The sequence below is a fragment of the Tachyglossus aculeatus genome, chromosome 9, assembly GCF_015852505.1.
Source record: "Tachyglossus aculeatus isolate mTacAcu1 chromosome 9, mTacAcu1.pri, whole genome shotgun sequence".
Lineage (NCBI taxonomy): Eukaryota > Metazoa > Chordata > Mammalia > Monotremata > Tachyglossidae > Tachyglossus > Tachyglossus aculeatus.
The window spans coordinates 58561303-59138018 of record NC_052074.1 but is presented as its reverse complement, the minus strand read 5'-3'; the positions used below and the strand labels follow the sequence as shown (position 1 = coordinate 59138018).

General features: G+C 45.5%; 6 protein-coding genes and 3 long non-coding RNA genes across 16 annotated transcripts; 3 read left to right on the top strand and 6 right to left on the bottom strand.

Moving 5' to 3' along the window:
- Nucleotides 1-9219: 9219 nt before the first annotated feature.
- RBM45 (RNA binding motif protein 45) lies at nt 9220-35147 on the bottom strand. 3 transcript variants are annotated; one of them, XM_038751279.1, is made up of 10 exons: nt 34839-35147; nt 26316-26438; nt 24898-25024; nt 19400-19522; nt 18749-18928; nt 16255-16384; nt 15698-15791; nt 15223-15383; nt 13143-13343; nt 9220-9535 (listed from the first exon to the last, which is right to left on the bottom strand). In XM_038751279.1, exons 1-9 carry the CDS (start codon nt 35145-35147, stop codon nt 13151-13153), a joined length of 1440 nt encoding a protein of 479 aa, XP_038607207.1. In that variant the 3' UTR covers nt 9220-9535; nt 13143-13150. The 3 variants fall into 3 exon arrangements, with proteins under 3 accessions (XP_038607207.1, XP_038607209.1, XP_038607208.1); XM_038751281.1 differs by having other exon boundaries at nt 18749-18925; XM_038751280.1 differs by lacking the exon at nt 9220-9535 and adding an exon at nt 10252-13054.
- Nucleotides 35148-73774: 38627 nt separating this feature from the next.
- Nucleotides 73775-187752, top strand: PDE11A (phosphodiesterase 11A). Its single transcript, XM_038751899.1, is given in 19 exon segments — nt 73775-73796; nt 75182-75271; nt 78650-78710; nt 86303-86439; nt 92670-92745; nt 95041-95108; nt 100083-100170; nt 104857-104912; nt 134126-134272; nt 134374-134481; nt 147680-147789; nt 151916-151918; nt 152591-152678; nt 155247-155347; nt 162869-162946; nt 164204-164288; nt 168233-168307; nt 169271-169354; nt 187588-187752. Coding segments are annotated over 18 exon segments (1617 nt in total). The 5' UTR covers nt 73775-73796; nt 75182-75184.
- Nucleotides 187753-196371: 8619 nt separating this feature from the next.
- Nucleotides 196372-198601, top strand: LOC119932286 (tetratricopeptide repeat protein 30B-like). The gene has a single exon (XM_038751383.1). It carries the CDS (start codon nt 196405-196407, stop codon nt 198493-198495), a length of 2091 nt encoding a protein of 696 aa, XP_038607311.1. The 5' UTR covers nt 196372-196404; the 3' UTR covers nt 198496-198601.
- Nucleotides 198602-202633: 4032 nt separating this feature from the next.
- LOC119932013 lies at nt 202634-206345 on the bottom strand. The gene is made up of 3 exons (XR_005452277.1): nt 206313-206345; nt 204882-205032; nt 202634-202811 (listed from the first exon to the last, which is right to left on the bottom strand). It is a non-coding gene; the product is annotated as an uncharacterized LOC119932013 (long non-coding RNA).
- Nucleotides 206346-244499: 38154 nt separating this feature from the next.
- On the bottom strand, nt 244500-357108 carry AGPS (alkylglycerone phosphate synthase). The gene is made up of 20 exons (XM_038750898.1): nt 356948-357108; nt 332121-332210; nt 328785-328875; nt 326354-326474; nt 326199-326273; nt 324776-324847; nt 323556-323635; nt 319142-319222; nt 313270-313395; nt 309833-309941; nt 305460-305587; nt 296905-296956; nt 289540-289616; nt 285964-286076; nt 282468-282537; nt 276790-276851; nt 274174-274263; nt 265813-265912; nt 262635-262692; nt 244500-248668 (listed from the first exon to the last, which is right to left on the bottom strand). Exons 1-20 carry the CDS (start codon nt 357106-357108, stop codon nt 248547-248549), a joined length of 1878 nt encoding a protein of 625 aa, XP_038606826.1. The 3' UTR covers nt 244500-248546.
- Nucleotides 357109-374064: 16956 nt separating this feature from the next.
- Nucleotides 374065-400824, bottom strand: LOC119932372. Its single transcript, XR_005452307.1, has 3 exons — nt 400787-400824; nt 396791-396875; nt 374065-374571 (listed from the first exon to the last, which is right to left on the bottom strand). It is a non-coding gene; the product is annotated as an uncharacterized LOC119932372 (long non-coding RNA).
- A 44-nt stretch (nt 400825-400868) lies between these two features.
- LOC119932371 lies at nt 400869-410366 on the bottom strand. Its single transcript, XR_005452306.1, has 3 exons — nt 410002-410366; nt 409409-409557; nt 400869-400907 (listed from the first exon to the last, which is right to left on the bottom strand). It is a non-coding gene; the product is annotated as an uncharacterized LOC119932371 (long non-coding RNA).
- Nucleotides 410367-422468: 12102 nt separating this feature from the next.
- On the top strand, nt 422469-472126 carry NFE2L2 (nuclear factor, erythroid 2 like 2). 2 transcript variants are annotated; one of them, XM_038751621.1, is made up of 5 exons: nt 422469-422569; nt 466797-467066; nt 467212-467301; nt 469292-469477; nt 469965-472126. In XM_038751621.1, the coding sequence occupies exons 1-5, from the start codon at nt 422534-422536 to the stop codon at nt 471105-471107; spliced, it is 1725 nt and encodes a 574-aa protein (XP_038607549.1). In that variant the 5' UTR covers nt 422469-422533; the 3' UTR covers nt 471108-472126. The 2 variants fall into 2 exon arrangements, with proteins under 2 accessions (XP_038607549.1, XP_038607550.1); XM_038751622.1 differs by lacking the exon at nt 422469-422569 and adding an exon at nt 463250-463424.
- A 4520-nt stretch (nt 472127-476646) lies between these two features.
- On the bottom strand, nt 476647-491858 carry HNRNPA3 (heterogeneous nuclear ribonucleoprotein A3). 5 transcript variants are annotated; one of them, XR_005452311.1, is made up of 12 exons: nt 491743-491858; nt 486394-486516; nt 486161-486307; nt 485862-486072; nt 485544-485633; nt 485324-485419; nt 485133-485219; nt 484165-484314; nt 482910-483035; nt 482755-482824; nt 479827-479903; nt 476647-478412 (listed from the first exon to the last, which is right to left on the bottom strand). XR_005452311.1 is itself a non-coding variant. In XM_038751625.1 (11 exons), the coding sequence occupies exons 1-10, from the start codon at nt 491812-491814 to the stop codon at nt 482772-482774; spliced, it is 1155 nt and encodes a 384-aa protein (XP_038607553.1). In that variant the 5' UTR covers nt 491815-491858; the 3' UTR covers nt 476647-479903; nt 482755-482771. The 5 variants fall into 5 exon arrangements, 3 of the variants coding, with proteins under 3 accessions (XP_038607553.1, XP_038607552.1, XP_038607554.1); XR_005452312.1 differs by having other exon boundaries at nt 476647-477312; XM_038751625.1 differs by having other exon boundaries at nt 476647-479903.
- Nucleotides 491859-576716: the final 84858 nt, after the last annotated feature.

Sequence of the window (576716 nt, the reverse complement as noted above, 5' to 3'; positions counted from 1 at the left end):
GGGAGTCAGAAGGTCATGGGTTCCAATCCAGCTCCGCCACTTGTCTGCTGTGGGACTTTGGGCAAGTCACTTCATTTCTCTGGGCCTCAGTTACCTCAATCTGTAAACTGGGGATTGAGACTGAGCCCCATGTGGGAAAGGGATTGTGTCCAATCCAATTTGCTTGTGTCCACCCATGCTTAGTACAATGTCTGACACATACTAAGCACTTAACAAATAGCATTATTATTATTATTATTATTGGCATTTTTCTACATCTCTGGTTGTAGAACCCTTCTGTTTTTTTCATTATTTCCCTTCAGTCACCTTCATGAAAAGATTCCCTCAATCCCATTTGTACCTAGGACTACATTATTTTCTGAAATACTCATCTTTAGAACCCACGACCTCTGACTCCCAAGCCTATGCTCTTTTCACTGAGCCACAGGGCTCCTCAATCCTCATGTACAATATGCAAATGAAAAAAAATAAAGCCAGGGAGTGAGAGGTCTATGCCAGTGCATGTTAACATGGAGAAGACAGTCTGAAAATGAATTCTGTAAGTTCCCAATCAAAAATATTCCCTGTAAACAACAACCTATCTAAAGCAAGGATTTTTTGAACTTCACCAACAGTATGCTTTCCCTTCCAGAATGTATTGCATAAAAATAAAAAAAAAGTTCTGTTCACATCTTCCTACCTCCACGTCGAACAGAAATGTGTTATCTTCGGATTTAAGGCACTTAATCAGCTCACCCTATCCTACCTTACCTCACCGATTTCCTCTAGCACACTTTGCTCCTCCAGCGCCAACCTACTCACTGAACCTCGATCTCATCTACCTCACCACTGACCCTTCTCCCACATCCTTCCTCTTACCTGGAACACCCTCATGCTCCATATATGACAGACTAACACACTGAGCCCTTGTCCCACATAGGGCTCAGCCTAAATCCCCATTTTACAGATGAGGTAACTGAGGCACAGAGAACTTCAGTTAAATGACTCGCCTAAGGTCGCTCAGCAGATAAGCGGCAGAACCAGGACTAGAACCCAGGACCTTCTTCCAGGCTTATGCTCTATCCATCAGACCACGCTGCTTCACCACCACCAATACTGCCAACTTGTACTTCCCAAGTGCTTAGTACAGTGCTCTGCACACAGTAAGCGCTCAATAAATATGAATGAATGAATACTACTACTACTAGACAACAACAACATGCTTGGAAATCACAGAACACAGAAGTGACATGTTCTCTGCCCATTAGAAGTTTAAACTAACGAGGGAAGCAGATATTAAAATATTTAATCCATCGATTCATGGTATTTGAACCCTTACTGTGTGCAGAGAACTGTACCAAGCTCTTGGGAGAGTACAATACGAGTTGGTAGATACGTTTCCTCCCCACAACGAGATTACAGCCTAGTGGGGGAAGACAGACATTCATATGAATAGATTACAGTTATGTGCTTATGTCTTTCGGGGAGGAGGGAAGGGTGAATACCTGCTTAGCTATTTAACTACTCCATTTAGAATTAGAGTAGTAAAAATAAATAACTGATTGCACATTTGAATAAAGAGTGCTGGGGATGCACAGAAATAAATCCAAGTGCCACTTACAGTTGGCTGATGGACTTCTGTGGCTTAGGGTCCCGGAACATCGCTTAAGTAAGGGTGGTTGAGGGAACAGCGTGAGGTGGAGGAAGGACAAAGCTAGGAGGTTGGCGTGAGAGGAATGAAAAAAGCAAGACGGGAAATAGCGGGTGATGACAGCGGACAGGTAAACTGGGGACAGATTGGTGGAGCTTACGATTGTGGAACTACAGAGAAGTAAGCAGCCTTCCCCAAACCCTTCTCACTCGGTCTGAAACAGACATATGTTCGTTCCAAAAAGTGAATCATGCCGGTGAGCAAATGTCGCCCTGTCACCTGCTTCTCACATCTGGGGCTTCTAGAAGGTGAATACGCCAACCTGACAAAGCATTGGCAGAAGTGGTGAGAGGAGATCACTTAGTGTTACCGCAACAGGTCAGGAAGCCGAGGACTGTCAATAGCTTCAGGCTGAGCTGTCTCAAATGCTGACTGCATGGGTCTCCAATTAACACACAAGGGGGGTTGACCTTCAAAAAAAAAATTGATTTGAGACGGAAGATCCTTAGAAATAACGCTGAGCCTCGTCATATGCAAATGATAAAATTGGGTAGTTATTTTTAACCGTAGAAGCTTGGAAAAAAAATCGCAGTATTTTAAAAAGTCTGTATGGTTCTGTGGGCCCTCTATCCCCTCTGTGAAACTGTGTTTTTGCGGAGCTGTGTGTATTTTTGTGAAATACAATCTCCTCTGGGGCTAGCCCAATCTAGCTCATTGAGGTTCTTCTCCCCTACCCTAAGTGCCATTGACAATAGCCAGACTGCAATACTGACACTAACACGGCCTTAATTTCATTATTATCCACAACACAGATAGCATGAAGTCATATATCAGACCTTGGCATTAATCACTTCATTTTTTCCTCTTCTCGACTGAAACGACAGAGATACATTAACATTTCCAATAAAACATTTTATTGAAACAACTCATTAAAAATTGTGAACCCAAAAATCAGTTTTTTATTTACTATTTTTTGGTACTTTACTGGAAACAAAGGACCCTTGCAAAAGATGTAACTCGATAAGCTGGGCCCTCTCAGATGGCAAATCTCTCAAATTACACACCCAATGACCATTGGTACAAGCTGCACAATTGTCAGAAAGACAACTGAGAATTTGACACCGATATAAAGGATGAACCTGCACAAAGACGGGTAAACTGTGCAACTGATCTTTCATTTGCACCTACACCGGAATCTTTTTAAATTTCTCAAATCAATTTAGCTGCAATGAAGCATTTTTCTTTCAATTGCTTTCTCCAACGTCTATGATTCTGCTTTGGATGTCACACAGTACAAAGTCTGAGCCAGTAAAAACTTAAATACCTTGCTTTGAATCAGGAAGTGTTATATTACTGCGGTTTTTGTTTCCCAAGGGAACAAAGACACCAAGAATTCAGGGCAGCCTCTGAGAGCCCATTTTACTCTACATGCTGATATTTCAGAGGGATACCTATATTCAGTTGAACCTTGTCATATCATGGAACACCCACAGTGCCTCCCTGGGTGGGTTGAATTTAGAGTCCAAGAATTGGCAGGGTATTGGATTGGTGGTAAGAGAAAAAGTAATAAAATTTAGAATCAAGCTTCTTCCCCCAGCAGATCTCATAAGTGCAATGCTGAATGACTCTTCATTTTTCTGGTGGTGAGTACTGTGGTTACATACTTTACCTACCTGACTCAACGTCCAATCAATCAACTAAGAAGAGGGCTTTAAATGTCCCTCTCAGCAACGTCTGACACTGGGGAATCACTCCCTCTTACTGGTAACACAATCTAATCTTGGTTTCACCCACGCAGTTCTCTCCTGGATTTCTGGCTGCTCTTTTCTCAGTTTCTTTCAATGGTTCCTCTTCTGCCTCTCACCCTTTAACTGTGAGTGTCCATCTGAGTTCCATCCTGGGTCTCCCCTACTCTTCACACTTTAGGCTCACTCCCTCGGGGAGCTCATCCGCTCCCAGAGCTTGAGCTACGGTCTCCATGTGGACGATTCCCAAATCTATCTAGCAAGCCCCGATTTCTCCCCGGATCTACAACCTCGCATTTCTTCTTGCCCACGGGGCACCTCCACGTAGCTTCCCCCAGGCACCTCACTGTCAAAAACTGAATTCATTTCCCTCTGCTTTAGCTAACTTTCCAATCAAGAAGTGTGGTCTAGTGGATACAGCATGGGAATCGGAAAGATCTGGGATCTAATCCCAGCTCCGGCTCTTGTCTGATGTGTGACCTTGGGCAAGTTGCTTAGCTTCTCTGTGCCTTAGTTACCTGATCTGTAAAATGGGGATTAAGACTTGAGCCCCACATGGGACAGGGACGGTGTCCAACCTAATTAGCTTGTATCTACCCCAGTGCTTAATACAGTACAGTGCCTGCGTCATAGAAAGCGATCAATGAACACCATTTAAAAACAAACAAAGGTTAACTCTACCATCATTCTCCCTGCTTTCGAGGAAGACTTAACATGATTCTTGATTCCTCACTCTCTTCCAAATCTTTTACAGATTTTACAGATAACTGAGGCCCAGAGAAGTGAAGTGACTTACCCAAGGCCACCCAGCAGAAAAGTGGTGGAGCTGGGATTAGAACTCAATCAATCATATTTATTGAGCTTTTACTGTGTGCAGAGCACTGTACTAAGCGCTTGGGAAGTACAAGTTGGCAACATATAGAGACAGTCCCTGCCCAACAGCGGGCTCACAGTCTAGAAGGGGGAGACAGAGAACAAAACCAAACATACTAACAAAATAAAATAAATAGAATAGATATGTACAAGTAAAATAAAGAGTAATAAATATGTACAAACATATATACATATATACAGGTGCTGTGGGGAAGGGAAGGAGGTAAGACGGGGGGGATGGAGAGGGGGACGAGGGGGAGAGGAAGGAAGGGGCTAAACTCAGGTCTTTCCAACTCCCAGGCCTGTCCTCTATCCACTAGGCCACACCACTTCTACTGTCTTCTAATACTATTACTACTACTAATAATAATAATTTACTCTTTGAGCACACCTTTCTCCAACTTGTAAATGAATTTTTGTCTGTCCCCCCGCTAAATTGAAATATGCTTGTGGGCAGAGATCAAGCCTCCTAGTGTAACCTTCCAAGCACTTAGTACATTACTCTACACACATTAGGTGTTCAATAAATACTACTGATTGGTTCCCTTTTATCCTAGTATCTCCAAGAGGTTCTTCCTACAGCTCATTGGCCCTAGAAGCAGAATAGTGACAAGACCAAGTTGAAAGGGGATTTGAGTTGGCATGAAGACAGGAGAGTGAGGGTATGTGTGTATGTGAGAATGATTGTAGGTGTGGATGACCCACTATTTCAATTACCTGTGTTAATATTAACATGGCTAATTGAATGCATTTTATTCAGGAATTAAACTGCACCTGAATGCTAAAGATTTTACTCACATTTTAGCTTGAACCCTATCTTCAGTTTTCCAGATAATAATAATAATGGCATTTATTAAGTGTTTACTACGTGCAAAGCACTGTTCTAAGCGCTGGGGAGGTTATAAGGTGATCAGGTTGTCCCACGGGGGGGCTCACAGTCTTAATCCCCATTTTACAGATGAGGTAACAGGCGCAGAGAAGTTAAGTGACTTGCCCAAAGTCACACAGCTGAGGCAGGATTTGAACCCATGACTTGAATCCAAAGCCCATGCTCTTCCCGCTGAGCCACACAGATCTGTATGTTCTTGAAATAGTGTTGAAGTGTTCTAACCCACATTACAGTTAAGATAGTTTATTGCTGACCTTCCTTACCCCATTCATGTCGACTTGCATCTTTTTGCCTCCTCACCTGTTTCAAACTTGGATCACGCGGCTGAAGTTTCTGTCTCCGTGGGAATAAGTGAAAAGGACTCACCTGTTCCATTCTCCCCACCCCAGTTAGTTTTCACTGAGTCACTCCCTTTCAGTCAGTCTTGAAAAGCATGAACAATTCCTTGCAATAAGAATAAATTCTGCTAATACAAAATAAATATAAAAAGAAATGAAATGTTAAAGGGTTCAATTTTAAGAGAAACAAAAATAAAGATGATTCCCAACTTTGAAAAAATTCACACGCATGACCAAGTCTGGGTGTTAACAAAACGGCCTTCCATGACCTCAGTCACGATTCCTTTCCATCAGGACTGCCAATCCTCAGCAATTATATTCCTTGAAATTAAAGGAAAAAATGAAATGTATAAAAGCATTGGGAACGGTAAGACTAAGTCTAATGCTGTCACGATGGAAAAATTCATTGGCAGGCATCTTGCACTTACTATATCCAACCGACTGCACTGCCGCCAACTGCAATACCTAAAGTTGGATTCCTTTTTTTGGCGTGGTAATTTTTTAGCCCCATCTACTGGGAAATTCTGGATCTCAGCTTCCATCAGATGTACTTCAAAATATGGGGTCTCAGTCAAAAAAGGTGAAGCAAATTCCAGTCAAATCGAAGGAACAAAAACTGGCAGAGTCTTTCTTTGATTTCTAGTTTCCATAAAAGCCGTGGTTTGATTTTGTGCTCAGGGTGGGTGAAGAATAATGTCCTTAGATTCTAGACTGTGAGCCCGTTGTTGGGTAGGGACCGTCTCTATATGTTGCCAACTTGTACCTCCCAAGTGCTTAGTACAGTGCTCTGCACACAGTAAGCGCTCAATAAATACGATCGAATGAATGAATTTGTTAGTTTTTTTTTTTTTAAGCCACTGGTAAAAGCAGGAGAAGAAGCACGCTACTAAAAGCAACAGCTTCAGTCAGAGCAGACGTACGTATACTTTTTAAAGTCTCTATTCATTAACAGGTACTCACTATTGATGTAGGCCTGGGATAATAATGAGAATCTTGTAGATTGCTACATGGTTTTTTTGATGTATATACAGGTATACCCCACAACACAAGCCTACATTCCTTGAGAAGTGTCTACTGTTAGGTGCCAGGCACTGTACTAAGTACTGGATACAAGTTAATTAGATTGGACACAGTCCCTGTCCCACATGGGGCTCAGTCTTAATCCCCATTTTACAGCTTGTCATATTTCTAAATTCATTCATTTTCTTGAAAATTAATGCAAGACTTTTTAATTCCCTACATTTCAGCTGTCGTGGAAAAACTGCAACTTTCTTCCACCTGTTTTGGTATCTTGCACTGATATACTGAGGACCTCTCCCCAGCTTTTGTTTTTTTGTTTTTTATGGTATTTGTTAAGCATTTACTACATGCCAAGCACTGTACTAAGTGCTGGGACAGACCCCAGCCTAAACAAGTTGGACCCAGTCCCACATGGGGCTCACAGTCTTATTTCCCATTTTACAGATTGACAACCTCAGAGAAGTTAAGTGGCTTGCCCAAGGCCACACGGCAAGTGGCAGAGCCAGATTTAGAACCCAGATCCTCTGACTCCCAAGCCTGCGTTACCAGTTAAACAACTCCTTTGGTTACCTGCTCAGGGGTATCTTCAACAACTTGAAAACCTGACAAATTGTGGTAAGAGCTTCCACTGCTGGTTATTTAATCTCAGCTCAGGGAGGGAGGAGATAGGAAGGGGATTTACTTTTCTGTACAGATGTGGAAAGCATCAAACAACACAGGTTAAATCACCAAGCTGGTTGCAATATGGGGTTGGATATAACCTGGAATATGAAATGTTTTATTTGTTAAGGGGGTTTAAGATGTGAACCAAGTGCCCAATATACCCACCCTTTCTTATTTTAAAGAAAAACAGCCACTGCACATGCATCACACACATATACAAAAGGCACTTGTGTCCCTAGTAATACTTGGAATTTGCCTAACAATTTTATTTTTCCCAAGCACTCTCACGTCGGTTATCTCATCTTGCTTGCCTCATAACTCTGAGAGGTAAGGGGAGGCCCAGAGAGGAAGACTAATTTGCTTGAAGTCATGGACAGGCCAGTAACAGAGCTTGAGCTAGAACTCAGGTCTCCTGATTCCCAGATCCATGGACTCTTTCCAACAGACCATAATGCCTCCCATAAATTTAAATATTTTGGGCCGTGGTTAATAGTTCGGAAGACAACTGCCCTGGGTGGTGGTATTTTCACAGTGCCAGATGCTTTGGCACCCTAAAAAGTTATTATTATTATTACAAAGTTATTATGATTTCTAAAACTTGGTTTCAGAAACAAAAGCTACTTATTTTTCTAAAGAACATATCCCTTTGACTTTAAAAAGGTCAAAAATGGACTTCTTTCCCACCAGTGCTTAATCAAAAACTTCATTTTCCACCTCTGCTTGAACTCAGTTTATTTTTATGCTGGAATTATCATCATCATCAATCGTATTTATTGAGCGCTTACTGTGTGCAGAGCACTGTACTAAGCACTTGGGAAGTACAAATTGGTAACATATACAGTCCCTACCCAACAGTGGGCTCACAGTCTAAAAATGGGGAGACAAAACCAAACATGGAAATTAAGGCTTATCAATGAAGGACCATTCTTTAAAGTAATTACTTAGCCTGGAAAGATGATGGCTTAGGCTCATGACTGGAGTCTTCAAAATCACAGTGGGCAAGGCAAACGAACGAGGAGTTTCTCACCAAATCCCTCAGCACCAGGAGGGTCACCCATTAAAGCTTGAAACTGGTAGATAAAAGACAAGCGGTGATAATGATGACGGTGGTATTTGTTAAGCGCTCACTATGTGCCAAGTACTGTACTAACCTCTGGGGTAGATAAGAGATAATCAGGTCCCACAAGGAGCTCACGACCTAAGTAGGAGGGAGAAGAGGTACTGAGTCCGCATTCTGCAGGTGAGGGAACTGAAGCACAGAGAAGTGAAATGACTTGCGCAAGGTCACTTAGCAGGTGTGACAGAGCCAGGATTAGAACCCAGGTCCTCTGAATCCCAGGACTGTGCTCTTTCCACCAGGCCACCCTGCTTCTCATACAACCAGCTTTATTTTAAAAACTGTATTTCACTACATTTGCTCTGAAGGCAGCACGATAGAAGTTTTATTTAAAAGGGATGGATTTGGCATTAAGACCTTAAAAAAAAGCTATTGGTGGATAAATCTAATGATCTGTCAGTCCAACACCTGTTTTAGGAGTGGCAACAGGATGCCAGAAAGAACTGAATTCCCTCTACACTGTAAGCTCGTTACGGTCAGGGAACGTGTCTGCTGATTTTGTTGAACTCTCCCATGTGCTCAGTACAGTGCTCTGCACATAGTAAGTGCTCAACAAATATGCCCCTGACTGACTGCTTAACTGATTGGGAGCTGCCCTCGACACCAAACGTAAAGAAATAGGGATGGATCATTTTACTTTTCTCTCTCCATCCCTATCTTTCCCTCTAGTAACCCATCACGGATCTCTCATTGACAAATTCAGCCCCATTTGCACCTACTGTTCTTATCAACTTCACCCCTTTTCGTGGTCACAAATCCTAATACTCACCACCTGCTCTGCGAGAAAGCTTTATTGCGCTGTCTGGATCTTTTAAATGCAATACAAGCATATTTCCCTTGACATATTTTTAGTTCCCGTCTTCAGTCCACGGGGAGTAAAACGTTTGACTTGGAGATTATTTTGTGGGTACCAACTCAATCTCAAGCAATTATTCAGTCGAACCTTCAGTTCTGCCTTCTTTATTTTTTCCCCGGTCATTACATTTTCCACATTAATAAGGCATGACTTAGTTAACCAAAGAAACGTTTTATTTCAGCTGTACATGACATCGTGTTTATGTAACAACTATTGAATTAGCTTTACCAGTAATGTTTGAAGTTGAAATACATGTCTGTTTCCTCCTTCCCCAAGAGACGTAATTGTGCACAAACAAGCTAGCAAATTACGCAAAAAAAAAGCTGTCAACTGTCCACAGGGGGTGAGTCCAGTCACATTTTCAGTCAGTCGTCTGAAGGTCATGTCATTATTTAGTCTCTGTTCTGCAGAAAGAACACAACACAAGCATGAAAATCATCACCTGAAAGGCAAACAAATTCATTTAGAAGTACTCCTATCAACTCCTAAATTCAGCCAAGGATCTGATTTATCCGCTGACAAGAAAACTACCTGCACCCTAAGGCAAAAAGACCTTATATGTTGCCAACTTGTACTTCCCAAGCGCTTAGTACAGTGCTCTGCACACAGTAAGCGCTCAATAAATATGATTGATTGATTGATTGATTAAGCAGCATCCTACACTGTCAAGCTGAACTTCACAGGGCTGTGGATCACCACAGACTCATCAGAAAGCTAGTTCCTTGAAGGCAGGGATCATGTCTCCAATTCTCTTATATTGTATTCTTCTAGGTGCTTAGTATAGTGCCCTGCACCTGGCAAGAGATCAATTATAATCATCCTTATTATTGTTGTCTTTGTTAAGTGCTTACTGTTGTGTCAAGCACTGTTCTAAGCACTGAGGTAGATACAAGTTAATCAGGTTGGGGACACTAAGGGCAGGTAATGCTTCTGATGTTATACTGCACTCCCCAAGCAGTTAGTACAGCCTTTGCACACAGTAAGCGTTCAATAAATATGATTATTATTAATAATAATCAACAGGAGGGAGAACAGGTATTTAATCCCCATTTTACAGCTGAGGGAATGGAGGCACAGAAAAGTTAAGTGATTTGCCCAAGGTCATGCAGCAAGCAATTGGCAGAGCTGAGATTTGAACCCAGGTCCTCTGACTCTCAGGCCTGTGTTCCAATACCATGGATCAATTGATTGTTTGACAACCCAGTTCAAATGATTCATAATAAAGATAGTGGGTTCAAAAAAATGTCAATTTACTCAATGGATGGACCCACAAACTCCGAGTGCCTAGTAAAAGACATTAATGATGCTTCATTAAATACAACCAAAGAACTAATTAGCTGTTTCACATCTCCAGAAGATACATGATCTTGAAGTTGCCCGTTTTCTTTCCTCCAAATGAGCTGTTCTGAAACAATCCACTTTCCTGTACTAGACAGAGGATGGAGCCTTTGTATAAAAGAGCAAGCTTACAAATTGGCCAAACTGCTTTCAACGTGTTAGCTGAAATCACTGAAAAATAAACAAGAATGTTTGTTTCTGGGCAATGCATAATTCGATGCTAATCTCCAGAAGGTAAAACTGCAGTCCTTCCCTTTATTTAAAAAAAAAATCTCCTAGAGATGTGAACAGTTTTCCATACATTTATATTTCAGTTTAATCACAAATTAAGGTGTTATTCCTGCAAGCAAGGGTTGGTGAAAACTGCTTATTTCTCCCGAAGACAGAAGAACTTCTAAATAAGGGTAGTTAGTACAGATTTAGGACATTTCTCATCAAAACCGCCGCATCTTCAATCAGCCTCAAAAATTTCACTGCCCTTGCCCTGGATACATATATTTCAATTACAGAAAAAACAACTGGTTTATATTTTTAGGACCACCCATCCAGAAGAATATAAAAATCCTCAACTGCCGGAAAAAGAATGTGCATCTTACTCCTTTATCCCAGGAAATTATCTTCTGCCACAGAAGAGCTCTGTTTGAGTTTAAAACACTGGATGCGGATTTTTTTTTCACCCAATATACCTTGGATATCAATTCCATAATCAAGTTTGATGAAAAGATAGCATATATTCGGAAAAACTGTTCAATCCATTAATAGCATTTATTGAGCTCTTAGTCTGGGCAGAGCACTGTTCTAAGCACTTGGGAGATACAATACACAAGATTTGGCAGACACAAACCCTATCTTCAAAAGGCTTACATGAATCCTCAATATAACAAAAATGATTTAAAGTGAGAGAGGACAAAGGCAGTATTATAATCCAACACATCCCACTCTCCTTGAATGTTGGGACTATATGCTTGCAAAACCCCGCATTAAGAAAAATTCACAGTCTAGTACTCATAAATGTCAATGTCACTTGCCTGTGCACCCCATTTCTTCTATCGCATATGCTATTATCCAGACAGGTTTGGTTTATCAAAAAAGCGCTGCCTAATTTCCTAACAGCACTCTAGCCCAAAGCCCTAGTGAAAAGCCACATTATGACAAAATTGAGTGTACCTGAATAGGTAATCGTCTTTGATTTTCACGAGCCCTGTTATAACAATTTTTTTCGGGCAGGGGGCGGAGGGGGGATTTTTATAAATTAAAAATTTTTATAAATTGTCTCACCTGTATTAGGACAGGAAAAGAAGAATTACAATTGGAAAGTGGGCTACGGCCTTATGTGGGCTGAAATCCTGTAACCTGGCCAAATCCAATCTAAACCATGGCCAGGTCTAACGTCGTTTACCATCAGCTCAGGACCCGGAGCTGCACTGTGAGTTGCTGGAACTTTAGACCCAGCCGGTATGTGGGAACTTTCATCCGCTGGACTGTCAGGACCATTCCCTCACTCCCTCTTCTCCGCCCTGGTCGGGAGCCCCGAAATAGGGAGGCAAGGGAAAAGGCAAGGGGAAACGGGGGGTGACCAGTGGGCCGGGACGTTCAGCAGCCCAGCCGGAGATCACGGTAAGGGCCGGGCTGGAGTGGAAGCTTCAGAAACAACCTTCCTTCCCATTTACGAAGAATTACTAAACCGACTGGGATGTTTAGTGCCTTAAACTGCTGGGTATTTTTGTTTAAAAAAAAAAAAAATCTATCAGGAGATTTCTCAATGCATTTCACATCCAGTTGGATTTCTTAACATGCGCCTAGTACTCTGCGAAGCACCGGGTGACTAAGCTGCCATTTAACAGATGCACACCAACGCATCGCCCTGAGATACGATAATTATTTGACCCTCGATGCCAGGACCTTTCGCTAGTCTGAGGATGGAAATCCTGAAAACACGCCCTGAAAACATTTATGAGATACCAACAGCTTCAGCAGTCTTATTCAAAGGACCCACCTGCCCATCCCAGACCGTTGACTTTTGTACACCCCCGGTGAGGCGAGCCCCCGGACCGACAACAGGGAAGCTCACACTGCGATACTCACTGTGTCAGACGCCGCGCCCCAACGTACAACCGTTTCTTCCGACACCGCGTGGCGCTGTATCCAGACAGGCTCGCGTTGTCGAAAGAAGGTTCCCTAATTCTGCTGCCTCGTTCTAGCCAAATCGCAGGGAGGAAACATGCGCTCTGGCAGAACTAAGTGTACTTTGGACAGTTAGGGGGCTTCCACTTTGTAAGTTTAAACAAAAACAAAAAAAAAGTTCAAGTCTTAACGGCTAGATTTTTTTTTTTATTTTAAAAAAAACACAAAACACAAAGAGAACATTTGCTCAACTCATTTTCCAAATGGAATGTCCATAAATTACAAAGTGCAAAAAAAAAAAAAATTAAATCAAACCAGTAAACTTCTTTGAAAAAGACAATAAAAAGAGTTTTTAGGAACTGCATAATAAAGTTTATCCATCTGGACTGTGGCTCTGTAGGCCAAATTCCAGCCTGAAGTCTTTTTATTTATTTTTTTTTAAACTGCGAACTCCTAAATTCCTAAAAACAAAGATCATAATTAAAATGCTGGTTGTGTAACTACCATATTTAGGTTTTATTCACGGAACACCACATACGAAGTACTTACCCACAGGTTCAGTAAGTTCTTTGCCGTTTGTTAGATTCTTCTCTTGGTGACTCTGCCAGCATAACTTTTAGCCTGACACCATTCAGGATCTTTCCATGTAAAGCAGCTATGGCATCATTAGCACTTGATCTCTCTGCATACTTAACATACCCCACATTTTTTCCAGACACAAGGTAGACTTCAATAAGATTGCCAAAACGACTGAAATGAAGTGAGAAACCATGTGAAGAATGTAAATATAACTTTGCAGGGCTGTTCTTTAATTACCCCAATTAGCTAGCGTGCGGGAGACGTTCTCTCTTTCACGTCCTGGATACCCAGGCTCCATATTCATCATGAAAATGAAAAGCTCTCAATCAGAAATATTTCCTGAGTGCCTACTACACGCAGCGGACTGTACTAAGCATTTGGGAGAGTTACAACAGAATTCGTGGATATGATCCGTGCATGCCCACAGGGAGTTTTACAAGCCAGAGGGGGAAACAGACACTAAAATAAATTACATATAGGAGGATGTGACAGAGAGTCCCACCCGGGGCAGGGACTTTGTCCGACCTAATGAACATGTACCTACCCAGCGCTTAGTTCAGTGTTTGACACACAGGAAGCGCCTAACAAAAAACCATTAAAAAAATGCATTTGGGAGGGGGACATAAGCCCCCAAGTGGCTATGTGGCACTGAAGTGAAGGAAATAGCCTGGGGAGAGTAGATGGTGATCATCTGATTTGCCCGTGGGGTTAGGGGGAGATGGAGTGGACTCTCAAAATGCTATGAAGGGAGAAGTGGTAGGATTTGGCTACAGACTGAATAGAACAGTTGAAAGAGAGACAGAGAAATGAAGGATAATGCCAAGGCTAATGGCTAGAGAGATGGGAAGGATAGTGGTGTTGTCGACTCTGACAGGAAAGTTAGGTAGAGGGGAAGAACTGGAAGAGAAGATGATGAGTTCAGTTTGGGATATACTGAACTTGAAGTGGGGAGAGGCAGCAATGTCCTGGAGGCAGACGGAAATGTGTGACTGCAGAGAAGGAGAGGCATCGGGCCTAGCGAGGCAGATTTGGGAGTCATCCACACAGAGGTGGTAGTTGAAACCCTGGAATTGGATGAGCTCCTAAAGAAGCGAGAGTAGACTGAGAATAGAAAGGAAGTAAAATGTGGGACATGGACTGTGTCCAACCTGATTAGCTCATATCTACTCCAGCGTTTAGTTCGGTGCCTGGCACATTGTAAGCACTTAAATACCGTAACAAAAAAAAAATTGGGAGGTAGAAGAGCTGGCAAAAGAGACAGAAAATTGGGCAAAGAGGTAAGAAGCAAACCAGGAGAGGCCTAGGTCAGAAAAACCAAGGTCGGTTAGTGCTTCCAGGAGGGTGTGGTCCAATTAATGAATGAATCAATCAATCATATTTATTGAGCACTTACTCTGCGCAGAACCCTGCAATAAGCATTTGGGAGAGTACAATATAACAAGAGTTGGTGGGCACGTTCCCTGCCCTCAGTGAGCTTACAGTCCAGATGAGGTCAGAGACATTAATATAAATAAATTACGGATACATACATAAGCGCTGAGGGGCTGAGGGAGGGGTGAAGAAAGGGTGTCAGGCAGTTGAGAGGTTGAGAAGACAGAGTAGAGTACTCTTGATAGTTGAAGCTAAAATACCAATAATTCAGACATCAAGGCCATAAAATACTTCTTGAGGATTACTAAGCGTATACTAATGGCTCAAAATGAAGTTTTTGACTTCAGAGGAGAAGTTGTAGATAAACACTTGCTGATAGCTTGATCCTCACTCAAAAAATGAATTTACATGATCACACCCAGCTCCTTCGGAGTCCTGAGAGTCACTTGAAATTAAAGAAAAGACCGACTGAAAGGTGAACAGGGAGAAGTCAGAATAAAGGAGCAGGGAAGTGTCAGAATGGTACGGCTGACGATTCCAGGACTTTGAAATTCAAGAACAAATCTAGATTTGAGGTGGAAAGCGAGAATTTTTCAAGATTGTGAACTTGCTTAAATTTCACTACAAAATCCAACTGCTATACTCTCTAAATCATAATCCCGAATGACCAGAAACTTACCAGAATATATCTTCCAATACATCTAAAGGTAAGGGATGAGGATTAAACACAACGAAGAGTCTTTCCTTCACAGTAGTGTCGGGGAGAGCTTTCTTTTTGCACGACGGAAGCACAACATCTGTCTGGATCGGTAACTGAGTGCTAGAAGACCCTCCGTAAGGCTGTGGAGATCAAATATGTACTGAGGAAATGATCATGACAAAGTGAAAAGTTCTCAGTCGCATTCATGGTGGGCTTACTGTGTGCCAAGTACCGTACTTGGTGTTAGGGAGAGTGCAATATAACATTTAGGGGAGAAGGGGCATCGCGATTTATGTGATTAACACCAGATCGCACTGTGTGATGGGTAGGTTTTTCTGGGCTACAACCCTCCCTTACTCTTTTTTCAGGAGTAATACACTTAATTATAAATCACGACCACGCTTTTGATGGGGATGACTGGGAGGACGGAAGAGGGCGGATTAGAGATACTTACTGAAGGCATCATAAACTGCTGTTGTCCAGGATTGTTCCACACCACTGATGCCAGCTGTGCTGCGACCATCTGAGTTGCCATTTTTCTAAGGAGTCTGCAAAAATACGACAGTGGCGTTAGACCATCTTCGAGTAGCCACACCTCCATTTCCCCAGTAACGTGGGGGCTGTGGTCTTACCAAACCACCCCACAGGAAAACTTGTTTTGCAATACTCAGCGTGTCCCCCTCTCCACTTACATACACAAACACGCACACGTTCAGCCACCATTTCTTCCGACATCACACTGTACACTATTCAAACAGTCCTGCATTGTTGGAAGAACTGTCCCTAATTTCCTAATAGCAGTCTAGCCAAAATGTACACTGAAAATATGTATTAAGGCACACATATTAAGAATTACGGCTAACGGTATTGAAGACGGCTAGACAACAGAATACTTCGGTTTTCTTTTCCTCATTCCTGCCGGTGAAATGATCGCTGCTGAGAAACGCACTGAGTACCGATTACCTTCTTTCAAAGTTCTTCTGCCCTGCAACTATGTGCTCTAGTACTTACTCTGATCCGTTTGTCCCATCTTCCAAGAAGGAGACCCCTATTCGATTTCCGGGAGGGTACTGAAACCCATGTAATTTGTATTTAGCATATATAGCTGACGCTACGTTAAAATACTGAACCACACCGTGACCTAAATAGGATGGAGACAGAGAGACGCTTAAGTTAAAAAAATTGAATGACATTTAAAAGAAAAAGTCAGAGAAGGTTAAGTGCTCGCTACTTCTGGTCCCATTAAAATTCAGTTATCCTGCTCTGCCAAAAATTACTCCAATTACTGGATGGGAGATAGGGAGAAAAGGAGGGGAAGAGGTGGGCTCCTTAGCCCCAAGCAAAGAAACTAGACCGCACTACCTCAAGTTCTCGTCCAACTTTGGGATTCCGTGAAGAACTAAGATAAAATGAATCATAGTGCTCATACTCACACTAAGTGCTGAGGCAGACAAAGAAGGAAGGAAAAAGACAGACTTTCTTACGTACCACTGATGAATTATGTATGTGGAACATACATGAATTCCACTTCAAACCTCTCTTCCCCCTTTTGAAAAATTTCCAGTGAAGAAATCTGAGCTAATGATATGACAAGCACCTAGACCAGTGGTAATGGCCACTGGGTGAAGAAGAAGGGGTGGATTAAGAAAATCCCTGTTCTAATAAGGGTGCTGTGACATCACGACGCGATGAGTAATTGCTGGGACTCTTTGTTTCCCAGAGATTTGATAATTAGTCTTCTCGAGAGCCTGGATGCCACTTTTCAATGTATGAGTTACACTGGGATAACTCAAGCGTGGAGTGTATGAGCCCATCAGCAAATGGCCTCCGCACGGCCAAAGCTTTGGAAACTTCTGCCCCTCACTGATAGACGCTGATATGCTTTGAGAACCCACGACTGGGACTTTGGGTGCCTGTGATGTCCTTCTTTTCTTTGCTTGTGATGTCCTCCTTTTCTTTGGCAGCTGGAAGCTGGGGTTGGTTGATAACTATGTGCTGGGTTTTTGGCAGCTGCACTTGGGAGAAGTTGGCCTTGCTATTTAAGCTTTTTAATACCTTGGGTCCCAATGACTTTTTTCCCCAGGTGTGGCATCGCTACCTTCTCTTTCACTGATATCACCCACCGTTTCAAAGGTTTAGAAAAACTGTTTTGACCCTCTTTCTGGAAAGCAGGGTGGCCTAGTGGAAAGAGTGTGGGCTTGGGAGTCACAAGACCTGACGCTTGTCTGCTGTGCGACCTTGGGCAAGTCACTTCACTTCTCTGGGCCTCAGTTCCCTCATCTGCAAAATGGGGATTCAATCAATCATTTATTGAGCACTTACTGTGTGCAGAGCACTGTACTAAGCATTTGAGAAAATACAATATAACACAGTTGGTAGACACGTTCCCTGCCCACAGTGAGTTTACCTGTTCTGCCTCCTCCTTAGGCTGGGAGCCTCACGTGGGATCTGATTATCTTGCATATACCCCAGTGCTTAGGACAGTGCTTGGAGCATAATGAATGCGGAACAAATAATCCGGAAGCCAAATGAACTTATTTATCAGGAAGACAAAGGGATGTAACATTGAAGGTCAGCTTGCACAACGGATGCAAGTCACATGCTACACTTATCTGACTACACTTGCGATAACCTAGCCTTGCATTTTTCACCTGGAAGGGAACAAAGATATTTATCCACCCACAACATTTCCACCAGCCCTTCTCCTACATCTGTGAATTCTATCACCCCACGTCCTCTTCGGCAGGGAGTAGTGGTGGTATTCCTGCGGAGAGCAATTTCAACTCTGATAATTCGGCCGTCACCAGTTCATTTCATTTCTGGACCGACCCCCAACATGTTAATGTGCACAGCAGGGATCACCACATTGCAATGTAAGGGTTTTTCACTTGGATTTAGAAAAGCAGCAGGGCCTAGTGAATCGAGCCCCAGCCTGGGAGTCAGAAGGTCATGGGTTCTACTCTGGGCTCCGCCACTTGACTGCTGTGTGACCTCGGGCAAGTCACTTCACTTCTCTGTGCTTCAGTTACCTCATCTGTAAAATGGGGATTGAGACTGTGAGCTCCAGGTGGGACAGGGACTGCTTCCAACCCGATTTGCTCAGAGCCACCCCAGCACTTAGTACAGTGCCTGAAACACAGTAAGCATGTAACAAGTACCACACTTATTAAACCTGCTCTAACTCAACATGTGGATTCCAGCCCCGCTGGCTCAAGAGAAGAAAAATAGGTAAGTTTAATATACAAATTAGCCTGCAGAGTACGGCAAAGAAGTGAAGGATCAAAGTAGAAAAGGAACTTAGGCTTTGCCTCTCACCGTGTTCATTCTCTCTTTTTCCTCCCACTTCCTCCACTACTAAAATTTAGAGAACTGAAATGGGACTCAACCCCAAGTATTACGTTATACAAAGCCCATTATGTGAAATGACGACAAGAGAAACTGGGAAAGTCATTTGAGCAGTAGAGAGTGAAATGTCATTAGCAAAATTAAAAGTCTGATTTTTTACCGTAGTTGGAGTAGGGGTCTCGTTGGATTTCACAATACTCCAGGCCCGGGATTATATCAAAAAGGCCGAAGAGCTGCTCTTGGGTGAAAGGAACTCGCGATACTACTGACAAGCGTTTGGAGACAGACTCTTGGCCTCTGGTCTCGTTTTTTTCAAAGTTGCAAAATTCCGTCTGTTCTTCTCCAAAAAAAAGACAAAAAGAGAAAATTATATTTGTGACAAACCTTAAACAGTGTTAAAATTGAAGGAAAAACCTGACAGTACAAAAACTGACATTACAAATACTGACAATACTTCCCAGTGGACAGAAATCGGAATTTGGGATCCAGATGAGAGATGAGGCTGCCACTGACCTGGGATCTCGCCCCGTGTATGTCAGCACCACTGGTTGGGCATTATTGTAAAGCAAGGACTGACAACTTTTTCTAAAAAAAAAAATATTTTAATAAAGGCACCTATGTTTAATAAAATAATTGGGTGTTCCCAAACATAATATTTTAAGTATTTCAACCCTAACTTTCTAAATACCTTGGTTTTCTGAATATCATCTCATTCCCCATTCACTGAGTTTTGCAGATGGCCCAGAAAAGCATGTTAAAAAAATTACAAAGATCATTCATTCTGTAATTATGAAACGTAGGCCCCACTTACCGAAGGGAAACATACTGACTCTCTGCTCGTGTCCCAATGTCTCCTGCCTCATACTGCTGTAGTAGTCCTGATCGGAGGCTTCAGTTGCCTTATTTTTGGGCTCCGCCAGGATCGCCCTATAACCTGAAAAAGAGAAGCTGTGAACTTGAAGTATCCTTTGCAACTTTCATCTGCCAATGAACAGAATTTCTTATGCCGAAGTTGGATTTGAAGCGTACGTGACAGCTTTCAAAATAAGCCAGAAAAGCCCTCTGGCCACCTGTCACTAGCCCATCCCCTCTCTTCCCCCAACATCAGAAGGCAAAGGTCACAATTGGTAATCTGGGCGAGTGCGATTCCCTATGCTCTCTAGGAAGCAAAGTGGCCTAGTGGAAAGAGCCCAGGCCTGGGAATCAGAGGATCCGGGTTCCAATTCTGACTCTGTGAGGTGATACTGCGCGACCTTGGGCAAGTCACTTCACTTCTCAACTAGTAAAATGGGAATTAAATCCTACTCCCCCCTACTTAGACTGGGGGACAGGGACTGTGTCCAACCTGATTGATATGTATCTACTCCAGTGCTTAGAACGGTGTGTGACACATAGTAAGCGCTTAATAAATACTATGAAAAAAAGTAGGGGAAGCAGGAGGAAGGGCTACTCCCGGGTGGACAGATATCGTAGTCTAGGGTCCGGGAGTCCTGCTCTGGGCATGGAGCATCACTGGTTGGGCATTATTGTACAGCAGAGACTGATAACTCTTTAGTGCAGAGGGGTCAAACAAAATGAAACCACTGAGCAGCTGGTGAACAAAATACTGATCATACAATTTATGGGCTATGCACACCCCAAAATGATGATGCCTTTGTGACTTCAGAGCCACGCCTGTTACTGCCTGTGGAGAAGAGAAGTTGTTGGGGTTGGGGGGAGGCAGGGAGATGAGGCAGGGAAAGAGGAGAGAAGAGATAAAAGGACAGGGAGGAAAAAGAGAAAAGAGAAGAGATGAAGGAAAGGACATAGAAGGGGCAGGGGAATCAATCAATCAATCAATCGTATTTATTGAGCGCTTACTATGTGCAGAGCACTGTACTAAGCGCTTGGGAAGTACAAATTGGCATCACATAGAGACAGTCCCTACCCAACAGTGGGCTCACAGTCTAAAAGGGGGAGACAGAGAACAGAACCAAACATACCAACAAAATAAAATAAGTAGGATAGAAATGTACAAGTAAAATAAATAAATGAATAAATAAACAGAGTAATAAATATGTACAACCATATATACATATATACAGGTGCTGTGGGGAAGGGAAGGAGGTAAGACTTGGATGGAGAGGGGGACGAGGGGGAGAGGAAAGAAGGGGCTCAGTCTGGGAAGGCCTCCTGGAGGAGGTGAGCTCTCAGCAGGGCCTTGAAGGGAGGAAGAGAGCTAGCTTGGCAGATGGGCAGAGGGAGGGCATTCCAGGCCCGGGGGATGACGTGGGCCGGGGGTCGATGGCGGGACAGGCGAGAGCGAGGTACAGTGAGGAGATTAGTGGTGGAGGAGCGGAGGGTGCGGGCTGGGCAGTAGAAGGAGAGAAGGGAGGTGAGGTAGGAGGGGGCGAGGTGATGGACAGCCTTGAAGCCCAGGGTGAGGAGTTTCTGCCTGATGCGCAGATTGATCGGTAGCCATTGGAGGTTTTTGAGGAGGGGAGTGATATGTCCAGAGCGTTTCTGGACAAAGATAATCCGGGCAGCAGCATGAAGTATGGATTGAAGTGGAGAGAGACACGAGGATGGGAGATCAGAGAGAAGGCTGGTGCAGTAGTCCAGACGGGATAGGATGAGAGCTTGAATTAGCAGGGTAGCGGTTTGGATGGAGAGGAAAGGGCGGATCTTGGCAATGTTGCGGAGCTGAGACCGGCAGGTTTTGGTGACGGCTTGGATGTGAGGGGTGAATGAGAGAGCGGAGTCGAGGATGACACCAAGGTTGCGGGCTTGTGAGACGGGAAGGATGGTAGTGCCGTCAACAGAGATGGGAAAGTCAGGGAGAGGACAAGGTTTGGGAGGGAAGACAAGGAGCTCAGTCTTCGACATGTTGAGCTTTAGGTGGCGGGCGGACATCCAGATGGAGATGTCCTGAAGGCAGGAGGAGATGCGAGCCTGGAGGGAGGGGGAGAGAGCAGGGGCAGAGATGTAGATCTGGGTGTCATCAGCGTAGAGGTGATAGTTGAAGCCGTGGGAGCGAATGAGGTCACCAAGGGAGTGAGTGTAGATTGAGAACAGAAGGGGACCAAGCACTGAACCTTGGGGAACCCCCACAGTAAGAGGATGGGAGGGGGAGGAGGAGCCTGCAAAAGAGACTGAGAAAGAACGACCGGAGAGATAAGAGGAGAACCAGGAGAGGACGGAGTCTGTGAAGCCAAGGTCAGATAACGTGTGGAGGAGAAGGGGGTGGGCCACAGTGTCAAAGGCGGCTGAGAGGTCGAGGAGGATTAGGACAGAGTATGAGCCGTTGGATTTGGCAAGCAGGAGGTCATTGGTGACCTTTGAGAGGGCAGTTTCCGTGGAATGAAGGGGACGGAAGCCAGACTGGAGGGGGTTGAGGAGAGAGTTGTTGTTGAGGAATTCTAGGCAGCGCGTGTAGACAACTCGTTCAAGGAGTTTGGAAAGGAATGGTAGGAGGGATATGGGACGATAACTAGAAGGTGAGGTGGGGTCAAGAGAGGGTTTTTTTAGGATGGGAGAGACATGGGCATGTTTGAAGGCAGAGGGGAAGGAACCAGTGGAGAGTGAGCGGTTGAAGATGGAAGTTAAGGAGGGGAGAAGGGATGGAGCGAGAGACTTCATAAGATGAGAGGGAATGGGGTCAGAAGCACAGGTGGCCGGAGTAGCACTTGAGAGGAGGGAGGAGAGTTCCTCTGAGGATACCGCTGGGAAGGATGGGAGAGTAGCAGAGAATGTTGAGAGCCGGGGGGTTGGAGAAAGGGGGGAAGAGACTTTGGGGAGGTCGGACCTGATGGATTTAATTTTGTTAATGAAGTAGGAGGCCAGATCGTTGGGGGTGAGGGAAGGAGGAGGGGGAGGAACCGGGGGCCTGAGAAGGGAGTTGAATGTACGGAAGAGCTGGCGGGGGTGATGGGCATGGGTGTCAATAAGGGAGGAGAAATAGTTTTGTCTGGCAGAAGAGAGGGCTGAGTTAAGGCAGGAAAGGATAAACTTGAAGTGAACGAGGTTGGCATGGTGTTTAGAAGAGAAAAGGAAGAACAGGGGAAAGGAGGGGAGGCCAGGCAAGGTGAGGGGAGAAGACAGGGGGCTGGCACTTGTAGAGGTCAGTTTCTTCCTCCCTCATCATCATCATCATCATCAATCGTATTTATTGAGCGCTTACTATGTGCAGAGCACTGTACTAAGCGCTTGGGAAGTACAAATTGGCAACATATAGAGACAGTCCCTACCCAACAGTGGGCTCATAGTCTAAAAGGGGGAGACAGAGAACAAAACCAAACATACTAACAAAATAAAATAAATAGAATAGCTATGTACAAGTAAAATAAATAAATAAATAGGGTAATAAATATGTATAAACATATATACATATACACAGGTGCTGTGGGGAAGGGAAGGAGGTAAGATGGGGGGGATGGAGAGGGGGACGAGGGGGAGAGGAAGGAAGGGGCTCAGTGTGGGAAGGCCTCCTGGAGGAGGTGAGCTCTCAGCAGGGCCTTGAAGGGAGGAAGAGAGCTAGCTTGGCGGATGGGCAGAGGGAGGGCATTCCAGGCCGGGGGATGACGTGGGCTGGGGATCGACGGTGGGACAGGCGAGAACGAGGCCTAACGGTGAGGAGATTAGCAGCAGAGGAGCGGAGGGTGCGGGGTGGGCTGTAGAAGAAGAGAAGGCAGGTGAAGTAGAAGGGGGCGAGGTGATGGACAGCCTTGAAGCCGAGGGTGAGGAGTTTCTGCCTAATGCGCAGATTGATTGGTAGCCACTGGAGCTTTTTGAGGAGATTTTTGAGGAGATTTTCCCTCATCTGTCAGGGATGTGAGAGGGCAGTGCCCGTGTAGCCAGGCACACGCAGCAGTGGCCCGGCACCAAGGACCGGCCACACCAGTGCTGCCACTCACTTGGAGGAGGTCTCCGGTGGGGGCGAACCTGCTGTCCCCTCAGCCAGCAATGATTTGGGCTGTGCTGTTCCGGCTCCCGAGGGCCCCAGAGGCGGAGACCCGAGCTGTGTGGTTTCTGTGGGGGTCATGGCGAGCAGCTGCCTGGGACTGAATCGCCCTACCCCGGGCAGCAGAAGCGCTGGAGCGCGATGTGGGCAGGGTCCATGTCTACCAGCTCTGCCGTCCTGTTCTCTGCTAAGCTCTGCACAAATTAAGTGCTCCATAAATGCCACCGACGGATTGATCGACTGACCGACGGAGCCGTAGGGGTCCCATGCCGCCTCCTGCGACTTGTAGCCAGGGACGGCTGCGATCCCCGGGACAGTGGGGGGTGTCTGGCCAGGGGCCCCCGCCAGTCCAAGTCCCGGCTTGAGAACCACATTTAGCAATCGGAAGAGGCAGAGGTGGCTCGGAAGCCACAGGTTGCCGACCCCTGCTATAAAGAAACCTCAAACAGGGCTTCCGGTTTTCATCCGGAACTAGTCCCTACTTCTAGTTGTTTGGAAATGCTCAGGTTTCTTTCCTCAACATTTTTAAGAATGGTAAAGCGTTCAGTCCCTCAATCCAACTACTGAAATGTCCTCATTTGCACTGAATTAATTATAGTGCTAGGGTATCTAGGCTGGTCTATGTCGAGCAAATCACACTAACATTTGCATCTCACTGTCAGTGTATCATCTTCAAATAAGAACATTCATGTGTGTTTGGATATCTAAAGCGCGCGCGCACACACACACACACACACACACACACCTTTAGCCAAAGATATTTAAAAGGGTACAACCAATAACAATAATAATTGTTGTACTTGTTAAGTGATTACTGTGTGTCAAACACTGTACTAAGCGTACGGAGTAGATACAAGATGATCAAGGTACCAAAATCTAAGGAGGGAGAACAGTCATTGAATCCTTGCAGAGGCACAGAAGTTTATCGATCCACATCTTAAACCGGGCAACGATTAAAGAAAGGACCCCATTTTCTGTTTATATTTTACTACGCAGGAGAAATGAGGCGGGCACATTGGAAAACAGGTCCATTACCCCGGATTCTTTTTTTCTGAACCACACCTTTCGATACTGTGTGGAGAGGGTACTCTTCCATTATCCAAATTAATGTTGGATACTCACTGAAATTTCTGACTTTAAAATACCGTCTCAAAAAAAATGCCTGTCAAATCATCTCTCAAAATACTTCCTCTGAAGGCGACATGCATTTGGTTAAATTCAAACTGGCCGGCAGGGTTCCTAAATTTCTAGCTGATAACGTTTACTCTGTAAGGGTATGGTTAACTAGGAGTACTAAAATCAGCCACTACTAGTCCTTGACGGGTATTAAAAGACAAGTTATAAAAAAGGATAATCAACTGCATTCTTACTTCGATCACAGTTTTCTATCGCCAAGGCAGCCTGGGATGGCTTTAAATATCTCACGTAGCCTAAACCTTTACTTTCTCCTGTGTTTTTATTCTTGATAATGCTGCAATATTCAATGTCTCCATATACCTGTTAAGATGAAAAAAAATCAAAACGATCAAGGCGACCAGGCTGACATGTTCCGCATACGTCTTAAAGGAATGACTCAAAAAATGCTGCTTTGACTAACGGTTGCTAGGGCAGGTGGTGAAATTGGGACTGACAGTGGTTATATCTTGGCAGTGAAATGAAACATCCTCAGGCTCTAAAAAAAAAGATACCTAGCCTAGAGAAACTGTTAACAGTTTGGGAGTGTTCTTTTGAAGAGGGAGATTGTACGATATCCACCCATTTGCACGCAGGGATACCTAATCCTGGCTGTGAGACCGCTTTGTTTGTAGTCCTGGGAGTTCTGACCCCGTAGTCTGCCCTCTGCTACCTCCTCGTTGCTACCAAACATTCCCTTTCTTGGGATGGGAGCCAAGAAAAGCAAGCTTCCACTAAGCACCTAGTGGAGATCTCCGCATAAAGGGCTGGTTGACAGATCCCTCTTTCAACCCCAATGGTATCGGTTAGCTATTTCTGGAACGGTTGGAACTGGGGTAACAATGAAAGAGAATGCCGCTCTTCGATTTCCTGGAGGAAAAGTGGCCTGGCCAAAAAATACTGGGTTACTACTAGGTTTGGGGCATTTACGAGGGCTACAAAAGAAGAGACACAACAAGAATGCCGTTTAGGATTTACACAAAGCACCGCACACTCCCAAGTTTCCTAGAGTCCATTCCCGATTATCCGGGGGAGGGGGAAGTGAATCCAATCTGTAGATTACCAATGTCACTTCCTTGTTTCTAGTTTTTCTCCCCTTTTGGATACTTTGCCGCTTCTTAGTACCTGGGCGTGTGAGGAGAGGAAAGGAAAGCACAAGGTGAAATTCAAGAAACTTAGGGGTGAACTCCCGGAAACTAAAACCACAGGCCGAAGCGAGATTTTGGAAATGTAGGAACTACGGATTTGAATGATGAACGTTACATTTTCAGAACTCTCTCATATTATTACCCACCTCCACTATCCCCAGTTAGAGAGCATGCAACCTGTTTGACCCTTTGAGCTTTCAAGCCCAACTATGTTTTCCAATTTTACTTCTCTTCATAATAACGAAAAACCATTCGTTTTATCCTGGGTTTTACATCTAAAGACAAGATTAAGTAGTAAGATCCAACAGGGGCAGAATACCTCATTTTGTCCTCCCTACCTTGTTCTCCCCTTCAACCCTCCTACGAAGGCTTAAAACCTGAGTTTCATCCAGTCGAACACCTGTGGATTTAAATGAAACACACTATTCCACTTGAATTATACCGCACGCGACGAGACCAGCGAATACCTTAAACTTGTCTCTCAGATCTTCTTCGGTGTAGGCCTTCGGGATCATTACAAAGATTCTGGTGAGTTCTTCGTCTTCAACATCTCGGTGGCTCCCGGATGACCGTGACTGGGCAATGAATACCTAAGGAACAAAATGGGCACCGGTGAGACATTCAGCCCCTCTTTCGTCAGCGCCGAAATACAGTCGTCCCGTGATGATCTGTCCTCGGATTAACCAGGAGGGCTCTTGTTAACTTGGGAGTGTTCTCAACGCTGACTGGCGATATAGCCAGATACCCTGCGGTTCTCCATCGCATCTTTCAGGGACGGTGTTTTCCTATTTGTCCTCCGCAGAGTTTGTGCCTAATTCTACCTGCAGGGAAGTAACTTTTCGGCAAGCGGGATGCTGCTGATGCGCAATAACTGTAAACTGTTTGAACTCTGAGAAACAGAGAAGCAGTGTGGCCTAAGTGTAAAGAGCCTGGGCTCTAATTCCGGCTCCGCCACAGGTTTGCAGTGTGATCCTGGGCAAGTCACTTCACTTCTCTGTGCCTCAGCTACCTCACCTGCAAATTGGGGCTTAAGACCGTGAGCCCCACGTGGGACATGGGCTGTGCCCAACCATTACTAGCTTGGCAGCCTGGCAAAGGGACTGGCACAGAATAAGCCCTTAACAAATGCCATAAAAATAAAATCTGAGTCAGATTATATAAAAAGGAACTCCTATGAATCTGATAGCTGACTGGAAGCGGCTAAAACTTCCTTGCCTTCTAGATCCAGCAGGAGTGAAGGAGCAAAAGCCGTTTTTAGCATCAGCTCATGCCTCTGTGCAAAAGAACAGCTACACACATCGATTAAGAAAATTCAGGAGCTTCTACATTAGAAGATGGCTACTCGTGACTCATTGACAATGCTCTCCTCACTGTGTTACCAGCCTAAGATGTTGCGGTAAATGAAAGGGTTGGAACATTTTGGAGGAGGAAAGGGAAGGAATGCACGGTGACTGGATTTAGAAAGGTAACTACCCCTGCCTAAAAGGCACTATCAGGGGTAAAGAATGCTGAAAGGAAGAGTACCAACCATTAATAACACTGCTGCATATGCTCGGCATTCAACAGATACTATACCCAACTACAAGGAGAGTCATTTAGGAATCAGCTTATCTGCTCCGGTATTTAGGCTAGAGTTGCAAAACAGTTTCGCCTAGACACTTTGAGAGGCACATATCAAAAGGAAAGAGAATTCAAGCACAACAGGGAGGCTTTTGTGGTTGGTAAGAAGGCTTATAAAAGGGCCTATATTCCTTAATCGTATTGATAATGGGCAAACACAATAGCAGGAAAGAAGAGGACAACCAAAAACCTGAAATTTAAACTGATGGGGAGGGGCAAAGAACAGGACTGCCACCGACAGGGAGGGGCAAAGAACAGGACTGACAGGGAAGACAGAGTGAAAGTGGCAGGACACAAACCCTTATCACTATAATCGATTCCCTGAGTAGATTTTTAGTCCTCAAGTATTGACAATAATAACGATTATTACTATTAATCACAGTATTTATCAAGGCTTTACTATGTACTAAGTCCTGGGCTAGCTACGAGACCGTAAAAATAGAATCGGCAAAAAAATCACCGAAAGGACACAAGCGTTGAGGAGGGGTATAAATGACAGAGAGAAGTTGGGGTGGTAACAACTGGGAGTGTTTGGGGATTTACTGGGGAAGGGTTGTTGGAGAAGGTGGGCTTTTAGGGGAGCTTTGAAGGTGGGTAGGACTGGGATCTAGAGGGACTGAGGGTCCCAGTCTGGGGAAATAGCACGAGCAGAGTGGGAGAGTTGAGGGGGGAGCGGGAGAGGCAGGGAGAGAGGGTTGGGATGTGGGATTGAAGCCAAGCTGCCGACCTGGAAGGAGTTGAGCAGCCCCTGGAGGTATTTCCCAAGCGGAGAGGCGTCCTGAGCAACACTTTGGGAAGATGACCCACCACTCGTATTTACTGAGAGCTTACCGTGTGCAGAGCACTAAGCGCTTGAGAGAGTACGCCGTAACAGAGTCAGCAGGCATATTCCTTGCCCACGGGGAGCTTACAGCCTAGAAGATCGGGGCGGCAGCAGTATGGACTGAATGGGGGACAGACTGGAGGCAGGGAGGACAGAGAGGAGACTGTTACAGTAATCTAACCTAGATAATGACAAGCGCTCCACCAGGATCACGGCTGTTTGCATCTAAGAAGAAGGGGCAGATCCGGGAACTTTTCGGGAATAAGAATCGGCAGGATTTGGCATCTGATTAGAGGGGAGAGCAGCCAACTCCGCGCCCGCTCTCCCTCCTCGGAATGTATCCCATCTTTCTGGTACTCGACGGGCGCTCGGCGCAGCAAGCGCCGACTACACCATCGTTAGAGGAGTCAAAGGCTACATCGAGTTTGCGGGTTTTGACGCCGAGGGTGAGGACGAGGCCTCCGACGAGGATGGGAAATCGGGGAGGAGGGAAGGGGAGAGGTTCAGTTTCGGATGTGAACCTAAGCGGAAACCCGGGGCCTTTATTTTTGGGTTAGACTGGCCTTTCTGACCACCTCTAGCACCATGCTGACCCCAGAAGGCAGCCTCAAAATCCAACACCACTTGCAGATTTACTCGAACCAATATATCTTCAACCACTGGCCCCTATCCCCTCAAAACACTTCACCGCTTACCCAACTTTGGCATCTCTTCCGCACATTTCCTTATGCTCTACCACTTTCCCAACGTGTAATTGATATTATATCATTGATATTATTAATGATATTAAGCATAATATAATACATGTATTATATATTATGATATATTATGTATTATGATATTAAGTATTGATATTACCTTCTAGACTGTGAGCCCACTGTTGGGTAGGGACAGTCTCTATATGTTGCCAACTTGTACTTCCCAAGCGCTTAGTACAGTGCTCTGCACACAGTAAGCGCTCAATAAATACGATTGAATGAATGAATTAATGCCTGCCTCTCCCCCTGGGCTAAAGCTCCTTGTGGGAGGAGATCACGTCTACCAACCCTGTCGCAGTGAATCAGTCATATTTATTGAGCGCTTACTGTGGGCAGAGGACTGTACTAAGCGCTTGGGAGAGTACAATATAAAGGATACATTCCCTGCCCACAGACAGGTTACATTCTAGTGCTTACAATTCTGTGGCACTGGGCTATCCCAAGCGTTTAGTACACGGAAAGCGCTCAATAAATAGCATCGATGACAACTGAGGATCTCGGTCCTCAAGCTCCGGGCCCAGACCGAAGCTGACCAGTCCATAGGGATGACATGCCCCCCTGCAGTTAACTAAGGGGCCGTAATCATGATCACGATCATGATCGCTCATGATCACGTTCATGATCACGATCACTCATGATCACGGTCACGATCACTCATGATCACGGTCACGATCACTCATGATCACGGTCACTCATGATCACGATCACGATCACTCATGATCACGATCACGATCACTCATGATCACGATCACTCACGATCAATCAATCAGTGGTACGTGCAGAGCGCTTACTGGGTGCAGAACACTGTACTAAACACCTGGGAGAGTACAACGCCACAGAGTTGGTAGAGCTGTTCCCTGCCTACAACAAGCTTACAGCCTAGAGGAGGAGAGAGACATTCATATAGATGAATAATAACGGCATTTATTAAGCGCTTACTACGTGCCAAGCACTGTTCTAAGAATGAAGTACAATAAATAATATACAGATGTGCACATAATTGCTGTGGGGCTGGGTGTGGGGCAAATACCAAATGCCCAAAGGTAGTAGCAACGGTATTTATTAAGCGCTTACTGGGTGCAGAGCAATGTATGAAGCGCTCGGGGAGTACAATACCACAGAATTAGTAGAGGCATTCCTTGTCTGCAAGGAGCTTACAGTCTAGAAGGGGAGACGGCATTGATAGAAATAATCTATTTGTAACTTATAAATACGTACCCAAGTGCTGTGGGGCTGAGGGTGGGGCGAATACCCAATGCCCCAAAGTAGCAGTGACAGTAGTAAGCACTTATTTGTGCAGAGCCCTGTCCTAAGCACTGGGAGAGACTATACAGGTGGAAATTAGACCAAGAGCCTGCCCCTCAGGTGGTTCACAATCAAAGCTCCCTGTAGGCCGTAAGCTGGCTGTGGGCAGGGGACGTGTCTTCTAACTCCACTGCACTGGACTCTCCCTGGGGAGGCAGGGAGGACCCGGGTTCTAATTCCGGCTCTGCCACGTTTGTGCTGTGGGACCCTGAGCAAGTCACTTCACTTCTCTGTATATATATATATATATACGCACACACACATATATTCACATACATATATATATATTCACATATATATATATTCACCTGTATATATGTTTGTACTTTTTTATTACTCTATTTATTTTACCTGTACATATCTATTCTACTTATTTTATTTTGTTAGTATGTTTGGTTTTGTTCTCTGTCTCCCCCTTTTAGACAGCGAGCCCACTGTTGTTGGGTAGGGACTGTCTCTATATGTTGCCAACTTGTACTTCCCAAGCGCTTAGTGCAGTGCTCTGCACACAGTGAGCGCTCAGTAAATACGATTGATTGATTGATTCTCTGGGCCTCAGCTACCTCCTCCGTAAAACGGGCATTAAGGCTGTGAGCCCCATAGGGGCAGGCAGTGTGTCTAACCCGACTGGCTTGCATCTATGCCAGAGCTTAGAACGGGGCCTGAAACACATAATAAGCGCTTAACCAAAAGCATCGTTATTAAGTGCTTAGTCCAGTGCTCTGCACCCAGGAAGCGCTCCATAAATACCACTGATTGACCGGCTAAAGGAGGGGCAAAGGTCACAATCGTCGTGTTTGCCGGGCACGTACGGGGACCGCGTCTACCAACTCTGCTGGATTGTACTCTCCCAGGCGCTTAGTCCAGGGCTCTGCACACAGGAAGCGCTCAGTACATCAGTCAGTCGATCATCCATCGTATTTATTAAGCGTCTATTTATTAAGCGTCTACCGTGGGCAGAGCCCTGGACTAAGCGCCTGGGAGAGTACATGATAAGAAACAGACACGTTCCTTGCCCACAGCGAGATTACAGACTAGAGAAGACCTGCACATAGTAAGTGCTCAATAAATACGATTGATTGATTGATTGATATATGTTTGTACATATTTATTACTCTATTTATTTTACTTGTACATATCTATTCTATTTATTTTATTTTGTTAGTATGTTCGGTTTTGTTCTCTGTCTCCCCCTTTTAGACTGTGAGCCCACTGTTGGGTAGGGACTGTCTCTATATGTTGCCAACTTGTACTTCCCAAGCGCTTAGTACAGTGCTCTGCACACAGTCAGCGCTCAATAAATACGATTGATTGATTAATATAAATAAATAGCAGATCTGTGTGCCGTGGGGCTGGGCGGGGGGGGGAAGAGCGAAGGGAGCAAGTCAGGGAGGGAGAAGAAGGGAGTGGGAGGTGAGGAAAAGTGGGGCTTAGTCTGGGAAGGCTTCTTGGATGAGACGTGCCTTCAGTAAGGCTTCAGGAGGGAGTGGGAGTGAGGGAAAGCGAGGCTTAGTCTGGAAAGGCTTCCTGGAGGAGGTGTGCCTTACTACGACTTCAGCAGGGAGTGGGAGGTGAGAAAAAGCGGGGAAAAAGTCTGGGAAGGCACCTTGGAGGAGATGGGCCTTCAGGAAGGCTTCAGAAGGGAGGGGGAGGTGAGGAAATGCAGGGTTCAATCTGGGAAGGCTGCCTGGAGGAGGTGTGCCCTCGGGAAGGTTTCAGAAGGGAGGGGGAGGTGAGGGAAAGCGGGGCTCAGAATGGGCAGGCTTCCTGGAGGAGGTGTGCCTTAGTAAGGTTTCAGAAGGGAGGGGGATGTGAAGGAAGACGCAGGGCTCAGTCTGGGAAGGCCTCTTGGGGCAAGTGTCTTTTAGGAAGGCTTCAGAGAGCAGGGGGAGGTGAAGGAAAGCGGGACTTAATCCGGGAAGGTTCCCTGGAGGAGATGTGCCTTTAGGAAGGCTTCAGAAGGGAGCGGGAGGTGAAGGATGGGCAGGGCTCTGTGTGGACAGGCTTCCTGGAGGAGGAGGGCCTTCAGGAAGGTTTCAGAAGGGAGGGGGAGGTGAAGGAAAACGGGGCTCAGTCTCGGAAGGCTTCCTGGAGGAGCAGCACCTTTAAGAAGGCTTCAGAAGGGGAAGGGAGGTGAGGGCAAGCGGGGCTCAGAATGGGCAAGCTTCCTGGAGGAGGTGTACCTTCAGAAGGCTTCAGAAAGGAGAGGGAGGTGAAGGAAGGGCAGGGCCCAGTGTGGGAAGGCCTCTTGGGGGAGGTGTCTTTCAGGAGGATTCAGAAGGGAGGAGGAGGTGAAGGAGAGCGGGGCTTAATCTGGGAAGGCTTCCTGGAGGGTGCCTTTAGGAAGGCTTCAGAAAGGAGGAGGAGGTGAAGGGCAGGGCTCAGTGTGGGCAGGCTTCACGGAGGTGGTGTGTCTTTGATAAGGCTTCAGAAGGGAGGGGGAGGTGAGGGAAAGCGGGGCTCAGTGTGGGCAGGCTTCCTGGAGGAGGAGCACCTTCAGAAGGGGGGCAAAGGTGAGGGAAAGCGGGGCTCAGTGTGGGCAGGCTTCCTGGAGGAGGAGCACCTTCAGAAGGGGGGCAAAGGTGAGGGAGAGCGGGGCTGAGTGTGAGCAGACTTCCTGGAGGAGGTGTGCCTTTAGTGAGGCTTCAGAAGGGAAGGGGAGGTGAAGGAAAGCGGGGCTCAATCTAGGCAGGCTTCATGGAGGAGGAGCACCTTTAGGAAGGCTTCAGAAGAGAGTGGGAGGTGAGGGTAAGCGGGGCTCAGTCTGGGAAGGCTTCCTGGGGGAAGAGCATCTTTAGGAAGGCTTCAGAAGGGAGGGGGAGGTGAGGGGAAAGCAGGGCTTAATCTGGGCAGGCTTCCTGGGGGAGGCATGCCTTTAGGAAGGCTTCAGGAGGGAGGGAGAGGTGAGGGGAAAGCGGGGCTTAATCTGGGCAGGCTTCCTGGAGGAGGTGTGCCTTTAGGGAGGGCTTCAGAAGGGAGGGGGAGAGAAAGTGGCGGTCAGTGCGGACAGGCTCCCTAGAGGAGGTGTGCCTTTAGAGAGACTTCAGAAGGGAGGGGGATGGAAGGTGGGGCTCAATCTGGGCAGGCTTCCTGGAGGAGGTGTGCCTTTAGGGGGGCTTCGGAAGGGAGGGGGCGGTGAAGGAAAGCGGGGGCTTAATCTGGGAGGGCTTCCCGGAGGTTCTGTGCATTTAGAAAGACTTCAGAAGGGAGGGCAGGCTTCCTAGAGGAGGTGTGCCTTTAGGGGGGCTTCGGAAGGGAGGGGGAGGTGAAGGAAAGCAGGAGTCAGTGCGGACAGGCTTCCCGGAGGAGGTGTGCCTTTAGTGGGGCTTCGGGAGGGAGGAGGAGGGGGAGGGAAGGCGGGGCTCCTCCATCTGGGCGGGCTTCCCGGAGGAGGTGTGCCTTTAGGGGGGCTTCGGGAGGGAGGGGGAGGGAAGGAGGGGCTCAATCTGGGCAGGCTTCCTGGAAGAGATGTGCTTTAGGGGGGCTTCGGGAGGGAGGAGGAGGGAAGGCGGGGCTCCATCTGGGTGGGCTTCCTGGAGGAGGTGTGCTTTCACGGGGGCTTCAGAAGGGAGGGGGAGGGAAGGCGGGGCTCCATCTGGGCGGGCTTCCCGGAGGAGGTGCGCCTTTCGGGGGGCTCCGGGAGGGAGGGAGGGGAAGGGGAGGGGAGGCGGGGCTCCTCCACCTGGGCAGCCTCCCCGGAGGAGGGGGGCCTCTCGGGGGGGCGGGGGGGGAGGGTTCGGGGGAGGGCAGGGCGGGGCTCAATCTGGGCAAGCTTCCTGGAGGTGTGCCTTTAGGGGGGCTTCAGGAGGGAGGAGGAGGTGAAGGAAAGTGGGAGTCAGTGTGGACAGGCTTCCTGGAGGAGGTGTGCCTCTAGGGGGGGCTTCGGGAGGGAGGAGGAGGGAAGGCGGGGCTCCATCTGGGCAGGCTTCCCGGAGGAGGTGTGCTGTTAGGGGGGCTTCAGAAGGGAGGGGGAGGGGAGGGAAAGCGGGGGTCAGTGCGGACAGGCTTCCCGGAGGAGGTGTGCCTTTAGGGGGGCTCCGGGAGGGAGGGGGAGGGAAGGCGGGGCTCAATCTGGGCGGGCTTCCTGGAGGAGGTGTGCCTTTAGGAGGAGGTGAAGGAAAGCGGGGGTCAGTGCGGACAGGCTTCCTGGAGGAGGTGTGCTGTTAGGGGGGCTTCGGAAGGGAGGGGCTCCATCTGGGCAGGCTTCCTGGAGGAGGTGCGCCTTTCGGGGGTGTTCGGGAGGGAGGGGGAGGGAAGGCGGATCTCCATCTGGGCGGGCTACCCGGAGGAGGTGCGCCTTTCGGGGGGCTCCGGGAGGGGGGGGGAGGGGAGGGGAGGCGGGGCTCCTCCACCCGGGCGGGCTCCCCGGAGGAGGGGGGCCTCTCGGGGGGAGGGGGGAGGGCGGGGCTCGGGGTCCTCGGGGGGGGGGGGGGTGCTCTGCACATAGTAAGCGCTCAATAAATACGATTGATTGATCGATTGACCTTGATGGGCTTGGCGTCGTTGGGCCCGAGGCACTGTCCGTGCATCTCCTCCATGGCGCGGCAGGCCTGCGAGCTGCGCGCGAACTTGACGAAGGCGATGCCCTTGGACTCCTTGGTGTGCTTGTCGCGCACCACCCAGATGTCCTGGATGTCCCCGAAGGCCGAGAAGCGGTCCCGCAGCACCGACTCGGGCGTGCTCTTGCTGATCACCAGGAACACGCGGCTGTTGGGCGGCTCGTCCAGGTTGTCCACCCCGGGGCGGAAGCCGCCGCCGGCCGCCCCCAGCGCCGCCGCCGCCGCCTCCTCCATGACGACCGCCGTTGCCCGGCCCTCCTTCCTCACCCGCGGGCGCCTCGCGCGCGTCACTTCCGGACGGCGCCTCCGTGACGTCACTTCCGGGACGCCCGCCGCAGCGCCCCCTGCCGCCCCGGAGGACGGCGCGCGCCCTCCTGCGCTCATTCGACCGTAGTGATTGAGCGCTGACTGTGTGCGGAGCACTGTGCTGAGCGCTTGGGAAGGACAAGTTGGCAACATAGAGAGGCGGCCCCGACCCGATTCATTCATTCAGTCGTATTTGTTGAGCGCTGACTGTGTGCAGAGCACTTCATTCATTCATTCAATCGTATTGATTGAGCGCTGACTGTGTGCGGAGCACTGTGCTGAGCGCTTCGGAAGGACAAGTTGGCAACATAGAGAGGCGGCCCCTACCCAATTCATTCATTCAGTCGTATTTGTTGAGCGCTGACTGTGTGCAGAGCACTTCATTCATTCATTCAATCGTATTTATTGAGCGCTGACTGTGTGCGGAGCACTGTGCTGAGCGCTTGGGAAGTGCAAGTTGGCAACATAGAGAGTCCCTACTCAGTTCATTCATTCATTCGTATTTATTGAGCGCTGACTGTGTAGAGAGCACTTCATTCATTCATTCAATCGTATTTATTGAGCGCTTACTGTGTGCGGAGCACTGTGCTGAGCGCTTGGGAAGGACAAGTTGGCAACATATAGAGACGGTCCCTACCCAATTCATTCATTCAGTCGTATTTATTGAGCGCTGACTGTGTACTGAGCACTTCATTCATTCATTCAATCGTATTTAGTGAGCGCTGACTGTGTGCGGAGCACTGTGCTAAGCGCTTGGGAAGGACAAGTTGGCAACATAGAGAGGCGGCCCCTACCCGATTCATTCATTCAGTCGTATTTGTTGAGCGCTGACTGTGTGCAGAGCACTTCATTCATTCATTCAATCGTATTGATTGAGCGCTGACTGTGTGCGGAGCACTGTGCTGAGCGCTTCGGAAGGACAAGTTGGCAACATAGAGAGGCGGCCCCTACCCAATTCATTCATTCAGTCGTATTTGTTGAGCGCTGACTGTGTGCAGAGCACTTCATTCATTCATTCAATCGTATTTATTGAGCGCTGACTGTGTGCGGAGCACTGTGCTGAGCGCTTGGGAAGTGCAAGTTGGCAACATAGAGAGTCCCTACTCAGTTCATTCATTCAGTCGTATTTATTGAGCGCTGACTGTGTGCAAAGCACTTCATTCATTCATTCAATCGTATTGATTGAGCGCTGACTGTGTGCGGAGCACTGTGCTAAGCGCTTGGGAAGGACAAGTGGGGAACATATAGAGACGGCCCCTACCCAATTCATTCATTCAGTCGTATTTATTGAGCGCTGACTGTGTGCAGAGCACTTCATTCATTCAATCGTATTTATTGAGCGCTGACTGTGTGCGGAGCACTGGACTAAGCACTTGGGAAGGACAAGTTGGGAACATCTAGAGACAGCCCCTACCCAATTCATTCATTCAGTCGTATTTGTTGAGCGCTGACTGTGTACTGAGCACTTCATTCATTCATTCAATCGTATTTATTGAGCACTGACTGTGTGCGGAGCACTGTGCTGAGCGCTTGGGAAGGACAAGTTGGGAACCTAGAGAGACGGCCCCTACCCAATTCATTCATTCAGTCGTATTTGTTGAGCGCTGAGCAGAGCACTTCATTCATTCATCCAATCGTATTTATTGAGCGCTGACTGTGTGCAAAGCACTGGACTAAGCGCTTCGGAAGTACAAGTTGGCAACATAGAGAGTCCCTACTCAGTTCATTCATTCAGTCGTCTTTATTGAGCGCTGACTGTGTACTGAGCACTTCATTCATTCATTCAATCGTATTTATTGAGCGCTGACTGTGTGCGGAGCACTATACTAAGCGCTTGGGAAGTGCACGTTGTCAACATAGAGTCCCTGCTCAGTTCATTCATTCAGTCGTATTTATTGAGCGCTGTGTGTGGAGCACTGTACTAAGCGCTTGGGAAGGACAAGTTGGGAACATCTAGAGACAGCCCCTACCCAATTCATTCATTCAGTCGTATTTGTTGAGCGCTGACTGTGTACTGAGCACTTCATTCATTCATTCAATCATATTTATTGAGCGCTGACTGTGTGCGGAGCACTGGACTAAGCACTTGGGAAGGACAAGTTGGCAACATAGAGAGACAGTGCCTACCCGATTCATTCATTCAGTCGTATTTATTGAGCGCTGACTGTGTGCAGAGCACTTCATTCATTCATTCAATCGTATTTATTGAGCACTGGACTAAGCGCTTGGGAAGGACAAGTTGGCAACATATAGAGACGGTCCCTACCCGATTCATTCATTCAGTCGTATTTATTGAGCGCTGACTGTGTACTGAGCACTTCATTCATTCATTCAATCGTATTTATTGAGCGCTGACTGTGTGCGGAGCACTGTGCTGAGCGCTTGGGAAGGACAAGTTGGCAACATAGAGAGACGGTCCCTACCCAATTCATTCATTCAGTCGTATTTATTGAGCGCTGACTGTGTGCAAAGCACTTCATTCATTCATTCAATCGTGTTTATTGAGCGCTGACTGTGTGCGGAGCACTGTGCTAAGCGCTTGGGAAGGACAAGTTGGCAACATAGAGAGACAGTGCCTACCCAATTCATTCATTCAGTCGTATTTATTGAGCGCTGACTGTGTACTGAGCACTTCATTCATTCATTCAATCGTATTTATTGAGCGCTGACTGTGTGCGGAGCACTGTGCTAAGGGCTTGGGAAGGACAAGTTAGCAACATAGAGAGATGGCCCCTACCCAATTCATTCATTCAGTCGTATTTATTGAGCGCTGACTGTGTAGAGAGCACTTCATTCATTCATTCAATCGTATTTATTGAGCGCTTACTGTGTGCGGAGCACTGTGCTGAGCGCTTGGGAAGGACAAGTTGGCAACATATAGAGACGGTCCCTACCCAATTCATTCATTCAGTCGTATTTATTGAGCGCTGACTGTGTACTGAGCACTTCATTCATTCATTCAATCGTATTTAGTGAGCGCTGACTGTGTGCGGAGCACTGTGCTAAGCGCTTGGGAAGGACAAGTTGGCAACATAGAGAGACGGTCCCTACCCAATTCATTCATTCAGTCGTATTTATTGAGCGCTGACTGTGTACTGAGCACTTCATTCATTCATTCAATCGTATTTATTGAGCGCTGACTGTGTGCGGAGCACTGTGCTAAGGGCTTGGGAAGGACAAGTTAGCAACATATGGAGACGGCCCCTACCCAATTCATTCATTCAGTCGTATTTATTGAGCGCTGACTGTGTGCAGAGCACTTCATTCATTCATTCAATCGTATTTATTGAGCGCCGACTGTGTGCGGAGCCCTGTGCTGAGCGCTTGGGAAGGACAAGTTGGCCACATAGAGAGGCGGCCCCGACCCGATTCATTCATTCAGTCGTATTTGTTGAGCGCTGACTGTGTGCAGAGCACTTCATTCATTCATTCATTCATTCATTCATTCAATCGTATTTATTGAGCCCTGACTGTGTGCGGAGCACTGTGCTAAGCGCCTGGGAAGTGCACGTTGGCAACATAGAGAGTCCCTACTCAGTTCATTCAATCAGTCGTATTTATTGAGCCCTGACCGTGTGCGGAGCACTGTGCTAAGCGCTTCGGAAGGACAAGTTGGCAACATAGAGAGACAGCGCCTACCCAATTCATTCATTCAGTCGTATTTATTGAGCGCTGACTGTGTGCAGAGCACTTCATTCATTCATTCAATCGTATTGATTGAGCGCTGACTGTGTGCGGAGCACTGTGCTGAGCGCTTGGGAAGGACAAGTTGGCAACATATAGAGACGGTCCCTACCCAATTCATTCATTCAGTCGTATTTATTGAGCGCTGACTGTGTACTGAGCACTTCATTCATTCATTCAATCGTATTTATTGAGCGCTGACTGTGTGCGCTAAGGGCTTGGGAAGGACAAGTTAGCAACATAGAGAGACAGCCCCTACCCAATTCATTCATTCAGTCGTATTTATTGAGCGCTGACTGTGTGCAGAGCACTTCATTCATTCATTCAATCGTATTTATTGAGCACTGACTGTGTGCAGAGCACTTCATTCATTCATTCAATCGTATTTATTGAGCGCCGACTGTGTGCGGAGCCCTGTGCTGAGCGCTTGGGAAGGACAAGTTGGCCACATAGAGAGGCGGCCCCGACCCGATTCATTCATTCAGTCGTATTTGTTGAGCGCTGACTGTGTGCAGAGCACTTCATTCATTCATTCATTCCTTCATTCATTCAATCGTATTTAATTGAGCCCTGACTGTGTGCGGAGCACTGTGCTAAGCGCCTGGGAAGTGCACGTTGGCAACATAGAGAGTCCCTACTCAGTTCATTCAATCAGTCGTATTTATTGAGCCCTGACCGTGTGCGGAGCACTGTGCTAAGCGCTTCGGAAGGACAAGTTGGCAACATAGAGAGACAGTGCCTACCCAATTCATTCATTCAGTCGTATTTATTGAGCGCTGACTGTGTGCAGAGCACTTCATTCATTCATTCAATCGTATTTAGTGACCGCTGACTGTGTGCAGAGCACTTCATTCATTCATTCATTCCTTCATTCATTCAATCGTATTTAATTGAGCCCTGACTGTGTGCGGAGCACTGTGCTAAGCGCCTGGGAAGTGCACGTTGGCAACATAGAGAGTCCCTACTCAGTTCATTCAATCAGTCGTATTTATTGAGCCCTGACCGTGTGCGGAGCACTGTGCTAAGCGCTTCGGAAGGACAAGTTGGCAACATAGAGAGACAGTGCCTACCCAATTCATTCATTCAGTCGTATTTATTGAGCGCTGACTGTGTGCAGAGCACTTCATTCATTCATTCAATCGTATTTAGTGACCGCTGACTGTGTGCGGAGCACTGTGCTAAGCGCTTGGGAAGGACAAGTTGGCAACATAGAGAGGCGGCCCCTACCCGATTCATTCATTCAGTTGTATTTGTTGAGCGCTGACTGTGTACTGAGCACTTCATTCATTCAATCGTATTTATTGAGCGCTGACTGTGTGCGGAGCACTGTGCTAAGCGCTTGGGAAGGACAAGTGGGGAACATATAGAGACGGCCCCTACCCGATTCATTCATTCAGTTGTATTTGTTGAGCGCTGACTGTGTACTGAGCACTTCATTCATTCAATCGTATTTATTGAGCGCTGACTGTGTGCGGAGCACTGTGCTAAGCGCTTGGGAAGGACAAGTGGGGAACATATAGAGACGGCCCCTACCCAATTCATTCATTCAGTCGTATTTATTGAGCGCTGACTGTGTGCAGAGCACTTCATTCATTCAATCGTATTTATTGAGCGCTGACTGTGTGCGGAGCACTGGACTAAGCACTTGGGAAGGACAAGTTGGGAACATCTAGAGACAGCCCCTACCCAATTCATTCATTCAGTCGTATTTGTTGAGCGCTGACTGTGTACTGAACACTTCATTCATTCATTCAATCGTATTTATTGAGCACTGACTGTGTGCGGAGCACTGTGCTGAGCGCTTGGGAAGGACAAGTTGGGAACCTAGAGAGACGGCCCCTACCCAATTCATTCATTCAGTCGTATTTGTTGAGCGCTGAGCAGAGCACTTCATTCATTCATCCAATCGTATTTATTGAGCGCTGACTGTGTGCAAAGCACTGGACTAAGCGCTTCGGAAGTACAAGTTGGCAACATAGAGAGTCCCTACTCAGTTCATTCATTCAGTCGTCTTTATTGAGCGCTGACTGTGTACTGAGCACTTCATTCATTCATTCAATCGTATTTATTGAGCGCTGACTGTGTGCGGAGCACTATACTAAGCGCTTGGGAAGTGCACGTTGTCAACATAGAGTCCCTGCTCAGTTCATTCATTCAGTCGTATTTATTGAGCGCTGTGTGTGGAGCACTGGACTAAGCGCTTGGGAAGGACAAGTTGGGAACATATAGAGACGGCACCTACCCAATTCATTCATTCAGTCGTATTTATTGAGTGCTGACTGTGTACTGAGCACTTCATTCATTCAATCGTATTTATTGAGCGCTGACTGTGTGCGGAGCACTGGACTAAGCACTTGGGAAGGACAAGTTGGCAACATAGAGAGACAGTGCCTACCCGATTCATTCATTCAGTCGTATTTATTGAGCGCTGACTGTGTGCAGAGCACTTCATTCATTCCTTCAATCGTATTTATTGAGCACTGGACTAAGCGCTTGGGAAGGACAAGTTGGGAACATAGAGAGGCGGCCCCTACCCGATTCATTCATTCAGTCGTATTTGCTGAGCGCTGACTGTGTGCTGAGCACTTCATTCATTCATTCAATCGTATTTATTGAGCGCTGACTTTGTGCGGAGCACTATACTGAGCACTTGGGAAGGCCAAGTTGGGAACATAGAGAGACGGCCCCTACCCAATTCATTCATTCAGTCGTATTTGCTGAGCGCTGACTGTGTGCTGAGCACTTCATTCATTCATTCAATCGTATTTAGTGAGCGTTGACTGTGCGGAGCACTGTACTAAGCGCTTGGGAAGGCCAAGTTGGGAACATATAGAGACGGCCCCAACCCAATTCATTCATTCAGTCGTATTTGTTGAGCACTGACTGTGTGCTGAGCACTTCATTCATTCATTCATTCAATCGTATTTATTGAGCGCTGACTGTGTGCGGAGCACTGTACTAAGCGCTTGGGAAGGACAAGTTGGGAACATATGGAGCGGCCCCTACCCAATTCATTCATTCAGTCGTATTTGTTGAGCGCTGACTGTGTGCAGAGCACTTCATTCATTCATTCAATCGTATTTAGTGAGCGTTGACTGTGCGGAGCACTGTACTAAGCGCTTGGGAAGGACAAGTTGGCAACATAGAGAGGCGGCCCCTACCCGATTCATTCATTCAGTCGTATTTGTTGAGCGCTGACTGTGTGCAGAGCACTTCATTCATTCATTCAATCATATTTATTGAGCGCTGACTGTGTGCGGAGCACTGTGCTAAGCGCTTGAGAAGGACAAGTTGGCCACATAGAGAGATAGCGCCTACCCAATTCATTCATTCAGCCGTATTTATTGAGCGCTGACTGTGTACAGAGCACTTCATTCATTCAATCGTATTTATTGAGCGCTGACTGTGTGCGGAGCACTGTGCTAAGTGCTTGGGAAGGACAAGTTGGCAACATATAGAGACGGCCCCTCCCCAATTCATTCATTCATTCGTATTTGTTGAGCGCTGACTGTGTGCAGAGCACTTCATTCATTCATTCAATCGTATTTAGTGAGCGCTGACTGTGTGCGGAGCGCTGTGCTAAGCGCTTGGGAAGTGCAAGTTGGCAACATAGAGAGTCCCTACTCAGTTCATTCATTCAGTCGTATTTATTGAGCGCTGACTGTGTGCGGAGCACTTCATTCATTCATTCAATCGTATTGATTGAGAGCTGACTGTGTGCGGAGCGCTGTGCTAACCGCTTGGGAAGGACAAGTTGGCCACATAGAGAGATAGCGCCTACCCAATTCATTCATTCAGCCGTATTTATTGAGCGCTGACTGTGTGCAGGGCACTTCAATCATTCATTCAATCGTATTTATTGAGCACTGACTGTGTGCGGAGCACTGTGCTAAGTGCTTGGGAAGGATAAGTTGGCAACATAGAGAGACGGCCCCTACCCAATTCATTCATTCATTCGTATTTGTTGAGTGCTGACTGTGTACTGAGCACTTCATTCAATCGTATTTATTGAGCACTTACTGTGTGCGGAGCACTGTACTAAGTGCTAGGGAAGTACAAGTTCGGAACATAGAGAGACGGCCTCTACCCAATTCATTCATTCAGTCGTATTTATTGAGCGCTGACTGTGTATTGAGCACTTCATTCATTCATTCATACATTCAATCATATTTATTGAGCGCTGACTGTGTGCGGAGCACTGGACTAGGCGCTTGTGAAGGACAAGTTGGCAACATAGAGAGACGGTCCCTACCCAACATTCATTCACTCAATCGTATCTATTGAGCGTTTACCGTGTGCAGAGCACTGTACTAAGCGCTTGGGAAGTACACGTTTGCAACAGAGAGACGGCCCCTACCCGACATTCATTCATTCAATCGTATTTATTGAGCGCTGACTGTGTGCGGAGCACTTCATTCATTCAATCGTATTTATTGAGCGTTTACCATGTACAGAGCACTGTACTGAACGCTTGGGAAGTATATGTTCGCAACATAGAGAGACGGCCCCTACCCGACATTCATTCATTCAATCGTACTTATTGAGCGCTGACTGTGTGCGGAACACTGTACTAAGCACTTGGGAAGCACAAGTTGGCAACATATAGAGGCAGTCCCTTCCCAATTCATTCATTCAATCGTATTTACTGAGCGTGTACTGTGTGCGGAGTACTATACTAAGCGCTTGGGAAGGACATGTTGGCAACATAGAGAGACGGTCCCTACCCAATTCACTCATTCAATCGTATTTATTGAGCGCTGACTGTGTGCGGAGCACTATACTAAGCGCTTGGGAAGGACAAGTTGGCAACAAAAAGAGAGACGGCCCCTACCCAATTCATTCATTCATTCATTCAATCGTATTTATTGAGCGTTTACTGTGTGCGGAGCACTGTACTAAGCGCTTGGGAAGGACAAGTTGGCAACATAGAGAGTCCCTACTTAGTTCATTCATTCATTCATTCGTATTTATTGAGCGCTTACTGTGTGCAGGGCACTGGACTAAGCGCTTGGGAAGTACAGTTTGGCAACATCTAGAGACGGTCCCTACCCAACAGCGGGCTCACAGTCTAGAAGGGGAAGACAGACGACAAAACAAAACGTATTAAAAAAATAAAATAAATAGAATAGTAAATATGTACAAGTAAAATAGAGTAATAAATACGTACCACATTCATTCAATCGTATTGATTGAGCGCTGACTGTGTGCGGAGCACTATACTAAGCGCTTGGGAAGTGCAAATTGGCAACATAGACAGTCCCTACTCAGTTCATTCATTGTCATATTTATTGAGCGTTTACCGTGTGCGGAGCGCTATACTAAGCGCTTGGGAAGGACAAGTTGGCAACATATAGAAACGGCCCCTACCCAGTTCATTCATTCAATCGTATTTATTGAGCGCTGACTGTGTGCGGAGCACTTCATTCATTCATTCATTCAATCGTATTGATTGAGCGCTGACTGTGTGCACAGCACTATACTAAGCGCTTGGGAAGTGCAAGTTGGCAACATAGAGAGTCCCTACTCGGTTCATTCATTCAGTCATATTTATTGAGCGCTGACTGTGTGCGGAGCGCTATACTAAGCGCTTGGGAAGTACAAGTTGGCAACATATGGAGACGGCCCCTACCCAGTTCATTCATTCAATTGTATTTATTGAGCGCTGACTGTGTGCAGAGCACTTCATTCATTCATTCATTCATTCATTCAATCATATTTATTGAGCGCTGACTGTGTGCGGAGCACTGTACTAGGCGCTTGGGAAGTACAAGTTGGCAACATAGAGAGACGGCCCCTACCCAATTCATTCATTCAATCGTATTTATTCAGTGCTGACTGTGTGCGGAGCACTGTACTAAGCGCTTGGGAAGTACAAGTTGGGAGCATATAGAGACAGCCCCTACCCAATCCATTCATTCAATCGTATTTATTGAGCGCTGACCGTGTGCGGAGAACTATACTAAGTGCTTGGGAAGGACAAGTTGGGAACATATAGAGACAGCCCCTACCCAATCCATTCATTCAATCATATTTATTGAGCGCTGACTGTGTGCGGAGCACTGTACTAAGCGCTTGGGAAGGACATGTTGGCAACATATAGAGACGGCCCCTACCCAGTTCATTCATTCAATCGTATCTATTGAGCGCTGACTATGTGAGAGCACTTCATTCATTCAATCATATTTATTGAGCGTCAGCTGTGTGACTTTGGGCAAGTCACTTCACTTCTCTGGGCCTCGGTTTCCTCATCTGTAAAATGAGGATGAAGACTGTGAGCCCCACCTGGGACAACCTGATCACCTTGTATCCTCCCCAGCGCTTAGAACAGTGCTTTGAACATAGTAAGCGCTTAACCAATGCCATCATTATTATTATAATTACAGGTGGCCTCTGCCCGGAGCAGAGAGAAGTCAGAGGAGCCCACCACAGCGCCTCAGGGGAGCCCAAGGACCCCCGCCTCTGGGCATTAATAAACCTGTACATTTGATTTCCCTTTTGTTACTTTCATCATCAATCGTATTTATTGAGCGCTGACTATGTGCAGAGCACTGTACTAAGCGCTTGGGAAGTACAAATTGGCAACATATAGAGGCGGTCCCTACCCAACAGTGGGCTCACAGTCTCGCCATGCTTACTCAAAGTTGATCCCTTGCTGTTGCCTTTTGGCCTCTCTCAGCCTCCTGTTAGAGAAGCAGCGTGGCTCAGTGGAAAGAGCCCGGGCTTTGGAGTCAGAGGTCATGGGTTCAAATCCCGACTCTTCCACTTATCAGCTGTGTGACTTTGGGCAAGCCACTTCACTTCTCTGGGCCTCAATTCCCTCATCTGGAAAATGGGGATTAAGATTGTGAGCCCCCCCGTGGGACAACCTGATCACCTTGTAACCTCCCCAGCGTTTAGAACAGCGCTTTGCACATAGTAAGCGCTTAATAAATGCCATCATTATAAGCGCTCAGTACAGCGCTCTGCACACAGTAAGCGCTCAATAAATACGATTGATTGTTAGATTGGGGTCCCTTGGGAGACGCCATCCCTTTCTTAATCATCACGCATACTCCCCAGCGCTCAGTACAGTCCTTCACTCATTGTGAGTTCTCCATAAATGTTCTCGATCGGAGGGATTTCACGTGTCGAGGTAAATAAAGTCGATCACGTGTATCGAGTGCTTATTGTGGGCAGGGCACTATACTAAGCGTTTGGGATTGACTGACTAATTGAGAGTACAACGCAACAATATAGCAGACACATTCCCTGGCCACAATGAGTTTACAGGCAGACATTAATAGGAAGCAGCGTGACTCAGTGGAAAGAGCCCGGGCTTCGGAGTCAGAGGTCATGGGTTCAAATCCCGGCTCCGCCACTTGTCAGCTGTGTGACTTTGGGTGAGTCACTTCACTTCTCTGGGCCTCAGTTCCCTCATCTGTAAAATGGGGATGAAGACTTGTGAGCCCCACGTGGGACAACCTGATCACCTTGTAAATTCCCCAGCGCTTAGAACAGGGCTCTGCACATAGTAAGCACCTAATAAATGCTATTATTATTGTTATTATTATTATAAATAAATCCACTTTGGATCTATACATGAGTGCTGTGGGGCTCGGGGGGGTGGTGAGTAAAAGGAGCAAGTCAGGGCGACGCAGAAGGGAGAGGGTGAAGAGGAAAGGAGGGCTTAGTCAATCAATCCTATTTATTGAGCGCTAACTGTGTGCAGAGCACTGGACTAAGCGCTTGGGAAGTACAAGTTGGCAACATATAGAGACAGTCCCTACCCAACAGTGGGCTCACAGTCTAAAAGATGACATAACATATATCCTCTAGACTATGAGCTCGTTGTGGGCAGGGATGGTCTCTCTTTATTGCTGCATTGTACTTTCCCAAGAGCTTACTACAGTGCTCTGCACACAGTAAGCGCTCAATAGTATGATTGAATAATAATGATGGCATTTATTTTGTTAATATGTTTGGTTTTGTTCTCTGTCCCTCCCTTCTAGACTGTTGCCAATTTGTACTTCCCAAGCGCTTAGTACAGTGCTCTGCACATAGTAAGCGCTCAATAAATACGATTGATAATGATGATGACGACTGTCTCTATATGTTGCCAACTTGTACTTCCCAAGCACTTAGTACAGTGCTCTGCACACAGTAAGCGCTCAATAAATACGATTGATTAAGTGCTTACTATGTGCAAAGTACTGTTGTAAGTGCTGGGGGGGTTACATGGTGATCAGGTTGTCCCAAGGGGGGCTCACAATCTTAATCCCCATTTTACAGATGAGGTAACTGAGGCCCAGAGAAGTTGTGACTTGCCCAAAGTTACACACAGCTGACAATTGGCAGAGTCAAGATTTGAACCCATGACCTCTGACTCCGTGGCTCTTTCTACTGAGCCACGCTGCTTCTCATGAATATATATATATAATATATATGTATATGTGCATATATATAGCATATATATGAACATTATAACACAACCCCATATAATATATATATGAGCATTATAACACAATCCCATATAATATATATATGAGCATTATAACACAACCCTGTTGGGTAAGGACCGTCTCTATATGTTGCCAACTTGTACTTCCCAAGCGTTTAGTCCAGTGCTCTGCACACAGTAAGCGCTCAATAAATACGATTGAATGAATGAATGAATGAACTGTATTCAGAATTATGTTAACTCTGAGTTTATGGAGCTCATCAGTGTGGTTTTTAAAAATTCAAATTCAGGTTACATGAAAATAGATTCCTCAGTGGTGGAATTCTCCATTAGGTGTAGTCTAAACTAGTTGATTACTTTAAAATGTATGGCGTGAGCAATGCCAAACTGCCCACTTTGGCGCATGCAAAATTTCGCAAGTATTTTTAACTTTCCAGGCATTGTGTGGGGATAAGATACTCTAATGGAATATTTGGAGGACTCAAAGAAATCCTGCCCCTGAATTTAAATGATTTTTGGTGGTATTAAAAATAGAGCTGAAAGAGTTGATCGTACCGCGCCTTTGAAAAAGGAAACATCCCCATTAAATGATGTCGCAACTGAGATATGTCACAAGACGAATTTCTCAGATGTGAAATATTACAGGTTAAGTCATGTTTCCTGCCGACAGTCTAAGAAAACGTGAGGCCTTGAGTCGATTTCTAGAAAAATCTAGATTCCGGAAGTTCTGAGACTTCATCATCATCATCATCAATTGTATTTATTGAGCGCTTACTATGTGCAGAGCACTGTACTAAGCGCTTGGGAAGTACAAATTGGCAACATATAGAGACAGTCCCTACCCAACAGTGGGCTCACAGTCTAAAAGGGGGAGACAGAGAACAAAACCAAACATACTAACAAAATAAAATAAATAGAATAGATATGTACAAGTAAAATAAATAAATAGAGTAATAAATATGTACAAACATATATACATATATACAGGTGCTGTGGGGAAGGGAAGGAGGTAAGATGGGGGGGATGGAGAGGGGGACGAGGACTTGTTCATCTGCGGAGCAGATGTCTTCCCCTTTTAGACTGTGAGCCCACTGTTGGGTAGGGACCGTCTCCATATGTTGTCAACTTGGACTTCCCAAGCGCTTAGTCCAGTGCTCTGCACACAGTAAGCGCTCAATAAATACGATTGATTGATCGATTGATTGATTAATAGGAGGCTGTGAGTGAACAAGTGCTTCAGGTGGCAGATGCGGGGGAGGTGTAACCTTTTCAAAGACGTTCGTGGTTGGGAAGAAACAGGAGGTTCCCCGGGATCCTTCCAAGGGACACAGTGATTAGCAGGAAACCCACCAAAGCCAAGGATTTTCACGGCCCCAAAAGTAATCCAGGGCTTGGCAAGAGAACCTCCTTTCCGCAACGTGCTTTGGATTAGAAAAGGGGTTTCACTCCTTATTGCTCCTCTTTTGGATCCATTTTCTAGGGATTTATTTCAAAGTTCATAAGGTGAGACTCAAACAGCTACCTTTGTTCTTGGTCTCTATATGTTGCCAACTGGTACTTCCCAAGCGCTTAGTACAGTGCTCTGCACACGGTAAGCGCTCAATAAATACGATTGATTGATTGATTGACTAGATGACATCCAAAGAAGACATTTTCAAAAGAGTCTGCCCTGATGAGGCACTCACAATTGATCAAGAACTACCAAAATATCAGGAGTTAGCATCCATTTAGTTCTTCTGCTTAATCCTTATTATCAGTGATAATCCTTATCATTATCCTTATCAGACTCCTTATCACTAAATTAACAGCCATCTAAATTACTCTGTCTCCACCTTCCATTATCAGATATTACTTTGCTGTTTGAAGCTGTGTCATTAAAATTACATTTGTAAGCACTCTGAAATCTCCACGTTAAAACAGAACTCACAGCATCAGTGCAAACTTCCTGCTTTAGTCTACATATTGTAAGACTTCACTTTTTAAGAAAAGAATCGAGACTACTTTTTCTTGGAGCTCCAAAAATCATAATTTTGTAACTGCTACATGATGAGTTTCAATGATCAATTGCTAGTTAGTCGTAAAGATTCTTCTGCTTCTGAGAAAGTGGGAGGCAGCCAGGTAAAAACTTTAGTCTTTAAGCAATTAGAGTGATCAGTGCTGTATTGCATTTTAATGAAACACATTTTTAGAGGTTTGCTTTGAAATTTTGTCCGAGACACTGGGTAAAACAGGTCTTGGGGGTAATAATAATAATAATGATACCATTTATTAAGCACTTACTATGTGCAAAGATAAGGGTGTGGGTTTTCTACTTTATGACTTTCCCCTAGCATTCACAGAATCAAACCAAAGGGTTACCAAATAGTGTAGTTATTTAAATCACAAGAATGGTAAACTACTTAATTGGCTGCAAATGAGAAAAGCCTTACATAGCCACTTTGATGGGCTAGCATAATTCAGAGTCTCTGCTGTTTATCTTCAGGCAGGCCCGTTTGTATATACATTTTGGGTTTTATTAACAGAGGGGGATTTGAATATCATTTGAATATAATAGGGGGATTTGAATATAATGCATTTGAACATAATAAATAAATTGCCCTGAAGAGATTCTGAGTGCGGCAAGCACCGAGGTGACAGATGTTCCTTTTCAGACCATTCTTCGCACCGTCAAATAAAGCCCTTTAAATATGAATAGGGAGTGTGATATGATTTTTCATAAGTGGTGCTAATGACGTTACAGATGTCTGATCAGCTGTGAACTTGGAAAGGAAGGGGGCTGTGAGGGGTGGAAAAAATATGAGGGCAGAAGCGTTGATTTCTGCAATGGGCCGCCGAAGTCGCATTTGAAAGACTCTTTTGGGTTAGAATCCGGTAGTTTAATAAAGACGGGAGGGATTATTGAGCCTTGCAAATAGTTTTTAAAAAAGTTGCCGGTGCACAGATGTTTTCACCTCCTCTGGCACCTTCCTCTTGCCGAAATCCAGGGTGCACGAACACAGTGTGTGCTCCAATCTCCCGTTCCCACCAGGGAATGTGTATTCCCTGGGAATGCGGAGGGAAATAGTCCGATGGGCCCTTCCGGGTAAGCAGAGAGCCATCTGCTACAGGGGATGGTTAATAGTACTAGCGCTCAATAAATACGATTAAATGAATGAATGAAAGGGCCCCCCACCTAAGGCCTTCTTGGGAACTTTGGGGACCCCTCGCCTTCCTCTCCAGGCCTGCCGATCGGCAGAGAGCGGTGGCAGGTGAGACTCGAAGGAGAGAGTCGTTGCCACTGCTGCTGCCTCCACAGTCCTTGGTGGAACAAACTCAGGGCAGTCCCAGGCCACACATCCAATCAATCAATCAATCAATCAATCAATCATCAATCATTGAGCGCCAAAAGAAGGGGCTGACTGACTCCCAGGGCCTCAGGAGGGCCTAGTCTGGGAAGGCCTCCGGGAGGAGGTGTGCTTTCGGCTTCGAAAGTAGGGATCGTCTGTCATCATCATCATCATCATCAATCGTATTTATTGAGCGCTTACTGTGTGCAGAGCACTGTACTAAGCGCTTGGGAAGTACAAGTTGGCAACATATAGGATGTGAAGAGGGAAATTCTCATACCAGCTGGGCCCACGGGTAGAAACACCATGGACCCTAAATCTTGCTAAGGCGCAGATCCCGTCTCCTGTCAAGTGCATCCTTTGCGGTCAGATCAGCAGTCACACTCAGACTCGGCGTAGCATGGAGGGAACTATGTGTGATAATAAATAATAAGAATAAGAATAAAACCGCTGTTCTGCGCCCTCCCCCACTTTGATTTTATCACCGCTGCTCCCCAGTTCAAAAAGAGGCCTGGGAATGGGGTCGGGGGTTGAGGGAGTCTCAGAGAGGCAGATGCACTGCCATTAGAAAATGCGATCTTAGTTTTCCGCCTCATGCAAAGTTGCATTGTCATTAAAAATATTTGAGGTCATTTGAAAAATTACAGATGAATGGTAGGAAAGACAAAGTAACTCCATGGGAAAAGAGGCTATCTATTTAAAGGCTCCAATCAAATTAATTCATTTCTTGCCCCCCAGTTTCTTTAAAGCTGTAAATTTTTTTTAAAAAAAAAGACAAATGAGCTTATTTTCAATGAAGAATGTTCTTGGCCACAAATCTGTCCACATCGAGATAAAGTATGAAAGCCATCAGCTTGTGGACGGTAGATGTTTTCACAAATCACTTTGTATTCACTCAAAATAACTCCACTATATGATTTAAAACGGGCGCGTTCTATTTTAGCTACTTGATTTAAAATTTAATTCTATTCTCTACCCACGACTTCACGGTGTATTTCGGAAAATCATTTCCTAAATACATGTCAAAAGAAATGATAGAGTTTGAAATAAGTATTAAAATGTGAGGATTTAACAATTTTGGGAACTCAAAGGCATTCAGCTCCAGTGTCTCATTAGGCTTTGTAGTTTGAGCTGGTTTTCCCAATGCTGTACAGCTTCACTGCACAGGGAACATTGTTTGGCCTCTGCCATTCTGAATCCTCAGATAAGCCATCCTTAGTCTTCATCGTTCAATTTTTGAGATGGTGTTTTTTTAAAAACTATTTGGATCAAGCAGTTGGAAAACAAAATCATTTCTAACATCTCTAACATTTCTAACAACTAACATCCCAAACCAAGTGAACCTGAAACTCTGTGTTTCTGAATTTCATTCAGATAATCAACTAGATTGGGTAGAGAACAGAATCCTGCTGTGAAGTCTGTTGACTTTTTATTAATTAAAAGGAATCAAGCAATCAGTGGCTTTTATTGAGCACCTTCTGTGTGCAGAGCACTGTACTAAGCACTTGGAAGAGAACGGATACAACAGGGTTGGTAGAAATGTTCCCTGCCTACATGGAGCTAATGATCTAGAGGGATAATAATAATAATAATGGTATTTGTTAAGCACTGACTCACTACATGTCAGGCACTCTACTAAGTGCTAGGTTACCTAAAAGATAATCAGCCTCACATAGGGGCTTAATCCCCATTTTACAGATGAGATAACTGACATACAGAGATGTTAAATGACTTGCCCAAGGTCACCCAGCAGACATAGGATTAGTACCCAGGTCCTGTGATTCCCAGCCCCATGCTCCTTCCACCAGGCCACACTGATTCTCTAACATTTTCTCTTGCCATGCCTCACCCTGTTCTTTTCAACCAGAAAATTATTTGGGGTTTCAAGTATCATTTTTCTACAGTTCAGTCTAACTCAACCACCATCAGTCCATTTTAACCATCATTTTAAATGAACCCACCTCAGGGCCTATGGCTTATAAACTTATTTTCAATGACCAAAAGGTCAATGATACTCCCTGGTCAGTTGCTTCCAATTCGTATATTCTTTTGCCTAGCCCAATAGTGGCCTAACCGTCTTCCATTCTGTGTTTTACACCCTTAAACCCTAAAACCTTACACCTTTTAGACTGTGAGCCCACTGTTGGGTAGGGACTGTCTCTATATGTTGCCAATTTGTACTTCCCAAGCGCTTAGTACAGTGCTCTGCACACAGTAAGCGCTCAATAAATACGACTGATTGATTGATTAATTAATAACAGTAGTAGTTGTCCTCCATAGTTGTGAAATGTATCTACCAGGTTGGTTATTTTGTACTCTCCCAAGAACTTGGTACAGTGCTCTGCACAATAAGTGCTCAGTAAATTAGCACTGACTGATTGATTGGTATTTGTTAAGCACTTACTATGGGTGAAGTACTGTACTAAACACAGGGATAGATACAACATAAGCAGGTCAGATATAGTCCCTGCCCCACGCAGGGCTCACAGTCCAAGGGGGAGGGAGAACAGGTATCTTTTTACAGATGAGGGAACTGAGGCATGGAGAATAATAATTAATAATTGTACATATTTATTACTCTATTTATTTATTTTACTTGCACATATCTATTCTATTTATTTTATTTTGTTAGTATGTTTGGTTTTGTTCTCTGCCTCCCCCTTTTAGACTGTGAGCCCACTGTTGGGTAGGGACCGTCTCTATATGTTGCCAACTTGTACTTCCCAAGCGCTTAGTCCAGTGCTCTGCACACAGTAAGCGCTCAATAAATACGATTGATTGATTGATTGATCAATCACTGTGGTATTTGTTAAGCACTAACTGTGTACCAAGCACTGTCCTAAGCTCAGGGGTAGATTTAAGGTAATCAGGTTGTCCCACCTGGGGGTTCACAGTCTTAATCCCATTTTACAGATGAGGGAACTGAGGCACAGAGAAGTGAAGTGACTAGCCCAAGGTCACCCAACTGACAAGTGGCAGAGCCGGGATTAGAGCCCGCGGCTGCTGATTCCCAAGCCCAGGCTCTTGCCACTGGGCCGTGAAGTGACTTGTCCAAGGTCACACAGCAGGCAAGCAGTGGAGCCGGGGTTAGAACGGAGACCCCTGACCCCCAAGCCTGGACTCTTTTTCAGCCAGATCACACTGTTTGTCCTGTAGATTCATAGGTTCATAGCCAGGCTAACCAACCAACCTATGCCGACACAGTTCAGGGAGAAGGGATGTTCAATTTCCTTTCCCAGGGACTGTCCATGTCAGCATTTCCCTGGCTGAACTGTCAGTCTTCAGGTGTTGCAAAATGAAGCCAGGCCTGGCAATTTCGGGCTCCTTTGAAAATTTAAAAAAGCGAGCCATCTTCCTCCCCCTCTTCATCCCCTCCGCCTTACCTCCTTCCCTTCCCCACAGCACCTGTATACATGTATATATGTTTGTACGTATTTATTACTCTATTTATTTTACTTGTACATATTTATTCTACTTATTTTATTTTGTTAATATGTTTTGTTCTCTGTCTCCCCCTTCTAGACTGTGAGCCCACTGTTGGGTAGGGACCGTCTATAGATGTTGCCAACTTGTACTTCCCAAGCGCTTAGTACAGTGCTCAGCACACAGTAAGCGCTCAATAAATACGATTGAATGAATGGAAAGGCGCTGGGCGATTAAGACCAGCCTCAAGAGCTTCTGTTTGATTTGGTCACGGGAGCCCGGTTGAGGACTGGGGTTGTGACCTGCACCTTCCATCTCTGGAAGTGGGAGAACGCGGTTGTGAGCAGAAGGGCCCATTGCCCCCCACATATCTTTTGTAAATTAAGTGGCAACTTACACCCGAGGAGCTCCCTCGTCTCTGTTAGAAAATGGCTTTTGAAAGTGAATGTAAGGTTCCAAATGGGAAAACGAACTTCATACCGAAGATTTCCAGCAGGGATAATGGTGATTGTATGGCATTTCAGATGCTATAAGGTATTGATCCGAGAATGAGAACATTTGTCCTTAAGGTACCCAAGTGCTAAAAATCATTTAATGACTCTGTTAGGCCTGGATGGGAAATTAGACGGAAACAGCCAACTGGGGAAACTTTCAGTAGTCACAGCTCCAGTGGTTAACATTCAGTCAGTGGCTCATTTGAGAATCAGAATATGTCTTAGTTCATCAACAAAAGACAACACTTAACCCAGCATTCAGCTGAGCGGGAGGGGATGCTCCAAACCTGAGCACATTCCGTTACCAAAAAATAAACGGAACAGACATAATAATAATAATAATAATGGCATTTTTTAAGCACTTACTATGTGCAAAGCACTGTTCTAAGTGCTGGGGGGAATACAAGGTGATCAGGTTGTCCCGCATGAGGCTCACAGTTATCATCCCCATTTTACAGATGAGGTAACTGAGGCTCCGAGAAGTTAAGTGACTTGCCCAAGGTCACACAGCAGACACGTGTTGGAGTCAGGATTCGAACCCGTGACCTCTGACTCCAAAGCCCGTGCTCCTTCCACTGAACCACACTGCTTCTCTAGACATGAGCTCGCGCAGTTGGAGCTTGGCAAAAAAGTTCTCTAAGCATTTTGCTTTTGAAAGCGTTTTTTTTTCCACAATATACCATCTGCCTTGTGAGTCTTGGGTTTGAAAACGAGAGCCTCCAACCACTCAGGTGTAAAAATAAAACAAACATCAGTTAATGTCATCATTTGGCTGAAAATAGGCCAGCCATTCACATCCAGGTGGGTGGTAAATATTGTACGCGATGACCTCAGAGAAGCAGAAAGTGGGAATTAGGAACGTGCTTTTTTAAAAAATTCATTTATGATATGAAAATGACTGGATGCTACAAAAGTCATGGAAGTCAGAGGATGGGGAAAAGGAGTAGAAAAGAAGCAGCAGCCTGGCCTGGGGTTAGATTGGGCGCCTGGGAGTCAGGAGGACCTGGGTTCTAATCCCATATCTCCCACTTGTCAGCTGTGTGACCTTGGGCATGTCACTTAATGTCTCTCTGTCTCAGTTACCTCATCTGTAAAATGGGGATTAAGATTGTGAGCCCCATGTGGGAAATGGATCACGTTACCCTGTCCAACCTCATTACCTCAGCACTTAAAACAGTGCCTTGCCCATAATAAGCACTTAACAAATACCATTATAAAGCACTCGAAATCTATTTATAGCAATAATCCTAAAAATCCACTTTCTGTAATCACTGCAGCCTAAATGGATGGGAAAAGCCCTAGTAAATCAAAGAAATTTGCTATTGCGATGTCTTGAGTAACCAGTCAGTTTGGTCCCTCTAACGCTCTGGGGTACATTTCAGGCCGTGGTTTTAGACTCTCCGCTCCTGTTAACATTAATGAGAGTTGGGCAGCTAAATTCCCATAAACACAGTGCCGAATCTCCTCCCTTAAAACTCAGCAAATTAAAGTTAAAATGAAAGCCGTTAATGGGCACTGTGGGCTGGGAGTGTTGATGTTCCTAAGGATTTTTGCTCTTCTCTTTCCAACATATAAAATGAAGCCTTTCCCGGTGACCAAATCCCTTCGTGCCACTTTGCCATTAGCAAAATGTCATGTCAGGTCAGTGTTCCTGCTGTTCCAGTTTCTTTGAATGGCCCGGGGGATCGGGGGCATCAGGGGCTGAGGAAGTTGGGTGATTCTCCCATTCATTCGGTCTTCCAGGGGGTGGATTTACCTGAAGAAAATGGTTGCACCTTCACTTGGGCCTGGCTGAAGGGGAAGGAAAGGACCCCCCTCCTCGCCCCACAGCCCTTGTGTACATATGTACATATTCATTATTCTATTAATTTTATTAATGATGTGTGTATATACGTATATATACTTCTATTTGTCTATATTGATGCTATTGATGCCTACTTGTTTTGTTTTATTTTGTTGTCTGTCTCCCCTCTTCCAGACTGTGAGCCCGTTGTTCGGTAGGGATTGTCTCTGTTGCTGAATCGTACTTTTCAAGCACTTAGTACAGTGCTTTGCACACAGTAAGTGCTCAATAAATACTATTGAATGAATTAATGAAAGCAGAGGAACAACCGTTCTCCCATCCATCCATCCATCCATCCATCCATCCATCCATCCATCCATCCATCCTTCCTTCCTTCCATTTTTCCATCTATCCACACCATGGAGGGAATCTTGCTCCCTTTATCCTGATAGGGGGAGTACCAATCTCGACATTCCTTGGACCTGGACAACAGAAAATTAGTCTTTCTCAGTTTGGGGAAGTAGTGCAGATCAACAAACTGAGAAACCAGCGAAAAATAGAGCCCAATCTAAATATATTTCAGGTGATTGGTGAGTGAGGAAGGGAAGAAGGGGTAGGGATAGGAATAAATGCAATGCAAACAATAAATCTCCAAGCCTCATTTCAAACCATAATTTCAACCACCTCCCTACTAAAACCCCTAATCAAATGTTCACACGAGCTGTTGATGGAAAGAACAGATCCTCCCTCATTCCTGGCCCTTTCTTACCGCAGGTTGGGGACAAGGTCATGTAGCAATTTCTCCTTTTTGTAGGACAGTACAGGGAAATTCTGTGCTGGGGGTGAGTTATTGTGACAGCAGTAAGGGAAACCTCAGTGACCCAAGACAAGTCTGAACAAGTGGGTATTCTGAGTGACTGAATCTTTCATCACTTACCTTCTCTGTGCCTCAGTTCCCTCATCTGCGAAATGCAGATTCAATACCTGATCTTCCTCCTACTTAGACTGTGGGACCTGATTATCGTCTCTCCATCCCAGAGCTTAGTTCAGTACTTGGCACATAGCTAGCGCCTAACTATTATTATTATTGTTGCTGTTATTATTCATTACTGGACATCACTGTCATCATCATCATCAGTGCTTACTACGTGCAGAGCACTGTACTACGTGCTTGGGATAGTACAATACAACAGAGTTGGCAGAGACGTTCCCTTCCCACAACTAGCTTTCAGTCTAGAAGGGACATCCAGCTTCACAAGCAGGGATACAGACCATCCAAAACCCAACTTGGCTTGCAGTAACTCAGTAAATAAATGATATATTGTCTGCAAAACTTTGTACTAGGATTTGGTAGAGTACAATTGAAGAATATATAGCCCCTGCCCCCAAGGAGATTACAATCTAATGGGAGAGATAGGCAAACACTGATAGTGACAGAATGAGAATGAAAGAGAAACACAGATAACTTGGACAAATAAATCAATACACATAAATTCAAAGGATGACTAGTGGGATGATCTGATGGGCGGTGCAGGGGGGATTAATTAGGGAATGCTTCCTAAAGGAGGTGTTTCTTTTAGGAGATATTGGAGATGGTGAAAGTGAAGAGGAATGTGGTTTGGTGGATTTGAACAGGGGATAGCCTACCATATTCTTTCATTAGTTCAGGCTTCAAGTTTCATCGTTCGGAAATTGAATAAGCAGTGCCTATGAAAAATCCACACCTGAACATAGTAATAATAATAATGATGATGGCATTTGTTAAGCACTTACTATGTGCGAAACACTGTTCTAAGCGCTTGGGGGGATACAAGGTGATCAGGTTGTCCCATGTGGGGCTCACAGTCTTAATCCCCATTCTACAGATGAGGTAACTGAGGCTTAGAGAAGTTAAGTGATTTGCCCAAGGTCACAGAGCAGACATGTGGCAGAGCAGGGATTAGAACCCATGACCTCTGGGGTCATAATAAAATATCAATCAATTGATGGGTATTTATTGAGCACCTACTGTGCGCAGAACACTGAACTAAGTGTTTATATCACCCTCAGTGATGTCATTTTCACAGCCAAAAGAATATATATGCATGAGTGTTATATACTCATAATATGGATAACTCATAAGTGTAACTCAGTTCAGTTGGTGGTATTTATCGAGCTTCACACTAAAGTCTCCTGTATTGTGGGGATTCTGTTTTTGATGAACCTCCTGTAAAGGAAAATGAGCATTATAGCATACAGTTTGATTGATGCCACACGCATGTGACAAATGTTTCTGATGTCACCTGGTGTCGAAAGAATTAATTGTCCTTTATTCACTCACATTAGTCTTTCTAACCGTGAAAAACATAAGTTATGGAAGAATTGAGTTTATATATGAACCATAAACGTAAAGAGATGCTTGTATAAATTATAAGAAAGTGCCTATTGGAAATCGAGAGGGTTTTATAAGGTATTTGTTAAGCAGTTATAACGTGGCAGGCACTGTACCGCGCGCTAAGGTAGATACAAGTTAATCAGGTTGGATTTCTGTAAACACTTACTTCGGGAAACAGGTTACCTCATCTGTAAAATGGGGATTAAGACTGTGAGCCCCCGTGGGACACGGACTGTGTTCAACCTGATTAGTTTGTATCTCCCCCAGTCTTAGTGCAATACCTGGCACTTTGTAAGCACTTAACAAATATCATAACCTTCCCTACCACAAAACAAACACTTTCCCATCCTTTTTTGATTATGCAGTACCTTTCAGCAGCACAATCGTCTTTGGGGAGATTAAGAAGCTGTCTTTTTAAAAAATTTTCCTTTCAAGAGCACTTTACTCTTCAATAGCTTTTTTCCATAAAATAACAACAACAAAAAAACCCCACCCATTGCACGCAGTGTAGTGTAGTTTCCTCTGCTAGTGAGAAAAAACATTTCTTGTGCAGGGATTTATGAAGAGGCATCGCATGAAATGTCATTAAAGATGAGAAGGATGAAAAGAGTGAGAGGAAGAAGTTTTGAGGGGTGGAAAGTAGACTCCACAGTGGAAAGCATGGAAAGTAATTTCTCCACAGTGGTCCGCGTGACACTAATGGTCTGTCTCTCCTTGAAAGGACCGTCGATTCAACGACGAAACCGACAAGCTGACCGGTTACAAGACCAAGTCGCTGCTGTGCATGCCATAAGAAACAGCGATGGAGAGATCACTGGGGTCGCCCAGGCCACCAACAAAACTCCTGAGGGCACTCGGTTCACGGAGGATGATGAAAAAGTAAGATTGGGGGCCTCTTACACATAAGAATTTGGGGGCCGATAGCGTCGGAAACTATCGTGGTCCAAAACGATCATGGGCCAAAAGGGCTGGGAAATACGGAGGGATGAATCTATTCCTTAGAGCACATATTTCAGAGTGGGGAACAAAACAATGACTGTCTTTGATGGACTCTCCAGATGATTTTAAAATCATCGTTTTGGTCATTCCCTGTTGAAGGCTTAGCAGGCCTCATGCAACTATACTCCTGCTTCCTCGGCCAAGGCAGCAAATTTAAGGGAGAATCCCAGCTCCACTACCCGTTGCCAGAGAGACACAGAGGTCACTCTGCTTTGGATCTAGCCTTTCCTCTGGAATTTTCATAACGGGTCTGAAAAGTTCGCCTGCAGGTTTTTCAATCAAAGCCTTGGGGAAATGAATTGGGATGGGCTCACTGTTCCCGACTGCTGATAAAGAAGACTCCGTTATTAAAGTTCCCACAGGACAGTGGGCTCGGGTTGTCATAATTTAGGTCCGTCCTCCAGTCCAGGTCTCCACTGCTAGCTGTTGTCCTTTAGCTTGCTTAGAAATGGAGCGCTAGTCAGGGAACGGAACTTAATAGGTTCAAGCCTTCTCCTGCGCTTTGAAAAGAGTTTGGAGCTACTTGTCATAGATCTCAAGTAGCTCAAATTACATTTTTTTTTAAGTTTAAGAGATGCCATACTGACTGGACGAAATTCTGTGCCTATTCATCTAATCTTCTTTATGAGGGAATTGATATTCCCCAGGGCTAATGAGTAATGACAGTGCTCTGCACATAGTAAGCGCTTAACAAATGCCATCATTATTATTATTATTATTATTAATGACAAAGACTTGATGGCAGGAAAAGCTGATGCTCAAAGGTCAATCTAAAATATATAGGGGTCAAGTACAACGAAAGGCTTTTCCATGGAAGCCGCAAATACCTTATAGATTATGCAATAAAAGGGGTTAGGGAGAAATCCTGTGAGAACGGCAGAACTGGGAGAATGGCTGCAAGAAGCAGTGTGGTCTTGTGGCTAGCTCACGGGCCTGTGGGTCAGAAGGAGCTGGGTTCTAATTCTGGCTCTGCCACTTGTCTGCTGTGTGACCTTGGGCAAGTCACTTTACTTCTCTGTGCCTCAGTTACCTCATCCGTAAAATGGGGATTAAGACTGTGAGCCCTACGCGGGACATGGACTGGCACATAATAAGTACTTAACAAATACCACAAAAAGCAAGCTTCTAAGTCTTCTGCCTCAAGTGCCTCGTTATTCACTGTTTCGATACTATCCTTTTAATTACTTTTATCAATCAATCATATTTATTGAGCGCTTACTGTGTGCACGGCACTGTACTAAGCACTTGGGAGAGTACAATATAAACAGAAGCATTCCCTGCCCACGATGAGCTTACAGCCTAGAGGACACGGTCTGTTCTTTGACTACAGGCCTCAACACTTTTTCCTAACAGGTGTCTCCTCATCCATGTTGCCAGGCTTTAGGGGACCCAGAGAAAGTGTGAATGGCTTAGTGGAAACCATTACACTATGGCAAAACCAACACAAGTGGATGTCTCCCTGGGATCCACAGGTTTGTCCTCACCCCCTTGGAGACCTGGGGGTGAGGGGGGAAATGGGTGTCTCCTAAAGCCCCAAGAGAGCATCTTCAGTCAAAGCCAGGACTCTGGACCGCACTCGTTAACAGGTGGGAGAGGGGCTCCCCAGTGAGGCCATTCTTCTCGTGGTGATCTTAGAGCTTGGGATGCAGGGGGTCTTGGAAGTTGGAGTGCCGGTGGTCATCACTGTGTTTGCTGCCTCCCTCAAGGGGGTCTCCCTCCCCGCTGCCAAGGGACCTTATGCTTGGACACGACCACTGCACCGCACCAAAACGCTAAAGGCTGTGAGCAAAACCACTCTCTCATTTGGTGGCACCAGAAACCTCATTCTAACTCCAATTTTCAAACACTCCCGAAAGTTTCACTAGGAAGAGGATATATATGCTGTAATGCCGTAATGTTCCTTTGGCAATCTCGAAATTTACAGCTTTATACCTCTCCTCCCTCTCCATCTCTCCATTCCCTCTCCCCCCGCTTCTAAAACTCAAATCGATGTGGTTTAAAACGTGTAATGGAGCACGGAACTCTACAATGAATCAATTTTCTGCTTCATGGGAATTTATTTTAATCAAAATAGCCGGTGAATGTCCTTGTCAAAGCACTAAATCACTCTCCTCAGAAGCCCAGCATTGTGGGGCTACGAAACACCTTGAATTGGGAAAAACTCCAAGTTCAAACAGGTAGGATTCCAAAGATCAAGTCAACTTCAGATCAATCAATCAATCAATCGTATTTATTGAGCGCTTACTGTGTGCAGAGCACTGTACTAAGCGCTTGGGAAGTACAAGTTGGCAACATATAGAGACAGTCCCTACCCAACAGTGGGCTCACAGTCTAGAAGGGGGAGACAGAGAACAAAACCAAACATACTAACAAAATAAATTAAATAGAATAGATATGTACAGGTAAAATAAATAAATAAATAAATAGAGTACTAAATATGTACAAACACATATACATATATACAGGTGCTGTGGGGAAGGGAAGGAGGTAAGATGGGGGGATGGAGAGGGGGACAAGGGGGAGAGGAAGGAAGGGGGTCAGTCTGGGAAGGCCTCCTGGAGGAGGTGAGCTCTCAGTAGGGCCTTGAAGGGAGGAAGAGAGCTAGCTTCAAAGCAGGAAGGGATTTGCAAATACCAAAAATGGGTACTAATTTTTCATGTCAACTCCATGCTCCCAACCGCGCCGTTTAATCCCCGTCACCAGGCCAAGAGGCAACAAACTTTTCTTCATTGACACCTGGTTTACCTCAGGCCAATTAGGGAAGCCAGCTAAGACATTTTTTTTTTGGTTGGCCTCAGTTTCCTCATCTTTAAAATGGAGGCAGTGATTCAGACTGTGAGCTCGGTGTGGGCAGGGTATAAGCCTGTTCGTTGTTGTATGTACTCTCCCAAGAGCTTATTACAGTGCTTTGCACACAGTAAGCACTCCATAAATACGACTGAATGAATGAAGTGCTTAGGTAGCAATAGAGCAAGCAGGCTTCCCGCACTTAGTCTTTCAGAGATGCCAAAATGGGTTCATCCTCAATTCTTGACAAGGCAGGGTATTTTTGATGATCACAAGTTATTTTTGCGGGTACAGCAGTTTTGCGAAATAAATGACTCGTTACCAAAACAAGCTCCCGTTTAAGCAGTAGCGACAGGTTTACGAATCCCAGGGGTTTCTTTGGAGTTTGGCATTTAATACTAATAATAATGATGATGATGGTATTTGTTAAGCACTTACTATTTGCCAAGCACTGTTCCAACTGCTGCGGTAGATACAAGGTAATCAGGTTGTCCTATGTGGGGCTCACAGACTTAATCCCCATTTTACAGATGAGGTCACCGAGGCACAGAGAAGTTAAGTGACTTACCCAAGGCCACACAGCTGGCAAGTGGCAGAGTTGGGATTGGAACTCACCACCTCTGACTCCCAAGCCCATGCTCTTTCCACTAAGCCACACTTCTTCTCTGCACACAGTAAGTGCTCAATAAATATGATTGATTGATTGATTCTCTGTGATTTGATCAGTCCACATGGGCAGGCAAGATTGTGTCATTGTCATTTTTGCTCAAGTAACCTGAGTGTGCTGCACAAGAGAGCCTTTATTTTTTTAGCTAAATTACAAGCCATGTTTATTCATATCTACAATTAAAACCTCCTCCCACACCTCTCTATTCACCCACCCACAGCCTCCTGAGGTAATTTAATTGGCAGTAAATGTAAAAGAAACCAGGACAGCATTATGCCTAGAAATATCAAAAACCCTTCACAGTGTAATTGCTGATGCAGGGCTTCATTAGTTTTTTCAGTAATGCTTCAGATTGTCTCAATCTGAATAGTTTGATTTTCACTGATGAGAGCACCTAAAACCGCATCTAGGGTTTGGGTAGTTTAAAAGGTTATCAGTTCAGTCAGTCATATTTATTGAGCACTGACAGTGTGCAGAGCACTGTACTAAGGGCCACCCAACCGATCATCAATCAATCAATCAATCATATTTATTGAGCGCTTGCTGTGTGCAGAGCACTGTACTAAGCGCTTAGGAAGTACAAGTTGGCAACATATAGAGACAGTCCCTACCCAACAGGGGGCTCACAGTCTAAAAGGGGGAGACAGAGAACAAAACCAAACATACTAACAAAAAAAATTAAATAGAATAGATATGTACAAGCAAAATAAATAAATAAATAAATAGAGTAATAAATATGTACAAACATATATACATATATACAGATCATTCCTCCAGGGGCTGTCGGACGTAAGTGAGGGAAACACCGTAAGGGGCAAATTCAAGAACATCAGCCGAGATTCCAAATCAAAGCTTTTGCATCCCAACTGGAACCTTTACGGGGCTTTCTAAGGTTTTTTCTTCCATTTCGAAATTCAAATCTTCCATCTAGTCATGTCTTTGTTATGCAGTTTGAGCAACTGCATTGGCTGTAATTGGCTCAACGATTTCATTTCTCTGTCACGACGCGTTAAATTCCGCACTTTAAAATTCCTTCCAGAGCCCTTAATATTTCATCTTTTCCATGATGATCTTTCCCAGGCTCTTATGAGGTAAGAAGGTGACGAATATCTATGTCTCCATTCAGTAGGTTAAGAAAGTCAGGAGTTCAGAGAAGGCCATAAAAACTGGGGAAGACTCTCCTTGTACTGTGGCTGGGAGATCGGTACCTGCTTGACTGTGGTGACTTGGATCATTCAATCTGTCAGTGGTATTTACTGAGCACTTACAGTGTGCAGAACACTGTACTACGCACTTGGGAGAGTACAGTAAGATGTACATATTTATTACTCTATTTATTTATTTTACTTGTACATATCTATTCTATTAATTTTATTTTGTTAGTATGTTTGGTTTTGTTCTCTGTCTCCCCCTTTTAGAGTGTGAGCCCACTGTTGGGTAGGGACTGTCTCTATATGTTGCCAACTTGTACTTCCCAAGCGCTTAGTACAGTGCTCTGCACACAGTAAGCGCTCAATAAATACGATTGATTGATCGATTGATTGAGTAGGTGGACATATTCCCAGTCCATAGGAGCTGGGGTCAAGCCTGTATAGGGTTCAGAAGTGAGGTGAATATCCCTCTTTGTCCAGTCCTCACACCAGCCTCTTCCTTTGGGACTTAGGAAAAAAAAAGAAGTTATGGGGTGGAGAAAAGGGAGAGAATCGTTTCTTGGAACTATGGGATGTTGCCACATAATAATGGTATTTGTTAAGTGCTTATTATGTGCAAAGCACTTTTCTAAGCGCTGGGGAGGTTACAAGGTGATGAGGTTGTCCCACAGGGGGCTCACAGTCTTCATCCCCATTTTCCAGATGAGGTAACTGAGGCCCAGAGAAGTGAAGTGACTTGCCCAAAGTCACACAGCTGACAGTTGGCAGAGCCGGGATTTGAACCCATGACCTCTAACTCCAAAGCCCGGGCTCTTTCCACTGAGCCACACTGCTTCTCCCCAAATACAGGTTGTCCCACGGGGGGCTCACAGTTTTCATCCCCATTTTACAGATGAGGGAACTGAGGCTCAGAGAAGTGAAGTGACTTTCCCAAGGTCACACAGCAGACACGTGGCCGAGCCGGGATTCAAACCCATGACCTCCGACTCCAAAGCCCGGGCTCTTTCCACTGAGCCACGCTGCCACATGTAAGTACTTGGACAAGACTGCAAGGAGACGGAGGAGGTGGAGACTGCAAAGTGAGGCCACTGGCTGTGCCGGCTTGAGGAAGACTCACTGGTGTCTGAATGAGCGTGGGGAAAGCTAATATCGGTGTTTGAAGCCATGTACTTCACTAGTATCACACCCAACCCTCAGGATTGAGTGCTTAGCATTGTGTGAAGCACTTTAGTAGAGTTAATACACACAATCCCCGTCCACAAGGAGCTTGACGTATGACTGCCACTGGATTTAGGCTTTTTCAATCCCCAGTTCATCACCCTGCCCTCTTAATGCCCGGCGGGAGGCCTCAGGGAGGACAGGATGGCAGCGGAGGGGCACAGGACTGCCCAGATCTGGAGGGTAACCATTAGGGGAGGCAGCCTGACGTAGTGGAAGAGCACCAGTCTGGAAGCTGGAGGACCCAGGTTGGAGCGTGAGTTCTGCCACTGGACTGCTGTGTGACCTTGGGCAAGTCACTTAACCTCTCTATACCTGTTTCCTCTTCTGCAAGATGGAGATAATCTTACCTGCCTTTCTACCTCCTCTCACAGGGTTGTTGGGAGGGCAAAAATGAGATAGGTAACGTGAGAACGTTGTGGAAATAAGAGTGCTGTAAAAAAACCAATGTACTATTATTACTAAATGGAGGAACCCAAGTGGGTGGAAGGATGCAGTCTCACAGAAAACACATCCGTTTATGTTCTCCCCCTTCTAGACTGTGATCCCATTGTTGGGTAGGGACCGTCTCTATATGTTGCCGACTTGTACTTCCCAAGCGCTTAATACAGTGCTCTGCACTCGGTAAGCGCTCAATAAATACGATTGAATGAATGAACGAATGAGTGAACACTGAATATAGACTAAAATTCTAGCATCACATTCTCCCCTTGTTAAATGGACGATTTATAAGAGTGAGGGTACCGAAAGTTTGTTCAACCTGCCTTTTAGGCTGGCCTGAAAGTGAGAAGCAGGGGGGCCTAGTAGACAGAGCATGCGCCTGGGAGGAAGAAGGACCTGGGTTCTAATCCTGGCTCTGACACTTGCCCGCTCTGTGACCTTGAGCAAGTCACTTCACTTCTCCGTGCCTCAGTTCCCTCATCGTGACGGTCACTTTGAATATGAAAGACGGAAGAGCAATTAAATTGATGTGTATATACAATTACTCTTCCAGGGAAGCTGAATTATATAAACACCAAGAATACATTTTATATATTTGGATACCTTCCACCAGTCTAGTAAACAAGAATGGAATTAAAAGGCAAGATATCACAATTATGCACACGAGTCACTGCACAAGTTCCAAATGCTTGCAAGACGTGACTATAAAATAATTTAGAATTAGTAAAGCTTATTTCTCCCTTAATTCCCAAGAACACAGTTTCTTAAGTTTCAGGGTATCGTCTTTATCTTCAGACAAGGAGATAAATAGCATGGTCTAGCGGAAAGAGTGCAGGAATGGGAGCCAGAAGACCTGGGTTCTAATTTGGATCTGCCGCTTGCCTGCTTTGTGACCTTGGGCAAGGCACTTAACTTCTCTGTGCTTCAGTATTCTCATTTGTTAAGTGGGGATTTAATACCTCCCCCTTGAACTGTGAGTCCCACGTAGGAGAGGAATAACGTCTGATCGGATTGTAGTGCATCTACCCCAGTGCTTTGCACATAGTAAGTGCTTAACAAATACCACTATTGTTATTATTATTATTATTGTTATTAGTTCAGGGTTTTGTAAGGAAGGAATGGATCTTTCCACCTCAACACTGATGATGTTCATGATGAAGGCAGGAGGTTAGCCTTTGTGCCACAGAGTGGCATGTTCACAATAAGAAAGATCCTTAAAAATTTGTAAAGCCATGAGCTAGATTTCCACCCCATGCACCTCCTTGTTAGAAGTATTTTTAGAAAGAATTTGGCCTCTATGTCTCATTCCGCCCCAATTACTTCATCATTTTGATGGTGCTCGAGGCTCCTGCAGGAAATGAAGATGGTTTGGGTTTAAGATTTCCTGGACTGGATTCCCGGGCTTTGTGCTGATCCAGAGCCTAAAAGCCATAACCGGAGGTTGATCCTTCCCTCCTCAGACTCTTGGTCAATAGGGTGGGTGCCAAAGGAGGATGTGAGGTGGGCCATGCCCGATTTGGCACCTCATCCATCCCTGACTGATTTCCGACCCCTCCCCTCGCTACTTTGTTGCCTTCCCTGACCCCAGTGAGACCGATCACCATCCAGATCCCTTCACCACCTCCTCAGACCTGGTTGAGCAGATGGCAGGGTAGACAGACGAAAGAGCTCTCTTGCACAGATGGCAGAATTTATTGGGAACGAAGGAAGGGAATGGCTGTGTCAGAGTTCACCTAGCCATGAAGGCGGGACTAGAGGTGGGCAAGGTCAGGCAGAAGGGGGGGAACATCACTGGACCCTGTGGCACAGACTTTCTGGCCACCCGTGGCCGGTGTGCCACTCGCTACCGTGGAGTCGGCAGCGTGATGGCTGAGGGTTGCCCTGAGTTGCTAGTGGGCCCTGCTGCAGGGAGGTGGGAGAGGGGCTGCTGTGGCATCATCATCAATCATATTTATTGAGCGCTTAGTATGTGCAGAGCACTGTACTAAGCGCTTGGGAAGTACAAATTCCCAAGACAGACCAGGAGCCTTGAGGATGAAGGCAGTGTCGGGGGGGAGAGGGGCTGAGAACGCACAGTGAGGAGAGGCGGCAGTTGGCGGTTATTCCACCCGCTATAAGGAGCCAGTAGAGGTGGCAGTTACTGGTCATTCCATGTGGCAGCAGGGAAGAGGAACTGAATACGTGCAGTGAGGAAAAGGACAGTTGCCAGTTTCCTCTTTTTCGCGTGGCCAAGGGGATGAGGGGCTGAGGACACGCAGGGAAGGGAGATGGCAGTTACCGGTTATGCCACGGGGCCAAGGGGGTGAGGGGCCCAGAACACGCAGGGAGGGGAGGTGGCAGTTACTGGTTACTCTCTGCAGGGTCTGAGAAGGGGTCAAGATCACACAGCGAGGGGAAGGTGGCAGTTACCCGTAACTTCCTGAGGCTGTAGGAGAGGAGTGTGGGCATTCCCTCACTTCCTGGGGCCTGATATGGATTGATTGCTGATGGGCCTGATGGAGGGAGGCTTCGTGGGATTGCACAGAGAGCCAATTTTTAGGAGATGAAACGATTTGAGTCAGAAAGTGAAGAAATATAAAGACCAACAAGAAGGAACCAGCCCTGATGCTGATATGACAGTAAAACTTCCAATAATTGAGATAGTTGTTAAGCACCTACTGTGTGCCGAGCATAAGGTAGATACCAGATCATCGGATTAGTCATAGTCTCTGTCTGACGTGGGGCTCATAGATCAAGGGGGAGAAACAGAACAGGTATTTAAACCGCATTTTACACATGAGGAGACTGAGGTAGAGATAAGTTAAGTGATTTGCCCAAGGTCAACACAGAGGAGGCAAATCCTGGGCTGGAGTTGGAACCGAGGTCTCCTGAGCCCTAAGTCAATTTTCTTTCCAATAGGACACAGCTCCCTTACTGTGCCTTTATAAGCAGCGATCTGGTTATTTGGCAAATGCCTCAAAGCCAGGCGGCCATGAGGCCAAGATAGCTGACTGACTCAACTTTCCCAAGTGTTTTCAGCATTGCTTTTGAAGGCAGGTGGGGCAGGGGAAGCAAGCAGGGTCAGGATGTGAGGTGGGCCATGCCCGATTTGACGATTTGATTTCCTCTTGCCTGAGAGAGAGCCAGGCTGGAGCCACTGCCAGGGCTGCGGGGACCACCTGGGAGCGAACTTTGAACTCCAAACAGCCCAGTCCTCCCTCTCTTCCCCCTTTCCAGACCCAGCTGGACAACGAAGTTTTCACCCTGCCCATTTCAAAACAGAAACCCGATTCCTTGTTGTCTTCAGGGATGCTAAGCCGTTCAAGGTTACGAAACCTAAAATTCCCTTGGGGCAGAGCCCCCTCCCTCTCCACCCCCCCAACTGCCAATCTGATTCTCAACAGGCAGATTGGCAGATAAGTCCATCAGTTAAGGTCCTGTCTGGGAAATCGTTCAGAGGAAGCAACCTGTAAGCACCCCATAAAGTGATGCTTTCAACAGGTGGAATACTTCTTGCCTGCAGCTGAGGTTGAACCCCAGACCACTGTAGGGCCACTAAATCCTGGTCAAACTACATGGCCTGTCTAGCCATGGACTTGTGCCTCCAGGCGGGCTTGCCCAGATGGCCAAGAGAGCCGAGTTTGAACCAGCCTGCCCGTGAGAAAGAATATTCAGGCCACGTTGTAGTAGGTCAGCTGAAAACGAGACATCTGACCAGCCAAAACTACCCCGCTGCAGCTGCCAAGACATTTCAATGAGCCCTAGGGAAAGTCGCCACCTCGAGAAAACCTGGGACGGGGACTTGGAGCCAAATTTTGGAAGTTGACAGGAAAACTGGGTGTTGGTTCCGGGCATATTCCCAGTTTCCCATTGAAGGCCCTGTGCCTGGGGCTCAGATCCCAAGACAGTTTGGTGGGGACAGAGCAACCCCTCCGATTTTCTTCATTCATGAGGCATCAGGAGAGAGAGACATCTGGGGAAACAACGTGTCTGTGGCCCAGAGCCTCTCACCCTAGGCCAGGCCACGGTCCTGGCCCTGGATAAAACAGGTTCCCGGAACCACAGGCCAGGATGTCCAGAGAGGGAAGGTGCTGGGTGGGAGGGGGAGTTCCCCCAACCAAAGATTCCACCCCCTTCCAGTTGTCTTGCCCTGCCCAAGACCCCAATGCCTACGCAGACTTCCCTGAGCACAGGACTTCATCGGCTGGGTTCCCACTCCTCCCAAATCATTGCTCTGCTCTCCCAGGGCTGCAAGCGGCTTGGAGCCTCCCAAGAGCATCCAGAGAGGGACAAAAGAAGCCAGCCAAGGCCATACCTGGGACCGTACATCTGCCCTGGCAGTGAGGGACTCAGTATGCACAAATCCTGGTGGTCCTGGAGCTTCTCTCCCGGCCCAGTGAGGGCCAGCAGGGGCAGTCAGATGACCCCCTAAGTCAGTGTAATGGACTTTAGATTCTTACACAGTACTTCCCTAACGATGAGGATGGATGTCCGGGTGTCCTACGGCTCCTCCCAGATTACCGTTCTGTTGCCCTCTCTGACTCCAGCAAGGCCGATGACAAGGCCCCCAGCCGGGAGGGGGATGCAGATCCGGCAGGGCAGACGGCGGGACAGACGGAAGACACAACTCTCCTTGCAGACAGCAGAATTTATTGGGAAGGAAGGACGTGGCCGTGACCATGTTTGTGCTGGCTTCAGGGAACAGGGCCCCTCCATGAGTCCGGGAATAAGGGCTGGGGTAAGGGCAGGCAGAAGAAGGGGAAGTGTCACCTGACCCTATGGCGCAGGCTTCTCGTCCGCTGTAGCCGCAGCTGGGTTCTGTGTACTGCCTGCTTCTGCAGAGTCTGGGGTGTGATATCTGGAAATGGCTGCGGGGTTTGTCCTTGTGGGCCCTGCTAGAGGGAGCTGGGAGATTTGACTGGGGGCAGTGCGTCCACAGGGCCGGTGCAACTCCCCCCTGCAGCGATAGCTTGAGTTTGTCAAGAGTCTTCGGCATGGGGAGGCCTCGGGGAGGGGCCCAGTGCCAGGCTCCCCGCGGGCACAGCTCTTCCTCCAGACAGAGCCGGCCAGGCTCCCCAGGCCCTGCCACCGAAGGGACAGGCTTGAGGCTTCCCGGCCAGGCTGGGGCAGAAGTTTCCAGTCGAGGAACAGGAGCTGCTCTGTGCCAGAAAGTGTGGGCTGGCAAGGGGAGGGGCCGCCGCTGGCCATAGAGGCCTGGGGTGGGGGCTTGCTCCCCGAGACCACAGGAGTGAAGAGTCAATGCCCCTTCCTCTAGGGGAAAGAATGAGCTTGGGAGGGAGTTGGGGTCCCGTGGCTTCTTCAGTCCATCCCCTCCCACAAACAACTCTGTCCTCTCTCCCGCCCCAAGCTCCTGCCCCTGCAAAGGGAAAGAAACACGATCCTGGGGCACAATCTAGTGGCTGGAACCAGGACAGAAAGGACCCAGGGTGCCTTCCTATACCCAGGAAAGGGAGACCTTCAGGACCTATGGACTAGTGTCTAGGGGATGGCAGGAAAGGACTCCCCAGGAGGGACTACATTTGGCAATTCTAGCTCTCCCAAGCAAAAAATAAAAATAAATGATCTGTGGCCAGGGGGCACGGCTCAGAGAGCAGTGTCCCACATAGGGTGTCCGTAAAGTGGAAAAGTGGCAGAACAGTCAGATCTACTCTCAGCAGTACCCTGGCTAATGAAGGGGGAACCTGCTCTTGCTTTGGACTTCTGAGGCTCCGTGAGGTCACCAGGCGGGGATGGAAGGGGATGGAAACTGGGGCTCTGCTCCTTCCCAGCCGCTCAGGCTGGAGTGGCCACTGAGAGATTGAGGCCCTGGTATCTGTGGGCGGCTAATTTGGAGAGCCTGTTTAGAGTCTCCGAAGGGGCTCCACTGCCTGCACCAGCCCAGAGAGGTCCAGAACAGCAACCGGACTAATCTGGAGCAAGCCAATGGCCAGTAGAATTGCTTAGGGCCAACCATTGACCCAGGAGTCATTAGCCAAGGCATTAATCAATGTTTGCTCCACAGATTGAGCTCAGTTAAAGTGTTCAGGAGCTGTTGAGGTTCCAATATCCAATTAATGCCCTCTCATTGGGGGACACCCCCTCATCCATTACAACTAGACTCTCTCACCCTTACTGGAACCAGTCCTTCCTCTCATCACCCCAGAAGTCTCTCTCCCACATGGGAACTGCCTGCTACTCACCCACCCATCCATTTCCCCATGAGGAGTCAGAATTCTCTCCTTCCAGAACCAGTTTTCCCATTGCAGGAGTCACTCTGCTCCACTGGAACTACCCTTCCTGACCATGGGAACAAGACTCAGTCTGGAGAGTCTTTGCACCGAGGCCTGGAATCAGGGCCTCACCCGGCCTAGCATCTCCTCATCGGCTGAATGTGCCGGTAGTTCGGAGACCCTGCCTCCGCCTCTCCCTCGAGGCGAAGGGACTCACACTCTGGAGCTGAGGAATGGGTATCATCAGGACCGGAAGGGGCATCTCTCTCTCTCTCTGACTGGCCTCCAAGTCCTCTAAACTGTAAGCTCATGTAGGCAGGGAATGTGACTGTTATATCATTATGTGGTACTCTCCCAAGCGATTAGTATAGTACCTTGCACACAGAAAGTACTTAATAAATACGATTGATTGATTGAGTCACGTCTCCATCGAAACTGGCAAGCTGGGCATCGTGCCCAGTGACACTAAGGAGCTATTGGAGCTCAATCTCCCAAGATCAACCATCCAGTAATGGTGGGGTCTGCCCAAGTGGGTCCTGGGGACCCACAGGCTCTTTGTGCCCCAGGCAGGAGGGCAGGATGCCGGAGAACGGATGTCCGTTCCGGGACATCCCAGGGAAAGCTCCATCCACGGAAACCAGCCCCACGGGGTCCCAACTCTGCAAGAACTCCATTTAGAGGTTCTCAGATCCTACCGGTGCTACTCCAAGTCAGTTCCCGTAGCCAAGGACTCCTGCAAGCTGAAGACTCTGAAGAAAGGCAAGGGGTCACTGGAGGCACACAAAACTGCAAAATGTTGTCAGCTAAGACGTGGGGAAATCCCCTTCTTGGTGCACAGTGGCAGGGATGACAGCAACATCCCACTGCCACTGGCCCTTCCTCTCTCCCTCGGACTCCCAGCCCCCTCTACATCCCCCACTCATCTGGTCCCTGCCATGACAGCCTCCCAACCTCTGGGCCACCTGCAATTCAGACCACGGAAGCAGCGGCAAGCGGTCACATAGTTCTCCCAAAGGGACGCTTCTTATCTGCAGCAAAGGTTGAACCCCAGACCACACTGGATCACTGTGGAATCCTGGTCAAACCACATGCCCCCTTCCCCCCAGTCGAGGTTTCAAGACTGAGGCTGGAACTGACCTTCTAACAGAAATACATGCCTTTTTTTCTACGGTAGTCTCGTACCATTTATGTAACCGTGATGGGTGCAGGGCTCGTCCAGATTGCCGAGAGAGGTGGACCAACCTGCCCGTGAGAAAGAACATTCAGGCCGCAGTGCAGCCGATCGGCTGAGAAATCAGGCGAGAAATCTGAAGAGCCAAACTGTCCTGCTGCAGCTGCCAAGAGACTTCAATAGGCTCTGGAGAAAGTCACCACTCCGAGGAATCCTGGGGCTGGGAAAGATTTCTCTCTAGACTGCGATCTTCTTCTGCGCTAGGAACATGTCTATCAACTTTGTTGTATTGGACTCTCCTGCACACTTTGTACAGTTCTCTGCACCCAGGAAGCCTTTAATAAATACTATTAATTGATTGATTGATTGGTTTGGATGCTGACCCAGTGACTTATCTCCGGCTCCCCAGCAAGGTAATCCTTGCACCGGGGGCTCAGACTCTGAGCACGTCTGGTGGGGACAGGGCAGCCCCTCAAGTTTTCTTTGTTCGCAAGCCCCCAAGAGAGAGGGATCCAGGGAAGAGGTTCTCTGCGGCCCAGAGTCTCGTGTCCCAGGCAAGGCCACGGTCACGGCGCTACACAAAACAGTCTCCTGGAACTGGGCAGAAAGTTTTCACTCCTCCCTGACCGTCTGGTGGTGTTGCCCAGCCCAAGACCTAAAGGCCTGCAGAGACTTCCCTCAGCAGGGTGATCCTGGCCCCAAGGCAGGGGAGCATGGGACCCAGTCAACTGAGTTCCCATACCTCCAATTCATCACTCTGCCCTGTCAGGGATGCACAGGTGTCCAGAGAGGGAAAAACCCTCGCCCCTTCCTCACCCTGTAACAGTCCATTGTAGCCACTCCCAGCAGAACGGATAAATTTACCAAGTCAACTGACAACATCTTGCCTGGTACACGAGAAGCAGCGTGGCCTAGTGGATAGAGCACAGGCCTGGACTCAGAAGGATCTAGGTTCCTCTTGTCTGCTGTGTGACCCTGAACAAGTCACTTAACTTCTCTCTGCCTCAATTACCTCATCTGGAAATTGGGGATTAAGACTGTGAGCTCCACGTAGGACACGGACTGTGTCCGAAACCTGATTAGTTTGTATCTACCCCCAGTGCTTAGTACACTGTCTGGTGCATAGTAAGCACTTAACAAATACCATTAAAAACTTAGTTTATCTTGGGCTATGCCAAGTGCTTTAATCAGCGAGGTAACAATTTAGATAATAATAATAACGATGATGGCATTTATTAAGTGCTTACTAAGTGCAAAGCATTCTTCTAAGCACTGGGGAGGTTACAAGGTGATCAGGTTGTCCCACGGGGGGCTCACAGTCTTAATCCCCATTTTTACAGATGAGGGAACTGAGGCCCAGAGAAGTTAAGTGACTTGCTCAAGGTCACACAGCTGACAATTGGCGGAGATGGGATTTGAACCCAAGACCTCTGACTCCAAAGCCCGGGTTCTTTCCACTGAGCCACGCTGCTTCTCTAGATGGAAAGGAAGGTGTGGATTCTAGATATATCATGAAGGTAGGATTGGGAGGATTTGGTGACTGTCTGAATATGCAGGTTGAAGAAGAGGGATAAGTCAAGGACAATACCAAGTTTAAGGGCCTGTGAGACTGGCGGCATGGTTTTACAACAGGCCACTAGAGCTGGGATTAGAACTCAGGTCTCTTGACTCCCGGATCCTTGGGTTTCCACTAGGTTGGGTTGCCTCAGTGTCATGTAGAGAAAATCCTAACAAAAGCAGAGGCACAGGAGTCCAGCCACTAATCAGAATGATGATTCCACACTTCATTTCACATTAGGTTATGGAGATGTATGTCCCATTCTGTGGGATCGCCATAACTAATGCTCAACTTTCTGCTGCCTCGAGGAAAGAATATGACAGAAGCAGGGTGAGTAGAAAGAAGCACTAATGACAAATCCTCTGACCAATTTTGGCTTAAAAAAATAGCAGATCAATCAATCAATCAATCGTATTTATTGAGCGCTTACTATGTGCAGAGCACTGTACTAAGCGCTTGGGAAGTACAAGTTGGCAACATATAGAGACGGTCCCTACCCAACAGTGAGCTCACAGTCTAGATTTCAAATGGGCCAAGAGTCTTTTCTGTCACAGTATTTCATGTTGATTCCTTCAAGTTCATGTTCTTCACGTAATGTGCTTAAATTGATGGGAATTAATGTATAGGCTTTTGATTTTTTCTTTCCTCTCTGAAAGAAAACTAAGATGAGTCAATCAGTGGTATTTATTGAGCATTTACTGTGTGCAGAGCACTGTACTAAGTGCTTGAAATGAGTTACGCTTTAAACCAATGGAATTCTGTAGCTCTGCTGAGGAATTAGAGGCCTTCATAAACATTAATTGAAAGGATCGTTCTATTTATTAGAAATTCTTATATGGGTGACATGGCTAAATTCTTAAGGATTATTTAGGTGACATCAGAATTGTTATGTATTTATATATCGTGTAATACATATGCATTTATAAAACATAAACTTATGGGTTTTTTCAGATTTATGTTGTCAATAAATGCCATTGATTATCTGCATTTTATAGAATTACAGATACCAGGAAGCCCAACAACTTGTTGTTGGAAGTGTAGGGAGTCAGAGACTAAGGAATGGAAGGGCCCCTTTCCTGACAACCTCCAAAATCGGAAGAAAACGGTGATAAGAATCGAGTTGACTGTCAAGCAGTCCCCTCCCCCTGCCATTTCTGTTTGCTGTACAGGCTGTCGGGAAGAAGGACCATAACAAACGCTACTGAAGTAACAAGCTCTGCTGCTTTCAGGAACTCGAGGCTGAATTGATCCTAACTAGGTTAAATGAAAAAATACAAACAACCCTGACCCGATTTCTCATCTAACAGTTTCATGAGCAAGACAAATATTCATTCTACTTATTGACAATCTATAGGTTAATATTGCTATCTTTCAGTGGTCGCAGTGGTCATTTATTGCTTCCCAGACTACAGTCGTGCATTACATTCAATCGTATTTATTGAGAGTTTACTGTGTGCAAAGCACTGTACTAAGTGGTTGGAAGACTACAATATAACAATAGACACAGTCACTGCAGTCAACAGCTTTCAGACTAGATTAACAAGGACATCAATTCCATTACCATTCAATCCATCAGTGGTATTTACTGAGCACTTACTGTGTGCAGAGCACTGTAGTAAGCACTTGAGAGAGTATAAGAAGGTTCTAATCCCAGCTCTGCTTTTTGCTTGCTTGGTTGGAAGACTACAATATAACAACAGACACATTCACTGCAGTCAACAGTCTGGGAAGTTCAAAAAGAACTTCCTCTATTTAAGAATGTGAATTACCCTCTGCTTGTGTTAGTTTATGGACTGTTCAGGGGCATTTGGGGTGCTTTAATTTGGGGGATGACCCCAACATTGAGATCTCGACAACTGGGGGACATTTGGGACCCAACCACTCAGCTTCTTGTTGATCATCATCATCATCATCAATCGTATTTATTGAGCGCTTACTGTGTGCAGAGCACTGTACTAAGCGCTTGGGAAGTACAAATTGGCAACATATAGAGACAGTCCCTACCCAACAGTGGGCTCACAGTCTAAAAGGGGGAGACAGAGAACAAAACCAAACATACTAACAAAATAAATAGAATAGATATGTACAAGTAAAATAGAGTAACAAATATGTACAAACATCTATACATATACACAGGTGCTGTGGGGAAGGGAAGGAGGTAAGATGGGGGGGATGGAGAGGGGGACCAGGGGGAGAGGAAGGAAGGGGCTCAGTCTGGGAAGGCCTCCTGGAGGAGGTGACGACAGCCCTCTGAAAGCGCGAGAAGGGAGAAGTTTGCGTTGTGGAGCAAATAAACCACATATATGGTTAGATATGGTTGTGCATATAGCTATGATTCTATTTATTCTGACGGTTTTGACACCAGTCTATATGTTTTGTTTTGTTGTCTGTCTCCCCCTTCTAGACTGTGAACCCGTTGTTGGGTAGGGGCCGTCTCTATATGTTGCCGACTTGTACTTCCCAAGCGCTTAGTACTGTGCTCTGCACACAGTAAGCACTCAATAAATACAATTGAATGAAATAAACCAACCTATTCACCCTGCCTCATTCTCATCTCCCGTCTATCCCATTGACGACCTCTCGCTCAAACCCTCTTCTCTGCCTGGAGCTCTCTACTCTCACCACTGGCAAACCTCAGCTCTCCTTACCTTAGAAGCCCTTCTGAAGTCACAAATCCTCCAGGAGGCCCTCCCTGATTAATCTCTCCTATCCAATCCCTCTATCCCTTTCCCCCCACCAGCTGTCTCTTCTGCACTTCCACATCACTGAAGAATTTAGGTACTCACACCTTCCCATTGTACATATGTGCATATCTTTGTACTTTATTGCTTCTTTGTACCTGTAATTCATTTTAATTTCTGTCTCCCCCCCTCTAGAATGTAATCTCCTTGAGGGCAGGCTTCCTCTTAGAGTGTTCTGTGCTCAGACAGCACTCGATAGATACTGTTGATTGATTGATAAACTGTTCTCCTCAGGAGCTGAAGCAGTCTGCAGAGGCATTGCATAATCAACCCTGTCCTCACCCCCACGAAGGTTATCATAGCATGGGTTTTGGCAGTGTTCATGCCATCCATTTTCCTTAAGAGTAGAACTTACTCTGTTCTCAAACTGCATCTTCCTCGTTTGGGGTCATTATCTCCTTAGTAAAGGTGTTTTAATGCTTAGAACAATCCCAGTCCCTGAGCCATTAGCTCAAGCGCCATCAATCCCTTTAGCCCAGACGGCATGTAATGCAGTGGTTTTTGAAGCGTGGCCTCGGCTAGCTGAATGCCGGCCTAGAAAATGTCTGGTGACTTTCAGAAATGCAGCCTCCTTCGGCTGGGGAAAGTTTGCTCGATAGAAAGTCTAGCCCATCCGCCAATTGGGCATCTGAACCAGGGCTTGAAGGTGCCCCGTTATCCAAATCACTTGCCCTGGGGTGCATAAAAAGGAGACAAGTGGTGAGAGAGTGGAAACTGTGAGCCAGGAGTTGATAGAATAGAGGAAAAAAAGCTCTCTGCTTCCCCTCTCCCTTCCAAGCTGGCTGCCCTCATTCTTTTTCCCTTCTTCCTTCTCTTCCTTCATCCCTTCTCACCTTTGCTTTTTCCAAATCCTTTGCCTGTTATCCTAGATTTGTTTTCATTGGAAATGGCTACCGGGCAGTTCAAAACTCAACTACCGTTCTACAGATTTTGATTTCACTTCAGTTGTCTTCGTTTTTATCGACAGGTGGTGAAGTTTGCGAAATCATTTGAACTGATGTCTCCAAAGTACAGTGCAGATGCTGAGAACAGATAGGAATAATATCCTGCATTTATCCCCAGCCATCAGCTTCTCCTAGCATCACCCCAGAGTGCTCAGTGTTGTAATCAATGATGTCGACATTGGGAATGGCCTTCTACATTTTCATTCATTCATTCAATTGCATTTATTGAGCGCTTACTGTGTGCAGAGCACTGTACTAAGCGCTTGGGAAGTACAAGTTGGCAACATATAGAGGCGGTCCCTACCCAACAGCGGGCTCACAGTCTAGAAGACTACATTTGTCCCCAGCACCTCTGTACCTATCTGTAATTTATTTCGTTATCATAATGTCTGTGTTCCCCTCTAGACTGTAAGCTCATTGTGGGCAGGGAATGTGTCTGTTATATCGTACTCTCCCAAGTGCTTAGTACAATGCTCTGCGCACAGTGCTCATTAAATACAATTGATTAATTGGTGACTTCTGAATATTTTTGAATAGTGCCAATTCCACTGCGCAGTACTTGGGCACTAGTAGAGTGGCAGTGGCTGATTTTTTAGTTCAGTTCGCAACTTAACACTTCAAGTTGGCCAGTGAAATACAGATAAATTACTGTCATCATCTGGCACTGAAACATGAACACAATTTTAGTGTGAATATTTCCTCGCCAATTTAAATTTGCCCTTCAGTTTTCTTTCTTCTTGCCTGAAATCTAGGACCTTGTTACCTTTTGGCAGCTCAGATAAGGGAGGGGGTTTTAACGTCCCAAGAATGACATTTTTGGATTATCCGCATATTTTAATGGCCTCCCTCCCCACCACCCTGGAGAATGAAAGCCTGGCCCAGGCCGTTCACTGAAATCCCAAAATCCCAAATAAGGGAAAAGAAACCCTGTGAATGGAGTCACTGGTTAGTAAAGAGGGGATCTCACATGTGCATATCCATAATGTATTTACTGATCAATATCGAGGTCTGTCTCCCCCTCTGACTGTAAGCTCCTTGTGGGCAGGGAACGTGTCTACCGACTCTATTGTACTGTACTCTAAAAAGTGCTCAGTATAGTGCACTGCACACAGAAAGCACTCAATAAATACCATGGCTCGATTGATGGCTCTCACTAGCCCTGAGTGCTATTCGTATGGAAGAATAAGGGAGTCTAAGGAATCGAGAACTGCAGACTCTGGCCATGCTGGACCCCAGTTAGCACCACAGTTCCTTGACCCGATTTTTTGATTTCCCTTCAGGCCATTTCCAAGCACCTGACTGTGAGAGCAGGCATTTGCAATCTTAAATTGTCTGCTCCCACTGAGCTCTGCGAATGAGGGAGAACAGATACGTGGTCGGGCTTAGCCACCTTTGATTCCATTAGTGTTTATACTTTGGGTACCTTTGGTTCCATTAGTGTTCATACTTTCGCTAAGGCCCCGTGCACTGCCTCTATCATTGTCACAGTTGGTCCGCTCCCTTGTCACACTTCCATCTTAATCTAATTAGAGTTTGGAGTTGTAAATAAACGGGATGTAATACAAGAAGTGCTCAGAAAGGCCAATTTCCTGGGTAATAGAGTGCTGTTGGGGAACAGGGTATCGGAAATGCTAGAGGTCCCGGGTGTCTCTCCAATATTCCATCGCTCCGTGTCACAAGCCATTTAGGGCTAGTCTCCACCAGTGAGCCCACATTTCTGAGTCAGACTTGGGTGTTCCAGCCAGGAGTCAGTTTTTCCAACAGCGAGAGAGTGCTGAATTTCAGGTCCCCAGCCCCTCTCTGGGAACAAACGTAAGGGTTGAATAAGAGGGATGTCGATTTGAGTATATTCAGAGGCCGGACCATCGGGGAGATGGACTCCAGTGGGTTGGGGGTAACAGGGACCTCACCCTTCGACAATTTCTGCCGGGTCCTCCTTCCCCATCCCTGCTGGCAACTGGGCTGGGGGAATGGAGGCTGCCATTTTATAGCCAGCAATTAATTCCTTCAGGGAGAAAGGAGAAATTACACTGATTAGTGACCTCATTTTAGCTTCGCAGTGTGCCCATTTTACATATGAGGGACAGCGAGGCCTAAAGAGGAGCAGAGTGGCCTAGTGGAAACAGCACAGGCTGATCCCAGCTCCGCCACTTGCTTGCTGTAAGACCTTGGCCAACTCACTTGACTTCTCTGCGTCTCAGTTTCTGCATTTGTGAAAGGGGGCTGAGCTATCTGTTCTCCTGCCTACATAGTCTGCGAGATCCATGTGGGTCAGGAACCATGTCTGTTCCAGTTATTCTGTATCTACCTCAGTGCTTACTACAGTGGTTGGCATGTCGTAAGTGCTCAATAAATACCATAAAATACAGAGGAAACTGAGGTCCAGGAAGGTGATATACCCAGTGACAGAGCAGGGACCTAACTCCTCCAACTGTTTCTTGCCATTGGACCACACTGCCCTGCATATTCATGTCACGGGAGGGTTCCCAGCTAGCATTCTCCAGCTCAAGAAGGTGAGAACCAGCATGAGGTGGGATTTTTTTTTGTTTTATGGGTTGTTGGTTTTTTTTGGTGTGTGTGTGTGTTGGGGGGCGGTGTGGTATTTGTTTAGCACTTACACGTTCCAGGCATTGTACTAAGTGCAAGAGTAGATACAAGCTAATCAGGTCGGAAACATATCCCACATGGGGCTTACAGTCTTAATCCCCATCGTATAGATGAGATGACTGAGGCGCAGAGAAGTGAAAGGACTTTTCCAAGGTCACACAACAGACAAGTGGTGGAACCGGGATTAGAACCGAGGCTCTTCTGAGTCCCAGGCTTGCGCTGTCTTCATTAGGCCACAATGCTCCTCTGGTCTGGTTGGTGCCCATGTTGGGGAGAGCACAGACTGTTGTCAAGCAGGCTCTTCTGGCACCTCCCTCACTGGTAGGACCACTAGCCAGCAACACTCTGTGAGTGTGGGGTAGCAGGGAGGGAAGATACGGAAATGGGATCTGCACTAGAGCTAGGAAAGTCAGAATCTAGAATAATAATAATATCATATTTGTTAAGCGCTTACTGTGTTCCAAGCACTGGGGTAGATACACGATAATTGGTTTGGAAACAGTCCCTGTCCCACACAGGGCTCACAGTCTTAATCCCCATTTTAGCGATGAGGGAACTGAGGCACAGAGAAGTTAAGTGACTAGCCCAAGGTCACCCAGCAGACAAGTGGCAGAGCCGGGATTAGAACCCATGATCTAGAAGAAAGTGCTCACTCCAGGGTGAACATCCCAGCTCAGCACTGGCCCTCAGAACATGCGACCGAGAACTAAACGTGTCCTTCTGTCTACTCTTCCGGCCCTGACATCCTGGACAGAGCTACCGAACACTTTCACCTGCGGATTTTGTCCGGAGTAGGAGGGTGAACAGACCTGCATCTACTTTATTATTTTAACTAAAGGGGACTCGGAACTGAATTGTGAAATGGGAAGGACATTTTGCTACCAGAGACTAGTTACTGGAAATGAGGGGCGGCCTTTGTTTGAGTGTTTCAAACCTCGTTTCTGATGAGAATCCTGACTCGTAAGCCAGCCATAAAGCAAGGGGCGGCCAAGCTCATTATTCTCATTTTACAGATCAGTGAGCTGAAGCTGGGGGAGGCGGTGGCTTCGTCAGCATCCCCGCAAGCTGGTGTCAGAATGACAGAGATATCTGAGAGAGGAATATGTCACCCAGGACTGCTGACTTGGGTTGCTACTCCAACCTGAATGACCTGGTCCTCTTCTTTGCTGGTGGCCTGTTCAGATTTCAGAGTCACGGTGTAAAACAAACAAACAAAAATAATAACTTTGTTCTACTAATACCAATCTTACCAACTCTACTGTATTGTACTTTCCCAAACCCTTGGTGCAGTACTCTGCACAAAATAAGCATTCAGTAAATATTATACTAAGATTATACTAAGGGCATCAATTCTGCTCAGTGTCTTTTTCCCCCAACCAAACAAAAATAATAACTTTGTTCTACTAATACCAATCTTACCAACTCTACTGTATTGCACTCTCCCAAACCCTTAGTGCAGTACTCTGCACAAAATAAGCATTCAGTAAATATTATACCAAGATTATACCAAGGGCATCAATTCTGCTCAGTGTCTTTTTTCCCCCAACCAACCAAACAAAAATAATAACTTTGTTCTACTAACTAATACCAATCTTGCCAACTCTACTGTATTGTACTCTCCCAAGCCCTTAGTGCAGTACTCTGCATAAAATAAGCATTCAGTAAATATTATACTAAGATTATACTAAGGGCATCAATTCTGCTCAGTGTCTTTTTCCCCCCAACCAACCAAACAAAAATAATAACTTTGTTCTACTAATACCAATCTTACCAACTCTACTGTATTGTACTCTCCCAAGCACTTAGTGCAGTACTCTGCACAAAATAAGCATTCAGTAAATATTATACTAAGATTATACTAAGGGCATCAATTCTGCTCAGTGTCTTTTTCCCCCAACCAACCAAACAAAAATAATAACTTTGTTCTACTAATACTAATCTTGCCAAGTCTACTGTATTGTACTCTCCCAAGCCCTTAGTGCAGTACTCTGCACAAAATAAGCATTCAGTAAATATTATACTAAGATTATACTCAGGGCATCAATTCTGCTCAGTGTCTTTTTCCCCCCAACCAAACAAACAAAAGTAATAACTTTGTTCTACTAATACCAATCTTACCAACTCTACTGTATTGTACTCTCCCAAGCCCTTACAAAATAAGCATTCAGTAAATATTACACTAAGATTATACTCAGGGCATTAATTCTGCTCAGTGTCTTTTTTCCCCCAACCTTTGCTTTGAATCCCAGTAGAAATGAGCTGGATGGCCTTAATGAAATCTTAGTTTCTACCTTTGGATTTAAAGATTCTTCTTCCTGGCAGATTTACCAATTCATTCATTCATTAATTCAATCGTATTTATTGAGCATTTACCATGTGCAAAGCACTGTACTAAGTACATAGAAGAGTACAGTGTACCAATAAACAGACACGTTCCTTGCCCCCACACAAGTTTACAGTCCAGAGCACTGTACTAAACCTTTGGGAGAATACACTATAAGGGAGTTTGTTGACACCTTCCTTGTCCACAATGAGCTTAAAGTCTAGAGGACAAGCTTACAGTCTAGAGCACTGTACTAAACGCTTGGGAGAGTACAATGTAAAAGAACTGGTAGACACATTCCCTGCCCACAACAAATTTACAGTCTTCTCATGAACCTAGTCTTTAGTTTTCGAATAAGCAGACTGGCCTTCCACGTGCTTCAGATGAACTAGCTTCTGTGAGGGATGGTTATGCCCTCTTCCATGAAGCAGCGTGGCTCAGTGGAAAGAGCCCGGGCTTTGGAGTCAGAGGGCGTGGGTTCAAATCCCGGCTCCGCCGCTTGTCAGCTGTGTGACCTTGGGCAAGTCACTTAACTTCTCTGGGCCTCAGTTCCCTCATCTGGAAAATGGGGATGAAGACTGTGAGCCCCACGTGGGACAACCTGATTATCTTGTATCTACCCCAGCGCTTAGAACAGTGCTTGTCACATAGTAAGCACTTAACAAATACCAACATTATTATTATTATTCCCCCCGCAACCCCTGCCTCATGGTTTAGCTAAGGACCTCCCAGCTCTTCAACTCTTGAAGCCACACATCTAGACCCACCTTGAGGAGGGCTGCATTATCATCAATCGTATTTATTGAGCACTTACTATGTGCAGAGCACTGTACTAAGCGCTTGGGAAGTACAAATTGGCAACATATAGAGACAGTCCCTACCCAACAGTGGGCTCACAGTCTAAAAGGGGGATAATGTCTTGATGCTCTGCCCTGACTCTGATTTCCACACCAGCTGACCCAGCCCCTCCTGAGTATCTGAACTCGGAAGACAACTGCAATTCCACATATGGAAGAACTAAACAAGGGAATGAGAAACTGACTCTCAATCCATTTGAAGTGAAATATGCTTAGTCTTCTAGACTGTGAGCCCACTGTTGGGTAGGGACTGTCTCTATATGTTGCCAACTTGTACTTCCCAACCGCTTAGTACAGTGCTCTGCACACAGTAAGCGCTCAATAAATACGATTGATTGATTGATTGATTGATTGATTGGAAAAAAATACAATAAGTTGAGACATGGTATATTCTTACCCAATAAAAGCTGATGGTCTTTTGGCCCAGGAATTATTTTGGTAGACACATATGGCACTAATTTTTCCCAGGGCACTTATCTCCACCCAGGGATTTCAGTTTCCAGGGCTGGCTTTGCCACTGTTTGCTTTGCGACCTTGAGCAAGTCACTGACTTCTTTGGGCCTCAGTTACCTCATCTGTAAAATGGGGATTAAATCCTACTCCCTCCGACTTGGACTGTGAGCCCCAGATGGGACAGGGACTGTGTCCAAACTGGTTAATTTGTATCTTCCCCAGTGCTTAGAACAATGCTTGGGACGTCTCCCCCTCTTAGACTGTGAGCCCACTGTTGGGTAGGGACTGTCTCTATAAGTTGCCAACTTGTACTTCCCAAGTGCTTAGTACAGTGCTCTGCACACAGTAAGCGCTCAATAAATATGATTGATTGATTGATTGATAGTAAGCATTTAACAAATGCCATCATTACTATATGCAGAGAACTCAGTATGGAGAAGGCTGGCTCTACCAGGGTAATACGGGTTGGCCTAAAAAGTTTGGATATTTGAATGTGGGGATATGCAGAACTTGGGTTTGGGAGCTTTTACGATACAGGGGATTGACAGAGATTGTACCCAGCATTTAGAACAGTGCCCAGCACTTAGAACAGTGCTCTGAACACAGTAAGCACTTAACAAATGTCGTTATTATTATTATTATTTCAGTAGCACCAACCGAGGTGGCGATTTTGACAGCGATCAGCTAATTTGCTCAATGTAAGCAGCCAAACAGGATCATTCAGACCAAAAAATAATTACTTCGAGGCTTGAATTCTCTGGTCTAGCTGTCAACTGTTAATACTGTCCAATTTTTTTTTATGGTATTTGTAAAGCACTTATGTGTCAAGCACTGTGCTACGCACTGGGGTAGATACGAGTTAGTTCCTGTTCTTCATGGGGTTCACAGTCTATGTAGGAGAGAGCAAGATTTGATCTGCATTTTACAGATGAGGTAACTGAGGTGCAGAGAAATTAAGTGACTTGCCCAAGGTCACACGAATGACACGTGGTGGAGCTGGGATTAGAACCCAGGTCTTCTGACTCCCAGCCCATGCTCTTTCTACTAGGCCATGAAGTTTCTCAGTATCTACTTCATCATATTAGGCATTTTCCATGAGATATATGTGCTATATGTCCTGCCAGATAAGTTTGCATTTGTTGTGTGTCAAACGATAGAGTCGAACAAGACATTTTTAAAACGAGCCTGCATTTTATAACCAGCGAGCGGGAGAATGTCACACTAACATTAAAAATAAGATCTTCAGAGGTTGCCCATTTCACTAATCATCAGGCTATTGTTGTGTGACTAATGCCACTTAGCGTTCCCTTAATGTTCATAGATAATTGTTCGGTTAATGTGAATGTGCCCATGCAGATTGTGATGTTCTCTGGTATGTTTTCGAACAAGACTGATTGTGTGCTTTTTTTTTTTTTGGCCCTTGCTGTGTCTTTATGATAGTTTCAAAGACAGCATGGAAAAATCCCCTTATTCAGACTGGCTAACCAATAATAGCATTGTTGAACTTGTGGCATCCACAGGCCTTCCAGTGAACATCAGTGATGAGTTCCAAGATCCTCGCTTTGACTCTGAAGTAAGAGGTGTTTTGAGTGTTGCGGTTTCACAATCTACTGTCACCAGTTTGATCATTTGTCAAAAGAAAAAACAAACCTAGGGAGTACCTCCAGCAGAAAGAAACAGCAAACAAAAAAGACACCTTTTTGCTCAATGTGACTTTGCTGCTTTTTCCAATTTCTTTCAAGTCCTTGAGTCAGTCAATCAGTGGTATTTAGTGAGCACCTGTTCTGTGCAGAAACACTGTACTAAGTACTTGGGAAAGTACAATAAAGGGAGGCCAAGATCATCATCATCATCATCATCAATCGTATTTATTGAGCGCTTACTGTGTGCAGAGCACTGTACTAAGCGCTTGGGAAGTACAAGTTGGCAACATTTAGAGACAGTCCCTACCCAACAGTGGGCTCACAGTCTAAAAGGTAGTCACAAGGTTTCTGCCGCATAGGGACGGGGCATGGGCCTGGGAGTCACAAGGTTTGCTGCCATTTGTCTGCTGCATAGGGTTGGGGCACAGGCCAGGTAGTCATCATCATCAATCGCATTTATTGAGCGCTTACTGTGTGCAGAGCACTGTACTAAGCGCTTGGGAAGTACAAGTTGGCAACATTTAGAGACAGTCCCTACCCAACAGTGGGCTCACAGTCTAAAAGGTAGTCACAAGGTTTCTGCGGCATAGGGACGGGGCATGGGCCTGGGAGTCACAAGGTTTGCTGCCATTTGTCTGCTGCATAGGGTTGGGGCACAGGCCAGGTAGTCATCATCATCATCATCAATCGTATTTATTGAGCGCTTACTGTGTGCAGAGCACTGTACTAAGCGCTTGGGAAGTACAAGTTGGCAACATTTAGAGACAGTTCCTACCCAACAGTGGGCTCACAGTCTAAAAGGTAGTCACAAGGTTTCTGCGGCATAGGGACGGGGCATGGGCCTGGGAGTCACAAGGTTTGCTGCCATTTGTCTGCTGCATAGGGTTGGGGCACAGGCCAGGTAGTCATCATCATCAATCGTATTTATTGAGCGCTTTCTGTGTGCAGAGCACTGTACTAGGCGCTTGGGAAGTACAAGTTGGCAACATATAGAGACAGTCCCTACCCAACAGTGGGCTCACAGTCTAAAAGGTAGTCACAAGGTTTCTGCGGCATAGGGACGGGGCATGGGCCTGGGAGTCACAAGGTTTGCTGCCATTTGTCTGCTGCATAGGGTTGGGGCACAGGCCAGGTAGTCATCATCATCAATCGTATTTATTGAGCGCTTACTGTGTGCAGAGCACTGTACTAAGCGCTTGGGAAGTACAAGTTGGCAACATATAGAGAGAGTCCCTACCCAACAGTGGGCTCACAGTCTAGAAATGTAGTCACAAGGTTTCTGCTGCATAGGGACGGGGCATGGGCCTGGGAGTCACAAGGTTTGCTGCCATTTGTCTGCTGCATAGGGTTGGGGCACAGGCCAGGTAGTCATCATCATCAATCGTATTTATTGAGCGCTTACTGCGTGCAGAGCACTGTACTAAGCGCTTGGGAAGTACAAGTTATCAACATTTAGAGACAGTCCCTACCCAACAGTGGGCTCACAGTCTAAAAGGTAGTCACAAGGTTTCTGCGGCATAGGGACGGGGCATGGGCCTGGGAGTCACAAGGTTTGCTGCCATTTGTCTGCTGCATAGGGTTTGGGCACAGGCCAGGTAGTCATCATCATCAATCGTATTTATTGAGCGCTTACTGTGTGCAGAGCACTGTACTAAGCGCTGGGGATGTACAAGTTGGCAACATATAGAGACAGTCCCTACCCAACAGTGGGCTCACAGTCTAAAAGGTAGTCACAAGGTGTCTGCTGCATAGGGACGGGGCATGGGCCTGGGAGTCACAAGGTTTGCTGCCATTTGTCTGCTGCATAGGGTTGGGGCACAGGCCAGGTAGTCATCATCATCAATCGTATTTACTGAGCGCTTACTGCGTGCAGAGCACTGTACTAAGCGCTTGGGAAGTACAAGTTGGCAACATTTAGAGACAGTCCCTACCCAACAGTGGGCTCACAGTCTAAAAGGTAGTCTCAAGGTTTCTGCTGCATAGGGACGGGGCATGGGCCTGGGAGTCACAAGGTTTGCTGCCATTTGTCTGCTGCATAGGGTTGGGGCACGGGCCAGGTAGTCATCATCATCAATCGTATTTATTGAGCGCTTACTGTGTGCAGAGCACTGTACTAAGCGCTTGGGAAGTACAAGTTGGCAACATATAGAGACAGTCCCTACCCAACAGTGGGCTCACAGTCTAAAAGGTAGTCACAAGGTTTCTGCTGCATAGGGACGGGGCATGGGCCTGGGAGTCACAAGGTTTGCTGCCATTTGTCTGCTGCATGGGGTTAGGGCACGGGCCTGGTAGTCATCATCATCAATCGTATTTATTGAGTGCTTTCTGTGTGCAGAGCACTGTACTAAGCGCTTGGGAAGTACAAGTTGGCAACATATAGAGACAGTCCCTACCCAACAGTGGGCTCACAGTCTAAAAGGTAGTCTCAAGGTTTCTGCTGCATAGGGACGGGGCATGGGCCTGGGTGTCACAAGGTTTGCTGCCATTTGTCTGCTGCATAGGGTTGGGGCACGGGCCAGGTAGTCATCATCTTCAATCGTATTTATTGAGCGCTTACTGTGTGCAGAGCACTGTACTAACCGCTTGGGAAGTACAAGTTGGCAACATTTAGAGACAGTCCCTACCCAACAGTGGGCTCACAGTCTAAAAGGTAGTCTCAAGGTTTCTGCTGCATAGGGACGGGGCATGTGCCTGGGTGTCACAAGGTTTGCTGCCATTTGTCTGCTGCATAGGGTTGGGGCACGGGCCAGGTAGTCATCATCATCAATCGTATTTATTGAGCGCTTACTGCGTGCAGAGCACTGTACTAAGCGCTTGGGAAGTACAAGGTGGCAACATCTAGAGACAGTCCCTACCCAACAGTGGGCTCACAGTCTAAAAGGTAGTCACAAGGTTTCTGCGGCATAGGGACGGGGCATGGGCCTGGGAGTCGCAAGGTTTGCTGCCATTTGTCTGCTGCATGGGGTTAGGGCACGGGCCTGGGAGTCATCATCAACAATCGTATTAATTGAGCGCTTACTGTGTGCACAGCACTGTACTAAGCGCTGGGGATGTACAAGTTGGCAACATATAGAGACAGTCCCTACCCAACAGTGGGCTCACAGTCTAAAAGGTAGTCTCAAGGTTTCTGCTGCATAGGGACGGGGCATGTGCCTGGGTGTCACAAGGTTTGCTGCCATTTGTCTGCTGCATAGGGTTGGGGCACGGGCCAGGTAGTCATCATCATCAATCGTATTTATTGAGCGCTTACTGCGTGCAGAGCACTGTACTAAGCGCTTGGGAAGTACAAGGTGGCAACATCTAGAGACAGTCCCTACCCAACAGTGGGCTCACAGTCTAAAAGGTAGTCACAAGGTTTCTGCGGCATAGGGACGGGGCATGGGCCTGGGAGTCGCAAGGTTTGCTGCCATTTGTCTGCTGCATGGGGTTAGGGCACGGGCCTGGGAGTCATCATCAACAATCGTATTAATTGAGCGCTTACTGTGTGCACAGCACTGTACTAAGCGCTGGGGATGTACAAGTTGGCAACATATAGAGACAGTCCCTACCCAACAGTGGGCTCACAGTCTAAAATGTAGTCACAAGGTTTCTGCTGCATAGGGATGGGGCATGGGCCTGGGAGTCACAAGGTTTGCTGCCATTTGTCTGCTGCATAGGGTTGGGGCACAGGCCAGGTAGTCATCATCATCAATCGTATTTATTGAGCGCTTACTGCGTGCAGAGCACTGTACTAAGCGCTTGGGAAGTACAAGTTGGCAGCATTTAGAGACAGTCCCTACCCAACAGTGGGCTCACAGTCTAAAATGTAGTCACAAGGTTTCTGCTGCATAGGGACGGGGCATGGGCCTGGGTGTCACAAGGTTTGCTGCCATTTGTCTGCTGCATAGGGTTGGGGCACAGGCCAGGTAGTCATCATCATCAATCGTATTTATTGAGCGCTTACTGTGTGCAGAGCACTGTACTAAGCGCTGGGGATGTACAAGCTGGCAACATATAGAGACAGTCCCTACCCAACAGTGGGCTCACTGTCTAAAAGGTAGTCACAAGGTTTCTGCTGCATAGGGACGGGTCATGGGCCTGGGAGTCACAAGGTTTGCTGCCATTTGTCTGCTGCATAGGGTTGGGGCACAGGCCAGGTAGTCATCATCATCAATCGTATTTATTGAGCGCTTACTGTGTGCAGAGCACTGTACTAAGCGCTTGAGAAGTACAAGTTGGCAACATTTAGAGACAGTCCCTACCCAACAGTGGGCTCACAGTCTAAAAGGTAGTCACAAGGTTTCTGCGGCATAGGGACGGGGCATGGGCCTGGGAGTCACAAGGTTTGCTGCCATTTGTCTGCTGCATGGGGTTAGGGCACGGGCCTGGGAGTCATCATCAACAATCGTATTTATTGAGCGCTTACTGTGTGCAGAGCACTGTACTAAGCGCTGGGGATGTACAAGCTGGCAACATATAGAGACAGTCCCTACCCAACAGTGGGCTCACTGTCTAAAAGGTAGTCACAAGGTTTCTGCTGCATAGGGATGGGGCATGGGCCTGGGAGTCACAAGGTTTGCTGCCATTTGTCTGCTGCTTGGTGTTGGGGCACGGGCCTGGGAGTCATCATCATCAATCGTATTTATTGAGCGCTTACTGCGTGCAGAGTACTGTACCAAGCGCTTGGGAAGTCATGTGACTTTGGGCAAGTCACTTCACTTCTCTGGGCCTCAGTTAGCTCAGCTGTAAAATGGGAATCAAGACTGTGAGCCCCACGTGGGACAAGCTGGTTACCTTGTATCTTCCCCAGCGCTTAGAACAGTGCTTGGCACATAGTAAGCGCTTAGCGATTACGATCATTATCAATAAATTGACTGATTGATTGATCCTCCACTCCCCTAACTGTCCGGCTGGCTTCAGGCCTTCCTATTTCCCTCCTCCATTTCCTCACCACTCCTTTCCCTCTCTTCTTGCATCCCTCCTCCCTCAGTTTAACCCTCCTTTCTCAGTTTAACCTCAGCTCTGATGGCTGCCCACAAGGAGACAACCTCTACTTTCTCCCTCCCTTTCTCTTTAATAATAATAATAGTCATAATTCTGGCATTCGTTAAGCATTTACTATGTACCAGGCAATATATCAAGTCCTGGGGTAGATACAAGATAACTGGGTTGGAAACAGTCCCTGTCCTAAATGGGGCTCACTGTCTCAATCCCCATTTTACAGACGAGGAAACTGAGGCCAGAGAAGTGAAGTGACTCGCCCAAGGCCACACAGCAGACAAGTGGTAGAGCAGGGATTAGGAGCTAGGTCCTCTGACCTCCAAGCCTGTGTTCTTTCCACTCTGCCCATGTTGCTATTTCATGCCTAGACTGTTTCATTTCTAGACTGTGAGCCCGTTGTTGGGTAGGGACCGTCTCTATATGTTGCCGACTTGTACTTCCCAAGCACTTAGTACAGTGCTCTGCACACAGTAAGTGCTCAATAAATATGATTGAATGAATGAATATAGGTGAGTGTGACCATTTTAGATCAGAGTGAAAAGTTTCCAATTGCTGAACCTGCATTGAGATTGTAAAACCATGTGGCTTTGACCCAAGTCTGTTACAAGGTTGCTTGTCTGCCTGTCTCAGAAGCCAAACTACTGTACTGTGCGGGAGCCCTGCTTTGGACATGTTATTCACTCTTTCTTGGTGAAGGTCTTAAAGCCTGGTCCCATTTGGCGTGAAAATTCTGGATTTTGTGAAGAAAACTGTTACGACAGAAGGACAGGGGATGGCATTTAATGAAGCAGGGCCTTCTCTGGTGGCTTTAAAGGAAGGGATTAAAATTAATGTCTAGGAAAGGATGATCAAATCAGTCACATTAAAGAAAAGCCTCTTAATTATGGCATTTATAGACACTTAAAGATGTGCAAGATCTTGGGGTAGATTCGAAGGTATGAGATTGGATCCCGTTCCCATCTTCTCTGCAGCTCACGGTTTATCTTGTCCCCACTTTACGTATGAGGAAACTGTGGCCCATAGAGGTAAAGTGACTTGCCCAAGGCCACGCTATAAGACTGGGATTCAACCCCAGGTCTCCTGATTCCCCCTAGCTGTTCTTTTTAGTGGAAGGTCCTAGAACTCTGTCACTACATATTTCAGAAGGGACTAATGTTCGTTTTTGTTTTCGATTTCCCAGGCCGACCAGTTTTCCGGCTTCCACATCCGATCCGTCCTTTGTGTCCCTATACGGAACAGCAGCCATCAAATAATTGGTAAGTTCCTCAGGGTTAGTGAGCACTGCCCTATTATGAAGGCACACCTTTCACGTCCCTTTTTATATATTCGGTGCCCTCTTTCCTGCATTTTAGTCAGGGTAATGGTATTCAGAGGACTGGACTGCTCCAGTGTCCAGTATTGCATGTTAAAATAATTAGCAATAACAATAATAGTACTGATGGTATTTGTTAAGCACTTACTATGTGCTCTAAGGGCTGGGGTAGATACAAGTCTATCAGATTGGACACAGTCCTTGTCCCACATGGAGCTCACAGCCTAAGTTGGAGGGAGAACAGGTATCTTATCCCCATTTTACAGATACGGTGACTGAGGTAGGGTGAAGTTAAGTGACCTGCCCAGGGACACAACAAGCAATTGGCAGAACAACGATTAGAACCCAGGATTAGAATCCGACTCCCGCGCCCGGGCTCTTTTCCCTAAGCTACGCTGCTTCCTTTTGAATCAAGAAGATCTGAATTTTCCAAATTTTCTTCCTGAGCAACTGTTTTCCTCTAACGGTTTCCCATAAGTCTCCCTCTGGAAACTCAAAGACAACAGTGCTTGTCTGAGGAATTCACTCTTCTGCCAACTGTCTCTGAGATCCCAACGTGCACATTCTTTTTTCATCCGCTTCCTAAATGGAAGACAGTGTTCATTGATTCTACACACAATTTACCCTGAACTCCAAGGAGAACCCTGGTCCATGGCTCATGGAGAATGAGTGCAGATTTAGCACTGAATGCTCATAACCCGAAGCTTTAGAAGTAACACTGTGGAGACACACTGGAAGAAAATGATGGCTAAAAAGCTGAGATAAGCAGCCTGGGCTAGCAGAAAGATCATGGTCCTGGGAGTCAGAGGACCTGGGTTTTAATTCTGGCCCTGACACTTGCCTGCTGCCTGAATTTGGGCAATCACTTAGCTTCTCTGGGCCCCGGTTTCCTCATCTGTAAAATGAGGAATCGGTACCTGTTCCCCCTTAGACAGTGAACCCCATATGGGACAGGAACTGATTCCAACCCGATAATCTTGTATCTACCCCAATCGCTCAATCAGTGTATTTATTGTGTGTTTATTATCTGCACAGCACTGTACTAAGCACCTGGGAGAGTTCAATACAACAGAATTAACAGACATGCTTCCTGATCATAACAAGCTTATAGTCTAGAGAGGGGGCTTGGTACAGTGCTTGGCACACAGTAAGTGCATTACAAAAACCATCATCACCCACATAATAATAATGGTACTTGCGAAGTGCTTACTATGTGTCGTGGCCTTGAATCCTGAGCCTGATTCTGCTGTTCTCCACCTGTGTTCCCAGCTTCTTTGAGACCACACTTTCATTTTATGTGAGAGGTGAAAGAATGGGTTGGGAAACCGTCCGGATGTCTACGAGTTGATATTTATCTGCAAAATCTGGAGAGAAGAGTAGTCCACTGAATTCTTCTAGACTGTGAGCCCACTGTTGGGTAGGGACCATCTCTCTATGTTGCCAACTTGTACTTCCCAAGCGCTTAGTACAGAGCTCTGCACACAGTAAGTGCAGAGTATTCATACGATTGTATGAATAAATGAATGAATTTAATTCTCACATATGTCTAAACCTGGTGGTAAATTAGGTACAAAGGGTAGCATCCTTTTTGATTCCTCCCTTGGTATCTACCCTGGCTTCATCCCTTTCCGAATAAACAAGTGTTTGGGGGACTTGGAAGAGTTATTGTATTTCCTGAAGCTTCAAAGGGGACTTGGCACACAGAGCCGATGCTTAGATGGAAGATCAGCACACCACTACAAGCTGGCTCTGGCTATTTAATTGTGGCAGAAGTTTACCTAATGTTTCTATAATAATAATGATGGCATTTATTAAGCGCTTACTGTGTGCAAAGCACTGTTCTAAGTGCTGGGGAGGTTACAAGGTGATCAGGTTGTCCCACATGGGGTTCACAGTCTTCATCCCTATTTTACAGATGAGGTAACCGAGGCACAGAGAAGTGACTTGCCCAAAGTCACACAGCTGACATTTGGCGGAGCCGGCATTTGAACCCATGATCTCTGACTCCAAAGCCCACGCTCTTTTCCGCTGAGCCACGCTGCTTTTTCCTCTTCCTCCTTTCTGTATCTGAGTTTAGTGCCTGTTTTTTCCACTAGATTGTCAGCGATTGGAGGCCATGACCACTAATTCATTCATACTCTCCCAAGCACAAAATCCCATTCTCCACTGCCCATCAGAGCTCTATCAATACGATTGATTGATTGATTATGTGACTTAGTGCTATGAACTCTCTCAACAGGCGTTGCTCAACTCTTAAATAGGCTCGATGGGAAAACATTCGACAATGCTGATCAGTGACTCTTTGAGGTAGGAAAATAATTTTGTGATCTTTCATCCAAGTTCAACGTGATAATAATAATGACAGTTGTGGCATTTGTCAAGCACTTACTACGTGCCAGGCACTGAACTAAGCTCTGGGGGGGATACAAGCAAACCAGGTTGGAGACAAATCCCTGTCCCACGTGGGGCTCACAGTCTCAATACCCGTTTTACAGATGAGGTAACTGAGGCACAGAGAAGTGAGGCGACATGCCCGAGGTCACATGGCCAGACAAATGGCAGAACTGGGATTAGAATTCACGACCTTCTGACTCTCAGGACCACACTCTATCCACTACACTATTCATTCATTTATTCAATCGTATTTATTGAGCATTTACTGTGTGCAGAGCACTGTACTAAGCGCCTGGGAAGTACAAGTGCTCTGGGAGCCCCTTGCCACCATGTTTACTGTAGCTCTTATGCAAAAGGGCAAAGACTTTGGTAGCATGACTACCATGACTGTTTTTTTTTAGTTTTTTCTCATGTGGTCTTGATATAGATTAAGTTTACTGGCTCCATTCGGAAGAGGAGGTAGGGGGTGGCGGGGAGGTGAGGGAGGCTGATCCGAGCTAACATATCTACATCATGGCAATGATGGGTTTTAAAATAATAATAATAATAATAATGGCATTTATTAAGCGCTTACTATGTGCAGAGCACTGTTCTAAGTGCTGGGGAATTTACAAGGTGAACAGGTTGTCCCACGTGGGGCTTAGTCTTAATCCCCATTTTACAGATGAGATAACTGAGGCACAGAGAAGTTAAGTGACTGGCCCAAAGTCACCCAGCTGACAAGTGATGGAGCAGAATTTGAACCCAGGACCTCTGACTCCTAAGCCCGTGCTTTTTCCACTGAGCCACACTGCTTCTCTCAGGTTCTATTAATTCGCTTAAGAGCACTGTATTGCAATCCTAGTAGCTGAATCACCTCAGGGAAATACAGAAGAATACCTTAACGGTATATGCCAGAATGACTAACACCAGACTGTGATCTGACCTTCCCAGGGAGACGTCAATGCTCATTCCCTTCCCAGCTCTCAACCTAGGAAGTATTAAAGAATGGATCCGACATGTGGAGCTGATACGGGGTCTGGCTCAACAGTTTTCTCCTGGGTTCAGAAGTCTTTAGGAAGAATGGTTGTTCATCACACTTCGGTTAGCAGATTGGTGGCATTTAGGAGCCTCACTTTATGGATTTATAGGGCTGGAAGGAAGATCTGTAAGCTCCTTGAGGACAGACATTGTGCCTACCAACTCTATTCTATTCTTCCAAATGCTTAATACAGTGCTCTTCACACAGTAAATGCTCAATAAATACCACTGATTATTGGATTTTTTTAAAATGGCGTTTGTTAAGTGCTTACTCTGTGTCAAGCACTGTTCTAAGTGCTGGAGTAGACATAAGTGAATCAGGCCAGATACAGTCTCTCCAACATGGGGTCACAGTCAAGTAGGAGGGAAAACAGGTATTGAATCCCCATTTTGCAGTTGAGGAAAGTGAGGCACAGAGAAGCTGAGTGACTTGTTTAAGGATAGCCGGGATCAGAACCCGATTCCCAGTCCCGTGCTCGATCCACTAGGTCATACTGCTGTTTGATCTACTGTACTTCATCTCTAGTCAGGGATATTGTTTTCCAGAAAGATGGCTCTCAATTCTTTTTCTCTTAGTGTCTTTCCCAAATCCCTCGTACAAGTTCTTTTATTCAATTTTGTTTTGTAAGATCAAACTGGGAGTCCAAAGGTGGGGAAACTGGAAGAGTGGTTACCCAGGGAAAGGTAGATTTCTTTAGGTTTGTAGACCAGTTCCCTTCCTTCTGTAAAACTTCTTGCCCACGTTCAACATAATAATCTCTCTTTCCCTGCATATAGATCCCATTCAAAACAAGCACCCCCGCAGAACCCTAGGTCAGAATAAACCATCATTCCCCCAAATCATTACAATAATAATGATAATAATAATTGCAGCTGTTGTTCATTCATTCATTCAATCGTATTTATTGAGCGCTTACTGTGTGCAGAGCACTGTACTATTGGGAAGTACAAGTTGGCAACATATAGAGACGGTCCCCACACAACAGCGGGTTGTTGTCAAGTGCTTATTGTGCACCAAGCATCGTACTAAGCACTGGGATAGATACAACATAATCAGGTCCAATATGGGACTCACAGCCTAAGGAGGAGGGAGAGCAGGTGTTGAATCCTCATTCTGCAAATAAGGGAACTGAAGCACAGAGAAGTTAAGTGACTTGCCCAAGGTCACACAGCAGGCAAGTGTCAGAGCCGAGATTAGAACCCAGGTCCTCTGACTCCCGGGCCCTCACTCTAGCCGGTTAGATCATGGTGCTTCCCCTAATCGTTGATACTAACACCCTGTGTTGGGATGGTTGCTTTTGCCAAGGATCCTAAACTCCCCTTCAATCAATCAATCAGTGGTATGTATTCAGTCCTTACTATGTATTAAGCGCTTGGGAGAGTACAGTACAACAGAATTAGCAGTCACCTTTCCAGCCCACAAGCTTACAGTCCTCTTCCCTGTTAATGTTAGTAAGTTACTCACTCCCTTTTAGCCGTTTGCACCCATTTATATTGTTGTATTGTACTCTCCCAAGTGTACAATACTCTGCACACAGTAAGTACTCAACAAATACCATGGACTGATTGACACTGCATTCGGATTTTCCTCCGCTTATGTATCTAACGGTAAACAGCTGTACGTACAATCGTTTCTATCAATCAATCAATCAATCAATCAATCATATTTATTGAGCGCTTACTATGTGCAGAGCACTGTACTAAGCGCTTGGTAAGTACAAATTGGCATCACATAGAGACAGTCCCTACCCAACAGTGGGCTCACAGTCTAAAAGGGGGAGACAGAGAACAGAACCAAACATACCAACAAAATAAAATAAGTAGGATAGAAATGTACAGGTAAAATAAATAAATAAATAAATAAATAGAGTAATAAATATGTACAACCATATATACATATATACAGGTGCTGTGGGGAAGGGAAGGAGGTAAGACGGGGGGATGGAGAGGGGGACGAGGGGGAAAGGAAAGAAGGGGCTCAGTCTGGGAAGGCCTCCTGGAGGAGGTGAGCTCTCAGCAGGGCCTTGAAGGGAGGAAGAGAGCTAGCTTGGCGGATGGGCAGAGGGAGGGCATTCCAGGCCCGGGGGATGACGTGGGCCGGGGGTCGATGGCGGGACAGGCGAGAGTGAGGTACGGTGAGGAGATTAGTGGTGGAGGAGCGGAGGGTGCGGGCTGGGCTGGAGAAGGAGAGAAGGGAGGTGAGGTAGGAGGGGGCGAGGGGATGGAGAGCCTTGAAGCCCAGGGTGAGGAGTTTCTGCCTGATGCGCAGATTGATCGGTAGCCATTGGAGGTTTTTGAGGAGGGGAGTAATATGTCCAGAGCGTTTCTGGACAAAGATAATCCGGGCAGCAGCATGAAGTATGGATTGAAGTGGAGAGAGACACGAGGATGGGAGATCAGAGAGAAGGCTGGTGCAGTAGTCCAGACGGGATAGGATGAGAGCTTGAATTAGCAGGGTAGCGGTTTGGATGGAGAGGAAAGGGAGGATCTTGGCAATGTTGCGGAGCTGAGACCGGCAGGTTTTGGTGACGGCTTGGATGTGAGGGGTGAATGAGAGAGCGGAGTCGAGGATGACACCAAGGTTGCGGGCTTGTGAGACGGGAAGGATGGTAGTGCCATCAACAGAGATGGGAAAGTCAGGGAGAGGACAAGGTTTGGGAGGGAAGACAAGGAGCTCAGTCTTCGACATGTTGAGCTTTAGGTGGCGGGCGGACATCCAGATGGAGATGTCCTGAAGGCAGGAGGAGATGCGAGCCTGGAGGGAGGGGGGAGAGAGCAGGGGCAGAGATGTAGATCTGGGTGTCATCAGCGTAGAGGTGATAGTTGAAGCCGTGGGAGCGAATGAGGTCACCAAGGGAGTGAGTGTATATTGAGAACAGAAGGGGACCAAGCACTGAACCTTGGGGAACCCCCACAGTAAGAGGATGGGAGGGGGAGGAGGAGCCTGCAAAAGAGACTGAGAAAGAACGACCGGAGAGATAAGAGGAGAACCAGGAGAGGACGGAGTCTGTGAAGCCAAGGTCAGATAACGTGTGGAGGAGAAGGGGGTGGTCCACAGTGTCAAAGGCAGCTGAGAGGTCGAGGAGAATTAGGACAGAGTATGAGCCGTTGGATTTGGCAAGCAGGAGGTCATTGGTGACCTTTGAGAGCGCAGTTTCCGTGGAATGAAGGGGACGGAAGCCAGACTGGAGGGGGTCGAGGAGAGAGTTGTTGTTGAGGAATTCTAGGCAGCGCGTGTAGACAACTCGTTCAAGGAGTTTGGAAAGGAATGGTAGGAGGGATATGGGACGATAACTAGAAGGTGAGGTGGGGTCAAGAGAGGGTTTTTTTAGGATGGGAGAGACATGGGCATGTTTGAAGGCAGAGGGGAAGGAACCAGTGGAGAGTGAGCAGTTGAAGATGGAAGTTAAGGAGGGGAGAAGGGATGGAGCGAGAGATTTCATAAGATGAGAGGGAATGGGGTCAGAAGCACAGGTGGCCGGAGTAGCACTTGAGAGGAGGGAGGAGAGTTCCTCTGAGGATACCGCTGGGAAGGATGGGAGAGTAGCAGAGAGTGTTGAGAGCCGGGGGGTTGGAGAAAGGGGGGAAGAGAATTTGGGGAGGTCGGACCTGATGGATTTAATTTTGTTAATGAAGTAGGAGGCCAGATCGTTGGGGGTGAGGGAAGGAGGAGGGGGAGGAACCGGGGGCCTGAGAAGGGAGTTGAATGTACGGAAGAGCTGGCGGGGGTGATGGGCATGGGTGTCAATAAGGGAGGAGAAATAGTTTTGTCTGGCAGAAGAGAGGGCTGAGTTAAGGCAGGAAAGGATAAACTTGAAGTGAACGAGGTTGGCATGGTGTTTCTAATGTGTGGTTTCTTTTCTGCAGGCCTTTGTCATTTTTTGTGGCCTGGGCATCAACAACACAATAATGTATGATCAAGTGAAGAAATCCTGGGCAAAGCAATCGGTGGCTCTTTTTTTTTTTTAATCGTATTTATTGAGCGCTTACTATGTGCAGAGCACTGTACTAAGCGCTTGGGAAGTACAAATTGGCAACATCTAGAGACAGTCCCTACCCAACAGTGGGCTCACAGTCTAAAAGGGGGAGACAGAGAACAAAACCAAACATACTAACAAAATAAAATAAATAGAATAGCTATGTACAAGTAAATAAATAAATAGAGTAATAAATATGTACAAACATATATACATATATGTATATACACGTATCTTGATGTAAGTACGAGGTCTAAACCTAAACAAACCGCTGTCCAGCGTAAAACTCCCCAGGTGGTGAATGCTATAAAACTGGTGGCTTTTTTTGGTACAGCCTAATACCGAACCCAGCTTGTACTTGACTGAAAGGTTGGTCACTATTTTCTCCAAGATTTGTCAGTCGGTCAGTAGTATTCACTGAGTGCTTACTATGTGCAGAGCACTGTACTAAGCATTTGGGAGAGTACAATACAACAATAAACAGACACATTCCCTACCCGCAATGAGCTTACATCCCAGGGGAACCATTCTGGAGTGTTCTTCTTTGCGGGCTTCTGGGTGGATAGAAAATACAGCTAAGGGACGAGGCAGAGGAGTGGAGCGAAGCTCTGTGAATCTTAGGCAGGCCAGCTTTAAACCTCTGCAGTCCATCTTGAGCTTCTCAGGTCCTCAGAATTTCTTCTGAACTCTGGACTAAGCAGCGTGACTTAGTTGATAGAGCCGTGGCCCGGGGGTCAGAAGGACCCGGGTTCTAATCTCTGCTCCACTACATGACTTCTGTGTGACCTTGGTCATTTCACTTCTCTGGGCCTCAGTTACCTCATCTGAAAATGGGGATTAAGACTATGAGCCCCACTGGGACATGGACTGTGTCCAACCTGATTAGCTTGTGTCTGTATCAGTGCTCAGCACAGTGCCTGGCACGTAAGTAAATGCTTAGCAAATGCCATGAAAAAAATAAAATAGACATTGTGACCTAGCAGAATTAGCACTTAACTGGGAGCCAAAAGACCCACCTTTTAGTCTCAGCTCTCCCAGTGGTCTTCTGTATGTCCGTTGGACAAGTCTTTTAATTGCTTGGTGCCTCAGTTTTCTCATCTATAAAATGGGGGTAAGGCACTTGCTCTCCCTACCCCTTAGATTGCACCTTGTAGGGCAGGGACGGTGTATCTATCCCAGTTTCTAGCATGATTCTTTGGCATGTTAAAAGCGCTCTACAAATGCTACAATGATTAAAAAAAACATTAAGAGTGGGCAAGGAATGTCAAATGCCCTCAGGGCCCTTCTCAGATAGCGCTTAGTACAGTGCTCTTCACACAGTAAGCACTCAATAAATACGTTTGATTGACTGATTGATTGATTGATATCATTATAGCCATGTGGGCAAGTAGAAAATCTGAGGCTGGTATAATGCATCAGATACATATTCACAGCTGTGATTTCTTGTCACATGCCATCCTTGCATTGCTCACCACAGCCTTCCCTCCCCGAATGGCTGCTCCCAGCGCAGTTGATTGTCACTCTAGCACTGAATTCTGTAAGCTTACACAATCTGGCAGTTGGAGGGGCTGATACATAGTGTGGATGTGTCCCAGAGGGAAGAAGACAGAGATGAGGAGAGGAAAACCTGGAGTCTTCTGTACCCGATGAAGGCCAGCAAATTTCCAGCACAACCGAGATGTCAACTGAATATGCAGTAACAGTGTGGTAGGCTGCTATTCATTCATTCAGTTTTAGACTGTGAGCCCACTGTTGGGTAGGGACTGTCTCTATATGTTGCCAACTTGTACTTCCCAAGCACTTAGTACAGTGCTCTGCACACAGTAAGCGCTCAATAAATACAATTGATGATTTATTGAGCGCTTACTGTGTGCAGAGCACACAGTAGAGAAGGAGCATAGCCTAGTGGATAGAGCTTGGGCCTAGGAGTCGGAAGGATCTGGGTTCTAATCCCCGCTCCACCACATGTCTGCTGTGCGACTTTGGCAAGTGACTTCACTTCTCTGAGCCTCAGTTACCTCACCTGTAAAATGGGGACTAAGACCGTGAGCCCCACGTGGACTTTGTTCAACCCGATTAACTCCGGCACTTAGTACAGTGCCTGGTACGTAGTAAGCGCTTAACAGATACCGTTCAAAGAAAAAATAGGCCACAGGGCCCTGGTTGTTCATCATCAACATCATCCTCATCGATGGTATCTATTGAGCACTCACCGCGTACTAAGAGCTTGGGACAGTACAATGCAACAGAATGGTAGATGAGTTTCCCTGCCCACAGTGAGCTTACAGTCTAGAGGAGCTTACCATCCCCGGCAGCTATCGGCCAATCTCAGACCCAGGTTTTTTATGCAAAACCGACCTCAAAGCCATCCCACTCGTGCAGACCCAATTTTGAATAAACCGTGCAGGATCCAACTGAAATAGTGTGACACCGACACCTCAATTCACAATGCTAAATCCTCCTTCAAGCGTCAGATCCTCCGCATCTCCTGGGCAATCTATTACACTCTTTCCGTGATACCTAAAAGCCAGCAGTCACCTTCGATTTCCAAGTCTGAGTCCCCCGTGCGTCTTCCAACACTTTAGTGATGGATGACTTTTGCAGGGCGTCACGGCAGCAAAAAAAGGGATTCCAAAATACCTCTTCAAGCCTTAAATCCCATCTAAACAGAAAGTAATTCCTTTAGCACTTGACAGCGGAAGCTGATTAGCGCAGTATCTAGACATCCGTCTGATAACATGGTCCTGAAGCCTGTCGGGGTCTTGTTCTGGAATTCCGGAGAATGGTGCTCGATGCATTTAGAGGTTCCTTCTGGCAGGTTGTTCCTAATCAATTGTCCATTCATTCTCAGCGGTTCATCACTCTTCTCGGCTAAAGACCTGCTGTTCGCGGCAAAAGTGTACTTTATTTCTTAATGGCGGAGTCCTTTGCGTTTGTCAATAGCAATTCTTTTGTCATTTACTTCAGATCAGCTCAACTTAAATCCGCTGTCGGTTTGCTTTCCAAGTGCTAGACGGAGCGGCCAGGACCATAAACAGCTCAATAAATATTAGCGTGGCCCGTCTGTTATCGAGACGGCAAGTCTGGGCCTCTCAGCGAGTTTTGTGTTTCTCCTTCCTGGTGAGCAGTGAGCGCCTCTCTTCCAGCTACTGGTGAGAAGCCTGTTCTCGTATTAAGAATGAACGCCGGAAAAACCCCTGATAAATCGGGACTGGAAACCAGAGGGGCCCATGACTGCCTTCAGTTAGTCGGGAGCATATTCCTGGAAAATGTAAGCTTGTTTTGGGAAGGGAATATGTCTACCAACTCAGACTGTACTGTCCCAAGTGCTTAGTTTAGTGCTCTGCACACAGTAAGTGCTCAATAAATATGATTGATTGATTGATTGGTCTCAAGGAAGAGCTGTCCCTGGAGGATCAGGGCAGAAACTTGGCCCTGGTGACTGGTGTTGAGCACCGGTAAGAAGAGTGACCTGAAAAGAAGTGGCCTAGTGGATAGAGCAGGGGCCTGGGAGATAGAGGACCTGGGTTCTAATTCCACCTCCACCACCTGCCTGCTGTGTGACTGTGGGCAAGTTGCTTAACTTCTCCGTACCTCAGTTCCTTCAACTGTAAAATGAGGATTAAGACTGAGAGTCCCAAATGGGAGATGCAGTGTGTCCAACCTGATTAGCTTTATCTACCCCAGCACTCACCGTGCAACATAGTAAGCGCTTAACAAATACCATTTAAAAATGTGATGGTGGGACATTCTTCTTGTGAAAATAGGCTGGATTCTTCAACATACATTTTAAAAAAATATTTCCCACAGTCAACATTTATAACTTTTAAGGCGGCATCAACTGTAATCTGTTCTGCATTACAGTGTCTTTGGGGCAGAGAACGGGCCTACCAACTCTATCGAATTGTACTCTCCTAAGTGCTTAGCACAATGCTCTGCACACAGTAAGCGCTCAATAAGTACCATCAATTGATTACGGGGATTAAGCCCACTGTTGGGTAGGGACTGTCTCTATATGTTGCCAATTTGTACTTCCCAAGTGCTTAGTACAGTGCTCTGCACATAGTAAGCGCTCAATAAATACAATTGATGATGATGATGATTACAATCCTGGCTCCACCAGCTGTCTGCCGTGTGACCTTGGACCAGTAATTTAACTTCTCTGTGTCTCAGTTATCTGTAAAATGGGGATTAAGACGGTGAGCCTCATGTGGGACATGGACTGATTAGCTTGTACATAGCACAGTGCTCAGTACAGTGCAAGGCACATTGTTGCTGCTTAACAAATACCATTAAAAGTTAATAAATAAAGCTTCATTTATGGAAGTGATAGCTGTCTGGGACAAATGTTCCAGGGCTTTTTTTTTTTTTCCAGAAAGGATATAAACATAGTTTAACGGAAAGGTTAACATGAAATCTGGACATCATTTGACACTTAATCCTTGTAACTGTAAGACTGTCAAAAGGCACTAATGTGATGCTGCATTATTTTCCGTGTGTCAAGTGACTGGCTATTGCTTATTACGGTATTATGTTACTTTTTAAGCTTTTTTTGAAATTGTAACTCATGAAGAAAGAGCCACACCACAGTTTGCTTTCGAAAATCGGAACCCTCTGTGGAAGTGAGACATTTCTATTTACCAGAGGTGTTTTTCTCGTTGTGATTCAGGTGCCGTCTTACCACGTCGCATGTTCCAAGGCAGAAGTGGACAAATTTAAGGTGAGGTGTTTTATGGCGGCCCAGGATTGTACATCTGGGGCCTCATCGTCACCCTTCTGACGCATCGGCCCTCCCCAGCCCCAAGGGCCTTGCCTCGATCTGGCCTGCTGGAGGTGAGGTGCAGAGATGGGAAAGATGAAATGTGTTTTTTTTTTTTTTAATGGCATTTATTAGGCGCTTACTATGTGCAAAGCACTGTTCTAAGCGCTGGGGAGGTTACAAGGTGATCAGGTTGTCCCACAGGGGAATCACAGTCTTAATCCCCATTTTCCAGATGAGGGAACTGAGACCCAGAGAAGTGAAGTGACTTGCCCAAAGTCACACAGCTGACAAGTGGTGGAGCAGGGATTTGAACCTATGACCTCTGACTCCAAAGCCCGGGCTCTTTCCACTGAGCCACGGGGGAAAGGGAGGAGTTCAGAGCCAAGCTCAGTAGGGATGGCTGAAGATGGAGCAGCTTGGCCTGTCTGCTCCTGCCTCCCCCCGGGAGAGCGTGTTTGGCACCGAGATAGTGACACATCCGGAGAACTGTTTTCTTTATTTTTATGTTGTGAAAATATTCACATTAACAAACTTTAGAAACTATGGGACTAGTCCTTCCTTCCCTCTGCTTCAAGATACAGCTGCTTTTCCCCCAATCTCATGTCCACTATCGTGCTTTCCTCTGAAAACCCCTTCTTTTCAGCACCCTCCCACGACAAATTAATTTCCATCCAACCCTTTGCCGCAGAGTCCCGTCTTTTTTTCCAATCAATCAATCAATCAATCAATCGTATTTATTGAGCGCTTACTGTGTGCAAAGCACTGGACTAAGTTGTGGCTTGTATATTGGGCTCCCCAGTGTCAGATCATTTAGTTCCTTCACCCGACTTTCCTGGAAAAGTTCCGGAAAGCACTTCCCTATGCTTCTTCCTCCCAACCATTATTCTTCTCCCTCTCTCTACCCTGTTTAGGGCAGGGCTCAGCATTCATTCATTCATTCAGTCGTATTTATTGAGCGCTTACTGTGTGCAGAGCACTGTACTAAGTGCTAAAGAAGCAGGGAGAATCAGTGTGCCCAAGTAACGGAAAGAGCCTGGAGGTGAGAAGACCTGGGTTCTAATCTCAGTTTCCCCACTTACATGCTGTGTGACCTTGGGCAAGTTAATGTAACTTCCCAGAGCCTCAGTTTTGTCATCTGCAAAATGGGGGTTGAATACCTGTTCTCTCTCCCACTTAGACTGTGAATCCCATATGCATGCCACGTGGGAGAGGGATTGCGTCCAACCTGGGCATATCCATCCCGGGCCTTAGTACAGTGCTTGGCACATAGTATGCAGTGCCACTCGCAATCTCTCGTTTCTACCACTCGTGTTTCTACCCAGGCACGGAGTGGAGGGAGTGAGGAAGGGGGCGGAGGGGGGTGGGGGGCAGCACACTGTGAAGTGGCCACAGAGAAGCTTTTCCTGCAAAACCCATTAATGGCCCCAGTGACGGGCACATGTACTGATGCTATGCCAGGACCTAGCAGGCCTCTGGCTCGATGGCCACTTTGCCCTTTGCCGCCCACATTAGCCAGCCATTTTTCAATATTCCCGTGAGAGTATCACATAACCTCATGGAATGCTCAAGTGGTCCCAGGCAGAAACCCTCATTCCCGATCCCACAGCCCCTGTTGGGAGCAGTGGGACTAGAACCTAGAGCTCTTTCCTGCTAGACCAGAAGCTCGTTATGGGCAGGGAATGCGTCCGTTTATTGATACTCCCGAGCGCTTAGTACAGTGCTCTGCACACAGTCAGCGCTCAGTAGATACGATTGAACGAGTGGCTGAACCAACACCAGAGCTCACAGACCGACTGAGCTGGACCAGGGCGTTTCCGACGGCTCATCGCGAGAGACCTGCCAGCTGAATTCCTTCCAGGGAATAAAGACGTGTCTGCAAAGGATTTCCCGTGCTTTTTTTTAAAGGCGTTTTAAAAAACGTGGTTTTTTTAAATGGTATTTGTTAAGTGCTTACTATGTGCCAGGTAGATATAAGGTTGGACATAGTCCACGTCCCACATGGGACTCACATTCTTAATCCCCATTTTACAGATGAGGCAGCTGAGCCTTGTCTCTATATGTTGCCAACTTGTACTTCCCAAGCGCTTAGTACAGTGCTCTGCACACAGTAAGTGCTCAATAAATACGATTGAGTGATTGATTGATTGATTAAGATAGCCTAACAGACGAGTGGCAGAGCCGGGATTAGAATCCAGTTCCTTCAGACGCCCAGGCCCATGCTCTACCCACTAGGTCATGCTGCTTTGTTAAGCGCTTACTATGTGCCAGGCACCGTACTAAGCGCTGGGGTAGATACAAGTTACTCGGGTTAGACATAGTTCATGTCCCAGGTGGGGCTCGCAATCTTAATCCACATTTTATAGATAAAGTAACCGAGCCACAAAGAAGAGAAGATTCTTGCCTAGGGTCACGTGGCAGACAAGTGAAGTAGTGAGCCCACTGTTGGGTAGGGACCGTCTCTATGTGTTGCCAGCTTGTACTTCCCAGGCGCTTAGTGCAGTGTTCTGCACACAGTAAGTGCTCAATAAATACAATTGAATGAGTGAATGAATGAATGAATGAATGAAGCAGGCCCTCAGTAACCACTGATGATGATGAAGGAGCTGGATTATTCCTTCCTGGTAAATACTAGATCTCCTGGCCTCCCACTTACCATTAAGTCCAATTATTCCCGAGAACGCAGAAAGCCAACAACTGGCGTTGCCGCTTGTCAGAGAGTGTGTCTCGGAGTCACGTGCGTATTTATTTATTTATTTTATTTGTACAAATTTATTCTATTTACTTTATTTTGTTAATATGTCTTGTTTTGTTGTCTGTCTCCCCCTTCTAGACTGTGAGCCCGCCGTTGGGTAGGGACCGTCTCTCTATGTTGCAATCTTGTACTTCCCAAGCGCTTAGTACAGTGCTCTGCACACAGTAAGCGCTCAATAAATACGGTTGAATGAATGAATGAAAAGTGGCAGAGCAGGGATTAGAACCCCAGTTCTTTCTGACTTCCAGCCACTTTTCTGTAGCTTTCAGCTACATTGTTTCAGTATGATACGTTGAAAATATGAAGCACTTAAATTTGGACCAAGGGTTATGTCATCTTCAAAATCAGACTAATAGCCTATTCTTTATTCTGAAATACATTAGCTAGCATTCTACTGTATTAACATTGAGACATAGGAGATAATTATCTAATGGCTTTTCTCTATGTAGAAAGTAAATAAAGCATTCCATAATCAGTAATTGAAGTCTGAAATAGCTGCTATGGAGAGGTCTAAGTATATCAAAAAGGATATTATGCATGAGCAATCAAAACTTATGCTTGGTGTTTGTAGTGAAGGTCCTGAATTTTGATGTGCTTTTGATATCTATAGCAAAACCATTTCTTCAGTGCCAGCAAATACATTTGTGATGAACAACAGGTAAGCCCAATTAATCGGTCAATCAATTATATTTGTTGATCCTTTTCTGTGCACAGAGCACGTTTGAAAGAGTACAATATAACAATATAATGCAGTTGGCAGACACAGTCCCTTCCAAATACAAGCTTGCAGTCAAGAAGCTTTTACAGCCTAAAGCCTTTATAGCGATGGTAATCCAAAGTTAGATGTCAGGCAAACTCTAGTTTTGTGCCCAAAAAGACTGTAAACTGGATCCATTTTTAATTGCTCTGGTGTATTATTCATGAGTTGGGGAAATGCCTAGGAGATTCACTCAGCTCCATAATGATGGATCACCTGCTTGGGTTTAATTCAAGTGGGCAAATATAATATCTATTCTATTTATTTTATTTTGTTAGTATGTTTGGTTTTGTTCTCTGTCTCCCCCTTTTAGACTGTGAGCCCACTGTTGGGTAGGGACTGTCTCTATATGTTGGCGATTTGTACTTCCCAAGCGCTTAGTACAGTGCTCTGCACATAGTAAGCGCTCAATAAATACGATTGATGATGATGATGGTATCTATTCTATTTATTTTATTTTGTTAATATGTTTGGTTTTGTTCTCTATCTCCCCCTCCTAGACTGTGAGCCCAACTGTTGGGTAGGGACCGTCTCTATATGTTGCCAACTTGGACTTCCCAAGCACTTAGTACAGTGCTCTGCACACAGTAAGCGCTCAATAAATACGATTGATTGATTGATTGATTGATTCCCACCCTTTAGGCACTTGGTATTCACGCCACCCTCAGCCCCACAGTATTACAAACATAGCTGTAGCATAGTTATAGTCATTTCTTTCTCCCTCTCTAGAGTCTCACCTCATGGCAAGGGATACGGCTACCATCTCTGCTATATTCTCTCACGTACGGTGCTCTGCACACAGTAAGGGTTTGATAAATTCCACCGATTGACTGACCTTTTGGGGAAACTCTTCCTACTCAACAGGCAACAAGGATCATGAAAAGTCTTGGGTATTAATTCAGAAACTGCTACATGCAGCTGACTGTACTCTAGAGGCACGTACACGGAAAGACACGCAAATGCTTGTGGATTGCTGTGCACGCCTTACGCACAACCGGAGGTTTTCGTCCCAACGCGGAACTTAAAGCGTCCACCAAATTCTGCTGCTGAAACCATCCAGCAGCACGACGACAGACGAAAAGATAGAACGCAGAATCAATCTGTGGGATTTATTGAGTGTTTCCTGAGCGCAAAGGCACAGTCCTGGGGGAGAGCACAGTGCAGTATAGTTGGTAGACCCGATCCTGCCCCAGTAGACATAAAGATAGGAAGCAGAATCAATTAGTGGTATTTATTGAGCATTTCCTGAATGCGAAGCCCAAGCCCTTGGGAAGAGTACGGTGCAATCCTGCCCCCAGAAGCTGGCCGTCTTGTGGGGACAGCCAACCTGGCCTTTGGTAGGCTGCGAGACAGACTAGGGTGTGGTGGCACTGCCACTTTAAGAAGCATTCCAAGGTGAAGGGCTATAAGACTATGTTTTGGGGACCCAAGACTGTGGAAGACACCTCCAGCTGCTCGAGCAATTGCATTAGCATCACCTACAAATGCCAAGTTTAACATCAAGAGAAACTTCATGAGAAGCAGCGTGACGTATTGGCTAGAGCACAGGCCTGAGAGTCAGAAGGTCCGGCTCTGCCACATGCCTGGTGGGTGACCTTGGGCCAGTCACTTCCGTTCTCTGGGCCTCAGTTACCTCGTCTGTAAAATGGGGATTGAGAATGTGAGCCCTACGTGGGACAGGGAATGTGTCCATCCCGATTTGCTTGTATCCACCCCAGCGTTTAGTACTGTGCTGGCGTAACAATACCACAATTATTATTTTTCTTATTATCAAGTGACAGGACAGGATTACCAACAACAAGGTCCTGAGAAGCAGCATGGCCTAGTGGAAAAAGCACGGGCCTAGGAGTCCGAGGACCTGGATTCTAATCCTGGCTCTGCCAATTGCTTGCTGTGTGATCTTGGGCAAGTCACAAGCGAAGGCTTTGTGAAGATCGGGGTGCTGGGAGATGAGCTTGAAAAAAAGAGACGGGGCTGGGAAAGGACAAGCATGGAAAGACCTTTCCTCACATCCAGACAGTGGTGGGTGGGAGGAGTGTTTGCCCCACTTCGATCTTTTTAGCCAAACTTGCACTCTTGGATAGGACCTCACCATCAGTAGCTTCTTCTTCTAAATGAAGAACTGCTCTGTGTTTGTGCGCGCGCGTGCATGTATCCTTTTCTATCCTGTATCAGCGATGAAGTTCAGAGACCATACTGACAATTAAATCTGTTTCAAGATGACTAATTCCAGGGAGTTAATTTTCTGAAGATGCCAGCTGTGATAACTTCAAGTATGTATAGCACACCAATTACACGCTGCTGTAGTTTTATGCCCATTCTTACCTGCTACCTGGCAAGGAGAATGAACCAAGTTAGAACTGTTTATTTCTAGTGTAGCTACTCAAGGGAGAACCAATTTGGGACTCGTTCTGGTTATTCTTTTGATGGGAGAGGAAGTTGTGTTTACAGCACTATATCTGTCCCCAGAATGAAATCTCAAAAACTCTAAGGGGGTTGGTTGTGGTTTCGAGTCAGAAAGACCTGGGTTCTAATCCCACTCTGCCACTTGTTTGCTGAGTGACCTTAGGCAAGTCACTTAACTTCTCTGTGCCTCAGTTCCCTCATCTGTAAAATGGGGATTAGGATTATGAGCCCTCTGTGGGACGGAGACCATGTCCAACCCGATTATTTTGTATCTACCCCAGCGCTTAGAACAGTGCCTGGCACTTAGTAAGGGCTTAACAAATACCATAATTATTATTATTATTATTGGATGGCCTGTTAGTCTGAGGATTCAGTGCAAATACCATGGCCTTATATAGAAAGACGGTGGTAAATCGATGGCATCAGGGAAGGACTTAATAAGGATACACCTCCTCCAAGAGGCCTTCCCAGATTCAGCCCTCTTTATCTCGACCCCCTTTCCCTTCTGCATCCCTTATGCATTTGGATCTTTACCCTTTCAGGGTTTGACATTCCCCAACCCTCAGCCCCACATCATTTATGTATATATGTATGTGTATATATGTATATATTAGTTATATTTATTCATTTATACTATATTAATTTTTTTTTACTCTCTGTCTTCCCACTCTAGGCTACAAGTTCATTGTGGGCAGGGCACAAGCAACTTTGTTGTATCATGCTCTCCCAAATGCTTAGTGCAGTGCTCCACACACAGATAAGTGCTCCATAAATGCTACTGATTGATTGATTGACTGACACAGATCTCTTGGGTCACAGGAATAGGCAAGAAAAGCCATGGAAAATGAATCCCGCAGACTTGTACCCATTTCCTGCAAAGTCTTTATATCAGGCATCCAGTAAAAGGACGACTTGAAGGGGAGGGATAAGGAGTCTGGTGGTTTAGAAAACTAGAGTGTGTGTGTGTGTGTGTGTGTGTGTGTGTGTGTGTGTGTGTGTGTGTGTGTGTGTGTGTGTACACCATAGGTGTGGGAGAGGCCTTGAGCTTCTCAGCCAATCAGAGCAGGACTAACAACATACCTATAATAATAATAATAATAATAATAATGATGATGGCATTTATTAAGCGCTTACTATGTGCAAAGCACTGTTCTAAGCGCTGGGGAGGTTACAAGGTGATCAGGTTGTCCCACGCGGGGCTTACATTCATCCTCATTTTCCAGATGAGGTAACTGAGGCACAGAGAAGTTAAGTGACTTGCTCAAAGTCACACAGCTGACAACTGGCAGAGCCGGGATTCGAACCCATGACCTCTGACCCCAAAGCCTGGGCTCTTTCCACTGAGCTACGGGGGCCGGGCCAACCTACTAACCCCATCCCTCTCTTCCTCCCTTAAAGCGTGAGGTGACTCGTTTCCCGGGACATCTCCTATTGGGATTAGAGCATCGGTGCCTTTTGAAAGTATGTTTGGGTTTGCCCCACTCGGCAGGACTTTACCACTCAACCCATCAATAATTACAATAATAATAACGATGCTGATGGCATTCGTTAAGCGCTTATTATGTGCCAAGCACTGCTCTAAACACCGGGGTAGATACAAGGTCATCAGGTTGTCCCACGTGGGGCTCACAGCCTTAATCCCCATTTTACAGATGAGGGAACTGAGGCCCAGAGAAGTTGAGTGACTTGCCCAAAGTCACACAGCTTCTATGTGGCGGAGCCAGGCTTAGAACCCACGACCTCTGACTCCCAAGCCCAGGCTCTTTCCACTAAGCCACGTTGCTTCCTAACAGTATTCATTGAGACCCTCATATGGCAGAAAAGAGTAGAAAAATGCACCTGTTGTTTGCCTTCAATGAGCTTACAATCCAGTGGAGGGAAACAACATTAAATAAGGTGTGGATAAGAGGAAGAAGAAGGGGCTATGTACATGAGTTAGTGCTAAGAAATAGGATATGTGCAGGAGAGGTGTTCTAAGTACTCTGAGCTGTTGGGAGAACACCAGTTTCCTCTTTGCCTAGATGTATGTAAGAGCAAACCAAGCTGATCTCATTAACCGAACAGAATGCCTCTTGTGATGCACTGGTTGTGCCTTTTCATTAGGTTTGTTCCCTTACTTGGTGATTGACAAGGTTTAATCATTTAATGTTTGTATTTATGGAGGGGCCTGATACAGTAAGTAGTACGTGCTCAGTAAATACCATTGATTGGCATTCCAATCGGAGGATGAATCAATCAGTCAATGCTTTATTGAGGGCCTACTGTGTGCAAAGCATTGTACTAAGTGTTTGAGAGAGTACAATATGGGAAACGGAAGGTATAAGCAATAAATAAGAGGATCGCACTGAGCGCTCTATTCACTGACAACGTAAACAGGATATTAATGAAAGATTACTCAGTGCGGCTCCTCTCCGACTAGAAAAGAATGTACCCTTTGTCATCACTGTAGCTGAGCTCGTGCCCTATCTATGGGGAAACCCGTCCTAACCCCAACTTTGGAGAGAACTGCTCTCTTGAAGAAGCCGAGAGGAAGGCGACAGCAGAAGCTTTCTCCTCGGTCCAAGCTGTTTTCATTTCTAAGTGGCAGTTGCTCTTGGGACCAGGGTGTTAATGGTGCTATTTGTCCAGCTGCGTCGCCATGAGCAGCTGCTCATTATCAGGAAAAGATCAACGCTGGAGATGAGACCAACAGTGGCATTAAAACAGTGACTCTTCGCTTTTCTGGAGCATTGAATGCATAATGTTGTTTTTATTAGAATTTCTCCAGGTTGTGTAGTTGTAGTGCCTGAGCAGATTCTTGCCCCAGGGTTTGAGGGAGTTTAGAAACAAGGAAATTGGAAAGAGAAAATATTATGGAGAGATTGCATCATTGGGGGCCGGAAAAGGGCTACGATCCATTATTTTGACAGGTCTCCTGCCTGTCTTGCAGCCTGCTTGCCTATGTAGCGGCATTGCATTCGCTTGTCATCTGGCTAGCCTAAAAGAGAGAGGCAGTTCTGCTTTTATTCCCTGCTTTCCGAGCCAGCCACAGTGGGGCACAGATTTAACATTTCAATATTTTCATGAGGAAAATGTCCAGTGTCTTATTTCGACTCTTTTTTTTTAACAATTGACATTATCTCTGAAGAGATGAGGCAGGGAAATCATATGAGGAATATCGGAAATGATCTCTTTCGGCCACTGGGTGACATCCTTGCTCCACGTTACGATTTTCAGAGCCTGAGACAAGGGTAAAGCCTTAAAGATGGTAATTTAAAAGTAATTTTGAAGTGTAATAATGTTTGTGTGGGTGCGTGACCTGGAATGTGTTAGCGACACAGGCGACTTTATTCACTTGCAAGAGGCAGGAGGAGAATGGCCAGGGAAATTCGCCTTGCTGGTTCAGCCACGGTTAGCATCCGAGCCTGAGAGGAAGAGGCCAGGCTGCATGAGTTTCTGGGAGCTGTTGGGTGGCAGTGAGAGGGGCAGGGGTGGAGCGGGAGGAAGGGGAGGGGAAGAGAAGGGAGAAGGGATTTAGAGTTGGTTGTGTTGAGGAACTCAGGCACATAAGAATTAGGCTTACTGTGATTGTGTCATTCCTACACAAGAAACAGAAGCAATTAATGGAGGTTATTTATTTCATCGTTTGCCTCCGTTCATAGAGATCCCATACTGAGCATTGTCATGTCTCAGAGATAGCCTTCCCTTTTCTTCTCCTTGCCAGAGGCCACAAGGGTAAGTCTGTGGCTGGGTTTTGCATCGCTGAAAACTGTTCCTGACACGTTCTTTTTTTTCCTCGCTGCACCTGTATGGAACTTACAGCTTACAACTGAGGCAAGAACTAGGGACCTGATTATTTAATGACCTAATAACCGGGACAGTTTTTTCACATCTGACTTGGAAAGACTGAATTGAAGGTGCCGACCCGGGAGAGCCGAAGATATGGCAGTGCTCGCACGCTGGTTAGCCGGCACTTATTAGCCAAGCTTAATGGGATTGGGCCAAGGGCAAATGATTTCAGTTTGGGTGGTCCCTAAGGGCACTGCAGAGTTCCAGATATACAGGTGCGTAGGCAGGGCTCTAAAGAAAACACCAAAAAAAGGTTTTACCGGGACACTCATGATCAATCAATCCATCAGTGGTATTTATTGTCTGAAGAGCACTGTACTTAGTGCTTGGGAGAATTTCTTTTCTTTTTCTTACGTGCTCACAGCCTCCCGAAGTACTTTTGTATCTATTGAATTAACTTTCTCTTGTCCTCTTATCTGCAAGTTAGTTTTTTGCCTTCTCCCTATTAGAGTGTAAGCTTCTTGTGGGGAGAAATGGCCTTTTTCCTCTAGTGTACTCCCCCAGGCACTTACTGTAAGATTCTGCATACAGCAGGTGCTCAATAAATTGATTGATTGATCTTATCATGCTTATTGAGCGCTCACTGTGGACAGAGCACTGAATCAAGCACTTGGGGGAGTGCCATCCAATAGAGCCGGCCAACATTTCCCTGTCCACGACGAGCTTACGGTCTAGAGGGGGAGGCGGGCATTAATATCAATACATAATTAAGGATCTGTACATAGGTGCTGCGGGGCTGAGGGATGGGTGAATAAAGGGAGCAAACCCAAGTGTAAGGGTGATGCAGAAGGGAGTGGGAGAAGAGAAAATGAGGGCTTCATCAGGGAAGGCCTCTTGGAGGAGATGTGCCTTCAGTAAGGCTTTGAAGGTGGGGCCAATGATCGTCTGTCGGATATTATCTATGACTTTGTTCCCCCAGCGCAGACTTGTTTCTGTAAAAGGCAGTCGGTCCCTTTGGAACATTTTGAGCTCCTGGAGACGTGCAGCCTTTAAATCTGATCCTTTTTAAAGAGCAATAAAGCCCTGGCTCTAGGGCCCGGAGATCCGAGCTGGGTCCTATCCCAAGCTATCAAATCCAGTAACAGCCAGTCTGTCCCAAACCATAACTTGTCCCCGACCAGCTGGCTTTACATTTCAATGAGCACCAGTCAGCGATCATTCTTTATGGGGTCCTTTTCCAAAACAGTCCGGCGTCACTCCTCGGGCACAGCTTCTAACCTTCCGCAGTACCAAGGGGTCGTGATACGGTCGGTTGGATTTTGTGGGGTTGAAAAGTTTGTCAAAGAATAAATCCTGTACGATCGATGAACTGAATCATTCCCCCACCCCTGGTCCTCTTGTCTGATGGAGAGTCTTATTTTCCTGATTAACCCGACTGTTTTCCTCTTCTTCTCCTTCTTTTTTCCCTCGTCTGGCTCCTGAAAGGAGTGGCATAAGCAGGAAACCCTGATGTCACAGTGATTTCTACCTGAATTGTTAGGACCCTCAGCATTTGGTTCCACCTCTGAAGGGCTCGAACAGACATAGCAGTCTGCTTATGAGAACGATCACTGCGTTAGAGTCCGCACAGAAAAGCGATAGAAAGGAAGGGAGAAACAGGTCGAGATTTCTGCTTTCTCCTTCATAGATGAGAGACCACCACTCTCCCCACCTTCAAAATCTTATTAAAAATCACATCTCCAAGACACTTTCCCCGACTAAGCTCACATTTCCCTACCCCCTCTGCCCATCTGCATTCTTAAGGCACTTGATATGCACATCACCCTCCGCCTCACGGCACTTATAAGAAGCAGTATGGAGTAGTGGTCAGAGCACGGGCCTGGCAATCAGAAGGTCCTGGCTTCTACCCAGCTCTGCCACTTGTCTGCTCTGGGACTTTGGGCAAGTCACTTCGCTTCTCTGTGCCTCAGTTACCTCATCCATAAAATGGGAATTAAGACTGTGAGCCCCATGTGGGACAGGGACTGTGTCCAACCCGATTAGCCCGTAACCACCCCGGCGCTTAGTACAATGCCCGGCACATTGAAATTGCTTAACGAATACCATTAAAAAAATTATGTATGTATCCATAATTTATGTATTTATATTAATGTCTGTCTCCCCCAATAGACTGTAAGCTCCTTGTGGACAGGGAACGTGTCTCCCAAGTCTGTCGTAGTGTTCTCTCCAAAACGCTAGTACAGTGCTCTGTAGACATTAAGTGCTCAGTAAATGCCATCGATTGCTTGACTTCTAATTTGCTCCGAGATGAAAGCTATCTTGGAAAAGGTGAAATTCTGTCCTCAGTGAAATGAATGAGTGAAGTTTCTGCATCCTTCTGTGGCATTATTTCAACCCATTTGCCTGCCTTGTGCACATGCCCACAATCTGACGGTCAGGGGAATCACCTCTGGGCACAAGGACTGAAGGTCATTTAATGAAAAATGGGGCAACCATCGTGTTCCAGTGTATCCCTACAGGGTTTGATCTTTTCTTCTTTCTCCTCCACCTTTTCCCGTCTGCCCCCATCTGTCCATGCAAATGTGTGAAAGAGGTCATTGCGGAAGACTTCCTTTAGTCTGCAAATCTGAACAGAGTGGAACTGCGGAACCACCTGTTTTCACTGTAAAGCCAAAAAAAAAAATCCACGAGAGAAAGATGCAGCCTAAACTTTGGTTATGACTGCCTCCGTCTACCACTGGATATGATATAGAATCCAGCCCACCTTTAGATTTGCACTTGCTTGAATTGAGCAAGGCCCAGAGGAGAATTGAGGGGAATTAAATGAGGTAAAAGTGAGGATGGCAGTGGTTTAGGACTCCAGTTAACTGACTCAGTTCCTAATCGACTTCCCAACCTTATTAGAATTCCATTAAGGAAAGGACATTCTCTCCCTCCGGCTGAATTTGGCAGATTTGTGTGGCGACGGTTAACCTGATGCCAGCCAAGCACATTAGCTTGTATTCGAGTTCAGCCCACGAGGCCTAGGCCTCGGGTTGTTTAGACAGAAATGAGGTAGGGAACGTATCTCTGCAAGAGGACCACTTCTCTCTTCATTTCTCACATCTCCACGAGAAGCAGCACAGCCTAGGGGGTAGAGCACGGGCCCGGGGGTCAGAAGGACCTGGGTTCTAATCCCGGCTCCGCCACTTGTCTGCTGTGGGACTTTGGGCAAGTTGCTTCACTTCTCTGTGCCTCAGTTACCTCACCTATAAAATGGGGATTAAGACAGTGAGCTCCATGTGGGATAATAATAATAATTAATAATAATTATGGTATTTGTTAAGCGCTTACTATGTGCCAAGCACTGTTCTGAGCACTGGGGTAATTACAAGGTAATCAGGTTGTCCCACATGGGGCTCACAGTCTCAATCCCCATTTTACAGATGAGGTAACTGAGGCCCAGAGGAGTGAAGTGACTTGCCCAAGGTTACATAGCAGAAAAGTGGCGGAGCCGGGATAAGAACCCATGCCCATGCTCTTGAGACTAAGCCATGCTGTGTCCAACCTAATTAGTATACGTCTACCCCAGTGCTTAGTACAGTGCCTAGCACTTAGTAAGTACTTAACAAATACCATAAAAAAGAGGGTAGTTAGTTGCTTCTTGAGTGAAAGCTGAGACATAATGGCCTCAACTGTCCCTTTTTCCTGCCTGTCTGAGGGGTGGAGGGAGGATGTGGTGCCTCTTTATACATCCAAATTGGGTACCAGATCTTATATCTACCCCAGTGCTTAGTACAGTGTTTGGCACGTAGGATCAACTTATCAAATACATATTATTATCATTAGAAAACAACCAATTTCACTGCCACGACAACCTTGAGAATTTTTTTTAAACCACATACCCATAACTTTTCTTCAGCCACTTGAAACTCTATTTATTTTCCTTGTACATATTTACTATTCTATTTATTTTGTTAATGATGTGCATTTAGCTTTAATTCCATTTGTTCCGATGACTTGACACCTGTCTACATGGTCTGTTTTGTTGTCTGTCTCCCCCTTCCAGACTATGAGCCCGTTGTTGGGTAGGGACCGTCTCTATATGTTGCCAACTTGTACTTCCCGAGAGCTTAGTACAGTGTTCTGCACACAGTAAGTGCTCAATAAATATGATTGAATGAATGCTCAGTGAGGGGTATATTCCCCCCCAACCCCGCCCCCCAGCGTGGTGTTGCTAGACCTGTCAATCAGTCATTCGTATTTATTGAGTAATAATAATAATGATGGTATTTGTTAAGCACTTACTATGTGCACAGCACTGTTCTAAGCACTGGGGGGATACAAGGTGATCAGGTTTTCCCACGGGGGGCTCACCGTCTTAATCCTCATTTTACAGTTGAGGGAATTGAGGCCCAAAGAAGTGAAGTAACTTGCCCAAAGTCACACAGCTGACAATTGGCGGAGCCAGGATTTGAACCCATGACCTCTGACTCCAAAGCCCAGGCTCTTTCCATTGAGCCATGCTGCTTCTCTTACATTTTGTGTAGAGCACTGTATTAAGCGCTTGGGAGAGCACAATATAACAGAGTTGGTAGCTACGTTCCCTGCCCGCAACAAGTTTATAATCTAGAAAGAGAGACAAATATTAATATAAACAAATAAACTATGGATATATACTTCAATCAATCAATCAATCGTATTTATTGAGCGCTTACTGTGTGCAGAGCACTGTACTAAGTGCTTGGGAAGTACAAGCTGGCAACATATAGAGACAGTCCCTCCCCAACAGTGGGCTCACAGTCTAGAAGGGGGTGACAGAGAACAAAACCAAACATACTAACAAAATAAAATAAATAGAATAGATAGAATAATAGATATAATAGAATATACTTGAGTGCTGTGGGGTCGAAATGTCAATAAAGGGGGCAAATCCAAGTGCAAAGGCGATGCAGGAGGGAGTAGGAGAAGAGGAAATGAGGACCTAGTCGGGGAAGGCCTCTTGGAGGAGATGGGCCTTCAATAAGGCTTTGAAGGCTGGGGCTGAGGGAGGTGGTCAAGTATCTGATTAGCACGCCAGAGTCTCGCTTGTTATTGGAATTAGGCCTGAATTGGGTCACTCAGGCCGGAAATTGTTTCCTTCTCCGGTGGAATTCCAGACCAGTCGTCTACTTGGAAAGTTTTTCCAACCCATCTCTCTCCTAGTCTGACACGTCAGAGGCGGAGCAGGGTAATGACCAGTTTTGAGGCTGCTGCGTATTCTGAACGTGGTTCCAAAATCATCGCAGGCCCTCAGCAACAGTGGAAGAAAAGTTGTGTGGGAGCAGAGAGGATGTCATGCCATAGATTTGCATCCACTGACTCAAATCCCAATTGGGTGTTTTGATTTGCCGGGGGGACATTAGTGGGGGATAAATAGTGGAATGTTTTCTCTGCTTAGTCCGGTGCTCTGCACACAGTAAATGCTCAATAAATGGGATTGACTGACTGACTCACTGACTGGTGAATCAGTCAATTAATCATGTTTATCAAGTGCTTACTGTGTGCAGAGCACTGCATTAAGAGCTTGGGAGAGTACACGATAACGTACACTTTCCCTGTCCACAAAGAGCTTATAGTCTAGAAGGGGAGACAGATATGAATATAAATGAATTAATTATGGATATGTATGTAAGTGCTGTGGGGCTGAGGGGGGAAGTGGTGAATAAAGGGAGGAAATCAGGGTGCCGCAGAAGGGAGTGGGAGAAAAGGAAATGAGGGCTTAGACAGGGAAGGCCTCTTGGAGGAGACGGGCCTTCAATAAGGCTTAATTGTCCGTCAGATATGAGAAGGGAGGGTGTTTCGGGCCAGAGGCAGGACGTGGGTGAGAGGTCAACGGAGAGATAAGACGAGATCGAGGTATACTGGGTAGGTTGGCATTAGAGGAGGGAAGTGTGAGGGTGAGTGGTAAATCATTGCAAGTGTAAATCAAGACAACCCAAGTAGCAATAAACAAAAGTAGTGCGGGTTTCTACGTGGGCAGGTCTTTCGCTACGTAATTACATGGGATCATGGAAGATTCTGAAGAGCCAGGTTTTGTTGTCCATTGTAAGCGGGCAGGAATGCTGCCGTTGGAATGCCAAGCATAAATAAATTAGTGCTAGTGTATTAGGCTTGGTAACAACTAATTATCTCCCTCCTACAGCTTGAATCTGTGAGCAGTAAATCTTGGTTTAAGTCACAAGGCAGATATTTTATCTTGTCGACGCACTGGCTGTGAAAAAGTTCTTTAGAAGCAAACTCAGGGTCAAAGGAACTGGAGACTCCAGTAATGATGCCAAGGCCTAGTGGATTTTTTTTTCCCAATTTCTCATCCTCCGTATCAATCAACCAATCAATCGTATTTATTGAGCGTTTACTATGTGCAGAGCACTGTACTAAGCGCTTGTGAAGTACAAGTTGGCAACATATAGAGACAGTCCCTACCCAACAGTAGGCTCCCTACCATCTGTGGGGTTGTCCAGGCCTACAGCCAACTTCGGAAACACACGGGCTCACTGATTGAGGGAAATAAAGGCTCCAGAACTTCCTGCCTCTTTTCTTTTTCAAAGTAGCTTCAGGGCAACCTGGCTCCTTCCTACTGACTTAATTTTTATGCTCCAAGGAAAGAGGACTGTTAGCCAGGTAGGTTACAGTAATAATTGTGGTATAAGTTAAGCATTACTGGTTATGTGCCGGGCACTGTCCTAAGCTCTGGGGTAGATACAAGATAATCAGCTCCCACATGGGGCTCACAGCCCAAGTAGGGGGGACAACAGGTATTGAATCCCCATTTTGCAGTTGGGAAACTGAGGCACAGAGAAGTGAAGTGACTTACCCGGGACCACACAGGAGACATGGGGTGACCCTAGTCCTCAGGCCTGTGCTCTATCCACTAAGCCATGCTGTGCACCAAGACCTCATTTTTCGGATCCTTTTTTAATGGCATTTAATAAGCGCTTACTATATGCCAGGCACTGTACTAAGCGCTGGGGTAGATACACACTAATCAGGTTGGACCCATTCAACCTGCCTTGCCGCTTGCTATTTGCCAAGGTACAGAGGTGGCACTGGTGGAGCGGCTCCGAAAGTCGAACGGGTGCAGTTGTTAAATTCCAGTTTCACAGTCCGAATTAAGACAGACTTAAAATACAAGGTTGAAAATGTGTACAGTCTCCTTGAAACTAATCTCTTATGCTGCTCATGAGGGCCTTTTTCTCCTTTTTGGCTGGTCTTGGGCTTTTGTAATTATTTTCTTCCTTTGAAACCAAAGTGAAACCTGAGGATGCAGACAGATTTTATTTTCTCTTAATGTGCGCTAGTTTCCACCTCCTCTGCGTCTTTGGTCAATAAATCTTCCAAGGCCGGAGTTTGGCGCTTCCTTCAGCGGGTGATAACCAGTGTAAATTACCAGCCGGTGGGTTCTCAATCAACACTTTGACCAAAACTCCGATAATTGCATTGCCCTAATTAATTAGGCACTTCATCTTCAGCCTCTATTTCCCCCCTGATATGCAGCCCAGTGGATTTAATGAGTCTGTGTTTGTAAAGAGGAGGCTCTTCTAGGGATATACAGCTCTGGACCTGCAGGGCTATAAACTACTAACTACTACAAATGAAGACAGGGATTATGGGACCCTGTTTTAATTTTTTTTTTAATTTTAATGGCATTTGTTAAGTACTTACTAGGTACCAGCCACTCGACTAAATGCTGAGCAGATAGAAGCTGATCGGGTTGGACAAAGTCCCTGTCCCACATGGAGCTCCCAGTCTTAATCTCCATTTTACAGATGAGGTGACTGAGGCCCAAAGAAGTGGAGTGAATTGCCCAAGGTGACAAGTGGAGGAGCGGGAATTAGAACCCAGATCCTTCTGACTTCCAAGCCCGTTTCCTATTTGATTCGCTACCAGCTCTCTCTTTCATACTTACCCATGGATGATCTCTTCCTGGGGCCCTACAATTACTTCCGCGACATTGTTTTTAAGAGTACATTTTAGACTGGCAGCCAACAGTATTAGGGGGTTATTCAGCGGGTTTTCTCCTTGAAATCGAATCACTAAATGGGGCAGAGTAATTTTCCCCTGCCCCCCAGGAGGGTGGGCGAAATTGGGGGAAAGGAGCTTTAGTCTGAGGCCCAGCACCCTCAGATTTTTACCGGTTTTTCGGCAAGGTCACCGCAGCCATGCCGATAGTCTTCCGTTCCTCCTACCTCCCTCACGGCCCCTGCTCTCTGTGTGTTCTGGGGTAGGAGTGTTGCCTAGTGGAATAATAATAATAATAATTTTGGTATTTGTTAAGTGCTTACTATGTGCTAAGCGCCGGGGAGGATACAAAGTGATCAGGTTGTCCCAGGTGGGGCTCACATTCTTAATCCCCATTTTACAGATGAGGTAACTGAGGCACAGAGAAGCTAAGTGACTTGCCCAAAAGCCTGGGAGTCAGAGGATTCGGGTTCTAACCCTGGGGTCTGCCACGTGCCCGCTGTGTGACCTTGGGCAAGTCACTTCAGTCTCCCCCTTTTAGACTGTGAGCCCACTACTGGGTAGGGACTGTCTCTATATGTTGCCAACTTGTACTTCCCAAGTGCTTAGTACAGTGCTCTGCACACAGTAAGCGCTCAATAAATACGATTGATGATGATGATGATGATGGGCCTCAATTTCCTCATCTGTGAAATGGGGATTCAATGCCCATTCTCCTTCCTGCTGGGACTGTGAGCCCCATGTGGGACAGAACTGTCCCTGACCTGATCAATCTGTATCTACCCCAGCACTTAGGACAGGACAGTGTTTGACACCTATTAAGTGGTTAACCGACACCGCAGTTATTGTTATTATTATCATTATTTTTTGAGAAAGGAGTGGGTGCATGGTTCTCTGATCCTCAGTTCCTTCATCTGTAAAATGGGGATTAAGACTGTGAGCCCCACGTGGGACAACCAGATCACCTTGTATCCCCCCAGCGCTTAGAACAGTGCTTTGCACATAGTAAGCGCTTAACAAATGCCATCATTATTATTATTATTATTATTCTGGGGAGGGCAAGAGGGACTAACTGCGGTTGGAAGGGAACCCATTCTCTTGTGTCCCGGGTCAATCAATCGATCGTGTTTATCGAACACTTACTCCACGCCAAACACTGCATTAAGCACTTGGGAGAGTACAGTAGGGTAGGTAGACACACTCCCTGGCCTCAAGGAACTTATGATCCAGTGGAGGAGACAGGCATTAAAATAAATTTCAGGTAGGGAAAGCAACCGAATATACAGATATATACCTAAATGCAGTGGGGGTTGCATCAAAGTGCTTTAGAGGTATGGATTTAAGGGCTTAGGCGACACAGTAGGAAGGGAGAATAGGGTGTGGAGATGAGAGGGGAGAGGGCAGATTCTGGAGATGTCGTTGTACTTCCCAAGCGCTTAGTACAGTGCTCTGCACACAGTAAGCGCTCAATAAATACGATTGATTGATTGAAGAGAGAAATGAGGACAACGATCGGCCCCTGCCCCAAGCCTCTCAGTGCCTCTACTGAGGTGAAGTGCAGGGTCTGCCACGCCGAATACCCTCTTTGGCACAAAAGGGACGCTTTTCCAGGAGAAAATCACTCGCCGCATCATCGACCTTCTTTGGAGGGTCACTTCTCCCACTCCGGAGCACACATATTCCAGTTCTGGTTCAAAGCAACTGCAGTGTTCTATCTTTATGTCCCAGAAACCAACTTTGGATGCTGAAGACCCATTTTTTAACCATGCAAATAATTCACTTTGCGGTGTTTTTATATCACACCCAATGACAGACTGTGAAATGTAACACGGTGGCTTTGAGAGCCCCGGAAATCCATCAGCCGTGTTCAGAGACCCTTCATTCAGGAAAATATTTGATTTTTCGCAGGATTTATGCACCGATCAGAAATATTCGAATGCAAGATTTGCAGCCTTTGAAATCAATATCCAGATTTACTAGTGGAAACTTAGTCGTGGGTGAAATGTTATTGTAATCATTTATCCTTCGCGACCTTTGAAAGAATAAAGAACAACAGCCGTCTCAAGGCCGACGTTTATAGCCTGAGTTCTAGGTGAGAGCCGGGCTTGGGGTCTCTTCGACCCACCGTCCGTGACCCTCATTAAAGAATTACCCTGATGCTGCCGCCTATGCGGATGCACTTCATACTTCGGGTCTTTAATGATTAAAGAGCCCAAAGCTGGCTACAAGGTTTTAGTGACCCGGGCACTCTTTAATAATAGTGATAACTGTGGTATTTGTTAGGTGCTTACTATGTGCCAGGCACTGATCTAAGCCCTGGGGTGGAGACAAGCAAATTGAGTTGGACACGGTCCCTGTCCCACATAAGACTCACAGTTTAATCCCCATTTTAAGCGCTTAGAACAGTGCTTTGCACATAGTAAGTGCTTAATAAATGCCCAGAGAGCTCACCTCCTCCAGGAGGCCTTCCCAGACTGAGCCCCCTCCTTCCTCTCCCTCTCCTCCCCCCGCCTTACCTCCTTCCCTTCCCCACAGCACCTGTATATATGTATATATGTTTGTACGGATTTATTACTCTATTTATTTATTTTACCTGTACATATTTATTCTATTTATTTTCTTCTGTTAATATGTTTTGTTTTGTTCTCTGTCTCCCCCTTCTAGACTGTGAGCCCACTGTTGGGTAGGGACCGTCTCTATATGTTGCCAACTTGTACTTCCCAAGCGCTTAGTACAGTGCTCTGCACACAGTAAGCGCACAATAAATATGATTGAATGAATGAATGAATGAATGAGGGAACCGAGGCCCAGAGAAGTGAAGCGACTTGCCCGAGGTCACACAGCGAGCATCCCACGTCTAACAAATCACCAGCCACAGAGCAGCTAGTGAGGGTCTTCCGGGTACATTGAGCCGTCCCAGCTGCCAGAGGGATTGTATGTAGTTCCTGCCCCTTGGGAGCTTCCAGACTCCTGTTTGGGTGGGGAAAGAGAAAGTGTGTTTTCCTCCCTTCGATTTATATGAGCGGCTGTCCTCCTGGCATGACTAAAGCTCTTGCAAAGCAGGGCCTTGTCTCCTAAATCCCAAGAGCTTGGTACCTCTGTTTTCAAACACTCTTGATGAGTTGATGGATCGACTAAGTGAGGTCTCCTTGGCCCCAGTTGTCAAAGCAGTGTGGCTAGTGCATTGATTTTTTGTGGGCTGTTTTTTATGGTATCTGTTAAGCGCTTACTATGTGCCAGGCACTGTACTAAGCTCTAATCAGGCTGGACACAGTCTGTGTCCCACATGGGGCTCACAGGCTTAATCTCCATTTTACAGATGAAGCGACTGAGGCACGGAGAGGTGAAGTGACTTGCCCAAAGTTACAGGGCAGACAAGTGGCCGATTGGGGATAAGAACCCAGACGGGTGGCCCATCCAGCCTGGAACTCCTCCATCGCATAGCGATGCTTAGGTATACAGGTCAGGTAGAATGGGACTAGAGCTGACTGGATAGCAAATGTCCTCATTGAACCACCTGGCCCGGTGGTCCAAGCTGAGCCAGACTGCGTCTGGCATCACCAGTATTTATTGATCATCATCATCATCATAATAATGCTGGTATTTTTATGGTCTTTGTTAAGCACTTACTATGACCCAGGCACTGTACTAAGCGCTGGGGTAAAGGACTTACTGGGTGCTAGGCATTGTGCTAGGAACTGGGGTAGGCCCTATACACAATCAGTTTGGTCACAGTCTGAGAGGGAAGGAAGAACAGGTATCCCCATTTTGCCGATGAGGAAACTGAGGTATACAGCAGTTAAGTGACTTGCCCAGGGTCACACGGCAGACAAGTGGCAAAATTAGAACCCAGGTCCCAGGCCTGTACTCTTTCCATTAGGCCACAACGCCACATAACCATATGCCACACTGTACTTGGGCAGGCAGCTGTCTTAACTTATCACCTAACGAGTCAGAAGCATTTATTGAGCACCTACCATACGCACCGCACTTTACTAAGTATATAAGAAGAGTACAGTAGAGTTTATAGACACGATTTCTGCCCTCCAGGAGCTTAAAATCCCCTGGATGAATAGGCAAATGTACTTGTTTCTCAGCAGTATCACCCACTGCCTCTGTGGGTCTTCGCCTTCATATCTGCACCCTACATAACAGACTACAAGCCCTCTCATTTGTGGGAAGTGAAATTTATCGCACGGTTTATTTAACTCCCCCAAACAATCTATCAATCGGTCATATTTACTGAGCACTTACGGTGTGCAGAGCACTGCATTAAGCGCCTGGGAGAGTACAACAAACACACAATCCCTCCCGACAATGAGCTTATCACCTGTCAGCTCCTTGTGGGCAAGGACCGTGCCTACCAACTCACGTCTACCCTCCCGAGCACTCAGTACAGTGCTCTGCACCCCGTAGGCATTCAGTAGATATCAGTGATTGATTAACAGTTGGCCTTGATACCAACAGGATATCAAATGGACACCCAGTGTGGAAAATAAGGTGCTGAGCAGCAAAGATAGGGCATGCCCTTATTTCCGGCTCTCATCCTGTCTCTAGAGCAGGAAACCGGCACCTACATCATGGCTCGGGATCCAAGAGAAAAAGGCAAACGGAAATACCGACCCAAAGAGCACCGCGAAATTTCAGCGAGCCCCCATTAAGTCACTGCTGTGTGTGCAGACGCGTAATGAAGGCTGTGCGGGCCGGCTGGAGACAGGTACAAACCCTGGAACCGGGAAGCAATTTGCTATTTCTCTGCAAGGCAAAGTCCGGGTGATTGTGCATTCCCCAACCACCCACCTTCTATGCCCACTTCATTCTAGAGTGGGGGAGGCCCGCCCTGACTGCTGAAGAGGCAGAGGTGGGCAAGCAGCGTGGCCTAGTGATTAGAGCCTGGGGGTCTGGGAGTTATAAGGACACGGGTTCTAATCCTGGCTGGCTCTAGTACTTGTCTTGTGTGACCTTGGGAAGTCACGTCACTTCTCTGTGCCTCAATTCCCTTATTTGTAAAACGGGGATTAAGACTGTGATCCCCATTTGGGACAAACCCAATTTGCTTGTATCCACCCCAGCGCTTAGTACAGTGCCTGACACATAGAAAGCGCTAATCAAATGATATTATTAGCATTACTGTCTGGCCTCTGTCCTGCACCTCTCCCCTCCGGCTTCCTCCACTGCCATTTGACTTCTTTTTTGCATACCTCGGAACTCTCCCTGTCCCAACCTCCCTTCGGGCTCCCTTCCTCTTCCCTTTCTGCCCTCCATTTCTTCCTTCTCTCCCCACCTACTAGGAAGGCTTTACCGAGGCCCCGTTTCGGAGCAGATTCCTTTCCGTGTCTGTTTGACGCCTGTTTTTCACCCTGGCCCTTGGATTTGCACCCTTTCCTCACCCTTCTTCAGCCCCACAACACCGTTGTCCCTATCCATAATTTATTCCTTTATATTAATGGCCATCTCCCCCTCTAGACTGTAAACTCACTGTGGGCAGGGAGTGTGTCTACCAACTCTGCTATATTGTACTCTCCCAAGCGCTCAGAACAGTGCTCTGCCCACAGTAAGCACTCAATAAATACGACTGATTGATGGATACAGAGTCCAGTGCACTCCCAATCCTCTTCCTAGGTGGGGGTTGGTGGAACGGACCTTCCGCTTTTATATTGGACAAGTTTACGAGCCGCCTGAACCTTATCTTTGGAGCTGTTCAGTCTGAACCGGATGAATTATGTTTCCCTTCAGTGTATCTTGGATACCGTAGCAGTGCATATATTTCTTTCCAGGAGGGAATGTTCTGTTGTTCCGAGCCGGGGGAAGCTCTTTCTGCTGGTCAGCGCTTCCCAGAGTGCCGGGGAAGGCCAGGAGTAGAATTGGAAGCAGAACTCTTTATTTTTTTTTTTTAAGAGGATCAGTATATTATGAGAAATTTAATTCGCCCCACAGATTGTTTTAATATGATAAAGTTTTTAAATCCTAATTGTTTCCCAGTGGAGCTTCCAGATGAGGCGGGGTAAAGACAGATTTACTGAAAGAGTAATAGGATCCTAAAATCAAAGACAGGCCGGCAGCAGAAATATTCCGGACGGCCACAGTGGATGCTAATCTTTCGTCAGTGGAGCTTCTACAGACTGAGCTCGCGGTCTGACCATCTCTGGGTGAACAACGCAGCGTGAACCGGGCAGCGATGGAAATGTGCGACACCAACCGCGACACGCCTCGCCACGGGACCAGCCCTGGATTGGAGTAAAGCAAATTCCATTTTGTCACCCCTTGAGGTCGGCCACCCCGGATGAATACCGGTGCGCTCTCTGACCAGTCGGTCCCAAGTATCCCTGCAAAACTCTCATGGGGCTGGGAGGGCTGGGAGGCCTTTGACGCATCACCTGGGAGAGACACACTGAATTTGAACCCATTCAGAACTGCGGGCCGGGGGTTCGCCCGCTGGACCATTCGTGAGCACCGAGCGCTTGAGAGAGTACAGCTTAGTTGGTGGACACATTCCCTGCCCACAGCGAGCTTACAGTCTAGAGACCATGAATTTACAGAGAACTGCTGGAGAAGTCAAATGTGATGTTTGCGATTTCCTAAAATGTTGAGTGGCATTTCCTTGAAACTCTCTACAGGAAAGACCTTTCCCTTCACGAAATTCTGTTGGTTCTACCTTCACAGCATCTGTAGAATCTGCCCTTTCCTCTCTATCCAAACTGCTACCACACTGATCAAAGCTCTCATCATTTCCCGCCTTGACTACTGCATCAGCCTCCTCGCTGACTTCTCTGCCTCCTGTCTCTCCCCTCTCCAATCCATACTTCACTCTGCCGCTTGGATCATTTTTCTGAAAACCCATTCAGTCCGCATCTTCCCACTCCTCAAGAACCTCTAATGTGGTTACCTAAACACCTCCATATAAAACAGAAACTCCTTCCCATTGGCTTTAAGGTCCTCAATCCGTTATTCCCTCCCTCCTTCCTTCACTAATCTACTACAACTCAATCCACACACTCCGCTCCTCTGGCACCAACCTATTCTCTGAACCTTGATCTTGTCTATCCCATCATCTACCCCTTTCCCACATGGTCCCTCAGGCCTGGGACCCCCTTCCCCTTCAGATCTGACACCACTCTCCCCACCTTCAAAGCCTTATTAAAATCTCGAGAGTGTCCCTGACTAATGAAGAAAGATTGGTCTATAATGCCACTGATGTCAGGAACAGGATTGACTTTTGGGATCAGGATGACAAAGGACAGAACTGAAGGGATTAATGAAACCCGCTACTGACAAGGAAGATGGACCCCCTTCCTGGGGAAGACACTGTGACTCTTGGGTTTCTGGCTATGGAGACAAAACCATTATTTTCACACACCCCTGACCCCAAAAGCTGTCTCTACAGGACCCAAAAGACTTGAGAGTTTCTGCACCAGGCTGAAAATATGCCAAATTGAGTATTTCTGCCCTCTTAACTCTTTGGGACCAACCTGCCCCCTCCCAAACCCCTCTGGCTCCCAACTCCCAGCTCTACCACTTGTCTGCTGTATGACAAGTCAAAACTTTGTAAAATCCCCATTTTACAGATGAGGTAACTGAGGCAGAGAGAAGTTAAGTGACTTGCTCAAAGTCACACAGCAGACAAGCGGCAGAGTCGGGATGAGAACCCACGTCTTCTGACACCCAAGCCCGTGCTCTTGTCACCGAGCCACATAGAAACTCCTTACCATCAGCTTTAAAGCAGTCAATCACCTTGCCCGCTCCTACCTTACTCTAATGCCAATCTCCTCACTGTACTGTGATCTCGTTTCTCTCACCACCAACTTCTTGCCCACTTCCTGCCTCTGGCCCGGAACGCTCTCCCTCTTTATATCTTTTAGACTGTGAGCCCACTGTTGGGTAGGGACTGTCTCTATATGTTGCCAATTTGTACTTCCCAAGCGCTTAGTACAGTGCTCTGCACACAGTAAGCGCTCAATAAATACGATTAATGATGATGATGATGATGATATCTGACAGACGATCACTTTCCCCACTGTTAAAGCCTTATTAAAAGCACATCTCCTCCAACAGGCCTTCCCCAACTAAGCCCTCATTTCCTCTTCTCCCACTCCCTTCTGCCTCGCCGTTGCCCTTGGATTTGCTCCTTTTATTCAACCCTCTATCAGCCCCGTAGCACTTATGCACATATCTGAAATGTATTTATTTATATTAATGTACGTATACCCCACTAGACTGTAGGCTCGTTGTGGTCAGGGAACAAGTCCACCGACTCCATTCTGTCGTACTCTCCCGAGTCCTTAGTACAGTTCCCTACACATAGTAAGCACTCAGTAAGTACGATTGATTCCTGAGCACTATCCTGAGCCCCAGAGTGGATACAGTACAATCTTATCAGACACAGTCCCTGTTCCACATGGGACTCACAGTCTAAGAGCATGGGAAAACAGCTGAGGCCCAGAGAAGTTAAGTGACTTGTCCAAGGTTATACTGCAGAACTGGTGGGGCAGAGCTGGGATTAGAACCCAAGTCTCCTGATTCCCCGAGGTAGGACTGCCATGTTGTTGTTTTTTTTAAATTTCAGAAGAGCACAATCAATCAACGGTATTTATTGAGCTCTTACTGTGTGCAGAGCACTGTACAAACGCTTTTGAGAGTACAATACAACAGAGTTGGTAGAGACGGCCTCTGCCCACAACAAGCTGACAATCTAGAACACAAGTTTGAATAGTCTATTCTATTTATAGAATATTTATAGAATATATAAATTCTATAAATATATAGAATATACAGAATATATAAATACTATAGAATATTTATATTTATATAATAGTCTATTCTATTTATTTTATTTTGTTAGTATGTTTGGTTTTGTTCTCTGTCTTCCCCTTTTCGACTGTGAGCCCACTGTTGTGTAGGGACTGTCTCTATATGTTGCCAACTTGTAGTTCCCAAGAGGTTAGTACAGTGCTCTGCACACAGTAAGCGCTCAATAAATACGATTGATGATGATGATGATGATGATGATGATGAAGTTTGAGAATAGTCATGTGTCTGATTGGTAGTGAACATTCTTGGTACATTAAAGCCCCCTTTTTTCAGTTTGGGAATAGGAGGCCCCCGCTCTGATAAGGACCTAATTTCCACCCTCCAAAAAAGACCAGGAGGAAAGCAGAGGTGGCTTTCGGGTGCTCCCAGCAAACTAGTGCCTCCGCCCACCTTCCCGCTTCTGGAACATTATTCAGATTAGCTTCAGGACCCATAATTCTGTACTTTCATTTATTGCCGCTGTAAACGGTTCTTTTACCCCAGTGTTATTTCCTGGCTATTAATTCGGGAGTTATTTTGGATCGTGGTACTCTCTTTTGATTTAGGGAAGTGATGTCTGATAAATATTTAAGAAGTCGAAGACTGACACTCGGAGAAATTTACTTTGATTTGTTTTGTTAATATCCTATGGTTCAAGTAATTATAGATTTGGAAAGCAGTATTCCTTTCTCTGTCGAGAGAGATGGAAAGCGCTTCTCTTTATTATAATAGTGTACTTGAGCAACAGTAAGTCTATCCTATAGCTCCTTTGTTCCTGGTTCTGTTGAAGGCCTTTGTAACCACCTTTATCTCACGCACCTCGGCAGAAAACACAGTCTTGTTTGCTCCAAAATGGTTTGTGGGAGAGGCTAAGAATGCATGCAAAAGGTATATTCCTGAAAAAAGACTAAGAACACATGCAAAAGGTATATTCCTGAAAAAAGACTGGCTGCACCTCTCAAACTCTCTGAAAATACTTTTTCCCCTCCATCCTGCAAGTTAAATCTGTGAGGTTTCCACTCTATTGCAAATGGTTTATGGACCAGTTAATCAACTAATCAAGCAACATGGCCTATCGGAAAAATCACAGGCCTGGGAGTCGGAGGACCTGGCTTCTAATCCCGGCTCCGCCACTTGCTTGCTGTGTGACCTTGGGCAAGTTACTTAGCCTCTCTGCGCTTCAGTTAGCTCATCTGTAAAATGGGGATTAAGACCGTGAGCCCTGTGTGGGACAGGGACTGTGTGTATCTACACTGAGTAAACACTTAACAAATGCCACAATTATTATTATTGTTATGACTATTAACTAAGTGAAAAGGGCAGGGCTAACCAGAATGGGTCTTGGGGAAACAGGTCTTTTCCCAATTTTCAAACTATACACCCACTCTTCGATCTTTAAAATAGCAAAGCAAATTCAGTGCTCTGGAAAGATGCGGCTTTAATAGATGCGATGTTGAATTTCCAGTGAATAACTGTAACGGCGGATCTCGGCTTTGACCGATCAAGGAGCACCAACTCAACCGCGGTCCTTTCCTCGGACACCCCCCGGGTGCCATGCCACTTGGCAGTGCCCCTCAAGATTGGGTTTCCACACCTGGGCAACTTTGATCGGAGGCCAGTGTTTTTCCCAGAGGTTCAGCGCTTAGGACGGTGCTTGGCACACGGTAAGCACTTAGCAAATACCGTAATTATTTCTATTAGTCTCGGTGAGCTGGCGACCAGCGCCGGACCACTGGAGAGCAGAAGAGAAGTCGCTTGGCTACCGACAGCCGACAGGCCCAGGAATCCAGTGGGTGGCCTTGGCAGGGACCAAGTCAGCCTGATGGCTGGGGTCAAGCCAGATGGGACCCAGGACAAATTCACTTCCAGATGGACTTGTTCCCGGCTCTTGGAGGTAGAAAGCAGGTTGTACGGGGGAATGAGTTGACAGCTGTCTTATAGGAGTATTTTGATAAAGCCGCATATTTATGACCGGCATTGTGCCGATAGCGTTATGTTTACCCAGAATGAAGCTCAGTGTTATTGCTGTAATTTATTCCTGAAGTGAAACGAATCCTTTTGCTTATTCTCCAAACATCTCTATTTTATTAAAAAAAACACGTTCTCTGCCACAGATACATTGTGTGAGGCCCCCTTTCTCCTCCTGAACGTACAGTAAATATGTGCAGAACAAAGAACACTTGTACAGCCACAGGATATAAGGATATGAGAGACTCAGAGCGGAGTGGTGTATTTTAATCCCTTTTTTTTTCATTCAAAGCAATTAAAATTCACAGCTGCTGGCTGTCCAGATGTTTCTTGCATTTAAAGCTCTGTAATCTGCATTAGAATATATTGGGTTACTGCGACTGCTGTAAACTAGACACTTCCCTGTTCTAAATTCTGCACGTCAGCTCCAGCGTAAGCGTATACTATCTTCAGATTAACTTTTAAAAAAATTGTTTGGAGCATTAACAGTTCAGAAATAAAAGGTGGCTGACTATTCGGTGTTTAGTCAGCGGGGGTCAAGCCTGATGAATGGGATTCTTCCAACGAGCACTGGGCAAGAGCAAGAACCCGTGGAACTGTTGTTGCCTTTTGTCTTCATCATCATCATCAGTCATATTTATTGAGCGCTTACTATGTGTAGAGCACTGTACTAAGCACTTGGGAAGTACAAATTGGCAACATATAGAGACAGTCCCTACCCAACAGTGGGCTCACAGTCTTCCGCTCTCTTAGGCCGCCAGGATCCCACCAGTGTCAGAACTGGCCATCAGCGACATCCATTTTAATGACTTCTCCCTTGACGTGGACACCATGATTACCGCGGCCCTGCGGATGTTCATGGAGCTAGGAATGGTCCAGAAATTTAAAATAGACTACGAGGTAAGTTTCGGCTTTGGGCAACGATCCGTGGCATTGGGACGCATCGGCCGATCTGGGGTTTGGGCTCCCGATTGACACAAAGTCCGCCGTTCTCATTTCAGACCCCGTGCAGGTGGCTTCTGACGGTGAGGAAGAATTACCAAGTGCTACTGTACCACAACTGGAGACATGCATTCAATGTGTGCCAGCTGATGTTTGCGATGCTAACGGTAAATACCCGGCCCTCAGAGAAGCCCTTTGCTCTTTACACCCCACCTGCCAAAATCCTCCTCCAGCTGCCTTTCTCTCGGGCATTTACCGTGCTATTTATTGATTACTCTGGGAACAGACTAGATAGTGATACCCTGGTTTGGGGAGTGTATATCTGGCAACGTTTTCAGAGCTGTAGAAACTGCGGTATCACTGACAAACTAACAGATGGTGGTTCTGGATTGATCTTTTGTACGTCTCTGCAAAGTTTTCATCTGATGAAAACAGTTTTGTGAAAAGACACTGTGATTTTGCACCAAATTTACTAAACCGTGGAAATGGGAATGGCTACCAGATTGGGGAGTGGCCATGCCAACACCGTCCTCTTTATGGCAAGTTGAAAAACATAAATACTGAATCCACACGGTCCTTAAAAGTCCCAACAATATCATTCATTGACAGTTGAAATTTGGCATCAGAAGGGTTTTTCCTTTTTATTTTTTAATAGCATTTGTTTACCACTTACAGAGTGCCCGATGCTGTATTAAGAACTGGGGTAGAATGAAGATGATCAGGTTTGACCCCTAGTGTAGGTCAGAATTGGAGGGAGGATGATTTAGTCCCCATTTCTCTACAAATATGAGGTAACTGATGCACAAAGAAGGTAATAGTCTTACCCAAGATCACACAGCGGATGAGTGGCCGAGCTGGGATTAGAATCCAGGTCCTCTGATTGCCAAGCCCATGCTCTTTCCACTAGGTCAATCCTATTGTCCCTTATGGCTACCCATCAAAAGGCAATAGGGCCTAGTGGAAAGAGCATAGTCTGTGAGTCAGAAGACTTGGGTTCTAATTCTTGTTCTGACCCTTTACCTGCTACGTGACTTTGGGCAAGTCACAACTTCTCCAGGCCTCAGTTTCCTCCGCTGTAAAATGGGAATTCAATGCCTTTTCTTCAACCCCCTTAGACTGTGAGTTCCATGGGGGACAGGGACTGTGTCTGATCACCTGACCTGATTATATTCTATCTATCCCAGCACGGTAGTTGGCAAATAGTAAACACTCAATAATCACTGAATTGGTATTACTATTATTATTACTATTGTTGTCGTCATGAATAATAATAATAATGATGGCATTTGTTAAGCGCTTACTATGTGCAAAGCACTGCTCTAAGCGCTGTGGGGGATACAATGTGATCAAGTTGTCCCACGTGGGGCTCACAGTCTTAATCCCCATTTTTCCAGATGAGGTAACTGAGGCTCAGAGAAGTTAAGTGACTTGCCCAAGGTCACACAGCAGACTTCGAACCCATGACCTCTGACTCCAAAGCCCGGGCTCTTTCCACTGAGCCACGCTACTTCTCTACTCAGCAGCTGCATCAAGCACTTAATACAGTGCTCTGCACCCAGTAAGCGCTTACTAAATACGACTGACTGATCAATAGCATAGATCGAACACCTGCTCTGGGCAGAGCACAGAACTGAGGAATAAGGAAATAACAGCAACAAAAAAGACTCGGTCCCATGCCCCCATGGAGCTTGCAATCGAATGGTGCCTTCAGGGCGGTAAACCTCGAAAGCGTTAGGTTGATCTGGTGAAGACAGGGCGCGGTGGTCATGAGATTGTGTCCCCCCTGTCATGTCGGCCCGGTGTCCCTCTGATTAACAGCTGCTCGCTTGTCATTTCCCCCCCACCTGCTGAAAGCCCGTCTGGACCCTTATGCTCCTGGAGCTCCCGAGAGCATGAGGGGCCGGGGCCAAAAACTGGGAATGCAAAATGCTACTGTCACTGAGGAGGGATATGCTGGGGTCCGGCTGGCTGGGCTGTACAGTGCTCTGCACATAGTAAGCGCTCAATAAATACGATTGATTGATTGATTGATTGGGAGGGCAGGCAGGCTGGCTTCAGGGCCATTAATCCCGGCTGCCCGACACGACCCCCGTGAATATTAACGTGGGACCCAAACGGGTCTTCCCCTGTGTAGATTTGGGCAAGCCACGGTTTTCCACAGGAACGTTTCCTTTCCAAAATAAACCGTAAACCGCAGGGAGGGAAAATTCAAAGGTTACGGCCTTGCAGGGGGGCGAAAGTTTCAAAAGCAGCATGGCTCACTGGAAAGAAGCCTGGGCTTTGAAGTCAGAGGTCATGGGGTTCGAAATCCCGGCTCCGCCACATGTCTGCTGTGTGACCCTTGGGCAAGTCACTTCTCTGAGCCTCAGTGACCTCATCTGTAAAATGGGGATTAAGCTTGTGAGCCCCCCTGTGGGACAGCCTGATCACCTTGTATCCCCCCCCAGACGCTTAGAACAGTGCTTTGCACATTGTAAGCGCTTAATAAATGCATCATTATTATTATTAAAAGGGAGATTTTGCTTGGCAAACAACGCAGGCTGTACAAAGAGAAGTCAGAGCTGCAAACTAAAGGAGAGCCCAGGTGTTTTCCTGGAGTGGAAAGCCCTTCCGTTGGGCAGCCGTGGCTCTTTCCTACTGCCCCTGCCCACAGTGGGTGGGGTCTTCTTCAGCAGCACTGACTGTGTCATCATCATCATCATCATCAATCGGATTTATTGAGCGCTTACTATGTGCAGAGCACTGTACTAAGCGCTTGGGAAGTACAAATTGGCAACATAATAGAGACAGTCCCCTACCCAACAGTGGGCTCACAGTCTAAAAGGGGGAGACAGAGAACAAAACCAAACATACTAACAAAATAAAATAAATAGAATAGATATGTACAAGTAAAATAAATAAATAAATAAACAGAGTAATAAATAGAGTAATACTTGACTGTCTTGTATCTAACCCAGCGCTCGACACATAGTAAGCACTTAATAAATTCCACAATTGTTGTTAGCTTCAGACACATAGAGTGATGATTTCTAGGATGTTATTTTCATTACACCATTCACCAAGCACTTCCACTGTACGCAACCCCTTCCCATACACTGTACGATGTGGGACTTTTGTCATCATGAATGACAGGAGGTTCAGCAGTTCTAACTGCTGAGAATAAATAAACAAACAAAAAATAAATAAATAAATAAATAAATAAATAAACACATGCATAAATAAATAAATAAATACATGCATAAATAAATAAATAAATGCATAAATAAATGAATAAATAAATAAATGAATGAATGAATAAATAAATAAATAAATAAATAAATATAGAACTCTAAAAATATTTTCTTCTCATGAGCTAAAACATAAAACACCAGGACACGCCAACCCCCCAAGATGATAAAAATCAGCGGCGTTTATGAAAATGGAGACACAGGACGTGTTTACTTTGGACTCTGGGTAAACAAAGATTGGATCTTCTGTCGTGAGGAAGACTTCAGGGTACAAGATTGAGCTGCTGGACTTGCTGAATTTATTGAAGGACTGCAGGTCCCTCACCAGCAGATAGTTTTGCGAATCAGATTTCAGAGATCCAGGAGTGATTTGTTTTTTCGAGGGCTTCAGCGGACACTGCAGTGGAACGGCACAGAGTTTGTAGTCAGGGACTTGGGATGTTACTGAAGGGTAATGTCCCCTAATAGATAAGGTCGCCTGAAATCTCTCGAGTAAACTTGGGATCACTTCAGGAAAGAATCCAACAATTATGTTCCGAATGAAGCTCTTTGCTGTTACCTGGTGGCTGTCATCTCCCTTGGCTCTGTTGTCACTGCTGTACTATATGTTTTGTACATCAATAATCCAATCATACAATCGTATTTATTGAGCGCTTACTATGTGCAGAGCACAGTACTAAGTGCTTGGGAAGTACAAATTGGCAACACATAGAGACAGTCCCTAACCAACAGTGGGCTCACACAGTCTAAAAACATTATTTATTACTCTAGTTATTATTATTTATGCTCTGTAATACTCTATTCTATTTATTTTATTTTGTTTAATATGTTTGGTTTTGTCCCCTTCTAGACTGTGAGCCCCACTGTTGGGTTAAGGACTGTCTCTCTATGTTGCCAAACTTGTGCTTCCCAAGTGCTTAGTACAGTGCTCTGCACACGGTAAAGCGCTCAATAAATACGACCTGATGGACTTGATGCTGAGTTAGAAATTTTTCTCTGACTGAATGGGTGACCCTTTTGGCATTTTGAGCCGAAAGTTTGAGCGAAAGCTTGAAAGGGGCTCCGGCTTATCTGTCTGGGGGGGAAAGGCGAGATGATCTAGCAGGATGAGTGAATTTCGTCCTGAGAACTTTTCTTTGTCAGGTAAAATTTCCTCCAGAGGGAGCTGCAGGCCAAATTTCTGAGATTCTGACTTGGGTGTAGAGGCCTTTTTTTTTTCCTCTACAAGGAAAGGATATGGAGGATACAGTTGGTTTTTTTCTTTCTTAACCGGGGACCACTAGCGAATGACTTGGCCCAGAAGTTACCCTAATTCATCTTCATTGAGTCATGCTGATGAGAGATCTGGCCCCTACTTGGGTGTCAGGAACCGGCGTTTGATACATTTTTGTTTAGAACCCATTTTTCTGGGCCAGGGAAGCTGCATCATGTGTTTGCCACTGGATAGTAAATAATAATAATGATAGCATTTATTAAGCGCTTACTATGTGCAAAGCACTGTTCTAAGCGCTGGAGAGGTTACAAGGTGATCAGGTTGTCCCACGGGGGGCTCACAGTTTTAATCCCCATTTTACAGATGAGGTAACTGAGGCACAGAGTAGTGACTTGCCCAACGTCACACAGCTGACAATTGGCGGAGCCTGGATTAGAATCCATGACCTCTGACTCCCAAGCCCGGGCTCTTTCCACTGAGCCACGCTGTTGGTAGTGGCGTTCCCTGCCCACAGTGAGCTTACATTCACTGTACACACTCGCTTAGCGCGAGTGCTCCGCACGCAGGAAGCACTCAATAAATCCCACTGCCCTGACTCAGTCTTGTCCCGGGATGGTTCTGGCGGAAACGGTAAGGTTAGAAAACGCCCTCTGCATAGCCCACAGTGTAGCATCCAAAAAACCCATATAATATGTGGGTACCCCTATCTGTAAGCCCCTCTTGTCGATGAAAAATGTAAGCACTTGAAATGGATTAATTCCCCCAATTCATTCATTCATTCAATCGTATTTATTGAGCGCTTACCATGTGGCAGAGCACTGTACTAAGCGCTTGGGAAGTACAAGTTGGGCAACATATAGAGACGGTCCCTACCCAACAGTGGGCTCACAGTCTAGAATGAAATCTAAAGCGTCGCTACATTTTGTTAGAAGCCCCTCTTCTGTTGATCCACTGAGGACCTTCGATACTTGGTGACTCAGTCTCCGAAACACCAGGTAAACCTATAGTCCCTGGCCTTGAAGTGACCAACCCATTTGAAAATTAAGGCTGGTGAGCTTTAAATTCTTGGGAGCAAGCCCTTCCACAGTAAATTATAATTTTGGTACTTCAAATCCCTCAAAGCTAAGCCCACTGGAACTAATTCTTTTTATATACAGAAGCCTGCCAAATAATGAACTCCTTAAAAGCGCGATGGATCAATTTTGTAAATTCAGACAGAATCCCTATAATCAGAGTTGAGGAATAATGGTAGAGTTGTTTTTGTGTTTTAGTTGTAGTATTTGTTAAGCCAACTTACTATGTGCCAGGCACTGTACTGAGCACTGGGCTAGATACAAGGTAATCCAGCGTTAGACTCGGTCCCTGTCCCACAGGGGGCTCACAGTCTTAATCCCCACCTTCACAGATGAGGGCAACTGAGGCACAGAAAGTGAAGTGACTTTCCCAAGGTCACACAGCAGACAAGTGGCAGAGCTGGGATTTGAAACCCAGGTCCTTTTGATTCCCAGGCCTGTGCTGGGGCCACTAGGCCATGCCTGACTTCTCGTGTCTTACTTATAAAAAATAAAGCATGATGCAGAGGAGCAAAGAATGCTTTCATGCTCTGTCAACCAGACAGAGCTTAAACTTTGGTTTCTTAAGGAAGGTTCAGTGGCTTCTTGAGTCAGGTATCCACCGAAGAGCTACAACAATCCAGCCTTTTAGCACCTGCTATGGTGTCCAACCCCAGCAATCACTCAATAGATATGGTATATTGTTATTATTATTATTATCATTAGCTACAGAGAGAATTTCAGTCAGGGGTAATGGTATTCAGGGGATGGACTGCCCCCCAGAGTCCAGTATTGCATGTTAAAATAATTAACAAGAACAATAATAATACTGACAGTTTTTGTTAAGCACTGTTCTAAGCACTGGGGTAGATACAAGATAATCAGGTTGGACCCAATCTCTGTCCCACATGGGGCTCACAATCTATCACCAACAGGAACTGTGTCCCTACACGTATCCCAGGGAAGTTCATGTAGGGTTCATGTAGAATATTATGATCTTGCAGAATTCACTGGATCTGGAAAGCGCACATGATCACATTAAAATTTATTATTGTGCTGCCAATGCGGCTCTAGTAGTCCACTGCCTTTAAACACGAATAATAACTGAGTATCACAGAAAACACATTGGCAACCCCAGGACATCTACTATGGGCTTCTTAAATCTTCGATGGGGAGGTAAAGTGTTCTAAGTCTGTATTTGTGTTGTCAACGAGGTTATTTTCAGAGATAAGCCGGTTTACGGATCATTCAAACTGGGGAGCAGAAGGAAACATTTAGGGAGAAAATCTGTCGTATTCACGAGGTTGCAGACAATGCACGCCATATTTGTCAGGGTGCCTGCAGTTTTCAGGAAAGCTTTGATTTTTATTTTTTTTTGGCCCACAAATCTTCCTCTGGAAAAGGTCCTTATTAAGAATCAGAAATGGAGCTGAATTTTTTCAAGTGAGGTTCTAAATAACCTCCTAGGGTTTGGGGAAAATCATTTTAGTTTTCCAGAGTCCAGAGGCTTTCATCAAAAAGTAACCTAGAAGGTATGAAATACCTTCTAAAATATTTATATATACTGTCCAGTTAGCATTAACATTCATAAGAATAATACAATTAATGTTAAAAATAAATAATGATTTTCTTGTGTGACAATTGCAGTAACATCCTCTTCTCTTAATAACCTAGTGATAATTACTTGAAAAAAGCATATAGCAGGTTTGTCGTGATCACTTTGCTGTCAGTGAATTCCTAATCTTCAAGTTTGTAAAATTACGGTTTCCACTGTAATTCAAAGGGAAAATTTTAAAATTTGAGTACATTTGAGTTGAATTTTTTTTTGACCTAGGATTCGATGGAGCTAGTTTACAAATACTCCACTGAAATCTACTTCCAAATGACTCTACCGACATTTAATGTGTTTCAAACCATTTCTCCGAGCTCTATCTGGCTCAACTTTTAGAAGACAAGGTTAGCATTCTGTTCCTTTGCCCACCACTCCCCCTGATCAACATTTATTTTTAAAAGGAAAAAATGGAAAAAGCTGTGTGTAATTAAAAACCTGGTGTGCTAATAACAAAACACACACAATCAGGGCGAGTGATAATCCAATTCATTTCCTCACACAAGAAAATGACCTTCATAATTCACTTTAAGCTCTGCCACTCGTGAGTTATGGGTCATTCCCTTTCTGGTGAAAATAAATTCTCCCACACCATCATCCAGAGCAAGGGATTTTTTCTCTGCACGCGTAAATTAAAAAGTGTATAAACATAATCGTGTTCAGCATTCTAGGGAAAAGCAGTGCCTCCAGCAGCTCCGACGTGGTTTTCTAATGAAATGTGTTTGTCGTCTCAAGGATGGCTACTCTCTGGTTCCAATATCAGATTTTTGATTAAACTGAATTTATTCTTGAGATCTTTACAGTGATGGTAAACTGCTTAATCTGTCCTCCTTTGGTTTTACGATGCCGGTTGAACCCCTTCCAGTCAGGAAGGCTGGGAGTAAGCAAACGATCATTTATTACCCTTTTGATGTCCCATAATCAGCACCCTACCTTCCACCGACCTCAGGGCTCAGAGGGGAAATTTTTCTGCCCACCGAAACTTAGCACACTAGAAAATGTGATGTCGGGAGCCTTTCTCGGTGTTTTCATTCATTTGGGTTTTACCAGTTTCACTGGAATTTTCCTCATATGATGGCAAGAATTGGGACTGGGATTTCAGAGGCTTTGGGTTCACAGAACCCCAGTCTGTGCTTGAAGTGGTTTGTAGTAATATTTATTAAGCGCTTACTGAATGCAGAACACTGTACAAAGCACTGGAAGTCACAGCTATTGTTCATTTTATTTTATTTTGTTAGTATGTTTGGTTTTGTTCTCTGTCTCCCCCTTCTAGACTGTGAGCCCACTGTTGGGTAGGGACTGTCTCTATATGTTGCCAGCTTGTACTTCCCAAGCGCTTAGTACAGTGCTCTGCACACAGTAAGCGCTCAATAAATACGATTGATTGATTGATTGATTAGTACAGTGCTCTGCACACAGTAAGCACTCAATAAATACAATTGATTGATTGATTGATTGGAGGACACAGTGTTGACTGCTGTGGGGAAAGTCACGGAGATGGAGTTATCTGTGTTGAAGGAACTAGCTTTCTGTTATCTTAATCGATCGGTCAATCAAGGGTATTTATTGAGCACTTATTCTGTGATAAGTGCTTGGGAGAGTAGGAGACAACAGAATTAGAAGACATGTTCCCTGCCTATAATGAGGAGGGCTTTCCTTGTGGAGCATGGGGCCTGGGGCAAATTGGCACCCCTGAGGACTTGTACTTCCCAAGCGCTTAGTACAGTGCTCTGTACACAGTAAGCGCTCAATAAATACGATTGATTGATTGATTGATTGATTGCTCATCCAGGGCAGACCCAAGGGGAGAGACAGAGGTGAGGGGGAGGGAGATGCCCTCCAAATCTCTCTCCCAGGAAGTGACCCATGGAGAGGATCAAGATTTAGGCCTAATTCTGGGGTTGGAGGGAGGGAAGGGAGGATACAAAGTAATTAATCAATGGTATTTATTGAGTGCTAACTCTGTGCTGAGCACTGTACCAAGTGTTTGGGAGAACAGAGTACAACGGGGTTGGAAGACACGTTCCCTGTCCGCAAAGCTCGGGATTCTGAGTAGGCGAGAGTAATGACTGTGAAGGGAGAAGTGGTTAGCCAAGGTTTGAGGCAGTCACCCTTGACTCACTATCCCTAAGAACGTTTCTTTAGTAAAGACAACTCTGAAGGTGCTTCTCAGGAGCTGAGCCTGCCCCGCGGAAGCATTCATGGAAATCATTTCTCAATTCTTGCCTCAGATCAAGCCTCGGGTCCTGATGAAGAAGAATGGTCCTGACTGCTATGGTTTACAATGGGGACAATGGTTCGATTAAACAGGTTTTCCTTCATCCCTACTCAGTATTTATGGAGTACCCATAATAATAATAATAATAATAATAATAATAATAATAATAATAATGGCATTTGTTAAGCGCTTACTATGTGCAAAGCACTGTTCTAAGCACTGGGGAGGTTACAAGGTGATCAGGTTGTCCCACAGTGGCTTCACAGTTTTAATCCCCATTTTACAGCTGAGGTAACTGAGGCACAGAGAAGTTGAGAGACTTGCCCAAAGTCACACAGCTGACAGTTGGCGGAGTCAGGATTTGAACCCATCATCAATCGTATTTATTGAACCCATGACCTCTGCCTCCAAAGCCAGGGCTCTTTCCACTGTGCCACGCTTCTTCCCTTAGTCTGTCTCCCCATGAAGGCTGTAAGCTTGTTATGGGCAGGGAATGTGTCTGTTTACTGTTATACTTTACTCTTCCAAGTGCTTAGTACAGTGCTCTGCACACAGTAGGCACTCAGTATATATGGCTGATTGATTGAGAGGCTGGAGGTATGGAGCTCAGTGAGCAGACTAAGTCAGAAACCTAACTGCAATAATTCAATCAATCAATCAATCGTGTTTATTGAGCGCTTACTGTGTGCAGAGCACTGTACTAAGCGCTTGGGAAGTACAAGTTGGCAACATATAAAGACAGTCCCTACCCAACAGTGGGCTCACAGTCTATAAGATGCGGTATAATTCCAGATGCGGTAATTGTTTGGGTGGAGAGGAAAGGATAGATCCAGGAGATGAACGTGGGAGTTGAAAGGTGGTCAGCTTCCGGAACAGGGAGGAAGGTGGTGTCATTGACCAGGATGGGAAATAAAGGAGGAGCAGGATTTGGGGGAAAGATGTATAGTGCTGTTTTTTGGCATATTGAGTTTGAAGTTCCGGAGGGACATCCAAGTGCAGACATCCGGGAGGAAAAAGTGGATGAGGTCAGCTGATTACAGCGCAGATGAAAGGTAATCAGGGCTGGAGAGAGAGAAATTGGGAAGTGGTTCACCTAGAGATGGCAGCCCAAGCCAGGTGAGTGGTGACTTTCCTGACAGGGAGACTACAGCAAGAAGAGAAGGGATCCAGGAGGATGCCTACAGTAAGAGGGTGAGAAGCAGGAGAGGAGCTAGCAAACAAAACTGAGAAAGGTCAGAGAGGCTGGAGGAAAACCAGGTCAGTACGCTGCCAACTGCGGACTGATGGCGCTTCTAGAAAGAAGGAGCAGCTCCCAGGTTCAAAAACATCCGCAAGGCTGAGGTAGGAGTAGGGTGGAGTTTAACCTTTTGGATACTGCTATAAGGAAGTCACTGCTCACCATAGAGAGTGCAGGGTTAGGGAAGTAAAGGGGTCGAAAGCCTGATTGTGTAATTAATCAAACAATGGTATTTATTGAGTAATAATAATGATGGCATTTCTTAAGTGCTTACTATGTGTCAAGCACTGTACTGAGCTCTGGGGTGGATGCAAGCAAATTGGGTTGGACACAGTCCCTGTTCCCCGTGAGGCCCCATCTCTATGGCCCCATTCTTAATATTCATTCAGTCATATTTTTTGAGTGCTTACTGTGTGCAGAGCACCGTAATGTTAATAATAATAATAATAATGATGATGATGGCATTTATTAAGTGCTTACTATGTGCAAAGCACTGTTCTAAGCACTGGGGAGGTTACAAGGTAATCAGGTTGTCCCATGTGGGGCTCACAGTCTTAATCCCCATTTTACAGATGAGGGAACTGAGGCCCAGAGAAGTGAAGTGACTTGCCCAAAGTCACACAGCTGACAATTGGCCGAGCCGGGATTTGAACCCGTGACCTCTGACTCCAAAGCCCAGACTCTTCGCACTGAGCCACACTGCTTCTTCTAAGCGCTTGGGAAGTACAACTGGGCAACAAAAAGAGACTATCCCTACCCAACAACGGGTAATGTCCTTGCCTGCCTTCATTTCCTCTCCACCAACTCTCCTTTTCATTCACTACAGTCCTCTAGCCTGTAACTCCTTGTGGTAAGGGAACATGTATACCAACTCTGTTGGATTGCACTCTCTCTAGCGCTTAGTATACTGCACAAAGTAGCATCATGGCAAAGTGGATAGAGCATGTAGCTGGGAGTCAGAAGGTCATGGGTACTAAGCCCGGCTCCGCCACTTGTCTGCTGTGTGACTTTGGACAAGTCACTTCACTTCTCTGGGCCTCAATTACCTCATCTGGAAAATGGGGATTAAGACTGTGAGCCCCACATGGGACAACCTGATTACCTTGTATATATCCCGGCACTTAGAATAGTGCTTGGCACATAGTAAGCGCTTAACAAATACCAACATTATTATTATTATTATTAAATAAATATGTTACAGGTATATACAAAAGCTCTGTGGGGCTGAGGGATTTGGCAAACATCAAGTGTACAGATCCAGGTGCACGGATGACGCAGAGGGGAGAGAGAGTTGGAAAAAAAGACGGCTTAAATGAGGAGTGTACTAGATCATTCATTCAATTGTATTTAGATTATTCATAAAAAACCAAGGAAAAGCTTGGGCACAGATGATCTAAATCAGAGGCTATGTGCCAGGCACTGCACTAAGCGCTGAGGTACATACGAGCTAATCAGGATGGACACAGTCCATTCATTCATTCAATCGTATTTACTGAGTGCTTACTGTGTGCAGAGCACTGTACTAAGCACTTGGGAAGTACAAGTTGGCAACGTATAGAGACGGCCCCTACCCAACAGTGGGCTCACAGTCTAGAAGAAGAAGTCCATGTCTCACGTGGGTACTAACTTGGTAGACGAGGAAACTGAGACACGGTTAAGTGAATCGTCTTGCCCAAGTTCACAGAGCTGACAAGAGAAGGTGTCAGGTTTGGAACCCAGGTCCTTCTGACCCCCAGGCTCGCACTCTACCCACTAGGCCACACTGCTTCCACCTGTAGGCTGTACACGCACCGTCTTAGAAAATAAGCCTTTGGATTTCCCACTTAAATCTGACACCTCTGATCCAGGACCAGGGGAATCAGCACGGAGGGTTTATTTCTTCCAGCTCTTTCTTGCCTTCAAACCCCTATCACCTCTCCCTGCCTCTAGCCCAGTCAGCTGGTTCCCAAAGTCACTGAAAATTAAACCCCTGGCGCTTCTCCCAGGACCAAATTAAACTCTGACTCTCAAAAAAGCCCACTGTGAGCATGATTCCTTTCAGAGCTATGTCTCGGTCCCACTCCTGACTTGGGCAGCTTTATCAAGACGAAGTCACACACCACCAACACATTCCAGTTGCTGACCACGAAAGCATGGAGAAATCGCAGCTAATCGAGATTTCATTATCATAAATCTGTTTCGACTATCCCCAAGCAGAGTATTCTTTTCAAGGAGTTTTCTGCCTGATTTAATCGCAGTGTTTCTTTGCAACAAATATCAAAACAGGAAAGAATAGACAGTTTTAGGCAGCTCCAGCATGACCATAAAAATATTGTTTTCTAATCTTGCTGCCTTTAAAAGCCAAGACTTAGCTCCTTCTGTTTCCATGGACTGTTCTCCAGGATACCCAAATCTAAACTGATATGTGTTGTTGTTGTTCTCTTATCACCATGGCAATCATTAAACGTGGATGCTATTGTTCCGGTCTCCTTTATTTCCTGACTTCAAAATCTACTAAAAATTCAGCCTCCTCTTAAATGGTAAATGATGTTATAAACTCTTCCCTCTTTCCCTGCTCCCTCCCTCCTCCTCCTCCCGTGCCTGGATTTGGAGGCACTGGGAACTATGACAGGAAGGTAATTGATCACTGCAGGGATATTATGCTATTCCACTGGTCACCCAGCATACAATAGTTTATATGGGGCGGCGGTTAATCATTTGTTTAAATGATGGTGGTATAAAACCAAAGTTGATTGTTGCTGGCTGGACTACCTTGCCCATCCTTCCTGCTCCCAGGAGTTACAATTGTCATTTTTCCTCCTCTCTTCAGACAGCTGGGTTTCAGGAGATCTTGACTGAGGTCGAAATTTTAGCCGTGATTGTGGGCTGCCTCTGCCACGACCTGGACCACGGGGGAACGAACAACGCCTTCCAAGCCAAGTAAGTGTCCGAACTGTTGTTGTTTTTAATGCATTTGCCTTTCCATTCGGAGCAAAGGGTGGCCCCGGCTAAGGAGGAAATGCCTTCCTTCATTTCTGGCACTCTTGGCGGAGGCCACGCACTCTCAGGCGTGAGTGTCATGGGGGGCTATCCATCTTTATCATGCCCCATTCTTGTTTTAATTGCAAATCTGCCCTTTGGTGTCCCTCTGGTTGATTCTGTCTGTCCCTGGTGAGCTCAAGCAGATACAGGTGTTAGCTCTTTGAAAGACCTCCTCCCCTTCCTACTTCTCCTCCTCCTCCTTTTTTTCCTCCTCCTCCTTCTTCTCCTCCTCCTCCTTTCCACAGAACATTTGCATCCTTGGTGATTTCTAGGCTCCCTGTGGCACTTGACACTTGTGGTTTCAAAAACTGGATTCAGTACTACCTAATCTTGTTCTTTGGGAAATCACTGAAAGCCAGACTTGCCTTTTTCCTGTGATGATGGAGTTTGAAATTCACCTCTCCCACCCTCAGGTAATGTGGCACTGTCCTAGGCACTTGTGGGCGGAGAGGACCAAACAAGGGTAATTACAATCCCTTCCCTCCACAGACTCACAATATAAGGAGAAGAATACCAACTGCACAATGCACTCCCACTGTTCTGACTCTCTCTTTCTCATTACTCACACACACACTCACAAATTTTTTTTCCTACAAAGTCTAGTCCCAGACTGTTTACTTGTAGGTCTAAGCCTAAAACAGCCCAAACAATGGTACACTTCGTCAGCATCCTTGAGTGTTGACAACTCTTTAAAATATCATCTCCTAACTTGGATCTTTCTCTGGCCCTGGCAAACATTGATACTTATGGAGCTGTAGTAGGCTTTTTCACCTGCCCCCTGGACAGAGAGATCTCAGGCCACCAGTCTTCAGGTGGAAAACATGGTGCATATTGGCAATGTCTGGATTATTGAGGTGCCCAGGCAGTGGCAGATCAAAGGGGTGGTTGAGGGGAGTCAAAAGTGTTGGGAGGAATTTTCTAGCTTCGCAGGCACTCGGGAGACTGCCCTCTCCAAGTGCATTGTCCCTCCTGGGACCCCCTCCCTTCAGTGACAGAGACTGCCTGCTCCCCGAAATTGTGGGGAATGTCTTTCTCGAACTGTTGGTGCAACCCTCCCTAGAAATAAGGTAAGTTTGGAGAAATTATTCCAGTAATTTTTGTCCAAAACCTCAGCCTGAAGCCAGTTTGCCCCCAAGCTACAGAACCCACCATCCCATCCACACCCTCAGCAGAGTTGAACAACAACATTCCTGAATCCTCCTTCAAATATAAATATCAGCAAATAGGATTCTGAGAAAGCACACATCTCCAGGAACCGGGAAGTAGAAAATTAAAAATTCACGTTCTGACCTAACCCTTGGGAAGGATGGCTATTTGTATTGATGAGCCCACGAAAGATTTGAGCCGGTGAGCAAACTAAAAAGACCATGCCCCACCTTGTCCTGATGATGAATTCAGTTCCAACCTTTTAGTTAGTTCCCCTCCCTCTTTGGTGCTTTAGGAATTTTTTTTTCAGCTCCTTAAGTAAATTATTGAAAGTACTAAGCAAGATGATAAAGTTCAAACCAAAGGATCACATTGTCATTTGAATAATAGAATTTAGGATTAATTTCTTGGGGGTTTATGATTTTAAAAATCCAGCATTTTCATATTCCACGTTGAATTCTAAGGGTTGGATTGGGTGTGGTGAATGACCAGTCAGTCCCTTTTGGGTGCCACTCTTTGGCCCTTTGAAATTGCTCAGTGAAAACACACCTCCGTCGTGTTTCCTCTGGGGTTGGGGCTTCATCACTATCTCCCTCTCAATTACAGCTGCCCCTGCTGATTAACTATCAGAATGGTGCAGCTTCGTAGTCTATTCTCTTAGGAACCGCCTTCTATTCATTTGGAGCATAATCTCTTATACTCATTTTTTAGGAATGAAAACCCATCTTGTCGCTTTAAGCTGGGTCCCAGAAGTGAAATCCAGGCACACATTAATCTACAGTGACAGCTCAATCCCATTCCCCACCACTTCCCCCCACCATCCCCAATTTCATAATTACCGATCAGAGTTTTTCCTTCTTCAGATTTCCTCCTTCGAATGTTTTAGCCAAGCTCATTGCCTTTCTAAAGTATCCTAAATGCTGGAAATCAATCAATCTTATTTATTGAGCGCTTACTGTGTGCAGAGCACTGTACTAAGCGCTTGGGAAGTACAAGTTGGCAACATATAGAGACAGTCCCTACCCAACAGTGGGCTCACAGGATCCGAATGATAAAATGAAAAATTCTCTTATTCAATCAATCAATCTTCTTAATAGCAGGGTATGAGAGAAATTTTTGATAATTGCTCAAATTTGCACCTCCTTTGGAAACAGCCTGCGACTGAAAGTTGCACATCTTCTAGTGATTGCATCCTGGAGGAGCCCAGAGCTCAGGAAATACACTTTTTTTTCATGGTATTTGTTAATCATTTACTATGTGCCAGGCACTGTACTAAGCAGTGGGTTAGATACAAGGTAATCAGGCTGGACACAGTCTATGCCCCACATGGGGCTCCCAGTCTTAAACCCCGTTTTACAGATGAGGTAATCGAGGCACAGAAAAGTGGAGTAATTTGCCCAAGGTCACCTAGAAGACAAGTGGCAGATCTAGGATTAGAACCCAGGTCCTCCCACTCCCAGGCCTGCACTCCATCCACTAGGCCACGCTCCTGGAGGAAGGAACTGTGCTTCTGCTTGCTCTCACACTCTGGGTTTTTTGATGTCTGTTCCTTGTTTGCCACAAAAATACAAACACGTGTTTGCCCCATGTTAACTGTATTCCATACCAATAAACACAAAACTAATAACGGTATCTGTAAAGAGCCTTCTATGTGCCAAACACTATGCTAAGGACTGGGGTAGATATAAGATAATCAGGTACCTGTCCCACATGGGCTCACAGTTTAAGTAGGAGGGAGAACCGGTATTAAATCCTCTTGGATCAGGTGAGGAAACTGAGACACAGTGAATAATAACTGAGGCATTAGTTAAGCATTTACTGGGTGCCAGACATTGTACTAAGGGCTGGGGTAGATACCAGCTAATTAGTTTGGACACAGTCCTTGTCCCACATGGGGTTCACCGTCTTAACCCTATTTTACAGATGAGGAAACTGAGGGACGGAGAAGTGAAGTGACTTGCACAAGGTCACATAGCAAACATGGCGCAGAGCCGGGAATAGAACCCAGGTCCTTCTGAGTACCAAGCCTGTGCTCTATCCACTAGGCCACGCTGAAGTAAATAGATTTATTGCAAGTGGCTGAGCTGGAATTAGAATCCAAGTACTGATTTCTAGCCCTGCCCCGGCTCTTTCCACTATCAACCAACAATCAGTGGCATTTACTGAGTACTTACTGTGGGCACAGCACTACACTAAGCGCTTGGGGAAGTACAATACAACAGAGTCGGTAGACACAATCCCTACCACAAGGATATTACGGTCTAGGTGAGGAGTCAGACAAAATAAATTACAGAAAGGGGAAGTTCTAATCCCGGCTCCGGCACTTGTCTGCTATGTGACCTTGGGCGCTTCTCTGTGCCTCGGTTCCCTCATCTGTAAAATGGGGATTAAGGCTGTGAGCGCCATGTGGGACATGGACTGTGTCCAACCCGATTAGCTTGTATCTACCCCAATGCTTAATACAGTGCTTGGGACATCGTAAGTGCTTAATAAACACCATTATAAAAAGTGGCAGAGTGTAAGGATATGTTCATAAGTGCTGTGGGGCCAAAGGTGGAGTGACTGTCAAGTGCTTGGGGGTGCAGATCTAAATGCATGGGTGACTCAGAAGGGAGGGTGAGAAGGGGAAATCTTTAGGGGTTTCTCTAAACAAGCCAAGTTTTCTCATTGTTAGTGTATGCTCCAATAATTACGTGATACACATGCACAGGACATACTCAGTGAATGTCTTAGGTGCATTTCAAATCTGAATGAACCGAAATATGCATCTTCTCACACAATTGAATTTTCCACGAGGAATACTGTGAGTCTGCCAGCGGGTGAAAAGTCAGGCAAGTCCTGGAAAAGCCATTTGCGGTGGGGGGCTGAAACACACCAGGAGGTCTCACATCCTCATAAAAGCCAAAGTAGCCAGCAGGGCTTTTCTGGGACAGTGGTGAAGTAGTCCCAGCCAGAGATGCCAAACAAGTTGAGGAGGATTCCGGGAGCACGGAGGTCAACCCATGTCAGCATGAGTCCCCAAAGGGGAAGTCACTCTACTGTCCTTTCCATCCTGACCCCAAATGGTGATGTGATTGGGGAAATATGGCCCACGAGAGGCTCTCTGGGGGCAGGGGTGGTCTGAATAATGCTTGAGCCACTAATGGCTTTAAAAGCCAAGCTCCTCGGCTTGAAAGTGAATCTGCTCTGAAACTGTCACTATGTTTGGAATTTCAGCTTTAGTCCCATGGGGTCTCCAAAGGTTCTGTCTCTTAACCACCTGCTAACTCTAGATTCCCTTTCCTCAATAGCTTTCATTTGTCCTCTTTATTCTCCTACCCCATTTTTTCTCGGTTCCTTGGTCCCCATTCTAGCTGGTATCTGACTTTTGTTCAGTTGACCCATTTTTCGATTTGGAACCCAGGAACCACAGAAACATCCACATCAGCATGTTGAGGTTCCTGACTTTTTTGCCACTAAATATGTTTCTGGTGCTCAAACTTGAATGCAAAGAATACCGTTTCTAAGGGGAAAGGCTGTAAGGCATTGGTGTCTAATTGTTCTCTTTTGGGAGTGGCTCTGCTTTGGCTCAGCTTTTTGGAACTTCTGCTACACTGGAGCATCACCATTTTAACCATGCTGTGATGATTCTTCAAAGTGAGGTATGAAGCAGCCTCATATGGAGAGAGAAGCAAGGAGGCAAAAGAGAAACAGTGCCAGGTGCTACAAACATCAAGCACAACAACACAACATAAACAACACAATAAGGGATGACCATTCTGGGGGCCCAATGTGGTCACACTGGCCTTACTGCTACACACCTACTCCTAGGTGAACTTCACCATCTTCTTCTCCGAATACGAAAGATAACTCTATATGAAGCGACCAGCTTTCCATTCCCGTTCCAGGCAGGGAGCAAGTGCCTTCTATTTATGCCCTTCTTCTGTTTCTTTCAAGGGAGTGAGTTGGTGGGAGGATATTTTTAGTGACACTATTTTTTTTCTAGTATTTGTTAAGCATGTGTGTCACAAGCAGCGTTCTAAGCCCTGGGGTAGACACAAGTTAATCAGGTTGGACAAAGTTCCTGTCTCAAATGGGGTTCCCTTTTTAAGTAGGAGGAGAACAGGTTTTGAATCCCCATTTTGCAGTTGAGGAAAGTGAGGCACAGAGAAGTGAAGCGACTCGCCCGAGGTCACACAGCAGGCAACTGTGAGAAGCTACGAAGGCAGTCTTTCATTCAGTACGTTCTGGAATGAATATAAAAATGTAATAGAGAAATTTAATTTAGTTGAATCAAAGGCATAAATTGGGTACATTATGGTTCTCTGCCGAGCCTGTGTCCCGAGCTGTCCTGGGGAGGTTTTTATTTAATCTCTGGTTTAAATTCTGGAGCTTGAGCTTGGGAAGTGGCATGGGCTAGTGGGAAGATCCCGGGGCCTGGAAATCAGAGGACCTGGGTGCTCACCTGCCTCCGCCACTTGTCTGCTGTGTGACCATGGACAAGTCACTTCACTTCCTTGTCCTTCATTTTCCTCATCTGTAAAATGAGCGTGAAAGCTGCGAGCCCAATGTGGGACAGGGACTTTATCCAACCTGATTACCTTGTATCTACTCCAGTGCTCAGAACAGTGCTTGATACATAATAAATGCTCAACAAATACCATAATTATTATTATTATTAGTAGTAAGAGGTTGTAGTTTCCAGCAGGGGTACACAATCAGTGGGGAATCCAGTTGAAGTGAGGCTCAGGGCCAAAGCAATCTGCCTCCTCTCTCCTTTTGACATAAGACAGGGCTCCTTCATATTTACAGTGTTGAGTTTTTGACACTTTTGCCTAAACTACCAGCTGGCTGAGTCTGGGCAGAGCTGCCAGGAAGGTGGCTGGTTAATTTTCTGCAAGCACACGGGCTTTGTGAGGCCATCAAGGGATCATCTGTTTCCCATTATCTGTCAGTTCTCCAACAGTGCCATTAATTATTATTATCATCGCCATTAAGGTCCCGCTTCCCTGGAACAGCATCGTTAAACGTTTTTGTTGTTGTTTACTGCTGCCTGACCTGAAAAGGCACCCCCTTTCCTGAGGTCACAAAGCCCTCCAGCCTGCGAAGAGTCACCCGGAACCCCCTACTCTCCCAGGCTGCAGCATAAAGTCTCAGTGTCTAGTCGTTCTACTTCCTCGGCATCCTTCCCCAGAGCAGAATCATGTAGAAGGAAAATTCCAGAGCCAAAAAAATTTATTTTTGAGTGCAGGAAGAGGCAGGAAATGGGAAGAGGTGGAAACGAAGAGAATCGAGTAGACAGACTGTAAACTCCATTAGGTCAGGGTTCGCGTCTTCCAACTCTATTGTGTTGTTCTCTCCCAGCCACTTAGTAAAGTGCTCTGGTACAGTAAGAGCTCAGTAAATACCATTGGTTGGTTCACTGATTGATTGATTAAGGGGCAGGTGCCAAATTTCAGTGCTGACCCCATATAATCCTCAAACTTAACATGTCCAAAACAGAACTCCTTATCGTCCCACCCAAACCCTGTCCTCCTCTTGAATTTCCCATCACTGTAGACAGCACCACCATCCTCCCAGTCTCACAAGCCTGTAACCTTGGTATTACCCGAGACTCATCTCCCTCATTCGGCCCACATTTCAATGTCACCAAATCCTGTCAGCTCAACCTTAACAACATCGCTAAAACCCGCCCTTTTTTCTCCATCCAAACTGCTGCCATGTTAATCCAAGCACATATCCTCTCCTGCCTTGACCTCCCCACCTCCTGTCTCTCCCCACTCCAATCCGTACTTCATTCTGCTACCTGGATTATTTCTGCTAACAGATGCTTCATTTAGACCCATCTTCCCAACCCAACTAACTTTTTCTCCAATTGAAAATACGTATTTCAACAGCAGACGTTTCTGAAATGGAAGCAGTTCTCTGAAGTGGACGCAGTTGTTTGAACTGTTGCCACAAGAGATGTTTGGTTTGGGGGCCATGAGGATTACCCAGTATTTTGCGAGTACTTTTCCACCGAGTGCTTTCGGTGGACAAGTGCCATGGGTGAATTGTTGTCCACACTAGACACATTTCTAAGATATCTCCTTTGCAAAAATATACGGGTAGATGAAGCCGAAAATGTTATTATCATATTTGCCAGCGTAGGTTAGGGCTTCATTTACGTATTGTTACACTTCTATTTAACAAGACCATAGTTCTATGAGCAAGTCACTTTCTCATTACAGGGGCACAACATCTTTGCTAAGTTGTCCTCCAAAGACTACAGTGACCTTATGCAGCTTCTGAAGCAGTCAATATTAGCAACGGACCTGACTCTCTACTCTAAGTATTGACGTTTATTCCATTTGATAAATGAACAGCTAAAATCGTATTCTCTCATGAATCAGTGGTACCATAATGTGGGGGCCATTTTCCCCCTCTAAAACTCAAACAGTAATCCTCGGTTAAATATGAGGAAGACAATCTTGGGCTTTTATTTATGAGTTTTCAAACACGTGAATAAAACTTCAACTGATCTTGAAAGCATAATTTCCACTGAGAAAACCTATTAGAAACTTGACTGAATCTCCAGATGCATCTCTCTGATGGTACTCTGTGATCCCTACCCAAACGTAAAGGAGCCATTGTTGAGAGGGATTTTAGGGACTCTTAAAAACATTTCCTTTTTGATGTTATTACCAAGCATTTTTTTTTCCAGTTAGATCAACAAAAATATGTCAGCAGCAGAAGGGTAGAAGTATTTACTGGGGCAGAGTTGAACCGGATTCAGAGTGCAACTCAGCTCTCACAGATCAGTCACTTGGCATTCTCCCTATTTGCATGGGTAGTCAGTCTTCTATGGCTGATGAGTATCTATCCCTTCTTCATTTGGGAAATATTCTTTGTCTCAAGAGGGTAGAGAGTTAGTAGTGCAACATCTGCCCTCTTTGATTCTTGTTCAAAGCCTCAGAAAGTGCTGAATCCCAGCTGAAAACTGGGAGCCAGTTTCAGAGGACAGACCCGAATGACACAACACCATCAGAAGGGAGTGACTCTCATAGCACGTGGCTCACATGGAAAGAGAGACAAAGAGGCGAAAGAGAAAACAAGCGTCAAGTGATGCAAACACTGAAGCCCAACAAGTGACAACCATTTTTTGTGCTCGGCGTGGCCGGGACTGTGGATGCCGCATTGTCCTCTCCAGCCACCGACGTACTCATGGGTTGACCTTGGGCAAGTCACTTAACTTGCTTGTGCCTTAGTTACCTCCTCTGTAAAAATGGGGATTAAGTCTGTGAGCCCCACGTGGGACAGGGACTGTGTCCAACCTGATTACCTTGTATCTACCCCAGCGCTTAGAACAGTGCTTGGCACATAGCGATTAAGAAATACCACATTTATCATCTAGACTGTAAACTCACTGTGGGCAGGGGATGTGTCTGTTTATTGTTGTATTGTAACTCTCCCAAGCGCTTAGCTCAGTCTGCACACGGTAAGCTTTCAGTAAATACTTTTAGACTGTGAGCCCACTGTTGCGTAGGGACTGTCTCTATATGTTGCCAAATTGTACTTCCCAAGCACTAAGTACAGTGCTGTGCACACAGTAAGCGCTCAATAAATACGATTGATGATGATGATGATGATGAGATACAGTTGACTGACTGACTGACAGAATTTCATGATCGGTGGAGTCTTCTTTGAATTTGGACAAACCTTTAGTTAGCATTTATTGCAACTTGTTGATACCACAGGTTAGACTCTGACCAGGACTTTGCAAAGTATCACAGAATACCAGCAGGCAGCCTTGGCTTCACCACTTGCTCAAACTATTCACCAAGCAAAGACAGAGGGATACCAGTGAACAGGTCATCTATTACCAAAGCCCAGTATTTCATGGGAAGCAGTTTCACTTCTGGACAGTGTAAGCCTTGGTCCACTAGCATCTAGGTAACATTTTCCTGCATTTTTTTTTCAATTACTGGTTTTGAGCTTGCAGGAGAATAGATTATTCTTCTTGAAGTAAATATTGAAGTGGTGGTTGCAAGCCAAGTTTCCAAGAAACGGCAGGCCAAAAAAAAAAAATCATGTGTACAGTCTATTAATCAGCCTGTATTAAAAATGTGCCAAAGCCCTGCCTGGTTGTTGGAAAACAATCAACATAGTTTGCTGTGACTGATTTTCTCATTACTGTGTTCCTATTTGAGGGCTGCAATCTCTGATAATGTGCCACCTCTCAAAGGGCTCAGATTTTTCCTTTTTTAGGGTTTGTGTTGTTGTCTCAGAATAGCTTATTGTCTGAGGATTCATCTGGCAATCAGACAGTGCATTATGTTGTCATAATATGTTGGCCTTGTGGGGTGTTAGGGAGGGAGGTCGAAAAGCAAAGCATTATGCTAGTGCTTTTGCTTCATCCATCAAATCACAGACTCCGATGATTATTAAATCTTTATGTAATACATAATTGTTTGCCAAGTTCTTTAAAATCAGTGTACTAGTTATTCCTCCCAGTGGCCTGTTCTAAAGATAAAGAAATGAAGCCATATGAAATCATCCAGTGTCTTGAGAAGCCCTAAGACTTTAAAAAATAAATACATATTGCAAGCCCTAGATAAAATGTGTACCCTAGAACAGCAAACAGGCAAACAGACAGACCAACAAAAAAACCCAAATAGAAACCTGGCCTGACTAACTTGGCAAAGTAAAAGAAACTCCTCGGAGGAAGAAAAAGTCATCTTTTACAAATGGAAAGCTTACCATGTGAGGAGACCCAGCAAGCCATAACAACTGATAGAGCAGGTGCAAAGAGAAAATCAAGTGGGACACCAAGAGCAAATACTAAAAGATTCTTCATTCCTAGAAAATCTCCGTCGACTAAGGAAAAAGACAGCATGATTTCTCTAAGGGAAAATAATGGCTCATTAATCTGTTAGATTTCTTTTAAGGGGTCAGTAATTGAATAGGGAGGAAACTAGTGGACATAATATATTTAGATTTTTCAGAAGGCCTTTGTCCAGGATCCACTCCAAATTTTTTTTAAAAAGCACTCCTGGGAAAGAATGATTTGTCATTCATTTGAGGGGATGGGAATACATTTAAGGCAGTTGTCATAAAGCTAAGAAAAAGTGCTAAATGAGTTTCAATGTAAGCAACCTTAGACTGATACATTTAGGGGAAGATAATCCAGACCACAAGGGATGAACTTGGCCTATTTCTGCCACTTCAGGAAAGAGAACATTGCCATCAGCAGCATTAACAGTGTTTACTAATCAGCTACTGTGTACTAAGCACTTGGGAGAATAAATACATGTATCCTATACAGTTCTCCGCTATTGTTTCCTCAGAGAGATTCGGTGAGTCTAATATACTCTTGGAGACTTTTTCTTTCTTGGTGGAGCAATAGAGCACATAGCAGTGGCTCAAAGAAAACAACACTGGTAACCTTCCCAACTGAAGGGAGATTGAATAAAAAAATACTCAACTCACTGTCAAAAAGCCTACATGAAAGGCAGTGTGGCCCATTGAAAAGAGCATGGACCTGGAAATCAGAGGACCTGGGTTTTAATCCCAGCTCTACCAGTTGCTTGCTGTGCAACCTTGGGTAAGTCATTTAACTTCCCTGTGCCTCCATTTCCTCAACTGAAAAATGGGCATTAAATCCTACTCCTTCCTACCTCGACTGTGAGCCCCACGTGGGACGGGAACTGTGTCCTCCCTCATAAGCTTGTATCTACCTCGGTGCTTAGAACAGTGCTTAGCACTTAGTAAGTGCTTAACAGATCCCATGAAACAAAGTAACAAATGCCTATACACGTCCTTGAAATCATTTATTTGTCCAGGTTGTCTAGGAGGTCACTTAGTGCACAGCTCTGCACACAGTAAGTGCTCAATAAATACTATCGATAGATTGAATTATTAACAAATTAAGAAGTGAGAAATGTGGAAAATGCCCAATACTACTGGGTTATGTTTACCCCCGCAACCGCAACTGCTAATGAGGCGTTGCGGAAAAACACCCTTCCAAAACTCCCATAATTCCTTATCCCAATCTGGAACATTGTTGTTTAACTCTTCTTCAAGTAGAAGAATCTGACTTTGATATCTGTTCCCTGGTCTAAGCTGTTTTTCATGGTTTTCACCGCAGGTTGGCCAGAGAAACACTTGTAAGGAAGACCCTTTTGGTTTGGGGACATGGTCCCGTAGTACTCTGCAGAACTCCGAAAACACGGGCCTTGGGTAGAGAGACAGCTATTTCCTCAGTCACCTTCCCCAGCTGAAAACCTTTCAGTACTCCTAGTCAAGCTCAGCAGGTTTTCTCTTCAGATTGTTGTGTTTTGGTGATAGTTTCTTCAATCAATCAATCGTATTTATTGAGCGCTTACTATGTGCAGAGCACTGTACTAAGCGCTTGGGAAGTACAAGTTGGGGGAAGTACAAGTTGGATAATTTCTTCATCAGCATGCCCTGATTGAGCCCAGATATGAGACAGTGGGGCTATCAGAAATGAATGAATCAATCGATGGTATTAATTAAGAACTTACTGTGTGCAGAGCACTGTGCTAAGTGCGTGGGAGAGTCGGTAGACGCGATCCCTAACCACAAGGAGCTGACCATCTAAAGTGCCATCCTATTATTCCGTATTCTGGAAAAGTCCTTTCCCCCACTATCACTGTGGTGGCTGCTCTGCTCTGTAGCAGTAGCTTCTCCAACATCAGCATCAAAAAAGCAACTTCGGTAAATATGGGATTTGCTAGTCTGAGTGCCCTTTATCTGCACTGACATAAAATGGGTGCATTTTTCTCGTTTCCTGGAGCAGAAATGGCAAGGTAGTAATGTTGGTGATTTTCCACAGTGCTAATAGTTAACTGTAGTGGCAATAAAACCGTCTAGCCTTTATGAACCCAGGAGGTGCAGGAATAAAGTATAAATTAACAAAAGATTTTCATGATCTCTTCCAAAGATGGCACAGGACATTTTATACCAGAGAAATAAAAGATGCCTTGCAGGGAAAATATAAAAATGAGAGGTTCTGTTATAAGCACAGATATGTGGGAAGAGATGAGATCTTTGGGAGGCATTGTTCTGTAGGTAAATTTCAGCAGTTTTCCCTTCAGGAGATTCTTGTTTGGGATTGTTTTAAAGTAGGGAAAGTACACCAGGGGAGCTTAATACTAAAGCCTAAATCAAACAGATATATAACCGTAAATTAGATTTTCCATCGAGTCAATCTTCAATGATCTGTTGAGACGTGAACTCTGTTAGTTCCTTAGGGCGGAGTGATATGAATCTAGGGCTACTGAAAATTGATATGGATTTTTCTTTTATTGCACTCTTTGAGGGTTCCCAGTAAAAACGTCCGCCATTTCCAGGGTGACAAACACTGCTCCAGATCGCATTGTGTGATGGAAACTAACAAGTGAATTTTCAGATTATTTAAATGCAAGGCATCATGCCATCTTGACATTTGGAGTTGTTTGAAATGACCGTTCTAGCAGGGAGATCATCAGAAAGGGATTCCATCCGAGGAGGTGATGAACTGCCTTTCTCCTCAGCACTGTCCATGAACCGCCTCCCCGCTCTCCCCGATTTGCTTCCTACCTTTCTGGCTTCTCCTACAGGTTTCTTTCAGAGGCTCCTCTTAACACCCACCCCCTGATGCCACAAGGTTTGTGGCCCTTAAGTCCTCTTATCCCTTAGGTCCTTGGGTCATGCTCTCCTCTCTCTACTATAGGTAAAACCACCCAGATCTATTGTCTTCTCCCAAACACTTAGGATAGTGCTCTGCACACAGTAAGTGCTCAGTAAATACCCTCGATGATGATGAGTGATGATACTGAGTGTTTATCGTTTGCAGGGAGCACCGTACAAATGTTTGGGAGAGTAGGATACAACAGAATTCATTCATTCAACCGTATTTACTGAGCGCATACTATGTGCAAAGCACTGGACTGAGTGCTCAGCACTGCACTAAGCGCTTAGAGTTGGTAGACACATTCCTTGCTCACATCGAGCTCACAGCCTAGAGGATCTACTAGTTGCTTTTTCCCCTTGGCTAGTCCCATGTAGAACACTGCTCTTCTCTCATCTATGACCTCTTCCCGTCTCAGCTTTCTCATCACAGGGAGAAATGCCCTGTGGGTTATTTTTAATTTGATCTTCCCTGGATATGAAGAGATCACCACTTCGCCCACTACACCCCAGCTCATACTCTGGATTCCTCTCAAACTAGCCTACTCACACTCAGCCTCATTCTTCTCTCCCTCACCACCAACTCCTTACTCACTGGCCCACCAGCTGCCTAAGACTCTTTCCCCACTTTCAAATCCATCATCCCACAGAGCTCTTCCCATCTTCGGAGTCCTTCCGAAGTCCCATCTCCTCCAGGAAGCCTTCCCCCTTCATTCTTAATGCCTCCGTTTATATTCCCACTTCAGACCCATCAGCGCACAGAGCTCTTCCGTCTTCGGAGTCCTTCTGAAGTCTCACCTCCTCCAGGAAGCCTTCCCCACTTCATTCTTAGCTCTCTTCCTCCCTTCAAGGCCCTACTGAGAGCTCACCTCCTCCAGTAGGCCTTCCCAGACTGAGCCCCTTCCTTCCTCTCCCCCTCGTCCCCCTCTACATCCCCCCCCATCCTACCTCCTTCCCTTCCCCACAGCACCTGCATATATGTATATATTTTTGTACATATTTATTACTCTATTTATTTATTTATTTATTTATTTATTTTACTTGTACATATCTATTCTATTTATTTTATTTTGTTAGTATGTTTGGTTTTGTTCTCTGTCTCCCCCTTTTAGACTGTGAGCCCACTGTTGGGAAGGGACTGTATATGTTGCCAATTTGTACTTCCCAAGCGCTTAGTACAGTGCTCTGCACATAGTAAGCGCTCAATAAATACGATTGATGATGATGATTCTAACTCCCATCAGTTTATAGTCCCAAATCAGCACTTTTGTGTCACCTAAACACTTAAGTAATTGGGTATTTAAGACTTGTACATAAGTACTCACAACCTCCCAGAGCCACCAATACTACCTCATATCCATATCTCCTTTTCTTTCTTCCTCTCAGCTCTAATTTATTTTACAGTGTACTGCCCCAACTATGTTTTAAGGTCCTTGAGGGTAGGGATCTGCTCTTCTAATTCCATTTGTTCCCAACCAAGTGCGTAGTCCAGGGCTCTGCACACAATAGATGCTCAATAAATACTATCAATTAACTGATCTCCCCCTCCCTATCTGACCCTGATTGTGCCTGTTACCACCATCAGCTTTACAGCTCTATAACTGAAGTGAGGGCTGATATTTCTTGATGGTGTACATATCTGAGTATCAAATGCTCTTACATTACTGAAAACGTCAGAAGTGTGACATCATAGCAACCTGCTTTGTACTGATCCCATAATATAAATACACCTATTAGAAATGAATGCCAAAGAAATGGTTACTCTCTTCTGGTGTGTGCCCCTCGAACAATTTGATACTCACCTCAGCCCCTTAGCCCTTATGTAAATATCCTTATACTCTGCTATTTCCCTTAATCTTTCATTTATTTTACTATGCAACGTCTCCTTTAAACTGTAAGCTCCTGTGGGCAGGGACTGTGTCTACTACCTCTATTCTACTGTATTATGCCAAGCACTTAGCACAGCTTTACAAGTGCTCAATAAATACCACTGATGGACTGATTGATTCTGGAGCAGCAAATTTCTAAAAAATGAACTTACTAATTTGGTCGGGGTCAGCCTAATGTTTACTAGTACTAATTCATGGCCGTTAGGGATTTTGCTTTTGACATTTATATCCCCACTGCACTGGTTGAAAAATTCCTTTTGGGATTTTTCCCTGATGATCTTATTTTGTTTCAGGAGGAGGACTGAATTTTTTGAACTTGTCCGGAAAGGGAATTACAACTGGAATCTCCAACAGCATCGAGATATATTTCGGTAAGAGGGAAAATTTTATTCCTTTGTCCTTCTCTTAACCATGGTTGCCTAACCCAAAGCAACTAGGAATATCAAAATAATATTAGAGTTGCAGAATTATATATAACCTTTTCATAGAGAGAGACATAAGTTTAACAGACTTCAAATTAGTGTCTATGAGATGCAGAAAACATAAATTTAGAGAATCAGCCTGGCCTAGTGGAGAGAGCACAGGACCGGGGGTCAGGAGACCTGGGTTCTAATCTTGGCTCCATCACTCGCCTGTTGTGTGACCTTGGCAGGCAAGTCACTTAACTTCTCTGTGTCTCGGTTTCCTCATCTGTAAAATGGGAATTGAATAACTGCTCTCCCTCTCCTTAGACTGTGAGCCCCATATTGGGCTGGGTCTGTTTCTTCCTTGATCAGCTTGCATCTAAGGAAGAATGAGGATGGATGGTGGGTTGGTGTCTTCCACCACAACATAATGAACATAAAAATGTGTGTGCAGAACGTGCAAGTCTCTGAATCAGTACCTAAATAGCTATTTTTGGGTCCCATTCCAAACGTGTCCATCCATTCACACTCTCAGGGCTGCTGTAGCCCTGATAAAACCCAAAATGAACATAGACTTCTCTAAACCTGGCCACAGGCCCGCTTGGGCTTTTTCATGAAAAAGCTGAAAAAATTTCCTCTCCCTAATGTATGTGAAACACCACCCATGCCGGGTGGTAAACTAACGATGGTCTTACTATAAATCTTGACTTTATATAGGCGATGAGGAGACAGAAACTCTTTATATAGCATCTGGGCTGCTGTTTTATAATAGGTTTTCTCTTGCTCCATCAATCAGTCATAAGTAGGTGAATAGATTCATCAGCTATGTATGCCTCTGGTTTATGGTAAAAAGCGTGTTTGTTGTTCATTATAAAGTATTGTAAATAATGTTTGGTTAATACAGCTGAAGAGGAAAGGGTGCTCATAGATTTGCATGCTTCTTGGGTGGCAGACAAAAGAAATTGTTTACTGGCTGATCTGTTGAAACCTTGGTCATTTTAGGGGCTTTTTTAATGGTTCCTTGTTAGGTACTTACTATGTGTCAAACATTGTTCTAAGCACTGGGTTAGGGTTAGCAGAGTGGCTGTGTGCTGAGGTGGTAAACAGTGCTGCCTTTTGGAGTGAAAAAGAGTGTGTTAGCGTTCAGCTGCTTTGGGGTTTTATATATGGATCTAGGACAGCTAGATCGTGCGTTAAAGTGCCACACCAAAGTGCCCGGCCTAGTTGCTCTTTTCTGTTTTCCAATTCGGTGCTAATGACAGCCTGTGATCTGGGAGCGGTCACCAAACCGGGGGAGATTTCAAGACAGGCAAGTGTCGATTAATGGCAGAGCTGGGGAGTGGAGGGGGCGGGTGTAATAATATTCCCGGGACCCTGACTTTGAACGAACCAAAAGAGTAGTCCCTCTAGACGCTAAGCTCCTCGGGAGCTTGTCTACCAACACTCCTGTGAGTTTAGTCTCAGTACAGGGCTCTGCAAATGGTAACACTCTATAAATATCGTGGATTAATTGACAGAGTCAATTGGCATCCGTATTTACACAGGAAAATAACTAGCAAGGGGCTTCTGCCAGGCATTTGTTACTGTACAATCTTCTCTTTTCTTGGATCAGCCGAGAAACATTTAGGCAGCCAAAGGTATTTTTATGGAAAAACTCATGTTAACCTTGTGGTTCTCATCAGAAGTGGACTCCCAACACATCCGCAAAAGATATGGCTCAGGTGGCTATTCTTTCTTTTTTATTCTATATCAAGTGCTTAAAGGGTACAGATCCAAGTGGCTAGGCGACACAGAGGGGAGAGGGAATAGGGGAAATGAGGATTGAGTCGGGGAAGCGCCCTGAATAAGATGTGATTTAAATAAGACTTTGAAGGTAGGGAGTGTGGTGATCTGTCATATTTATTCAGTCAACCAGTCAATCGATGGTATTGATCGAGCACTTACTACAGGCAGAGCGCTGTACTAAGCGCTTGGGAGAGTACAACAGAATGGCAGGCATGTTCCCTGCCCGTAATGAGATTACAGTCTAGAGAGAGGGTGTTCCCTTTCCAAGGTGATTACTGACCACCTAACATGTGTCAAGCCCCCAGTAAGAACCAAACAACACTCCTTACAGTGTCTTGCCCACAGTAAGCACTAAACGAATACTACTGATTGATAACAGACACTTCATAACTCCTCATCCTTTAACAACACATATTCAAGACACTCTGACAGGCAGTGGCATTTTTTAAGCACTTTCAACATTCAGAGTCCTGTGCTGAGTACGGGGTAAAAGAAATCAAGGATTCAGATTCAGTTCTCAGCCTATGGGACAGGCATAGGGGGAACGAATGAGAGACTAAATTAAGCCAGAACAATCCAACTTGTACTTCCCAAGCGCTTAGTACAGTGCTCTGCAGTAAGTGCTCAATAAATACGATTGAATGAGTGAATGAATTTGGTAAGAATTCAACAGAATAACAAAAATAGTCCTCAGCCTTCTCACTGCTCCAGGCAAGACCAGCCTTGGCCTTGACTATAACCTCTAGGCTACAAGTTTGTTGTGGGCAGGGAGTGTGTCTGCCAACTGTGTTATACTGTACACTCCCAAGCGCCCAGTACAAGGTTCTAGCAGTCCTCATTACTGATGCAACTTAGCTTCCACCAGAAGCATCTTATAACATTTTAATACCTGCAGGCTGCAAGAGTATTCATCATTCTGAGACTGCTATACGGTTTCAGTGTTTTCAAAGACTGGTGGAAGTCACGGGCCCATTTGCTTGGTCATCTTGATTCTCGAGACCAGGCACAGACTGTCTGCCCTGACTATTCTGTATCTACCCCAGCACTTACTGAAGACCACAATTATTATTAGAGCCAGTGTTTGTTTGTTTTGCCTTGCAGGGCCCCAAGAAGTATGTCTTTTTTTTAGCACACAGGACTCGTGAGTTAAAATAAATTAACACCCAAAATTTCCAATTTGTCCAAATCCACTGACTCAGGCATCACTCTTAGGTGAGGACGTGGGAGTAGCTTTGATTTTCCTGTACTTCTGAAATCATCTGGGTTTTAATCGGGCCCTTCCAGGGAACATACATGGCCTTTAGGGCCACGGACTGTGTCGTGTTCTTCCTCGATAACTCCTCCCTGCACCTGAACGGGGCTTTGGAGCCAGGGGGTGCTCAATGAATACTGTCGACCCACTGAACAGTGTGCTGTGCAGCCAGGGGGTGCTCAATAAATACCACTGGCTGACTGAATGGTGCTCTGTAGCCAGAGCAGCGTGGCCTATTTGATACATCACAGTCCTGGGAGTCAGAAGGACCTTGGTTCTAATTCCGGCTCTGCCACTTGTCTGCTGCGTGACCTTGGGCAAGTCACTTCACATCTCTGGGCTTCAGCTTTTGTTCTTAATGGCATTTGTTAAGCAGTTACTATATGTCAAAAACTGTCCTAAGTGCTGGGACCGATACAAGCTGATTAGGTTGGACATATTCCCTGTCCCTCATGTTACTTCAGTGCTATTGATGCCTGTATTTTTGTTTTGTTTTGTTGCCTGCCTCCCCCCTTCTGAGCTCACTGTTGGATAGGGACTGTCTCTATTTGTTGCTGAATTGTACTTTCCAAGTGCTTAGTACAGTGCTCCACACACAGTAAGTGCTCAATAAATACGATTGAATATAATAATAATAATGATGGCATTTATTAAGCGCTTACTATGTGCAAAGCACTGTTCTAAGCACTGGGGAGAATACAAGGTGTCCCACGGGGGGCTCACAGTCTCAATCCCCATTTTACAGATGACGTAACTGAGGCCCAGAGAAGTGAAGTAACTTGCCCAAAGTCACACAGCTGACAAGTGGTGGAGCCGGGATTTGAACCCATGACCTCCGACTCCAAAGCCTGGTGTCTTTCCACTGAGCCATGCTAATGAATGAATCTGTTACATACCATAAAAAAGAATAGTATTTATTAAGCGCTTACTATGGTACTTGTTAAGTGCTTACTATGTATCAAGCACTGTTCTAAGCACTGAGGAAGATGCAAGTTAATCAGGTTGGACACAACTCCTGTCTCCCCTGGGGCTCACAGTCTAAGAGTACTGTACTAAGCACTGGGAAAGAGCACATAGGTGGGAATTAGAGACTGTTGAGTGCTGAACAGCCAGGGGCTGCTCAGTGAATACTGTTGACCAACTGTACAACCAAGGGGTGCTCAATAAGTCCTGTCAACTGACTGAACGGTGCTCTTCAGACAGGGAATGATCAATAAATATTGCTGACTGACTAAAACAGCATTGCAGATTGTCAAGGGCTGACCATATGGAGCACCGTGGCTGCTAACTCTGTTGCACTGTACTCTCCCAACTGCTTAGCACAGTGCTCTGCACATAGGAAGTACTCAATAAATATCCCTGAATGATTGATTTCCCCCAAAGACAATCTCAAGGCTTTGCTGTTCAATAACTTGCACCAGTCATAGTTTATGTTGAGTACTGAAAGATAAAGTCTGGTGAAGAAAAATCTTACAGAATTAAAACTGACATAATTATTATCGTTGGCTTCATTTCTTCGGAGAAGCACTATGTCTTAACGGATAAAGTGCCTAACCTATAATACCCCAAGGAAGTGTGAAACTTTAGGGATATACTAAAGCATTCTGTTTCCTGAGAGATAGGCTCAAAAGCCAACATGAATGAGTCTAAAGAACAGTAATGCTGTTTCTTTGTAGGGTGACTCTCTCAATCAATCAATCGTATTTATTGAGTGCTTACTGTGTGCAGAGCACTGTACTGAGCACTTGGGAAGTACAAGTTGGCAACACGCAACCCCGCAATTATAATTATGGTATTTGTTAAGCACTTACTATGTGTCAAGCACCGTTCTAAGCGCCGGGCTAGGTACAGGTTAAACAGGTTAGACACAGTCCCTGTCCCACATGGGGTTCGTAGTTCAAGTAGGAGGGGGAACAGGTATTGAATCCACATATTACAGTTGGGGAGACTGAGGCACAGAGAAGCGAAGCGACTTGCCCAAATGGCAAGCAAGCGGGAGAGCCGGGATTAGAACCTAGGTCCTCTGACTTCCAGCCCCGGGAGTTTTCCACTAGGCCACGTTGCTTCCCGAGGATACATAGTTCGGTACATGTGTTTGGAAAGGGCTGATTTGAGTTGAACATAACCAGTACGTTTAAGGTATGTCAAAACTCCAATAGCTCCCTTTGCTTCCAGAGAGTGAGCATTGCTAATGGCAAATCGGGAATATGTCGCAGGTGGCTGAACTGGTAACCAGTGAGTGCTTCGAACAAGGAGACCGAGAAAGAGCCGAACTCAAACTCACCCCTTCCGTAAGTTCATCTGGGAAGCGGGCTACGTCTGTTCATATCATCATCATCATCATCATCAATCGTATCTATTGAGCGCTTACTGTGTGCAGAGCACTGTACTAAGCGCTTGGGAAGTACAAATTGGCAACGTATAGAGACAGTCCCTACCCAACAGTGGGCTCACAGTCTAAAAGGGGGAGACAGAGAACAAAACCAAACGTATTAACAAAATAAAATAAATAGAATAGATATGTACAAGTAAAATAAATAAATAAATAGAGTAATAAATATGTACAAAATATCGCATTCTACTCCCCAAAGTCTCAGGGAGTATAGGGGAAAGCTGGAAAGGTATTAGAGGAAAGGCGGAAGAGAGGCTGAAGGAGTAAAATTAACTTTAACTCGTAAACATAATTGCATTCTCAGGCTGCTGAGAATGCTCAGCCACGGCACCTAAACCGGATTGCGTCCCGGCTTTCCTCATTCACGTTTCTAATCGTGTGAGTTCTCGCAACTGGAGCTCTCTCTGGTTTGCTTCTTCATGTGCAGAATGAACTCACCCTCTATTTAGACTTCTTCCTCAGGCCACCTCTGCCCAGAACAAAACCCAAAACCCACCATTTCCTTGGCCCGAAAGGCCAGATCACCTTCCCTAGGCACTCGGATGCTATTCCCATTGACCTGAAGGATTGATTTCAGCAGGAGCTACGTGTTCGCATCTCGGGAAGGAATTTGGCCCCAAGGAATCGGGATGCTATAAAGCTCCGATAAATTTAGCTTATAAATCTCATGGAAAGAGGTGAAAATAAATAGTTTATTTCTCATCTGAGATAAAGGAATAGGAAGCATGCGTAAGGATTGATTGTGATTTGTGAAGTGTTCAGTTTGTAAAAATTGGATCATCGCCGCAAAGCGTTAGATGAAGCATCTGTAAAGTACCCCAGTGTAATAAAGCACTGGTTTTTTTTTTCTTCCTCATTCCAGGCTATTTTTGATCGCAACAGAAAAAATGAACTACCAAGGTTGCAGCTGGAATGGATTGATAGTATCTGCATGCCTCTGTATCAGGTAATTTTGACTTTGGAGAGTGAGAGGGTCAAAGAACGCCGGCCTGATCTCTTCAAGAAAAGTATGACAATGCATCATCTAGCCGTGGGGCTGGGGGTGAGGGAGGAGAGACTGGAGTTGGGCCAAGCAAATATCATTATTTCTTAGATTTTTCCTGAAAGTCCCATTAGTACCCAGATTTCTAACTCTGAAAACATTGCAGACAGCGCATTCTGGGTGGAAAGGAATTAGACTTTTAATTGCTGTACTCTGGCTACTCTCAGAAAAGAGCAGAGTGGACTGATGGTGAAAAATCAGCTCCTTTGAGAAGGGGCAAGGGGCAAAGTAATAATAATAATAATAATAATGGTATTTGTTAAGTGCTTACTATATGCCAAGCACTGTTCTAAGCGCAAAATATATGTACTGTTTAACTGACCTAAGTTACACACAGGGAATTGTTGTCTTTACAATTTGTGTGAGAAACAGAGGCCATTTTATGGCAGTCTGCTCTGACATCTTACAATATGTTCTCTTTCTTTACTATTAATTTCTTTTCATAAGGAAACCAAGCTCTGAATTTAGACCCACTCTGCTTTAACGAGTGGTTTATCTCACGGCTTCCAAGATTGCTTGTGATCTACCCTCTCTACTTGATGCTGAGAGCAAAAGCTATTCATTTCTCAAATTGAACCTTCCTTGTGAAAAAAAAAAGGACCAGATTGTTATCTAAGGTCTTTACAGCTAATACGTCCCATAATTCTCAATCTAGCACAGAGACTTTATGAAAATGTAGGTTGTTTTCAGGTTTCTTTGAGAATTAAGCGCTAAGCGTCGTTCCTGTCTTCGTCCCGCTGACTGTGTTTCAAGGATCTGGCTCTGGGTCCCTTTTTCTTCTCTCTTTATACTAACTGCCCAGCCGGGGAGCAGGGGGGAGTGGGTGGTTTCTAAATCTACCGCTCCAACCCCATACCCTCGCCTCTCTACCTTAGTTTCCTCATCTGTAAAATGAGCCTGGGAGTCAGAAGGCCTTGGGTTCCAATCCTAGCTCCACCACTTGTCCGCTGTGTGGCCTTGGGCAAGTCACTTTACTTCTCCGTGCCTCAGTTCTCTCATCTGTAAAATGGGGATTAAGACTGAGAACCCAATGTGAGACAGGGACTGTGTCCAACTTGATTATCTTGTTTCCACCCCAGCGCTTAGGACGGTGTCTGGCACATAGTAAGTGCCATTCTCTATGTGTTGCCGACTTGTACTTCCCAAGTGCTTAGTACAGTGCTCTGCACACAGTAAGCGCTCAATAAATACAATTGATTGATAGTAAGTGCTTTACAGATCAATCAATCAATCAATCGTATTTATTGAGCACTTACTCTGTGCAGATCACTGTACTAAGAGCTTCAGAAGTACAAGTTGGCAACATATAGAGATGGTCCCTACCCAACAGTGGGCTCACAGTCTAGAAGGGGGAGACAGAGAACAAAACCAAACATATTAACAAAATAAAATAAATAGAATAGGTATGTACAAGTAAAATAGAGTAATAAATACGTACAAACATATATACATATATACAGGTGCTGTGGGGAAGGGAAGGAGGTAAGACGGAGGGATGGAGAGGGGGACGAGGTGGAAAGGAAGGAAGGGGCTCAGTCTGGGAAGGCTTCCTGGAGGAGGTGAGCTCTCAGTCGGGCCTTGAGTAGTAGTAATAGTAGTAGTATCAGTAGTAGATACCATTTAAAAAAACAAAGGAATTGAATGCCATCCCCTACTTTTGTTCCCAAGGCAGCACACGGTCCAAAGATGCGACAGCTCTCAAGAAAAGCCCAAACCTAAACCGAGGTAGGCCAACACAGCCTCTGGTACGGTAGCACAGTTAGCACTGTGGCATTGGCTTCGGTCCCAACTGAAGGCCTTCAAGAGCTGTATTTCTCTCCAGTCTTCTCTAGAGTTGAGACATGGGCCCATCACAGGGGACACATACAACCCCTTGACCAGGTCCATCTGTAACATCAGTAACTGGATTAGAAACTACCAAGTCCTGGAATGAAGTCAGTCTGCTAGCATGGTTAGCAGAAAAGCTTCACAGGGAGGAGAACATGCCGGGAGACCGGATGACAGTAACGTACGGTGGCCCTGTCTGCCCTAAAAGTATGCTGACACAGGTCCAGCCCATTTATTTTTTCTTGGTATTGGTTTAAGTGCTGGGGTAGGACAGGACCGTGGCCTCCGCCTTTTAGAAAAGAGCTTTTTTCAAGCAGGATCTTCGAGAGGCTCATGAAACTAAGACCACAGCAGCAGCCAACACTCCACCCACCGAGTTTCTTCTTTGGGCCGCTGTTTTGTTTTGTTTTTATGGTATCCGTTAAGTGCTGACTAGGTAGCAAACAGTCTTCTACGCATCGGGGACACCACCTGTATATATGTTTGTGCATATTTATTACTCTATTTATTTATTTGTACATATTTATTCTATTTATTTTATTTTGTTAATATCTTTTGTTTGGTTGTCTGTCTCCCCCTTCTAGACCGTGAGCCCGCTGTTGGGTAGGGACCGTCTCTATATATTGCCAACTTGTACTCCCCAAGTGCTTAGTACAGTGCTCTGCACACAGTAAGCGCTCAATAAATACGATTGAATGAATGAATGACAGGTGAAATGTCGGATACAGTCCCTGTCCCACATGGAGCTCATGCTCCAAATAGGAGGCAGAACGGGCATCCCCTTTTTACGGTGGAGGAAACTGAGGCACAGAGAAACAAAGTGACTTGCCCAAGGTCACACAGTAAGCAACTGGCAGAGCTGGGATTAGAACTCGGGTCCTTCTGACTCCCAAGCCCATTCTCGATCCACTAGGCCACGCTGCTTCTCAGTATTGCTGTGGGGCTGAGACTTCATCAGCCACTCAGACCCACGAGCTTCACTATCAGCGACGTCATCTTCAACTACAAAGGGCACTATATAGACATAGAAAGGCCAGTAGAATGCAGAACACTATTTTAGAATTTGCACCCACACTGGGTAAAATAACTCCTCGGTATGGACACTTTTCCCCTTCCCTGCTCCTTCGTATGAAAAATCTACAACCCAATAAAGCCGCCGCAGTTAAGCTGGGAATACCGTATTTTAGTTGGCAGCAATGCCTGCTTCCACAGTTAAGATGATTTCTTGGCACCACTCACTTTCACCTGTACACACTGGCGGGAAACCCAATGAATTATTCATTTTTTTTTTCCCTTTTTCCCATCTGTAGAGCATAGGCAGTTTAAGCTGTGGGGGAAGGCAAGTGGATAATTTTTTCTGTGGGCTGATTAATTTTTGGTTCATCAAGGCTGCAGCAATATATCTTTGCCTTCATCATCGAGACACATTTTGTGGAAAGTACTTTGAGACCTCAAGAGAGGGGATTCCAGGCTCCCTATCTTTTCATGACATCCAGTCCTGGCGAATCGTTTTGTTCCATTGCAAATATTCAGAGATGTTTATTTCTTCCGGGAAACACGGTGCAAATAACTATATGTTGTATCTAACTCCATAGGAAGCCTGCTTACTCTGAACATTTACCAAATAATGCGACTAGCTGACAGAATGGATATATGTGTATATGTCACCATCTTACATGTTCCTTTCAGTAGGCTGGATTTGAATGGAACAGTGCTCCTAACTTCTGGTATGCACGACTGCTTTAGAAATATTTGGTTTTCAGCTCCCTCTAAACACCAATTATATTTAACAACTGCTCTGGTAATAGTGAGGTCCTCAAACTTAAACCTAAAATAACCAGAGCCTTGAATTTAACGAAGCATGATATTTTCTGTCCACAAAATTTTCCTATCATATAACACGTGGGGAGAATGGAATATGCTTATGCCAGTTTTCTCGGAGGATCCGATTCGTACCTGTCAGGATTTCTCCTATAGGATGAGAATCTTCTCTCCTCTGAATGGAAATCACATTCGGCAGCAAGAACCTTACTAAGCAGGTGGCCCAAATATTGAGAAGCAGCATGGTCAAGTTGTTAGAAGATGGGCCTCGGGTTCTAATTCCAGCTCTGGCCACTTATATGCTGTGTGACCTTGGGTGAGTCACTTCACTTCTCTGTGCCTCCGTTACCTTATCTATAAATTGGGTCTAGACTGTGAGCCCACTGTTGGGTAGGGACCGTCTCTATATGTTGCCAACTTGTACTTCCCAAGCGCTTAGTACACTGCTCTGCACGCAGTAAGCGCTCAATAAATACGATTGAATGAACAAATGAATGAATGGGGATTAAGACCGAAATCCCCTTGTGGGACAGGGGCTGTATCCAACCCTATTAGCTTGCATCTGTCCCGGCACTTAGTACGGTGCCTGCTACATAGTAATCGCTTAACAAAGCCCTTTAAAGAAAAAAAGAAGGTCACACCTGCAAGGAAGTAGTATCACCTTCAAAATGAGGCAGCATCCGTGGCTTAATGGAAAGAGCACACGATGAGATGTCAGGAGACCTGTGTTTTAATCCTAGGCTCACCAGGTGCCGATTCTGTGATCTTGGGCAAATCACTTATCTTCAAGCACTTAGTGCAGTGCTCTGGATGCAGTAAGGGCTCAGTAAATACCATTGATTGATAAACACCATTGTTTGATCCCCTGTGCCTCTGTTTCCTCATCTGAAAATCAGGGATCCCTGTTCTCCCTCCCCATTGATCCCTATCCCACATGGAGCTCGGAAACCATGTGTGATCATATTTATCTTGTGTCTACCCTCCTCTGGACTGTAAACCCATCTCTAGACTACAAGTTTGTTACGGGTACATATCTTCCAACTCTGTTACATTGTACTTCCCAAGTGCTTAGTACAGTGCTCTGCACACAGTAAGTGCTCAATAAATACGATTGACTGATTGTCTACCCCAGTGCTTAGCTTGGCTCATAGTAAGAGCTTAATAATAATTGTGGCACTTGTTATCACTAAATGATGGAGCATGCTGTCTTTTATCGTTCCCATCTGTGGCATTTTATCTGTGGCAGATAAAGTGGAAATGATATGCTGTTTTCCAGGGAATGACATGTGCATATGTGTCTGCTGAGTTTCAGAAAAGAAAAGAAAGTGGTCATCCAGAAGGCAAGAGTATTTTGGGACAGCGTTTTAAGCAGAGAGAGCGGGAGAAGACAGAGAGGGCGGAAAATCATCTGAGCACCGAGGTTGAAGCCCTTAGCGGGTTGGCTTTGCCCTAGCAGGATGTCTCTAAGGAATCCATTCCCATCAGATCCCTCTGCTTTCTGCTGCCTTTGCCTCCTGCTGAGCAACCATTAGCCTGCTGCTCAACAGCTTTTTTTAAAAAAAGAACAAAACAAAAACCAACAACGACACCATCAAACCTTGAAGTCAGTGCAGCACCAGCCTTAGGGGTAAACAGAAAACCCTGATGCTCACGTACCACACTGAGAGGCTCCTCTGAATCCCAAACTGATTTTTGCTTTCATTATTTCTTTTCCCAGTTTAAACCTCAGTGCATTTCAAACCTCAGCGGTGCACTGAAGTGCTGTAAATCTATTTACAAAGGGACTGGGGAATTTTCTTGGGTTGGGGCACTGCGATTATTTCAGTTTTTTTTACAGAGCCCTTTCCTTTTGCATCATCATCATCATCAATCGTATTTATTGAGCGCTTACTGTGTGCAGAGCACTGTACTAAGCGCTTGGGAAGTACAAGTTGGTAACATATAGAGACAGTCCCTACCCAGCAGTGGGCTCACAGTCTAAAAGGGGGAGACAGAGAACAAAACCAAACATACTAACAAAATAAAATAAATAGAATAGATATGTACAAGTAAAATAAATAAATAAATAAATAGAGTAATAAATATGTACAAACATATACACATATATATATATGTATATATATATATACATAAATACAGGTGCTGTGGGGAATTTTTCTAATTCTTTCATCAAAGTAATGATAACAATAATTAATAATAATAACTGAAGCATTTAAGCACTTACTACCTGACCTGATAAGCAGGTCAGACACAGTCCCCGTTTCCACATGGGGCTCATAATCTAAGTAGATGGGAGAATCGGTGCTGAATCCCTGTTTTAAAGATCAGTTAATCTTTAATTGATATTTATTGAGCGCTTCCTGTGTGCAGAGCACTGTCCTAAGCGCTTGAGAGAGTACACTATAACAGAGTTGGTAGACACATTCCCCTCTCACAATGATCGTACCCTCTAAATAGGGAGACAGTGTAAATGAGTAAATTATGGACCCGTCATAAGGGCTGGGGGCTGAAGTGCTGAAGGTGGCTGGGAGGCTGAAGGTGGGGTGAATATCAGGTACTTAGGTATGAGGAAACTGAGGCACAGAGAAGTTACATGACTTGCCCAAGGTCACGGCAGGCAAGTAGCCCAGCCAGGGTTGGAATTCACATCCCCTAACTCCCAGGCACGGCTCCCAGGCAGGTTTAGCACATATGAGCGCATACTATAAATAGAATAAATATTTAAAAATAAATAAAATAAAATAAATAAATAAATAAAAATAAATAAGTAAAATAGAATAAATAAACATAATCCCTGCCCTTGGAGGAGATGACAGTCTGGAGGATTGTATTCACTTGGGTCCCCCTAAGCATGCTGATACTCCTTCCCTACCCTCTCCAAACTCACGCACATATCTTTATATTCTGTTGCTTCCCCTATCTGTAATTTACTTTTATGTCTTTCTCCACCACTGAAATGTAAGCTTCTTGAGGACAGGGATCAAGTCTACCAACTCTATTGTACTCTCCCAAGTACTTCGTACAGTGTTCTGCCCACACTGAACTCTCACTGATTGACTGGAGGTAGCACAAAAGTGATAGTTGGGCAGATGTGGCCTGGGAGATAAGGTTACCACTGTAGTAAGTGCTTGGGAGGGTACAGTACACTAGAGTTGGTAGACATGTTCCCTGCCAACAAGTAGCTTACAGTTTAGAAAGACCTCATAGTCTAGACCATGCGGTCCAGGTAGGACGGGCAGAATTTTGCGATAAGGTCGACTGTGAGAGCGAAAACAAAGAGAGGAGTTAACCAGTCGATCAATCGTATTTGTTGGGCACTTACTGTGTGCACAGCACTGTACTAAGCACTTGGGAGAGTACAATATAGCAGAGTTGGCAGACATAACCCCTGCCCACAGTGAGCTTACAGTTAAAGGGAGCTCCAGAGCTGGGGGCTTCCGAGACAGGAAGAGACGTGGTCTTCCACCCGGAAACAACATGCTGGGTCACACTGGGCTGACTGGAGACAGAGTTTCAAGGCAGTGAGTAGACAGTGAAAATTTCCAGGTTTTGCCCATTTCAACCCCAGGATAAAACAAGGTGTATCGTGGGTAGCAGCACGATTTCCACTCAAGGGGAAAACAGAACTAATGAAGGAGAGTGCTTAGAAGGGCAACAAGACAAGCCAAGATGCTGCCAAGATCAGGGGAAATGGAATGAAAAGTCAGCAAATAAGGTAGAAAAGACAGGCCCTGAGAGGGACACGGAACCTGTACGGGAAATCTGAAAGAAGATAAATGGATAATTTAACAGCCGTTCAGTTTTTAAGAAAGACAAAGAGCGAGCTACATTGCACCAGAATAGTCCTAGAAATGATGATGGATGAAACACTTCAAATAAGTGTTGAACACAACAGAATCACAGTTGCCTGCTGAATTCCCAGCTGAGGGTAAATTTGAGGGACGAAATAAGGATATGAGATTGATACGGATTGAAGAGTTTTTCAAAACCTATTTAATGACCAGGCGGGGTGGGGGGGGGGCGGGGGCGGGCATTGATTGCTGAGCAATGGAAATGTTGAGAGGGAGTGAGGTAGTCAGTTTCCATCAGGTGAGCCAAGAATGGTATAGAAAAATGCATTTGGATTACGGAAACCACCAAGTCTCTTAGGCTTTTATGAGATAGGTACTCATTTTTGCTTAAAAGTCTTGAGTTTCCCTTCATTATAAATAGATGGCTCACATAGCGATTGTCAGACAGTTTAAGAAACCAGTGTGAAATCTTGCCATCCACTGGAAACAGTGTTAGATCAGAGTATCCGCTGCCTTAAAATGTTCCCCAGCCCCAATATAAAATTTCTACTCTAATGTTAGATGTTAATCGATAAGTTCTAATGAGGTTTCTGGTCAGGTTGGGGCCTTAAACTTCATTTTTAAGCGATAACAATACTAGTAATTCAGCAGAAAGTTCCAAGGTGAGCCAAGAATGGTATAGAAAAATGCATTTGGATTACGGAAACCACCAAGTCTCTTAGGCTTTTATGAGATAGGTACTCATTTTTGCTTAAAAGTCTTGAGTTTCCCTTCATTATAAATAGATGGCTCACGTAGCGATTGTCACAAGTTTAAGAAACCAGTGTGAAATCTTGCCATCCACTGGAAACAGTGTTAGGTCAGAGTATCCGCTGCCTTAAAATGTTCCCCAGCCCAACTAATATAAAATTTCTACTCTAATGTTAGATGTTAATCGATAAGTTCTAATGAGGTTTCTGGTCAGGTTGGGGCTTTAAACTTCATTTTTAAGTGATAACAATACTAGTAATTCAGCAGAAAGTTCCAAGACCACACCCCTTAACAGAGTCTTTTAGAACTCTGTAATTAGGAGAACGTTTAGGAGGGCAACAAGACAAGCCAAGATGCTGCCAAGATCAGGGGAAATGGAATGAAAAGTCAGCAAATAAGATAGAAAAGGCAGCCCCTAAGAAGGACACAAAGCCTATACAGAAAGACTCCGATTAGGAGTCTTAGAGAAATCTGTAATTAATTACTTCCGTAATTTATTTATTTATATTTACGCCTGTCTCCCCATCTAGATTGTGAGCTCCTTGTGGGCAGGGAATGTGTCTGTTTATTGGTATATTGTACTCTCCCAAGTGCGTAGTATAGTGCTCTGCACACAGTAAACATTCAATGCATACGATTGACTGACTAGAAACGGCCTCTGGTTCTTCATCTGAAAACCAAATCTGATGGAAGCACCGCCTGCCGTCCCTTTCCCCAGCTGGTGAACCACACGATTGAATTTCGCTCCTGCGGTGTCTCCTCTTTGCCTTTCAAGCCCCCTAAATATGAGCCAGACTTGTTCACGCAGGAGAAACTTTGAGTTGGGTCGAAAGTCATGTAGGGTTAGATGGTAGGGGCTCCGTTTCCAGTAACGAAATCTCAGCCGACCACCACGTGTTTGAAATGCCATTCATCAAAGCCTGTGGCTTCTGGGTGGGTAGCCGTTACTTCCGAGTCAGAAGCCGGCCGCACAATAAAAGCGATTGATTAGCCACCCGTGAGTTCTGAAAGCCCAACAGGCCACGGGACCCAGGGGCTGTGCTCGTTAATCAATCAATCGTATTTATTGAGCGCTTACTGTGTGCAGAGCACTGTACTAAGCGCTTGGGAAGTACAAGTTGGCAACATATAGAGACGGTCCCTACCCAAAAGTGGGCTCACAATCTAAAAGGGGGAGACAGAGAACAAAACCAAACATACTAACAAAATAAAATAAATAGAATAGATATGTACAAGTAAAATAAATAAATAAATAGAATAATAAATATGTACAAACATATATACATATATACAGGTGTCAGTCAATGTCAGTCAATCACATTTACTAAGCACTTGGGAAAGTACAACATAACAGTATAACAGACATGTTCCCTGCCCACAACGGGAGTAAGAGTTCAATTGCCAACAGTCTCCAATAAGAATTCAAAGCAGCCATAACCTTCTCTGGCAGCACCAAGAACTCCCTCACAATCCCATCCCTGCTCTGAGGGTATTGATTTTAGTTTTTCTTTGTACTTCAGGCCCCCTATTTTATGCTAAACTCCCAGTGATTCACACCTGCTTCCCTACAACTAAATCGCCCATCTAAGACTCTTTAGGATAGGCTGGGATATAGTCCTCTAGTCTGTAAAGCACTTTGTGGGCAGGGAGCATGTCTGCCAATTCTGTTGTATTATACTCTCCCAAGTGCTTAGGACAGTGCTTTGAACACGGAAGTGCTCAATAAATACGACTGAATGACTTTATGATGGTACTCTCCTGAGCGCTTACTCCAGTACTCTGCACATATTAAGCACTCAATAAATGCCACTGATTGATTGATTGACGACAGGTCTCATGATTATAGGAAGTCAGCTGCGAGACCCTGGGTAAGTCACAATCGCTCTAGGCTTTAGTTTCCTCAACTGTAAATGAGTATCAGGTAAACTGAAAAAGTGCTATGGGATAGGGACTGCATCCAATCTGATCATCTTGTATCTCCGCCACGGCGCTTACTTACTTTTGCCACGTAGAAAGTTCGTTATGGGCAGGGAACGTGGCTGCTAATTCTTTTGTGTCGTACTCTCCCAAGCGCTCGGTGGACTGCTCCGCTCGTAGTAAGCGCGCAATAAATGCCATCGATCGGTTGACTGATTGAAGGCACTTAACCGATAGTATCATTATCATTATTGTTATTATTATTATTGCCGGCCCCCAGCTACTGCATCCCCTGCCAACCTAAGCTCCCAGCATCCCACCCCTTGGCATCATGAACTCGCAGAATTCCCTGAAGCAGCAAAAATCTGGGTGGAAAGAGCATGGGACTGGAAATCAAGAGAACTTGACTCTAATCCCCACGCCACCCCCTTTCCTGCTGTGGAGTTTCGGGCAAGTTCCCCAACTCCTCTGTGCTTCAGGCTCCTCAACTGTAAACTCACTAGGGGCAAGGAACACGTCCGCAAATTCTGTTGTACTGTAAACCCCCAAGCGCTTCGGACAGTGCTCTGCGTATAGCAGGCCCTCAAAAAATACCACTGGTTGTCTGATTGACCTCCTGCATGCAGGGCACTGTACTAGACCCTTGGGAGAGTGCGTCGGAAGTAAAGCGTGCAGTCCCTGCTCCTGAGGAGCTGGCAATCGAGTGGGAGGGCAGGCCGATGTCTCTGAGTTTGTCGATGTCTCTGTAAGAACAGCCTGGCTCTCAAAAAGATGGATACATTTTTTTAAAAAAAAACAGTAAAATGCGGCAAGCTGTCTGGAAGAGCCTGACGTGGAGCAGCATCCATACTGTACGACTATAAATGACTTTGTCTAGTCTTTTTAGTATGGCTTAGTGAAAAGAGCACAGGATTAGGGGGTCAGGAGACCTAGGTTCTAATCCTGCCTCCACCACTTGCCTTATTTGTAACCTTGAGTAAATCACTTAAGTCCTCTGGGCCTTGATTTCCTCACCCATAAAATGAGGATTAAACACCTGGTCCCGCTCTCTCTCGCACGTGAGCTCCATGTGGGACAGGAACCGGGCCTAATCTGATTGAACTGGTATCAACCCCAGCGTTTAGCCCACTGCTTGGCACAAGGTAAGCACTTATCAAGTACCGCAATTATAATTACTGTAGACCTACAGTGGGAGCTGGAGGAGAAACATAGCTTCGACCGTTAATCGATAGAATATATACATAAGGGCTGAGTCACTGGAGAGCCAGAATAATAGACAATAGGTAGACGATAGATAAGCAGACGGAAAAGCAGCGTGGCTTAGTGGAAAGAGCCCGGGGTTGGGAGTCAGAGGGCATGGGTTCTAATCCCGGCTCTGCCACTTGTCTGCTGTGTGACCTTGTGCAAGTCACTTAACGTCTCTGCCGCTCAGTGACCTCATCTGTCACATGGGGATGAAGACTGTGAGCCCCACCTGGGACAACCTGATCACCTTATATCTACCCCGGCGCTTAGAACAGTGCTTGGCACATAGTAAGCGCTTAACAAATACCAGCATTATTATTATTATTAGATAGATACGGAGGAGCCGAGGGTCACCATCCAGATGAGGTGAACTACTGTAAACTGGTGTGGAGGAGACAGTAGAAAGGGGGCTGTTTCTCTTGAGGTGTACCTTCAGGAAGATAGAGAAACCGGGGGGCAGATTCCAAAATACGTTTACCAAACCAAGCGCTTAGTACAGTGCTTTGCATGCAGTAAGCGCTCAATAAATGTGATTGAGTGGATGAAATCTGTTACACTGTACTCTTCCAACTGCTCAGCACAGTGCCCTGAACACGGGAAGTGCTCAACAAATACAAGTGACTGACTGATTGTCCGACACCGCAACGGCAAACACGTCGGTCCTACGTCCAACCGGACCGGACTCCCGTGGGCCCGGCCTTGAAGGTCCATTTGAACTTTTCTGCCCTCCACCAGTGCCAAGAGAGGAAAGGTGGTTATTTCCGTCACAGACGGTCTGCAGGCCGCTGCTGAAAATGAAACATTGCCGTGCCCTCTGACAGGAGTGGTTGTTTGGAGCGGAACATCCAGGCGCTGCTCTGGCTTTAACCAATTTTAGAAAGGCAATTAGCCCTCTCCTCTGGTTATTTTCCTGGGAAAGCTGAGTTCCTGTTCCTGGAAGCCCTGGAGAGATAATTCAGTGACAGAAGAGCTAAGCTGGCTCCCATTGCATCTGTCAAAAGATGCCAAATCAGCACATTTCGGATCGGAGACCATGTTCTCCTCTGAATGGCGTCAGCCATCCCCCAGATAGGGTTTTTTCTTTCAACTTTAAAGGAATAATGTAACGGGGCGGGGGAGGGTGGGGAAAGGGTTCTTTCGATGGGGTGCTGCAGAGCAGCCTCATCCCGTGTCTCTAATGAACTTGGCTTCCCTCTTTGTTTACTTGCTTGTTTTTTCCTCAGCATCATCCATCATGTCAGCAGAGCCCTGGGCCAAGAGGCAGCCCTGAGTCACGACTGCAGCACTTAGCTGAGAGCAAAAATCGAGCCCACTGCAATCTTGGTGTTGACTACATGTGGTAGTTTGCAAAGAGGGTGCTCTGTTTTGAGGGAACTGTTGCTTTGTTTGAAGCAGATGTTCCCTCACCACCGGCGGCATGTTCGAAGCTAAATCCAGCTCTGGACGTGGGCCTCTGGGTCGTAGATGCCCACCCAATGCATCCCCAAAACTTCATGAGCTGGATGCTCACTCTTGTTCATCCTGCGTTAGGCCAGAGAATTTCCAGTCGCGGTTGAAAAGAGCCCATAGGGTGGCTTTCTTGGCCTGTTAGCTCTCTGAAGTCTGTCCTTTCCTCATCTCCGCTTCCCCTCAAATCCCTGTCCCCTCAACACTCCCACACTCAAAATAAAAGGTTGGCAACAATGCTTCGGAGAGAGTCTCTCAATGACAATCTCCTTACAAGGAAAGCGAGTTGTCGGGGAGGCCGAGGGGACCTCGTAAATAAACGCCGAGTGCACCGTCTTAGGGAGAACCTGGGGAATTTAGCAGGGTCGGTATCTCTGGCCAAACATCCCAGGGTGGCCTAGGGGATAAAGCGTGGGCCTGAGAATCAGAGGACCTGGGTTCTAATCCTCACTCCTCCACTTGCCTGCTGTGTGACCTTGGGTAGGTCACTTAACTTTTCTGAACCTCAGTTTCCTCATCTGTAAAATCAATCAATCAATCATATTTATTGAGCGCTTACTGTGTGCAGGGCACTGTACTAAGCTTGGGGATTCAATACCCATTCTCCCTCCTACTTCGACTGAGAGCCCCATATGGGGCAGGGACTGTGTCCAACCCGAGAGATCTGTATCTATCCCAGTGCTTAGAACAGTGTTTCAGCCATAGTAGGCACCTAACAAATACCAGAGAAAAACCACCACCGCCAAATGGAAAGCCAAAGGCCAGTTCCTGTCTCGGGGAGCCAACACAGGGCCACCATCTCAAGGGGAACTGGGATCACTCTGATGGATTCCACATAGCTAGGAGAAGGATTCCTGATTTATTTCCCTGGTGGCCCCTTCCTCTCTCACCCCCAAAGCCACCTTCCTTAGGGAAGGAAACTCACCCAGGGATCACCAGGCCTGCCTTTTGCACTGGGATTTTGGAATAGGCACCAGTGGCGATTAGAACTGTCAGCTAAAATCCAACATGCCACCTGAAGAATGCCAAGAAAGGGGAAGCCTTGTGCCCAGAGGTGGGTGATCACGGATGGGTTAGGCCCACACACAGGCAGGGTGAGAAGACCGCCACCCTCCCACCCACCTATGTAATTCCTAAGGCCGGTGAAGTGCCCAGGTCCATTCCAGAGCCGTCCAGGGACCCTGCAGTGGGAGCTTTCACTGGGCCAAGCTGCGGGGGACAAGAGATGGCGGCAAGGAGGAGGTCCCACAAGCCGCTCCGCTCCTCGGGACGTCCAGGGAGGGAAGAAGTGAGACGGGATCACAATACAGGCTCAGGTGGAATTCCCGCCAAAGGGGAGAGGCAAGTGTGAAGGAAGGCTAGAGCTCCAGGAATAGCCGGCCAGTCGGAATTCGGTGCGGCCCCTTCCCAAAACCGGGAAAAGGGCATCTGGGATTCCGCCTCCCATCACGGAATTCTTTCTGAAGAAACCATGTCTTCGTCCTACTGTGCCTCAGCCATCTCTAATCCTGGAGCGGATTAGGGTTGCCTCTCTGTGGTGCCTCGGGGTAATCAGTAACAACCTTCGAAGCAGAGACGCTGGCAGCCCTTAACATGCCTTTTTTTTGAATGGTTTTCGTTGAGCGTTTACTACGTGCCGGGCACGGTACTGAGTGCTGGGGTAGATACGAGCTAATCAGGTTGGATCCAGTCCACGTCCCACTTGGGGATTACAGTCTCAATCCCCATTTTATAAGAGGTAACTGAGGCACAGGGAAGTTAGGTGGCTTGCCCATAGTCACACGGCGGACAAATGGCAGAGCTGGGATAAGAACCCAGGTCTTTCTGAGTCCCAGGCCTGTGCTCTATCCAACAGGCCAAGCTTCTCTAATTGCCTTTGCTCTTTCTAATCATCAATTGTATTTATTGAGCGCTTACTGTGTGCAGAGCACTGTACTAAGCGCTTAATGGCTACATGTTCGGTCCTTTCCCTCGGCAGTTTTCGCAAATTCTTCAGGTCTAATACAGAGTAGAGGCTAAACTATACAGTGGAAAAAACTCTCCCACAGATACCCACTGAGTCGATTCTCCGCTTCTGATGGACGTAACTGAGAGGAAGAAGAGAAAACAGAGAGTGGAGCTGCAGATTTTCCTTCATCCAAAGAGATGGCAAACTGAAGGACAAAGAGCCAGGAAAACAGTAAGAAACAAAAATGGCTTTAGGAATAAATCGGTGGATTAATTTGAACCGTGGGCAGGTGCGAGGAACGTAATTCAGTAAATGTTTAGAAACTTGCCAGGAAGGAGAAAAATGTGTTGCTTTTGAGATAATTTCCCAGAAGCTTCATAAAAGAAAATTGATTACAGAAATTTAATAAGCAAAACAGAGCCAGAAATATAGTAATCAAATGAGTTTTTAATTACATTTCAGGCAGAAAAAAAATTCCAATTTGTGCTCTTGGGATAAAAAAAAAAAGTCCTGGCAAAATGCTTTTGAAGCTGTAAACTGAAGGAAACACTAATTTCCATAGGAATTGTACTAGCAGGTTTAATTAAAAGACTCTATCAGAACGAAGAGGAGGCTGAGCCAAACTAGAATAAATACGGCAATGTCAGTTTTCACATTGCGTTAACGTTGGGACCAAAGCGCTCGGCAGAGGGAGAAGAAAATGTTCTTTGGGAAGTCAGTCTCGGTGAAATACCCAGAATTTTTGATTACCGCATGAAGAAAATGAGCCGGGGCGGTTTTCATAATAGGACTGTCAGGGCACTTCTGGAAAATCGCATCGCTCTGGTCTAGTGAGGAAAAACTCTGTGCATTCCCCCCTTTGACGACGTGGACTTTTTCATCTTCTGTTGTTGGGGGCAGTGAAGAGGGTAGGGGGTGTCTATTTCACTCTTGCAGTTTCCATAATAGCAGTGCTAATAACAACAATAATAATAATAATGATAGCATTTGTTAAGCACTTACTGCGTGCCAAGCGCTGAACTAAGCACTGGAGGAGGCCTTCCCAGACTGAGCCCCTTCCTTCCTCTCCCCCTCGTCCCCCTCTACATCCCCCCCATCTTACCTCCTTCCCTTCCCCACAGCACCTGTATATATGTATATATGGTTGTACATATTTATTACTCTATTTATTTTACTTGTACATATCTATCCTATTTATTTTATTTTGTTGGTATGTTTGGTTTTGTTCTCTGTCTCCCCCTTTTAGACTGTGAGCCCACTGTTGGGTAGGGACTGTCTCTATGTGTTGCCAATTTGTACTTCCCAAGCGCTTAGTACAGTGCTCTGCACATAGTAAGCGCTCAATAAATACGACTGATTGATTGATTGATTGAGTAGATTTGAGATAGCTTCAACACAGCCAACGTCCCACGCGGGGGTTCCCAGCCTAAATAGGTGGGAAGACGGGTATCGAATCCCCATTTTATAAATGAGGAGACTGCAGTTAAGCGACTGGCCTGAGGTCACTCAGCGGTCAAGCGGCAGAGCAGGGATTAGAACCCAAGGCTTCCGACTCCCAGGGCCGCGCTCTTTCCCCTGGGTTACTCCGTCGTGCGGGCCGCCGTCGGAACTCGAGGCTGCCTCGGGACCAGCCCCACCTCCGCCGTCGGACGGGATCAGGACAGAAGCCCGAGGAACAAGAGATCTTCAAGGCGGTGGGTGGTCCTGCCTGCCGGCCCCGCCTGCCAGGGCCCTTCCTCACTCTTTCAAACTGGCAAACGGCCCAAACTGGAGGGCTTGTTTTGCCTGAGAGTTTGCAAGCTCCCTTTTACGGAGACCTCCCCATCCCAAACCGCAGTGGGAAATACAGCGACTGTATTCTCTGGACTGCAAAATGGGCAGGGGCTGGAGCTTCTTAGGGCAATCGGTGGGTGGGTGAGGCCTGACAGACAGACTGAGAGGTAGTAAAGGGGGACTGCAGAAACCCATCCACCCACAACCACGGCTGGTGAAGGGACGAGCAAAGGGAGGCCCACCCCCTGCTTCTGCCTTCATACTTCCTGCTCTGGTTTCACTGGGCCCCCCACTTCACAATGCCCCCCGCTTGCCGTTCTTCCGCAGCCGCTGCTATTGTTCCCGCTGCTTTTGCGGCTTCCAGCCATTTCCTTCAAATTTCCAACTCGGGTTTCCAGCCAACCCACACGCGGCTCCCCCTCACCGCAGGAAGGGTAGAGTCAGCAGAGGGAGGAGAAACTAGAAGCGGGAGCAGAACCACCAGATCTCAACCGGTCCTTCTTAATGAACTTGAGTCTGAAAGCCCAGGCGGTAATCTCATCGCCACGACCGGGCTTCGGAAATCCAAGGGTAAGACTGTCAGGAAGGTTTTGTAGAAGGGTTGTACACGAAAGTGAACAGAGAAGAGAGATCTAATTTAAGGAGGTCTCTAATTCTCCTCACCCCCCTCTCTTAGCATCTGCCAATATAATAATTAGGGTACTTGTTAAGCATTCACTATGTGCCAAGCGCTGGGGTAGATACAAGTTAATCAGGTTGAACGCGGCCCCTGGCCCACACAGGGCTCACGGTCTTAAGCCCCATTTCACAAATGAGGTAACTGAGGCGCAGAAAAGTGAAGTGACTTGCCCCAGGTCACCCAGCAGACAAGTGGCAGAGCCGGGATTAGAACCCACGCCCTCTGAATCCCAAGCCCGTGCTCTTTCCACTAAGCCACGCTTGCTTCTGCTGTGGTGCCAGGGGCCCGGGGGGCAGCGAGGGGTGGTTTTCAATCTGCCTTTCGTTTATAGTCTCTCGCTTTCAACCTCAGTTGACCAGATTTCGTCTCACAGGGTCTGTCAACAGTATTAGACACCACAGCCAGTGGGGTGTAGCGTCCGAGCAATCAATCAATCAATCGCATTTACTGAGCACAAAGTGCATACAGAGCACTGTACTAAATGCTTGGAAGAGTACAATACAGTTTACATGTTCAATTGTCTCAGCCACGGGCAGGGATCATGTCTACTAACTCTACTGTGATCTCCCAAGTGTCCAGTATACTGCTCTTCCCGTAGTAAGCAGTAAGTGAATATTACTCACTTATTGATCACCCGGTCCTAGCTATAAGATCCTCAGAAAACCATAAGCCACAAATCTTTGGCTTAACAGCAAGCCATAAAACAGACCCCTCTTCAACAAAATTTCAGCTACCCTGATGCATAAAGCCAACGTGAATCTGTTTTGAAATACGTCCACTGTTCATACCTTATTTTCCCTAGTTTTAAGGGTGAGGTGGGCTTTAATGACCAGTTCTGTTCCTTCGACATGAGTTTTCAGTCCTGTGACTGATCCATCGTCCCTGCCGGAGACTGCATCCAATACTCTACCAATCACCTTTCTCTTGTGTCTCCCTGTAGGCGCTGGTGAAGGTGACTGGGAAACTGAGGCCAATGCTGGATTCCGCGGCAGCGAACAGAAGCAAGTGGGAAGAATTGCACCTGAAACAGCTGCTTTCCCAAGCCCCTTCTTCCCCTTCCTCCTCCTCTCCTGGTGTTCCCGGTCCTGCCGGAGGCGGAAATTAAGCCTGACCGGCTCAGCTGCCGTCGGGAGCCGGAGGTGATCGGGAAGGGGGTTCATTCAATCGTATTTATTGAGCGCTTACTGTGTGCAGAGCACTGTACTAAGCGCTTGGGAAGTACAAGTTGGCAACATATAGAGACGGTCCCTACCCAACAGTGGGCTCAGTGGGTTGTGGGCTGAGCCGTGTCATCCTTTTTTACAAGCAACCATCGGTGAGCTGGGGGTGGGGTTGGGTCCTGTGGGTGACAGGAAGTGGTTTTCCCGTTTGGCCTAGATTGGGAACCTGGAACCGGAAGGTCGGGGGTCAGGCGAGGACCTGGAGGCCCACGGAGCACTTCACGTGGGGCTCTTGCGTATCCACAGCGTCCGGGGAAAGACAAATCCTCGACTGCCCCCGGAGAGCGTCCAGGAGGACTGCCCATTCCTCGGGGCGATTACAAAAAGCGATCACGTCGGGCGCTACCCCCGCCGGGAACCGAGGAGGAAACGGGAAGGTGCAGGCCGCCCTCGCCGTCTTATGCCATTTCACCGTTTATGAGCCGAAGTAGGACCGCGTTTGTGCTGCCCTCACCGTGGTCATCGGCCACGTCTCAAGGAGCCCGCTTTGTATTTTACAAAAGTATTTTTTTTTTACAGCGAGACATCTTAGCGACTGATCAGGGCCCATGAAATCGCCCTTCAGAGCCTCTACGTTTTAACGGAAACGAACTTTATCTTTGAAAATATGTCCGCGATTCCCCCCAAAGAAATCCAAAGTGAGAATGCAGCAAATCTGCCCTGGCTGGGGGAAATGTGTATAAAAGTAAAGGCAGTGCAGAGTGATTTGGGGTCCTCAATCACTTCTGAGTGCCCCCGGGGGGGGGAAAGGATTAATGGACTTTAATTAAAGGAGGAAGGGAAGGGAAATCTATAGCTCTCGGGTTCGCCACCCGGATTGACTATGAATGGGTTTTGTAATTGGGGGAAATGTTTTCCCAGCAGAGACGGACGGACGTGTCAAAGGACATAGCATACACTGGTAGAAGGAGAACGACCAGTGGGGGACAGGCAGGTTATCTCCAAAAAGTAGACGGGATGAAGAAAAGGTGATGACCCTTTGACCCTTGAAGGTGAGAGGAGTGTGTAATGTTTGCTTATCTGAAAACTCAAAAAGAGGTGCTGAGGGAGAGCAATAGTTTTGTGGGGAGCGGGGGTCTGTGTTAAGGAGAGCGACGTGACGGAGCCCTATCAATCCATCGGTCGTATTTATTGAGCGCTCACTTTGTGCAGAGTACTGTGCTGAACACTTGGGAGAGTACACTATAACAATCTAACAGTATTGGTAGACTCTTTCCCTACCCACCGTGAGCTTACAGGTCTAGAGGGGGAGACAGGCATTAATATAAATAACTGACTTACGGATACGCACGTCCGTCCTGAGGGTCTGAGTGAGGGGGGAAATAAAGGAGCAAATCAGGGTGACACAGAAGTCCCTGGAAAACGGCATTGCTGGGGGCCATTTCCAGCTGCTCCCCGGGGAAGTTGGGAGAAGTGATAGCGGAAAACGAGGGGGAGGAAACTGCGGCAGAACACGAGGCGAGAGAAGGCTGTCCAGATTTATGGTTTTTATTACGCTAGATTTACAAACCGACACGGCTCTGTAGGAAAATGGCTTCAGCCGGGCCGTCTCACCCCATTGCAGGGTGGAGCCGGGGGCGGCGGGGATGAGAGAGACCCTCCCCGCCTACCCAGGCTGGAAGGACGATTAGATGGCGGCAGCTCTCGGAGCCACCGGAATTGCCCGTGACCACAGCCCGTGATGCCGCCTTTTTACATCACAAAAGGGAACTGAAAAACCACCATGGGAGGCAGAGATGAACCCGAGTCTAGACCCCCCACCCTCAGTGAATAAAGAGGCCGGGGCAGGCCAGCGCAAGGAGACACCTGAAGCACGTCTAACGAACGGGGTGGGGGAGCTCTACCTTAGAAACAGACCCGGGCTCCGCATGCCGAAGCTATCTCGACTGTTGATACTGTAAATTGCTAAGTGAAACCTAATTTATAGCTCCAACCCAACAGCTCCCACCCAGGGTTGAGTTTCCCTCTCCTCTCTCTTGGCTTCGCTGCCCGGTTGCCAATAGCAACATCCAGCGGTAGCAAGGGGAGTTCAACCCCATTGCAACCTGCCATCCGGCGGGGGCCCGGCTACGTCAACCATCAATCAAGTGGCGGTCGGTAATTGCCCCCATCCATTTCTCCCGTCTCGCGCTATCTCTCCCATTGGGGGTCAGAATTCGGGAACTGCTGACTAACGTCGAGGTGCCCTGCTCCTTCATGGCGGTAAAGCGGTAGAAATGGAGCGGAACGGGTCCCCCCAGCCTCAGCGACCCAGGATTGAACGCTGAAGTCTTCAAGTCTCCAGCACGAACGATTAAGGGAGCCTTGAAGTTTTCCTATATTTTGTCTGGGGTGGGGTTGGGGGGGGGGGGGGCGAACATAATGATCTTTCGGTCTCTTCAGGACTCTGGATTTTTTTTTCTCTTTTCAAATGTGATGGAGTGGGTTTTCCCCAGGACCGCAAAATTTCCAGTGGTTCATTTGAAGAGTGGCAGCTGTTTTTGGTGTGTTCTGCGGTTTCAAAAATGAAAGCCTCCCTCGGTTGAGCCCGGGGAAGTCTAGGGACCCACAGCGGGCTGGCATAATCTAATGGGACTGGTGGCGAGCTTTGAGTCCGTTAGAGTTGAAAAGGCATTAACGGGCCGCCCAATAATAATAATAATGATGGCATTTGTTAAGCGCTTACTATGTGCAAAGCACTGTTCTAAGTGCTGGGGTGGGGGATACGAGGTGATCAGGTTGTCCCACGTGGGGCTTACAGTCATCATCCCCATTTTACAGATGAGGTAACTGAGGCTCCGAGAAGTGAAGTGACTTACCCAAGGTCACACAGCAGACATGTGGCAGAGCCAGGACTCGAACCCATGACCTCTGACTCCAAAGCCCCTGCTCTTTCCACTGAGCCACGCGCCCAAGAGGCGGCTTTGCCTTCAGTTAGCTCCCTATTGATCCAACTGCCTCTTGGCCCTTGCAGCTGCGTACCTGGCTTTTGACTTTTCTTACCCTCTCCTCTATCACGTCTCCACCTAGAAAGGGAAGGATGGATTTTAAAAGCCAAGCAAACGGCCGGCTGGCAGTATTGGGTGTACTTCAAAATCTTTCATCGTCTTCACTGAATTTACTGTCAGACTAAATGTTTTGGAGGGTCTTTTCAAAAAGGGACTGAAAGCGTTTGCGATCCTGATCACCCGACTACCCCTGGGGGATGGCCTAAGTTTTTTTGCTTTTGTTTTTTTAAATTTGGGAAACCGCCAACTCTCAGTGATGATGTAGAATTTAGAAGGCTAAATTTTGGAAATGAATCCAAGTCAAACGGATGAGCGCTGTGTCTCCGTAAACCTAGGCCTTCTGCTTACGCAGAGGGCAGTGTCAAGTTAAATATCACTTTTGGGTTTCGTCGAGGTAAATCACAACCATCGCTGAAAAGCAGCGTGGCCTGGTGGATGGAACCTGGGCCTGAAGTCAGAAGGACCTGGGTTCCAATCCTGGCTCCACCATGTTTCTGCTCTGTGTCCTTGAGCAAGTCACTTGGCTTCTCTGTGCCTCAGTTACCTCATCTGTAAAATGGGGATTAATACCCTGAGCCCCTTGTAGAACAGCGAGTGTGTCCAACTGGATCATTTTGAACCTACCCTGGGGCTTAGTAGAGTGTCTGGCACATAGTAAGTGCTTAACAAATACCATAAAAAAGTACTACCAATACTATAGGAAGTCCTTCAATACTTATTTCCTTTGGTGTTTAAACTATAGTACAAAGTTGATTGGACAGTGAAGTTTTCACTTGCTTTGACACCAGATAAGAGAACGATTGGGTTGACTCTGCTGTGGAGAAGGCATTTTTTCCTCCTGGTGTATCTCTGGAGGGCAATTTCTTTTCAGGGAAAGCCTCTCAGGAAGGCTTAAAATGTCAACAAAAAACTATTTAGATGAAAACATTACAAAAGACTTCACGAAAGTTGTGAGCACCACATCTATTTGGATTGCTTTAACAGCAACGACAACAACAAACACGCCCCCCCCCAAAAAAACTGGGAGCCTAAATTAAACTGAAGATTCATTAAAACCCCAAGTAAAATGGGGATCAAATACCCATTCTCCCGGGATGTCAGACTGCGAGCCCCGAGTGGGACGGGGACTGCATCCGATCTGACTGCCTTGTATCTACCCCAGTGCTTAGTTCAGTGCCTGGCACAAAGTAAGCGCTTAACAAAAACCGCACTTATTACTGTTATGTATTATAATTCAGCATCATTTAGGGAACAAAACTGTTGGGGAATTTAGGATCCCAGTTGTAGCATCTGCACCGAGATAGCATGGAGAATCAGGAACTGCCTGTGGCATCTGCTCCTACCCAGAGGCGTCTTTTAAGAACCGAGGTATCAAGAAAGATAAAACCCAATGACGATCCGGTCTGTCAAGTGAGAGAGCAGGAATGTCACAGGCTTTCTATGCGGGTGGAAATAAATGATGAAATATATGCCACAAAAATAAAACAGTCTGGCACAAGAGACCGCAGGTTTTCATCACGAACGAATGAATCTACGGTACCTGATTATAAACTTACGATGTTGAGTCACCCCACCTTTTCAAGAGCTGGTCGTTTTGTAATTTAATTTTGAATGTCCTACGCCTATCTAGCATCGCATCCAACAGCGGCGTGGAAAATATGTCTTAATCTGATTATCGGTGTAGGCATGTTTCCTCAGACACATGCACTCCTACCTCGATAATATATTTACTTTCTTAAGTAAATGAAGTTATGTGCCGTGAAAATGCGTAATTCGAGGCTGTCATTTATCTCCATCCATTTCTTCGAATGTGCCTTTACGTCACGATGTTTGTTTTGCCTTGGCTTTTCAAACGGCCCAGATTCATCTGGATTTCTCTAAACATTCTGCGTGGTTTGGAAATAGCAAACTAGGTTTTGTTTGTTTGTTTGGCCTCCTCCCTACAAAAAGTCCCTTCTCCCTTTTTTCTCTGGGTTGAATCACTCAGAAGAGCCATCCTTCGTGATTGGCTTCCTGGGTATTATTGCAGCACACAAAAAACCCCCAGAATCTGTCTTCAGTTCAAGGCTCCTGAGCTCCTTCCCTTTGGGTGGATTCCTGGGGCTAATCATCATCATCAATCGTATTTATTGAGCGCTTACTGTGTGCAGAGCACTGTACTAAGCGCTTGGGAAGTACAAGTTGATGTGACATATGAATGGCCCACTGAAGGAAGGGTACATTCTAGCAATGCTGGGCCATTTCATATGTAAGTAACTTTGAAGCCAAACAGTTTTTGAGAGCTTGCAATGAGAACTTAACATCTGCTGGGGGGAGATTTTCAAATAAAAATGCCCGGTGTTCGAAAAGAACCGGAATAAAGGTTTGGTGTTCATTTCTCTAGAGCAGCATGATTTAAGGGGCTGAACTGGAAACTGGTTTCAGAAATTCAGATCATAACTCTTGGACCGGAGGGTTATGTGACATTCTAGAAGAGAAAAAAAAAAATCACCATTTCTTACCAGGATCTGATGTCTGGAGGTCGAAGAGCCATCTGCTCGGTGCCGGCTTACTGGACTGTAAGCTCGTCGTGGGCAGGAACGTGTCCGCTTATTGTTGTACCGTGCTCTCCCGAGAGCGCAGTACACCGCTCTGCACCTGTAAGCGCCCAATAAGCAGCACGGCCTAGTGCTCGGGAGTCAGAGGTCGTGGGTTCCAATTCCGCTCCGTCACCTGTCTGCTGGGTGACCTGGGGCGAGTCGCTTCACTCCTCCGGGTCTCAGTTCCCTCACCTTGCATCTACCCCGGTGCTTGGCACCTAGTAGGCGCTTAACAAACACCATCATCATCAAAGCGACTTGGCTCGGTGGAAAGAGCGCAGGCTTGGGAGTCAGAGGTCGTGGGTTCTAATCCCGGCTCCGCCACTTATCAGCTGTTTGACTCTGGGCAAGTCACTTCACTTCTCTGTGCCTCAGTTCCCTCCTCTGGAAAATGGGGATGAAGACTGTGAGCCCAATGTGGGACAACCTGATCACCCTGTATCTCCCCCCGTGTTCAGAACAGTGCTTGGCACATAGTAAGCGCTTAACAAATACCAAAATTCATATTATTATCCAGTGGGAGATGAGGCTGGAGGGTGTTATTTTATTTTACTTGTACATACTATTCTACTTATTTTTTTAATATATTTTGTTTTGTTGTCCATCTCCCCCTTCTAGACTGTGAGCCCGTTGTTGGGTAGGGACCATCTCTACATGTTGCCAATTTGGACTTCCCAAGAGCTTAGTACAGTGCTCTGTGCACAGTCAGCGCTCAATAAATACGATTGAATGAATGAATGAATGTGAGCCCCCCGTGGGTCAGGGACTGTGCCCAACTTGATTACCTCCTATCCCCAGGGCATAATAATAATAATAATAAAATAATGGCATTTGTTAAGCGCTTACTATGTGTGAAGCCCTGTTCTAAGCACTGGGGGGATACAAGGTGATCAGGTTAAAACAGTGCTTGGCACATAGTAAGCGCTTAACAAATACCAAATTTATCATCAAGTGGGAGATGAGGCTGGAGAGAGAGGCCCCCGTGGGACAGGGACTGTGCCCAACTTGATTACCTCTTATCCCCAGGGTCTAATAATAATAATGGAATTTGTTAAGTGCTTACTATGTGCGAAGCCCTGTTCTAAGCGCTGGGGGGGATACAAGGTGATCAGGTTAGAACAGTGCTTGGCACATAGTAAGCGCTTAACAAATACCAAACATTATTATTATCAAGTGGGAGATGAGTCTGGAGAGAGTGAGGCCCCTGCGGGGCAGGGACTGTACCCAACTTGATCACCTCCTATCCCCAGGGCCTAATAATAATAATAATAATGATAATAATAATAATAATAGCATTTGTTAAGCGCTTACTATGTGCAAAGCCCTGTTCTAAGCGCTGGGGGGGATACAGGGTGATCAGGTTAGAACAGTGCTTGGCACATAGTAAGCGCTTAACAAATACCAAACTTATTATTATTATCAAGTGGGAGATGAGGCTGGAGAGAGTGAGGCGCAGGGACTGTACCCAACTTGATTACCTCCTATTCCCAGGGAATAATAAAAATAATAATAATAATAATAATTAATAATAATGGCATTTAAGCGCTTACTATGTGCAAAGCCCTGTTCTAAGCACTGGGGGGGATACAAGGTGATCAGGTTAGAACAGTGCTTGGCACATAATAAGCGCTTAACAAATACCAAACTTATTATTATTATCAATCAATCAACCGTATTTATTGAGTGCTTACTGTGTGCAGAGCACTGTACTAAGCGCTTGGGAAGTCCAAGTTGGCAACATCTAGAGACAGTCCCTACCCGACAGCGGGCTCACAGTCTAAAAGGGGGAGACAGAGAACGAAACCAAACGTACTAACAAAATAAAATAAATAGAATAGATATGTACGAGTAATAATAAATACGATTGATTGATAATATTAAACAAGGTGATCAGCGCCTGGCACATGGGAAGGGTTTAAGCCGTTGTATACTTAGAATTATAATAAATACGATTGATTGATAATATTAAACAAGGTGATCAGCGCCTGGCACATAGGAAGGGTTTAAGACGTATACTTAGTATTATAATAAATACAATTGATTGATAATATTAAACAAGGTGATCAGCGCCTGGCACATGGGAAGGGTTTAAGACATTGTATACTTAGTATTATAATAAATACAATTGATTGATAATATTAAACAAGGTGATCAGCGCCTGGCACATGGGAATGGTTTAAGACGTTGTATACTTAGTATTATAATACAATTGATTGATAATATTAAACAAGGGGATCAGCGCCTGGCACATAGGAAGGGTTTAAGACGTTGTATACTTAGTATCATAATAAATACGATTGATAATATTAAACAAGGTGATCAGCGCCTGGCACATAGGAAGGGTTTAAGACGTTCATCATCATCAATCGTATTTATTGAGCGCTTACTATGTGCAGAGCACTGTACTAAGCGCTTGGGAAGTCCAAATTGGCAACATATAGAGACAGTCCCTACCCAGCAGTGGGCTCACAGTCTAAAAGGGGGAGACAGAGAACAAAACCAAACGTACTAACAAAATAAAATAAATAGAATAGATATGTACAAATAAAATAGAGTAATAAGTATGTACAAACATATATACAGGTGCTGTGGGGAAGGGAAGGAGGTAAGATGGGGGGATGGAGAGGGGGACGAGGGGGAGAGGAAGGAAGGGGCTCAGTCTGGGAAGGCCTCCTGGAGGAGACGTTGTATTATTAACAATAATAGCGATAAATAGGAAGGAGTGAGGGAGTGACCGAATGACTAGACGAAGGGAGGGCGCGACCTAAAATGGAGGCGGCCGCCTCAGCCGCCAACATGGAGGAGGCCGGGCCGGTGACTACATTTCCCAGAGATCCGCGCGGCCGCCCGGGCGCGGGGGGCGCTGGCGCCGGGCGCCGCGGGGCACGCCGGGAGTTGTAGTCCGCGCGGGCGGTCGCCTTGGCAACGGCGAGGAGGGTCTCCTTGGCAACGGCGAGGCGGGCCCGGCGCGATGGCGGGCATCCCCGACGGGGAGTTCACGGCGGCGGCCTACCGGCTGATCCGCGACGGGCGTTACGGCGAGGCGGTGCAGCTGCTGGGCGGGTCCCCGTCGCGGGGCCCCCGGGGCCCCCGGGGCCGGGCCGGCCTGTCGCTGCTGGGCTTCTGCTACTACCGGCTGCAGGAGTTCGCGCAGGCCGCCGACTGCTACGAGCGGCTGGGCCGGCTGCGGCCGGAGCTGGACCAGTACCGGCTGTACCGGGCGCAGGCCCTCTACAAGGCCGGCCTCTACGACGATGCCACCCGGGCCGCCTTCCTGCTGCACGACAGCCCGGCCTTCCGCGCCCGGGCCCTGCGCCTCAGGGCGGCCATCAAGTACGGCCAGGGCGACCTGGCCGGGGCCCAGGGCCTGGTGGAGCGGCTGCTGAGCGGGGAGACGGCCCCCGAGCGGGAGGAGGCGGAGGAGGAGGATGAGGACAAGGACAGGGAGGAGGAGCGGCCCCCCGACGGCTCCCACGCGGCCCCGTCGTCGACGTCCAGCGTGGCGTCCCCCGACGGGGCCGACCCCGACGGGCAGGTCAACCTGGGCTGCCTCCTGTACCGCGAGGGCCGGTTCGACGAGGCCGGGGCCAAGTTCTCCGCCGCCCTGCAGGCCTCCGGCTACCGCCCGGACCTGGCCTACAACCTGGCCCTGGCCCACTACGGCGGGCGGCGCTACGCCCCGGCCCTGAAGCACATCGCCGACATCATCGAGCGGGGCATCCGCCAGCACCCCGAGCTGGGCGTGGGCATGGCCACCGAGGGCATCGACGCCCGCAGCGTGGGCAACACCCTGCTGCTGCACCGCACCGCCCTGGTGGAGGCCTTCAACCTCAAGGCGGCCATCGAGTTCCGGCTGCGCAACGGCGAGGCCGCCCGCGAGGCCCTCACCGACATGCCGCCCCGGGCCGAGGAGGAGCTGGACCCCGTCACCCTGCACAACCAGGCCCTGATGAACATGGACGCCCGGCCCAGCGACGGGTTCGAGAAGCTGCAGTTCCTGCTGCGCCAGGACCCCTGCCCGCCCGAGACCTTCGGCAACCTGCTGCTCCTCTACTGCAAGTACGAGTACTTCGACCTGGCCGCCGACGTCCTGGCCGAGCACGCCCACCTCACCTACGGCCACCTCACCCCCTACCTCTACGACTTCCTGGACGCCACCCTCACCGGCCAGACGGCCCCCGAGGAGGCCTTCCTCAAGCTGGACGGGCTGGCCGGCTCGCTGACCGACCGGCTGCGCAAGCTGGCCAAGCGCGTGCAGGAGGCCCGGCAGCAGCGCCGGGACGAGGCCGTCAAGCGGGCCGTCGACGAGTACGACGAGACCCTGGAGCGCTACGTCCCCGTGCTCATGGCCCAGGCCAAGATCTACTGGAACCTGGAGAACTACCCCGTCGTGGAGAAGATCTTCCGCAAGTCCGTGGAGTTCTGCAACGACCACGACGTCTGGAAGCTCAACGTGGCCCACGTGCTCTTCGTGCAGGAGAACAAGTACAAGGAGGCCATCGGCTTCTACGAGCCCATCGTCAAGAAGCACTACGACAACATCCTCGACGTCAGCGCCATCGTCCTGGCCAACCTCTGCGTCTCCTACATCATGACCAGCCAGAACGAGGAGGCCGAGGAGCTCATGAGGAAGATCGAGAAGGAGGAGGAGCAGCTCGCCTACGACGACCCCGACCGCAAGGTCTACCACCTCTGCATCGTCAACCTCGTCATCGGGACCCTCTACTGCGCCAAGGGCAACTACGACTTCGGCATCTCCCGCGTCATCAAGAGCCTGGAGCCCTACAGCAAGAAGCTGGGCACCGACACCTGGTACTACGCCAAGAGGTGCTTCCTCTCCCTCCTGGAGAACATGGCCAAGCACATGATCATGCTGCGGGACAGCGTCGTCCAGGACTGCCTCCAGTTCCTGGAGCGCTGCGAGGTCTACGGCCGCGACGTCCCGGCCGTCATCGAGCAGCCCCTGGGAGCGCCGAAGCTCCACGGCGGCAAGAACACCGTCACCTACGAGGCCCGGCACCTCAGGGCCCTGATGTACGAGATCGTCGGCTGGAACGGGTGACGGCTCCCCCGGCCCCGGGGCCCCGCTCCGCCTCCTCCCCTTTCGCTCCGGCCGGACCCGGGGGTCCCCTCCCGCGTCCGGGCAGGCTGCCGTTCCCCCCCCTCCGTCCCCGCCGCCCGCCCGCATCCCGTCGCGTGTAAATGTCGTACGTCGTGCTCTGTACCTTTATCGAAGTGAAACGCGTCGATGATTAAAAAGGCTGTTTCTGTTTTTTTTGTTTTTTTAATTTTCCCATGAAGCCCGACCCATCGGGCCGGGTCGGGATGTCGAGAGGCGGTGTAAGAGATCTCTTTTTTTTTTTTTCTCATTTGTTGGTCTTACGGTGTTTGCTGAGCGCTTCCCATCTGCCGGGCGCCGTTCTAAGCGCCGGGGTGGATGCCAGATCGCCAAGTCCCCCCCCTTGGGCCTCGCGGTCTCAGTAGGAGGGAGAAGAGGTGGCGAGTCCCCATTTTACCGACGAGGCGACCGAGACCCAGAGAAGTTCGGCGACTCGCCCAAGGTCGCACCGCAGGGGAATGGTGGTGCCGGGGATTAGAACCCAGGGCCTCCGACTCTCAGGTCCGGGCCGTTTCCACCGGGCCGCGTTGAAGCCGGCTCGGTACCGGGACTTGATCTTTAAGTGGGCTTAGAACGCAGCGCCCTCGACTTGCCCGTTTTTCTAAGCGATAAAACGAAAGGAGGGGAGAGTTAAAGATGTTTTGCCAGAACCACAAACAGGCCTGGCGGGGAGGGTGAGCGGTAGCGGTGAGTAGGCTCCGTCCGGGTTGACGGGGTGGGGCGGGGAAGATTGGGGAGCAGATTCAGACCGATGACTTCCTTCTTCCCTCCCCTCCGTTCAGATTAGCCTCTGATCCCTCCTGGGTCTCGACATGACTACACCACAGCTCAGGCTCTGGCAGGAAGACGGGACGCTTTGCCTGGACCTGGAGTTTGAAGGAGTGGGCTCGTCTAAACCCCTTCCAATTTGTTCTACCGGTCCCCCGGGTAAGGCAGCGGGCACGAGGATGGCCACTGAGGAAGCCACATGCGATGTCAGACATTAATAGCGGGCGTATAGCCACAGGCTCGGGACCCGGGACTAATGGACACCCTCCCGCCACTCCCCCCACAAAAATTCTAAGGGTTCTGCAGATGCTGGCGCAAGAACAAAGCTAGCAAAGGTCCAGGCTGGGTGTGAGGGCGAATCACCGCCCCTCCCCGAGTTGGACCCACCTGGTCAAGGGTTTCTCCCCCCCCGCCACTGACCCAAAATCTGACTAATCAGAGTAATTATGGCATTTATTAAGCGCTGGGGCGGATGCAAGTTTACGGTGTCGGACACAGTCCGCAGTCCCCGTCCCATACGGGACTCACCAGTTCCATTTCCCCATCGCGCGGATGAAGGATTAAGCGACGTTAAGCGACTTGTCCCAGGTCACACAATGAGGCAGTGGGGGGGATCCGGGACTCGAACCCAGATCTGATTCCCAGCCCCGTGTTCCTCCCCCATGTCCAAGCTCAGGCTGGCTTTTCCCCAGTCGGTCGAGTGATTAATTGAGCGCTTACTGTGTGCAGAACACTGTATGAAGCGCTTGGGAAAGTCATTAGACACGATCCCTGCCCATGAGGAGCTGCCTGGCTTGCTGGCCTCTGGCCGCCTGGCACGCTGCCGTTCGGGCCCCCAAGGCAGCGATACCGGGGTGGTGCCCGTTTCCTTCGCACACATGACTGTGCCAGTGAAGGTCGGCCTGCAGCTAAGTCTCCAGGGCCACCGTGGCTTCCCCGGTTCCCACCAGAATTCCCAGTTTGGCTGGAATCATTTAGGAGCTCCCCGTTCTGAAGGATTCCTGCTCACTTATGGGGACTGTGTTTATTGTTATATCGGACTCGCACAAGTGCTTAGTACAGAGCTCTGCATTCATTCATTCATATTTATCAAGCGGTTACTGTGTGCAGAGCTCCATACTAAGCGCTTGGGAAGGTACAATACAATAATAAACAGTGACCATCCCTGCCTACAACAAGCTCACAGTCTGAGTGGGGAGACAGACATCAGTACAAATAGACATCAATCCAATAACAGTAACAGCTCAATAAATACGATTGATTGCCTCCACACTGCCCTACTATTACCCTCTGTGTACGCAAAGTACCAGGTCACAGCAAAACTTAAAGGTTTAAGTGCAGAGAGGTGGGGATTTGGGGAGCTCTTTACATCTCCGACCCCGGCTTTCGGAGACATTTTCCCCTCCCGCCCACAATAAACCACTGTTTCCAACCCAATTAAATGTCTTTAAAGTTTACTCACCGGGAGGACGAGCAGAATGGTTTTCACTCGATATTTTATTCCGTTGAAGACTTTGCCTTCCTGCTAATAATAAAAGTGTTTTTTTGTTAAACACTGGTTTGTTTGTTTTTTAATGGCATTAGTTAAGTGCTTACTATGTGCCAGGCACTGTACTAACTGCTGAGGTAGGCACAAGGTTATCAGGTTGGACCCAGTCCCCGTCCCACATGGGGCTCACAGTCTTCATTCCTATTTTCCGGACGAGGTAACTAATAATAATAATAATAATAATAATGTTGGTATTTGTTAAGTGCTTACTATGTGCCAAGCACTGTTCTAAGCACTAGGGTAAATACAAGGTAATCAGGTTGTCCCATGTGGGGCTCACAGTATTACTCTCCATTTTACAGATGAAGGAACTGAGGCCCAGAGAAGTAAAATGACTTTCCCAAAGTCACGCAGCTGACATGTGAGGGAGCTGGGATTTGAACCCATGACCTCTGACTCCCAAGTCCGGGCTCTTACCACTAAGCCATGCTGCTTCTCTAACTAAGGCACAGAGAAATGAAGGGACTTGCCCAAGGTCACATAGCAGGCAAGTGGCGGAGCCAGGATTAGAACTCGGGTCCTCCCGACTCCAAGGCCCATGCCCTATCTACTAGGCTACTTCTCACTACGTGCTAAACCCTGGGGTTGTTTAGCGCTATATACTAATCCAGATAACAATATAAGCAGGTCACACCCGGTGTACAGTAATAGCAGTAACAGCAAATGGTAATAGCTTATCAAAATAATAATAATAATAATAATAATGGCATTTGTTAAGCGCTTACTATGTGCAAAGCACTGTTCTAAGCGCTGGGGAGGATACAAGGTGATCAGGTTGTCCCATGTGGGGCTCACAGTCTTAATCCCCATTTTCCAGATGAGGTAACTGAGGCACAGAGAAGTTGAGTGACTTGCCCAAAGTCACACAGCTGAGTGGCGGAGCTGGGATTTGAACCCATGACCTCTGACTCCAAAGCCCGGGCTCTTTCCACTGAGCCGCGCTGCTTCTCTAAAATGCTCCAGGATGGTCAGGGAGATAAAGCAGTTTCCTGAGAGACTCCCAATCCCGTGTTCTTTCCAAACTGTTTGTTCTTCCCTAGCAAGGCTCCTCTGCTCTCCCTCCACCGCCTCCCTGATGGGGCTTTCGAGAGTTGAGGGGATCTAACCCTGAAGAGCTTCAATCTCCAAGACCTCCATCTGGGAGGTCGTGTGTTCAGGGGGTGGGTGAAGGTGAAAAGTCAGATGCGCGGCAGACTTACTTTCTTCTCTCCGTTCCTGGTCGGGCAGTGAAGGCTACCTACTGGAAGAGCGATTCGGCTGTCTGCAGGTGCATCACCGGGCCATCTGCAAAAATATTAGCACACATCGCAAGAATTGTTGTATTTCAGAGGTCTCCCTTAGAGCAAATATTCTCCATTATAACCGGGCAGTAGAAGGACTTTGGCTTTGAGTCTCTCAAGAAGTTGCCTTATCTTCCTGACCATTCATTCATTCATTCAATCATCATCATCATCAATCATATTTATTGAGCGCTTACTATGTGCAGAGCACTGTACTAAGCGCTTGGGAAGTACAAAATGGCAACATATAGAGACAGTGAGCGCTTACTGTGTGCACAGCACTGCACTAAGCGCTTGGGAAGTACAAATAGGTAGCATATAGAGACGGTCCCTACCCAACAACAGGCTCACTGTCTAGAAGGGACTAAACACTGGGCTGGATACAAGGTAATCAGGGTACCCCACATGGGGCTTACAGGCTTAATCCCCATTTGACAGACGAGGTAACTGAGGCACAGAGAAGTGACTTACCCAAAGTCACCCAGCTGACGAGCGGCAGAGCCGGAATTAGAACTCCTGACCTCTGACTCCCTCTTTCCACAAGCCACGCCGCCCTGGAGCCTTTTGACCAGCGATGACTGTTGGCTATTTTTTTTTTCCAATTACTCCTGCCATAATTACAGTGCGTTCTGCCCTTCAGGGGAAGGCCTCCAGCTGCCAGCCTGCCAGAAATTTGAGAATGAGCGAGCAGGTGAAGTGAAGACGGAACAGAGATTTAGCTATGTGATTTACCTCCCGCCCCACCTTGAATCCCCCTTGATGTCCAAATCTCGGTAGTTAATCAAATGCTGCTGCCGTTAACAACAAAACCGGAGTAATGGATGCCAGATCTCCTTCTAAGTTCTACCACCAAATTCAATCTCTCCTTTTGGTTCATTTTTTTTTCTTTTTAATGCAAAGGAGGAAAGGATACATTGACTTCCCGGATGGCAGAGCCCCGAAAAATCAAGAGCCATCCCCACTTTAGGGATGGCTTTCTGCCCTCGCTGAGGTACTTTTCTGCCTTCTACGGAGTTTATAACTACGGTGAGTCTATGGGAGGTGATCAATCAATCAATTCCTGACTGTGGGCTGGTCGGGGGCAGGGAATGCATCTATCGGCTCTGTTAAATTGTACTCTCCCAAGTGCTTAGTACGTCATCATCAATCGTATTTACTGAGCGCTTACTGTGTGCAGAGCTCTGTACTAAGTGCTAGGGAGAGGATGATATAACAGAGTCGGTAGACAATTTTCCTGCCCACGACGAGTTTACGGTCTAGACGGGGAGAAGTAGTAATAGTATTTAGAATAGAATAGTAATAGAAGCAGCGTGGCTCAGTGGAAAGAGCCTGGGCTTTGGAGTCAGAGGTCATGGGTTCAAATCCCAGCTTCGCCAACTGTCAGCTGTGTGACTTTGGGCAAGTCACTTAACTTCTCTGTGCCTCAGTTACCCCATCTGTAAAATGGTTATTAAGACTGTGAGCCCTCCTTGGGACCACCTGATCACCTTGTAACCTCCTCAGCGCTTAGACCAGTGCTTTGCACATAGTAAGCACTTAATAAATGCCATTATTATTATTATTATTATTATTATTATTATTATTATTATTATTATTTAGCATGGTTTAGCAGATAGAGCACCAGTCTGGGAGTCAGAAGGTCATGGGTTACAGTTCCAGCACCACCACTTGTCTGCTGTCACTTCCGGCACTTAGAACAGTGCTCGGCACATAGTAAGCGCTTAACAAATACCATCATTATTATTATTATTATTATTCTCTGGGCCTCAGCTACCTCATCTATAAAATGGGGATTGAGACTGTGAGCCCCCCGTGGAACAGGGACTGTGTCCAACCCTATTTTCTTGTATCCACTCCAGCGCTTAGTACAGTGTCTGGCGCACAGTGCTTAACAAATACCACAATTATCATTATTATTATTATTTGAGGCCCAAGAATAATCCATGTGTTCTCCTATTTCAAATGGTCAAGAGCTTGACTTTCTCAGCAAATAGATAATAATAATGACGGCATTATTAAGCGCTTACTATGTGCAAAGCACTGTTCTAAGCGCTGAGGGGGTTACAAGGTGATCAGGTTGTCCCACGGGGGGCTCACAGTCTTAATTCCCATTTTACAGATGAGGGAACTGAGGCACAGAGCAGTTAAGTGATTTGCCCAAAGTCACACAGCTGACAAGCGGCGGAGCTGAGATTTGAACCCATGACCTCTGACTCCAAAGCCCGGGCTCTTTCCACTGAGACACCATCATCATCATCATCAATCGTATTTATTGAGCGCTTAATAAGTGCAGAGCACTGTACTAAGCGCTTGGGAAGTACAAATTGGCAACATATAGAGACAGTCCCTACCCAACAGTGGGCTCACAGTCTAAAAGGGGGAGACAGAGAACAAAACCAAACATACTAACAAAATTAAATAAATAGAATAGATATGTACAAATAAAATAAATAAATAAATAGATAGAGTAAAAAATATGTACAAACATATATACATATATACAGGTGCTGTGGGGAAGGGAAGGAGGTAAGATGGGGGGATGGAGAGGGGGACGAGGGGGAGAGGAAGGAAGGGGCTCAGTCTGGGGGATGAGGGGGAGGAGGGGGAGACACGCTGCTTCTCTATGTGTGTGCCAAGTGCTGTTCTAAGCTCTGGGAGAGCTGCATGCTGAACGGTTAAACTACTTGTAGGTGCTTCTTTTTTCTTGAATTTTGACGCCCAGAAATGGTTACCCTTGAGAAGTTCCGAGAGGCCGGAGGTGGCTGCGGACATGCGATGTGACTGAGGCAGAGTTGTGACAGTTTATTCAGTCCCTGGTTGTCCCAGCAGATGTCAGCATGCGGACACACAATCTTCCAACATTCCCGCCCTCTCGGGAGGCGTCTAAGGGGAATAAAAAAGGAAAAAAAAAGGTTGGGACACTGGACAACCGATTTTTAACCGATTTTTCAACCGGGGACTGATCCTCAGGAAGGGCATCTTACCTCCTTCCCTTCCCCACAGCACCTGTATATATGTTTGTACATATTTATTACTCTATTTATTTATTTTACTTGTAAATATCTATTTATTTTATTTTGTTAGTATGTTTGGTTTTGTTCTCTGTCTCCCCCTTTCAGACTGTGAGCCCACTGTTGGGTAGGGAATGTCTCTATATGTTGCCAACTTGGACTTCCCAAGCGCTTAGTACAGTGCTCTGCACACAGTAAGCGCTCAATAAATACGATTGATTGATTGATTGATTGATAGTGGGTAGAGCACTCCCTGGAAGTCAGAAGGTCGCAGGTTCCAATCCCAGCCCCGCGACTTGTCTGCTGAGTGACTTCTCTGGGCCTCAGTTCCCTTTTTTTAATAGCATTTATTAAGCGCTTACTATGTGCAAAGCACTGTTCTAAGCGCTGGGGAGGTGACAAGGTGATCTTCTAGACTGTGAGCCCACTGTTGGGTAGGGACTGTCTCTATATGTTGCCAACTTGTACTTCCCAAGGGCTTAGTACAGTGCTCTGCACACAGTAAGCGCTCAATAAATACGATTGATTGAAGGTGATCAGGTTGTCCCATGGGGGGCTCACAGTCTTAATCCCCATTTTACAGATGAGGTAACTGAGGCCCAGAGAAGTGAAGTGACTTGCCCAAAGTCACGCAGCTGACAATTGGCAGAGCTGGGATTTGAACCCCTGACCTCTGACTCCAAAGCCCAAGAAATTTTCAACTTCAAATTTAAGTCTAATGCACATATCACATCAGGGGAACCATTTGTCAGCAGGGTATACAGAAGGAACAATTTCTTTACTCGCATCTTTTTTTTTTTCAAGCCTCCACCGGGAGAAATCATATGGCTGAATTTACGACCTTTGTTTTTTTAAAGCTGTGAGCCCCCCAAAACCCAACAAAAGATCCCTCTGTGAAACCTGAAGCTCTAGTCACTGCTTTTCTAGCTGATGCAATTTATATGTCATATGTTTGCCTGCGATAGAGCCACAGCAGGCTTCTGCCTCTCTTGGTATTTCCGTCTGTTCCCAGGCGGAAAAAAAAAAATCCTCTCGGGAGTTGCGCTTAATGTATTTTGCTCCCGCTTCTATTAACCTCCCAGTCTTTTAGGCTCGCAGCATCTATTCCAGGGGAGAGGGGAGGAAAAACTTCCGAGGAGAAAATTTACTTACAGAAAATTAAATTCTCTACTTGTAGTCCTGACCTGGTAATCAAGTTTGAGGGATCTCCACCTATGGAATGGAAATGTTACCAACAAAGAAACATTCCAGTCTTTCCCCCAAAGGAAAGATTTTCTCAAAAGAACACTGTGCAATCTCCCTCATTTAGAAACAATTACAATTGGAGCTAATTTTCTCTGACCTATTAGTTAGTCACCCTCTCTGTTTGTAATCCAGGAGCAAATTCACTCAAATGGTCCTGACAGTGTTGATTCTAGACTAAAGAATCTGTCTTTTATAGCAAATGACTGTCAGGAGTAGAAGAAATCCATGATTGGCTAGTGGTCCGTTTTCCTGACAGAATGGCTTTCTATACAATGAGTCCTGGAGTGCATTAGATTTGCTCCTGTGGGACAAGAGCTTACCTTGCTTTCCTAAATATAAGTAGAAAGTAACTTTGTTTTACCCCAGGATGACAGCTTTGGCTCTGTTTTTGACGCTTTGCCATTAAATCCATGAACTCAGCTCAAATTTAGACTTTCGAACACCCATCATGTCAAGGTTGGCTACCTGGCTGGGGCAAAGTTAACCAGTCAGTCAGTCGTATTTATTGAGTGCTTACTGTGGTCAGAGCACTGCAATAAGCACCCGGGAGGTTACAATACAACAATGTAAGGGACGTGTTCCCTCTCCACAACAAGCTTACAGTCTAGAGGGGGAGACAGACACGAATATAAATAAATGACAGATATGTACATAAACGCTGTACATAAATGGTGTACATAAACCACCAGGACAGGATTTTAAGACTAAAATAGGGCCTTACCTGCCCACACCAAGTTCACGCGCTAAGACCCCCGCCCCAACTATTGGCAGAGCCTGGTTGTGAGAATGTTCAGACCCCTTTTGGAGATGGAAATAGGTTGGCTATCCTGCTTTTAAATGGGACAGTCCGGTTTCAAGTGGCCCATCTGCTTTCAGGTGCTGATACAATACCAGTGCCTCTTGGATCTCATCTATCTCACCGCTGACCCCTTGCCCACATCCTCCCTCTAGCCTGGGACTCTCCCTCCATATTGGACAGACCACCCCTCTCCCCACCTTCAAACCCTTATTAAAATCACATCTCCTCCAAAAGGCCTTCCCCTATTAAGCTAGTTTAATTTTTCCTGCTTCTTCCTCTCCCTTCTGTAATTTTATTGTAAACTCCCAGGTTCCTTCCCCCTTGACTCTTGCCTCCTTTCCCATGGCAGCAGGAATCATAAGCAATACCTTGCTCACGGGGGCCTGGGAGGGAACTCAGGGCCTCTGGAGCAAAGGTGGGGATAAAGTCGTCTCCGCTGGGATATGCAGATTTCCAGAAAAAGTTCCACATGTAGTGTAACCTGCGTAACAGACATCTGGTTCTTCTGGGTCAGTAAAAGTACATCCGGTTTCCATGCGTGTCATCAGGGTCCAATCTAGATGGAATCAAGATCAAGGGCCTGAAGGGAAAGAACAAATTTATGGTCATCGTGCTGGCTGCCTGGGAATGACAGGCAGCCTTTGAAATTCATTCATTTCAATTTATTGAGTTTATTATTATTTATTATTATTATTTATTATTCAATTTATTTATTGATTGATCATATTTATTGAGCACTTATTGTATGCAGAGCACTGTACTAAACACTTGGGAGAGTCCAATATTAGTTCAAGAGAGGGCACACTATTTTTTTAACTTCTTCCTGCTTACTGAGGCACTCCCTGGAAGCTCTGTCAGATGTCCTTATTACTCTATGGTTATTACTCTAAATATTTTATTAATGATGTGTATATAGCTATTATTCTATTTATTCTGATGGTATTGACACCTGTCTGCTTGTTTTGTTTTGTTGTCTGTCTCCCCCTTCTAGACTGTGAGCCCGTTGGGTAGGGACCGTCTCTATATGTTGCCGATTTGTACTTCCCAAGCACTTAGTACAGTGCTCTGCACACAGTAAGTGCTTGATAAATACGATGGAATGAATGAATGTCCTGTTCCATGTGCTGACTTTTGAGGACATCTGTTCAGATCCCTGTGTACCTAAAGATATTTACATATTTATGGTAATTTGTTTTTGTATCTAGGGGTGTTAGGCTGTATTTAGGCTAAACTGCTCTTACATAGATGGATGGAAATGACCAAATATTTCCCAAAAGCTCAGAAATAAGGAAACTTCTTCCTGAGCAACCCTTTCAGGGGAAAAACTGCCTGACCTACCGGGTTACTCTCTCACTGACATCAGCTGTAGTCCAGCCCATTATGGGGAGGGGGGGGAGTGGGCAAGGAAGCAGGGACTAAAAAGGGAGAGAAAACTCCAGTCTCAAGAGGAAAGACCAGTACTAAGTGCTTAGTACAGTGCTCTGCACACAGTAAGCGCTTAATAAATACAATTGAATTGAATGAATTAATGAATTAATGAACTGAGCAGATACCGCAATACCAGGGAGAGGTATTCTACAGGGCCAATAAATGAATCCCCCCAGCTCATATGTACATATCCAAAATTTATTTATTTATATTAACATCTGTCTTCCCCTCTACACTGTAAGTGCGTTGTGGACTACCAACTCTGTTATATTGTTAAGTTGGACTCTCCCAAGCACTTAGTAGAATGCTCTGTACAAAGTTAGCGCTTGATAAATACGATCGATTGTTTGCTCAAATCACTGGAAATACAGCAAATGCAGCTGAAAGTAGGTTTGATTTCCTCCTGTGGGGCTTGGAAGTCATGGAAGCTGTTTCTGCGGAAGAAAAAGATGTTTCCACCAGTTCTGCGGGTTGGTCAAGAAAGGAGATATCACGAGAGTGGAAAAGATTTATTTTACCTCTCGCCAACCCAAACAAGATAGTCGTGGGGTTTCACAGGGGCCCCGGCATAACAGGATGGCCATTGTGTGTAATTTATACCTTCTGACTGCCTGAGTTGGTGTTCCACCTTCTCAAGAAAAAATCTGTCTGACAGTCGAAGAGAAACAACGCAACTTTTCAATGCTCCCCCAGCCCAAATTCCTGGAAAAGAACGACAAAACAAAGACCTTCTATTCCTCTAGTCAAATGTCTGTCTTGCTTTGGATTGTTTAGTATAAACTGAGGCTCCAGCTCCTTGGATGGAGGGAGGAGGGGAAAGGTTTCCATTGTAAGGGAGTCTGAAACAGGAGAGTGTGTTCTGGGGGGATGGGGGTGGGCGGTGACTGAGGGGAGCATTCATTCATTCATTCAATCGTATTTATTGAGCGCTTACTGTGTGCAGAGCACTGTACTAAGCACTTGGGAAGTACAAGTTGGCAGCATATAGAGACGGTCCCTACCCAACAGTGGGCTCACAGTCTAGAAGGGGGAGACAGAGAACAAAACAAAACATATTAACAAAATAAAATAAGTAGAATAAATATGTACAAGTAAAATAAATAGAGTAATAAATACGTACAAACATATATACATATATACAGGTGCTGTGGGGAAGGGAAGGAGGTAAGGCGGGGGGGATGAAGAGGGGGAGGAAGAGGGCTCCCTTTTTTAGATTTTCAAAGGAGCCCAAAATTGCCAGGCCTGGCTTCATTTTGCCACACCTGATGACTGACAGTTCAGCCAGGGAAATGCTGACATGGACAGTCCCTGGGAAAGGAAACTGAACATCCCTTCTCCCCGAAGCAAAATTTTCCAAATCACCGTTTCAATATAATGATTTGCTAATGTGGACACCAAAAACAGCTTTTTGAGTTCAATATTAGTTTCGGGACAGGGGTCGCATCTGCTCCGATGATCTTGTATCTGTCCCGGTGCTTACCAGTAGTAATACTAATATTATGGTATTTAAATATTGCCAGGTACTGTACTGGAGCGCTGGGATGGATACAATGTAAGTGGCACTTACTAAGTGCTTAAGGACTCTGATGATGATGATGATGGTGACAGAATCAGCGTGGGACTCAGGAAAGTGCTGAGGAAAGAATGAAGCAGTTTTAGCATCTCTGTTCCCAAACACAAAATTCTACCTTTAGAGAGGATGTCGCTCTGCTCAATCCATCTGCAAGATCCCCCGCAACCCATTTCCTGAGTAACCAGACCACCCTGAGAACCAGGCTGACCCCCTACTCTCGGAGGACTCTCCGTGACTTTTCGGTTATAAACCAGACGATGACATACCAGCTAATCCCTTGACTGGTCAGCTCGCTTCAGTTCTGCCTTCTTATTTAAAGCTCACGGTGTTTGTTTGAGATTCTGTAAGCCTACAGGGCGGCACTACAAATTATCTTTGCAGAGAAGAAATGTGTCTTGCAGATGTATATTAGACATGTGGATTACTTTCTGTCCCCACCCCATAGATTGTAAGGCTCGTGCTGGACATGGATTGGTACCAATCTGATTATTTTGTGCCTACCCAGGCTCTTAGGACAAATACTAGCACATATTAGAGGCTTAATGAATAGCATCCTAGGTTAACAATTGGACCTATCACAGTTTTCCTATGCCCAGCAGCACATTTCAATCTATTTTTTTCATAAATTGTCATGAGTTACTCCTCTAAGTGATCAGAGACTCACTTTAAGTGCAATTCTAATACCCATTTTTGACCCACATATTTGTTATTTTAATGTTTTCTTTATTGAATCAATTTTTCAATGCACTCACCCTCATAAATGAAATGCAATTTTACGGATTTAAAGTGCAGGTTGGAAATGAAAGTTTAAGAGTGTCAATGAATGCACAGTAAATAGATCGTCATGACAAAGGAAACACAATTGCAGGTGTGCACACACAAACACACACACACACACACACACACATACACATACGCTGCTTGGCCTCTCATCCCCATCCCCCTACTTCAGCTTTTCAATAAATGCTTCGTATTTCTCAGGATATTAAATTCAAGCTCAAGAAAAACCAGACATCATGTAATCCCTGTTTGGAATAATGGTACATCTAATAAAAGTGCAGGGAACTTGCCAAAGAAACGGAATCTTGTTAAGAAATGGTGTGTGTGTGTGTGTGTGTGTGTGTGTGTGTGTGTGTGTGTGTGTGTGTGTGTGTGTGTGTGTGTGTGTGTGTTCGAAAGCCGAAAGCAGGGTAAGAGACGGTATAAATGAGAAGACTGATCTCCAAGCCAGAGTTGGCTGAAAACCGAATCTTTGAAATGGGGAAATATTCACTGGAAAGTATGTGAGAAAGGGAAGAACTGGATTAGGACTGGAGTCCCTCAGAAGGGACAGAGCTGACACAAGCTCAAGGGGCCAAAGGGGGCATTGAGAGGTCAATTTGGCAATTCCTCTGCAGCTGGATAGGATCCTCCCTCTTTCAATCTCGCAAGCTCAGAGGCAGGGAATTCTTCAGGCCAAATCCAAATCTGTCAAGCTGCAATTAAAAACCCATCTCCTTTCTCCTCCAAGGAGAAAGATGGGAGCTGGCCACTCTTCCCTTTATCAATCAATCAATCAATCAATCGCATTTATTGAGCGCTTACTGTGTGCAGAACACTGTACTAAGCACTTGGGAAGCACAAGTTGGCAACATATAGAATCAGTCCCTACCCAACAGTGGGCTCACAGTCTAAAAGGGGGAGACAGAGAACAAAACCAAACATACTGGTACCATACTCTTTGAAGTGATTTTACGTCCGCTCTGGGTCGTACCTTCTTTGAGCTGATTCACCCCAATACCGGAAGCCTTTCCCTCTAAACCCTCACTGTCCAAAACACTTTATTTTCAACTCACCCTGAAACCTCCTGGTTTGAGAACCAGATAGGAAGCTCGTTGTTCCATAAAGGTGTTGGATTCTTCCGTCACCTTCTTCTTTTTCTTCTTCTTCTTCCAGGGGAAATATACTCCAAGCTTTTTTCACCAGTGATAAGATGCTGAATCAGAGGAGATGTGACCACCCTCAATTTGAGTTAAGGACTAAGTTAAGGACAGATTCAGACCCCCAACTTGATGCCATTGGCCCTCTTGTCCAGGTAGACTCTGGACCTTGACCCTTCTAACCTATGGCCTAGTAGATAGCGCATGGGTTTACGTGTCAGAGGACTTGGGTTCTAATCCCAGTTCCAGTTCTTGTGACCTTGAGCAAGTCACTTCACTTCTCCATGCCTCATCTGTAAAATGGGAATTGAATACCTTTTTATGGCATTTGTTAAGTGCTTTTCATGTGCCAGGCACTGTACTAAGCACTGGTGTAGATACAAGCTAATCAGGTTGGACACGGTCTCTTTCCCACATGGGCCTCACAGTCTCAATCCCCATTTTATAGGTGAGGGAACTGAGGCACAGAGAAGCTGTGACTTACCCGAGGTCACACAGCAGACAAGTGGCGGAGCCGGGATTAGAACACAAATCTTTCTGGCTTTCAGGCCCATGATCTATCCACTAAGCCAAACTCCTTCTCGCTTGTTCTCCCTCTTCTCTGAACTGTAAGCCCCTTGTACGACAGGGATGATAGCCAACCTGATCAACTTTATATCTACCCCAGGGTTTAGTGCAGTACTTGAACATTGTAAGCACTTAGCAAATCTACTAGTAATAACCTTGTTTCCAACCTTTGAGGATACAAACCCCAAACTCTCTCCAGAACAAGCGTGGACAGAAATGGCCTTCAGGTGCTTCAGAACATTGGAAAAATACTAAAAGAAAGTGGAGGAAATCTTTGTTTTTTATATCTACAGGACCTTGAGAAGAGCTGAGGAGCCTTAGTACAGGCACAGATTTCTCACTCTTGCTGTTAGATTACTGCCTCTCCTCTCCAGCATCTACTGAACGCCATCTGGGCGCAGAGCGCTGTAGTAGACACTTGGGAGCCATCCAGAAATGCAGTTAGTTCTCCTATACCATGTGCTTTCACTCGGCCTTTTGGGGTAGAATGTGGTGTCTGAATTAAGGAATGTTCTTTTGACAGCTTGGATCTGTCTGAATGGGGTATGACGCGGTGTCAGAGGAAATGGCTGTATAAAAGCCTGTGATGTAGGTAAAGTCTCTCCATCCCCCCCTTCCCCCTCTCCATCCCCCCCTTCTTACCTCCTTCCCTTCCCCACAGCACCTGTATATATGTATATATGTTTGTACATATTTATTACTCTACTTATTTATTTATTTTATTTGTACATATCTATTCTATTTATTTTATTTTGTTAGTATGTTTGGTTTTGTTCTCTGTCTCCCCCTTTTAGACTGTGAGCCCACTGTTGGGTAGGGACTGTCTCTATATGGTGCCAATTTGTACTTCCCAAGCGCTTAGTACAGTGCTCTGCACATAGTAAGCGCTCAATAAATACGATTGATGATGATGATGATGATGAATGCAGTGAAGCAAGCTTTGATTTACCTGGCATTCTCCCCTTCCTACGCCTACATTCTAGGGCTTCTGGTGAGCGTGATAGAGTTAGATCTGGCCCAGTGTTCTCTACACTCAGGGAAAAAAATGCATTTTGAAGTGGGTGATCTCTACCGCCTCTCTGTCTAGCAAAAGTTGCCAGTAGCCTGCTGTGTAACCCTTTTTCCTCAACTGTAAAATGAGGGTTCAGTACTTGGACCGTGAGCCCCATGTGGAACAAGGACCACGTCCAAACTGATTAACCTGTATCAACCCCAGCGCTCAGAACAGGGCTGGACACATATGAAGCGCTCAACAAATACCATTAAAAAAAAGGAAAGATGTCCCAAGACGCTCTGCTCTTCCCAGATCCTAATCAGTAGTATTTATTGAGCACCCACTGTGTGCAGAGCACTGCACTAGACACTTGGAGGGAGTACAACTATTTAAAGCATGATTCCTGTCTCCCAGGAGCTTACAGTCCAGAAGCAACGTGGCCCATGGGCCCAGAAATCAGGCAACCTGGGTTCTAATCCCAGCTCTGCCACTTCTCCACAGAGTGACCTGGAGCAAATCCATGAACTTCTCTGTGCCTCAGTTTCCCCATCTGTAAGCAGCAAGCCCCAAGTGGGATGGGCACAGCCTGACCTGATTACCTTGTATCTTCCCTGACACTTAGCACGGTGCTTAGCACTTCACCGTTGTTGGGTAGGGTCCATCTCTATATGTTGCCAACTTGTACTTCCCAAGTGCTTAGTACAGTGCCCTGCACACAGTAAGCGCTCAATAAATACGATTGAATGAATGAATGAATGAATGAATGAATGAATAACTTTCTCCCCCTTCTAGATTGTGAGTCCATTGTTGGGTAGAGACCGTCTCTATATGTTGCCAATTTGTACTTCTCAAGCGCTTAGTACAGTGCTCTGCACACAGTAAGCGCTCAATAAATACGATTGAATGAATGAATGAACTGTACAAATATCATAATTATTATTATTGCGGGGAGGGAGATTCAAAATAATTTACAGCTGGAAGAGAAAGGAAAAATGGATGTGTAGGTGAATCAATGCTTACGTAGTAAGGACTGGAAGTTTCTATCTACAGATGTGCTACAGGCAGGTTCATAAGTGTGTGATTAGCCCAGAGTACTAAGGTGATAAAAGGGGGAAATATAATCTGGGGAGAAGAAGAAATAAAAATCCTATCCAGTAATCCTCAAGGTCACCATTCGCTCATTCACTCAACTGTATTTATTGAGAGCTTCCTGTGTGCAAAGCACTGTACTAAGCGCTTGGGAGAGTACAATACAACAACAAACAGGCACACGCTCTGCCCAAAACAAGCTCACGATCTAGCAATCCATCTCTAAAATAGTAACGTCCACAACTGATCATCCAAAGACCCTAGAGCTCCGGCAGCAGGGAGGGTTTTGAGCTAAATAGCAGCAGTGGAAGAGGGGTCTGTGTCATTTCCCGGATGACTCTGAAAGGCCTCAGCCTTAAATCCAGACTTTGCCTCGTTGACGGGTTATCATCTGGAAATTCAACGAGAACGTTCAATTACGACCTCCTTCCTTCTAAGTCCCCCAAGGCATCTAGGACAGTGCTCGGCGCCCAGCAGGGTCCGTAAATGCCATTGGCTAACTGACGGGCGCGCATACCTTGCTCAGCAAGCGATCGACTGGCGGGAAGAGGGAGATCTATGGCCTCTGCTGCAGCTACTCTGAATATTGCTAAAATAACACAGCTATATTTGCTATGTGGCCTTTGAGAGCATTAAATCCTTCAGTGAGAAAGCAAGCGTCAGCGTGGGAATATTCTATCTTCAGTTCACGCACAAATCCCCCAACTCTGAGGCCCGTGTATACATGCAGAGGCGAACTATATTCTTGCAGAAGAAGGCTTCCTCTGAGGGAAATTCAGGATTCACGTAGACTAAGCCCTGCCACGATGAGTTTACAACCTCTGCAGCCTGGAAGGAGCCGCCAGAATCCTCTTCTGTGGGACGGTCTTGCAGGGCATCGGTCTCTGAATACAAGGTCCCAGCTCTGAAAAGTGTTGACAAAGACGATCTAAATATTCCTCTGGAGAAGCAGCATGGCCTAGTGGATGGATCACGGGCCTTGGATTTAGAAGGATCTTGGTTCTGATCCCAGCTCTGTGACCTTGGCCAAGTCACTTCACTTCTTTGTGCCTCAGGTACCTCATCTGTCAAATGAGCGTTAAGACTGAGCCCCAAGTGGGAAAAGGACTCTGTCCAGCCTGATTAGCTTGTATCTACTCTGTGACTAGTACAGTTTCTGCCACTAAGTGCTTTATAAATACACTAAAACAAAACAAAAAAGTAAGGGGAATTGGGCAGGGGTTCCTTAAAAGGGCTTCAGAAAAGATCTGCAATAAAGAAAAAGGAACTCAAGAAGAGAAAAATAAGTGGAAAGGAGAGAAAAAGTCTTCCTTTTTCAGCTCACCATCATCACCGAAGCCCAGCACCTGGTGAAGTTGAAATGAGCCTCTTCCTGCAGGGCTGAGGAAGATCAGCGAACCCTCTGGCAAACTCTGCAGTCCAAACTCCCGCTGATTAAACCAAAGACAGCGTAGACTGGGACAGTCATCATCATCAACGGCATTTACTGAGTATTTACTATATGCAGAGCACTATCCTAAGCATTTAGGAGAGAAGCAGCGTGGCCTAGTGGATAGAGCCCGAGAGTCAGAAGGAGCTGTGTTCTACTTGTCACTTAACTTCTCCGTTACCTCATCTGCAAAATAATAGTAATAATGGTATTTGTTAAGCACTTACTATGTATGTTCCAGGCACTGTATTAAGCACTGGGGTGGGTACAAGCAAATCAAGTTGGTCGCAGTCTCTGTCCCACGTGGGGCTCACAGTAAAATGGGGATTAAGACTGTGAGCTCCATGTGGGACAGTGCTCTGCACATAGTAAGCCCTCAATAAATACGATTGATTGATTGATTGATCGACATGGACTGTGTCCAACCTGATTAAGCTTGTATCGAGCCGAGCACTTTATGCACAGTGCCTGGCATGGAGTAAGTGTTTAACAAAAACGTCATTAAAAATAAAGGGGAGAGTACAACACAACAGAGTTGGTAGACATATTCCCTGCCCACAGATGCTCCCAGCTCTTAGGAATAATAATAATGATAATAGTGATATTTGTTAAGCGTTTACTATGTGCCAGGCACTGTACTAAGCACTGGGGTGGATCCAAGCAAACCAGGTTGGACACAGTCCCTGTCCCACGTGGGGCTCACAGTCTCAATCCTCATTTTACAGATGAGATAACTGAGGCACAGAGAAGTGACTTTCCCAAGATCACACAGCAGTCAAGTGGCGGAGCCAGGATTAGATTCCACAACCGTCATGCTGCTTCTAAAGATCATCAAGTCATACATAGTCCCCTGTCCCACGTGGGGCTCACAGTCTAAGGAGGAAGGAGAACAGGAAGGAAAGTTTGGGAAGGGAATGTGCCCGTTATACTGCAGTATTAGAGAAGCAGCGTGGCTCAGTGGAAAGAGACTGGGCTTTGGAGTCAGAGGTCGTGGGTTCAAATCCCAGCTCCGCCAATTGTCAGCTGTGTGACTTTGGGCAAGTCACTTCACTTCTCTGGGCCTCAGTTCCCTCATCTGTAAAATGGGGATTAAGACTGTGAGCTCCCGGTGGGACAACCTGATCACCTTGTAGCCTCCCCAGTGCTTAGAACAGTGCTTTGCACATAGTAAGCACTTAATACTACTACTACTACTACTACTAATAATAATAATAATGGCATTTATTAAGCAGGTTGGACACAGTCCTTTGTCCCACATAAGCGCTTAGTACAGTGCTCTGCACACAGTAAGCGCTCAATAAATATGATTGATTGACACAAGGCTCCCAGTCTAAGAACAGGTATTTCATCCCCACTATACAGATGAGGAAAGAGGCCCAGAGGCTTGCCCAAAGCCACCCAGCACACAGTCACTCTTTCATGGGACAGCCACACGGCTCCAATCCATTCAAAGCCCTACTGAGAGCTCACCTCCTCCAGGAGGCCTTCCCAGACTGAGCCCCCTCCTTCCTCTCCCCCTCCCCATCCCTCCCTACCTCCTTCCCCTCCCCAAAGTGCCTGTATATATGTTTGTACAGATTTATTACTCATTTTACTTGTACATATTTACTATTCTAATTATTTTATTTTGTTAATACGTTTTGTTTTGTTGTCTGCCTCCCCCTTCTAGACTGTGAGCCCACTGTTGGGTAGGGACCGTCACTATATGCTGCCAACTTGTACTTCCCAAGCGCTTAGTAGAGTGTTCTGCACACAGTAAGCGCTCAATAAATACGACTGACTGAATGAATGAATCCCACACTTGGAGATCACATAGAGTGTGAGAACCGCACAAGCTGGAAACGTCAAGGTGGGGGTCATTTCCCGCCGCACGGAGCAGGTGTGCTGGCCGCTCCGGGGCTTAAGGTCACAAACGGAGCTGGGTGTTTGCAAAAATCTGGCCCTGATGTTACTTAAATATTTTGAAAATTTAGGGAAAGGCAAATGACCTTGGCCAAGAACAGCAGGAGCGGGGGAAGAATGCACGGCCACATGTGTCCGGGAGGCCTCCGCATCGGGCTGGCGGCTTCCACCCCCGGCTGTGGGAGAAGCGCACACGTAGGGGGGCGAGGAGCGGGGGAAGGTGGTCGGGGGCCGCTGAGGCCCGCAGAAAACTTGCTAAACTCGGACCGGAGCCAAGACGGAGGTGGAAAAAAAATGACTTCTGGAGAAGGCCACATCTGACAATAAACACACTCCCTTGCAAACCATGATCACCTAATTTAGGGCTTCACAAGGAAGGCCTTGCATTTTAATTTATCTGTTTCTTTTTAATTGACCAGATTAATTATTTCCACCTTGCCTTCTGGCAGGTAGGTCACTGCTCCTTTTCAGAGCATTAATGAACTAATTCCGTTTTTCTCCATGTAATTAAGGCTGTGAGTTACAGATCTCATTTTGAAATCGGTTTAGTGTACAGTTAATTCACTCTTTTATTAAATAAAATATATGACATCAGCTATTTCTCACGGGGAAAGGCTGCTGGAGTTCCATCGGGTTTTTCTGAAGGCGAAAGGAAACTTTCTTTGCAAGGAAAGAAATAGAATAATGGTGGCATTTATTAAGCGCTTACTATGTGCACAGCGCTGTTCTAAGTGCCGGGGAGGTTACAAGGTGATCAGGTTGTCCCACAGGGGGCTCACAGTCTTAATCCCCATTTTACAGATGAGGTCACTGAGGCACAGAGAAGTTAAGTGACTTGCCCGAAGTCACACAGCTGATTATAGACCGGAAAGCTGCAATAGGCTGAGCTCGAGCCTCATTCTCGTGAGCTCGAGGTCCACGGACTGATAGGGCAGAATCCCAAAAGCCACTAAAACCTGACCGAGCTCAGCCACAAATCATCCCGGAAGAAATGCCCCCGCGTCTCTTCGCTCCGGTGACTTTGGCGCCGTTAGCTTGATTTCAAGGCCATTTCAAAGAAGCTGCAGGAACATTAAGATTCACTGCAGCCGACGCAGTAGCGGAAAATAGTCGCGGGGGCAGGGGCTGCTCTGTCTGTGGTGACTACGGCACTCAACGGCAAATTTCAATTATGGCAATCGGAGCTATCCCCCGATCGCTGACTGCAAATGGGGATTTTTATGTCTCAACCCGTTTCCCAGGGAACCTGATCTATCGGGTGCAAGCCCGGCAGTCCTCGTTTCCCCACTCCTCAAGACCCTCCAGTGGTTGCCCATCTACCTCCGCATCAAACAGAAACTCCTTACCATCGCCTTTAAAGCGCTCGATCACCTTGCCCTCTCCTACCTCACCTCCTTGATTTTCTACTACAGCCCGGCTGGCACACTCACACTTTGCTCCTCTAATAATAATAATAATAATGATGACATTTATTAAGCACTTACTATGTGCAAAGCACTGTTCTAAGTGCTGGGGACAAGGTGATCAGGTTGTCCCACGGGGGGCTCACAATCTTAACCCCCATTTTACAGATGAGGTAGCTGAGGCTCAGAGAAGTTAAGTGACTTGCCCAAAGTCACACAGCTGACAATTGGAGGAGCCAGGATTCGAACCCATGAACTCTGACTCCAAAGCCCATGCTCTTCTTGTATCTCGATCTCCATCACTGCCAACCTCTCGCATATGTCCTGCCTCTGGCCTGGAACGCCTTCCCTCTTCCTACCTGACAATCACTCTCCCCACCTTCAAAGCCTTACCAAAGGCCCACCTCCTCCAAGAGGCCTTCCCCGACTAGGCCCTCACTTCCTCTTCTCCCACTCCCTTCTGCATCACCCTTGCGGTTGGATTTACACATTTTACTCACCCTTCCTTCAGCCCCACAGCACTCATGCACATCTCCGTAATTGATTAATTCAAATTATTGTCTGTCTCCCCCTTTAAGCTCATTTTGGGCAGGAAATGTGTCTACCAACCCTGTTATACTGTACTCTCCCAAGCACTTAGTATACTGCTCTGCACACAGTAAACACTCAATAAATATGGCCACTGGCCACTCCAGCAGTATACCCAGGCCACTGATTCATTCAATCGTATTTATTGAGCGCTTACTGTGTGCAAAGCACTGTACTAAGCGCTAGGGAAGTACAAGTTGGCAACATCATCATCATCATCATCAATCGTATTTATTGAGCGCTTACTGTGTGCAGAGCACTGTACTAAGCGCTTGGGAAGTACAAATTGGCAACATATAGAGACAGTCCCTACCCAACAGTGGGCTCACAGTCTAAAAGGGGGAGACAAAACCAAACATACTAACAAAATATAATAAATAGAATAGATATGTACAAGTAAAACAAATAAATAAATAGATTAATAAATATGTACAAACATACTAAGCGCTTGGGAAGTACAAATTGGCAACATATAGAGATGGTCCCTACCCAACAGCGGGCTCACAGTCTAGAAGGGGGAGACAGACAAAAAAACAAAACATATTAACAAAATAAAATAAATAGAATAAATATGTACAAATAAAATAGAGTAATAAATATGTACAAACATATATACATATATACAGGTGCTGTGGGGAGGGGAAGGAGGTAAGGCAGGGGGATGGGGAGGGGGAGGAGGGAGAGAGGAAGGAGGGGGCTCAGTCTGGGAAGGCCTCCTGGAGGAGGTGAGCTCTCAGTAGGGCCTTGAAGGGAGGAAGAGAGCTAGCTTGGCGGATGGGCAGAGGGAGGGCATTCCAGGCCAGGGGGATGACGTGGGCCGGGGGTTGATGGCAGGACAGGTGAGAACGAGGCACGGGGAGGAGATTAGCAGCAGAGGAGCGGAGGGTGCGGGCTGGGCTGGAGAAGGAGAGAAGGGAGGTGAGGTAGGAGGGGGCGAGGTGATGGACAGCCTTGAAGCCCAGGGTGAGGAGTTTTTGCCTGTAAATTGTGGGATCTCACTACCCACAGAGAAAGCAGTGCTACCTAATGGAAAGAACATGGGCCTGGGAATCAAGGGACCCGGCTGATAATCCCAGCTTTGCTACTTGCCTGCTGGGTGATTTGGGGCAAGTCACTTAAATGCTCTGGGCCTCCATTTAATCACCTGTAAAACAGGGATTCGATATCTTTTCTCCCTCCTACTTAAACTGTTAGCCACCCCATATGTGTCTGACTTGACTCTCTTGAATCTACCTCGGTGCTTTGCATACAGTAGGGCTTAACATAAACTCAATCTATTACTATTATTATTAATAATATTGATATTATTAATATCAAAATGGACAGATACAATCTTGGTTAGCCACAAAGCAAGTAGCAGCATTCCACACCTCCAGAGACACCTGAAATATATCCTCGTTCACCGTTTCCCTCAAGAACAACAAGCAAAAACATCAACAATAATAACATACATAGAGATAGATATTTTTCAAATTGCCAAATTCCTGTCAGCAAATCTACGAGGACTAGCTTAAGGCAACGGGATCGAGGATCCAAAATCTAGCAACTGCTGTTTCACTCATTCTAATTCCATTTCTCGATGGAAAATTTCTAGCAACAGCTAATAACTAAGCCTTCAGAATCAACCAGGTGACAAAACCACTGAAGTCTCTGATAAAACATACTTTCTAAGCTTGTTGGGGTTTTTTTTTTTCAAACCGGACCCTACATGTTGTAACGTCCTCCCCTACTGTTATAAAAGTTTATGGCCTTCTCCTTTGTCTACTGAGCATTCAGGTGGTCAACGTCTGCATTTTTCTTAGAACAAAAAACGAAACGAGCAATAATGGTATCCATGTGATCCTGTAAATAAATGAGCACTTGCTAAACTTGGGCCAGTTATGGTATAACAGATAAATACACCCAGATCTCCACTAATATACACCATGAGTCAGAGGCTTGATGAGAGCAGCTGTCTCTCTGCTGCCGTATTTAGCAGCAGCAGCAGTGTGGTGTTAGTGAGGAAAAGCATGGATCTCCTTCCTATCGGTCCCTGGCATACCCTGCGACTGGGTATGTGTTTAACAAATGTTCTTTTTTGTTATTAACGTTGTTATCATTATTATTAGTTCGGGAGTTAAGATCTTGGCTGCAGTTGGGGAGAAGGAAGAATATGAGTCAGACAATCCTGGTAGTGTATCACTGTCGGAGTGTGCCCAGTGCTGCGCAGCCAGAGACAACTGGGGAATCAAAAAAGTTAAACAATAGTAATAATAATAATAATAATGGTATTTGTTAAGCACTTAGTATGTGCAAAGCACTGTTCTAAGCACTGGGCAAGGTGAACAGGTTGTCCCACATGGGGCTCACAGTCTTAATCCCTGTTTTACAGATGAGGGAACTGAGGCACAGAGAAGTTAAGTGACTTGCCTAAAGTCACCCAGCTGACAACTGGTGGAGCCGGGATTTGTCATTATGGTACTTGTTAAGCACTTACTACGTGCCAAGGATTGTTCTGAGCGCTGGGGTGGATACAAGTTACTCAGATTGGACACAGTCCCTGTCCTACCTACAGGGTTCACACTCTTAGAGAAGCAGCGTGGCTCAGTGGAAAGAGCAAGGGCTTGGGAGTCAGAGGTCAAGGGTTCTAATCCCAGCTTTGCCACCTGTCAGCTACGTGATTTTGGGCTAGTCACTTAACATCTCTGTGCTTCAGTTATCTCATCTGTAAAATGGGGATTAAGACTGTGAGCTCCATGGGGGACAACCTGATTACCTCGTATTTCCCCCCCCCACACCCAGTGCTTAGAACAGTGCTTGGCGTGGCTCAGTGGCAAGAGCACGGGCTTTGGAGTCAGAGGTCATGGGTTCAAATCCCGTCTCTGCCAATTGTCAGCTGTGTGACTTTGGGCAAGTCACTTCACTTCTCTGGGCCTCAGTTACCTCATCTGTAAAATGGGGATGAAGACTGTGAGCCCCCCGTGGGGCAACCTGATCACCTCGTAACCTCCCCAGCGCTTAGAACAGTGCTTTGCACATAGTAAGCACTTAACAAATGCCATTATTATTATTATTATTGCAAATGCCATCATTATTATTATTAATAATCCCCATTATACAGATGAGGTAACTGAGGCCCAGAGAAGTGAAGTGAACCCATATCAATAGCACATCTCCTCTCCCCGTCACCCCAGGGGTAGCACCAGACAGACCTGGGAAGCAGCATGGTCTAGTAGAAAGGGAAAAGGCCTGGGTTACCCAGTGCTTGGCATGTAGTAAGCGTTTAAGAGGATAGCACAAGTATTGTTTTAGGTCTCCCCCACATTAACAGCCCAACTCTTCCCAATAAATGGTAACAGACCTGGGTAGGTATTCAGTTGGGTGCATAAACATTTCCACTGCCACTCTGTCATTCATTCATGCATTTATTCAATGGCATTTATTTAACAGTGCTCGACACCTAGTAAGCACTTAACAAATGTAATAATTATAATAATAATGTGATTTGGAGCTTTCCAAGTCTGCGAGCTCAGTGTGGGCTCCCTCCCCTCCCCACAGCACCTCTATATATGTTTGTATGTATTTATTACTCTATTTTATTTGTACATATTTATTCTATTTATTTTATTTTGTTAATATGTTTTGTTGTCTGTCTCCCCCTTCTAAACTGTGAGCCCACTGTTGGGGAGGGACCGTCTCTATATGTTGCCAACTTGTACCTTCCAAGCGCTTAGTACAGTGCTCTGCACACAGTAAGCGCTCAATAAATACGATTGAATGAATGAATGAATTTATTGAGCACTTACTGTATGCAGAGCACTGTACTAAACGCTTGGGAAAGTAGGATGTAACAATATTGTCCTGCTTGGAGCCAGCCCCCCTGGATCCCATTAGCCAACTGGGGCAGGGTCACCTAGGGCAATTCACCCCATCATCCCTCCCCAGGGATGGTTACTACAATGTGAAAAAGGAAAACTCTCCCCTAGCAGCCTGGCCCAGTGGCCAGAACATAGCCTGGTATGCGGAGGACCTGGGTTCTAATCTCCGCTCTGACACCTACCTGTTGTGCAAATTGGGACTCATGGTCTATGGAGGAGGGAGAGAGAGAACAGGTACTGCATGCCCATTTTACAGATAAGGAAACTGAGGCACAGAGAAGTGAGGGGCCTAATGTGCTGTGACCTGCTTATTTTGTAGCTATTCCAGCGCTTAGTACAGAACCTGCCCAAGTGACCCAGTTAATTCTGGAATTTACTAGAGAAGACCTAGAGAATCAATCCTAGTTTGGATGCAAGTCAGCCACGCGATAGCCACAGTAAGGGACCAATATTCTTCTGTTTGACAAATGCAGGAGAGTAGAGATATAGCTGTTACTTTAAGAGAAGCAGCATGGCCTGGTGGAAAGAGCACGGGCTTGGGAGTCAGAGGTCATGGGTTCGAATTTTGCTCCGCCACTTGTCAGCTGTGTGACCTTGGGCAAGGCACTTAACTTCTCTGGGCCTCAGTTCCCTCATCTGTAAAATGGGGATTAAGACTGTGAGCCCCACGTGGGACAACCTGATTACTTTGTATCCCCCAAGCGCTTAGAACAGTGCTTTGCACAGAGTTAGCACTTAACAAATACCATCATCTTCATTATTATTATTTTAGGAAAACTCTGCAAAGAAGCTCTGCAGGGAAATAAAGTAAGCCAGTTTGTAGGGTGGACAGCCTGAGAGACCACGGGGTGAAACTGGCCTGGAAGGATTGAGGGAGCCGTTCAGGCCCCTACAAACAATCAATCAATCGATCGATCAACAGTGTTTATTGAGCGCCTACTGTGTGCAGAGCAGATGTTCTATCTTGGCCCTGTGTGGGAGAGGCCAGGAAAAGTGCAGAGGCTCACTGGGCTGGCCTCACTGGGGGGAGGACTGGAGACCAAGTCAGAATTTCCCAGAGTCCCGAGAAGAGACACTTTCAGCGGGGCTCTGGGGCTCCCTGCTGGGTCAGGCGGATCCAACCGTGCCCGTCCCCTCCCCTTGTCGGTGCCGACCGTTTGACAGAAACAACGGTCGGTGGGTACGCCGGGCCACGGCCCTAGCATCTGCGTGCTGAATCTCCCGAGCTGGCTCGGGCTCCAGATCGATGTGGCACCCTATGCCCTGGCCGCCATTTCCAGAAGCCCCGGCACCAGAAGAATGGGGCAAACTCTCCTCTGGGAAGAAACTGGGCGCAAACTTGTTTCCAAGATGCTGCCTTCTTTCTTCTGTGAGGGACCCCGATCGTCCTGGGTGACTTCCACTCTCTCCCCTTGGGACTCAGAGCAGGGTGGTTTGAGCGGAATTGCTTTCCCATCCGCTGTTTTCCCGCTGGGCCTCCCACCCTCCGTTGCCAGCAGCTGGACCACCAAGTCCTCACATTTCTAAATGGGGAAAGGACCATCTGAGGCTCAGTCCCTGCCAACACTGGCTCAACGGACTCAGCAACTTCACGATGTGGCTCTATCGGTTTGTGTCCTGCAGAGATCTGGTGCCTCTTTCCAAGCTGAACTCTGGCACCTGGCAGAGTTTCCATATCCTCTCTCCCCGCTGCTTCCCAGGCTGTTCTCTCCGCTCCTCCCCAGCTCATCCTTTCACTGTACCTCACTCCTGATTCTCCCATCTCTGACCTTCCTCCTACAGGGGACTGCCTCCACCTTCAAATAGATCAATCAGGACTACTTTTGGAGCACGTTCTGTGTGTGGTAATAATAATGATGGCATTTATTAAGTGCTTACTATGTGCAAAGCGCTGTTCTAAGCACTGTGGAGGTTACAAGGTGATCAGGTTGTCCCACATGGGGCTCACAGTCTTAATCCCCATTTTACAGATGAGGGAACTGAGGCACAGAGAAGTTAAGTGACTTGCCCAAAGTCACACAGCTGACAATTGGCAGAGCCGGGATTTGAACCCATGAACTCTAACTCCAAAGCCCGGGCTCTTTCCACTGAGCCACGCTGCTTCTCTAGTAGCATTGTATTAAACACTTGGGGGCTGTACAAAAGACTTAGTAGACATGATCCCTGCCCTCTAGGAGCTTACAATCTATGGGGGAGATGGACACTAAAATAATTTACAGCTGAGAAGAAGAAAGAAAGGGGATAGAGAAATGTTCTCACAACTACCCTTTGCAACCCAGCCTATTATGTAAGCATTCATGGTGCAAAACGTGGTAACTGTGGAGATAAGATTGAGGGAGAGGTGAGTAGAGGAAGGCATCCTGAAAGAGACTGTAAGCTCCCTGAGGGCAGGGAGAGCATCTACCAATTGCATTATGCTCTCCCAAGCGCTCAATACAGTGCTAAGTAAAGAGATTGATTGAGGTCAGATTTCAGAAGGGCTGTAAAGACTGAGAGAACTGTAGTCTTGTGGATTTGAAAGGGAAGAAAGCTCAAGGCAGGAGGAAAGATGTGAACAAGGGGCTAGACACTGATAAGATGAGAGCAAAGTACATTTTGAAGGAGGAATCTCCCCAAGCCCCAATCTCCAGCACAGCTGGTCCTGGCCTCCCGATAGTCATTCATTCAATCGTATTTATTGAGTGCTTACTTTGTGCAGAGCACAGTACTAAGCCCTTGGGAAGTACAAATCGGCGACAGTCTCTCAGCACTGATGTGCTACATCAATTCATCTGTATCCATCAATGTAGGTACTCCATTTTAGTCATTAATCTTTTTCCTTAGAAATGGGCGATCACTGGAGAAAAAATGAACAAACTAATTGAGTCCACTGAGCTTTTGTGCCCTACGAGCACTCATTTCACACTGTTCAGTACTTCTGCTTTGCCCCACAAACAAGGAAGCAATTTTTTTGTGTGATAGAGTGGAGGTGGGAAGATTTGGATAGGACAATATTCATCTTTCCTTCTATGCTGACCCATCTAAATGTGGGAAATGCATTCATTCATTCAATCGTATTTATTGAGCGCTTATAGTGTGCAGAGCACTGTACTAAGCGCTTGGGAAGTACAAGTTGGGAAATGGGAACATTTCTGCACTGGGGCAGAATAAAAGCAAGAAAGGCAGGTTCAAAAAGTGAAACGCTTGTCGGTGTTGAGCTGTCAGCAAGGAAACAACGTCATGGGGCCACTTATACTATACAGACAGATTTGAGGCCGGGAGATGGTTGTTCTTGGCCAATCCCCCGTTGAATGAAAACTCGGGTTCTACGACTCGCACGCTGCACATCTTGCACGTGAGCACAATTGTTTCTTCGGTCATTGTGTCACAGTCTGTTCAGATGCGTGCTATCGGAACACAATGGCATTCTGTCCAAAACACGTCCGAATGTTGTCCGTACCCGTAATGCTCTCGGACTACGCGTCTTGCGGCCACACGCCCAGAGCCACGGCGCCTCTGGACTTGCGGCCTCTGACATCAAGCGTTTTCTAGGCTGACATAATCCATTAGGCAACACATTTCAGGCAGACTCCCTGGAATGATCCCGTGTTGACTCGGTCCTGAAACCGTCGGAGGCAGTAGATTTCAATTTATGGCTACTGTAAACTTTGGCATTTGGATGGCTGCAATCTGGGCTGTGTTGGAAATAATAAGCAGGAGGCAGGCATTTTAGGCAGCGCTCGGAGTTTACGTTTTGCCAGGAGGCTCCCGGGCTTAAATCTGCGGTGCGTTTGCTAATATCCTGTGGATTCCACAATGCTCCAAAACATTGCTTTAATTAGACTAAGATGGTTTTATTGCTCTTTGCTCAGATGCCTTTGATGGTGGGGTGAGGAGGCCTGTGCTTTAGAATGGAACAGCAAATCTCCACCAGAAGGTGCCTCTCAGAAGGTCGCCTGGTTTTATTCCTTCCCTCCCTCTTTGAGTCTCCTCACCACCCATTTAGTGCAATTGCATTAAGGAAGGAACCATCTGAGGCTGACCAGTGCCTTCCCACTAACTTGCTGACCAGAATCATCAATCAATCATTGCTACTGAGTGATTACTGTGTGCAGAGTGCTTGGGAGACCATAATAGGGTTGGTAGACATGATCCCTGCCCTCAAGGAACTTGCAATCTAGCAGGGTTGCTGGAGGGTGACGTTTTCCTACTTGCTCAAGCAAAGAAACGGTGGTAACGGGAATAGATTGGGACTTTGAAGAAACTGTTCACTCTGAAATCCCTTTTCTGGGTCTGTCAGTTTGCTCCTAGCCAACAGTCAAAACTTCCCAATCGTCAACAGGGAGTTGACAGGCACTGGTCAATAGTTGCTTCCGTCCTTTTCCGTTAATGCAGCATTGGGAAAAAAAAAAGTCTCTGCCTCAGTTTCCTCATCTGTAAAATAGGGATAGAATACCTGTTCTCCCAAACTGTCTTATCTGCTTATGCTGTACTTACCCCAGTGCTTAGCATAGCGTTTAAAAACATGATTATTAATCCAGCGCTTAGAACAGTGCTTTGCACATAGTAAGCCTTTAATAAATTCCATTATTATTATTATTATTATTCTGTCCTTTGATTGCAAGATGATGTAAATACCAGTAAGACTACATCCCGGAGTGAGTCTTCAGAAAGAACCTCTCCCCGGCTTGCACGCCGCCCACAAGAATACCACAGTGCATCTTGGAATACCACCGATTTCCCAGCAACCGGGAAGTGTGTCTGGAGCAAGGGGAATCAACAGGAAACCGGTCCGGATTTGTGTTCCAACAGCCTAGATTCTCTCATCAAAGTCAGACCTCGCAGGAAATGGAGAGAAACAGAAGCCAGGAGGCCAGAAGCGACAGATCTGGTACATTCCGGGTGTGGAAAAAATGATTCAGATGAGACACTTCAAGCTACAGCCTACATCACAATCGGGGGAGGAAGGGGCTGAGGGAGACAAGAAGGCCAGGGGGACTTAGCCTGTCCAGAAATGAAATAAACATGCCCTGAACTCACCCCGGAGACTTCCAGTGGGTCGCACTGAAACCCGTAGACGAGGGGAATTCCGTCCAGCCAGAAGGCTGAAACAGAACGAAGCACGTGAGAGTGCACAAGACTGCATTCAGGGCCCAAGTTGGGGGACCAGCCAGGATCAGAATAGAACATTCCCTGCTCCAGGTAATGGCTCTTCCAGTGATCCATTAACACCTCGTAACAGTAACCTGACCCCGGCAGCAGAGGTTTTTTCCAAAAGAAAGGAACCCCACACCAGAAAGTCGTCAAAGCGGCCGGTGGAAAACAGACGCTTCTTCCAAGAGACGCTGTGGCTTGAACAAAGTGCTGCATTTGGGGATTTTTTTTTCCCCTTTGCAGCCTCTGGGCTTGGACTGGTCATCCACATGTGTTGTTACTGGCGACGCATTGGCATTTTTCTATTTTGTGGGCTGGTTTCAGCCTCCTTGGGGATCCATCGTCAGTCCAGCCTTAAAGGGCAGTGTGTGGGGCCATGGGGCCGTATCTTCCCACTAGCCTCCATCTCCCTGCGTTTGTGTGACACGGACAGAAATAGATGGCAGATCCTTGATCTGGCAGGGACTGGAAGGCCCAGGGGCTTGGATGTGGGGGATTTGAAATTTAAGCAAGTTTTTGACCAAAGTGGCAACCCCTGAAGTGCCTGGTAGATGACCTGAATGAATGATCGATCAATGTTTGAGCCCCTACAGTTTATTCAGTTACAGATACATTAGTATCGAAATCCTGAGTTACGGAAAAACAGGCACTCGATCACTCAATCATATTCACTGAGCATCAATCAATCAATCGTATTTATTGAGCGCTTACTGTGTGCAGAGCATTGTACTAAGCACTTGGGAAGTACAAGTTGATGGGTAGAGCACCTCACTAAGAGCTTGGAAGAGTACAATATAGCAGAGTTAGTGGACTCATTCCCAGCCCACGAGTTTGCAGTTTAGAGGGAATATTTAAGCACCTACTATGTGCCAAGCACTGGGGTAGAAACAAGATAATTAGGTCCCACGTGGGGCTCACAGTCTAAATAGGAAGGAGAACAAGTAATAATAATAATGATAATAATAATGGTATTTGTTAAGCACTTACTATGTGCCAAGCACTGTTCTAAGTGCTGGGGGCCGGGGGTGGGGGGATTTCCCACGTGGGGCTCACAGTCTTAATTCCCATTTTACAGATGAGGTAACTGAGGCACAGAGAAGTGAAGTGACTTGCCCAAGGTCACACAGCTGACAAGTGGCGGAGTCGGGATTGGAACCCATGACCTCTGACTCCCAAGCCCGGGCTCTTTCCACTGAGCCACACTGCTTCAAGCCCCATTCTGCTGAACAGGGAACCGAGGCAAAGAGCAGTTCGTTTCCCTTTTAATTCACTAGACTGGGAGCTCATTAAAGAGGAAGAATAGTTTGAAATAGCAGTGTTCTAGACTGTGAGCCCACTGTTGGGTAGGGAACGTCTCTATATGTTGCCATCTTGTCCCTCCCAAGCGCTTGGCAACAACTTGGCGCTTGCCAAGTTGTTGGCAACAACAACTCTCTCCTCGACCCCCTCCAGTCTGGCTTCCGTCCCCTTCATTCCACGGAAACTGCGCTCTCAAAGGTCACCAATGACCTCCTGCTTGCCAAATCCAACGGCTCATACTCTGTCCTAATCCTCCTCGACCTCTCAGCTGCCTTTGACACTGTGGACCACCCCCTTCTCCTCCACACGTTATCTGACCTTGGCTTCACAGACTCCGTCCTCTCCTGGTTCTCCTCTTATCTCTCCGGTCGTTCTTTCTCAGTCTCTTTTGCAGGCTCCTCCTCCCCCTCCCATCCTCTTACTGTGGGGGTTCCCCAAGGTTCAGTGCTTGGTCCCCTTCTGTTCTCAATCTACACTCACTCCCTTGGTGACCTCATTCGCTCCCACGGCTTCAACTATCATCTCTACGCTGATGACACCCAGATCTACATCTCTGCCCCTGCTCTCTCCCCCTCCCTCCAGGCTCGCATCTCCTCCTGCCTTCAGGACATCTCCATCTGGATGTCCGCCCGCCACCTAAAGCTCAACATGTCGAAGACTGAGCTCCTTGTCTTCCCTCCCAAACCTTGTCCTCTCCCTGACTTTCCCATCTCTGTTGACGGCACTACCATCCTTCCCGTCTCACAAGCCCGCAACCTTGGTGTCATCCTCGACTCCGCTCTCTCATTCACCCCTCACATCCAAGCCGTCACCAAAACCTGCCGGTCTCAGCTCCGCAACATTGCCAAGATCCGCCCTTTCCTCTCCATCCAAACCGCTACCCTGCTAATTCAAGCTCTCATCCTATCCCGTCTGGACTACTGCACCAGCCTTCTCTCTGATCTCCCATCCTCGTGTCTCTCTCCACTTCGATCCATACTTCATGCTGCTGCCCGGATTATCTTTGTCCAGAAACGCTCTGGACATATTACTCCCCTCCTCAAAAACCTCCAATGGCTACCGATCAATCTGCGCATCAGGCAGAAACTCCTCACCCTGGGCTTCAAGGCTGTCCATCACCTCGCCCCCTCCTACCTCACCTCCCTTCTCTCCTTCTACTGCCCAGCCCGCACCCTCCGCTCCTCCACCACTAATCTCCTCACTGTACCTCGCTCTCGCCTGTCCCGCCATCGACCCCCGGCCCACGTCATCCCCCGGGCCTGGAATGCCCTCCCTCTGCCCATCCGCCAAGCTAGCTCTCTTCCTCCCTTCAAGGCCCTGCTGAGAGCTCACCTCCTCCAGGAGGCCTTCCCAGACTGAGCCCCTTCTTTCCTCTCCCCCTCGTCCCCCTCTCCATCCCCCCGTCTTACCTCCTTCCCTTCCCCACAGCACCTGTATATATGTATATATGGTTGTACATATTTATTACTCTATTTATTTTACTTGTACATTTCTATCCTACTTATTTTATTTTGTTGGTATGTTTGGTTCTGTTCTCTGTCTCCCCCTTTTAGACTGTGAGCCCACTGTTGGGTAGGGACTGTCTCTATGTGATGCCAATTTGTACTTCCCAAGCGCTTAGTACAGTGCTCTGCACATAGTAAGCGCTCAATAAATACGATTGATTGATTGATAAAAGGGGGAGACAGAGAACAAAACCAAACATACTAACAAAATAAAATAGAATAGATATGTACAAGTAAATATAAATAGAGTAATAAATATGTACAAACATATATACATACATATATATACATATATACTGCACACAGTAAGCGCTCAATAAATACGATTGAATGAATGAATGAATGTGAGAGGCACCATTAGAAACATTGGCAGAGAGAAAGTATTTAGACCTGTTTTGAACCCCTCTGCTGATTCTAAATCCCTGCTAAAGAGAATTTGCATCACCTATGAAGGTTGTTTCCTTAAGGAAATATGCTGCTCTGCATATTTTAAAACACAAATGCATAATTTAAATAGACTTCCTTTATGGTTCCGTAGTTACTATACAGAACTGCTCACAACTCTGTAGAGTAGGCCTTGAGGCTTCCCATTGCTAGGAAGAGATGACACGAAGCTTCCATCGATAACCCGAACATCACAAGAAACACGATAAAAATTCAAAACCACCAGGAACCGCAGGTAGGAGAAATAGGACTGAATCCCTGGGCCGGCAGTGTGGCGTTTTGTCTGTTTTAGTGCCTCTAGGTTTTCATAACACAAAGAGCTGTGGTGATTTGATTACTTCCTGGCCAACTCCAAAGTGGATTTGGCGGGGACCCTAGGGAATCAGTCTGGCAACTCACAGTGATCGAATCACCTCATCTCCCCTTTCCTTTGTGGAACTTTCAGGTGCTCGTTGTCGTTTTACAGCCCTCTAGCTCACCAATAGTCCATACTGACGACAATAAGGGTTAACTTTTCATTTTGAGTCCAGACGGGGAAGGGGAGCGGGGATTTTAAGAGGCCCGGGAAGGGCTTTGGAGAGCTCACAGACCTGGGTCTTTCCAGCTGTACTTGTTAACTCTCAAATCGGGTTCAAGATTCTGGGAGACGGGCTTAAAGAATTAGAGGGGCCGTCATTGCCGAGGAGCAGATCGACACCTGTGCCCTCCCTAACACAGAATGGTGATCCTGGTCACGCAGCTACCATTGATGACTTGTGGAAAGACAACTTAATTGGTTCTGCCACTTGTCTGCTGTCTGACCCCGGGGAAGTCACTTAACTTCTCTGTCCTTCAGTTCCCTCCTCTGTGAAATAGGGATTTAGACTGTGAGCCCGCTGTTGGGTAGGGACCGTCTCTATATGTTGCCAACTTGTACTTCCCAAGCGCTTACTACAGTGCTCTGCACACAGTAAGCGCTCCATAAATACGATTGAATGAATGTGGGACAGGGGCTGTGTCCAGCCCGATTAGCTCGGATCTACTCCCGCACTTATTATGGTGCCTGGAACATAGTAAAAGCTTAACAGATACCATTAAAAAAATCCAGGAGGCCAGATATCTCAGATAGGATCTCTACATTTGAACGTATTGGTGCTAATAATTATTATAATTATGGTATTTGTTAAGCACTTATGTGTCAAGCACCGTTCTAAGCGCTGAGGCAGATACATGGTAAAAAGGACACAGTCCCTGGCCCACCTGGGGTTCACAGTCCAATCAATCGTATTTATTGAGCGCTTACTGTGTGCAGAGCACTGTACTAAGTCTAATCCTCATTTTTCAGATGAGGAAACTGTGGCACAGAGAAGTTAAGCAACTTGCTCAAGGTCACCCAGCAGACAAGTGGCAGAGCCGGGATTAGAACCCAGGATAAATACGATTGATTGATTGATTGATTCTGCCTCCCAGTCCCTTGCTCTTTCCACTAGGCCACCCTGCTTCTGGTGCCAATGGTGAAAGTATCTGTGTTAAGGAGGATGGTTGGATAGTCACAAGTGGGCAGCCTCCCCGTTCCTATTCATATTAAATACACATAATGATAGGCCTGAATTAACAGAGTGCTTTTATTTCTCCAAAGAACCTTCCCCTCAAAGATCTCTTTTCAATCTCTCAACTTCCCCCGGGGAGGTCAGGAGAGGCAAGGATTATCGTTTAACCTCTCTTGGCCTCAATACCCCTCTGGGCTTTTGTTAAGCAGGGATAAGGGACTAGTTGGCCAAGGTCACACCACAGAGCGGTGGCCGAGCCGGGGCTAGGACCTTAGGCCTCCTGACACACAGCCCCTGTGCTCTCTCATCATCATCATCAATCGTATTTATTGAGCACTTACTGTGTGCAGAGCACTGTACCAAGCGCTTGGGAAGTACAAGTTGGCAACATATAGAGACAGTCCCTACCCAACAGTGGACTCACAGTCTAAAAGGGGGAGACAGAGAACAAAACCAAACATACTAACAAAATAGAATAGATATGTACAAGTAAAATAAATAGAGTAATAAATATGTACAAACATATATACATATATACAGGTGCTGGGGGGAAGGGAAGGAGGTAAGATGGGGGGGATGGAGTCTCCACTGGTCCTTGTTCCCTCCCAAAACTAGGATGGGTTGAAGTGATCAAAAGGCCTATTTAAGTCCTTAATCCCTTTTGTAGAAGCCACAGGCCACAGCAGGTGCACAGAGATGGAGGAAAAGTAGCTTGGAAAGGTTTGCTGACGTGTTACTCATTTTCCTCTGTGGTTTGGGGTGTCCTTTAAAACACTCCACGATGACATCTTTTCCCCAGCCTCTGATGTCCTTTGACATCAAGTGAATTGCTGGACTTCTGTTATTATCTAGGTGACATGGGGAAACAGCATGACCTAATGGATACAGCACAGGCCGGCGAGTCAAGAGGACCTGGGGTCTATTCTCAGCTCCGCCACTTGTCTGCTGTGTGACCTTGGGCCAGTCACTTCACCTCTCTGTGCCTCAGTTTCCTCATCTGTAAAATGGGGTCTCAATACCTGTTCTCCCTCCTACTTAGACTGTGAACCCCATATGGGATCTGATTATCTTGTGTCTACCCTAGCAGTTAGTACAGTACTGGGCACATAGTAACCATTTAAATATTATTATTACTACTATTATTATCATTATTGTTACAATATGGATTTTGGAGATTGCTTCTGGATTCTTCCCAACATGCCACACACAGGAGGTTCCATTGTAAGACAAAGGAGCACTCCACTAGTTGGAGTGTAGGTCGTATTTTTTATGGCATTTGTTAAGCGCTTACTATGTTCCAGGCACTGTACTAAGCGTCTTCCCCTCCCCATCCCCCCCACCTTACCTCCTTCCCCTCCCCACAGCACCTGCATATATGTATATATGTTTGTACGTATTTATTACTCTATTTATTTATGTATTTATTTTATTTGTACATATTCTATTTATTTTATTTTAATATGTTTTGTTTTGTTTTCTGTCTCCCCCTTCTAGACTGTGAGCCCGCTGTTGGGTAGGGACCGTCTCTATATGTTGCCAACTTGTCCTTCCCAAGTGCTTAGTACAGTGCTCTGCACACAGTAAGCGCTCAATAAATATGATTGAATGAATGAATGAAATACAAGCTAATTAGGTTGGCCACATTCCATGTCTCACATGGGGTTCACAGCCTTAATTCCCATTTTACAGATGAGGTAACTGAGGCACAGAAAAGCTAATTGACCTGCCCAAGGTCACTAAGCAGACAAGCGGCGGAGCAAGAAGTAGAACTCAAGTCCTTCAGATTTCCCGGCCCGGGCTTCTCTATCTAACCTGTATCCAGCTCACTTTTCGTCTGTGCTCTAACCAGCACCAACGGCTCTGAAGGAGAAGATGGGCTAGGAATACTGATCGACGGAGCTTCCTCTCAAGCGGTTCCTTGGTCTTGGCTTGAAATTAAGATTTACAGAAAGTCAAAAGCAGTTCCTTGGTCTTGGCTTGAAATTAAGATTTACAGAAAGTCAAAACATGGTCTGGACATAGAATAAAATCAGCTGAAAAACTAGAGGTCCCCTTATTCAGTGTCATTTCCATCGTGGCAGGCAAGTAGAAGGTGACAACTGTATTTATCACCAAACATTTAACTTCACAGCAAGTAACTAGAATCGCTCACCCTGCCAGGCACACGGGGAAGGAACAGACAGCTGCTGCTGGTCTTCCTACCAGCGCTCTGTCTGCTGTAGCTTTCCTAATTCAAGTCCTGGAATTTTTTTAAAAAAATTCCCCTCTTTCCTTCTTCTGCTCTTCTCCAAACTAATCTCAAGGAAAGGTTCTGGAGATTTGGATGTGCCCTTGCTTGAGTTTCCCATCTTACCAGACAAATGGGCTAAACAACCCACCATCTCAGGGAGAGGGGTGAGTAGTTTGGCCAAGATAGAATGCCTCACATTTACCCCATGGCCGGGGCCATCCTACAGGTGAGGGGATTTGTCAAGCTAAGGGAGACAGCATTACTTTTTTTTATAGATTTCCTGCTGTTTTGGAATTTAAATCTCAAGCAATGGAAAAGCGGGATGGGGAAGCAGAGAGGCAAGCTTCAGGAGGGTGGCCGTAGAGCTTCTTAGGAAGGAAAAATAGTTCCCACCCATTAATGACGGATTTAACAGTAGTCCTAGCCAATGGCTTTGGGCAGGGGGCCCACACTGGCATGAAGTAGGGACTAGCCTGTGCAAGGGGGCACTTGGACTGCCCACATAAGATCGATGGTTGAGTTTCTGTAAATGCCTAATGCCAAAGTCTGACTCCACACCAAAAAGGCCAACTTCCAGTCACCCTTGAGGACTCACCTCTGCACCTCCTCCCACTCTCAGTTAAAGCCCAGGGAAGGTGTTCTGGACTGAGACCCAGAAAAATGTTTACCCATTACGGGTCAGGAAGCACCCAGGGCTTGGAACAGAGACCCCTCACCCCCAACGGATGCCCGGCCGGGGGAGAGAGCCACTGTTTGCACCCACAGCTGTTTGCCCATCTGAGCAAGGCCGGGAAACCAGTCCAGGAGCTGAGCAAGACTGACAAGAGCCAAGGGTGTCTGAGTGGGGCTTTGCCCATCTGTCTGCCATCACGGCTGCCATTCCCAATTCCATGCTCCCAAACTCTCCCACCCTCTTCTCAATTAAAAAGTGGAACACCACCTCCTCCCTCTGAGAATGATGATGATGGTAAAGTGTTTACTATTTGCCAAGCACAGTTCAAAGCACCAGGGTAGATACAAGTTGATCAGGTTGGACACAATCCCTGTCCCATATAGGGCTCACAGTCTTAATCCCCATTTTATAGATGAGGTAACTGAGGCCCAGAGAAGTAAAGTGACTTGCCCAAGGTCACACAACAGACAAGTGGCAGAGCTGAGATTAGAACCCAGGTTCTTCTGTCCCAGGCCTGTGCTCTGTCCACAGTGCCACGCTGCTTCTCTAGAAACAAGAAGAGAAAAGATCCCTGCACTCAACGAACCTCAATCAATCATATTTCTTGAGGACTTACTGTGTGCAGAGAACTGTACCAAGTGCTTGGGAGAGTACAATATAATCCTTCATTCAATCATATTTATTGAGCACTTACTGTGTGCAAAGCACTGTTCTATGAGAAGCAGCGTGGCTCAGTGGAAAGAGCCCGGGCTTTGGGGTCGGAGGTCATTGGTTCAAATCCCGGCTCCACCACTGTCAGCTGGGTGACTTTGGGCAAGTCACTTCACTTCTCTGGGCCTCAGTTCCCTCATCTGGAAAATGGGGATGAAGACTGTGAGCCCCCTGTGGGACAACCTGATCACCTTGTAACCTCCCCAGCGCTTAGAACAGTGCTTTGCACATAGTAAGCGCTTAATAAATGCCATTATTATTATTATTATTATTATTATTACTACTACTAAGCTTTAGGGAGAATACAATATAACATTAAACAGAAACATTCCCTACCCACAAGCCTACCGTTTAGAGAGGGAGACGGCCATTAATAGGAATGAATAAATAAATCAATCAATGACAGCTATGCACACGAGTGCTGTGGGGCCGGGACAGAGGAAGAATAAAAGGGGCAAGTTGGGACGACGCAGAAGGGAGTGGGAGAAGAGGAAAGGAGGGCTTAGGCAGGGAAGGCCTCCTGGATCCGCAGAGCTGGTAGACACATTCCCTGACCACAGTTAGCTTACAGATAGCCTAAGCAAAGCCCGGCTGGGAGGAAATCAGAGGTTTTGTAAGATGAGAAAACATCAGTGTTAGTCAGTGCGGCCGCGAGGGTGACAGGCCCCTTCTTCAGGTGCTGGCACCTTCCGCAACCTGCTGTCAGCTTGGACCCAGGCCGGGCCTCCAGCTTCCCTCCCGGGGAAGAACAGACTGGCCTCACGGGAAGCCCGCGTAGCTTGTTGCTCATTTCCCAAAGGTTGCAAACTACCTATAGCAAGAAAGAGCCCGGGTCCAATTTTCCAAACCCCTACGAATCTTAAGAGAAAATGTCCATCTGTTTCTGATCGAGTTTTACCTGCATGAGTCCGGCAGCGCTAAGGAAACTTTATTGGCTTTTTTTTATTTTGAGCAAGAAAGTTGCATTTTGGTCAGAAGAAAACGAAACAGACCTCAGACTCTCCCACAAGCTCTGTGTGCTGCCTTCTATATTACTCAAATAAAATTAATCAAAACATTTTTCTCCCACCTCCCCAACAGTGGGTCCTTTGGCTACAAAGTCCTGGCCGCCATAAAACTCGGGCTCTGATGTGTGCTCCTAACTCTGGCTTCCTTCAAAACAGGTTTGGAAAAAAAAAGCCCCCATCCAATGAATGCTCCATTCTCCCTCCCTCCTCGACAGCATCGCTCCGTCCACGCCCAGGGCGGCCGTGGGGATGAAGCAGCCTTGCGGTCTGTGGGCTCAGAGTCAAGGCAGATCTGCCCTCCAGTCACCCTCTCTCCTTCACCCTGGCATCAAGAATTTAAAAAGGACAAAACCCTCGCAGCAAAATCCCCATGCTGAAGGCCCTTCATTCTTCTCTCATAGCCTCGAGCAATATGTTAGCGTGGCCTTTGAACTCGAGGGGTTGGATAATGCTATTATTATTATTATGATGGTGATGATATCTAGCCTATCTCAGTGGAAAGAGCCGGCAGAGGGAATGACGCAGATGGATGTCGATCCGTTATCAGAAGCCCCTGATGCCTGGGCTGTGGATCTTCCCCACCCCCCTCTATGGTAGTACTCCCAATCAATCAATCAATCTCCCTGAGGAATGGTACAGTGCTAGCCTGAAGGGAAAGGAGGATTTGGGGAGCGAGTCTCTCCTCCCTCCGCTCTGCTGGGCATCGCTGGCCTGTCACCGTTTCTTCTTTTAATGGCACTCGTTAAGCACTTTACTACGTGCCAGGCACTAAGTACAGTACAGACTAAGCCCCCTCCTTCCTCTCCCCTCCCCATCCCCCCGGCCCTACCTCCTTCCCCTCCCCACAGCACCTGTATATATGTTTGTACAGATTTATTACTCTATCTTACTTGTACATACTTACTATTCTATTTTATTTTGTTAATATGTTCTGTTTTGTTGTCTGTCTCCCCCTTCTAGACTGTGAGCCCGTTGTTGGGTAGGGACCGTCTCTATCCGTTGCCAACTTGTACTTCCCAAGCGCTTAGTCCAAGGCTCTGCACACAGTAAGCGCTCAATACAATTGAATGAATGAATGGAAGTGCTGTGGTAGATACAAGCTAATCATGCTGGACACAGTCCCTGTCCCAAGTCTCACAGTCTTAATCCCCATTTTACAGATGAGGGAACGGAGGCACAGAGAAGTGAAGTGACTTGTCCAAGGTCACCCAGTCGACACGTGGGGTTGCTGGGATTAGAACCTAGGTCCTTCTGACTCCCAGGCCTGGACTCTATTCACTAAGCCAAGCTGCTTCCCATTCCTGATGGAGTTCTGCCTCTCCCGCCCCCCTTGCATCCCCAGCAAACGGCAGCTGTCCTCCCGGACCCCCTTCACCTCCCGTCATTCATTCGATCGTATTTATTGAGCACTTACTGTGTGCAGAGCACTGTACTAAGCGCTTGGGAAGTACAAGTTGGCAACATATAGAGACAGTCCCTACCCAACAGTGGGCCATCATGGCTCAAGACATGTCTGCTAGTGCTTTGGGAGATCTGAGATGGTGGAGAGGTCGTCGGGTGGGCCCCTTCTCTCTAACGTGAGAACCCCAAATTCTACCATGTAAGCCCAGGCCTCGGGCTTTGACTCGGCTTCCAGGACCTCACTGTTCGGAAGGTTAGAAGCCACCACAAAGCTGCAACCTCCTTTGAGACTTGGGCACGACACCCACAGGATAACGTCCTTGCTATAGCCCGCACGACAGGGAGACTGATCTTCCCACCCTGGTTCAAATGAGCGTGATGCTGATCCTGCGATGGACCCACCTGTGATTGCCCTGCATCAATCAATCAATCAATCAATCATATTTATGGAGCGCTTACTGTGTGCAGAGCACTGTACTAAGTGCTTGGGAAGTGCAAGTTGGCAACATATAGAGACAGTCCCTACCCAACAGTGGGCTCACAGTCTAAAAGTCTATCAATCCCAACTTCCCTTCTTCCCTTCCAAGACTGAACGACAGAGCAATCTATGCTCAGGGTCGAGCTCCGGCTTGGGTTAAAGGGATTCCTAGACACCAGAGAGTCAAGGGAGATCCAATCCCAGCACAGTCTACAGTTGGATGAACAATAATAATAATACTAATAGTAGTATCTACATAATCCCTATGTGCCAAGCACTGCTATAAGCACTGGGGTAGATACAAGATATTCAGGTTGGACGTAGCTCCTGTCCCACATGGGGATCCCTGTTTCTGGGAAGGGGAGCTCCCCTTCTCAAGAAACCCAGCCAGCCCTCACAACAGTGTGTGGCACATAGTAAGTGCTTCACAAATACCATTATTATTATTATTATTCATCATCATCATCATCAATTGTATTTATTGAGCGCTTACTATGTGCAGAGCACTGTACTAAGCGCTTAGGAAGTACAAATTGGCAACATATAGAGACAGTCCCTACCCAACAGTGGGCTCACAGTCTAAAAGGGGGAGACATATTATAATAATGTTATTATTATAATAATATTATTATAATAATATTATTATTATTGTTATGTGAAGACCTCTGCAGGCCCATGGCTGGAGAGAGAGTTGATAGCACTAAAGCAAAATGGGTGGGAGCAAATCCAAATTTAAACTTAAATTGAAATGGTTTGTGACTGTGCATTGGGCACTGGGGGTGGAGGGAAGGGAGGAATTGGTTTCCTTTACTGCAGAGGAATCTCGGCCCCAGTCGATCTAACGTCTTCAGTATGGGAGCGTCGGAGCACACGATTATACGCCGTCCAAGGAGGCTGGCTACGAAACTTCACCTAGGATGTCACTGGGCTGCATGTCCGCTGTGTTACACAACACCACACACACACAATGACTTAATGAAGCCAGGCGCATCGCTTATCAGAAGTCCGATTCTGCCTCAAGGAAGACTGCTGCCCTCTCCACATACTCCAGAACTTTTACGAGAGCCTAGCAGGGGAACACAAATAGAGGCACCACTTCCATATCATGGAACTCAGTAGCAGGGGCTGATGTGAGGGAAGGCAGGGAATGTTTAATAAAAATACCAGACATGAAGGTGGGGAGCCCCATGGCAGGCAGGGACTGTGCACAACTTGATTGACTTGGAAGTAACCGGACACTTAGTATAGTGCTTGGCACATAGTAAGTACTTAAATATCACGATTATTCCTAGCCATAACGGAGAGAGGACAGTGCATGATAACTGGGCAAGTAGTAGTAGTAATTATGGGACTTGTTAAGCACTTACTTTGTGCCGAGCACTGTTCTAAGCCTTGGGGTAGATGTAAGTCAATCAGGTTGGACACAGTCCCTGTCCCACATGGGGCTGCTCACAGCCTTAATCCCCATTTCACAGATAAGGTAACTGAGGCCCAGAGAAGTTTAGTGACTTGCTCAAGGTCACCCAGCAGCTATGTGGCAGAGCTGGGATTAAAACCCAGGTCCTTTTTATTCCCAGGTCTATGCCCTATCCACAAAGCCACACTGCTTTTTTGGTCAGTCACTTAAAACTCGTGGGGTATTGGGGATGATCACTAACATATATATGTATATATGTCCTGTATATATGTTTGTACATATTTATTACTCCATTTACTCTATTTATTTATTTATTTATTTTGCTTGTACATATCTATTCTATTTGTTTTATTTTGTTAGTATGTTTGGTTTTGTTCTCTGTTTCCCCCTTTTAGACTGTGAGCCCACTGTTGGGTAGGGACTGTCTCTATATGTTGCCAACTTGTACTTCCCAAGCGCTTAGTACAGTGCTCTGCACACAGTAAGCGCTCAATAAATACGATTGATTGATTGGTTTTTTTTTAAAAAAAAAAAACAGGCCCATTTAAACTTTCAGACATATGATGCCACTCCAAATTGGCTCTCCAAGCTAAGATGCTGCTTATTAATGTACTTTCCAAGAAGCTCTCACAGTGGGTGTGCTAAACATGGGGGTGGCTGGGGATGACTTTATCCATTTTCATCCAATCCAAACTCCTCCGTACACCTCACCCTCTGTCTCTCGAGCCTCGCTGCACTGGGAAGGAAATGGGATTTTAGAATGTGTTTGTTTGCACGATTCCAGCCTCATTTTAGCCAACTGCCTCTAAACTAAACAACTCTTTAAAAGCCTCCGTGAGGATAATGTTTTCCGCCCCAAAGCAAATGTTTTCCAGATTCCATTTTGGAAAAAGCCCAGCCTTTATTCTGCCACAATTTATTTACCCAGGTGCTAGGTATTTGGTGGTGGTGGTAGTGGAGGGGGCGGTGTATGTACAATTTGGCTTTTCAGGACGTGAAAAAGGAGGGGCTTGTAACCCCCAGGCACTGGGCCAGCAGGATTTCCTGGCTCCTAGGGCTAGCGCACTTCGCATCGGGAAATCCTTCCTGCCGTCACCACCATCGAGAACAGGAATAAAGGTAGGTCGTAACGCCTGTCCCTTCCCGATCCCCGGAAAGCGGTGGAGTCGCGGCTCACTGGAGAGCAACGGTGCAGGTTGGTGCGCTTCCCCGGCATTCCCGGGATAGGAGCGACAGGTGTCCCAGTGGGAGCCTGTCACTGGAAGACCAGCACTCCAGATGGACCGATGCCTCAGCCTTCACAATCTCACTCAACTGAGGAAGCTGCCATTTAGCTCCTTGGACTTCAATAGTATTCTGATCATCCAAGAGCTGAGTTGGGCATTATTCCTCCCCTGTCACGGGAGGAATAATGTTTAAAATGGGCCAGAAGCTTTTAGCAGTGGAGGGATATGTTTTCTCTGAGCCAGAGCACTAGACCACATCCTGCTCTGGAGTTTACAAAATAGTGTTCTGCTCACTGACTGGGGATTCTATTACCAAGCATTTCCCTACCCACCTACTTCGTGGTTTTGGTTCAGGCCAAGCCATGTGCACACTTGTCTATGCGGATGGTTTGGCACACACACGGATGCCCGCGAGCGAGCCGGTGAACAAACCGGGCCACGGCTTTGCTCGTCACGGGGTACCAACAGGTCCGGGTAAAGACCAAAGGAGACTCACCAGGTCTCTGTCTCCAGCTGAATCTCGGCAATGAGAAGACGGCTTCTTGGTGGTGGGGTGATTTCAGCTCATTTCCACTTATCCATGAGTGCGACCTTTCCTGCTTCCATAAGAGCCCTGCCCTTAGCTATGCCACTGCCTATTACGCAGAGGAAGAGGGAGGGAGAAGCAGATGGCACGAGTCAGTCAATTGTATTTACTGAGCGCTGTGTGCAGAACACTGTACTAAGCGCATCGGAGAGTACAACATAACAATATAACGGACACATTCCCTACCCACAATGAGCTTACAGTGTGGAGGGGGAGACGGGCATTCATGTAAATAAATAAAATTACAGATACGTACCCAAGTGCTGTGGGGCTGGAAAGGGGGATGAATAAAGGGAGCAAGTCAAGGTGAGAGCAGAGAGTGGGAAAAGACGAAAGGAAGGCTTAGTCAAGGATAGCCTCTTGGAGGAGAAGAGAAGCTTTCAATAAGGCTTAAAGCCGGGGAGAGTTCTGCTTCTCATTAGAATAGACATAGTTTGATGACAGTTTGTTGCGGGAACAGACTCAGGTATCATTTTCACCATGGGATAGGTGAGAAGATGCCTTGTCAAAGTTTTGGGTTAACGTTTCCTTCATAAGCTTCTTGCTGTAAATCTACCTGTGGCGCAGAGTGGGGAGCAGTGAGAAATTGTTCTCTGAAGATGGGCTGGGGTTGACAGCCACAGGGGGCAAAGTGAATCACTCAGACCCACAGGATGTTGGTTCTAAGGTTCTGCTCTCGTTTGAAACTTGGATCCTACAAAGAAAATATCGATGAAGTTTCACTGTTAACGACAAGAGCCAGGCCCAATCCCTTTACGCAATTTAGCCTATACATTTAATTAGATATCCTAATTAAAATAGTAACCAAATATTTTTCATTCCTCATTTTCCCATTCAGAGGGAAATGGAAAAAGCAACCCGGCACCTCCATAAAGACTTATAACTCATAAAGCACAACATCCAATTCTTTAGGCCTGTTTTCTTTTTATTAATAATATAAGTTCTATAATCTCTGAACATTACAATTGTAGTTTTACAGTTAATCTCACACTAAGACAAACACTGTTAGGTTTAGATAGCAGAAAGCTAAGTAACTTACATCCTTGATATCAGACACTAAGTTTCAAGACAGTTTGAGGAAAACCTTTTACACATTCTGGATTTCAGTGCTAATGTATATGTCTCTCTTTACTGCACAATTTAAATTAATGCAACTATGGAAGAGCCATCAATTTGGTGCCTTGTCTCCACTGCAGCTTTGAGACAGTAAATGACACGTGTGGTCAGCCAAGCCAAGCCCATGATATCTACAGAGCTAAAGGTGACCTGTTCCTTCTGCTTTCCATCCCCTAACGTGCTCTGTGGCTTCCTCTTAGCTTGTGAGCCCTGGAGGGACTGGTACCCTGTCTAATTCCCACCTGGATTTCTCTCTCAGTGTTTAGTACTGTGCTTTGCATCCAGTAAAACACTTAATAAATGCTATTACTTCCCCTCTGCATTTGCAACTTTTGAAGAAAAAAAAGCAAAGTTTCTAAGGGGAGAAAAGAGAGGAGGTTGGAGTTGCTCTGAATTACGGCGAATCTCCACAGTAGCCCTTCCAGTGAATTTGCTGGCTGTCCTGAAACAAACGCTTGCCTTCCTCCGCATTCAGCTTTTATTGGAGAAGCCCAGGAGAAAATCAGCTGCTGGGAAGTCACTGTTTTCCCTAACTTGACTTCACACCTGGCAAGCTGCTCTTCCACAGTGACGCAGAATGCAAACGGAGTTTGAGATATGGCTTCAGTAACTGTCTTGCCAAGTAGGGGGAAGGGCAGACTGAGGCCAGAGAGTGGGAAGGAGACGGCCACGGAGGACACTGAGCACTGCTCAGACTGAGAATTCTTCAGAGACAATTAAGTGTACGCTCGTTTTAGCAGCTCTCAACCCAAAGAGTGGGAAGGAGAAGGCCATGGAGGACACTGAGCACTGCTCAGACTGAGAATTCTTCAGAGACAATTAAGTGTACGCTCGTTTTAGCAGCTCTCAACCTACCCTAACAAGTGCCTTGTCTGAGTACTTGGTCCTCTTGACGATACCCACTAAGAAAGAATACGTGTGCTTCGAATCCCTTAAATGGCACATACATCGTTCTTAGTCTTTTGTGGGGAAACAAGCCAACTGCTTGGAAAAACAATGGGTGTTTAACCCTAGTTCTCCTGCCCAGTTCCATAAAGCAATCCAAAGCCCGTGGTGTCTTCACTTTGACCCCCTAAAAATGTGTTGTGAACCATGCCCCAAATAATTGTGGAGAAATTTTAGCGTACCTACCATGCTGAAAAAAAAAAAGGGGGTGGAGAGGGGCATCTTTCTCTAAATGTGAATGAACGCTACTACTGGGAGTCCTCTGACTGTATAGCGTCGTTCGGCTCACTATCAGGCAAACTGTGCTGCTGTTCTGTCTCCACACACAACACACAAAAAGGCAGCTCCTTCACCCTCCAAATAAGATCACCAGAGTCCCAGAAGCACGGCTCGGTAAAAAGTGTCTGGGGAGGAAGTCAGAAGGGCTAGTGAGCTCCCATTACGTAACATAAATCAAACCTCAATGGGTTTAAAAGGCCCCACGGACACTGCACCCTTCTGCCTTTCAACTCGCACTCTGTTTCGGTAACAGACCAATACTTCCGGGTTAAGAGGCATAGGGAAAGAGTGCCCCAGGCCTATTTCTCCACAGATTTACTCTTCCACAGGTCCTCAGCATATACTGAGGTGAGGCAAACAGCACAGTGTGAGGAAAGAAGAGGGGTGGTAATGTAACAGGCAGGCTGGAGTACCAATACCACTTTAAGATGAGGGATTTCAAAATTAAACTATAGAAACCTTGCTTCTAAGTAGACAAGGGGCTGATCAACCCAGTGCACACAGAAAGAACCATGGAGACATAAATCAAGGGCTTCCATAAAGTTCGTGGTGACAAAGGGGTACTTAACCCTGCAGAGCTAAAACCCAGCGTTTCCTAATGCCAAGTGTGGATTTCTGAGGGTGTCAGTACAGGAATTCTCTGGGAATGAATCAACTGTAAATGCAGGCAGTGGAAGGGAATTGATTAACCTACGACACCAGAATCTGGATAAAACTGAAATCTAATGTGGGACTCTTTCTCTGACACACACGCACATGTACGCTAAGGGTATTAATGCCATATTAATTTCGATCCACAGATTAGAGAAGGATTTGAATTTGGCATCGTCGTGAATTGACATTGATTTTTATGGTTGGAAGGTGATTTTCTTCATCAACTGGCTCAAAACCCAGGGGCCTCAAGCAAAGTCTTATGATCATTTTGCAGTCATTTTTAAGCAGAGCCAATGACGGAAGGCAGTTTATAATAAAGCGGCATTGGTTGTGTTTCCATGACACGACAGTGAGTTAGCTTGTTTACAGATTTATAATTGATTTTGTGCCAATTTTCATTACCCTAAAAATCAGCAGTCATTTTGAAATCTTAAAAATAGTACCTTCAAATTAAAATTTTAACTTTTCTGGATTTATTTCAGATATAAAAGGTATCAAACTGCCCCAAACACACTTTGGAACTGATACTACATAGACAGACAGTATGTCCTTTTAAAGGATAGTCTGCCCTTAGAGTTGCTATATCTGATCTGATACTAATATTTAAAAAAAATATAAAAAGTTCAGGTAATTTGCATTACGAAAAGAATCCACCTCAAAATGTGACTTGTGAACTGACAGACAGTGATTCAAAGTTTTCATTTCGCTTTAAAGATCCAGGTTTAAATGCAGAAAGGTTGATTAAATGTGATTAGTGGTACTCTACTTACTATTTAAGAAAGATGAAGGTTCAGATCTTTCATTCTGGCATATGAATTTCAACGTTACACTTGTGGTTACTGCTTTTTTCAGTTAAGTCAATAATCCAGAAAGACATCAGGTCATTGTTAAAAACAAATATTCATCCAAAACTGAAGGTTTCCGCTTTAGACTAATAAAAAGACTTCAGCACTAAAATTGTGGAAACTTTCACAAACAGTGCTGGGTAAAGCTTAGGACAGCATTTGTTTCAGTAGCCAAACCACTCATACTGCTGAAGACATAAAATTTAGCCTTTCTTTTTTTTTTTTAAACATCCGTGGTGTTTCAGCAACGAAAAAGTGAAATCAGATACATGAGGACCATGGCTGGGGGAAGGGGTGGAATGGGGATTTGTTTTACGTGAAACCTGTTCTTTACATATAGTATGAGAAAAAAAGTCAGCTTTATCTGTACAAAATGTGTGATGAATAAACCAGGATAGTACAGCAGATTATCCCAGCAATACAAATACAACTCAGACCTCAGCATGAACGGCAGCATACAGAGCAGAAAACAATGCAGAATAATGGTATCATTTCTGTAGCAATTCATTGTCCTTCAAAATAATTCTAAAAATCCTAACCAATGCGGAGCTAAGCCCCTTAGAGAACTGGGTGTTTCTTTATGAAAGACCACTGCTCCTAGGCCAACCTGACTCCAGCCCCTCACCTTCTTTCCCAACCTTTCTCCCACCTCAATCATCCCCTTGATGGCACCTTATCTCTCATCTCCTGCTTCCCAGAAACTTTTTTTCTTGGCAAAAGGAGGCTGGAGAGGCACCCGTCTCAGGGAGAGACTACTCCAATGCTCGCCCTTTGGTCCCCTATTCCTGGCTGCCCCTTTCCCAGAAATTCCCAGCTCCCAGCTCCAGGCTGCCCAACTCAGAGCGACTTCTATCATCTCCTGGCTGACGGGAAGCAGATCTGACCCGTGCCTCACTGGTGCATTCTGGAAGAAATTCAGCAACACTGCCAGCCAACAATGCACATATGCATTGAGAGTAAAAACAAAGCATGAAAGCAGCCTTTTTTTTTTCTCAAAAAACAAAGAAAAATACCCAAAATACAGTCCATGATATATTTGCTTACTGGGATAACCGTACAGCAGTAGACTAAAAAACAGATTTGGAAAGGTTTCAGGACATCAGATTGCAGTGGATTTATAAAAGGTTCCTGTTTCCAAAGATATTCTTGGGGTCCACGTACTCTTTGACAGACTTCAGCATTCCGAAGCCGACGTCCGAGATACTTTCCTTCAGCCACTGTTTCCGCAACTTGCCCACTGAAAAAACAAAATCAAAAAATGCTTCAATATACAGCGTGATGCTGGGAGCCAATCAATCTTGTGACCATGAATGAGCAAACACTGTGTGATAAATGCTTTTATTCAAAAATGAGAAATGTTTTGCTTTATTTGATTTATTGAGCCCACCAGACTATCAAGCTCATTAAGCTCAGTGCATTCCCAGAGGAAGGCTGTGTTCCACACTGTCTCCTTTCTTTGCAAACTCTGGGAAGGAGATGAAGCTTAGGCCAAGATTAAGGGCCATTTTACAAATAACAAAATGGGAAGTGCTTGCATTTCCAAAAAAACCAGCCCCGACTTAAAAGAAAATTACTTAAACTAACTGATTGAACTGAGAAAGTCATGTTGCTTGGGAACTAGCTTGCTGTGACTTTACACTGAAATTTCTGAAGCCAAAGCTCTTGGGTTTTTACATATTCTAGGAGAAAAATGGTTTTAGAATGTACAATTTAAAACATCATGTGTACTTGTTTTAGAAAAAAAATTATTTCTGCCAATCTAGTTTAATTTTCTTTTCATGACACTTAAGCTTGAAAACTTGGAATTACATTTTTGTGTCTCACTTAAGCAGCACACACCTGAAAGGCAGACTTCAATGGTCTTGAAAAATAAACATCTAATTTCCTTGTACTACAACAATCCAACTCTGGAAAATAAATCAATTCAATACTATTCAATACTATTCATTTTCTCAGGGTAAAAATCTTCCTTTCCTCCTCTTTCTAAAGTCTTGCTAACATAGTGTAAGAATGAAAAAGATGAAAAAAAATCCAGAAGCGCAGGAGAAAATTAACCTAAACTTTATTTTCCAAATAAATTAAAATCTCTTAAAAGTTGAAGCAGATACTTTCATCTTTAATTTTTATGGTATTGCAAACTTGTAGGCCCTATTCATCCTCCTGCTAAAGAGGGATTGTCTAATTTCAATGTCAAAAAGCAAAGTAGTTGCCATAGCTCTAAACTGAAGCCACGGTCGATAGGGGACTCTTCCAGCTTAAAGTACCAAGTATACTTCAAACATTTCTCAAGTAAACTTAATTATTCTAATGATTGAATTTAAATGGTCAATTTCCACAAATGGTCATTAATTAAACCCAAATCATCAACACTGATTTAATAGGGGAATCAAAATGGTGACCATCCATTCACTGGAAGACGGCAGAGTCTTAGACTTGTCATCTTAAAATGCAAACCCATTCATTAGGATGAGGTGATTCACAGCAGCATCTGCTTTTCAGAAACCTTAAATACCGGTGGAAGTTAAACTCGAAATGGTCTTTTGTGACCCACTCTCTGGGTAACCATCAAATGGTCGTCAGAATAATAAACGACAGGAACACCCCAGCAAAGCGGAATGTTTTTGTTGATACCTCTGAGGGATAGAGCGCATCAGTGGTGCCGAATTGGGGGGGGAAAGAAGGAACAACAGAAGAAAACCTTTAAAATCAGTTAAGGAAAAAAAATTCTTCAATGCACACGTTCTAAAACGAGTCCAAGTATAACTGTTATCGCGTCTCCTCTAAATTACTTCCCAGCCGTCCTCTACGCCTCCCCGTAAATGAACCAGTCCCTGAAATGCTCTTTTAGGAAAAGTAACCAAGCAGTTGTTTGGAGATTTCCTCGCGTATCTCGTTATGTTCGTAGAAATATGTTTTTCGGCTGCCGTGGGGTGGGCCAGGCCCAGTCGCTTCAAGCCACTGACAAGTCGGGCGGCTTACTGCCGGGAAGGTGGGGAACACAGGCAGTGGCACTGTCAACTGTTATCTGTAATATAGTTTCACTGAACGTGTCCCGTGGTTATGGATGTAATTGTCCTGAAAAGGCTGCAAACAACTGCTCCAACAAGATGGAGCACATTAGAACCTCAGCAGGATGCCCAACAGCTAGCTCGTCTGCCTGCTTTTCCACCTCCAGTAATAATGCAATTCCACGAGGAACTGAACTAACGTCTGAGAAGCCACCCAGCAGCCATTGCATATTTAATGAAGTCGCTCGCCAAGTGCTGGAAAACAGAAGGTGCTTGGAGTGCATCATTAGTTCTGTCAGAGTGATAATTTACACATCTATCTTGTCAAATTTTCTATGGTTTATACTTTTACAATAATAAATCTAACATACATTTGATTAGTGAACTAGAAAGTTTTAAAAAAAAAAAAAAAGCTCTACAGCAGGCAGAGCCATGGTCCTTCATGAACATATTTGATGGAATATTTTTAACCCCTCGAAGGCAAGGGTGGTGAGCTCCTGCTACTGTGGATAACTGATTTTGATCTGGGGTGTCACACCGAGGCTTTTTTCCTGTGGAAGGGATAAGCCAAACTTATGTTTTCTGTGCTCTCGACTGCACAAGCTATTGGAAAATAAACCTGATAAGAAAGCTAGAAAGTGGGAAAAATTCTGATCTATTGTGTTCTGTTGCGAAGCAAGCCTTACCTTCGGCAGGGTTTTTCTCGCAACGAGTATCCCCAGCCCAGGTGGAATACTTCCTTCTCCTACCCTAATCTGCCTGTTCACCTTAGAAACTAAATAAATGGTCAGTAGAGTCGCTTAATAAATGCCATTATTATATTATTATAAAAGTAAGCGGGCCAGACATTTATCATTCTTTGGAAAGTGACCAGTACACCACAGTAGAAAAGCAGCAGGAAGAGTAGCGTGGCCTAGTGGATAGAGCACAGGCCTAGGAGTCAGAAGACCTGGGTTCTAATCCTGGCTCCGCCTCCTGTCTGTTGCATAACCCTGGGCAAGTCACCTAACTTCTCTGAGCCTCCATTACCTCATCTGTAAAATGGGGATTCAATACCTGTTCTCCCTCCTACTTAGGCTGCAAGCCCCAGTTGGGACAGGGACTGTGTCCAACTTGATTATCTTGTACCTCCTCCGGTGCTTAGTACAGAGCCTGGCACATAGTAAGCACTTAACATGCACTACTTAACAAAAATTTAAAAATAAAAATACGCAATATGCAAGGGTGGAATTTTCCATCATCAATTCTTAGGGGCCGTTATCCCCCTAGATCAATCAATCACGTTTATTGAGGATTTACTGTACGCAAAGCACTGTACTAAGCACTCAGGAGAGTACAATATTGAATGAATGGAATGAATACAATATACAAGCACACTTGTTTTCCCTCCTACTTAGATTGTGAGTCCCATATGGGAAAGGGACTGTGTCCAATCTGATTAATTTGAATGTACTCTAGCACTTAGAACAGTGCTTAACATAAGTGCTTTATAAATAGCATTAAAAAAACTTGCACAAGTACAATTTCAAGTATTTTCAGCCCTCCCCAACACACACACACAAAGTGCGTACACACACACACACACACACACACACACACTCTCCCCCGCACTCTTAACTCCTTATGACTCGTTGCAGACACTTTCATGAAAAATTTTTCATGCTCTAACTAGGGACACAACACGTGAACAACCCAAACAGCTTAGGTCTGCATAATTTGTATTTTCAGCCTTATTTCATCGTCCCTGGACTGTATTTCACCAAGAGAAAGGACCTGTGGGGAATAGGGCTGGTTGCCGGAGTAAGAGCTACCCTGAAAATTTACAACTATTTCCTTTTCAGCTGCTTCTTGGGACAAACAAGATGAGCTCCCCGATATGGCATAAACTACTTGTTGGCAGGGAATGTGTCCACCAACTCTACTGTGTTATATTTTCTCAAGCACTTAGTAGAGTGTTCTGCACACAGTAAGCATTCAATAAATGCCACTGACTGATCGGTAATTCATTAAGTATCTTCAAAAGAGAATAGAGTGACCTTGACTCTTTTTTGTTGTAGGAAAAAAAGCGAGCTTCAGGTGTACACTATTACAGTGATGAAATATGGATGAGATGGAACAAAACAAATTTAATGCATGGGGGGGATAATTTCATTAAAGATGTACCCCTGAGCTTTGTGCTACAGATCAAATAATAAAAAATGGTCTATTTCTCTAGAGGTCTCTGAAAAAAGATGGTACAAACGAAAGCTTATGTGTATGCCCTAAGACATACCGGATATCTGAAAACTGACCCCAAGCTTTTAACCCCGATGAACATGGATATAACCTCTGCCCAAATTTTACCCAAAACATATCGCCAGGGTTTTCTCTCAAAGTACCAAATGGAATCTTAATAATAATAATAATAATAATAATAATAATGGCATTTGTTAAGCGCTTACTATGTGCAGAGCACTGTTCTAAGCGCTGGGAGGGGATACAAGGTGATCAGGTTGTCCCACGTGGGGCTCACAGTCTTAATCCCCATTTTACAGATGAGGTCACAGAGGCTCAGAGAAGTGAAGTGACTTGCCCAAGGTCACACAGCAGACATGTGGCAGAGGTGGGATTCGAACCCATGACCTCTGACTCCAAAGCCCGTGCTCTTTCCACTGAGCCATGCTGCTTCTCTAATCTTGCTCCTGTTTTGCAAGTTAACCAAGTCTTTCGCATCACAGTTGAGGATGCCTGGGTTGTTGGCTTCTGAGGTGGGGAGGCTGAAGGCTTTATCCTCTTTCTCTTTCAACCTTTATATTTAGTCTGTCACCCAGTCCTGTCGGCTCTTCCTCCATAACATATTCGGGATTCACATTTCCCTCTCCGTCACTACGCTGGTTGAGGCACACATCATATCCTGGCTTGACTACTGATTCAGCTGTCTCATTGGTCTCCGGGCCTGGAATCTCTCTACTATCCAGTCCGTTCTTCACGCAGCTGTGTGGAAAACTTTTCAACCGCTGACACTACGCACAATTATACCGCTCCTCAAAACCGCCTATGAGTAAAGCCCCCAGTCACCCACTTCGCTCTGGCTCCCAGGAGTTTCCGCTTGAGGCAAAAAGGCTCTCTCCTTCCCATTTAGCCACTTTCTTCTCTCACCGCAGCACAGCTCACATTCTCCATTCCTCTCTAGCTAACCTACTTACTATGCCTTGTTCTTCTGTCTCGCCTGAAACTCCCTCTCACTTTACACCCGATACAGACCAGAGGTCGTGGGTTCCAATCCCAGCTCCGCCACTTGTCAGCTGTGTGACTTCGGGCACGTCACTTAACTTCATCTGTAAAATGAGGATTAAGACTGTGAGCCCCACGTGGGGCAACCTGATTACCTTGTATCTACCCCAGTGCTTATCACATAGTAAGCGCTTAACAAATATAATCATTAACTAACTCTCCTCATCTTCAAAGCCCATCTTCTCCAGGAGGCCTTCCCGGGACAATCACTGATCTCCCCACCTTATATCCTCTAAGTTCTTAGAATGGCAGTTAGTACTCACAGACGATCTCCAATAGCACATATATATATATATCCTCAACCATTGAGTAAATTACAGGTAGGAGAAATTAAAGAGAATATATGTCTCCTCCAGCGAGATCCTAAACTTTTTGGGGCAAGGATCATATCTTATCTCTTCTATTCTGCTCCCCAAAGCGCTGGTTGTGCTCAAGGTTAAGGCTTAATAAACGGTATTGATTGGGTGCTATTAGGTCCAGTTTTCCTGTTGGTCTTGGTTTGTACCAAGGATTGCTTGGTACAAAAATCACACACTGCCCAGAAAATTAACAGATGCCCACGGTCCTGGAGTCAACACTGCACCAAAAGGTGGCACATGGCAGAAATATCCCAGAAAAAGTGAAACAGAAGATGCCTTCAGAAGAAGCTGAAGCCAGCACTGAATTCCAGGCTACTTCATCAATGACTCCAATTTTAAGAAGCATCTATGTTATATTAGCTCTGCTACTTAATAGTCACTTCCTAAAGGCATAAGTGATCGCCTGCTGATCTAACAAAGTACAAAGGGTGGCTCTATTATCATCAAATAACACACACCAGGCTGAAGACCAATATGTAGAGAGAAAACAAAGTACTCCTCAATGCTGTGCAGACCGCCTTAGAAAAAATGAATGTCAAATGAACGCAAGTATCCTCAACTTTACTTCGGAGGCACGCTAACCTCCCCTCCCACCACCCAAGTAATTAATGGAAACGTACCATAATACTGCTTTAGGACTTTTACGCTGGGGTTTGTTTCTTTTTTTTTTTTGGTAAAGTGAAAACAACACTTAAAATGTTCCTTTAAAATGAACTTTTCTTCAACAGCTATTACAGGAGTGAATTAAAACAAAATAATAAATCCACGTTAGTTATTTATATTCCTGTATATAAATGCTTTAAACTGCAGTTCATTCACATGCCTGTGGTTGATACATGCCTATGCAGATTCAGAGTCCGGAGTTGGGAACAGAGGGAGGTGTAAAGGCCCTATGAGGAACATAGGAAAGCAGTGTGGCCTAGTGGAAAGAGCACAGGACTGGAAGTCAGGAGACCTGGACTGCCTGTTGCCTGCCTTCAAAAGCAAGCCAACTTATCTGTGCCTGAATTTCCTCACCTTAAAATGGGGACTCAATACGTGGTCTCCTTCCCTCTTAAGCTCCGATACACAAATGGGGGAGGAAATGCATCTGATCTAATTGTGCTACACTCTGGGATGAACACAATACAGTGTTTGGCACATAGTAAGCACTTCAATACTATTATTATCATCATCGCTATCCTTACGATTATTATGGTTATTATCAGTCTTCCCCAGCTAGACTGTAATTATTAATGATAACTACTTATTTAACACCGTGTGTAAGTAATCAGACAGTTTTGGACTCTCCAGTCTTCTAAGCTTCCCTTCTGTTCCCAAGGAAGGCCTTCAAAGATGTTCTACCCTTGCATTTCTTACGATACCTCTGACTGAATCCTGAACAAAGTTTGATAATGTCCGGTTTGTGTAATCAATCAGAAGTATTTACTGAGTATTTACTGTATGAAGAGCATTTTACTAAGCACTTAGGAAAGTGCAAAAAGAAGTCAGAGACATGGTCCCTGCCCTCAATCTAGAAGGGGAGAGAGGTACACACAGATTATATGTAAACAGTGGGAGCAAAAGGAAGATCAAATAGAAAGGGTTTGGAATGATGAATAGCTGAATAAATAAGGACAGTAAATAAGTCAATAAATAAACGTGCTAAGGATTTGGGAGAGGACAACCTGAGGTAGTAGAAGTTAATCATGAGAGAAGCAGCATGGTGCAGTGGCTAGAGCACGGGCTTTGGAGTCAGAGGTCATGGGTTCGAATCCCGGCTCCACCACTTGTCAGCTGTGTGACTTTGGGCAAGTCACTTAACTTCTCTGTGCCTCAGTTCCCTCATCTGTAAAATGGGGATTAAGACTGTGAGCCCCCTGTGGGACAACCTGATTGCCTTGTAACCTCCCCAGCGCTTAGAACAGTGCTTTGCACATAGTAAGCGCTTAATAAATGCTATCATTATTATTATTACTATTCTCTGGGCCTAGTTCCCTCATCTATAAAATGGGGATTGAGACTGCGAGCCCCACGTGGGACAGGGACTGCGCCCAACTCGATTTGCTTGTACCCACCCCAGCGCTTAGTACAGTGCCTGGCACCTAGTAAGCACTTACAAATACCATCATCCTCCTCATGCCCGCTTTGTTTCCTGACTGGGGGACCCAACTGATTGACAGCTCATGCCCAGAGGTAAGGGTGACTTTGGCTCTCCTCTCCTATGGGACTTCCTGAACTCAGTGACTCCAAAGATTGGCCCTAAGATAAAAGAGCTGAAAATGTTCAGTCAATTAGGTGGATATGCTGAATGCCAGGGTTCTCTGGGTGAGTTTGGAGGCGGGACTAATAGTTAACGCCAAAACAACAGTCTTGTCTCCTTGGGGAAATGCCTGCCATGTAAACCCTGCCTAGATGTGAAATAAAGTCCTGTCATAATACTGTGTACTGGGATTAGACATTAATCAGGCACTAAAACTTTACTCTAGCAATAGGTCACACAGCTGATTATTGGGCAGCAATACTAAGTAGGCTCATTCTAATAAAGGGGCCCCTATAAAGGAGTAATTACAATATTTCAGAATGAGGGGAAGGAAAATCCCGCGTCTGTAGCAGTCGGCCCTGTTTTCATCACCACAATGGTATTTATTCAACACTTACTGTGTGCAGAGCACTGTCCTTAGCAGTTATAGATTAGATGCGTTGTGTTTTCTTAAGCCTGAATCAGATATATATCTCTGCATCTAGCTCAAAGCAGGTGCCATTACTATATTCTTAAATTTGCTATTTTGTATGTTGATAACCATACAAGTCCCTTAAGTCCCTGCTTGGACTTAAAACAAAAAATCCAGCTAAAACATCATGCCTGACATTAAATCAATTTACCAAGACCTGAGGGAATGGACAGGTCAGCGAGACTAAAATCTACGGAAAAATAATCTGCTTTGCTAAATTTTCTGGCCATTTTAGCAGTAGCGGTGTTTGAGCAAATATAACAGGTTGAAGGCAGAAATGAAGGTGCTAAGCTCTTAGGTGAAGCACAATCTTAGGCTATACAAGGAGGATATACAATGAGATAATCTTTTTAAAATCTTCCTTGGTCAAGTATTGTCCTGCCTTTAGTGTTTCTGTTGGTGGACTGGAAAAGGCCAACGCTCTTCGTTGCCACAGACTCAGGTACGGATTCTTACTAAGTGGCTCTGTCTCCAATGTACTGGGCCTTTCACTTTTGTCTAAATAAGTTTTCATTTTCTTTAGTTTGGAAAAATGATCAACAGAGAGGATACTTCCGACCTGAGATTTCCACTAGAGCCTAAAAAAGAAAGCACATGCGAAAAGAACAAGGTCAAAAAAAAAAGGCTCTTGCACATTTTCTAGTCAAAGACAGGGATGTTAGGAATAGCCGTGAAAACTGAGGCCTGAAGGCTCTACTTGTTTGGAGTCTGAATTAATATAATCGAGGAAAGGATTATTTTTAGTAGCTGACTTACAGTCCGTCAAGATTTTTATTTCCCAAGCAAGGAGTTCTGTGTCAGGTTTCAGAAAACTTACAATTAAAAAGTTACCCATTAACTGAAATAAATATGTTCCTAGAATAAAGTTTATTTAAACTGACCGGTTCTTCATTTACAAAAACAAGCACTATGAAGATTAAGTTAAGCAGGCTTTATATTTCCTATAGCCTCAAGTCCCAGACTACATCTGTTTTCTTTGATACACAAAACCAGAGTTAAAATAGCTCCATTTATCACAGCGTGATTGTACGCAGACAAACCAGCCTGTCTGTTTCCAGATAGCGAAAGCAACTGTTATTAATCACAATTACAGGGCAAACACTACAAGAGAAATTGCATCAATATTCCCCCAACCCCCACCCCTTCCACTCCAGCCCTCAAAAGCAGTGCTGAGAGTGTCATGACAGGACCTGAAGGTCGGTAAATAAAGAGGATGCTATCGGGATAATTCCGCTTAGTAAGTTTATGGTGCACAGTCAAAGATCGGGCCACAAATTAAAAGCAGTGATTTCTTTTCATGGATCTAGAACGCAACCAGTTCAGAAGCACAAATGAGTCCTAACCAGTGTAATTCGCTTATACAGACGATTCGTATCGTCTACCAATCTGCACTTAAAGGTTTCTGCTTCACTTACCTGAAGCCGCTACTCAAAAATATATTTAGGATTTACCGGTGGGTGGTGAATTGCAACCTAATTTCTGAAGAAGGTTCCAAATGAACGGCACTTTACAGTGGAGGTGTGTGTAAATGTATTATTGCATAATGGTGTTACAAAATGAAAATGCATTGATATAAACATTCTCCAAATGGGAGTTTACATCCAATCCCGGGACAGGAATCCATAACTTCTCTTATGCACAGACTGAAGAGGACAGCCTATTCTAGTAAGTGAGAATAACTGCAGGTCACAGATTGATAAAGTATTAATGGACCACTAGTGAATCTCTTATCCCCAGAGTGTAGTAATAACTTGGAAATAAATTGTAACCATTTCCTCAACAGTTAGGTCAAAGGACCCTATACTGATTTATTTCTTACATATCACTTACAAAAATACACTGAACATTTCCAGATGGGACTGTCCATTAAATCTCAGACTGTATTAGAAAGAGAAGAATGAAGGGGACTATGTGTACCTTTTTGTACCTACAGAACTGAAATGCCTAATGCATTCACATGGTGGAGAAATGGGTACCACTCTAGTTAACTGCTACTTAGTAATTAAGTTATAATAATGATAGCATTTATTAAGCGCTTACTATGTGCAAGGCACTGTTCTAAGAGCTGTTATCAAGAATTAGACAAGTAATGGCATTGTTGATAGAGAGATTTGGAAAATGGCACAAATACTCAATAAAAGGCACTATGTCATCCACACGCATTTCATCATTAGGCACCCATTCCAGCATCACAAAGGAAAGATACTGGCATTTTTAATTAGACAGACTCTGGACTCTCTGTTGGAAAAAGAGTTAAACAGATAGAGGTATTCAAATTTTTACATAGATTTTAATGTATATAAATTACAATTCAAGTTTCTATTCCTGTTATTAAGTTTCTTAAATGGGCAAAAAAAAACCCTTTTCAAGTCTTTATCTCCTGGGCTTCGAAGTAAATGAAAATAAATACTTATGTTCCTCTCTCGGGAAATGCTTTGAATCTAAACTCAGTAAAACTGTGTTGGGGTATAAGAGGCAAAAGTTGATTATGGCCCAGGCATAATAAAAACAGTTATCAAAACAGTGACCAAGTTGAAAACTTTCATTCTTTCAATTTACAGTAAATGGAGGGATGTTTTCTAAAAAAGAAATGAAAGTGACTTGGAGTGGTATTTTCACCATTTCTATTCCATTCAAGACCCAAGGAAAGCAATACAAATTCTAAATATCACCTCAGCTCTTGTTGAATGAAGCTGAATCCTCATTCCTTTTCAATTTTAAGGATCATTTATTATTAAAATCTATTTGGGAAATATGTAGTGGTAAGGCAAGTAAGTCAATATAATTCAATAAAATTAATCAGTTTATCCTATGCAGTTCTTTGATATTTTGTAGGTCCGTACCAACACTTACTGGACTGAAAATAATTCACAGTGGAAATCACTGAAGTACACTTCACAGATCTTTCATAAGAACCACCTATTTTGTGCCCACAACTAGCAGACATGAAATTCAAGGCTTCCTGCTCTATTAAAGGGAACGAATCGTTTTTGGCTGGTGCACTGTGGCTTACTACTAGTGAGTTTTGGGAATACTACAAGTTGCCAACTTGTACTTCCCAAGCGCTTAGTACAGTGCTCTGCACACAGTAAGCGCTCAATAAATGATTGAATGAATGAATGAATACAAGGACAGCGCTCATTTAAGCCTTCAATTGTCTTACAGCATTTGATAATTTAGCCAAAAACGTTTCGGAATAACACAGCTCAGTTATTAACTTGGCTCAGTAAATGTGAAATATTTTTTGATTACATTCCTTATATTACTACATGAAAGATCTTCTTTTGGGCATTAATCTTTGGTCAAGAGATGAGGAATAATGTACTTGTAGCTTGGTCAGTAATGAATCATCTCTTATTTCCACACTTGTGAAGATAAATGTCATTGAGATTAATACCCAGCTAGACACACAGACCTATACTGTATACCCATACAGCATGTCACGCAAAGTATTTCCACTTTCTTCCCCCGTAATCTCCTTAAAAGAACAGTTTCTACACACGATACACACGACAGATTTCAGCCACTTAATTTAACCTTTTAATTGTGGTTACTAGGTCATAATTAGAGAAGCAGTGTGGCTCAGTGGAAAGAGCATGGGCTTTGGAGTCAGAGGTCATGGGTTCAAATTCCGGCTCCACCAATTGTCAGCTGTGTGACTTTGGGCAAGTCACTTAACTTCTCTGTGCCTCAGTTCCCTCATCTGTAAAATGGGGATTAAGACTGTGAGTCCCCTGCGGGACAACCTGATTACCTTGTATCCCCCCAGCGCTTAGAACAGTGCTTTGCACATAGTAAGCGCTTAATAAATACCATCATTATAATGGAGATTGACTTTTTGTAAAGACAAATGATAAGCCTTCAAGCACAATTTTAAAATAGAGAGCAGAAGTATATCCTAGGGTCCTGCTTATACTTTAATTTTTTTTTATCAGATCAGGCAGTTATACTCAGAGATTGGGAGGGAAAGGAGGTGGAAATCAGTGGCTATCGGAAGCTCTTTCCCGGCTCTCGGTGACTGTGGTTTATCCTCACAATCCTTCCCCCCACAAGGGGGAGGCTCCGTTCTCCCCTTTGTGTCTGAAAGAATGCTGGCAATGCATCCTTTGTGGGAGGAAAGCAAGAAAGATTCCTCACATAGATGGTTTGGCCGTGTGGGAAGACTGAGAGAAGGGAGGGAGAGGCCCAGATTGCAGCCGCAGGGAGAGCCCAATCGCATAGTTTTTCGCCTGGACAGTGGCTCCGATTTCTCAGCCCTCGGTCCAGAGCTGCGCCGGCCCAGGTCTTCCTGGGCACTGGCTGACCCGGCCTAGCAAGCCCAGAGGAATGGCCAGAAAGGTAAGGACTCCCGGCCAGTGAGGTATACACACCTAACCAAAAGTGAGAGTTTCTCCTCAGTGGGAGGAATCTGCTATTCCTTCCCACGACAAGCAAAAATTCTGACCACTGGCTTCAAGGCATTCCATCTGCTGTCTCCCTTCTCCTTATCCTCCCTTCTCCCACTACACCCCAGATCGAACTCTTGGTTCCTGTCAAGGTAGCCCTCTTGATATGTGTTTCTTCCGCCTCTGACCCCTTGTTCACATCCTTCCTCCTGATTCCCTCCCTCCCTCCTCCTTCGTACTTGCCAGACCACTGCTCTCCCAATTTTCAAAGCCCTCCTGAAATGTCATGTCCTCTAGGAGACCTGCCCTGAATCATTATTCCTCTTCCCTGCTCTTATCTCCCCACCATCACCCCAGCACCTGGCACGGATCCCTCATTTCCATACTCACAACCTCCTGTAGCACTTCTTTCAATATGTGAGTGCACAAGTAACAGGGTATACTGCAGGAAATTGGATATGGCGGTTAGTTATTTCAGTATCTGCTTCCCCCGCTAGACTCTGTAGGCTCCTCAAGAACAGGGATCATGTCTACTAATTCTATTACATCAACGAGGAGCAGTGTGGCCTAGTGGAAAGAGCACAGGCCTGGAGTCAGAAGAACTGGGTGCTAATACCATCTTTGCCATGTATCTGCTCTGTGGCCTTGGGCAAGTCACTTCACTGTGCCTCAGTTACTTTATCTGTAAAATGGGATTCAATCCCACTCCCTCTTGAATAGACTGTGAGCCCCACGTGAAACAGGGACCGTGTCCAACATGATTAACTTGTATCTATCTAGAGCGCAGAACAGTGCTTGGCACATCGTAAGCATTCAACAAGTATAATAATAATAATAATAAAACATCATTACTATTATTAATGGATGAGGGAGGCAGCCTTCAAATAACAGTTGGCCTGCTAGTCACCAAATTTGCAGAAGGCTGGCTGATTTTAAGTTTTGTGGCCTTTTGAAATGCAGTTCCTGCTACCTAAGTCTTGATGTTGCTACCTCAAAAATAAACCTTCACCCAAAAAACCCCAAATTTTGGCTCTGACGGACTGCAGCTCCAGTCTCATTGTAAGTGCCCTCCACTGGGGTTTCTTCCACTAAGCAAAGACCAGCTGAGAAACAAGGGACGGTCAATAAATATGATTGAATGAAAGAATGAATGAAAGGGGGCCACAATGACCATCTCTGGCCTCTCAGCTCACCCTGTGGCTCTTGTTCCTCATTGAAGGCCACGAGCCCAAAGGGCTACAGAGCCGAACTACTCCCTAGAGCTCAGATGGAGCCACCAGAGAAAAGGATCTCGAACTTGGGAGAGACACCGAGCAGCAGCAGTAGAGAGGCATGTGAAGGGATGCAAAAAAATCCCACAGTCTCACCTCCACTGTGCCTCCAAGCACCACAACACGAAGTAAAACATTTTCGAGCACAACAAATTAACTGTTTTTTAAAAATAGATATGTTCACGAGCAATACCTCCATGGTGGTGGGACAGACTCCCTCCATTGGCAAGGATTTCATCTCTCGCAGCTGCCTGAGGAAAACATTAAAACAGTTACTAATTTAACACCGCTCTGGAAGCATGACAAAGGAAAAAAAAAAATCCTTAACCAAAAGTGCACTTCTCAGAAAAACACTGAGGACAGGCATGTCAAATTCAGGGCCTCTTGCAGGGAGTTCTGGGCCATGCACAGGACAGCTGGCTACATCAGGGAAGCAGCAGAAAAAAGATGGAGCTCAAGTGCCTGCTCCCCTTCTGCAGGCTTAGGGCCTAGGAGTCAAAAGGACCTGGGTTCTAATCCCAGCTCTGCCACATGTATGCTGTGTGACCTTGGGCAAGTCACTTAACTTCTCTGTACCTGTGAGCCCCATGTGGGACAGCCTGATTAAGTTGTATCTACCCCAGCACATAGAACAGTGCTTGGCACAGAGAAAGCACTTAACAAGTACCATAGTTATTATTATCATTACTCTGGGCGAAGCTGAAAGGAGTGATGCAGCTGTTCTTCAGGGTCTCCAGGTCTGAAGATGCTCTGCCCGCAGCCACTGCGGAACCTACATGTGGGAGAACACAAGTCCCTCTGGCTCCAGGAACAAGCATCCATCTACTTGACATACACCTGCAGGAGATGCACACCCTCCAGTTTGCGGACATAGGAGAGAGGTGCTCTCTGTCAATCGTTCTCCCGTTGCTGCTGTTGCCACACTGTCCTACTGAAAGGAAATAATCTGTGTGTGCACGTGCGTGTGTGTGCTTTGCACACAGTAAGTGCTCAGTCAATACCACTGATTATTTTTGTGTCCCTAGTTTTGGAACACTGACCCTAAGGAGGTCCCACCAATTAACCTGGCATCTGATCCGCTGGGAGAAAAGAGAGACAGCTCTAGACTCCATTGTGACTTCCTTTTGTTCCACTTCAACATAACATACCAGGGGCTGATGATACTTTGTGGTTAAAACTTTAAAGTGTGGTCTGCAAAAAGATGTTTACCTAATGCGGCCACTGCACCGGAGTGACTTTGACGTGCCTGGTCTACCGGAGTCATGAGCTCCGATTTCTGTTCCTAAGGGCCAATTTTAACTGCTGGATGATCTCTGGGTATCAACAGCAATTACGGAGCCTCAGCTAATCTTTCCGACCCAATCTATCCAGTGTTTTCTTATGCATCTGTTCCGATGTCTGGGAAGAGTTTGAATTTTGGGGGATGACAGTGAGATAACAAAATCCAACTCTGCTTTGAGGTCGTATGCCTATATGATTGTCAGAGAGTGAGGAGGCATGGCTTGCTCTTCAGTGAAGTTTTGGCTCAGTGTTATCCATGGAGCAAAGGGTTGTATTAACAAGGTACTAGAGGCCGCAGAATGCTGGGCCTGTTCTTTTATCTAGTAGTTTGGCAAATAATGAGGTTTAAGATGCTGACACATTGACAGATTAATGACTAAGCAAAAAGGGAGTGTGTAAAAACGTGCAATATAGATGGGTATCTGAAGGTAGCTAATGAGGAGTTTTTCCAAAGTTCTCTCCAAGTTATAGCGTGCAAACTGGGTACCAAGAATATTACAAGAATTTTGGAATGTAACCAAAGCAGACCAACCCAACTGATTAATGGCTGTAAAAATACAACTCATGATTAAGGGTAAAAGAACTGGGATTATTTTAGCTGGGAGAAGAGAAGGCCAATGGGTGACTTAATAACCACATATCATAAGAGGTTGTCCAGATCCCATTTTTCCCTCTGAGAACAGAAGAGGAAATGGGCTCTAATTACAGGGGTGGGAGGGAGGAGACTCAGGATAAATTCTGAAATAATGTTTCACTGGAATGGAAAAAGAGAGTAGTTTGAACATTTTCTTTCTTGGGGAAGAGGGCAGGCACACATGTTTCTGGGGTGGGCTGCGCACAAGCTTCATAGAGGTAGAAAGATGAAAATTTCGGCCACCCGTCTATGATTCTCTTGGGGTTTGTTCCTCGCCTATAATATTCTACCTTGAAGCAACGGAATTACAAATAAATGTTCCCTCAAAAGTAAACATTTCAAAGAAAAGTTCCCAAAGTGTACTATTGCTAATTTGAAATCTACTAAATCTGTTTCCGGGTATTTTTAGTGTGCCATGAAGAATTATAAATATTGGAAATCGTTAATGGTTCAAAGAAGCCGATTGCTCAAGCAGTACCTATTACCCATTGCAACCACCCCTATTTAGACAACTGCCTCTTTAAGCAAATAGGAAATCCCAAATTCTCGAAGGGAAATATTTCCTCCCACTGGCGTATGTCTCCATCTCAGCCTTCCATCCTCGAGTGTAATCTCCTTGCAGAGAGGAAATGTGTCTTGTGCTTCTATTGTACTTACCAAGCACTTAGAGCAGTACAATGCAGAATACTGCAGGCAGAATACCTCTCTTAATTAGTTAGCATTCTCAGAACAGGGTCAAGTTTTTTGCCAGGGAGGAGGATAGGGGGACTAGTGAGGACGAGCGATGGGGTAAATGGAAAACCAGAGAACCGTAATATCTCGAATATAGCTTCACCAGGAAAATTGCCTTTGTTAAGCATTTACTATGTGTTCTAAGCCCTGGGGTAGATACAAGGTCATCAGGGTCCCTGTAGCACATGGGGCTCACATTTCTATCCCCATTTTACAAATGAGGTGACTGAGGCCCAGAGAAGTTAGGTCACTTGCCCAAGGTCACAGAGCAGACAAATGGTGGTGCCAGGATTAGAACCCAGGTCCTTCAGACTCCCTGCCCGTGTTCTACCCACTAGGCCATGTTGCTTCAAGCGTCAAAATAGCAGCATTATGGCAACTCAGGCTGTTGTCAACAACAACCATCATCTGAAGAGAATTTCATTGCCAAAAAGATGTCCTAGGCCGCTGGCATACTTCAATATAGAAGAGGTAAGTGAAAGGGAACAACTCAGAGTCAGGCTGAAGGCCTGGTTTGCAACTGAGAGACAGCCCTCCTTCATAATGAATTCCAGCACCATGCCAAAACACTGGAACACCAGAGCAAATGGGGTTTACGGAGTCCCTTTGGCTAGCAGTCAAACACTGTATGCCTTGACAATCACAAAAAAATTAATCGATGAGTATTACGAATTGACTCAAGAGAATAAGAATGTCAGATCCATACACAGTTGCCCAGAATTACCTCAGTTTGTTCAAAGACGGTCAATGGGTCGCTGATTCCCCTGTAGTTAAAGGCAAAATAGAAGTAGATGCATGCGCCTGCATCATAGGTCTGTGTCACCCTAAAAAACAAACCAAAAAACACCCAGAGTGAAGGCCTCAGTGTCACATAAATTGCAGTACTATATTCTATACAACTACCAGGTACTTAGAACTAATAAGATTTGTAAGATCAGTTCAGGCCATATTCTCATTCCTCATGCAATTTCCTTTTCTGCCATTGCATTTTTTTATTTCCATCTAAGAGAATCAGGATTAGCTCCCTTTGGAACCCCTGCCAAAATAGCTGGATTGAGGAAGCATTAGGAGAGAAAGGGGTCTTATTTTTATTTAAGTGCAGTTTTAGTCAATATTACTGGGGACGCATTCAATCATCCCTTTTCTGTTTAATCCCACAGCACTAAAGATTCTACTGGGAAATAAAGCAAAAGCTTTTACACCTTCCATCAGCAGCACTGGCATTTTCACTGCTCTTATCAAAGTAGTTTTGTAATTTAGAAGAAATAGGAGCTATTAGATGCTCTTTGGTACCTAGTCATCTGAGTATATCTATAGATGGTTTTACTAGAGCGCATAGGATACCGTGAAACCAGAAAAGCGTGTAACACACGTGCCCAGACACAAATGTGGAACATCAAACTTGGAGAGAAAAAATAAAAGGAAACCCAGCACATCCTTGACGTTTACCCGCCAAACCACTAAGTTTGTGATGTTAGTTCCTTGTGAGCTTTTTTGTAAAAAGACTGCGGATTTGTTTGCCCAGAAAACAGTCCTTGGCAGCATCACTGCTTTGTGTCTCCTGTTTTCCTACTTCTTGGCCAAAGGAGGCAGTGATAGCTGCACTGTAAATAAAATCTATTTCCTATGGCGTAGGTGTAAACTGACATGAAATAATTTTCTTCATAACTAAAATACTATGGAGAAGTACACTCTGAGGAATAAAAACCCTGCTTCAGCCACTGACTCAGCTCTGTTACAGTGCTGGACAATCCGTGGACCTCCACTACTGGAGGAAGACTCTGTTCGGATCGTGCCCCGAGCCTCAGTTTCCTTGTCGTTTTTTAATGGTATTTGTTAAGCACTTACTATGAACCAGACACTGCACAAAGGGTCGGGGTAGATGCAAGCAAATCATGTTGGACACAGTCCCTGTCCCACAAGGGACTCACAGTCTTAATCCTCATTTTACAAATGAGGCAACTGAGGCACAGAGAAGCGAAGCGACTTGCCCAAGATCACACAGCGGACAAGTGGCAGAGCCAGGATTAGAATCTAGATACTTTTCACTTCCAGGCCCAGGCTCTATCCACTACACCATACTGCTTCTCATTTGTAAAATAATATACGTCCCTTCCTCATGAGGTTTTGGTGAGGACAAATGAGAATGTGTGAACATATTAAGATCCTTGGAAGCAAAGCTTCAGTAATTTCTGTAGGGAGTAGACCCTTTCCCTGCACAGTTTTCAACTGGGAGCTCCTTGATGGCAGCACCTAATTTAAAATACTGTGCAGGAAGCAGCAGTGAATTACAGCAACAAAATGGATAAGAACACAAAAAATGCCTTTACCGGGAAATCGCTATTTTCCATCCAACCCAGGATTTTTTCCTCTGACCAAGGCACTAGCCACGCCAGGAGGAACCATCCTAATAAATGGCTTCAAGTTTCTCAGATTTAGGAAGGAGATGTTGACATTTTTAATCGGATGGGGCAAACAGTAAGGCTGTGGAGGGATGGGGAGAAGTCAGCCCTAGAAAAATGGAATTTTTCATAGCACTGAGATATTCTTGATACTCAGAAGTGGCAAGGCTGAGCAATGAAGTGAGGAAAATGATGAGACTGCAGTCTTGCCTGCTGCACTGGGGGGAATCTCATCCAGAGACCTAAGGAGTTTCCACTATTAAAGACCAACTCTGTTATATTGGACTCTCCCAAGCACTTAGTACAGTGCTCTGAGTATGGTTAAGAGCTCAATAAATATGATTGATTGATTAAAGATGGAAGGTCAGGGAGGATTTGATGGTGCAGGAGTCAGCATGACAGTGAAAAAGGGTAAGCCAGCACAGAACATGGATTCTAAAACCAATCTCAATGAGCATGGCCAGCTAGCTAGCAGCTTTGGTGGTATGGATGAAGAAGCCCAGGCTAGAGAGTAAGCCTGGAGCAGTTCTCAGAATGCAATGGGGGAATCAATACATGCCGCTGACTGAGCGGATTTAGCTTTCTGGAGGCTGCTTAGAAATCTCAATGGTGTTTTTTACCGAGTGGTTTATCTAGAAAATACAGCGGAAGGAACATGGGAAGCAATTGGAAGTTGAAAACTAGAAACGTATATTCCGAGAGTTCTCAAGTGTGTCAGGGGAAGTGAAAGGGATCTAAAGAGGTCACCTATTTCACCACCACCCCCTAGCTCAGCAGACCGAGAAATGCTTGCAAAGTGGCAAAGGAGCACGGGACACAACAGGGATTAAGGTAGCAGGCATTTCCCATAAAGAGGAAGGACTCAAGACAGGAATTGGTAGGGCGTGTTGCTCACAAAGAGGAGATACCAAAGACACCTTTCCACGTGGGCCTCTCTGTTATTCACTGTTCACGTTCAGCTACTCTGCCCCCGCTGCTGGTTCTCCTTCTCCATGAACCCACCCCTCTAGCCCCTATTACTACCACCACCTTGGCTCAAATGTTCGTCACTACTTTACGGGTTGCTCCACTTCAAGTCTCTCCTCTCTTAAATCTAAATCTTCACAAGAGCTGCTCATCTCTTTCCGAAAAACCATTCAAACACATCATTCCCTTTCTCAAGAGCCATCAATGGATACCCATTTCTGTTTACATAAAAAAACTCCTCACCTCATCATCCAGGTTCCCTGGCAGTCACTCCTTCAATCTTTCCCTTTTCTTCTTCTTATTAATAATAATAATAATTCTGGTATTTCTTAAGCACTTACTATGTGCCAGGCACTGCGCTAAGCGCTGGAGTGAATCAAAGCAAATCACGTTGGACACAGTCCCCGTCTCATATGGGGCTCACGGTCTTAGTCCCCACTTTCCAAATGAGGGAACAGAGGCACAGAAATGTGAAGTGACTTGCCCACTTCTGTGACCTTGGGGTCACAAAACAGACAAGTGGTGGAGGCAAAATTAGAATCTAGGTCCTTTAGACTCTCAGGCCCGTGCTCTATTCAGCAGGCCGTACTGCTCCTCAAATCTTCTAACCAAACTGGACTTGCAAATCTACTGCCTCCAACCCATGGTTCACACCTTCACAGAACTACAGGCCCCTTTAATAATAATAATTGTGGTATCTGTTAAACGCTTACTACGTGCAAAGCACTGTTCTAAGCACTGGGGAGGATACAAGGTGATCGGGTTGTCCCATGTGGGGCTCACAATCTTGAACCCCATTTTACAGATGAGGTAACTGAAGCCCAGAGAAGTGAAGTGACTTGCCCGAAGTCCCACAGCTGACAAGCGGCGGAGCCGGGATTTGAACCCCTGACTTCTGACTCCAAAGCCTGGGCTCTGCTTCCTTTGAATCGATCAAAATGTTCTCCCACCTTCAAAGGCCTCATAAAAAATTATTTTCTCCAAGAGCCATTCCTCCATCAATCCCCCACCTTAACGGCCATCCCATCAGCCAGCTAACATCTCATTGGGTTTTCTATCCTTTTATTATATATTTAACAAATTTGCATCCACTTATTTCCACCAAAGGATGGTAAGCAATCTGAGATCACGGATGGAGTCTTTAATTTTATGCTCCCAAGAGCTTAGTACAGTGCTCTGCTTGTAGTAAGCACTCAAAAAATATTAGCATTGATGAGGAGGTGCATGAAAGCACTCGATTCTTGTGGTCTCCCTCGTCTTCTGAAGAATACACAGATTATTAATGTGATAGTCTAAATTATTTTGAATTGCCAGAATTCTCCAATCTCTCTAAGAGATGCAGAGATCAATGGAAATGTTTTTGTTCTAGGGATTTAAGGCAACAAAGTAATTTTGGGCACAGAAAAAGTTTAAAACGACTAGCAAATCTCAGTATCGTCATCTTTTATAAAGCAGAAGTTACGGAGGCTATGTGAATGTAATGAGCTGAAGAGTTTAAGTGAAAGCAAAGGTAATCACAGTCAAATCTACAAACCCAATTAGTAAGGTTCCTGCAATGAATCCAATTTAGAAAAGGAAATAAATACAGAGAAAATACCCCTTTTACTACACAATGCAAATAGAATCTAATCTAAAAATTTTAATGCCTTCTCAGGCCAAATGTTAGGTGCCTCAGTACAGAAGAAATTAGCAATTTAACAAAGCTTAATTTCTTCCTGTTACCAATTTGCCAGCTGTGAATCTCCTCTCATATTGATTCCCTCATAAAAATGATAGAATGAAATTTATAAATTTCAAGAAAGTTGTATATGTGCAATCCTGTTCAAGGCTTACTTTTGGTGGAGGGAGTGCCAGCCAACGTATATAAATCTGAACACGCTTTGTGGAAGAATAACTTAGAGTGGGAGCCCCATGTGGGACAGGGACCGTGTCCAACCTGATAACCTTGCATCTACCCCAGCGCTTAAAATTGTGCTTGACATGTAGTAAGCGCTCAACAAATACAATTTAAAAAATGGACTGGCATGGTATCACTTTTAAATAATTGATGTCAATGCCAAAAGACGGAAAACATTTGAAAAATTGGATTTGACCTGTTTTTCTGAAGTGATCATTTTCATCTTGTCTTCGGGTAGAGTTGGGAACCCAGAAGGCCATGGTCGGGTGGCCCAGAAAATTACTAAATCAATTCATAGTACGATGCCACACTCAGTGCTCCTAAAACACAGGGGTTATATTCAAGACCAACGCATACTATCGTCCTTGTATCTCACCAAGCTCTGCACGCATCTGCACAGCCCTGTCTTCGGTCTTTCAACGATTCCAACCCTCTCTCTGGTTAGGCCGATCAAATATCATTCTTCCAACTGCACGACTCTCATGGCATCCCATTCTCTAGACTGTAAGCTCGTTGTGGGCAGGGAATGTGTCTACTGACTCTTTAATAGTGTACCCTCTCAAGTCCTTAGCACGGTCTTCTGCCCTTGGTAAGCGCTCAATAAATACCTCTGATTGATTCTACTCAAAACAATGTGGGACGGACTGTGTCAGACTAGATTTGCTCATATCCACTCCGGTGTTTAATACAGTGCCCGGCACATGGTAAGTGCTTAAACACCAGAATTATTATTATTAGTAGTAACTAGTTGTACTTGACAACATTAACACAACCAATTTCCTGGACAAACTCAGCGGTCTTTTTCATAGTTTTAATTGGCTCTGTGGACACTCTACAAAGGAGAAGTGTGGAAAAGCACAGTAACCGTGACTTAACAACTACTTTGTGTTAGGCCTTTGTGTTAGAGGTGAAGGGAGTGGGAGTTGAGATATGATGAAGTATGGATCTTAATAAGCATGTTTCCTTCACTATTTCCCTAAAGCAACTTATTATAACATTTTACATCATTTGAATAAGAAGAATGTAAACCATGCTATATAAAAATTGTTTCGAGAAACAGTGAAGAAAATATGCTTTTCGAGTTTGTGGATAACACCAAACTGGTTGGGATTCTAACAATTTAGAAGAGGGGAATAAAATTAAAAGCGATGATGATAAATGGCAAAAACAGGAATTAAAACAAACAATACTAATAGACGCTGGGGAAACAAACTGATTAGCTCAAGTGCCGCACATAAAGGCTACTGGGGGACAGAGTGGACCAGAGAAGCAGGGTGTTGTAGTGGCATTAGCACAGAATTGGGAGTTGGAAGATCTGATTTCTATTCCCAGCTCTGCCACCAACCAGCTCAGTGACCTTGGGCTAGTCATTTAACTTTTAATAATAATGATGGCATTTATTAAGCACTTACTATGTGCAAAGCACTGTTCTAAGCCCTGGACTCTTCTGTGCCTCAGTTGCTTCCTCTGTAAAATGGGGATTAAATCTTACTCCCTCCTACTTAGCCTGTGAGCCCCATGTGCGACAAAGATTGGGTCTGAACTGACTGTCCTGTATCTATCCCAAAACTTAGTATACTACTTGGCATTTTTTTAAGTGCTTAACAAATGTAATGATAATAATTTTTATTGCAGTTAATCGAGGCTAGATATGAGTCAACAATATGATGCTCTTACACAGTAACTTGGGCTAACAGTTTTGCTTGGCTACAATGTTGGTCAATATCGGGCCCCCAAATTTCCCCATAAAAACTGCATCCTCACCCCTGGGACAACATCTTCAGATAAAGGAACGCCCTTCTTTTTACCATTAAAATATCACAATTCCATCCTTTGTGCCCCTTTTAGCTCCATGATTTCAAAATGTTATAATTCCTGGACAAAAATCTTTTATAAGAAATAATTTCCTTGAACTACAGAGGCTCCTGATGGAATAAATGACATTTTAAAGCCCACTCTTGGCGCCCCGGTGTGATTTAAGTGGGGAAATAAGGCACCTGAAAGGTCTTCTAAGGGCATAACAAAATAGATTGCGTAAAGTGGTGGAACAATTAGGTCTCTAAAATAAGTACAGCATCATCCACTCCCAGTTTTGGTAGTGCTCTGACTCTAGTTTGTTTCACAATGCCTGTTAAGCATTTATTATGTGCCAGGCACCGTACTAAGCGCAGAGGCAGATATGAGATAATCAGGTCCCTGTCCCATATGGGGCTCACAGTCTAAACTGGAGGGAGGAGGATTTAATACCCCATTTTACAGATGAAGTAATCATTCAATTAGTGGTATTTACTGAGCACATCCTATGTGCAGAGCACTGTACTAAGCACTGGGGAGAGCACAATACAACAAAATTAGCCAGTAAGTAAATGAGGCACAGAGCTGTTAAGTGACTTCCCCGAGGATGCAGCCAGAGGACTTCCAGGGGATTTCCAGGCCCATGCTCTTTCCGTTAGGCCAAGGTGCTATAAAATCTCTCTCAGCTGGGCTGAACCACCGAATTACTAAACTGGCAGTTGACCACATCAACTCTGGTGCTACGAGAATCTAACCCACTTCTTCTCTTTCAAAACAGCCACTCTCAATACCTGTCTTGCTAATGCAAAAACCACCTTGCAAATAACTGCCTTTCTCCTTCCCCTCTTGCTCCCATCATGATGGGTTCAATCAGTACATGGAAAGTCATCTGTACTACTCTGAAGTAAAGAACTGACTTGCTGAAAAGAGGATTTTCTACTTAAAAATGAGCGGGAGTAGGGTTGAACGGGATGGAGGCAGTCCTCTTACCTTACTGCCAGAATTCTCAATCTCTCTCCCTCTGTCTCCTTCTCCCCCTCCTCTCTCCCCCACTCCCCATCTCCCTCTGGACCTCCAGCTTCCAACACATGCTCATTCAAAGGAGCATCAAATTCAGGAGCACCCAGGTTCTCAGAAAGGAAGGAGGGGACAAAAGACTATGGGGAGTAGAGGAAAAATAGAGATGAAAGGAGAGAAGAAAATATGGGAGAAATGCCAACTTCAAAGGCAGTGAAACCATTTCCAACTTAAATTACATGGTAGTAGCATCCACTTGATTTATTGGCAGTGCAAGCATAGCAATAACAAATAAAACTGCAAGCTGCAGGAGATCCATGTGTGTGGCAGTCCTCCCAAGCTCTATTTGGTTGAGGCTGGCTTTAATGCTGCAAAGAAACTTCAGCATCCTTGTCTCAAAGGGTAATTAACCCTAGGACTGGAGTCAGAGGAGATGCTGCTACATGAAAGTCACTTGGGCTACCAAAGCAGCATTTGCCTGGCCAAGCACACCAGGTAGTTTACATGCAGAATTTTCCAGAGTGGGGATTTTAGGTATGAGATCACTAGGATCCCACAGAAGAGTGTCTTCTCCCAAATTCTGACCTGCTTTCCATTCACTCTCCATGTCACACGATTCTATGACTTTTTACGAGGGGTCAAATGCTCAAATCAATCTCGTTACACTTGATAGCCTGGTGTGTACACAGAAAATAAATGTCAGAAGACTAAACAAAGGTGATAGCAATCTTTCTCTAGAAAGGACCACTTTTCAGTGCCCTGACTGTTTTAAAGTTAACAAAAAGGACAGATCGCTAGGCAATGATTGTTTCCATCATTTTCCCCACCCCCTTCATTAAATTAATACTAAATTGGCTTGGCTTTTCATCATCAATCGTATTTATTGAGTGCTTACTGTGTGCAGAGCACTGTACTAAGCGCTTGGGAAGTACAAGTTACTTCCCAAGTACAAGTTCCACTGAAAGGCTAGTACTATGATGGGTTCATGAAAGACCAATTAAACACTCACCTGCAAGTGGAAAGAGGCGCAAACTGGACCCCCTTTTCTTTGCATTCTCTTGTTATTCTTTCCTTAACATTTCTGCAGAGATCTAGAACCCTACAAGATAACAGCAGGAAAATGCACAGGTTTTCCAAGGTATTGCACGAATAGTTTCACGGTTTTTAAACTGGAAAAATCTATACAGTATAGCACATGGGTTTAAATGTTCGGGTGAGGCTTTTCCAAGATATCGAAACATAGGTAAGTTTCACATGCCAAAATTAAATAGTGATATCGGAGGCTAGTTTAGACAAAATTTAAGATCAAAACTTTTTTTTAATTTCAGAAGAACAAGATGATAAAAGGGAAGGACCCTAATGGGACCAGAATGATATCCATCAGACGGACAACTGTTTGGGATCAACTTTCAATACGAATGTCCAAATTTGAAGGATCATTTAAATATATAAGGGCTAACAATGAAGGTAAAAACCAAGCAGGTACGCCTATTATCTCAAAGCAACAAATTAGCAAGCTATGCCACTGAATGGTTACATTTTTAAAATGTATTTCCATAGCTACTCAGAGACACAAAGACTGAAGAGGGGCTTTAAAGAAAGGGAAATAAAAACTAGATGAACAAGCTTTGTTTTGTTTTTTTAAAAAAGACTTTAAGAATATAAGGAAAAATAAGTATCACTGGAGCATTTTCTAACCACCAAATTTATGGTCTGGAGAATGAGGGTGATATGGAATTTATTACCAGCAAATGATGTTCAGGCTCAAGGTAACAGCAGATTTAAAGAAGACCTAAGATAAATGAATGGTTAGAAGGGGAAGCACAAGGGCAGCTTCCAGGTTCCAAAGGGATGACACAGAGGGAATGTGCCAAACGTAAACATCCTTTAGTACCAATTTTCGAAGGCAAAATATTAGAAGGAAACTTTGTCCTGCGAGAGTATGCCGTTTCTTATTCTGCAGGGAACCTTAAGCCTTCCCTTTCAGTTTGTAAATAAGAGAGCTGAATAAGATTTGCTAACTCCGAGGAAAGAATGACTTGATCTTAACTGTATGATAATCATTTATTTTTCAGGAGAGAAAGGTGATACAACAGTGATTCTAAAATGTTTGTTCTCCAAATCTTAAATGGACAGTAAACAAAGTAAATTATGTACACTCTTGAATAGACACACTGTTGATAACACAGAAAGGGAAGACAAAAATGAGAAACGAGGGAACTTTATAATCTCCCAAGCGCTTAGTACAGTGCTTTGCACACAGTAAGCACTCAATATATATGACTGAATAAATGAATACACTGTCCAGTGCCTACTAGTGTTTGTCACACACTAGACCCTCAATATTGATGATTTCTCAAAGGTTGAAATACTTCAATTCATTTTCTAATCACATGAAAACTTGGTCAAAAGACCTGAAGTCCCATTCGAAGGTTTTAATTGTAATTCTCCACTTCTCAGCATCATACTTGTAATACGGAATTTTTGTGTTCCAGAAATCATGGCAATTTTGAGTAAAAGCATGAATTTAGGCATGACACCCAATACTGGCTGGTTTTTTTAGTAGTGATTACATCATGACGTATATCACTTAATTACAAATTAGTTGCTACTACATTATTTTTGTTTAAACCTGATTTTTGTGAAACTCTAACCTGTAAAAGCTGGTTCTATCTAATTCTATCCACTTTACCAATCCAGATATGGGGCTTAGTTTAGGATCTCCTTCACAATTGACTGGTTCACTGTTCAACACATACTCTTATTTTATAGCATATAATATAGCTGGTCTAGGAGTAGTCTACTCCTATTCATTTTTACAGTAAAGATGGCTAAAATGAGAGATATCTTTGGTTGCTGCTGGAAACAAAGTCATGTTAAAAGAACAATTTTTACAAGAATTGCTTAAGACTGAAAAACATAAAGCACTTAGTATAGTGCTTTGCACACAGTAAGTGCTCAATAAATTCCATTGATTGACTAAAAAAGCATTTCACTGTTATTAATGCACGGAGAAGTTGCTAAGCCTATATATTTAGGGACACTAAATCTGCTGTTCCCCAAAAAACCCACTTGGGTTTTACTAAGGAATGTGTAGTAAGACCTAGTTTTAAATGTTTTAAAAATGAAACTGAAAAAAACTATTTAAATTTTAAAATCCAGTTCCATTTAGAATTTCAACCAGACTCTTGAAGGCCTATGTGCCCATGAGCTAATAACTCCATTTTTAACAGCACAGAATTCAAGCAAAAATGGGGTATGGAGACCCTGAAGAACGGTATCTCACATTAACAAGGACTCTGGATTGTCTTTTGCTTCGATTAATGCGATTTGCCTCGGCACTTCTAAAATTTTACATGTTCTACCTCTGACTAAAGACATGAATTACATATAATAATAATTTGGCATTTGTTAAGCGCTTACTATGTTCAAAACACTGTTCAAAGCGCTCGGGAGGATACATGGTGTTCAGGTTGTCCCATGTGGGGCTCACGATCTTAATCCCCATTTTACAGATGAGGTAACTCAGGCACAGAGACGTTAACTTCAGCAATTCTCACACAAACCAAAAGAGTACTCATTAAGGTAATGAATAAACATCAATAGAAAACATACAACATTTTACCTATCCCAAGGAGCAGAGGTCTCAAAGGATTCTCCTATTACATAGTATTCCAAGCCCAGATCCTATTGAACACATAAAAAAGTGGGGAAAAAATAAAGGAACAGAAACAATACAACAAGCACTACTGATCATTTTGTCATTTTTTATCCTCTAGCAAAATCCCAGTTTATTCTGGGTACCCCAAAAGCACCAGTACCTTTGGCCAGTAAGAAGATTCCACCTGTTGAAAGCATAAATCGAGAATTACATACTATGAGCAAGGACAGTACACTTGGAAAATACTGCTGTACAGCAGACCTTACAGTAAGTCTAGCAACCACTGCTATTTGGGAAAATTGTAAAGAGAATGACCGTACCTCGATCTCGTCTACCTTGCCACCAACCTCTCACCCGCATCCTGCCTCTGGCCTGGAACGCCTTCCCTGATATCTGACAGACAATTACTCTTCCCACCTTCAAAGCTTTACTGAAGGCATATCTCCTCCAAGAGGCCTTCCCTGACTAAGCCCTCCTTTCTGCTTCTCCCTCTCCCTTTTGCATCACCCTGACCTGCTCCCTTTATTCATCCCCCCTCCCAGCCCCACACCACTTATGTACATATCTGTAATTTATTCATTTATGTTAACACCTGTCTCCCCCTCTAGATTATAAACTCACTGTGGGCAAGGAATGCATCCGTTTATTGTTATACTGCACGCTCCCAAGCACTCAGTGCCATGCTCTGCACAGTAAGCACTATTGACTGGCTGTCCACTGCCATCCTGCTTTTCTTTGGGTCAGATCTTCAAAACAACGTGTCAACTCCACCACTTTACCAGTTTAGTATAATGTCAAGAAGTGTGAAGTATTTATGAGACCACAACTGGGCTGTGAATTCACAATTCCAGAAGGAAAACAGAAGTGTCCTGGCCAAGTGGAAAAAGCCCTAGACTGGGATTCTAATCCCAGTCCAATCTCACTGCCCTATTGTGTGATCAAAGACAGGTCTTTTAACCTCCAGTTTCAGTTTCTTCATCCGTAACATGGGATAAGGTATCCACTCTCCCTAGCTTTTCAATTGTGAGCCCTTCCTGGGACAGAAACTGCGCCTGATGTGATTACCTTATATCCACCCCCGGCTCTTACTACAAGAATTGAGGAAGCGGTGTGGCCTAGTGGATACAGCACCTGCCTGGCAATCAGAAGGGCCTGGGTTCTAATCCCAGCTCCGCCACTTGCCTGCTGTGTGACCTTGGGAAAATCATTTCACATCTCTGGGCCTCAATTACCTCATCTGTAAAATGGGGATTAAGCCTGTGAGCCACATGTGGGACATGGGTCGTGTCCAACCTTATTATTTTGTACCTGACCCCATTGCTTAGAACAACTCTTAGTGACTGGCACATAAATACCATAAATAACTGAATTCCGTAATTATTAAATACCATTCACATCAATTTTGTTTGAAACTTCTTTTGCAGCCACAAAAATCTTACTCTAGGATCAAGTCTGATTAGTGCAAACTAGGGAACTATATTTGTGCCCATAGTGAGGCAGGGAGTGCTCATCACACACTAGCCATATTTCAATCACCTCCACGCTTTCGGGAAAATTCCCTAACAGTAAAATCACCTTCAAACACACGGGACTCCAAATGGCTATTATTTTACTCTTTCCTTCAAGGTCACTTGTTCAAATATGGTCTTGCTGGCCAAACCCAAAAGTTTCTCCGGCTGCCAACTAATGAAGAGGTCGTCTCCTTAACTGTTTCTTTAATAGCGACTATTTCTTTTCCTCCATAAATCCAACTGTTACGGACTTGGCTCCCAATTTTTCTTGTTTCTTTAATAGTGACTATTTCTTTTCCTCCATAAATCCAATTGTTATGGACTTGGCTCTCAATTTTTCTTGCTCTTCAATAGCGCCCACCTGCAGTCTGGGCTGCTCTCCCAGCCCAAGAAGGCTCCTTGGGGACAACGAAAACATGCCACCTCCGAATGGACCCAAGCTCAGCCATTTGAACAAGTCTGTGGGGAAACCTTCCACTACTATTAAAATCAATCTGGCTGCAAACTACATTTATCAAGCGCTTACTGTGTGCACAGCACTGCACTAAGCGCTTGGGAGAGTACAACAGACATATTCCCTGCCCACAACTGCTGCCAATACAGCGTGACTGCTTTGTGGCCAGAAGATATCAGTTTCCAGAGCTCTGAACCCAACATATTAAGAGAATATTAAACACTTTAAAGACTTCTTTCATGGGCAAAAGCACTACCTACAGTTAAATTTGGAAAAAAAAAAAAGCACCAACAAAAGAACACCTGCACCTTTGCACTGATCCTACTTTTTTCTGATCCCAAACATTTCTTTCCGTATTTTGCAATTGCCGGTCACAATTTCGAAACTTCCAGCTTGTAAAGTGAGAGGGATACAGGTGGTTCAGTTGGGCTACCAGGCACAGGTAGGTGCTAGCCCCGTGGGAGGGAGGGAGAAGGTGACCTCTCTCCCCTCCCACGGCTACAGGTGGACTCCCAGCCCCCACATTATCCCAGTTCTCCGACAAGCAGTGGAAAGCAGCTCAGCCTAGTGGAAAGAGTACGGGCCTGGGGGTCAGAGGACATGGGTTCGAATCCCGTCTCTGCCACGTGCCTGCTGTGTGACCCTGGGCAAGTCACTTAACTTCTCCGCGCCTCAGTTACCTCATCTATAAACTGGGGATTTACAGATGAGGGATAGGGACTGTGTCCAACCTGATTATCTTGCATCCACCCCAGCGCTTAGAACAGTGCTTAGCACATAGCAAGCATTTAACAGAAACCACAGCTGTTACTGTTATTACTACAAGGGCTGAGAACTTCCAATTAAAGCTGAAAAGATTCAGGACGGGAGCTTTCTGGCCCAGAAGCAGCGTGGCTCTGTGGAAAGAGCCTGAGCTTGGGAGTCAGAGGTCATGGGTTCTAATCCTGGCTCCGCCACTTTTCAGCCTTGTGACTTTGGGCAAGTCACAACTTCTCTGGGCCTCAGTTCCCTCATCTGTAAAATGGGGATTAAGACTGTGAGCCCCATGTGGGACAACCTGGTTACCTTGTATCCCCCCCACCGGCTCCAGTGCTTAGAACAGTGCTTGGCACGTAGTAAGCACTTAACATAAGCCATCATCATTATTATTATTATTAGCAGTAGTAGTAGTATTGTACTTAAAGCGCTTACTCAGGAAAAGTAATGTTCTAAGCACTGGCATAGATACATGTTAATCAGGTCCCTGTCCCATTTGGGGCTCACAGTCTCAATCCTCTGTTTTACAGATGAGGTAACTGAGGCACAGAGAAGTGAAGCGATTCACCCAAGTTCACACAGCAGACAAGTGGCAGAGCTGGGATTAGAACCCAGGACCTTCTTACTCCCAGGCTCGTGCTCTATCCACTTCATCATGCTGCTTCATAACAACTGCCTGATAATTTGAACATGGACCCGTTGAGTCAGTGTTCCTCCCTGCTTGCTCACACACTCTCTTGCTCTCTCTCTCTCTACTACTGACCTAAAGAAATCCCTATAAAATTTACCCAAAAGTTTGAATTTAACCTTTAAATAATGACAAGCGAATGTTGTGATAAATGATACATTAAAAAAATCAAATCAGACTTGGTTCCTGGAAGTAAGCTGTACTTCCAAAAAAATCTGTCCATTTTTTTTCCAAAAATTTCAAGTGAGAAATAAGATTGTAAAAAAAAAGGCTTGATTTGGGAAAAATCACACTACTCAGGCAGCTTCAAAAAAAAAAAGAAAGTAAAACTTTCAGAACTATAACCCAAATATGACATGAAAAAAATCTGGTTAAAGAAAGCCGGAAAGTAAGACAAGAGATGAAGCCATAGATATAGGATTCTTACAAAAAGGTACAGCAAACACAAGTGGTTAGCAGTGTTAAGGAGTTATATCAAAAATAATAAATCCATAACTAAAAAGAAAGGAGTAGGAAAATTGAGAGCCAAGTCCATGACAATACGATTTATGGAGGAAACGAAATGATCACTATTAACGAAACAAGTGAACAAGTTATAAATAGAGAAATTAACTGTCACTGGCCTCTCGCTCTCACACATTCACCCCTTAGTAAAACCAAAGAAATCAAGGCAATGGAGAGAAATAAAGCGGGATTGTACAGAAGAATGGTTCTGTTTCCTGGCTCCAAATGAATTGTTTCAATTTCCGAACAAAAAGAACACCCTCCACCTCATCATTACAAAGCCAAGAGGTCCAAATAAGAATCCCCCACTGTTTCCATTCAAAGAGCTAAACCAGAGAAAGCCTAAAATGACTGAGGAGGTTGCTTCTAGAGAGGTTGAGAAAATACAGAAAAAGAAGTTTGTTCCCCCAAGTGTTTCATTGAAGAAGTGGGGCAGATCCTAGATAGAAAGGGAAACCGAGGAAGATGTCTTAGGCAAACATTTCAACAGAGATCAATGCCAAAGCTCCAGAGTGTATAGCATGGCAAAGAATAATCCACAAAAGCTGCTAAATAAGAGGCAAGTCTTGAAAGAAAAAAAGGATATACTGCAAAGTTCACATAGATACAATAACTTATTAGTCACACTGCAAGACGCAACGAACACCAAAGGCAGGCTAGATAGAGCAGGTTAAATGTTTACTGATGTTCAAAATCAGTTTTGAACTACTCAGTATAAAATTATATTTTTGCAAAACATTGCAACCACTTCCCAAAAATCGATTCTGTGCACACTTGAATAATTAAGGCAAAAAGCTATTACGTAGACTAGCTATCCAACAATACGATATAGGAAGCTAACACTGTATCATAAAGAAAAGGAAACATTAACTCTTCATTCAACTATCCACTAAAAAGAGGTGGCCCGTACTCGCTTGAGAAATTTGCAAGCTTTATCAGCAAATTTGCCCAAGACCACCGACAATGGACTTTAATAAAACTCACAAATGAGTCATTTAACATTTTTCCTGGCTCTCAGAGGAATTAGGAGACATTCTTCAGACAATACTGACTTGTTTCAGGCCTGACATTATAAGAAACTGTTGAGAACACGTGCCCATTGTCACAATGGGTGAGTGTCACTAAGTTTTGCTTAGCGGGTGGTTTTAGAACTCCTATAGGGGAGATCTAAGAAACTCTCCCACCTTATGACTATCTTATAATACTTTAAGACTATGTTATGAACCCGGGTGGGTATGAGGAGTATCTGCCTGGCAATCTAGTTTAAATCAATTACTTTTTGCATGACAATTTTTCTCTTTCGATTTATTAGTTCCTGTTTGATGCTTGAATCCAGGTCAGTAAAGCTTCAACTCATATTATAGGTGCACTTCTGAAAAATGCTGAAATACTGTATAACTTGTGTGACATGAGTTATTATGGAAATGAGAATGAGAGGGGTAAGTTCTTAGAAACCTGACTGTGATGACTAAAAAAAAGATTTTCACAACTGTTTAAAAGTGTTTTTGAAATGTACAATCACCGAGTCTGTATCTAAGTGTTTGGGCCTCTGTGGGAAGAAATAATACCTTAGGACATTGCAGCTCTAATGGTGGTGGAATAGATAGGGACCATTTTCTTAGACAGTGTCTAGACTGCACAAATAACAGCAACGCCAAGCCTCTAACAGTTTCAGAGGAACATGCTTATTTTTCACATTAAGCAATGAAGAAAATCAAAGGCAACCTACCCTGAGGTATGCAATGACGTAAGTCAGCAAGTAACCTCTCTGTCCATTATCTTCTCCAGCTGCCAAGCCTCTGAAAATATTAAGAACACACGATAAGGATATCGAGACCTACAATACGGTGCAAGTAGAAAATTTAAATGGAGAAAATGGGAGAACAATCAATTCACACTTAGTGAGCATTTACCAGTTTCCTGGCACCAACAAATCACAATGTGACATTCAACAGAGATTGTGGTAGATCACATCTACCTACTCTATTGTCTGTACTCTCCCAAGCACTTAGTTCAGTGTTGTGCACACAGTAAGTGCTAAATCAATGTCACTGGTTGACCCCCCCCTTCTAGACTGAGAGCCCACTGTTGGGTAGGGACTGTCTCTATGTGTTGCCGACTTGTACTTCCCAAGTGCTTAGTACAGTGCTCTGCACACAGTAAGCACTCAATAAATACGATTGATTGACTGATTGATTGATTGATAGACGGAGAAGCTGAAGCCATCCAAAATGGCAGTCAATTCACTGCCCCTGGCGATGGTAGGGACTCCTCCTTCCCTGGCTAGTGGGGGGCCCTACTCCCAGGTCCCCTTTAAGAAGGGGAAATACTCGACTGTCTTTTATTACGATCTTGGGCGAGAACTGGGTGATTTCTTAACATCCAGAGTTCCTGGGCTTTTTTTTTATGTGTGTGTGTGTGTGCAGTATTTGTTACTCGAAAGCATACGACAGAACATCTGTTAAGCCCTTACTATGTGTCAGGCGCTGTACTAAGCGCTGGGTTAGATACAAGCTAGTCAGGTTGGACCCAGTCCCTGTCCTCCATGGGGCTCACCGTCTTAATCCCCATTTTGTAGATGAGGGAACTGAGGCCCAGAGAAGTGAAGTGACTTGCCCAAGGTCACACAACAGAGAAGAGGTAGAGCTGGGATTAGAAGCCTGGTCTTTCTCACTCCCAGATCCGCGCCCTACCCATTAGAGGCTGGAAATGGAACTGAGGATAAGGAAAGGGGATACTACATTTCCCAGTAGGCAAAGGAACTGATTCACAATAGTTCAAAAAAAAAAAAGAAGTGGTTCTGCATAGAACCAAGTTCCTAGAACTCTCCTGAAAGGGCACAGTCATGACCTGAGTCTATCTGGGCTCAGACTTTGCTGCCAGTAGGAGCTACTATGATTTGTGCCCCTGCCCTGGTCCCAGGACTTCCATATAAGAACCCTCTTTTTCCCTTAATTAATACCTGTGGGGAAACTAGGCCCAAGCAGTAAGAGTTTGTGTTTGGTTTATGGCTTAAATATGAATTTTCTCTGGCATGCTTTTGCAGTTAAATTCTTTTTGAGCAGAATTTTATTTGTTTACAATCACTGTGTTTGAAAATACTCTCTTGGGCTCATATGACTAGAGCACTGCAACTCTTTAAAGGATTTAGAGTTTTCCTCTAGGACTTGGTCAGATTCTTTAACTTATTTTTTCTAGACTGTCTAGTAGGGCTTTTATTCAAGATCTTTCCCTGAATCTCCCAATATTCATTCATTCAATCGTATTCATTCAATCGTATTTATTGAGTGCTTACTGTGTGCAGAGCACTGTACTAAGCGCTTGGGAAGTACAAGTTGGCAATGTATAGAGACAGTCCCTACCCAACAGTGGGCTCACAGTCTAGAAGGGGGAGACCGACAACAAAACAAAACATATTAACAAAATAAAATAGAATAAATATGTACAAATAAAATAGAGTAATAAATACATACAAACATATATACATTTATACAGGTGCTGTGGGGAGGGGAAGGAGGTAAGGCGGGGGGATAATTCTTGGCACATAGCTCACTTGGGACCTCTCCCCATGCTGAATGGTCTTGGTTAAACCATTTCTTTAATTTGTAAGATACTCCATTCCTATTTCATAGAAACATTAAGCATTTTAGAGGAAAAAAATTATATTATAGAAACAACTTATGTTTAGAGAAGATACACTGAAATCTATCAGATCATTCAAACTTTTGTCTACTAGTTATACAAGCCATTTCCTTTCTTATCTCCAGTGCTGGCCTATGTTTTAACCATTTTGATCATATTTCCACTCTGGAGAAATTAGTTCTCAATAATTCCTTGGTGGTTGGCTGGAGGGTGGCAAGCAAAGTAATATGGGAAAAAAGGTAAGTGAATCTTAATATTCTGAATATAACTTATTTTGCAAAGAGCAAAAGAAAATTTCACTACAACTTTAAAGATGGTATTCAAACAACCTCATCTGGGCAAAATCTGAATAACTTCTTGAAAATGTTATTTCATGATTAAATCCATTTAATCCTGGCAATAAATGGTGGAGTGTTTGATTCATGATGCAGATGTGAAAAATGCATTAAACTGTATCCTAAGGACTATGCTTCTAAACACCAGCTCCCGCTTCCTGCAAAGTAATTCAAAATATCAGCAAAGGTAAATATTTGCAAAGATCGTCTGCAACTACATGTAAGTAATCTATGTATTTATATCATTGAAGGCCAGCAGCATAATTCAAAGATATGGGAAAAAACGTGACCCGGCAAATGGAATTAAAAGTAGTTATCTGAATTTACAGGCTAGTATCTGGAAAAACGGTAGTTTATGTTTTTAAATAGGAAGGAAAAAAAAATAGTTCTGATAAATGACATTTTCACTATGGTTTTCATCGATCAGTCTTATAATCCATCAAACCAGACGGACAGAAACTGCCCTATCATTACTCAGCCTGTTACAGAAGTGAAATGTTTTCTGTTCTTTTGTAACAGCACAAAACAATCAGTGACAGGGGGTGGGCAATAGATAATTTATCAAATTCTTTTGATTAAACACAATTTCCTTTGGAAAACATACTAGTAGCTCTTTTTATTCTTTTACCATTGTCAATTCTGCCTATTAAATATTAACCTTTCCTTCCAGTTCACTGTGGTAAACAATGTTTTGTTTCAGGAGCAACATATCTGTTTAAAAGAACAAAGACTGGCAGAGAACAAACTTTTAAAGAAAATTATTGAAAACGCAGAGGACACTGAATCAAACTAACATCTTTATGAAACTGCAACTATTCATTTAACGATTCAAAGCCTGAACCGAGTTACTCTACGTACAAGTATACAGTTGTTGGTCTGATATAAACAAAAGCAGAGGTACCACTTTTTCATTTTGAGCATGGGAGTAGAACTGGACTAGGTATTTTAGGCTGGATGAGGACTGGGAAAAAAGCGGCAATGGGGAAAAAAAAGAGAGATAGCATCATTTTGGCCCTTTTCCATCCTGATCGGAAGCTCTCAGATCCTGACAGAGAGTACGGATGAGCAAGTCTGTAGTCTGAATTACAGAGCTGTGGGAACCAATGAATTCAGGACTTATTCAGGGTAAAAAGACACATGTAAATGACTCCTTCTAGAGGGGATATGATAACCTCATTTTAGTTTAAAAAATTATATGCTATAAAAACACTTTTCTTTCCACGAATTAAACGCTTCTAAAAATCATACCCAAATTTGGCAGCAATATCGTAGACCTGCTTTTCATGTTGAAGCACCTTCTCTCGGTCCCCTTCAAAGAGTAGGGTAGCTACACTTAGCTGGTTGGGGTCGAATCCTTTAAACTGAAATGAAAATGTTTTTAATATGCTAAGTCATACATTCCAGAAAACTAAATATATGTGCATTCTTGATTTTTCTTCTCCCTCCCCTTCAAACATAACATCGATGATACCTAAAAACTGAACACTGGCAAAAGCATCTTCTATGAAAGATGGCCAAGTGAGCCAAAATGAATTCATGTAGTCAGTTCTGCTACACGTACGTCTTCCCTATGTATTTTGAAGAAAAGGCTTTTGAGGAATTAGGAAATGATCTTTCAACAACACACATCTGTGGTGTCAGGAGAAACGGTTGTATGCCCTTTTGTGGCATCGGTCAAAACAAAGAACTTTAACACAATTTTCATTTGAAACATGGTGCTTCAAGACCACAATTCCCAGGTTATAGGGGAACTGACTGTAGATTACTGTATTTTGTTAAAAAAAAAACCTAGTTTATTTTCAAAACATATATTGTAGGCCAGGACAGAATATTTCCAATCAAACACCACATCCTGTTTAAAGAATTACAGTTACTGAATGTATTTAAGGAACAACATTAAACAAGTTTAATCAAGCAAACTATTGTTTCTATCCATTTTACATTTTAAATATTCTCCTGACAGGAGCAGGTGTGACAAATTCACTTGTCTTGTTATTCCGATGCTTCTTCTACTGCTTTTCCCTTTCAACGTTTTGTTCTCTTTTAAGTACAAAATAATACAGTGGCAAGAGAAGAGCCTCAGTGACTTTTCAAACTGTCAGACTTGGTGCGCTATAATTTAGTTGAAACTTGGGTCATTTTTTAGTGAATAACACTTTAAAAATTTGAACAAGAAAAGGACAACTAAAAATCACTCCCCCTTGTGGCAATTACTCCCTTTGAGAAGAGTATTAACTATTTCAGCCCAGTCGCAGTGGAAAAAGCCTGGGCTTTGGAGTCAGAGGTCATGGGTTCAAATCCCGGCTCCGCCAATTGTCAGCTGTGTGACTTGGGCAAGTCACAACTTCTCTATGCCTCAGTTATCTCATCTGTAAAACGGGAATTAAGACTGTGAGCCCCCCCGTGGGACAACCTGATCACCTTGTAATCTCCCCAGCGCTTACAACAGTGCTTTGCACATAGTAAGCGCTTAATAAATGCCATTATTATTGTTATTATTACGGAACGCTTCAGTGCACTGTTACAGTGGTTGTATTGACATTTACCCAGACAGTTCTTGTCCGGTGTAGGTAGCAATGTACTAAACAGTTCTCTTGTGCAATGAAAAAAGCAACTCCTCCTCCCGAAGGGCCCAAAGACAAACACTTGTCAACAAATGAAGACAAAAGCCCTTACACAAAGGTCCCTACTGAAATGCTGATGCTAAATTGGTGGTGGGAGAGAGGGACCCTAAAAAAATCTACCACCCTGAGTATATTTTCACATTCTCTAAGAGAAAACAATGAGGAATTCCCATTTAAAGGAAAGGATCTGGCCTAAAAAACTCAACTGGTCAGTTATTATGAAAACTGAACAATGGGGTTTACCGTTGCCTTGTGGGGTCTACCTACCTAGGATAAAAGTTAGAAGTTAAAATAGAGATGGGTGGCAGTTAAAACAAAGCCTTGGGGAAAGACTATTTTGACTACATAATGATGTCAAAACTCCTAGAGCACAGAGACTCATTTACTAGATGAGAAATTCGAAGTCAATGCCAAGAGAGGAGGCAAAGTGACAATAATCCAGAGAAAAGTCAATCCTTTAGAACAGCAAAATTTTAAAACGGTGGTCCACACTAGACCACCACTCTTCTCAAAGACTTTTGCCTTCTGCTCCTGGCAGCTTTCAGTTTTCCCTTCCTCCAGAATCCAGTTGTCTGGTTTTACAAAGAGTAATCCAACTTTCTGTCCCATGTCTGGTAGAGACTTGGAACCGGGTGCCTTTATGTTTGTTACTTTAATTTTCAGCACCAAACCCTCTACCACCGAGTTGCACGGCTCGGGACGGTGCCTAAGTTCACTCGGACCTGCGAAGGTAATGCAGTCGCCCCGGAGCAAGTGAGGTAGCCGGAGTACTGGCTACCTCACTACCGGAGGGCTACCGGAGTAAGAGAAGCAGAGTGGCTCAGTGGAAAGAGCCCGGGCTTGGGAGTCAGAGCTCATGGGTTCGAATCCCAGCTCCGCCAATTGTCAGCTGGGTGACTTTGGGCAAGTCACAACTTCTCTGTGCCTCAGTTACCTCATCTGTAAAATGGGGATTAAGATTGTGAGCCCCATGTGGGACAACCTGATCACCTTATATCCTCCCCAGTGCTTTGCACATAGTAAGCGCTTAACAAATGCCATCATTATTATTATTAGTGGGAGAAGCAAAAATTCAGGGAAAACCTGCCCAGTCTTCTACAATTTGGTGACAGTCTGACGCCAAGACGCCATCCCAATCCCTGCATGCCAGTGGAGCAAGTGTGACACCATATGAGTCGGGGCCTTTGGTATTTTTTGAGGGTCTTTGTTGGCAATTCTTTCTATAGGTGTTGCCCTTCTTACGATCTTGCTTTGCTACTCCCTGAAAGAGTGTAGCTATATCCCCGGGGAGTTACCGGGAGATGTGAGCGGGGACCAGAATGGAGTAAGATGCGGAACAAAAAGATACGGGGAGGGAAATGGGGAACTGCTAAGCTCCAGTCGGCAGCATTCTGCTCGCTATTCCAGAGGGCATCCCTACAGCAGACCACACCAGCCTCCATAATAATAATAATGGCATTTATTAAGCACTTACTATGTGCAAAGCACTGTTCTAAGCGCTCCATCTGTTCTCAAAGTGAGTTCACGCCCTCCAGGGAACCTTCAACTATTTCTTAAACGGGAACCTAGGTGATTTGGGGAAAGGAAGTGCTTTTACGCCTTGATAGAGGACCAGATCCCACACTTGGCCCAGCCTGTCAGCAGGAGCGGAGAAGACTGACAGAGCCAAGTGCCCTTTGACACAGAAGCAAGCTGACCACAAAGAAAAGCACCATGGTTCTTAGGACACAGACCTTGGAGGGGGGGCCCAGGCTATCGGCCTTTTTACTTGGTGAACTGCCTCGATACAGTCAGGAAAACTGAGTACTTTGCTCAAAGGAAGAGCAACAGAAAGTTGGCTAAAGAGAAATGCAAACATAAAGAAACATATAAAGTGTCAAAGGGAGTCTCGCTAAACTGTGAGCCACCTCTGGGCTAGGGACCATGTCCTTGTATTTCTTCCCAGTGCTTTGGGCACAGGAATTTGGGCACCATAAGCAGTTAGCAAATACCAGCGGGAGAAGAAAAAGGATGGAATCCAGTAAAAACAAACTCTCCCCCCAATCATGAAATCAGTGCCTCAATTCTGTAAAACTGAAAGAATAGAAGGAATTTACATTGAACATTATAGATATTAAATGGGTGTGTGGCTATTTCATGTTCAAATAGCCACAATATTAAGTTTGTGTAATAGGTTTTCAAGCTTTTGAAAAATACATACCTTGGTGATGTAAAATTTTTTCAATCCATCCAAAAATGATGTAAAAATAGAGGAAACCTGAGGTTTAAGGGCATGACCTAGAATAGATAAAATGCACATTTTAAGGCAATAAGCAGTACTTGTGATTTCAGAAACTTAAAATACCAAACAGGCAAACAGCAAAATCTTACAGATTAGGGATTCTGTACAACCTGATAAACTTGTATCCACCCCAGGGCTAAGAATGGTGCTTGACACATAGTAAGCACTTAATAATTCCTTTTATAAAATTGGGTTAAAAACATTTAAGTTCTTGAATTGTAATTTTTTGCATTCCTTTATCAAATAGCCTTGAATTTAAGCATTCCTTTTATCACGTTCATATTCACTTGAAATTCAGAAATTTTATTTCACAATACATCAGAAAAAAAATTGGTCAAGCTAAATGTAATTAATATTAACCTCCTGTTAAATATCTTTAAAGGCTATGGTATATGCCTAGTAAAAACACTTCATTAATTTTCATTTCTTTAAGAATATCCAATGGTGGCTGATTTTATTTTTATTTTTTTTAATTATACAGAAACAGTGAGGCCAATAGCCGAATATGGAGTCGACACAAATTTTAGAGTTTCTTTTAACGATTATGTCACTAATGCAGAATTCTTGGCATAAACCTAGTAATTGCTTCTTTAATCACACACGGAGCATTAAAATTACCAGAATAATATAAACGGTATCTCAGAGTCTGTTAAATTAACATCTTTGCCTCAGGACTGAGTTAAATTGAGATGAAAGTCTTTTTACTGTCTTTCCATTGTTTTCAGTTACTACCAACATCTAAATTCCCCGTGACTACTTGATTTTAAGAGTCTTGCATCTGGTTTTCCATCCATGAGCCCAATTCATAAAAAGGCTGCTCCCCCATTTAAATGAAATTTTTAAAGCGTTCGCTCTAAGACCACTTTACAAGTTATCTTGAAAAATAAAGAAAATGATAAACCCACTTAGAAATCCTTCTGTTATTTGAACTGACACAATTGCCAACATCTTTGCAAGATGAATTTTAAAATCTTACCTGGTGTTCTGAATTTTAAAACTACGGGTTTGGAATTTATATCCCGAATCCCCCAAATTTCTGATGACCTGCTGAAAACCTTGCGACTATAAAGAACCTAGGACCAATTTATAAGAGGAGGAGCGTATAGGTTGGCAGTTGGACCAGATACTGAGTTAAGATACCCCAATCTAGGTTACTTTAGAAAGGGTTACTCTGCTTCGCTTGTTAACCTGCTAGTCAATCAACTGCATTTATGGAGTGCTTTCTGTGTGCCGAACACTATACTAAGCACTTGGGAGACTACAATATAACAGAGTTGGTAGACACGCCCCCTAAAAATAATAATAATACACTACTATGATATAATAGTATACTATATAATATATAGTAATAATATTTATGTATTTATAGGAATGTCTGTCTCCCCTTCTAGGCTGTAAGCTTGTTGTGAGCAGGGAATGTGTCTGTTTATTGTTGTATTGTACTCTCCCAAATGCTTAGTACAGTACTCTGCACACCGTAAGTGCTCAATAAACACGACTGAATGAAAGTTCCCTACCCACAACGAGCTTACAGTCTACAATGGGAGACAAGCATTAATATAAATAAATCAATTATGGAGATGTACATAAGTGCTGTGGGGTTGGGAGAAGGGTGAATAAAGGGAGCAAATACAAGTGCCAGGGTGACACAGAAGGAAGTGGGAGAAGAGGGAATGAGGGCTTAGTCAGGGAAGGCCTCTTAGGAGAAATGTTCTTTCAATAATTTTATTTTGTTAGTGTGTTTGGTTTTGTTCTGTCTCCCCCTTCTAGACTGTGAGCCCGCTGTTGGGTAGGGACTGTCTCTATGTGTTGCCGACTTGTACTTCCCAAGCGCTTAGTACAGTGCTCTGCACACAGTAAGCGCTCAATAAATACGATTGATTGATTGAATAAAGTTTTTTGAAGGTGGGGAGACAATAGAAAGGGGAGGAGGAATGTTTTGCTACAAGGCAAAATATGCACTGGGTGGTGGTCTAGTGAGTCGCTTTCTCCTGAGGAAGAAGCATTTCTCCAACCTTCCTGCCAATGCAGGAACTGAAAAGGGGCTCTATGGCCCCTGGTAGGCTACCAAAGTGCATGTACATTTTCTCCTGGGGTTACGGCAGGGATCCCTACCCAGTCCTGGATCAGAGATAAGGTGCTATCTTGCAGTAGAAGCTTCTTCTGAAATTCTTTGGAGGGAGGAGCTTCAGAATGCAGTGTGCTTTCTCTCACGGAGACAGGAAATCTGGAAGGGATTGCCTAATTAAGCTGATGAAATATTATGGCCCCTTTGAGAGAACGCCAGTTCCTTTTTCACTTCTTCAAAGGGCTGGGTAGGAGAACTGTAAGCTCACTGTGGGCAGGGACTCTGTCTGCCAACTCTGTTTAACTATACTCTCCCAAGCGCTTGGTACAACACTCTGCACGTGGTAAGCACTCACTAAATGCCACTGAATCAAATACTGCTTTATAATGGCTCGGTGGAAAGAGCACGGGCTTGGGAGTCAGAGGTCACGGGCTCTAAAAATGGCTCCACCACTTGTCAGCTGTGTGACTTTGGGCAAGTCACTTCACTTCTCTGGGCCTCAGCTCCCTCATCTGTAAAATGGGGATTAAAACTGTGAGCCCCACATGGGTCTACTTAATTACCCTGTATCCCCCCTAGAGCTTAGAACAGTGCTTGGCACATAGTAAGTGCTTAACAAATGCCTTCATTATTATTATTATTAAATCCTGATTTGGGGAAAGCCACACCAACACGCCTCAAGGGCGTGTATTACATCCCAGTTCTGGTAAAGGGTAAGTGCTTAGTGAGGCTCAGATGTTCCAAGTAATGAGGATGCCATCATTCATTCATTCATATTTATTGAGCACTTACTGTGTGCAGAGCACTGTACTAAGCGCTTGGGAAGTACAAGTTGGCAACATATAGAGATGGTCCCTACCCAACAACGGGGTCACAGTCTAGAAGGGGGAGACAGACAACAAAACAAAATACATATTAACAAAATAAAATAAATAGAATAGTAAATATGTACAAGTAAAATAGAGTAATAAATCTGTACAAACATATATACAGGTGCTGTGGGGAGGGGACGGAGGTAGGGTGGGGGGGATGGGGAGGGGGAGAGGAAGGAGGGGGCTCAGTCTGGGAAGGCCTCCTGGAGGAGGTGAGCTCTCAGTAGGTCTTTGAAGGGAGGAAGAGAGCTAGTTGGCGGATGGGTGGAGGGAGGGCATTCCAGGCCAGGGGAAGGATGTGAGCCAGGGGTCAACAGCAGGACAAGCGAGAATGAGGCACAGTGAGGGGGTTAGTGGCAGAGGAGCAGGGGGTGCGGGCTGGGCTGTAGAAGGAAAGAAGGGAGGTGAAGTAGGAGGGATGAGGTGATGAAGAGCCTTGAAGCCGAGAGTGAGGAGTTTTTGCCTGATGCGTAGGTTGACTGGTAGCCACTGGAGATTTTTGAAGAGGGGAGTAACATGCCCAGAGCATTTCTGCACAAAGATGATCCGGGCAGCAGCGTGAACTATAGACTGAAGTGGGAAGAGACAGGAAGATGGGAGATCAGAGAGGAGGCTGATGCAGTAATCCAGTCGGGATAGGATGAGAGATTGAACCAGCAGGGTGGCGGTTTAGATGGAGAGGAAAGGGTGGATCTTGGCGATGTTGCGGAGCTGAGACCGGCAGGTTTTGGTGACGGATTGGATGTGAGGGGTGAACGAGAGCTGAGTTGAGGGTGACACCAAGGTTGCGGGCTTGTGAGATGGGAAGGATGGTAGTACCGTCTACAGTGATGGGAAAGTCAGGGAGACGGCAGGGTTTGGGAGGGAAGATGAGTTCAGTCTTGGGCATATTGAGTTTTAGATGGCGGGCAGACATCCAGATGGAGATGTCTTGAAGGCAGGAGGAGACACGAGCCTGAAGGGAGGGAGAGAGGGTAGGAACAGAGATGCAGATTTGGGTGTCATCAGCGTAGAGATGATAGTTGAAGCCGTGGAAGCGAATGAGTTCACCAAGGGAGTGAGTGTAGGTAGAGAACAGAAGGGGACCAAGAACTGACCCTTGAGGAACCCCTACAGTAAGGGAATGGGAGGGGGAGGAGGAGCCCGCAAAAGAGACTGAGAATGAACGGCCGGAGAGATAAGAGGAGAACCAGGAGAGGATGGAGTCTGTGAAGCCAAGGTTGGATAGCGTGTTGAGGAGAAGGGGGTGGTCCACAGTGTCGAAGGCAGCTGAGAGGTCGAGGAGGATTAGGATAGAGTAGGAGCCATCACTTTCTGTGTTCTTAGATCACTAACAGAGGAGTTTCTTTTTGGTGAAGCGCCCATTTAAAGATTAATTTGGCCAAAATTGATTTTACAAATCAATATTCTTCAGGCTGTTGACATTTCTATTTAATAACTGTACACATCTGAATAGGTAAGTACACAGAATGTCAAAATCGGAGAGATAACCAAACACTAAAACCCACTGAATTAGGACTTTTGCTTCCAGACCAGGCCTTCCCCATCCCACCTTCAAATCAAGCCTCTTCCTACTGATCCCTATTTGCCCACTATAGAATTCTTAGTGTGTATTTATGCTGAGAGGCTTCCCCATCCCTGCACACCCTCCTTAATGCTCTGCCTGTTAGCTCCTTCGTACAAAAACCATGGCATGTTATCACTATTATCACGTACTTATGGCATTTTGTTAAATGCTTACTATGTGCCAGGCACTGTACTAAGCCCCCTTAGTATTTAGTACTAAGCGCCACCCTCTGGGATAGCCAAGGGTTCAGGGACTCCAGTCAGGCTTGTGGTAACACACTGACTTCTGGTTGTGCTTACTGGAGCGCAACTGGAGAAAAGAGTGCTCTGCAGAGTTCAGCCATCAGAAAACTCCTGCTATGTGCTACCAGTGTTTCAAAACTGTTCCCCCCTACAGTTCCTCTCAGAGAAATGTGCACTATCGTGTGGCTTGACCCCACCCCCACCAAGGTGGTTAGCCTTTGTGACAATTATAAAAGACCACCTGAAAGCAAAAACTTTTTCCACATTTCTAAACCCTAGCTTAACAGTCATAATGCAATTTTGTGTGTGTGTGTGTGTGTGTCAATTTTATGAATTGGACCCCTGATTCCCAGATTTGAGCAAATATGCACGAGGGATCTGATTTACTTCTCTAATTGGATATAACCCTTAGGGGTAAAATGTTCATCTCCATAAGCAGAGATTTATATGCACAACTCCCATTAACACTAATGGCAGTTAGGCCCATAAATTCCCACATATTGAGTTGAAATGATATGCCTCGACGCCTAACTTATTACGAAAGAGCTGCCTACATTTGAGTGGGTCAAGCTATAGTATTTGCTGGAGCATATTAACTGTTATCTTTTACTTATTCTTAAATTAATGTTGCCTATCAAATTAACTGCCTTCCAAACTCATCCACCCTATCGTGTGCTGTCATTTATAGCCGACTGAATTCCACGGTAGCACATTCCAATAATCTGAGTATGCGCCACGGGCTATTAGTTTATGAAGCATGTGTCCAAAAAACTACACCCCATAACAATCTTCAGGTTGGATTTTGCTCCTGACATTCAGAAAAATCTAACAAGTAGTCATTGGAATCTCTGCGAAAGAATCTGAATCCCAAGATAGAAAAGGAGGGTTTTTAACCAAAAAGAATAATCACTTCTTTTTCTTCCTCTTCCCACACCCATTACCTAGTGGGAGAAAAAGGTGGTCACAGTCTGGCTGGGTCCCAAAAAAGGGATAATGTGGAAGGAAGTATCTTTCCCTCTGTACTTAATAATTGTTACAGGAATTGTGGTATTTGGAAAGTGCTTACTGTGTGCCAAGACGCCCTTTATTAAGCGCTGCGGTAGATACAAGATAATCGTGTCCCACATGGGGATCACGGTCAAAGTAGGAGGGAGAAGAGGCACTGCATCCCCATTTTGCAGATGAGGGAACTGAAGCCCAGAGAAGTGAAGTGACTTGCCCACGGTCACACAGCAGGTCGGTGGCGGAGCCGGGATTAGAACCCAGGTCCTGTGACTCTTGGGTCCAGGCTTTTTCCACTAGGCCATGCTGCTTCTTCAGGTTTATACAGCACTTTCTAGACTGTGAGCCCACTGTTGGGTAGGGACTGTCTCTATATGTTGCCAATTTGTACTTCCCAAGCGCTTAGTACAGTGCTCTGCACACAGTAAGCACTCAATAAACATGATTGATGATGATGATGATGGAACTCCACCTGAAGCCCAGAGGCCAGCTGTCACTTTCGATGCGAAATGGCTCGACTAACACTGAAGAATTTTAACACGAGCCATTCACGTATCATGACAAAGTTAAAATTAGTGAAAAATCATACGAATTCCAAACCCAAAGCTTTCAAGGCAGTGCATTCGTAACATAGCGCTGATGACATGATTTAGGGGCTATGAGGGTATCCTTCTCCTTTACAACATGCTGGATCGGTAATACATTTGGGTTACTGAAAAGGTTGTTTTGGAGTTAATTTCCTTGGAAGTAGCAATTCTACCAAAACTTCTAGTTTCAGAGTGCATTAGAATTCTTACTGAATACCAAGGCAATATCTAAACTTGTAAAATATGAATAACCATAAGCATCAAGGAGTTCTGGAACTTTGATTGCCAACTAAACTACACAGGAAAATTTTTAAACTTCATACACTTCAGAGCAACCTTGCAATTCAGCATCTTACATTTTTTACGTCCTGGAATGTCCTACTGCATTTCTATAAAGTTTTACAATATTAAATAAAATACCAATTTTACAGCTAATGATCACATAAATTAGTTTTTAACTTGTCTGGAACTACGGTGCTAACCCCGGGTCAATGAACATAAAGACGAATAAAATTCCTGATGAATTTTTGCAGCAAATTCAACTACATTATTTCTCAAACTATGATGCAGAGAATCAACTCCTTTACAACGTCAGAAAATAAAAGTTGCCTGAATATGAATTAAAGAGAGCATATAATTTGTAAAACTCTACACCCTTCAATCTTCTAAGGGTGTAAGAGATAATCTAGCTTTCCTCCCCAAAATACTACAAAAATAAGTTTGTCAAGAAGATGTTTCAAAAACCTTAAATATCAGAAACACAATAAAGTCTGCCTTCGACTGCAATGTAACCTCCTTGAGGGCAGGTAACACGTGTATTGGTTCTGCACTAAATGCAGTGCTTTGCACCCCATAAGAATTTAAGAAATTCTTTCACATTCTTATCCAACAAGAGGCATAAAGAGAAAATATTAAATTATGCAAACATTTTGTGCTCTGTTCTTACCAAACTGAAATTGCACATTGTCCATGAGGCGGATAGACGCTGGAGCACATCTCTGTTTGCATGGGGAAAAAAAAAATCAGTTAATTTAAAACTACTGAGCAGTTGAACGAAGCCAGATATACAGAGCATTGGTTCTAATCGGAAACTTGTCTGTCCATCGGAAGCAAACCCTCAGCAGGATTCCCAAGAACTAAACACACTCCTCCCCACGGCACATATGTATATATCTGTATATTTATTTATTCATTTATCTATTTACATTAATGTCCATCTCCCCCTCTAGACTGTGCTATCGTTGTGGGCAGGGAATGTGTTCGATGTTGTGTTGTACTCTCCCAAGAGCTTAGTGCAGTGCTTTGCACATAATAAGTGCTCAGTCAATATGATTATTAATAATAATAATTTTATTCAAATACTGGTTCAGAGGAATTTGTTTTAGTATTTAAGGAAGACAAAGAGCAAAGACAAAGAAGGCTTCATGTAGTTCACTCATTTAATCATATTTATTGAGCGCTTGTAGTTCTTTAGTGTGTTTCCCCCCACCGCCCCAAAGTCATGGTTTGTCTTTTGGTAAAGACTTTGAACAAGTGACTCAGCCATTCACTCTTTCATAGGTCCAGGGGGTGATGGCTTTAAACATACTATGCCAGGCCAACAGCAAATTGGGCTGCATCCAAATAAATATTTTAATAATGACTGAAATTTGAACCACCCACTACATCATTTCAAGAAAGCACTTTTCATTTATCAGCACTTAATACCACTAAGAGTGAGAAAGGTGAGAGAAGGTTTTTATGGGATAGAGGATTTTCTGAACTCATTTGCAAGGCTCATTTGACATTATGAGGCATGAGAGGGAGAACTTTTTGGTTTGTTTCAACCACTTTTCAGTAAGAGAAACTTCTTTCGTAACCATTACAGTTCTGAGATTCCTCAAAGCAGTATCTATGCAGAGGGTAGGTAAGCTTGTGGCACATACTCTAGACTGCTAAGAATGTTTGGTTATTCTTCAAAATGCTTTAAAAATGGCTTCTTCACTAACAGCCATGAGCTGTACACATAACCTTACAATATTTCAGCGTGGCACGATCCCTTGTGATTGCAATGCAGGATGGAGGAGGCAAGGTGCTATCAATTATGTAACACAAAATATACCCTACCAGCATCATCATCATCAATCGTATTTATTGAGCGCTTACTATGTGCAGAGCACTGTACTAAGCGCTTGGGAAGTACAAACTGGCAACATATAGAGACAGTCCCTACCCAACAGTGGGCTCACAGTCTACCACTTAAGTTCCAAAAAACCCAAACGATTGTGTTATTTGTTCAGCGCCAAACATTGTACTGAAAGCGCTGGGGTAGATACAATACAGTCAGATCAGTCGGTCTCTGTCCCACGTGCAGCTCACAGTTGAAGAGGAAGGGAGAACAAGCATTTGATCCCTATTTTACAGATGAGGAAACAGAGGCACAGAGAAGATAAGTGACTTTTCCAAGACCACAAAGCAGGCAAGCAGCAGAGGTGGGGTGAGAAACTAGGTCCTTCTGACTCTCAGTTTTGAGCTCTTTTCACTAGGCTATGCTGATTCTCTCCCCTGAGTTCTGGTTTGGCTACTGAGGAAAGTCTGCAATCTTCCTCTATTGCTAATGTGACTCGCTTGATGCATTAATATGGAATGTTTGGTATTGAGAGTACATTTAAACGTAAAATTAATGTAAAGAGTACATTAATTACACAAACGAAGACGGTGCCAAAATGCTTAATTTAAATTATGCATATTTCATTTACATTAGTCCCGCTGAGACAACAATTGGGGCATTCTTTTAGATGCTAAAGAATTCAACTATTTAGCTTTTACACGAAAGTTAGGAAAATTTTATGAAGGTCACCGCTCAATCTGGAATAAGGATTAAATTGTTTAAATATATAAAAATTAAAATCCTCAAAGTGAAATGGAGATATACGCAGTCATGTTTCAGCAACAAAACTGAAAAGAAAATGGCTTAACTGATTTTTAAAAATGATATTTGTTAAGCTTTTCTGTGCCAGACAATGTACTTGAGGACCGGGATAGATATACACTAATTAGTCCCTGTCCCACATTGGGCTCAAAGTCTTAATCCCCATTTTACAGATGCGGTAACTGAGGCCAGAAGTGAAGCGACTTCACAGCAGACAAGTGGAGGAGCCAGGATTAGAACCCAGGTCCTCTGACTCCCAAGCTCGCGCTCTTTTCACTACGTCATGCTGCTTCTCCTTTTGGATTCTTAACAATTTAACTGTATCATCAGTTAAAAGCAAAGCATTTATCTTCTGAAAAAGTTTACAATTCAATATGAAGCTGGATACAGTTGCCGACATAAGATGCAACAGGAGGCAGTGGGGTTGGTATGAGGACCTAATTTGGCTTCCAAATTGAACACAAACCATCTACGGAAGGCCTACCTCGAATCAGTTAAATTTGGAAATTCTAGCCACTAAAATTAAAAACAAAAGATGAAGAACGCAAAAACCCAGCCAGAAAATTACAAAAATACTTCTTCAACAATGGGTTGAGAGTTCTGCTTCTTTCTAGATTTGTTAATCTAGTTTCTCACAACTCATATCAAATGCCACCCCGCTGTTTCTCTTGGTGCAACAGCGACAGCACTGCGTATTCAAGTAGCCCCTTGGGCATGAGACAATGGAAGGAAGCTTTGGGTATTTACTCATCATCAATCGTATTTATTGAGCGCTTACTGTGTGCAGAGCACTGTACTAAGCGCTTGGGAAGTACAAGTTGGCAACATATAGAGACAGTCCCTACCCAACAGTGGGCTCACAGTCTAAAAGAGTCTATTACATTTACTGGAACACTTCTACACATGCTCCCTGTCCTTTCTATTTGTTTATTCCTGAGTGGCTCCCACAAATTTGCACTCCCCATTCTACAGGTGGAACCACTAACTGAAGTTTCAGTTACCTGTTAGTAGTTGAATACAACAACAAAAAATTATTTTAGGGAAATAAGAAGGATGCGCAAAAATTCTAATTTCAATCCCTCGGTCTTCAAAACCAGCAGGGATGGGATGTGCTTTAGGGGCAGGCTGGGCAAAGGAATCCTACGAGCATGGACCAGGCAGAGGTCATTTGAACTTGCTTTAAGTGACCACTGCTGGTATATTCTCAGACACACCCTAAAGGGGAATCTTACTCTGCTCCCATTTCTAAAGAATTCTCCTGAATCCATTATTCTGGCGGCTTAGCTATATGCACTCTGGTTGTGAGAAGGGATTCAGAGTGGTGCCTACTGATAAGATCACTCAAACCACACTTGGGTTGGGTGATGCCGGTGAATTATTAATAACTGTGGTATTTGTTAAGCGCTGGGGATGTACCAAGCACTGTACTAAGCGATGAGGTAAGATAAAAAATAGGTCAGACACAGTCCTTGTCCCACATGGGGTTCACAGTCTAAGTAGGAGGGAGAACGGGCACTGTCCTCATGTGGCAAATGAGGACACTAAGGCACAGAGAAGTTTAGTTACTCGCCCAGAGTTACACAGGAGGCAAGCGGAGGAACCGCTAGTAGAATCTAAGTCTCCTGACTCCAGGGCCTGTGCTCTTTCCACAAGGCCCCGTAGTTTATTACTGTTTAGAGGAATGCCCTTTAAACAGCCTGGTAGGCTGGTTAATGGCAATTTCTATACTGAATAGATATGTTTATTACTACTGTCTTTAGAAATTTTATCGCCCTCATTCCTTATAAAGAAGATAAGCCATAAAGATAGAATAAATCCCACAAATGACATCAGTAGTTCTGTTTTTCATGTCCATTATCTTGGCTAAGAGATAATTAGTCTTTGAACTGAAAAGGTTAGGCTCTTCAAAGGATAAATCAAGTATTATGTTCAGGGCAGACCAGAATCCCCAAGCCACGAGCCTTACCCAGAAATAGCATCTTCGCATCATTGTGCTGAATCAGAGATTTCGGCTACTCAGCTAATGCTTCAAAAATTTCTTTCAGACCGGGCTATGGATGTGGATTAAAGATAATGAACGATATAACTGAACTGTCTGCAAGTTTAGAACACAGGTTACTATGTTCAGAGTCTGCATGGATTGAAGGACACCAGATCTGAGCAAAAGGCCAATGTTGATCCCTGCAAATCACCAGAGCAGTGTAGACTGCCGTATGTCAATACACCACGTTTACTGACCTCGGCCCAAAAATCCATCAATCAATCAATGGTACTTGTTCACCATTATTAATGGTATTTACTGAGGGTTTACTACATGTAAAGCACTGTATTAAGCACTTGAGAGAGTACAATACAATAGGGTTGAGTGCTTACTGTGTTCAGAGAACTGTACTAAGTGCTTGGGAGAGTACAATGCAATAGAGATAGTAGACACATTCCCTGCCCACAAGGAGCTCACAGTCTAGAGGGGAAGACACACATTAACTATAAATAATGTACAAAAATGCATATAAGTGCTGTGGGGCTGAGGTGGTAGTGAATTCCCATTTCACAGAGCACCATATTAAAAGCATGTGAGAGTACCACGGCGTAGACATGAAACCACTAACGTTTCTTCTGATGGGAATGTACTTTACAAAAATGAGTAAAATCTTTTTAAAGGCATCCCCCCAACACCTCTCTTTTAATGGTATTTGTTAAGCGCTTACTCTACACCAGCAGGCACTGTACTAAGTGCTGGGGTGGATACAAACTAACTGGGTTGGACTGTTTTGAATGCAACTCAGTAAAACTGGACTGTAAGCTCACTGTGGGCAGGGAATGTGTCCATTACACTGTTGTACTGTACTCTCCCAAGCACTTGGTACAGACTCTGCACACAGTAAGTGCTCAATAACTACGACTGACTGAACTCATTTTAAGATAAAAAAGCACCCCTGGGGGAGGCAAACTGCAAATACCCAATGGGAAACCAACTTGACCAATAGTACAGGCTGTAGAAAATTCCTCAGAAGAATCTAGAAATGTAATACAAACTTGCCCAAGCTGTTCAAAAGCCATTCATGAGTTGTTACTCAAATAGTCCAAGAAGAGAGAATCAGAGTTGATGGTGAGCAACTGACTGTGGTATATTTACAAACGAGGCAGCGGATTGGGAAGGAAAATGAAAGAATTGCAAATGTCATCACACACAGTTCAGCAAGAGATAAATCCCTAGAAGGCCAATTGGGCATGTAACATGGCCTGGAAAGAACCATTCATCTAAATGGTGAAGAAATCCAGGAAGGAGAATGCTTCATCTGTCTTGGCCAGAAAATAAACAAGGCCAATATAGTTGATGGTGAATAAAGAAGGAAGAGGAAAGCTTTACATCGTCACTGTCGGGAGTCAAACGGCCCATTAAGAGGAAAAGTGAACTTCTCGACCCGACTGCGATCAATGATACGTGGATCTCAGTATCGATCGCCGCAGGCACTAAAAAGAAAATGTAAGTAACGCAAAGACCAATTGAGTGACACGGGCCAAACCCAGGCTGAGAGAACACTTTCCAAACTTACAAATTAGGACTCCTTCAGGTGTCGGAGAGGTAGAGCGTGCGGCACATCAAACAAAAAGATGGCAAAATATTCAGCTTGCCCACAGGGCAACGGAAACTTGTCCTGCTTACAAGATTGGATCTCAGAAAGGAGTAAAAGACCGGAACACGTGAGAATGTGCCAACTTGATTCTTGGACAAAAGATTTTGCTGCAATAAATGAAACAACCTAGGGGTAGGATAAAATATTATGGTATTTGTTAAGCACTTTCTATGTGCCTCGAGCACTGATCTAAGTGCTGTGGTAGAACTAAGGTCATCAGGATGGACCGAGTCCCTGATCTTTAGGGGGCTCACGATCTAGGTAAGCGGGAAGAAAGCTTATTGAATCCCCATTTTACAAATCAGGAAACTGAGGCACACAGAAGGGACTTGCCCAAGGTCACACAGTGGGCAGGCGGCAGAGTTGGGATTAGAATGGCGTGTTCTTTTCATCATGCCACGCTGCTCCTCGTATTGAGCGCTCACTGTGTGCACAACACTGTTAAACACTTGGGAGAGTGCACTACAACAGAGTTGGTAGAGGTGCTCCTGCCCTCAGGCTTACAGTCTACAGCAGGACCCCAACGCTGAAATAAATTACAGAGAGGGGAAATGGTACAGCGTAAGGATATATACATACAAGCTTAAGGGATACAGAGCTGAGTGCCCAGTGGATGTCTTCTAGATTTTCACTCTAACCTCTCCCGCTTTGTTTTTCTCCCGGGCGGTGGATTCTCAGAAGTCCTGTTCTACAGCAGGAGGGCCTCGGTGCGTCTGAGAAACAACCGACTCGTGGACGACAAGCAGCCGGGCCTGAGGTATACACTGTAGGCCTGGCAGGTGAGCGTTCAGAACAGAAGCATACACAGCCCCAGTCTGAAACGAGGCCGGAGTCCAGGAAATTTGGATTCAAGCGCAGAAGACCAGCAATCTTACCCCACAGGCAACAGGAAGCCCCCAGCCAGAGTCCACCACTCAACCCTGCCACACTGTCAGGGAAGAGCAGGCTGCTCAATCAGGGACGTCACATGTGACGTCAAACGAGATGTCACATCCCAACCGCTGGCAATCAATCAGTCCATCAATGGGATTTATTCAGCACTGGAGTACACGATCCCTGCCCTCAGGAGCTTACAATCTAGCGGAACAGGTGTTGTTAAGTGAACACAGACAAATGGAACAAAGAGAGAATTTAAAGCAATCGAAAATTAATTTTCTGGAAGGGAGAATCTTTAGAGAAGAGCTTAAGAGATTTCCTACTATACATCTATCACATCAAGTCCGGCGCATTTTAGAAGAAAGGTGATACGCAAGCGAGAAAAGTATCTTTGGCTTGGGAAGGAACAGTGCTGCTTACTTTCAAGCACAGCTAAGAAAAAGTGGATTAGTTACAACCCAAAAGTATCCAGAAACCCAAGCATCATAAAGAAAACGAGTAAAGGAAAATGTTGAGCCTTTCCTACAGCTATAACTCATTCATCTAAACAATATATCTGTAAAATAATTAAATTAGAATAAAATTATAGAGTTAGAGAGAGGAGAGAGAAAGAACAGGGGAGTCAGGTGGATATATTTGCCAGGAAACAGACCTTGTGCGGGCTTCGGCTTTTAACACTCTACAAACTTTTACCGTGATTTTTCAATGGACTCAAAGCACACATTCACAGGGGCTCAGTCAACTTACTTTGTGTCTGTGACAGTTTGTCAATCTCTAAAATGGAGTACTGGGAGTTACCGGCATGGAAGATACTGAACATTTATGGGAATTGTGCTGGGCAAACCCCAGTATTTTGGAACCACCTATTGCTAGTCCAGCCAAACTCATCCTGATTTCGTGTTCTAATCCTGGCTCTGCCACTTGTCTGCTGTGACCTTGTGACCTTGGGCAAGCACTTAACTTTGCTGTGCCTCAGTTCCTTCATCTGCAAAATGGGAATTAAGACTATGAGTCATACGTGGGACAGGGACTGTGTCCAACCTGATTAATTAGTAACTACCCCAGCACTAAGTTCAGTGCCTGGCACATAGTAAGCGCTAAACAAATACCATTTAAAAAATACAAAATAATATAAAATACAGAAACACAGAAATTAAAACAGCCCGGGGAAGTGATATAAAACTGCCGGCATCTTCAGGCAGTAAGTAGCTGTGGTTAATTGGGTGGATGGACTTCTGTTCAATCAGGATGCACACGGAAATGGAATTTCACTGAAAACAGGTCCCATTTGCCCTACTGTCCCCTAATGCTTTTGAGTTCTACCATGCTGAATTAAGATAGAAACTACTAAAATATTAAAATCAAATCTTCCAAATACTAGCTGGCTGATATGTAAAACATTATTTGGGCCAATGAGATGCACTGGAATTCTATAAAATGTTATTCAACTTCCATTGTGTGCATATCACTTTCCAGCCTACACTTTATAATTATATTTTACAGCTGTCAGAGCCAGAAAGTCTTTGAAAAGCCTGGTCTTGAGCCCCAATCCAAGGTGTGGTTTCACTCAAAAACATAACTGGAGTCTATAAATCTTGGGCCCTCCAGAATTCATCCATTTTACAATTCCTTCAATGGCTAAGATGCTTACTCAGTCTCTGAAATGCCTTGTTGGGGACAACTGAATACTACTTTCATTGTTCAACAGGCACTATGCACTAGAATACTATACTTAAAAAATACCTTCTAAATAAATAACATGTCATTTTAAGAAACCAGAGAAAAGTACAAATATCTTATCCAAGCAAAATAGAGCACCCTTTAAATCCCAATGCTTTGTGTAATGATACAGAGAAGAGCATATTTACTGAAATGCTAGATTGGCTAATCAACAATTGAAATGAACTAACATAAGACCTTGATAAAAAATATTCTAGAATACACTCAATAAAACACAAAGGCAGAATATAAAAGACAACTCGGCAGGATGAGACCTCTGGAATCCTGAGCATTTGTTGTGCTTCAAAAACATGAATGGCATAAAATAATTTGCAAAAAAGAGAGCATTAATTTTACCTGCTTTGCGATTTCTCTTAAACAGGCTACTCCTTGCTCAAAATTTGGAAATGCTACTGAGCCATACTTTTGGTACGCGGGGACTGGTCGGATTTTTATTGTAACTTCTGTTACTACTCCAAGGGTTCCTGTAAAAGAAGAGGGGAGAAGAATTCAACCCATCACACTGCCACTTTTTTTTATCTTCATTTAGAAAAGGATTACTTCGCTTCAGAAAGGAGGAACTTTTAAATGGGATTCCTTGGAAAAATACCTTCTCCGATTCCTAATTTTTTTCTAGAGCAAGTTGCAATAAATTATTGGGGATACTGTTATATCGAAGTACAATATTTCATGATGTCTTTGTAAACACCCTTTCCCCGGGAACCTCAAAATGTTTTCTGAATATTCCAATCATAATGACCAATTTCCAGAACTATCATGGAGAGATAGAAATGGAAAGAAAACCAAGGGGCTGGATTCAATTTGTTTCTGGACTACCATATTTTTTCCTATACTCCTCGGGAGTCCTTCAGTGAAAAGTTATATTTTGCCTTGAAGATATCTCAATTTCTGGTTTAACCCAATGTGGCAAATGGGAAAGACCCAGCTCTTCCTTGCTTTTATTTTTTTACACCACATTTATCAAGCGCCTGAAGCGTGTGGCCTACTGGAAAAAGCAACAGCCTGGGAGTCAACGTACCTGGATTCTGAACCCAGCTCTGCCACTTGACTGCTGTCTGGCTTTGGGCAAATTACTTTAACTTCTCTTTAAAATGAGGATTAAATCCTACTCTCTCCTACTTTGAGCCCCATGTGGAACAGGGATTATATCCAACCTGATTATCTTATATCTATGCCAGCTGCTTAGTACATTTCTTGGCAGAAAGTGCGTACCAAGTACTATTTAAAAAGATGCACAGGCACTGAAATCACATCTGCCTTAGGAGGCTTTCCCCGACTAATTTCTTATCTCCTCATCCTACATGCCCTCACTGTCACTGCAGAGGAGCAGAGTGGCGTCGTGGCTACAGCACAGCCTGGGAGTCACAAAGACCTGGGTTCCAATCCCAGCTCCGCCACTTATCTGTTGTGTGGCCTTAGGCAAGCCACTTCACTTGTCTTTTGCCTCAATTACCTCCTCTGTATAATGGGGACGAAGACTGTCAGCCCTATGCAGGATAGTATTGACCACTTTCTGTGCCACCTAAACATTTGGGTACTCAACCTCCACCCGGCTGCCCCCCATACACTCTTAACACTTATGTACTGATTACGTAGTAATAATAATAATAATAATGACATTTGTTAAGTGCTTACTATGTGCAAAGCACTGTTCTAAGTGCTGGGGGGGGACTACAAGGTGATCAAGTTGTCCCACATGGGGCTCACAGTCTTAATCCCCATTTTACAGATAACTGAGGCTCAGAGAAGTTAAGTGACTTGCCCAAGGTCACACAGACATGTGGCGGAGCCGGGATTCGAACGCATGACCTCTGACTCCAAAGCCTGTGCTCTTTCCACTGAGCCACGCTGCAACCTCCCCAGAGCTTAGAACAGTGCTTTGCACATAATAAGCGCTTAATTAATGCCATTATTATTACCATTATTACACATCCTTATCAATCTATCAATCAATGGTATTTACTGAGTGCTTACTATGTGCAGAGCACTGTTCTAAGCACTTGGGAAAGTACCATGTACTAGAGTTGGTAGATACATTCCCTGCCCACAACAAGCTTACAGCCCAGAGGGAGTAATAGAGAAATCTTTATACTCTATCACGTCCTCCTATCTGTAACTGGTTTTAATGTCCCTCTCCCTGGCTAGCTGGAATCTCCAGGAGGGCAGGGATCATATCTACTAATTCTACTGTTCTCTCCCAAGCACTTAGTACAGTGTTCTGCACAGTGCAAGGGCTCAGTAAATACTATTTGGTGCAGTTGCATAGGGAGCTAAACCATCTTCGATATTAGGATTTCTATCAAAAGCAAAGAAAATGAACTTCGGCAGTATTTTTGGCTTCAAAGGGGCAGCAAAGACTCTGAAAACTAGAAAGGACCAAAAACAATAAGTCTGCAGTGTGAAATCACTGCTATAAAGGACAGCGTGAAAAGACAGAGCAAAAGGAGCCAGCGGAAAACAACTCTTCCACATTTATCAGCACTATTTGGTTCCTAAATGGAAATGCATCCAGTCCTGCTAGATCATAGGGGTTGGGTCCTCGCAAAATTCTGTGTTAAAACTCACTGTGTTTCCTCACGGTGCACGTGAGCACAAGCTGTTTGTTCTGATATTGCGGCATGCTGTCTCCAAACCGGCTCGTGTTGACACAAAAGCGTTCCCCAATTCCCTAACAATGTTCTAATCAAAATGCATACTGAAAACAGACGTTATGGAAGAACTGAGTGTACAGTGACTGGTCTGGGACTTCCTGCTATAGGAACCAGGTTCAAAAAGGGGTACGTGTGTATTAAAAAGCATCTAAGCAAAAATAAAATGGACTGAAGGACTAAAAATGGGCCTTACAGAAATAAAACACCAGGGCACCCTTAGCTTGCTTCAGGAATTAGGTGTGAGAGACTCCCAAAATGCCGAATGTTTATACGATTAATGATAGTCCCTCATTCTGCCCAGGAATTAAGAACAGCGTGACCGAGCGGACGGAGCACGGGCTTGGGAGTCAGAGAACCTGGGTTCTAATCCTGGCTCCTCCACTTCTCTGTTGTGTGACCCTGGGCAAGTCACTTCACTTCCCTGTGCCTCGATTACCTCATCTGTAAAAGGAGGATTAAGACTGAGCCCTTTGTGAGACAACGACTGTGTCTGATGGGGATTATCTTGTATCTACCCTAGAGTTTAGTATAGTGCCTGGCAAATAGTAAGCACCTATTATTAATTAATACTATCTGTGGTATTTGTTAAGCACTCATTATGTGCTAGGTGCTGTACTAAGCACTGAGGTGGATACAAGCAAATCAGGTTTGACACAGCCCCTGTCCCACACTGGATCACGGTCACAATCCCCACTTTTCAGATGAATTAACTGAGGCACAGAGAAGTGACCTGACTTGCCCAAGGTCACACAGCAGACCAGTGGCAGAGCCGGGATTACAAACCATGATCCTCGTGCCCCCTACTCCATAAGAGCTACGTTCTCTTATGCATCGGTACAAGTAATAGAAGTAGCGTGGCTCAGTGGAAAGAGCATGGGCTTTGGAGTCAGAGGTCATGGGTTCAAATCCCAGCTCCGCCAATTGTCAGCTGTGTGACTTTGGGCAAGTCACTTCACTTCTCTGTGCCTCAGTTACCTCGTCTGTAAAATGGGGATTAAGACTGTGAGCCCTACGTGGGACAACGTGATCACCTTGTATCCCCGCAGCGCTTAGAACAGTGCTTTGCACATAGTAAGCGCTTAACAAATACCATCATCATTATTATTATTAAGTAATAGCAGGTTGATGAAAATATTTCCAGACTCGACTCTGTATTTTGAGAGACTGTTCTACACTTTGAAACGAGTTGATACACCTTGAGTATGTACTTTTATATCTATCTGCATTAGTAGATCATTGTTCTTTTAATAATTTATGGAAATTTTAATGAGATTCCTGAAGGGTTAAAGGTAGGACAGAAAAGGATATGCTGCTTTAAATTAAGAATTTTAGAAGCTTTTAGAATTTTTTGAAAAAGAACCAGTATACAGAAGTCTTGGTACATTACTTACTAGACAAAGAGAGTCACATACTGGTAGATTCAGAGTTTTTTTAAAGTAAATATCTGATCTTTAGTTTCTTGAGTATACAGTACTACCTGCCTTGCAATAATAAATTAAAAGAATATCTGCAAGAGAACACAGATAATACCTGAATCAGCTCAGTAATGTCGGGTCTCCCATATAATCATTTTCAATTTCAAATGGTATATATTTCCCCAGATAACTACAAATCATGTGAGCAAAAGACCACATATGCAAAATGAAAAATATACAGTCAAACTTTATCTTTCCTGTCTAAACACACGTTGACTACCCTTTGGTTCGCTTTTCCAACATGATTTTATCACCAATTTTCTTCCAAACCACCCCACTGACAGAATTTTTAAATGCATACCCATTTAAAATTTATGTGAAATTTAAATAGGAAATTAAATTAAATCAGAAATCTATGAGAAATTGAACAAGATGAGATCCATACAAATAAAAAACTTTGCAAATATTAAACTTTGGTTATAAAACCAAACATTTTGCAAGCATATTACCTTGTTACTGTAAAGCGTGCCTTTGGTTCAAAGGTCTCTGATATCACAATATAAGTCCCAGAGATGTTTAAAACACCCACAACACAGAACTACTACTCTCTACTTCTTTAGAATGAATTTACTTTTATATTTACCTTCAGATCCCATAATGAAGTGATGGATATCGGGGCCTGTTGACATGCGAGGTCCTTGACAGCTTTTTTCTATTATACCTCTTGGTGTTACCATTTTTATATGTACCACCTGTTTAATACAACACACAATGCCAATTCTATGCATTTATTAAAGAACTCTACAGAGAGTAACAAAGACGTAAGAATAAGCAATATAAAATCCCTTAGGTTTTTCTGTGAGGTTCGTGACAGATCATGCTGACTTCCCAGAATTTGAAAGTCTTTTTTTTGTCAAAATCATTTGACAGAAACTTACAGCGTGACTTTAGAAGGAGCAAAACGCCTGGAAATAAAACTGAAATGAAAATCCTGCGGAGCATTGTTGGCATGAGCTATGAATCGCAGGATATGGGGATGGTATTGATCAGGTCAGTCTAGTGAGCGGGGAAATGACCTTGTATTCGTAAGTAATAAGAATAGGCTGAGGGGCACCTCAATGCTCTCGGACTTCCTGAGAGTTAAACACGGTCACCAAGACTTCATTTTCAATGCCAAGACGACCCACTGCCTGCAGTTTCAAAGCCCACTGTTGGGTAGGGACCGTCTCTATATGTTGCCAACTTGTACTTTCCAAGCACTTAGTACAGTGCTCTGCACACAGTAAGCGCTCAATAAATACGATTGCTTGATTGCTTGATTTAAAACTTCATTTGACCCTTCCTATCCAGCCAGAGGGACTAGAGGAGGGGATACAGGAAAACAGGTGCAAAAATGACCAGCTAGAGTGGTAAGAGGCCATGGGGGCTCGGAGTGCCTCAGTCACGTGAGTAGGGCCTACAGCTCGTGAGAGAAATTTGATTTCACATACTGACTGTGAGCCCCATGTGCGACAGGGACTATATCCAAACAGATAACCTTGTAGATACCCCAGTGCTTACAACAGTGCTTGGCACATAGTAAGCGCTCAACAAATACCATAATTATTATTATTATGCTGGTCCCTTGCTTACCGAGGGAAGGTCGCTCCTGCTTCAGAGAAATGATTTACAATTCAGGTAGAAACACGGCTCTCCCCGTACCAAATACGACAAACTTCTAGCTTTCTACAAAATCTGATCAATATATTTCCTTAATCGCTTATGAAACACGTTCATCTCGGTCTCTGTCTTGCAGCCCAGCAGCCAGTTCATAGTACCAACTTTTTTAAGGCGGCAAAGAGCTTTAATTTTCATATATGGACCGGCAGCAGGCAGAATGATAGGGAAAATTCTGCTTAGTTGACAGCGTGGCATACTGGATACAGCACGTGCCTGGGAGTTGGAAGGTCATGGGTTCTAATCCTGTCCCTGCACTTTTTAGCCCTGTGATCTTGGGCACGTCACTTCACTTCTCTGTGCCTCGGCTACCTCATCTATAAAACGGGGATTAAGATCGTGAGCCCCAGGTGGGGCAGGGACTGTGTCCAACCCGATTTGCTTGCACCCATCCCAGTGCCTGGTACAGTGCCTGGCAAATAATGAGCACTTAAATACCACAATTATTATTATCTACTACAACAGGGGACTTCTCGTGCTGACGTTCAACTTTTCAACAGCAAGGAGAAAAAATTAGGAATACTTTCAATCTTTTAAAAATGTATTTTTATAATACTTTCAGACCCAAACACATTGGTTGTCAATGAGAAGTCCACATCTAGAAAAACTGGATACGGGATGGTAAAAAATATGGTGAAATAGATGCAACACCACAATAATATTGTAATTAGAAATTCATAATTAAGGGTGGAAGTTCTTAACTTCATTTTGTTACAGATACATATCATAAATACTTCTAAATACTCTACACATTCTAAATATTTCTAAATATTGTTGGAAAGATGTATGAAAAAATTTATTTTAAAACTATACAGCTTTGTTCAACATTCTAACAGACCTTTTCTCAAATTTCAGTTAAGGTTATATAAATTTGGGGTTTTGTGAGCCCATCTTCCAGATTGTGAGCCCGTTGTTGGGTAGGGACCATCTCTATATGTTGCCAAGCGCTTAGTACAGTGCTCTGCACACAGTAAGCACTCAATAAATACGATTGAATGAATTAATGAATTGCACCTTAAAATACTTTAAAAAACACGCTCCGAGGCTGGAACTGGACAGAGACGGTTTAAACCAAATGTTCTTAGTCCCAGAATTCTATTCCAAACACCTAATTGAATCCGAAAATCACCACTAAACCAAGCTTTTAAAAATACTCAGACACATGATTTAAATATCATGTCAAATGGGCAAGAGTAGCCAAGATTCAAAAATAATGATCTTGTCTTTGAGTTCCTTAGGCCTCAAAGTATATGTGTTTAGAACAGATTAGTTGTTTTAATGCTACTGAATAGTGTGTCAGCACTATCAACTTCCAAATGAGAAAAAGTCAAGAGGTCCAATAGCAAATGCACTAACAGATAAATGATATCCAATTTTCCTCCTTTAAACAGAGCTTTAGTTTTGTTTCAATTTGAGAAAGTGCACTTTGCTTTTTTATTCCCATAATTATTAAAACTAAATCTGGGGCCTCTTGAAGGTTAATAGGAAAATGCAAACATGCTCACGCTGCAAAACTTTTCTAGTCTTATTCTTAATGATCAAGACTCATTATTAATAGTGGTTACTCAAGATAGAGGAACAACTGCTGAGAATTTCAGAACTACAGGGCAAGATGGGACAGTTCCAGATGTAAAATCTTCAAAGGGCATCATCACCTGTGCTTTTCAAAACCATACAGCTATTATTACGCTTCTGTGAAAGGCTTTTAAAAATCCTTTTGGTACAAACTTGCCTGCGACCAGGCACAGAGAGGGTACTCTGTTGACATTTAGTTGAATTATTTAGCATCAGAAGAACATTTTCTTTCCCGAGGCCCAACATAAAACCAAAGCCTTCTTTTGTTGTGTGAGCACAGAGGCAATGGCGAAGAGACTTCCTGCTTAACCTGCAGACCGAGTTCTTCGTATGTGAGGGAGAAAACACTGTTGAGGGATTGGGGAATGTTCAGAAGGCAGCATTTTTCCCCTTGCAGACAGCAACGTCTAAGGAGAGAGGCCTATATCTCGAGTTTGTTTAATGCGAGGTTCAATGGGATCTCATCTTCCCCGTTACAGAAGAACTCGCTGTTGACAAAGTGCCGATATTTGTGTGTTTTTAAAATTCAGACGCTCTAGAATAAGCTACAACCAAACCCCTTCAGAGGTCTTTTGGAGTGGGGCCACTTAACCAAACAACGAAATGGAAGTTTCAGAGATAAAGGGAAATAGAAGGTTAATTTTAATTTTACACCTGGAACTGCATCAAAATAGCTCTGATTTTGTACCCTCCTATCCACACCAAACCAAAGTCCACCAGAGCACTTTTGAAGGTTTCCTCCCCCCAGGTTTTCATGGCAGCTTGTAAAAGAAGCGAAGAAGTTTTTACCAGGTCCTCAATATTGCCATAGATGTTCTTCTTCATGCCAGATGCTCGGGTGGATACCCAACCTCCCAAGGTGCTGAACTCCAAAGAATCAGGCTCGTGACCCGTACAGTAACCACTCTGTCTGAGCTGCGGAACACAAAAGAGTGAGGTTTCACCGGTGAAAGACGGTCCCATTTGGTTTGGCAACTCAATACGTTAGACTCGTTCGGAGTCTAAAATAGACCTCTTTTTGGTTTTCCGGCCTAACGGCCTAAAACTTGACTCTCACAACTCGCATGTCGTGTTTATCTACAACTTTGAGTTCTTCCCCCTTCTCCTTTGAAATCCAAGTCCCCTTTTGTTGGAGAGGGGGCCATTTAAATACATATGGAGAACAGATTACACCTAAACAACGGCCAACCTCACCTAAACGCTTCCAATAAATAAAGCGCTTAATCTCTCGTTCGCTCTATACTAATGTGATATGCAGCAGGTCTGCAGAAAATTTGAGCAAATTGCCTGTACTTAATTCTCTCACAGAGTGATGTGTTTTAATGTACAGCCATCTGGCCGGGTTTCCTGTCTGCACTACCATCCTCTATTTGGGATGCAGGGCATGCATTCCTGTACATTAAATAGTCACTTGTTTCTCATTTTTCTGTATTAGCTAGGCTTTGCCATCTGCACAGCACCTGAGGTCGAATAGATGCCCCTATACTGCAACCGAACCACAGCGGTCCCACTGAAATCATTTTCAAGTCTCGGTAGTCTCCCGTCAAACGATTCGGATGCCATCTGCAATCGTCAGTAGTCACTGTTCTCAAGGCCATCAATCTGGGTTGATCAATGTGATAACGGTCCAGTTAAGTAAGTGCTTCTATTTTTCAAATAACTCATGCAGAGATGTAGGATTGTCAGCTATTTTGTCTCCTCGTATTTAAGCATTATATGAACAGTGTAATCCGAAATGTAAGAACCAATTAAGTTAAATGTAATTTATTCGATTTCGCAAGCAGTGCAAAGCGTTCGGGGTTCTTTTTTCTTCCAGGTTTTTTTCAGGACAAAAAACAAAACTGGAGAGATGTTACTTCATCTAGTCATCCCAAAATTGAAAATGGACGGCAAGCCTGTGTAAAATCTAAAAAGGATGACTGAGATGTTAAAGAGTAGAGCTAGGGGCTAATAAGAAATAACCCTAATTTAGCTACCATGATTCTGTTTTTAAAGCTCATTTTGAAATACTATTTAATAATATTCCATAAAATGGGAAAATAATTCGGGAGCTAGGGGACTTGGGTTCTAGTTCCAGGCCTACCACTGGCCTGCAGGGTTACCTTGGGAGAAATCATGAAATCACTCCATGCCTCGGTTTCCTTATCTGTAAAATGGGGAAAGATACCTATTCTTCCTACCTCTTCGATTTGGAGTTCTGTATGGGACACGAGATGAGTACAACTCAAATATCCTGAATCTACCTGAGCACCAAAGCACTGTGTTTTCGCCCACAGCGAACACTAAAGCACCACATTTAATAATATGTTCCCTTATAAGGGCACTTTAAGGGATGGGCTGATAGGTGGAAAGATGAACAACCAGTCCATAAAATCAGGCAATCTACATATAAATAATTTATCTGTCAAAATTTAAATATGCTTAATGCACAAGCTTACAAAAGAAAACAGACTTTAAATATTGGGCACCAAGAGAAATATTCCTCCCATCATTTTTTTTATTAAAAATCACATTTACACCTGCTCAATTTAAGAACATTTAAGAACTAAAGAAATAGAATTTATTAGACTTACAAAATTCAAATGCATGGCTGACCTGACAATGATTAGAGGCTGGTGCACAGGTCTAGCTTCCTTTTTGCCCAACACTAGGAGAATTTCAGAGGTGGGAACTGGACTGTTCAGGCATATAAAACTTGGGGGGTTAGAGGGAAAGGTTAGGAGTGTTGGAAAGCAAATGCTCAGCTGCGAGGACAGATGTCGAGGAGGAATGTTAATCACTGCTTTCATCACTTCTGGAGACCGACCGTCTAGTGCCGAAGGACCAAATGAATGGATCCAGTTAGGGCATTTCTTCTGCTATGTAAATGCGACAAGGCCAAGAAAATATTGATCAGATCCAAAAGTTGATTGACTGTTGCAATGGGTGCACTAAATGCGTCCAGATACGAATACATACACACACACACACACCCTTTTTTAAGTAAGAACTTAGACTATCATAAGAGGAGGGTAACAATAACAACTATAGATTTATCCTTTTTATCCTTTAAGTCATTTTATTTTGGAATATTTAGCCACTTATTGTTCATTGTTAAGAGTAGGTGGAATGAATGGGAGAGTGCTGTCCTTTGTGGTTCAAAGATAACTCTACTGAAGATGAGAGCGTATCCACATTGTGTCTAAGACTGATGTTTAATTATCCCTTCCACACACATCTAGAACCCCCACCTCCCCCCGATGGGACAACCTGATCACCTTGTAACCTCCCCAGCGCTTAGAACAGTGCTTTGCACATAGTAGGCACTTAATAAATGCATTATTATTATTATTATCTAGAAAGTATCCCTTGCTGTAATACAAGAGTAGCAGTAATACAATATTTATTAAGTGCTTGCTATGTGCAAAGCACTATGCTAAATGCTGGGGAAAAAACAGACAGGTGAGAATTAGATAGGATCTCTGGTCCCCAGATGGTTCATAATCTGAGAGGGAATGAGCATGGCCCGGTGGACATAGCCTGGGCGTGGGAATCAGAAAGACCCGGGTTTGAAACCCGGCTCCGCCACCTGTCTGCTGTGAGACCTCGGGCAAGTCACTTCACTTCTCTGTGCCTGTTTCCACATCTGCAAAACGTGTGCAGGACATTAGGGAAAGTACAATATAGGAGAGCTGGTAGTCACGATCCCTGCCCACAAAGAGCTTAAACTCTACAGGGTGAATTTAATACTGCCCGGTTGCGAAAAATATAAAGAAACATAAATAACTACAGAATAACAAAATAAGTCTGAGGCAGAGGCTATGAAGTGACTACTTCTTGACTGATGCCAAGAAATTACACACAACTGTTCCTTCCTACACTGAAGCTATTTGTATCAAGTTGTGGAATCTGACATACCAAAGACTTGTGATGCCGAAAGAAGTTCCCTAATTAGTCCACTGCATTCTATCTAAATTATATAATGAGAACATGTTTGAACATGTTTTGGGACGTGTCTACCAGCTCAATTACACTGCACTCTCCCAAGCGCTTAGTACAGTGCTTTGCACAAAGTAAGCGCTAAATAAATGATTGATGTGTTACGCCCCAACTTTGCACCTTTCTCTCCTCTCAAGATAACCTACTCATTATGCCTCATTTCCAACTCTTCCACCTTCAACCCCTGGCTTTTGCCCTCCCTCCTGTCTAGAACTCCTTCCCCGTTCTTTATTTGGCAGGCCACAGGTCTCCCCCTTTTTTCAAGACCTTCTGAAACCCCACCTTCACCAGGAGGCCTTCCCCAAACAACTCTTCTCCCCATCACATACTCCCAACCATTACATCAACGCATGCACTCACAGCCCCTCGTCTCACTTTTCACTGGCTGAGACACAGTAAGTGCTATTAAAAAAATTCTACAAAACTTCCCCAGGGAGTTTCTCCAAAACTCTTGGTTGTTTATTTCCATCTGGTTTATCAATTTGGTTGACTCATTTGATTTAAAAAATCTGCTGCGTCTCAAAAGCACACTGTTTTTATCTCTGGGTGCCTTTTACCCCCAAAGCCTCAGTTAGCTTCCCGCTTTGCAAGGAATATTTCGTTTTTAGATTTACCCTCCCCTGCAAGATGCTGTTCAAACTCCTCAGCGAGGAAAGGTATCTTAATAGTTAAAGGGTTGTCTCCAAGAAAATATATTAAATTACTAAGAGCCGAATAAGATTATATTTTCAACAACTTTATTATAGTTCAACAAATTAATTTCTAAATCCCAAATTTAGGATGTCGAAGCTCATCTCTTCAAAACCATTTCATCAAAAAAGAGATAAATTATCACTCTGTATCATCCTAATATTATGCAAAGGACATTTTAAAGCTAGTAGAAGTATGAAACTACACTAAAAGATAGGCCTTGAGGATGTCAAGTTTGACTACAATGTAAAATCTGAAGTAGAAATTAGACGAACAAGTCTAATTTAGAAGAAATTCAATCGGTATCAAAATAGCTGCAGAGAAGATATTATGTCCTACCAGAGAGGCAGAAAGAAAGTTGCACATCGCTAGTTCAATAAAATGGCCAGTATGTAAAATATCACAGGTTCCTACCCTGGCAAAATGCCATTTAAGTTTCAAGGAAATACATTCTCCGCATTTCACTCCTAACCTTTTACAAAAAATGAAAAAAGCTGGAAAGGTTAAAATACTACATCAAATGATATGTACATATAAAGAGATATAAAATGAAGACGTGAAAGGCTAACCTTAGTCATCATAAATTGCTGTTCTGGCAATGTCTCATTCAAACATGCTGGAAACCAGAACTATAATTCCTGAATTAGGTTTCACAAAGGCTACCTATCCAGATGCTGAAGTTCAAAATGAAGATTAGTATCTTCCTTACAGAAAAGAATTTCTATTTTTTGAAGGGCTTTCCAGGAAAAAAAAAAAAAAAAAGTGGGATGAAGTGTAGTGGAAGAAAAGACTTCCCCAGTGCTTTTTTTGTCTTTTTTTTAATCCAGCGCTTAGAACAGTGCTTTGCACATAGCAAGTGCTTAATAAATGCCATCATTATTATTATTATTATTATTAAAAGAGCCCTGTACTAGATTTAACAATTCTTTAATTCAGTAATTTGTTGAGGAGGGGAAAGAAAGTCAATTCAATGTTATCTGAGTGGTTATTGTGTGCAGAGCACTGTACTAAGTGCTTGGGAGAGTACAAAATCATCTGAAACCACTTTCACTCCTAATCTAGAACCTGTTTTTGTGGTTTTCCCTCTAATTGGCTCTGAAAGCCCTCTAGGACATTGAGTGATCTGAAACTGGTAAGCCAGCCCAATCTACCAATCAATGGAATTTATTGAGCATTTAGTGTGTGCAGTGCACTACACTAAGCACTTGGGAGAGTACAACAGAATTAGCAGACACGTGGGAGAGTACAACAGAATTAGCAGACACGTTCCCTGCCTACAAAAAGCTTACAGTCTACAGACTAGTTTACAGTCTAGAGGTCCAACCACCAGTACACCCAATTCTACCATAACATGCATCTTCACTACCCATTTTGGCTAGAACTGTTAAGGAATTAGGAAATGTTCTTCCAACAAAGTGAATCAGAGGGGTAAATATTATTACTGTGAGTTTTAATTTAACGTGGCGTTTTGCAAGAAGGCAACACAACCTTATGGGAGCACTGTATGCTTTACAGATTGAGAACCAATGCAAGATTGCACTGGGAAGCAGGATGGCATAATGGATAGAGCATGGGCTTGAGAGTCAGAAGGTCAAGGGTTCTAATCCTGACTCTGCCAACTGTCAGCTGTGTGATCTTAGGCAAGTCACTTCATTTCTCCGGACCTCAGTTCCCTCGTCTGTCAAACGGGGATTAAGACTGAGACCCCCATGTGGGACAGGGACTGTCCCCTACCCAATTTGCTTTTATCCACCCCAGCGCTTAATACAGTGGCTGGCACCGTCACTGAGGTTAACTTCACCTAACTGTCACTCTCATTTCAGGCTAAGCCGAAGAAAAGTGATTTTACCCCCATGGGGTGACCCAGGGTGGAGTGATCCAGTCACTTGTGGAGGAACCCGCTTCAGTGAAAACGGCATTCATGGGGGCCGGACACAAGACCCAGCCTTGGAACAACTGTGGCCTGGTTCCATTGCCTGCAGAAATGCCTTACCTGTCTCTCCAGGTCTTGCCCCACGATGCCAGCTTCCACATGGGCAGTCAAGTTGTTTTCATCCACCCAGAGAATCCGATTCTATGGCAAAGAAAAACAGGGATTGGAGCTCCAGAAAGGAACAGTCACGGACTTACCACTAGAAAGAAAAATAGAGGAAAATGAAAGGGGGCAGATTCTGTTTAGCCAAGTGGTTAGATTCTTCAGCTGCTGTTGGATACAAAGGGGCCCCACTTACTCACGTTATGTACCCTGACTGGAATATCGGCTTCTTTACATGAATTGCCACTTCCAGCGAACAGAAATATAAACGTCTTCCCTATTGCATGGTATAACCAGTCTGTGTTTTAAACTAGCAGTCCATCTTCCGACTCGCCAGAAAGAGTGCAGGAAACAAAGTCCATGTTCTTTATCCTGCTACTAAACAAGTTTGACGCTCTGGGTAAACGGCTAGCTTCACGATTACCACAGCCTTGGGCTGGGGTGAGCGGGAGTTGAAAGAACTCCCTCAAGTTTCTCAAATTTTGCATGGAATACGTGGACTGGAAAGGACCTTCGAATGTATGTCCCCTGCCTCTGGACACGACTACATCAAAATCTTTCCCTAAAGATTTCCCATTCATTTTTAAAAATCACTAAGGTTGAAAATTTGATAATTTGGTTAGCACACTCCAGGGTCTCAGTTTACTGAGCGCTTATAACCAGGAAAAATTATAAATTAAATACCATTTTATATATTATCATCATATATATTAGATAATATTTTATATATGTGTGTGTGAATATATGTTTGTATATATGCTTAATATATAAGAAGCTTGGCCTAGGGAAAGAGCACAGGCCCGGGTTCTAATCCCAGCTCTGCCACTTGTCTACTGGGTGACCTTGGGCAAATCACTTCACTTCTCAATGCCTCAATTGCCTCAACTGCAAAATGGGGATTAAGATTGTGAAGCCCAATTGGGACATGGACTGTGTCCAACCTGATTAGCTTCTACCTACTCCAGCATTAAGTACAGTGCCTGGCAGACAGTAAGCACTTAAACATATACCATTAAAAACCCCAGAAAATATTAAACTTTAAAGCACTTCATATGGCAAGGGGGTGTTTCCATAAACCATACACGATGGCTTACAATGGACAGATATACAATTGATAAGACAAATGCTTCCAAAGTAAGCAGGCTTTTTATTTTAGTATACTTTGATCCCTGGCCAGCCATTTGACAGAAATTGAAAGTTCACTAATTTTATGCACAGGGACAGGTTTTTCACAACTTCATTCCACTGCATTCAATATTTTATCTATTTGTTAAAACAGATAAATAGATTTGTTAAAACATCATGAAAATCAACTGTTCGGTAATTGTTTCTATTAAGACTTCTGTATTCAAACTTCCCCTGCACTTTTATTACATGTTTTACTACAGTTCAAAAAATGGCTCTACATATAAAAAAAATATGGCTAATTATAGCTATAATCAAAGTTTCATGAGTCTTGCCACCAGGGGCCAATTTCCTTATTCTATTTAGAGCAAGCTTCACATCTCTTTAAATTCCTAATGAGGTATTCTACGGTGCCTATTTCCCTTTACAACGCCAATTCCAGTCGTTTTTGAACTTTTTTTTACTGACGACATTAATCATCTCATCTCTCTTGGCTTAGTATATGGCGTCTGAAGTTTCACTTTAAATTACATCACCAATTCTGAATTATTCGTGGAGATGAAGGTTAGCAATAACATGGAGAATAGAAATCTCGGGAATAATCCCCAAACCTCGCACGAACCACGGTTGTCAGGCTCTCCCCGTTATCAACCTTCTCCTAAAACTGACGACAAGCGGTAAAGCTGATTTGAGTTTCATCCACCCCCTCCCACTACCCACACTCTGACACAGGCTAACATTTAGTGAAATTACTAAAAAGCAGGCAGTAGGCAGAAGAAAAGGGCTTAGAAGCCTTATAAATGACTCATTCACCAAGCAATGTATTTATTGCACACTTGGCTGTGTGCAGAATGCTGAATATAGTGCTTAGGAGAGAGTTCAGTGGGATAGGTAGACACCATCCTCAAGGAATACACAATCTACCTAATTAAGAGTGCTTGGTGCATAAGTGAAGTCTGACTTGTTCCTCAAAATGGAAAATGCAAAATGGGGATTAAGATTCAATAGTTCCTCAATAGTTCTCCTTTGCCACATTACATTAGACAATTACTAGGAATCGAGCAAACATTTTATAAAATCTCAAGAGCAACCTTGACTGGCTAAAAATTCCATTTAACTAAATACTTCCAAGTAACAATCAGACTCCTAGGAGAGCATACTGCTTCACTTTGTTCTTTCAAACCAGGAAATTGAGGGATTACTATTACTATCAACATTAGAGCTCAATTTGAGTTTAATGGAAAACAATTTCTCACTAAACACACGGGATGCTAACTTCCGAACAAACTGCACGTACTGGTTCAACGTTCAAAGATTCCTCCCTAACCACCATCAACGTTCTTCCTCTGCATAGGAAATACGTTGACTACATTTATAGGAAAATACCACTGGATTTTTTCATGTTTTTTACAAATTAAAACATCAGCAAAGAAATGCAGGTTTTCTACTCTTCTCAATGCAATTACTTTAATTGTTTTCATTATGCTATGCAACCACGCAAATTCTTTCCTTTATATGCTCCTATTTGATCAAAGTTTCTATAAATCTAAATGAATGAAACAGATTTGAGCTTCTATAAATCTCTACAATTCCATACAGGCTTCACTGAGATAAGAGGTACAGTTGGAAATACATGGCCTCTTGCAAATTGAAGGGACTTGCCCAAGGTCGCAGAGCAGCAAGTGACGGAGCCGGGATCAGAACCCAGGTTTGTGCTCTATCCACTAGGCCATGCCGCTTCTCAAGTTCTGCTTTAAGAAAAGGTACTGCTCTCAAATTCAAGAGACTGATGCTATGGATCCAAAAATTATCTTTATTTATATTGATGCTATTGATGCCTGTCTATTTGTTTTTGCTTTGTTTTGTTGTCTGACTCCCCCCTTTCTAGACTGTGAGCCCGTTGTTGGGTAGGGACCATCTCTATTTGGTGCCGAATTGTACTTTCCAAGCGCTTAGTACAGTGCCCTGCACACAGTAAGCGCTCAATAGATACGATTAAATGAATGAACAATCCCAGGGGAAGGGGAGTAGGAACGATGGCGATCCCCCCAAGTCCCTGGGCCGGGCTGAGTGTTGCAGCCCGCCAGACCAACCTCTTGGGTTAAGAGGCCTCACATGGGGCAGGCCAGGGTGGACTACAGCCAGGTAGCCCACCCGGAGACTATGTGGTGCTTGCCAGCGGTTGGGGGCCAACGGGCAGGGAAGGGGCTAGCTCATCCCCAAGAGGCTGAGCTGGGGGGTGAGAACAGCGGCCAGGCTAGGTCGCCTCCTCTCCCTGTACCCGATCCAAGTCCCGCCCCTCCCACTCCCACTTCTAAGCCTTAGTGAGGGCACATCTCCTCCAAGAAGCCTTCCCTGACTAAGCCCACTTCTCCTCTTCTTCCACTCCCTCCTACATCACCCTGACTTGCTGCCGTCATTCATCCTCCCGCCCAGCCCCACAGCACATATGCATATATCCGTAACTTACTTATTGATTCATTAATTTATTTATGCATATTAACATCTGCCTGCCCCTATAGGCTGTGAGCTTGGTGTGGTCAGGAAGTGTGTCTGTTTGTTGTTGTATTGTCCTCTCCCAAGCGCTTAGTTTGGTGCTTTGCAAATAGTAAGTGCTCAATAAATATGACAATGACTGGAGCCCACTGTTGGGTAGGGACTCTCTATATGTTGCCGACTTGCACTTCCCAAGCGCTTAGTACAGTGCTCTGCACACAGTAAGCGCTCAATAAATACGATTGACTGACTGATTGACTGACTGAATGAATGCTCCGCCTCAAATCTGTCTTTGACTGGGCACAGCAATCCATAGTGGGTCACAACCCTCACCGCTCCCTCAGCCAGCCTCACAGCTCTTAGGTACACAGTCGTAATTTATTTATATTAATGTCTGTCTCCCCCTCTAGACTGTAAGCTTGTTCTCTGCAGGAAATGTGTCTACCCACTCTGTTATACTGCTACTTGTACTCTCTCAAGCCCTTAATACAGTGCTCTGCACACAGTAAGCGCCCAATAAATATGACAGATTGACAGTCAGAGCCACATAAAGCTGCTGGGTCCCCTCCGCCCGCTCAGATTAGAGCTGCTGAGACTTAAAATTGCTGGCAATAAACAATGAGAAAAGTTGATACAGAAGGTGTGATTTGCCCTTTTTGATCATTTTGAGGTGGTAATTTCAATACTCGCATGCGATCTTCCCATGTTTCAAGCTCCAGCCTACATGATTTCTCTCAGCAGTATCACGTACCATCTGCGAGGTATCCAATGAAACGATGGTTCTCTTCTCATCCGCAGGGCATGTCAGTGCATATGAAACACTTGTTCCTCCTGCCAAAAACAGGAAATAGAGCGGCTTAGGAGGTTTAAGTGTTTGATTTCAACACTGTTATCCGCACTGAATAGAGGTAATGCCTGGCAATTGAATGAGCAGATGTGACTGAGGGAACGAGTGGCCGCTCCTACTTGGCAAAATATTACGCTGACAGGCATAATGGCAACCCGCTTCCGCCCGCTGTGAACTAAATATATTACAGTGCAGTGACATAATCCATCGGAGTTGATGATGAAGGGACTGGACTCCCCTGGGGAACCTGAATTCCCCAATAAGTTCTCTATTTTTTTATTGTAGTATTTGTTATGAGTTTACTATGTGTCAGGCACTGTTCTAAGCGCTGGGGTAGCTACAAGTTAATTAGGCTGGACACGGATCCCCATCCCACCTGGGATCACAATCTAAGTATGAGGGAGAATGGACAATAAATCCCCACTTTACAGTTGAGGGAACTGCGGCACAGAGGAAGTTAAGTGACATCCCCAAGATGACACAGCAAGCAATTGGCAGCGCCAGGATTAGAATTCAGGTCCTCTGGTCTTCTACCTTTGGTAGCAGCAGATGGGGAAACTCGCGGTAGCTGAGGAGGCAGGGAAGATAAGCACCTCTCCTCAGTTGAGGGACGTGTTAAGAGATGATTTCTCCCTAGCAGTGAAGAATCTCCGAGGCTGGTGACTCTATGGGAGCCTCACTTGCCCTCCGCCCTAAGAGGAGCCCAGGTTTCCCAAACGACTGTAGGAAAGACGCTGGAAGGCTTCCTCAGGGTATTCCTGAGTCTAGGATGTAAAGCTCCCTCCAAGCCCATCCCTATCCAGCCTTTCAGAGATCAGGAAGTAGAGGCTCTCCCAAACTCCAAGTGAAGATGCAAAGACCGCATCTCTTTGTCAAGCTCAGGAAAACTACTTGACATTCCAAAAAGTGATAAATACTACTTTATTTTGCAGCTCCTGATATGAATAAATCATTTCAGGCAATCGTCCAGACATACAATAAACCCTTGCACCTTTCTAAATGTATGAGGCTGTTTTAAGTTATGGCGGGGCTCACAATGGTGTGAAAATGCTCAAGTTGAAAGCAATAAATAAAAAGGGGCAATGAAAAGTTTTGCGTGAGAATTAAATAGGTAGAACACTTACCCCCAAACGGTATGATACAAAGATTGTGTTTACAAGCCAGTTCCACGATTTTAACTACATCGTCATGACATTCTGTGACAAAATGAGCAGAAAATAATGAGTCACTGGTATTTCAATATTTCATTCAAAATAGGATTTTGAATATTCATTCAAAATAGGATCATCCTTGCATGGCTGAATTTACCTCCTTGGACTTCAAGTAAGATGCAGTGCATCTTATTCAGGTGGAGAACAAAGTAAACCAATAGAAAAAGATTGCATTTGGCTCTTTCCCAAATGCACAGTAGTTTCACAATCAAAGAACTGCTAAGTAACTGCTAAGAACTGTTAGACTGTTCTGAGCAGGATCAAGACAAGAATATGCTCACGTTGAGCACAAACCTGTAGAAATGCAACACAAAGACCTTTTTCAGGAGAAACCGAGGTGATGTTTGAGGTCACTTCATATCATTCCATAATCAATTAATAGTTCTCATGTTAAAATTAATGGTAGACTTTTTTCAGGGAAGTTAATTTTTCAGTTGCAGCTTAAATGACCAAAATTAAAATCAATGTTGAATTTTTTCAACCATTTCCTCCTCAAGAAAATTTAACAGTTCTGTTTCCTGTGCAGTAGCATCCTGCACAATACAATTTCATCCTCTTTAGGCATTTTAATTGAGTGAATATGAATATTTTTCAAAACCAATCACAGTACACCAGCAGCGTTAAATATTAAATTTTAAAGCATTAAATATTTGATCTGTGAACATATGGCACATTTCTACATGTACTGACCTACATGGGTATCTAGGTCTCTTTTAAGGTAGCAGAAATAACTAGAGATTCCTCGGGGAATAGTTCACCCAGGAAGGACAGCTTATGAATGAGATATGGAATATTGAAGTTTGCCAGAATATTTGAATATTTGCAAACAATATTCTAATTCGGTCCAGGAAACTCGCCGCAGGCAATTCCAAATAGCATGCAAGAATGGTTGAGGATATCGACATGAGATGAACATCCCTGATGAGATAGAGAAATCTTGGGCTGATTAATGGAAGCTAAGAAAGTACATCAAGTACTGTACATGGTAAACCAAGCCAATCTCTAACATTAGTCTGGACTAGACGACTCGAACTCAGCCCTGCCTTCACCCTGAGAGGATAGAGAACCACTCTGGAGGTGGTCAACCGGTTTTATAAGCCCAACCCAGGTTTAAGCTCCTGGGCCCAGATCCAGTTATGAACTTAAAAATAGATAAAGAAGGCAGTTATTGTAGCCATCATATTGCCTCGTCACTGTGAACTTGTCCTGATACACTTATACGAACACAAAGTATAGCTTTTATTTTGTGTGGGCTGTAAACAGGTGAATGTTTTTCAAATGCCAATTCCTTTCAGAGCTCAGTTTCAGAATAATTAAAATGATTAAAAATGCTTACTTGGCCACAAAACTATATCAGGAATCCGTTCGAACATTCCTTCCCTGAGCACAAATATCTCGTGAAGACAGTGGCCTGAAATGAAAAGGTAGCAGATATAAATTCAATTATTACTACAACCTTTCAAAAGTACAAAGAAATATAGTGTCGCTTACCATGAGCTCTGAATACCCTATCCTCTGCCTCTTGTGAATACGAAATACTAGTTTCTTTAAGATCATCTAGAAAATCTTCTTTTACAATGGAAGGAGGTGCATCACTAGCATTTAAGGATGCCTAAAAAAATAAATAGGAATATCGGTCACTTAACTGAGGGATATTAAGCATGACTGTGTCCAGCTACAAACCACAATGACCCGTGAAACAATAAATATCACATATAACCCACAGAATCTAAAGATCCTTTGCACCCCCTAAGCCCTAAGAGCAGAGGATGGGAATGAACGGAGAACTTGAAACCATGGCTTGTAGCCACAAGTAAAGGCCGATTATTCCATTTGTGGGTTATCTGATTTCTCAACCTCTCCTTCTCCACCCTTCTGCTTGTTCTTTTGAGCAACTCACCCAAGGATGGGAAAGTCAAGCAAAGGGAGATGAAACATACTGATCAGTTTGGCTATTTGCTGACATTTGATAAAAATTTGGCGGAAAGGAGCTGAAGCTAGAGACTTCTGGATTAGTTATCTCTTTTATCCTGTAAAAAAAAATGAGACCAGCTTGTGTGGACAGGGAATGTGCCTATTTACTGTTATATCGTACTCTCCCAAGTGCTTAGTACCATGCTCTGCACACAGTAAGCGCTCAATAAATATGACTGAATGAATGAACTTGAGACAACAGTATGTCAATTTGTGAACAGTTTATTTTTAATTCAATACTGCCACCTAATAAAGAAGATTTTCACATGAATATAGGGAGAAAAAATGGAAAGAAAACACTTTGGCAAAGATTTATAGTATTCAAGCAACTATGCATAAGGACACATTGGCTCTAGATTACTTATTACTTAAGATGCTCCTGTTGAGGATTATTGCCGAGGAGAGGCAACCATGAATGCGGATGACATATGAACTTTATGGTTAATGTGTGGTGTTGGAATCGTGTGTGGGGATGCTGTTTGCTTTAAGTAGAGGCCCCTACTTCTGCTTACTACAACCCCCAAAGTGACACTAAGGTATTAAAAAAGTGTGTGATGGCCTATGAATAATATATATATGTGAGCAATAAAGAGTGTGGGGAAGGGTCTTGGAATGCATCTCTTTACTATCCACTGAAATATTCACCACTAAATTTAATGCCCACAGCGTTGATTGTAATCTGTATCTTAAATACTATCTTCCAAGAGACATTCTTATTAGTCTATCAGACGGTTACATATGAATTTTATAAACTTTAACGATCACCAATATAGAGGAGTCTTGACAAAAGCTTTCCTCTCCAAATACCGATTTTAATATGCAAAGTGGCCTAGACACATTTTTCTTAAAACAACATCGTATTATTTTTGTAGTGTGCGGTGTGATTTTTTTAAAGAATCGAGTTGGAGCTGAGCTACCCAGTGAACTCCCACAGGAAGTTCTGCTTTGAATATTGGGAATTATGAAGCTACAACTATTGATTACCAGAGAATTTCTGGAGACCACAGACCAATCACAAGTATAAGCACTAACTGGCCAAGAACGACACTCATTAGAAGAATAATGCAATAGTCAGTTGGCGGCTATTTACTGAGCACTACAACATACATATAGCTGTGGACAACAGTGGGCCTCTGGATTAAGAGTCTCGATATACGCTCAATAAATGCTGCTGCTTTTGCTATTACTACTACTACTGTTTCTTACACAACACACATTCCTGCCCTCAGGGAACTTAACCGCTACCAGGGGAAGACAGACAAAAATTATTTAGGGAGAGCAAAAGCTGAGGGAAGAACAGGAAGCAGCATGTAAACATTGGATGACGCAGTTAACCAGACAAATATAACAAGGGCATCTGTTAAGTTAAGCACCGTTCTAAGCGCTGGGATCCTGTCTCTATATGTTCCCAACTTGTACTTCCCAAGCGCTTAGTACAGTGCTCTGCACACAGTAAGCGCTCAATAAATATGATTGATTGATTGATACAAGCTAATCGGGTTGGACAGAGTCCCTGTCCCACATGGAGCTCACAGTCTTAATCCTCAGAGACGAGGTAACCAAGGCACAGAGAAGTTAAGTGACTTGCCCAGGGTCACCCAGCAGACGAGTGGCGTAGTCAGGATTAGAACCCAGGTCCTTCTGACTCCCAGGGGCTCTATCGGTATGCATACATGAGTGCTAAGGGCTCAAGTACACAAGTATTATGGGTGCAGTAACAGTGGGAAGTGTAAGAGTGGCTTAGCTTCTTAAATGCAACAGTCAATTAAAAATCACTGTATTTTTTTAACCTATCAAATAATTTTTACAGCACATCCTATTATTCCTAATAAGTTTTTTTTTTTTTAATTGCACATACTCAAGTAATTCTATCCACCCAGAAATGGATTTAAGAGTTAAATCTAATCACTGGTTAGGTCATGAACAACTGCATTAGTCATTTGCTTACTTTAGAGGTAGTTCTATGTTCCAGATTGACGCCGAGGGTGCTTTTTAACCAATCTTTAAAAGTTGGTAAAACCATGCCACTCAGAGGATACCTGAAATATAAAGGCTAGAATATTACATTCTGGAAACCGGGGCCAAGGGAAAAAGTCTTCATTGAAAATTGAATCTCAAACAAAATACCCTTTTGGGACCAGAAACAGAAAAAAAGAATTTTATTATATCCAGGTACTTTAAAGATCATATTCTTTTTTGTAATCGTATTCGTTAATGTCAATAATGCATAATATGGGCTATTTCCATGCTAAATTTAAGAGATTCACTTAGGTGTGCCAAGTTTAGAGGACCAATTAAACACATTTAGTGAATCTATTGCTACTAAAATGGTAAACCTTCAATTCCTAAATTTTTCAAAATGCTAAACAATCAAAAATCCATTTTACTTTCATCTGCATGCAAAACCGGGGGCGGTGGTGAGGGCGAGAGTCCATGTTTTAAAAAGAATAGGAATGTGAAACATTTTCAAAAGTATTAGAATCCTCTCCTTCCCCCATTTCCAAATTTAAATGAGCACTCAAAGAATTTCTATTCCAGCAAAATGTCAATCAAAAATTTGTTGCATGATATAGAGCAAATTACTAAATTCTTGATTTCAAGAGTGAGCACTGTTTTCTATGACAAAATTTTTCCTAAAATCTCATCCTCCTGCTCTCCCACCTTAAAAACAGAACAAGAAAAAAAAAAGCCAAGAGGGAGAGGAAAGAGGGGACAGGAGAAATCCCATCAAAACTATTAAGTAGTATTTTGATAGTACCTTGATACATTTTAATAGCCGAGACAGTCTCTAAACAGCAACAGAATATATTCCAGAAAAATGAATGTAACAGGACACAAGACTCTTAGATTGTGAGCCCCAGGAGAGCAAGGACCATACTTAATTCCCACCTCTGTATTCTTTCCCAGTGCCTAGTACATAGTAAACTCATATTAAGCACTAATAAAACAACTGATATTAAGAACAGACAAGGAGAGTAACTGCAAATCAGCTTCAGTTTCCATAGCTGGGGTGCTTCTGAAAGCACCTTCTAAAGGTTTTTTGATTTCCCTGGAGATTGAATGCCTGGAAAAAAATATTGAGCAACTGGGCACAAGGGAGCTTTTGTGTTTTCAGAAGATGGCATATGAAGAGTTACTTTTAAATGAAGAAATGGAATGGGTGTGCGAGCAGAAGAGGTGGCTGAAGAACGGTAAAGGGGAAAAAGAAATGGAGGTGTTTTCTGGATAACCCAGCTGCTACCAAAAAGGAGCTTTACAGTACATAGCCAATCTATTCCTGTTATGGAAATTCTAGTGAGTGTTTAATATTCTTCCTCCTCGCTTCCACCATTAAAAAAGCATCCAATCAAAATGAAATAACCCCAAGGTTTTAAGATGCATGAATTGTCACTCAATCCCACGGTAACAAGAAAACCTTCCTAGCTCAACTATCCACCCTGGAGGGCCAGGTTTTCTGGGTCAAGTTTGCTTTCCGTTTCTTGAAGCCTCTTACCTGATATCCAAGAAACTACAGCTGCTGAAAGACTACACTGGAATGGTAGGTTTTATTTGTCTAATATTACACTTCATAATGAAATCATCAATCGACAGCATTTATGGAGCACCTATTGCGTGCAATCAATCAGTACGATCAATCTGTCCATCAGCAGAGAGCACTGCACTGAGGGCTTGGAGGAGGAACCACTAAAGCCTCCTCCATAAACCTGGCAAAAATGGGCTAAGAGACGGTTTTCATTGTTAAAGATCATTTCGTCGTAAAAGTTTAGTACAGAATCAATATTTTACCTTCACAGATGTATAAATGGCAGAGTCTTTGAAGATGATGATAATATATCGCTAGGCTCTCTCATTGATGGGAAAGAGAAATTTCTTTAAGAGGAAAAAGCATGAAATTGTCAACAGCTCTTCCCTTCCACTTGAACTGTAGACTAATTTATGTTAATTTTCCCGTCTGCACGATTTAGGAGCCAACAGAACTGCATTCCCTTTTTAGATCTGATCGATTCGCATTGCTCTGTGTGCCCCATGAAAGAACCAATATCTTAATTCCCTGAATACCTTGTTTGGGTTCTAGCCAAGGGACCTGTGGCTTGCCAGAAGCCCTAGCAACACCAAAGAATTGGGAAGTGGCTGAAGCCAAGATGAGATCATTACGGGCTTCGATACGACACGCTCTTTTCTGCTTAAGCAATCCGTCGTGATCTGGGCTAGTAGGGTCTTTTTCCATTAATAAGTCCAGCCTTTAAAATGAATCAAAGATGGTCAGGAAAAGACATCTCAAGAAGAATAAATAAATTGAGGCTGACAAGGACAGAGAGGTTTTACAGGACACTGTACGGAGAGTTAACCCGACCAGGCGCAAACTGGTATCACCAAATGGGAACACCTGTGGTAGAGCTTGGTGTTAAAAAAGAATGAAGGGAGGTCAGTCAAGCACAGTATCTTTTGTAAGTTGATAAAAATGTGTTGCTTGGCTGCAAATTGAGTAAGCTAAGAAACCGAAGTTGACCGTGCAAAATTGCTTTCTGCTCACTGAAGTTCCTTATTCAACATACAGGAATCCTGAATTCACCTGCAACAAAATAAAATTATTCACAGGGCATTAACTAAAAGTGATAATCTCATTTTTGGCACGCCAAACTTGCAGGCGACCTATACTCTGCGGTCAAGGTCTGTGCAACTTGAACAGGACAGTCAGGCAGCCAGCAAAAGAAAGTCAAGAGACACAGAGGGAAAATATATAGGGTTCAACCTCTTCTTGTCCTGGCTTTCCTCCTGTGGCTGGCGACCCAAGTGGCTCATCTGGATGGGAGAGGCAGTCAAGGTTGGAGTTTCTCCTCTGCTCCCCTTCTTCCTCTCCCCACAGTTTGGATGACTGCTCCTACCTGGACGGATGCTCCCCCAACTGACAGTGCATTCGCAAGACGTTAATCACTGATTTACTTTTGTTCTATTCAAAAAGCCCATTAGATGGCTAATAATGTCACAAACAATGCCTTAGTAATTTTCTGCTCCCTCGAAATGTGGCCCAACCAAATACAAATGTCTAATTTACGAGGCCTGCTTGAGACATATTATGAACGCCTAAAGATTAGGATTATAGACCAAGTCGTGTCTTGCACATTAATGATATAACAATCAATGATATTTAGTGAGTGCTTAGTGGACAGAGCACTGTATTAAGCACTAAGGAGAGTAGGCATCATTCACAACCTCAGCCAGCCACGTTGGTTTACAACAGAAATACGAATCACTGACAAAGAACCTCTGCCAATGAACTTACCTTTTTCCAGTCAATTCTGCTTGACCCTTCTTATTGAAGATGAACTTGGAATCGCTATAGCCCCAACCGTTCCACTTCAGAATTTCTTGTCTAATTAAAAAAGGGAGGAAAAATACATTTAAATGAGACCCACGTTCATTCAGCTCAAATTTGAACAAAAGCTGTGTCTGAAATAGAAAGCACTTGAAGAGAAATACAGCACCTTGGCGCAGATAAACATTAAAACACACCTATTCATGGGTAGATCTGTCCTGGAAGAAAGCTAAATTCAGAATCTCCCTCAAGACACTGACTCTGCCTCATAGAAGCAGCACTAAGAATTCACTCATTCATATTTACTGAGCACTTACTGAGTGCAAAGCACTGTACTAAGCGCTTGAGAGGACAGCAGCAATCCCTACCAGGGCCCAGGGGCTAATCACTTTTGCAAGGGCCCCATGTGTCACGTCAGCTAGTCAGTCGTATTTATTAAGTGCTTATTGTGTGCAAAGCACTGTACTAAGTGCTTGGGACAGTACAACACATAAGTACGACATCACCTCACGGGATTAACGACATTACTGGGGAGCTGCAGAGACTCAGATGAAGAGTCCGAAAGAAAGCTCTGCACAATTTTCTAGGATCTAGAGAACCTACTCCACCCTCCCACCCCCCAACCATCGGCAAAAGGCCACAGACGCTGGGACTCTAAGGGGAAAAAAACAACAACAACACAACCCAAAAAGTCATGGATCTGTAGAGAATGCTTTGTCATGCATAGAAAACTGGTTAAAAGGTAGGGAACAAGGAGCGTGAGTGGAGAAGTGTACACGGAATATAAATGCTGAGGTTCCCCGGTGATCAGTGTTGGGATACAGATTTGACATTTCCTACAGTGATCTCGAAGAGGGAGTGCACCGTGAAATGACACTAAACTCTTCCAGTTAGCAAAATGCTGGACCGATGGAGATAAACTGCAGGAAAATCTCATAAAGCTGAGGGAGTGGGCAGGAGAGTGGCAGACGAGCTTCAGTGGAAGCGAGTGCAAGAAAAACGCACCTAGGGAAAAATCATTCAAGTTAAAACCATCAGCTGTGGCTTGGGAAAAGATCTTGAAGAGACTCACTGATTTAGCGTGTGGGGAAGACGTCAACGATAAACAAGATGCTGCTCGTTTGGGGCAGGGAACATATCTGCCAACACTACTGTGCAGATATTTTTTTTAATGATATTTGTCAAGGCTTATTATGTGCCAGACACTGTACTAAGCACTGGCGTAGATACGAGCAAAGGGTTGGACACAGTCCACGGCCCACGTGGGGCTTACGGTCTCAAGTCCCATTTCACAGATGAGGGAACTAGGGACGGAGAAGTGAAGTGACTTGCCCAGGGTCACGCAGCCGATGAGTGGTGGAGCGGGATTGGAACCCAGGTCCTTCTCAGTTCTAGGCCCATGTTCTACTCACTAGGCCACGCTGCTTCACTTAGGACAGTGCTCTGCACACATTGAGCACTCAATTAATACCACTGGTTTACTGACTGATTGAAAAGCAAGCAGTCAAAAGAAATGATGGTTGGAAGGAGTTTAGGTGAAGCCCCAGTCCAGGGGGAAAGAACCCCTTACCAAGGTGGAATGATCATAACTGCAAGCTTGTTATAGGCAGGAAACATGTCTGATCATTTTGTTGTACTATACTCTTCCTAGTGCTCAGTAAGGTGCTTTGCACGTAGTGAGTGCGTATTAATAATAATAATTGTTAAGCACTTACTATGTGCCAGGCACTGTGCTAAGCGTTGAGTCGGATACTAACAAATCAGGTCGGACACAGTCCCTGTCCCACAAAGGCCCTTTGTCTCAATCCCCATTTTACAGATGAGGTAACCTGAGGCCCAGAGAAATGAAGTGCCTTGCCTGAGATCACACAGCAGGCAAGTGGCAGGGCCTGGATTAGGACCCATGACCTTCTAATTCTATCCGCTATGCCACACTGCAATAAATACCACTGACTGATAATACCCGTTTTTACGAAGGACGGTACACCTCCACCTGGATTACTGCAAACCCTTCTGGTCACAATATCTTAAGGACAGAATCAAGTCTGAACTTTCTCTAAGAATCATTTGTTGTCATTGTCAGACCAGGAATCCTGGCTTGGCGACACCCCCTGACCCGACCAACCATGACCCTGCATATTTTCTTTAAAATCTAGCGAATGCTAGGTACAATCTATAGTCCAGAATACGTGAATTACATTATTGGCATTTAAAAATATGAAAACATTTAAATCGTTTAAATATTAAGATTATTTAAACATTTCTTCCAAAATACTAGAACCTGAACGTACAGACAAGTGTTTAGAAACATCAGGACTTGCTACTTGCCACTTACAAACCCCTTCTTCAGCCTTATCAAAAAACATCTTGCCAGAGGTTTTTCTTGAAGCTACGTACCCCTACTTAGACCTATACTTCAAAAGAAAATAAAAAACCATATCTAGTTGTATTAGTTCTTTCCACAATGAACGCACCAGAGGCTTATGAGTTGTGGGTATTTTTGTTGCACTTAAAATGCATTTCAGGTACAACCGTTCCCAAGTCTTACGTTTCTGACCTCTTGAGAAGTTGAGGGGGAAAAAAAAGCAACACTAAAATTTCCCTCCATCAGTAACACAAAATTATTTCTTCCTGACTCTTCAGTGAAGACTAGGGTTGATGATTTTATTCTTCTAACAATACTGCTTTCTATAGCAGTCTCAAACATAGAAAATGGTGACGCATTAAATTTCAGCTAATGGACACAGGGTGGCAATGTTTTTCCATCATAAGCAATGATGTCTATGTATTCAGCACTTCCACACGCATAAATTTTCACAATCCTGTTAGAAAACCTCAAAAAAGGTAGCCTTACTGAGAAAGATAAGATGCATATTTTTATTGATCTTAAAAAAAAATACTCTTCACTCTTCAGCCTCTTATTCCTATGCTTCTGGCCCAGGCTACTTTTCCATGTTTATCATTAACTTCGACAGCCCCCAGACCTTTGCATTTTGCCATCGTTTTGTTAATTTCTGAAATGGAATTTCATCGCTATGGCATGAAGTCGTATTTTTTCTGCCTCCCACAATCTGGCTGCAATGCTGATGAGAAGGGAAAAAAGGGAGGGAAAAAACTTCAGTCTTATATTACTACCTTAAAATACGGTTACTCGGTGTAGCAACTGAACAATTATGTCAAGTAGGGCCTAAAATATAAATCCATGTTAGGTTCATTCATTCATTCACATTTACTGAGTGCTTACTGTGTGCAGAGCACTGTACTAAGCGCTTGGGAAGTACAAGTTGGCAACATATAGAGACGGTCCCTTCCGGAAGAGTCGTGGAGGATCAACTAGTCATTAGTCTGCTATAAAACAAATGGAAATTATTTTAAAGAGGTTTTATCCATTTAAAAAGATGCCATCATCGGCAACATCTTGAGAAAGTTGGGCCCTGGGAATTTTTCTACTCTGCCACATTGTGAATCATATTCTTCTCCGATGCAAACGTAACTCACCCCAGCACTAATGAAAATTCCAGTTCAAGAAAGAGAAATAGGTCTCAGCCCTTCGTTCAACTTGGGTAGAGAACTTGGCCTTCATTTACTTTACTAAACAGTTGGTGGATTTTTTTCCCAAAGTACACCAAGTGTTTAGGTGAGAATAGGTCCGGCTACCCCAGTTTTGAAGAGGGAAAACTGAGCCACAATTCAGGTCCTTGTGCTCTTGGAAAATGGGACAGATTGGCCTAGGATGAGAATACTGAAAAATACCAACTCTATTCTCTACTAAATCAATGGTACTTGAGTGCTTACTGCGTGAACAGCACTGTACTTGGCATTTGAGAGAGTTCAATACAGTTGGTAGACATCAATCCTGCCCACAATACTATTCAATTGTATTTTTTGAGTGCTTACAGCATTGCACTAAACACTTGGGAGAGTACGATATAACAGACATATTCCTTGCCCACAATAAGTTTACAGTCTAGAGGTGGAGAAAGACAGACTTACAGGCAGACATGGCCTTAATTACCCACAGAACGGCAACATGACAAATTACAGAACTCAAAAAGGGTTCAGAGGAGCTTAAATAAAAATGATAGAGAAAATGGAAGAGTGAAACCTAGAAGGAAAAATAAAAGAAATTGAGATCATTCATTCCGGAAGAGAAGCCTAAGAGGTATCTGTAGAATTTTCTTCAAGAATATAAGGTAAGCGACAGTGATTAGACATTCTCCCTCACCACTGGGGATAAAATACATTCGAGGAAATGGTTCCGACTGAAGATGGAGAAATAATGTGTGATTTACATAAACAAAGAGCTTTTTAAATTAGCCATGGCCCACATGAATGACCTGAAGAGTGGGTTGTTCATTTTCTATACAGCTGTTTTTTCAAATTAGAAGGGAATGCTGCCCACTATTGGATTCCATCTATGGGGGTATCACAGGAAGTCAGGCTTTTATTAATTATTTTAATAAACGGTATCTATTAAGCGCTTAATATGTGCGAGGCACTGTACTAAGTGTGGGAGCAAGCACTTAGTGCTTTGCACAAAGTAATCGCTCAATAAATACGACAATGAACGAATGAGTAGATAATCAGATTGGACAGTCCCTCACATGGGGGCTCCCGGTCTTAATTCCCATTTTACAGATGGGGGAATTGGGGCCTAAAGACGTGACTTGCCCAAGGTCACACAGCAGACAAGTGGCAGAGCCGGGATTAGCCCTCAGGTCCTTCTGGATTCCAGGCTCCTGCTCTATCCACTAGCCCCCGCTGCTTCTCCACGCCACACTCGCAAAACTATAACCAGACACATTTTCTGGTCCTTTGACCCGAGGGGGTGAGCAGTTCATCGCTAAGTTGTGTCCGTGGGGACCAGAAGGTGCTGCGGGATGGTAATGCCAGGGGGCCAAGACAGTTCACTTGGGCCCTCCAAGGGAAAATGAGAGACGACACCCTGCTCACAGCAAGTCACACTTTCAAACTGATCTTGCAAGCATGACACTGGCTAGCCCGGAGCCATCCTTGATTGGAATCAATCAATCAATGGCAGTTATTGAGCTCTTACTTACTACAGCACTGTAGTAAGCCCTGGGGAGGGTACAATTTAATAGACTTGGTGGGCGTGTTCCCTGCCCATAATGAGCTTACAGTCTAGAGGGAAGGTCAATAAGTTAAACACTCTGTCTTCTGAATGGAATCGGACTCTGGAAAAGAAGGCCTTGCATTCTATCACAGTGTGACCTCGTGAGAAGAGCGCTGTCCTGGATTCAGAGGACCTGACTCCTTATCCTGGCTCTGCCTCTTGTGTGCTGTGTGACCTTGGGTAAGTCACTTCACTTCTCTGGGCCTACATTTCCTCATCTGTAAAATGGGGATTTGAAATTTGTTCCCCCTTCCCCTTAAACTGGGAGCCCTGAGTGGGACAGGAACTGCACCCAACCCGATTATTCTGCATCAACCCCAGTGCTTCGCACATAAGCACTTAAAAAATGCCAATTATTATTATTATTCTCCTTCTTAGCTGCAATTGATTTGTGTCTGCTTCACTTTGAGGAAACAGTTGTATGCTAACTCTTTTACACTCTCCCAAGTGCTTTGCACAGTGCTCTGCACAAAGTAAGCATCCTCATCATCAATCGTGTTTACTTACTTACTGTGTGCACAGCACTGAACTAAAAACCGGGCAGAGTAAAATACAACAGAGTTGGCATGAAGCAGCAGTGAGAAGCAGCGTGGCTCAGTGGAAAGAGCACGGGCTTTGAAGTCAGAGGTCATGGGTTCGAGTCCCGACTCTGCCACATATCTGCTGTGTGACCTTGGGCAAGTCACTATACTTCTCTGGACCCCAGTTACCTCATCTGTAAAATGGGAATTGGGACTGTGAGCCCCCCCGCTGGACGGGGACTGTGCCCAACCCGATTTGCTTGTATGCACCCCAGCGCTTAGTACAGTGCCTGGCACATAATAAGTGCTTAACAAATACCACAATAATAACAATAAAATGAATACTACTAATTGAGTGAAATGGATTCCAGCGCTCTGTCTGTTCCTCTGTCTTTTAGACTGTGAGCCCACTGTTGGGTAGGGACTGTCTCTATATGTTGCCAATTTGTACTTCCCAAGCACTTAGTACAGTGCTCTGCACATAGTAAGCGCTCAATAAATACGATTGATGATGATGTCTGGCCCAGAAAGAACACCCAGCTCTTTACATTACCAGCTCTTGACCCTACAGAAAACATTAGCTACGAGAGACAGAATGAGAGTAAGTAGTTTATCAAATTTGCACAAAACTGCTCCCGCGTTTCTAAATGTATCGCCTACAACTTGTACAAAAGAACCAATTCAATCAGTAGAACTCTGCATCTAACTTACTGTTTAGCATAAACACCATTGCAGTAATAAGCTTCAGGATAATCAAGTCTGAGTTCGTTCAGATAGAAAAATCATAATTACACCTTAAATTCATTAAAATATTCAATTACAATGCTCCCCCAAAAAAAGGATTTTGAAGCTCCGATCAGCGGCCCAGGTATGCCTCCATTTCCAGAGACCACCTACTCCCCACAGATCTGCCCAATATCTCCCTGGAGAGAGCCACATCTCACCCCCATACCACTTGGTTCAGATGTGCTACTGGTCTCACTGTAAAATAGAGGAATTTCAGAAAGAAGGCAAAACAAAAGGGCAAGACTTCCTGTGGGTGCAAATATTGTCCGATAGGTCAAGCCTGCCTGCAAATTCCAGAGGAAAGAACATTATTCTTTGGATTTTGACTGTGCTTCCAGATTATTTACAATGCAGACTTAGTGTCACCATGAAATATAATTTGCAAGTTCATAAATTTCTTGCCTAGTGAAGATCAGTAAAATTCAAGGAAATGAGTTTTCCACTGGCAGGGATTACAGGGACCATGTGTTTGCTTGTCAGGCTGCCATCCACATTTGGTGGCAATAATAATAATAATAATGATAATAATGGTATTTGCTAAGCGATTACTATGTGCCAAGCACCGTTCTAAGCACTGGGGGGGATACAAAGTGATCAGGTTGTCCCACATGGGGCTCACAGTCTTAACCCCCATTTTACAGATGAGGGAACTGAGGCACAGAGAAGTTAAGTGACTTGCCCCAAAGTCACACAGGTGACAAGTGGCGGAGCGAGGATTAGAACCCATGACCTCAGACTCCCAAGCCCGTGCTCCTTCCACTGAGCTGGGCGCTAACAGCCTCTTTACACAGCTTGTTGACTAACCGAGGTTTGATTTACCCAAATACAAGAGTAGGCTGAATAAAAAGAGAACAAGAAATAGAGCTAAATTTTGAAAGGCTGCAATGTGTAGTCCTTGAAGTTGTTCAAACACTTTAGAATCCCTGGGTCTTGGCAACCTAAAAGAGTATTTTATTGGATTTTTACCATTTGTAACCTTTACTACAAGCCCTGAAGGAATGTTAACTTCTTTGTGTGTGTGTATAAAGTGGTAGATAAGAATGACGAAATTATCTTGCAATAATAAAGCAATATAACAAATGGCATAATTTTGAATTTATTGCCACCATACACATTTAAAACTAGTTAACTACTGCTGCTATTTCCAATCAATTGGACTGATCGAGAACTTACTGTGTACAAAGCACTGTACCAAAGCACTTGGTAGAGTACAGCATAAAGGAGTTGGTAGACATATTATCAATCAATCAATCGTATTTATTGAGCGCTTACTGTGTGCAGAGCACTGTACTAAGCGCTTGGGAAGTACAAGTTGGCAACATATAGAGACAGTCCCTACCCAACAGCGGGCTCACAGTCTAAAACGGGGAGACAGAGAACAAAACCAAACATACTAACAAAATAAAATAAAAATTATAAATATATATATATATATATATAATATAAAATAAACCAGCTGTTCAAAAGGAATTCACAGTCTTGAGGGAGAGTGTTGTGGGGCTGAGGGAGGGTTGAATGAAGGGAGCAAATCGGGGCAATGCAGAAGGGAATGGGAGATGAGGAAATGAGGCCTTAGTCAGGGAAGGCCTCTTGGAGGAGATGAGTCTTGAATAAATTTGAAGTGCAACACACTGCATTAGATATACTGCGGTGTGTGCATCTGAGAGAAATCTAGGTCTAATAATAATAATGGTATTTGTTAAGCGATTACTATGTGCGAAGCACTGGTCTAAGCGCTGGGGGGATACAAGGTGATCAGGTTGTCCCACTTGGGGCTCACAGTCTTAATCCCCATTTTACAGATGAGGTAACTGAGGCCCAGAGAAATTAAGTGACTTAATGGGCCCAAAGTCACACAGCTGACAAGTGGCGGAGCCGGGATTAGAACCCATGACCTCTGACTCCCAAGCCCGGGCTCTTTCCATTGAGTCACGCTCCTTCAATACGCACCTGCTCTTGAGGAATTTGCCCTTTTTCCATATTTGGTCTAATGTTTACTGGAATGGTCCAGGACCATTTAGGATCTCTCCCATCCTTCAAAAAAAAAAAAAAAAAAAAAGAAAGAAAAACCAAAACGGATCCCGATCGATGAGAACTCCAACCAAGATATTCAATGGCCAGTTCCTGCCAGCGAGGAAGTTACTTTCTGGCACGCAGCACGCACTTTGGGAGAAGCTCTTCTTTCCTATACTAATCAACATCATCCTATGGGCCACACAGGGTTGAGTGCCTCCCCAGGCGCTTAACCTACCTGCTCATTGTCAAAGCCAGTCCTCAACAATTCATCTTGAGGATTTTCTCTCCTCCTCCTCCTCTCTCTCCCTCCCTGACTTTTATTTGATCATTTCACTGCTCCTTGGCGTTTCCAACAGGAAGTGTGGAAGAAAGAAAGACGGAAGAAAGATGTTATGAAGCCGCACGGCCTAGTGGAAAGAGCCCGGGACGGGTTCCAATCCTGGCTCTGCCACATGTGGGCTGTGTGACCCTGGACAAGTCACTTGGCTTCTCTGTACCGCAGCCTCTCATCTGCAAAATGGGGATTCGATACCTGTTCTCCCTCCTACTTAGACTGGGAGCCCCATGTGGGACCTGATTATCTAGCCCAGTGCCTAGTACAATGCTTGGCGCATGGGAAGTGCTTAATCAATACCTCAATCATTATCATTATGTTGCCACCTTGTACTTCCCAAGCGCTTAGTACAGTGCTTTGCACACAGTAAGCGCTCAATAAATACGATTGACTGATTAATTGATCGCTATTATGAAATTCAAGCCAAAAAAAGCCACAAAGAGTTACAAATTTTTTTTAAAAACCCTTTGATAGGAAGATTGAAACTAACGGCTAAAGTGGGGCTTTGGGATTCCGTATGGGTTTCATGCATACATGAAAAAACCAAAAAATCTTCATAGGAAGGCAGAGGGGAGTCGGTCAGTCATATTTATTGAGTGCTTACTGTGTGCAGAGCACTGTACTAAGTGCTTGGAAGAGGACAATAGGACAATAAACAGACACAACGAACAGCAAAACCAGAATGCTGTTCCTCAGGCCGGGGTTCGAGACCTCGGTACTCCTATCGCCCTCCATCATCAAGTACCCTTCACTGTAGACTGTCAGGTCCACACTGCAGAGTCGAGAAGTCTTACCATCCTCTGGACTCGACGCTCGTTGTGGGTGGGGAACGTGTCTCCCAACTACTCTCCCAAGCGCTTAGTACAGTGCTCCGCACACGATAAGCGCTCAATATATGCCGTCGATTGTTTGATTACCCAAGTCCCACCTCTCCACAAGAGCGATAACACCTTAAACTGGGCCGCTTAGACATCCAATTGTACCCCCCGACCCCGGACGGAAAGCTCACTGTGAGCAGGAATGGGTCCACCTATTTTACTCTCCCAAGCGCTTAGTACAGTGCGCTGCACACAATAAGGACTCAATAAATACAACTGACTGACTGAAGCTGTGCTTTAGCCCACGGCCCCAGCCAGTCTTTCCCCAGGGGCAGGAGCGACTACAGACTTTTCTGAGGAACAGAAGCTGGAGGTCCCCCCACCCCTCCCCCTCACAACTTTTTCAACTTTGGAGCCCCAGGATTAGCCAGTAAACCATTCGCTGTCTCACGGATTTAACTGTTGCCATTTGCATTTCGGATGCTGAATTGATTGTTTCTGTTTGTCAGGTTGTGAGCTCCCTGAAGACGGGGAATGGGGCCAATTAATTTTCTCTGTCTATCCCGAAGCACTGGGTAGATCACGCTGCACGACGTAGGTGTTCGATAAATAATTTTGTGGCGGCCAAGATCCACGCGATATCCTTCCTAATCACCGTGGATAACCGAGGGTCTGGCGCCGAAGCTTTCGGGTCCGCATGGCTCGGAGGGCTAAGCAATGGACTGTGAATTTGGGAGCTACAAGCTCCGATTTTAATTCTGTGACTGATTTGCTAAGGAATAACAGTATGTACGTCCCCCTGCTGCTAGAGATGCAGTTACTTGTAGTCAATTAGCCGGAAGAACTGGCCCCTCCGCTCTGGTAACCTCAGGTACCCTGAAACTATCCTCTGCTCTTCTATAACACATGCCTGCTTTATGAATTCTGGACAGAATGCTATTAAGGCAATGGAGAATGCTCTTCAGATCGTACATTTAGCATCCATCTAGGTGCCTGAACTGTAACACAAGTTTTCTTAAAGTGGGGTTTGTCCAGAAATCAACCCCATCGCTAAAGGGGAGTGAACTCCATTTTCCTCGAAATACAAACCTTCCCTCTGGAGCAGCTTGGCAGGAGGTGAGATCTAGGTCAAGCTGGGGCAGAGGTCTGGCCTCATTGCTCCGAAAACTCGGCCGGCACGGCTCCGCAGCCTCGCCAAACTAACAGCCGGGGGCCAAGGAACACGCACAGAAAGCGGCTGCATTCTCCGGTTGCCTGGCTCGGAGCCTTCCCAGTGATCTCGTGAGCTGGGGCACGGTCGATCCACGAGCAGCCCGTGAGCAGACCTGTCTTCTCCTCCCTTCCCGGCCCCCCGGAGGAGCGAGGGGAGGGCGGAAGGTGGGCGCGGATCGTTCCAGATCAGCAGGGAGGTCCCCGCACTTGTTTGTCATCAGCTTCGGCTGAGCACGTGCTGGGGAATGGAAAGCAAAGGCAGCAGGGCCCCCAAACTACTGAGGTCCATCATGGAGGGGCCCGAGTCCAATGCTGTTGGGGAATCCCAGGCCTAGGTAGCCCAAAGACTGAGTAGTGGGAGGAGGACGAGGGCGATGAGGAGGAGGAGGAAGAGGAGGACAAGGACGGAAGACCTCCTTCCCATATGCCCAAGGGCATATTATTTATTCTCTCCTGGACACTAAAGGATAATCCAAGCTGCCTTGGTCACAGGAAGAAGCCAGAGGAACCGTATACACCACTGACCTACAGGACCCAGAGGGTTTCTACAACCGTTCAAGCAGGCAACTCTGAACACTGTGGAATCCCTCTACAATCCTGGTTTTCTTTCCCCATCCCAGACTGGCTTCAAATGCCTTCTCCCCTTCCTGGGCCGCTCCTCAAACAGCCCTCCTCAGCTTCCCATGTTGTCCCACTGGCCCCGAACCCCTCAAGGCTGAGCCACCACCACCAAACATCTGGGGAAGAACCAGCCGTGGCCCAACCCGCTGGCTCGGGCTGGATGAGGCGCAGACACAATTCCTCTTTCGAACTTCCTCGAGGCTCTTCCCGCTCGAAGGAGCGAAGTAACAGGAAGGCCCTGAGGCCCTGGCAGAGTCTGCAGTTGAAGCTCCTGCCTACTCCGGACTGCCAGCCTGGAGCACAGAAGAAGCAAGGAATTCAAGTCCGCCGTGGTGCTCGGGATAAATCAGAGTAAAAAGGGGTGGGGGGGGGGTGGGGGAGGGATTGCCTATAGAATGCATGAATGTCTCTTTTTTAACAAATTTTTTGGAAAAAAATCTAGGACGCTAAGACTTGGTTTGGTATTTCTGAAAGCACCTGGGAGGTCTTCCCCGTCTGCAAGCTCATAGTGGGCAGGGAATACATCTACCAACTCTATTACAGTATACTTGCCCAAGCGCTTAATACAGTGCTCTGCACACAGTAAAAGTGCAATACAATTGATTGATTGGAGTTAAGGCTCAAACCAAACAACCGGTGTCCTGTAGGATTCTTGTCCTCCCTGTACATGTTGGTCTGGGAGAAGAAGTCAAAAGCAAGACTAACACACTTTCCGTCTTTGGCTAAATCCATCTCCTACACTTACACTAAGAGGAGTGGACACGTGCTTTAGGATACACAGACCCACACATTCTACTCTGTAATTTACCGGCCTTCGGTCTCATTTCAAACCAAAATATCAAGGAGCCCTTTAGGGAAACAATTCATTTCCAGCCACCGGCTAGAGAAGTCCTGGGCACCAACTCTGGTGGGAGATGGACCGTGGCTTAGCGGCAACAGCACGGGTTTGGGGGTCAGAGGACGAGGGTTCTAATCCCGGCTCCACCACTCGTCGGCTGTGTGACCTTGAGCAAACCACTTAACTTCTCTGCGTCTCAGTTATCTCATCTGTAAAATGAGGATTAAGACTGAGAGTCCCACGTGGGACAACCTGATTAGCTTGTATCTACCCCCGAGCTTAGAACAGGGCTTGGCACATACTAAGCGCTTAAACACCATAATTATTATTATTACAAAAGTGAAAGACCGAGGCTGGTAATTGCAGGACGCTGTGGCACAGAAAGAGTATTCCAAGTGGACTTAATCATGGGTATTTATTGAGTGCTTACAGTGTGCTGAGCATTATACTATGCAGACACCGTAAGCCTGTGGTGGGCAGGGAATGTGTATATTGTACTCTCTTGAGTGCTTCGTAAAGTGCTCTGCCCACAGTAAGTGATCAATAAATATGACTGAATGAATGCATGAAGACCCCCTGACAAGTTCAGCCCAGGCAGGTCAGCCCGTGCCCTCTAGCCTCTAACAGTGCTTAGGGAAATAGCAGTCCCTGAGTACTTTAGAGACGCAGAATACCCGAAAACCGCAGGAGGAATAAGTTGCCCTTTCACTCTGGTGTAAGGCAGGAAGGGAGAACTGTTCCACGTTACAGGAAAATACCGTAATGTTCATTCACTGATAGTTCAGACGGGGCAAGTGGCAACCGAAACACTTTTGAAATATAAATCAAGTCCCAGATAACAAGGTTATCGTTCTATTAAGGGTGGATGGCTGAGGGAAATAACAGCAAGTCTATGCCTAAAGCCAAATTCTAGGAGGGCATAAGCCTTGTTGTTGACTCCTTAGGCACCAAGTACTCATGAGTCACCGATAAAAAGTTTAGAATAATAACGGCAGAGCTCTCAAGCTGACGCTACCAACCTCGTCCTCACGTTGGAAAATAGCTGAGACCATCATCATCACCAATGGTATGGAGTGAGCGCTTGGTATGCGCAGAGCACTCTACAAAGTGCTTGGGGGAGTATAATGTATCGACTGAAAAGCGCAGCCTCTCATCAAACCACACGGAAAGAATTTGAGAAGTTTTAACGTCCCCGGCACTTGGAAAGAAAATCTTTAGGACGGAAAATACAATACCCTCGGCAAATTTCAGTAGGACTACCTGTAAAACTTCAGCTTGGTCATGGGGGATCTGAAAAAGATAGATTGTTAGAGGGAGTTGAGCCGTTACAGGGTGCCGAGCACTGTCACACACCCCTCTGCCACTTGTCTGCTGTGTGACCTTGGGCAAGCCACTTCCTTCTCTGTGCCTCAGTTACCTCATCTGTGAAATGGGGATGAAGACTGAGCCTCACATGGGGCAACCTGATTACCTTATATCTCCCCCAGCGCTTAGAACAGTGCTCGGCACATAGTAAGCACTTAAATACCATAATTATTATTATTATACTTGAGTGCCTACTGTGTGCAGAGCACTATACTAAGCACTTGGGAGAGTACAACAATAGACACACTCCCTGCCCACAACGAGCTTACAGTCTAGAGGGCTGTCTTACGATTGAGTTCACTATGTAAAAATCTAGGTGCTCAGGCGTTTTGAAAGGGTTTGCTTGTTCATATATTTTTTGAAAGGTATCTGTCAAGGGCTCCCTATGTGCCAGGCAGTGTTCTAAGCACTGGGGTAACTAATCCGGTGGACACGGTCCACGTCCCACGTGGGGCTCACAGTCCAAGAAGGAGGGTGAACAGAACTGAGGCAGAGAGAAGTGACGGGTCCAAGGTCACACGGCAAGCAGTTGGCAGAGCTGGGATTAGAACCCAGGTCCTCTGCCTCTCGCGGGCCTGTGCTCTTTCCACTCGGCCCCTGCTGCTTCTCATCGATTGACCGATTGATGGATAGACGATCCCCTCCACTTGCTGTGCATGAGAACCTAAAGATACAGGTGTCTCAGATATAAGACAGTCCTCTCTCCCCTTCGCTTGCCACTTTCCTTTTTATTTCGGGCCGTACCGTAAAGGACTCCACCCCAACCCACCTGAAGGCAACAGAAATCTGGTCAGCGGTACTCTTCACCAGTAACCCCACGCAGTGTGGCTCAGTGGAAAGAGCACGGGCTTTGGAGTCAGAGGTCAGGGGTTCAAATCCCGGCTCCGCCACTTCTCAGCTGTGTGACTTTGGGAAAGTCACTTAACTTCTCTGGGCCTCAGTTCCCTCATCTGTAAAATGGGGATTAAGACTGTGAGCCCCACTTGGGACAACCTGATTACCTTGTATCTACCCCAGCGCTTAGAACAGTGCTTGGCACATAGTAAGCGCTTAACAAATACCAACATTATTATTATTATTATTATTATTATTGTTATTGTTATTATTGTTATTATTATTATTACTTTGTCCCGACCTGCAGACCCACTGAGTTCTCATCTCCCCACCGGGACTTCATTCACTCGAGGGGTTACGGGGACCGGCGGATCCCACGACCCCAGGTATGTTACCACTTAGCTCTGGGCCCCACAATCGGTGGCATTTACCGAGCACCCGCTGAGAGCAAAGCACTGGGCTAAGCACAAGGAACAGTACCGGGAACTTTCAATCCAATAGGGGAGATAAATGTGTTTATAAATTATGGGAGCAGGAGGTAAAATAACGATATGTAGCAGGCCGAAATAGTTGAATAAAGTAATGCGTATATAAATTCAGCTTGTTGTGGGCAGGGAATGTGTCTGTTTATTGTTGTACTGTACTCTCCCAGGAACTCAGTACAGTGCTCCGCACACAGTAAGCACTCAAGAAATACGGTCGAATGAAAATGTAAATATGTACCTTAGTGTGGAGAAGTATGTAAGAACTGTGTGCGGGGCAGACAATGACTCAGTCAGCAGGGGCATCCAATACCTAGTAGAAAGCCCTCTTCAGAGTGAAGCCTGCCAAACACATCGGCTGGCATGACCAATGGCTTGATTTCAAACAGACCAAAGAGGCCCGGTGACCTTAAACCTAGTGGCCGACTTTCCTGGCTAGTATGCCACGATGCAACTGACATTTACCTATGAGTCTCCAGAATCAACACTGAGCACACCTACCTATTCTTAGAGAGGGCTTAAGTCCTCAATCCTGCACGTGGCTCAGAAGGTTTCCTCCCTGATGCTCACGGCACTCTGACTCGTTTCCTGCCTGTCTTCTCCGATAGCCTTCGAGCTCCTTGAGGGCAGGAACTGTATCCTCCCAAGTGCTCAGGGCAGTTCTCTGCACTCAGTAAGTAGTCAACAAATACCATGGATTGCTTGATCTCAGGGTCCAAAGCCACTTACTTAAAATTCTTGTTCTGCCCAGCTCAGCTAAATTTTACGGCCGACGTGCCAGCATTCGCTGAACTTTGGGGGGCCAGAAAGAGTCTTCACGCCAAGCAACGGCCTAGGAATCGAACTTGCCTTCCAACGGGCCTCAAGACACAGGTCTTCCGTTGCCAGCGGGGAAGTCTCCTGGGATCAGCTGCCAAGAAGCCAAGCTTTCAGCTCCCGGATGGCATGTTAGCCGGGCAGCCTCCTCCTTCTCCCCCGGGAATGGATCCTTACAACTTTCATGTGCCTGGGTTCTGGGAACCACACGAAGCCGGCCAATGGCCGGCACAGCCGCACTCCCAACGCTTGATAATAATAATAATAATGGCATTTGTTAAGCACTTACTATATGCAAAGCACTGTTCTAAGCACTGGGGGGATAGAAGGTGATCAGGTTGTCCCACTTGGGGCTCACAGTCTTCATCCCCAGTTTACAGATGAGTGAACTGAGGCACAGAGAAGTGAAGTGACTTGCCCAAAGTCACACAGCTGACAACTGGCGGAGCTGGGATTTGAACCCATGACCCCTGACTCTAAAGCCCGTGCTCTTTCCACAGAGCCACGCTGCTTCTCATGCTGCAGGAGGGAAGCCCCACTTCAGAAGCAGAGGGTGGGCAAATTCTACCTCCCCTGGGGTTAAAATGGGGGGGTTCCCCCTTGGACTCTGACCCCATTGTTGGCCAGAAATGGTGAACTCCAGGTCATTATTGATTGATTGATTAATTGATTACCCCAGCACTATGATAGACTCATGTCCACTGGAGAAGCAGTGCGGTCTAGAGGACAGCGCACGGGACTGGGAGTCAGAAAGACCTGGGTTTTAATCCCAGCTCCGCCACTCGTCTGCCGTGGGACCTCGAGTAAGTCACTTGGCTTCTCTAGGCCTCAGTTCCCTCGTCTGTCAAAAGGGGATTAAGACTGAGAGCCCCAGGTAGGGCACGGACTGTGTCCAACCTGATTATCTTGTATCTACCCTAGCACTTAGAGCTGCACCTGGCACGTAGAGAGCACTTAACAAATACCATATAAAAAAATGCACAGTGGAAGTACTCTATACTTGCTGACATCCATCTCGTCAGATTAAACGGCCCCTCCGATCCAGACGGAGCCCTGCTGGGCAACCTACATTAGCAGTGCGACTCAATTCGGACCTTTGCCACCGCATCCTCCCACACCAACTAGACGGTGAGCCTGCTGTTGGGTAGGGACCGTCTCTATACGTTGCCAACTTGTATTTCCCAAGCACTTAGTACAGTGCTCTGCATACAGTAAATACTCAATAAATACAATTGAATGAATGAATAAACATGAGACTTGCCTCGAGCTAGGCAGCTCACATCTCCCGTTGCTCAAGCGACCACACTTCCCTCCACGGATTCCAAAGAGTTGCTGAATCTTCAGTTACTTCACTCTTGGAGAAAGAAGGGCAGCTCACCTTTGGGAACGGTTCTCCCTAAAGGGGCACAGCGTGACCGGATCGCGGCCACCCGCGGGTCTGCCCCTCAACTCGGTAGGAAACGGACGCGCTTTTAAAATACTCAGGTGTATTTTAAACCTGAGTTTTACCCGTCTGCCCGTTAACCCCTGGCCGACACCATGGAGTAAACTTAAAGGGGCTGAGGGAAGAGACTGTGAGCCCCATGTGAGATAGAGACTCTGTCCAACTTGGATATATTGTATCTGCCCCGGTGCTTAGAACAGTGTTTGACCCACTAATATCACAATTATTATTATCGACATCACTCCCACCGAGACTTTGAGCCTGCTATGTGCATTTGCTTGTGTTGTGTTTTATTGTTTCATCACTCTTGATGTGTCTGTCTCCCATCTCTCCCCCACACTTAGATTGGGAGCCCCTGAAGCGACAGGGATGGTGCCTAATTTCCATCTGGGTATTCTCTCCCATCATCATCAATCGTATTTATTGAGTGCTTACCGTGTGCAGAGCACTGTACTAAGCGCTTGGGAAGTACAAATTGGCAACATATAGAGACAGTCCCTGCCCAACAGTGGGCTCACAGTCTAAAAGACTCCCACCGCTTAGTATGGAGAGCCTAATAAATGTTACTGCTGCTATCAGAGTAGCGCCCTGGGAGAGATCAGGGCTACCGCTCCAAGGAAAACTTCTGGTCTCCCTGCCCGGATCCATGGCTTGGAAAGACCCAGCCCAGAGCGGATCAGGAGCGCTGGAAGATTCTCCCACTTTGGAGAACTGTTGTCTCCGGGCACCTGGCTACACGGCAAAGCCGAGTCTGAGTTATGTTCAGCAGACTGGCTTTTCTCCAGGTCTGTCCCCAAGTCTCTAGCAGAGATGAATTTTTACAAACTTAAAACAATTAATGGACACACGATTCACGACACCACGTTGTTCACAAAAAGAAAGAGTAGTTTTTTTTATGAACTAGCTGTTTCCAGAATTCTGAAATCAGGTTGCAATACTAAGAGCTATTCTGACATACGGTAGGAACTGAAGCACAAGTTAGGCAACAGTTTATCGGTTGATGGGGAAGGAAGAAAGTAAAGGATTCACTCTTCACTTTTTCATAATGGTGCAATCAACTTTGCCTGCAATTTTATTTTCAAAAAGCAGAAATAATGCAGTCCCCCAAAATGGTTCCACACGATCTCACTGACGTTGACCATTAATTCAATCGATCATCAGTCATATTTATTGAGCACTTACTTCCAGAGCTTAGAACAGTGCTTTGCACATAGTAAGCGCTTAACAAATGCCATCATTATTATTATTATTATGTGCACAGCACTGTCCTAGTCTTTGGAAGAGTCCCCAGTGTAACAATCAATCAATCGTATTTATTGAGCGCTTACTGTGTGCAGAGCACTGTACTAAGCACTTGGGAAGTACAAGCTGGCAACAACAGTTGGTAGACATGCTCCCTGCCCACAAGGAGCTTAGTCCAGAGGGAGCTTACAGTCTAAATGGCATAGTGGATAGAGCATGGATTTGGGAGTCAGAAGGTCATGGGTTCTAATCCTGGCTCTGCCACTTGTCTGCTGTGGGACCTTGGGCAAGTCACTTCACTTCTCTGGGCCTCAGTTCCCTCATCTGTAAACTGGGGATCGAGACCGCGAACCCCACGTGGGACAGGGACTGTGTCCGACTCAATTTGCATGTACCCACCCCAGCGCTTAGTACAGTGCCTGGTGCGTCGTAAGCGCCTAACAGATATAATAATAATAATTATTATTATTATTAGATTTGCATTAAACCTTTCACGGCTCTTCTTACACCATTAAAAACGACCAAAGAGGTGAAACTCCGCTGGAACCGCTCGTGGAAAAAAGTGAGCGGCGACGGTCTCGTAGCCAAATCAGTCATTGGAAAAGACCGAGACCCAGGAGGTCCGCTGAATGGTGGCCTGTGATATATTTAGCTAGTCATCAGCCAGATCAGGGAGAACAAATTAAAAACCAATTACACGTTGGTCCACGTATGAGTCAACCTCATGAAACTTGAGGTTTTGCATTCCTTCCTTCGGATCGCACGGCCCGCAAGCGCTGAGGCGGCATTCCCTGGGGCAAAGCCTGGAAATCCTGGGGCAGGTGGGGAGAGTGAAACCGGCAGGTGAGGAAAGTGGGAAGGGCGACAGGGAAGAAGAGCAAAGGAAGAGGGAAGGATACCCAAGACTTGTTGATCTCGCTGGACTCATCATCATCATCATCATCATCAATCGTATTTATTGAGCGCTTACTGTGTGCACAGCACTGTACTAAGCGCTTGGGAAGTACATGTTGGCAATATATAGACAGTCCCTACCGAACAGTGGGCTCACAGTCTAAAAGGGGGAGACAGAGAACAAAACCAAACATACTAACAAAATAAAATAAATGGAATAGATATGTACAAGTAAAATAGAGTAACAAATATGTCCAAACATATATACATATCTACAGGTGCTGTGGGGAAGGGAAGGAGGTAAGATGGGGGGGTGGAGAGGGGGAGAGGAAGGAAGGGGCTCAGTCTGGGAAGGCCTCCTGGAGGAGGTGAGCTCTCAGTAGGGCCTATAGTGTTGGTATTTGTTAAGCGCTTACTATGTGCAAGGCACTTTCTAAGCGCTGGGGTAGATACAAGGTAATCAGGTTGTCCCCCGTGGGACTCACAGTCTTCATCCTTATTTTACAGGTGAGGGAACTGAGGCCCAGAGAAGTGAAGTGACTTGCCCAAAGTCGCTCAGCTGACAAGTGGCAAAGTCGGGATTTGAACCCACGACCTCTGACTCCAAAGCCCGGGCTGTTTCCACTGAGCCGCGCTGTAAGGATTGCGGTTTTAAGGCCCTCCTTTTGCCAGCTTGTACTTCCCAAGCGCTTAGCACAGCGCTCTGCACACAGTAAGCGCTCAATAACGACTGATTGATTTTCATTCATCCCATCGTACTTACTGAGTGCCTACTCATGCGGGGCACTGTACTGATGACGCAATGCTAAAGGAAAGAGCCCGGGCTTGGGAGTCAGAGGTCGTGGGTTCTAATCCCGCCTCCGCCACTTGCCAACTGTGTGACTCTGGGCAAATAACTTCACCGTGCCTCAGTGACCTCCTCTGGAAAATGGGAACTGGGGCCGTGAGCCCCACGCGGGACAACCTGATAACCTTATATCTCCCCCGGCGCTTGGAAGAGTGCTTGGCACAGAGTAAGCGCTCAGCAAATACCATCATTTGCTCCAGGAGGAGCAAGACCTCCTCCAGGAGGCCTTCCCAGACTGAGCCCCTTCCTTCCTCTCCCCCTCGTCTCCCTCTCCATCCCCCCCATCTTACCTCCTTCCCTTCCCCACAGCACCTGTATATATGTATATATATTTCTACATATTTATTACTCTATTTATTTATTTATTTATTTATTTTACTTGTACATATCTATCCTATTTATTTTATTTTGTTAGTATGTTTGGTTTTGTTCTCTGTCTCCCCCTTTTAGACTGTGAGCCCACTGTTGGGTAGGGACTGTCTCTATATGTTGCCAATTTGTACTTCCCAAGCGCTTAGTACAGTGCTCTGCACATAGTAAGCGCTCAATAAATACGATTGATTGATTGATTGATTGATCATCATCACTGTACTAAGCGCTTAAGAGAGGGCGATGCAAAACTAAATGGACACATTGCCTGCCCACGGCTACTTTTCCTGGGCAGGGAAGGGGGTGACTAGCTCGGCTGGATTGAACTCTGAGCCCCACGTGAGACGACCTGATTCTCTTGCATCCGCCCCAGTGCTTAGAACAGCGCTTGGCACCTAGTAGGCACTTAAACACCATTCTTATGATGATTATTACGAGGCGCTCAAGAGATAGGGTTGATGGACAGATCAGCGTGGCCCAGCGGAAAGAGCCCGGATTTAGGAATCACAGATCATGGGTTCTAATCCCGGTTCCGCCACCCGTCAGCTGTGTGATTTTGGGCAAATTACTTCTCTGAGCCTCAGTCCCCTCATCTGTAAAATGGGGGTGAAGACTGTGAGCACCACGCGGGACAACCTGATCGCCTTGGATCCCCCCCAGTGCTTAGAACAGTGCTTGGCACATAATAAGCCCTTAAATTCCACACAAAAAGTCACAACTTCACCGGGCCTCAGTTCCCTCATCTGTAAAATGGGGATTAAGGCTGTGAGCCCCATGTGGGACAACCTGATTACCCTGGATGCCGCCCAGTACCTGGAACAGTGCTTGGCACATAGTAAGCACTTCACAAATACCATCATTATTATACTCTGTGCCTCGGTTCCCTCTTCTGTAAAATGGGGATGAAGACTGTGAGCCTACGGGGGACAACCTGATCACCTTGTATCCCCCCCAGCGCTTAGAACAGTGCTCGGCACGTAGTAAGCACTTCACAAATACCATCCTTATAGTTCTCTGGGCCTGTTACTTCATCTGTAAAAGGGGGATTAAAAGTGTGAGCATTAAAAGTGTGAGCCCCATGTGGGACAACCTGATAATAATAATAATGATGATGGCCTTTGTTAAGCATTTACTATGTGCAAAGCGCTGATCACCTTGGATACCCCCCCCAGCGCTTAGCACATAGTAAGCACTTATTAAGTATTATTCTCTAGGCCTCAGTGGCCTCATCTTTAAAATGGGGATGAAGACTGTGGCCCCCCCGTGGGACAACCTGATCACTCTGGATCCCCCCCAGCGCTTAGAACAGCGCTTGGCACATAGTAAGCGCTTCCCTAACACCATCCTTATTATTCTCTGGGTCTCAGTGGCCTCATCTGTCAAATGGGGAAGAAGCCTGCGAGCCCGCCATGGGACAATCTAATCACCCTGGATTCCCCCCAGCGCTTAGAACAGCGCTTGGCCCGTAGTAAGCGCTTCCCAAATACCATCATTATAATGATCTGGGCCTCAGTTCCCTCATCTGTAAAATGGGGGTGAAGACTGCGAGCCGCACGTGGGACAACATGATCACCCTTGATCCTCCCCAGCGCTTGGCATATAGTAAGCACTTCCCTAATACCATCCTTATTATTCTCTGGGTCTCAGTTCCCTCATCTGTAAAATGGGGATGAAGACTGCGAGCCCCACGTGGATCACCCTGGACCCCCCCCCCCCAGTGCTTAGAACAGTGCTTCGCACGTAGTAAGCGCTTCCCAAATACCATCATTATAATGATCTGGGCCTCAGTTCCCTCATCTGTAAAACGGGGATGAAGACTGCGAGCTCCCCATGGGACAACCTGATCACCCTGGATTCCCCCCCCTCCCCCCCCACCCAAGGGCTTAGAACAGCGATTGGGACATAGTAAGCGCTTCCCTAACAAGATCCTATTATTCTCTGGGTCTCAGTGGCCTCATCTGTCAAATGGGGATGAAGTCTGCGAGCCCCCTGTGGGACAACCTGATCACCCTGGATCCCCCCCAGCGCTTAGAACGTGCTTGGCACGTAGTAAGCGCTTCCCAAATGATGGTACATTATAGTTATCTGGGCCTCAGTTCCCTTACCTGTAAAACGGGGATGAAGACTGCGAGCCCCACGTGGGACAACATGATCACCCTGGATCCTCCCCAGCGCTTGACACATAGTAAGTGCTTCCCTAATACCATCCTTATTATTCTCTGGGTCTCAGTTCCCTCATCTGTAAAATGGGGATGAAGCCTGCGAGCCCCCCGTGGGACAAGCTGCTCACCGTGGACCCCCCCCCGCCACCGGCGCTTGGCACGTAGTAAGCGCTTCCCAAATACCATCATTACAGTTAGCTGGGCCTCAGTTCCCTCACCTGTAAAACGGGGATGAAGCCTGCGAGCCGTGTGGGCCAACCTGCTCACCCTGGACCCCCTCAGAGCTTGGCACGTAGTAAGCGCTTCCCAAATACCATCACTATAGTTATCTCGGTCTCAGTTCCCTCATCTGTAAAACCCTGGGCCCCCCCAGCACTTGGCACGTAGTAAGCGCTTCCCAAATACCATCATCATAGTTAGGTGGGCCTCAGTTCCCTCATCCGTAAAACGGGGGTGAAGACTGCGAGCCGCACGTGGGACAACCTGCTCACCCTGGACCCCCCCAGCGCTTGGCACGTAGTAAGCGCTTCCCAAATACCATCATTGTAGTTAGCTGGGCCTCAGTTCCCTCATCTGCAAAACGGGGATGAAGACTGCGAGCCCCCTGTGGGACAACCTGCTCACCCTGGACCCCCCCCAGAGCTTGGCACGTAGTAAGCGCTTCCCAAATACCGTCAGTATAGTTAGGTGGGCCTCAGTTCCCTCATCTGCAAAACGGGGATGAATTCCGCGAGCCCCCCGTGGGACAACCTGCTCACCTGGACCCCCCCAGCGCTTGGCACGTAGTAAGCGCTTCCCAAATACCGTCATCATAGTTCGCTGGGCCTCAGTTCCCTCATCTGTAGAACGGGGATGAGGTCTGCGGGCCGCACGTGGAACAACCTGCTCACCCTGGACCCCCCCAGAGCTTGGCACGTAGTAAGCGCTTCCCAAATGCCATCATTACAGTTGGCTGAGCCTCAGTTCCCTCATCTGTAAAACGGGGATGAAGCCTGCGAGCCGCACGTGGGACAACCTGCTCACCCTGGACCCCCCCAGCGCTTAGAACGTAGTAAGCGCTTCCCAAATACCATCACTGTAGTTAGCTGGGCCTCAGTTCCCTCATCTGTAAAACGGGGATGAAGCCTGCGAGCTCCCCGTGGAACAACCTGCTCACCCTGGACCCCCCGCCGCCAGGGCTTGGCACGTAGTAAGCGCTTCCCAAATACTGTCAGTATAGTTAGGTGGGCCTCAGTTCCCTCATCTGCAAAACGGGGATGAATTCTGCGAGCCCCCCGTGGGACAACCTGCTCACCTGGACCCCCCCAGCGCTTAGAACGTAGTAAGCGCTTCCCAAATACCATCATTACAGTTAGCTGGGCCTCAGTTCCCTCATCTGTAAAACGGGGATGAAGCCTGCGAGCCGCACGTGGGACAACCTGCTCACCTGGACCCCCCAAGCGCTCAGAACGTAGTAGGCGCTTCCCAAATCCCATCATTACAGTTGGCTGGGCCTCAGTTCCCTCACCTGTAAAACCCTGGACCCCCCCCCACCACAGCGCTTGGCACGTAGTAAGCGCTTCCCAAACACCATCACCATAATTCGGTGGGCCTCAGTTCCCTCACCTGTAAAACCCTGGACCCCCCCAGCGCTCGGCACGTAGTAAGCGCTTCCCAAATACCGTCATTATAGTTGGCTGGGCCTCAGTTCCCTCACGTGCAAAACCCTGGGCCCCCGCGCGCTTGGCACGTAGTAGGCGCTTCCCGAATACCGTCATTATAGTTAGGTGGGCCTCAGTTCCCTCATCTGTAAAACGGGGATGAAGACTGCGAGCCGCACGTGGGACAACCTGCTCACCCTGGACCCCCCCAGCGCTTGGCACGTAGTAAGCGCTTCCCAAATACCATCACTGTAGTTGGCTGGGCCTCGGTTCCCTCACCTGCAAAACCCTGGACCCCCTGCCCCAGCGCTTAGCACGTAGTAAGCGCTTCCCAAATACGGTCAGTACAGTTCGGTGGGCCTCGGTTCCCTCATCAGTGTTCCCCCCCCCCCCCCACGTCACAGGCGGCGCGGACTGACCGTCTCCTGGGGATGGCGGCGGGGATGGCGGCGGGGGCGGCGGGTCCCCGCAGGTGTCCGCTCAGCACCCGCAGCCGCCGCCCCGCGCGCTCCCGCTCCGGTCCTCCCGGTCCTCCTCCTCCTCCCCCGGCCTCCGCCCGTCCCGCCCAGGCGTCCGCCATGATGGCCGCCGCAGCCGCCGCCCAAGGCCGCTCAGCGCGCGGGGTCAAAGGTCACCGCCGGCGCCGACATTCGCCGGGACGCATCCCGGCAGCCACCGCGCGGCAGAGGGGGGGGGCACGCCACGCCCCCTCGCGCCTCCTCACGCGCTCGCGCCCCGCCCCTTACGTCCGGAGCCACGCCCCCTCACGCCCTCTCCCTACGGCTAGTGACACGCCCCCTACGTCCAGAGCCCCGCCCCTCGCGCTCGCGCCCCGCCCCTCGACGCGAAGAGCCACGCCCCTCAACGTCCAGAGCCCCGCCCCCTCGCGCTCGCGCCCCGCCCCTCGACGTTCATAGCCCCGCCCCTCGCGCTCGCGCCCCGCCCCTCGACGTCCAGAGCCACGCCCCTCAACGCCCAGAGCCCCGCCCCCTCGCGCCCGCGCCCGCCCCTCGCGCTCTCTCCCCGCCCCCTCTCGCCTACGTCACGCCCCTCGACGTCCAGGGCCCCGCCCCCTCGCGCACGCGCCACGCCCCCTCGCGCGCGCGCCCCCGCCCTGACGCCCAGAGCCCCGCCCTTCTACGTCCAGAGCCCCGCCCCTCGCGCTCGCGCCCCGCCCCTCGACGTCCAGAGCCCCGCCCCTCGAGCTCGCGCCCCGCCCCTCGACGTCAATCAATCAATCAATCGTATTTATTGAGCGCTTACTGTGTGCAGAGCACTGGACTAAGCGCTTGGGAAGTCCAAGTTGGCAACCTATAGAGACAGTCCCTACCCAACAGCGGGCTCACAGTCTAAAAGGGGGAGACAGAGAACAAAACCAAACATACTGACAAAATAAAATCAATAGAATAGATATGTGCAAGTGAAATAAATAAATAAATAAGTAGAGTAATAAATATGTACAAACGTATATACATATATACAGGTGCTTTGGGGAAGGGAAGGAGGTAAGATGGGGGGATGGAGAGGGGGACGAGGGGAAGAGGAAGGAAGGGGCTCAGTCTGGGAAGGCCTCCTGGAGGAGGTGAGCTCTCAGCAGGGCCTTGAAGGGAGGAAGAGAGCCAGCTTGGCGGATGGGCAGAGGGAGGGCATTCCAGGCCCGGGGGAGGACGGGGGCCGGGGGTCAATGGCGGGACAGGCGAGAGCGAGGTACGGTGAGGAGATCAGCGGTGGAGGAGCTGAGGGTGCGGGCTGGGCTGGAGAAGGAGAGAAGGGAGGTGAGGTAGGAGGGGGCGAGGAGATGGACAGCCTTGAAGCCGAGGGTGAGGAGTTTCTGCCTGATGCACAGATTGATTTGTAGCCACTGGAGATTTTTGAGGAGGGGAGTAACATGCCCCGAGCGTTTCTGGACAAAGACAATCCGGGCAGCAGCATGAAGTATGGATTGAAGTGGAGAGAGACACGAGGATGGGAGATCAGAGAGAAGGCTGGTGCAGTAGTCCAGACGGGATAGGATGAGAGCTTGAATGAGCGGGGTAGCGGTTGGGATGGAGAGGAAAGGGCGGATCTTGGCAATGTTGCGGAGCTGAGACCGGCAGGTTTTGGCGACGGCTTGGATGTGAGGGGTGAATGAGAGAGCGGAGTCGAGGATGACACCAAGGTTGCGGGCTTGGGAGATGGGAAAGATGGTAGTGCCGTCAACAGAGATGGGAAAGTCAGGGAGAGGGCAGGGTTTGGGAGGGAAGACAAGGAGTTCAGTCTTGGACATGTTGAGTTTTAGGTGGCAGGCAGACATCCAGATTGCAGCCCTTGGCCCTCATGCCACCGGGGACCCATCAACATCAGCCCTCATGCCACCAGGGCCCCATCAACATCGACCCTTATGCCACCAGGGCCCCGTCAACTTTGGCCCTCATGCCACTGGGGCCCTGCCAACATCAGCCCTCATGCCACCATGGCCCCATCAACATCAGGGCCCCGTCAACATCGGGGCCCCATCATCACATTTGTTTTGTTGTCTGCCTTCCCCTTCTAGACTGTGAGCCCATTTTTGGATAGGGATTGTCTGTTGCCGATTTGTACTTTCCAAGCACTTAGTACAGTGCTCTGCACACAGTAAACGCTCAATAAATGCGATTGAATGAGTGAACGAATGAATCGGCCCTCTTGCCACCCGGGCCCTGTGATTGTCGGCCCTCATGCCACCTGGACTCTGCGAATGTCAGTCCTCATCCCACCCGGGCTCTGTGATACAAGGCCTCAAGCATCCGGACCCCATGAATGTCAGCCCTAATACCACCCGGACCCTGTGAACATTGGCCCTCATGCCACCAGGGCCCTCTGAACATCAACCCTCGTACCATCCCGGTCCCTTGAATGCCACCTGGGCCACGAGCACATCGGCCCTCATCCCACCTGGACAAACCACCCCAAAGTCCCCCTCCCTTACTCTGCCACTGTTTGAGCCCAAGTCCAATAGGAGCTATTGCCCATCCATTCTTTTGATTCCCCACCTTGGGGAACAGATTTCCCTCCCTGAGAAGCAGAGAAACCCCCCCCACACACACATTCCAGTGGGGTCAGTTGGCCACTTCCCCAAAATGTCATTAGAGAGACCGAGGGACTCCCTTATTGTCCTGCCTTATTTGGACAAAGTCACTCTCTCCTGCCACTTGGCCGAGACCTAGTTCCCACTGAAGTAGCCGACATCACTTGAATCACCTCTACCTCTCAAGGACGATTTGAGGGCAAATCCAGGGGGTCAAGTTTGGCCAGCCTGAGAAGTGAAGGATGATTTCTTTTTTTTTTTTATGGTATTTGTTAACTGCTTACCATGTGCCAGGCACTATACTAAGTGCTGGAGTAGATACAAGATAAGATGGTTGGACACAGTCCGTATACATGTATATACGTTTGTACGTATTTATTACTCTATTTATTTTACTTGTACATATTTATTCTATTTATTTTATTCTGTTAATATGCTTTTTTTTTCTCTGTCTCCCCCTTCTAGACTGTGAGCCCACTGTTGGGCAGGGACCGTCTCTATATGTTGCCAACTTGTACTTCCCAAGCACTTAGTATAGTGCTCTGCACACAGTAAGCGCTCAATAAATACTATTGAATGAATGAATGACTCATGGTCTTAATTCTCATTTTACAGATGAGGTGACAGGTACAGAGAAATTAAATGACTTGGCCAAGATCACACAGCAGATAAGTGACAGGGCCGGGATTAGAACCCAGGTCCGCTGACTCCGAGGCCCAAGTGCTCTCTCCACTAAGTGATGAGTTGAATAGTTTATTTCCACAAAGTACAAATCAACCAAATGTAACAGGTTTCTCTACCCCTACAGGGGCTGGGATGGCTTATGAGGAATGCCTAATCCACTTACTCCGCTACCTGTTTTTACCTTGGGAGAAGACAACCTAATAAAAAACGTCTGGGTTGGAATTTTGGTGTTCTCCCAATCTATTTCCTGTCCTAATGAAAGGGAGGCAGGGGGCAAATCATGGAGGAATGTATACGGGACACTCCCCATTCTTTTCATTTCCTGGCGTTAGAAAGAAGGGGCTGAAACTGGGGCTCAAAGGTTTCTGAAGCCTGAGCTGGAAAAGTGAAGGGCAAGGGAGGGCAGGCAAGACACCTGATTTCCTGAGGGGAAGGGGGACTGTATCTCAAGTGGCATGAGGAACGCTGCTGTGCCCCCTCTCCCAGGGTGCCAGGTGGGTGAGGCCATAGCCATCTTTAGTAAATGCCTACAAGGGAAAGAGAGAGAAATGCCCAGAGGAAGCAGTGCCTGTTGTGTGGAGGGCAATGTGCCCAGCGAGCCAGATCAGGAATGGGGCTTACAAAATTAAACGTGGATCTCTCTAAGACAAAGACTGTGATGCTTGGCCCACTTTTTGCCGTTCTTGGCAGAAAGATCCAGCTTTTGCTGCCCGTTTTTCTTTTAGGCCTGCCAAGTTCAAAAGCGGGTCAGAGAAGTTCATTCCTCTAAAAGCCCTGGTGGGTGGCTCTTGGACCAAAGAGGAATTGGATTTGGAAGCCAAATCTGTTTCTTACGCCCTACCTCGAAGATATCCTATCTCCTGAGCTCTTGATTCCACAGAACCCTCTGGGTGAGGAGCCAGGATTCTTCTTCCCTAACCCTATTTGTTTCGTTTGGTTTTTTAATGGCACTTTTTGAGCACTTATTATGTGCCAGGCACTGTACTAACTTTTGGGGTAGATACATGCTAATCAGGTTGGACCCAATCCATGTCCCACCTGGGGCTTACAGGGTTAATCCCCATTTTACAGATGAGGTAACTAAGGCACAGAGGAGTTAGGTGACTTGTCCAAGGTCACACAGCAGGGAAACAACAGAGCCGGGATTAAAACCCAGGTCCTGTCTCAGGCCTGAGCTCTTTCCACTAGGGCAGGCTAGATAGAGCAGAAGAAAATAAAAATAAGACGTTTCAATATTTATGCCTTGAGGATGTGTGCTTTTTGCTTTTTCACACTATGTCAAATTAAATCTAAAAATCCCTTCGGTTCCTACGTGTTGTTGTCCACTCAACCTGTAAGGGGAAGCCCACCTTTCAATCAAGTTTTGTGATCGTTGGTGTTTCTTTTGGCATAGTGATTCTCATTGATCTTCAGTGCCATCCCTTTTTATGCTAACTGCTCCAGTTATCATGTAAACTTTTTCTTTATGTAGAGAAAACGACGTATCGATACAATTTAAGAAAAACGTATTTCACCTATGTTTCATTCAGGTTAGTTCGGTCCTGCACTGGAAAGACAAACTAGTTCAATTCTTTAGTGTTTCCAAAAGAAACTAACATGAACGGGGCTTGCAAGTTTATGTTAAAAAGTCACAGATGAATTTTCTCTGGAGTAAGACGCAGTGGTATTCAGCCTCCTGTGCCTGTAGATGCTCCTCCTCTCCAGACACAGAGCCCTGATGTCCTCCCAGCAGGATACTAATTCTACTCCCTCCCCTGGTTTTGCACCAAACACGGAGTTTGTGGAAACCCAGAATGTCAGCCCCCCATTTCAGCCCACCTCCAGAGGTGTGCGTTGCCTTATCTTTTGAATGAGGGGAAAGGGGGATGGTCCAAGCTGTCTCTGGACAGGAAGGTTTTCAAAAGCCTAAGGTCAGCTGGATCCTATCCCACCAGGATTACTGCGTCGGCCTCCTTGCTGATGACCCTGCCTCCTGTCTCTCGCCGTTCCGTTGCATACTTCACTCTGCTGCCCCAAACATTGTTCCTCACAACCGTTCAGTCCATCTTTCCCCACTCCTCAAGAACCTCCAGTGGTTACCCAGCCACCTTTGAATCAAATGAAACTTCTTTACCATCAGCTTTAAAGCACTCAATTACCTTGCCCCCTCCTACCTTACCTCCCTGATTTTCTACTTCAACTCAGCCCATACGCTTCTAATGCCAACCTACGCACTGTACCTTGATCTCACCTGTCTCACCACCGTCCCGTAGCTTCACTTGTAAAAAGAAATTGCCCACATCCTGCCTCTGGCCTGGAACGCCCTCCCTCTTCATAGCTGACAAATGATCACTCTCCCCACCTTCAAAGCCTCGTTAAAAGCACATCTTCTCCAAGAAGCCTTCCCCAGCCAAGCCCTCATTTCCTTTTCTCCCACTCCCTTCTGCAGCGGCCTTGCACCCTTCCACTAGGCCAGGCTAGATAGAGCAGAAGAAAATAAAAAAAGAAAAAAAAATAGAAAAAGGATTTGCACCCTTTATTCACCCCTCCCTCTGCGCCCTCTTTATTATGTACATATCTATTATTTATATTAACGTCTGTCTCCTGTCGGACTCTAAGCTCACGATAGGGAACGTGCCTACCAAGTGTGTTGTGTTGTCCTCTCCCACGCAAGTATTCCGCGCACGCTAAGTGCTCAGTAAATACGGTTGATTGGATGATCGAACCCTGGCTTTGCCGTGATGTAGCACGAATGAGAAGGAATGATTTTCAGGAAGGTGAAGTAATAATAATAATAATAATAATGGCATTTGTTAAGCGCTTACTATGTGCAAAGCACTGTTCTAAGTGCTGAGTAACCACATTCCTTCAATCAATCCCAGCCGACCGACTGGATCCAGGGCCCAAAACCGTAAGGCTGTCATAAAATACAAGGCCCTGGGATGATGCTTAAGCGGCCGACCGATCAGATAAGGCCAACTTGGTAGCCAACTTTGTAGAGTCAGGCTGGGGGGACATTTGGCTGCCAATACAACCAATCAATACAACCAATCGATTGTATTGGTTCCCCAAACTACGGGTCATCTCACTTCCTCTTGCAGGGTACCTGGTGGGCACAAAGCTGATGGTTTTTTGCCCTGTCCTTCCTCTATGTGGTGCCTGTTGGGAAGTAGAGTAGCCTCGTAGAAAGAGCGTGGGCCTGGGCGTTAGAGGACCTGCCCTCTAATCCTGGCCCTGCCACCTGTCTGCTCTGTGACCTTGGACAAGTCACTTAACTTCCATGTGCCTCAGTTTCCTCATCTGTTAAATGGGGATTCAATACCCATTCTCCCTCCTAGACTGTGAGCCCCAGATAAGAAGGGTACTTGTTAAGCGCTTACCAGATGTCAAGCACTGTTCTAAGTGCTGAGGTAGATACAAATGTGTCAGGTTGAGCGCAGTCCCCGTCCCACGTGGGGCCCACGTGGGGAGTCGTCGTTAATCCCCATTTTACAGACAAAGTAACTGAGACCTTGAGAAATGAAGTGACTTGCCTAAGGTCACACAGCAGACATGTGGCAGAGCCGGGATTAGAATCCAGGTCCTCTGACTCCGAAGCCCGTGGTCTTTTCAATAGACTGCTCCACTTCTGTTTCCAAGACATGCCTTCTCTTATTTTACCTTGACTCTCACTCGAACAGCTTCCTTGACTGCTGTGTGCCTTGCCCTTCAACCAATCCGCATCCTCTAGACTGTAAACTGTTTATGGGCGGGGAACATTTCCACTAATTCTGTTGCATTGAACTCTCCCAAGTGCTTAGTACAGTGCTGTACACATCAGAATATCATCGACTGACTGATTTTTAGACTCAGGCCATGGATATGGACTCGGTCTAGGGGAAGTTCAAACTGGATTGTTCCCACCTTTTCCCGCCGGCCCTATGACCCTTATTTGTTACCCATGACATCCAACGAATCCCAAGCTAATCTGGGGGCCTGCCAAACTAGGGTCACTACCCACTGTGCAGCTGTTCCTCAGGATTGGATGATGTTGAACCCTTAAGTCCTCAGGATACTGGGAGGAATAAGTAATAAAAAAAAGCCGTTGCGTATTTTACAGACCTTAACTCCAAAGTAATTGTAAGTCATTATAGTAATTATAGGGCCAGACCTCATGGCGAGCCTCAGTGACCAAATATACCTTGGGGTAAAGCGCTTCCCAGCTTGGGGCAGATGAACTCTCTCCATGACTCTAAGTGGCACCCTGGAATCAATCAGTGGTATTTATTGAGCCCTCGCCGTGTGCAGAGCACTGTACAAAATGCTTGGGAGAATACAGTTCAACAGAGTTGGTTAATACGCTCCCTGCCCACGGCGTGCTAACAGTCTAGTAGTAACCTTGCAAGCTTTTCTCTAGCTCTCATGGCTGCTATTTGACTTCCGGGGAAGATCAACTATTAATATTAAAGAAGCAGCATGGCCTGGAGGAAAGAGCCCGGGCCTGGGAATCGGAGGACTTGGGTTCTAATCCCGGCTCAGTCACTTCACTTCTCTGGGCCTCAGTTTCCTCACCTGTAAAATGGGAGATTTTACAGCCCCTCAGACTGTGGGCCCCATGTGGGTGGGACCTGATTATCTTATATCTACCCCAGTGTTTAGTACGATGCTTGGCACAAAGTGCTTAACAAATACCGTTATTACCCCAGCATTTAGTACGATGCTTGGCACAAAGTGCTTAACAAATACCGTTATTATTATTAATAATGTTTTATTATATTATAATACAATATAATATAATGAATATTATATAATATATAATTAATAATGTTATTGATGATAATAATAATGGCATTTATTAAGCACTTACTATGTGCAAAGCACTGTACTGCTGTGGCTCAGGCATCAGACCAGGGGGATTAGGAAGAGGAGCCTTTTTTCCATTCTTAAACAAGGACTTTAAATTTCACCAGACATTTGGCCCAATAAAGGAAGTACCACGGGACTGTGAAGGACAGCTAACAAGACGACTGAGGAGGCAGCCCACGGCCCGGGTGGACCCAAATACGACACTGTCTGTAAGCCAGGGAGCAGACTCCATTGCCGGACCAGGCTTCCCACTACCACTTAAGATTCCTCACCAATAAGGGGAGAGCCGGGAAGTGTGAGGGGCAAGGAGGGAATGGTGCATTATTATTATTATTATTATTATTATTATTATTATTCTTATTATTATTATTATTATCATTAGTGTATTTGTTAAGCTTTTACCATATGCCAGGCACTCTTCTAAGCACTGGGGTAGATACAAAGCAATCAGGCTGGGCACAGCCGCCAACACAGTCACAGTCGTAATGCCCATTTGACAGATGAGGTAACTGAGGTGCAGAGAAGTGAAGTGACTTGTTCAAGGTCACACGGTAGACAAGAGGCGGAGTCGGGATTAGAATCCAGGTCCTTCGGGCTCCCAAGCTTGTGCTTTATCCACTAGGCCATGCTGCTTGGAGGAAGTGGGGCGGGAGATGGCCGGGATAAAGGACAGTAGACAGGCTCATTTTCCTTTGCCCCTCCTGCCACTAAAGCAGCAGAAGAAAGTGCCAAGATATGTAGTCAGGGGTGGGTTTCTATGTAGGTATTACCCTGCTGCCCCGTTCACTGCATTTCAAATTCTCTTCCAATGTTATCTGGCTAGGAAAACCCTACATACCCATGTCCCTCCCAAGCACTTAGTACGGTGCTCTGCACACAGTAAGTGCTCAATAAATACGATTGAATGAATGAATGAATGTGCCTGAAGAGTTGTAATGAATCAATCATATTTATGGAGCACTTACCATATACAGAGGACTGTACTAAGTACTTGGGAGAGTAAAATATATCAGAGTTGGTAGTCGCATTCCCTGCCCACAGCGATCTTATGGTCTAGAGGGGGACAGAGACTTTAATATAAATCAATGAATTTTGGAGGTGTACTTAAGGGCTGTGGGGCTGAACGAGGGGGTGAACAAAGGGTGCATATCCAAGCACAAGGGTGATGCAGAAAGGGAGAGGGAGAAGAGGAGGTGAGGGGGAAGGCCTTTTGGGGAAGATGGGGTTTTAATAAGGCTTTGAAGGTGGGGATAGTAATTGTCGGATATGAGGAGGGAGGGCATTCCAGGCCACAGGCAGGATGTGGGCAATTTCTTTTATAAGTGAAGTTATTGCTCTTCCAACTTCTTACAGTTTTTTTTTAATTGAATAATAACTCTATTTAAGAAAAAAGATTAAATGACCGGAAAGGGAATATTGGGAAGCATCATGGCCTAATGGAAAGCACGTGCCTGGGAGGCAAGGGGGCCTGGCTTCTAATCCCAGCTCCACAAATTTTTTTTTTTTAAAGGCATTTGTTAAGCACTTACTATGTTCCAGGCACTGTACTAAGCGCTGGGGTAGATACAAGATAATCGGATTGGACACAGTCCCTGTCCCATACAGGGCTCACAATCTTAATCCCCATACTACAGATGAGGTAACTGAGGCTCAGAGAAGTTAAATGACTTGCCCAAGGTCACACAGCAGACATGTGGCAGAGCCAGGATTCGAACCCGTGACCTCTGACTCGGTCACGAAAGCCCGTGCTCTTTCCACTGAGCCACGCTGCTTCTCTAAATGGGAATGAAACACCAGTTCTCCCTCCCCTATAGACTTTAAGCTGCAAGTGGGACAGGAACTAATCTTATGTCTAACCCAATACTTTGTGTAGTGCTTGGCACATAGTAAGCGCTTAACACATGCTATCATTACTATCATCATTGTTATTGTTATGCTCTGTGGTATTGTACACTCCCAAGCGCTTAGTAGAGTGTTCTGCACACAGTAAATGCTCAAAAAGTACCATCGTTGGTTGACTGATTGATTGTCCTCCAGGCACTAGCTACGTGGGGGCAAAGGACATCATCAACCCAAAGAAACTGCTCCTATGGGGCAAAGTTACTGGTTTCACCCATAAAGCTTTTTGGGGAAGGAGGAAGAAATGGAGAAGGAAAAGGAAAGACTTGAAGAGACTTGTGATTATATTTCACGGCTCCTCCTCCGGGTTACAGATACATTTTTCTAGAAGAACAATGCCCAGGAACTCTCGCAGAAAGATAGCAGTAGTGGCAGCAGTAGCAATAATGTTGATCAAGCTGCTACTGGGTGCAAAACACTGAACTAAGCACTGGGAAAGGACACATGGGCGAGCAGTCCCTGGCCTCAGGGGATTCATAATCAAAGAATAAAGAGGAAGAAGGAATTGGCGGCAGCCACAGAGGGAGAGATGAAATAATAAAAATATTAAAATCACATATATGTATGTACATATTTATTACTCTATTTATTTTACTTGTACATATTTATTCTATTTATTTTATTTTGTTAATATGTTTTGTTTTGTTGTCTGTCTCCCCCTTCTAGACCGTGAGCCCGCTGTTGGGTAGGGGCCATCTCTATATGTTGCCAACTTGTACTTCCCAAGCGCTTAGTACAGTGCTCTGCACACAGTAAGTGCTCAATAAATACGATTGAATGAATGAATGAATGAAAGACAAGATTTATAGATTAAAAAAGTGGTAGAGTACTATGGCTAGAGGGGCAGAATTTTGGGCTCCTTGCATCAGGCCAAATGCTATTCATGTACAGCGAAGTAAAATGGAAACAGCATGCCTTTCTGAGATGTCAGCTCACTAGAGGCATTATTTGCTGAACGGACTTCCTTGTAGTGTAAAACTCTGCTGGGAATAGAGTGATTTTGCTCCTTAAAAGATTAGTGAATCATGTAGTGACTCTTTGTTCTTATGTCAAGTCACAGAGTTCTCTTGTCAGATTCTAGGATTTGTCAAGCAAAACATTTTAAGCAAGCCTGAACCAAACCCTACTTCTAGAGGGGCCAGAGTGGTGGCTCAGCAGTGGGAAGTGAGGGGAGTGTAGAAATTTCCCCTGGAGCGTGTCCTAGAGGATAGAGCCCAGGCCTAGGAGTCGGAAGGTGCCAATCCGGCTCTGCCACTTGTCCGCTGTGTGACCCTGGGCAAGTCACTTCCCATCTCTGAGCCCAAGTTCCCTCATCTGTAAAATGGGGATTAAGACTATGAGCCCCATGTGGGACAACGGCTAAGCCCAACCTGATTACCTTGTATCTAACCCAGCACTTAGTACACTTAGCAAGTGCTTAAGAAATGCCCTAAAAAAAGAGAGACCCCAGTGCTGGAAATGTGTATTTGTGACAATATGTCTGAAACATATCTCTCCACCTGGGCCTCTCTATATAGATGTGTGTGTGTGTGTGTGTGTGTGTGTGTGTGTGTGTGTGTGTGTGTGTGTCTGTCTGTCTGTCTGTCTGTCTGTCTGTCTGTCTGTCTCTGGGACATTCGTTAGCATCTCTGAGACATCATTCATTGCCTGTTGCCACAGCAACCAAACAGCCACCCCACCACCACCACACACACACAGGCACGGATGCATGCACGCACACAAAGACTACTAGTAGAAGACAAGATTCTACAGTCTTTCTTCTTTCAGTCTTTTAGACTGTGAGCCCACTGTTGGGTAGGGACTGTCTCTATATGCTGCCAACTTGTACTTCCCAAGCGCTTAGTACAGTGCTCTGCACACAGTAAGCGCTCAATAAATACGATTGATTGATTGATAGTAGAAAGATTACAGAGAACCAAGCCTCACCTTCAGAGTTGGGCCAGACAGCTGTTTGAGCCTCATCTCTTGCCTCTGAGAATTGAGTCACAGCACCTCATAACAGCCCCCCATGGGGTCGAGGAGCAAGCAGAAGGGCCACAACGTGGACGCTTCACTTTCCAGGAAGCCCAGCCAGCCGGCCATGATACACTTAGCTTGGCTTGCCCCCTCACCATACACAACTCCCCCTTCCCGTGAACCGTCTCTGTCGCTGACTCTCCCTCCCTCCTCACACGTTCCATCGTCTCTTCTCACCTCTACCATCCCACCATCATCCTCCCCTCACCTTCTGAGAATCGACAAAGTGAAAATTAAAAAAAAAACTGTGAGAGATTCAGGGGAGGGCTGTGAAGGAAGGGCAGTAAGGCAGTTGTGACTGACTGCTTAGCCCCAAGTAGTTCCTCTGAGGGAGACAATGGTACCATACTTTCCAGCAGGCTGGGGATTTGGCAGGAAAGATGAAGCCGTTATCCTCCTCCTGCCCCGTTGTGGCGGACTTGGATGAGGGGCGTCGGAGTAACGTGGGGAGGAAAGTCTGGGCCGCCAGCCCCCGTCCCTTCTTTACGAACAGAAAATCACTACTTCGAGGGTCCAGCCCCCGGTTTTGTGGCTCAAAAGGAAGGCCGCGAAGTCATGACTCTGAGGGGCGGCTATGGCAACTCCCCCTTGAAGAATAGAAAAGAGATTAAGCTGGTCTCGGCTGAACAAGCTGCAATCAATTTAGACAGCCGCCTGCTTCCTCAGCTGAAAAACATGGGAAATGGTGCAGCACAAATGGGCAAACTGCTTGACTCTCCCAAATATTTGTGAGCTAATTAATCTCTGTCCATCGCTTTGTTTGATAGGTGGGTATCTTCCTGCTCCGTTACATGCACAGGAAGGCAGAGGCCCATTCCAAGAATGAGGTGGGGGCGGGGACGCGATGAGGAAAACACAGAAGCCATTTTCAAAATTACAATGTTGGCTTTGTATGATGTAAGGCAAGCACGGTTTGCGGACGCTGCTCTCGGCGGTGCCAGGTCTGAAGAAGGAGCCACGGACAGTTGCCGACCCGATTCCGAGGCCCGACCCCAGAAGTGGGGTCTGGGAAGTCAGGGAAAAGCTGCCGTTGGGTGGGATGGTCATTCTTTAGGGCATAGGCAACCTAAAGAAGCCCAAGGTCCCAGGAGACCAGAAACCTGGACAATCTGACAGCTGGATCAGTGCTCACCTCATGGGATCCCAGAGGCCCAAGGAAATCTCCCAGGGGCCCAGAAGACCCACGCTGATTGCATATTCTTTCCATAGAAATATGCTAATTATCAGCGCTCAGCCACAAGATCTGAGCAGTGTGGCAATTCCCTGAGTGCCCGCGGGTGCCCAAAGAGAGAACACAGAGCAGATGAGTTCAGTGTTTCCATAATTGAGGTTTTCTGAATAATAATAATAATAACAATGGCATTTATTAAGCGCTTACTATGTGCAAGGCACTGTTCTAAGCGCTGGGGAGGTTACAAGGAGATCAGGTTGTCCCACGGGGGGCTCACAGTCTTAATCCCCATTTTACAGATGAGGTAACTGAGGCCCAGAGAAGTGAAGTGACTTGCCCAAAGCCACACAGCTGACAATTGGTGGAGCCGGGATTCGAACCCCTGACTCCAAAGCCCGTGCTCTTTCCACTGAGCCACGCTGCTTCTCCAATCCTCTGCTGTAGTTCCCACAAAGCTGGTAGCAGCAGCTACTATGCAATGCAGTCAATCAAGCAATCATTCATTGGTATTCAGTGAGCACTTACTGTGTGCCAAGCCCTGTACGAGGTGCTTGGGAGAGTAGTAATAATAATAATAATAATAACGATGATGGTATTCGTTAAGCGCTTACAATATATCAAACACTGTTCTAAGTGCTGGGGTAGATACAAGCTAATCAGGTCCCACATGGGGCTCACAGTCTTAATCCCCATTTTCCTGATGAGGTAATTAAGGCACAGAGAAGTGAAGGTCACACAGCTGGCAGAGGTAGGATTAGAACCCATGTCCTTCTGATTCCCAGGCCCAGGCTCTATCCACTGTCAATCAATCAATTGTATTTATTGAGCGCTTACTGTGTGCAGAGCACTGTACTAAGCTCTTGGGAAGTACAAGTTGGCAACATATAGAGACGGTCCCTACCCAACAGTGGGCTCACAGTCCAGAAGATACTACTTCCCTAGAGTAGATTGTGAACCCCATGAGAGACTTAGACCTTGTTCAATTCCCACCTCTGTAGTTTCTCCCAGTGCTTAGGACAGTGTTTTGCATGTAGCAAGCACTTAATAAATACTACTACTACTACTACTATGAAAATACTATTACTACTGTCCCCACCCAACCTGCTCAGAAGAGAAAAGAGCAGGTCGTGGAAGGAGAGCAGAAGGGAAAATTTACCTGTAAGCCAAAAACAGCCTAGTTTTCAGCCCATGAATTTCATTGACCATCATCATTATCAAGAGTCACATTTTTTTTTATCATATTTGTTAAGCACTTACTATGTTCCAGGCAGCACTGATGCAGATAAAAATTGAGCAAGTTGGACATACTCCCTGTCTCACATGGAGCTCACAGTCTTAATTCCCATTTTACAGAAGAGGTAACTGAGGCAAAAAGGAGTGAAGTGACTTGACCAAGGTCACGTAGCAGGCAAGTGGGGAAGCCGGGACTAGAACCCAGGTCCTTCTGACTTCCAGGACTGTGCCTATCTACTAGGCCACACTGCATCTGTTGAGTCCAGGGCTTGGGCACTGCACTGCACTTGGCCCTTGCCGTACATATAGTCTATGTATATTCTATTTTATTTTGTATATATTCTATTTTGTATCTATTCTATTTTATTTTGTTAGTATGTTTGGTTTTGTTCTCTGTCTCCCCCTTCTAGACTGTGAGCCCACTGTTGGGTAGGGACTGTCTCTATATGTTGCCAGCTTGTACTTCCCAAGCGCTTAGCACAGTGCTCTGCACACAGTAAGCTCTCAATAAATACGATTGATTGATTGATTGATATAGTCAGTCATCTCGGAGAGCTAGCAGAAAAAAAAGTAGACACAAATTTCCAGTTATACACTATTCCTACTCCCTCTTTCTTAGACTGTGAGCCCCATATGAGTCAGGGACTGTATCCAATCTGACTGTCTTCTATCAGGTATATTGCTTGGCACATAGTAAGCACTTAGGGAAGTCCAAGAGTCAGAAGACCTGCGTTTTAAACCCGGCTCCACCATTTGTCTGCTCTGAGACCTTAGGCAAATCACTTCACTTCATTGAACCTCAGTTTCCTCATCTGCAAGATGAGGATTTAAGTCTTAACTCCCTCTTACTTAGACTGTGAGCCCCATTTGGTATAGGGACTGTGTCCAACATGATAATCTTGTATACAATACAGTGCTTGACACACAGGAAGCACTTAGCAAGTCGGCTTCAAGGCTGTCCATCACCTCGCCCCCCTCCTACCTCACCTCCCTTCTCTCCTTCTCCAGCCCAGCCCGCACGCTCCGCTCCTCTGCCGCTAACCTCCTCACCGTACCTCGTTCTCGCTGTCCCGCTGTCGACCCCGGCCCACGTCCTTCCCCTGGCCTAGAATGCCCTCCCTCCACATGTCCGCCAAGCTAACTCTCTTCCTCCCTTCAAAGCCCTACTGAGAGCTCACCTCCTCCAGGAGGCCTTCCCAAACTGAGCCCCCTTTTTCCTCTCCTCCTCCCCATCCCTCCGGCCCTACCTCCTTCCCTTCCCCACAGTACTTGTATATATTTGTGCAGATTTACTACTGTATTTTACTTGCACATATTTACTATTCTATTTATTTTGTTAATGATGTGCATTTAGCTTTAATTCCATTTGTTCTGATGATTTTGACACCTGTCTACATGTTCTGTTTTGTTGTCTGTCTCCCCCTTCTAGACTGTAAGCCCGTTGTTGGGTAAGGACCATCTCTGTATGATGCCAACTTGTACTTCCTAAGCGTTTAGTACAGTGCTCTGCACACAGTAAGCACTCAATAAATATGATTGAATGAATGAGTGAATACTATTATGATGATTATTATTAACACATATGATCATTATTCTACAGTAGCTATGAATTCTGTCTTTCTAAGGCATGGCCCTAGGTAGGAGTCTCTCACTCGTGCCTGAAGCCGAGGAAAGAAGGTTTATTTTTGTCCTCAAAGTGACCAGGGCAAGGATAAAAGCCCCCAGCTGAAGCAGAACACCTCTCTTCCCTTTCGGCCTACTTGGCCTGGGCTGAGCAAGATCAGATTTGTTGGGCAGCCCTGCTAGATCGCAGAGTCCTAGGCACGTGGGGAGGGCGCCTAACCCCTAAACTCTCAGCTATCCATCTCACTTCCCACCGCCCACCTCCAGAGCATTTATAGCCACAACTTCACACTTGGTTTTTTGCCCCTAACTTTAATTTACTTCAGTGTCTGGCTCCCCGGCTGGAGCGTAAGCTCCTCGAGGGGAGAGACCACGCCTGCCAACTCTACCAAATGCTTAGTACGGTGCTCAGCACAGAGGAAGCACCCAATAAATACTACTGATTGATCAATAGGTTGATTGATTAATTGGTTGGTTGGCTGTGCAGAATGCCTAAGGAGTGGAGCATACTCCCACCTCAGTCATGGCTGCCATGCTTTTGCGAATGGCCCTGGCGTTCAGATGGTATCGAGTCTTAGGATCCTTCTTTGGTGCTTGGGATCCTCCTCCCGCCCCCTTCCCAACTCGTTACCTCCTCCACCCTCAGTTTGCCTAATGTCTCCTCTTTGCCCTTCTGTTGGAAAATAGGATTAGACCCAGCCTCTGCCTGAGTGGGGCTCACAGTCTTAATCCTTGTTTTACGGATGAGGAAACTGAGGCTCAGAGAAGTGAAGGGACTCACCCAAGGTCACCCAACATACAAGTGGTACAGCCAGGTTTAGAACCCACCAGGCCACACTGCTTCTCATAACTTTTGGATTTCCTTTCTCTTCCCAGGCACATCTTCACTCTTGCCCTGCTTGGGTGGCACTGCCCTTTCTTCCTTCATTCCCCCCTGCCCTGCTAAGAGACATCCGTTGCTCTCCGCCTTTCTAGTAGAAAGGCTGCTGGGAAAGCAGACAGAGGACCGGAGGGCTATTCAGTCAGCCCAGTTATGGCAGTGGAATCATTTATTTGGGAAAGATGATGTAAAGAATTTTACATTTGTTTCCAGGGCGGGCGATTAAAAATGAGAAGAGGCAGATGCAGCTGGAGAGAGTGATGTCTCCAGGGAAACATGGGTCTGGGAATTGTAACTTCCAAGATGAATTCGAACTTGACTTTTTGTTGGTTCACATCAAGAAGTCGCAACCCGGCATAGGACTGATCCACCCGGAAAATCACCCAATGAAATCGGTGTGCCTAAAGAGGCATCATAACACAATGCTCGGTTCTTTCAAGAGATGCTTTTCGGTAAAATCAAAATCAAAGCCTCTGAAAATCAGTTCGTAAAGATTTACACGCTATGATGAGAATTCTGAAGTGTCGTGAGTCAATTTTCGAGTAGTTCTTATAGGAGTTTCATTAGCCATCCTCTATCTGGCTTGGGTAATGAGATCGACTACAGTATCTGTGATGTCCATTTCCCGGAATTAGCTGCCTTGGGTTGGTGTCTAAAAGCTGGATCTCTAAAAGACATAAATATGACACTGATTATATTTTAAATCTATCTGTAAGACAAGAACAGAAGGAGTGTAGCCTAGAGGCTAGAACATGGAACCTGGGAGTCAGAAGGCTCCTCCGCTTTTCGGCTGCGCGACTTCAGGAAAATCACTTCACTTCTCTGCTTCAGTTAACTTCTCTGTCAAATGGCAGGGTTGGGTTTCGGAGGGGATTCAAGCCTCTTCCCTCCAATTTAGACTGTCAGCCCCATGTGGGACAGGGACTTTGTCCGACTTGATTTAGCTTGGATCTACTCCAACGCTTAATATAGTGCCTGGCACATAGTAAGCACTTAGCGAATACCATAAAAAAAAGAACAAGTTTATCTGCAAGTTGGCAAGCAATATATTTACATTAGGGGCAGGCTTGGTTGACAATATTTCAAGCACATATTTCAGCTGGTTCCCCAGAGATCTCTCCTCTCTTCAAGAATTCCCAGATGTTCATCCGAATGTAAGCATATGTATTTGACACACTTGCATGCAGAATTTAAATTGAGGCCAAGATTTTCCTCAATTCATTGCTCCGTTTGGCTTATCGCACAACGGTGGAATGCGGCATTTGAATAATAATAATAATGGCATTTATTAAGCGCTTACTATGTGCAAAGCATTGTTATAAGCCCTGGGGAAGTTACAAGGTGATCAAGTTGTCCCACGGGGGGCTCACAGTCTTAATCCCCATTTTACAGATGAGGGAACTGAGGCCCAGAGAAGTGAAGTGACTCGCCCAAAGTCACACAGCTGACAGTTTGAGGAGCCTGGATTTGAACCCGTGACCTCTGACTCCAAAGCCCGGGCTCTTTTCCACTGAGCCACGTCACTTTAAAGATGTTGGAGAGTCCAGAAGCTGTAAAACGTACAGAAAGCTGTTACAGTTGAAGGCAGAAAAGGAAGAATCCCGCCTCTGCCACATGTCTGCTGTGTGACCTTGGGCAAGTCACTTAACTTCTCTGAGCCTCAGTTACCTCATCTGTAAAATGAGGATTAAGACTGTGAGCCCCACGTGGGACAACTTGATCCCATTGTATCCCCCCAGCGCTTAGAACAGTGCTTTGCACATAGTAAGCGCTTAACAAATGCCATCGTTATTATTATTATTATTATTAAAACAATCAATCAGTGGTATTTATTGAGCATTTACTGTGTGCAGAGTATTCTACTAAGCGTATGGGTAGAGCACAATGTAACAGACCCATTCCCTGCCCACAGCGAGCTTAGTTGGGTTCATATCACTTTGGATTGGATTTTCTTTAGATCTCATTCTATCACTTTAGATAGGAAAATACAAATGGGTTCTGGACTAAGGTTGTGTTCACTGCTTTTTGTTTGCCTGTTTTTGTGTGTTTGTGTTTGTGTGTGTGTGTGTGTCACACACCAAGCGCCCCCTTGTGGCATAGCCTGTTTGGTGACTGCAACCCAAGGGGCACTTTGTGTCACCATCACTGCCACTGCCTTGTGGGGGCAGTGACTTTTGGCTCAGTGGAAAGAGCCCGGGCTTTGGAGTCAGAGGTCGTGGGTTCAAATCCCGGCTCCGCCACTTGTCAGCTGGGTGACTTTGGGCAGGTCACTTCACTTCTCTGGGCCTCAGTTCCCTCATTTGTAAAATGGGGATTAAGACTGTGAGCCCCCCGTGGGACAACCTGATCACTTTGTAAACTCCCCAGCGCTTAGAGCAGTGCTTTGCACATAGTAAGCGCTTAATAAATGCCATTATTATTATTATGATGATGATGGGGTAGATGAGGACATTGACCTTTCTGTGATGGGCACACCTCCCATGCTGCCCCCAGCCTTCACACCTGGCCAGCCCTGGCAATCTGATGACTAGGAGCAGTTCCCATCTTTTTGCTCCATCCCCCACGTAGATGTGCCTCAATCTCATCTATCTCGCCACCAACCTCTCGCCCACGTCCTGCCTCTTGCCTGGAACGCCCTTCCTCTTCATAGCCGACAGGCGATCACTCTCCCCACCTTCAAAGCCTTACTGAAAGCACGTCTCCTCCAAGAGGCCTTCCTTGACTAAGCCCTCATTTCCTCTTCTCCTAATCCCTCCTTCCTCGACCTTGCACTTGGATTTGCTCCCTTTATTCACCCCTCCCTCAGTCCCACCGCACTTATGTAAATATCTGTAATTTATTTCTATTAATGGCTGCCTCCCGCTCTAGACTGTAAGCTCACTGTAAGCAGGGAATACATTTCTAACTCTCGTTATACTGTACTCTGCCATACAGCAATCAATCAATCAATCAATCGTATTTATTGAGCGCTTACTATGTGCAGAGCACTGTACTAAGCGCTTGGGAAGTACAAATTGGCAACACATAGAGACAGCAGGAGGGGGGCATCACGATTGACCGCTTTAAAGCCTATGGGAAGGAGTTTCTGTTTGATGAGGAGGTGGATGGGCAACCACTGTACTCTCCCAAGTGTTTAGGACAGTGCTCCGCATACAGTAAATGCTCACTAAATGCCACTGACAGGAAAAGCAGATTAAATAGAGCAGAGCGGAGAGTATCCAGGACTCTGTGTAACTGGGTAGTCAGCCAATTCTGCAGAACACTGCATCATTCATTCATTCAATTGTATTTATTGAGCGCTTACTGTGTGCAGAGCACTTTACTAAGCACTTGGGAAGTACAAGTCGGCAACATATAGTGACAGTCCCTACCCAACTCACAGTCTAGAAGGGGGAGACATCGTGATCAGCTTGAGCTGCTTTCTCCTTGATGGGATGAGAGGATTCTTACGACATTTGATATGGGCATGTCAAGTAGATGCCTTGACTTTGCCTGGGAAAAAGGAGCCCATTTCACATTAAATGCAGAGATTCATGTACAACATTCACTCATTCAGTTATTCAACTTTCCACACCGAGGCTATTAGCAGCTGTAACTCTGGCTCTTCCATCTGTTCTTTCTATCTGTAAATAATTGATGTCTGTCTGCCTCCTTTGTGAGATTCTAAGCTTCTTGAGGTCCGAACTGTACCTTTAATTCCCCTTGTACCCGTCCAAGCAGCTAGTTTAGGGATCAGCATCTAGTAGTATTAAGAACACATAGATTGAAAGAAGACGATCAATGAATCATATTTATTGTGACTCTGACTCCAAAGCCCGTGCTCTTTCCACTGAGCCACGCTGCATTATGGGCAGAGCACTGTACTGAGCGCTGAAGAAGAATACCACAAGACTAACTAAGTTTCCATCCCTGGCCCTCAAGGGTCTCACAATCCAGAAAGAGAGGCTGGGAGGGGTTGGGCGGAGGGTGATGGGCACGGCGTAGTGGTTAGAGCCCGGGCCTGGGAATCAAAAGGTCACAGCTTCTAATCCCGTCTCCACCATCTGTCTGTTGTATGGCCCTGGGCAAGTCACTTCACTTCCTTGTGCCTCAGTTACCTCATCTGGAAAATGGGGATTGAGACTGTGAGCCCCACAAAGGACAGGGACCGTGGCATCTATATTTATTGTTGTGCAGAGCACAACAGAGTAAAAGCACAACAGAGTTAGGAGACACAGTCCTTGCCCATGAGGAGCTAATGGAGTTTCTCAGAAGAGGTGGCTTTTTGCGAAGACTTTGAAGGTGAGGGGTTACAACTAGAGAAACCAAAAGGCGACTGAGAATCCCAGGAAAATGAAAGGTTTGAAGCCCAATTGCACCCTCTTAAAAAAAAAAAAGAATTGGGGTTGGTGTGTAGGGACAGGAGGACATGAGGGAGAACACATAATTAGTTTCAGAAAACCTCGCCTCTGACTCTTTAGCTCGTCATGTCTACCATCTCTATCGTATTTTGACCTCCCAAGAGCTTAATAGAGTGTTCTGCCCACGATAAGCGCTCAATAAATACTATTGATGATGATGAGGGGGAGGAGGATGAAGTAGTGAAAGCATTCCTCTTCCTTTAATCCTGTTCTACTTTAGATGGCACGTTAGATGGCAGCAGAGAAGGGAGGAAGGCCGAGGCTGCCACTATAGTAATAATGATGGCATTTGTTAAGCGCTTACTATGTGCAAAGCACTGTTCTAAGCGCTGGGGAGGTTACAAGGTGATCAGCTTGTCCCACGGGGGGGGGCTCACGGTCTTAATCCCCATTTTACAGATGGGGGAACTGAGACACAGAGACGTTAAGTGACTTGCCGTCCGTGCCCTCCTCGCCAGCAGTCATTTGGGAGAGCAGTTGAATCCAAACTACAGCGGCGCCACATCTGATATTCGTCCAGTAATTGGATCTAGTCGTAAAATTAAGAACAGGATCCACGCTAACCAGCACCCAGCTGCCCGCCTAACACATAAAAGTAGTAATAATGATTGCGGTATTCGTTAGGCGCTTACTCTGTGCCAGGCACTGTACTAAGTGCTGGGGTGGATAGGAGCAAATCGGGTCAGACACGGTCCCTGTCCTTTGTGGGGCTCACAGTCTCAATCCCCATTTTCCAGATGAGGTAACTGAGGCACAAGGAAGTGAAGTGGCTTGCCCAGGGCCATACAACAGACAGATGGTGGAGACGGGATTAGAAGCTGTGACCTTTTGATTCCCAGGCCCGGGCTCTAACCACTACGCCGTGCCCATCAACCTCCGCCCAACCCCTCCCAGCCTCTCTTCCGGGATTGCGAGACCCTTGAGGGCCAGGGATGGAAACTTAGTTAGTCTTGTGGTATTCTTCTTCAGGGCTCAGTACAGCACTCTGCATATAATGCAGCGTGGCTCAGTGGAAAGAGCCCGGGCTTTGGAGTCAGAGGTCATGGGTTCAAATCCTGGCTCCGCCAACTGTCAGCTGTGTGACTCTGGGCAAGTCACTTAACTTCTCTGGGCCTCAGTTCCCTCATCTGTAAAATGGGGATTAAAACTGTGAGCCCCCGTGGGACAACCTGATCACCTTGTAACCTCCCCAGCACTTAGAACAGTGTTTTGCACATAGTAAGTGCTTAACAAATACCATCATTATTATTACTATTATAATAGGTGATCATTGAGTGAATGAATGAATTAACCTGATTATCTCAGTTCCCTCATCTATAAAATGGGGATTAAGACTGTGAGCCCCATGTGGGACATGGCTTTTGTCCATCCTGATTAGCTTGCATCTCCCCCAATGTTTAGAACAGTGCTTGACACACAGTAAGCGCTTAATACCATCATCATTATTATCATCCACCCCAGTGCTTAGTACCGTGCTTGGCACCTAGTAAGCAGTGAACACATACCGCAGTTATTATCATTCGATCCAACGACAGTATTTATTAAGCATTTACTACGTGCAGGGCACTGTCCTAAGCGTTTGGGAGAGTCCAGTACAACAGGTCACGATTATGATGAGAGACTACATAGCACAGGGAACATTCACCCGCTTACAGTATTTGTTAGGCGGGGATACAAGGTGATCAGCATTTACCTTTAATTCTATTTGCTCTGACGACTTGACACTTGTCCACATGTTTTGTTTTGTTGTCCATCTCCCCCTTCTAGACCGTGAGCCCGTCGTTGGGTAGGGACCATCTCTATATGTTGCCGACTTGTACTTCCCAAGCGCTTAGTCCAGTGTTCTGCACACAGTAAGCGCTCAATAAATACGACAATGACAATGAATTTAGATTTTTTGTAGCCTTCTGTTTGTGCGTGACCCAGTTACATATTTAATGTAGCATCCGACCACACCGGACACTTGGGCCCTCTGATGAGCGAGTCGGTCTCCTAAAAGCGATCAGGACTGACCCCATGAAGCTCAGGAGACGCTCTCTGAGAGCCCCCTGCCAGGGCGACGGCCTTCTGGCTGAACTGAATACTGGAGCACGAGAAGTAAACATTTGGGTATTTGTTATTAAATCAAGGAATGTGGTTTGTAGCAGCACATTGCTACGGCCCGTCGGAGATTAGGAAAGTCCTGGTGGCCCCTTTCTATTTCATCATAGCTCCCTGGGGAGAGGGGGTGGGGAAGCAACTCTCTCCATCGCTTCACGGAGTGAAACAAGGAGGCAGCGCATTATTATTAAAGGCGAGGAGTAGCCCACCAGCAACTGCTCCCAAGGAGACGTCATTGCCAGAGAGGAGTACCGAAAAATCTGGCACTTTAAAAGTACGGTTTTTCGAGAGCTTTTAGGAGGCCGAGAAGAGCTCTCAGACTCCCCAAATGGAACAGTTACAAAACCCAAACAGGTACATTTTTCTGAGAAAGGATAACACTGTGGGCCACCGTTTGGTCCAGTGATTAAACGAGAGTAAAAAGCTACAAATACAGAGCAGCATCAACCAATCCGTCACCAATCGCTGGCCAAGGGAAGCCTACAAAGGCACTTTTGGAAACCTCAGCCAGCACCCTCAGGGCCTCCAAACCATTTGCTGGCTCCCGGCCTCTTCTTACATTTGAATCCTTTGTTGAAATTCCTTTCAACGAACTCCACTCGGTTCTCACTGTCTCCAGAAAAGGAATTTTGGTGTGGCAGGCACAGGTGGAATCCTGCAGAAGTCCAGCCAATGTAATTTCTAGATGAATACTGGTTTTTTGTTTGTTGTTTTTTTTTAAAAAAAATGGTATTTGTTACGCACTTATGTGCCAGGCACTGTATCACTGGGGTCATTAAAGTTACTCACTTTGGACAAGTCCATAGCCTACAAAGGGCTCATAGTCTTAATCCCTATTTTCCAGATGAGGTAAATGAGGCCCAGAGAAGTGATTTGCCCAAGGTCACACAGCAGAGCCGGGATTAGAACCCAGGTCCTCCTGACCTCCAGGCCTGTGCGCTATCCGCGAGGCCATGCTGCTTCTCATTATTATTGTCATTTTATTTCGTAAGCACTTATCGTGTGCTAAATATTGGGCTGGATAGAGGATTCACTGATTCACTGATTAACTGACCAGTGTTCACTGAGTGCCTACTGTGCTCAGAGCACTGTGTGAAGTGCTTGGGAGCAGACAATAAAAGTAGAAGACACAGTTCCTGCCTTCTGATGGAGACTGATACAGTCTGCCGCCTTTGAAAGGCCTCTTGGATGTTTGGAGTGTCCAGGGCCTACTGTTTTATTAATCATCAATCGTATTTATTGAGCGCTTACTGTGTGCAGAGCACTGTACTAAGCGCTTGATGGTTGAATGGTTTAATGGCATTAATGGTTTAATGGCATGACCGGGAGTCTGGTTTTTGCCCTCGAGTCCCTCTGGAGAAGCGACAAGAAGCACAGCCACAAGGACTTCACCAGAGGAGGCCTCCGGCACGCTCGGCATGCTGTCAGGGGCAGGAAATGGGCTTCCCCAAGCCTGGCAGAGCTCGGAAAGAGGCGGAGGCTGGATCTGAGACGGGGGGCGGTGCCCAGGTGCCCTTGATTGGCCGTCAGTAGCCGGGCCTGGTCACTGCTGCCGTCCATGGCTGTTGACACTCCCTAACAATAGTAATCGTGGTATTCGTTAAGTGCTTACTACATGTCGGCACTGAACTAAGTGCTGGCGTGGGTTCAAGCAAATGGGGTTAAAAACAGTCCCCATTTTACAGGGGGCTCACAGCCTTAATCCCCATTTTACAGATGAAGAAACCGAGGCCCAGAGAAGTGAAGTGACTTAGCCGGGGTCACGGAGCGGACAAGGGGAGGGGTTGGAATTAGAACCCAGGTCCTTCTGACTCCCAAGCCTTTACTCTATCCATTAGGCCCTACTATTTCCACTAGGCCAGGGCAACGGGGAGATTCTCAATAAGAGTCCTTAAGGCCAGAGTAGCCTGTTTGCCTGGCAGGATTGCTCTGCGAACTTGGAGATTGCAGCAACTCGGGCCTGAAGGTAAACCCGGATAGGCCTCTGGAAATTGCAGCGGGGACAGTCCCTTTAAACCATTAAGTGTGCTGTCCTCCGGTGACCCGATTCAACTACTCCCATTTCTGGGCAGACTCACAGTTATTCTAGTGCGCTAAGGGCTCCGGGGCCTGATAAGCTTCTGTGAAACCATCTGCCTTCTCGCATCCAGGCAAGTCCGATCTGGCTTCCCTCCTCATGTCGGAGCAAGCCAGATGCCTCCTCCGGCTTGGCCGGCCGCGTAAACTAATTACTGTTCTCGTATGAAAAGTCAGGGCTCTCCCTGACACTGTTACTGAAGTTTCAGTTCGAGAGTGGAGACCTTCAATTATGAGAACAGAAGAGATCCAGGAGAGATTCCTGAAGGCAGGCAGTGGTGGTGGATGCCAATTATTCGACTTGGAAAGTCCACCCTGAGAGGGTCTAGACTGGGGTGGGGCTGGGGTGAGAGGCAGTGGGTTAGATTCATCCACTGCACTCTCTGCTGGGAGAGTAGTAGAGCTCCCTCCTCTCTGAGCCTCGGAAATGAGCCTCCTGAAGAGACAACCACCAAAGGAGAATGGAAACTAGTCCCATCCCCTGTAATTAATTAAGAAGAAGCAGAGTGGCCTAGTGGAGAGAGAATGGGCCTGGAGTCAGAAGGACCTAGCTTCTAATGCTGGCTCTGCCACTTGCCTGCTGAGTGACCTTGGCCAAATCACTTCACTTCTCTGTGCCTCAGTTACCTCACCGGTAAAATGGGGATTAATAATGTGAGCCCCACGTGGGGCATGGACTTTGACCAACCTGATTGTCCTGAACCCACCCTGGTGCTTAACACGGGTCTTGGTAATAATAATGATGGCATTTATTAAGTGCTTACAAAGTGCAAAGCACTGTTCTAGGCACTGGGGAGGTTACAAGGTGATCAGGTTGTCCCACGGGGGGCTCACAGTCTTAATCCCCATTTTACAGATGAGGTAACTGAGGCCCAGAGAAGTGACTTGCCCAAAGTCACACAACTAACAATTGGCGGAGCCGGAATTTGAACCCATGACCTCTGACTCCAAAGCCCGTGCTCTTTCCACTGAGCCACGCTGCTTCTCTAAGCACAGTACTCTCTGGTACATAGTAAGCACCTAACAAATACCATTAAAAAGAAGGATATGGTACTTGTTAAATGCTTACTATGTGCCAAGCCCTGTACAAGATACAAGATAATCAGGTTGGACACAGTCCCTGTCCCACATGGGGCTCACAGTTTAACAGTTTAACAGTCTAACCTCCTCACTGTACCTCGTTCTCACCTGTCCCACCGTCGACCCCCGGCCCACGTCCTCCCCCCGGCCTGGAATGCCCTCCCTCCGCGCATCCGCCAAACTAGCTCTCTTCCTCCCTTCAAAGCCCTACTGAGAGCTCACCTCCTCCAGGAGGCCTTCCCAGACTGAGCCCCTTCCTTCCTCTCCCCTTCCCCATCCCCCCCCGGCCCTACCTCCTTCCCCTCCCCACAGCACCTGTATATGTTTGTACAGATTTATTACTCTATTTATTTTACTTGTACATATTTACTATTCTATTTATTTTGTTAATTCTGTGCATCGAGCTTTATTTTTATTTATTCTGGTGACTTGACACCTGTCCACATGTTTTGTTTTGTTGTCTGTCTCCCCCTTCCAGACTGTGAGCCCGTTGTTGGGTGGGGACCGTCTCTATATGTTGCCAACTTGGACTTCCCAAGCGCTTTGTACAGTGCTCTGCACACAGTAAGCGCTCAATAAGTGCGATTGAATGAATGAATGAATGAACTAGGAGGGAGCAGGATTTAATCCCCATTTTACAGATGGGAAAACCGAGGCTCCAAGAAGTTAAAGTGACTTGCCCAAGGTCTCACAGCAGACAAGTGGCAGAGCTGGGATTAGAATCCAGGTCCTCTGACTGCCAGGCCACACTGCTTCTGGCTCAGTGGAAAGAGCCCGGGCTTTGGAGTCAGAGGTCATGGGTTTGAATCCCAGCTCCGCCACACGTCTGCTGTGTGACCTTGGGCAAGTCACTTAACTTCTCTGAGCCTCAGTTACCTCATCTGTAAAATGGGGATTAAGACTGTGAGCCCCACATGGGACAACCTGATCACTTTGTATCCCCCCCCCAGCGCTTAGAACAGTGCTTTGCACATAGTAAGCGCTTAACAAATGCCAACATTATTATTATTATTATTATTATTATTAGGTGGACCTCACTCGATAATGGTCTCCCCGAGCCGTGCCCAGGACTTCCGAATCCGGCGGCCAGATGAGACACCCCGGGGAAGCCAGGAGAGTAGGACCCTCCTGGCAGGGCCCCAAAGAGAGGCCCGAAGCCATCTCGGGGACCCAGTCGAATCTCGGGCGGGTGAGCTAAGATTCTCTACTTGTCCTGCCCATTGGAGTACATTTTATCTGTGCTTTTTTTCCTACAGGAAATGAACATCCTACCAGGAGGTTTCAGTCATTTCCCCCGTTGGTTCTCTCCCGAGGGGCCTAAAAGAGAAAGCATTTCCTGGTCTCTTTGAGAAGATTGCCGATGCGGACCGGTTTACAGCCTGATCTAAACACAGAAGCCGTGTCACTCGAGTAATGAAAAAGAGCCGCTTCCAAAAGTGAGGTGAGGACCTAGAGGAAGGAAAGATTATTTTTTTTTCAATCAAGTGGAATTTTCCTTTTGCCTCTGTGCTCAAACCCAGAATGCCAACTCCCCGTATATTGTTTTTCCATCTCTATTTTTAAGGACTCATGCACTCCCGATGTCCCCTGATTGCTCCTGGCTTTAGGTTTCTACTCTTTAAATATTGATATGCCTCTCCAGGTTCTTTGGTGCTTTATGCAATTGTGTTTAAGAAATTTGTGTGGGGATTGAATTCGACTATGATTCAGGAGGCCTAATCCACATTCTAATTGTGTGTTCTACTTAAACCCAGTAGGGTGTGGGACGTTAATTCACAAATAAAACCAAACAAAATCAATCCTTCAGTGCCAGCCATTTGTCTAGCTGTTATAGAAAATCCCCGAAGTAATAGACTCCACATAATCTCTTCTGTGTATACAGAGAAACCACACCTGGACTTTCACCTGTCTAAACAGTGGGATGGAGGTGGGAGGGGGGGACGGAGTAGCCGGGAGGTGGAAGTGGAGATAGGTCAAGGTTGAACGCAGTTTATATGCAGGGTAAACTGATCCTCGGCCTAGGGGTGTACCATTGGCTGCTGCGCTTATTGCAACACAGACTCCTTTGGGCAAGCCAAACTTCGCATCGTTCCATCTTTGCCGTGATGCAAGCTGGAAGCTCTGGGAACTTCAAACAGACGCTGATTTTCTAGGAAACACAAGATGAGTCCCAGCTATGAATTCGGTGAAGCACTTGCTTGTTGTTTTTGGTTACCTTAACAAAATGTGGGTGGGGGCACTACTATTCTGAACCTCCGACAGCCAACCCAAGAAAAGGGTGGCCAACAGCACAGTGGGTTCCTACATTTGGTAGATGGTCAGTGCTGTCTTGAAACAGCAATGAATTAAGCGGCAGGCTGTTAATTCTCAAGCGCAATAGCAGCAATCAAAGATTTCAGCTCTCCTTCTATCTGGCTGACCTTCCTTTTCAGTTCAAGCTAATGTTAGTATTTGTTAAGCACTTATTGTGTCCAAGCAGCGTATTTGCACTGAGATGGACACAAGATAATCAGGTCAGACCCAATCCCTGTCCTACCTGGGGCTCACAGTCTAAGGAGGGGGTAGAACAGGTATGGAATTCCCATTATGCAGAAGAGGAAACTGAGATACGGGGGAGTGAAGAATAATAATGGCATTTATTGAAGTGATTTAATATTGAAGTTATTTAATGAAGTGACTTGGCCAGATTCACACAGTCGGCAAGTGGCAGAGCCAGGACTAGAACCCAGGTCCTCTAACTCCTAGGCCCGTGCTCTTTCCACTGAGCTTCACTGCTTCTCAAGCGACTTGAACTGCAGCCTGTCAGGTCAAATGGCAAGCTGTTCAGGGGTGGAGACCACGTAATCTATTTTTATTGCAGTCTCCCGAGCCTGTAGTATTCAGACATTCATTCATTCACATTTGCTGAGTGCTGTGCGCAAAGCACTGTACTAAGCACTTGGAAGAGTCCAATATAACAATAAAAAGACATATTCCCTGCCCACAACCAGCTTACAGTCTAGAGTACAGTCCTAGGCACCCAGCAGGCACTCAGTAAATGTGGATGATGGTGATCGTGATGAAGGTGCCGAGGATTTCTTCACATCAGGCTGAGGGGCAGCGTGGCCTAGTGGAAAGAGCACTTGGGAGTCAGAGGACCTGGATTCTAATCCCGGCTCTGCCAGTGACCTGACTGTGTGACTTTGGGCAAGTCACTCCCCGTCTCTGGGCCTCAGTTTCCTCATCTGCAAAATGGAGATTCGATATTTGTTCTCACCGCTACTTAGACTGAGAGCCCCATGTGGGACAGGGACTGTGTCCAACCTGATGAGCTTGCATCTGCTCCAATTCTTGAAACAGTGCTGGACACATACTAAGCGCTTAACGAAGTCCATAATTATTATTTATTCTTATTAACACCATCAACACCGTGGTCCACCCAAGAAGGCTAAAAGCCTAGTAGGTGAAGAGATGAACCTATTGCAGGGAATGCGTCTGTTATATTGTCATATTGTACTCTCCCAAGTGCTTAGTACAGTGCTCTGCACACAGTAAGTGCTCAATAAATATGAAAGATTGATTGATATTGTCCCTGAAAGCTAAGGCTTCTAAGCCACGAGAAGCAGCATGACCTAGTGGATAGAACACAGGCCTGAGAGTCAGAAGGATATGGGTTCTAATCCCAGCTCTGCCACTTGTCTGCTGTGTGACTTTGGGCAAGTCACTTAATTTCTCAGTTCCTTAATTCCTTCATCTGTTAAATGGAGATTAAGACTGTGAGCCCCATGTAGGACTAGGACGGCATCCAGCCTGATTAGCATGTATCTACTGTGGTGCTCAGTACAGTGACTGGCACATAGTGAGCCCTTAACAAATACCTTTTTTTTCCAAAAGCCAAAAACAGCCCAGGCCCCCGTCCCTGGATTCAATTCACCTCAGCCTCCCAGGTAGCGCCTAAGGAGAGCAATTGGTTTGGGTAGATCTCATGAGCTTTACGGACAGCTCGGCAGAGGCCTGGATTTGGAATGACTGAACGCATGTTGGCTCTCTCTACCTTTTCAAGCACCTGTGAGATTCCGGCATATCATCCTGAGGCTTTTCAAGACTGAATGTGCGATGCTATCAGTGGACAGAGCCGGACCGCCCTGAATCTGCGATGCTATCGGTGGACATAGCCAGTGCTGCCATCATTCTTATCTCCCATTGATGACTTTCCCCGCATCAAGATGTAGCTCTTCTTCGACTTGCTGGCTACAGCTGCTTCTCTCGGGCTCCCCGAGTGTCCCAACAGTCTGGTGCGAGTGGTCAGACTGTTTCCAGCTTTGTCCGTGGAGGACTACATTTGTGTGAAGGATCACAAAAGCGTGTTAAGTCGGCAGTGTGGTTTTTTGTGTGTGGTATTTTTTAAGCGCTTACTGTGTGCCAGGCACTGTTCTCAGCCCTGGCACAGATCAGGTTGGACACAGTCCCTGTCCCACGTGGAGCAGACTGTGAGCCCACTGTTGGGTAGGGACCGTCTCTATATGTTGCCAACTTGTACTTCCCAAGCGCTTAGTACAGTGCTCTGCATACAGTAAGCGCTCAATAAATACGATTGAATGAATGAATGAGTGAGCTGACAGTCTTAATCCCCACTTGATAGATGAGGGAACTGAGGCAGGTTTTCTGGACCTGAAGTAACTTAAAGGATGGAAAGAATTCAGGTCCCTCCCAACTAGGATGGAAACCAATCTGGGCTTGCTGTCACCACCAGGATAGTGTCAAGAGCCAGGATTTTATCGTGGACCCATGAGTGAATTGGGTCCAAAGTGAAACGACCTTGGTGTGAGGGATTGATTGATTGATTGATTGATTGACTGGTTCCTCTCCAGCCCGGCCCGGTCCAGTCTAGATGGCCCCTCCACGGCCGCCTCACCACCCCTTACCCTACCATAATCGAGTTCCATGTCTGCTTCCATCCCCACACTAGATTGTAAATTCCCCGAGGGCAGAGATCTTGTCCATTCACTCTACTGTACTCTCCCAAGCGCTTAGTACAGTGCTCTGCACACAGTACGTCCTCAGCAACCACAAATGATCCCGTCTCCGCCACTGCTCCGCTGTGTGACCTTGGGAAAGTCACTTCACTTCTCTCTGCCTCAGTCCCATCATCTGTTGAATGGGGATTAAGACTGGGGATTAAGCCCCATGTGGGACAGGGACTGTGGACAACCTGATTGACTTGCATCTCCTCCCCCCACCCCCCGCCACAGTGCTTACTATAACGCCTGGTACATTCATTCATTCATTCGTTTTTTTTGAGTGCTTACCATGTGGAAAGCACTGTACTAAGTGCTTGGAAAGTACAATTCAGTAATAAAGAGAGATGATCCCTGCCCACACCGGGCTTACAGCCTAGGGGTAAGCGCTTCTAACTAGCGCTTACACATAGTAAGCGCTTTACAGATACCATTTTATATAAAGCTGCCATTGATTAATTGTTTATCCAGGCCCCAGCTGCCTCCAACCTCTCCTGGGCCATAGCTAGATGCTGGTGCTGCAGGGCCCCTATGTCATATTCAGTTGCTCTTTGCAATTCCCCTGGGAAGTCCTCTAGACTGTAAACTCTTTGTGGGCAGGGAAAGTGTCTGTTGAATTGTTATAATGTACTCTCCCAAGTGCTTAGTACAGTGCTCTGCACACCATAAGCGCTCAATAGATACGACTGACTGACCGACCGACCGATCGGTACAGATCCGCCTCTCGTTTTCCTGCCGGAACCTGTCACCTGTCCCTGTGCATTCTGGGTTACTTCTGCCATCATCTGATGATGTCACAACTTCTCTGTGCCTCAGTTACCTCATCTGTAAAATGGGGATGAAGATTGTGAGCGCCCTGTGGGACAACCTGATCACCTTGTAACCTCCCCAGCGCTTAGAACAGTCCTTTGCACATAGTAAGCGCTTAATAAATGCCATCATCATCTGTTACGACACTGTGGCTATCGACCTCTGATCATATCATCCATACCTTCACTGAAAGGAGACTGTGCTCTCCCTTCCCATGTAAATCTTAAAGGGAATTCATACTGCAATCCATTTGTTTTTACAATGAATAACGCTTTTTTAATTACCGTATTGGAAGTCTTATAATTAATTAGCTAAGGGACGACAGTAAGTTTGGTGTCCATAAGCTACAAAAATGATAAATCCACCCTTCCTAGAGGAGACAGCTGAGTTCTCGGTGTGAAAAAATCAATCAATCAATGGTATTCATTGAGTGCTTGCTGCGTGCAGAGTTCTTTAATCGATTAATGGTATTCATTGGGGAAGCAGCGTGGCTCGGGAGAAAAAGCACAGGCTTGGGAATCAGAGGTCATGGGTTCAGATCCTGGCTCTGCCACTTGTCAGCTGTGTGACTTGGGCAAGCCACTTAACTTCTCTGTGCCTCAGTTACCTCATCTGTAAAATGTGGATTAAGACTGCGAGCCCCAAGTGGGACAACCTGATCACCTTGTATCCCCCCAGCGCTTAGAACAGTGCTTTGCACATAGTAAGCACTTAACAAATACCACCATTATTATTATTATTATTGAGTGCTTGCTGTGTGCAGAGTTCTGTGCTAAGCACTTGACAAGGGAATTAGCAGACACATTTCCTGCCCATAGCTTACAGTTTCGGTTTTATCTATTCCCCCCAGGGCCTTGTTTCCCAGGATGGACTACAATCCAATACAACTCAGCACAATCGAGTTGTTAAACGGGATCCCTGCCCACAAGGAATTTGCAGAGTAGAACGGGAGCCAGGCACCGAAATCCATGACAGATAAGGGAAATGGCAGGTATAAGGATAAGTACTTGAAAGGTACAGATCCAAAGACACAGGGGATATAGAAGGGAGATCTAGTAGGGCAAATGAAGGCTTAGTCAGGGTAGGCCTCTCGGACGAGATGTGATTTTAGGAGGCCTCTGAAGGTGGGGAGAGTGATGATCTGTGGGAGGACGTGGGTGATGTGAGAGACGAACAATTTCGAGGTACAGTAAGTCGGTGTTAGAGGAGAAAGTGAGCGTGCTGGGCTGTGGTAGAAAATCAGCCTGGAAAGGTAGGAGGAGGCAAGGCAATCACCGAATGAAACCCCCACCCTATCAAAATGATTTGTCAAGGAATCTCAACCTGCCTTGAAAGCACTCTGGAAAAGGCTAGATTTCACAACTCTCCTTACGAATCTATTTGGGGGCATCAAAACTCAGTCAGGAAATTATTTTCTTTATTTTCTACCCATCGTCCGTCCAGCTGCACCCTCAGCCTATTTCCTTTTGTCATGCCCTAAGCGGAACTGGAGAAAAGCCAGGTGCCGTCCTCCGAATAATAACCTTCCTTCTCAACCTGCTTTTCCCGGCCACGTGAAGATGGCTCTGGAATCGGCATCAGCCTTTTCTTCAGAGGATGAAACTCGCTGAGGCGTGCGCAAAATTCTTGGGAATTTGGGTTTTGCGTTTTCACCCTTTTAATGTCTCCTGTTTGTTCTTTTTTCCTCCCCTCCATTGCTACCCAGGATCTCCCAGCTTTTGTGCTTTTCTCCTGCCTACCTCCCTGTTCATTTCCTGTTAATAACCGTAGCATTTGCTAAGCGCTCTCCATGTGCCAAGGACTGGACTAAGCCCTGGAGTAGATGCAAGGCAATGAGGTCAGACACAGTCCCTGTCCCACAAGGGGCTCACAGTCCAAGAAGCAGGGAGGACAGGGATTGTGTTTGTGTAATTACTTGCTCATCTGCAAGTGTGTATCCTGTTCCCTATGAGAAAGAGAGAGAGAGTGTGTCTGTCTGTCTCCTTGCCTTTGTGTAGGTGGCCAGATTGAGCTAGATTTTGGACCGGGGGGGTGTCATGAATGTGCTACCACCCAGCCTTCAAACTCTTTGTGGGAAGCTGGAGTAATAGAGGGCTGATCCCCACAAGCAGGGACTTCCCAGATGAGGTTATTTCTAAAAATCCCTCCCTGCCCTAAAATGTCCCTCCCTCCCTTCTTGTCCCCACCGTCTCTAGACAGCAAGGTTGCTGAAGAGATTATTAAAGGCCCGATTTCCACATCCTTAGGCAGTCAGCCCGAGTGAGGGGGTGGGGGGAGATGGGAAAGAGGCACTGTGGGTGACTCACTCCTTCTGGGGAATAGTCAGATTGGACCTCCTCTTCCAAAACCCGATTGCGTAGAGAGGAAGAGGGGCAACTCCCTCTTTTGGAGAGGAGAGAAACTTGGCCATGAAGACAGTTTATAAAGTCCGGTCCTACCCCAAGGCAGCAGGCGTCTGGGCCGAGATCCGGGGTGGAGTCTAGGATTCATTCATTCAATCGAATTTGTTGAGCGCTTACTGTGTGCAGAGCACTGTGCTGGGCGCTTGGGAAGTGCAAGTTGGCAACATAGAGAGACGGTCCCTACCCAACAGTGGGCTCCCAGTCTAGAAGAGTGGGCTCACAGTCTAGAAGTTTCCACCCCATGGGGAGCTCGGGCCTAGTTTGCCAGCGGCCCTCACCCCAGCTCCTCATCATCATCAATCGTATTTATTGAGCGCTTACTATGTGCAGAGCACCGTACTAAGCGCTTGGGAAGTACAAAGTGGCAACATATAGAGACAGTCCCTACCCAACAGTGGGCTCACAGTCTAAAAGGGGGAGACAGAGAACAAAACCAAACATACTAACAAATAAAATAAATCCTCCTCATCCTCCCATATCCCCCTTGGGGCCGCAAACAAATCAGTTAATCCACCAATCGTATTTATTCAGTGCTTACTGCGTGCAGAGCACTGTACTAAGCACTTAGGTAGGAGAGTACAGTATTAGAGAAGCAGCGTGGCTCAGTGGAAAGAGCCCGGGCTTTGGAGTCGGAGGTCATGGGTTCAAGACTTTGGGCAAGTCACTTCACTTCTCTGTGCTTCAGTTACCTCATCTGTAAAATGGGGATTAAAACTGTGAGCCCCCTGTGGGACAACCTGATCACCTTGTAACCTCCCCAGCGCTTAGAACAGTGCTTTGCACATAGTTAGCGCTTAATAAATGCCATCATCATCATCATCCATCTTTAGGAAGGTGGGAATCCTGGCAGAACTCTCAGCCTCCTCTGTCAGTTAGGACCACACCTGGGGCAGCCACCCTTAACTGGGTCCCCAGCTGCCCCTCTAGTGAGAGAAGCAGTGTGGCCTAATGGATAGAGCACAGCCTCGGGAGTCAGAGGGTCATGGGTTCTAATCCCGCCTCTGCCACATATCTGCTGTGTGACCTTGGACAAGTCACTTCCCTTCTCTGGGCCTCAGTTACCTCACCTGTAAAATGGAGATTAAGACTGAGCTCCATGTGGGACAGGGACTGTGTCCAACCTCATGAAGTTGTATCTATCCCAGTGCTTGGCACATAGTAAAGGCTAAACAATTACTATTACCATTATTATGGATTTTTAAAGTGCTTACCATGTGCCAGGCACAGAAGTAGATACAAGATAATCAGGCCAGACACAGTCCCTGTCTCCCATAGTGTGGCCTAGTGGATACATAATGAGCCTGGGAGTCAGAAGGACCTGGGTTCTAGTCCTGGCTCTTCCACTGGTGGGCTGTGTGTCAATCAATCAATCAATCAATCGTATTTATTGAGCGCTTACTGTGTGCAGAGCACTGTACTAAGCGCTTGGGAAGTACAAGTTGGCAACATATGGAGACAGTCCCTACCCAACAGTGGGCTCACAGTCTAAAAGGGGGAGACAGAGAACAAAACCAAACATACTAACAAAATAAAATAAATAGAATAGAAATGTACAAGTAAAATAAATAAATAAATAAATAGAGTAATAAATATGTCCTTGGGCAAGTCACTTCACTTCTCTGGGCCTCAGTTACCTCATCTGTAAAACGGTGATTAAGACTATGAGCCCCATGTCAGACATGGACTCTGTCCAAACAACTCAGCGCTTAGAACGGTGCCTGATACACAGTAAGCGCTTAACAAATGCCATTAAAAAAGGGCTCACAGTCTAAGTGAAAGGGAGAACAGGAACTGAATCCTCATTTTAGCATGGAAGCAGCATGGCTCAGTGGAAAGAGCATGGGCTTTGGAGTCAGAGGTCATGGGTTCAAGTCCCGGCTCCGCCGCTTGTCAGCTGTGTGACTTTGGGCGAGTCACTTCACTTCTCTGGGCCCCAGTTCCCTCATCTGTAAAATGAGGATTAACCCACATGGGACAACCTGATTACCTTGTATCTACCCCAGCGCTTAGAACAGTGCTTGGCACATAGTAAGCGCTTAACAAATACCAATATTTATTTTTATTTATTTTATTTTACAGATGGGAAAACTAAGGCACGGAGAAACAAAGTGACTTGCCCAGGGTCATATAGCAGGCCAGTGGCACGGTCTGGATTAGCACTCGGTTCCTCTGAGTCCCCGGCCCGGCCTCCTTCCACTAGGCCACACTGTTTCCCAGGCTGAGCGAACGGAGAAGGGGATGGCCACTGAAGACCCTCCTCAACCGCTGCCACATTCGCTCAGTAGCCCTATCCCAGCCCAAGGGCCTGGGCTATTGTTCAGATCCTCCCTGACTTATTTGGGATGTCAAGCAGCATAGCTAAGAGGAGCGGCTTAGCTCCGTGGAAAGAGCCCGGGCTTGGGAGTCAGAGGTCATGAGTTCAATTTCCGATTCCACCACTTGTCAGCTGTGTGACTTTGGGTAAGCCACTTCACTTCTCTGTGCCTCAGTTTCCTCATACGTAAAATGGGGATTAAGACTGTGAGCCCCACGTGGGACCACCTGATCACCTTGTATCCTCCACAGCGCTTAGAACAGTGCTTTGCACATAATAAGCACTGAATAAATGTCGTCATTACTATTCCTCAGGCCTGGCTCCACCCAAGGGCCAAGGGACTTTGGTATGGACACCTCAGCTTAGCCTCCGGCTATGTCCCGCTTCATTGTGTGATCTACGGCATGTTCTGCGACCTCTGTAAATCTCAGTTTCTCCATCTTTGAAACAGGCACAACAGTACTGTCCCTTTCCCCAGGCAACTGTAAAATTTAATGAGATGAGGGCTGCAAAGTGATTTTAGATAACCAGATCCAAGACACCACCCAGGTGTCAAGTGTCTTTTGTTGGTGTGTTTAACTCCCCGAGAACAAACTTCTAAACTGTTTTTTAGGAACGGAATTTAAATCCCCCCTTGATCCAAAGCTCACTTTGTTTTTTCCTCTCCATTGCAGAGATCCCAGCAGCCTTTTGCATTTTAAACTTTATTAAGTCACCGGGTAATTCCTTGGCAGCCAGAGTTACATTTCTGTAGTGTGGAATCATCTCCAAGTAAACACACCTGGAACCATCAGCCCCAAAAGATAGCAAACAAAATTCCTTTCAAAACTCACTGTAAGCCACGGCCAGGACTGACACAGTTCACCCTTAGTCTTGTTAAGAGGGCTGTTGGGAACCAGCCGATCAATCGGTGGTATTTACTGAGCGCTTACTAGGTGCAGAAAACTGTACTAAGCGCTTGGGAAAGTACAGTAAGACCGAGTTGGTAGCCACGTTCCCCGTCCTCCAGGGGATTTTAGTCTAGAAGGGGGCCGTAGGCAAGAATCGTCATCATCAATGGTATTTAGTGAGTGCTCATTATGTCCAGAGCACTGTACTAAGTGCTTGGGAGAGGGCGGAGAAGACTAGGGCAAAGCATATTTCCAGGCCTTCCAAATTATATCAGCCCTGAATCCTCTATTTCAAAATCTCCAAAGTCACCTCCCGCCTTGGGATCCTGGCCAACTCAACGTTTTAAATACATGTAGCTCTGCAGAACTACAAGTGCGCATGTTATCAGCTCCTGAGATCACAAAACAGTCAAGCAGTGGAGCCTAAATCTGCCTGGGCTAACTACTCTCTTGTTATATTTTACTGCTGAGATTAATAGTTTACTAACTCCCAGGCTGCTAGGGGAAATGAGTAACTAATGATTGGGAAGCGTGCCAAAAATATTCAGGCTTATATAAATGGGAAATCACTTTCTAATATGGATTTTCACCAAAAGGCGGCACTGCCAATTTTGAAATGGTGAAATGGTGATATTTTCCCGGTATTTATGACCCGTAACTATAAATATTTATGGCATTACCCTCCAGCTAAATAAAAACTGAAATGTCACTGAAACGTCCCCTTTCTACTTCCTTATTCCAGAAATACCCTTTACTCTATGCCTTCCCATTTCATGCTACTTTTAGAAATCAAAATAAATCTTCAGCACAACATAAAATGCTGCTTTTGGTCCTACGTAATGAGAAACAACCCAGTGTCATATTGTTTAAGAGAAAAAAACCCTATACGTTGCTTAGGAAAAAATAACTCACAGAAATCCCGGTTTCTTTGGCGTGTCTGAAAAACATTGCTTTTCAAAGATCAGAGAAGCAGCGTTTCCCGGTGGAAAGAGCACAGGCCTAGGAGTCAGGAGACCCGGGTTCTAATTCCAACTCCAACCCTTTCATTCATTCATTCAATCGTATTTATTGAGCGCTTACTGTGTGCTGAGCACTGTACTAAGCGCTTGGGAAGTACACGTTACAACCCTTGCCTGATGTGTGATCTTGGATGAGTCATTTCACTTCTCAGTGCCTTAGTTTCCTAATCTGTAAAATGAGGATCGAGTACCTGTGAGCCCCATCATCATCACCATCATCGATCGTATTTATTGAGCGCTTACTGTGTGCAGAGCACTGTACTAAGCGCTTGGGAAGTACAAATTGGCAACATATAGAGACAGTCCCTACCCAACAGTGGGCTCACAGTCTAAAAGGGGGAGACAGAGAACAAAACCAAACATACTAACAAAATAAAATAAATAGAATAGATATGTACAAGTAAAATAAATAAATAAATAGAGTTATAAATATGTACAAACATATATACATATATACAGCCCCATGCGGTTCAGGGACTGTGTTTGATTTTGTGGCTCAGGGGAAAGAGCCCAGGCTTGGGAGTCAGAGGTCATGGGTTCTAATCCCAGCTCCGCCACCTGTCTGCTGTGTGACCTTGGGCAAGTCACGTAACTTCTCTGAGCTTCAGTGACCTCATCTGTAAAATGGGGATGAAGACTGTGAGCCCCACGTGGGGCAACCTGATCACCTTGCATCCCCCTCAGCGCTCAGAACAGTGCTTTGCACACAGTAAGCGCTTAACAAATGCCATCATTATTATTATTATTATTATTTGATTGTGTCGTGTCTACCGTGCAGAGCAGGCATATAACACGTACCGCCGTTATTAATATTGTTATCCTTCCATTGGGCCCAAGCCAGCATTCTTGAGCAGTCTCATTCTGAGGGGAATAAACATTTTGCCTAGTGGAAGATAAAAAAACGACTCAGATCTCTTCACGACCCAACTGTTTTGAATACCCAGAAACTAAAAGCCAACTGTTTCAACCATTAGTATTTGTCAAGCTCCTACTCTGTGCAGATCTCTGTGCTGAGCTCTTGGGAGCGTACAGTACGGTTAAGTAGACAAGGGCCTTTCCCTCAAGGAGCTTATAACCTAGGGAGGAACTGAGAGTCTAATTTCAGAGGTCTCATTGGCCAAGTTTCTGGGTCAGTCCCTGATAAAAACAGTGGACGAAGTGGGAGCCGTGTGTGATGGAGATGCCTCACAGTCAATCAATCAATCAATCCTATTTACTGAGTGCTTACTGTGTGCAGAGCACTCTACCTCATCTGTAAAATTCATTCAATCGTATTTATTGAGTGCTTACTGTGTGCAGAGCACTCTACCTCATCTGTACAATTCATTCAATCGTATTTATTGAGTGCTTACTGTGTGCAGAGCACTGGACTAAGCGCTTGGGAAGTACAAGTTGGCAACATCTAGAGATGGTCCCTACCCAACAGTGGGCTCACAATCTAGAAATGTACCTCATCTGTACAATTCATTCAATCGTATTTATTGAGTGCTTACTGTGAGCAGAGCACTGTATGAAGCGCTTGGAAAGTACAATTTGGCAACAAAGAGAGACAGTCCCTGCCCTCAACAGGCTTACAGCCTAGAATGGGAGTTAAGACTCTGAGCCCTAGGTTAAATAAGGACTGTGTCCAACCTGATTAACTCATTCATTCATTCAGTTGTATTTATTGAGCGCTTACTGTGTGCAATCAATCAATCAATTGTATTTATTGAGCGCTTACTGTGTGCAGAGCGCTGTACTAAGCGCTTGGGAAGTACAAGTTGGCAACATGTAGAGACGGTCCCTACCCAACAGCGGGCTCACAGTCTAGAAGACTCGTATCTACCCTGGCGCTTAATACAGTGCCTGGCATATAGTAAGAGCTTAACTACTATTAAAAAAAAAACAACATGAGATTACAATACAAACAGTTTCCTGCCCACAAAGAGCTTACCACCTGGAGCAGGAGACAGACATTAAAATAAATCACAGATACCTACATAAATTCTGTGTATATATATATATATATGTTTGTACATATATATATATATATGTTTGTACATATATATATATATATGTTTGTACATATTTATTACCCTATTTATTTATTTATTTTACTTGTACATATCTATTCTATTTATTTTATTTTGTTAATATGTTTGGTTTTGTTCTCTGTCTCCCCCTTCTAGACTGTGAGCCCACTGTTGGGTAGGGACCGTCTCTATATGTTGCCAACTTGTACTTCCCAAGCGCTTAGTCCAGTGCTCTGCACACAGTAAGCGCTCAATAAATACGATTGATTGATTGATTGATTGGGGCTGAGGGTGAGGTGAATATCAAGTGCCTAAAGGGGACAGATCCATGTGGATAGGTGACACAGAAGGGAGAGGGAGTGGGGGGAAAAGAGGGCTTAGTCAGGGAAGGCCACTTGGAGGAAATCAATGTTTATAACCAATCAGCAGTATTCATTGAGCACTTACTTGCTGCAAAGCACTGTGCTAAGCGCTTGGGAGAGTACAATACTGCCTTTAATGAATCTGCAGTCTAAAGGGGATAATAATAATGTTGGCATTTGTTAAGCGCTTACTATGTGCAAAGCACTGTTCTAAGCACTGGGGGGGAATACAAAGTGGTCAGGTTGTCCCATGTGGGGTTTACAGTTTTAATCCCCATTTTACAGATGAGGTAACTGAGGCTCAGAGAAGTGAAGTGACTTGCCCAAGGTCACACAGCAGACATGTGGCGGAGCCGGGATTCGAACCCATGACCTCTGACTCCAAAGCCCGTGCTCTTTCCACTGAGCCATGCTGCTGAGAACGTGACTAACAACTCGGTCGTTTTGTACTCTCCCAAGCGGTTAGTACAATGCCGTGTACACAGTAAGCGCTCAATAAATACAACTGATGGACTTGTAAACCTTTGAAGGTGGGGAGAGTGGTGGGTGGCAGCCCCCGGGTGACCTCTAGGGACTACCTCTGGGGCCCTCTGACCGTCCCGGGCACCACTCTCACTTCCTCGGATCCCCCTGCCTGCAATCTTCTTATTCCTCTCACACCAAACCCCTAAAATAGATTATTCTCTGCTGTGAGTTTCCCCTGAAGATCTTTCCAAAACAATTACCAGTCGTAGAAAACCGCGACCGCACGCTTACGGCAATTTTTTTTCCTGTTATTTGTGAAGCGCTTCCGACGTGCCAGGCGCTCCACTAAGCGCTGGGGTCGACACGAGCTAATCAGGTTGGACCCAGTTCGTGTCTCCCGGTGGTGATGACATCACTTCTCAAACCACTGAAGAAATTTCGTGGCTTTTTCCCTTTAGAAAGCTCACGCACGGACTCGTTAATGCCCCGACTGCGACGAGGCTACTCACTTCATTTAACATTTTTGGGACACAGAGAAATGGTAAAATCTTGAAGCAGAATGAAACCGCTCTGTTTAAAGCACAGTGAAGCACGATTGCCATGGAGACTGATGTCCGCAAGGGAGGCTCCTTTTCACACGATGTAGCACTTCATTCATTTAATCGTTTTTACTGAGTACTTACTGTGTACAGTGCACTGTACTGAGCGCTTGGGAGAGTACAATACAACAATAAACAGGCACATTCCCCGCCCACAAGGATGGATTCCCTCCAGTTTGGCAAGAACAGTGCCTCGGGATGCCCTCTGCGTGGAAGAAGAGGCTGGAGGCAGAAGCCATAGGAGCCAAAGATGGTGGACCTGCCCAGCATTTCTTTTTTCCCCCTCCAAGACCTTCTCTGTGCCTTTGTTTTCACCTGTCCTGGGCAAGCAGGGTGAGAAAATGTTGTTCTTTGTGGCAAAGGAAGCTACTGCCCATTAGCAGCTGTTCTTCCACCTTCCCAGTACATGACTGAACAGGATCTGTCTAGGAGGACATAGCCTCTCCCTGGGCCACACCTGCATCGGGGAAAAACCCATCAGGGGCCTCACCTGGGTACCCGTAGTCAACAGAATCGGGCTATTAATAGAGCTTAATATTAATTGCTGCTGAACCGAGAAATTCCCGCGATGCCGAGCCGCTCGCGGGGGGATTCACTCTGGTTGACGGATACCACTCCACTTGACAGACTGCATCTGCTCCCCTAGACTGTAAATTCCTTGAGGGTGGGGGTCGTGTCAACCCACTTCATTATGCTCTCTCTAGCACTTAGTACAGTGCTCTGCACACAAGCGTTCAATAAATACCATTGATTGATTGCTCCCCAAAAGGGCTGGAGTGGCCCGTAATAATAATGAGCAGTGACAAGAATAGTGATGATGAAAATAGTGAAGATGATCATCATCATCACTATGGTATTTGTCAAGCGCTTATTGTGCGTCAAACACTGATCTAAATGCTGGGGCAGGTTGGATCCAGTCCTTGTCCCTGTATGGCGCTCGCAGGTTAAGTAGAAGGGAGGACAGGTGAGGAAACTGAGGCACAGAGAAGCTAAGTGACTTCCCGGAAATCACGCAGCAGGCAAGTGGTGCAGCTGGTGACTCCTGACTCTGAGGTCTGTGCTCTTTCCACTAGGCCCAACTGCTCAAGGGTAGGGCATGTATCTTCTACTTTTATTGATTGCTCCCGAGCTCCCAATACAGTGCTCTACCCTCCTAGTAGTTGCTCAGTGTAGTGTTCTAGACACAGTAATAATAATAATAAATAATAATAACTGTGGTATTTGTTAAGCGCTTACTATGTACCAAGCACTGTTCTAAGTGCTGGGGTAGATACAAGGTTATCTCACATGGGGCTCCGTCTTAAACCCCATTTTGCTGATGAGGTAGCTGAGGCACAGAGAAGTTAAGTAGCTCACCCAAGGTCACTCAGCAGACAAGCGGCGGATCCGGGGTTAGAATCCATGTCCTCTGACTCCCAAGACCACGCTCTTTCCACTAGCCACGCTGCTTCTCCAGGTGGTCACCCAATCCAGTGCTCTGTGAACAAGAGACACCCATTACAGGCCTTTGCGTACATTACATACCCAGTACAGTGCTCTTCACTGATTAGGCACTCAGTACAGTGTCCTGAATACAGTAAGATTTCAGCCAATACTGATGATAATAATAATAATAATGGTGAGGATGGTATTTGTTAAGTGCTTACTATGTGTAAAGCACTGTTCTAAGCGCGGTGGGGATACAGGGTGATCAGGTTGTCCCACGTGGGGCTCACAGTCTTCATCCCCATTTTACAGATGAGGGAACTGAAGCACAGAGAAGTTGAGTGACTTGCCCGAAGTTACACAGCTGACAATTGGCGGAGTCGGGATTGGAACCCACGACCTCTGACTCCAAAGCCCACGCTCCTTCCACTGAGCCACGCTGCTTCTCTGTGAGGAGAAGGAGGAGGAGGAGGAGGCCACTGGACCATCTCTTAATTCCTAATTCCCTCCCAAGCTTTGCCGTAGTTTGCTTTTGTCAAAAATAGTTTGGCCTGCCACTGACACGTGCCAATTAGGAATAGAGAAGTGCTAAGGAGAAGAGATTCTGAAGCAGATTAGCAAGACACCCTCTCCTAGAGCCTCAGTTCCTTCTTTTTGCGTGGTGACAGACAGTGACAAATCCTGCTGTCACCAGAAGCCCCCGGAATGTACACACTTTGGACTTTCTGCCAAGGAATTGTTTGTCTGTCTGTATTCGTTTTTCCCCCGGATCGAGGCCCACCCGCCGCTGCCCCTTCCTTCGAGACCGCCCCGTCCCGGGAAACGTCCGGTCCACTGGGATGTGGCTGCTCCCGACCTACTTGCTAGCCACCCGCCAGCTCCCAGCTCAGTTCCACAGAGTGACAGACCTGTATATATGTTTGTACATATTTATTACTCTATTTATTTATTTATTTTACTTGCATGTATCTATTCTATTTATTTTATTTTGTTAATATGTTTTGTTTTGTTTTCTGTCTCCCCCTTCTAGACTGTGAGCCCACTGTTGGGTAGGGACCATCTCTATATGTTGCCACCTTGTCCTTCCCAAGCGCTTAGTACAGTGCTCTGCACACAGTAAGTGCTCAATAAATACGATTGATTGATTGATTGATTGGTGGGTGCCATCCTGTCTTTCCATTCCTAGGAGGGGAGGCATGATCACCACCCAATACAAGGCCCTACTGAGAGCTCACCTCCTCCAGAAGGCCTTCCCAGACTGAGCCCCTTCCTTCCTCTCCCCCTCGCCACCCCCTCCATCCCCCCCATCTTACCTCCTTCCCTTCCCCACAGCACCTGTATATATGTATATATGTTTGTACATATTTATTACTCTATTTATTTATTTATTTTACTTGTACATATCTATTCTATTTATTTTATTTTGTTTGTATGTTTGGTTTTGTTCTCTGTCTCCCCCTTTTAGACTGTGAGCCCACTGTTGGGTAGGGACTGTCTCTATATGTTGCCAATTTGTACTTCCCAAGTGCTTAGTACAGTGCTCTGCACATAGTAAGCGCTCAATAAATACGATTGATGATGATGATGATGGGATTCCTCAGGGCAGCACTGATTTGGTCACCCTTACTAGACCGCAAACTCTCAGAGGGCAGGGCCACTGGATGTCTTCATCAATATGTTCTCCCAAGGCCAAGAAGTTGGCGACCCATGCTCACTGGCCGGTCTCCGTAAAACGAGGCCATAAGAGCCATATCAATCCTCCGATCGATGGTATTTATTGAGCGCTTACTGTGCTTACTAGACTGGAAGCTCGTCCTCTAGACCGGAAGCTCATTATTGTCTCCCCCTTTTAGACTGTGAACCCACTGTTGGGTAGGGACCGTCTCTATATGTTGCCAACTTGTACTTCCCAAGCGCTTAGTACAGTGTTCTGCACACAGTAAGCGCTCAATAAATACGATTGATTGATTGATTGATTGATTATGGGCGGGGAACATGTCCACTAATACTGTTGGATCGACCTCTACCAAGCACTTAAAACAATGCTGTCTGCACACAGTAAGATTGATTCATTGCAGAGCACTGTACTGAGCGCTTGGGAGAGTATGACATAACAGAGTTGGTAGTGCCATTCCCTGCCCACAAGGAGCCTTAGGATGCCTCAACGACTTGGATCATCGTATGACATGAAAAAGGACAACTCAGGCACTGAACGAATGACTAAGGCTCCTGGGAAATGGATTTGTGAACAACCGACCGCAGGAGAATTTTTTTCCTAACTGCACTGCAGTCCCTGCTCTTGGGTTGTAGTTTCCCCGTCTGGGTCCGTGCAGCTTAAACGGACGGAGAGTCGAGTGGATGGCTGGTGAACGGACGCTGGCCAAATGAAAAACTTCCGGGCCCATGGGTCCGACTGGGTGACCCAGACAGGGCAGATCAAGCGCCTGCTCGACCGGCCCTTTTTCTGACGTGAGACGGACACGTGCCAGCGTGGCTCAGTGGAAAGAGCGCGGCTTGGGAGTCAGAGGTCATGGGTTTGAATCCAGGCTCCGCCACTTGTCAGCTGTGTGACCTTGGGCAAGCCACTTAACTTTTCTGTGCCTCAGTTACCTCATCTGTAAAATGGGGATTAAGACTGTGAGCCCCGTGTGGGACACCCTGATCACCTTGTATCCCCCCAAGCGCTTAGAACGGCGTTTCACACACAGTAAGCGCTTAACAAATACCATTATTATTATTATTTTGTATATAATGCAGTTAGACCTGATGTGAAATGGGCTTGGGTCTTCCAAGTTAACAAAGACTTCTCCTCAATTCTCTTCCCTCTCCTTTCCCCCTGCCCGCGCCCAACCGGGTCACTCTGCTGACCTAAAATTCCTTTCCCTCAGTCAGACAGGATGAGGCCTGGATGGAAGGAACAGAGTTGGGAGGGAGAAATGGCCAAGGAGGAAGGGGGAAAGGAGAGGGAAGTAGAGAAAAGGGAATAGGAAAGAAGGCTCGACAAGCAGCATGATCTAGTGTAAAGAGCACGTGGCTGGGAGTCAGGAGGCCTGGGTTCTAATCCTGACTCTGCCCGTTGTCTGCTGGGGGACTTGGGGTGGGCCACTTCTCTCTGCTTCAGTTCCCTCATCTGGAAAATGGGGATTCAATGCCTCTTCTCCCTCCTACTTAGACTGTGAGCCAGGGACTGTGTCTGACCTGATTAACTTGTATCTACCCCAGCGCTTAGAACAGTACTTCACACCAGGCAAGTGCTTAACAAACACCACAGTAATAGGAATAATTACAGGAAAAATGGGATGGACAGTGGAGAAAGGGGGAATGAAAGGGGAGCAGGGGGAAAAGGGAAAGAGAGGAAGAGGAGAGGAGAGGGCCTCCCCTCGGGTGCCACCATGTCTACTATCACCGCCCAGGTGGCAGAATCTGAGGTATGTGCCCCAGACTTGCCCATTTGAATGGCCCCAGTGGCCCCAGCTCTGTACAAGGCTGCACGAGGCACTCTTCACCCCACACTTCCTCCTGCCTCTTTTTATATATATAAAGCATATACTACATATATATATATATAAAGTATATATTACATATATATAAAGTATATACTATATATATATATATATATATATATATATATATATAGTATTTGTCAAGTGCTTACTATGTGCCAGGTACTGTATTAAGCACTGGGGTAGATACGAGCTAATCAGGTTGGACAGAATTTATTTATTCTATTTATTTTATTTTGTTAGTATGTTTGGTTTTGTTCTCTGTCTCCCCCTTTCAGACTCTGAGCCCACTGCTGGGTAGGGACTGTCTCTATATGTTGCCAACTTGTACTTCCCAAGTGCTTAGTACAGTGCTCTGCACACAGTAAGCTCTCAATAAATATGATTGATTGATTGATTGACACAGTCCCCTGTCCTACATGGGGCTCACAGTCATAATCTTCATTTTCCAGATGAGAGAACCAAGGTTCCGAGAAGTGACGTGATATGCCTAAGGTCACCCAGCCAATAGTGGAGTCAGGATTAGAACTCGGGTCCTTCTGACTCCCAAGCCCGTGCTCTATCCACTAGCCTATGCTGCTTCCTTCTCTTCCTCCCCTTCCCTTTCCCTCCCCTCTCCATATGGCAGAGAGAGAGTGATATTTGCTGACAACAATCTCCTTCCCTACATCGAGTGGGCAGGAAACGTATTGGCTAATTCTATTGTACTGTACTCTCCCAAGCACTTAGTACAGTGCTCTGCTCATAGTAAGAATTCAATAAATACCATTGATTGATTGATTGACCAAGTTTGCAGCTCCGTTTTCTGTACCCACTCTCAACTTGCCTGCCTATGACTTCTTCTCAACGTTCCCCAACTTGAGGCTCCTTTTCCCCCCAAATCCACCAGACTTCGGCCTTCCCCCCCATCAAAGCCCTCCCCAAATCCCACCACCTCCAGCAAAGTCTTCCATGATTCATTCTCAACAACTTGAGTCATATCAACCCAACAACCTCCGGCAACCTTTGTATTTGCTGAGCGCTTACTGTGTGCCTTAGCGCTGTGCTAAGTACTGGGGAGAGTACGAAACAACTGACCTGACCTGACAGACAACAATCCGTGCCTAAGCATGTGAACTTCTTTCCGGTAGAGCTACAAGCAGCTAACTTAACAAGCAGCCTTCTAGACTGTAAGCCCGCTGTTGGGTAAGGACCGTCTCTAGATGTTGCCAACCTGTACTTCTCAAGCGCTTAGTACAGTGCTCTGCACACAGTAAGCACTTAATAAATACTATTGAATGAATGAAGCTAACCCATCCCTGCCTTCCATCCCTCCCTAGCTGTTCTCCTCCACCCCCTGGCAACTCACCTCCCAGTTTTAAGAAATAGGACGGGGAAGATAATAACGATGGTCTTTATTAAATACTTACTAGGCGCCAATCATTATATAGTAAGCACCAAGGTAGATACAAGATAAATCAGATTGGACCCAGCTCCTGATCCACATGGGGCTCACAGGAGGAAGGTAAAGCAGGTACTTTATCCCCACTTTCCAGACCAGGTAACTGAGGCTGAGAGAAGTTGCCAATTTGTACTTCCCAAGCGCTTAGTACAGTGCTCTGCCCATAGTAAGCGCTCAATAAATACGATTGATGATGATGAAGTTAAGCGGCCTAAAGTGGCAGAGGTGGGGCTAGAACCCAGAACTCCGGCCTCCCAGCCCCAAGCCCTTTCCAATACATCAGTGCTACAGAGTTGTCGTGAATATACATTTAATCAGTCCTGGATAGATACTTAGCACACAAACTTGACAACGAGTTTACCAACTCTGTTATACTGCATTCTCTCAAGTGCTTAGTACAGTGCTTTGCACACAGTAAGCACTCAATAAATACAACTGATGGATGAAGAGGTAATATTACTTGGTCTGTGAAGTTTAATCCATTCCTCAAGGAGAGATCCTTAGCACACAAACTTGTCTATGAGTTGGAGAAGCAGCATGGCTCAGTGGAAAGAGCCCGGGCTTTGGAATCAGAGTTCATGGGTTCAAATCCTGGCTCCACCAATTGTCAGCTGTGTGACTTTGGGCAAGTCACTCAACTTCTCTGGGCCTCAGTTACCTCATCGGTAAAATGGAGATTAAGATTGTGAGCCCCCCGTGGGACAACCCGATCACCTTGTAACCTCCCCAGTGCTTAGAACAGTGCTTTGCACATAGTAAGCGCTTAGTAAATGCCATCATTATTAATATACAAGTGCCTGGGTGGCACCGAAGTGCTGAAATGACGGTTGGTGCAGGTAACCTGGGGAAATCAGAACTTAATTGAGGAAGGTCACGGGAGGAGATCTGGTTTCACAACGGCTTTGAGGTGGGGAAAGCTGTGGTTTGGTGAATATGAAGGGGAAGGAATTCCAGGCAGGGGGGAAAGGGCTTGAGCCTAGGGGCAGGAGCAGGAGAGTGAAAAGCAGGGAACAGTGAGAAGGGGAGCTTCGATGGAATGGAGAACAGGAGACGCCAAAGGAAAGGTAAGAGGGAGGGACAGAGCCATCGCAGTGCTTTAAAGCCCAAGGTCAGGCGTTTCTGCTCGACGCAGAGAAGAAGGGGTCACCGCTGGAGGTTTTTTTGAGGAGTAAAGAGACGTTCGCAGAATAACGCGTTAGAAAAACGATCCAGGAAGCCGAGCGACCTACGCATGGGAGAGGGAAAAGACTGGAGTGGGATGCCGTGTACTTCACACCTACACGGCCAAGGCTGTCTGGATAAAGCAGAAGGTAGAATAGAGAGGGACAAGAGAGGCCAGGAAGACAGTGGGGAGAGTTCAGAAGGAGGCAAGGAAAGCCTCGGGACATGGGAGGAGGGGATGACTAGGAAGGAAGGACAGAAGAGGCCACTTCCCCAGCGAATTGACAGAACGGAGACTAAACTGCCACTTGGAGAAAAAGCCATTTTCTCCCGACTGTTATGGAACCACTTTACAATGGGGTGGGGTTACCCAGCCCACTACAAGAGGCTTCTACAGTACTTCCCCTTTTCATGTTGTTCTTCCTGTTCAAGTTCTGCATGGTCAATAGTTGCCAAAGTGTTTTTATGTTCATCGACTTCCTCCTTAGATTGTAAATCCTTTGAGGATGTTGGGAAGGGGGGAAGGGGAGGTGGAATGCGCATTCTCTTTAGACTGGGATAATCCCGCCTGATCATCTTGTATCTACCCCAGCGCTTAGTACCGTGCTTGGAATGTAATAAGCGCTTAACAACTACCACGATTATTATTATCATTATTTATTAATACTCTTTTTCCTCACCACGGCCGGGTAGAGTGTTTCGTACATGATGGGTGGTTAATAAGTACGTCAGGATAGTGAGTTTGATGCTGATTAATCTACTCATAGTTATTTTGGTCCACGGACTCTTTCAGAAACCACAAAACTAAGGTTTGGCCCATGACCTTAATAATAATTGTTACTTACTAAGTTCCAGGCACTGTACTAAGTGCTGGGGTAGATACAAGATAATCGGAACGGACACGGTCCCTGTCCTACATGGGGCTCACATTCTTAATTCCCATTTTACAGATGAGGACACTGAGGCACAGAGAGGTGAAGTGACTGGCCCAAGGTCCCACAGCAGACAGGCGGCAGAGCTGGGATTAGAACCCAGGTCTTTTCTGACTCCTAGGCCCTTCCTTTTTCCAGACCTTCTGGAGCTGTGAACAAATAGACCACACATACGTACCTCGGCAAATACCGGACACCCAGGTTCTGTGCCATTTTCTTTCTTTAAATCATCAGTTAGTCAATCAATCAGTGGGATTTATTGGGTGCTTACTGTGTGCAGATCACTGTCCTGAGCACTTGGGAGAGCAAAATACAACAGAGTTGGTAGACACATTCCCAGCCCACAACAAACCCAGTGGTTTCTAATGGTTCCCAGTATAGGAGAAGCAGCGTGGCTAAGTGGAAAAGCCACAGACTTAGAAATCAGAGGATGTGGGTTCTAATCTTGGCTCTGTCCGCTGTGTGACCTTGGGCAAGCAACTTAATTTCCCTGTGCCTCAGTTGCCTCATCTGTAAAATGGGGATTAAAACTGTGAGCCCCACATGGGACAGACAACCTGATTACTCTGTGCTTACTCCAGCGCTTACAAGAGTGCTTGGCACACAGTAAGCGCTTAACAAACACCATCATTATTATTAGGAAGGGTGGACACACAACCTTCACTAACAGAGCAGTGAACTTTCTGGCAAATCTCCCAATCCCCTGCCCTCGCCTCCCTATTTTGACTCCATTGGCAGGGCCAACCGTTTTATAAGTTTTTCATTTACTAAGTTGTTCTTTTTCTGTATGCTTTTGGTTCATAGTTCCTGTGGGGAACCAGCAAAGCAGGGCCAAAGGAGAGGTAAGGTTGTGGGGTTTTAGAACTGGTTTCTGTAGCGCCAGCAGGAAGGCAGAAAGAGGGTCATTGCAGGAAGGTAGAGGGTTGAGCTGAGTTATGGAAGGGTTTAGGAGATAGCCACCAAGAGATTTCTGTCTGGGTTTGAAGTGGGTTTGATCTTCTAAGTGAATATCCCCCCCAGGGGCAGATAAAAAGACTAGTGGACCCCACATCCACATCCTGCCTCTGGTGTGGAACTCTCTCCCACTTTATATCTGAAAGGCCACCACGCTCACCATCTCCAAAGCCTTATTTAAAAAATCACATCTCCTCCAAGAGGTCTTCCCTGTTTAAACCCTCTTCCCTCCTGCTCCCTCTCCCTCCTGCGTTGCCTATGCACTTGGATCTGTCCCCTTTCAGTACTCGGTATTCACCCCACCCTCAGCCCCACAGCACGTATGTACATATCCGGAATTTATTTCTTTATATTGAGGTCTGTCTCCCCCTCTAGAGTGTAAGCTCCTTATGGGCGGGGAACACGTCTCCCAACCCTGTTGTATAATGCCCTTCTGAGCCCTTCCTATAATGCTCTGCACACAGTAAGCACTCAGCGAAGACCACTGCTTGATCAGCGTGTTAACTGAGAGATTTGGGAAGTCTGTGTGCTGATTCCAGAGAGGAGAAGAAGGGGAAGTTACCCGGCAGTGCAGTGACTTTTGCTGCATGGTCCAATGAAGCTCACAGGTCATGACGTGCTTCCCGTTGAGATAAGCGTCTTCACCGCCCCTTGTCCATCCCTTCACGGCCTCCATCAGCAACAGGAAAGTCACTGCGGGTCAGCCATTTGCTGATAAGAGCATTGGTCTAAGTTAGGTGAGGCATTCAAACGTATGAAAGTAATAAATCTACTTGGGTTAATACGATAATGGTATTTATTCAGTGCCTACTAAGGGCATTGGGCTGGGCACTGAGATAGATTAAGGACAAACAGATCATACAGAGTGCTTCATGGGGCTCACAGTCCAAGTTGTAGGGAGAACAGGTATCTTTTCCCCCATTTTACAGATAAGGAAACTGAGACCCTAGTGGTGGATATTTCTTTCTCTCTCTATTTCCAGAGGACTCTCAATTGGAATTGGATAAGTATTAATGTCAGGGACATGATTAAAACTTTTGTTTTCTTTTTCTGGGTTTCCCATTTTCTATATATATATTTCAGTAGTACCCCCTTTCTCCCTATATTGTGAACTTCCTAATCTGTTTCCCCCGGGGACAACCTAAAAACAGAGACCTCCATTTGGCTTCCTACTTCCAGCACTGATATCCCGCTAGTTCGGTCTTTGGTCTTCATTTGGCATGAAACTGCCAGAGCCAGATTCACGTTTTCAGTGAAGAAGAGCAAGGGTGGTTAAAGGTCAGCGCGCTTCTAACACATAATCAGACTTTTCTTCAAAAAGCAGAAGAAGGGTGATGTGATCGGTTGTGCCAAAGCAGTGTCCGCCAAAAGGCCTGAGGCCACTCGCTGCCTTTCTCAAGTCATTGGCTGTAACTGTGCGTATTTGTTTACTGGAAAACCTCCCTGAGGAAGAAAGCCCTTTAGGGAATTAATTACTGAGTGTGGAAAAATGTGGGCTGCTGAGAGCTGGGGTGCTGGACTATCTGTAAACACAAGCAGGGATGCTCGGGAAGGGAGGGGTAAAGTCCAATCGGGGCCTGGGCACCAAACAGCCGGGCACTCAGTCATTCCCGCCAGTTGACCGTTGGGATTCCGAACTTCCTTCGCCTCCCTGGGGCCGACGGCGACCAGCTCACGGAATTTCTTTGGGTTGCTAGTTCCCATTTCTAAGGCGTGTTAAGTGCAGCCACCGCAAAGGAAAGGCGGAGCTGTAGTACTCATCAGAGTAGGAATCGTGAATAAAATCCAAGTGAAGATTGAGTTCAAATAATAACAATAATGGTGATGGCATTTATTAAGCGCTTACCATGTGCAAAGCACTGTTCTAAGCACTGGGGAAGTTACAAGGTGATAAGGTTGTCCCACAGGGGCTCGTAGTCTTAATCCCCATTTTACAGATGAGGTAACAGAGGCACAGAGAAGTTAATAAGCCTAAGTAGGGCCGGGCTCAACCCCTGGCCTCTTTGGGCTGAAGCGGGGTCCGTCTGCTTTCATTCCCCCTTAGACCTTGAGTCCTGTGTCGGATGTGGACTGTGCCCGACCGGCTTATCTTGCATCTACCCCAGTGCTTAGTACAGGGCTTGGCCCTAGGCGAGTACTTGGCAAATACCACAATTATTATCATTAATATTACCCTGATTATGATTTTTATTGTTAGCATTATGGCTTCCCATATCAGCTGCTCTGGGGCAAGGGCATATAACCGGGGTGTGCCGCTCGCTAGAGCCGTAGGTCCGCAGCAGCCCAGATTACTCCGGTCACCTTGGGCAGGTGGGGGCCGGGCCAGAGAGGGGGGAAAAGGACGGGGAGAGGTGGAAATGGAGTAGGGGCAAGGGAGAAAGTGGGAATGAGGTGAGGGTAAAGGGAAAGAGAACAGAAGTTGGGCAAGTCAACTTAACTTCACTGTGCCTCAGTTAGGTCATCTGTAAAATGGAGATTAAGACCGCGAGGCCCATGTGGGACAGGGACTGTGCCCGACCTGATTAATTGATATCTCCCCCAGTGCTTAGTACAGTGCCTGGCACCTAGGAAGTGCTTAACAAATGCCATTTTTTTAAAAAAGTATAAAAAAGAAGTGAGGCAGAGACCCCCTATCTCGATATCTCCCAAGCCTGAGGGGTCTTTTCCTGCTACCCTGGCTGAAAGCCCGGGATTCTTTCTAGTCCTGACTTGCCACTGGCCCCCTCTGTGCCTTTGGGCCAGTCAGTCAACCGGTCTGGGCCTCAGGTTCCCCATCTATAAAATGGGGAAATGTTATCTACCCTGATATCTGCTCTCCCTACTTATTAGACGGTGAGCCCCGGAGTGCTTAGCAAAGGGTTTGATACTTGGTGAGCACTTAATACATACCATAATTATTATTATTACCTCAGTGGGTGGTGGGAGGGAAATCTGAACACACTGACGGTCTCAACCATTTTGGGACATCCAGTCACTGTAAATGCCACCCTAGTCCCTGTCCATCACATCCAATTTTTTTTTAACAGTATTAAAAATGATAGAGAAACAGCGTGGCTCAATGGAAAGAGCACAGGCTTTGGAGTCAGAGGTTATGGGTTCAAATTCATTCATTCATTCATTCAATCGTATTTATTGAGCGCTTACTGTGTGCAGAGCACTGTACTAAGGGCTTGGGAAGTACAAGTTGGCAACATATAGAGACGGTCCCTACCCAACAGTGGGCTCACAATCCCGACTTTGCCACTTGTCAGCTGGGTGACTTTGGGCAAGTCACTTCACTTCTCTGGGCCTCAGCTATCTCATCTGTAAAATGGGGATTAAGACTGTGAGCCCCCCGTAGGACAACCTGATCACCTTGTAACCTCCCCAGGGCTTAGAACAGTGCTTTGCACATAGTAAGTGCTTAACAAATGCCATTATTATTATTATTATTATTATTATTATTATTATTTGTTAAGCGCTTACCATACAATGCCAGGCGCTGTACTAAGCGCTGGGGTAGATACAAGCTAATCGGGTTGGACTTAATCCCCATTTTATTGAGCGCACACAGTAAGCGCTCAATAAATACGATTGATTGATTTTACAGATGAGGTAACTGAGGCACAGGGAAGTGAAGTAACTTGCCCAAGGTCGCACAACAGACAAGTGGCAGGGCCAGAATTAGAACCCAGGTCCTTCTGACTCCTGGTCCCGGCCTCTAGCCACTAAACCAGGCTGCTTCTCGTGCCAATTCTGGCTCAGTTTCCATCGGGTGGGAGGGCCCCTGTCGGGGAGCCTGCCAGGGATCAACATTGGGCCAGGGGCCGGTGGTGGTGGCGGCGGGGGAGATTCAGGGATGGATCCTCTGCCTTTAAAGCCGTTCCCTCTAATTGTGATAATAGGATTTCACTCCTCGACTTTCCCAGGCCCTCTGACCTCTTAGGGACCAATACGGGTGACGACTGTGAGCCCCAGGTGGGACAAGGATCGGGTCCAAACTGATTAGCTTGTGCCTACCCCAGTGCTTACTATAGTGCCTGGCACATTTTAAGTGTTTAAAGTAAAATCCCCGCCCAGGAGACCCTCCCATTACACTGAACAAAGCCGGACAAAGGCCCGTTAGCCTTTATTCCTGCTAGACCATCGGCTCCCCACATTCTGCCGGCTGCAATCGGCCAGATTTAAAAGGGATGATTCACAAAGCTGGGGTGGCAGTTAAAATGTAATTGGCAAGTGTAACTGTGAGCCCCTTTTAGACTGTGAGCCCACTGTTGGGTAGGGACTGTCTCTATATGTTGCCAACTTGTACTTCCCAAGCACTCAGTACAGTGCTCTGCACACAGTAAGCGCTCAATAAATACGACTGATGATGAAGTGTAAGGCACTGGTGCACTGAGAATACGGGGAGCTTCTAAATTCATGATCAGTCCCCTCTAATCATCAGCGGCAATCCCCTGCGGGGCCCTGCTAGTTCCTTAGGAGAGGAGCCCCTCACAAGCTCAGACTTGCCCCGGGAAGGATCAATAGCTTGCCTGGGAAGGTGCACACAGCGAGAAGTTGGGTAGGCGGTGGGCTCTGGAATTAAAATGACAATCTGCGGGGATTCCACTGTCTTGAAGTTCAACTTACTCCCTGGATCGAATGTGCCTCAGGTACAAATTAGCTAACCAGACACTCAAGCAACTTCCTCCATAATGAATGAATTAATCAGTCAATCAATGGGATCTGTTGCAAGCTTACTCTATGCGGAGCACTGTGCTAAGCACTTGGGAGATTACACTATAACAGAGTTGGTAGACACGTTCCCTGCCCACAACAAGCTTACGAGTTATCAAATAGAATTCGTGCCAGTGTTAGATTCTTTCGGTTCTTATACTCCTCCATCGGCACATCAATCCATCATATTTATTGAGCGCTTACTGTGTGCACAGCACTGTACTGAGCGCTTGGGAAGTACAAGTTGGCAACATATAGAGACAGTCCCTACCCAAAAGTGGGCTCACAGTCTAAAAGGGAGAGACATCAGTATAGCATCTGTCCCTTGGAGTCCTGAGCCCATCACCATAACTTTATAAGCACTACAAAGGCCCTCATCAGGCCCAAACTACCTTCCAATCAATCAATCACAGTTATTGAGCGCTTACTGCGTGCACAGCACTGTACTAAGCGCTTGGGAGAGTACAACAGAGTCGGTAGACACATTCCCTGCCCCCAGCGAGCTTCTAATCTAAAGGACTCCAGGCCAGGAGCCCTTGGAATTTAGTCTTTTATGAATGAACCGTTCTAATAATCACTGTGGTGTTTGCTAGAGCTTACCATGTGCTATGCTCCCTGCAAAGCACTTGGGTAAGTATAGGACGCTCGGATCAGAAGTAGTCCCACCTGGGGCTTACAGTTTGAGGGAGAGACAACAGGTATTGAATTCCCATTTGACAGATGGGGAAACCGAGGCGCAAAGAAGCAGATAGAAAAGAAACTGGATGAATGAATAATCGGAGAGAGTTGGATAGACAACCAGAAAGGCGAGCTGAATATGAGTCAGAAATGAAATGTATTTGAAAAGTAAACGCAATTCTGGAATGCAGTAAAGCAAGAGTAGGGCAAGCAGGAGTGAAGAAATCGCTCCCTCAGTCTATTCTGCATTGACCAGACTCTTTACAGTGTAATTACGGTCAATTATGCGTGGCCAAGTGGAAAGAGCACAGGCTTGGGAGTCGGAGGACCTGGGTTCTAATCCTGCCTCTGCCGCAAGTCTGCTGCGTGACCTTGAGGAAGTCACTCCGCTTCTCTGAGCCTCAGTTACCTCGTCTGTAAAACGGGGATTAAGACCGCGAGCCCCACGTGGGACACGGACTGCGTCCGACCTGATGAGTTTGTATCTACCCCGGCCCTTAGCACGGTGCCTGGCACTTTGTAAGCGTTTAACAGATACAATTTAAAAAACACGATGAGCAACGTAAAAAGGATGTGGAGAAACTGGACGGGGTCCAGAGAAGAGCAACGCAGATTATAAAAGGGATGGAAAGCAAATCCTCTGAGGAAAAGATGAAGAGCTTAAGACTGTTTAGATGAGAGAAGAAAATGTTAAGGAGTGACTTTATTAACTCTCTTCCAGTGTATGCAGGGCCCTGGGCAGGAAGATGCTCACTGATTGTTCTCCAAATCCTCCGAGGACCGAACGAGAGGAATCGGGTTTAGATTCGAGCAGGAGAGAACTCAGTGGGAATAACGAAGAACTAATTCGCGATCATCGGCCTGACCGAAATCTAGAGTGAACTATCCGGAGAGAGGGTGTTGGGAACTATTTAAGGCCAGACTCATCGGTAATTTCATTCAATCAAAATTATTGGGCGCTTACTGTGTGCAGAGCACTGTACTAAGCGCTTGGGAGAGGACCATACAACAATAAACAGACACAGTCCCTGCCCACAATGAGATTATAGTCTTGAGGGGCGGGGAGACAGACAATATCAATACATAACTTACAGGTACGTACATAAGTGCTGTCGGGCTCGGGCGGTGGGGGATAATAATAATAATAATGATGGTATTTGTTAAGCGCTTACTATGTGCCAAGCACTGTTCTCAGCGCTGCAGGGATACAAGGTGCTCAGGTTGTCCCACGTGGGGTTCACAGTCTTCATCCCCATTTTACAGATGGGGGAACTGAGGCCCAGAGAAGTGAAGTGACTTGCCTAAGGTCACACAGCTGACAAGTGGTGGACCTGGGATTTGAACCCACGACTTCTGACTCCAAAGCCCGGGCTCTTTCCACTGAGCCACAAAGGGAGCAAGTCAGGGCGATGCAGAAGGGAGTGGGAGAAGAGGAAAGGAGGGCTTAGTCAGGGAAGGCCTCCTGGAGGAGACATGCCTTCGATAAGGCTTTGAAGCGGGGGGAGAGTAATTGCCTGTCGGATTAAAGGAGGGAGGGTGTTCCAGGCGCGAGGCAGGACGTGGGCTCGGGGTCGGTGGCGAGATCGAGGCACAATGAGAAGGTTGGTATTAGAAGAGACTTTTAGACTGTGAGCCCACTGTTGGGTAGGGACTGTCTCTATATGTTGCCAATTTGTACTTCCCAAGCGCTGAGTACAGTGCTCTGCACATAGTAAGCGCTCAATAAATACGATTGATGATGATGATGATGATGATAAGAGGGAAGCGGGCTGGGTTGTAGTAGGAGAGTAGCGAGGTGAGCTAGTTATTTCTGTTGTCGGTTTCCAAGCGCCCAGTGCAGTGCTCCCAAATTAGAAACCTCAGTAGATGCTGTTTTGTTTTGTTCCCTGTCTCCCCCTTCTAGACTGTGAGCCCACTGTCGGGTAGGGACCGTCTCTATATGTTGCCAACTTGTACTTCCCAAGAGCTTAGTACAGTGCTCTGCACACAGTAAGCGCTCAATAAATATGATTGATCGATTGATTGACTGTACCGGCACCGTAGTGAACACTGGGGTACATAGTTACCATTCTATTAATTTTATTTTGTTAATATGTTTTGTTTTGTTGTCTGTCTTCCCCTTCGAGACCGTGAGCCCGCTGTTGGGTAGGGACCGTCTCTATATGTTGCCGACTTGTACTTCCCAAGCGCTTAGTATAGTGCTCTGCACACGGTAAGCGCTCAATAAATACGATTGAATGAATGAATGAAAATGCTGTTGGTGGTGATGACGGTAAAGAGCTGAGGGATTCCTGCAGTGACTGAACGCCTCAGATTCCCTTTTCTAAATTATTTACTACTATACAACGCTTTCTTCTCCTACTCCACAACCATCTGTCTTCCTCCCCGGTGTTTATGCTTCTTCGACACGCTCCAGCGCCTATCGTGCCTCCCCTCCTCCCGATGAAAATATGTACCGCACGGTAACTGGGCGGATGGACTTCTACCAAAAGATACTGCTGCTTAATGTGAAAGTTATGTTGTTCAGGGCACGCTCAAGTGGAATTTATTACAAACCGAGCAAATAGATTCTTGTCTGAGCTGCGTCCTGAAATGATACTGACTCTGGTGTCTCTGTGAGACTCTTGACTCTATAAAATTCTTGTAGGTGCTACAGTGATAGATTGGGTGGCCCTTCGGGCATCTGAGTTTTGTTCTGTTTCTGACTGACAAAACTTGCCTCTGGGAGGGGATTTATTTAGCTTCCCCTCAATAATAATAATGGCATTTATTAAGCGCCTACTAGGTGCAAAAGAACTGTTCTAAGCTCTGGAGAGGCTACAAGATGATCAGGTTGTCCCAAGGGGGCTCACAGTCTTCATCCCCATTTTACAGATGAGGTAACTGAGGCCCAGTGAAGCGACTTGGCCAAAGTCACACAGCTGACAAGTGGTGGGGCCGGGATTTGAACCCATGACCTCCGACTCCAAAGCCCGTGCTCTTTCCATTGAGCCACGCTGCTCCCCATCTCTTATGATGAATATTCGGCGATATTTCTTCTTCTTAATGGCTTCGAGACCTGGGCCTACCAGACTACCCGGGGGTCTGCTTTCTTGCCGCTCATTACAGCACCTTGCCCAACACAGCGGCGGGCACCGGCGGGCGGCCCGGTTGTCGGCGGGGAATTGGACAGCGCGACGGGCACTGGGGCGGCCGCCTCCCTCGGCCAGCTGAGCGACCCACTGCAGACGTCCGGATGCCTGACTCAAGTGGACCATAATGATAATAATAATCATAATATTGGCATTTGTTAATAATAATAATAATGACGGCATTTATTAAGCGCTTACTATGTGCAAAGCACTGTTCTAAGCGCTGGGGAGGTTACAAGGTGATCAGGTTGTCCCACGCGGGGTGGGGCTCACAGTCTTAATCCCCATTTTCAGACTGAGGCCCAGAGAAGTGAAGTGACTTGCCCAAAGTCACACAGCTGACAAGTGGCAGGGCCGGGATTTGAACCCATGACCTGTATATACGTGTATATGTTTGTACATATTTATTACTCTATTTATTTTACTTGCACATACTTATTCTATTTATTTTATTTGGTTTATGTTTTGTTGTCTGTCTCCCCCTTCTAGACTGTGAGCCCGCTGTTGGGTAGGGACCGTCTCTCTATGTCGCCAACTTGTACTTCCCGAGCGCTTAATACAGTGCTCTGTACACAGTAAGCGCTCAATAAATACGATTGAATGAATGAACGAATGACCTCTGACTGCAAAGCCCGTGCTCTTTCCACTGAGCCACGCTGCTCCCCCAAGCACTAAGTGCTTACTATGTGCCAAGCACTGTTCTAAACACTGGGGGTAGATACAAGGTAATCAGGTACATTGTCCTAAGTGCTTGGAAAGTACAATTCAACAACAAATAGAGACAATCCCTGCCCACAGTGGGCTAAGAGTCTAGAAGGGGGGAGACAGGCATCAAAGTAAACAGGCATCAGTATAAATAAGCAGTTATAGATCCATACACATCATTAATAAAAATGAAAAGCACCTGTATATATGTATATATGTTTGTACATATTTATTACTCTATTTATTTATTTACTTTACTTGTACATATCTATTCTATTTATTTTATTTTGTTAGTATGTTTGGTTTTGTTCTCTGTCTCCCCCTTCTAGACTGTGAGCCCACTGTTGGGGAGGGACTGACTCTAGATGTTGCCAACTTGGACTTCCCAAGCGCTTAGTACAGTGCTCTGCACATAGTAAGCACTCAATAAATACGATTGATTGATTGATTGATGGGGGGAGACAGGCATCAAAACAAGTAAACGGGCATCAGCGTGGCTCAGTGGAAAGAGCCCGGGCTTTGGAGTCAGAGGTCGTGGGTTCGAATCCCACTCCACCACATGTCTGCTGTGTGACCTTGGGCAAGTCACTTAACTTCTCGGAGCCTCAGGTCCCTCATCTGTAAAAATGGGGATGATGACTGTGAGCCCCACGTGGGACAACCTGATCACCTTGTATCCCCCCAGTGCTTAGAACAGTGCTTTGCACATAGTAAGCGCTTTTACTATCATTATTTATTCTATTTACAGAGAAGCAGCGTGGCTCAGTGGAAAGAGCACGGGCTTTGGAGTCAAAGGTCATGGGTTCAAATCCCGGCTCCACCACATGTCTGCTGTGTGACCTTGGGCAAGTCACTTAACTTCTCGGAGCCTCAGTTACCTCATCGGTAAAAATGGGGATGATGACTGTGAGCCCCACGTGGGACAACCTGATCACCTTGTATCCCCCCCAGCGCTTGGAACAGTGCTTTGCACATAGGAAGCGCTTTTATTATCATTATTTATTCTATTTATTTTATTTTGTTAGTATGTTTGGTTTTGTTCTCTGTCTCCCCCTTCTAGACTGCGAGCCCACTGTTGGGTAGGGACCGTCTCTATATGTTGCCGACTTGTCCTTCCCAAGCGCTTAGTACAGTGCTCTGCACACAGTAAGCGCTCAATAAATACGACTGATTGATTGAAGGGGGGGAGACAGGCATCAAAACCAGTAAACGGGCATCAGTATAAATATGCAGTTATAGATCTATACACATCATTAATATAAATGAAAAGGACTGTATATATGTATATATGTTTGTACATATTTATTACTCTATTTACTTATTTTACTTGTACATATCTATTCTATTTATATTATTTTGTTAGTATGTTTGGTTTTGTTCTCTGTCTCCCCTTTTCAGACTGTCAGCCCACTGTTGGGTACGGACCGTTTCTATAGGTTGCTAACTTGTACTTCCCAAGCGCTCAGTACAGTGCTCTGCACACAGTAAGCGCTCAATAAATACGATTGATTGAAGGGGGGAGACAGGCATCAAAACAAGTAAACGGGCATCAGCGTGGCTCAGTGGAAAGAGCCCGGGCTTTGGAGTCAGAGGTCATGGGTCGAATCCCAACTCCGCCACATGTCTGCTGTGTGACCTTGGGCAAGTCACTTCACTTCTCTGGGCCTCAGTTCCCTCATCTGTAAAATGGGGATGAAGACTGTGAGCCCCCATGAGGCAACCTGATCACCTTGTATCCCCCCAGCTCTTAGAACAGTGCATTGTACATAGTAAGTGCTTAACAAATGCCATTATTATTACTATTATTATCAGTATAAACAAGCAGTTATAGATCTCTACACATCATTAATATAAATTAAAAGGACTATATGTCCACGAGTGCTGTACATGGGGCTCACAGTCTTGAACCCCCATTTGACAGATGAGGCAACTGAGGCCCAGAGAAGTGAAATGACTTGCCCAAGGTCACCCAGCAGATAAAAGTGGCAGGGTGGGGATTAGAACTCGCGTCCTCCGTCTCCCAAGGCCGGGCTACTTGGTGGCCGGGGGAGGGGAAGGGAAGCGGTTGGGGGCACCTGCTCACCTGCCCAGGGAGGGCCAAGGGAGGTCACCTTGACGCACGCACGCACGTACGTAAGCACGCAGCGAGCGTCCGCTGGGCCACGCCCCCCTCGGTGGGCGGGGCGGCTCGGCCGGCCTCGGCGGGACTCGGCTCGACTCGGCCCCTCCGCTAGGCCACGCCCCCCGAAAGTGGGAGGGGATTCTCATTGGCTGTCGGGTAGACCACGCCCCGGGGTGGGCGGGGCGCCTTGTTGGCGCTCGGCTAGGCCACGCCCCCCGAAGATGGAAGGGGATTCTTATTGGCTGTCTGATAGGCCACGCCCATGAGGTGGGCGGGGCGCCTTGTTGGCCCTCGGCTAGGCCACGCCCCCGGAGGTGGGAGGGGATTCTGATTGGCTGTCGGCTACACCACGCCCCTGAGGTGGGCGGGGCTCCTTGTTGGCGCTCGGCTGGGCCACGCCCCCGGAGGTGGGAGGGGATTCTCATTGGCTGTCGGCTAGGCCACGCCCCCCGCGGCTCGGCTCGGCTGCTTTCGGCTCGAGTCGGCGTCGTTCGGACGGGCTCGGCTCGGCGGCGGAGCTCGGCGGGAGTCAGTCAATCAATCAATCAATCAATCGCATATATTGAGCGCTTACTGTGTGCAGAGCACTGTACTAAGCGCTTGGGAAGTCCAAGTTGGCAACCTATAGAGACAGTCCCTACCCAACGACGGGCTCACAGTCTAGAAGGGGGAGACAGACAACAAAACAAAGCATACTGACAAAATAAAATCAATTACTCAATCAACCGTGTTTGTTAAGCGCTTACTATGTGCAGAGCACTGTACTAAGCGCTTGGGAAGTCCAAGTCGGCAACACGTAGAGACGGTCCCTACCCAACGGCGGGCTCACAGTCTAGAGGGGGGAGACAGACAACAAAACCAAGCGTACTGACAAAATAAAGTAAATAGAATAGATATGTACAAGTAAGATAAATAAATAAATCAATAGAGCACTAAATAAATAGAATAGATATGTACAAGATAAATAAATACACAGAGTACTAAATAAATAGAATAGATATGTACAAGTAAGATAAATAGAGTACTAAATAGATAGAATAGATATGTGCAAGATAAATAAATAAATAAATAAATACATAGAGTGCTAAATAAATAGAATAGATATGTACAAGATAAATAAATAAATAAATAAATACATAGAGTACTAAATAAATAGAATAGATATGTACAAGATAAATAAAGAAATACATAGAGTACTAAATAAATAGAATAGATATGTACAAGATAAATAAATAAATAAAGAAATACATAGAGTACTAAATAAATAGAATAGATATGTACAAGATAAATAAATAAATAAATAAATACATAGAGTACTAAATAAATAGAATAGATATGTACAAGATAAATAAATACATAGAGTACTAAATAAATAGAATAGATATGTACAAGATAAATAAATAAATACATAGAGTACTAAATAAATAGAATAGATATGTACAAGATAAATACATAAACAAATAAATAGAGTACTAAATAAATAGAATAGATATGTACAAGATAAATAAATAAATACATAGAGTACTAAATAAATAGAATAGATATGTACAAGATAAATAAATAAATACATAGAGTACTAAATAAATAGAATAGATATGTACAAGATAAATACATAAATAAATAGAGTACTAAATAAATAGAATAGATATGTACAAGTAAGATAAATAGAGTACTAAATAAATAGAATAGATATGTACAAGATAAATAAATATAAATAGAGTAATAAATATGTACAAACATATATACATATATACAGGTGGTGTGGGGAAGGGAAGGAGGTAAGACGGGGGGGATGCAGAGGGGGACGAGGGGGAGAGGAAAGAAGGGGCTCAGTCTGGGAAGGCCTCCTGGAGGAGGTGAGCTCTCAGCAGGGCCTTGAAGGGAGTCGGCGACGTTCGGCTGCAGTCGGTGACGTTCGGCCGGACTCGGCTGCAGTCGGTGACGTTCGGCCGGACTCGGCTGCAGTCGGCGACGTTCGGCCGGACTCGGCTCGGCGGCGTTCGGCCGGGCTCGGCTGCAGTCGGCGACGTTCGGCCGGACTCGGCTCAGCTCGGCGGCGTTCGGCCGGGCTCGGCTGCAGTCGGCGACGTTCGGCCGGGCTCGACGGCGTTCGGCCGGACTCGGCCGGGCTCGGCTCGACGTCCCGCCCCGCCCCGCCCATTCCCGCCCCGCCCCTCCCCGTCCCGTCCCGTCCCGATCGGGGTTGGGCGGGGAAGCCGGGAGCCGCCGCCGCCGCCGCCGCCGTCGGTGTGGGAGCGGAGCGGAGCGGAGAGGAGCGGAGAGGAGCGGGGCTCCCGTCCGTCCCGTCCGTCCCTCCCTCCCCCGGCGGCCGTCGGGTCCCCGTGGCGGGAGGATGGACGTCGAGTCGCCGGGGCCGCCGTCGCAACAGGTGCCGCCCGCCCGGGGGGCCGCCGGGGGGGGGGCGCGCGCGCACACACGCACGCGCACGCGCACGAGGAAACGAGGAGGGGGGGGGGAATTCCCCGTGACCGCCGCCGCCCCACCCCGCTGACGCTCAGGAAATAGCCGGGCCGGGGGGGGCCCAGAGGCCGAGGTCGTGGGTTCGAATCCCGCCCACCGCGCCTCTGCTCGGCGGCCGTGGGCGAGCCGCGCGTCACTTCTCCGGGCCTCAGTTTCCCTCATCCGTCCAAGGTGCGGGGGGGGGGGGGTGAAGACCGGGAGCCCCACGGGGGACAGCCTCGTGCGCTTAGTACAGCGCTCTTAGTGCGGTACGGCTGTGTCGTCGGCTTGTGCTTCCCGAGCGCTTAGTACACTGCTCTTTGTGCGGTATAGTTATGTCGCCGGCTTGTACTTCCCGAGCGCTTAGTACAGTGCTCTTAGCGCGGTACGGCTGTGTCACCGACTTGTACTTCCCAAGCGCTTAGTACAGTGCTCTTAGTACAGTACAGCTCTGTTGCCAACATGTACTTCCCAAGCGCTTAGTACAGTGCTCTTTTAGTACGGTACAGCTCTGTTGCCAACATGTACTTCCCAAGCGCTTAGTACAGTGCTCTTTTAGTACGGTACAGGTATGTTGCCAGCTTGTACTTCCCAAGCGCTTAGTACAGTGCCCTTAGTACAGTACAGGTATGTTGCCAACATGTACTTCCCAAGCGCTTAGTACAGTGCCCTTAGTACGGTACAGGTTTGTTGCCAACTTGTACTTCCCAAGCGCTTAGTACAGTGCTCTTACTACGGTACGGCTGTGTCGCCGACTTGTACTTCCCAAGCGCTTAGTACAGTACAGCTGTGTTGCCGACTTGTTCTTCCCAAGCGCTTAGTACAGTGCCCTTAGTACGGTACGGCTGTGTCGCCGACTTGTTCTTCCCAAGCGCTTAGTACAGTACAGCTGTGTTGCCGACTTGTACTTCCCAAGCGCTTAGTACGGTACAGCTATGTCGCCGACTTGTTCTTCCCAAGCGCTTAGTACAGTGCCCTTAGTACGGTACGGCTGTGTCGCCGACTTGTACTTCCCAAGCGCTTAGTACAGTGCATCTATGTTGCACGACTTGTACTTCCCGAGCGCTTAGTACAGTGCCCTTAGTACGGTACGGCTGTGTCGCCGACTTGTACTTCCCAAGCGCTTAGTACAGTACTGCTGTGTTGCCGACTTGTACTTCCCAAGCGCTTAGTACGGTACAGCTGTGTCGCCGACTTGTACTTCCCAAGCGCTTAGTACAGTACAGCTGTGTTGCCGACTTGTACTTCCCAAGCGCTTAGTACAGTACAGCTATGTCGCCGACTTGTTCTTCCCAAGCGCTTAGTACAGTGCCCTTAGTGCGGTACGGCTGTGTCGCCGACTTGTACTTCCCAAGCGCTTAGTACAGTACAGCTATGTTGCCGACTTGTTCTTCCCAAGCGCTTAGTACAGTGCCCTTAGTGCGGTACGGCTGTGTCGCCGACTTGTACTCCCCAAGCGCTTAGTACAGTACAGCTGTGTTGCCGACTTGTACTTCCCAAGCGCTCAGTACAGTGCCCTTAGTACGGTACGGCTATGCTGCCGACTTGTACTTCCCAAGCGCTTAGTACGGTACGGCTGTGTCGCCGACTTGTACTTCCCAAGCGCTTAGTACAGTGCCCTTACTACGGTACGGCTATGCTGCCGACTTGTACTTTCCGAGCGCTTAGTACAGTGCCCTTAGTACGGTACGGCTGTGTCGCCGACTTGTGCTTCCCAAGCGCTTAGTACAGTGCATCTATGTTGCACGACTTGTACTTCCCAAGCGCTTAGTACAGTGCTCTTAGTGCGGGACGGCTATGTTGACGACTTATACTTCCCAAGCGCTTAGTACAGTACTGCTGTGTTGCCGACTTGTACTTCCCAAGCGCTTAGTACGGTACAGCTGTGTCGCCGACGTGTACTTCCCAAGCGCTTAGTACAGTGCTCTTACTACGGTACGGCTGTGTCGCCGACGTGTACTTCCCAAGCGCTTAGTACAGTACAGCTGTGTTGCCGACTTGTTCTTCCCAAGCGCTTAGTACAGTGCCCTTAGTACGGTACGGCTGTGTTGCCGACTTGTACTTCCCAAGCGCTTAGTACGGTACAGCTGTGTTGCCGACTTGTACTTCCCAAGCGCTTAGTACAGTGCCCTTAGTACGGTACGGCTATGCTGCCGACTTGTACTTCCCAAGCGCTTAGTACGGTACGGCTGTGTCGCCGACTTGTACTTCCCAAGCGCTTAGTACAGTGCCCTTACTACGGTACGGCTATGCTGCCGACTTGTACTTCCCGAGCGCTTAGTACAGTGCCCTTAGTACGGTACGGCTGTGTCGCCGACTTGTGCTTCCCAAGCGCTTAGTACAGTGCATCTATGTTGCACGACTTGTACTTCCCAAGCGCTTAGTACAGTGCTCTTAGTGCGGGACGGCTATGTTGACGACTTATACTTCCCAAGCGCTTAGTACAGTACTGCTGTGTTGCCGACTTGTACTTCCCAAGCGCTTAGTACGGTATAGCTGTGTCGCCGACTTGTACTTCCCGAGCGCTTAGTACAGTGCCCTTAGTACGGTACGGCTGTGTTGCCGACTTGTACTCCCCAAGCGCTTAGTACAGTACAGCCCTGTTGCCGACTTGTTCTTCCCAAGCGCTTAGTACAGTGCCCTTACTACGGTACGGCTGTGTTGCCGACTTGTTCTTCCCAAGCGCTTAGTACAGTGCCCTTAGTACAGTACAGCTATGTCGCCGACTTGTACTTCCCAAGCGCTTAGTACGGTACAGCCCTGTTGCCAACCTGTACTTCCCAAGCGCTTAGTACAGTGCTCTTGGTACAGTACAGGTATGTCGCCGACTTGTACTTCCCAAGCGCCTAGTACAGTACAGGTATGTTGCCGACTTGTATTTCCCAAGCGCTTAGTAGTCCAGTGCCCTGCACACAGTAAGCGCTCGATAAATACGACTGAATGATCTTGTCTCTCCCCCCAGCGCTTAGTACAGTGCCCTGCACATAGTAAGCGCTCAATAAATACGACTGAATGAATGAACAAACACCATTATTAGGTGGGGCCCGGCTCTCGATGTTGCCGACTTGTACTTCCCAAGCGCTTAGTCCAGTGCCCTGCACACAGTAAGCGCTCAATAAATACGACTGAATGAATGAATGACCTTGCCTGTCCCCCCAGCGCTTAGGACAGTGCTCGGGGCCTAGCAAGCGCTCTATCTGTTGCCGATTTGTAGCTCCCCAAGCGCTTAGTACAGTGCCCTGCACACAGTAAGTGCTCAGTAAATACGACTGAATGAATGAATGACCTTGTCTCTACCCCCAGCGCTTAGTACAGTGCCCTGCACACAGTCAGTGTTCAATAAATACGACTGAATGGATGAATGACCTTGTCTCTCCCCCCAGCGCTTAGGACAGTGCTCGGCGCCTAATAAGCGCTCTATCTGCCGATTTGTAGTTCCCCAAGCGCTTAGTACAGTGCCCTGCACACAGTCAGTGTTCAATAAATACGACTGAATGAATGAATGACCTTGTCTTTACCCCCAGCGCTTAGTACAGTGCCCTGCACCTAGTAAGCGCTCAATAAATACGACTGAATGAATGAACAAATACCATTATTAGGTGGGGACCGTCTCTAGATGTTGCCGACTTGTATTTCCCAAGCGCTTAGTACAGTGCCCTGCACACAGTAAGCGCTCAATAAATAGGATTGAATGAATATATGAATGAACAAATACCGTTATTATTGTCATTCATTCATTCAGTGGTATTTATTGAGCGCTTACTGTGTGCAGGGCACTGGACTAAGCGCTTATTATTATGAGCGCTCCCCCTGGCGGCCGCCGGGGGAAATTCATCCGCTCAATCCTATTTATTGAGCGCCTACTGTGAGCAGAGCACTGTATTGAGCGCTTGGAAAGGCAATCCGGCAACGGGCTCACAGTCTCTGCTGCTCCGAGTTCATCCACCCATTCATTCCATCGTATTTATTAATAATGATAATAATGATAGTAATGATGGCATGAACCCAGTGCTTAGAACAGTGCTTTGCACGTAGTAAGCGCCTAATAAATGTCATCAGTATTTGTTAAGGGCTTACTACGTGCAAAGCACTGTGCTAAGCGCTGGGGAGGTTACAAGGTGATCGGGTTGTCCCACGGGGGGCTCACAGTCGTAATCCCCATTGTACAGATGAGGGAACTGAGGCCCGGAGAAGTGAAGTGACTTGCCCAAAGTCACACAGCTGACAAGTGGCAGAGCCGGGATTTGAACTCATGACCTCTGACTCCAAATGCCATTATTATTATTATTATTATTATTATTATTATTATTATTGTAATCTCCCAAGCACTTAGCACAATGCTCTGAACACAAGTAAACGCTCAATAAATATGAGTGACTGTTGGGTAGGGACCGTCTCTATATGTTACCAACTTGTACTTCCCAAGCGCTTAGTACAGTGCTCTGCACATAGTAAGCGCTCAATAAATACGATTGATTGATTGATTTACAGATGAGGTAACCGAGGCACAGAGAAGTTAAGTGACTTGCCCAAAATCACACAGCTAACAAAGATAATAATAATAATAATGACATTTGTTAAGCCCTTACTATGTGCCGAGCGCTGTTCTAAGCTCTGGGGGAGACGTAAGGTAATCGGGTTGTCCCACGAGGGGCTCCCATTCTTCATCCCCATTTATTGAGCGCTTACTGCACGCAGAGCACTGTACTAAGCGCTCGGAAAGTACAACCCAGCCCCCGCGGGCTCACAGCCTAGCCCTCCTCGGCAACTAGCCCGGTGTTGGGTTAGGACCGTCTCTGTCGTCGATTTGTAATAATAATAATAATAATGATGGCATTTATTAAGCGCTTACTATGTGCCGAACACTGTTCTAAGCGCTTGGGGAGGTTACAAGGTGATCAGGTTGTCCCACAGGGGGCTCACAGCCTTAATCCCCATTTTCCAGATGAGGGAACTGAGGCCCAGAGAAGTGAAGTGACTTGCCCAAAGTCACACAGCTGACAAGTGTGGCTCAGTTGGAAAAGAGCACGGACTTTGGAGTCAGAGGTCATGGGTTCAAATCCCGACTCCGCCAGTTGTCAGTTGTGTGACTTTGGGCAAGTCACTTCACTTCTCTGGGCCTCAGTTCTCTCATCTGTAAAATGGGGATGAAGACTGGGAGCCCCCCGAGGGACAACCTGATCACCTTGTAACCTCCCCAGCGCTTAGAACGGTGCTTTGCACATAGGAAGCGCTTAATAAATGTCATCATTATTATTATTATTAAGTGACAGAGCCGGGATTGGAACCCACGGCCTCTGACTCCAAAGCCCGGGCTCTTTCCACTGAGCCATGTCGTACTCTCCCAAGCGCTTAGTACAGTGCTGTGCACACAGCGCTCAGTAAATACGATGGGATGAGTGAATGGCGACGCCCCCCCACCCCAGGCGTCCTGGGTCGTCCCCCTCTCCCCTTCTTTCGTTCAGTCGTATTTATTAATCATCATCATCATCAATCGTATTTATTGAGCGCTCACTGTGTGCAGAGCACTGTACTGAGCGCTTGGGAAGTACAAGTTGGCAGCATATAGAGACAATCCTCTACCCAACAGTGGGCTATTGAGCGCTTACTGTGTGCAGAGGATTCATTCATTCATTCATTCAATCGTATTAATTGAGCGCCTACTGTGTGCAGAGCACTGTACTAAGCGCTTGGGAAGTACAAGTCGGCAACATATAGAGACGGTCCCTACCCAACAGTGGGCTCACAGTCTAGAAGTTGGGAGAGCATCTGGGAGAGTACAATAAAACATAGTTGTTGGGTAGGGACTGTCTCTATATGTTGCCGACTTGTACTTCCCAAGCGCTTAGTACAGTGCTTTGCACACAGTAAGCGCTCAATAAATACGATTGATTGATTGATTGGTAGCCATGTTCCCTGCCCAAGAGGAGCTGATAGTCTAGATGGGGGGATGGTAGTGAAGCAGCATGGCTCAGTGGCAAGAGCCCAGACTCGGGAGTCAGAGGTCATGGGTTCGAATCCCGGCTCCGCCACTTGTCAGCTGGGTGACTTTGGGCAAGTCACTTCACTTCTCTAAGCCTCAGTCACCTCATCCGTAAAATGGGGATTAAGTTGTGAGCCCCATGGGGGACAACCTGATTGCCTTGTATCCCCCCCCCCCCCCCCAGCGCTTAGAACAGTACTCGGCACATAGTAAGCGCTTAACAAATATCATTAGCCCCCTTCCTTCCTCTCCCCCTCGCCGCCCCCTCCATCCCCCCGTCTTACCTCCTTCCCTTCCCCACAGCACCTGTATATATGTATATATGTTTGTACATATTTATTACTCTATTTATTTTACTTGTACATGTGATGATGGCATTTGTTAAGCGCTTACTATGTGCAAAGCACTGTTCTAAGCGCTGGGGAGGTTACAAGGTGATCAGGTAATCCCACGGGGGGCTCACAGTCTTAATCCCCATTTTACAGATGAGGGAACTGAGGCCCAGAGAAGTGACTTGCCCAAGGTCACACAGCTGACAAGTGGCGGAGCCGGGATTCGAACCCATGACCTCTGACTCCAAAGCCCGGGCTCTTTCCACTGAGCCACGCTGCTTCTCGATTACATATCTATTCTATTTATTTTATTTTGTTAATGTGTTTGGTTTTGTTGTCTGTCTCCCCCTTCTAGACTGTGACCCCGCTGTTGGGTAGGGACCGTCTCTATATGTTGCCGACTTGTACTTCCCAAGCGCTTAGTTCAGTGCTCTGCACACGGTAAGCGCTCAATAAATACGATTGATTGATTGATTGATTGACACCGTGGCTCAGTGGAAAGAGCCCGGGCTTTGGAGTCAGAGGTCACGGGTTCAGATCCCGGCACCGCCAACCGTCAGCTATGGTCCTAAGCCCTTGTCCCCCGGTTGGGGCCGGGGGCAGTCCCGGAGGGCCACCCGGAGGCGGCGGGGGTATTAATCAATCAATCAATCGTATTTATTGAGCGCTTACTGTGTGCAGAGCACTGGACTAAGCGCTTGGGAAGTCCAAGTTGGCAACATATAGAGACGGTCCGTACCCAACGGTGGGCTCACAGTCTAAAAGGGGGAGACAGAGAACAAAACCAAACATACTAACAAAATAAAATAAATAGGATAGATATGTACAGGTAAAATAAATAAAAATAGAGTAATAAATCTGTACAAACATCTACGCAGGTAGGGTCGGGGGAGCGTGCGAGGCCGGTTGCGTGCCGAAGGCCGGGGACAAGTCGGAGCGGCCGGCCGAGCGGGTTGGGCAATCCTCTTCTCCCCCGGGGCCGCAGCGGCTTGGCACCGACCTCCTCGGCCGCCCCTGCCAACGTGGGCAAGGCACCAGAGGCCTCCTCGCCGCCGCCAACGGTAGGGATGCGGCCCCCAGCTCCCAGGGCCTTCCCCCCGGGGGTCAGCCAAACAGCAAAATGGCCCTTAATAATAATAATAGTAATAATAATAATAGTAATAATAATAATGTTGGGATTTGTTCAGCGCTTACTACGTGCCAAGCACTGTTCCAAGCGCTGGCAGGGGATACAAGGTAATCGAGGTTGCCCCCCGTGGGGCTCACGGTCTTAACCCCCATTTTACAGATGAGGGAACTGAGGCCCAGAGAAGTGACTTGCCCAAAGGCACACAGCTGACAAGTGGCGGAGCCGGGATTAGAACCCATGATGATGATGATGGCGTTTGTTAAGCGCTTACTATGTGCCAAGCACTGTTCTAAGCACTGGCGGGGGATACAAGGTAATCAAGGTTGCCCCGCGTGGGGCTCACGGTCTTAACCCCCACTTTACAGATGAGGGAACTGAGGCCCAGAGAAGTGACTTGCCCAAAGGCACACAGCTGACAAGTGGCGGAGCTGGGATTAGAACCCATGATGATGATGATGGTGTTTGTTAAGCGCTTAGTACAATGCTCCACACACAGTAAGCGCTCAATAAATGCGATTGATTGATTGATTGTTCTAAGCGCTGTGGGGGGATACAAGGTAATCAAGGTTGTCCCCCGTGGGGCTCACAGTCTTAACCCCCATTTTACAGATGAGGGAACTGAGGCCCAGTGAAGTGACTTGCCCAAAGGCACACAGCTGACAAGTGGCGGAGCCGGGATTAGAACCCATGATGATGATGATGGCGTTTGTTAAGCGCTTACTATGTGCCAAGCACTGTTCCAAGCGCTGGGAGGGGGATACAAGGTAATCAAGGTTGCCCCCCGTGGGGCTCACAGTCTTAACCCCCACTTTACAGATGAGGGAACTGAGGCCCAGAGAAGTGACTTGCCCAAAGGCACACAGCTGACAAGTGGTGGAGCCGGGATTAGAACCCATCATGATGATGATGATGATGATGATGGCATTTGTTAAGCGCTTAGTACAGTGCTGTACACACAGTAAGCGCTCAATAAATAAGATTGACTGATTGATTGATTGTTCTAAGCACGGCGGGGGGGGGGGATACAAGGTAATCAAGGTTGTCCCCTGTGGGGCTCACAGTCTTAACCCCCACTTTACAGATGAGGGAACTGAGGCCCAGAGAAGTGACTTGCCCAAAGGCACACAGCTGACAAGTGGTGGAGCCGGGATTAGAACCCATGATGATGATGATGGCGTTTGTTAAGCGCTTAGTACGGTGCTGTACACACAGTAAGCGCTCAATAAATACAATTGATTGATTGTTCTAAGCGCTGTGGGGGGATACAAGGTAATCAAGGTTGTCCCCCGTGGGGCTCACGGTCTTAACCCCCATTTTACAGATGAGGGAACTGAGGCCCAGTGAAGTGACTTGCCCAAAGGCACACAGCTGACAAGTGTTGGTACCGGGATTAGAACCCATGATGATGATGATGGCATTTGTTAAGAGCTTAGTACAGTGCTCTACACACAGTAAGCGCTCAATAAATATGATTGATTGATTGATGATTGATTGATTGTTCCAAGCGCTGTGGGGGGATACAAGGTAATCAAGGTTGCCCCCCGTGGGGCTCACGGTCTTAACCCCTATTTTACAGATGAGGGAACTGAGGCCCAGAGAAGTGACTTGCCCAAAGGCACACAGCTGACAGGTGATGGAGCCGGGATTAGAACCCATGATGATGATGTTGATGATGATGATGGCGTTTGTTAAGCGCTTACTACGTGCCAAGCACTGTTCTAAGCTTTTAGGCGGGGATGCAAGGTAATCAAGGTTGTCCCCCGTGGGGCTCACAGTCTTAACCCCCACTTTACAGATGAGGGAACTGAGGCCCAGAGAAGTGAAATGACTTACCCAAAGCCACACAGCCGACGATTGGCGGAGCCGGGATTTGAACCCATGACCTCTGACTCCCAAGCCCGGGTTCTTGCCGCTGAGCCATGGCCCTTTGCTCTGTTTCTCCCCTTGGTTCCTCATCTCTTCTAAAGGAGAGGTGTTTCCTCTTGAGGCCTGTTTAAATTGATGGGGGGGTCGCTTTCAGTCTCATTCCCCACTTGACAGATGTAATAATAATAATAATGATGACGATGGTATTTGTTAAGTGCTTACTATGTGCCAAGCCCTGTTCTAAGCGCTGGGGTAGATACAGGGCAATAATAATAATAATAATGGCATTTGTTAAGCGCTTACTATGTGCAAAGCACGCTTCTAAGCGCTGGGGGGGAATACAGGGTGATCAGGTTGTCCCACGTGGGGCTCACCCTTTTAATCCCCATTTTATAGATGAGGGAACTGAGGCACAGAGAAATCATCATCATCATCAATCGTATTTATTGAGCGCTTACTATGTGCAGAGCACTGTACTAAGCGCTTGGGAAGTACAAATTGGCAACATATAGAGACAGTCCCTACCCAACAGTGGGCTCATAGTCTAAAAGGGGGAGACAGAGAATGAAACCAAACATACTAACAAAATAAAATAAATAGAATAGATATGTACAAGTAAAATAAATAAATAAATAGAGTAATAAATATGTACAAACATATATAAATATATACAGGTGCTGTGGGGAAGGGAAGGAGGTAAGATGGGGGGTAGATACAGGGTAATAATAATAATAATGGCATTTTTAAGAGCTTACTATGTGCGAAGCACCATTCTAAGCGCTGGTGGGGATACAGGGTGATCAGGTTGTCCCACGTGGGGCTCACCCTTTTAATCCCCATTTTATAGATGAGGGAACTGAGGCACAGAGATGTGAAGTGACTTGCCCAAGGTCACACGGTAGACAAGTGGCAAGGTCGGGATTAGAACTCGCATCCTCTAACTCCCAAGCCCGGGCTCTTGCCGCCGGCAGAAATTTTGAGGCGAGACTGCATTTCACAATTTTTTCTGCTAGCCCTTTCCCCTCCTCTTCTTCCTCCTCCTTATCTCCTCCTCCTCCTCCTCCATTTTCCCCAGGATCAGGGTTCTGTTTTAAGAGCGAAACTTCATTCAGTCGTATCTATTGAGCGCCCACTGTGTTCAGAGCACCGTACTGAGCGCCGGGAAAGTACCGTGCAACAGCCAAGGGTGACAATCCCTGCCCGCAAGGAGCTCACAGTCCAGAGTGGGGGGAGACAGACCTCAGGAGAAATAAAATAGAATTAGCGGGCCGCCCCTTCTGTGGGCAGAGATGGGGAAATGCTGGGGTCTGGTACTCCGGGGGGAGAAGGAAGTCGCGGAAACTGTGAGAACTGGAAAAGCGAAAGTAAGTGTCGATATTTTCGTTCTTTGGGGCACATTTGAGACCCGTCAGATGTCGGCCGAGCGGGCAGCCTGCCGGGGCCCCCGGAGTTTTCTTAGGATTTAAAAAACGGTTTTTCCTGGTGTGTTTGCAACCGACCGGCTGCCTGGAGGTTTGAAAGTGGTAAGCCCTCAGCTGACCTTGGGAACCTCCGAATAGGTTTCATCAGATGGTGCCAGCCTCCGAATAGGTTTCATCAGATGGCGCCGGTTACGTAAACGCGCCACCCATTCCGACCTCTCTTCTCCTGCTAAGGGGTGTCATGTGTAATCTTAAGCGCTTAGTACAGTGCTCTGCACATAGTAAGCGCTCAATAAATACTATCGGTGATGATCTTGGAGCTCTCTCTGGGGAAGTTGGGGAGCCTGCTTCTCCTCTAAAACTCTCCTTAATCTCTGGCCGGAGGCCTGTCCACGTAGCCGCCTCTTGGATACAAACGCCTAAGGTGTGAGTGGAGGGGGTAGCTTCCTCAGGTGAAATTTGCTGTCCGACCCTCGAACCCGACTCATTTCCGAAATACGAGAGGGCCCAGCGTTGGGAAATGGGTGCCCGTCCTTAAACTCCAGTTTGCATTTTTGCACTTGGCATTTGTTAAGCGCTTCCCATGTGCAAAGCACTGTTCTAAGCGCTTGGGGGGGGGTACAAGGTGATCAGGTTGTCCCACGTGGGGCTCACAGTCTTCATCCCCATTTTACAGATGAGGGAACTGAGGTTCAGAGAAGTGAAGTGACTTACCCAAGGTCACACAGCAGACATGTGGCGGAGCAGGGATTCGAACTCCTCCCCATCTTACCTCCTTCCCTTCCCCACAGCACCTGTATATATGTATAGATGTTTGTACATATGTATTACTCTATTTTACTTGTACATATCTATTCTATTTATTTTATTTTGTTAGTATGTTTGGTTTTGTTCTCTGTCTCCCCCTTTTAGACTGTGAGCCCGCTGTTGGGTAGGGACTGTCTCTATATGTTGCCAACTTGGACTTCCCAAGCGCTTAGTACAGTGCTCTGCACAAAGTAAGCGCTCAATAAATGCGATTGATTGATTGAACCCATGACCTCTGACTCCAAAGCCCGGGCTCTTTCCACTGAGCCACGCTGCAGTTGATTAGATAGCCGGAAAACGACGAGTGAAAACCGAGTTTGACGCTTTGTGTCTGATAGAACATCAGAGGCAGGAAGAAGGAATTTTTCTCCCGAAAACGACGAGTGAAAGCCGAGTTTGACGCTTTGTGTCTGATAGAACATCAGAGGCAGGAAGAGGGAATTTTTCTCTCGAAAACGACGAGTGAAAACTGAGTTTGACGCTTTGTGTCTGATAGAACATCAGAGGCAGGAAGAAGGAATTTTTCTCCCGTTTGTAGGCCGAGAGAATGAAAAAACGGTAACCGAGGGTAACCCAGGCAATTTTTGTTTGGGGTGGGGGGTGTCTTTCTTTGGAGGAAGAAGCTTTTAAAAACCTCCCTAATTTTATTGGCATGTTTAGAAGTTGCACCCACTGTCCTTCTGTGTATGTAACATCCCACCGTACCCCCATCCTAGAGGTTCTTGCCAGAGCTGATTTTGGGAGATGGGATGAGGGTCCGTGAGTTCATGTGAGTCCACATCCCGTGAGAGACAAAAGACCAGTGCCAAAAGAAAGATTGCGTGGGGGGAGGAAGAGGGCTGCAGTCAGCCCGGACCCTCCCTCCCTCCTTCTTTTCGTCCCTCGTTCATTCAGTCGTATTATCGAGGCCTTCCCAGACTGAGCCCCCTCCTTCCTCTCCCCTTCCTCCTCCTCCCCCTCCCCACAGCACCTGTATATATGTTTGTACATATTTATTACTCTATTTTACTTGTACATATTTATTCTATTTATTTTATTTGGTCAGTATGTTTTGTTGTCTGTCTCCCCCTTCTAGCCTGTGAGCCCGCTGTTGGGTAGGGACCGTCTCCAGATGTTGCCAACTTGCACTTCCCAAGCGCTTAGTACAGTGCTCTGCACACAGTAAGCGCTCCATAAATACGATTGATTGAATGAATGAATGAGGCCAGTCCTGTCTTCAGGCCGAAACTTCGTGCGAGGCAGAAAGCAACTGGACTTTCTAGAGTATGTGAAAAATCTCATGAGACATTTGGAAAACACTGTGTGGGAGGTAAAATGCACAACTCCCATCAATATTTCCAAAGCAAAAATAAATCTGGCTCTTTGCTTGCCCTTCTCCTCGATAAAACTTGCAAACAGGGAAGAGCCTTTTTTCGTTATGAATTCCAGAAAGCTCGAACCGACCCTGAGCCTGTTAAACAGTTGTTAATATTGATTTATTTTTTTTTTCATTTGTGATCATTCCTGTTTAGAACACCAGCGTATAGATTCCCATTTAAAGGGAGTGTTGTTTTTTTCAACGGCATAACCCTGATTGAAGCCATTCCGGCAGAAATTCTGAGGAGAGATTGCATTTCACAATTTTTTCTGCTAGCCCTTCCCCCCTCCTTCTCTTCTTCCTCCTCCTTATCTCCTCCTCCTCCTCCTCCTCCTCCTCCATTTTCCCCAGGGTCAGGGGTGTGTTTTAAGAGTGAAACTTGGAGGCGGTCAAGTACTTTACCTGGCTAGGAGCTAAGGGGTTCATTTTCAAGCAGGTTGTCTTTTCATGCTGAAATTGGGGATTTATATTCTGGGAGGGGACACCCTCCTGAGAGATTCAAAGCAACCTGAAGGGACTTAATACTTTCCTGATGCTTAGGAAAAATGCGTGTTATCTGGTGGATGGATAGGGTCGTATGGTTCTTTTAAAAGAATAAGCAGAAAGAGAAACACATCTTTAATATGCTAGGGCTACCCTCTGGTGCCTTCAAAAAGCTGAAAAAGAATTTGATTTTTAAAGTTGTGAATAAATGACAAAAAGGGTCTTTATTTTGTTCTTTATGTGGAACATTTTTCCATCTGCCTCCTTTGTTTCCCTTTGAAACAGTGACAGGTGAGATTTGTGGGGTCGAGGATAGGATTGGGTGAAAGTTGGCCACGTTATCAAAGTGGGAAGGAGTTAGAAGTGTATTGGCTGAATGGGAGTCGAGCGCAAGCCCGAACACAGACGTCTGGGCCCAAAATGATGCCCATCCAACCTACAGCCTTGTAAATCTTCAAGTGGGGGCTTAAAAAAAAGAAAAAAAAATCCACGTTTCAATCCCAAATCATTCATCGTTTCGAAAGTAAGCAGTCTTAAAACCTATCTGCCCCTGATGTCGTCTGTCAGCACGGTTCTTCAGGTTCTACAGATTCTATTTGCCTAAAGGGTGGGATGGAGTCAAAGGACAGATTTCCCATATTGTTGTTTGGTTTCGTGGGGGTTGGGAGGAAGGACTTAATCTCCTGGCATGTGCTGAGCATAGGAGGAGGCCTTTGAACAAATGTCAGTTGACGGTTCCGTTCCCGTTGCTACGAGCCCACTGTGAAATGGATCCGCCGGGGCTGCTAGACCCAGGGGTGGCGTTGGTTGAATTCTTACCTTGCAGAGTTTGAAAAATCAACTGAAGACAAGTGTGTGTCGGGGGGTGGGGGGGTGGGGAAGGATAGTTTCAGTAGATCTGGCATTCAAGCATCACAAAGCAGATGAAACTGCTGATTCTGACATGCACAGAAATCCTAGAAAATCCCTCTTTCCCTTCAGCCTTCCAAAAAGGAGTTCCACACACCAGTTCCAGTACCTGCTGGGCTTTACCCCACCCCACCCAAGGTGGAACTTTTCTGCGCTGTCAGCCAATTAAAACTTAAAGTATTCATACCAAGAATCCTGAGAATGGAAGATAATTTCCAGAACATGTGTGCCAATACCTAGGTGTGAAGAAAAAGCCTAATCCGTAAATTTAGCTGCTTTTGTTAGTTTAAGCTAGGTTTGCTTGACTGGAGCTCCTATTAATGAACACAAAACCTTGGCATTAGTGAAATTACCGGACCAAGCCCCTCTCTCACAGTTCAGCATTAATGAGGGACTCTGAAAAGCTACTCGAAATCAGTCTAAGCCCCTTGTGGGCAGGGAACGTGTACCCCAACTCCGCTTCCAAGCGCTTAGTACAGCGCTCTGCGAGGAAACACTGAAATGCCAATGATTGATCGATAGATATCATTAAAAAAAAATCCAAGGTGACCAATGCCTCTTTTCCCAAGCCCAAGAAGGTTTAGGTTAACCTGAAATGCCGAGAGAGATGGTTCGTGGCCTTTTGACACGCTGCGTCGAGTGATTTGGAATAGGAATTGTGAGACTTCTGGGTGGGGGTGTCAGCACAAGACTGGTGATGGTCAGGTGGCCGGTCCTTTTTCAAAAATGGGATTGTTGCGATGGAAGTCGCATAACAAATAGCAGTTACTAGTTATTATCGTCAGTTGTCGAGGTGAGGATGGACCGGCCCATTCGTCCAGGTGACGTGCTCGGCCGCTGCCGCGCGCAAACTCGGGTTTTTCCGGATTCGTGTTTTGGGATCGTATCTTTGATGTTTTGGTGCCAGGTGGCTCAGCCCGTCGACGACGTCGTGATTGACTGCAGTCACTCAATACCGCGAGATCCGTCCTTTCCCCCGGAAGCTGGAGTGACCACGGACAGCCCTTTCCGTCATCCGCGTTCAGGCCCGACGTCGTCTCCTCTGAAGTGCGACCGGGTTCCGAGATTCGGTCCCTTCCAGGCTGGATTTACTTGCGCTCTCCCTGAAGGTCCAGGTGGAGCGGCGGGGCTTCCTGGCCATCATCGCTCCCCTTCCTTCTCCCTAAAGATTGGTTTCCAGCTGATCTGGTTTAGGGCCTGGGTTACTTTTAAAGGTAGAAAACTCAGCCGGGGGCAGGGGCCAGGGATTCCCAGAGTTGCACTGAGGGAAACAGGATACTTTGCCGGGGAGGGTGTACGTCGCCGGGATCCCCTGACAGCTTGGAGTCCCTGTCGGGAGGTTCGGCCATTCGGGCAGACAGTGGGACCAGATAACGTCAACCGTGAGGGGCCCCGCAACTGCAGAGACGGACGATAAGCCAGCGGGCGTTCAGGCCGACCCGATCCGTTTCCATTTGTCGCTTGCCGCTGCTGCTGTCTCCTTCCCCGGGGTGGTCTGGCGCCGGCGAGTAGCTCTGTGGGTGAGCGGAGGTGGGGTTGGGGGGGGGGTGTGCTCTGCAGGAGGGAGAAGGGAGCCAAGGGGGACAGCTCGCGATGGCTGTGGGGACCATTTCCGGGGAAACCTTGAGATTAGAGGGGTCCGGTTCCCACGAGAGGCCGACCGGGCCTATCTCTCCCGGGGCCGTCACCCCCCCTGATTCGACAGAGCCCTGCTTTGTGGATCTTCAGGGTGTGATGCAAGAGCTCTCTTAAGTTGGCATACCGCAGTAAGCCTGGCTTGCAAACAGGGCTGGGGCTAATGCCACTTGGCACCGGGCACCGGGCCCCGGCCTCCCACGCCCAGGATGGGTGGAGCCGAGCTCATATGGCACCGCACAGCTCTGAAGGGGCACGGTTCCCCTCCGACCCATCCCCCGAGCGCCGCCGCCGGCCTCCCTTCCCTGACTCCTTTCTCACGCTCTCTCGCACGCAGGAAACTGAAGTTGAAACAGGCTGCTTATTGTTTTCCCTCCCCGGCGTTCCGAACCGGTCGCTTTTAAAACGATGTTAATTCTATCGGGGTGGTGTCGTTTGCGCCCCTGTGCAAAGGTGGGTATTTCTAGAGTTGATACCCTTTGTAGTTTTAATAGCCTAGAAAGCGGATACTCTCCCCAGCATTGCACTACTAACTTGAAAATTTAGGGTTCTTGGTTGTTGGGTTTTTTTCCCAATGGCAGTGTCTTTGAGTCCTAAATACATTGTGATGCTCCTTCGTTGTTTGTTTGAAAAACACACAGGGAAGAGTGCGGGGAGGAAAATCTGCTCCTCGGCTGGAGTTCTACCCTTGCCTTTGATGAGCGATGCCCCTAAATGTGTCGCGAACTGATAGACGCCTCAGTCTGTTCTTTAAAGGTGTAGAGGGCCCAAGTGGATCATTTCACTTACCTCCTTCCCTTCCCCACAGCACCTGTATATATGTATATATGTTTGTACATATTTATTACTCTGTTTATTTATTTTACTTGACATATCTATTCTATTTATTTTGTTAGTATGTTTGGTTTTGTTCTCTGTCTCCCCCTTTTAGACTGTGAGCCCACTATTGGGTAGGGACTGTCTCTATATGTTGCCAACTTGTACTTCCCAAGCACTTAGTACAGTGCTCTGCACACAGTAAGCGCTCAATAAATACGATTGATGATGATGATGATGATGATTTCAGATCTTTGTTACTGAATCAGAGAGAGGAAAACGCCAAGGTGTTATTCAGTGTGTTGGGGTGAGAGTCGGTCCGTCGATCACATTTATTGAGTGCTTACTGTGTGCAGAGAACAGTCCTAAGCGCTTGGGAGAGTACAGTATAACAGACACACTCCCTGCCCACAACGACCTTGTGGTCTAGAAGGGGAGGCAGATGTGAATATAAATAAATCTTGGTGACAGATATGGGCATAAGTACTGGGGGCCGGGAGGGTGATGAAGAAAGGGAGCAAGTCAGGACAACACAGAAGGGAGTGGGAGAAGAGGAAAGGAGGGCTGAGTCAGGGAAGGCCTCCTGGAGGAGAGGTGAGAGGCCCAGGGAGATGTAGCGTGCTGGTGTGAGCGTCCATCTGGAGAGCACGGGGCGTCCAGCCTGCCGCTGCCCCTCCGGAAACTACTCGAACCCCGACCCGAGGTTCCTACGGGGACGTGAGAGTCCCGTGGGGGCCCGAGGTTCCCGGCGGCGGGAGGCTGGAGCACCGTCCCCTCCGGGCTGGCCGTCGTGTGGCTCCTTCCTGGGGCTGCATCCCGGGTCTCTGGTGGGACCAGTACGTCCGCCTCCACCGCTCCCTTGGCCGGGTCCGGAGCAGGGGGTCACCCCCCGGCCGGAGCCCCTCGGGTGCCGTGGAGGCGGAAGGGGCGGGAGCCGGTAGCGGTGCGCCGCTGCCCTCTCCTCCTCCACCGAGCCCCGGGGCCATCCGTCCATCCGCCCCGCTCTTTCTTCGCATCGCAGGAAGGCTCTCACAGCCCAGGAAGCACCAGGACTTCTCCTCGCTTGGGGCTCAACTGAGGGGGCCCGGTTCCTGCACGTCAGCCAAACACCATCGCTTAGGAACTTCTAGGAAGGCAGGGTTAAAACCCCAGATTTTACAGCAGCCAGCAGTCTCTGAACGTTCGCAACGTTGCTTCTTAAAACTATGCTAGTTGCCTTAGAGGATGAAAAAAATCACGGCTCCAGCCCCTAGCCAAGTGAAAAGAGATCACGTGCGGCCATCGTGACATTTTGTCGACGTCTACCTGCGGTTCTCCCATAATCGTGTGATTTCACTCTGCTTTTTGGATAGAGTGGGGAATTGTGGAACATCCCTCCGATGCGTCTTTTATCCGTGTAGGATGTGGTGCCAGGACGGGAGAAATGTTCCGTGCATACGCCCGGTGTCGGTCCAGGCGCGAGTGCCACCGCACCGGTTTTCCTGGGTGCGAGGTTCGGCTGGAACCCGACGCCGGGTTCTTGGGTCTCGGGGGTGCCGCTGAACCGAAATCTGCCTCCGGCCCCCGCCTCCAGCTGGCCGCGGTCAGGGTGGCCACAGCCCCTCTGTTGACTTTAAACATTTTCCGCTCCCCATTTCCCATCGGCCGGCCCAGATGGAGGGGTTTGTGAGGCGCAAACCCTAAATGAGAGAGTCGAGATGCTGGACAGAGACCTTAGACCCTCCCCTTCCAGGTCACCGGTTTCAATGAATTTCAGGTTACCATTCCACCTCCCGACGTGAGCGGAGTTAGTGGCCTCCCTGGGGTTTCCAACCGACGGGGAGCTATCCCTCCTTCAGATCTCCCGTCTGGCGGACGCTGGCCTTTAAATCAAGCGATAAAGAGCAAAACTGCAAGCCACCCGATATGTCGTGGAGAGAAGGCTTAGTGTCTCCAACACCGAGGTGTTCCCTTGAACTGGAGTTGGGGAGGAGAAGAAGGAAAATCTCTGTTGTGCAAATTCACACGGTAGTTGTGCAGGGCCTACCCGGACACCATAAACCCAAAGTTTATGATTAAAAGCAGCGTGGCTCGGTGGAAAAGAGCCCAGCCTTTGGAGTCAAAGGTCATGGTTTCGAATCCCGGCTCCACCACATGTCTGCTGTGTGACCTTGGGCAAGTCACTTAACTTCTCTGGGCCTCAGTTACCTCATCTGTAAAATGGGGATGAAGACTGTGAGCCCCACATGGGACAACCTGAACACCTTGCTTTGCACATAGTAAGCGCTTAACAAATGCCATCATTATTAGAAGTATTTGATAGGGTGACTGCCCACTCTAGAAATGGGCCCCAGAGGGCCGTTTGAGCCCCGGGACTACGTCACGAGTAGACTTCTGTTTTAATCCTGCACGACTGGTCTCGGAAAGATTGCTTAACTTCATTCCTAGTAACGAGCTCGAAAATGAATCTCCACTAAAAGGAGTATCTTAACGATGGAAGAGGCACACCTTCGAGATAGTAAAATCGATCTTTAAAAAGCAAGCATAGGCTATTAATGCACTTACCTTACCTTTCCTGATCCAGTAAAGACACGAGTTGTGCAAACTGGATTTCATTACAGCTCACAAAATCAATATACACGGAAACGATTAAGCCAGAGGTTTCCTGACCAACAGTTCTACCAGTCATGTCAGCGGAGAAGCCCAGGTGCGGTACCCCAGGGCAACCAGGGCCACCGTTTTTGAAGGATCAGAGACATCAGCGCCCAGTCTGGGGAGGCCAGACAGGGCTTCTCTTTCCCTTCTCGTTGGATGGCGAGCGGCTTTCGTGCGTTACAACTCCCGGCGTTGCAGAAGCGCCTCGGGCATCAGACCCCGCCGAGAAAACTCTCAGTGCGAGCTCTCGGACCCGTTCCCCAAAACCCAGGAGTCCAAACCGATTCTCCTGCGTCTACCCCAGCGCTTAGAACTGTGTCCGGCACATAGTAAGTGCTTAACAAACACCCTTTTAAAAAAAGAGGCCTTCCCCGACTAAGCTCTCATGTCCCCTTCTCCCTCTCTCTTCTGCTTCACTTGGATTTGTACCCTTCATTCACCGCATCCTCAGCAGCCCAGCACTCATGTACATAAGTACTCACATTATATTTATATAATATAATATATATATATATATATTATATTTTATAGTGTACTCTCCCAAGCACCTAGTACACTGCTCTGCACACAGTAAGCAGTCAAATACTCTCCATTATTTATTTTTAGGTCAGCCTCTCCCTTTAGATTGTAAGCTCCCGGTGGGCAGGGAACGTGTCTACCAACACTGGTATATTGTGTACTCTCCCAAGCACTTAATACAGTGCTCTGCACACAGGAAGTGCTCAATAAATATGATTGATTGACTGGGACGGGGGAACCAACGTCCAGCCACACCCGTTGTGGGCTTCTCATCCGTAATTAGAAACCCAGCCTGGCCTAGTGGATAGAGCACAGGGCTGAGCGTCAGGAGACCTGGGTTCTAATCCCGGTGCCACCATTTGTCAGCCGTGTGATCTTGGGCAAGTCACTTCGGTTCTCTGGGCCTCAGTTCTCTCAACTGTAAAATGGGGATGAAGTACCTGTCCCCTGTCTCTCGTAGACCGTGAGCCCCGTGTTGGATGGGCACTGGGTCTGCTTTGGTCACACGATATCTTCTCGAATAGTAAGTGCTTTTTTTTTTTTTTTTTTAATCGTATTTATTGAGCGCATACTATGTGCAGAGCACTGTACTAAGCGCTTGGGAAGTACAAATTGGCAACACATAGAGACAGTCCCTACCCAACAGTGGGCTCACAGTCTAAAAGGGGGAGACAGAGAACAGAACCAAACATACCAACAAAATAAAATAAATAGGATAGAAATGTACAAGTAAAATAAATAAATAAATAAATAGTGTAATAAATATGTACAACCATATATACATATATACAGGTGCTGTGGGGAAGGGAAGGAGGTAAGATGGGGGGATGAAGAGGGGGACGAGGGGGAGAGGAAGGAAGGGGCTCAGTCTGGGAAGGCCTCCTGGAGGAGGTGAGCTCTCAGCAGGGCCTTGAAGGGAGGAAGAGAGCTAGCTTGGCAGAGGGGCAAATACCTCGCTTAACAAATACCTCGAGTACCGTGGCTGTTGTCATTAAAAATAATTTCTCCAACCCCTCTTGAGCCTGTGGTAGGTGTGGCTTCACTGGTCACTGCGGTAACAAATTCCATCTGCTGTCCACCTGCCGGGTGAAGGACGACAGTTCCCAGAAGGCTCCGTCATCCTTGCCGCCCATCCTCTGCGCCAGCATTCCTGGTTTGGGTCCATTTGACCTACAGTAGGAAGCCGTGGACCGGTTCCTTTCATCTCTCTCTTGCCGTGTCTCGCCAGAGACAGAGCGCTTAGAACAGCGCTTTGTACATAGTAAGCGCTTAATAAATGCCGTCATTATTATTATTATTGAACAGGCCTTGGAGGATGTTGCATTTGTTCCTCAACGACCCTGTCGCATTCCAGCTGGAACCTCAGGGGCTTCAGGGTCGCGGTGTTCCGCCTAAACAACTCCGTTTTTACGCGTCACGACTTGTCCTCCCTTTCTCCGTCCTGCCCCCTCACCCGCTGCTCCTCTAGCATTGTACCCCCTGCCCTGTATATATGGTTGTACATATTTATTACTTTATTTATTTATTTATTTTACTTGTACATATCTATCCTATTTATTTTAGTTTGTTGCTGTGTTTGGTTTTGTTCTCCGTCTCCCCCTTTTAGACTGTGAGCCCACTGTTGGGTAGGGACTGTCTCTGTGTGTTGCCAATTTGTACTTCCCAAGCGCTTAGTACAGTGCTCTGCACATAGTAAGCGCTCAATAAATACGATTGATGATGATGATGCCCTCAATCGATGGTTTTTAGTGAGCGCTTCACCGCCCACAGAACACTGTACTAAGTGCTTAGAGCAATACAGTACAACAGAGTTGGTAGATGTGTTTCCTGCCCACAAGGAGCTCACGGGCTTCACGGGAGACAGACATAAAATCCGATTAGGAATAAGGGGGGAATAGTAGAGTATAAGAATAAACAGTGCTCTGCACATAGTAAGCGCTTAACAAATACCATTATTATTCTTATTTACTCAGGTAATAAGTGTGGTGGGACTGGGTCCTCTGTCTGTCTGAGGGACCACTGCTCGTCCATGAGCCTGAGCCTGGAGCCCCTTGGAGGGGCAGAAAGGGGCCGGGCGGCTCCGGGGAGTTACGGAGAGTGGAGTTTTCCACCGTTCTGCCCAGTACTGACACACACAGGAAAAGGAAAAGATGTACATTCTTCTACAGAAGGTGTGTGCCCTAATACCACGGTAAAAAATAAAAAAACCACAGGGCCTTAAATTGTATTGAAACTTTCCTTAGTTCACCTGGCTATGATTTATTTTTGTTTTTTGTGGTCTTTTCTAAGTGCTCACTTTGTGCCAAGCACTTTACTTCCCAAGTGCTTAGTACAGTGCTCTGCACACAGTTAGCACTCAATAAATACGATTGATTGATTTTCTAAACCCTGGGGTAGATACAGGATACTCAGGTTGGACACAGTCCCTGTCCCATGGGGGGCTCACGGTCTAAGTAGGAGTTGAGTGGGATTTTTAGACTGTGAGCCCACTGTTGGGTAGGGACTGTCTCTATATGTTGCCAACTTGTACTTCCCAAGCGCTTAGTACAGTGCTCTGCACACAGTAAGTGCTCAATAAATGCGATTGATTGATTGATTTAATCCCCCTTTTACAGATAAGGAAACTGAGGCCCAGAGAAGTTAAGTGACTTGACCAAGGTCACACAGCAGTCAAGTAGCGGAGCTGGGATTAGAACCCAGGTCCTCCGACTCCCGGGCCTGTGTTCTTTCCACAAGGCCGCACTGCTTCTCACTTGAAGCAGTTAGAGAAGCGGTGTGGCTCAGCGGAAAGAGCCTGGGCTTTGCATGGGTTCGAATCCCGGCTCCGCCAATTGTCAGCTGCGTGACTTTGGGCAAGTCACCTCACTTCCCTGGGCCTCAGTTCCCTCATCTGGAAAATGGGGGTGAAGACTGTGAGCCCCCTGGGGGACAACCTGCTCACCTTGTAACCTCCCCAGTGCTTTGTATATAGTAAGTGCTTAAAAATGCCGTCATTATCATTATTATTATTATTATTGAACAGATGGCCGTCCAAATCTCTGCTCTGGGTACCATGTGGTCTTTCTCAGATCTTGGGGCTTAGATCTGGCCTGGTGGAGGGGTAGAGGTCAGATGGCCACAGCGTAGAGAGAGGAGAGAGAGAGAGAGAGAGGATGTCCTTCTCAGTTTTTCCATAGCACCTGTCTTCCAAACGGGTTTTGGCCGGAACGCCGATCAGGGAGGAGGAAGCATTCCTCCCTGACACAGTGCCCTGTCAGGAGAAGTGGTCGTGGTCCCTCTCAAGGCGCGCGTACACAAAACGGGGGAGTCTTCCTCAACGCGGGCCTCCCCGGGAACCACGTAAGAGCACTCTGTGTGGGTCACAAGCCGCGTGGCTCAGTGGAAAGAGCCCGGGCTTGGGAGTCAGGGGTCATGGGTTCTAATCCCAGCTCCGCCACCTGTCTGCTGTGTGACCTTGGGCAAGTCACTTCACTTCTCTGAGCTTCAGTTACCTCATCTGTACAATGGGGTTTAAGACTGTGAGCCCCAAGTGGGACAATCTGATCACCTGGTATCCCCCCCAGAGCTTAGAACAGTGCTTCGCACTTAGTAAGCGCTTAACAAATGCCATCATCATTATTATTATTATTAGAAGGCCTTGGAAAATGGCTTCTGAAATTGATATTTTTTAGACTGTGAGCCCACTGTTGGGTAGGGACTGTCTCTATATGTTGCCAATTTGTACTTCCCAAGCGCTTAGTACAGTGCTCTGCACATAGTAAGCGCTCAATAAATACGATTGATGATGATGATATTGACAACTTGAGGAATTAGCGGTTTTCTTTTTTATTCTCAGCAGTGAGGGGAGTGACGTCGAAAGCCGGCGTTCCAGGATGTCCTCACTGTCTGTTCTGTTTTTAAACTTCCTTCTGAAGCCCTGAGCTACGGATCTTTCCTTGCGAATCCAACCTCTTGGGTTTTTCTCCTCCTCCCTATCTGGTCTGTTTTTAAACTTCCTTCTGAAGCCCTAAGCTGAGGATCCTTCTCCGCGAATCAACCTCTTGGGTTTTTGTCCTTTGGTAAATGCCGTTACAGTAGCCAGGGTCATTAGCAGGCAGTGCCTTCTCCCCCCGGGTGTCTCCCGTTTCCTGGACACCTCCTGTTTTCTTTGGGGACTCCTACCCGGGTGCCGGCAGTTGATCTGAAATCCTCCCTCCTCCCCCGGCTCCCTCGGGGAAGATGCCCCGCTTCAGAGAGGGCCGCTGAGGACGCGTGCCGAGACGAGGACACGTGGTGGAAAGCCTGGCGCCCGAGCAGGGACCCCGCGGTAACGGGTGTCAGAGAAGCATTATGGCCTAGTGGATAGAGCACAGGCCTGGCGGTCCGAAAGACCTAGATTCCCATCCTGATTCTGCCCCTTAATAATAATAATGTCATTTATTAAGCGCTTACTATTTGCAAAGCACTGTTCTAAGCGCTGGGGAGGATACAAGCTGATCAGGTTGCCCCACGGGGGGCTCACAGTCTTAACCCCCGTTTTACAGATGTGGGAATTGAGGCCCAGAGAAGTTGCGACTTGCCCAGGGTCACACAGCTTACAACTGGCGGAGCTGGAATTCGAACCCGTGACCCCTGACTCCAAAGCCCGTGTGTGACCTTGGGCAAGTCACTTCGCTTCTCTGGGCTTCAGTTCCCTCATCTGTCAAATGGGGATTAAGGTTCTGAGCCCCATGCGGGGCACGGACCGTGTCCAACCTGACCGTCTTCTATCTACCGTAGCGCCTAGTACAGCGCCTGGCACACAGGGAGAATTTAACAAATGCCAGTAACGAGCAACGACAACAACAGGAGGCCGCCAGCTGCCGGAGCGGGGGGACGAGGCGGGAGGCCGGCAGCCCAGGCCGCGGGAGCCGGCACTGACCTCGTCGCCAGCGAGCCAGGGTCGGCCGAGGCCTCATCTGCCTCCTTGCGAGCCGGGCCTGGACACCTCGTCAACCCTGGGAAACGGCGCCAGGCCCTTCCAGATTGTAATTACTCCTTCGTCTTAAAGGAAAACCGGTCCGGGAGGAGGGGCGTGAACTGGTTCGTCCCCGCCGCGGGACCGGCCGAGGTCAAGTGCCCTCCCTATTGCACCTCGCCCGCCCCGTTGCCCTCATGAACGTTCCTTTACAATCAGGGAGGAACTGCGAACCGGGAGAATCCGACCCCGTGTGACTCATCCCCAGTGAGTTTTTCTTTGTACTCACGCACTTTGGGTATTGTGGAGTGCTGGGATCCAGGCTATGATTGGCGCCGGAGAGATCAGAGTATCTCAGAGTGCCAGGAATATAGAAGCCAGCCTCTTGAGTTGGTGGTTTTCCCGGCTAATAGAAAAGGCCTGTGGGAAATCTTGATGACGCATAAATTGGGAATGGATAATATTTGGGGGGGAAAAAACCCTTTCCAGATGAGCTCTGGGTCACTTTATACCCAGGAGAGCACCGTTCGTTTAGTCATACTGGGGCAGTTCTCTGTTTTTCCTTCTGACGCTCAAGTTTTTGCCAGGTCGGTGACCCACACTGGCATTGTTCCTGGGGCCCTGCTGAACTCCAGGGTTTATTTTCCTGAAGCTCCTGGGGCTTCGTGTTGTTCTTCGCTGGTAATAATAATAATTGTGGGATTTGTGAGCCCCACTTGGGACAACCTGATCACCTTGTAACCCCCCCAGCACTTAGAACATAGCATAGCATAGCATAGTAATCGCTTAATAAATGCCATTATTATTATTATTATTATTATTATTATTTGTTAAGCGCTGACTGTGTGCCAAACACTGACCTGAGTGCTGGAGTAAGTACAAGATAATCAGGTGGCCAACTTGTACTTCCCAAGCGCTTAGTACAGTGCTCTGCACACAGTAAGCGCTCAAGAAATACGATTGATGATGATAATGATGAGGTAGGACACATGGGGCTCACCACCTAAGTAATGTTGTATTCATTCATTCATTCAATCGTATTTATTGAGCGCTTACTGTGTGCAGAGCACTGTACTAAGCGCTTGGGAAAGTGCAGTAGAACAATATAATAGACACATTCCCTGCCCACAACGAGCTCACAATCTAGAGGGGGAAAGGGGGAAGTAGGAAAGGGAAATAAGAGGGAGGACAGGTACTGAATCCCCATTTTACAGTTGAGGAAACTGAGGCCCAGAGAAGTGAAATGACATGTCCAAGGCCACACAGCAGGCAAGTGGCGGAGCTGGGGTTAGAATTTAGGCTCCTAACTCCCAGGACCAGGCTCTTTCCACCCTGCTTCTACCCCTGGCGTGGAGTGGTCATTTCTCCTCCTGGTTCATTTCTGATTCATTTCTGATTTGCCCTGCCCTTCGGATAAACTTGGGGCCCGCTTGTGATGCTGCTTTCTTAAAGGACTTTGGGAAAGTGTTTTCCAGAAGTTTCGCGGTGAAAGCAATTGATAACGGTGGTATTTTGTTGATTACTTATTATGTGCCAAGCACTACGCTAAGCACTGGGGTAGATACAAGATAATCAGGTCAGACCCAGTCCCTGCCCCTCATCGCACTCACATTCTAAGAAGGAGGGAGGATAGGTATTGCACCTGCATTTTACAGATGAGGACACTGTGGTTCAGAGAGGTTGCCTGCCGGGTGACCCGACACATAAGCCTTCCTTTTTTGTGTCTTCCTTCATGTCCTGGGAAAGAAAAGTAAGTTCCTTCATCATCATCATCATCAATCGTATTTATCGAGCGCTTACTGTGTGCAGAGCACTGTACTAAGCGCTTGGGAAGTCCAAGTTGGCAACATAGAGAGACAGTCCCTACCCAACAGTGGGCTCAAAGTCTAAAAGGGGGAGACAGAGAACAAAACCAAACATACTAACAAAATAAATAGAATAGATATATACAAGTAAAATAAATAAATAGAGTAACAAATATGTACAAACATATATACATATATACAGGTGCAGTGGGGAAGGGAAGGAGGTAAGATGGGGGGGATGGAGAGGGGGACGAGGGGGAGAGGAAGGAAGGGGCTCAGTCTGGGAAGGCCTCCTGGAGGAGGTGAGCTCTCAGTAGGGCCTTGAGTTCCTTGCGGGCAGGGAGCGTGTCTACCAACTCTGTTTCGTTTTATTCTCCCAAGCACTTTGTATAGGGCTCTGCACAGAATAAGCGCTCAATAATACCCTGAATTGATTGATTTGGGGGGAAGAGAGGGAGGAATGGAAGACTTCACTTGTGGGGGAACCTCAGAGGAGGAGACCGTTGTGGACAGTCAGAGAAATCTCATCCACCAGAGGGAGGTCGTAGTGAATACTTTGCTTCTAATTTCTAGACTGTGAGCCCACTGTTGGGTAGGGACTGTCTCTATATGTTGCCAGCTTGTACTTCCCAAGCGCTTAGTACAGTGCTCTGCACACAGTAAGTGCTCAATAAATTCGATTGAGTGATTGATTCTAATGAAGCGATCACTACTCAGTAGCAGGGCTCTCTGTAAGACCTACCAGGCCAATGCCTGGAACTCTCATTGATATTATTATTATTATTATCATTATTATTAGTAGTTTGTTATGTGCTTACTCCGTGTCAAGCACTGCTCTAAGCGCCGGGGTAGATACCAGTGGTATAATCAAGTTGGGCACAATCCATTTTCTACAGGGGGCTCGCAGTCTAAGTAGGCGGGAGAAGAGGTATTTAATCCCCATTTTACAGTTGAGGAAACCGAGGTACAGAGAAGCGAAGTGACTTGCCGAAGATCACACAGCAAGCAGTTGGCAGAGGCAGGTCCTCAGCCTCCCAGGGCTGTGCTCTTTCCACTAGGCCACACTGTTTCTATCAATCAATCAATTGTATTTATCGAGCGCTTACTGTGTGCAGAGCACTGGACTAAGCGCTTGGGAAGTACAAGTTGGCAACATATAGAGACAGTCCCTACCCACCAGTGGGCTCACAGTCTAAAAGGGGGAGACAGAGAACAAAACCAAACATACTAACAAAATAAAATAAATAGAATAGATATGTACAAGTAAAACCCTTGCCGCCCTCAGCTCCCGCCTGCTGCGGTCAGGGGCGCACAGCTGGTACTACCCCTCCCTCCTCGAGGCATGCTGCAGTCCCGGGAGCATCCGCCCCCACCTCCTGGCCAGTGGGTTCTTGATGGAGAAGGCGGGGGCGGTTGGTTGGGCCCCGTAGCCAGCTGCCGTTGCTCACTGGGCGATGCCAGTTTTCCAGATTCCCACTTCTTGGCCACAGATGAGCCCCGGAAGGTGGGGGAAGAATTGGCTGGGCAGGGAGGGCCCCGGCTCCGGGCCCATCGCCGAGGTAGCAGCCGTGGTGGGGGGACGGCAGGGGGCCCTGGGCACCCTGTCCCCCCCCGTGTACAAGTGTTGCCAACTTGTACTTCCCAAGTGCTTAGTACAGTGCTCTGCACACAGTAAGCGCTCAATAAATACGATTGATGATGATCTCTGCTGGCGTCACCCGTCCTAGAGGGCTCTCCCCAAAACCGACCTTCTCGGCAGGCTCTTCTTCTGGGTTCAGGAAAGTAAAGGCCAACGGCTCGTGCTCCCCTCCTTTCCCCCTCCGGGCTCCCCCCTCTCACAGGCCAACCGAGAAGGGGTCCCCAGCCTGCCCACGCCTCACAAAGTTTCAACCCTGCCCATCTCCAGCCCTCCCTCCTGCTCCCTGGCCCCTGAGCCGAAAGGCTATTCAATTCTTAGGCATCCACATGGCTGTGGCCCGTCAAGCAGAACCAACCGCACGGGCGCCCGGAGAAGGGGCCAAGGCGGCGAACCGTGCCTCGGGGCCTTGCTTTAGGGGAAGTCACCATTAAGAAGGTACATTCCAGCAGTCGGGAGGTGCGTTGAAGAGGGATTAGTTGTCGTAGGGGCAGGGTTTTAGACAAGACAGCTTACGACTAGGTGGGGAGCCCTTCTCCCAGGGATCTGGGCTCTGGGTAAGTCGAGAGCGAGTGGTGGCCCTTTGGTTTTTTTTTTAGCTTCTCCGGGCATCTGTACGGTGAGCGCAACCCCTCTCCGAACCCCGGTTGACCCGGTTACCGAACACAGTCCCGAGCCCAGAATAGCATGCTCCCCGGCAGCGGGGGACCTCAACCAGCCTGTCTCGCTTTCGGCAGCCTGTTCTAGCTTGACTCGCTTTTCAGGAACCCCGTACTTGTTTGGGGGCCAAAGAAGGGAAGCTCCATGCACCAGTCTTCCACGTGCTGCCCGAAAAACTTAGTTTGGGCTGTGGAATTTTTTCACTCGGAAGTTCCAACCGAACCTGGCGGTGTGTATTCTCGGGTGCCGGCTGGCTTGGCTTGGAGCTCCCGGTTGCCCGTTTTTCCGTGTGGGTGCCCAGAGGGCCAAGGCCTGGGTTTGACTTGCCCCCATCCACCTTCAGGCTCGGCACTGGGCCCTGTGTTCACAATTAATCGGTCAACGGAGCCGTTTGACTATCAATTGCTTCTTGGGTTTTTGAGATTTCTTATGCCCCTCAGCTTTAGTTTTAACCGTGAAAGATAATGTGGGCAGAGATTTGAAACGACGAAGTGTCGAAGGCTCTGGGGAGCGATTCCGGTTGCCTAGAGGCGTGAGTAGTGTCAGGGCTTGAGTGAGGCTCCTGTGTTTCAGATTTGCTACTTTTATACTGGGCGGGAGGAGGCGGAGCTGGAAAAGGTTTACTTGCCTCTGGCCAGACGGGGAGAGAAGTCTGTGCCTCTAAAACCCTTGACTGCACCTGGCTGGGTTCTAAGGTGAAAGATCAGGAAATTCACGGTCTTATCTCTGAGAAGAGTAAGTCCTTTACTCTTTTGGCTGTGGTTCTCGGCCCTGAAAGACGATCAGTGATAATTAGATATTCCAGGACACGATATTTCCCTAGCCGGGAAACCCAACGGTTCTGTTTACAGAAGAAACAGTCCATGAAGAAGGGAACTGAAAATGGAAAGGAGAAGAGAAGCCAGGGCACACACGACAGGCCAAGATCTTGGGAAATCACAGAAACTACCGGCAGTCGGAGATGTGCTCACCCCAGAAACAGAGGGCCGTTCAGACGCCATGTCGGCGCACTTGTGAAGTCATATCCAGCGACTAAATGTGTTTTTTGTTCTGTTGTTGTCTGGTATTTAAGCGCTTACTATGTGCCAGACACGGTGCTAAGCGCTGGGGTAGATCCAAGCTAATCGGGTTGGGGTCGAGCCAAGCTAGTCACGTTGGACACAGTTCCTGCCCCATCAGGGGCTCACAGTCATAATCCCCATTTTCCAGATGAGAGGCACAGAGAAGTTACATGACTTGCCCAAGGTCACACAGCAGACAAGTGGTGGGGTCTGAATTAGAACCCAGGTCCACTGGCTCTGAGGCCCGGGTTCTTTCCATTAGGCCGTGTTGCTCCTCGGTGGCTGTTACCACAACCACTGGCCAAGCCTCTGTACTAGAGTAGACGAGGGTAGCTCACTTCCCAATCACTGTTAGCTCACCCCCTCCTACCTTACCTCACTGATTTACTGCAACCCAGCCTGCACGCTGTCAGTGTCCTCCAATGTCAACTTCCTCACTGTATCTTAATCTCATTTATCTCGCTGCTGACCTGTCACCCACATTCATTTATTCAGTTGTATTTATTGAGTGCTCACTGCGTGCAGAGCACTGTACTAAGCACTTGGGAGAGTACAGTACAACAAGAAACAGACACATTCCCTGCCCACAGTGAGCTGACAGAGGAGACAGACATCAGTACAAAAAAAAATGACACATTTTTTACATAAGTGTTGTGGGGCTGGGAAGGGGTAACGAACAGAGGGAGCAAGTCAGGGCAACGCAGAAGGGAATGGGAGAAGAGGAAAGGAGGGGCTTAGTCTGGGAAGGAGGAGAAGCCCACTGTTGGGTAGGGACTGTCTCTATATGTTGCCAACTTGTACTTCCCAAGCGCTTAGTACAGTGCTCTGCACACAGTAAGCGCTCAATAAATACGATTGATGATGATGATGATGATGAGCGCTCGATATGACTTTGAAGTGAGGGGAGAGTAATTGTCTGCCTAGACTGTCTTCCCTCCTCATATCTGACGGACCACCACTCTCCTCACCTTCAAAGCCTTATTAAAATCCCATCTCCTCCAAGAGTCCTTCCCTCATTTCCCCTACTCCTCCCCCGCCCCTCCTCTTCGGCATCACCTACCCACTTGGATACGTACCCCTTAAACCTGCGCTAGTCACCGTGGGCTCAGCCCCACGGCGCTCAGTACGCATCCGTAATTCATTTCAGTTCGGTCTCCCCCTCTGGACGGTAAGCTCCTCACGGTCGGGGACCGTGTCTACCGACTCTGTTGTAATTTACCGTGTGCTCTGTCCGCGGTAAGTCCTCATCGACTGACCCGCCAGATGCAGCCACGTATTGCTCCCAAGGGAACCGAGCCCCTGCTCAGGTCTGAACCCCTACCCTGGTGTCCACCATTTCCCCCGGGGCGGTGCCGTCGTCGTCCGGAGGCGGGACGGTGGTCAGTCTGCCGGGGCTGGGCGGTCCAGAGACTGGTGCAGGTGTCGGTGTACCGGGATGCCGGTTTCTTGGAAGTGGAGCGAGCGTCCCTGTTGAACACCCCTCCTCTACCGTGTGTGTGTGTGTGTAGGCCCACTGGAGAGTGGCACCGCGCCCTTTCCAGAATGGGGAAGAGGCCAGAAAAAGCGGCCTAAGCGCCAACTGCCTGGGGGATCAGAGAGGTCGCATGAGGTGGCGGCACCGGCCGAGGCCACGGGCCCTCCGGCGTGGACCCTGCCAGCGAGGCCCTCTCCAACACTAAGCACGGCCAGGCTTCCCGGAGGTCAGAAAAATCCCCACGTAGAGACCGAGATGTCCGGGAGAATGGTTCATCCGTGGTGGCAGCTGGCCCGGACCTGCCGTCTCACAATCGAGCTGCCGTATCTAATTTTCCCCTCTCCGGTCGAGAGAGGTGTGTCACCTTCCCAAAATAAACGGTCCAAGATATCGCACGGCTCGGTTGCCGAGGCTGGTGACGTCCTGAGCTTTGTGTTCTGTCACGCGGCTTCCCCGACAGCACGATGCCTGAGCCTTCCTGTAACTCGATTACAGTGGATTGTATGTCACGGAGGGGGCGAGTCTTTACTGGTGGTCAGCCAGGAAGCAGCCCGTGAAAATGTTTCGAAGCTAAGCTTCCCAGCACGGCGATGTTTGTGCCCCTTCTGACAAGGGCGGCGCCTTTAGGAGGACAGAAGTGGGTAGATGAGGAAATGGAAATGCGATGTCTTGTTTTCGTCCCCCCACGGTTATCGACTGATGTGGTGACGGGCAAAAATGGTCTGTTTTGAAAGCTTTGCAAAACAACAGAATGGTTTTCGATACGGACTGATTGGAGTCAGATTTAATTTTGCCACAGCTGAAGTCGTCGTCCTCCGGAAGACCTCACAGGCCTGAAAGTCATCCTGGAAGGAGAATCTAGTGCAAAACGCCCCTTAGGTGCCGTAGGTTTCTCCCTCTGCGATGGTTGCTAAGCTGCTTTCAAAATGGAGTTGTGTTTACACGGTAATAAACTCGGCGATGCCACTGAAGCTTCTTTTAATAATTGCCACTGAATCACTTGCTCTCTTTACCAGCGCAAGAGTGGTCAGAGCCGCACATTTTCTTTATCTGTGGTATTTAAAGGCTTTCTGTGTGTCAAGCACTGTTCTAAGCGCTGGGGGAGATACAGATGTATCGGGTTGGACACGAGGCTCACAGTCTAAATTGGAGGGAGGAGGGTTTAATCCCCGTTTTACAGATGCCATAACTGAGGCACAGAGAATTTAAGTGACTTGCCCAAGGTCACACAACAAGCAATTGGCAGAGTCTGGATTAGCACTTTGCACATAGTAAGCGCTCAATAAATACGACTGAATGAATGAACCCAGTTCTTCTAACCCTCTCTCCCTCCCCTGCCCCTCCTGCCCCCAAGGCCCGTGCTCTTTCCACTAGGCCAAGCTGCACCTCCTTAGATGGGGAAAAAATGCCTCCGTGGTTTATCTCTATTTAATGAAATTAAATTCTGTTTGCTGCGACATGTCCTTTTGTGAAGAGGTCGTAAAGAGTCTGTGCTACCTACTCTTGCATTTTCATGTTGAATGTAATTGAGTCATGAATCATTTGGGGATACCTTTATATGAGAGATGGAGTAAAGTAAATTAAATTGGGGATCTGATCATTCCAGCGCTTAGAACAGTGCTTTGCACATAGTAAGCGCTTAACAAATGCCATCATCATCATCATCATCCCGGGAGATGAGCAGGAATTTGAACTTTTTGGCTCAAGCTTGGAGAAAGTAGTTTGAAAGCCAGAGAATGGTTATTGAATAAAGGGTACACTTTGTGGGAGAGCTGGTCTGACATGGGTGGATTTATTGGCTCCGTTTAGAGAAGGGAATTTTGAAAAGGCCACCGGAGGAATAATGTTTTCAACTGGAGGTGAAAAGGGTTCATATTTGGAGCACCCTTCGTGCCCCAGGGGAAGCTGTTTTTGGTAGAAGCTATTATTTTAGACATTCCAGCAAGTGGAGGAATGTGAAATGTGGTGTGGGAGATGTTGGACACCCACAAGCCCAGGGATCAATCTTTGAAGCCTGTGACTGTTCTTCCATTTCAAGTTTCTAGGAGTCTGTGTTCAGCCTAGGGCTCTAGAGGGGAGAAAATGTGGTCAGATTGACCCGGATTTACTCAAGAACCATGCGGCTTCAGCCTCTGAGAAAGTGTCTTATTCTTTGGTGTGGCGGGGAGGGGCTGGGGCTGGAGGTGTGAAAAGGAAGGTCGGAAAGGAGAGGAAGTGGGGAGGAGGGCCACGGAAATCACCTGTGCCGAGTCTTTGCGCCGCCCCTCTCCCGTTTCTGATGCTGGGATCCCAGCCGCTGGGTGGCTGATCGGAAAGACGCCTGGGGGGCCGACAATCCCGCCTACACCACGGGTCTGCGAAATAATAATAATTCTGGTATTTGTTAAGTGCTTGCTATGTGCCAGACGCTGTTCTAAGCGCTGGCGTGAATACAAGCAAATTGGGTGGGGCACAGTGTCTGTCCCACATGGGGCTCGGTCTTTCCCCCCATTTTCCAGATGAGGTGAAGGAGGCACAGAGAAGTGAAGCGACTTGCCCAGGGTCACACAGCAGACCCATGGCGGAGCCGGGATTAGAACCCAGGTCCCTCTGGCTCCCGGGCCCGGGCTGTAGCCGCTCGGCCAAAAGGCCGCATTTGTGTCTTTCCCTGGGCTACCGTCAGTCGGTCAGCCGTATTTTCCGTATTGGAGAAGCAGCGTGGCTCAGTGGAAAGAGCCCGGGATTTGGAGTCAAAGGTCATGGGTTCAAGTCCCGGCTCTGCCACTTGTCAGCTGTGTGACTTTGGGCAAGTCACTTCACTTCTCTGGGCCAGTTTCCTTACCTGTAAAATGGAGATGAAGACTGTGAGACTCCCGTGGGACAGCCTTGTCACCTTGTACCCTCCCCAGCACTTAGAACAGTGCTTTGCACATAGTAAGTGCTTAATAAATGCCATCATCATTATTATTATTATTTATTGAGCACTTACTGTGTGCGGAGCACTGTACCAAGCACTTGGGAGAGTACAATATAACAGACACATTCGCTGCCCACAGCGAGCTTACGGTCTAGAGGGAGCCTACAGTCTGGCTGCTCCCGGCCATGTGGAGCTCGTTGCTTTTTTTCTAAACATCTCAGAATCCTGATTTCTTTTTTTTTTTTTTTTCCCCCCGCAAATCCTCTGTTGAAAGAGAACATTCCCCTGGCCTGTTGTCTGCCTGCTGGGCCTAGTGTGCCTGCTGCCTTTCTGTCTTGGTCTTCCAGCTCTATAGAAGCTGTTGCTTCATCACAGTGGGCCGATCAGCGGCCTCAGTGGCTGTGTCTTACTCCCCCTTCTCACATATCCTGCTCGTTGAAGCTGTGTCGTAATGACTTTTGCCTCATTGCTGGTGAGCTGACTTCTCATTTGCTGCTCATCCTCGACAAGCAGCGTGGCCTAGCGGCAAGAGCCTGGGCTTGGGAGTTAGAGGACATGAGGTCTAGTCCCGGCTCCGCCGCTTGTCTGCTGTGTGACCTTGGGCTAGTCACTTAGCTCTCTGGGCCTCAGTTACCTCATCTGGAAAATGGGGGATTAAGACTGTGAGCCCCTCGTGGGACAACTTGATCACCTTGGAACCTCCCCAGGGCTTAGAACAGTGCTTTGCACATAGTACTCTGCCGCTAATCCCCTCACCGTGCCTCGTTCTCGCCTGTCCCGCCGTCGACCCCCGGCCCACGTCATCCCCCGGGCCTGGAATGCCCTCCCTCTGCCCATCCGCCAAGCTAGCTCTCTTCCTCCCTTCAAGGCCCTACTGAGAGCTCACCTCCTCCGGGAGGCCTTCCCAGACTGAGCCCCCTCCTTCCTCTCCCCCTCGTCCCCCTCTCCATCCCCCCCGTCTTACCTCCTTCCCTTCCCCACAGCACCTGTATATATGTATATATGTTTGTACATATTTATTTCTCTATTTTACTTGTACATATTTATACTATTTATTTTATTTTGTTAATATGTTTGGTTTTGTTCTCTGTCTCCCCCTTCTAGACTGTGAGCCCACTGTTGGGTAGGGACTGTCCCTATATGTTGCCAACTTGTACTTCCCAAGCGCTTAGTACAGTGCTCTGCACACAGTAAGCGCTCAATAAATATGATTGATTGATTGATTGTACTTCCTAAGCGCTTAGTACAGTGCTCTGCACACAGTAAGCGCTCAATAAATATGATTGATAGGAGGCACTTAATAAATGCCATCATTATTATTATTACCCCAGCACTTAGAACAGTGCTTAGCACATAGTAACCGCTTAAAAAATACCATTATTATTATTATTTGGGGCTGGGTTTGACTCAGAAGGTAACTATTATCATTTTCAGTAGGAGTAATAATAATGATGGTATTTGTTAAGCGCTTACTATGTGCAAAGCACTGTTCTAGTTGGATTGTCATTAGTATTGTTGAATTTAAGTGCTTACGTGTGTAAGCCACTGTTTTAAGCACTGGGAGAGATAATAGTAATAATAATGGTGGTATTCGTTAAGCGCTTACTATGTACAAAGCACTGTTCTAAGCACTGGGGAGGTTACAAGGTGATCAGGTTGTCCCACGTGGGGCTCACAGTCTTAATCCCCATTTTACAGATGAGGGAACTGAGGCACAGAGAAGTGAAGTGACTTGCCCAAAGGCACACAGCTGGCAATTGGCGGAGCCGGGATTTGAACCCCTGACCTCTGACTCCAAAGCCCAGGCTCTTTCCACTGAGCCACGCTGCTTCTCAAGCTTATACAAAGATACAAGATACAAAGAGATACAAGCTTATCGGGTTGGCCACTGTCCCTGTCCCCCAAGGGCTCACAGGTCTATCTTCTCAAAGACGGTGGTTATGGTGGCATCTCCTCGGTGCTCCATATGTGGGGGAGCAAACCAGCTTTCCCACGTAGGATGGTGCCCAGCCTTGAAGGTGGCACCGTCTGCGCCGCCGGAGCAGCGCTGGGCTACACTGTCTGGGGCCCCAGGGCATCCTGAGGGGAGGAGCAGCAGCTGGGCGTTAGGCCACAGATCCCTGGATCTCTTGGCATCAGCTCCTCACCCCTGGCTGGGCCTAGCTCTCAGCTTGAACCGCAAGACATACAAACTGTTGTTACACCGATCCAAACACATCTTACACATCACGACCTACTGAGAGCTCACCTCCTCCAGGAGGCCTTCCCAGACTGAGCCCCCTCCCCATCCCCCCCACCTCCTTCCCCTCCCCACAGCGCCTGTATATATGTTTGTACAGATTTATTACTCTATTTTACTTGTACATATTTACTATTCCATTTATTTTACTGTGTTTATGATGTGCATCTAGCTTTACTTCTATTTATTCGGATGCCTTGACACCCGTTCTCATGTTTTGTTTTGTCGTCTGTCTCCCCCTTCTAGACTGTGAGCCCGTTGTTGCGTAGGGACCGTCTCTATACGTTGCCAACTTGCACTTCCCAAGCGCTTAGTACAGTGCTCAGCACACAGTAAGCGTTCAATAAATACGATTGAATGAATGAATGAATCTTATACCCCACTTTGACTACTGCATCAGAGGGGCAGCCGCGGCCCCGTGGAAAGTCACTTAGCTTCTCTGAGGCTCAGTTTCCTTATCTGTAAAATGGGGGATTCAGTACCTGTTCTCCCTCCCCTTTAGGCTGTGAGGCCCATGTGGGACAGGGGCTGTCTGACCTGATTGTCTTGTACCAACCCCAGTGCTTAGCACAGTGCTTGTCACGTAATCGGCGCTTAACAGATGCCATCATTATTATTAGTAGTGTTTTTATTTCCATCCCCATCCATGGACCCTTGCCTTGTCTTTCTTTCCCTCACCCTTCCGGGTTTGCTTTATGGTGTTTAACCATTATCAGTATTTCCTCTTTGGGTCAGTAATAGTTCTGAGGCGAGAAGAGTCCCTACTGGAAAAGCGATGGACAGAGCCTTCTGGTAAATACAGTTCTGGTTTTGGTATCTGTTTTCTTCACCGGCTATTCCCCAGCTCAGCGACGTTGCTCCTCTCAAACCAATCCTCCAGCCGCACCTCGGGCTCAACTCTCCCACCTCAGTCCCCTCGCTCTGGCGCTTTCCCCGGCTCGAAGCCTTCCCTCCCACCCCGTCCGACAAACCACGGCTCTTCCCGTGTTCAAATCCCTCCTAAAATCCCACTCCCTCAATCAAGCCTTCCCCATGAATTTCCCAGCACCCCGCACCCTATCTTCCCTTCAGCCCACTGTGGCACTAATCAATCAATCAATCCATCGTATTTATTGAGCGCTTACTGTGTGCAGAGCACTGTACTAAGCGCTTGGGAAGTACAAGTTGGCAACATATACAGTCCCTACCCAACAGTGGGCTCACAGTCTAAAAGGGGGAGACAGAGAACAAAACCAAACATACTAACAAAATAAAATAAATAGAATAGATATGTACAAGTAAAATAGAGTAATAAATATGTACAAACATATATACATATATTACAGGTGCTGTAGGGAAGGGAAGGAGGTAAGATCATCATCATCATCAATCGTATTTATTGAGCGCTTACTATGTGCAGAGCACTGTACTAAGCGCTTGGGAAGTACAAATTGGCAACACATAGAGACAGTCCCTACCCAACAGTGGGCTCACAGTCTAAAAGGGGGAGACAGAGAACAAAACCAAACATACCAACAAAACAAAATAAATAGGCTAGATATGTACAAGTAAAATAAATAAATAAATAAATAGAGTAATAAATATGTACAACCATATATACATATATACAGGTGCTGTGGGGAAGGGAAGGAGGTAAGATGGGGGGATGGAGAGGGGAACGAGGGGGAAAGGATCAATCAGTGGTATGTATTGAGCGCCTACAATGGGCAGAGCACTTGGGAAAGTGCTCTGGGGGATTTCATTTGCTATTTGTAAGTGGGTCACGTAGTTGAGTTACCTCACCTGGATCCTACCAGGTTTACCAAGAGCGTGTTTTGCGGGTGCTCCAGGGCTCGGAAGCAATTTCAGATCTGCTCCAAGCGGAGAGAGTGAGCAGCTGGGGAACTAGCTACTCGTCATGAAACTCTACCATGGTGCTGGAGCTCCAATTATGGCTAAGTTAATTAGTTCGTTTGCCCTGCCAATCTGGAGAGAGACTAATTATGCCCACAACTCCACTGCCATCCATTAACGAGGAATTTGGTCTCTGTCTTACTGGAAGGCGTATTACAGGACAGCGTATAATTTCCGTTTATAATTCAGCGGGCGCCCTTGCTAAATCTCAATAGCCGAGTAAATTATTCAAACCAGGTGTCGTGTAATGAGAGCGACCCAGAGATATTGTTTTCATCGAGGGGAAAAAAAAAACAAGTCTTTGGGAGTGCCACGGACACAGAGTTGCCTAGCGGAAAGAGCCGAGCCTGAGAGTCAGAGGATCTGGGTTCTAGTCTGGGCTCTGTCACTTGCCTGCAGTGTGACCTTGGCCAAGTTACTTTAATGTCTCGGTGCATCAGTTTCATCATCTGCAAAGTGGGGATTAAATACCTGTACTCCTTCTCTCTCAGACTGTGAGAGCACCATGTGCTGTCTGTGTCCGACCTGATCTACCTCGGCATTTAAGGGTGGTCTCGAAGTAGTCGTCTGTAGTATCTTGTCTTTATATAGTGTTTTCTGAGGCATTCAGAATGTTTCCAAGTCAGTTCTCTAGTGAGGAAGAAGGGGCAAGTGTTGCCGTTTTCAGCTTAAGGTGAGGAAACTGTCGTCGGAATCGGTTAAGTCACTGATCCAAGGTCTACACAGCAGGCTGGGGTAGAACTGGAACTAAAGCCTTGATTCCCAATTCAAGGGTCTTTCTGTTAGACTGTACCGCCTCATCCTAAGATAATAATTAGTAATGGGACTCGTTAAGCTCTAACTGTGCGCCAAGCACCATTCTAAGCACTCCTCCCCATTCTAAGCAAGTTAATCAAGTTGGACACAGTCCCTGTCCCACATGGGGCTCACACTCCTAATCCCCATTTTACAGATGAGGCCCAGAGAAGTAAAGTAACACTGTCACACAACAGACATGTGGAAGTGTCAGGATTAGAACCCAGGTCCTCCTGACTCCCCAGGCCCGTGCTTTATGCAGTAAACCACTCTGCTTCTTGGGCTCTAGACCGTAAACTCGTCGTGAGAAGGTAACGTGTCTGCCGACTGTTGTAGTAATAATAATGATGATAATTCTGATATTTGTTAAGCACTTACTGTGTGCCAGGCACTGTACTAAGCTCTGGATACTCTCCCAAGAGCTTAGTACAGTGCTCTGCACACAGTAATTGCTCAGTAAATCCATTCATTCATTCAATCGTATTTATTGAGCGCTTACTGTGTGCAGAGCACTGTACTAAGTGCTTGGGAAGTACAAGTTGGTAACATAGAGACAGTCTCTACCCAGTAGCGGGCTCACAGTTTAGAAGGGGGGACAGACAACAAAACAACACATATTAACAAAATAAGATAAATAGAATAGTAAATATGTACAAGTAAAATAGAGTAATAAATCTGTACAAACATATATACAGGTTCTGAGGGGAGGGAGGGGAAGAGGAAGGAGGGGGCTCAGTCTGGGAAGGCCTCCATGGATGATGGTGATGATGAAAGGTTAAATTGATCTAGCCCCAGTGTATGTTCTAAAGCAAGACTTTAGTACACGCCGGGTCCCTCTTTGCCGGAAAAACCACAACCAGGAGGGCAGGCGATGGTGTTCTAGATCTGAACAAGCGCTTAGTACAGTGCTCTGCACACAGTAAGCGCTCAATAAATACGATTGATTGATTGATTGAGTAGCCACAGCCGGTCTCTTCCGGGCAGGCAGGCCGGCGAAGACGGCAAGCAGCGAACTGGAATCTGTCCACTCTCATGAAGGACTCCTTCTGTTTGGGAATCTGCGTGGGTTGCTGACTCACATGACTGCTCTGCACCGGAAACCCCCGGCAGCTAGAGAGGAGCGCCTGGTTTGGGAAGCGGAAATGAACTGAGGCTCAGTTGAACAAGGAATCCCTGGGAGAAGGTGGCCCGGCCAGGCCCGAGCGGGCAGCGCTCTCCCAGACTGGGGGAGTCGGGGCCAAAGGAGCCGCATCTCCTCACTCTGAACCCTTCTGGGGAGGGCGGGGGTGGTGGCAAAGCCAGAAGGCTCGCCGTAGTTGCAGACTTTACCTCCGCCCCCCTCCCTGGGGGGGCAAGAGGGGAGCCCCAGCTCCTGGCCCGCTGTGCTACTTCCAGCGGGACGGACGGATAGATTGCCTGCTGGACGAGCGGATGAGTGGATTGGCGGACGGGGCAGCCTGCCTGACTGGCGGCGTTGTTGGCCCTGAAGGCTTGGCGGGTGAGGAGAGACAGGGTTGGACCCTCTGTCCGCCTGACGGGGTCCCGCCTCTTTGGGCCTCGGTAGAGGGCAGGGGCCGCCCCGGGAAAAGGAGATCCTTGGCCAGCCGCCCTGAGGGGGAAGGAAGAGTCCCCGGCCGGAGGAGGCTTTGTTGGGAGCGGCGATCCCTCAGAAGGAGCAGAAAGGGAGTGTTGCCCTCCCACTGTTGCCCCTCTGCCGCCCCTCTCTCCCGGCCGTCCCGGCTCCAGGCTCTCGGATCCCGGCCCACCTACTTCCCTGGCTTCCCCCAACTCCCAATCGCCCACGTGCCTCCTGGCCCGGTCCTTCCAGCCTCTGCTGTCTGGAGGCCGCCTGCAGTGACCCCAAGGAGGCAGTTTCCACTGAACCGCAGGGAATAAATACTCTAATTGACGCCCCCCCACCCCCAATTTAGAGTGGCAGTTCCTTCGGAGCAGAAGAGTATTGTTTGAGGTAAGGCTGAGCAGTAAAGCTGCCCATTTGGCAGGGGCTGGCCTTGCCCTGGCCGTGAGTCGGAGGGCTATAACCTGCACCGCCTCCTTGTCCGTAAGGGCAGCCACCCTTGGGGTAGATAGGGTCTGCAGACTGCATGTTAGTTATTCCCTTTCCAAACACAGCCCCTTTGGCTTGCAGCGGGTAGGGTAACTGGAGGAATTTAAGGAAACCTAAAACTTTGAGAATCAGGTGGACCTGGCTCTGCCACTTGTCTGCTGTGTGACCTTGGGCAAGTCACTTCACTTCTCTGGGCCACAGTTAACTCATCTGGAAAATGGGGACGGAGACTGGGGCCCATGTGGGATCAGGGACTGTGGACAATCTGATTAGCTTGTATCCACCCCAGCGCTTAGTACAGCACCTGGCACATAGTAAGCGCTTAACAAATACCGAAAAACTCAAATACCTGATGCCTGTGTGGTATGAACTGAAAGTGTGTGTGCATGCACGTCTGCATGTGTGAGCAATGGATTCCCCACGTGGATTAATCAGAGGCATTGATGATTATAATGGTATGTGTTAAGGGCTTATTATGAGCCAGTACTGTACTAAGCACTGGGGAGGATACAATTAAATCAGATCCAGTCCCCGCCTCCCATGGGGCTCACGGGCTCAGGAGACCCTCAGCCACGATTCATCTAGAAAAGGCAGGATTGATGATTTTAAACCATCTCGTGTTTGTGCCTATATCTGCCCCCGGGGCCAATATCCAAAATGTAGATGGTTTTCATTTTTACTAATGCCCAGGTACTTTATCGTGAAAACAAGCCCCCAAAACTTCCCTGCCTTGTTCATTGTTTTAGTCCAGGGCAAGAAGCTTTGTTGGCATGAAGGTAGAGCTCTTTCAATTATTGCCGGCTCCCATTACTTTTGAGAAACTATTGACATAAGTCAGCGCACGTGTATGTTCAGAGTATTTTATGCCTGGAATCCATGGGTAGATGTGGACCTTGTATTTCTTTTCAGAGGCAAGCGGTATTGCCATTCCTGGATTCAGGAGACCCCGATTCGCTCGGCCAGCGACCTGTTGGGTGGCCTCAGCCGGGGGGAACGTCACTTAACTCCTCTGGGCCTCAGTTTTCTCAACTGTCACATGGGATTAATGATGCCTGTCTCTTCCTACCTCACAGGGATGTTGTGAGGACCCAAGTGAGGATTGACGGGAACGGGCTTTGGAAAAATAAATGCACCCAAGAGGTAGCAGGGATTTTTGTAGATTTGGCGTGAAGTGGGGCCCTCCCCCGTTCCCGGTTTGTGGCGGGACATACCCGTGCCTTGTCGCTACGGCTTCCTCAGCAGGAGGGAAGCTCTTCCTCCCTCCCACTGTTGCCCCTCTGCCACCCCTCTGTCCCGGCCGTGCCGGCTCCAGGCTCTCGGTTCCTGGCCCACCTACTTCCCTGGCTTCCCCCAACTCCCAATTGCCCACGTGCCTCCTGGCCCGGTCCTTCCAGCCTCTGCTGTCTGGAGGCCGCTTGCAGTGACCCCAAGGAGGCAGTTTCCACTGAACCGCAGTGAATAAATACTCTAATTGACGCCCCCCCACCCCCAATTTAGAGTGGCAGTTCCTTCGGAGCAGAAGAGTACTGTTTGAGGTAAGGCTGACCAGTAAAGCTGCCCATTTGGCAGGGGCTGGCCTTGCCCTGGCCGTGAGTCGGAGGGCTATAACCTGCACCGCCTCCTGTCCGTAAGGGCAGCCACCCATGGGGCAGATACGGTCTGCAGACTGCATGTTAGTTATTCCCTTTCCAAACAAAGAAAACCCGATTTAAAGAAGGCGTAAGGGGAAACCCCAGAATGTTGGCCCGGACCAAGTGTTTCAGAAAAATTCTCCTGGTGACCTTTTTACTCCAAGCCAAAGCAGGTGGAGGGGAGAGGAGAACCAGGGAGCGGGAGAGGTGACTTGTTTGGAAATTTCTAAAACGATGCATCCTGCCTCTCCTCTCCATCCTGAGCAGCCATGGTTCTTAGCTGCTAATTGCTAGGAGGATTTGTTCACAGCCTGCTAGCTACAGGTGGTCTGATGCTTCTCCCCAGGAAAAATTCCTGACTTGGCACTACTACGAGCATTTTTTTTTTTGAGGCACAGCCTAGTGGATACAGCATCAGGCCTGTGAGTCAGGGGACCTGGGCTCTGAGCCCAGCTCTGCCATTTTTTTTAATGACATTTATTAAGCGCTTACTATGTGCAAAGCACTGTTCTGGGTGCTGGGGAGGTTACAAGGTGATCAGGTTGTCCCACGGGGTGCTCACAGTCTTAATCCCCATTTTACAGACGAGGTAACTGAGGCCCAGAGAAGTTAAGTGGCTTGCCCAAAGTCACACAGCTGATCAGTGGTGGAGCCGGGATTTGAACCCATGACCTCTGACTCCAAAGCCCGGGCTCTTTCCACTGAGCCACGCTGCTTCACACTTGCCTGCCGTGTGACCCTGGGCAATTCACATGACCGTTCTGTGCCCCAGGTTCCTCATCTGTTAAATGGAGATTGAGTACTTGTTCTTCCTCCTCCTCAGGCTGTGAGTCTCAGGCGGGACAGGGATAGTACCTGAACTGATTCTCTTGTATCTACCCCAGTGCTTTGGCACAGAGTACCAGTGACCGCATTTGCTGTTTTCTTCTTCGGGTCCTTCCCCCTCCCCCGAGTTATGGAGTGGCCAGCTTGGCGAGTTGGGATGGTTTCGGAGGCATCGGGTTCGCCGGCTGGAATCAGACCTGTCGCGTGAAGAGGTTGTGAATGTTTAACTTGGGGATTAAGAAGCCCTTAGAGATTTGTAACTCACCTCCTTTCCTAGCGAAGATCGGTTGGTGAGAAGCTTGAAAGTCCTTAAGCAACGTTTCCTCTCCCTCTTTCTCCCATGTAGGACATGAACTTGATTGACATTCTCTGGAGACAGGACATCGACCTCGGGGCGGGCCGGGAAGTGTTTGACTTCTGCCAACGGCAGAAGGAGTATGAGCTGGAGAAACAGAAGAAGCTGGAAAGGGAAAGGCAGGAGAAGCTGCAGAAAGAGCAGGAGCAGGCCTTGCTCGCCCAGTTCCAGCTGGACGAGGAGACGGGCGAGTTCCTCCCCATCCAGCCCGCGCGGCCCTCCCAACTCGAGGGCGGGGACGGGCCCGCGGCCTTCTCCCAGGTACGGGGGCTGGGGGGGCGGAAGGGGGGCCCCGGCTCGTCCCGGCAGGCCTTCCCCTCTGTGTCCACCCACGCGGCTTTGCCCGCATTGTGGGGGGGAACGTGCGGGCGGGTGGGTCTCCATTGCTCCTTCTCTCCCCCCACAGAACCCCCCGACCCCCAAGCCGGACGCCTTGACTTTCGATGACTGCATGCAGCTCTTGACCGAGACGTTCCCCTTCGTGGACGACAATGAGGTAAGCGGGCTCCCGCCCGCCGTCGCGGTGGGGCTCGCCGCGAGACTCCCCCTCCCCGCCCTCCGCGGCTCGCCCCCCCCCTCTCCCCGGGAACCGGTCTCCCGCTGCGGCTCCAGCCTCGGGTTTCCTTTTAGGCCTTTTGGAGGGAGACGGCCTGGTTGCCGGGCTTGGGGCTCCCCGGCTGCCACCAGCACCTGTGGAACGGGGCCCCCCTGAGACTCTCCCGCCCCCAAACTCTGCCAGCCAGCTAGTTGGGCCCGCGTGCGCCGGCCTGGGAGGGGCCAGGACCAACGCTCCGCTTTGCCGCGGACACGGCGGATCAGGTCAGAGCCCGTCTCCGGGCGCCGGGAGCGTCGGCGTCCGGCCCAAGAAGTGGCGCCGAGCCCCTTGGCTGCTGGCCCACCCGCCTGCCGCGGCCGCCGCGGGGCAATGGGGCCGGGCCGGCTAGTGGCCCGGCCTTTACCGGCCACTGAGATGCAGCCCTCGGGCCTCCAAGCCTGGCCGGGGCATCCCCCCCCCCCCCCCAACAACTTCCCATCTCATCGCCACGGAGGCAGGCTCCACCCTGTGACCCGGGCCCAGCCCACTCTAACCCATCACTACCCACATGGGCTTCCTCCCCCTGTCCTGCTTCAAATGTAGAAGGTGGGAAGACCAAGACGGAAAGGGTCCAGCTTGGGGGCCGTGGGAGGGGGGAGGGGGGAACACGGGTGAGTCCAGCCAGTGATTAATGGGAATGTCGAAGCTGTAGCGAACCTGGGGTCTTTTGAGGTTAATTGAAAAGTACTTCACCATCAGAGCCCTGTACTTAGCCCTGGGGGGAATACGACACACCAGAGTTGGCATCACTTTCCCTGCCCACCGGGAGCTTAGACTGGAGGGGGAGATGGGCTACAGTGGGAACCTGGCAGTGTACCCACTCTTAGTGTTCACTCACCTGCTTCTGCATTAGCACGGGGCTGAGGGGTGAAGGAGAGGGCAGCCCAGTGCAGGGGTTGAAGGGGAAGCCGGTTTGGGCCCTAAGGCCACGAGCTTCCACCGACTGCTGGGGAGAGGGAAGGGAGATGCCGGGCCGGCAAGGATGGAGAGGAACTCCTGGACTCAGCTTTGCTTGGAAGCTCCAGGGCTCTCCACTCCCACAGAGCTTGGGGCTTTTTTCTGCCTTTCAAATGCTTCCTATGGGCCAAGTACTGTTCTAAGCCCTGGGGGTAGATAGGAGCTATTCAGGTTGCTCGCAGTCCGAATCCCCATTTTGCAGAGGAGGGAACCGAGGCCCTGAGAAGTGACTCACCCAAGGTCACATAGCAGACAAGTGGCAGAGCTCAGATTAGAGCCCAGGCCTGTGCTGTGCCCCCAGGCCACCTTGCTTCTCTACTTCTTCTGCCCCACTTGGCTGCAGGAGGCCAGGACTCAGTGCCAGGGCTCTGGCCTCAAGTGGGGAAAGCAATAAGGCCCCAGGAGCCCAGCCGATGCCAAAACGCAAACAACGGCAGAACCGGCTCACCGGAGGCTTCAAAGCCAGGTTCCTACAGTGGGAGAGAGAACCATTTTGAAATTCATTGTTCTGATCAAAGAACCTTGGCAGAAGGAAAGTGGCCCCAGGGGGAGGGGGGGTGTCCCAGAAACATGAACTTGAAGAAGGTGTAGTGTTCCCGCTGGCAGGGCCAGGGCGCGCAGGTCCTGATCGGAACCGGCACGCTGACCCAAGGAAGCGGAGGGGCTTGAGGCAGCATGTGGAGTTCATTCATTCAGCCATATTTATTGAGTGCTTACTGTGTGCAGAGCACTGTATTAAGAGCATGGAAAAGTACCTCTTCCTGGCTCTGCCTTCTCCAACTGGTGGATGGAGGAGAAACTCTGGGCCAGAGGTTTGAGGCTGGGGGGGCAGTGGGGCAGCCCAGCCCCCCTCCTCATTAATGCTGATCGGGAGCGCCCTGGGTGGACTTGGCCTAGGGTGGGGGGGTGATAAAGTCTCCGTGCTTGGTCCTAGGTTGCTCCAGCCCCATTTCAATCCCTCAGTCCGCCCCCCGCCGAAAGCAGCCCCGTCTTCGCCCCTCCCAGCCCGACTCCGGCTTCCGCCGAAGCCCCCGTCCTGGAGCCACCCGCCCCGGACTCGGCCACTATGCAAGACATAGAGCAAGTGTGGGAGGAGCTGTTGTCCATTCCAGAGTTACAGGTGAGGCCGGCCCCACGTGGAGAGACCCCAACCACGGGTCCCGTCCCTTCATGCCAATGGGGGCAGGGGAGGACTTGTTGCGGGGTGGGGGGGGGGGGCGGACGGGACAGTCAGGGCAAGTTGAAGTTCACTTTGCTTTTCACAAAGCCAGAGCACCTGGCAAAACCAGCATCTGAACTCAGGCCATTCTGTACAAGAAGAGCGAGGGGATTGATCGCTCACTCGTAGCTTGGTGGGCTCCTTTGTAGAAAGCCCCGCTGGGGCCCACCTCCACCTGGGCTAGGCCTGACCGCCCCCGCCCCCCCGGGGCCCACTCCACAGGGCCCACTCCCTTTGTGTGGCGTGTTCAGTGGCGGGGGAAGGATCGGGAGAGGGAAAGCCCACAGCCCCCCTTTGCACTCTTCACATCGGGGTGACGTACGGGTCGAGTTTTCAGATCGGGCCTCGGTTGCTCGGCCTTCTCGTCACCTTGCCCTTCTTCACACAGTGTCTTAACATTCAAAACGACAAGCAGGCCGAAGTGGCCCCACTGCTGAACCCCGAACCCAAATCGGGCCCGGCGGACCCCCCCTACGGCTTCTACGACGCGCTGTCCCCACTGGCCTGCACCATCAAGAAAGAGATGAGCGACAGCAGCCCCGCCTTCCTCAGTGCTTTTGAGGACAGCGCCCTCCCCGCGCAAGACCTCAGCGTGCCGGGCGCCGGGGCCGAGCCCCCCAGCCCCACGCTCGGCCCCGACTTCTGTGAGGATTTCTACTCCACGTTTGTGGCGGAGCCGGAGCCGGGGGGCCCGTCCCCCCAGGGGGCCCCGAGCCGGTCGCTCACGGACCTGCTCAACGAGCCCATAGACCTGGCCGACCTGGCCCTGTGCAAAGCCTTCGCCAGCCCGCGGCCCCGCAGCGGGCCCGAGGCCAATGACGCCGACTCGGGCATCTCCCTCAACACGAGCTCCGCCGTGGCCTCCCCCGAGCCCTCGGCCAACTCTTCCGTCGACGGAGACGCGGCCCCGGGCTCCAGCGACTCGGAGACGGACGACACCGACGGCAAGAGCCGGCTCCACGCGGGGGCCGAGGGCGGGCGGCGGGCGGACCCGCCCAAGAGGGAGGCGCCGGCCGGCCGGGGGCCGCCCCCGGCCCCCAGGGACAGGCCCGCGGGCCGGCTGGAGGCGCATTTCACGCGAGACGAGCAGAGGGCCAAGGCCCTGCAGATCCCCTTCCCCGTGGACAAGATCATCAACCTGCCCGTGGACGACTTCAACGAGATGATGTCCAAGGAGCAGTTCAGCGAGGCCCAGCTGGCGCTCATCCGCGACATCCGCCGCCGGGGCAAGAACAAGGTGGCCGCCCAGAACTGCCGCAAACGCAAGCTGGAGAACATCGTGGAGCTGGAGCAGGACTTGGATCACCTAAAGGACGAGAAGGAGAAGCTGCTCAAGGAGAAGGGAGAGCACCACCTCAGCCTCCGCCTGCTGAAGCAGCAGCTGAGCAGCCTGTACCTGGAGGTCTTCAGCATGCTGCGCGACCAGGACGGGCAGCCCTACTCGCCAGCCGACTACTCCCTGCAGCAGACGCGCGACGGCCACGTGTTCCTCGTCCCCAAGAGCAAGAAGCCGGGCGGACACGGGAACTAGGCCGGGCGAGCGGGAGGGAGGGAGGGCGGGACGGTGCCGGTCCTGCTCCTGCTGCCTCCGCCGGCCGCAGACCAACCGTTCTTTCGTACTGTTAGACTGAGAGCTCCTACTGTGATGTGAAAGGCAGATTTCAACTCGTGTTTTCTAAGTGATTCTATGCAAATATACAGATTATATAGTCCAGGTTAGTATAGAAAATGCACACCTAAAGATATAAAAGCGTCCAAGTAATAGAAGGCATACGGAAGGATGCAAAAATCAGTAGTTACCTTTTTCTAACGGCTGATGTTTCTTTTCTTAACAGCATTTTTTGGGCTAGTTCCTGTAAGTGTAAATAGTACAGAACTTATTTATATACTATTCCTCCTTTGTTACAACCCTAGATTTATATGAAAATATGATTTAGCTTGCTAAATCCAATTTGTTGCAAGACTAACTGCAGAGACTTTTTTTTATAAATACCAGTTGGACTGAAATTGGCTGCCCTTTTTTCTTAAATTGTTTTGCTTGAGAGTAAATATTTTAATTTAGTAAAAGAGCTGGAATTAATAAAAATATACAAGAGTTAGATCATTGAAATGATTTTTTGGGGAGTCGCCCACGAGACCTTATGCAATAAGTACGCTGGCTCAAAAGGATCCCCCATTAACAAAATTTCCATTCCCGTATCTGGTTATTTTCCACTCACATGTTTTTGTACACTCGACGAGGTGGTCTTAGTATGACAAAATCCCAGGTAGCACTGAGTGTCCGTTCCAGTGAGAGGGCCGCATCTCCGACCAGCTGTTGACGGCAAACGAACTGTGGGTTGAACTCAGGTTCCCACCTTCTCTCTCCGCTGGTGGCTGAAAACATTTTACTCACTTCCACTCGGCTCCCCATGTCCCTTACGGTTTGTAACTTGCAGGCCGGGCACCCCTGTCAGAATGGAACCAGAGCCGCACGCACCACTGGAATCGGTTCTTCCAACCAAAATGGAAAATGCTTTTGAGCACAAATAAAATATTTTTTCTACAGCATTTACTTGCCTGTGTAACGTATGCCGTTGTGCCACTGTTAACTCTGGTGGCCCTTACTCGGTTGTGGTTTACTGGTTTTAAAAGTTGCCTCGGAAATCGCAAGCTGGCAATGTCTTCATCCTTTTCTGCTTTCTCATTTTTTTCCACCCTCGAAGCTCCTACTACAGTGCCTGGGAACAGCTGGGGAACGGGCACACATTCCCTCTCCCATCAGGTCAGCCCTCAAACCTGGGTGAGTGGAGACAGGGTAGGCTAGAACAAGGCCATTGAAGAGGAAGGGTGTAATCAATCATTTATTGAGCGCTTACTGTGTGCAGAGCACTGTACTAAGCCCTTGGGAAATACAAGTTGGCAACATATACAGTCCCTACCCAACAGTGGGCTCACAGTCTAAAAGTGTAAGATGGGGTATGGTTGGAGAGTGGCTAGATGAGAGCTGCTGGGCTACTTAATTAACCCAGGGCTGCCCACCTCCTCCTCAGTATTTTACATTTGAACAATTTCATCTGTTTACAAGGTAGCCCGGGAGGGGATATTGAATTGAATTGAAACCCCACATCACAGAACAGTAATCTAGAAACAATTTCCACAGCACGCCCCCCCTCTCCAGATAACCAACCATAAGCCAGAGATAGTGTTAAGATGAAATACGGAGTTCTTAAACATAGCACATGAGCGCTCAATCGCTTGTCCCGAATATCCTACTGATCCTGTTACATTTTAGGTACTTACTGTGGCTGTCACTCCGTTAAGTGCTGAGGCAGATACAAGGTAATCAGATCAAAGTCCCTGTCTCCCACAGGACTTCCAGTCTAAGAGGGAAGGAGAGCAGCTGTTTTACCCTCCTTTTCCAACAGGCACAGAAAGGTTAAGGGATTTGCCCAAGGTCACGCAGCAGACCCACAGGAGAGCTGGGACTGGAATCTGGGTCTCCTGACTCCTCACCCTGTGCTCTTTTCACCAGATCGCACTGCCTCGTTTACTCAGTTCCTCAGCCTTCCTACCCCAGCTGTTTCTCAACCCAGATCTGATTCTCCAGGCACATTTCCTTTGGGGCTTATACCAGGGTTTGCCCCCAAATGGATTTGGGAGTTCAATTATTCTAATTGATGCAACAATAAGCAAGATGGCCTTTTATGAACTCCAACCATCTACTATTCCAGGAATGCCAAAGGCTGTATGTACCTGTGAACCATTTAGTCTATTGAATCTCTGAAAATCAGTTCACAGGGTGGGTTTGGGTGTTGATGGTGCTGCAGTTGTTGCTGTTCCTCACTACTATAGATGAGTGAACTGGAAATCAGTGAAATTTTTTTGTGGAAAAATGATCTGGGCAGCAGAGTGAATGAAGTACGGCCTGGATTCCCAGCCAGGAGGCTGATAGAGTAACCAAGGCAGGACAGGATAAGTGACTGGATGAACATTGTCATAGTTTGGATGGAAAGGAAGGGGCAGATTTTAGCCCTTTGTTTTTTACTGTAAGGCTGAATTTTTAGTGAATAAAGGACTGGCTCGACAACATCAAACAATCTTTAAGCCATGGACGTTTTCAGCAACTTGAAAGTAATCCCAGCTCTTGGTGAACCTTCATCTGTCTGATAGTGCCCCTGCTCCACATACACAATTGCTTCTAAGTTTTTGGGTCTTTTTAAAGTGGTATTTAAGCACTTACTATATGCCAGATGCTGTACTAAGCACTGGGGTAGACCCAAGATAATAACTGTGGTATTTGTTAAGTGCTTACCATGTGCCAGGCACTGTACTGAACCCTGGGGTGGACACAAGCAAATCGGGTTGGACACAATCCCTAGCCCACATGGGGCTCAGGCTTAATCCCCATTTTACAGATGAAGTAACTGAGGCACAGATAAAGATCGCAGAGAAGGGGTAGAGCTGGGATTAGAACCCAGGTCCCCTGACCCCAAGGCCATGCTCTTTGCCCCAGGCCACATTGCTTCTCACTGTAGTACAAGTGCTGAAGGCTTTAAGATTCTTACTTGCCCAAGGTACCTTCTTGCACTTCAGTAGCAATTTCTAATTTTACATGGCTTTTCCAGAAATTTATTTTGCAGAATCAAAGCCTGATCATGGCACTCAGCTACATTAATCACAAAAATAGTATTTATTGAGCAATTGTGTTCAGAGGACTGTGCTTAGAAAAGTATGAGGTAGGAGACATGACCCCAGGATCTTACAATGCAATTTAGGGAGACAATTTATAGATAGAAAGACGGGCTTAAAATAGTTCACAAGTGCAGAGTGGTTAGGTTGAATGCAAAGAGAGTTTAGAGGCAGGAACCCAGGGTGAATTCTAATAGCACATATCCCCGTGGATTTCAGAGGGCTTTGGAGATGGGGTAAACTGAGCTCTCGTAGATTTGGGGGCAAGAGGGAGGTGAGAAAGAGGCAGGGATTAGAGGTAGGAAAGTCCAGAAAAAGGCACAGTGAGAAGGGTGATTTTGGGAGAAAGGGAAACTGTGAGCTGGTATAGAGCTGAAATGTGACCTTGGGCACTTCTCTGGGCCTTGGTTACCTCATCTGTCAAATTGGGATTGAGACTGACCTTGCCTAGGGTAGGGACTGTGTCCAACCCCATTTGTTGTATCTATCCCAGTGCTTTAATATAGCGCCTGGCACACAGTAAGTGCTTGAACACACATTATCAATTGTTAATAATACCAATACTATTTTTGAGCACCTGTGTACAGATCACTGTACTACATGTTTGGGAGAGTACAAGTTAGACATGAAACAAGGAACAGGGATGTACAACTAAACCCTTGGAGAGGTGGGTGGTGGGGGGAAATCTGCGCTGGACATTTTAGAAGGATGATCTGGGAGCAGAGTGAAGTATGGACTGGAGAGGGAGATCTGTAAGACAAGGGTGATGCACTAGCCAAAGCAGGACATAAAGTGGCCAGATGCTCCTAGTAGCCATTTGGGTGGATCCTTAAGTTGTCCTATTGTAGGGGAAAAAATATTACTTGGTGACAGACTGATAAAGGGGGTTGAAAGTAGGCAAGGATAAGGTGGAGGATAGAAGCTTCAGAGTCAGGGCTGGGTGTTGGGGGGGCAGGGGGGGTTGTACCAAGGGCCTGATGAAACGCTTCAGCAGGGCTTCTGTGGTCACCAACTTCCTTTCTCCTAGGGCACCTTATTAGTGACACTGAGGCTTTTTTAATTAGGTCCTTATGTTTGCCAGTTGCATCACGGTGCCCAAAGGCATGTGTAACAGGATGGCACAAAATACATACGTAAATAAGCAGTAACATTCAAACCTTGCTCCCTTCACCAAGCTGTATCCCTTAATTGCATTCCATTACCCTTAACCAATCTAACAGTCATTTGTATGGCTTCTGCTGCCTCTGCACTTTTCAAACTCCTCGAGCAGCTCAGACGGAGGGAAATACCTCAGGAGGGAAACTACCTCCTACTGTCTGTCTCTCCAGAACCAACTTCTGCAGTCTTGTTCCTTTACATTCCTTCCTTGGCTTTCCCTGAAAAGAACGACAAGCTCAGCAAGATAATCCGCATACACATCAGTAAATTAGAAATCACTTACTCCCCCTCTAAGACAGTAAGCTCATTGTGGGCAGAGAACTGGTCCGCCAACTCCATTGTATTGTACTCTCCCAAGCGCTTAGTTCAGCTTTTTGCATGCAGTAGGTCCTCAATAAATACAATTGCTGGTGAATAAGCACACAGCATTCGAGAGCCCACTCATTCATATGGGACAGCCAGAACTTGTCTTATGTTGTCATATCTGACCCATATTGGGACGTCAGTGAGCCCTGATAGCAGTACAAGACTTGTACAATCTACTTGCTGATTGTATTCAAGAGGCGCTAAAATTAAGTTGTGGGTTGATGGAACTGAGATGTTCTACTACCCAGGGCCCCTTTCTGAAATCGGGTTCTCATGTGGAAACTGCAGTTAATAAGTTGATGCAAGTGGCAGAAGACCCTTCACTATAAACTTTGAGGACAGGGATTATCTATCAACCAACTATTCTGCACTGTTCGATCCCAAGCACTTAGTAGTGTTCTGCATGCAGCAAGAGTTCAATACCACTGATTCCACGCTTGACTAGTATGAAACTATCAGGTGAAATTTGGTTAAAAGGTGAAATGGTTCCAGACACTCGGTATATTTCTCCTATTCCGACAAAACCAGTAACTAGGTGTTGAATGTCAACAGCAATGAGAGTCAAATTCTAGGCTAGAATAGAAAAGGCAGTCATTAACAACTGCTCTCCCCGGGCTCCCTCTTCATCTGACGCTCAGACCCAGGATAGGATGTTACGGAAAAATTCCTTGGTATTTGAGAAAACGAGGTTGCGTTTTTCAGCTCAACAGTTCACATCACTAATGACTGATTAAGGGGGTCGCCCGGAATCAAAAATGCACTGGCTTACCTCTGCCCACCAGTCCCTTCCGGCCTCTCAATAGGATATCGTGGGCATTATCCCTCAATTTAGGTATAGAATTGAGTATCATTGATTGGCAACGAAACACAGCATGTGTTGATGTAACTTGAGTCCAGCCATTTATTTCTCCATTATAGTCCTTTCAGAATGAAACACACTAAACAGTTCAATTCACAGAAGTACAGCAGTTGGGACAAATTACCAAGGGTGATGTTAAGAATCACTGACCGCAAATTTAGAACTTTTACACAGTCACCTCAGTTTGAGAAAGCCACTATACCATACTACTGCTTTATGATCAGAACAGCCCCACAGAGATATCTCCAAGGCTCACTTTAATCTTCTTACTCTGCTCTTCTACATTCTCCTTAAACCATTACCAGTTATGACACACTCTCTCTCTCTCAAACACACACACACACACACACACACACACACACACACACACACTCTCTCTCTCTCTCTCTCTCTCTCTCATTAGGAATCCATGAGCCAGGCTAGAGAGAGAAAATCCAGGGATGGAACAAAATACCCAAACGTGCCATGTACCACAGAAAAGGTCAAGTGCAATTAAAATACAAGCTAAGGGAAAGATTGAAAGATGCATTACAGAAATACCATACATCTACAAAAACCATTAATTCCTTTGCTCTAGGATGAAGTTTGTCAGAAGGCTTGCTAGGAGACACGGCTTAGGTGGTGTCTTGAAACCACAGGGGCAGTTTCTAAAATTCATTGGAAGTTTCTTGCCTGTTATTACCTTAAAAAACACAAGTGATTGGCTCCTTTAGTCTTTCATTAACATTTGCCATTACAACTCAAACTTTCTCCAGGTGTCATTCCAGGCTAGCTTCTGTTCCCTTCTCCCACATACATACCTGTGCTTATTACCGTTCTTTCATTTTTGCTTTAAGCTTTTCTTGAAGGAACAATGTCTTGAATCAGTGGTGTAAATACAAAACACACATCTTTCAAAAATACTTTAATTTAAAAGTTTTATGTACATATTTAATTTTCCTACAAATAACCAACACTGAACATTCAAATCCACCACAGGCAATGTCTTAGTCACATTTGGTTATCCAATGCCAACAAGTGTTTCTACTAACCCCAATTATGAGTCTTATTTTACCTTCTTTTACATCACTGGCCGGAATACTGCTGCTCTGGGAAGGAGTGTTAATCTGCATAACCAAAGCTGATAATCAAGCGTATCTCTTAAAACTGGTAACCATTTTTAGTTTCTCAATAAAACTGAATTAGCTGTTATGACTTATAAAAAGCCCTTTTCATGCCTATATGCTTTGCTTGGAAATTGCTTACCATTTCTTACAAACCCTCTCATTTCCCTCCCAAGCACTTAGTATGGTGCTCTGCACACAGTAGGTGCTCAATAAATACCATTACTCGATTCCCAGTGAGTGGAAGTACACCTAGAAAGCACTTGTTATACAAGTTTTTTTGTTATTAACGGGCAATGAAGGCCAACTTGGCTATTTACTGTGGGCTACAGGAAAAGGAAAAGGACCTTACATTTCAAATATCATACCAGAGCAAAACCATGGCTTTCCTTCTCGTTAATAACTCTAGAGGTATTGCTAAACTGATCAAAAAAACCCCTGGTACCTTACAGCAAAACACTTATTTCTCCTGAAATTGAATTCTAGGGGTTGTAAGCCACCACCCTTGCACCTGTCAGAAATCAAGTGGGTCATTTCCAAGTCTTGTGATTAGAGATCATCCACATTAGGAAGGAGCTGACTTTTACACAAGTGTCAAGACTTTAGATCACCTATACCAAGTGGAAGGCTTTTCCTCTGTGTCCAACAATGCCCTCGCCATACGCCCAGGTGAGGTGGCCTATGGGAAAAATGAGGGATCAAGCTGGGTTTTGCGAGGCTGCCACCCCTACAACCTTTCACTTACCCTGACATCTAAGAGGAGGTACATGGCCGGTGAACCTGGAAGCATAGCTCATCTGTAGTACTGAGGAATGGCAACAACTGCAGCACTATCAACACCCAAGCTCACCCTGTACACGAGTCGGGTGCTTGGCACAGCACTGCTGTTGCCTGTTTCAAGGGCATCCAGAAAACGTAATAAAGCTAAATTTAAGGGAGACTAATTTCACTCCATCACATTTCCCCTCTGTATTAACCAGCAACCACCGATGAATGTCTTTTGGTGTTTAAGAATGTTGCTTTGCCTGGGATTTTGACACCTGTTTTGTTTCCTGTCTCCCCCTTCTAGACTGTGACCCCGTTTGTTGGGTGGGGACCGTTCTCTATATGTTGCCAACTTGTACTTCCCAAGCACTTAGTACAGTGCTCTGCACACGGTAAGCGCTCAATGAATATGATTGAATGGTAATATGTATTTGGTCTGGCAGCATACTTCAAGTTAGTACAAGTCCAAGTCAGTACAGGTAAACATAGTTTTGGAATCTGCTTTGTTAGCACTTATACGCCATTGAATTTCCACAGGTCTGTGGTGTCCCAAAGCAGGCTGGTCCATTTTAAGCCTGTAGTAAACTCATCACCTTCCAAAAGTGAATATTTCTGGCCAACAGGATGTCATTTGCATAGATAACTGGCAGAATTCAAAGGCACCAACTCCTCCAAATCCAAGTAACCTTTGGGATCAGGCCCACTTTAAGACAGCAGCTTAAAATAGATGTAAGCTTTTTAAAACAGAAATCTGATTGTGAGTGACTTGAGTGTAACTGTTTTGTACCTTGATGCTAAGTGTCTAACGTGGATTAATTAAAAGTTAGTTTTCCTCTCTCCCACCCCCTGGTAAAACGAGGAGGCTCGAGCTCTACTCATTCAAATACCAATGCCAGACTCTGGAAAGTTTTACCTGTTACACATTGTTTTCCAGCCCCAATTGATAAACTGAGCTCATCTAAACAAGTTCATCAATGCAAGATTATTGATGGTGTTTTGCATAGGCTCTTCAGAGGTAATGTTCTCCTGCTTGTGGAACTTGATTCTGCTCGAGGGCATATTCATGCTATTGCAAGGGCACTAATAAACAAGTCATCAGAAGGGCTGTGGAATATAAACCCAAAGGTCGATTGCCTGTGTTAACTGGTCCCAGGGAAAAGAAAAAGAGTAATTTTAGGAGGTCTTCTGACCTTCAGTCACCCCACTACCTTTGGAATTAGGGCAGACGTACAGAATACCAGCATGAAATAAAGGGCTAAAATTGAAAGGCCCATAAATAAATGCAAGGGGTCATGAGCAGACATTTTAGCATACACTACAAACCTTACCCAGCCAGAAACCTTCGAATTTTAAAGATGGTATGCAAGGCTTTCCTCGTTTAGGCATGAAGTGGCTCTCATTCAACCTGCAAATTAAAGAGATGACTCTTACCTTGCTTAAAAAAAAAAAAAAACACATTACGTTTTAATTGGTGAAAAAATTAAAATGCAAGCCTTACCTAGGCTTATTGCCCTTCCTTTTAGGTCTAAACGCTAGACCTATTGACTGTGCCAACTCAAGTAGCTATCACTCAAGGAGGTTCCAAAAGGCGAAGAACTCTTGGCTAGACTTTCTTCGATATTTCGGCAGTAATAGGCAGATTTAACTAGCTTTTGGAAAGCTTCTCACTATCAGCCCCGTATCTTATGCCTTCACTTCTCTGAAGTTGAAGCTGTTGCCTTGTCATTCTTTAATTATGCTGACTTGTCCACACTGAATAGGCTGCGGAAGTCCTGTCTTAGTGAGTTTCCTTTGATCCACCCTGTGCTAAAAAGTACATCTTAATTTCTTTAAAGCTGGTTAAGTCACTGTTCTTGTGGCTTATTTTTCCACGATACACAAAAACTAAACTATCGCTTAAAAATTTTTTTTTTTTACACATCCAGATTTAACCTTAGATTGCAAAACAGCTCATTTGATCATTTATCATCACGAAATCAGTTTGAACATCAATACAATGGTAATACATCAATGATTAACTACATATGCCTTGGTGAATGGATACTGTCAAGGTTTTTCCTTTAAGTAATTCCATTTTGCAAACCAGAAAGAGCGGGTTATTTTTCCCCTTCACCCCCAAATCCTAGCAGGCACACACATCAATTTGCTATTGGTGTGTGTGAGTTGTGACAATCTGGAGCCCCGTTTGAAGAATGCATCTTCCACAGTGTTTTTTGAAGCAGGTCCCCAGAAACAGTTAGCTCTTAACATTGACAGTAATCCTTCAGTTTTCCACACTTCCAGAGTCAAGTGATTTTTATTTTCAATATGCACCCATTTTATGTAATCCATGAGCAAGCAGAGTCGGTTGCTTGTGACACTGAATGGTTTGTGACATTGCCACACCTGTGGAAGCCCATTTCTGGATCGGATGGGTATTGCCTGCTCCCAATCTTGCAATGACCAAGTGAGGAAAGGCAATGCCATCACATGCCAACCTGGTCCCACGGTCCTTTCACCTTTCAGGTCTCCCCTTTCCCTTCCCCACGCTGCGTCTAGTTCTTATGCAAACAAAAAGGAGGGTTTTGGTGACAATGTTCAACTCTAGGGGAAGGACGACAGCAAGGCACGTATACAGTCTGAACACAAATTAAGCACTGACCGGGGCAAGACAGTTTTGGCGGGCTCTGCACAAGGTGGCCACAAGACTGACAAGTTTGTGGTCTTAGGAACACTTAGACTGGAGCTTGCTCAAGCAAGCTGGTGGATTATATCAAGGGTGTAGGTGGGTATATAAACAAGACCAAAGACTAGTATCTAGAGTCCACTTTTATTCTCTCATGGCCTAGTTCGGGTCTGAGTTCCCATCTCCGAAAGCGAAAGGCTAAATCGTCCTCTTTTGCCGCTATGGGCAGATAGGTTTTTAAATAAAAATTTGATCTGACAAGTTTTCACCTGGGCCATCCTTAAGTTCAACCAGCAAATGCTATGGGTAAATAAATCGGTAGGAAAGCATGCCATCCATTAAGTGTTTCACAATGCGTGCTTTTTATTCTGTTGCTCCAACAGCTTGTATAAATTAGACACACGAAACCAAGGCAAGTACTTGAAGGTCTTTGGGTCTTTCCCTCTCCCTTAAAAACCAATTAAAAAAAAACCCTGGTACCCACTCTCTGCCGTAGGGCAGTCTGTAAATCACTTAAGGGGGGGGGGTGCAAAAAAAAAATCTACTGCTTCAACTTAAGCAGGAGAATGTAGACATTTTCCTACATCCATACCAAAGATGGCAGCTCAAGTGTAGTCCTGGAAAATCTTAGAATGGATTGTTTTCCTGTTTGTTTTTTAAAACAAAGCAAGGACTCTCGTGGAACCCACTAAATCATAAAGAATGGCATTTCTAAAAAATTATATGCACAAACCGAAAGGTAATTTGGAAGTTTTCATTTGAATGTAAAGCTTGATGCTTTTTAAGTCACATATATACTAATTTAATCACCCGATTCTAGTTGTTATCTAAAACACATATTGCAAACATACAAGTCTCTATTCTCTCCACATGTGTCAAGTCCCATTCACATCAATGGGAACTACGGTTTGGGTCCGGGGAGAATAGATTTCCCCTTAGACTGCAAGTCGGCAGGTGTTTCTTTACAGTTAACTTTAGCAAAAAATTCATACAAAAGAGTAATTTAACAAATGCAGTGATCCTTTCTCTACTTGTTAACCCACAAGGAAACACCTTCAAAATTGCATTTTTCACCTTTGTTATAGGATCTGTACTAAAATGTAGAAAAACTGAACTACACAAGTATTGAAAAGTTAAAAATTCCTTAATTTTTTATTCCTGGTACCACTACCACAATTTACAGGGCAATATACCTGATGTAATGAAAAGAAAAAGAAAAAAGACAAAGCTACAACAGATAAAAGACCTCAGGAATGTACATCTAATTGACACTACATTGCATTAATCAATAGCTGCACTTTTTGCAAACTGTGGCTATGACAGTCCTGAACAAGAAGGGTTTCCTGTTTAAGCTGCAGTAACTTTTCTGACTATGGATCATCGTTCCTTCTGTGGCAGATTTTTACAGTTCCTCTAACGCATTTGGGACGACTGTCTCAAAGTAACCTGCAGCTTTCCTGACAACTCCTCGCTCTCTCTCCTGCTAAGAACTGTAGCCTGTTGAATAATATAGGATAAAAAAGTTATTACACTCAATGAAGGCAGAAGCTTTTTCTTTTATCATTTGCAATAAATGTGTTAAGATACCTACCCTTTTCTGCTGGGTATTTAGAACCTTCTGCTACCATATCCACCACTCCCACCACCAGATCCATAACCACCTGCAAGTGCACAGACAAGTACATTAGTACAGACTTCCTGGCAGAGGCACTTTTGGAATTAGACCAAGAAAGCCTGGCTACTTACCACCATAGGGACTGCCTGAGCTCCTTCCACCAAAACTGCCTCCTCCTTTCATGGGTCCGTAATTTGACTGTTGCTGTCCACTGTAATTTCCAAAATCATTGTAATTTCCACTGCCACCATAGTTACCTGAAATCAAAGCAGATACGGTAACCGTTAGAGCCACTCTTATATTTAACATCATCTCCCGGCAAAATTCAATCCCAAAGTAGACATGCAGTTTGGTGTATAAAATGAATGTACACCCAAGTTTGAAAAACTCAAGGAAGCGAGAGGAAATCAACATTGAGAGGTTAACAATGACTAAAATTTCACTCCTTATTCCGGTTCCATTTCCACCTGCCTCTTTGCTGGGATTTTTTTCCCCCCTTCAAATACTTTTAATCAGATTGGAAACACTTGAGGTAAAACAGAGCCAACACTGGATGGCCGTAAGACAGGAGCAGCTAAAAACCAGGTCTGCCAATCTATACTGAATTCACGATCTGCAGGGAGCAGCTTCTAAGAGCCCAGTTAAGTCAAGACTGGCCACTTGGCTCCTCAAAAAAGATCACCTCCGGCTCGGCCGATACCAATGGCACCTGTGGGTAGGTGGCAGGCGACACACCTCAGAACTGTGCAAGTGGTCCTCAAGGACAAAGATCTATTAACCCACTCCTGTTCTAATCGATCTTAATATGGAATTCATGGGGGAAGGAGGTAGTTAGTTATGTGGACTTAGGATCATGAGTCAAGCCAATATTCCTATTTGCCTCCTTAGGGCCTGAAGGGCTCATCCTGTCCAAGGGGTCCACAGACATTTGTGGAAATGGCACGTGTACTCCTGGAGTCAGATACTTGGAAGCTGAAAATATGCTTGGGGCTCTAGGTCTAAACCGTCAACTCAGTAAGACATAGGATTCTGTCTCACTAATGAGAGGTTCCTGGTTTCAACTGGTTCTAAGTTAAAACAAGCTACCTGTAAGGAGCAACACAGGTATAAACAGTGCATCATGTGTTATTTTAAGTAGTAAGCAGAGAAAATTTAAAATATGACTATTTTAGCTTAAATTTAAACTTAAGCTTGTAATCAGTTTGGGGTGTTAATCTTAATCAAGTCACTAAGCACCATACACAAGAAAAACCTACTTTCAATAGATTTTTAAGAAACTATATCCTTATTCCCCAAGTGAAACCTCTTTACCTCTTAAAGTGAATCTACAGTAAACTAACATTTTAAAGCCTACAATAAAAAAGGAAATAAAGACGTGTAGCTTACCACCACCAAAATTTCCTCCTTCATTGTAACCATCATATCCTCCTCCTCCACCACCACCACCATATCCACCTCCTTGGTTTCCGTATCCTGGTCCACCACCACCATAACCCCCTCTACTACTGTAGCCAGGACCACCTCCATAGTTGCCACCTAAAAAAATTAAGAGTCACATGTAACATTTTAGACTGTGAGCCAACTGTTGGGTAGGGACTGTCTCTATATGTTGCCAACTTGTACTTCCCAAGCGCTTAGTACAGTGCTCGGCACACAGCAAGCACTCAATAAATACGACTGATTGATTGATGTAACACCCACTTCACTTTAAAAGCAGTTGTTAAAATTACTGTAATTACCCAAGGGCCTTTTTACAAGGTTAACGAAATAGTATACGGTTAACACACTGAATATACTTTAGTTTTGAGGAGACTTGTACGCTCAGCTTGACCCTCTAGACCGTAAGTTCCTGGTGAGCAAGGAATGTGTCTGCCGACTCGGCTGCGTTGTACACTTCCAAGTGTTCAGTTCTCTGCACATAGCGCTTAACACCACTGATGGATTGATTTTTGCATATATACACAAAAGCATACAAAGCACCTGCATGCCACTGGCTCCCAGCACTGAATTTGAACGCCTTTAACTTAGGCTCACAAATGGATGGCTATCGTGTTGTAAGACTCAACAACAAATACAATAAGCAAGCTTCTCAATGCTTCAATTCTCCCCAAACCCAAACACACTTCCTATAAACGTTTTCTAGTTGGGCTGGTCACTGCTGTTCATTACTAGTCAGTTAACGGACAAATGAAACACATGTATGACCAAATTTCCATTCTACCTAGTTTTCTCTTACATTTATTCTTTTCTGCCTTAGAATCAGTGTAACATCAAACATCATAAGTAAAACTGGGTAGCCTACCTCAAACTAAGTTTCCAAGAAGCAAAACAAGTATGACATTATCTGCACTTACCATCGCCACCAAATCCATTGTATCCACCATCACCTCCTCCATAGCTACCTCTACTACCACCACCTCCTCCACCACCACTATAGCCTCCTGCACAAACGAGAAAAAGAGAAAGCGAGAAAGATTTAAAATTTTTGGTACAACACCTCTGTTCTTTAAGCACCTTTACCCTGAATTTCTCCAAGTCACCTTACCTCTTCCACCAAAGTTTCCTCCACGGCCAAAATTCCCTCCACTGCCTCCAAAGTTTCCTCCACGGCCCATGAAATTGCCTGAGCCACCGCCACGACCTTAAAATAATTTAAGCCGGTCAGGAATGACATACAACTGTACATGAGCACTCCTACAATCTACATAATAGTAATAATAATGATGGTATCTGTTAAGTGCTTCCTATACACCTTCCTAACTTACCTCTTTGTGAGCCAGCCGACTGCATCTCTTGCTTCGAAAGGGCTTTCTTCACTTCACAGTTATGCCCATTTATGGTATGATATTTTTGAACTAAAAGAAAAGAGGTTTTCTTAAGAAAATAAAAAACTTAATGGCAACAGGTCACTTTAAAAACTCAACACTGGCGGAGCGTGCATAAGCAATCTTAAAGACAGGATGAGGTAAACTTACACACACACACACACAAACCCACGCCACACAATTGTGGATGATCACTTTTAGAATCACCAGTCTTGTTTCCGACTGACCTAATCTCAAACCTGGGAAATCGTTACATACCAACAATTTTATCCACTGTATCATGATCATCAAAAGTAACAAAAGCAAATCCTCTCTTCTTCCCACTCTGCCGATCTTCCATAACTTCTATGGTTTCAATCTTCCCATACTTTTCAAAGTAATCTCTTAAGTTATACTCTTCTGTATCTTCTTTAATGCCACCAACGAATATTTTCTTCACTGTTAGATGGGCTCCAGGCTTTACGGAATCCTAAACAAAATTGCACAGAAGTTTAAAACTTCATTTTGACCCGCATTTTCCTCGACGGCACACGGCTAGAACAAGTTTTTAAACATACTTCTCTAGAAACAGCTCTCTTTGGTTCCACTACACGGCCATCCACCTTGTGGGGCCGAGCACACATGGCTGCATCTACCTCTTCTACACAAGAGTAAGTCACAAAGCCAAAGCCTCTGGAACGTTTCGTTTGTGGGTCTCTCATCACCTAAAAGGCAGAGAAAAACGATAAGCTTTCCATTTACCCTAACCATTGTTTTCTTTTCTTAAAGACCCTTTTTTATAACAACTTACCACACAATCCGTGAGAGTGCCCCATTTCTCAAAGTGTTCTCTCAAGCTATCATCTGTAGTCTCAAAACTCAAGCCACCAATGAACAGTTTTCTCAACTGCTCTGGTTCCTTCGGATCATGGCCCTGAAAAGAGATGCAACATTTTAACAATTGCAGGTTTTTGGGTGTGGTTATTTTTGGAATTAGAGGTAAGGATTGTGTGGGGTAAAGTGAATGTAATATAGAGTGGATGTACAAATCTTTTGGGAGGTAAGGGGGTGGGGCTGTGCCCAAAGAATCTCCAATTCAATGTCCTGCTTTAGAATTACATTTCAAGTGCTCTAGAGCAGTTAATACAGTAACCTAAAGTGTCACTCTTATGGCCATCCAGGAGGAAGGGAGGGCAGGAAGGCTCCCTGAGAGAAGTGTGTACTAATTTATTGTACTCTTCCCAAGGGCTTAGTCAAGTGCTCTTCACAGAGCAGACACTCAAATACTATTAATTCGCCTATTAAGGCAGTATAAGATGAAGAAAACACGTGTAGGGCCATGTATGGAACAGTGCTTAGCACATGATAAGCGCTAACAAATACCATTATTATTATGTCTATCAAAGTAGAAGTTTCCAGGTTTGGTCTGGAGCTTGGTATATGCTCTGCCGGTGTGGCTGTGCCAACACCAACCCAAAAGATGCTCTACCTGATCTTAGTATTTGGAATGACATATAACTAGGAATTTTTATTCTCCTGCAAATTACCCCAGTTTTATTCGGACACAGTGAGAGAGAGGGACTATGGACAACAGCTGCCTAAGAGCCAAATATATTTGACTGCAAATCCAGATAGGCCAACGAATATCTAAAAGCCCTATAATTTGAGGAATGTGAACTGCATTTTAAATACTACAACCTCTAATTAGTGGGCACTTGATTTTAAGATTCTCATGTTTAAACTGTTTTCACTTGGGACCTAGTTTTTTCTCCTCCCCTCAACTGCCACTATAGCATTTCTATAGTCTTTTGCATGAAAAGAGTCTGGGTTAAAAAAAAAAAAAACTTCTTTGCTCTTCTGTCAGCAACCCATTAAAGCTTCCTCTTTGTTCGCATTCATTCTATGCAAGTTTAGTGTACAGCAGAGATACGAAGTTTTCATCTTAAGTGTGGGGGGCTGGGTGAGGACGGGGAAATCAAGAAGCTTCAAATAACTAACAGGTGATAGAGCCACCATTTCGTCTTTTGGCCCTGACCAGGAACACTCAGTCTGTCAAAGATTTGGGATGAGCAAATCTGGGAGTCAAGGTCAAAAGAACCGGAGCGGGCTTCTGTAGAGAAAGGACATTTTTTCCACTTGTGGACAGAACTCAGCAAAAACTGCCAAATGGAGATTTTTAAATATTGATTTTATCCTTCCTCTATTTCTAATTTAAGGCTGCCCTACGGTCCAAATATCAGCAGCACGTGATTTGTTTGCAGAGGCCAAAGTTTCACATTTTTCTTTTTCATGTGCTCTCTTTGAATTCAATAATTTTGATCTTTATGCATCTAGGTAGAGCCACCGTACAGATACTGAACATGGGCATTTTATTGAGTAATGACCAACAGCTGTCATTTTCCAACAGATGTGACCAATATTTTACAAAGACCCTACCCAATCTGCTATCAAATGCCCTAGTAACGGTTTAGCTTTATTTAAAGGCCTACGCCACAGGGAATTTGGTTGATGTTTCCTGTCTCTAAGTTATCCGTTTTTAAACAGGAAGTTTCAAATGTATGTTTCTGGCCCTATCCCGGGTAAATTCCTTGATGGAATTCGGATTAAGAGATCATCGGACTCCTCCCAGTTAAGAGGAAAGGGGAGCTCTCGAACCTCTTCAGCAGATAGGGTTATTGTTTGTTTTAAAAACGGTAGCCGCAGAGAGTGGGCATTTTTTAAAGCCCAGAGGTTAAGGCAATGAAGATCGGAGAGCTAACTCATGCTGACAGAGCTCTTCAACATGGGTTCCCGACCCCTCATGTCACTGACCATGCAACAGGCTCCATGATCAATTTCACAAACTTCCTCCCCACGGACTGATTCCAGTGGGAGTAAATAAGCATTATTGTTATTATTATAGTATTTAAGCGGATACTATGTCCTCAGTATTGTTCTAAGCGCTGGGGTGTTATGATAGTATTTAAGCGGATACTATGTCCTCAGCATTGTTTTAAGCGCTGGGGTAGATTTGAGGTGATCAGGCTGTTCCACGTGGGTCTCACAGTCTTAATCCCCACTTTCCAGATGAGGTCACTGAGGCCCATAAGTGGATGATGGGATTTGTTAAGCGTTTACTAGGTGCCAAGCACCACTCTAAACGCTGGGGTAGGTACAAGGCCATCAGGTTGCCCCACGTGGTTCTCAGTCTTAATCCCCATTTTCCAGATGAGGTCACTGAGGTACACAAGTTGATGATATTGTTAAGCGCTTACTACAGGCTAAGAACACTCTAAGAGCTGCGATAGATACAAGGTCATCAGGTTTTCCCACGTGGAGCTCACAGCCTTAATCCCCATTTTCCAGATGGAGGCAACTGAGGCCCAGAAAAGTTGATGGCGATGGTATTTGTTAAGTGAGATGGGCTGGGCACTGTACTAAGCGCTGGAGTTAAGTTACTCACCCAAGGTCGCGCAGCAGCCCAGCGGCTGGATCGGAAGCCACGTCTTCACTCCCAAGCCCTTGGTCTTGCCAACAAGCCATCAAGAACCCAACCGAATTGGTATTTAATAGTAACAACGATGGTATTTAAGCCCTTACTATGTGCAAAGCGCTGCTCTCAGCGCCGGGGTGGATACAAGGTGATCAGATTGTGAGCCCCACGTGGGTCAGTCTTCATCCCCATTTTACAGATGAGGTCATTGAGGCACAGAGAATAATAAATACTGGTGGTAATTGTTAAGCGCTATGTGCGATGCAAGTTGATCCCACGTGGGGCTCAAGTCTTCACCCCCATTTTACAGATGAGGTCACTGCGGCCCACTGAAGTGACTTGCCTAAAGTCACATGGCCATGTGAGGGAGGCGGGATTAGAACAAACGACCTCCGACTCCCAAGCCCGGGCCGTTCCAATGAGTCACAAATATTTAATATTATTAATGTGGGGGGGGGGGGGCGCTGCGATGGTAAAGAGTTCGAAAAATACGGTGGATCTTTTAAAAAGGTGTAGGGAATAAGAGGCCTCGGAGATGAAAGTGATCCGGGCCGGAGTTGGGGCCTCGCAACCGATCAGGGCTGCGGGCGTGGTGTGGTCAGGAGGCCTTCCCAGACCCTTCCTCCTCTCCTCCTTCAACTCCCCGCAGCACTTGGATATAAATTTGTACAGATTTCCTACTCTAGTTATTTTACTTTTACATATTTACTATTCTATTTAATGATGCGCGCAATGCATTTGTACGGATTACTCTATTTTACTCGTACGTTATTTACTACTCTGTTAGCGGTGCTTACGATATATCTGCACACTTTCCTCTCTTTTCCTTGTACGTATTTCCTATTCTGTTGGCGGGGCGCACCATATATTTGCACACATTCCTCTATTTTACTAGTACGCAATTCCTATTGTTAGCGGTGCGCACGCTATATTTGCACGCATTTCTCCCTTTTACTTGTACGCATTTCCTATTGTTAGCGGAGCGCACGCTATATTTGCACACATTTCTCCCTTTTACTTGTACGCATTTCCTATTGTTAGCGGTGCGCACGCTATATTTGCACACATTTCTCCCTTTTACTTGTACGCATTTCCTATTGTTAGCGGTGCGCACGATATATTTGCACACATTTCTCCCTGCTTGGACTGAAGAAACCACACACACACTCACTCGCATTCTCATTCTCCCCACAGCACCTGTATATATGTATATATGGTTGTACATATTTATTACTCTATTTATTTATTTATTTATCTTGTACATTTCTATCCTATTTATTTTATTTTGTTGGTATGTTTGGTTCTGTTCTCAGTCTCCCCCTTTTAGACTGTGAGCCCACTGTTGGGTAGGGACTGTCTCTATGTGTTGCCAATTTGTACTTCCCAAGCGCTTAGTACAGTGCTCTGCACATAGTAAGCGCTCAATAAATACGATTGATTGATTGATTGATTGATCGATTTTACTTGTACGCATTTCCTATTCTTCTGCTAGCGGTGCGCACGCTCTATGTGCACACACTTCTCCCTTTTCCTTGTACGTACTTCCCATTCTGCCAGCGGTGCGCACGCTATATTTGCACACATTTCTCCCTTTTCCTCGTACGTATTTCCCATTCTGCCAGCGGTGCGCACGCTATATTTGCACACATTTCTCCCTTTTCCTCGTATGTATTTCCTACTCTGTTACCTGTGCGCATCACATATTTGAACACATTTCTTTCGTACGTATTTCCTACTCTTCTGTTGGCGGTGCGCGCGATACACTCGCACCCACTTCCCTATTTTCCTTATACGTATTCCCTATCCTATTCCCTAAAGGCGAGCCGACATCTTTAATCCCATGAAGAGGATTTTGACTCCCGTCTCCCTGTTTTAATAATAAGAATAATAATAATTGGCATTTGTTAAGCGCTATGTGCGAAGCACCGTACTAAGCCCTGGGGAGGACACAGGGTGAGCAGGTTGTCCCACGCGGGGCTCACAGTCCTAACCCCCATTTTACAGGTGAGGTCACTGAGGCGACCAGAGAAGCGACCTGCCCAAGATCACGCGGCGGGCGTGGGGCGGGGTCGGGATTCGAACCCATGACCTCGGACTCCAAAGCCCGGGCTCTCTCCACCGAGCCACGCTGCCTCTCCTCGTTTTTTGTCGTCTTGTGCCTGTGAGGCCGTTGTCGGGGAGGGGCCGTCTTTATATGGCGTCGCCTCCCCAAGCGGCTACTACAGCGTCCTGCAGGCGCTCAGTACATAGGATTGAGGGAGTGTGAGAGAAAGAGGGGCCTCCCGCCTCCCCCCGCCCTCTTTTCTCCCCCTTCCCGCGCTCTGCTCTGCCGGGCGCCGCTGAGGCGAAAGAGGCGGCGGCCGCCATTGCGGGCCAATGCGCCATTTCGCAGCGCTCGGGATCAATGTCAATGTGGCGGCGGCCGAATGTCCCGGATGTGCCGAATGTCCCGGATGTCCCCGCCCTCCCCCCTCCCCCCCCCCCCATCGTCGTCGTCTCCTTCCCAACCGCCCGCCGGGCCGCGCTCCTCCGCCATGGCGGCTCGGGCGGCCAGGCCCGGCGGTGAGGAGACGACGAGGCGGGCGGCCGCCATGACCCCGCTCTTCCCGCCCCCTCAGTGCAGAGCGCGGGACCCTCCCTCCCCGCAGCGTCCCCCCCGTCCCTCCCTCATCCCCGTCCCCCGAATACCTCCTCCCCCCGGCGGCGGCGGCGGCGGCCGGAGTCGGGCTGGGGGCGACCGGGCGGCTGTTTTACCTCCATTTTGCGACCGGGACTCGCCGCCTCCGACTCGGGTTCAATATGGGACCGAGAGGAAGAGGCGGAGGGGAGGGGGGCGGGCGGTCACGTGACGCGCTTTCCGCGCGCCGCCGGCCGGGGATTGGCCGAGGGGCGGGGGGGGCGCCGCCGCGCAGGCGCAGTCCGCTCCGTTTTCCCGCCCTCGGGGCCCGGCCCCGCCCCCTCCCCGCGCGCGCGCGCGCGCGCGCCCGGGAGGGGGAGGGGAGGAGAAGGAGGCGCCTTGTCTTTCTCCTCATGATGGCGGAAATGCGGTCGGGGACGGCGGCCTCCCTCCCCGTCCCCACCGCCTCCCCCCCCCCATTTTGGGCGGCAGGCGACCCGCCATGACACCGTCCCCCCCCCTCACCGCCCATTTTGGGCGGCAGGCGACCCGCCATGGCTCCTCACGCGGGCCCGCGCCCCTGAGGCGGCAAGAAGGCCTCTCCCTGCCACGCGGTGTGGAGGGAGAAAAAAAAAAAAAAACCCCACAGAAAGGCCGACGTGGGGGGCCTTCCAGAAACGCTTTAAAACGGTTATCTTAAGATAACCTGTCTATATATTTGTACATATTTATTACTCCATTTATTTTACTTGTACGTATCTATTCTATTTATTTTATTTTGGTAATACGTTTGGTTTTGTTCTCTGTCTCCCCCTTCTAGACTGTCCCTGTGTGGACTTCCCAAACCCTTAGTATAAAACGGTTATCTAAAGATAACCTGTATATACGTTTGTACATATTTATTACTCTATTTTACTTGTACATATCTATTCTATTTTATTTTGTTAATACGTTTGGTTTTGTTCTCTGTCTCCCCCTTCTAGACTGAGCCCACTGTTGGGTAGGGACTGTCCCTGTGTGGACTTCCCAAGCCCTTAGTATAAAACGGTTATCTTAAGATAACCTGTATATATGTTTGTACATTTTTATTACTCCATTTATTTTACTTGTGCATATCTTTATTTTATTCTGTCAGTATGTTAGGTTTTGTTCTCTGTCTCCCCCTTCTAGACTGTGAGCCCGCTGTTGGGTAGGGGCTGGCTCTGTACGGCCTTCCCAAGCCCTTAGTATAAAACGGTTATCTTAAGATAACCTGTATATATGTTTGTACATTTTTATTACTCCATTTATTTTACTTGTACATATCTTTACTTTATTTTGTTGGTATGTTTGGTTTTGTTCTCTGTCTCCCCCTTCAAGACTGTGAGCCCGCTGTTGGGTAGGGACTGTCCCTGTGTGGACTTCCCAAGCCCTTAGTATAAAACGGTTATCTTAAGATAACCTGTATATATGTTTGTACATTTTTATTACTCCATTTATTTTACTTGTACATATCTTTATTTTATTTTGTTAGTATGTTTGGTTTTGTTCTCTGTCTCCCCCTTCTAGACTGTGAGCCCACTGTTGGGTAGGGACTATCTCTGTATGGACTTCCCAAGCCCTTAGTATAAAATGGCTATCTTAAGATAACCTGTATATATGTTTGTACATATTTATTACTCCATTTATTTTACTTGTACGTATCTATTCTATTTATTTTATTCTGTCAGTATGTTTGGTTTTGTTCTCTGTCTCCCCCTTTTAGACTGTGAGCCCGCTGTTGGGTAGGGACTGTCTCTGTATGGACCTCCCAAGCCCTTAGTATAAAACAGTTATCTTAAGATAACCTGTATATATGTTTGTACATATTTATTTATTTATTTTACTTGTACGTATCTACTTATTTTATTTTGTTAGTATGTTAGGTTTTGTTCTCTGTCTCCCCCTTCTAGACTGCGAGCCCCCTGTTGGGTAGGGACTGTCTCTGTATGGACTTCCCAAGCCCTTAGTATAAAACGGTTATCTTAAGATAACCGGTATATATGTTTGTACGTGTTTATTACTCTATTTTACTTGTATGTATCTATTTTATTTTGTTAGTATGTTTGGTTTTGTTCTCTGTCTCCCCCTTCTAGACTGTGAGCCCACTGTTGGGTAGGGACTGTCTCTGTATGGCCTTCCCAAGCCCTTAGTATAATACGGTTATCTTAAGATAACCTGTATATACGTTTGTACATATTTATTACTCTATTTTACTTGTACATATCTATTCTATTTATTTTATTTTGTTAGTATGTTTGGTTGTGTTCTCTGTCTCCCCCTTCTAGACTGCGAGCCCGCTGTTGGGTAGGGACTGTCTCTGTATGGACTTCACAAGCCCTTAGTATAAAACGGTTATCTTAAGATAACCTGTATATATGTTTGTACATATTTATTACTCTATTTCACTTGTACGTATCTATTTTATTTTGTCATTATGTTTGGTTTTGTTCTCTGTCTTCCCCTTCTAGACTGTGAGCCCGCTGTTGGGTAGGGACTCTCTCTGTATGGACTTCCCAAGCCCTCAGTATAAAACGGTTATCTTAAGATAACCTGTATATATGTTTGTACATTTTCATTACTCCATTTATTTTACTTGTACATATCTTTATTTTATTTTGTTAATACGTTTGGTTTTGTTCTCTGTCTCCCCCTTCTAGACTGTGAGCCCGCTGTTGGTAGGGACTGTCTCTGTATGGACTTCCCAAGCCCTTAGTATAAAACGGTTATCTTAAGATAACCTGTATATATGTTTGTACATATTTATTACTCCATCTATTTTACTTGTACGTGTCTTTTATTCTGTCAGTATGTTTGGTTTTGTTCTCTGTCTCCCCTTTCTAGACTGCGAGCCCGCTGTTGGGTAGGGACTGTCTCTGTATGGACTTCCCAAGCCCTTAGTATAAAACGGTTATCTTAAGATAACCTGTATATATGTTTGTACATATTTATTACTCTATTTATTTTACTTGTACGTATCTATTTTATTTTGTTAGTATGTTTGGTTTTGTTCTCTGTCTCCCCCTTCTAGACTGTGAGCCCACTGTTGGGTAGGGACTGTCTCTGTATGGCCTTCCCAAGCCCTTAGTATAATACGGTTATCTTAAGATAACCTGTATATACGTTTGTACATATTTATTACTCTAATTTACTTGTACGTATCTATTCTATTTATTTTATTTTGTTAATACGTTTGGTTTTGTTCTCTGTCTCCCCATTCTAGACTGTGAGCCCGCTGTTGGGTAGGGACTGTCTCTGTATGGACTTCCCAAGCGCTTAGTATAAAACGGTTATCTTAAGATAACCTGTATTTATGTTCGTACATATTCATTACTCCATTTATTTTACGTGTACATATCCTATTTATTTTATTTTGTCAGTATGTTTGGTTTTGTTCGCTGTCTCCCCCTTCTAGACTGCGAGCCCACTGTTGGGTAGGGACCGTCTCTGCATGTTGCCAACTTGGACTTCCCAAGCGCTTCGTATAAAACGGTTATCTTAAGATAACCTGTATATATGTTTGTGCATATTTATTACTCTATTTATTTTACTTGTACGTATCTATTCTATTTATTTTGTTAGTATGTTTGGTTTTGTTCTCTGTCTCCCCCTTTTAGACTGTGAGCCCACTGTTGGGTAGGGACCGTCTCTATATGTTGCCAACTTGTACTTCCCTAGCGCTTAGTACAGTGCTCTGCACACAGTAAGCACTCAATAAATATGATTGATTGATTGATTGTACCGGCACCGTAGTGAACACTGGGGTAGATAGAAGCAAATCGAGTTCGGCACAGTCCCTGTCCCATGTGGGCCTCAGTCTCAATCCCCATTTTACAGATGAAGTGCCTGAGGCACAGAGAAGTGACTTGCCCAAGGTCCTACAGTAGACAGAACTGTCTTACTGTCCTAAGTGCAACACTCTGCACCTAGTTTACTGTCCTCTTCACCTAGTAAGCGCTCAATAAATGCTGTTGATTGATTTATTGATTCTTAAAGGTCACAAATGCAGGTGTGTTAACGGCTATTTAGGTGGCGACAACTTCAGGAGTGCTTAGTTCAGATGAAGATGCCCAGTAACCTGTGTCCTAAGTGATGACCCCCGTGCTTAATTGGATTTTCTTGTATGCCGGTTTAGTCACACTGTCTAGAGGATTAGCGAAACTTTTAAGGTGAACAGTGTGGTGTGTCATACATCCTAAACGGTCCTACAGGCTGGTTATTACTTGGTGCACATCTAATGGGCATTTATGCATGCTCAGTTTAAAGTACATGCCTATTCTCTTCCCTGCGCTGTCAAATTAATCTAGGAGGGGCTTTGGGCTTACTCAGTTTCACCATGTCCTCTGTAACTACGGTGATTTCTCTAAATTCACTGTTCCAAGACCATCCAAGAGAACATAGTGGGACAAGGTGAAATTCCAGAGGAAGCCAACCAAAAATCCCAACGCCACACAAAAAGTGCAAAACTCAAGTTTAAGTCGGGCAATTAGATAAGGCCCCTGAGCCTCAGTGTCAGTGTAGTTCTATAAAATAAAGCAGCCTGAACAAATAATAATAATAAAAGTGTGGTATGTGTTCAGCGCTTACTGTGTGCTAAGCACTGTACTAAGCGCTGGGGTGGGTACAAGCAAATCAGGTTGGGACACAGTCCCTTTCCCACATGGAGCTCACAGTCTCAATCCCTATTTTACAGATGAGGCGCAGAGAAGTGAAGTGACCTGCCCAGGGTGACACAGCAGACAACTGGCAGAGCTGGGATTCGAACCCATGACCTTCTGACTCTCATAGTCTACCCACTACGCCACGTTACAGCCTCGCCAGACCCCATAAGGGCGGGATGAGAGGTGGAAGAACCAGCAAATGACATGAGGAGTAGTCAGGGAGGTAAGACAACTATATCCTTAGCTTTCATTATTCTTATTTTACTGTAATAAATGCTGTGACTTTGACGAAACACAAGAGTCTGTCCAGGACGGTACAGGAAGTGCAACAACATCACAACTAGGATCCTACGTGAGTGTGCGCGTCTTCCTACACCAAATCAATTTGCACCAATTTGTGCATCACACATGCCACAACAAATTTATGTTATGGGGAGAAGGGGGCATTCCCTAATTCTTACATCATTTCACAGCCAAGTTTTGTGTAATGAAAACGTGTAACAGCGCTGAATTATTAAACTTCCAATTAATAATCATGAGAATCATAACAATCATGGTATCTGTTAAACACTTACTATATGCTAAACACTGAGGTTGATAAAAGATAATCAGGTTCCATATGGCACTCACAGTCCAAGGAGGAGGGTGAACAGGAATTCAATCTCCATTTCACAGATGAAGAAACTAAGGCACAGAGAAGTGAAGTGATTTGCCCAAGGTCACACAGCAGGCATGTGGCGAAGCTGGAGTTAGAACCCAGATCCTCTGACTCCCAGGCCTGAGCTCTTTCCACTAGGCCCCCGTGCTTCTCCAGAAAAATATTGTTCAGGATCTTCATACCGAAGCGTCTCATTGAAAAGGCACATATGCCTCTTTCACAGCAATGAGATTGTTGTAAGGATCGACCAGTATGTAACTGCAAAAATTCTTTGCAGTATAAACCAAAGGAAGAATCGCTAGGGATATGAACCCAAATCTCACTGGGAGCTGAAGCCATCAGAAAATCCTCAAACTGGATATAATACCAAGCTAGCTCTCTTCCTCCCTTCAAGGCCCTACTGAGAGCTCACCTCCTCCAGGAGGCCTTCCCAGACTGAACCCCTTCCTTCCTCTCCCCCTCGTCCCCCTCTCCATCCCCCCCATCTTACCTCCTTCCCTTCCCCACAGCACCTGTATATATCTTTGTACATGCTTATTACTCTATTTATTTATGTATTTTACTTGTACCTATCTATTCTATTTATTTTATTTTGTTAGTATGTTTGGTTTTGTTCTTTGTCTCCCCCTTCTAGACTGTGAGCCCACTGTTGGGTAGGGACTGTCTTTATATGTTGCCAGCTTGTACCTCCCAAGTGCTTAGTACAGTGCTCTGCACACAGTAAGCGCTCAATAAATACGATTGATTGATAGTAATAATAATGATGATGGCATTTGTTAAGCACTTACTATGTGCAAAGCACTGTTCTAAACGCTCTGGGGGGGGATACAAGGTGATTAAGTTGTCCCACCACAGTCTTAATCCCCATTTTACAGATGAGGTAACTGAGGCTCAGAGAAGTTAAGTGACTTGCCCAAGGTCACACAACAGACATGTGGTGGAACCAGGATTTGAACCCATGACCTCTGACTCCAAAGCCCGTGCTCTTTCCACTGAGCCATGCTGCTTCTCTACTTATGAGATGTATAAGGAGATGACATCCTTTTTCAAAAAGCTTCAAAGTGTTTGTCAACCACCACCCTAAAATTCAACCTCTGTCTTTCTTCTATGATACCATGAAATACATTTGCTAATTTGCCAAACTCCATGAAGTTGGAATTTTATGGCAGTCGCTTTACAGTGATCACTCAACAGTGCATGTATCTTATCTTAGATTTGCTTTGGGTATGAACAAGTGAAGAAATTTGATCTGAGATGTAAAAACACTTGCAAAATCATCTGCTCAAAAGACCTTCTATACTGTGAGCCCGAGGTTGTGGGTTCTAATTCCGGCTCTGCCACCCGTCAGCTGGGTGACGTTGGGTAAGTCACTTCTCTGTGCCTCAGTTACCTCATCTGTCAAATGGGGATTAAGCCTGTGAGCCCCATGGGGAACACCCCGATTACCTTGTATCCAGCCCAGCGTTTAGTCCCTTCTAGACTGTGAGCCTGTTGGGTAGGGACCGTCTGTATATGTTACTGATTTGTACTTCCCAAGCGCTTAGTACAGTGCTCTGCACACAGTAAGCGCTCAGTGAGTACGATTGAATGAATGAACAGTGTTTGGCATATAGTAAGTGCTTAACAAATACCATCGTCATCATCATCATTATCCAGTGCTTAGAACAGTGCTTGGCACCTAGTAAGCACTTAACAAATGCCATCATCATCATCATTATCCAGTGCTTAGAACAGTGCTTGGCACATAGTAAGCACTTAACAAATACCATCATTATTATTATTATTTTTTATTATTGATGCCACAGCTCCCTCTTTGCTATCACTCCATCTCCCTGGTTCCATTCCTCAAACACTAAGTCATGCTCCTCCTCCTCCAGATGATCCAGTTCTAGATCTTCCTATTGTAGTATACCACCGCAAAGGCAAATATAAACATGTAAACTCCACAGTGCTTAGAACAGTGCTTTGCACATAGTAAACGCTTAATAAACGCCATCATTAAGGTGATCAGGTTGCCCCACGGGGGGCTCACAGTCTTAATCCCCATTTTACAGATGAGGGAACTGAAGCCCAGAGAAGTGAAGTGACTTGCCCAAAGTCACACAGCTGACAAGTGGCAGAGCTGGGATTTGAACTCATGACCTCTGACTCCAGAGCCCGGGCTCTTTCCACTAGGCCATGCTGCTTCCCTACCCAACAGCAGGCTCACAATATGCCTCTATTTCACAATAATGAGATTGTTGTAAAAATTGACCGCTGCCTTTATTTCTTGGTTACTGACTCTCTTCTTGACTTCATTCTACTGCCAGTACACACTCCAGTAGTAACAGTGCCCAGTGCTTAGAACAGTGCCTGACACATAGTAAGCACTTAATACCATAATTATTAATTATTTTTAAAATTCAATGCATTCTTCCTCACCCTAATCTTTCTTGACCTCTGAGCTGCACATCAGTTACCTTGATAACTTTGGAGACCCTGTAAAGCTCTGCTTTGGGTCTCCTACTTTTCTGGCTCTCAACTCACCGTCTTGAAGAGCGCATCCACTCCCGTCAGCTTCTCTTACCTCCCCTTTAATAATAATAATAATAATGATGGCATGTATCAAGCGCTTACTATGTGCAAAGCACTGTTCTAAGCGCTGGGGAGGTACAAGGTGATCAGGTTGTCCCATATGGGTCTAACAGTCTTAACCCCCCATTTTACAGCTGAGGCCCAGAGAAGTGAAGTGACTTGCCCAAAGTCACACAGCTGACAAGTGGCGGAGGCGGGATTTGAACCCATGACCTCTGACTCCAAAGCCCATGCTCTTTCAGCTGAGCCACGCTGCTTCCCTTTGTAGATGACTCCCAAGCCTCCCTTCACCAGTCCCTCTTTGTCTCTTATACAACCTCACATTTCCTCTTGCTTCCATGCCCTATTGGGAAAACAATAAAAATGAAAGACCCTGGCCTGTAGGAGCAAACAATCACTGGAGGAGACTTTAATAGTACTTCCTCCACTTCCATTAGATTGTAAATTTCCTGAGGGCAGAGATCGCATAGCTTACTCCTACTGGTTACTCCAAATACTTGTAGACTACTCTGAACATCATCATCATCAATCGTATTGATTGAGCGCTTACTGTGTGCAGAGCACTGTACTAAGCGCTTAGGAAGTACAAGTTGGCAACATAGAGAGACAGTCCCTACCCAACAGTGGGCTCACAGTCTAAAAGGGGGAGACAGAGAACAAAACCAAACATACTAACAAAATAAAATAAATAGATATGTACAAGTAAAATAAATAAATAGAGTAACAAATATGCACAAACATATATACATATATACAGGTGCTGTGGGGAAGGGAAGGAGGTCCAGGCACTCAAATACTTCACAGCCAATACTCATTTTTTTACTCTATTTATTTTTTTACTCTATTTATTTAATTTATTTGTACATATCTATTCTATTTATTTTATTTTGTTAGTATGTTTGGTTTTGTTCTCTGTCTCCCCCTTTTAGACTGTGAGCCCACTGTTGGGTAGGGACTGTTTCTATATGTTGCCAATTTGTACTTCCCAAGCGCTTAGTACAGTGCTCTGCACATAGTAAGCGCTCAATAAATACGATTGATGATGATGATGATGATTTACAGTGTCATATTCAACTACTGGATATAGTATGTTGGGTGAATTGATAGCCATTGTTGACAAGGGCAGCTTTTAACCACACATGCTAAGTGATGTGGAAAACGGAATAGGCATGGCCCTTGTCCTCATTTTAAGTGCATCATATGTTTAATATGACACCAGGTAAACAACTGGGAAGTTGAGAAGAGAAGGGACAGAGTAAGAAGAGATTTAAAAAAAAAATTCCAGCCTGCATATACTCAGTCCTACTTACTGGCAATCTTCCAGAAAAAGGCGAGTTTTGACTTGAGCACTAGAAAGGGGGGAAAGTCATGGTTTAGAGTGCTTTGAACACTGCTCCACAAAGTAAGCACTTAACTACTACCACAGAGTGGATCTCTTTCGTTCCTCAAGTAGAAGAAATGGCAGCTTTTTCCAATTCTCAGTCTCAGTATTTCCAAGTCTCAGTATTATTCAGGATGATACTGAAGGAGGCCTGGAGGGGCTTAGAAATGAGCCAAGGGAACTTAGGCCAAAAGAAAGGTTGTTATCCATTATCTGAGAGCCAGTTAAATCTTGCAAGTTTAAATCAAAATTACGTTCTTGGTATTTGAGATAGTCTTTGGGGTTTTTTTTTTTTGTTCTTTTGTGTTTTACTTTCACGGTCTAAAAAAGCATCTTTGCTTAACTCAGCTCAAGTAAAATTCAAAAACAGTGGTACCAAGAAATTCAGACGCTACCATTTCCACTTTCTGCAGAGTTACAGAAATTTCAGTTTAGGTATTTGGGTAAAGACCTTTACTGAAATATGGGATTTTGTAATCTTCAGAGCTATGAAAACCAAAGGAATCCTTAAGGAATACAGATTTCCTCTCTGGGTACCACATGGTTGTTAAATAATTACCGGGAAAGGAAATAAGACTGTTGGAAAAAAAAGGTATCTGGTAGAAACAATTCCTTGGAAAGATAGTATATTGCCAGAATTGCATTATGGGTTTTTTGTAACACGGTAACAATCTTTTTACATATTGTTTCTCTCTAGTTTGGATTTTCCAGTTTTGAATCTTGGCAGTCAAGATTCTTTATTCAGGCAGATAATTTATCCAGAAGTCTGTGAAATGAGTATTGACATTATTAAAATTCAGTTGGCTCCAATTTTCAAGTTGATTGCCTTTGTCATGTCTAGGTCTCCAACTCATATTGGGTTGTTGCACCTTGATTGGTCACAATGTTGTAATGCCGGGTGGATAGAATGGTCTGTGGATGTCTCCTTTTGTAGAATAGAAGCTAATTTGCAGAGTTTTTAGAGCCTAGCGAGGAAAATCGTTACAGATGAGAAACAGCGTGGCCTAGCCGATAGAGCGCGAGCCTGGGAGTCAGAAGGACCTGGGATCTAATCTTGGCTCCTCTGCTTGTCTCCTGTATGACCTTGGACAAGTCACTTCACTTCTCTGGGCCTCAGTTACCTCATCTTTAAAATGGGGATTCAAACTGTGAACCCCATGTGGGACATGGACTGTGTCCACTCTGTATCTACCCCAACAGTTAATACAGTTCCTGGCACATAGAGTAAATGCTTAAATAGCATTTTTTATTTTCAAATTTTCTTTTCTCCCCAAAGTAGGATGGAGCAGACTGTGTCAGAAGTGACTCCATGGAACACTAGAATGAAAGTCGTTACACTCCCTCATCTTATTTACCTCCTGAGGCCCCCCCTTCCTTTGGCAGCTGAGCAAAATGGTGTTCAAAGGTCACCTCACTGACAATATTGTACATGTTCCTTGCTTCTTTTGAAACTGGGTTTTAACTTTTCAAATGATCTTTTATTCAGCACAAATCTTATACAATATTTAATGGCATTTTTAAACAATAATAATAATTGTAGTGCCTACTGGGCTAATTACAATACAATCAGATCAGACAGGCTGTGTTCCATGTAAGGCTCACAGTCTAAGGGAAAGGGAGACAGGTATCGAATACCCATTTTAGAAATTCATTCATTCATTCAATCTTATTTATTGAGCGCTTACTGTGTGCAGAGCACTGTACTAAGCGCTTGGGAAGTACAAGTTGGCAACATATAGAGACAGTCCCTACCCAACAACGGGCCCACAGTCTAGAAGGGGGAGACAGACAACAAAACAAAATATATTAACAAAATAAAATCAATAGAATAGTAAATATGTACTAAATAGAGTAATAAATCTGTACAAGCATATATACAGGTGCTGTGGGGAGGGGAAGGAGGTAGGGCAGGGGGGATGGGGAGGAGGAGAGGAAGGAGGGGCTCAGTCTGGGAAGGCCTCCTGGAGGAGGTGAGCTCTCAATAGGGCTTTGAAGGGAGAAAGAGAGAAAATGAGGAAACAGGCACAGAGAAGTTAAGTGACTTGCCCAAGGTCACATGGCATACAACTGGCAGAGCCAGGATTAGAATTTAGATCTCCTCTCAGGCCCCTACTCTCTCCAGCAGGCCATGCTGCATATGTTAATACTGGCAGTGTAGCTATTTTGAGACAGTATTGCAATTTATCTTTAATCCTAAATGTACTCATTATCAGCAGGGTTATTTTTTAATTTTTGGTAAAATCTCTTTAAATTAAGCTTCCACACTTTTATTCAGAGCATAAAGTGATCTATGGTCTAAAACAGTTACTCTAGAGGTGGGAGGCTTTAAATTTGTTTCAGTTCATTACAAAAATAAAATTTACACCGGTTTTTTAATAATATCATAGCTATTCAGTAATATCTAAACATTAACTGTTACTATTTAGTATCTGATTATATTAAAGAAGTGAAGCTAATTTCATTCCTACAAATTAGTATCCTAATTGGAGGACCAGTTTTTCTTTGAGAGTGGTCAAAATTTCCCAATTCCTCATTTTCCTATTTAACATAGTGTTTCAAACTAAGAGTACAAAGAGAGGTTATTTGTAATATTCCACTAAAATTTGAGATAGACTGATAAAAAAATGAACGGGGAAGTATTCTCCTAAACACTTAATACAGTGCTTTGAACCCTGTTGATTGACTGACTCAACAAACTGAAATGAGATTTTACACCTTTTGGAGTGTAGCATTTCACCAGGAACCCATGTAAGCAAGGGGGTGGGCTTTAAAAAGTTGCAAATTGTTTTATTGTGCAATGTTAATGACTTAGCATTCAGTTCAATTACTGTTCAATCCTGTGATCTTTATTAAAGTTTTTTATATATATTTATACTTACAAATATACATAAAACAAAGTATATCTATATATCTGGCTATGTACACAGACACAGCTGTATTTATGGCCGCACAATCACTTCACTTCCTTCAAATCATTTTGAAGGCATTTTTCAGGCCCTAATGTGTGAAGAGCCCTGCATTAAGCACTTGGGAACACACAGTATATAAAAGTAGACCCAGTGCCTGCCCTCTAGGAGTTTGCCATCTGAAACCAGCCCCAATAATACCAGGGTATTTAAGTTGTCCAGAAGTTCAAATGTTAAGCAAATATTGTTCCTTGACCAACAGTATAGTTAGTGGTGATTTCTACGAAGGTAATTCTCATTCTATAGGGGCCACTGATTTCTACAGTGCTGTTCATCATTTACACTTGAGGCAGATACTAAAGCTACAAAGTACAATGGAGTTGGTAGACATAATCCCAGCTTAAAAATCTTTCCCACTGCCCCAGTTCCTTGTTAAAAATCAGACCTGACTGTGTCAGGGAGTAAAGGCCCATGAAGTGCTTAGTCCAGTGCTCTGCACACATTGAGCGCTCAATAAATAAGATTGATTGACCCTGAGGCTTCCACTGTTTGGATTAGGTCTGCAATTTGGGCAGATGTTTTTCTTAATTTACATATTGCTATAAAAGACTCGGTCAGAAATCTAAAGGTGAATGGCAACCAAGTGAAAGTGATCATAAAATGATTGTATTTAAGATCCTAAGGGAAAGGAGGACAGATGTCCACAAGATAAAGAAAGTGAACCTCAAGAAAAGTTTATTTTAACAGGCTCAGAGTACTTGCGGGAAGGACTTGAGGGAAAGAAAGCACCAAAGCAAAGGAACCCAACTGAGCTGGCTGTTCTTCAAAGAGACAGCTCTGCAAGCTTAGGGAAGACAAGAAAGAAACAGCAGGTCAGGTTGGTTAAAGCCAAACTCCACAAGGTACTGAAGGGTATATTGAAAGACTACCAAAAGTGAAAGTGAGGCCAGATCACCAAAAAGGAATAATAATAATAAAATAGCACAGCTGTCAGGGCCAGATCAGGAATGCTAAAGCAGGGAAGGAGTTGCCGAGGCACAAAATATTCAAATAAGCCACCAAAAACAGTCTTCAATTTTATGAGGCAAGAGAGAACATTCAGGGAAATTGTCAAGCAGATATGAAGGGAAAGCTGAATTCAAGGGATTTTGATTCCCTGGAACATAGCTCTCCTCATTTTTTTTATGCCACCTGTTAAATGCTTACGATGTGCCAGACCCTGTACTGAGCACTGGAGTAGAGACAAGTTCATCAGCTTGAACACAGCCCCTGTCTCAGAGTCTTAATTCCCATTTTACAGAGGAGGTAACTTAGGCACAGAGAAGTGAAATGATTTGCCCAAGAGCAAACAGCAAACAGGTGATGGAGCTGGAATTGGATCCAGGTCCTTCAGACTGCCAGGCCTGTGCTCTATCAGTTAGGCCACAGTGCTTCTCATCTTCCGAGCTTTCCTGGAAATCCACCTTCCCTAGGAGGCATTCTCTGATTACACTCCACCTTTCTAGGGCATGTTTGCCCAACATCTGTCCTTAGCCCTTACATTTATACACCTAAATGCTTATTCCTGACATTCTCAAAACTGTAAACTTCTTGTTGGCAGGGAACATGTCTACCAACTCTGTTGTATTATAATCTCCCAAGCACTTAGTACAGTGCTCTTCACACAGTAAGTGTTAATTGATATACTGTATTCACTTTTGCGTATTTATCACTCTGATTTCCTGCTGCCAACAATCATAGGACTGTTTCTCTTTGTTTGGGAATGGTTTAATTCAATCCCGTGTTAGATTGTAAATTTCTTGAGGACAGGGGGAATCTCTCTTTGTTGTAATTTCAGTTCTCGGGACAGCATACAGCATCCAGAAGACACTCCAGTACTATTGATTAGGTGACAGTGGAGTGATTGGGGCTAGTGGTTAGCTGATCAAGGACACTGGAGGGACAGTGGCTTGAAGAAGCCAAGAGGCTTATCAGTGACCGTCAAGTCCAAGAAGGGGATGGAGAAATCCAATAAGATTCAAGATCTCTAAGTCACGGAAGTGTGGTCAGGCTTAAAATGCTCCTGGTCTCAGTTCCTAAATAATCTCCCAAGGTCCTTGGTATTTTTTTTTCCAGCTATGCTGAAATTCAGCAAGGGTATTGCAGCTTCTCCTTGGCCCTGCTAACTTCTCCTCTGTATTCCCACCCTGCCTCTGGATTTTATGAAGTCTATTACTTCTTGTAAGACAAATAAGCCAGGAACCTGTCCAAGCACTTTTGTGCAGTGTTTCCTCAGCCATGAGAATATTTACTAAACTTTATGTATTAATAACAAAATAAAGGGCTCTTAAGTTAGGTTCTTGAGGGAACTACACATTTCTGATAACCAGCACAGGCTTTGCTTTGCCCTGTCCAAATATTGGGCGTTAAATGTGTCCTCAACAGTTGGATATTGCCCCCTTTAGGGTGGGGCTATAGAAAGATTTTCACAGAATGGGTAGTTTATGCCTAATAGCCACCTCAAGTACACAAGACAACCTTCTCTTTAAAGGTATTACAAGAGGAATCCATTGCCAGTGGCAACCATCGAGGCCCTAGTTTGTGAAGCAGTTTAGAACCCGCAGACCTACTAATGCTCTTCATCTCTTATCAAATAGATCCAGCTGCAAAATAGCTTCCTGTAATGTGGTTCTGTCAAGATCTCTCTGACCTTGGAGGACTCACAGACCAGATCCTAAACCTTAGCAGGATATGCAAATGTCTTGGGAGAACTGATTTTTCTTTAAGTTCAAGATGCCAGACTTTCAAAGGAAAGAGGAAAAACGAGAAGAATTGCCTATATTAAAATTCAGGAAACAGCAGCAGAGGCCTGCTTAACGGTTGCCTATAAACCCCCAAATAGTGAGCTCATACAACCAAGATTATATCTAATTTGGGAAATAAAAGATAAATTTAAACTGCAAAAATAACTGCACTGTTAAAATCTTTCTAATAAAGCCCACTCTTTTGATCAGATTATCATTCCCTCTTGGGGCGGGGGGGCGGGGGAGAGTATCTAAAGGGCTGAGGATAGTTCACCTTAGGGACTTGGACAACTGTTAGCAGCCGAAGAAATTATAACTATATACTTGGTGCAAGTAGTATGAATCTGGAGAAGGAGAATCAATCACAGTCACATTTATTGAGCACTTACTGTGTGCAGAGCACTGTACCGAACGCTTGGGAGAGTACAATATGACAGAGTCAGTAGACACATTCCCTGCCAACAACCATTTTACAGGGGAAATTTGCTGACATACCCTCTACTGACTAGCCAGGCTGAAGGAGCATGGCATAGTGGATAGAGCGTGCTCTTAGGTGTTGGAAGGTCCTGCGTTCTAATCCCCACTCTGACACTTGTCTGCTGCAGGACCGTAGGTAAGTCACTTCACTTCTCTGAGCCTCAGTTACTTCATCTGTAAAATAGGGTTTGAGACTGTGAGCTTCCTGTGAGACGTGGACTGTGTCCAACCCCATTTGCTTATATCTACCCGAGCGCTTTAGAGTGCCTGGCACATAGTAAGTGTTTAACAAATGCCACAATCATTATTATTATGTTTCCTCTCTATCTTTCTCTGTTGCCTCCTCATTTTCAAATGCAGTCCTCATTCTCAGTGTTTCCTCTTTTCACAAAATCCTCTTCCGGAGCCTTCATGGTCTTGGCCAAGCTTCTAGCCTGATTCCTGCTCTCTTACTGCTGAAATTTCATGGGATTATGTACATAGGTCACAGTACACTTCTAAAAGTCTAGGGAGTTTAACCAACAGCCTTGTCAAAGAATCTCTTATTTCCTTCCTTTGTATTTAGGTCCTCTGGGGAGGCGGGCATTTGAAGATGTCCTGTTCTCAGGCTCTTATGGTCCCAAACCAAGATGTTTGAGGTTTTACCAAACCCCCCGAGGCAAAAGCAGACAATGGGAGCCCAGCAAGTAGAAATAGCAGGGGATTTTCACACCACCTGAAGATGACCTGGCTTTGGTAAGTGTTTCTGAGAGTGTGTAAGGGGAGGAGGGAGGGAGGGTGAAAGAAAGGGAGAGGGGTGGGGGAGTGTTGTGGGCGGGAGGAGGGAGGGAGATGGCATCTGTGAGGAGGGGCGCTTGTGGAAGAAACCTTGAGATGACACTAGTTTGGTTCATAAAATAACATTTCAAACAACTATAGAGATTAGTATGGAAATAGATTAAGAGGTTAGGTTATTTTCTTTAGACTTGCAATAAATTTAAAAAAGGAATTCTGTAAAAATATAATTTTCCTTCAAGTTGGTAAATGTGGATGGGATCAATGCCAAAGTGACTCATTCTCTCAACTAATCGTAATGGCCTTTTTATCCAATGGGCAATATGCCAAGGCCTCCTGACAATATTAGTCTCTGATAAGCCTGTGGGAGATGAGAGGGAAAGGGGAAAGAGCAGAGGGTATTTACTAGAGAAGATTCTTCTTACTGTCCTTGTGCTGCATGCCCCATCAATAAAACCCTAGAAGTGCCAGTGAGGAAACAGTGACCAGAGCTTCTTGGAGGGACAATAACTTTCCCCTCAACAGGTTCCCCCACAAAACTAACAGTAAAGGAAAAGAGGAGTAGATGAAGTTCCTTGAACACCCTTTTACTGATTCTCATCCGATCTGTTCCTAACTCTAATTCAGCCTATCCTGAATTGTTCTAGACACTTTGGACTTTGCTTATGTCATGATTGATTCGTACAAGTACCACAATACAAACTCCTGCCTCACTAGCAAATGGTTGTTTATGTATAGGACTGATAGCTTTCCTCCCTTGTGCAATAAAAAGAGGTGGTAAAGTTTCCAACAATGCATTCATTTTCTTCACCTCAATTTTTTTCCACCCTGAGTAGAAATTCATTTTAAGCACTTAGTACAGTGCTCTGCACATATTAAGCGCCCAATAAGTACCACTGATGCTATTAATCTGGAGAATATGAATCTAGTGGAATCACTACCGCTTCCCACTCCTGAAGAACCTCCAATGGTTGCCTTTTCCTCTCACACAGAAACCATTGGCTTTAAAAACACTCAATCAGCTCTAGTCTTATTTATCCGCGTTCTTATTTTACTAAACCCCAATTCTTATTCTTCACTCCTCTGAAGATAACCTACTTACTGTGCCTTTTCCACTTTCATCCCCTACTCATGCACTTGCCCTCTCACAAACTCTCCATTCATGTCTGAGGCCACAGGTCTCCTCCTTTCAGCCCTTCTCAAATCACATCTCTTCCAGGAGTTCTTCCATGATTGATAGCTAATCTCACCTAATATATAATCCCCAACTTTCACTTCAGCCCTTCTACACCACCTAAACACTTGTGTACAGATTTTCTATACCCTACTACTTCCTATAATTTATCTCTCTTAAATTATAATCTCTTTGAAGGCAGGGATCATGTGTATTTATTCTATTTTACTCTCCCAAGCCCTTAGTTTAATGCTTTGAACACATTAGGGGCTCAATAAATGTTTTTGGACATATCATTATTTTCATATATTAAAAACAAATGGGAGAATATTAATTATGGTAACAGCCAAAGTTTTAAGCATTACTAATTTTAAACCTTCACATTGATCCACATCGGGACTGAAAGTTTTCCGTGTGTATAATAGGAATAACAACAACAGTAATGGTACTTGGTGAGGGTTTATTATGTGCCAAGTACTATACTAAGTGCTGGGGGTAGATACGAGATAGATTGGACACAGTCCATGACCCTCATGGGGCTCACAGTCTAAGGAGGGAGTAGGATTTAATTTCCATTTTACAGATGAGGAAACCAAGGCACAGAGAAGTAAATGACTTCCCCAAAGTCACATAGTAGTTAAGTGGCAGAGCCAGAATTGGCTCCCAAACTCATGCTCTTTCCACTCAGCCATGTGGCCTCTCCAGTATCTTTACTGTTTGACAGATAATAAAATTATTCTGTCTACACTTACAAACCAAGAACTCAATTCCATTTTGCAATGTGGTACTGTTTCTCTGAGGCAGTCTTATTTTAAAAAAAAAATCATTGAAAAGAGAAGGAATAAGCAGCAAAGTTTTAATTACCGGGGTGGTTCTTCCACTGACATTCAATAAAATCTTGAATAAGCCATCCAAATGAATTGTTTTCTCATCTTAAAAAACTAAAATGGAGGCCGCAGTTCAAACTTACCTCTGACTGGTGAGGAATGATAAAAATGCTGGCAAAGGACCCTGCAAATAAATTGCTCAAATTTGAAGACAGTTGATCATCCCCTTATCATTTCTGCTATGTGTTGCCACATCAGTTGTGCCCCTTGTGTATAGATACTCTCTTCAACAGGCTTGAACTATCCTAGAATGCATTCAAACATTTCTCTGGGTGCTGGTGGAGAAATCCTTGCTTTTCTGGAGAGGGGTGCAGAGGCAGAAGCCTGCCAAACTACACTGTCTCCCAGGAACACTGCAGAAAACGTTGCCTGGCCTGGAATTCCTGGCAAGCCAGCAAGCCTGGCCCCCAGATGTCTTGGATTTAGAAATCCTACCCAGAAGCTCTCTACATAGTGGTGTAGCATCATGGAAATTTGCCAGCCTGCTAGAGAAGTCAGAACGTCAAGAATATGCTGAGAAACTGCAATTTACATCAAAGGTATGAAGTTGAGAAGCAGAGTAGATAATCAGTTAATCATATTTATTGAGTGCCTACTGTGTGCAGATCACTAAGTACTAAGCGCTTGGGAAAGTACAGTATGGCAATAAACAGACACATTTCCAGCCCACACAAGTTTACAGTCTAGAGGGGGATAGAGCAGGGGACTGAGAGTCAGAAGGACCTGGATTCCAATCCCTGCCCTGCCACTTGTCTGTTGTGTGACCTTGAGCAAGTAACTTAACTTCTCTGTGCCTCTGTTACCTCATCTGTAAAATGGGGATTAAAACTGAGCCCCACGTGGGACATGGACAGTATCCAACCTGACTTGCTTGTGTCTACCCCAGCACTTAGTACCGTGCCTGGCACTTAGGAAGCACTTAAATACCATAAAAAAATAGTTTCCTTAGTCTTCTTTAGAAAGTCAGGAAGACTCCTGAAGGAAACAGACAGGGAGACTGGATTTCCTGCTATAACTCCAAGGCTGGATTAAGGCAATGAGCTGAAATAGCAACTGGGATATAAAGTGGGAAGAGTAGAAGTCAATTGGGTAGGCCTCCGGGAGGAGATGTCTTCTCGGAAAGACTTTGATGATGAGGAAACCCGTGGTTTTTTGGATGTGAAGGGAGAGAGGTTCTAGGCTGGAGGAAGGGTGTGAAGAGGTTGGCTGGAGAGATTGGAAGGAGGCATAGTAAGTAGTCTGTCTTTAGAGGAATGATGAGTGTGTCCTGGGTGAGCAATGAGCCTAGATAAGTTGGAAGGAAAGAGGTGAAAAGTAGTTAAAATTAACAGTGAGCCCAGTCTCAGCAAACCAGAGGTTGAAATCTTGGCAAATCTACCTTAAAGCCAGTGGTTAGGAACTTCTGCTCAGTGCAGAGAAGAATGGGCAACCATTGGAGAATTTTCCAGAGTTCAGAGATGGGTTCAGAGTAATGCTTTAGAAAAATGATCCAGGCAGTAGTGTGAAGAATGAACCAGAGAGGCAAGACTGGCGGCAGGGAGATTAGTGAAGAGGCTTATGCGGTAGTCAAGCTGGGGTGAGTTGTGATTTAGTTGATGGAGGGGAAATGTCGGGGGTGAAAGGGAAGGCAGGGGGAGTTCCAGGCTAAGGGAACAGTGTGAATGAGGGGTTGGAGGAGGAAGGGTTGAGGGTGAGGTTCAGTTAGAAGGTAACCCTGTGATGAATGAAAAGTGAGAGCTGGAGAGTGAGGGGACAACAGAGCAGATAGAGAAGTGTGGCCTCGTGGAAAGAGCATAGGTTTGGCCTTGGAGTCAGAGAACATAGGTTCTAATCCCCTCTCCTCCAGTTGTTTGCTCTGTGACCTTGGGCAAGTCACCTAACCTCTCCGGGCCTTGGTTGCCTCATCTGTAAAATGGGAATTAAGACTGTGATCCCCATGTGGGACATTAACTGGATCCAACCTGATTAGCTTGTAACTACTCCAGTGCGGTTGTGTTGGACTCAGTCACACGGAGCCTGACATTTTGCTCCTCGAGTTAAAGTACCAAACTGAGTTTTGTTTTCATTTATCCATGTCTTTATGTTTTGTCATCTCTTCTCATCTGTCTATCACCAGTCCCCCTCCTCCCCTTATATTTTTAGATCGTGCCGTCCATGAGGGCCAGGAACTATGCCGTATTTACACCTGTATATTCATTCCCAGCACTTCATACAATGTTCTGCACATAATGGTGTTGTGGTATTTGTTAAATGCTTACTATGCACCAAGCACTCTAAGCACTGGGGTAGAGACAAGATAGGTCAGACACAGTCCCTATCCCATGCAGGCTCACAGTCTAAGTTGGAGTGAGGACAGGTATTTATCCTCATTTCTGCAGATGAGCAAATTGAAGAACAGAGAAGTTAGGTGACTTGACCAAAGTCACACAGCAGGCAACTGGCAAAGCTAGGATTAGAACCCAGGTCCTCTGACTCTCAGGCCCAAGGTCTTTCCTTTAGGCCACACTGCTTAATACATATTATCATTAACTACTAAAAAAGTATCCGTAGAAATGCTTAATTTATCAGTGCCCAAATGCTACCAGGTATTTAATCCATTTTCTTCCTGACCCTTTGTAGAATTCTAGATCTTTTTGAGCAAAAGCCACCAAAAGCACTAATGATAAACTTAAGGCTCTTCATTTCCCGCAGCCGATCATAAATCACTGGCCCAAGATGCTTTCACAGGGTGGTTCATTTAACACAGATCCTAATGAACATAAACAGGACCTTGAGTAAGTTTAAAAACCAGAAAAAAAAATCTCACTTTGAAGCAATTAAGAGTTTTCTTCCCTGTTTCAAACAGAGGAAAATGGGGGAGTTAGTCTTCTTCATGGTTCCTTCTACCGTGGGCATGGAAGGGATTGGAAAGATAGAACTCAAAAGAAAGGAACTTTTGCATTCTGGCATTAGCCCGGAGATCCGCTGCATTTTTTAAATGGTATTTAATAATAATAATAATGGCATTTATTAAGCACTTACTATGTGCAAAACACTGTTCTAAGCACTAGGGAGGTTACAAAGTGATCAGGTTGTCCCATTGGGGGGGCTCACAGTCTTAATCCCCATTTTACAGATGAGGTAACTGAGGCCCAGAGAAGTTAAGTGACTTGCCCAAAGTCACACAGCTGACAGTTGGCGGAGCTGGGCTTTGAACCCATAACCTCTGACTCCAAAACCCTGTGTGCTGTTTCCATTGAGCCACGCTGCTTCTCATGAATGGCATTTATCAAGGGCTTACTGTGTGCAAAGCACTGTTCTAAGCGCTGAGCACTATGTGCCAGACACTGTACTAAGCACTGAGGTAGATTTGCCAAGATTTCAACCTCTGACTTGCTGAGACTGGGCTCAATGTTAATTTTAACTACTGCATCATTCCCACGCTAGAGGTTTTTGGGGTTTTTTTTTTCCATTCATCTGGATTCGCCAGCACCTGTATATATGTATATATGTTTGTATGTATTTATTACTCTATTTTATTTGTACATATTTATTCTATTTATTTTATTTTGTTAATATGTTTTGTTTTGTTCTCTGTCTCCCGCATCTAGACTGTGAGCCCACTGTTGGGTAGGGACCGTCTCTGTATGTTGCCAACTTGTACTTCCCAAGCGCTTAGTACAGTGCTCTGCACACAGTAAGCGCTCAATAAATACGATTGAATGAATGAATGAATGAATTGAACACTCAGGAATGCAGAGCAGATGTAGTTACACCTTTTGGCATTATACTTCAGGTTTTTTAAGACATTATTGCGTCAACCAATAAGCAAACATGAGTCAATCTAGGGGCAGAAGCTACGCAGCTCAGTTCAATTTTTTTTTTTTAAACTGATTTTATCCACCAGACAATCTGGGCTAACCACAAGCTGCCTGGTGTAGTGGATAGAGCATGGGCCTGGTCATCAGAAGGTCATGGGTTCTAATCCCAGCTCTGGCACTTGTCTGCTGTGTGGCCTTGGGCAAGTCACTTGACTTCTCTGTGTCTCAGTTACCTCATCTGTAAAAGAGGGGTTAAGACTGTGAGCCCTCTGTGGGATAGGGACTATGTCCAATCCGATTTGCTTGTAGCCACCCCAGCACTCAGTACAGTGCATGGCACACAGTAAGCACTTAACTACCATAATTATTATTATTATAAAACCGAGAATCAAAAAGGATCTCCCTGAAGCAGAAAGATAGAAAAAGGAAAACAAACGTGTTTTCCTTTCAAGGAGGGGGAGAAGGATTGAAAGAGAAAGGAATATACTGATGGACTCAAACAATTTCATTCCAGCTACCCAAGAAAACAACAACTGGTAAGGAAAGTAAAATAACTATCCACCTAGAAAATTATATTTTCTAGATTTTGTGAGTAATCCTTCTGTTTCTGATGAAGTCTGAAACTTCCAAGAAGAAGATGGTCATTATCCCTATTGATTCTCTTACGCTTGCCTTCTGTGTAGTAGAAGATAGGTAGATAAGAGATATTATTAACACAACAAGCAGCCAAGTGAGCAATTATAACTGCTTACCATTTTCCTGTTTTTCCTTACTGGCCAAAATAATTCTAGATCACCTTTTTCTTTTTTTACATGGCATTCCCATCTCTCCATAGTCCTTGCTCGGCACAGAAGAGCGGCATACTTTGCCTCACTCCTGCTTCTGTCGGTTATTTGTTCTGCTAAGAGAGTAAACTGCCTTGAAGGTTAGGATTTTATACCTTGTTTAGGAGGCAGGGCTATTTTCGTATCCCTTTAAATTAAAATACAAACACAGTAGATTTATGGAAACATTGTATATTTAGAGAGATAGTGCTATAAAAGAGGGCTTCTATGTTATAAAAAGAAACTGTGGCTGAGAAGTAGAAATATTAGGTAAGAAAAATAAGAACTTTTTTATTATGATGCCAGAGACCGAAAAGTTCCAGGTGTTGAATAGCTGCAGCTGTGCTGGACAGCTGGGCAGTGGCTAGGGCCCATTCTCATTTACTGAATATTAGCTGCTTTTAAATTTCTTCAGTCACTTTTGTTTTAGTGCAGATTCTTTCTATAAAAGAAAATGTTTGGGCTCCTTTGTTAATTTTTGTCCTTCAGTTATATGATTTTACTACTTCCAGCCTACAAACAGGTTCCCAGAGGCTGTTTAATTGAACGATGAAGTTTCTCTTTAGCAGATTTTACTAACCCTGATGTTTCTGAATTTCAGGAGCAAACTGGGGTGTGATTTTGGTATTGTAATCGGAGAGGCGGGAGGTAAAGGGGCAATTTCATTTTTACCTTTAATCAAATAGTCTAGTTTCTCTGCTTTTGCTTCCTCTTATTTTACATGCAAGGTACCATTGTTTAAAGAGAATTAACAAGTAAAGTAACCTGTTAGATTTGTCCCGGTAGCCCTGTTTTCTGTGCTATAGTGCTTTCATTGCAGCCCATAAAATTCATATTGTGATTTAATGATTTCAATACTCCATGCCTTTCTGTTAGTTTCTTTATTTGAAGAATAAAGAAGAATTTTTCCTTGCAGTAGTTGGTATCTACTTATGAAAATGAATAGTTGTTTTTTATTTATGAAAATCATGATAGAGAAATTTGCTTGAAGGTGGAACAAAATCCTTTTAGGAAATTTTCAGTTTTGCTTTAGCACATGCCAGAACAATGCTGTGGTACCCATAATTGAATTTAAGTACAATGCAGTTTTATTCTTACAGTTAAGTGAATCTACCTAAATATCTCTATATTACAAAATTTGGATTAGAAAAATTCCTTGGCCAGTCAGAAGGGACCATAAAAGGTCATCTAGTTCCCTGCCTGTCCTCAGAGCAGAACTGCATTGAAATTATTGCAACTAAATAGAGATTCTTCACCACCAGGATGCCAGAAAATGAATAGTGTAGGGAGAATCAACTTGGTTAGGATTTGTGATAAAAATGAAAAGTAGCAAATCTGTGTCTTCAAACACGAAATAAAAGTATACGTGAATCAGATCATTCTAAAGAAATCATTACAGTATCTATCCTCAGAGACCAGAAGAAATATTATAATAACCAATAACAATATTGTTACTATTAATATTGTATTTGGGAAGTTAATATAAATTCTGTAATCTCTAATTTGGCCTGGCCACCCACTGTGGAGAGATGGGAATACAACTTAAAAAAAGAAAAAGATGATCCAGAATTGTTTTGGCCAGTAAAGAAAAACAGGAAAATGGTAAGCAGTTATAATTGCTCACTTGCTGCTTGTTGAATGTTAATAATTTCTCATACCTACCTATCTTCTACTACACAAAAGGCAAGGAAAATCTTTGAACCAAAACTCAACTCCATATCTAGATTTCTGTTTCACCTCATGTTGTCAATTCCAGGTCCCTTGTTCCAGCTGAAGATTATTTCTCTTCCATCTGATTTATATACAGAATATGCTTCCAGTTGCTTCTAACATGAATTTCATGCCCATTTTTGTTGTGCTGGAAAATTAGGAAACAAAGTAGATGAATGAAAGAACAAAAACCTTTTCTTAACACTGAATTCAGGAAACCAGGATCATGCCCGCGTTGAAGGACAACGGCGATTAAATGGAAGTTCCCCTTTAGAGATGGGACATGCGTAAAGCAGCCTGGCAGGCAGTCAAAAACTGTTCAGTGTGGTTTTGTGCCTTGAGGGGCCAAAGTCCATTAGTGCATTTTGTATCCAGAGTTTGGTCAAAAACTGTTTTTAGGGCTGTTTGGGGTGCCTGTTGTGGCAGTGCAAAATAGTTGCTGTGAAGGTTTGCCAGGGGACGGCAGGTGCAAACAGCTTGATGGTAAAGTATCACTGTCCTTTCAGTGGACAGGAAGAGAACACGAGAGCCAATTTTGCAGTATTCTGAAGAGTCTAATAAGGGGCTTCTGTCGTATTTTTTACAATAAAAGCAACCATCTCTGCAGCATTTTGTTCTGTCACATCCACAAGCCACATCCTAGGTTTTTTTCTTGAGCATGGCATTTAATGGCTTGAGACCCGGCTTGCATCATCTTCGACAGATATGCTTCACATTACAAAAGGCTGTTTTATCCCACAGCTTAACATACATTTGTATCCTCTTCTCTGCTCAGTGAATTTGCTTACAGAGAAGGTAGGGACTTGTGCAAAAGAGCACGCTAACAATGATGGTATTTGTTAAGCGCTTACTATGTGCCAAGCACTGTTCTAAGAGCTGGATCATTTATTCATTCAATTGTATTTATTGAGCGCTTACTCTGTGCAGAGCACTGTACTAAGCGCTTGGGAAGTACAAGTTGGTAACATACAGAGACGGTCCCTACCCAACAACGGGCTCACAGTCTAGAAGGGGGAGGCAGACAACAAAACAAAACATGTGAACGGGTGTCAAGTCATCAGAATAAATAGAAGTAAAGCTGGATGCACATCATTAACAAAATAAAATAAACAGAATAGTAAATATGTACAAGTAAAATAAATAGAGTAATAAATCTGTACAAACATATATACAGGTGCTGTGGGGAGGGGAAGGAGGTAGGGCGGGGGAGATGGGGAGGGGGAGAGGAAGGAGGGGGCTCAGTCTGGGAAGGCCTCCTGGAGGAGGTGAGCTTTCAGTATGGCTTTAAAGGGAGGAAGAGAGCTAGCTTGGTAGATGGGCGGAGGGAGGGCATTCCAGGCCAGGGGGAGGACGTGGGCGGGGGGATCGACGGCGGGACGGGCAAGAACGAGGCACAGTGAGGAGGTTAGCGGCAGAGGAGCGGAGGGTGCGGGCTGGGCTGGAGAAGGAAAGAAGGGAGGTGACGTAGGAGGGGGCGAGGTGATGGACAGCCTTGAAGCCAAGAGTGAGCAGTTTTTGCCTAATGTATAGGTTGATTGATAGCCACTGGAGATTTTTGAGGAGGGGAGTAACATGCCCAGAGCGTTTCTACACAGAGATGATCCGGGCAGCAGCGTGAAGTATAGATCGAAGTGGGGAGAGACAGGAGGATGGGAGATCAGAGAGGAGGCTGATGCAGTAATCCAGTCGGGATAGGATGAGAGATTCAATGAGCAGGGTAGCGGTTTGGACGGAGAGGAAAGGGCGGGTCTTGGTGATGTTGCAGAGGTGAGACCGGCAGGTTTTGGTGACGGATTGGATGTGAGGGGTGAATGAGAGAGCGGAGTCGAGGATCAATCAATCAATCAATCGTATTTATTGAGCGCTTACTATGTGCAGAGCACTGTACTAAGCGCTTGGGAAGTACAAATTGGCATCACATAGAGACAGTCCCTACCCTACAGTGGGCTCACAGTCTAAAAGGGGGAGACAGAGAACAGAACCAAACATACCAACAAAATAAAATAAGTAGGATAGAAATGTACAAGTAAAATAAATAAATAAATAAATAAATAGAGTAATAAATATGTACAACCATATATCCATATATACAGGTGCTGTGGGGAAGGGAAGGAGGTAAGACGGGGGATGGAGAGGGGGACGAGGGGGAGAGAAAAGAAGGGGCTCAGTCTGGGAAGGCCTCCTGGAGGAGGTGAGCTCTCAGTAGGGCCTTGAAGGGAGGAAGAGAGCTAGCTTGGCGGATGGGCAGAGGGAGGGCATTCCAGGCCCGGGGGATGACATGGGCCGGGGGTCGATGGCGGGACAGGTGAGAGCGAGGTACAGTGAGGAGATTAGCAGTGGAGGAGCGGAGGGTGCGGGCTGGGCAGTAGAAGGAGAGAAGGGAGGTGAGGTAGGAGGGGGCGAGGTGATGGACAGCCTTGATGCCCAGAGTGACACCAAGGTTGCGGGCTTGTGAGATGGGAAGGACGGTAGTGCCGTCTATAGTGATGGGAAAGTCACGGAGAGGGTAGGGTTTGGGAGGGAAGATAAGGAGTTCAGTCTTGGACATATTGAGTTTTAGATGGTGGGCAGACATCCAGATGGAGATGTCCTGAAGGCAGGAGGAGACACGAGCCTGAAGGGAGGGAGAGAGAGCAGGGGCAGAGATGTAGATTTGGGTGTCATCAGCGTAGAGAAGTGATGGCACAGGGTAGAACTTAAGAACTTCATTTACTACCATCCACTCATCATTCTTGCCTCTTACCAGTCAGCAACAGTTACATCTTGGCACTAGTTAAAATCCTTACAGTTTATTCTCTGAAGAAACATTCTGAAACAGTAGTCTAAGTTAACATCATCTAAGATGTATTATATTTTAAGTAGAAGAGGTTCTTTTCTGGTCATGATTGTTTTTGTGTTAACCAAATACAATAGGCCAAATAATAAGCCACCATTTGGAACTACGGGCTACATTGTTGATATGTCACTGCTGGATTTTATTTTGTTGTTGAGACAAAAATGATTTGAGTTCTGGTATTCTTGTCCATATATTGAATCGTTTTCCACACATTAACCAAGAAACTAGTAATATAAATCCAGTATATAAGCTTTACCAAAGACACCATTCAATTGTAATTTAGAAAAAATGAAAGGGAAATGCTAATAGAAGAAAATTCTTTCATTTCGAACATGTCTTGCAGAGCTTTGTGGAAAAAATTTCCAAAATTTTTTCTCGCCCCTCCTTCCTTCCCCGTAACCTAAAGCATATCTTGAAAGTGTCATTAAATGGAAGCACTGTGTGTATAAGGTATTGTACAAAAGGGGACCTTTGCCCAGGAGAAACAGATCTTTTCAGTTAGTGGAGAAAGGATCATTATAAAAATGGGCTTCTAATATGGAAACGTTCTTATCTTTGCTTTTGAAGTTCTTTCACTGAGTCGTAAACGAATTAGATGACATCCTGTAATACCTGGAATTAACAAATATTAATTGATGATGATGAAGTAATTTACTATTTCTATGAAAACACAGATACTAACTATAAAGAATTATGTGTAGAGCCAAGGTTCTCTTCACAGCATAAAGTTCCATCCTCTCCCTTTGAAACTCATTATACTCTCCTTGGAGGAACTGTGAGTCATTTATGCCTTTCTGTTTCTATGAAGGAAGCACATTTGAATATTATTTATTAAAGTTGCAATGAACAGTTGTACGCCTTGCTATTAGATCTAATGGCACACATTCATAGCAATTTAAAGTATTTACAAAGAATCATTTAAAACATGTACTTGAGGGCAGGAACCATGCCTTCCACTGTTATTGCATAGTCACAAACATCTAGAACAGTGTTTTCAGTAAATATTGTTTATAACAAATGATAGTATATGCTAAAGGTAGCAAAAGCACAGTTCATCTTTTTGGTGAAGTTAAAAGGATAGGTTTTTGTTGCAACCCCTTAAAATTTAATAACTCTAGCCATTGTTGAATTAGTGAGGTCTGGGAGTTCCAGAGACGAAGGCCTTAGGAACATCCTGGACTATCTTATTTTGGTGGTTTTGATTATTATGTTTAGATGAAACCTGACCAGATGCTATTATTCCATTCTGTTATTCCTTCCTGAAAAAGCATCCAACCTATTTAGAGAGTGTTCAGAGATGAAAAAAGCAATCAGTGTGACCCTTTTATTTCATGAGACCTCTTAAAGGGTGAACTCCATCTATCTCAGTGCTTAGTGCAGTTCTAGACACACAGTAAGCATTTAACAAATATCATTATTATTGTCCATAGGAGGGAATGGGCATGGACAACTAGGAAGTGATTAGTGGCTAGGAGGAAAGTGAGGTGGAAGGGATGAAGAGAAATTTTACAGGTAGGTGATATTTTTCCAGGACTCTATAACATAGTTTTCTTGTTTTGACTGCCAAACGTACATATTCAAAATATTTACATGAATACAGGTCAAGACTAATATAGTCACAGACCCAAGTCATCTTAAGGCCTGGCCTAGTGGACAGACCACGGGCCCGGGAGTCAGAAGGTTCTGGGTTCTAATTCCAGCTCCACCACTTGTCTGCAGTGTGGTCTTGGGTAAATCATTCCCTTTTCTGTGCCTCAGTTACCTCATCTGTAAAATGGGGATTAAGACCGTGAGCCCATGTCGGACAGGGACTGTGTCCAACCTGATTAGCTTATATCTACCCCAGCACTTAATTCAATGCTTGACGTATAGTAAGCACTTAACAAATATCATTATTAGCAGGATCATCTTAGCAGTTGGAGAGATTTTGTTCGCATGATTTCCAGATCTCCACTCTCCACTCTGAGGGGGCGTTCAGGAGGCCCCGTTGTTGGGATCAGTGTTAGAGATCACTGACTCCTACTTCTGCAAGGTAGAGTCCAAGCTGGTGACTGGGAGTTATGATTTTCGTACACTGGGATTGATATACTTTCAGCAGAACGGACATAGTTCCTGTCCCTCGTGGCACTCCAAGTCCAAGGGGGAGGAGATTGGATATTCATCACCATGCTAATTGTGTTGTACCGTACTCGACCAAGCACTTAGTACAGTGCTCCGCAAATATTAAGCTCTCAGTAAATGCCATGGATTGATTACGGATGAGGTAGCTGAGGCACAGAGGAGTTAAGTGACTTTCTCAGGGCCACACAGCAGGCTGCGGCAGAGCCAGGAATAGAACCCAGTTCTCCTGATTCTCTCTGACAGGAATTCGCTGAGACTCTGTTGGGAAATGAGCAGCGCTTACCATGTGCCAGGGCTTAGCCCAGGGATGTGTGGCTGGACTTTGGACCCTGTGTGGGGAGCCTGGGTACCTTTAGTGACTAGAGCACAGGCCTGCGAGTCAGAAAGTCCTGGGTTCTAATTCCGGCTCCGCCACTTGTCTGCTGTGTGGTCTTGGTAAGTCATTTTACTTCTCTGTGCCTCTGGTACCTCATCTGTAAAATGGGGATTGAGATTGTGAGCCCCACGTGGGACAGGGACTGTGTCCCACCTGATTTGCTTATCTCTCCCCCAGTGCTCAGTGCAGTGCCTGGCACATAGTAATCACTTAACAAATACCCGAATTATTATTATTATTCTGGAGAAGCCTGTCATCAGGAGCTCTCAGGTCCACTGTCCACTGTCAGTTGTCTTTGGAGCTAGGAGCTGCATTATGGCAGAAACAAAAGTTCTTTCATTCTTTCACTGTTCAAACCCCTCCCTCTCTTCCTCCTCCCATGCCCCACTCTCCTAAATTCTCGGAAGGAAGGAATTTCACTCACTTGGCAAGGGGGCGGGGGGACAAGCTGCACCTGGCACCTTTTGTAGTACAAATTAAACACCAGATTTGAGGTGGAAAAAAATTCCCATTCCTCATACCAGCCCTGAGCGTTTTCTTTTTTAATGGCACTTGGTAGGGGCTTACTATGTGCCAGGCACTGTACTAAGCACTGGGATAGACCCAAGGTAATCAGGTTGGACAGAGTCCCTGTCCCACATGAGTTTCCCAGTCCAAGTGGGAGTAGGATTTAATCCCCATTTTCCAAATGGGGAAATTGTGGCATAGAGAAGTGAAGGGGCTATGGAGCTGGCTAAACCTTCTGATTTGGGGGTGGAAGATGGTACCCTGAGGCATCTCAGTGTTCTGGAATCGAATCGGGGTGTCTAGTAGTACTTTGGCTACTGTCAGGGCTCTCATGAAGCTTCTTTCCTTAAAAGGTTGAAGAGCACATATTAGATCTTCTCCAGGCCTTAGGGATGAAACCAAATGGATTGATTAATTTGATTTTCTTAGTAGTTCAAGTTCAGGGCTGCTACTTCCAAAGTTGGCTTACTTTTTCTATAGGAAGAGGTGAAACTTATTGAAATCCTAGTAATACTCCAGTGGGCTACCAGTGATCTCTTGTTGGATAGACATTGTGAGCTGTAAAATCAAGTGTAAAAAAAAAAGAGGCAGCTGAAGGGATTCAGTCATTTCCCTGCCCTTGATTGGTAATTTTTTGCAGCTTTACTCATATTGCATCTGGTGCTCCTTAAGGCTAATGTAGTTGGGGTTGGTGGGTCTTGAGGAGTCATGGGATTGGTTCCTTACATCTTCTGCCGATTGGCCCAGGGATTGCCCCAATTAACAGCAGCTACCCAAAGGTGCTGCTGGTCCTTCTCTCAAAGCCTCCCAAACCTGGCTTTGTCTGGCCTGATTCAACATGGACTTCATTCCTGTCCTGGCTTGAATCCACTTGGGGCTTTTGTTGGTAAGAGAATTTGTGTTACAATTTCATCCACACCTCATTGATAATCTTCTCTTGGTCTCCTGGGGCTTGTGTTGTATGCAGGCTATTGGGCATGTCTGATCCCCCTGAACAGGATAATGGTACCTTAACACTAAATGGGAACATTGAAAGGGACCCACAACTGTCCAGCTTTGTTCCATTTTTGGGGGCCTGGCACAATTTGGCTCCCCCACTCCCCAGGTTGGTCAGACTCAGTCCACACGGGGCTAATCCTGTAGGAATGGGGGAATTTTTTGTGGGAATTTCTTGAGTCCTCTGTGGCTTGTAGGGCCGAGAAATAGCAGGGCTGCAAAACCCAAGGGGCTCTCTGCCAGTCAGAGGAATATGTTGGTGTTAGAGTTCCTGGAGTGGTCTTGGAGAGGGGTTGCTGTATTTACATTTTGAAAATATGTGCATGTTGTGCATGTTGTGAGTGTTAGGCACTGATACTACCATTGGCCTTGGACTGGTAAACTTTCAGAGTGGCAAGTCTTTGCTATTTCTGCCCCTGCCCAAGGTCACCTCCTGTTCAAGGAGACTATGCTTCCCAGTATTCATGTTCCCAAACTTATTCCTCTTCCTCCCTCATCCTTTCCCTTCCAAATATCAGGAGGCGGGTGACTGAAGTAGAAGCATGTTTTTTTGGGAGCCGTAGTTTCTGATGAGGACAGGAAGAGGTCCCTAAGGAGCTTCAAATTTGTAAGGTTATTTCTGATTCTGCATAGAAATTAGGCAAAAGGAGTGTAATGACTGAAATATTTCATTATATAGATAATTCTTGGTCCCTCAACTTAGTTTTCCTTCCATGCAGTTAACCGTATTAAATCACTGAGCATCTTGATGTTTTTCATATAGAAGAAATGAAAAATCTCATTGATGACTTAATGGAGAATGTATGTCTCTGAGGATTATGTGATGCTTTCCATCTGTATTAGTCTTCTTTTCCAGATAGAAACATAGGTAAAATGCAGTGTTTCAGGAGATTTTTATGGTGGTTTAGCGTCCAAATCAAATAGTCTCTGAAGACATAATCCTTTCTTGTGGGGGTCTGGGTGGGTTTTTCTTCCTTCCTGAACTTTCCACCTGCCCAACTTCCCCTTCATTATAGGTGGCACTCCTGTTCCCCTGGGCCTCCAGGCTCATCTTGACATTATCTTCATCTCCTTTATTTTTTGATTCAGCCAATAAACCAATTAGTGACTCTGTCTACTGAGGACCTACTGAATGTGAGTGCCTGTTGTAGTAAACACTTGATAAAATACAACAGAAAGAAAATCTGTTATATAGCTCAGACCCTTACATTTTTACCCCTAAACCCCGTGCTACAGCACTTGTTTATATGTCATAGCTTGCTTGGACTATTATAACCTCCTTTCTGGGTATTGTTTTATAATCAATATATGTTCACCTGTCCCAACTTTCAAGTATAAAACTCCTTGACTATAGGACTCCTATCTCCTCCTCGCACCGGTATTTCTCTTGGCACTAATAACTGTCTCTTCTACCCAAGTTGATGCTTAAGTAAGGTTTTCTTGATGATGAGTTGGTGATGGTTATTTCCGTAACTTTACAAGGACCCATTCGAGATTCATGTGTCTGTTGTCCTAGTAGATAATGAATGGACTTGAAACTATCTTTTCATCTTGCTTTAAGGTCAACAGAATAAATTGAGAAAAAATGTTCTCTCTGAGGCCCTATTGTAACCATTTAGGCTAACCCTGAACAAGTATTGTCTTGGGAGAGGCCAAGAAACAGATCAATTGTTGGCTGCTCTTTAAAGGTGACAGCATTAATTTTGTCTGTCAACTTCAGCTTAGACATTATGGGGAAATAGCTCTCAAAAAGTAAAATTGATTGGATTGATCTATTTTTCTTGCTTTATGGGATTTATATATTTTCTTTAAAGAACAATGAATGCAATGCCAAAATTCTCCTGAGTCTTGGCACTAGTTTGAACCAACCTCTCCTCTTGCATTGTTCAGTTAGTGATTTTTGAAGGTGGTAATTTGACACCCCTGAAAAATCAAATATACACTATTCATTGCCAAAAAAAAAATATTGAAGTAATCCAGGGTAAAAGGCCAAACGTGTGGCATTAGTATTAGAGTGATTTTTTCATACATCTGCCTATTGAGCTGGTAGGGGCTGATGTCTGAGTGCTACAGATATTTTGGGGAGAACCAAAAATGCGAAGATGCACCCCACCTTCTAATCACTCCAAACTCAGCTCCCCGGCTTGTTTCCGTGTCCCTGGGTGTCTATAAGAAATGGAATGTGCCAAGCTGGTGGGAAGGGTTGTTATCATTTTCTCCAAGAACTTTAATGCATGTGAAATCAATAAGACCAATACTTTTTTATCTTGGTTTCTAGAATCATAGTATTATATTTCTCTTTAACTCTTCAGTATCATGCAGATCAGGAATCTAAGGCTGCGTGGAATTCCACTCATGTTGGGTGCCATTTATTTCTTTCCTTCTGGATTTGTAAATGTCTGCATGTTCTTTTCCATGTGCTAGCAGAAAGGCTTTGGCTACAAACACTTTTGAGGCAGGCAAGGATTAAGAAGATATCCAGAATTTTTGCTTGCAATCAATATTTCCGTTTGGAAGTATTAATGCATTTCCTCAAGATTATAGAGAATGGATAAATTGCCTTGACAACTGGTTTAAAAAATGCAATTCATTTCTTTAATATACAACACAATTTTTGCCTTTTTGAGTCCTTCCTGGAATTGCAATAGTTTCTTGAATAACTCAAGTCTATACTTAGTATTCTTTTGTGGGGGAAAATGTCAAACATTTGAAATATTTTTTTGGCAATGTATTTTCATATACACTGAGATTTTTTAAATTGGCAGTGTAGCTAAATAGAGGAATATTTACACCGTAAGTTGTTTTTGTAGACTTAAAAACATGACATGATTACATAGGACAGATTTAACAGCAGCTTGAAAAAAGCAGCACTAGAATCAATCGGGTATCGCCGGGAGAATTTGATAATAAGTTTTAGCTAAAGTTTGCATGGGAGGGCTGCAGGAATTACTCTTTCTCCCTTCCTGAAGTGAGGTGACTCCTGGATTTGATTTTAGGGAGATGCTTTCTTGATTTCCCCTGTGGTATTTGTTAGGCACTTACTATGTGCCAGGCACTGTTCTAAGTGCTGGGGTAGATACAAGGTAATCAGGTTGGACACAGTCCATGTCCCATCTGGGACTCATAATCTTAATCCCCATTTTACAGATGAGGGAACTGAGGCCCAGAGAAGTTAAGTGACTTGCCCAAGGTCACACAGCATACAAGTGGTGGAGTAGGATTAGAACCCAGGTCCTTCTGACTCACGGCCTGTGGCCTATCCACTAGGCCATACTTCTTAATTGACTGATTTGGTCATTTTTTTCCCCCTTCCTTATCAGTTGAGTGTGACTTGAACTAGATTTTTGCAGGAGAAAGAGAGGACAAGTAAAGGTGTCTATACTGACCCCTTCCTTGATCTCTCCTTCCTGAAGGGGACAGTTCTCATCCTAGTCCCCAAATAGACAGTTGGCCAGGTTTCTTGTGCCACCAATGGTTCTAACCCCTTTGGCCACGAACAGCCATCACATTTTCATGCCCCAAGATTAGATTAAATCAGTTTTCAAGCCCTTCAGGATGTGGCTCTAATTGTCACTTTGAGTTCATAAAACCTTTTCTATAATCAGGGAGGAAAAGGGAGGCTGGTTTCATATTACATATATTGCTTGGTCAGAGGAAAGCAGCAATATCATCTTCGAATAAGACGATGGCATATAAAGAGAGGGCAGATCTCTGTTGCAGGTTTACTACACATTTAATTTTACTGGAAAAATAGTTAAAATGGTGGAAACTATTTTATGCTTATGAAGTTTTTGGTATAGCTCCTCACATAACTACTGGAATGCCTGGCATAAAGAATGCAGCCTGGGGCACGGTCCATAAAACCTACCGTTCAATTAATGAGCAATTTCATTGGAAATAAAATGGGTACATTGAGTGGAATATGAATTAAATCAGGCAAGAGCAGAGCCACAAGACTGAGAGTCATGCCTTAGTCTCTTGATCAGGATCCTTGACTCAGGGGTAACTAATGTAGCCTTTAGGTAAAGGCCAATAAGTTAAAAAAAACAACAACAAAAAACTAGAGTTTTTAATGGAAACCAGGTTTTCAAATCCTGATTAATGTAGTCTCACTGCCATGAGATTTATTTGAGAGGCTTATAGAAAAATAGATAACAATGGAGCTATTTCAACCTGTCTATTGGATTCACTTAGGGAATTTTTCCAACTTCCTCTGCAATGCTAAACCCCATGGAACTGCTATTTGGGGACTCCTATGCCTATCACTTCCAGAGTTAGCTGGGGATCCAGAGTGGGATTCTGATCCACAAAGAACATTAACCTCAGATCTCAGAGTTACTGCAGTTAACCCTAGCACCATCCTGTGCAGCAAGAGACTTTTTGGAAATCCTCACCAATCTTCCCAATATACTCCTGAACTCTCTTGGGGCTGCAGGGAAGTCTGGCCCCAACTTTTCAGTGCTTCCTTGGTTTTCCAGGAAAACGAGCAAAGCTGAGTTCTCCCTTATCACCGTAGGGTCTAACATCTCCCTGATAGTAGGTGGAATTTTCCACGCCACCCCTTGCTTGCCCTCAAAAGGCCAACTGCTTCAGATTTTCAACCCTTGAAGGGCCAACAAACCAACAGGATGCACACCACAGCCTCCCCATCAACATCTCCTGCTCTTATCTTTGCCTGTCTACTTTGAAGACACGGGTAGGGCTCCCTGTGGGTATGGGCGAACAGAGGTGGGTTAACCACAGGACTCTCTCCCAACCACATTGAGGAGAGAGGTGGGGGGCCAACACTTCATTTTGTGTTGCCTCAAATATGAGGCAGAACTTTGAGGGGAGGATGTGGTGTTTAGGGACAGAAGCCCCTTCCTCAGCCTCCAGTTACCTGGAGGCACTAAAACATTTGCTCTGAAGCTGGGGAGGGGAGAGAGAAGCCCTGACCCAGCCCCAGAATAAGTGGGGCATGCAAAGACCCTGGCCAGTATTACAATCCTTTGGAGTGCAAAGAGACTTCCTGGGCTTCAGGTCTGGGCCAAGTGTGGGTGAAATATGAGCATTCAATAAATACCGCTTCCTACACCTGAGAACTGGTTTGAAATCTCTTCCCCAGGCTGAGTAATCCTAATGCCTGGAACCTATTATCACAGCTTTTATGAGGTCTCATGGAATTTGGTCATCCCCTAATTATCTGTGAAGTGGGTGGGGGAAGTGAGGGGGTTCCCAAAGAGTCGGCAGGATCCCAAACCTGAAAAGCAAATCATTTGAAATTGGGTTGACCTTGATGAGCAAAGCCATCCTAAGGAACTCCTTACGGCCAGGGAATGTGACTGCTAAGTCTGTTGTATTGTACTCTCGCAAGTACTTAGCATATGGTAAGTGCTCAATAAATACCATGGACTGAAATGGTGCCCTGGGGTGTTGCCAGGTTCTCCCCTAGCTTGGCCCTGCCCTAAACAATCAATTCATAGGTAGTATCTACCTCAGTGCTCCACACACTGCTTACCATATAGTAAACTCTAAACAAATACCAGTATTATTATTTGTAGTAGTAGTAATAGTAATTTATTGCCTACTTTTATGCAGATCAGTGAACTGTTTGGCGGAGTCCAATAGTGGTAGACGTTTCCCTTGGGGAGTTCACAGTCTAGTGGATGCAGGCATTGAACTAATTTACGGATGGGAAGCGGGTGAGTTATGCCTAATAATGAATAAGTTGATATATTCAGAAATGTTATGGGTGGTTGAGTTTACAAAGTGTGTAATTTCATATACTGCTAATAATTACAATATTAAGAGCTTACTATGTGCCAAGCACTGTACTAAGCACTGGGGTGGATACAGTTCCTGTCCCACCTGGGGCTCACAGTCCTGATCCCCGTTTTTACAGATAACTTCTCTGTGCACGGTTGACTCACCCAAGGTCACACAGCAGACAAGTGGCAGGGTAGGGATTAGAACTCATGACCTTCTGAGTCCCAGGCCTGTGCTCTATCCACTACCCAAGAGCGCTTAGTATATGCCAAGCACAGTACTAAGCGCTGTGCTGTAGTGACTTGGGCTATGACCATTCAGGGAAGAGAAATCATCTCCAGGGCTAGGGGTGGAAGTTCATCCCACAGTCCCAACACCGTGAGAGATTCCTGAGTTTTGCTAGGGAATCTGTATCCAGCTCCCCTGCTTCACTATGGCCACATTGGATGGGAAGGAGCCCGGAAGTTCCAATTGTGATCGACAGAGACCATGTTGGTCCTTAATAAATATCCCACTTAACTAGCTTCTCTTCCCTGCTACAGGATGGAGAGAAAACGTCAAGAAATTTGCCACGATGCGGTGTTTCTGCGCTATACGATCAGAGTGGGTAACAGCAAATCAGTGTTAGGTTTCTTTTTTACTTTTTACATTTTCATTCATTCATTCAATCACATTTATTGAGCGCTTACTGTATGCAGAACACTGTACTGAGCGCTTGGGAAGCACAACTTGGCACCATATAGAAACGGTTCCTACCCAACAACGGGCTCAGATTTTCATATCTCACATCAGAGATCTAGTATTCCTGCCTTTCGAGTCTATGGCTTTTTCCCGAAATACGTAGGTTGTTCTTCCACAGTTATTTTTTTTTTAAATCCCAACAACTAAAAATGATTTCTAAGGCATCCAAAACTTAGTCCTAAAGGGATTAGGACTGAGAGCCCCCCGTGGGACAACCTGATCACCTCGTAATCTCCCCAGCGCTTAGAAAAGTGTTTTGCACATAGCGCTTAATAAATGCCATCATTATCATTATTATTTTGCTTTACCCCCAAGCGGGCTGGCTTTCTCCCAACCCCCACCCCCGGGAATGCGCACTGCACGCCAAGTGCAGAAACTTCCTTCCCCTCCCCACAGCACCTGTATATATGTTGGTACGTATTTATTACTCTAATTTATTTGTACATATTTATTCTATTTTGTTAATATGGTTTGTTCCCCATCTCCCCCTTCTAGACTGTGAGCCCGCTGTTGGGTAGGGACCGGCTCTACATGTTGCCAACTTGGACTTCCCAAGCGCTTAGTCCAGTGCTCTGCACACAGTAAGCGCTCAGTAAGAGAGCTCACCTCCTCCAGGAGGCCTTCCCAGACTGAGCTCCTTCCTCTCCATCCCCCCATCTTACCTCCTTCCCTTCCCCACAGCACCTGTATATATCATCATCAATCGTATTTATTGAGCGCTTACTGTGTGCAGAGCACTGTACTAAGCGCTTGGGAAGTACAAGTTGGCAACATAGAGAGACGGTCCCTACCCAACAGCGGGCTCACAAGTCTAGAAGGGGGAGGCAGAGAACAAAACCAAACATACTAATAAAATAAATAGAATAGATATGTACAAGTATTGTACATATTTATTACTCTATTTATCTTGTACATAGCTATTCTATTTTATTTGCTAACAAAATAAAATAAATAGAATAGATCTGTACAAGTGTTGTACATATTTATTACTCTATTTATTTATCTTACACATCTATTCTATTTATTTTATTTTGTTAGTATGTTTGGTTTTGTTCTCTGTCCCCCTTGTAGACTATGAGCCCACTGTTGGGTCGGGACTGTATATGTTGCCAACTTGTACTTCCCAAGCGCTTAGTACAGTGCTCCGCACACAGTAAGCGCTCAATAAATACGATCGATTGATTGATTGAATAAATACGACTGAATGAATGAAACTGCCCGGATTCCCGAGGTCCGAGCGGAGGGAGGAAAAGAGCGCGCTGAGCCTGCAGCAGGCTTCGGCTTCGGCTCGGGCGTTCGGCTTCGGCTCGGGCTTCGGCTTCGGCTCCGTCTTCGGCTCGGGCGTTCGGGTTCGGCTTCGGCTTCGGCTCTCGCTTCGGCTCGGACTTCGGCTTCGGCTCGGGCGTTCGGCTCCGTCTTCGGCTCGGGCTCGGGCTTCGGCCGAGCGAAGGTTCTGGAAGGCGGCGAGCCGCCCGGCCGAAGGGCTGACGTCTCCGCGCATGCGCCGTGCCCAGAACGAGCAGCCGACGACTGGGCGCGACGGGGGGGCCCAGGCCGCGCGGGAACTTCTCCTCAGCGAGCCTCAGGCGGCCGCCATTACCCTCAGTCTGGCCCCAGGCCAAGCCCCCTTCACCAGAAACCTTTACAGTGTCACACAATTAGGAGATTTTTTATCACTGCGTGTGTGTGTTTTAAAAATAAAAAACAACCCCCCCACGTACTTTATGTAGCCATCACTCTTTTGGAGACAAAGGCCCAGGCCCATTTCCCTCCAGGGCATTTGTTCACCCTCAAAAATCCTCATTTTTTTTTTTTTTTTCGCTTTTGAATAACGGTCCCGTTTAAAAACTGCGCAGTTAATAAAGCAAAAGCCGGGAAGCCGCATTTTTAGGGCTCTGGTGCCGGCTAGTGGAAGGAGCCGGTTCTCCTTCATGCTCAGTTTTGGTATCAAAGGCTTTTTTTAAAAAAAAAAACAACAAAAAACTAGATAGCAGAAAAACCCGCCCTTCCCCATTTTCTCCTCCTCACCAGGCAGGCCTGCAGCGTCCAAAGGGGAGGAGAAGGTGGGATTGAGGAAAATAGAAAAAAAGCATCAGGGAAATAGTCTTTCCAACAGTAATAATAATAATAATAATGGCATTTATTAAGCTATTACTATGTGCAAAGCGCTGTTCTAAGCGCTGGGGAAGTTACAAGGTGATCAGGTTGTCCCACGGGGGCTCACAGTCTTAATCCCCATTTTGCAGATGAGGGAACTGAGGCACGGAGACGTTAAGTGGCTTGCCCACTGTCGCACAGCTAAGTGGCGGAGTCGGAATTTGAACCCATGACCTCAGACTCCAAAGCCCGGGCTCTTTCCACGGAGCCACGCTGCTTCTCTAATCAATCAATCAATCAATCGTATTTATTGAGCGCTTACTATGTGCAGAGCACTGTACTAAGCGCTTGGGAAGTACAAATTGGCAACACATAGAGACAGTCCCTACCCAACAGTGGGCTCACAGTCTAAAAGTAGCTGTTAACAGTAGCTGTAACAGTAGCTGTTAAACACTGATTTGAAGTCGTCAGCCACTACTGCAGCGTGGTTCAGTGGTAAGAGGCTTTGGAGTCAGAGGTCACGGGTTCAAATCCTGCCCTGCCAGTTGTCAGCTGTGTGACTTTGGGCAAGTCACTTAACTTCTCTGTGCCTGTTACCTCATTTGTAAAATGGGGATTAAGACTGAGCCCCCCCGTGGGACAACCTGATCACCTTGTATCTACCCCAGCGCTTAGAACAGTGCTTTGCACATAGTAAGCACTTAATAAATGCCATTATTATTATTATTACTGATGGATAAATGGCTTCTGTGCATTTTTAGCCTCTCATTCATCCATTCATACTGTGCAGAGCACTGTACTAAGCACTTGGGAAGCACAAGTTGGCAACATATAGAGACGGTCCCTCCCCAACAGCGGGCTCACAGTCTAGAAGGGCGAGACAGAACAAAACATATTAACAAAATAAAATAAATCGAATAAATATGTACAAATAAAATTGAGTAATAAATATAATAAATATGTACAAACACATATATAGAGAGTAATAAATACATACAAACATATACATATATAAAGGTGCTATGGGGAGGGGAAGGAAGGAGCGGGTTCAGTCTGGGAGTCTCTTTTTAAGTAGTGAACATGACTGGCTATATTTTCAGTTTATGTAATGCTTTTGGGATTTCATTAGAACCCTCTTTTAAAAAAATGCAGTATAGATCTGAACGTTGCTTTTTATTTTTTCCCGGGGACTCAAAGTATTTACCTTGAATGCAGCTCTGCTCCTTTTAATAATAATAATAATAATAACACTTATTAAGCACTTACTATGTGCAAAGCACTGTTCTAAGTGCTAGATAATAATGATAGCATTTACTAAGGGCTTACTGTGTGCAAAGCACCGCATGATGGCATTCATTAAGCGCTTGCTCTGTGCTGAGTGCTGGGGTACAGACATGGTTATGAAATCGAATGCCATCACTATCAGGGCTCACAGCCTAATTCCCCCATTACAGATGATAGTAATAACGATGGCATTTGTTAAGCGCTTACTATGTGCAGAGCACTGTTCTAAGCGTTGGAAACTGAGGCCCAGAGGGGATGTGACTTGTCTAAGGTCACTCAGCAGGCCAATGATAGATTTGGGATTTAAACCTGCTTCCCAGTCCTGTTAGGCCCCTCTCTGTCGTTGATTTTAAGCACAGACTGGTAGGCGGAAACCTCAGTGGGTAGTAGTATTTGTAGTTAAAGCAATGAATGATAGAGACACATTTTATAAGCCGGCAATTTTTTATGTAGACCTGGGATCTGGGACTAACTTCCCATAAAAAGTAATTTTTGGTCATTTTCAGGCAGTTCTATTTTTTAAAGAAAGAAGAATCAATGGCCGGCCGTCTTTTATAGTTTAATTAAGCAATAACTGATTTTGGAGAGGTTGTGGAGGGCTCTTGAATACTAATAAATAAAAAGAGAGGCTGAGGCATTTCATTAAATAGTGGGAGCTGTTTATAACTCTATTACTTACTGCTAAAATCAATTATTATTACTAATACTCTATAAGTAATTTATAACGAATCAGACTGAAGGTTGTAAAAGAAAAGGGACTTTTCTTTTTAAATGTCACACACATCCATGAAGGTCAACCATAGCAAAAAAGGGTATCCTGGAGTGATCATCCTTTCAATGATATTTTATGAAAGCAAATATAATTTTGGTGGTGGAGGTTACAATCACAAGAATTGTCCCATTACTATTATCAGACCAACTTGGGTTACTACCCTGTTAGAAGAGTACATTTGAAACATAAAAATCTATTACTGAATTATAAATGCAGCTCATTTTATTGACTGCATATGTTGGATTTGTGGGAGTTACTATTTAAGTATATTTCTGTGAAAGAGTACTGTTAAGACCAGCACTGTATATTTTTTAAAAATAACCTTACTGAAAACTTCATTTATTGAAGTTCTGGATATTTACAGGTTTTTTTTCTGTTTTAACCATCTTTTTAAGGGTTACATATATTTCCTTTAGTAAGAGTTGACTGTGAGCCTGTTGTTGGGTGGGGACCGTCTCTATATGTTGCCGACTTGTACTTCCCAAGCGCTTAGTACAGTGCTCTGCACACAGTAAGCGTTCAATAAATGTGATTGAATGAATGAAGAGTATTCTAAAAAAAAAGTATTTTGAATTAGTAAATTCTCATGTCAAGTTTGCAAAATTTTATAAAAATGTAAAATTTAAGAGTAAATTCAGGTATTGTTTCCCTAAATTCTAACTTCTGTATGTCTCGATAGAAAGTAACGTTTTTAGATATTTGGGTATAATATTTGGAATTTTAGAGGACTTTTTTTCCCTGGAAATATTTTTTTAACACATGATTGAGCTATTGTTTTTTGGTGATGAGGACCTACCATAAAACCCTAAAAACTGAACCCCCCCAAAATACTGCAACATCAGAAAAAAGTCATTATTGAGAGTAGAATACATTTATTTAAAGCTGCTGAGATTGTAAACCTTTATGAATTGAGCATTGTAGGGATATATGAAAATTAATATTCTTATAGCTGTTTTTTATTAGTTTTGATGCTTGAAACTTAAATGTCCCTGACAGTATCAGTAACAACAATATTTACAATATCAGAGACAACAAAGGAATTGTGGTAGTTGTTTTCTTGTTTGTTAGAATTCCAAGTGCCCCATACCCAGTATTGTAAATTAAATGCTCTGAAAATGAAAATCTTTCCAGATTATTGAGCATGCTCAGTATCTTGAGATAAGCACACAACATTCATTCAAACGCCCTTTGAATCACAACATTTTACCTAAGTGCATTTAATCTGATATTAAAGAATAGAAAGATAATCCTACGTAGGAGCTTCATTTTTGCTTTAGTTAAAGCATTTGAGTGTTCAGTGATGCTTTTGGTTCAGTACTGGCTAACAATGACCAAAATGATATTGATTTCAGATCCTAATCTGAAAAATGCACACATTTGAAAGAAATGGAATTTACCGGGTCATTGTTAACTTTTTTTTAAGAAAAAAAAATCAATTAAAAAATATCTGGAATACCTAGCCGGAAAGATACTGTGACCCAAGAGACAGATTTATTAATAATTCATAATTATTCATTATGCAGTGACTAAATATACTGTTCTTTACTAAAATAGACCAGTGGTGGCTGGAGCCCTCCACGGATCTCGCCGTTAGAAGACGTGACACAGTATGGGAGTTTGACACATCTGCTAGCAAACAACTACAGATGGTCCCACTCATTAGACTACAGAACTCCAAGTGCAAATCACTGCAGAGGCCTGGGCTCTCACTTGCCGGGAACATAAAGCTTTCCTCCTGTTCAGTGCCATTACATTTATTCCAAAAACACCATCTTTTGAATCAGTGAATGGGATTTATTGAGCGCTTACTATCTGCAGAGTACTGTACTAAGCAAGTGGGAGAGAACAATACAACACTGTTGGACCCTGGATAGACTTACAATTCAGCCCCCTGAGGTGAATGTTGCGGAGGTGCCAGATCTGTCTTCCCCCAAGTCTTTGTAGGCGAACTCGAAAAAAAAAATCAAATGGTTTTCAGGCACACCTGAAGGAGATACAAGGAAAGCATCTCCGCCTAAATTCATGACAAGAATGGTTTAACCATTAAAATCAATCAATCAATCGTATTTATTGAGCGCTTACTGTGTGCAGAGCACTGTACTAAGCGCTTGGGAAGTACAAGTTGGCAACATATACAGTCCCTACCCAACAGTGGGCTCACAGTCTAAAAGGTGGAGAAGTACAGCTGTATATTGTAGTTTTTAACATTTCGAAGCCATCACTAAGATTTGGCACCAGGCAATAAGGGGCTCTTCATTCATTCATTCAGTCAGTCGTATTTATTGAGCGCTTACTATGTACAAAGCACTGTTCTAAGCGCTGGGGGGGGATACAAGGGGATCAGGTTGTCCCACGTGGGGCTCACAGTCTTAATCCCCATTCAAGTTTATTTGGTTCATTTATTTTGAAACCAGAAGGGAATATTCCCGAAATTGCATTCAGATGTTTTCGAATCCTGGAAAGGATAGATTGACTGGTACGTATTTAGTACATAGCTCTGTTTCTGCAGTATACTGGTTGTTTTATATAGTTTTGTTTGCCTCTTGCTATGAATCACTATCAAAATCAGGCAATCGTGCCCAAACTGTCATTGTTTAAATTAGCCAAACAGCAGGGGGAGCTCACATTTTATATAGTAATTTTTTCTTTTTAGACCAAATTATTATATTTATAGTAATTGTGAGGAGGATGGTGGTTATTTAGTTTTCTCTTATAGCATGAATATTTATAGCAATCAGTTTGCCTCTTGGCTATTACAATTTAAAAGGTGAAGAAGTACAACTATTCTTTAAATTGCAGTGTCTAACATTTCTAAGATGTCAGTAAAATTATGGCATGAGTTGAGCGCCAGGCTATAAGGGCCTCTTCGGTCCGTGTTTATTGTGAACCAGAAGTGAATGTCGCACTTCCCGTGGAACATAATTCAGAATGGAGAAAGTCAAGCTAAAATCCTGACTTGCAGCGTGGCCTAGAGGACGGTGCTCTGAGCTTGAGCGTCAGAGAACCTGGGTTCTAATCCCAGCTTCGACACTTGTCTACCGCTTGTCTGCTGAGTGATCTTGAGCAAATCACTTAACTTCTCTGTGCCTCAATTTCCTCGTCTGTAAAATGGGGATTAAATCCTCTCCTAGTTAGAGCATGAAACCCATATGATAGGGATTATGTCTGCCCTCATAATATTGTATCTACCCCAGTGTTTTGTACAGTGCATAGCAGATAGCATGTAAGTACCATAAAAAAAATCCTCAAATATTCTTAGTGGAGCCCCACCTGCATTCTCCAGAGCAGCTTTCCTATATAAATTTTGCTTAAAACAAGTGAAATAAATGCTCTGGATTTGACAATTTTCTGCAATCCTAGATATTTAGAGGACTCATTTATTGAGCGCTTACTGTGTGCAGAGTACTGAGGTAGAACAAACTTAATCAGGTTGGATACACCCAGGGTCCCACATGGGGCTCACAGACTTAATCCCTATTTTACAGAGGAGGGAACTGAGGCACAGAGAAATTAAGTGACTTGCCTAAAGTCACACACAGACAAGTGGCAGAGCTGGGATTAGCATTTCCTTTAGGTTGCAGTAGTTACATGGGTTTTGCAATGTAGCATAGTCACATCATATGGATCCTTTAGCAGAAATCCACAATGACTTCTCACTTTAGCAAAGGATTTTTAAAATTTTTACAAAGCATTAGTTTACCTTTAAAATCCATTTACTTGTAAAGCTGTGTAAATGCAAAAAGAACAACATATCTGTTGTTCTTGCCCAAAAAGTGGTAGGGAAGTGAGGCAAAATCAAAGGCCAATTGCCTACTTAGAGTAGGTTGTTTTTAGTAGGGGCTTTGTGATTGCAACCAACATTTTAAATAAAATGCATGAGTGTCTTCCATTTAAATATTTCCCCTGTTTGAATATTTGGGATTACTCGCCTATCTCCAGCTTCTCTGTGGATATAAACCTCAGGAATAGGGAAAGTTTCAGGCTCTCATTTTGTAAATGTAGGTTCATCAATAAAGCTAGTCTTTCAAATATCCAGTAACGATCATGAAACTGGCTAGTCGGTATTTTAGTCTCTAACAACCCCTGTGGTATGGCATGGTTTAAGGTCAGTTGGTGAATCTTTCAGTATGATTCCGTGCATATACAAATTGTTAAAATATCGTTAAAATAACCATTCTTTAAACGATTGGACAGTCATAAAATACCCTATTCGCTGGCCGGGCAAATGATAAATTTTAAAATAAAGCACCAACAGTGCATTTAAAAAAAGCCGAGATTAATTTTTTCAAAGCTCTTTTAATTGTAATTGAAGCCTGATTTAGAATAGCTTTTTAAATATGCATCACCCTTGTAGTAGAATTGTAGGTATAGAACAGTGAAGTAGAGATAAACCAATGCCTTTCTCGCTTCTGTAACAGAAATTGTCAACTTTACTGGTTTACTTGCCAGTATGTGACCTCATTTTAACTTAAATGTGTGGGTATTTTTTGACTCTGTATTTAGTATCACACCTTTTGCTTAGATCAACCAGGCTAGTTTGATGATCATTAAAGTGTTATTTATTTCTGTTTTATTAAGCCCCTTTTATATTCATGTTACAGGTTAATTTATACTTTTATTTCATGCACTACTTGGCTTTACTGATTAATATGCCCCATGGCATTCAATAAAGCCAGGCAGTAGAGGAAATAAGAGTGGTATTAATTTCTAACATTGCTATAAATTCACCTTAATAAAACCAGCTCAATAACACTGCAGTAGTAATACAATGGATGCTTCCAAATTGTTAGCAAAAATGCAACCGAACAAGTTTTTCTTTGAATATAACTTCTTCTTAGTGCCTTTTTCCAGGAGAATTGAAGTGAAACCTACCGCAGCATAATATATTCCTTTACAAGGTAACCTAACAGTTGGCACAATACCATCCTCAGTGGCCTCCCTGTTTCATTCACCCCAATGGTCCCTGCCTTATCTTTAGATTACCTGTCATGCAAAATAGCATAAACTCATAGAGCAGACCTAAAAGAATCAGGTGTATGCGAGGATATTAGTAAAACTGAAATTATGGCCCCTAACACTAGTGCTGCATCTCTTTAGAGTATTGGTATCAGCTACATCCTTTTATGGCATTAGTAAGTATGGAAAGTATTCTGTGCCTACTAAAGAAATGTCTGTAGGTAGAAAGATTTTTTTTTAATTGAACTTATTTCCTAAACTGTTGACATGTTTTAACAGCTGTTTCCAGGTTATCTTAACAGGGTGTTTTAAGACCCATAGCTACCCTTCACTCATGTCAAAATACCTGGAAGTTTCAGTAATAAAAATAACCTTGAGAAGATATTGTAAAATTCGTAATATGAAGTAGATTTAGTATTCCAGATCCCAGTTTCTCTTCATTCTTTCCTCTCCGCCCAATACATCTCCACATGAGTAACTTTTTTACTTATTCCACTCCCTGAATCTCACTGAAGTCAATTGCAGCTCAGCATGTAAAGGGAATGTGCAGGACACAGATGAGGTGATAATACAGTCTGCTTTCTCTTAGAATATTAATAGGAGTAATAATAGCATTTATCGAATGCTCATTGGGGGTAATATACTGGATTGAGCCTTTGGGGGAAAAACAAACCAACAAAATGCCCATAAGAAGCTTATTCTCTAATGGGGAAGGCAAGATACTACTTAGAAAGAATCAAAATAACTGTGCATAAGAGCTCAGGATGAGTCTAGATAACTATGTACGGGCTTGGGATAGGATGACTTGGGATGCTGGGAGATAATTGGAGAAGGCTTGCTTGTTCATTTATAGTATTTAAGTGCTTACTATGTACCAGGCACTGTACTAAGTGCTGCAGTAGATACAAACTAATCAGGTTGGACACAGTCCCTGTGCCACAAGGGGCCCACAGTCTTAGTCCCCATTTTCCAGATGAGGTAACTGAGGCACAGAGAGGTGAAGTGCCTTGCCCAAGGTCACGCAGCAGACAAATGGCAGAGTCAGAATTAGAACCCAGGTCTTTCTGACTCACCGGCTCATGCTCTACACACTAAACCATGCTGCTTCTGGAGGAGGTAGGATTTCAGTGGGTTTGACTATGTGGAGAGTGTCAGTTTTGGGGAGGGAATGAGGGTGTTCTTAAGCTGGCGAAATTGCACGAGCAATGAGGAGGAGGAGCCTAAAGTGAGATGCAGTTAGATTAGCTGCTATTACTGCCTGTCTGCAGCTCCACAACGCATCTTTCAGGTGCTTTGAGGAGATTTGTGTGAAGGGGGAAAGGATCGGAGGCGTCCATATTGCGTACCTGATGCCCACTCCTAACCTTCCCTTTGCCAAATATTGACATTTTAGCTTCTGTAAATGGATGCTACATCGTGCTCTTGATTGTAAGTTCTGGGAGGGCGAAGATCATGTCTGGAAATTATGTATCGTAAGTCATTATATTAACGTCTGTCTCCTCTAGACCATAATAAGCTCATTGTGGACAGCAAATGCGGTTACCAATTCTATTTCTCCCAAACACTTTTACAGTGCTGTGCACACAGTAAACACTCAATAAATACCACTGAGGATGGTACTCAATTTAGCGTACTCTCTCAAGTGTTTAGTTCAGTGCTGTAAACGCAGGAACAGAGGGATTGCTTTGTATTGACACTTAAAATGACTACACAAGATTTACAAAAATTTCGTAGGTTACAGAGTTTGCTTCAAAAATAATTGCCAAATGTTAATTGCCTGTGTCCATGTGGAAAGCAAACACCTGTTCCTTTGTAGAAAGGAAATAATACATTTCACTTGGTCAATGAGGAAACCGACTAACAATAAAAATTTCAAGGAATTCCTGAGTACTGTAAACTTGATTCTCCAGTGAATTGTGAGTCAATGCAATTTATATATGAAGGGTCTTGGGGGGGTATTTAAACATGAACTTTAAAAGAATACTGACTTAAGTGTATTGTATGTTTGTTTTCTAAAGGGAAATATAGTCCTTTATGGTATGACTTGTACTGTCTTGTATCCCTATTCATACAGTTCCTGTTTAAGGAAATGGCTTTTTCTTTTCCTGATCGCTGAAACTTCACAATAAATGCTATGAAAATTTCTTACTATGCTGCCTGCCTTGGTGTCAAGAAGGCTAAAGAAAATATGGAAATTATTCATAACCTAGAGCATTTGATTTTCACATTTTCTATTGTAGCTGAAAAATATCAGATTTATTTTTTGTTTAACTTTTGGGCTTCTATTAGAGGGAGGAAGGGGGTGAGAGAGCAAGATTGAACAATAGGGAAGCTAAATCTTTAATTTTTTTGCAGTCACTTAAAGAATTAGACTACCTTATTTAAACAGATATACATTCTTAATGTAAAAATATCGCATTCAAATAATGTGAATGCCAATTCATGAATGCCGCATTTAATTTTTTTTGATTCAGCATTTGAAACCTATCAATGTCCCCAAATCTAGACAAGCCAGTCAGAGGAGCCGAGAATAATAAGAATTTTGGTGCTTGTTATGCGCTTACACTATGTGCTGAGCACTGTACTAAGCACTGGGCTAGATGCAAGATAATCAGGTGCCACATGGGACTCCCAGTCTAAGTAGACTGTTGCCGACTTGTACTTCCCAAGCGCCTAGTACAGTGCTCTGCACACAGTAAGCGCTCAATAAATACGATTGATTAGAAGACAGGTATTGAGTCCGCATTTCGCAGAGCTGGAAACTGAGGCCTAGTGAAGGGACTTGCCGAAGGGCACACAACGGGCAAGTAGTGGAGCTGGGATTAAAACCAAGGTCCTCCGACTCCGAGGCCTGTGCTCTTTCTACTATGCCATGCTGGCTTAGAGGGCTGGGTGGTGGACGCCTCTGAACATCAGCTGTCAGTGGTAGAAACTCACAGTCCAAAATGCCAGAACTCCAAAGCGGCACGTGCCATGTTCCTGTGATCCCGTTTACATAAACTCAACCTGCTGTTGTCAATCAATCAATCAATCGTATTTATTGAGCGCTTACTATGTGCAGAGCACTGTACTAAGCGCTTGGGAAGTACAAATTGGCAACACATAGAGACAGTCCCTACCCAACAGTGGGCTCACAGTCTAAAAATGTCCAAATAAATCATGCGGAATTGTAGCCAAAGCACTCTTAGCCAATTCTTCTTTCACTGGAGTGGAAACTAGGCTGGCACTAGCATATCAAAACAGATAGAATCGGCTCCATTTCTTTTTATTTTTTTTCTCCAAACTGCTCTGAGAGTCACCTATTGCCGACGTGATCAAAGGTAGTATGAAAACATTAGCATCTTGATTGAGAACACTGGGAATTGCGGGCTTAATACATAAACGCAACCTGCTGTTGTCCAAGTAAATCATGCTGAATTGTAGCAAAAGCACTCTTAGCCAATCCTTCTTTCACTGGAGTGGAAACTAGTCTGGAACCAGCATATCAAAACAGATAGAATCTGCTCAGTTTATTTTTTTTTTCTCCAAACTGCTCCGAGGTGACATCGTAAATCATAAATGATGTCACTTAATTTGCTCTGTAATTCAGATTTTTAGCTGGAAATGATGTACTTTTTGCCTCAGAAAAACAATATAAACGAGTGGACGGGAGTTGAGAAATTTTTCTTCAACGGTTTTCTTTTGTTAGTGATGTTATCAAGGACCCAATCTATAAGCTTGTTGTTGAAAGTGGGAAATGATGCAGAATACCATAATGAATAAGAGGAATTTAAAGAATAGTCTTTCTTGGTATTGCTTGTTATTTCAGCAAAATATTAATTTGGTGAGCCAATATAAAATTCCTGCAAAGGCTGCAAATTAAAGTGCCCAAGTTTTGGTTAAACACCATAGAGAAACAAGATCTCAAAAATACATGTAGATAGAAATGTGGTTTTGGAGGAAGAATATTCAGAGAAAAAAAATACTCTATGTAAAAGGCAGGTAAATTACAAACTAGACTGGAAGCTGTTGTGGGGAGGGAATGTGTCTGTTATATTGTACTCTCCCAAGCGCTTAGTAGAGTGCTCCGTGCACGGTAAGCGCTCAAATATGACTGAATGACTGACAAAATGGTGAAGACAACCAAAAATATCACTTCTTTTTTAACCCCCTGTGTTGGAGTGGTGGTTTCGGTGATGGATGTGAAGAGCATTTCCTAATGCAAAATATTTTAAAGAACAGGGCTAATAGCGAAACAACAACTTAATGTGCAGTAACTGTTTCCCCTCGGTTGTTCCATCTTAATGTTTAAATCACACCTTCATAAAGTTAGCTCGAGGCTTTCAACCTTAAGGTCTTGGATCAGCAAAGTGGTTTTTTTGGTTTTTTTTAAAGCTTCTAACATCATCTTTAATCCTTGGAATATCCATTTGCCTAAAACTCATTCTTGGAAGAAGAAACTTGGTCAAAATTTTGCCAAGTTTGAATACTTTTCAAAGTATGTGTTAAGTAATGGGTTAAATTTTCAAAGAACTTAAAGATTTTCCCAGTGTATCATTTTGCATATATTTAACAATGACAAGCATTTCCGTAAAATCAAAAACAGAGGCAAACCAGGTAAAGCAATTTGTAAACTTTCAGTTACATTCCTTTCTCCAGTGACATCTTTATAAGCAACATTCACCTTTAGCCTTCATTACTGCCTATTTATAAATTGAATTACTATAGTCAAGGAAACGGAGATTAAGGCAATTATCCATGGAGTTGGTGGAAGACCTTGAAATACACTTGAGGACTTCTGACTACTTGGCTCTCAAAATTATTAACATGGGTGCAAATATAGGAGAGGCAGTTTGACATTATCACAATAAAATGCCATAGAGTAGTACTTTACAGAAATAATGAGCAACTGTGACTATTCTACTGTTAAAGCTTTGTATTAAAACCCACTGTGCCTGTAAACCCCTTATCACTCTCAAAATATATCTGCTAAATATATACTTGAGGGATCATGCACATATCTTTATAGGATCCTTCAATTCACTTATTTTGACAGCAATTGTAAGAATATTTGTTTGTCTTCCCATTAGAACGGAAAATCCTTGTGGGCAGGAAACATGTCGGTCATTCTGAACCTCCCAAGGCTCTAGCACAGTAATAATTATGGTATTTGTTAAGCGTTTACTATGTGCCAAGCACTGTTCTAAGCATACAATCAGGTTGTACCATGTGGGGCTCACAGTCTTCATCCCCATTTTACAGATGAGGTCACCGAAGCACAGAGAAGTTAAGTGACTTACTCAAGGTCACACAGCTGACAATTGGCGGAGCTGGGATTAGAACCCATGACCTCTGACTCCCAAGCCTGGGCTCTTTCCACTAAGCCACGCTCCTTTGGTATCCATTTCCCCAGAAGGTGCTCAATAAATGCTGCTATTACTTCTAATAATAATAATAATTTTGGTATTAAGTGTTTACTCTGTGCAAAGCACTGTTCTAAGCACTGGGGAGGATACAAGGTGATCAGGTTGTCCCATGTGGGGCTCACGATCTTAATCCCCATTTTACAGGTGAGGTAACTGAGGCACAGAGAAACTGTGACTTGCCCAAAGTCACACAGCTGACAAGCGGCGGAGCTGAGATTTGAACCCATGACCTCTGACTCCCAAGCCTGTGCTGTTTCCATTGAGCTACGCTGCTTTGCTGCTGCTACTACTACTACTACTACTACTACTACTACTACTACTACTACTACTACTACTACTACTACTACTACTACTACTACTACTACTACTACTACTACTACTACTACTACTACTAATAATAATAATAATAATGGCACTTGTCAAGTGCTTACTATGTGCAGAGCACTGTTCTAAGTGCTGGGGGAAGATACAAGGTGATCAAGTTGTCCCACATGGGGCTCACAGTCGTAATCCCCATTTTACAGATGAGGTCACTGAGGCTCAGAGAAGTGAAGTGACTTGCCCAAGGTCACACAGCAGACATGTGGCGGAGTTGGGATTCGAGCCCATGACCTCTGACTCCAAAGCCCGTGCTCTTTCCATTGCACCACGCTGCTTCTCTGCGCTTCTTTTACTACTAGTACTACTAGTACTACTACTACTACTTTTTATGGTATTTTTTAAGCGCTTTCTATGTGCCTGGCACTGTTCTAAGTGCTGGGATAGATAGAAAGAAGCTAATCAGGTTGGACACAGTCCCTACCCCACATGAGGCTCACAGTTTTAATCCCCATTTTACAGATGAGGCAACTGAGGCCCAGTGAAGTGAATTGCCCAAGGTCACTTATGAAATAAGTGGCAGAGCTGAGACTAGAACCCAGGTCCTTCTGATTCCCAGGCCCATACTCTATCCAGTAGGTCACGCTGCTACTACTACTGCTCCTCCTAGTCCTCCTCTTCCTCATTCATTTAATCGTATTTATTGAGCACTTACTGTGTGCAGAGCACTGTATTCTTCCTCCTCCTCTTCCTCCTATTACTCCTATTATAGATAGTACACTTAAATAGTATTATGTGAAATGTTTTATGGTTTTGGTACTTTTTCATGCATCAAAAGAAATGCATCTAGCCTTATTTCTATTTATTCAGTTGACTTGACACCTGTGTACATGTTTTGTTCTCTGCCTCCCCCTTTTAGACTGGAAATGTTTAATGGTTTTGGTACTTTTTCATGCATCAAAAGAAATGCATCTAGCCTTACTTCTATTTATTCGGATGACTTGACACCTGTCTACATGTTTTGTTTTGTTCTCTGTCTCCCCCTTTTAGACTGTGAGCCCACTGTTGGGTAGGGACTGTCTCTATATGTTGCCAACTTGGACTTCCCAAGCGCTTAGTACAGTGCTCTGCACACAGTAAGTGCTCAATAAATTTGAATGAATGAATGAAATAGTCAATTCTTTTTTTTTCCCAAAGTGTCCTCAAATCAATAACAGAAGGTCTGCGTTTGCTGCTTCATCCCAAATTTTACATAACGTATTTTTTATTTAGGACACTAAGAAATGGCATGGTCTGTTGCGGGGGAAAAACGGTAGTTCACCCGCATTTTTCAGGTCCCATAAAAAGAGACAGGCTGTCTTTCCAAGATGTACCACAAACCGCTTTCAAATAATCAATTCGCAAAACCACATTAATAGTGAGGAAATTGGCTTATCACTTGTCTCGTTCTATCTTTTTTAACTAAGCCTTCCCTTTCTCTTCCTAACTATATTTGAAGGAAAATACCGTGCTATTTTAATTTTAATGTTGAATAATAGCTGTTACCTTTGAAAATGGCAAATGATGGGAAGATCTTTTCTCCCCCCCGAGGTTCGACTACGTCCACTAGATGGCGCCCTTACCCACCTCTCCAATTACTCTATTTATTGATTGATTTATCTTACTTGTACATATCTATTCTCCTTATTTTATTTTGTTAGTATGTTTGGTTTTGTTCTCTGTCTCCCCCTTTTAGACTGTGAGCCCACTGTTGGGTAGGGACTGTCTCTATATGTTGCCAACTTGTACTTCCCAAGCGCTTAGTACAGTGCTCTGCACACAGTAAGCGCTCAATAAATACGATTGATTGATTGTTCAATAGGGGCCCAAACAGTTCTGCTAGAGGAGCAGCAAAGTGGGTCAGTATTATTGATGCGGAAGGGTCCGTGAAAGATCCATTCCAAAATGTCAAATCTTGGCTATTGGGACCTTAATTTTAATATGACCACTGCGAAGGGGGTAAAGATGCAACCCTTATATGTAAAAGGGGCCTGCTCCACCCATTTCAGGGCTTCTTCTTTGGGCACAAACTCAGACAGTGCTTCACCATTCCCGTCTGTTAATAATAATAATAATGGCATTTATTAAGCGCTTACTGTGTGCAAAGCACTGTTCTAAGCGCTGGGGTAGATACAAGGTAATCAGGTTGTCCCACATGGGACTTACAGTTTTAATCCCCATTTTACAGATGAGGGAACTGAGGCACAGAGAAGTGAAGTGACTTGCCCGAAGTAACACGGTTGACAGTTGGTGGAGCTGGGATTTGAACCCATGACCTCTGACTCCAAAGCCCGGGCTCTTTCCACTGAGCCACGCTGCTTCTCAAATAAAATAGAGTAATAAATACGTACAAACATATATACGTATATACAGGTGCTGTGGGGAGGGGAAGGAGGTAAGGCGGGGGGGATGAGGAGGGGGAGAGGAAGGAGGGGGCTCAGTCTGGGAAGGCCTCCTGGAGGAGGTGAGCTCTCAGTAGGGCCTTGAAGGGAGGAAGAGAGCAAAAAAGGAGAGACGTAGTACCAGGATACGAACCCAGCCACGACTACAACTTATGACAATAATAATAATGATAAATAATGATGGCATTTATTAAGCACTTACTATGTGCCAAGTACTGTTCTAAGCGCTGGAGCACTGTTCTAAGTTCTAAGCGCTGCTGTTAAGCAGACAGCATGTTGGGGGCTTGGAGTGCCATTCTTAAACACCTAAAAGCCTGATTTTTTTTTTTTGGGGGGTCAACAACTTTCTTGAGAAAGGAAAAAAGGAAGCAACACGGTGAAAGGAGTGAAAGGGAGAATTATGATTTTAGTTTCCTGTACTAATTTTTTCTTCCTCATGCTGGAAGAGATGAGGTATAATCTGAGAGATTCAGAGAAGTGATTTCAATCAATCAATAAATCGTATTTATTGAACGCTTACTGTGTGCAGAGCACTGTACTAAGCGCTTGGGAAGTACAAGTTGGCAACGTATAGAGACGGTCCCTACCCTACAGTGGGCTCACAGTCTAGAAGGGGGAGACAGAGAACAAAACCAAACATATTAACAAAATAGAGTAGATATGTACAAGTAAAATAAATAAATAGAGTAATAAATATGTACAAGCATATATACATATGTACATATACATATATACAGGTGCTGTGGGGAAGGGAAGGAGGTACTACTTCTACTTGTTCTACTTGTTAAGTTGAGGGCTTGGCTTGTCTGGAGTGGATTTTGGTATTTATTTTTTTTAAGGGGGATGTGAAATTATTTCAAAATTTTAAAAATTAATTCCTTTTGTGTCAAAGGTGTTGGAGGATGACTTTGATCGCATTTTTTGGTTTGTGTAGAATTGACAGGATATCATTCCTCATCCTTATGTTGGAGATGCAGACAAGAAGCAATGATTACTCCTTACTCCCAGGCCTGTCACATCAACCTTATTCCTTTTCTTGAGGAAAAACTACAATCTAGCATTTTATGGGGCAACATATCAGGCAGAAGCTAATCAAGATTCAGTAACAAATAAAAGTCAATGATAGATCAGAAGAAAGCAACATCTAAGCTTTCATTTACTTATTAAGTAGGTTGTCTTTCAGGTTGGGAACAAAAATAAAATCCAGCCCTTCGGTGACACTGACAAAAACCTGACACATTTTGGCCTTACGGACGAAAGGTTCATTTGCTGTTCCCTGAAGGTTACTGGATTTGGGAGGAAGAGGTTTGCAGCAGTTCAGTTCTGTTACTGAGTTTCTACCAAATGCACATTGCAGTAGTTCTTCAACAGGGTCAAAAGTATTTTCTTCAAAAATCATTTACTTAAATAGAGCTTTCGGGACTACAGTAAGTCGTCTTGTGAGCAAATTGAAGGTAGAATAAAGCATACCATCTGTTGTTCTTCTCTTTTGTCTCTCCTTCCCTGTCAAATAATAAAATCTTTATAAGTTGTTAAGGCAGCCCATAGAAAGCCTTTGAGAAGACTTACCATGCATAGAACTGGTTACACAATAAACTTTTTGTGGAACTTTTATTGAAGAATTTCATATGCTTCCTCTGTCAAAGTAATAATAATGATGGCATTTGTTAAGCACTTACTATGTACAAAGCACTGTTCTAAGCGCTGAGGGGATACAATGTGATCAAGTTGTCCCAGGTGGGGCTCACAGTCTTAATCCCCATTTTTACAGATGAGGTAACTGAGGCTCAGAGAAGTTAAGTGACTTGCCCAAGGTCACACAGCAGACTTGTGGTGGAGCAGGGATTCGAACCCCTGACCTCTGACTCCAAAGCCCGGGCTCTTTCCACTGAGCCACGCTGCTTCTCTACATACTGAGAAGTACTGTATAAAGAGATGTTGCATTACATTTGTAGGAGGTTGGGTTTAGTTTTGATTATGTTTGCCTTTTTAGGGGAAGGAGTAAGAAATCATACTGTAAATTAGTCTAGCAGTATGAAGTATTTTCTACACTAAAAGTTATTTTCCCAAGATACAATATGTTCTTTCAAACTTGCAGCGTGGAAGGCCATTTCTGGCATTTGTTCCTGGAAAAAATCTGGGAGTGACAGAAGGGATGACTGAAAAATAGATTATAGTAAATAATATAAATCTCCAGGAGTAAAACGCTTTTCACCTCTGGGTGCCACTGTTCAACTGTTTCTTGTTTTTTTATGACCATCTGTTTGAAAGTCCAATACTTCCTGTAAAAATATTCCTGAAAGAATCTGTTAAAGAGAAATTTCTTCTGATTCTTTTTTCTGCTCTACAGCTTTTTCGCACAGCCATGTAAACTGAGGATACTTGTGACTGGCCATTTTAATTACTAAGTGCACATCAAAATTTACTGAAAGTGGTTTGTCAGTCCAGTTGGTTACAGAAGGTCACTTAAGCCTGAAAATTATTTCAACCCATCATCATCATCATCAATCGTATTTATTGAGCGCTTACTATGTGCAGAGCACTGTACTAAGCGCTTGGGAAGTACAAATTGGCAACATATAGAGACAGTCCCTACCCAACAGTGGGCTCACAGTCTAAAAGGGGGAGACAGAGAACAAAACCAAACATACTAACAAAATAAAATAAGTAGGATAGATATGTACAAGTAAAATAAATAAATAGAGTAATAATCATCATCTTTGTAATCTGAGAAAGCAGAGAAATATCTAAGTCATTGAGGAATTTTGTTTAATAATCTGTATATCAAGTTCATTCTGCAACCAAAACTCTCTTTCCAGTAGAAATGAGTTTTGCAAAGGTGAAAATCAGTGGGAGGAAGTAGAAGGTTGTTCGTTTAAAATGAGGTTTTGAGAAATTAGCATCTTGATCTGTGGCGTTTTACATCTTAAGTGTTTTAGTACTTTGGGTTTTGGATAAGCAATAATTTGTTTTTGTATATTATATTTTTCTTCGAGTGGGATTATTTGAATAAATTAAAAGCCTTAAGCTACAAAAAAGTTGTCTGGTGTGATATTTAGCATGATGCTGTGTCCCCATGCCTTATAGTACAGACCTGGGGATTTTTTTTGGAAATAAACCCCCAACTGTCCATGTTATGGAATACCTGAAAACTGTGGCAAAACATCCCCAATCCATTCCACAGATTACTGTTTCTTGAGGGGAGATCATTTCTACTAACTCGATTGTACTCTTCCAAGCACTTCATATAGTGCTCTGCACAGAGTTGGCACTCCAATTACTTTTAATTGATTAAAAAAGTTCCTATCTATAGATCGTCATTTTAAAATACTTTCTGATGAACCACAGATATTTTTAAAAACCGAGTGCAATTTGATAAGCTCATATATGATACCATCTTAAAAACAAGCCTGTGTTTTATTCCTGCCAACTTGCCTACATGATTATTTATTTAAACCTTGGAGGGCATCTCAAACCCCAGATGGTTTATTCTGAGGTTACAATGCCAAAGCTAATGTGTTTTGTTGTACACAAGCTAGTTAATAATCTGAAAACTATGGACTGATATCCTCCTCCTTTCAGCTACTGTAGGATTGTTAATATTCAAAGCAAAATTAATTGCACTTTGTGTATCCAGCTGTTCCACAAAATGAATTATGGACGTGACTCTTCCTTCTGAGCTGTTCCAGGCCCAGTCTTATCATTGACTAGTAAGCCTCTCTGAGACCAGAGCCATTACTAACCCGGAGCCAGTCAAGTCAGGCAACTCTTTACAGAATTATTTAGAACAAAGAACTTAACCCTTTCACCACAGAGGACTGGCTTTCAGTGTCAACTGTACTATGGCTTCGTTGGCATCGGTGACCCAGGAGACTGCAGAGAGAAGAACATTGACCAATGTCCGTCTTGACCATAACGTGCACTCGTATCTGATTTTTTTTTTAAAAAAAAAGCAGGTAAGGCACGGTTGAGTGCTAGTAGTTAGAAGGATGGTGGTCTGGTGATTCAGATAGTAGCCTAGAAATGAAGACTTTTGGATTCTATTTCCTCCCCTACCACAATCGGCTTCACCTTAGGCAAATTCCTTAATATCACTCACCCTCCTTTCCTTTTCAATCAATCAATCAATCGTATTTATTGAGCGCTTACTGTGTGCAGAGCACTGTACTAAGCGCTTGGGAAGTACAAGTTGGCAACATATAGAGACAGTCCCTACCCAACAGTGGGCTCACAGTCTAAAAGGGGGAGACAGAGAACAAAACCAAACATACTAACAAAATGAAATAAATAGAATAGATATTTCACTCTGTGAAGAGGGCTCGATTGTTTTACAACATCTGGGTTAGCCAATTTTTTTTTTCTTTTTGTTGCATCCATATATCTGGATATTTCATTAGCTACCGAGTCAACTATATTATGGGGCACCTTAATATAGGGGACAAATCTGTTGCATGGAATGTGAGTTATATTTGAAAAGTGGCTTTTGGTTTAGCAGGTAGAAATCATCTTAGCCCATGATGGACAGGATTTTAACACATGCCTATCGTTGAGCTTGTCTTTCCCATTTTGAATTTCTTCCCCGCTGTGGGAGTTGGGGGGGGTCCTTATGATTTCTGCTCCTGTTGTACTCTTCCTAAGCACTTAGTACAATGCAGTGTACCCAGTGGGCATGCAATAAATGCCATGACTAAAGCTACTTACTACAACTACTACTATGAAGAATTTCCTGTGGAAATGCATTCCATATGCCTACCACCCACTGTCAAAAAGTTCCTTTTGTTTGTCTTGACCCTATCGCCTTCAAGCTCCAATGGGTGCTCACTTGCCCTAGTGGAATGAGATTTGGTGGAGAGTGTTTTCCCTGTCCACACCTTTCATGACTTTGTAGTTCAATCCGGGCCCCTCTCGGACTTCATCTTTCCAGACTGGAGAGCTCTAATATTTTCAGTCTATTCTAGGTGTGGGGAAACGGACCGAATGGACTTAATGGAAAGAGTCGGAGGTCTAGGAGTCGGAGGACCTCGGTTCTAATCCCTGGTCTGCCACTTGGGCAAGTCACTTCATTTCTCCGTGCCTCAGCCACTTCATCTGTAAAATGGGGGTTAAGACTGTGAGCCCTCTGTAAGACAGGGACTGTGCCCAACTTATCCTATAACTTCTTCCAGCACTTAGAACAGTGCCTAGCACAAAGTAAGCACTTAGCAAAAACCATAAAATGAAACAAATATCATTGTAGGTAAATTGCTTCATTCTATTAATCACCTTGGTTTTTGTTTTCTTTATCATCATCATCATCATCATCATCAATCGTATTTATTGAGCACTTACTTGGTGCAGAGCACTGTACTAAGCGCTTGGGAAGTACAAGTTGGCAACATATAGAGACAGTCCCTACCCAACAGTGGGCTCACAGTCTAAAAGGGGGAGACAGAGAACAAAACCAAACATACTAATAAAATAAATAGAATAGATATGTACAAGTAAAATAAATAAATAATCTTCTCCAGCCCTATTATGTCCTTGCTAAAATTCAGTGATTAGCAGGGTATGCAGTATTCCGGTTGCATGTGTTCAATATTTTTATGTAGTGGCTGAACTATGTCTTTGGTTTTATTTTCTATATCCTACCTGATGATACCCAGTATTGTGTTGTCCTGTTTTGCTACCACTATCCTTTAAACCAGTGATTGAAGATGCAGTGGACACGGACTCCTAAAATTAATTTCCTGACTCATGAGAAGCAGGATGGCCTAGCGAAAAGAGCCTGGCCTGGGAGGTGGTGGATCTAAGTTCTAACTCTGGCTCCACCACTTGTCTGCTGTGTGATCTTGGTCAAGTCACTTCTCTGGGCCTCAGTTCCCTCATCTGCAAAATGGGGATTAAATCCAACTCCCTCCCTCCTAGACTGTGAGCTCCTTGCCGGCAGGGACTGTGGCCAACCTGATATCCTTGTATCTATTCCAGTGCTTAGAACAGTGCTTGGACCATAGTAAGTGCTTAACAAATGTCATCATAATAATGAGTAATAACTGAAAGCCCCTCATCTGGGTCAATTACTTTACACTTCTGTGTTCACTGAAGATTTTCTGCCACATTTTTAGTTTTTTTTAATGGTATTTGTTAAGCACCTACTATATGTCAAGCACTATTCTAAGCAGTTGGATAGATACAAGTTTATCATGTTGGACACAGTCCCTGTCCCACATGGGACTCGCAATCTAAGTAGGATGGAGAATAGGTATTTAATCCCCATTTTTACAGCCGGGGAAACTGAGAAGTCACACAGCAAACAGTTGGTAGAGATGGGATTAGAACCCAGGTCCTCTGATTCCCAGTCCCATGCTGTTTCCACTAGGCCATGCTGCTTTTTATGAGCTCTTTCTATAGATCATCCCCACCAGCGTGGCACTGCATGCCTTGAAGTTCAATGTCCTCTCTAAACACGAAGATGTGATTATGACTCTTCCAGATAATTTATGAAATGTTATATAAAATACATCCTAGCAATAATTCCTCAGCAACTCCAATATTTCACTTCCTCCCCAAAAGGGGCTTGCTCTTGTTTCCCATTTCAAGCCAATTTTTTTTATCTGTGCCAGAACATTCCCTGAAACTATTATTATCATTCATTATGGTATTTAAACACTTACGTGTGTCAAACACTTTGTGTTAATCTGGTCGGACACAGATCCTGTCCCACATGCGGGGGCCGGGGGAGATGGCTGACAGTCTAAATTGGAGGTAGAAGAGGTACTTAATCCCCATTTTGCAGTTGAGGAAACTGAGGCCTAGAAAAGTTCAATGACTTGTCCAAGGTCACACAGCAGCCAATTGGAAAAACAGGAAATAAACTCAGGTTCTCTGACTACTGGCCGAGAATCTCCGAAATGCCAAGCGTCGGTCTGAAACTTTTTACATGAGCACATGAGATACCATTACCAGGTTTGACTGTGGTTCACCCAGCCCAGTATTCTGTCTCTGACATTGGCAGCGTGTTAGTTGAAAGAAATGCAGTGATGGCTTTCTTTGACATCTAATGATTAGGGATGTACTATCGAATGTATCTGCCTCTCTATTAATCCATTATAGACGTCTCGTCAATTCAATTGTCGAAACTCTTCTAGAATCTCTTGCTATTTTTCCGCCTGCCTAACTTCCTGTGGTAATGACTCCCATATGTTTACCACTGGGTACGAGGTGAAGTGTTTCCTATGGTTTGTTTCGATTCTGTCATGTTTTCAGAGTGCACTGGGCGCCTCCCGCTGCTTTGCTGTGAGATGTTGTTGTGAACTACAATTCTGCATTCACCCTGTCCGTACTCTTTATGATTTGATCGGCTTCCGTCTTTCCCCTTCTCACCCCGTGTCTTTCCAAACTGAAGAGTTGCACTCTTGACAGATTGATCTCGTAAGGAAGCCTTTATCCTCTTGGTCATCTTGGTTGTCTTCCCCTCTAACTTCTCTAGCTCTATTATATCCTTCCAGCATGGTGACCAGAAATGCAAGCACTTCAAGTCTAGTATACCATGATTTTATGTAATAATAATTGTGGTATTTGCGTGCTTACTGTGCGCTAGGCACTGTACTAAATGCTGGGGTAGATACAAGATCATCAGGTTGGACACAGTCCCACCGAAGGCTCACAGTCTTGATCCTCATTTTACAGATGAGGAAATGGAGGCACAGAGAAGTTAAGTGACTTGCCCAAAGTCACACAGCAGACAAGTGGCGGAGCAGGGATTGGAACCCAGGTCCTTCTGATTCCCAGGCCCACGCTCTATGTGGTGGCAAACCTATGCGTTTTATTTGATATTCTATTTATGCCACTGTTAGGTTTGAGGGCAGGAATCACATCTTTTTCCTTCTTTTGTGTGTTCCCCAGCTTCTTAGTAACATGCTCTGCACATGTTAGACTGTGAGCCCACTGTTGGGTAGGGACTGTCTCTATATGTTGCCAGTTTGCACTTCCCAAGCGCTTAGTACAGTGCTCTGCACACTGTAAGCGCTCAATAAATACGATTGATGATGTATTTAAACATTGAGTTCTCAAATACCGGTTGACGCCCAGCATTCTGTTAGTGTTTCATGGTCGCTGGTTCCTTTCCACATTCTGATTGATCCCTTTAAAGAACTCAACATTTATCTAGAGAGTCTAGATCGTTGTTTCTGGAACGCAATCACTGGAGAATTCTGATGTGATGATAATGAGGATGGTATTTGTTTAACGCTTCCTATGTGTCAAGGACTGTTCTAAGTGCTGGAGTAGATACAAGTTAATCACATTGGACACTGTCCCTTTCCCACATCATCATCATCATCATCATCAATCGTATTTATTGAGCACTTACTATGTGCAGAGCACTGTACTAAGCGCTTGGGAAGTACAAATTGGCAACATATAGAGACAGTCCCTACCTGAGGTGCTCAGTCTAAGTAGGAGGGAGGACGGGGAATGATCTTCATCTTACGGATGAGGAAACTGAGGCAGCGAGAAGTGAAGTGACTTGCCCAAGGTCACACAGCGGACAATTGGCGAAGCTGGGATCAGAACCCAGGTCTTCTGACTCCTAGGCCTGTGCTCTTTCCACTGGGTCGTGCTGTTTCTACACCAATCAATCAATCAATCGTATTTATTGAGCGCTTACTGTGTGCAGAGCACTGTACTAAGCGCTTGGGAAGTACAAGTTGGCAACATATAGAGACGGTCCCTACCCAACGGTGGGCTCACTGTCTAAAAGGGGGAGACAGAGAACAAAACCAAACATACTAACAAAATAAAATAAAGAGAATCGATATGTACAAGTAAAATAATCACACCAGTACAACCATCAACTTCAGTGGCCCTACTGGAGTCAGAAGCCGCCCAGCCCCTTCCGAGAGTGGGAAGGATTGGATGGCAGAGCTTGGGCAAAGCACTTTAGCTTGGGAATTGGGTGAGGAAGGATGCACTGGGATAATAATAATAATAGTAATTATGGTATTAAGTGCTTAATATGTGCCAGACACTGTACTAAGCGCTGGGGTGGGTACAAGCAAATCAGGTTGGACATAGTCCCTTTCCTACGTGGGGTGCTCAGACTCAATCCTCATTTTAGAAATGAGGTAACTGCAGCCCCGAGAAGTGAAGTGACTTGCCCACAGTCAAGCAGCAGATGAGTGGTGGTGCCAGGATTAGAACCCATGACCTTCTGACTCCCAAGCCTGTGCTCTAGCCGCTACGCCATGCTGCTTCTCTAGAAGATAGAGAGCCTGGTAAGAAGTGCACCAGAGAGGAGCAGCGTGGCTCAGTGGAAAACAGCCCGGGCTTTGGAGTTAGAGGTCATGGGTTCAAATCCCGACTCTACCAATTGTCAGCTGTGTGACTTTGAGCAAGTCACTTAACTTCTCTGTGCCTCAGTTACCTCATCTGTAAAATGGGGATGAAGACGGTGAGCCCCCCATGGGACAACCTGATCACCTGGTAACCTCCCCAGTGCTTAGAACAGTGCTTTGCACATAGTAAGTGCTTAATAAATGCCATCATCATTATTATTATTAAGTGCACGTGGAGGCAGGTGGGCAGAAAAAGAAGTCGAGACTAATGTTAAAAAGAAGCCACCATTAGGACGTTGTAGAGGTCACAAGAGGAACCACTCCCAAGTCTTCCTTGCTAACTACTGGGTTAGAAAATATCCTTTCTTCTAGTGTCTGCCTTAAAACACAAAGCGATCTAGTAAATTACTTTTTTTTCCTAGTTCCAGATCGTTGCCCACTTTTCTGTGTAGCTGGAAAATCCCAAATAAATGAGTGTTTCAAAAGAAAATAATTTTTGTCCTGGGAACAAGCTGTTGAAGGGTTTTTTGGTTTTTGGTGGGTTTTTTTTTTTGTAATGGGAAACAAATGAACCTAGTAGGGCAGTAAAAATACGTAAGTGGAAATTTTGAGGAAACTGGCAATGAGAACCTGGAAATCAAGCAGTCATTTAAGTTTTACTCCACCACCCTTCACATGTGTGAGTACAAAGGAGTGCCACGGCGTGAGTGTGAGTCAGAGCTCTCCTCTCAGGAACTGAGGGGACAGAGATTCCCAGCATCTGTTTCCTTAACTATCACCCAGAGGATACTGGCAGTAAATCATGGCCTTTAAAAATAGACTCCTACAAACAAATGAAAACCTGTAGCTGTCCGATGGTGATTGAGCCCATCCAGAGCAAATGGGGGAGTTCTGAGTGGGCTAATTGGAGAGGTGTAAAGCTCGTTTAATAGCTAAGTGAATTCTCCATTATTAAAACAATTCAGAGGAACATCCAGTAAAAGTGGACCGTCCGTGCGCATCCTAGGAAAGTTATTTTAAACCCATTCCAGTGGCTGGAAACTAATAAGACTTCTCATTTTTTAAACAGAATCAAATGAGAAAGATTTTTATCTTGATCGGTATTAAATCTGGAACGTGTATTTCAGCATTGTGGGACCCAGGGCGTCTACCCACATAGGTTGGAATTTCATTTTAGATCTTTGGCAGACCATGGAAAATTATATTTTAAAGTTTTCTGGGGGGAAATCCAGGCATTTCCATGCAGTGTCAGATGCCAATTGGTTGACAAGATCCCTCTGCATTTTAGTTCAGCGATGCCCTTGAAGGGTAGGCTAGAAACTGACTGCCATCGTATCTGATTTAGGATTCTTTGAAGGCTTGTTGATTTACTCGGAGAGTGTTTTTCCTATGAAGGGAATGGTTTCTTGGATTTAGAATAAATTACAAATTTAAAGACACAACAAAACCAGCAGTTTTAATAGATGAGATAAGCAATCACCGGAAAGTTAACATTGGTAGATAGAATTGGCCCATTAAATTAACATTTGCTATCTTAAATATACATTATTGCTGGGAGGGAATTAAGCCCATTTAAGCCCTTAAGTTTTGAAGACATTCAGTTAGACCTTATTTTACTCATTATTTTGGAAAGTGAGAGACTATTTAATTTTGTCGCCAATTCAAGAGGCGTTAAGGGAATGCTATCCTTTTTATAAAAGGAGTTTAACTTTTCCTGTAAGCAGTACTTAAGCCCCCAAAGGCTCCTTGTGCTGAGAAATGGATTTATCAGAACACCTATCCATTGCTGACAAAAAGCCTAATTTTGAAAGAACAGAGCAATGTAATAGTCAGTGAATATACTGAAAGTATGAGCTAGTGAGGGGTGAAGACAAAACCACATTTTCTTTTTTATGCTGACCTGCCCCTGGGTGTTTCTCAAGACCAGCCCACTCTGACATTTCAGTCAGCCTCTCACTTTACCACCAGTGGACAGCTGTACTCAAGTCCAGAAAAAATGGTCTTTATAGCCCACACTGGCATTACTTTATGTATCTGTCACCAGTCCCCTCTCCCAAACCTCTTTTTTTAAAAAAAAAAATTGTGCGTACCCTGAGGGATGGGGTCGACTGAGTCTAATTCCCACCTGTATATTGTTTCCCAGGCTTAGTATAGGGTATTGCATACCATCATTGCTTAATAAATACGCATAGTTGAGTGATTACGGTGTGTGCAGAGCAGCGTATTCATTCAATCGTATTTATTGAGCGCTTACTGTGTGCAGAGCACTGCACTAAGCGCCTGAGAGAGTGCAGCAGAACAGAGTTGATAGACAATGCTCCCTGCCCACTATGAGTTTAGGGTCTAGCAGGGGAGGCAGACATCAATATAAGGAAATAAATTGCAGAATATCTATATAAGTGCTGTGCGGCTGAGGGAGGGGTGAATGAAGAGTGCATATCCAAGTGGCAGGGCGATGCAGAAGGAAGTGGGAGAAGAGGAAATGAGGGCTTAGTCAGGGAAGGCTTCTTGGAGGAGATGTGGTTTTAATAAATACTATTAGTACTTTCTGGACATATACCATTCAAAAGTGTTTTGCTGTCTGATCTTGAGAGCAAGTGCACTGGTCCAGGTGGAGACGCGACACACTTCAGGGGCCTTAAACAGCCCTAGCTGTTTAGGGAAGTGGTGGGTGGGGAGATGGGATGGAAGAACTGGAGAAATCTTTTTCAATGATCCATTCAGGAATATTAAAATGAATTATCTACTCTTGTGCAGGGCACTACGGTGAGCACTGAGAAAGAGGACAAGGGTGATAATTCAGACGCTTATGCGGCTTGAAAAGGTGTCACAGTCTTCAGAATGGTGCTGCTGCTGCTGTTTCTCCCCTTTGGCCTGCTCCAGCAAGGTAAGATGCGAGTGTCAGAAGATGGGGGAGCTAGAGCTAGGGGCCATCTCTTCCGGCCAGCGGTCCTTTGAAACGGACACATGTTTTCTGAGGGGCAGGAGAGAATCAGAGGGTCTTCAGGGCAGTAACCCAACTCAGTGCCAGCCAGCGTCACAGACACCGAGGTATTCTCACATCATCATGATGCCTCGACATGGTTTTTGTAGTGGGCGGCAGCCTCTTCCTCAAGACTGGCACTGCTCCAGTGGTCTGTGGTTCCTCGGACAGGGTTGAATGGGGCCTGGGAGGGTAGGACTAGTGGAGCATCCCTAAAGTTCGGTAAACCCTGAGCAGGCTGTCAGATTCGCTCTACCGGTCGACTTGGGCCGCCCCACGCTCCCTTTAAGGTAGGTGGTAGTGGCCAGAGGTAGAACGTGTGGCCCTCTCCTGAGGAAGCAGAAGTGGCCTCTCAGCTTGGTCAACCAGGGCTTACTTCGACCTGGACCCTACTTAATGGAAAACCTGCTCCTAACTAGGGGAACGGATATACATGTATGTCATGCGTTGCTACAAAAACTCCCTGGATGTACATGAGCTTAAGCGGGAACTAGTGTCACAGGGCCTTCCCAGACTGAGCCCCCTCCTTCCTCTCCCCCTCGTCCCCCTCTCCATCCCCCCCCATCTTACCTCCTTCCCTTCCCCACAGCACCTGTATATATGTATATATGTTTGTACATATTTATTACTCTATTTTACTTGTACATATCTATTCTATTTTATTTTGTTAGTATGTTTGGTTTTGTTCTCTGTCTCCCCCTTTTAGACTGTGAGCCCACTGTTGGGTAGGGATTGTCTCTATATGTTGCCAATTTGTACTTCCCAAGCGCTTAGTACGGTGCTCTGCACATAGTAAGCGCTCAATAAATATGATTGATGATGATGATGATGATGATAGGGCCACATGAAAGGTGTTACAGACCCATCCAGTGGACGGTCATACGTTCCATGTACTAGACTCCTGAACAATAGGGATGTTGTCCTGCTTCGGCGGTGACCAGGAGAGAGGTGTTTTCTAACATGGGGCGGGGGGGAAGCAACCTATTCATGGACACCTCCCTCTAAAGGTGCAAGTCCCACCAATCACTAGCCTCTGGGGCGAGCTTCTCCACCATGCTGCTCAGTCGGGTCAGGGGACGTTTAGAGGAGAAAAGGCATCCGATTTGTAATGTCGGTTCCAACTGGATGAATATCTCACTGAGAAATGAGGCAGTTTGGTGGTGGAGTTACATTTAAGTGGTACTCTTAATAATAATAATAAAAAATATTTATTTAAATAATTTATTTAAATAATTAACAATCACGTAACAATTATTCAATTAATTATTAATTATAATTAATAATTAATATTAACAATAAATAAATTATTAATTTATTTATTTAAATGATTTTAATGTATTTAATAAGTAAATATTACTCTATTTATTTATTTAACTTGTACATATCTATCCTATTTATTTTATTTTGTTGGTCTGTTTGGTTTTGTTCTCTGTCTCCCCCTTTTAGACTGTGAGCCCACTGTTGGGTGGGGACTGTCTCTATATGTTGCCAATTTGTACTTCCCAAGCGCTTAGTACAGTGCTCTGCACATAGTAAGCGCTCAATAAATACGATTGATGATGATGATGAAGTGGTAACCCCCGCAGTGCTGTGCTGAGAGGTCAAGATGCGAGGGCCGGGGGCCAGCCGGTGGCTTTTTAGCTGGGCAACTTTTGTGGGTGGTGGGACCAGAACAGGGGAGCTGGTGGGCGACACAGGGGGACGAGCCCTCTAGACTACTAGTTTGCCATGAGCAGGAAATGTGTCTACCAACTCTGTTGTAGTATACTCTCCCAAACACTTAATACAGGCTCTGCACACAGTAAGCGCTCGATAAATATGATTGAGCCCAGTTCTTTGGCCTAGTACGTAGTTTCTGCCAAGAGTGGCCGTACCGCATTAGTCCAAGGGTTTTTTACCCCTCACCAAATGCTTGGAAAAGTCCTCCTGGTTCTGCCCTGTTCTAGGAGCAGTGCCTCCAGCACAGGGAGACTTCAGGAGAAGCAGCGTGGCTCAGTGGGAAGAGCCCGGGCTTTGGAGTCAGAGGTCATGGGTTCAAATCCCGGCTCCGCCACTTGTCAGCTGTGTGACTTTGGGCAAGTCACTTCACTTCTCTGGGCCTCATTTACCTCATCTGTAAAATGGGGGTTGAGACTGTGAGCCCCCTGTGGGACAACCTGCTCACTTTGTATTCTCCCCAGTGCTTAGAACAGTGCTTTGCACATAGTAAGCGCTTAATAAATGCCATCATTATTATTATTATTCAACAGACAAGAACCAGCTGCTGCTCAGAGCACTTCCCCCCCACCCCCCACCCCCCAAACCTGACTGAAGAACCTGGGCGCAGACCGTGATTCTCTCCATCACTTTCTTCCCTGTTTCCTTACAGAGCTTTTTTTTTTAAAAAAAAATTAAGTTCTGACTTTGTATCAAGCATTGCTCTAAATGCTGGGGTGGGTAAGACACAATCTCTGTCCCACATGGGGCTCACAGTCTAAGTAGGAGGGGGAACAGCTATTTATTCCTCATTCTATGGTTGAGGTAACTGAGGCACAGAGAAGTTAAGTGGCTTGCCTAAGGTCACACAGCAAGTGCTTGGTAGGGCCAGAATTAGAACCTGATCCTCTGACTGACTTCCAGGCTCGGGGTCTTTCCACTAGGCCATACTGCTTCCCTGTTTTCGGTGATCTGAGGCAGTTTGGGACCTTGCTGTTCTTGGTTGAGGCCTGGCAGTTTTGAAGAGCAGTAACTTTGCTTTCATTACATCTCAATGATTGTGGAAAAGGTGTTTCTGTTTGCCAACTCTTATTGGCCCCATATTTTCAGGCAGATAAACTGAGTTTCTCTGGCAGAACCCCTGTATGGCTCTACAGAACCTTACTCCCCATGAATGGTTACATGGTGTGGGAGAAAGAGATGCTCTGATAAAGGAGCCAGGAGCCTAATTGTATTTGTTTAGTATAGTATTTGTTAAACACTACGTGTCAAACACCATTTGACACCTCATCTGTGAAATGGGGATTAAGAGTGTGAGCCCCACCTGGGAGAGGGACTGTGTCCAACCGGATAAACCTGTATCTACCCCAGTATTTTGAACAGTGTTTGGCACATAGAAATCACTTAAGTATGATTATTGTTACTATTACTAATAATAGGAGGGAGAACAGGTATTGAATCCCCAATTTACAGTTGAGGAAACTGAGTTACAGAGGAGTGAAGTGACTTGCCCAAGATCACACAGCAAGCAAATGGCATAGCCAAGATTAGAACCCAGGTCCTTCTGGCTCCCAGGCTCACGCTCCATTCACTAGGCAACGCTGCTTCTCTTTAACTGTTATACCTGGTAAGGATGAATTTGTTGTTTCCTAAGCGGGGAGAAGACACTTTTATGGGGAGGAGGTATGTGGAAAAGAAGACAGAAAGGAATTTGTGGCTTAAGAGTGGGATCTCAGAAGATCATACAGTGACTAGGGATGGTAAGCTCCCACCAGTGATTAAGTTGGTGAGTGGGTAAGGTGGGGTGGAGCAGGAAGTCAGCAGATTTGAGGAGTGAGACAAAGCAGGTGGCTGGGGGATCATCAGGAATATCCACCTGGATATTGAAGGCTTAAAAGATCAATGTAGAAGTAGAAGAGGAGAGAAGGGAAGAGGGAAAAGCATCAACATTTCTTGGTGATGGGGCCCCAGAGGTGGTAGATAATAGCAAATAGTAGTTGAAGAGAGTGGTAGAGGAGCATGACATGAGCTTCATAAAGAGGAAGGAGAGGGGCAGAGGTGTTGGGATGTGCTAAGTGGCATTGGGGAGCAAGGAGTAGGATGACTCCCCTATTTCTCAGTGAGTCTGAAGGAGTCGGAGAAGGTGAGTCCCCTTTGAGAGAAGGCAGCGGGGGAGATGGTGTTGCTTGGAGTCACCCAGATTATGGTGATGGCGTGGAGGAGCAGTGACTGGACTGGGAATGGGTCAAGGATGAAGAGGATTTTGAACATGATGAGGTGGGGGTTTCACAGGCTGCGTTTGACTGAGGTGGGGTGCCGGGACAGGGTGGGGGACGGGGAGAGCTTGGTTGGAAGTAAGGTGACCGGCTGTGATGCAAGGGATAGCAGTCTTGGTGAGGTGGAGGGAAAGAAAAAGTCTTAGAGATAGGGTGATTTGAAGGTAGGGTTTAGAGGGTAATGGTGAAATGCTTCTGGTGGAAATCCTAGAGCGTCCAGACCCTGAACTGGATTGACTCCAGCTTTCAGTTCCTAGTCTGGAGAGTCCGTATTCTTATTTGTGCATCTTGAAATCATCCTGGCCTTCTCAATTCTGCTTTATTTAGGCCACACTCTGTGTATTGTCCTGGGTGGTTCTTTGCTCAGAAAATTTGACCACTGATGTCTAGCCCAGCTTGCAAAACCAGGTCTGGAAACCCAGTTTCCTAATCCCTAGAGCAGTACTCTATCCACTGGATCAACAGCAGGGCTGGACAGTCTTTTTTTTTTGCTTTTAATGGTATTTGTTAAGAACTTAGTATGTACCAGGAACTGTACCAAGTGCTGGGGTAGATATAACCAGGTTGGACAAAGCCCTTGTCCCATATGGGGCTCCCGGTCTTAATTCCCATTTTGCAGATGAGGTAACTGAGGTACAGAGAAGTTGAGTGCCTTGTCCAAGGTCATGCAGCAGACAAGTTGGGGAGCCAGGATTAGAACCCAGGTCCTCTGACTTCCGAGACCATGTTCTTTTCATGGCCACCCCGCTGACCCAACACCGATCCATTGATAGTCACTTTCTAGTTGGAACCAAGCTGTCGGTTTTGCGGCCGACCACCCACCCACAACTATGATTTGAGCCATATCTTCTCAGGTCATTGCTGAATATGTTGTGCAAGGTGTATGTTGCCAACTTGTACTTCCCAAGAGCTTAGTACAGTGCTCTGCACACAGTAAGCACTCATTAAATACGATTGAATGAATGAATGAATAATCAAGTCTCACTGAAAGTAAGAGAGGTCAGTTCAGCCACTTCCCCTTAATTTAACAGGTTTATCACTCAGAGTCTGATAGAGATTCTGAGTATAGAAATAAAGTTTTCAAGCCTTTACTTTTCAGGGTTGTTCTAACTTTTGAAATATAGGCTTTTCATTTTTAGACTGTGAGCCACCTGAGGGATAGGGACTGTGTCTAATTCCCACCTTTGCATACATTCCCAGTGCTTAGTATAGTGTTCTGCATAAGTAAGTGCTTAATAAATATTACTACTACTCTTTGTTCACTCTTCAAACTCCTCTCCTGCCTGCCATGAGGGCTTAGAAAGGTAGCTTCTGGCTCCTCATTGAGCCATTATTTAACTCATTCGTCTAGTTCTGTAGGATGCAACAATATATTTTGGCTGTATTTCCCTTTAATAGACACCTTGGAATTTTTTCTCCAAAATCAGGTTACGCTGGTGACTTCACTGCCACTTTCATTTGGGCACCATGGGCAAGGTTTTGACAACTTATTTTTATTTTGAAAAGCATGGTAAGCTCTGGTTTTCCCATCCTCCCACCTAAAAGATATATCTATATATCTATATATATCTATATATGTATTTTCCCCTCAGAGCTTACTTGGCCTTCTTCAGTATATTAGATGGCCGGAGGTTTTATTAAACCAGGGCATGCTCCCTGATTGATGGTAATGGAATTACTTTCTGTTTTAAATTGATTCTAGAAGACTTGTTTGGCCTTGGTTGGGCTTCTGTGGCATGAAAAATGGACATCTTTATTGGAGCCCGTCATATTAGCTGAAGAAGCGGGAGCCTAAATGTTCAAAAGATTTCCTGGAAGAAGTTAACACCTAGATATTTTTTTTCATGTGTGTATGTGTGTGTTAGCAGAGGGACTTCATTTCAGGATGGGTAGTTAGAAAACTTGAATTCAGCTGTCACCTCTCTTCATCAATTTCCACATCTTTAAAACAGAATATAAAAACCCACCTTTCTCCTGGTGGTGATGAAGCCCAACATAATGAGAACAAGGCCAGTTTAGGAAGAGGTAAATAGCTCGGTAATCTTCCAGTCCAGATTCTAGAATGCAAATTCTGAAAAGCAACAACTCAAGCAGCGGGAAGGATGAAAGTCCTTGTCTGCTCTTGGCTAAACAGACTTTCATTTGACTCAGCTAATTCTTTCATGCTTAGAAAGGGTCAGCTACTGGGAGATAAATAGCTAGCCGTTCTTGCCATTGTTTTATGCTCTGATCCTGGTCCTGAAAAAATCAGTTAAACTATGGAGGAGAAACCACCTGGAAATGGAATTAGAGAAACAATTTTCAAGAACCCACTGTCTATGAGAGTTGGGATTAGGTCTTTAGCATTCTTGAGGCTAAAATTCATAGGACTATTTGACCTGAGATTGGAAAAAAGCATCGAACCAAAATTTGGCAGTTTGGGGAAGGGAGGCCAAAAAAAAGCAACCACTACTTTAACTTTAAATAAATCACTGTTAATTGGGGATTGTGAGATTTTGCAACTGGGAGCCGGAGGGTAAAGGGGGATCATTATTTTTATTTAAATAAATCAATTTTGTTAATCAGAGATCTGGTACTATTCTAGAGCTGGAAGAAGAGGGAGGAAAAGTACTGTCAGTGTTTAGGCCTGTCAAGTAGCAGCAAGAAACTTTAAACTTGGGAGATTAGAGCACTCCCTCCCTCTCACCTCCTTTGAGAGGGAGGGGCCCCAAGCACATTGTATTGCTTAAAATGTAGAAAGGAGCTGTTGGTTCACCCTAACTTTTTTTTGTTCTTAGAATAATAATGATAATAGAATCCTAGGGTAGCATCAGACACCAAAAATAGCAAGACAAAACATATGATCCACACCCAGCCACAGACATTAAAAAGAGGCTGCTGAAAATATTTACCCAAAGGAGGAAATAAAGGGTGGTGATCTCTGTGAGAGCACTGCCATTGCCCAAGTGCCCCACAAGACCTTGAATATATGGAGAAAACTACGCCCTGCTGCTGTGGCAAGTGAGTAGGGAGGAAAGAACTTGGTTAAATAATTCAGACAAGTTCTACAGTGAAGGATGCAGAGGCTCCTGACCAAAGCATGTTTTATGTTGCCGACTTGTACTTCCTAAGCGCTTAGTACAGTGCTCTGCACACAGTAAGCGCTCAATAAATACGATTGATTGATTGATTGAAAGCAGTGGCCAACACCTATTCTGGCCAAAAGGCACTGTGGGGGATATTCTCTACCCGTGCAGAGCTGACAAGACCTCTGCTTTCGAGGTCTCAGTGGAAAGCCCCCAACACAGCTATTTATCCACCACCTTACAAGGAGGATTAAGATAACCTTGCCTGAATTAGTTAACTTGTGGCTCCAGGGAGTCAGGGTGGAGCAGACTGAAAGCACACTGGAATCAGTCATCCGTATCGCGCATGAACGTTTTATTTGTTCTGGAAAGCTCCAGCTACAGTGAATTTAAATAAAATGTTCTTGGCGCAGTCTTGCAGCTCCTGCTCCGCAGCACAATGTACTGTGATCCTTGAGGTGAGTCTAGCTCACCGATAGTCCTGGAAATTCTATGCTGTTTTTACTTAGTTTTTCCTTTTTTTAAAACTTGACACATCAGTACGTTGTATTTCCTCCTGGCTTCTCCAACCAGCCTTACCTGTGCATAGGAAAGCAGTAGATACACCCTCTGAATTTTTTTTATAATGGTATTAAGCGCTTACTAAGCACTAAGGTAGATGCAAGATAATCAGGTTGGACACATCCCATTTCTGATATGGGGCTCAGTCTTAATCCCCGTTTTCCAGATGAGGTAACTGAGGCCCAGAGAAGTGAATTGACTTCTCCGAGGTCACACAGCAGACGAGTGATGGAGCTGGGATTAGAACCCAGGTATTTTCATTCATTCAATCGTATTTATTGAGTGTTTACTGTGTGCAGAGCACTGTACTGAGCGTTTAGGAAGTACGAATCGGCAACATATAGAGACGGTCCCTACCCAGTAACGGACTGATTCCCTGGTCTGTGCTTTCCCTTTCCTTTCTCTAGTTCACTAACCTCCTCTTTCTTCTCACCATTTTTCCTACTGACCTTAGCCTGAAACTCCTTCTCCCTCTTCTTAGCCTTGTACCAACCACTTCAGGAAGACCTTCTCTGTTTAATTCACACCAGCCTCATCTCATCTATCCAACACCTTAGTCTCACTCACTGTCCTTTACTCTCAACTTTTCCCTTTGCGTTTTTTTCACCTCTCCTCTTCATGCGATTATTTATGTCTGTATTTCCTCTTCCCCTCCACTGCTCACCCACTGCTTCCTGTGACCTGTTTCTTCTCATGGTCTTTTTTTTTCCTTTTTCTTACACTCTACCGTTATGACTATTAAGCTTATGCCTTTAAGCCCATATTTCCTGTTGGTTTTCTTCTCATTTTTGCCCCCCTTTTCTGTTACTTTTCTTCTTTTATCAGCCAGTGTTATTTACTGAGTACTTACTATGTGCAGTGCATTGTACTAAATGCTTGGGAGAGTACAATACAATAATTAGACACGGTCCCTGCCTATAATGAACTTAAACTATCAAATTGTTACCATCTTTTTTTCTCTTGTCTTCACTTCTCTCCTTTGTTTCTTACTCATCTTTCCTTCTTTCCCTCATCCATCCACACTCTCATTTGCTGCCTTCCTGTCTTGTACATCCTTCTTCTGTTTTCTTTCCCTCACCTTTTCCCCCTTACCTTTCTTTCTCGTCTTTCTTCCTCTCCCTCAGTTTCTTTTCTTCAGGCTCTGCTTTAAAAACTCAATTCTCCTACAGATCCCGAGATTCCAAACAATTGAATTTTCTATTTTATACAATGTTGTTAGTGCCGCAAGATCACTAAATGTGTCCCAGAATGACTTCAGAGTCATGTGGGGTCAGTCCTCCAACCTCTAGGTTTGCAAAAGAAGTAGGTGAGGAATAAGAGCAACAGCGAAAGGAAGAACGAGAAGGGAGAAGGGTGGGTGAGAACACCTACAGGGTAATTAAGAAGACCCAAAGAAGCAAAAAATCCAGAAGATGGGAAATGGGTTCAAAGCCCCAACCCATCAAATCATCAACCAATGGTGAACATTAATGCCCCTGACAGACGTAAAAAAAAATGGCAATAACTAGTCAACGATCATCCTTTGGTCTGTCGTAGCATTGAAGATGACTCTTTTTTTTTTTTTTACTATTTGAAACAGCACGGAGTGGTTTCTAGAAGGCCTGGGAGTCAGAAGGTCATGGGTTCTAGTCCCGGCTCTGCCACTTGTCTTCTGTGTGACCTTGGGCAAGTCACATCACTTCTCTGGGCCTCGGTAACCTCATCTGTAAAATGGGGATTGAAACTGTGAGCCCTATGTGGGACAGGGACTGATTTCCTTGTATCCACCCCAATGCTTAGTATGGTGTCTGGTGCAGAGTAAGTGCTTAACACATAGCATAATTATTATTAATAAGACAACCATCTGGCAGCCATCCCAAGTGGGTGAAAATATGATAATAGCAAAACTGTAGTGGATTTCTTCATTCTTTATCTTGGATTAGTCTGCTAGTGGTACTGTTTCCTGGACATGTTAAGATGAGAAGACCAGGCTATAACCCACAGACTGGTTTCCCTGTTGGTGCTTTGCTTTTTGCTGTTCTTGGAGGCAGTGATTCTGGCATTCTGAAGCGCACCCTGGTTGGCTTCCCCATGTGCCGAACAGCAGTCAGGTAGTAATTGGCACCCTGGCTCAGTATTGGCAAGCAGCTTCAACGGACCTTCGTCAGCAAACAGACTCCCTGTGGCCCCAGTGGGGAAAGAATTCTGGCCATGGGCAGGTCTTGACGCGGAAGAAGGAGATAAAATATGAAGAACTTCATTGCTAGTTTACTACGGTTACTGTTATATTTTTAACGCACCCGGGAATGCTGCCAGTCCGTGCTGTCTTTTAAAGTCATAATGAAAATGAGCCCTCACGGAGTCGTATCTCTGCATTGAAATCTGGGAATGATAGAATGCTCAAAGGCAATAGGATTGCTTGCATTTATAATAGCTAGTCTTGAGAAGCAGCGTGGCCTATTGGATAGAGCATGGGCTGGGAGTCAGAAGGACCGAGGTTCTAATCCTGACTCTGCCACTTGTCTGCTGTGTAACCTTGGGGAAGTCACTTAACTTCTCTGGGCTTCAGTTCCATCATCTGTAAATATAGTCTAATGATTAAAACACAGATTGATACATGTGGGCCGGGCATGGCCAGCATGTGCTTCTCATAGACTCCCAGGTTTCATTAAATTAATTTGAATTCCTTGTATGCTGATTGATAAGGCCAGGAGAAGTACCCATAAGCATCTGAGGATATTTGGAATCCTACTGCTGAAAAAGAGACTCTAATAAATAAGTTGTGGGCAAAGCCCAGGGAAACTCTGAACTTTAGGCTTTGAGATCTTTGTGTGGCTTGTCACTGTAGATACTCAAAAGCAGGGTTGTGGGTGAAAAGGGCTTTAAAATGATTTGGACTGAAACAGTAGGGCTAGCCAGCTATGTACCTGCTAACTCAAAACACATTTCACCTTCATAGTGTAAAAGGAAACATCATTTTCAAACTCTAAGAGCATCCAACAGAACACACAAAATTTTTCCAACAGAACCTAGCTATAAACTGGAAAAATCTTTGCAGTTGAAGGCTAATCTCCTAAACACCACTGCACCCCACTGCCATCCGCAGTACTTCCTTGATCTATTTTGTAGTCTACTTTTGCTTTTTCCTGACTATCGTTAGGCTTGTCTCTGCCACCAATACATTGGTTACTTTCCAAGACTACACTAGTAATGGCTCTGATACAGAACACATTTTTAAGGTTTGGAGTGGCGAATAACTGGGGAATAGCCGTAATCCTGTGGGAAGCTTCTGCACATCCTGATGTCCATTCACTAATAACCTTATTGTTATTTTTGGAGTCGCATAAAGGCTGCTGCTTTGTGACGCAAAGTGTGATCTTTGGTAGAAATGCCTCCCACCTTTATTCCCTCCAGGAAACCAAAGGGCAGAACAGCAACATCCCACATTATGAACGTGATGACTTTTCACACCCTGGCATAATCTTTGCCAGATGAAAAATACTTAGGTCAGAGGACGGCTACATGAGAAAACACTCACCTGGAATGCCATATTGATTTTTGGAATGGAAAGCCAATGATACATCCTTTTAAAACATATTCATTAGTCCTAATGACATGTTTCTACCACTGATGCAATCTCCGACATTTATTCCCCAACAGATGAGTGCTACAAAAGCAGAGTTTATAAATAGGAGAGAGAGTTTAACATTTTTTTTTTCCTCAGCTAAATTGAGTCTTTGATGCTGGGGGATGATGTCATTTTACCATGTGTTAATAATCTATTATACATCTTCCTATGGCAGATTTTTGTTTGGGGAAAACCAGACATTCAAGTGCATTGCAAACTATTGGCCTTCTCCCCTCTGCCTGTTATCAGATGATCTCTCTCTCTCTCTCTCTCTTTTTCTCTCTCTAAACACACATGTGCTCACATTCCAATCCCCTTCCCACCTCTTTCTCTCTCACTCATTCACTCACTCACTTTGTCACTCTCTCATTTGGTTTGTTGGGACCAATTTGCCCATCCTTGAAATGTGGACAGCTGTGGTGTAGAAATGCACCAGCTGTGTCTTATCCACCACACCATGATACAGTTTTGAGGAAGAAGAGGTAGGTAGAAATTCCTCCAAATTAAACTATAAGAAACAGTACATCTGGTAGAACTACCTGTATTGGCGTCTTGGCCGGAACGCAGACCTGAAGGCTCAAATGACCCTTTGTGGTCAGATTCTTAGTTTTAGGGCTCATCTTGATGGCACGTTGTGGGCTTGGAGTTTGTCTACCAACTCTGTTATATCGTATTCTTCCAAGCAGCTAGTACAGTGCTCTGCCCACAGTAAGCACTCAATAAATATGACTGATTGATGGCACCATGGGGAGAAGCAGGCTACTTACTCCATAAGAGCTATGGATTACAGGCAACTCTGCTCTGCACTGAATATCCAGCAACACCAGAAAGGGTTTCTTATTGTGGCACTTCACTCTGGGCAGTCATTTCCTCATTTACGCAGACAAGCAGCCCCATGAGTAAATGGTTGGAGAGTAGTTGACATACTCGTTCTATGAGCAATTTAACCAAAAAGTCACAATAGTTCAGATTCTCTGGGGCTTTAACCATCCTGGCCTCCCTCCTCAGGGGGAGTCCACTCTGGCCGCCCAAACACATCTCCCTGCTCTTACCTCAACTTAATAACAATGATGGTACTTGTTAAAGCACTTACTGTGTGCCAGGTTGTCCCACGTGGGGCTCACAGTCTTAATCCCCATTTTACAGATGAGGTAACTGAGGCCCAGGAAGTTAAGCAACTTGCCCCAAATCACACAGCTGACAAGTGGCGGAGCCGAGATTAGAACCCACAACCTGACTCCCAAGCCTGTGCTCTTTCCACTAAACCACGCTGCTTCTCTGATCTTAATCTCTTAATTCTTAATCTTTCTTCTCTTAATCACTGCTCTAGGAGTTCCGGGTAAGAAAGAACACCCTTGGAGGCTGGAACAAGCATGCTCCAGGGTGAACGGGATGATGATGTGGTGATGGTATTCATTAGGCATTTAAAATGCACCAAACAGTGCTGAATGTGGGGCAGAAACAAGGGCAGTCAGATCATCATCATCAACATCATCAATCGTATTTATTGAGCGCTTACTATGTGCAGAGCACTGTACTAAGCACTTGGGAAGTACAAATTGGCAACATATAGAGACAGTCCCTACCCAACAGTGGGCTCACAGATCAGACACAATCCCTGTTCCACATGCAGCTCACAGCCTAAGAGGAAGGGAGAACAGATATCTAATCCCCATTTTACTGATGAGGAATCGAGGGCAGGGATCAAAGCAGGGTGGCTTAGCGAATAGAGCACGTGCCTGGGAACTTGAAGGACCTGGGTTCTAATCCCGGCTCTGCCACTTGTCTGCTGTGTGACCTTTGGCAAGTTGCTTCATTTCTCTGGGCCTCAGTTACCTTTTCAGTAAAATGGGGATTAAGTGTGTGAGCCCCATGTTGGTTGTGGACTGTGTCCAACCTGATTAACATCTATCTACCCCAGTGCTTAGAACAGTTCTTGGCACATAGTAAGTGCTTAACAAGTATTATTATTATTATTATTATTATTATTATTATTATTATTATTATGTCTACCAATTGTATTTTACTCACCCAAGAGCTCAGTAAGTTTTCTGCACAAAGTAAGCACTTGGTAAATACCATTGGTTGAAACTGAGGCACAGAAAGGCTAGGTGACTTGCCCAGAATCACATAGGAGGCCTGAAGCAGAGCTGGAACTAGGCTGTAGGTCTCTCTGTTTTATGGCATTTATTAAGCACTTATTATGTGCAAAGCACTGTTCTAAGTGCTGGGGAGGTTACTAGGTGATCAGGTTGTCCCACGGGGGGCTCAGTCTTAATCCCCATTTTACAGATGAGGTAACTGTGGCACAGAGACGTTAAGTGACTTGCCCAGTCACACAGCTGGCAATTGGCGGAGCTGGGATTTGAACCCATGACCTCTGACTCCAAGGCCCATGCTCTTTCCACTGAGCCATGCTGCTTCTCTGGTCTCTTGTCTCTCAAGCCCAGGCTCCTTCCACAAGGCCATACTGTCAGGAGGCCTTCTCTCCCCCTGACTTGTACTGTGCTGGGGCCACCAGAATCCTAAGTAGGGCTTGGTGGGGAAAAATACTATAGGAGTAGAAGGAAAAGCACAGACTGTCCTATCACCTTTCTCTTATGTCACTCTGTCATTGTGCCTCCTGCCTTTCCATCTTCCGGAACACCCTCCCTCTTCATATCCGACAGACAATCACTCTCCCCATCTTCAAAGCCTTATTGAAGGCACATCTCCAAGAGGCTTTCCCTGACTAAGCTCTCATTTCCTCTCCTCTCATTCCTCTCTGTCACCCTTACTCGCAGACTTGCTCCCTTTTATGCATCCCTCCCTCAGCCCAAAAAGCACTTATGTACATATCTGTTATTTATTTATATTAGTTTATCTCCCCCTTTAGATTGTCAGCTCACTGTGGGCAAGGAACTTGTCGAACACTGTCATATTGTACTTTCCCAAGCACTTAGTACAGTGCTCTGCACACAGGCAGCGCTCAATAAATGCAATTGGTTGATCTTTGGGATCCTCCTCCTCATCATCATCAATCGTATTTATTGAGCAATTACTGTGCGCTTATTGAGTGCTATCCTCCTCTCATCACGTACCCCAGAAAGGGCAAGAAAAGGTACTAGATCCGAATTCAGAGGAGTTTAAGAAGTTTATTCATTCATTCAATCATATTTATGGAGCGCTTACTGTGTGCAGAGCACTGTACTAAGCGCTTGAGTTTATTGAGTATTGAGAAACTAGGTTCTACCAGCTGGTATATAACTGAACCCAGAGAGGATTTCAGCTTTATTCTAAAAAATAATTAAATGTTGAGACAACTTTGCGTGTCAGCATAATAAGACTCAAGTCATCATCAAAGCGGCTTTTGAGAAGGAATAAAGGGGGGTGGCGGTGGAGGGGGGAGGGAACTCAATCATCAAGCCTTGTTATTAATCCTTTGTACTCAGTACTTCCTCAGGGGACTGTAAACTCCTCCAGGGTAGGGTTTCTGTCTTGTATTTTAATATCCCCCACAAACACCTGTTGTACAGCAGGGCCCCAAATGTGGCTGATGAGGCTGAATGTTGAACTCAGCCCATAGCAATAGAAGGGTTATAAATGCTGATTTAGGGGAAAATATCCTAGTGGTGTATCTAAAGCATCATTTTTTCACCAAAGTAATGGTAACTTTGAACCCAATTTAGAAAGTAATACTTTCTTCCAATTCAGTGTCCCTGCACTGCCCTTGCTTCCCTTTATCATTGAGTGCGATTAAATTATTTTTGCTTGTGGACGATGAATCGTCACTAGCTCTGTCAGTACAAAGGTAGTTCTGCTAACAACCAAATCATTTTGTAAATTGAAGTCACTGAAGGAGGAGGGAAAGAACCAATAGAAACGTGGATATTGTTCTGTATATAGGTGCATCAGCCCTAGTTAATCAATCAATCGTATTTATTGAGCGCTTACTGTGTGCAGAGCACTGTACTAAGCGCTTGGGAAGTACAAGCTGGCAACATATAGAGACAGTCCCTACCCAACAGTGGGCTCACAGTCTAGAAGGGGCCTCTTATAGTCCAGGATTTTGTCAAAATTGGCAGTAATTAATCACTTTCACTAGGAAAAAAACCCCCACCACCCACTTGATTCTAATTTTCCTCCAATAGTTTCAATTAACCACCGAGATCTTTTTTTAATAGTATTTTACAGATTTATTTCAAGAATGGTTGACAAACTGACTTCCATTTTTGCCGCAAGCCCTCCCAAACTCTTGTTTGCTAATTTCCCATTTCAACCAAGGGATTTTTAATTTAAAAAATACATTTATCATTTATAGTGGAGCAGGAAAATAGCTTTTAAAAATCATTCACGCTGTCTCATTTGAGTTGGCCAGCGAAGGGCAGCCATCCGCCAGTGGGGCCTGCATTCATTATTGACCCAGGCGATTGCAATCTGCTCCGTATTTCAGTTGTCTTCCTGCGCTGCTTATTCGGTGCAAGAACACGTAATAGGAATTAGAAAGGCAATAGAGAGTGAGAAAACCCCACCTTCTTTTGAACTAGAGGGCAGATGTTTCTTGAATCCGGGTCCCTAGGGGAGAAACAGGGTTTTCTGGAGTGGGTTTGCACCTGTCTGTTGCTACCCCTGCGTGATGGATGCAAGATGGACAAGGGAAAACCTGACTCATCAGAGCTACCCTCAGCACCGACTCCATCTCCTTGCTCTCTCTCGCTCTCTCTTTTCCATTTCCCTTCCCCTAGTTAAAATTAGCAGATAGAAACTCAGATTAAAACCTGCTGTCTAGATATAAACAATAACACTGATTAAATGGATCATTTTGCCAAGGGAGATGTTGCCTGAGTGCCCATTTTTCATTCAAATGCTGAAGCCTACTAGAAGTAGCTTCCAGCTCTAAATATATCGAATCACCATTAACCCTCTGCGGAAGACAGGCACGCACAGAGACACAGTCTTTCTCATTAGATGAAGGGAGCTGCTTGTCTGGTAATGCAAACAATTAAATGGGATTGTTCATTTAGTGTTTCCAAATGATTCTGAATACTTTCCCTCCTGGCAGGCCACTATCAGAGCAAGTGGCCAGTGGTTTCCAGTTTTCTAACCCTTGGCATTAGGGCATTTCCCTATTGCTCTGTTAGATGAGAGCAGCAAGAATGCGAAGCAGTGGGTGCATTTAGAGAATAAATACTGCATTATGATTATGATGGGAAAATAGCAGGTTTAAAACGGCAAAACAAGCTCACTGGGATAGTTATTTAAGGTAGTTGCAAATATTCCCAAATTCTCACCTTTAGAAAAATTGTGACAAAAGGAGCACTCTGTATAAAGATTCCACTGCAGAGCAGGAAGCAGTTTCAGAATATTCATATTTCTCCACGGCAGAAGGCACCAAGGCCCTGAATACCTAGCAGGCATTGTAAATCAGGCTCATCTCATCTGCTTTCCCTCTGATACGAGAAGGTGTTTGTTGTCACAAAACTATTTTATGCCAACCCTACCGTTGTGTGAATGTTCCTCTTTTTTTTTCTTTTTTCAACCACACAAATTTGCGGATCTGTTTGTAAGAGGAGGATGAAAAAACATGAGGCTGGACTGTGAAACTAGGAGGCTGCAAACAACTCAGGCTATGGGAGTACTGAGCTGGAGTACAGAACGTGAAATATGAAATGGTTGGGGGGATAATGCAATCCCAAGTTATAATGAATTAACCCCAAATGATTGGACAAGTGGAACTGAAAGAAAATCTAATATAGGAGAGTTCCAGGAAATGGAATTGTAAAAAGAAATGTGTATGAGTACAGTGGAGGGACGGGGCTAGCTCCCAGGACAGATAAAATTCCAACTCTGGCACTGGCCCTGGCCACATCTGCAATGGAGGAGTGAAATGAGTGGTCAGGTAATTATTCAGATAATTCAGATCCTAAACCCTTTCACCTGAAATAATCAGATTATTGAGGTAAATCAATAAACCAGTAAGCCATGAGGTTTTTTTGTTTGATTTTTATGGCATTGAATTCCTTACTAAGTGCCAGGGTAGATACAAGGTAATCAGGTTGGACTGAGTCCCTGTCCCATGTAGGATTCACAGTCTTAACCCCCATTTTACAGATGAGGTAATTGAGGCATGGGGAAGTGACTTGCCCAAGGTCACATGGCAGACAAGTGGCAGAGCAGGGACTAGAACCCAGGTCCTTTGACTGCTAGGCCTGTGCTCTATCCACTAGGCCATGGATGTTGGATCTGGCAGGGCTGCACCCTTCATAAGGTAGAAGAACTGGGTGCATAGTTTGAACACTCACTTCCTACAGAGCTCTGTACTTAATGCCTGCTAGGAGAGGGCTAC

Excerpts from the sequence above, each read along its gene's own strand:
- HNRNPA3 (XM_038751625.1), bottom strand. The coding sequence starts at position 491,814 with ATGGAGGTAAAACAGCCGCCCGGTCGCCCCCAGCCCGACTCCGGCCGC. Across the intron at positions 486,073-486,160 it reads AGAGAGCTGTTTCTAGAGAA|GATTCCGTAAAGCCTGGAGC; the intron begins GTATGTTTAAAA and ends AATTTTGTTTAG. Across the intron at positions 485,420-485,543 it reads GTCGGCTGGCTCACAAAGAG|GTCGTGGCGGTGGCTCAGGC; the intron begins GTAAGTTAGGAA and ends AATTATTTTAAG.
- AGPS (XM_038750898.1), bottom strand. The coding sequence starts at position 357,108 with ATGGCGGACGCCTGGGCGGGACGGGCGGAGGCCGGGGGAGGAGGAGGA. Across the intron at positions 309,942-313,269 it reads ATGGCAATATTGAGGACCTG|GTGGTACATATAAAAATGGT; the intron begins GTAAAAACTTCT and ends TGTATTAAACAG. Across the intron at positions 262,693-265,812 it reads CCGTCTTTGAACAAACTGAG|GCAGCTGCGAGAGATGAAAT; the intron begins GTAATTCTGGGC and ends TGTTTTCCTCAG.
- NFE2L2 (XM_038751621.1), top strand. The coding sequence starts at position 422,534 with ATGGACGTCGAGTCGCCGGGGCCGCCGTCGCAACAG. Across the intron at positions 422,570-466,796 it reads CGGGGCCGCCGTCGCAACAG|GACATGAACTTGATTGACAT; the intron begins GTGCCGCCCGCC and ends TCTCCCATGTAG. Across the intron at positions 467,067-467,211 it reads GGCCCGCGGCCTTCTCCCAG|AACCCCCCGACCCCCAAGCC; the intron begins GTACGGGGGCTG and ends CTCCCCCCACAG.
- LOC119932286 (XM_038751383.1), top strand. The coding sequence starts at position 196,405 with ATGGCGGGCATCCCCGACGGGGAGTTCACGGCGGCGGCCTACCGGCTG.
- RBM45 (XM_038751279.1), bottom strand. The coding sequence starts at position 35,147 with ATGGAGGAGGCGGCGGCGGCGGCGCTGGGGGCGGCCGGCGGCGGCTTC. Across the intron at positions 26,439-34,838 it reads ACGACGCCAAGCCCATCAAG|GTATTCATTGCCCAGTCACG; the intron begins GTCAATCGATCA and ends TTTGTTCCTTAG. Across the intron at positions 13,344-15,222 it reads GTATTGGAAGATATATTCTG|TCGTTTTGGCAATCTTATTG; the intron begins GTAAGTTTCTGG and ends ACTTCATTTCAG.